The 576,716-nt window shown below is 46.0% G+C and overlaps 3 protein-coding genes and 2 pseudogenes across 10 annotated transcripts; 2 read left to right on the forward strand and 3 right to left on the reverse strand.

Annotated features, from left to right (window-relative positions):
- The first annotated feature begins 112,109 nt into the window (after window positions 1-112,109).
- LOC308514322 (uncharacterized protein) lies at window positions 112,110-113,982 on the forward strand. The gene is made up of 5 exons (XM_081084441.1): window positions 112,110-112,197; window positions 112,613-112,874; window positions 113,099-113,510; window positions 113,627-113,701; window positions 113,815-113,982. Exons 1-5 carry the CDS (start codon window positions 112,124-112,126, stop codon window positions 113,967-113,969), a joined length of 978 nt encoding a protein of 325 aa, XP_080940567.1. The 5' UTR covers window positions 112,110-112,123; the 3' UTR covers window positions 113,970-113,982.
- A 39,650-nt stretch (window positions 113,983-153,632) lies between these two features.
- On the reverse strand, window positions 153,633-154,296 carry LOC308513413 (phosphatidylinositol-glycan biosynthesis class F protein-like; annotated as a pseudogene). Its single transcript has one exon. The product of its transcript is annotated as a phosphatidylinositol-glycan biosynthesis class F protein-like (transcript).
- A 34,657-nt stretch (window positions 154,297-188,953) lies between these two features.
- On the reverse strand, window positions 188,954-189,606 carry LOC308521102 (chromobox protein homolog 1-like). The gene has a single exon (XM_081093940.1). The coding sequence runs from the start codon at window positions 189,539-189,541 to the stop codon at window positions 188,984-188,986; it is 558 nt and encodes a 185-aa protein (XP_080950066.1). The 5' UTR covers window positions 189,542-189,606; the 3' UTR covers window positions 188,954-188,983.
- A 26,114-nt stretch (window positions 189,607-215,720) lies between these two features.
- LINGO1 (leucine rich repeat and Ig domain containing 1) lies at window positions 215,721-479,772 on the reverse strand. 6 transcript variants are annotated; one of them, XM_081084403.1, is made up of 3 exons: window positions 479,629-479,772; window positions 437,929-438,042; window positions 215,721-218,464 (listed from the first exon to the last, which is right to left on the reverse strand). In XM_081084403.1, the coding sequence occupies exons 2-3, from the start codon at window positions 437,944-437,946 to the stop codon at window positions 216,608-216,610; spliced, it is 1,875 nt and encodes a 624-aa protein (XP_080940529.1). In that variant the 5' UTR covers window positions 437,947-438,042; window positions 479,629-479,772; the 3' UTR covers window positions 215,721-216,607. The 6 variants fall into 6 exon arrangements, with proteins under 6 accessions (XP_080940529.1, XP_080940528.1, XP_080940530.1 ...); XM_081084402.1 differs by lacking the exon at window positions 479,629-479,772 and adding an exon at window positions 479,309-479,603; XM_081084404.1 differs by lacking the exon at window positions 479,629-479,772 and adding an exon at window positions 448,783-449,163.
- Window positions 349,377-350,530, forward strand: LOC308529577 (ubiquitin recognition factor in ER-associated degradation protein 1-like; annotated as a pseudogene). The gene is made up of 2 exons: window positions 349,377-350,176; window positions 350,420-350,530. The product of its transcript is annotated as a ubiquitin recognition factor in ER-associated degradation protein 1-like (transcript).
- Window positions 479,773-576,716: the final 96,944 nt, after the last annotated feature.

A 576,716-nucleotide genomic window follows, 5' to 3' on the forward strand; every position in this document is an offset into this window, starting at 1 on the left:
AGTTGTGAACCCAGAGGTGAGAGTACCTAGTGAGCCTGAGAAAGAAGATTTCTTTTTCAGATGAGGGGACAGTCACAGAGGAGATAAGATAAGGCATTTACAGTCCCAGGAATGGCGCAGCCTTGTGGGGTGAGACAGTGAAACTGAGGTAGGTGTCTGTGGTTTGGGACGACTGGGCTTTATGAGGGAATACATGGTAGCCCTGGCTGGGCACTGAGGTAGAATAAGAAAAGAGCGAATGGGGGTATTTAGTAAGATGCAGTGTAGAAGTCAGGTGGCTAATGGCTATGAGAATAATCCGTCAACCCCCATAATAGAGACTAAGGAGTGGACAAGGGTCCCAGCGAATTTGGAGAGGGCAGAATAAGTAGCCCCAGTGTCAATTAAAAAGGAGATCGGCTTACCTGTCGCCACAGTCATTACCTGAGGCTCTGTCCTGGTGATGTAAGTCTGTGGGGCCCTGTCAGGGCCTGGGCAGCTTCTTCAGTGGCCAGTCCCAGGAGGTCTGGGAGCCCCAAACCGGATTCCAGAGGGCGGCCATGCTGGACTGGCTGAGGCCTGGACCAGAGGGCCAGACTACAGTCTGATTTCCAGTGGCCTTTCCCTTCCGCACCTTGGGCAGGGCCCAAGCGGGGGTCTCGGGTTTGAGTAGGACTTGGCTCACTGTCTTTCCCTGCTGCTTTTAAGGCATGGACCTGGAGGAGGCCTAGCCCCTGACTTACCCGTGGTTTGAGGACTGGTACATCATTTGGGGCTTGAAAGCGGTGGCTAGGAGCTGGAAGGCCTCCTAAGGGGCCTCAGCCTTGGCCTGATCTCATCTTTGATTTTGGATATGGGTTTCCTCGTCTCTATTATTAAAGACTTTAGAACGAGGTCTTCTTGAGGGGTTTGTGGAGGTTGCTGCGTATGTCAGGGGAGTAAAGGTGGTCAGGTCAGTGGAAAAAGAAACCTGAGATGCCTCTCAATCTGTGAGAGGCTTGACATAGAGAATGGGGCATGGACTCAGAGTATGCCCTCAGTTCCAGCTGCCTTCCTCGGGTAGAATGGACGTGGGAATAGAAGAGGCTATTGAGGAAGGCAGTCTGTGGGTAACCTGAGAATGAATGTTAGACGGGAAAGGCTGTTTTGGAGCTCACGTTCTCAGGATTTGGGCTTTCAGAGACTGGGGAGAAGGCGGCTGATGGTTAAGAGGGTCTGAAGAGAAAGAGCCGAGGTGTTTTTCGATTTGAGAAAGATCAGAGAGTGAGAAGGGAATGTCTACCCGGGTAATACCCTCCCCTGCAACTTTCGAGCAAAGGGAACTGGCCAGCCACCTGAATTCGGTTGTTGCGGTCAAGAGGTGGAGAGCGCCCAGGGAAAGGTGGGCGGTTAGAGGTCTCAGAGAGCGTGGGATGTAGGTTTCTACAGCAGGGCTGTAAGGGTCAGAAGACAGGAAGGAGCTGAGAATCAGTTTGAGAGGCAAAGAGGACTTTGCGAGGAGGATCTGATGAATAGAACATGAGGAGTAAAGAGAGGGGTGAGAGCAGAGGGAAAAGGAAGCCTGTTTGTAGGGATTTCAAAAGATTTCCCTGTCCGGTGGAAAAATTATCTAGATCTCGGAGGATATTGGAATCGGAAGTGCTGTTTTCGGGCCACTGAGAGAGTTTATTTTGTGGCCAGGTAGAGCTTCTTTGGTTTGATGCAGCCGGAAAGACCAAGGGTCGAGAGATTGGTGAGGAGACACTCTAAGGGTGTGTTTCGAGGGGGTTTGGGCCAAGAGGTCCCTATGACCTGAGGGAAGGGCGAGTGGAAGTTGGGGAGGGAGCAAGGAGCGTCCTCCTTTTCCCTCAGCCAACCTGTAGCGAGAGAGACGAGAAAAGGTTCCAGGGTCGTCACCCTGAGACCTTTCCCGTGGAGTAGAAGAGAATTCCCGGCCAAGTACCTGGGCTTTTGTAGAACGCACAAAACGAGTAGACGGGAAACTCTGTAGACCCTAATGCCCCTCCAGGTCACAGGGAGCTAGCAAAAAAAAAAAAAAAAGTAGGGGGCGGGGGTTGGGAAAGTCCCTGAAGCCTACCGGTGGAAGGGAAGCAACGAGATCCCCACGTGTCCTGGTGCGGCAGGGTTCGAGAGGTGTCTGGATCGGGCCAATCAACTCAGAACCATACCACTGAGCAGAGCCAGAGCAGGAATCAGAAGTTCAGGCCTAGGTTCGAGGATCGTCCACACTCCCATTCACCTCTCCCGGGTCTTCGGCACCAAAATGAAAAATCACACAAAGGGTGAAAACCAGGACTACAGGCTTTATTAGAGGAGAAGCACCTGCCGGGCTGTCTCACAACGGGAGAGCAGCAACACGTGCAGGGGTGGGCATGCCTTTTGAGGGGCGGAATGGGAAGGGGTGGGGGGCTTAATGTACTCGGCACACACTGATTGGTGGCTTACTGCATTGTCCATATAGGACAAGGGCCTAGGGTATTTGGCAGGTGTGGATTGGTGGTCCAATGTATAGTCTATATAAGGTACCTGGTTAGTCACTCAGGTATTTCTGGGCTGCTAGTTACATCATACCCTGCCCACCAGTTGGGGGAAGGGAGGATCTATCACTGGAATGATTCAAGGATTTATTCCCTCTTAAAAGAAATATTTTTTAGGCTGATCTAATACACTTGAAATCACGTGGAAAGCTTTATCAAATAAAAATTAATAACTACATTTTATTTATATACATATATTTTATTTTTTTAATTTTTAAATATGTACCCCAAACTATTGAGGTGTTATTATTTCTTTTGTTTTAATATATTTTATTGATTTTTTACAGAGAGTAAGGGAAAGGGATAGAGAGTTAGAAACATCGATGAGAGAGAAACATTGATCAGCTGCCTTCTGCACACCCCCTAATGGGGATGCACCAGCAACCAAGGTACATGCCCTTGACTGGAATCAAACCTGGGACCCTTCAATCCACAGGCCCACGCTCTATCCACTGAGCCAAAAAACGGTTAGGGCTATATACATATATTTTAAATGTTATAAAGATTTTAACCTCTAAGGGAGGGCAAGACAAAGTTGCTAAATATTTCTTAAGCAAAACCAGGTTATTCAGCAGCAGAATTTTAAAACCCTCAGGCAGTCTGCTTTTTTTTTTTTTTTAAATATATTTTATTGATTTTTTACAGAGAGGAAGGGAGAGAGATAGAGAGTTAGAAACATCGATGAGAGAGAAACGTCGATCAGCCGCCTCCTGCACACCTCCTACTGGGGATGTGCCCGCAACCAAGGTACATGCCCTTGACCGGAATCGAACCCGGGACCTTTGAGTCCACAGGCCGAGGCTCTATCCACTGAGCCAAACCAGTTTCGGCAAGCAGTCTGCTTTTTAAATAGGCTGGGGGAGGGGACAGCATCTGTACTTCTTAGGTCAAATATATGTTTACTTGCTTTGCTTTTTCAATAAAGATGCCTACTTTAATTACTTAATAAGTTAGCTTTTTATAATATAACCAAGGTCTCATATAAACTCAGTTATATGAGAAGCCAAAATGTTAAACAATTGGTTTTAACAAAGGCCAAAGTAAAAATTTGCATACATATGCAAATGAGCACTAGCCAAAAAGAATGCTGTTTAAAGATAAATTTTAAGTTTAATATAAAGAAGAAATTTTAAAATCTCTTCCACTACTATTTACGAGGTAAACTAAAAGTTATTATTCAAGCATTAAATCTCATCATTAATAAGTCACCATAAGTAAAAAAGAGAGTCACTTGAAATGTATGCATGGCAGTATTGGCCAGTATCTGAAAAGCAATAAAGTTTATTGCTCTGTTTAAAAGAAACTCCCTAAATGTGGCCTAGAAATTACTCTGGGAGGAAATAAAGGGAGATTCCCTTCAAATATCTAGAAAACTGTAATTAAAAATCAATGTATTAGGCTTCAAAAAGAAAAGTAAATAATTTGCATTTTGCCTTCCTAACAAAGCTTATGTCCCTATATTTAAAGACTGATAGCAGAAATTCAATTAGTGTTATTTACTGTCCACAACTAAAGGACAAATGAAGTTAGAAAATAAGCCTTATTTCAGACTGATTTAAATTGGCAAATTGAAATAAGTAAACATTCCGGGGAACTTAGTTGTAAATGTTCTCTTTGCATGTTAAAACAAAAAGGGGGGTAGTGGAGTAATCTGTAAGTAAACTACATCAAGCCTTAATTACTTTAAATTTTTTCACTTTAAAATTTTTTCACTTGTAATACTGATGGCAAGACACCCATGGAATTACACTGGTGTCAGAATAAGCCAAAGGAAAATGGTTTGGCTAAATGAAAAGATCCTGAGGGTAGTTTATAGAAAGGTCCCTTTATTAACCTTTGGTTGAGGATATGCTTATGTGTTTCCAAAATACTCCTCCAAGCCTGTGTGGATTCCTGTGGCAGTGGATCTGAGAAAGGAGCTGACCAGACTACTCCAGCCCCAGATAGCAGTGGCCCCAAGCAACATGCTAACGAGATAGTGGAGAAACAGTCCAGAGATGGGGGATGGTAAAGACGCCTTGCCATGCTATCAGTCATTAGCTGTGCGTTGGTGCAGGTTGTCCTGGACAAAGCCAAAGAAGTTCAGACCCGCATTGCCATTGCTCACCATTTGTCCATTATCTAGAACTGGAATATCATTGCTGTCATGTCACAGGGACAGTGATTGAGAAGGAAACCCATAAAAAACTGTTGGACATTGACTGGGAAGGGGACTCAAAGAACTGATGGCCCAGAAATGAGCTTACTGCAAACTAGTTCCTCTGATGCCTGGCAGCAACTTAAAAGGACATGAAAGAATTCAATCCTTTCCATTGAATTTAAAAATCTTAAAAGTACCCGAGCTCTGAAATTTATTAAAACAAAAAGGGGGATATGCAGGTGGCAAGGGCCAAGAAAATGGTTAGCATGTAGATGTGAGAAGTTCATCAGAAGGCTGATGGACTTTGATATTCAGCAAAGGCTGAGACTAAGCATATTATTACCTGCTCTTGGCTGAATAGCTGAAAGCAATCCCCTAAGCTGATAATCCTTTATTGTTTACCAAACCTTACCATTGATGTCTGTTTGCTTTGCTAAAGGGCAAATGTATATTCTAGGAAATAAAAAGCCATGGGCCTGGAGATTCAGAGAGCCACTCCACTAGAGAGTAGGTTTCCACCTGGTTCCCCCAGTGCCTTCTAAATTTATATTTCTTGTCTAGTGTATCCGTTTATATCACAGACCCTTCTTCAGTTTCTGATCCTTGCTGCAAAAGCTTGTGGCACATGGGATCCCTTAGAGTTTAGGAGTTGTAAGCCTGTGGGGAACAAGATGGTGAAGGGAAAGACAAAGGTGTGCTCTCCTGAAAGAGAGAATGCCTTGGGTCCTTTGTCTTGGAGGTGTTTTTTTTTTTTTTTTTTTTTATCTCTCTCTTGCAGGCTGGAATGTTAGGAGAGGTCTCAGGGGAGGGTTTCAGCAGAATATTCATTAGTTTTCTAGGTGTGCCTTTTCACCAGAGGCCTAGATGTTATCTGCATCTGGCTGCAAATCTCTTGGACAGTTGTTTCAGCTATCTGTCTCAGTTTCTCTATTTCACTTTCCTGGCTTACTGGCCTGTCTCACAGGGAAAGAACCTTGGAGATCAGACAATTGCTCTTTGATTTCTGGGTGAAACTGAATCCCAATGGGAGAAAGGCCTTTACATGTCTTCTCAGAACACAGCCCAGCGTTAGCACAATGGAGATGACAAGAAACCTTCTCTGTAACTTTGGAGTTGGGGAACTTGGGCAGATGGTGAGAAACAGGCCCCTGGGGCCGAGGACATCGTAAGGGGGCTAGAGAAGGAAAAGAATGTGGTAGCAGTGGCTAACAGACTGATTTGCTAGCTTGTGTGAAACAAAGGAAATAGTGAAGACAGTAGGCACTGGAGGTCTATGTCAGCCCTAGTGCCATCAATGTCACTCTCACAGCCAGGTTGTTCCTTCTCTGCACCTTCTGGGCCTGGGCCAAGTAATGAAGCAGACACAGCCACCCTAAGGAATCTGAAGATGACAGTGCTTAACCCTCCTAAAGGAGCTGCTTATGGCAGGGATGTAATGGGAAGCCTTTTGCATAGGCCTTTTGAACTTGAAGTCAGAAAGGCAGAGTCTGAACCATAAGCTTCACTTACGAGCTCTATGAAATGGGTGAGTCTGGTTTTCCCTGTGGTCAAGTGGGCATGAATGTCCTCCTCCACAGGATGACTGAGGAATGAGAATTGTGAGGTGCTATCCACTTGAGGGACTCTTGCTGGGACTATGGCACTCTGAAGGCTGTTTCTGGTATGTCTCTTGGAGGCCTGGGGTGGACCAAGGCAGTGTCAGGGAATAAGACTGGCATCTCTGCCTTTTCATGGAAGGAGAGCTGCCCCCACACCCTCTGATCACCCCCATCCTCAGGGGACAAGTCCTGCAGATTAGCTGGTTCCCTCCTTCAATTCCTCCTCTATCTGACAGAAACCCTGAGCCAGACCCTGGGAGTAAAGTTGGTGACAGGGGGAGGAGAAGGAGAAGATTGCACACTGCATCCCCCTCCATCCCCCCGCCTAAGTCTGGTCTACACTCATCAGGTCCAGCCAGAGTCTCCCCAAGACCTTGGACTCAGAACCTTGGAGCAGGACTTAGAGCCGGCTCTGTCTGTGTGGCTAGCCTCAGAAAGGGCTCAGTCTCCTTATCTATAAAGCAGAGGCTAAGACCAGAACTCCATCTCTTGGTGCCCAGCCTGCTCTTCCCTGATCCTTGGCACTTCTTAGCAGGAGGCAAATGTGGACAAAAGGGGCCACATGCTAACCTGACAAGCTCAGGGAAGGCCTTCATGGCAGTCTTACAAACTCAAAGGCCAAAAGTGACCACAAAGGATGGTCTGAAATTAAACTTGAACTAAAAGCAATTATGGTAGATGGTCAACTCCTAGGCTGCTATCTTCCCTGACAAGGTCAATCTTTACCTTAACTGAGCCAGTTGTCTTTTTGCATCTATGATAACATATCATTGAAATGTCAGGGTAAGTCATAACTTCCCTTTTTTTGGACCCCTCAGGGCATAACCAAATGCGTTGGTGCCAGGAGCGTTCCACAAATTCCTTCATTGTCATTGTTATCATGTTACTTGTTGACTGTTAACTATCCTGTACCCACCTAAGTAAAAGAAGTATGTGTCTATCATTTTACTCTTTATATCCAATTACAGAGGTTTCCTTGCTTTCTCCCACATTTCTATTCTAACTCCAATAGATTTCATGTAACCCACCTACATCCACTCCTTTGATTGTAATATATAAAAACAGGTAAAAAACAAACAAACAAACAAACAAAAACAACCACCATTCTCTGGATTGTTATCCCAATCTGTTGAGATCCTGCTTCCCGGGAATTGTCGATAGTTTGGCTCAAATAAACTCACAAAAATTCTTTACAGGTTTGAATGTTTTTACATTAACACAGAGCTTTTTGATGTATGAGCAGGGCAGGTGGGGAGACAGCTGGCTCCTCCCTCAGGGCCTCAGACCATGGCAGAAATGTGCTCTGGTCATTGCTGCCCTACATCAGGCTGCCTTTTTGTTTATTTTTTGCCGGGCTTCTGTAGACATTGCCGTTTCCACTTGGAAGGGCTATCTTGGGAACTGAAGGGCTTGTTCTGGGGGCTGGTCTGTTTCTGTGGGAAAATTTGGGTTCAGCCACCACCAAGAACCTAGTCCTGAATTCCAATACTGTAGGCTGTGGGCTCAGCTCTACCTCCTCCAGTCACTACCTCTTCCTGGGTTAATTTACAGTGAGTAGATGGCCAGATCTTCCATATACTTTAGCCAGAGGAATCTTCTAGTCCAGATTCCTCACCTTCTATTTCACAGATGGGGAAACTGAGGGCAGAGATGGACAGGAACTTGTCCAAGGCTCCTCTTGGCCCATAGCAGAGGTGGGACTGAACCTAGGCCACCTGGTTTCCAGCTCAGGGAGCTCTTTATGGAAATTGAAGTCCCCCTATTCCTTTGGGCTTCGCTGGGGTGGGATGGATACCCAAGGTTATCTGCAGCCCTGTTTCCCATGACTTCTCTCTGGATGAGGCCTGTCCCTCCTTTTTCACTGTGACATAGTCACAGTCCAGGCTCTGGGCAGAAGGGAAGTTGGGAGGAGGCCACCCCTTCTCTTGATCTCTCTGGGGTCTTCTTGGTGGCTTGGCTGCTGGGAGAGCCCATCCCATCCCTGGGAATCTGACCTGCCTTGAGAAGGCTACAGTACTCCTCCCTAGGGCTGGCTCCAAGTGCTATGTCTAGGAACCAGTCCATGGATTTGAATTCCAGCTTCCTCTTTCTTGCCTGCTGGCTGAGCAACCTTAGGCAAATCATCCCAGTTCTCTGCCTGTTTCCTTGTCTATAAAATGGACTTTATAACACCCACACCTTACAGAGGATAATGGGAATAGAAGGGCTGTGTGACCCATAAAGTGCTCAGTGCCCACATGGGAGTTGATTCCTTTGGTCACTGACTTGCTTAAAGCAGTAGCTAGGAAGAGGTTGAGATCCCTCTGACCTAAACAGACATGCTGTGGGGCTGTGGTGCAGCCCCAGGGAGCGTGGTAAAAGTACTAAACCTTCTCTGGAGAATTCTTGCCCTCTCTAGGGAGTCTTAATACAATGTGTTGGGGAGAGGTATGGCCTGGTGAGCAGCCCACTTTGCAAGGTCCACCCTATTCCTGCCACCTGGGTAGCCCAACTCTCTAGGAGAGACTCTAATTTTTAATAATTTTCAGGACAAAGAAAGCAGAGCTGTCCTGTTGAGGTGGCTTCAAGAAGAGAAAAAGGAAAATTGTTATCCCCAATCTTTCCTGCTGGGGAGATTGGTGGGTGAGGAGAGAAAGAAGCCCACAGGCACTTGGAAGGGAGGTCATGACAGCGCCTGTCCCTCTGTTTAATGCCTTTTCATTGCTGTTTTTAAAAACACTTTTCCTTACCTCAGGCTCCCAGGGCCTCCTTGACAAAAGAGAAGCTCTGAGGATTCCAGTTGTAACACCCCCTGAATTTAGTGCTCCTGGCACTGGCTGGGCTGTTCCCTATAGAGGGAATAAGGTTTCAAGGTCAGGCTGGTGCTGGCTGACCTTGAAAGCTTCTCCTGCCTTCCCTGACATGCTTCCATTTTCCAAGCTCAATGAGCTCCATCACATTAAAAAGCTGTTAAAAGCATCTGTCTGGTTCTTTGCCTCTATGGTTCTGTGATCGATGGCTGGAAGGGCAGCCTCAGTTCAAGGATGGGCCTCTGTGAGAGCCTTTGCAGGGTCTACCCTCGTGACAAAGGCCTGAGGGGCAACCTGGCAGCTTTCCACCCATCCACTCTCACTAAAGGGAGAATAGTCTGAGGAAGACAAAATAGAGTGGGGAGGTTGTGTGCTGTACATTATATGTATGTGAAAGGAACCCCCTGAAGTTGTGCTGTGATCAGGGTCAACACTTACCCTGTGCCAGATATTAGCCTAAGTGCTTTAGTTAGATGAACTCATTTAATCTTCCCAGCAACACTGAAGTAGAGCTATTATTAACACCATTTTTCAGCTGGGAAAATGAGGCTCAGAGAGGTTAAGTAATTTACCCAAGGCCACACAGCTGTAAGTGGCAAGGCCAGGATGTAAACCTAGGAATTTTGGCTTCAGAACTCCTTCAGCATTGGGTGCTGGCTAGACTGCTCTCTGGGAAGCAACACAGCTATACTTGTCCCTGACATCCATATAGCAATCTTGAAAGTATAATCATACTTATATTATAAATAAAAGAAGGGGGCTCAGGAACATTAAGGCATGTCTCCAGGGTCACACAAGGTAAGCAGATGAGGAAATGTTCAACCCCAGAATGCCCTGGTTTCAACCTCACTTGCAAGGGTTTTTAACATCCACCTTCCCACTCTGCACAAGGCATATTACCTGTGCTACAGAATTCACCAGCTGAGCAGAAAACACACAATGGGCACTCAGAAGATCAGGAACAACACTTTATTTCAGGAAGCACCAGTGCTGAATGGCCCAGGGGAATTGAATCCCAAATCTGAGCACCGAATTCTGGGGGGGCTCTCCCTTTTATCCTCTAAGTTTCTTTCTCTGCCAAATATGGACCAGGCTTCCGGACTTTTCTTGGGCTTTGCAGCCCCCATGGGTTGGAATGGGGGATGTGAGACTACACCCAAAGGCCTGGCCTGGCTGGCGCCAACACTGCCAACCCCTTCCAGGGGTTGTGTATGGTTCTTCGTTTATGGCCTCTGTAAAATGGAAGTATTCAGGAAAACAGGTTTTGCATGGCTAGCTAGGACACAAATGGAAAGTGGGTTGAGGCTAGCAAGTATATGTATCAGAATGCTGGTTGTGGGTGGTGGCTCAGGCTGCCTTCACATCCCCCCCATCCTTGATCAACAAGCTGATTTTTAGCCTTGGGGATTCAATAGGAGACTCAAAGCTAGGGAGTAGGGTATTCAGCAGCTTGAGTTTTTTTCATCTTCATCACCCTTCATCAAGGGATTGTAATGGCAGTCCAGAGATCTGGTCTGGAGTATCATCTGGAGCTTCAGGGCTTACTGATTCTATCTTCATTAACTGTTCTAAAACCTGTTGGCTTTCTTAGGGGAAGGGAGAGGGAGTCTACACAGGTTTCTTCATTTCCGGCTTCAGAGCAGTTGGAGTGGTGAGAAGCATGTCTCAGGGTCCCATCTATTTCTCCTCCAGTTGGCCCATTGTCCTTGCTCTGCTCACGTCTGTCTAACTGCCTAACACATCCCCTCAAGGATCTTGGCTCTGAATTCTTTCGGAGAAAGTGTGCTTAGGTGAGCTCCTCTTAAATGCTTTCATGCTGAGGAGGGGAAAAGGTTTATTTCAGAGCCAAGAGATCCTTGCTCTCTGTCAGAGGGACAATGAAGCCTGGCCATGGAAGGAGGTGGGCTTGTGACCTGGTGAAGACAAACTGTATTATAAAATTTAGTATTATTGAGCAATTAGAACAACAAGAATTACAACAAATGGTCCAGTGGAAGGGAAAAAAAACATTTCAGTTCTAATAATTTCCTATTGAAATAGAATTTTTCTCCTTAAAATCACCAACCGCCAGTGATGGCAGGGTATGGGCCTGATGCTCCAGTGCCATCCATTTTCAGAGCTACCAAGCAAGATACCAGGCTTTCTTCATGGCACTTTTATTGGCTTCAAGTCTTTAGAGTCCAGACATGATTCTTTTAAACATGACACTCCAGTCAAAGTTTTTGGTCAATAAAACTACCATTGGAAACTGGTCTTATTAAATTTATGCAAAGAAATGCATTGCCATGATTCATTCATTAAGAATTGCCAAATTTCAGAGGGATAAAATAGGGAGAAAAATACACTAACTTGCTTTAAGATCTTCTGATTTTCCTTGCCAGTCCTTTCCAGGGACTCCTCAGAAGATGTACCTCTTTGGGGCAATTGATCATGGGGCTCCCGCACTGTAACAGGGCACAGGCCAGGCTGGGGGACCCCCATCCAGTGCATAAATTTCATGCACCAGGCCTCTAGTTAGTTATAACTGTATTTGACAAAGGTTCCTATGTACCTTCAGTATAAAATTTTCCTTCCTGAAGGAGAAAACAAATATTCCAGGCATTTCAGAGCCTATTGGGATGATCTAAAGCCAATTCTAAGTCAAGAGAAAGTTTCTTAAAATTCAAACCTTTAAAGGATTGTCAAACTTGATTTTACCAAAAGATTACATATCAAAGTGTATTAGACACAAACATAGGCTAGCAAACTTCAGTTCACATGATTAAAAGATGGACTTTTTAAAATTTTAAAATACCTGATTAATATAACATAATCATTTTACTAGAAAAGAACTAACCAAAATAAGGCTTATTTTCAAACCTCATCTGTCCTTGGATGTGGACAGCAAATGACACTAATTGGATTTCTGCTATCAGTCTCCCTGAATACATTGACATAAGCTATTTTCCCTCTGTTTAGGGAGGCAAAATGCAAATCATTTACTCTTAAGTGTCTTGGTTTAGGGAAGACAGGGTTTACTAGATGGCTCCAAACTGCTTAGCATCTGGATTTTCTTTTTTAAATTAAATCTTTATTGTTCAGATTATTACATTTGTTCCTCTTTTTTTCCCCCCATAACTCCCCTCCTCCCAGTTCCCGCCCCACTCTCCACCCTCACTCCCCACCCACTGTCCTCATCCATAGGTGCACGATTTTTGTCCAGTCTCTTCCCGCATCTCCCACACCCCTTTCCCCCCCAAGAATAGTCAGTCCATTCCCTTTCTATGTCCCTGATTCTATTATGATCACCAGATTATTTGTTCACTTGATTCTTAGATTCACTTGTTGATAGATGCATGTTTGTTGTTCATAATTTGTATCTTTACCTTTTTCTTCTTCTTCCTCTTCTTAAAGGATACCTTTCAGCATTTCATATAATACTGGTTTGGTGGTTATGAACTCCTTTAGCTTTTCCTTATCTGTGAAGCTCTTTATCTGACCTTCACTTCTGAATGATAGGTTTGCTGGATAAAGTAATCTTGGTTGTAGGTTCTTGGTATTCATCACTTTGAATATTTCTTGCCATTCCCTTCTGGCCTGAAAAGTTTCTGTTGAGAAATCAGCTGACAGTCATATGGGTATTCCCTTGTAGGTAACTGAGTTACTTTCTCTTGCTGCTTTTAAGATTCTCTCTTTGTCTTTTGCTCTGGCATTTTAATTATGATGTGTCTTGGTGTGGTCCTCTTTGGATTCCTTTTGTTTGGGGTTCTCTGTGCTTCCTGGACCTGTAAGTCTATTTCTTTCACCAGGTAGGGGAAGTTTTCTGTCATTATTTCTTCAAATAGGTTTTCAATATCTTGCTCTCTCTCATCTTCTGGCACCCCTATAATTCTGATGTTGGTACTCTTGAAGCTGTCCCAGAGGCTCCTTACACTATCTTCATATTTTTGGATTCTTTTTTCATTTTGCTTTTCCAGTTGGGTGTTTTTTGCTTCTTCGTATTTCAAATCTTTGTCTTGATTCTTGCACTCCTCTGGTCTGCTGTTGGGAGTCTGTATATTATTCTTTATTTCAGTCAGTGTATGTTTAATTTCTAGTTGGTTCTTTATCATAACATCGAGGGTCTCATTAGATTTCTTGTAGATCTCATTAAGTTTATTGGCAGCTTCTAGACAGTTCTTGAGAGACCTTAAAAGTGTGGTTCTGAACTCTATATCTTCCATTGACAATTTTGTCCTGTTTCTTTGTCTCCGCATTTTTTTTTTATGCTTTCTTGGTGCACCCCTTAGTGGTCTTTGTGCGCGGTCTTGTTGTAGTTAAGCTTTGATTGTTGTAGTTTATACTGGGGGGATTTTGACCTCTGGATTTCCTAGATGGTTGTAAACTGCGGTTTTACTATCTCAGTTTCCCTGTTCTGCCTGTCCTGATTTACTGGCCTATGTCATTTATATAACTTCCTTTTAACATTTCTTCCTACAAACTTGCTATAACTTTCACAGACATTCTTACAACTTTCACAAACATTCTTAACATACTTTCTTTTTCCTTCAAAATGCATGTCCATGCCTTATGCTTTCTCTATTACACCAAAGTTATACTTTCCTTCCAATTAGTTAGAATTCTTAACCTTAATTTTTAGGTGACATGTAAGTAATTTTACATTCCTCAGATTAACAATACATTCGTATTTTAAGAGGTATTTCAAATAAAATACAAGACTTATTCATTAACAGATTCTACTTCATCCTCTAGATCAGGGGTGGGCAAACTTTTTGACTTAAGGACCACAATGGGTTCTTAAACTGGACCGGAGGGCCGGAACAAAAGCATGGATGGAGTGTTTGTGTGAACTAATATAAATTCAAAGTAAACATCATTACATAAAAGGGTACGGTCTTTTTTTTTTTTTTTTTTAGTTTTATTCATTTCAAATGGGCCGGATCTGGCCTGCGGGCCATAGTTTGCCCATGGCTGCCATAGATTCTCTAGAGGAGGCAAAGTCAGATTAATGAACATTTCAGTATCCTGTTATTTCAAAATACCTAGGTGTTTATCATTTAACAGAGCAATGTTCCAAAGGCTTTAAGTTATCAAAGACTTTGGAAAATTATGTATAGGCCTATGAGGCTGGAGAAAAGGTTGAGGGTGGGGAGGGGGGAGAAGGGAACAGGCCCTGCAGTCTGCTCCTAGACCTCTAGCTGCTTGGATTCAAAACTGCCACATTTTTCCTTAGTGATAATATGCTAAGGTTTGGGTGACAATTAGTTCAGCTTCTGATAGTATCAGGATTGTTAAGCAAAGAAACTGTTCCATGGGAAGGGGGTGAGAATGTGGCCTAGGGATCTAAAGGCTCAGTGAGGGCTTCCTTCCTTTTTTTGTGTGACCTATATCCTCTCCTTCTTTTGGGTTGTCCATACTGTTGTGGCTTCTGTTTCTGGCCCTCAGGGCAGCCCTTCCCTGGGTCACTTGTTCTACAGTTGTGAGCATTATGTTAGCTTTCTGTTTCTGCCTTTCTTATCTTTATGGACATAGACCAGCCGTGGGCAAACTACTGCCTGCGGGCCGGATCTGGCCCGTTCGGCTGTTCTATCCGGCCCGCGGAGCCGAAAGAGCGGAGGGTTCTCTTGCTCTCCCCTCCGCTCCTTCACCAACAGCAGTGTTAACATGTATTAGTTCACACAAACACTCCATCCATGCTTTTGTTCTGGCCCTCCGGTCCAGTTTAAGAACCCATTGTGGCCCTCGAGTCAAAAAGTTTGCCCAACCCTGACATAGACCCTCTGAGCCTCTTTTAACAGCTCTTTTGCACTTCTATCCTTCCAGTTCTCTAACTTTGCAGTTTTCTTAAGATGTCGGGCCAATTATTGGTGACAAAATGTAATTTTTAATATTTCTAGGCCCAACAAGTCCTCAGGGTCAGCCCAGAGTACTTTCTCATTTGATCTTTTAGTCTTAGGTAAAATTCGGAAGGCCCTTCTTCTTTGCCTTGCTGAATATTGAAGACTTTATTTAGGTTCTGAGACCAGGGAACTACTTCCATAATCCCTTTAGTTATTAGTTCCCTGAGAGATCTCTCATGTGTCCCCTATGGGCCTTGTTGTAAGGTCCCACTGGGGCTCCTGGCTTTGGAAATTTTACATCTCCTGAGAACACACCAGGGCCAGTCAGGTTTTCTCTTTCCCAGATAGCCATAGCTGACCTAAAAATCATTCTCCCTTCTTTTCCTGAGGATAGTATTCCCAAGATAGACATTAACTTGGGTCTACGTATACACTTGTGGGCCCCAAAATGGGTCTATCAGTGGTCGGCAAACTGTGGCTCGTGAGCCACATGTGGCTTTTTGGCCCCTTGAGTGTGGCTCTTCCACAAAATACCACGTGCAGGAGCGCATGTACAGTGCGATTGAAACTTTGTGGCCCATGCACAGAAGTCAGTATTTTGTGGAAGAGCCAGACTCAAGGGGCCAAAGAGCCACATGAGGCTCTCAAGCCGCAGTTTGCCAACCGCTGGTCTAGCTGGTCAGCTAAGCCATGTGGGTCTTCCAGCAGAGGTTTTAACTTTTTTTTTATACTGCTCCAACTCCTTTTGCAACATAGAAAAGCTGGTTTCTGGTGGCGCAGAGGCCTCAGGGCCAGTTGGAGCCTTATCAGGACAGCCCTCCTCCTGAGGATAATAAATAGCCATCTTGGCTGTTCCCTCAGATTGTCCCCTGGTCACATAAGGAGGGAAAGGCAGAATAAAGGATCTCATTTCTCTCTGCCCTTGTTCTCTTTTTTGGCTTCTCTACTTTTACAGGGAGAGGATGACTGGCCCCTTCCTCCAACAGAGAGCATAGTCAATCTCCTCTTAAGTGACTGGACTTTTATTATTAACACTAGTGGCCCAGTGCATGAAATTCGTGCACGGGGGAGGGTATGTTCCTCAGCCTGGCCTGCATCCTTTCCAATTTGGGACCCCTCAAAGGATGTCCTACTGCCAGTTTACAGGGATCGAGCCTAAACTGGCAGTCGGACATCCTTCTCGCAATCCAGGACTGCTGGCTTCTAACCACTCACCAGCCTGCCTGATTGCCTCTAACCACTCTGCCTGCCAGTCTGCTTGCTCCCAACTGCCCCACCCTCCCCCCTGCTGCTGGCCTCCTTGCCCCCAAATGTCCCCCTGCCAGCCTGATCACCCCAAACTGCCCCCCCTGCTGGCCTGCTTGCCCCTACTTTCCCTCCTCACTGGCCTGCTCATCCCCAACTGTCCCCATGCTGGCCTGCTCACTCTAAACTGCCCCCCCCCTCAGTCCTGATCATCTCCAACTGACCCCCACTGATGGCCTGCTTGTCCCCAACTGGCCTCCCTGCTGGTCTGCTTACCCCCAATGGCCCTGCCCCCCACCAGCCTGATCACCCACAACTGCCCTCCCCTCTTGGCCTCTAACTGCCTCTACCTCAGCCCCACCACCATGGCTTTGTCCAGAAGAACATCTGGAAGGTCTCCCAGGCTAAGTAGCATATTACTCTTTTATTAGTATAGATGAATTATTTTATAGAATGGGCATTTTACTACAGATGGTTTCCCATGGCATTTTTTCTAAAGAAGTAAAAATTACTTTAAAAAATGTCTCAGGAAGACTTTGAGAAATTTACAGTATCTGCTTTTCTTCCAATAAAGTTGTCATTTTTATGCCAGAGTGAGAATTATTTGTATGCTTTGTATGTCAGCATTGGGCCACTGTGACTGGGGGGCACTAAGCTTGACTTGAGATCTTGCTCACTGGCTGGGAGGGAGGGTGTGTGGCTGAGGAGATAAATACTCGGTTCTGGATTATTCATAGATTGCTGACTTTCTGGATTGCTTGTGCAAGCCCCTCCTTTTATTGATGTCCACCTTCTATTGACAGACATCTATCCTGGTAGAGAAATAAGATGAAACTCTCTTTCTTTTCATTGTAAAAAGCATTTGAATTCCTAAGGTGTGATAAGGCCTCCCAGCCATCCACAGTCAAGGTACACATTTTCATGGAGGATGTTCTCACTCTTGATTAAATAAAAACAATTTTTTCTTTTAATTTAAACTTTCTTCTATAACTGTTTTCTTGTTACTTAAAAGCTAGTTTTTTTGAAACTACTTCCAAAGCTTTTCAAGCTGTATATGTCCTTGGAATGAATTTATAAATTAGAATTGAGCCCGGCCAGTGTGACTCAGTGGTTTAGCATCGACCTATGAACCGGGAAGTCACAGTTTGATTCCAGGTCAGGCCACATGCCAGGATTGTAGGCTTGATCCCCAGTACGGGGCATGTAGGAGGCAGCCGATCAATGATTCTGTCTCATCACAGATGTTTCTTTCTTTTTTCTTTTTTTAAATATATTTTATTTTTTTTTACAGAGAGGAAGGGAGAGGAATAGAGAGTTAGAAACATCAATCAGCTGCCTCCTGCATGCCTCCTACTGGGGATGTGCCCGCAACCGAGGTACATGCCCTTGACCGGAATCGAACCTGGGACCCTTCAGTCCACAGGGCGACGCTCCATCCACTGAGCCAAACCGGCTGGGGCTCATCATTGATGTTTCTATCTCTCTCTTCTCCCTTCCTCTCTGAATCAGTAAGAATATATTAGAGAGAGAGAGAGAGAGAGATAGATAGAGAGAGAGAGAGAGAGAGAGGAGTGTATATGTTTGTAAATAACAAAACATGTATTTGATGCTCTTAGAAAGTCTTATTTTCTTTCATTAAAACTTGTGCAGTATAGGGAACTCTGTAGATTCTCTTAATTTGAAGAAAGTTAGAAGGAAAGGTACTAATTCAGAGTTCCTTGGGAAAATGTGTCGCTTATATATTTTTTTATGTTTATTTTTTTTAAAATCAAAAACTGAAATATTTTCTATTCAGAAAATATATTTGGATCTAAATATCTGCTATAATTTAAAATCTAAAATATCAATTTAAATATTTTAAAAATGGTTGGGATGTTTTTTGTTTTTTTTTAAATAAGTTAGGTTACCAAAGTTCTACATGTTACTGGATCACCTGGGGTAATTTTCTGATTGGAAAATCAAGAATTATAGTCAGAGGAGAGGACATGAGAATTTTTAAAGACCATATTCAATTTACTTTATAAGCTGAACCTCTCTTATCATGTGACTTGTTTTGTATGTTTGTTAAACTATATTATCACATAAGCATTGCTGCTATTGGAACAAACAGTGACAGTTGATTCGGGTCATTTGAATGTCCACTGTCTGTTTTAGTTTATATGTTCATTTTGACTCTATCATATGCTCAAACTTCAGTGGAAGTCATGAGAACCTATTATTTTTGCCTGCTCCCTCCTTTAGTTTGGAAATATTCTTTTTTACTCAGAGGGACCTTAACTTTAATGTAAGGGATTGTTTCCGTTGCCAACTGTTTTCTTCCTTGCCAAGTAAGACAGTTGTTGTGAACTCTTCATGATGCCTTCACCAGGATATTTGCAGATGTGGTTAGGAAAAGTCATTTCATCCCCAACCTTTGCATCTCAGGTGCTGAGGTGCTGAGGGTGCCATGGCAATCACGGGGAAGCTGGCCAGCCAGCACCCGGGGACCCCCTGGGGGTTGGGGGTGCCGGCTGGCCTGCGCCGCGGCTCTCTCTGCCCCCGATTGCCATGGCGATCATGGGGAAGCAGTCCAGCCAGGGCTCTCTCTGCCCCCCATCACCATGGTGATCACAGGGAAGCAGGCCAGCTGGCACCCCAGGGGGCCCGGGGATGCCGGCTGGCCTGGCCGGAGCTCTCTCTGCCTCCAATCCACAATGCAATCACCGCTCACTGGCCGCCTTTGCCTGACCCCCAACTCTTGCCTGCCGCCTGGGTTTCCGATCCCTTTCGCTTCCCAGCATTGAGGCTACATATGCAAATTAACAGCCATCTTTGTTGGCGGTTAACCACCATCTTGGCTGGCAGTTAATTTGCATATCACCCTGATTAGCCAATGGGAAGGGTAGCGAAGTTACGGTTAATTACCATGTTTCTCTATTATTAGATAGGATACTTATAATTTTTACTGAAAAGCTTTACCATAAATCCTTCATTTTAGTTACATCTATTTATTATATCTTAACAACTTTGAGATTTTAAAGCCAGTTATTACCTAAAGCATTTTCTCGACCAATTTTTTAAGAGGGACAACTCAATGTGAAAGTACTATTTTCTTCTTCTTTATAAAAACAGGAGTGCCCCCACTTCACTGCTAGAGGGTACTTCTACAGATCTGTTCCTCCCAGTGTTGTGGGGAAAAGCAGAACATTTGGGACTAGTTATAGTTATGGGAAATATCAATTATGCTGTTAACCATGACTGCCCTTTCTGTTCAAAGCAAGGACATACCAACCTGGCTGGGAGTTGTATGTCCCCAGGACCTGGGAATCACTCTTGGAATGTGGTCCATCCTCATTCAAGAACTGCCCATTATCATGGAAGCATTAACCTTTTGGCCCAAACCAGCCTGTGTAGCTCACTTCCTTATGTAATTTTTGTCCCTATATTCATAAGCCAGGGAAGAGCAAGCTGAAGTCCCTAAAAGATAACAAGTAACATTACATTACAGACACACAGACGGAAATCTCACTAGCTAAGAGTTTCTGGTGGCTAACATTCTGAGAGGGAGAGCAGGAAGAATCTCCAAGCTTAAAAATTCTTGGCAGTTGCTGGGACTTTCTTGCAGTCTCTGTTACATGTTCAGCCTCACTACACGTAACTGGGCTTCCCCAAAAGGGATCTTGCCCCATCTTTAAACAAATTTAACAAACAACAAAGAGACACAAAACATCAACAAACACTCTTATACAGGTGCGTGTAACAAACTAAAAGTTTATACCACAGAGCAATATCTTCTGTTCCTGGTTCGGGAACTGCCCCTCCCCAGAATCTCAGCATTCTCCCCAATGGACTATTTTGAAAGAATGTATTTCCTAGGCCTAGAATTTCTGTTTCCCATCCTCGGCCATAAGCTGGAGGTCCTGGTTTTGCAGAGGGGCATCTGCATTGCAGGCAGCAATCTGGGCCCTTCTTAAAATTCTTTAGCATACATTTTAAGACTGGGTTTAGAGGAATTACTTCCTATGTTTATGTGTGTAGTCCTTCCCAGCTGAATGGAGAAGCAGGACAAACACAAGGTAATTTTCACTTCACACAGACTCTTACACTCACGTTCACACACCAGTCAGTTCGAATTTTGACTTCCACCCACGGAAAGTCCCTAAACTGAGGCAAATGTTTTGCATAGGTGGTGATCAGTTGGCTCTTCTGCCCCTAAAGGCAGGCCTGAACACAGACTGGGTCCCCAGGGAAACTTACCCATTAGACATCTAGTCCCGGAAAGGCTTTCCTATCTTCCTTGGAATCCACTGGAGCTCAGGGGGAGGCCTGATCAGTCTGGGCCTGGCAAGGACTGGGACCCAGACAATCGCTGATGGTGCCTTTCCTTCCTTGTGGGGCCTGGTCAAGTGGGCTCAACAGCCTGCTTTCGCACAGCAGTGCCTCCAAGGGGCAACTCAGCTGTGTGTTTCTAGGTCAGGGAACCAAATTATGTTACAGAATTTACCATGTGAGCAGAAAACACACAATGGGCACTCAGGAGATTAGGAACAACACTTTATTTCAGGAAGCACCAATGCTGAATGGCCCAGGAGAATTGAATCCCAAATCTGAGCACCGAATGCTGGGGATGGAAGGGGGAAGGGGACTCTTGCTTTTATCCCCTTAGTTTCTTTGTCTCCCAATTATGGATCAGGCTTCCGGACTTTTCTTGGGCTTTGCAGCCCCCATGGGTTGGAATGGGGGATGTGAGACTACACCCAAAGGCCTGGCCTGGCTGGCGCCAGCACTGCCAACCCCTTCCAGGGGTTGTGTATGGTTCATCGTTTATGGCCTCTGTAAAATGGAAGTATTCAGGAAAACAGGTTTTGCATGGCTAGCTAGGACACAAATGGAAAGGGGGTTGAGGCTAGCAAGCATATGCATCAGAATGCAGGTTGGGGGGCGGGGGGGAGGGCTCAGGCTGCCTTCACACCTGGACTGAGGGTGATAATCTCATCTGGGCTGTGGCTCGCCCTCCGCTCATAGGCACAAAAAAACTTCTCTTGCCTTGGGACTACCAGGGTACCTCTACTCTGGGCCTCAGAACTCTGGGGCTTTGGCCTTGAGTTACTGTGTGGCCACAGACAAGCCCTTTTCCTCCCTTGGATCTGTATTTCCTTAGGTAAGGAGTCTGGGAGTCAGTGGGTTAAACAGGTTAGATATCAGAAATTTGGGGATATGGCTAGGTTTTGAGCCCTTTATTTAATTCTAAACAAACCTCATTTCAAGCTTCCATGGTTGGCCTCATGGGCCTCCAGAGCCTTTTGTCTGCCTGCTAATGGTTGTTAGTGCTCCTGCAGGGCCTCGCAGTTTCAAAGCTCTTGAGAAACTTGCAGCCATCTCTCTTAGGCTAAGGAAGGCTCTACAGGAGGCACTGACTTTCCTTCATCACCCCAGTCTGGCCTGGCCTCCCTGGGATACATCACAAGAAGAGCTGGGGAAGGGTCCAATGGGAGGTGATTACCCAAAGGAACTTAGAGGTCATTTTCCACACTCTTCTCTGCTAGATGTCCCAATAGCTCCTACATGGGACTGTGAGGAGCCCATAACTCCATCATTTGTAAGGTCGTATAAACCCAATAACAATTTTGATGCCAAGGCCAACATGATCTGTTCCTTTCTCTTTATCACCATTCCTACCTTATCACCTTCCACTCTTCTCCAGCCACAGTAGCCTCCCTGCTGTTCTCCAGCACACCAGACCCACTGCTGCCCAGGGCCCTGGCACTTGTGACCCTCTGCTGCCATGCCCTTCCCCTGTATGATGGGTTCTCTTCTTCAGCTCTTTCAACTTTCTGCTCTTGACTTTCACTTTCTCACCAAGGCCTGCCCTGACCACTAAACTCCAAACTATTCCTCCTGGCCTCCCCATCCTCCTCACCCATCCTCCTCACCCATCCTCCTCATTACCTTCTGGCACTTTATAATTGACTTATTTATGTTGTTTTTCTCTTTGTCCTTAGAATTTAAGCTCTAGGAGGGCAGGGATTTTTGTTTGTTGTGTTCAACATCTAATCCCTCCCCAGCATGTAGGAAAATGCCTAAACACAGTGTCGGTGCTCAATAATATCTGTGGAATAAATGAATGGACATATAAAAGCAGAGTAGGCATAGGGTTTGTTTGTTTAAGGACTATAAAACGGAGCTTCAGAAGACATACGTTGGACTCTCACCTCTGCCTTGTTCTTGTTGTGTGATCTTGCACAAGTCACTTGACACTGGGAGCCTCAGACTACTATTTCTTACTGTATGCTTCCCCTGTGCCCTTACAGGACTACAGCTTTGGAAGAGATGGCTTCTAGAAAGGTTTGGCAGCTGGCATGCCCATGCAGTCTCCCACATCCTGGCTTTGTGACATTGACATTTCAGTCACCCAACCTCTTTAAAGCTCACTTTCTCTAAAATGGAGGACAATGCATATTCAGCCCTGTGAGCAGGTGGCATTGTACATGGGACATGGAGAGCACTCTGCAAATGTTCACTCAATTCAGATGTTGCCTGATAAATAGGAAGGAATGGCCTTCACTACCCAGCTTTGGGCCATCAGACTGTGCTTGGCCCTCCATAATGAAGGAGGAAGGAGCCACCAGAGCAGAGGGCAGCAGAACTGGCAGGAATCTTGGGGGTCAGCAGGGTGGCTGGTTACCCCAGAGAGACAGGAGCTGTCTTCATGCTGAGTTATCCCTTCACTGAGCACCTGTTGGGGCTGGCCCTGAATCGGTGGGTCTGTGCTATCTAGCTGCATTATCAGCTTTCTGGCACCAGCATCCTGTGTAAAAACAGGGTGGTCATTGCCATGGCCTTGTCCATGGGTCCATTTTTAGCATCTGAGCCCTGGAGAATGGCACATATCTCCTTTGACATCCACAATCAGATTAGAGATGGAGGACCCTCCTGGGGCTCAGGAACACAGTTGGGAGCAGTAAGACAGGGGAAGCAGAAAGAGTGTCATTTGAGAAACTATGCTCTAGCTCAGAGGGGCCACAGAGCAAGCAGATCAAGGAAATGAAAACCAGGATTTGAATCTGCTCTTATTGCCTCCAGAGTCCATGTCTTGTCCCAATGGATGGAACATTGTCACCTATTTATTCATTTTACTAGAGGCCCATTTCAGGAAGATTCCTGCAAGAATAGGGCTTCCTGTGACTGGAGTGAAGCAGAGAAGAGAGCAAAACCTGCCAAGGCGGGCTTTGCTCCCGCCTCTGCCGTCCCCGCTTATCCGCAGCTTTGCTCCCTGCTGCAGTGCTTGGCTTCCTTCTACGTTGTCTTCAGTCTTTGCTCTGTGCCTGTGTATGCAAATTAACCGTCATCTTTGTTGGGTTAATTTGCATACTCATCTGATTGGCTGGTGGGCGTAGCAGAGTGACACCAATTTGCATGTTTCTCTTTTATTAGTGTAGATTATTTTTTAAAATAAGTCTTTATTGTTCAGATTATTACAGTTGTTTCTCTTTTTTCTCCCCATAGCTCCCCTCCACCCTGTTCCCACCCCACCTCATGCCCTTACCACCCCCATTGTCCTCATCCATAAGTGTTTGATTTTTGGGAGAAAAAAAAATCGCCGAAACTGGTTTGGCTCAGTGGATAGAGCGTCAGCCTGCAGACTGAAGGGTCCGGGTTCTATTCTGGTCAAGGGCATGTACCTTGGTTGTGGTCACATCCCCAGTGGGAGATGTGCAGGAGGCAGCTGATCGATGTTTCTCTCTCATCGATGTTTCTAACTCTCTATCTCTCTCACTTCCTCTCTGTAAAAAAAATCTATAAAATATATTTTTAAAAAATCAAAAAAATCATAAGTGTTCAATTTTTGTCCAGTCTCTTCCTGCACCCCCCTCATCTCCTTCCCCCCAAGAATTTTCAGTCCACTCCCTTTCTATGCCCCTGATTGTATTATATTCACCAGTTTATTCTGACTTAATTTTTAGGTTCACTTGTTGATAGATATTTATTTGTTGTCACTTTGTTGTTCATAATTTTTGTCTTTACATTTTTCTTCTTCCTTATCTTAAAGAATATCCTTCAGCATTTCATATAATACTGGTTTGGTGATGATGAACTCCTTCAGATTTTTCTTGTCTGTGAAGCTCTTTATCTGACCTTCAAGTCTACATGAGAGCTTTGCTGGGTAGAGTAATCTTGGTTGTACGTTCTTGGTATTCATCACTTTGAATATTTCTTGCCACTCCCTTCTGGCCTGCATGGTTTCTGTTGAGAAATCAGCTGACAGTCGTATGGGTACACCCTTGTAGGTAACTAACTGTTTTTCTCTTGCTGCTTTTAATATTCTCTCTTTGTCTTTTGTCCTTGGCATTTTAATTATGATGTGTCTTGGTGTGGTCCTCTTTGGATTCCTTCTGTTTGGGGTTCTCTGCACTTCCTGGACTTGTAAGTCTATTTCTTTCACCAGGTAGGTGAAGTTTCTGTCATTATTTCTTTAAATAGGTTTTCAATATCTTGCTTTCTCTCTTCTTCTGGCACCCCCATAATTTGGATGTTGGTACGCTTGAAGTTGTCCCAGAGGCTCCTTACACTATCTTCATATTTTTGGATTCTTTATTCTTTTTGCTTTTCTGGTTGGGTGTTTTTTGCTTCTTTGTATTTCAAATCTTTGACTTGATTCTTGCAATCCTCTAGTCTGCTGTTGGATCTCTGTATATTATTATTTATTTCAGTCAGTGTATGCTTAATTTCTAGTTAGTCCTTTTTCATATCCTCAAGGGTCTCACTAGATTAGCAGTTCTCAACCTGTAGGTTGTGACCCCTTTGGAGGTCGAATGACCCTTTTACAGGGGTCGCCTAAGACCATCAGAAAACATATATAATTACATATTGTTTTTGTGATTAATCACTATGCTTTCATTATGTTCAATTTGTAACAATGAAATTGCGGGTCACCACAACATGAGGAACTGTATTAAAGGGTCTCAGCATTAGGAAGGTTGAGAACCACTGCACTAGATTTATCAAGGGTCTCACTAAATTCATAGGCAGTTTCTAGAAAATTCTTGAAAAACCTTATAACCGTGGTTTTGAACTCTATATTCAATAGTTTGCTTTCCTCCATTTCTGTCATTTGTTACCTCTTTCTTTGTCTCCGCATTTTGGCTGCTTCCCTGTGTTGATAGAGTGGCTTTGTGTGCTAGGTGTCCTATAGGGCCCAGTGGCTCAGCCTCCCCAATTTCCTGAGGTGGACACTCTTGGTGCACCCCTTTGTGGGCTGTGTACACAGTCTTGTTGTAGTTAAGCCTTGATTGTTGTAGTTACCACTGGGAGGAATTGACTTCCAGGCCAGTTGGCTGTGAGAATCAGCTGTGTCTGCAGTGGGAGAACTTCTGAGCTGGAGACACACTTCTGGGGCAAGACTTGCTTCAGTGGGGCTTTGGTGCTCACTGAGTCTGCCCCCTGAGTGTGTCCCTTATGGATCTGGGGACTTGTAATATGGATGGTCCCACTCTGACCACTGGGTGCAATGGCTCTTGGATCTCTAAGGAGGTGCGAATTTAGCCTCTGCCTGAGGCTACCCAGCAGGAGCTATGGAGAGATCTGCAGATTCCTCTTCTTTGTTTGGGGTGTGGAGGTGCCCAGATGAGGCCCTGCTCTGAAGCAATGCAAGCTGCTGTGGGGCTTTGGGCCTACTTCTGGATGTTCTGGGTCTCTCTGACCAAGCTGAAGTTTGTTAGGTAATTTTAGATTGCAAAGGGCCAGACCATTCATATGAAAAAGTCTCTGTGCACCCTTTGGGTGGGGCATGGTCTCAGGGAATCAACAGGGTGGAGCAAACAGCTATGGCTGATCCTCAGCACTGCCCTAAGAGGCCCCAGGTCTCAGTGTCCTGTGGTAATCTCTGCAAGCACCTCTGAAAGAAAGCCGCCCTCGAGTTCTGCCCGATGCCAGACAGTCCAGTTTCTCCCCGTATGAATCTGGGTCCCCAAAGATTCGCCCGGAAATGGAGTTCAGAGCAGTCGGGAGCTTGTGTCTCCCTCCCAATTGAAAAAGACAATCGCGTCCTCCGTTGCCAGCCCTTTCCGCGCATGCCTCTGTACCTCTGCTCTTTACTTCCGCACCTCCTCTGAGTCTCAGTGTGCTTTTCTCTTTTTTTTCTAGTTGTAGAATTTCCACTCAGCCAGCCTTCCTGTGGTTCTGGGTCATGTCCATTTTGTCTTTTAGTTGTAATTTTAAAGTGGTTGTGCGAGGCAGCAATTGCAGGTGTTTACTATGCCGCCATCTTGGTTTCATGATTTAAATTTTAATAGCTTTTCCATTTCAGTACCTGACCCAGTCCTGTCTGGGCTTGGAAATTACTAGGCAGAAGCAGGCTGTGTGTTTCTCCTATTTCTCTGGCCACCCTGCTTGGCTCTCCCCAGTGGTGCTCACAGGCTTGGCTTGTTTGTTCCCTTGGTTTGCAAGGTCTGGACGAACCAGGACATGGGAGAGTCAGTAGAAAGTCTGGTCCAATGGGATAACAGTAATCTAGGCCTGGGACTCAGCAATATCCATACTTTTCATCTGGAGCCTCACTGGTCATCCTTGAAGACTGCCAAGTAGTTCAAGAGGGCTCCTCTGTTTATTAATGTTCAGAGATCAAGATCAGAGTTTAGCCACAGGTGGGGATTAAGGTTCAGTCTATAACCAGAATTAAAGTTCAGTCTAAAACTAAGATCAGGCCCTAGGTGGTTTGGCTCAGTCGATAGAGTGTCAGCCCATGGCTAAATGGTCCCAGGTTCGATTCCTGGTCAGAGCACATGCTCTGATTGCAGGCTCGATCCCTAGGGGAGGGTATGCAGGAGGCAGCCAATCAATCATTGATGTTTCTATCTCTCTCTCCCTCTCCCATCCTCTCTGAAATCAATAAAAATATATTTAAAAATATAAAATAAAACAGTTCAGACTTAAACTTAGTCAGGATCAAGGCTCAGTCTATAACTGTTAAGTCTGATCAAATAATTGAATCAACGCCCCTCCCCTGGGAACTGACCTTTAGGCCACTTCAAATGGACATTCCACTTGCTTAGACCACATTGCACTTCCTAAGACCATTATCTCTCCCCTTGGGACTTTCCCAGAATCCAGACCTGCACAGAGAATTCTCCTTCAATGACCCTAACAATAACCAAGGTCAGGGCTGAGACTCAGGCTGGGATCTAACAAAAAGGGATCAGACCACATCATTATAGAAGTCAATTCATATCTCTGAGCTTCAGTTTTTTCAGTCAAATGGGGTACTAAGCATTGCCTTTTCTGTTTACAAGGCTATTTAGAGGATCAAATGATAACAGGAACATCTTCCACTTTTATAGCATTTCACAGTTTACTAGAGGCCGGGTGCACAAAATTGTGCTTGGGGTGGGAGTGGGGGGAGTCCCTCAGTCCCGCCTGCATCCTCTCGCAATCCAGGACCTCTCAGGATATGTCTGACTGCTGGTTTAGGCCCAATACCTCAGGGCAGGATCGGGCCTAATCCAGCAGTTGGACATCCCTCTGAAAATCTGGGACTGCTGGCTCCTAACTGCTCACCTGCCTGACTGCCTGCCTGCCTCATTGCCTCTAACTACTCTATCTGCCTGCCTGATTGCTTCTAACCCTCTGCCTGCCTGCCTAATCTCCGCCCAGAAAAAGCCCACCTAGAGTCCTTAAAAACCTTCTGACTCCCTGTCTTTGGGTGCTGGTGCCATTTTGGGGCTCAGCACATCTGGTATACAGATGATCTAATAAATTTATATTTCCTTACCACTTTGGCCTTGTGCATTCCTCCTTCAGCGACCTTAACAATAACCAAGGTCAGGGCTGAGACAACTGACAGTTGGACATCCCCCAAGAGGTCCAGGATTGCAAGAGGGTGCAGGCAGGGCTGAGGGACTCCACCCACCCCTGCCACAAGCACGAATTTTGTGCTCCAGGCCTCTAGTAAACTGTGAAATGTTATAAAAGTGGAAGATGTTCCTATTATCATTTGTTTCTCTAAATAGCCTTGTAAACAGGAAGGGCAGGGGTTAGGGGTGATCAGGCAGGCAGGAAGAGGGGTTAGGGGCCATCAGGCAGGCAGCCAAGTGGTTAGGGGCCATCAGGCAGGTAGGCAGTCAAGTGGTTAGGAGCCAGAGGTCCTGGATTAGGCCTAAACTAGCAGTCAGACATCCCCCAAGAGGTCCCGGATTGTGAGAGGGTGAAAGCCGGGCTGAGGGACCTCCCCCCCTGCATGAATTTTGTGCACCAGGCCTCTAGTTATAGATAAAATGCCTGCACATACTTTATTTCATTTGGTCCTCATAATAACCCATATTTTATTTTAAAATTTTTATTTATTTATTTTTAGAGAGAGAAGTGAAGGGAGGAGGGGGAGAGAGAGAGAGATCAAGACACCAAGGTTTTAGATTCAATCCCCAATCAGGGCACATATAAGAAACAACCAGTGAAGCATAAGTAAATGGAATACCCCTATTTTAAAGACAAGAATAGAATTAGAGAGGTTAAGAAGTTTATCTAAGGTCACACAGCCAAGAAGTAGGGGTTAGGTCCAGTTTTTCCTGACTCCAACCAGTCCCTAGAACACAGTAGCACAAATAAGATTTAATGAGATTTCACTTGTCTACACAGTACCCATTACCCCCTTTTTTTATGGTAACAGAATGCTTGTTCTCCTGGGGTGGAGGGCAATGTGTCCATCTTAAGGACTACATGTTCCAGCTTCCCTGCAGCCAGGAGTAGCCAAAGAGATATGAGCAATGAGAGTTATTGGATGGGACCATGGGAAAATTCTATAATAGGGAAACAGAGGGAGAAGATGGAACCCAGCAGTCATCTTGGACCATGATGCAATACTGAAGTTAGAAAGATAGCAGTGCTGAGGACCAAGCTTAAAAAGAAAAAGGAGCTGCACATGATGACATTGTGGAGACTCCATACCAACTCTGGGCTGCTGACTTGTAGACAGAAAAGAGTAAAAAACACAATTCATTTGTTTAGGCCAGGGGTGAAAAACCTTTTTTCTGCCAAGGGCCACTTGGATATTTATAACATAATTAGCAGGCCATACAAAATTATCAACTTAAAAATTAGCCTGGTAGCACAATTTACAATAGCTAAGATTTGGAAACAGTTCAAGTGCCCATCAGCAGATGAGTGGATAAAAAAGTTGTGGTGCATTTACAAAATGGAATACTATGCAGCTGTAAAAAAGAAGGAACACTTACCATTTGCAATAACATGGATAAACCTGAAGAGTATTATGCTAAGGGAAATAAGCCAGTCAGAGAAAGATAAGTATCACATGATCTCATTCATATGTAGAATCTAATGAATAAAAGAAACTGATGAATAAAATATATCCAGAGACATAGAAGCATGAAACAGACTGTTGAATCACAGAGGGAAGGTGGGGGAAGGTAAGTGGGTGGGAAGAGATCAACCAAAGAACTTGTATGCATATATACATAACTCATGGGTTGGTGAAGGCCTTGGGTAGGGGCCAGGGGCGGGCCAAGAGAAGTCAATGGAGAGAAAATGGGACATATGTAATACTTTCTACAAAAAAGATTAAATAAATAAATAAATCTACACTAATAAAAGACAAAGATGCTAATTGACCGTACCTTTGCTACACCTACCAGCCAATCAGAAGAGTATGCAAATTAACCCAACAAAGATGGCGGTTAATTTGCATATGCAGGCACCCAGCGAAGACTGAAGACAGTGTAGAAGGAAGCCAAGCACTGCAGAAGGGAGCCAAGTGGTGGAGAAGGGAACGGATTGGAGGTAGCAGAGATGGGAGTGGAGCTGAGGCAGTTGACATGGGAGGGAGCAAAATGGCGGAGAAGGGAGGGAGCAAGGCGGTGGACATGGGAGGGAGGTGAAGCAGAGGACACAGGAAGGAGCTGAGGCTGTGGAGATGGGAGGGAGCCAAGGCAGCAGGGAAGGGAGGGAGCCAAGGTGGCAGAGACGGGAGGGACTGAGGGCGAAGCAACAAAGGGAGGGAGCAAGGCAGCGGAGAAGAGAGCGAAGCCCACCTCGGTGGGCTTCGCTCCCTTCGCTGCTTCGCTCCGGTCTCAGGAAGATCTATTCTTTCAGGAATAGGCCCGAGGAAGCCCGATTCTTGCAGGAATCTTCCTGCAATGGGCCTCTAGTAAATAAATAAATAAATAAATAAATAAATAAATAAATAAGTAAAACAAAATAAAATAAAAATGAAATACACAGGGAAATGTCCTTCTATGGCTAAGCCATCCCAGCTTTCAGGGGAGGGGAGTGAAGATAATTTCATTATGGCTAACTAGTAGTGGAAAGAGTGATGCTACCTGCAGCTGCTCCAGTGAAAAAGTAAACACTAATGACATTGACCAAGCAGCAAACTACATTCATTGATTATTATAATTTTCTCTTTTCTGCACTCAGTTAAACATCAACAGTGGTGTATTTGAAGGTAACTAAAACATTGCTTAGCATGTTTTTGAAAGAGTCATGAATAAACAGAACAAAAAGATCCCTATCAAATCAAAGAAAGAATAGTTTATCTGATACATGTACTATGCATGTGAATGTACACGAGTAATTATTTCTTTCTGCATAGGTGTATATGTTAACCAGCAGTGATACATGTGTGTCCCAACAGAAGAGGAAAAAAGGAAGCTAAGAAGTAGAGAATTTCAATAAGAAAGGGGAAATTGCCTATCCTAGCTGATTCTAGCTCTCTCTGAAATTTTAAAACAATGACGTTTGTGGTAGGAGAAAATAAAAACTTTATAAGGGAATGATAAAATGAAAGGAAAAATGTTTATTTCTCTAGTTTCAGCTTCTTAAATGTCCACTGGTTGTATCTGAAAAGAGAGTTCAACCTGTTTGGAAATTTAGACTTCATAAATGAAGATATTTTTAAAATGACTAGCTGGTTGTTGAATTTTCATGGGGATTATACTAAACTAGAGGCCCAATGCATAAAAATTCATGCAAGAGACATGATATTGTACATAAAAAACCCTAAACTCTCCGTCAAAAAACTATTAAACTTAATAAATGAATTCGGCAATGTAGCAGGATACAAAATTAATGCCAAGAAATATATGGTATTTCTATACATCAATAATGGACTTACAGAAAGAGAGACTAATAAAGCAATCACATTTATGATCACAACAAAAAAATTAAGATACCTAGGAATAAACTTAACTAAGGAGGTAAAAGACCTCTACTCAGAAAACTATAGGATGTTGAAAAAAGAGATAGAGGAAGACATAAACAGATGGAAGAACATACCATGTTCATGGATTGGTAGAATCAACATCATTAAAATGTCCGTACTACCCAAAGCAATCTATAAATTCAACGCACTCCCCATTAAAATGCCAATGACATATTTCACAGACCTAAAACGAACTCTCCAAAAATTCACCTGGAACAAAAAAAGATCCCGAATAGCTGCAGCAATCCTGAGAAAGAAGAACAAAGTAGGTGGGATCTCAGTACCAGATATCAAGCTGTATTACAAAGCCACTGTTCTCAAAACTGCCTGGTACTGGCACAAGAAAGACATATAGATAAATGGAATAGAATAGAGAGCCCAGAAATCAACCCAAACAAATATGCTCAATTAATATTTGACAAAGGAGGCAAGAACATACAATGGAGTCAAGATAGTCTCTTCAATAAATGGTGCTGGGAAAATTGGACAGATACATACAAAAAAATTGAACTAGACCACCAATTTACACCATACACAAAAGTAAACTCAAAATGGATAAAGGACTTCAATGTAAGATGGGAAACCATAAAAATACTAGAGGAATCCAAAGGCAACAAAATCTCAGACATATGCCCAAGCAATTTCTTCACCAATACAGCTCCTAGGGCATTGGAAACTAAAGAGAAAATAAACAAATGGGAATACATCAAAATATAAAGCTTCTGCACAGCAAAAGAAACCATCAACAAAACAACAAGAAAGCCCACTGCATGGGAGAACATATTTGCCAATGTTATCACTGATAAGGGTTTAATCTCCAACATTTATAGGGAACTCATACAAATTAACAAAAGGAAGATAAACAATCAATCAAAAAATGGGCAAAGGACCTAAATAGACACTCTTCAAAAGAGGACATTCAGAAAGCCAAGAGACATACGAAAACATGCTCAAAGTCACTAATCATCCGAGAGGTGCAAATCAAAACAACAATGAGGTACCATCTGTCAGACTGGCTATCATCAACAAATCAACAAACTACAAGTGCTGGAGAGGATGTGGAGACAAAGGAACCCTCCTGCACTGCTGGTGGGAATGCAGACTGGTGCAGCCACTATGGAAGACAGTATGGAGTGTCCTCAAAAAGTTAAAAATGGAACTCCCATTTGACCCTGTGATCCCACTTCTAGGAATATATCCCAGTAAACCAGAAACACCAATCAGAGAGGATATATGCATCCCTATGTTCATAACAACCCAATTTACCATAGCTAATATTTTGTAAACAACCTAAGTGCCCATCAGCAGATGAATGGATTAGAAAACTGTGGTACATCTACACAATGGAATACTATGCTGCTGTAAAAAAGAAGGAATTCTTACCATTTGCAACAGCATGGATGGAACTGGAGAGCATTATGCTAAGTGAAATAAGCCAGTCAGTGAAAGAAAAATACCACATGATCTCACTCATTTATGTGTAATAAAGACCATTATAAACTGATGAACAAAAATAGATTCAGAGGTAGAGCAGCACTAAACAGATTGTCAAACTACAGCAGGAAGGCTGGAGAGGTTTGGGGGGCAGGTAATAGATCAACCGAAGGACTTGTATGCATGCATATAAGCATAACCAATGGACACAAGACATTGGGGGGGGGGGGGGAAGGGGTGGGGAGGTTGGGGAAGGTCAAAGGGAAAAAAAGGAGACAAATGTACTACTCTTTGTAATATTTTAAGCAATAAAAACAATGTTAAAAAAAATTCATGCAAGAGTAGGCCTTCTTTCCCCTGGCTGCCAGCACCAGCTTCCCTTTGGCACCGAGGATCTGGGCATCCTTCCGGCGGCTGGCAGGCATCTGGGACCCGGGCTTCGCTTTGGCCCCCCCTTCATCTAGAAGGACATCCTGAATGACATCCAGTCTAATTAGCATATTATCCTTTTATTATTATACATTGGAAATAAGCAGAGTTAAAAAAATAGTAAGGAGTGCTGGTAAGGATGTAGAGAAAAGGGAACACTAGTTCACTGCTGGTGGTAATTCAGATTGGTGCAGCCACTGTGGAAAACAGTATGGAGTTTCCTCAAAAAATTAAAAATTGGACTGCCATTTGACCCAATGATCCCACTTCTGGGAATATATCCTAAAATCCCCAAAACACCAATTCAAAAGAATGTATGGCCCTGACCAATTTAGCCCAGTGGATAGAGCGTCGGCCTGTGGACTCAAGGGTCCCAGATTCGATTCCGGTCAAGGGCATGTACCTTGGTTGTGGGCACATACCCAGTAGGGAGTGTGCAGGAGGCAGCTGATGGATGTTTCTCTCTCATTGATGTTTCTAACTCTTTATCCCTCTCCCTTCCTCTCTATAAAAAATCAATAAAATATATTAGAAAAAAAATGTATGCACCCCTATGTTCATAGCAGCACAATTTATAATAGCTAAGATCTGGAAACAGCCCAAGTGCCCATCAGTAGATGAATGGATAAAAAGGCTGTGGGACATTTACACTATGGAATACTATGCAGCAGTAAAAAAAAAAAATAGTGACCTCTTACCCTTTGGAATAGCATGGATGGACCTGGAAAATATTATGCTAAGTGCAATATGCCAATCTGAGAAAGAAAAACATAATATGATCTCATTTATTTGTGGAATCTAATGAACAAAGTGAATTGACCAAAAATATAAGACCCACCCTAGCTGGTTTGGCTCAGTGGATAGAGCTTTGGCCTGAGGACTGAAGGGTCCTGGGATCAATTCCGGTCAAGGGCACATGCCCAGGTTTCAGGTTCAATCCCTAGTGGGAGGGGCATGCAGGAGGCAGACACTCCATGATTCTCTGTCATCATTGATGTTTCTCTCTCTCTCTTCCTCTTCCTTCCTCTCTGAAATCAGTAAAAATATATTTTTTTAAAAAATAAGACCTGAAGCAGGGAGGCATGGAACAGGCTGACATACCTCAATGTGAGGTTTGGGTGAGAGAAGCAATAAACCAAAGAACTAATATACTTACTAGTGACCCAGTGCACGAATTCATGCCCCAGTAGGGTCCCTCAGCCTGGCCTGTAGGATTCAGCCGAAATCAGCTCTTCGACATCCCCCAAAAGGTTCCGGATTACATGATCGGGGCTGGGGAGGGCCACGGGAGTTTGGCCAGTCAGGGAGGGACTGCAGGAGGTCTCCAGGGCATGTCAGGCCCATCTTGCTCAGTCCCTATCGGCTGGAGCCCAGCAGCAAGCTAACCAACTGGTTGGAGCATCTGCCCACTGGTGGTCAGTGCATGTTATAGCAAGCAGTTGAGCAGCCTTAGCATATCATTAGCTTATTATGCTTTGATTGGTTGAACAGACAACCAGATGACTGGACACTTAGCATATTAGGCTTTTATTATATAGGAGGATATGCATAGCCCACCCAGGCAATACGATAGTGAAGACTTGGGGGAGGGAGTATGGGCTAGGAGGAGAGGGGTAAAGGGAAGAGAATGGGAGATACCTATAATGCTATCAACAATAAAAAATATATTAAAAATATTAAGGAAATGGTTTGGGTTGTAGTGAATGGTGTTTTCAAGAGAAAATAAATCTAATCAGGTGTCACTTAAAAAAAATTAGCCTGCTATATTTGGTCAAACATTTAATTAACTCACCCCTAATGCCTTGGCAGGGCCAGACCAAATGATTTTGTGGGCCTTATACAGCCTTAGGGCCGGATGTTCCCCACCCCTGGTTTAGGCCATTATGGTTTAGTCTTTGTTACCAGCAGGCAAATGTAACTTCAAATTGATCAAAATGTTACCCTGGAAAAGAGTATAGTCAAATAAGCTTGGCCTGGCTGGTTTGGCTCGGTGGATAGAGTGTCGGCCTGTGGACTGAAGGGTCCCAGGTTCGATTCCGGTCAAGGGCATGTACCTTGGTTGTGGGCACATCCCCAGTTGGGGGTGTGCAAGAGGCAGCTGATCGATGTTTCTCTATCATCAATGTTTATAACTCTCTATCTCTCTCCCCTCCTCTCTGTAAAAAATCAATAAAATATATTTTTAAAAAAATAAGCTTGAGAATTATCAAGTTCAACGAGTCTTTCTTGCAGGACTTTCCAGAGCCTTTGAATGCTAACCAATTTTTGGGAACTTTCAAGCAGGGGATGTAGTATGCCACATTTCCCAACCATGTTTGTCATAGAACCCCTTTGCCATGGCACACTCTATGTGTGTTAGGTGGTAGAGGTTTGTGTATGTGTATGTATGAGTGTGAATGTATGCATAATGTGCTTGAGTATTGTTTGAGGTTGTGTGTGAACTATGTATGTGAGGTGTGTGGTATGTGTGTATTTGGTTTTAAGTACTTGAGTATATATGGAGGGTTGTGAGGTGTGGGTGTGGGGATATGTGGTTTGCCATATACTAGTATATGTGGTGTCTGTATGTGTGGGGAGTGTCCTTGTGGTGTGTGTGTGAGTGTGTGTGGTTCTCCTGCCATGGCCTGTATAACTTGTGGTCCAGCCATGTCAAACTTGCCACCTCCACAGCCTATTACTCTTCTCTACTTGCCTGGAATGCTCTTTCTTCTCTGCCTCTTCACTCCAATTCTGTTCAGAAGTTACCTTCTTCAGGAAGTCTTCCCTGACTTCCTAGGTTGCAATGAGTGCTTCTGCTAGGCTCTCCCAGGCCCCGTCTACAGCTCTCTTCCTACACTGAGTGATCACCATGTGTTTCTACATCTTCTCCTGAATGAACTCTTCAGGGGGAGGGACTCTGTACTAAGTGAGATGATCACTATAGCAACTCCCCTGTCTCTTGATGGGGCTCAGTTTTTTCCATTTGTAACATGAGGAGCACAGGACAGTGGTCTTTGGGGACACTTTTCACTGGTAAGGGTGGCTAAATCTGGGCTGTTAGAAGGAGACCGAGGACAGTAGACCATCTTTGCCCACCCCAACCTCCTACCTCCCACCGCTCTGAGTTTTAGGGACCTGATTTGTGAGGGCCAAGTACTCATTGTGTGGTCCTTAGTTCCTCATGTTAAATGGGGAGAATAACTGTTGTGACCTGACTATTCAGCCTGCCTATTCAGCCTTGGATGGCAGCCAGACCAGGCTTTTTCATCAGGAACATCAGAACTCAAGTTGGCTAAGGGAACAGCTTGGCTAGGCTGCTGCCCTGTGGGCTCAGGGGTCCCTGGGGTTCTGCTGCCCTCCTGTGGCCAGAGGCCTCTGGGCACTTACAACTTGTAAATTCAACTGGCGTCTGTCCCACCCTAGGATGGATGGAGACGCTGAAGCCCAGAAAGTGAGTGGGACTTGTGGGAGATTGTGAAGCAAGTCAGGAGCAGTGCCTGGACCAAAACCTATGCCTCCTGGCTCCTGGCACTTCTAAGCTCAGGGTAATGCTTGTCCTATTTCATCACTTTTCCTTCACCTGCCAGGCCTGCCTCACCTGGAGACTACCTGGGTAGTGAGCCACACCCTGCTGGCTGCTCTCAGCATTGGCTTCCACTGATTCTCTGCGAAATGTTCCCCTTGCCCACCCAGGGGCCCTCTCTGATTGGAGGCTAGTAACAAGGGCTGGGAGGGGTGCCTAACCCCATCCTTTCTTGATTAATTAAATACTTAAAATAAAGGCCCAGGTTATGATTGCTGGACAGAGCAGAGCTAATTACCCTGGAGATTAAAAGGCTGTAAATGAGTTAATTATTTCCTTTGCTCACCTCTCTAACCTCATTACACTTCTAAATGAATAGCAATATTGATCTTGGAACTGATTTTGGTATTACTCAGCCTGAGCAGGTTTAATTAGGGTTTGAAAATGCTGCAGTGCCTCTTCCTTTTAACAGAGGAAATTAGCTTTGGGTTTTACTTACATTTCACAGCCAAGCCCTCCACACAGACAGAACTAGAACTTGGTGCAGCAATGCCTGATGCTCCCTAACTCTTGCCCTGCCCTGGCTCCCTCCCTGCCCACAGCAGTGCTAACCAACTCCTCACCTCTCATATCCCAGGAAGAGGTGGTAGGAAGGCATCAGGGTCAGCTAGTTTAGCTTCCTCTTGTCACACCTGGGGGTTTGGGGGCTCAGATACAACATAGAAGGGCCCTGCATCATCTGTCAAGGTGGGGGCAGGTCTGGGATCAGAAACTGTCCTTGATTCCCAGACCTTGATGGCTCCCTGTTTGAATAAATATGTCTTCTTCAGGTGCCCAAGGAGCCACCCCCACTTTCAGCTCCCTCCTGACTTTCCTTTTCTTAGGGCCATATGGAACAAAGGCTGCCAGCCCAAGACAGGAGCAGGGACAGGAGACCTAGAACTGGTCTGCCTATTTCTGAGCCCAAGCCTTTCTCCTCTGAACTTGACAATCTGTTTTATGTCATTCTTTGCCACCTCCCCCAGTATGAGTCATCAAGAGCAAGGAGTTATGGGGCTGGAGGTGGAGCTCATGGATGAGGTAGCCTTGGCAGTATCTGGGGGTCTCCTTTGGGCAAACTCAGGCATCTAAGCCAGCCTGACTTGGCCCAGCAACTGGGATTAGGAGGAGGATAGACAATAAGAGTCCTGTGGGGGCTTGGTTTCCTGACCTCACCCCACCAGTTCTGAGAGGGGAAACTGGCATTCCCAGCCAGTTCCTGCCACCCCTGCTGAGTGGGTTGCCTCTGGAAAACTAGTGGCAGTGCCTATCCTGCCAGTCCAGCTCCAGGATGGGAGTGGGGATGAGGCATGACTGCTTTCCTGCCCTGGTGACCCTTTGCTGAGAGGCAGCCCATCAAGCAGCTCCACCTGCTTCAGAAAAGGATTTGTGTTCACTCAGCACCTCCCATGTACCAGCCTCAGGCACTTGAGGTATCTTACCTCCAAGAATCCTCCCAGCAGTCTTATATGTCACCATTTCACAAATGAGAAAACAGGCTCAGAGAGGTTGAGCACCTGCCCAAGGTCACACAGAGGAACTAACAAATCGAAACCAGGCTTTCCTGGTTCCAAAATGGAAGCCTCACACATACCAGGACCAAGCCTTGTACTGGCTATAAGGGATCCTAGTAATTTGGAACTCAAAATCCATGTGAGGGATCCCACAGGATGTCATGTGGCTCCACCCAAGGGGGTCAGCAAGAAACCCAATAGGGAGTTTGTGTGACCTTTGGGAGAAATGGACAAGGTGTCAGTATTCTTGCTCTCCCGTGCAGTGGCCCCAAGGTCAGGAGACCCCATCATTCCTTATTTAGAAGCAAGCACAGAGCCCCAGGACATGGAGGTTGCCCAGGTAATCCAGCCTGATTATCAGGCCTAGTGAAACTTCATTAGGATGCTAAAGGAGGCACTCTAGGATGTAGGCCTGAATGTCATCAATGAATGCCTTCCATGACCTAGTGTAAGCCAGGCTGCCACCTCTGAGAAGGTTCCTATTAACATGGAGAGGCATGAAGGGTCAGGGAGAATGCACCCACTCAGGATCAGAGCAGTTGAGGGAAGACTCTCCCTGCATTCCAGAAAGGGAATCTGACAAAGCAATCCTTTGCACCTGTCTTGGAGACCCTTAGTCTTGCCCCACCAGCAGAACAGACATGTCTAAGAGTAAAGTGGAGGCTGGGGGTGCCCAGGGAGAAGATGGAGGGGCTGATTGCACCTGGAGCACCCTTGATGGCAGGGCTTATTGCTCTGACCCTGGGTTTGGCCAGTGCTGGGTGAAGTCAGGCATTTGAAGCATGAGAAGGTCTCTCTGGGGCCATAAATCCCATTGCTCAGGAGAGCTGTTGTGACAGCAGTTACTAAATTAAGTGAACATCAAGGAGCTAAGTGAGGCTGGCTTCATTAGGACTTATGGCCTCCCTGCCTCATTTACTGCTCGATCAGCCTGGGCCTTCCCCAGTATCTGCCTGTATGAAGGAGGTCCATTCCTGGAGCCCAGGAACTTCTAGCATGTGGGAGAGCCAACTGGTATAGCCATGTCTGGTTTTCAGGAATTAGGGGCCTCTTGGGGTGGGGTCCTGGAGCCATACCACTGCTTGTCTTGGTGCTCAGAAGAGGAGGGCAAGGCCCAGAGAGAGCATAAGGTCATGTGAGGCCTGGCCCAGTCTCTGGTTCCCAGATGACACACCCACACTTCTTTCCTCATGATTCTGCTCTAACTGGTTGCCTCTGACACCCTCCTGGCCTGGGCTTAGCTTGTCGCCTTACTCCCACCACCTACCATGTTCCCTGGCCCTCTTGCAAGCTGTTTCTCCTAGGACTTGATTTTCTACTGGAGCCTAGTCAGTGGTGACAGAGCAGGAGGCAGGGGGTTGGCTTTGTCTTGCCTCATTCTCATATAAATGTGCTCATACACACACACACATACACACACACACACACACACACACACAGTTGGGTAGCAACACACATGTGCCAAAATTTCAGGTCATTTTAGAGTGAGTCTATGCTTGGGGCATTTTATCTACAGAATCCACTAATCTGGACATTGTCAGTTGTTTACTTGGAATAAACAGAACATCAACGATGACAATGAAGAAGTAATATACATAACATAAAATGTGGGACTGGAGTCCTCTAACCAGCCTGTTCTGTGCAATGATCTGGTCTAGGACTCTAGGTTAACAGGAAATCTTAGCCAATAAGAGTCCAGAAAGGCTGACCCTCCCTACCTGGTTCCCCACCCTGGGTCCTCAACAGGTTCATGGCCAAGCCAGAAAGCAGGACCTGCCCCCTTCCCTGATGCTCCTTCCTGGAACCCTACTGGATCACATTAGCCCATGGAAAAGTGAATTGTAGGTGGCTAGTGACTAATCCTCAAATAATAAAGTTATACCCAGCTCAAAGATGTCCTTCAGCAGAAGCATGTGGTGGCTCTGGAGCCTGCCAACTAACTCAGGTGAGTTGTCTGCATGGCTTCACCTGAAGGTCAGCTTCTGGGCCCTAGATAGCACCTAGATCAACCCACCCCCATGCTACACCCTGCTACCTCTGCCTACCTTGGTTCTTTGAGGCCTTGAGGGCACAGTTTCTCAGTAGATTCTCTTCTACATCAAGGCTGTCAGGAAGGTCTCACCCTGACCCTGGTCCCTGCAGGCTGAAGTTCCAGCCAACTTTTCCAAACCCTTCTCTTTCTGCTCCTCCATATGCACAAGATCAACTGTTGCTTTTGTAATGTATACCTTGTACTTATTCTCCTCCTACCCTCTGCTCAAGTTGGCTCCTCCTCCTGGAGGCACTGCCCCTCCAACTCCACCTCTGATCATCTCCATCCCCAAGGCCCTGTCAGACGTGACTGCACCGTGTAGTTTTCCCCTGGAGGGGGTCTGCCTATGTGATGCTAGATGTGGATGTCCTAGGCTTTCCTTTTAGTTGAAAGAAGGTTGATGTGGGATGAATATGAACAAAAGGCCCATTTTCCCTGTTAGGTCCTTAATAACTTCATCAGTAAAATAGGGAGAGTTGCCCTGCCCCTGTCCTTGGTGATCCTCAGGCCTAGAAAAGAAGAGTCAGCATGGGAGAAGAGGGAAGCCCAGTGCAGACCATGTCTGGTGTACTAGTATAAGGATGGGGTTGGGGGTAGGTGGGAATTCCTGAGCCAGGACCTGCTGGTGAGAAAACTGGAGGAGTTAGAGCAGAGAAGATAGGCTGTCTCTGTTCTAGGGCCTGTGAACAGTGAGGTTTATAAACAAAGGCAAACAGGGGAGGCTCTTCAGGGGAGGTCCTGGGTCTAGGAGAGGACATAGGGGCTGTGTATGTGTGTGTGTGTGTGTGTGCTGTGTCTACGTGTGTGCATAGTGTACTTTGCTGCTGTTAAATGTGCCACAAGCAAATGTGAGCATATGTGTGTGCCCATGTGTATTTGTATGTAAATGTGAATATACTAGTATATGTGTGTCTATGCCTGTGCATGTGATGTGTTTGTGTACCGAATGAGTATGCATATATGTGTGATGTGTGTATGTGTGCAACAAATATATGTGATTTGTATATATAGTGTGCAGGGTGTGTGTAGGGAGTGTGCATGTGTGTATGTGTGAGATGCATACCCCTGTGCCTGTGAGCATTGAGATTCCTTGCCTGGCACCCTTGGCCCTGGACCTGCCCGCTGGGCCCCCATAGTCCACAGTTGCCCATACATATGTAGACAGAGACCCTCACTGCCCCCTACATAGGCCACTTTTCAATATTCTCCTGGGAGAGCACCCCAGCCCCTCTCAATGTCCCTCTCATCCAAGATCCTGGATGGGCCTAGAACAGTGGTGGTGAACCTTTTGAGCTCGGCGTGTCAGCATTTTGAAAAACCCTAACTTAACTCTGGTGATGTGTCACATATAGAAATTTTTTGATATTTGCAACCATAGTAAAACAAAGGTTTATATTTTTGATATTTATTTTATATATTTAAATGCCATTTAACAAAGAAAAATCAACCAAAAAAATGAATTCGCGTGTCACCTCTGACACACGTGTCATAGGTTCGCCATCACTGGCCTAGAACCTGGGGTCCATTGCATTTCCTCCTCTGGATGCCCCATTACTTTTAACAAAGACTGAAATCTCCAGAACACAGGTCCTTTCCCCAATTCTGTAACCAATTCCAGATTTTGCACAACCCTTTCACTCCAAACCCCTTGCTGGAGAGGGCCCTGATCCCATTGCCCAAAATGAAAAACAGAGATGGGGAGAGAAGTGTAGCAGAGGATTTGCAACCAGCAGCTGAGAAGTCTCCAGGGAGGCCCCCAACCCACTGACTCAGAGTGGAACATGTCCCAGAACCAGCTTGGGGAGCTTAGTTCTGTTCCCCTTGGGCCCATGGCCCTTCAAGTGACTGCCTGTTTCCTATAGTCCCTTCATTATCTATGCTTCCCACCTCATGGGAAACATGATGGATGGGTGACAGAGAGAAAGTCAGCTTGCTCCCCCACCTCCTACCCCTGGGAGGCCAACTGCCTCCACTCCCAGGGGTGCCTTTGAGCCTGGACTGAGAAGCAGGGTGGCCATGGCCCTCTTATTCTTTTCCCCATTCCTAGGTCCCACTATGAGTGTCCAGGAATTCCTCTAGGTCGTAATATCCCCTTTCCTCCATCTGTTTCTCTAGGCTCTGAGACTGGTGAGGTTCTTCACCCATTATTTACTGATGCCTGGCTCTCCCCACCCTGCAGAACTATGAGCACCTTTCTGAGGGGTAGAAGATGGAGGACTTAGGCCCTGGGACTTTGGCGGTCTCTCTGTCCTGGAGGTGGGAGCCCAGCAGATATTACACACACACACACACACACATACACACACACACACACCAGTGAAATGATGGGGAAATGGGCCTGGTGGGGGTCTGAGGCAGTGGCAGATTCAACCTTGACAAGGGAGAGCACCAGGACAGAGCATGTGGTTAACCCCCATTCAGATTAAGGGACTGGGCAGAGGTGGAGGTCTGGCCCATTCTGAGCCAGTGCTAGTACCAAGGGCTAGAGCTGAAGAGGGAGCAGACCTGGGCAGATGCTGAGAGAAGGGAGATGTAGAAGAGAGCCAGAGGAACAGTGTGTGGGGGAAAAAGCCTGCCAAGGGCAGCAGCAGCTCTGAGGAAGTGGTGAGGGGAAGAAGGGGATGTTGGCCTGGCCAAGTGGGCTGAGCTGGACCTCAAAGCTCAGAATGTGTTCTGAGAATGCTGGTATCTTCCTCCCAGGGATGTTAAAAAGAAAAGATGTTGTACATCGAGGGCAGGGTAGTGGGACAAAGTGAGCTGGTGTCTCTTCCCTGTGGCTACCTAGTGAGTGGGAGAGACCATCACAAGTGTCACGTTCTTCATTTTCAATGGACTCTGAATCCATACATACCACTGGAGTCCTCCTCTACCAAGGGAACAGAGAGCTGTCCTGGTTTCAGGGTCCAATCAGGGATTGACCATTGGCCAGTTCGTAACACCTGAAATCCAGTGGCCCCACCATTTGGCTGCTGAGTCTTGCAGTGGTGGGACAACCATGTGCTGAGTAGGCTCTATGCCCACTGACAACTTCACATCTCCCAGCAGCCACCTCAGTTAGGTGTGTCACCTGTGCCATATTATGCACATGCACGTTTGTTAGTTCTAGGTGCATATGTGCTGTGTGTAGGACCTGCACCTCCAGCCCCAGTGACCCTATCACTCCAGCAAAAGCTAGGCATGCTCTCCTTACAGTCCTTCAGCCTCTCTGACCCCACTCCCACCATCACCCTTGGCTCACAATTTTCCTGCCTAGCATGCCTTCTGAACCACCACAAAGCCACAAGATGCCTGTGTAAGAATTAGCAAAAGGCACCCCTTCCTCCACATGGTCTTCTGCTGTCTGTTGGAAAGTTGTCACACTAAATACACATATCTGTGAGGAACTGCAGCTGTGAAGTAAGGACCTTAACACTCTCTCTACCCCTTCTCTAGGTTTCCCCAATCCACCGTGTTCTTCCACAAAGTCCTATCTAATCACCCATTTCTGTGACCTCCACAGCCCCTTCTATGAAGTGACCAGATCTTGGTGAGAGCAGTGATAGCCTTGGTGTCTTGTCTAAAAGCCAGGTTGGAGGGTTGTGGAGTCCATTTTAACAGTGGGTTTGGCTTTCTCTGAGGCCAGCCGCTTGCAATCCCATCACACCCAGAGAAGGCACATTCTGGGGAACTCAGCCCCATCTCCTCCAGTACCTAAGAGGCACTGGGGGTCAAGCAGCAGCTGTGTCATTGGTAGGTTCATGAAGCCAGACTGTGCCAAAGACCCCTTGGCTGCCCTCCCACTTCCTCCTAGAAACCAGTGCTTACAGACTACAGTATCTACACCTGATTATCAAAAATACCCAGCCTCTCTGGGGTTAGACATCCTGCATCAGAAATTCAGCAGAGCCCCCTACATATCTAAGGAAACTCCACTTGGGCCCAGCTGCCATCAGCAATCTGGTGGAAAAACTCGGTCAGCCCCAGTGGACTTGGCTCTGATCCCTTTGGAAGGAAAGTGGGAAATAAAATAGAGGTGAGGGACAGATGGGAAAATTAATTTCCCAATTCAGATTGTGGAGGTACCACCCCAGTAGCCACTGCCATCATGGAAAATAAAAGTTGCTGGCTTTGTTTTTCGCCCTCTCTTTCTAAACAATTTGATGTTTTATTCTCCCATCATAAAACTCTCTATTCTCTGCTAATGGCAGAATAATAAAAATTATCATTTATAATGTGTGAGTGAGAGGCCAAGATAGTTGCACAGGCGAGGAAGAAAAGATCATTATAAAGATGTCAGTCTTGTTTATGGTCCTTTATCACTGAGGGAAAGAGGGGGAGAGAGATACACCACCAGCACACAGTTTAAAAACAGCCTACCAGTTTGGCTGGGGAGTGTAAATAATTTTAATTTTCAGCTGCTTTTAGATATTTCAAAATATACACCCTCCAGACCTGGAGAGTATCATGCTTAGAGAAAAAAGCCAGCCAGAGAAAGACAAGTATCACATGATCTCACTCATATGTGGAATCTAATGAACAAAATAAATGGATGAATGGAGTGGAACCAGAGACATGGAAGCATAGAACAGAGTGTGGAATCTTGGAGGGAAGGCAGGAGAGAGTGGGTGGGAGGTGATCAACCAAATAACTTGTATAGCCCATGGACACAGACAATAGAATGGTGAAGGCCTGGGGTGGGGAGTGGGGGCTGGCTGGAGGGTGTCAATTGGGGAAAAAGAGGACATATATAATATTTTTAACAATAAAGATTCAAATATATATTAGAGGCCTGGTGCACAGGATTTGTGCACTGGTGGGATATATATATATATATATATATATATATATATATATATATATATGTACTAGAGGCCTGGTGCACAAAATTTGTGCACTCGGGGGTTGGGGTGGGTCCCCTCAGCCCAGCCTGTGCCCTCTCGCAGTCTGGGACCCCTCAGGGGATGACCACCTGCTGGCTTAGGCCCACTCCCCGGGGGATTGGGCCTAAAATGGCAATCAGACATCCCTCTGGCAGCCCGGCAGCCCTTGGGGGATGTCCACTTGTCAGCGGGGAGCAGGCCTAAACTGCAGTCGGACATCCTTAGCTCTGCTGAGGAGGCAGGAGAGGCTCCCACTACCACTGCTGTCCTGGAAGCCATCAGCCTGGTTTCTGGCTGAGCAGAGCTCCTCCCATGTGAGAGCGCCCTGACCACCAGAGGGCAGCTCCTGCATTGAGCGTCTGCCCCCTGGTGGTCAGTGTGTGTCATAGTGACCAGTCATTCCCAGTCCTTCTGCTGTTAGGGTCAGTTTTCATATTACCCTGTTACTATATAGGATAGAGGCCTGGTGCATGGGTGGGGGCTGGCTGGTTTGCCCTGAAGGGTGTCCCGGATCAGGGTGGGGGTCCCGCTTTGGTGCCTGGCCAGCCTGGATGAGGGGATGATAGCTGTTTGCAGCTGGTCACACCCCCTTCAGGGTGGGGGTCCCCACTGGGGTGCCTGGCCAGTCTGAGTGAAGGCCTGAGGGCCATTTTCAGGCTGGCGGGTGACTGAAGCTCCCAACCTCTCCTTTTTTTCTTTTCTTTTTTTTATTCTGGGATTTATTTACTTTTTATGGCTGTCACTGGAGCTGAGAGCTGGCTTTAGCTCTGAGGCTTGGCTCCAGCTCTGAGACCTTGGCTGTTGAAAGCAGGTTTCTGGGCTTTGTTTAGCTTCTATAATTGAAACACTGTTGCAACTACAGCTCTGAGTCCGGCTGGCTGAAAGCAGGTTTCTGGGGATTGTTTAGCTTCTATAATTGCAACATAGTTGCTTAGAGTGCAGCTCAGAGCTGGGCGGCAGCAGGTGGGGTACCTTGGCTTCCTCCATCACTGGAGCAAGCAAGCCTCCTGTTCACTTCAGCTGCCTGGCTGCTGGCCACCATCTTGGTTGGCAGTTAATTTGCATATCTCCCTGATACGGTTAATGACCATGTTTGTCTATAATTAGATAGAATATATATATATATATATATATATATATATATATATATATATAGCCTGTCGCAGGAAGATTCCTGCAAAAATAGGGCTTCCTCGGGCCTATTCCTGTAAGAATAGGGCTTCCTTCTCCTTTCTCTGCTGCCTTGCTCCCTCCTGTCTCCGCCGCTTCACTCCCTTCTGCAGTGCTCGGCCTGGTGCACAAAATTCATGCACTCGGGGGGGGGGTCTCTCAGCCTGGCCTGCACCCTCTCACAGTCCGGAAGCCCTTGGGGGATGTAGGGAGGGGCCTAAACCGGCAGTCAGATATTCTTAGTGCTGCCGCGGAGGCAGGAGAGGCTCCTGCCACTGCTGTGCTCACCAGCCATGAGCCCAGCTTCTGGCTGACCAGCACTCCCCCTGTGGGAGTGCACTGACCACCAAGGGGCAGCTCCTGCATTGAGCATCTGCCCCCTCGTGGTCAGTGTCTGTCCTAGTGAACAGTTGTTCCGTCATTCGGTTGATTTGCATATTAGCCTTTTATTATATAGACTATGTCAACTGTAAATTAAAAATAAAAAATGATTTAAAATTGAAAAAAGTGGTACTAATGTCGATTGTTATGGAGATTAAAATGAAATGATGAACATAAGGGCTTTGCTGCCAGACACACAGGAAGAGCACACTCCACAATGTCACTCATTTGCTATGTAGAGAAAAGGTCATATTAAATCCTGTCAGTACCCCTAAATGTATCAAGTACAGAGGTTAAGATCAAGGGAGGCTGTAAGAGACCATGCTCTGTTTTCTGGGACCCACTGATCAGGCTGGACAGAAGGGCTGTGTGTGGGGCAGGTTCATTAGGGCAACTCTGGGAGAAGGGTCTTTAAAGGAGTGGTATGATGGGTAGGGTGTGGGAGGAGTCTGGCCTGGCCAGAGAAGAAAGAGTGGATAGTGACCAGATGGCAGAAGAGATTTGACACTAATTTCCCATGAAGGTTGTGTGCCAGGTATGTGGCCAGCACATTACCTGTCCCCTGTCTCTTGGGGCTTCTAGCTCTGGTGCCCACTGGATACCACATCTGACTGTTAGAACAGGGATTTCATCCTGGGCCTTATATGCCTCTCTAGATACTAGTGGTTAGGCAAGACTGACACCGGCAGACATTGGGCACAGACAGGCTCTGAGAAGCAAGTAAGTATAGAACCAAATTTCCAGGTCTGCAACTGCTGGTCATAGGATAGCAAGTCCATGGAGCCTTCCCAGTAAGTTCCTTCTTCTTCTTGGAAGGACAAGTGACATCAGGTGTCAAAGGGAAGCTGGATGCTTGGCCCTGAGTAGAGATTTAAACAAGTTGGGCAGGATCAGACTCAGGACTTTACTTGGCCCCTCATGGGGTCTGTGGGCAGAGAGCAAGCCAAGAGGCAGAGGGACAGGAGGGAGAGAGAGCAAATATAAATTCTGCCTGCCTCCTGCTCTGAGATTGGCCTTCAAGGTACTCACAGTTTAAGAAGGAGACATTTGTAAACAGACAAGGATAAGCCAGTATATGAATTGGTGGTCTACAGTGGTCTGAAGATGGGGAGGGGGGTGGACACGAGGGAAAGAGGAACAGAGCAGGAGACTTGAGTGGGCTTCAGGATTAGACACAGTTTTCCAAGAAGATCAGGTGGAGATGACTGCTTGCAGTAGGTGCAGCATGAACAAAGGTCTGACAACACATGGCTACAGAGATCACTGGGAAAAGTACAAAGTCACTATGCAGAGTTGGATTCATAATCAATGCTACTTGAAACAGAGTTCATCTGGACAGATATAGTTGGGAAACATTAGACTAAACAATTAAGAACACAGGATACAAGATTAATATACAAAAGTTAATTATATTTCTATACAAAATAATGAAGAATAAAATTGAAATACAATTCCATTTACAATATAATAAATAATAATAATATACTTAGGAATAAATTTCACCACGGAGGCACAAGATTTGTACACTAGAAACTGTAACATATTTCTGAAAGACATTAAAGAAGACAAATAAATGGAGAGACATTCCATATTCATGGATTCGAAGACAATATTGTTAAAGTTGCAATACTCTTTAAATTGATGTACAGATTCAATACAATCCCTATCAAAATCTCAGATGGCTTTTTTTTGCAGAAATTGACAACCTGATTCTAAAATTTATATGAAAATGCAAGGGACCGCTGGTGGGAATGTAGAATGGTACAGACACTTTGAAAGATGATTTCGCAGTTTCTTTTTTTAAAAAAAAAATATAATTTTTTACAGAGAGGAAGGGAGAGGGACAGAGAGTCAGAAACATCCATCAGGTGCCTCCTGCACACCCCCCACTGGGGATGTGCCCACCACCATGGTACATGCCCTTGACCGGAATCGAACCTGGGACCTTTGAGTTCGCAGGCCGACGCTCTATCCACTGAGCCAAACCAGTTAGGGCTGGCAGTTTCTTACAAAACCAAACAGACTCTCATCATATGCTCCAACAATCATGCTCTTTGATATTTAGCCAAAGGAGTTGAAACCTTATGTTTACATACAAAAACTTGCACACAGATGTTTATAGCAGCTTTATTAATAGTTACCAAAAGTTGGAAGCAACCAAGATCTTTTTAGTAGGTGAATGGATAAACTGTGATACATCCAGACAATGGAATGTTATTCAGTACTAAAATTAGCTGAGCTAATAAAAAGAGTGAACCCTAATGTAAATTATGGACTGAATGATAATGATGAGGCAATGTAAGTTCATCAATTGTAAGAGAGGTATCATTCTGCTATTGATCATGGGAGAGGCTATGCATATGTGAGGGCAGGGGTATATGGGAACTTTCTGTACCTTATGCTCAATTTTGTTGTGAACTTAAAATGCTTTAAAAAATAAAGTCTAACCCTAGCCTGTTTGGTTCAGTGGATAGAGCATCAACCTGTGGACAAAAGGGTTCCAGGTTCAATTCCAGTCAAGGGCACATGCCCGGGTTGCGGGCTCGATCCCCAGTAGGGGGCATGCAGGAGGCAGCTGATCCATGATTCTCTCATCATTGGTGTTTCTATCTCTCTCTCTCCCTCTCCCTTCCTCTCTGAAATCAATAAAAAAATATTTTTAAAAAATCTATTTGTAAATAAATCTATTAAGAAATGCAAGGGACTCAGAATAACCAAATAATCTTGAAAAAAGACAAAGTTGGTAGATTTATACTTCCCAATTTCAGAATTTACTACAGTAATCAAGACAGTGGGCATAAAGACAAATCAGTAGAATAGAAATGAGAGTTTAGAAACAAACACTCACATTTATGGTCATTTGATTTTAAACAAGGGAATCTAAGACAATTTGGGAAAAAGAATAGTCTTTCAACAAATGATGCTGGAACAACTGAATATTCACATGCAAAAGAATAAAGTTGAACTCCTTCCTCACACTATATATAAAAATTAACAATATAGATTAAAGACCTAAATATAAGACCTGGAGACTGGGAAAGGCCAGGCTTTGGGGGTTAGAAGCAAGGAAGTCAGATTACCCCATAGTCAACCCCTCTGGGTCTTCTACAATAATCATTATTATTATCCTTGTCCTGGAATTTACAGGTTGACAAGTGTCAGTAACAGATCTTGTGGTGAATTAGTAACGACAGGAAGGGTCTGTAAAGGTTTTTCATCTGTCCTCCAATTTATCTGCTTTGAAAGTTGGTGGGAGTGGACATTGGTACAACCTTTGGAGGACAACTTTGCAGCTAATAAAACCCTCTTACAAGAATGTGAGAGCTTTACTACCCCATTTTACCCTTTTTGGCATCTACAGAAGTCCCAGACTGGTTTAGCAGAGAGAGTAGGTGTCCATCGCAGATTTGTTTGTAACACCCTCCTTGGCAGATCAATTACAAAAATGGTCCCAATCCAGTACTTTCCTGTATCCCTTTTCAGTGTCACTTTGTAGCTCTTTCCATCAAGATGTGAAGTTGGTTTCTCCAAAGTTTGAATCTGGACTGGCCTCTGACTGGCTTTGGCCACTGGAATGTGGTGGAAGTGATGATATGCCAGTTCCAAATGTTGGCCTCAAGAGCCCTTTCATGCTCCCACTTGTTCTCTTAGAAACCTGCTACCAACATGAGGGCAAACCCAGGCTAGTTTGCTGCAGAATGGAAGATCACATGGAAGAGAACAGAATCACCTCAAGTAAAGCCATCTTAGACCAGCCAGCCCCTGGCCAATCCTCAAACTGAGTGGACCCACCTGGGAAGCAGGCTTGCCTGGCCCAGACCAGCTGATTTCCAGACTCTTGAACATAAATGCTTTTTAACATCATTAATCTTTGGGGTTGCCAGTTAGCCATTATCTACACTAATAAAAGACAAAGATGCAAATTGACTGCACCTTTGCTATGCCTTAAGCCACGCCCACCAGCCAAACACAGCGACTATATGCAAATTAACCCAACCAAGATGGCGGCCAGCAGCCACAGAGCTGGAGCAAGCAGGAGGCTTGGTTGCCCCAATGATGGAGGAAGCCATGCTTCCCAGCCTGCCGCGGCGGCTCTGAGCTCCACTCAAAGCAACAAAGGTTCAGTTATAGAAGGTAAATAAACCCCAGACACCTGCTTTCAGCCGGTTGTGACCACGGAGCTGGAGCAAGCAGGAGGTTTCCCTCCTGCCCGCCCTGGCTGGCTCTGAACTCCTCTCAAGGCTACAAAGTTACAATTATAGAAGGTAAATAAATCCCAGAATGAAAAGAAAAAGAAAAAATGGAGAGGCTGGGAGCTTCTGTCGCTGGGGGGGCTTGGCCAGCCTGAAAACGTCTCTCAGCCACTCACCCAGACTGGCCAGGCACCCCAGTGGGGACCCCCACCCTTAAGGTGGTGTGACCAGCCTGCAAACACCCATCAGCCCCTCATCTAGGCTGGCCGGGAACCCCAGCGGGACTCCCACCCTGATCCGGGACACCCTTCAGGGAAAACCAGCCGGCCCCCACTCATGCACCAGGTCTCTATCCCATATAATAAAAGGGTAATATGCAAATTGACCCTAACAGCAGACTGATTGGAAATGACTGGTCACTATGACACACACTGACCACCAGGGGGCAGATGCTCAATGCAGGAGCTGTCCTCTGGTGGTCAGTGCCCTCCCACAGGGGGAGCTCTGCTCAGCCACAAGCCAGGCTGATGGCTGCCAGCACAGTGGTGGTGGCTGGGGCCTCTCCTGCCTCCTCAGCAGTACTAAGGATGTCCAACTGCAGCTTAGGTCTGCTCTCTGCTGGTAAGTGGACATCCCCCGAGGGCTTCTGGGCTGCCAGAGGGATGTCTAACTGCCAGCTTTGGCCCAATCCCCCAGGGAGCGAGCCTAAGCCAGCAGGTGGACATCCTCCAAGGGGTCCCAGACTGCAAGAGCACATAGGCTGGGCTGAGGGACCCCCTGAGTGCACAAATTTTTGTGCACCAGGCCTCTAGTCTATATATATAAAAGCCAACCTACTGTAATGACAAAATGACCAAAACAGGTCGCTATGATGATGCACTACAGTGGACTGCAAGCCCGATCAGGCCCCAATCAGCCACCCAACCTCCCACGGCCCCTCCCTCCCACCAGCCCCAACCCTGATAGGCCCCCCCAAAATCAGGGGCGGAGGTAGCTGGCCAACTGCCTGTGGCCCCTTCCTCCAGCTGGCCCCACCCCTGATTGCCCCCCCATCAGGGACGCGGCCGGCTGGCCTCCTCTGGGCCTCTCCAGACCCAATTGGGGGCAGGTCTGGCGGCCAACCTCCCATGGCCCCTCCATAACCCCCCCACACCAATTGGGAGTGGGGCCAGCTGGCCAACCTCCCGTGGCCCATCGGGGAGGGCCGGCCGGACTCCACCTGTGAATGAATTCATGCACTGGGCCTAGCTTATAGTACTAAAAACTGATACAGCTCCAAACTGGAAGCAACTCAAGATGTTCATTGATGTATGTTGGAGGTATAAATGGTGACACAATAGAACACTCTATAGTCAGTCTCCCCACACCTACTGACCTGGCAGATGTCCATGATATATCAGTGAGGGAAAAAGCAAGTGAATGATCAATATGTGTGCCATGACCACATTTTTGTTTTCTCAATAAGTCCATATATAAAAATATATAGAATAGAGATTCCAAGATGGCTTCAGAGAAGTTAGAAGCTCTATCTTCTTGCTTCCAATACTGGACCAGACTTTCAGCTAAACTGCTGAGCAATTGGCTTGAAAAAACAGTTGAAGTGTAGCTGATCTGAATTATTGAGAGCAGTGAGCACAGAGGAAGGACAGGAAGAGATGCAGTGAAGGTGAGCCAACTGGTACAGCAGTGACTTCAGAGGGATTTTGTGGCAGTGAAGTTCTGCCCTCTGGATCTTAGCTCTACACAGGGATCCCTAATCCAGAGCAACACACAAAGGAAGAGGAGCCCACACAGCATCACATGGTGAAAATCAGTGGGGATTCAGTCCACCTGGGAGACTTGGCCTACACCATCCCAGGCAAAGAGCAATTTCTTTGTTACAACACCAGCCTGGGAAGTTCATTCCAATCTGTGTCTGAAGGAGAGGCCACATGACAGAGCTTGGGGATGGCAGAAGGGTCTAATCAGGACAGCCAGCAGTGACTTTGAGGTACCCCTTATTATCTGGAAAAAAATGGGACAGAGAGTAGATGGGGACTTGACAGTGTGACTTGGGAAATAGGATCAGTCTTACCCACCAAGAGTGCATGGGTGGCAACCCTCCCCCAACTGTGGAACTGCTAGGTCTGCCATGTCCTGCTGTGGCCCAAGGCAAAGGAGAATGATATTGGGCTGGTAATCTGTACACCGTACTGCTTGGTAGACAGTACAGAGGACATTTGGTCCATTTGGAGCCTGGGTGAAGGCCCGGCCCAGTGAGGGGCAGCAAATGGAAAGATTGGAGTTCCAAGCATATCTGTTATTTCTCTTTTTCCTTTTCTTATTATTTTTTTCTCTCTTTCTCTTTTCTTTTTAAATATGTTTCTGTGTTTTTTTCCTATCCTATATTTTATTTTATTCGCTACTAGGCCTGGCGCATGAATTCGTGCACCAGTGTGGTCCCTCAGCTTGGCCTTCAGGATAGGGCCAAAACCACTCTCCAACATCCCCTGAGGGGTCCCAGATTGTGAGAAAATACAGGTCAGGCTGAGGGACCCCACTGGCACACAATTGAGGTCAGGGAGGAACACAGGAGGTTGGCTAGCTGGGGAGGGACTGCGGGAGGGCTTCAGGATATGTCTGGCCCATCCCACTCAGCCCCAATTGGCTAGACCCCAGCAGCAAGCTAACCTACCAGTTGGAGCGTCTGCCCTCTGGTGGTCAGTGCACATCATAGTGACTAGTCAACTGTCTGCCCCCTGGTGGTCAGTGCATGTCATAGCAAGCAGTTGATCAGCCTTAGCATATCATTAGCATATTACACTTTGATTGGTTGAGCGGATGACTGGACGACCAGACACTTAGTATATTAGGCTTTTATTATATAGGATTGTTACTTTTTATAAAATTAGTTCATTTCTTATTTTTTCCTTTCTTTTTTATTCTTATTCTTTTCTCTTCCTCCTTTTCTTTCATATTCTCTTTTTTAAATATTTTTTTTCTTTCCTAATCCTTTTGGTCTCTTGTCTTTTTTTACTTTTTTTTTCTTATTCTTTTTTTGTTGGTGGTGGTGGTTTGTTTTCAGTTTGATCTTGTTTTTTTCTGTCTTATTTTGTTTTATAAGCACCTGCATAGAAGTTGGCATGATGTAGTTGGGGTTGAGCCTCACAGTCAGCTAGCCCGAGGGATGAGCCCACCCACGAATGACACCACAGCAACCAATTACAACAGGAGGGCCCACATAACCCACAAAGGGGACATTTCTAGAGCACCTAGCTCAGAATATCAAGGAGACTACACAACTGGGTTCCACAAGAAACCCACTACAGAAGGCCACCCCAACAAGTCTTGGAGTCATAGCAGTCTTATCAATACATATAAACAAACAAAAAGAAATAGCAAAAATGAGGAAATAAAGAAACAGGACCCATATGAAGGAATAGGGTGAATCTCCAGAAAAAGAGTGAAATTAAATGGAGGTAAGCAATTTATCAGAAACAGAACATAAAGTAAACATTTTAAGATTGTTCAACAGAATAAAAAAGGACATAGAAACCATGAAAAACAGCCAGTCAGAAATGAAGAATGACATATTTGAAATAAAGAATACACTGGAAAGAATAAGTAGTAGGTCAGAGGAAGCAGAGGATTGAATCAGCAAATTAGAAGACATGGTAGAAAAAAAATCACTTAATCAGAGTAGCAAAAAAAAAAAAAATTAAAAAGCATGAGGATAGTGCAAAGAAACTTACACAACAATATAGGTATTCTAGGAGTGCCAGAGGGAGAAGAAAGTGAACTAGGGATAGAGAACCGTTTGAAGAAATAATGACAGAAAATTTCCCTAAACGGATGAAGGAAAAAGTCACACAAGTTTAGGAAGCACAGAGAGTCCCAATCAAGATGAACCCAAGATACATCATAATTAATATGGCAAACTTTAAAGACAAAAAGAGAAAATTCAGAGCAGCAAGAGAGAGACAGTCAGTTATATACAAGGGAGTTACCATAAAGCTATCAGCTGACTGCTCAAAAGAAACACTGTAGGCCAGAAGGGGATGGCATGAAGTATTCAAAGTAATGACAAGTAAGGATCTGAAACCATGACTACTCTATCCAGCAAGTCTATCCTTCAAAATAAGGAGCTTCCCAAATAAAAAAAGGCTGAAGGAGATTATCTCCATCACACCAGCATTGCAAGAAATGTTAAAGGCACTGCTATAAGAAAAAGAAATATCTATATATAGAGAAATATAGGCATAACAAATAAGTACCTACCAATAGTAACCTTAAATGTAAATGGATTAAATGTTCCAATCAAAAGACATAGGATAGATGAATAGATAAGAAAACATGAACACCATATATATGTTATCTACAAGAGAGTCAACTCAGAACAAAACACTCACACTGGATGAAAGTGAAGAGTTTGAAAAAATATTCCATGCTAATGGAAACAAACACAACAAAAAGCTTGGTAGGAATACTTATATCAGACAAAATAGACTTCAAAACAAAGGTAGTAAAAGAGACAAAGAAGGTCACTACATAATACTAAAGGTATCAATCCAACAAGAGGATACAACCCTGGTAAACATATATTCATTGAATATAGGAGCACCTAATTATATTAAGAAAACACTCTTGGAATACATTAAGGGAGAGATTGACAACAATATAGTCATAGTAGGAAACTTAAATACCCCTCTAACATCACTGGATAGAGCTTTCAGACAAAACTCTACAAGGAAACAGCAACACACTAGATCAGATGGATATAATTGATATTTACAGAACATTTCATCCCAAAGCTTCAGAATATATATTCTTCTTAAGTGCATATGGAACATTCTCAAAGATAAACCATATGTTAGGACACAAAAAAGTCTTTACAAGTTCAAGAAGATTGAAATCATCTCAAGCATCTTCTCAGATCACAATGGCATGAAACTAGAATCACATATAATAGAGAAAACTAAAAAAACATTCAAATATATGGGGGCTAAATAGCATTAAACAATAAATGTGTTACCAATGGGACTGAGGAAGAAATTAAAAAAAAAACTTCCTGGAAATAAATGAAAGTGAACACACAACAACCCCAAATCTATGAGACACAGTGAAAGCAATTCTGAGAGGGAAGTTCATAGCATTACAGACCTATCTGAAGAAACAAACAAAAAAACCCTTAAATAAACAATCTAACCTTACAACTAAATGAACTAGAAAAAAAACAGCAAGAATAGCCCAGAGTAAGTAGAGGGAAGAAAATAATAAAGATCAGAGCAGAAATAAATGACATAGAAACTAAAAAAAGCAATAAAAAAATCAATCAAACCAAGAACTGGTTCTTTGAAAAGATAAATAAGATTGATGAATCTTTAGCCAAACTCATCAAGAAACAAAGGAAGAGGACCCAAATAAATAAAATCAGAAGTGAAAGAAGTGAAATAACAACTGCCATCACAGAAATACAAATGATTCTAAAAAAAATACTATGAACAACTATATGCCAACAAATCGGAAAAATTCCTAGAAACTACAATCTTCCAAAACAGAATCAGGAAGAATAGAAAAAAAACCTGAATAGACTGATGACAACTGATTTTAAGCAGTAACAAAATAAAAACTCCAAGCAGGCCCTGGCCAGTGTGGCTAAGTTGGTTGGAGCATTGTCCCATACATGGAAAGGTTGAGGGTTCAACCTAGGGAACATACCTAGGTTGTGGGTTTGATCCTCAGTCTGGGCACATATGGAAGGCAACCAAATAATGTTCTCTCTTATGTCTCTCTCTCTCTCTCTCTCTCTCTCTCTCTCTCTCTCTCTCTCTCTTTCTCTTTCTCTCCCCCCCCCCCCCCTAGAATCAACGCACACATCCTTGGGTGAGTATTAAAAACAAAACAAAAATAAATAAACAAACAAATAAAGAAGAACCTCCCAGCAAACAAAAGTACAGGACTGGATGACTTCACAGGTGAAAACATTCTAAGAACTAACATCGACCCTCCTCAAATAATTCTAAAGAATTCAAGAGGAAGGAAGACTTCCAAAGTCTTTATATGAGGCCAGAATTATCCTAATTCCAAAACCAGCTAAATACTCTACACAGAAGGAAAATTACAGGTCAATATCCCTAATGAACACAGATGCTAAAATCCTAAACAAAATATTAGCAAACTGGATCCAGCAATACGTTAAAAAGATCATACACCATGACAAAGTTGTATTTATTCCAGAGATGCAAGGCTGGTACAATATTCCCAATTCAATAAATGTGATACATCACATAAACAAAATTAAGGATAAAAATCACATGATTATATCAATAAACACAGAAAAAGCTTTCAACAAAATCCAGCACCCATTTATGATTAAAAACTCTCAACAAAGTGGGAATAGAGGGATTATACCTCAACATAATACAGGCCATATATGGAAAACCTACAGCCAATATCATATTCAATTGTCAAAAACTGAAAGCATTTCCCTTAAGATCAGGAACAAAACAGGCATGTCTGCTATCATCACTCTTATTCAACATAGTATTGGAACTGACAGGAAGAAAAAAATAAAAGGCATCCAAATTGTAAAGAATGAAGTAAAACTGTCATTATTCGCAGTTGACATGATATTGTACATGGAAAAGCTTAAAGATTCCACCAAAAATTGCTAGATTGAATAAATGAATTTGGCAAAGTAGCAGGATACAAAATTAACATTCAGAAATTGATGGCATTTTTATACACTAATAAACTCTCAGAAAGAGAAACTTAAAAAACAATCCCATTTACCACTGCAACAACAACAATAAATAAGATACTTAGGAAAAACTTAAATAAGACAGTAAAAGACCAGTACTGGAAAAACTACAGGATGTTGAAAAAAGATATAGAGGAAGATATAAATAAGTGGAAGAATACACCGTGTTCATGGATTTACCAATTTATGGACAATTTATGGACATCATTAAAATGTCCATACTACCCAAAGCAATCTACAGATTCAATATAATTCCTATTAAATTACCAACAGCATATTTCATAGATCTAGAACAAACACTCCAAATACTTATAGGAAACCAAAAAGACCCTGAATATCTGTAGAAATCTTGAGAAAGAAGAATAAAGTGGGAGGGATCACAGTACCAAATATCAAGTAATACTACAGAGCCATTGTAATCAAAACAGCCTGGTACAGGCATATAGACCAATGGAACAGAACAGAGATCCCAGAAATTGACCCAAGTCATTATGCTTGATTAATATTTGACAAAGCAGGCAAAAGCATACAATGGAGACAAGACAGTCTCTTCAATAAATAGTGTTGGGAAAATTGGACAGGTCCATGCAAAAAATGAAACTAGACCACCAACTTACACCATACACAAGAATAAACTCAAAATGGATAAAAAACCTAAATGTAAGTCGTAGAAGAAATGCAATATTAGCAGAAACCATAAGCAGTACAATCTCAGACATGTCTCATAGCAATATGTTTACTGATACATCTCCTAAGGCAGCGGTTCTTAACCTGTGGGTTGTGACCCCTTTGGGGGTCGAACGACCCTTTCACAGGGGTCGCCTAAGACCACCGGAAAACACATATATAACTACATATTGTTTTTGTGATTAATCACTATGCTTTAATTATGTTCAATTTGTAACAATGAAAATACATCCTGCATATTAGATATTTACATTATGATTCATAACAGTAGCAAAGTTACAGTTATGAAGTAGCAATGAAAATAATTTTATGGTTGGGGGTCACCACAACATGAGGAACTGTATTAAAGGGTCGCAGCATTAGGAAGGTTGAGAACCACTGTCCTAGGGCAAAGGAAACTAAGGAGAAAATAAACAAATGTTACTATCTCTATATATAAAAAGCCAGAGACCATAATGCCATTACGACCATAACAACCTAACAACTGGTCACTATGATACCCACTGCAGCCAGCGAACTGGCCTGATCCGGGCAGGATTGCCCCCAACACCCTGATCAGGGCAGGCTAGCTGGCCAACCGCCTTGGCTGGCAGAAATTTGAGGTCCGGGGACCTTGGAGTTTTTCGGTCTCAGTCTCAGGCAGCTGTGCGGGCAAAGATCTCTTTTGGGGGAAGTGGACCCAAGATCAGGGCGATGGAGTCAGGGATGGGGTGCGGAGGCTTTCCTGGTGGCCCCAGCAGTCCCCGCAGGCTGCACACAGCACCTGGGCATCTTGCTCCGGTCGGAACAGTGGCAGGAATAGGGGCTGCGGGGCAAAGGGGGCAGTAGCACACAGGAGCCAGGAGGTGCGAAGCCCGGCATTGGCTATTATCCTGCCCGCTGAGCCCAGCAGCACCAGCAGGTGGTCCATGATGTGCAATGAGGCACTGGGCCGCAGACGTGAGGGGAAGTGAGCCAGAAGGGCAAGACCTCATGCCAGACAGAGCCCTGAGCAGTGTGGGCAGGGCTGGAGTTGGAAACCCTGGAGAGGTGGGCGGGGCTGCAGCCCCATGCCTCTTTGGCCTTGGCCTTGGAATTCAGAGGTCAGCCCCACTTCCACAGAGAGGATGTGGCAGAAAGTGGCAAGGCCACAGGAGGGATGGGAAATGTTGTGGCCATCTTTGGGAAACACAGCTGCCACAGTCTTTAGTAACTATGAACAGATAATCTTTGGTCTCCCTTCTACAGAAGAGGAAGTGGAGACTCAAAAAGGGAGCCTTCTGCAACACCTCACCCGCTTCTCAGACCTGCGTCTGTGCAGCATTGTTTTCTTTGAAAGTAGAGGATCCAAAATGTTTTTAGATCGTTGCTATTTTAGGCAGGAAAGAATTTAGCACAGGGAATTGGTGCTTGGGAAATCATCGGAAAGCTGGAGGAGTGGGTATTAGGCTGGGCCCCCAGGAAAGACTCCCTGCCCAGCAGGAGGAACTGCCCCCTCAGCCACAACTGAATTCTAGGGCACTCTGGCACAGCTGTGACCTGGGGATCAGGAAACTGCTGCCCCTGCAAGTGTCCTCCAGCTCCCACAAAACTGGTCACTGGGCACTGCCTCTGCCACAACTGCCTGTGCACAGCCTGGATTCTGCTGCAGAAAACCTCCACATCTCTGCAAACATGGTCACCTGCAACAAACAGCCCAAATGGCGGGAAGATGCCTCTGCTCCACTTCTGCCTTCAAAATATTGTGCAAGCACATCCAATTGGAAGAAATGAATTCATATCCAGAAACCTAGCTGCAAAGGAGTTTGGGCAATTTTAGACTTTTGTCTAGGAGTGAGTTCTTGCCAATGTACCTCATGTGCCTGGTATTGATAAAAATGGGGCTTGGCTGGTGGGGCTCAGTGGTTGAGCATCGATCTATGAACCAGGAGGTCACGATATGATTCCTGGTCAAATTTCAGGCTTGACCCTCAGTAGGGGCATTCAGGAGGCAGCTGATCAATGATTCTCATCATTGATGTTTCTATCTATCTCTCCTTCTCCCTTCCTCTGAAATCAATAAATATTTTTTTAAATAGGGTCATGCTGTATATATGTGTTATAACGAGTTTTTCACTTCATAATCATTAATGTCTTTCCTGTTAAAACCATACTTAGAGAACATTATTTATCATTCATTTTAATTGATCTCAGAGAGAAGAAGGGAGAGAGAGAGAAACATTGTTCAGTTGTTTCCTGCACTCACCGAACTGGGTATTGAATCTTGCAATCTGGGCATGTGGGCTGACTGGCAGTTGATTCACCACTTTCTGGTGTATGGGACGATGCTATGCTGGTATCCTGATCCCAAATTCCAGCCTCCAGAACTACGAGAAAAATACATTTCTGTTGTTTAAGCCACACAAACATGATATTTTGTTATGGCTGTCTGAGCTGACTAATGTAATCTAATAAAAGAGAAACATGCAAATTAACTGCACCTCTGCTATGCCCCAAGCTACACCCACCAGCCAATCAAAGGACTATATGCAAATTAACCCAAACAATATGATGGTGGGCAGCCATGGAGCTGGAGCAAGCAGGAGGCTTTTTTATCCCGGCAATGGAGAAAGCCAAGCTTCCCACCTGCCCTGGCCAGCTGTGGCCTCTGCTCAAGGCAACAAAGTTTCAATTATAGAAGATAAATAAATCCCAGATACCTGCTTCCAGCCAGCCTCCACTGGGAGCTTGGGTGGCTGGGGGCAGTGGCCAGCCTGCAAACAGCCATCAGCCCCTCACCCAGGATGGCCACACCCTCATGGGGTGAGGGTCCCCACTGGGGGACTTGGCCAGCCTGCAAACAGCCATCAGCCCCTCACCCAGGCTGGCCAGGCACTCCAGCAGGACCTCTATCCTGATGCGGGACCCCCATCCTGATCCGGGACACCCTTCAGGGCAAACCAGCCGGCCCCCACCCATGCACCAGGCCTCTATCCCATATAATAAAAGGGTAATATGCATTTGACCCTAACAGCCGAAGGACTTGGAATGACTGATCACTATGACTCACACTGACCACCAGGGGGCAGATGCTCAATGCAGGAGCTGACCCCTGGTGGTCAGTGCACTCCCATAGGGGGAGTTCTGCTCAGCCACAAGCCAGGCTGACGGCTGCCAGCACAGCGGTGGTGGCGGGAGCCTCTCCCCGCTCCTCAGCAGTGCTAAAGATGTCCGACTGCAGTTTAGGCCTGCTACCCGCTAGCAAGTGGACATCCCCCAATGGCTCCCAGGCTGTCAGATTGATGTCTGATTGCCAGCTTAGGCCCGATCCCCCAGGGAGCAGGCCTAAGCCAGCAGGTGGTCATCCCCTGAGGGGTCCCAGACTGTGAGAGGGCACAGGCCAGGCTGAGGGACATCCCCCTCCCATGAGTGCACAAATTTTGTGCACTGGGCCTCTAGTCTACTTATATAAAAACCCTGGGTGTAACACCACATCCAGAAGCTCCACCAACTGGAAGGAAGTCAGTCCTGCAGGGGTCATCTTGGAAATGGCTGCACCCTCCCCCAACTGTTTCCCAGAGGGCGAGGTTTCAAGCAGGAACCTGCCCTCAGGGCAAGGTTTCAGGCAGGAACCCACCCTTGGAGTAGAGCATGGAAGTACTGAGTCTGGCCTTCAAACCAGACCATGACAGTAGGGACGAGGCAGCCCCATTCCTCACAGAATCTGCTATTGCATAGCTTGCTGTCAGTGGCCTTCCAGCCAGGAACCCTATTCACCTGCACCCCAGACCCTGACAGGAGGGAGGAGGGAGCCCCATTCCTCATGGAATCAACAGGTGGCCAGCTTGCAGTCAGGGGCCTGCCAGCTAGGAATCCTATTCACCTGCATATCCGTATAAAGTTTTAATACATTATATTAGAGGTAGTGGTGGTACTGTTTTACCCACAGCGTCTACAGGAATTGCTGCAAACTTACTTCTTGGTGGAAGCACTTGTCATTCCCAATATAAATTACCGATTCCATTAAATGAAACTTCCATTTTTAGACTCAATATAAAGGGTGAAGTTGCTAAAACCTCAAATAGCTGCAGCAATCTTGAGAAAGAAGAACAAAGTGGGAGGGATCATAATATTAGATATCAAGTTATACTACAAAGCCACTGTAATCAAAACAGCCTGGTACTGGCACAAGAATAGGCATATAGATCAATGGAACAGAACAGAGAACCCAAGCTATTATGCTCAATTAATATTGAACAAGGAGGCAAGAGCATACAGTGGAGTAAACACAGTCTCTTCAATAAATGGTGCTGGGAAAATTGGACAGGTACTTGCAAAAATAAACATATGCAACTCCACATCAGGAAGACAAACAACCCAATTAAAAAATGGGCAAAGTACCTAAAAAGACACATCTCCAAAGTGGACATATAGATGTCCAATAGACATGAAAAAATGCTCAACATCATTAATTATCAGAGAGATGCAAATTAAAAGGACAATGAAGCATCACCTCACCTCAGCCATAATGGCTACCATCAATAAATCAACAAACAATAAGTGCTTCGGATGTGGAGAAAGGGCAACTCTTGTGCATTATTGGTGGGAATACAGACTGGTGCAGCCACTATGGAAAACAGTATAGAGTTTCCTCAAAAAATTAAAAATGGAACTGCCATTTAATTCAGTGATCCCACTTCTGGAAATATATCCTACGAATCCCGAAACACCAATCAGAAAGCATATATTCACCCCTATGCTCATAGCAACATTACATACAATAGCTAAGATCTGGAAACTGTCCAAGTACCCATCAGTAGATGACTGGATAAAAAAACTGTGGTACATTTACACCATGGAATACTATGGGGATATAAAAAATAAGGATCTCTTACCCTTTGAGACAGCATGCAGGGACCTGGAGAGTATTATGCTAAGCGAAATAAGTCAGTTAGAGAAAGAAAAATATCACATGATCTCACTTATATGTGGAATCTAATGAACAAAGTAAACTTAGTGTTGAGTGTTTCCTTCCCACGTCCCGCGTGGGTCAGGGTTCAGGAACTGGAAGCAGAGCGGCACACAAATGAAAATGAAAAGACAAGAGATAACTTGGAAATATTGGGGGACCAGGCAAGTAAGTCCAACTCAAGGGGAAGGACTTCCTCCGTGCTCACACCTCACCAAGCTTTTGTTGATCTGGGATGCACCCATAGCATAGCCCTTGGGCAGGTGACCCTCTAGTAACAAGAAGACTAGCCCATCAGCAAGGATTTACATAATAATAAATGGGGGAGTAGTTTCAGCTACCACTGTCTGGACAAACAGAGGTGGGGCCTAGCTCCGACCTTTGCTAGGGCTTCAAAGGCACCCAGCCTTTGGGGGGGTTCTCTGTCTACGCTTATCAGATAGTGAGGGCAATAAACAGTTTCCCACATCTCCCCCTTATTTTTTCCTTAAGAATCTTGTATCTGCAGACCAGAAATAAACATATAAGAACAAGTCCCAATTTCAATGTCCAACAGTTCTGAGTCCAAGTTTCAATGTCCGACAGCTCATGTGTACATGCCAGCAATGAAATGCTGGTGGACAATGTCCAATGATGGTGGACAAATGCAGGTCCGGTCCTCTCTGGTTTGGTCCTGGGCACCCTGCAGCGATGCACAGCTGCTGACTGCTAGCATGGCAAGGTGTCTTCACCATCTCCATCTCTGAACTGTCTCTCCTGTCTTTGTGGCTGGAGCAATCTGGTCAGTTTCCCTCTGGTATCCCTTGTTGCAGAAATCCACATGGTCTTGGAGTTGTTTTCTGAAAATATACAAACATATTCTCGACCAAAGGTTAATAAAGGAAATTTTACTTGGGGAATCCTTTTTATATTTTCCCAAATGATTTTCCTTTGGCTTATTTTGACACCAGATATGTTTTTCATGGGTGTCTTGCTGTTAGCATTACAAATGAAGAAAAACAAATTTTCTAGATGTAATTTAGTTACAGGATATTTTTCCTTACATGGTATTCTTCCACTATCCCCCTTTTTTGATTTAATTAGGAGGTTTATGGAAAATTTTTTAATGCAGTCTAGATAACTTTAATTTTTTTTTTTTTTGCACAAAAATGACTGCTTTAGGTTCATTGCATGTTAAGCAATTTTACGATGAAATGAAAATTTTGGTTAATACTTTTTGAATAATAACTTATTTCAAATTAGCCAAATTTAATTAATTTGAAAACTTGACAACTATTTTACTGTCAAATTTAATACTCTTACAATAATCTTAATTTACACTGTAAATATTAACGGAAAGGATCATTTTACATCCTCGAGGAGGCCTGAGCATTCCTGTTGTTAGGCTAGATTTAAATTTAGAGTCTGTTAAACTAAGCCTTTGTTTTTCTGGGTACCATTTTCAGCTGGACCAAGTCTTTTGTTATTTAGTTCCTGATCTGGGCTATGCATGGGAAGCAAGAAGCAGCCATGGGGACAGGAGACCTTCCTCAGAAGGGGCAAGTGTTCAAGCCCGTGCACCATTGGGGGGGGTGAGGATCTGTGCCCCACCTCTGTTGAACCCCAAGTTTTCTCCTACTGGCCCCCGGCTGTGCCTGTCTTAGGTCGCCCCACCCTGTGGGGTCTTACCCATCATTGACTACCAACCATCTTTGGGCCAAGTAGGGTGGTGATGTGAGGTTCAGTTCTGTCTCCTTGTTAACCTATGTCCCTCTGGCCTCCATGCCCAGCAACTGCCTTTGGATCCCCTTGCCTGCTGGTGGGGCCCCGGCATTGATCATGGGGAACCCAGGTTTCTTCTCCAGAGAAGGCCCAGCTTACGCCATTGGGCAAGAGACTGATCCATGGTACCAGCTTTTCATGATCCCAGCTTGAACGGAGAGCTCAGGTAACAGCTGTAGGCAATTGGATTCCTCTTGGCAAAAAAAAGTCGAGAGGTCAATACAGAATGCTTAAGTGCCTTCCCAGGAGGGAATAAATCCCTTCATGTCAAAGAATTAATTTGTAAGTTTGTTTGGGATAAATGCACAATATACTGTTGTAAAATATCAAAAATTATTAATGAAACTTGTAGAATAATACCATGTAAGAATATTCTTTGCTCTAGGTCATGACAACTTAATTTTAAACTGGCTGTCTCAAGGTTTGGAATGAGGAACCTAGTTTGCAGGGGGGGGGGAGGGGGGGCGGAGGGAAACAATTTACAGAAGCAGAGACAGCATGCTATCCGAATTATAGTTTTGGGTAAACACATTATCTAGAGTCCTTAGGTAACCTAGGTTAAACTTAGGCATGTTATCTAAATTACAGTTTTGGGTCTCCAGAACACTGAGTTGACATGCTAACTGGAGCCCCCTGACCTTGGGATAGCTGTGCTGTCCTTCCCAGGTAAAGGAAAAATGTGCCTTCTAAGACATATGAAACTTATACTTTTTACCTGAATTAATTATTACCATACTTCACTTTACCATGCCCCAGTTGGTCTCTGGGTTGTTGGTTGTCTGGTTTGTTTTCTTCCTGCTGGATTATACTTGGAGAATTTTAACTTAAAAAAGAAAAATCTTTCTTTTTTACACCAAGTAACCTACAGGGTTACTTCTTGGATGTTGACTGATAGTGGCGCAAGGCCACGTATTTCAAGTCAAAGTCATAAAACATTTATGGTGACTGTACTTATTTTCAGATTTGGTATTTTAACAGCAAATAATTAGATTATCCTATAAATATTAGTGGAATATATTTCAAAATATTAAAATTTCTCCTTTTTATTAAATTTAAAATAATATTTTTAAACAGCATTCCCTTTTGGCTTATTTGCATATACAGAGGGATCATGGGAAGTCTTCAGTAACTTTTTAGAAGATTTTTACTTTACTAGGATTCAATTGCTTACAAGGATTAGTAAATTTAGTAAAGTTTTATGTCTGATACTCAAGGTGCAAATGCTGCCCCACCTCCAGCCTAATTTAAAATGCAGTGGCGTGGTGCTTTTGTTAGTTTAAATAAAGACATTGCTACTAATAAATCAATTTTTTCTTTTATTTGGCAGAAATTCCTTATGCAACCAAGCATATTATATTTTAAAATATTGCACTCGGGAAAAACTTCCAAATACGTATCTAATTAAAACATTTTCAACACTTAAAAAAAAACCAGTTCTCAACATTAATAGGATCTAGTCTTGACCATGGAATCAATTACTCTTAATTTGTTTATGATATATATAACTGTGGTTGTACTGAGAATTTAAGATATCTTTTAAAAATGTCTCTATCTACAAGCCTTTTAAGAAATACGAGCTCTATTGTTGGCCCTTATAAAGCCAACTGCTCAAAACATTGGTCTATCATACCACTGAAATTATATTAAGACCGTGATTGCTAATTATTAAGTATTAAAAATATCTTCTTAAATATAATATTAAATAAATCCGAGAGGCAAGCACACTTTTTGCCCCATCTGCATTTCCGCAGTAAAACTCCGCCTTAAAACTCCACCCCTGAAATCCCATCCTGCCTCAGTGAGCAGACACTCCTTTTGTGATTGGCTAAGTCAGAGGGAGGGGCCTTTGCTGTTCCAAGATGGCGGCACCCAGGGGCACGGTAAGCCATGCGGCCAACATGGCGGCTGCCAAGTCCAGCAGCTCAAAGTGGCGGCTGTCTACACTGTTCTTTGACAGAGCAAACCAAAACCCCTAAAAGATAAATGGCCAACATTATATTGCAGACAAGCAGAAATCCCATTAGCTGTTTATATCTTTTATAATTATCTTAATATTGTTAACGTAAAAAAACCATTGAAACCTGTAAAGAATTTTTGTGAGTTTATTTGAGCCAAACTGTCGACATATGCCGGGAAGCAGAACCTCAACGAATTGAGATAGTGCTCCGGAGCATGGCAGGGTTACATCTGTATTTATACATGAAATTCATTGGTGACACATTTAAGGAGGTGGGATTAAGCGAAGTGGGGGAAACCTCTGTGATAGGATAAAAAGTAAAATGATGGACACATACTTAGGTGGGTGCAGGAACAATTAACATGATAAATGAAAGAATCTGCTGCATCTGTCCTGGGCTTAGCACACCTGGTTGTGCCCCAGGGGCTCCAGATACAGGGAAATCACAAGTTACCCAGACATCCCAAGGACATGTTATCATAGATGCAAAAAGACAGATAGGCTCAGTTGCAGTAAAGGTTGACCTTATCACTGAAGATATCGGCTTAGGACGTAGCTGCCCACCATAACTGCTTTTAGTTAAGGTTTAATTTCAGACCACCCTTTGTGGTTACTTTAGGTCTCCAAGTCTGCAAAACTACCATGCAGGCCTCTCCTGAGCTTGTCAGGTCAGCATGTGGCCCCTTTCGTCCACAATATCAATTACATTTAAACTGGTTTTTGTATTAAAAATTTTCAGTTGAGATCATAAAATTAATCCTCTTTTTTAAATCAGACCAAGAAGTAACATATTTTGAATTCCTAATCATTTAAGGGAAAACACATTTTATTTTTTCAAAAACAGGTTATACATTAGATATTTAATTAATTTCTTCCGATTCAATTTGCACTTTAAAATTTCAGAGCTTTAAATCTTAGGTAGCAAATTAAATACTTAGCATTTTTCAAATCAATACTTTTACATTTAAGGATACATTTCAAATAAAATATAAGGCATTTTCAATTAATAGATTAACTTTTATCTTCTAGACTTCATACTAGGCATACTCAGATCAACATTTCAGTATTGTAAATCTCAATACTTTTAGATGATTTGAACTTAAAAGTTTTTTTTTTTGTTTGTTTGTGTTTTTTTTTAAATATATTTTATTGATTTTTTACAGAGAGGAAGGGAGAGAGATAGAGAGCTAGAAACATCGATGAGAGAGAAACATCGATCAGCTGCCTCCTGCACATCTCCTACTGGGGATATGCCCGCAACCCAGGTACATGCCCTTGACCGGAATCGAACCAGGGACCTCTCAGTCCACAGGCCGACGCTCTATCCACTGAGCCAAACCGGTTTCGGCTGAACTTAAAAGTTTTAAGCTTCCAGCCAATTAGCCTGGCATAGCTGCTAAATTTCAAAATGGTCACAATTTTCCTGCTGGGGAAGTCAAGAAGCAAATCCATAGCTATTCACATGTAAAGTTGACTATCAACTTCCTGGTGGTACTTGCCTCAGGGCAGGAAATTTCAAAAGAGCTACTTTAAATCGCCTTGGGAAACCTGTCTGCATTTCTTTCTCAGGTTCATCTTCGCCATTTTTAAGGCCTAAACAGTCTCGGGTTTTTATTCTGTACACAGCAAAAGGTCAAGTTCAGCTCAAAATTATGCACACTCGTTTTTAAACTGGTCTTTTCTCTTTACATGTGCACAGAAATCCCGGATGCATTTATGAATTAGTAAAAGCTATTCAATTACAAGAAGGACTTTAATTTTAGAATACTTGGGGGAGGGGGCGTCCATATTGGATCACCACGTGCTCCTTCTTCCCTTCCCCCACATCCTGCTTTGGGGGAAGTTTCAGCAAATGACTCAGATGGCGTATTTTTCCCAAAGTCATGCTTAATAGAAAAAGACATTTTAAATTTTTTCCTATTTTGCTTTCTAAAGCAATGGCTAGCACCCAAGGTTATCTTAGCCAAAGTTTGGTTGTCATAAGATGTTCTCTGGTAATTTTTAAATAAAACATTAAGTAATCTCATTGCAGGAGAGCTTATAGCTCTGCCTTTTCCTGCCACCTTTGAATCTCTCCACACCAGAGGTGGATTCAGTAGCAGGATTTCATTTCTTATTACAGATTTTAGATTCCAAATACAAATTAAGATAAGAAAACACATTAAGATGACCATGGCACTCTTTTTATTTTCCAGCCTGATTCAAAAGAGTACCTTTTAATATTCCAATTTCTTTATAATTGGGCCTTTTTGCACAGGTGATTCTATTAACGGCAAATTAAACATTTCAGGATTAGGACATGGAGGTGGAGGGAGCCATGAAGGCCATTCCTCCCATTTTTTCTTTTTCTTTCTGCTCCTCTTTAGGAGCTGAGGGTGCAAGGGGGAGGAGATCTATCCTCCTTGGCCTCTCCTAAAGCCTCTAGCAAATGAAATACCGTTTTCCACAAGGGGAAACAATTTTTGGCAAGTTCTGATTAAATTTTTGGCAAACTTTTAAGATCTAATGTACCCTTTTCAAGAAACCAAGGGTTCTGTTCTATAATAACATGCAAAAGCTATACGAGATTACCTTCTAAAATTTTAATTCCTTAAGCATGCAAATCAAAAGTCTATAATAAAGTTTCTTACTTTTTAAAAGCCGAATCTACTTTTTTAAAGCCAAATCCTGCCCCATTAGCCTGGTGAAAGAAAACGTTCCCAGCCTACTTACAGCTAGCGACTTCTGAAGTTGATCCTGGGCATTGCATGCGGTGAATTTCCCCCACCTTTTTTTGGTGAATTTTCCACACCTTTTTCTCGGTGAATTTTCCTTTTTTCGCTCTAGCGAAACCTTTACTTCCAGTTTTCCCGTGGGGTGCCAGATGTTGTGTGTTTCCTTCCCACGTCCCGCGTGGGTCAGGGTTCAGGAACTGGAAGCAGAGCGGCACACAAATGAAAATGAAAAGACAAGAGATAATTTGGAAATATTGGGGGACTAGGTGAGTAAGTCCAACTCAAGGGGAAGGACTTCCTCCTTGCTCAGGCCTCACCAAGCTTTTATTGATCTGGGATGCACCCATAGCATAGCCCTTAGGCAGGTGACCCCCTAGTAACAAGAAGACTAGCCCATCAGCAAGGATTTACATAATAATAAATGGGGGAGTAGTTTCAGCTACCACTGTCTGGACAAACAGAGGTGGCGCCTAGCTCCGACCTTTGCTAGGACTTCAAAGGCACCCAGCCTTAGGGGGGGTTCTCTGTCTACTCTTATCAGATAGTGAAGGCAATAAACAGTTTCCCACACTTAGGAACAAAATAAGTCCAGAGGCATGGATGCATGGAAAAGACTGACAGATGGAGGGATGGGAAAAAGATTAACAAAGAACATATATGCATATATGCATAATCTATACCCACAGACAATAATGTGGTGAAGGTCTGGGGTGGGGTGGGGTGGGGCCTGGATAGAGAGGGCAAAAATGGGGAAATGGGGAAAAACTGTAATACTATCAACAATTTAAAAAGAAGGAAAACAGAAAAAAAGAAAATGCTAACCTGGTCTTTGAAAAAAAAAAATGATACACCTGGGAAAAAATCAGAAATTATACATAGCAAACTATACATAAGAGTTGCCTGTAGAGGAGACAGAGAGGAGTTTTATATTTTTTGGTTTTTTTCCTGTGTGTGGTGTTGTTGTTTTTTTAAGTAAAGATTATTTGGAAGGAAAAAAAGGTGTTTTTAGTGACTGTATTTGTTGAAACAAAGGCCTAGCTATCCCTATATAAATTATCTAGCAATTTCTCTGCTGCATGGCTCTCCTGCTCTGCCTCTGTTCCTGGCCAAAGCCCAACCTCTCCTGCAGCAAGAACCCACATTATGAACTCCCCCCACACCTCCATATACTCCTTGATCACTCAGGCATTTTTTACACATCCCTTATCCCTTTAGGTATCTACTTTCAAATATTAGAGTATGAAAATCCTTTGGGGATCATGTCCCACCTCGAAACTGAGGCAAAGAGGGGTCAGGGACATGATGGAGGCCTCTTTGAGAGGCTGCAGCTGAGGTGAGGCAAGGCACAGGTGTCCTGAGAACCAATCCACTTCAAGGATCCCAGAGCAACCCTCATCCCCAGTCATTCACTCCCTGGGTACTACTTTCCTCAGAGTGGGTCTCCCAAGCTTCTTTTTGGAGAAGGAGAAAGGACAGAGCCAAAGATGGGGAGCAAGAGGGTGGGAGCAGACATCAGTGCCAGCCTCTGTCCAGAGCTTCTGGCAACAGCCAAATAATAAGCAAGAATAATAGAGAAGGGAGAACCAAGATGGCGGCATAAGGTATAAACGTGTACATGCTGCCCCCTACAACAACATTAAAACTACAACTATAAGACAAAGCTGCTATCATCCAGAACCATGGGAAAGCTGGCCGAGTGGAAGTTCTACAGCCAGCAGGAAAGAAAAAAACACATTGAGACTGGGTAGGAGGTGCAGAGGCACCTAGAACAGAGGTACAAAGGCATGCACAGGAGACGGCTGCACCTGGGTGAGCAGTTTTTTACAACCGGAAGGGGATACAAGCTCTTGAATGCACTGAACTCATTTATGGCAAGACTCTGGGGTCCCAGACTCCTACAGGGAGAAACTGGACTGTCTTTCAGCCGGTCAAAAAGTGAGGGTGGCTTTCTCACAGAGCTGCTCACAGGGATCATTGTTGCTGTGGAGGCACGGGACTCGGACACGCAGAGAGACTCGGGATGCAGAGACACGGAGTCGTGGTAACGCGAGGAATCATGGAGAGGCTGACGACAGCCATTGCTGTTTGCTCCACCCTGGTGATTCTCTGAGACCACGCCCCACTCAATTTACATCCCCAACCAAGCTGTGTGCAGCAGCGCAAAGGAATCATCTGCACTTTTGCAGCCTAACCTAACAAACTGCAGCTGGGTCAGAGAGCTCCAAAACTTCCAAACCCCAAACAAAGAGGAGAAATGTGCTGATATTGCTGTAGCTCCTGCTGTGTGGACTCACACAGTAGTTGAGTTGGAGATCCAGGAGCCAGGGTACTCCTGGTCAGATACCAGATTTCAACTCCTCACATCCATAAGGGACACACTCAAGAAGCAGACTCAGTGAGCACCAAAGCCCCACTGAAGCAAGTTCTACCCCATAAGAGTGTCTCCAGCACAGCAGTTCTTCCATTGTAGACACAGCAGGTCCTCACAGTCAGCCAAAAATGTGGAGAAAAAGAAACATGTCACAAATGAAAGAAATGGAGAAAGCAAACTAATGGAGGACATAGAGTTCAAAACCAGTTATAAGGCTACTCAAGAATCTTCTACGAACCTCCGAGGAACTTAGTGAGACTTTCAAGGATCTTAATGAGAATGCCAAAAAAATGGAAAAGGGCCAATCAGAAATTAAACATAAACTGACTGAAAATAAAAATAATATACAGAGATCCAACTGCAGACTAGAGGAGTGCAAGAATCAAGTCAAAGATTTGAAATAAGAAGAAGCTAAAAACACCCAACAGAAAAGCAAAAAGAAAAAAGAATCCAAAAATATGAAGATAGTGTAAGGAGCCTCTGGGAAAACTTCAAATGTACCAACATCCGAATTATCAGGGTGCCAGAAGAAGAGAGAGAGCAAGATACTGAAAGCCTATTAGAAGAAATCATGACAGAAAACTTCCCCTACCTGATGAAAGAAATAGGCTTACAAGTCCAGGAAGCGCAGAGAACCCCAAATAAGAGGACTCCAAAGAGGACCTCACCAAGACACATCATAATTAAAATGCCAAGGGCTAAAGACAAAGAGAGAATCTTAAAAGCAGCAAGAGAAAAACAGTTAGTTACCTACAAGGGTGTACCCATATGACTGTCAGCTGATTTCTCAACAGAAACCATGCAGGCCTGAAGGGAGTGGTAAGAAATATTCAAAGTGACAGCCAGTTGGCCTGGAGGTCAAGTCCTCCCGCCCCCCCACCCCCAGTATTACCTAAAACAATCAAGGCTTAACTACAAAAAGACTGTGCACAAAGACCACAAGGGGGTGCACCAAGAAAGCATAAAAAATGCGAAGACAAAGAAACAGGACAAAAATGACAGAAATGGAGGATATATAGAGTTCAAAACCACACTTTTAAGGTCTCTCAAGAACTGTCTAGAAGCCACCAATAAACTTAGTAAGGCCTTCAAAAAGACTGGTGAGACCGCTGATAAATATAGTGAGATCCTCAAGAAATCTAATGAGACCCTCGATGTTGTGATAAAGAACCAATTAGAAATTAAGCATACACTGACTGAAATAAAGAATATTATACAGACTCCCAACAGCAGACCAGAGGATCGCAAGAATCAAGGCAAAGATTTGAAATGCGAGGAAGCAAAAAACATCCATCCAGAAAACCAAAATGAAAAAAGAATCCGAAAATACGAAGATAGTGTAAGGAGCCTCTGGGACAGCTTCAAGCGTACCAACATCAGAATTATAGGGGTGCCAGAAGATGAGAGAGAGCAAGATATTGAAAAATCTCTTGAAGAAATAATGACAGAAAACTTCCCCTACCTAGTGAAAGAAATAGACTTACAGGTCCAGGAAGCACAGAGAACCCCAAACAAAAGGAATCCAAAGAGGACCACACCAAGACACATCATAATTAAAATGCCAAGAGCAAAAGACAAAGAGAGAATCTTAAAAGCAGCAAGAGAAAGAAACTCAGTTATCTACAAGGGAATACCCATACGACTGTCAGCTGATTTCTCAACAGAAACTTTTCAGGCCAGAAGGGAATGGCAAGAAATATTCAAAGTGATGAATACCAAGAACCTACAACCAAGATTACTTTATCCAGCAAACCTATCATTCAGAAGTGAAAGTCAGATAAAGAGCTTCACAGATAAGGAAAAGCTAAAGGAGTTCATCACCACCAAACCAGGATTATATGAAATGCTGAAAGGTATCCTTTAAGAAGAGGAAGAAGAAGAAAAAGGTAAAGATACAAATTATGAACAACAAATACGCACCTATCAACAAGTGAATCTAAGAATCAAGTGAATAAATAATCTGATGAACAGAATGAACTGGTGATTATAATAGAATCAGGGACATAGAAAGGGAATGACTGGCTATTCTTGGGGGGGAAAGGGGTGTGGGAGATGCGGGAAGAGACTGGACAAAAATCGTGCAGCTATGGATGAGGACAGTGGGTAGTGAGTGAGGGCGGAGGGTGGGGTGGGAACTGGGAGAAGGGGAGTTTTGGGGGGGAAAAAGAGGAACAAATTTAATAATCTGAACAATAAATATTTAATTTTTTTAAAAAAACGAAATATTCAAAGTGATGAATAGCAAGAACCTACAACCAACACTACTCTACCAAGCAAAGCTATCATTTAGAATTGAAGGTCAGATAAAGAGCTTCACAGATAAGACAAAGCTAAAGGAGTTCATCATCACCAAACCAGGATTATATGAAATGCTGAAGGACATTCTTTAAGAAGAGGAAGAAGAAGAAAAAGGTAAAGATAAAAATTATGAACAAAGTGACAACAAATAAATATCTATCAACAAGTGAACCTAAAAATTAAGTCAGAATAAACTGAATATAATAGAAGCAGGGGCATAGAAAGGGAGTGGACTGACAATTCTTGGGGGGAAGGAGGTGTGGGGGGTGCAGGAATAGACTGGACAAAAATCTTACATCTATGGATGAGGACAGTGGCAGGGGGTAAGGGCATGGGGTGGGGTGGGAACCAGGTGGAGGGGAGCTATGGGGGGAAAAAGAGGAACATCTGCAATAATCTGAACAATAAAGATTTATTACCCTTTGTAATACTTTAAGCAATAAAATAAATAAAATAAAATAAAATTAAAATTAAAAAATAAAAATAAAAATAAAGATTTATTAATTTAAAAAAAGAATAATAGAGAAAAGAAAGCAAAATGCTCTGGTGCCATTAGCCTGAGAAGGAAAATATCACATAATTTGGCTGGTTTTTGTTTGCCTTTGTGGAGAGAAGGATGAGGGGGTTCTGGTTGGGGGCTGGGGGGGAATGTGCCTAGAGGATGGGCCCGTTTACCAGGGCAGGGGTAGGGGCCACTGAGATGAGGACTCAAAGCTGGGGCTCTGGGATCCTTGAGCCTCCCATGCCCCAGTCCCTGGGCCTCACGTGACTTGGAAAGGGGGAATGGAGATTGGAATGGGAACAGGAAAGAAATGGGACTGAAACACAGAGCTCAGAGGTCTCCTTGCTGAACCTAATTTGCTACTGTTTGTTTATTGTTCAGTTTCTACTCAAGTCACAGAAACGCTCTGGTAATAACTATAAAATTACACACTTGCAGCTAATTTGGGTATGACTCTTGGCAGAGCAACAATGTTTTAAGGAAAAATAAACAAGGCCTGAAGTAATAGTCAGCAGGAATACAAATCAGCAGCAATTTGACTTATACCCCACTTCCCATGCAGCAACTCATGCACTCATCACTCTCCCCACCCATGTGCTAACTCACACCAAGGCCCAGGACACAGGTCAGCCTTTTCCAGTCCTTACAGGGCCACTGGAGGGGTCTCTTACCACAGCTCTAATCTGGAAATGGGCCAGGTCCTTGTTTGTGCAGGCCCAGGCTACTACCTTATTCTGCCTCCACTGTGGTACACCCATCTTCCTTTCTCCCTTAGCTAAGGAGGTTCAGACCACCAGCTCATTCATTCATTCATTCAACATATGTTCCTTTAGCACCTACTTTGTGCCAGGGACTGTGCTCTAGTGGTGAGAAAATCCAGACATGGGTTCTCTCTTGTCTGGTGTAAGAGACAGACATTAGACAACAAAAATGTGTAAATACATGTATAATAATAACAAGCTAGGATCAGTGCTCTAAAGGAGAATAACAGTGTGAAGTGGGAGAGGAGAAAGGAGGACCTGATTGGGGTGCAGGAAAGATCTCTGTTAGGGAAAGGAAAATCCTATTTGAGCTGAGACCTGGAAGTGGGAGTTTTCTGGGTGCAGAGTGGGGAGTAAAATAGTCTAGGTAGAGGGATCAGCATGGGCAAAGGCCCTGAGGCAGAAAGGCCAGTGTGCTAGTGAACAGGGAGCATGAAGTATAAGAGAGTGTGAGCATGTGAGCTAAGCTGAAAGCAAGAATTCCAGGCCCCTCTCCTCTTGAGAAATGGGGTAGAGAGTGAGGCAGGAGGCCCTTGTTTGGCAGAGTCCCAGACTCTGCCTGGTACCCAGGCTCCCTCTCTGAGGACTCAAAACCCCATGAGGTGTTGCCTGGCCTGCCTGGCCATTTGGCTTACCTCCAGTATCTTTTAGCCCCAAGCTCCACTGTGCTCCATGGTTGTCCACCTATGTGTGGGGGAGACATGTTTGCTCATGTGCATCTATATTCTATGTTCCTGAGTGCAAATAAGTGCATAAAAAGTATGCACAAATGTGCACACTTGTGCGCATTATGTTGCATGGGCTTGAATATGTGTGTGTACAGGTATAAGAGCATGAGGGGAGGGCCTAGACCTTAAGCTGCAATATAAGTAGCAGCCTCCTAAGGCCCAACTCAGTCTCTTCCCCAGCGAATTCCCATCCATATCCCCCTTTTCCCATGGCAAGACTCTTCTGTCCTTGTGCTCCTGTAACTGGAATTGCATCCACTGTCCTGGGGTTGGGCCACAGGCCTTCTCTGGGTGGCTCAGACTGACCACTAGCTATCTTGGAAGAGGTGGTGGCTGCCCCTTGTCTTTGTCAAGTTGGTGTGCTGTGCTGGGAGTAGAGACCCAAGAGTCCCAAGACTGCTTGTACACTGAGACAAGTGTCCACTCTGGCCTGGGGTTGCTGAGGGAGAAGTGTGCTTCAGCAACACCTAGTTGGGCCCTAGGCACCCTGGACAAGGTCTGGCTTATGCCTCCTTACCTTTTGGAAAATCTCAGGGAAGGAGAGGCTGCAAGTTAAGTGACCTCATAACCAAGGACATCTGGCTAAGGGAGGCCTTGTCATTGATTGTTGAAGGAAGTTTGGCTTGTACACTACAAATTGTCTAGATTCCAGGTCCAGCCTGTCACTGACAAGTCCTTTGATGCTGATCAGCACCTCCATTCAGGGCCTCAGCTTGCTCATCCATAAAACTGGGTAAGGGGGACTGGATGAACCCTGAGGGCCTGTCCTGCTCTAATGCTTTGTTGCATAATTGAGGCTGAGGCAAGTAGCCCTTGGTCACTGAAGACCAGAGCAGTGGCATGTGTAGGGGGCAGGAAATCCAGAAGCAGTCCCAAGACCCTACCCTCTACAATGCACTTGCACATCCCTGCATTGCTCCACGGTTGCAGTGTGGAGAGCCTCTCCCTAAAGCATCCAGGATCATAACAACAACTGTACTCTGTGCCTTCCCAAGTGTGCAAGCCTGGAGAGACGGGTGCTAAGCATCTCAAACTGAGAGCTGTTACAGAAGCTGGTGCGGACAGCTGGCTCTCCCGACCCTGGCTGGCCATCCTCAAGCAGGGTCCACCTTTCCACCTTCCCAGCTTCTCTACTGCAACTAATAGGACTTAGGAGACTGTGGACTGAGGAGTAGCCTCAGATTTTTATATATTACTAGTAGCCCATTGCACAATATTGCGCGCAGTAGGCTGCCCACTGCTTCCACAGGAGCTGGCAGGAACCGCAGTGCACTGCCCACAGCTGCGCTGCTTCCACCAGAGGCAGGAGGGAGCTGCACTGATTCCATGGGAGGTGGGAGGGAGTCATGCCGCTTCTGCTGGAGCATGGAGGGACTCGTGCAGATTCCGTGGGAGGTGGAAGGGACCCGCGCTGCTTCTGCGGGAGGCAGGCCTGCCGTCTCCTCTCTGGGCCTGAGCTCAGCTATGGAGGCTGCAGGCCACCCCCCTGTCCCTGTCCATGTCTGTTCTGGCCGGACTGCCTCCAAGCCTTCGTGGGCCAGGGGCAGAAGCCGCCTTTAAGCCTTCAGGATCAGGATCACGGGCCACAGGCAAGGTGGCTCCTGAGTTCCAGGGGGCGCCGCCTTGCCTGCAGCCCGGCTTTCCGATCGCCATCACCGGCTGGGGGCGGGCAAAGGCACCCCGGTTCTCTGATCCAGGGCCAGGGGTGCCTTTGCCCGCCCCCCCGCCCCTCTTGCCTGCCGCCTGGGTTTCCGATCCCTTTTGCCTCCCATCATTGCGCCTACATATGCAAATTAACCACCATCTCTGTTGGTGGTTAACCGCCATCTTTCTTGGCAGTTAATTTGCATATCACCCTGATTAGCCAATGGGAAGCATAGCAAAGGTATGGTCAATTATCCTGTTTGTCTTTTATTCGATAGGATTGTGAAAAGGTCATATCTTCCCATGTTTCAATTATTTAAAAAATATAGCACAGTATAGAGCAAAAATCTGCCCTGCTGCTCTCTGCTATGTGAGGCCTGCTTTTAGTTTCCTGTGTGCTCTTTCAGGCTTTTATCTGCACATACAAATGAGCAGATTTTGAATGGATGACAAAATGATTCAGGGGCTTTCGAATCAATGTGGGCTGGGCTGTCTGTCCCTGCCCCACCTCAAGCCCAGAGCTGCAACCATCACACAATGATAATCTATAGGGCACTTTCAAATACTTATGAAACACTGATGGATTTTTCTCAGTTCAGAGTTGTAGCTTTCTTGGAATTTGGCTTGATTAGTCAGAAAGTTTTTCCCGGGCCATTATCATTCCTGTTGTGTCCAGGACCTGTGGGCCTGGCTGCTTCTGCCATGTTAGCAGGAGAGAGAGAGAGAGAGAAAGAGAGAGAGAGAGAAAGAGAGAGAGAGAGAGGAAGAGAGAGAGAGAGAGGAAGAGAGAGAGAGAGAGAGAAACATCTATGAGAGAGAAACATCAACATTGATTGGCTGCCTCCTGCACGCCCCCTACTGGGGATGAGTCTACAACCTGGGCATGTGCCCTGACTGGGAATCAAACCAGTGACCTCTTGGTTCATGGGTCACCACTCAGCTACTGAGCCACACCAGCTGGGCCATGTCACCTTGCTGGCAGCTCTCAACTGCTCTGCCTTGAGGGCTGATGGAGGAGGGCACAGAGGCCATGCCTCAGATTGGGCAGGGACAGAGGACTCAGCAGATTTGCTGGGGGCTTGGGCAAGTCCACTCCTCCCCTAGCCTCACTTACCTGATTTGGAAAATGAGAACTTGGGCTAATCAATGAGTTCCATTTCTGCTCAATGCTCAAGGGGACACTCCAAGGCTTCCCAGACTGGAGCTCCTAAGTGCAGGCCAGGTCTTCTTCCTTTATCACTTTCCCCCCATTCCCACCCCCCTCCCCCTCCCCCAGCCCTCTAGTATCCTCAGACACAGGAAAAAACTTGGGTTAGGTTTGGGCTCTTCTTCATATTATGACAGAATTAAGGCACTGTTATGCTGGAAATGGCTGTTTCCATGGGACCAAGGGAGTCAGGACCCCTGGACCTCATCTGAACATACCACTGCTTGATGATGTCTTCATGCGAGGCCGGGGGGGGGGGGGTAGCAGCTGTTACAAAGCTGCTGGGGTCCAAGTTGAGAACATGGCTGATGGGAAGTTGTGAAAACAGAGCTGATGTTTCTACAACCCTGAGGTCAAAAACAAGGCAGCACAGAAAGCTAATGAGCTTGGCTGTGATGGGTGGGGTAAGGGGAGCTGGAGGTAGAGGGTGCGTGTGTTTGTGCAGCCAGGATGGAGCCAGGCAGGGGTTCACCTGGCTCGAGGGGGGCTTAGAGTGGAGTTTCCTGACTCCTGTCTAGCCTTTTGAAATGTGTGTGTGTGTGTCTGTGTGTGTGTGTGTGTGTATTTACTTTTATGGCCTTATAAACTTAAAAATATTTTAAAATATATTCAAGCAACATGAATACAGACTACATTTTTACCACAAAAACTTGAACAGTATACCAGCATATCAAATGGGAGGTTTCCTTTCTCTACCCAGCACCTTCCACTGTTCAGCATCATTAAGTTTGATATGTAGCTTACAGACTCTCCCCAACATATTACATTTACACACAAAATATCTACATGTACACAGATGATACATAAATGGGATCCTACTTGACATATCTTATTCTGGAAATTACTTTTCCCCATAAGCTTAGGGGGTCTTTTTGTCACCATACAAGTTTTGTGCCAGGAACTGGCCCTGCCTGGGCACAGTCCAAAACCATCAGTATCTTGACTTGCTTTGGAAAGAATTCAAGAACCAGATGGAGTAAGAGTGAAAGCACCTTTTATTCAGGTAGAGAAAGAAAGAGGCCAGGACGTGGGTTCCTGGAAACAGAATCAGGGGTTGAGCCTCCTGCTGCTCCCATGGCTGCAAGTGTCACAGGGCACCACTGTGAAAAAAGCAAAAGTACCCATCTGAGTGGACACAGTGGACACAAGTGAAGTGTGCACAGGGTCAGCCAGTTCTTGGGATTTTATGTGTTTTCAAGGGTCATTTTTTTCTGAACTTTGTGGCACCAAATTCAGTCTCTGGCTTCTGACTGGGAGGGGATTTGTTCCTATTATAGTCTACTAGAGTCCCGGTGCATGAAATTCATGCACTGGGGGAGGGGGGAGTTGTCCCTCAGCCCAGCCTGCACCCTCTCCAATCTGGGACCCCTTGGGGGAATGTCCTTCAGTCAGACATCCCTTTCACAATCCGGGACTGCTGGCTCCCAACCGCTCACCTGCCTACCTGCCTGATTGCCCCTAACTGCTTCTGCCTGCCAGCCTGATCACCCCCTAACTTCTCCCCTGCCAGCCTGATCAATGCCTAACTGCTCCCCTGCCAGCCTGATTGCCCCTAACTGCCCTCCCCTGCCAGCCTGGTCACCCCTAACTGCCCTCCCCTGCCAGCCTGGTCACCCCCAACTGCCCTCTCCTGCTGGCCTGGTTGGCCCCAACTGCCCTCCCCTGCAGGCCTGGTCGCCCCCAACTGCTCACCTCTGCTGGCCATCTTGTGGCAGCCATCTTTTTACCACATGGGGCAGCCAACTTGTGTGAGAGCATGATGGTCAATTTGCATATTACCTCTTTATTATATAGGATTCTATAAGTGTCATGGCATTCGCCCCACCCCATTCAGCCCCCCTCCATCTACTTGTGGCGTTGGTTTTCATTATAATGGTGGTATAATGAGATTTGAGGTGAGCCTCTGGTCAATTTTCTCTCCATCTTGGAATGATCTGGTTTTAGCCAGTCCTTGCTGTTGACTTCTGTGACCCTGTAGGAGTTTTCTGTCATAAACTGTTTCTTTTTTATCATGCGTGGAGGTGGGGGTTCTGATGAGAAGACCTGTGATATACACTTCTACTTCCACATTCCACATTCCACATTCTACTTCCCAACTTCTTTCTATCCTGCCTCATTTTCATGTTGTTATATGTAGATCTACCTTACTCCTTTTAACTGCATCCAAGTATTTCTTACAAAGGTTGGGCCTTAGTGCTCTTAACAATCCCCTTCTTGATGGGCATTCAGGTTGTCTCCAGTTTTGCTGTTACAGTAATTCTGGAAACATGATCCTGCTCTCCTGGCCTAGCTCAGACCTCCCCTCAGTCCCCAGGTGCACAGGGCTCACCTGGCCAAAGGAAAATGTTTGATCTACAATGGCCCTTCGTAGGTGTGCTTTCTCCTGTGGGAGAAACAGAATGCTGAGCCCAAGGGCTGACCCACGTGTGGTGGCATTTCAGGCAGTGAGATGAGGTGGTGGAGTTAATAAAGCTGCCCCTCATCTCACATCATGTCTCCCACTACCTCCTCTCTCCAGAGAGGGAAACAGAGTCTCTGTGGGTGGAGCTGGGAGTGGATATGTCACTGATAGTTTCGAACCAGACTAGTCAGAGGGGAGCTTGGGATTTGACTTGGACTTGATGAGTGCACTATTTGAGATCACAAGCCAGGGTAAAGAGTTGGGTGCCTACTTTCTCTGAGCGCTTATGATGTGCCAGGTGCTATGCTGGGGGATTTGGATATTCTTTTGCTTCAATCCTGCATAGTAACAATTCTATTACAGATACTGCAGCTCAGGTGAGATGTCTTGCCCCAGGTCACATAGCCACTCAGCCTGACTGCACAGCCCAAGTCCTTCCATCGTCCCTGGTTGTCTCCATTTGGTCTTTTGGCCCCCTGCTTGATGATGCAATGTTTGGAGCCCCATAGCCACTTGCCAGCATGGAATTGTCAGGTAAGGTGTCAATGGTGACTGCTAGAATATAAGCCTCACCCAGGAGAGCAGGGGTCACCATGGAGGTAGCCGGAGCTCATACCATCCTAGAATTACCTGGTTAAGTAAGAAGCAGGCCCTGGAATTGGGACAGACATTGGGAGAGTCAGGCAGAGGCCAGGTATGCACAGATTAGTGGCACTGAAGTTAAAAGCATATGCTACCCCAGAAGAGGTTCCACATCTGTGAACTAAAGCACAATATCCAGAGGGTTCCTGGTATAGGGGAAGAATGGTGGGGCCCTAGTTAGAATCTCTACCTGACTCAGCATCCAATCTGCTTGGGTGCTGACCCTGAACCTCCCTAAGGCCTCTCAACACCTCCAGTTGGATTTTCCTTCCAGTCCCAGGAGAGAGAAAGGAATTCTGGGAGGCCCAGCTAGTGGTGCCCTCAGGGGGTCCCTAGGATACAGAGGACAAAGAATAGGAGAGCTGGCTCCTACCTCAGGGAGCAGGAAGTGCTGAAAGAAGTGAAGTGCGATATAAAGATAAATCTATCTCTCTTTTTCCTCTAGTGGAACTTGGCAGTGAGGAAACATCTACCATGGAAAGCTGGGGCTTCATGTGTTGGGTGCTGAATGCTTCTGCTGCCCTGGTGATACAGGGGCCCAGCTCTGTGCTGGTCCACAATGGGGAAGATAAAGGAGCCCTTCCCTGTCCTTAGAGAGTTCTTGCCAGGCCAAGCCACAGGATTTGGACTCTGGGGCTGCAAAAGTTCAGGGATGGAAGCAGCCCTGAAGCCTGGATCTATCAATGAATGAGGCCCTGACATTGGCAGATGGTCTTAGCATCACATAGACAGGGCAGCCATTCTGAAGGAGGGGGAGGGAGACTGCACTGAGTAGGTCTCCTTGCCCTGGTGCCAGTCACTCCTGGATACTCCCCCTCCCCCATCACTTATTGGATGTGGAACTATGAACAGCTGACTTTGCCTCTCCGTACCATAGTCCCCTTGCCTATGAAATAGGAATAATAATAGATTCTGACCCAGAGGGCTATTGTGAGAATTCCAATTGTTTATAATGGTGCTTGGCCCAAAGCAACTGCTCATCAAAGATGAGTAATTTTTGTGATGTGGTTAGAGGATGGGGAGAATATGAGAAGATGGAGGAGCTGTTGCAGTCACAGAGGAGGTTCCACTTCTCTGGGAACAGGAGTTCAGCATGGATTTACAAACTGCTGGATTATCTAATTCCTGGGCTCCAGCATCCCCACCAAACTTTGATCAGACTTTGCAGGCTTTTAGCCCCAAATTCTGTGATAACTAACCCCATCACAGAGACCAGGTGGAATCTAGGTACAGTGATGATTAGGAACAATATTTGGGGCCTGAGAGAAGGCGGGAAGTAAGTGAATGGCCACCTACTTTGAAGATGCAGAAGTTCAACCCTTTTGGGAGGTGGTGGGTGGGTGGGTCAGATGGAGTCAATCAATAGCTTCTCAAGGGACAGAGCAGGTCTATTTCCTGGTCTGGACCTTTATCTCCTCATATGTACAATGGGAAGGGGATGGCTGGGCCAGGTGACCAAAAAGGCCCAGCTGTCAGGGGTTGTCTCTGAGCTGGCAGTCCAGGGCAGAAGCCAGTTGTAGAGGGTTGATTGGAGGGTTGACCTGTGAGAGGGCACCCCAGAAGAAAGAGTGGCAAGAAGCTGGGATAAGGCAGACTTTGTCCTTCCCTTCTTGCTGCCCAGTGGGTGATAGCGCCTCCATTCCCTGAAGGAGACTGAGGTTGACTGACAAGAAGGCTTCAGAGCCAGGCTGTCAGCAAGTGCCCCCTGACACCTGTGTGGATAATTTGCAGAAAATTTGCACAAATCTACATAATTTAGGAAGCAGCCAGTGCTCATCTTGGGCAGTTCAATTTGCTGTGATTTTATGAGCTTTGAAGTAACACTTTTTTCTACTGCCCATTTCCCCTCCTGCTTTCCTTTTCTGAGTCTGACCTATCAAATCCTGCTGCCTCTGCCTATCTTTTCAAGGCTGGAGTATGGGCCTTTCAGGCTTGCTTGGATCCCCAGAAAGGGCCCCTCAGCACCTGCTGAGTGCAGTTGTTTGTGAGCTTGACATTGGTCCTGGTTCATCCATCCAACAGGCCTTCATAAAAGAACTTTGAGAAGCCTGTGAAAGCTCTAGTTCAGTGGTTCTCAACCTGTGAGTCTCGACCCTTTTGGGGGGTCGAACAACCCTTTTACAGGGGTCGCCTAAGACCATCAGAAAACACATATATAGTTACATATTGTTTTTGTGATTAATCACTTGCTTTAATTATGTTCAATTTGTAACAATGAAATTGGGGGTCACCACAACATGAGGAACTGTATTAAAGGGTCGCAGCATTAGGAAGGTTGAGAACCACTGCCTTAAGCCAACCTGGAAGGGACCTTATCCAGTTGTACTAACTACCCCTTCAGCTCTAAAAGTTGCAGGACTGAGCACCTGGATCCACCACTCCCGGGTGAAAGCAACCCACCAGCTGGACAATCAGCATCCAGAGTGGAAGGTGACCTTCTGACCTGAACTACCCCCTGCGGATCATCTTAAAGAAGATGGCAGATCCGGCTGACCGACCTGACTTTGGTATTTCTGGATATCAGTATCACTGAATCCCCAGACTGGTACTGGGAGGAGAACTTCTCTGCCCTTGTTACTCTGAACTATTATTACGACCCCCTTGGGGAAGATGATGAAGATCAGCATGCTACACCCCCATTTTCATCGCCACCCCCCCCCTTTCAGCAGGAAATAGCTAGAGCAGTTGGTGACCTTATCTCCAATTCCTGAGTCTTCTGTAATCCCAAGGCTAAGGGTAGCTTGTGGAACAAGAGTGGGGAATGAGAAGGAAAACAGGGGGGCAATTTGGAGGGCTTATTTCTTATTTCAGTATCTAGTTAAACAGTAATCTTACTTCCCCATTCTAACTGACTTGGGCAGAGCTGCAAAGCCCAATCCGAGGGGCTCTCCACAAGAAGATTAAATATATATATATATATACATATCCCCACATATCCCCACATTGGCAGTTCAGGCTTTGGATCAGAGTCCCCTGGACTAGCAGTGCTGTGTAATAAAGGTAACTTTCCTGATTCCTCTGGGTGCTGGCTGTCTTTAGCCTGAGCCATTTGACACAACAATAGGGAGCAGAGGCCAGCTCTGTCCAGTGTGAGCTCCAAACCCAGAACTTTCCACTGAAAGCCGATCAGGGCTGTGTTTCTCTTAGTCTCTGTTTCCTCATCTGTAAAGTGGGTATGACATCAGTACTACAGGGACCCTGGTGAGGAGGCAATGGTTAATGAAGCCCCTGGCAGGAACTCTGCAACCAAAAGGTCAGGTGGCCATACCCTTTCTTCCACCAGCTGAACCCTGCTCTGACCCAAGCATGCTGTTTCCTGTGCAGCAGGAGGCTTATAAGCCTCCTTCCTTCCACCCCTTCTAGCTAAAATACTCCACTGGTAGTTATGATCTGGCTCCCTCTGGCCTGGGCAGCTGCCCTCCACCCACCTTCACTATTCAGCTAAGGCCCATTCTCCTTGTGGATGAAAAAAAAAAAAAAGGCCATATGCTAACCTGATAAGCTCAGGGAAGACCTGCATGGCAGTCTTGCAAACTCAAAGACCTAAAGTAACCACAAAGGATGGTCTAAAATTAAAACTTTAACTAAAAGCAGTTTATAGTGGATTGTCATGTCCTAGGCCAGTATCTTCCCTGACAAAGGTCAATCTTTACCTTAACTGGCCTATTGTCTTTTTGTATCTAAGATAACATCCTTATGAAATGTCAGGGTAACTTGTAACTTCCCTTTGTCCAGACCCCTCAGGGCACAAGCAAATGTGTCTGGATGCTAGGACTGAGACCATAAATTCCTTCATTGTTGTTATCATGTTAATTGTTGACTGTTAACTATCCTGTACACACCTAAGTAAAGGACATATGTGTCTATCATTTTACTTTTTATCCATTCCCAGAAGTTCTCTTTCCCCAACCTCCTTTGTTTTCTCCAAGCTGTCTAATCCATCACCAATGTATTTTATGTAACCCATTTATGTCTTCTCCTTTGAATGTAATGTATAAAACAAGGTGAAAACTGCCATTCTCCAGAGCATTATCCCAATCCGTTGAGATTCTGCTTCCTGGCAATTGTCAACAGTTTGGCTCAAATAAACTCACAAAAATTCTTTATAGGTTTGAATGTTTTTATGTTAACATCCTGAAGACCCACCTTCCTCCACCATCTTCCTTCACACATTTAGTCCACCCAAGTCTGCTAGGGCTGCAGCCTCACCTTCCCATTCTCCCAGGCAGTGAGAATAGGACTCTGGCTTAGAGGACATTTTTCTCAAGCCCTAGCTTCTATAGTTTTATTTGATCCTCCCCATACTTATGGCAGCATGGGTGATATTCTGCCCATTGTACAGATGGTGGTACTGAGGTACAGAGAGAGGAAAGGACACAATACAATACAAAAACCCAGGTCTTCAAGGCTCAAATCCCACTGCTATGTGCTGTACCACCTTAAACTGCCAAGGGAGCCATGTAAGCCAACATCAAGTAAAGCAGAGCAGAGAGACAGTGTCCTCATGAGAACATTTGAGCCTCTAGATCAGTGGTTCTCAACCTTCTGGCCCTTTAAATATAGTTCCTCATGTTGTGACCCAACCATAACATTATTTTTGTTGCTACTTCATAACTGTAATGTTGCTACTGTTATGAATCGTAATGTAAATATCTGATATGCAGGATGGTCTTAGGCGACCTCTGTGAAAGGGTTGTTCGACCGCCAAAGGGGTCGCGACCCACAGGTTGAGAACCGCTGATCTAGATCCAACTGTGCCTAAAGGCACAGTGGTTTAACTGCTCTGGGTCTCTGGACCCTCATTTGTAACACAGAGAAGAAGTTGATAATGATTGTATCTTTTCATGGGTTGTTGAGGATTCAATGAGTAAAAGCACTTAGCCCATAACTAGACTCATCATGAGTGTTTGGCAAGTGTTGGCCTTTCCTTAAGGCAGAGTCCCCATGAGGAGGGGGAGCCCGGGCTCTGCCAGGCCCTGGCAAAATTGGCAGGATCTTCCCCTCTGTGCAGCACAGAGTAGGGCAGGGCTGGGAGCTATAGGCCTGAACTACAGCCTTCATTCTGTCCTGGCCAGCACAGGGACCTGAATGAGTAGGAAGAGTACTGAGCATGGGAGGGAAGACTCAGCAGTCCTGGCCCAGGAGTGCAGTGGTGGGCTGCAGTTGATGAGGAAACATGTTAAACTGGAGATTTCTCTATCTATAATTACTCCCTTCTTCTCAGCCTTCCTAGCTCTAAAGGGCCAGTGCTCATTCAGCATTTGTTAGAAGGAAATCCAGGGTCTTCCCTGCCTACCTCCTATCAGACCTAAATTACAGTAACTGCCATTCCTTACCCAGATGGCCACTGCAAGTCCTTTCTGTTCCACATCCACAGAGAGTGTTATATTGTAAATCAGTGAGCTGAACATAAGACACCTTAGTAAGCCAAATTAATTTGGAGTCTTTATTACGCTAGCAGTCTCAGAGGAGCTGTCTCTCAAAGTCTGAGCAAAATAGCATGGAGGAAATGTGCCCTTGACCAGAATCGAACCTGAGATCCTTCCATCTGCAGGCTGATGCTAGTCTATCCACTGAGCCAAACCGTCTAGGACTTTTATTTATTTTTAGAGAGAGTGGAAGGAAGAAGGATAGAGAGATAGAAACTGATGAGAGAGAAACATCATTGGTTGGCTGCCTCCTGCATGCTCCCTATTGGGGATCAAGCCTGCAACCCAGTCATGTGCCTTGACAGGGAATCAAACCAGTTACCTCTTGGTTCCTGGGTTGAAGCTCAACCACTGAGCCACACCAGCCAGGCAAGAAGCTCTAATTTTTCTGCACTTGGAACTGGTAGCATATAACACTGGAGCTTTCAGGGGCCATGACAGTTAGGGAGCCAGTTTAAGCCAACACCAAGAAAAGCAGAGCAGAGAGACAGTGTCCTCATGATAGCATTTGAGCCTCTAGATCCAATTGTGCCTGAAGTCCATATATCCTTGGATTTCTCAGTTACATTAGCTAATTAATCCTCTCACACTTTTTGCTTTTGCTTAAGCCAATTAGAATTGAGTTGGTGTCATTTGTACCCAAAAGAAATTTGTCTAATCCAAGAATGAAAATGTTGAAAGGACAGGGAGGAGACCCTATGGCACAGTTGTAGGGACATCCATCTAGACCAGTGGTTCTCCACCTTGGCTGCACATTAGAATCACCTGGGAATCTTTTTAAAATCCTGATTTCTGGGCCTCATCCTCTGGAAATTCTGTTTCTTTGTTATGGGGTGGGGCCACAACATTAGTAACAAAGAAACAGAATTTCCGGAGGATGAGGCCCAGAAATCAGGATTTTAAAAAGATTCCCAGGTGATTCTAATGTGCAGCCAAGGTGGAGAACCACTGATCTAGACCAAGCATGTCAAACTCAAAGGCTAACATGGGCCAAATAAACAAGTTTTAAGTTTATGTGGGCCACAAAAAAACCCAAAAGCTTCAATTTTCATAGAAATGTAAGTTTATTTCGATAGAGACATGCTGAATACAAAGAGCTAAAATAAATGAGTAATCGTTAACATAAAATAATAGAACATTGTAATAAAAATTAATATTTTTTCTTGAACATTAACTTATCAAACACAGAATAACTTCACAAATTAATAAGTGTTATGTAAATAAATCTATTTTTCTTGTTCTCCGAAAGCAAAATATTTCCTCTTGCGCACACCAAACAAGTCAGTACAAAACTATTGAGGTGATAATCTGATGCTAAAATATTTGCTGCTAGTATTAGTGGAGGGAAATGGTGGCATGTAAGGGAAATGAATGCAACATGATTATAGTAATCAGTCATTAGCGAACGTTGTAGTTCGTTATTAATAATTATATATAACAGGATATTGTAAAAATTTAGTTACGAAAATTTTATTAAAACATTTCTTACATACCATTATATTGGCTGGGCTGCAAAAAAACTCACTGTGGGCCGCATGCAGCCTGCTGGCCGTGAGTTTGACATGCTTGATCTAGACCAGTGGTTCTCAACCTTCCTAATGCCGCGACCCTTTAATACAGTTCCTCATGTTGTGGTGACCCCCAACCATAAAATTATTTTTTGTTGCTACTTCATAACTGTAATTTTGCTACTGTTATGAATCATAATGTAAATATCTGATATGCAGGATGTATTTTCATTGTTACAAATTGAACATAATTAAAGCACAGTGATTAATCACAAAAACAATATGAAATTATATATGTGTTTTTCCAATGGTCTTAGGCAACCCCTGTGAAAGCGTTGTTCAACCCCCAAAGGGGTCGCGACCCACAGGTTGAGAACAGCTGCTCTAGATCTTCAAAGGGAGCCTGTCCACAGTGCTGAATTCCTATGGGTCCTACAGGACCCTGCCTTGCCTTGTTCTGTGCACAGAGGAGGCAGCGCTGAGAGGCTGAGGTGCATAAGGAGGGGAGATGGGCAATTAGATAGTTTGTGCTTAACAAGGCTTCTAGAGCCTTCTTCCCTAAATGGGTAAGTTCATGCTGCTGGAGAACTACTCTATGAGCTAACTCTTCTGGAACATAGACCCTATGATCTGGAAGTATCCACCAACCTTCCTTTGTCTTCTTACCTTCTTCTTACTGGGCCCATTTTCTTTTTGAGGGGTGTATTTCAGAGGTTCAGGTAATTCAGGAGCCAGCATGATCAGCAATGGCACAGCCCACTCCTTAGCAGCTAGCCTTGTCGCTGCGTCTGCGGGACGGTTCCCTTCTGACACTGAGTCTTTTTTCTGCTGATGTCCTTTACAATGGATGACTGCTACTTCCTTGGGCTCCCAGACTGCTTCTAGTAACTTCAACATCTCATTCTGATTTTTGATTCCTTTTCCTCCGGCCATCAGGAGCCCCTTTTCCTTCTATATGGCCCCACGGATATGCAGGGTAGTGAAGGCATAGTGCGAGTCAGTGTAGTTCTAAGGCTCTAAGGCCCAAAGTTCTGCCCTGTGTGCTGACCATCCTTCAGGCAGGTCCTGTGCCTCTATTATTTCAAAGTTTGATACCAATGCACACCCAGCTCTTCTTTTTCCTTCATCTAGGACTAAGTCTGAATTCTGTAGAGGCCTGTCTGTTAGACCTAGCCGGCTGGAGTAAACCTCCTCTAGGACTTCTCGGCAATCATGCTCAGGGATTTCCTCTGATTGAGTCATTCAATAAGAGGAATCAGCCAATGTTGCCCCTTAGCTTTCATGACGGTGACAATAGCATGAGGCACTTTAACATATAAGTTTTGTCTTACCATAGAGTGAGCTTATCTTCCTCCTTGACTAATAAGGCTGTGGCTGCAAGAGCCCTGAGGAAACCAGGTCAATCTGTTTGGAGAAGTAGGCTACTGGCCTCTGCCAGGGTCCCAACTCCTGAGTCAGAACTCCTAGGGCAGTGATGGCGAACCATTTGAGGTCGGCGTGTCAAAATTTTGAGAAACCCTAACTTAACTCTAGTGCCGTGTCACATATAGAAATATTCATAATTTTTTTGACATTTGCAACCATAGTAAAAAAAAAAGATTTATATTTTTGATATTTATTTTATATATTTAAATGCCATTTAACAAAGAAAAATCAACCAAAAATATGTACAAAATGAACACAAACAAAAAAACAATTTACATTTAGGAAAAAATAATAATAAAAACAATGATAATCAAATGGTACGAAAACTAGAAATCAGTGACTTTTTTGGTGCTGAAGTTTGTCTGCTAATTCTTCGATTGCAGGTTCATACTTGGTGCACTTCAAGGCCATACAAGCACCACTAACTTCATCTGTTAGCCGGTTTCTTTTGTTTGTTTTAACATTATTTAATGCTGAGAACAAAGTCTCACAAAAATATATCGATGAAAAAATTGTTAGCAAAGCCATCCCTAGATTTTTTATGTCGCTAAAAGTGTCAGGTACTCTGTTCCAAGCACTCAAAATTTCTTGTTTGTAGTTGCACTCTTCATTATTCAAACGATTTCGTTCCAGATTTTCAAGTTTCGACCTTAAGTCGACAAACACATGAGTCCAAATGCTACCTTGAAAATCTGCAAGTTGCATCTCTAAATCGTCAATTTGCATCCATTGGAAATCCTTTAATTCCAAAGTACTGTAAACAACTACATCCGGATATTTAATTATTTTAATGGTCTGTTCTAGGCTTCTAAATTGGTTGACTCTTTCACTGAACTGTTCAAATAACGAGTTTACTATATTCTGGTACATAAGTATTGACTCCATTACACTCCTTGTAGTGGCCTTCTCAAAATACTTTTTTATCTGAGGAAAATACTTTTAAGTTTTAGTTTCAATATCTCGCTTGAAAATTTTAAGTTTACTTTCAAAAGGTTTGATGTATCCAAACATAACGGCAATACTTTTGCCAAAACCTTGTAATTTTAAGTTCAGTTCATTCATATGAACAGAGAGATCTGTAAAAAACATCAAATTGCTGACCACTTATGATCATTGATCTGAGGAAAGTTTGCCAGATCCTTATTCTCGATAAATACCATAATTTCTTCAAAGCACTACACAGATCGCTCAAGTACTTTACCTCGACTCAGCCATCTCACATTATTGAACATCAGTAGTCCACTATAGGTTGAATCAATTTCCTGTAAAAGTGCAGAAAATTCTCACTTGTGAAGGGGTTGAGAAACTATAAAATTCACAATTTTTGTTACAACTGACATTAAATCATTCAATTCTGAGAATCCCGATTTGGCACACAACACCTCCTGATGGATAATGCAATGAAAAGGTACAAGTGGATGTCTAATAGCTTCCATAAACAATTTCAGGAATCCCACATTTTTTCCCACCATATTTGGTGCCCCATCTGTCGTGACTGACACAATTTTAGAGATATCAATGTTTAGGTCACTGAATGTTTTATAACAACCTTACATATTTCGTTTCCTGATGTACTTATTGGCACTGATTCTAACTTTATCAACACTTCTCTTATTGTGAGACCATAAGAATATCTAGCAATAATGGCCAACCAAGCATTTGATGTGACATCAGTAGTTTCATCAACAGAAATCGAAAAATATTTACAACTATTTACATCTTTTTTTAATTGATGTTGTACGTTTTTGTTAAGATCTATTATTCTGTCTTTGATAGTATTTCTACTGAGTGGTAACTCAGAAATTCTTTTAATAACATCATCTTTTTTTTATTAAATCTTTATTGTTCAGATTATTACATTTGTTCCTCTTTTTTCCCCCCATAACTCCCCTCCTCCCAGTTCCCGCCCCACCCTCCGCCCTCACTCAACACCCATCCATAGGTGCACGAATTTTGTCCAGTCTCTTCCCGAATCTCCCACACCCCTTTCCCCCCCCCAAGAATAGTCAGAAAATTCCCTTTCTATGTCCCTGATTCTATTATGATCACCAGATTATTTACTCACTTGATTCTTAGATTCACTTGTTGATAGATGCATGTTTGTTGTTCATAATTTGTATCTTTACCTTTTTCTTCTTCTTCCTCTTCTTAAAGGATACCTTTCAGCATTTCATATAATCCTGGTTTGGTGGTGATGAACTCCTTTAGCTTTTCCTTATCTGTGAAGCTCTTTATCTGACCTTCACTTCTGAATGATAGGTTTGCTGGATAAAGTAATCTTGGTTGTAGGTTCTTGGTATTCATCACTTTGAATATTTCTTGCCATTCCCTTCTGGCCTGCATGGTTTCTGTTGAGAAATCAGCTGACAGTCGTATGGGTATTCCCTTGTAGGTAACTGAGTTTCTTTCTCTTGCTGCTTTTAAGATTCTCTCTTTGTCTTTTGCTCTTGGCATTTTAATTATGATGTGTCTTGGTGTGGTCCTCTTTGGATTCCTTTTGTTTGGGGTTCTCTGTGCTTCCTGGACCTGTAAGTCTATTTCTTTCACTAGGTAGGGGAAGTTTTCTGTCATTATTTCTTCAAATAGGTTTTCAATATCTTGCTCTCTCTCATCTTCTGGAACCGCTATAATTCTGATGTTGGTACGCTTGAAGCTGTCCCAGAGGCTCCTTACACTATCTTCGTATTTTCGGATTCTTTTTTCATTTTGCTTTTCTGGTTGGGTGTTTTTTGCTTCTTCGCATTTCAAATCTTTGCCTTGATTCTTGCGCTCCTCTGGTCTGCTGTTGGGAGTCTATATAGTATTCGTTATTTCCGTCCATGTATGCTTAATTTCTAGTTGGTTCTTTATCATAACATCGAGGGTCTCATTAGATTTCTTGAGGATCTCACTACATTTATTGGCAGCTTCTAGACAGTTCTTAAGAGACCTTAAAAGTGTGGTTCTGAACTCAATATCCTCCATTGACAGTTTTGTCCTGTTTCTTTGTCTCCGCATTTTTTATGCTTTCTTGGTGCACCCCCTAGTGGTCTTTGTGCGCAGTCTTGTTGTAGTTAAGCCTTGATTGTTGTCGGCAATACCGGGGGTGATTTGACCTCCAGGCTAACTGGCTATGAGAGTCCGCTGTGTCTTCAGTGGGAGAGCTTCTGTGCTGGATCTCTAGAGTGGTGCTAATCTAGCGTTTGCCTGAGGCTATCCGGCAAATGGCTCTGCGCAGGGCTTGGGCGGGGCAGGTCCCTGGGGATCTACAGGGCAGGCCGGATCGAGCAGTTATGGCTTCTCTCAGTTCCGTCCCTAGGGGCTCTGCCTCACAGAGTCCCAGCAACCACTGCAAACCTCGGAGAGAAAGCTGCCTTCGAGTTCCGACCGAAGCCAGACAGTCCCACTTCTCCCGTTTGAGTCTGGGTCCCTAGAGACTCGCCCGGATCTGGAGCTCAGAGTCGGAAACTCCCTCCCGATTGAAAACAACAACCGCGCCCTCCGCCTCCAGCCCGCTCCGCGTGCACTCCGCACCTTAGTATTTCACTTCAGCACTGCGCCTCCTCTGAGTCTGGGTATGATATTCTCTTTCCTCCTAGTTGTAGAATTTCCACTCAGCCAGCCTTCCTGTGGTTCTGGATGATGTCCGTTCCGTCTTTTAGTTGTCTTTTGAAGTGGTTGTTCAAGGCAGCAATCTTCAGCGTTAACCTATGCCGCCATCTTGGTTTCTCTCTGTCCAATAATATCATCTTTATTTTTCATATTGTGAAATAGAGCTGGTGCACATCTTAGAAATGTTTCCTTAATAAAGTCTCCGTCACTGAGGGCTTTTCCATGCTGAGTTATGGAGTGAGCAATATAGTAACTTGCTGATGTTAAATTTGTAGAGCATCTTACAAATTTAATGATGGAATTTGATTGACTTTTATAGAGGTGTAGCTGCCTAGAAATTTATTCCTTCCTTCCATCAATACTTTTTTTCAAGAGCTGACAATGATTAGTTTCAAAATGTCTCTTTACATTCCTCGTTCTGCTTATTACCATTTCATTACACAGTATGCACAATGATCTGTTGTTTCTGTCAACAATCACGCACATCTCAGTCCATATGTCTTGAAAGGGTTGACTACTGCTACTTCCACTTCCTTTATCACTCAATCTTGCTTTTTTATTTTTTTGATTCTCCATCACAAGGCTGCAAAAATAAGTAAATATAAACCATGGCATTTTTTTATAAAAGGTTGATAGGTTTCTTACTTATTAACTTTTTGCAGTGTTGTTGCACTGACTCCTGGTGCAAAACAATTCAAAGATAGTATGTATAACCAACAAATATATGGTGCTATAATCAAGTATCCGACATGCAGAATGTCTTGTCGAGCACTGTTGCACTGTATATCTTTTTCTTCTAACCCTCCCACTCCTGTCTCCTAATGAACATGGCGATCAAATGCCTCTGTTTGCCAAATGCACCCGAACGCAAGGGAAGCTTACCTGAGGCACATGTTGACCATAACGAGGCCGTTTCCAGAATTGGGCATTTTGTCACTCGAGTAAAAATAAAATGTCATGAGTAAAGATTAATCTCTTTATAGTGCAATTCTTAACCTTTTTATATTAATGTCAATATTGGAACAATGTATCTTGGATGTTTTCACTATGTATCTTTGCTATGCAACACCGATGTACATGTTTACATTCGGTTTTAGAATTGCATTATTGATCATGAGTAACGTGAGTAATAATATTACTCGAGTGATGCCCAACCCTGGCCGTTTTGAGAGACAAATATTTGAATTATGCCATTTTTTGTCTGTGTCGATGCGTGTCACCCAAAATGAGTTCATAGGTTCGCCATCACTGTCCTAGGGCTACCCTGTTGTAAAGTCCCCGAGTCACATCTAGGAGCCCTAGGGCCAGTGCCTCAGTGAGCTTTTGCCTTTATGGTTGTGAAGGCCTTTTCCTGCTCAGGACCTCAGTTAATGGGCGCCTGTGGGAAGCTGCCTATTGTCTTCTCTAGCAGAGAGGTGTGGGCAAGGAGCTTGGAATGCTGGTGACCCTTGAAGCCCTGGCAAAGGTCAGGGCTATGTACCCACTGTTCAGTCCAGACAATGGTAGCTGAAGAAACTTCCCCACCAGATAGTCATGTAATTCCTTACTGATAAGATCAGGGGTCCTCAAACTTTTTAAACAGGGGGCCAGTTCACTGTCCCTCAGACCGTTGGAGGGCCGGACTATAGTTTAAAAAAAAACTATGAACAAATTCCTATGCACACAGCAGTGGCAAAAACACCCGGCGGGCCGGATAAATGTTTTCGGCTGGCCGCATGTGGCATGCAGGCCGTAGTTTGAGGACCCTTGGATAAGATTGTCTGTTACTGGAACTTGCCTGCCTAAGGCCTATAGGTGTATCCCAAACTGAATAAAAGGATGGCAAGGCCTGAGCAAAAACGGAGCCCATCCTCTTGGGATGGGCTCTTGCCTGGCCCCCCAATTTCCAAATTATTATTTATTGTCTCATCTCTTTCATTTTTGTGTGTCCCCTCTTCCAGAGCCCAAACCCTGAACCACATGGGACATGGGGGGACATTCACATCTGGTACCTCAATAGGAAATCTGGAAGAGAAGACTTTGCCTAGAGTGAAAAACGATGATTTATTCAACCAATAGGTGGGGACACTGGACAGGTGTGGATATTCACTGCACACAAAGCACATGGATGTTCGGTCAAAGGGGAGCCCAGGAGCCCATACATACCACAGCAAAGCAGATGGTGGTAGAGATAATGGACCCCTCCCTGGAATCCATAACGACCCCCACACAGATACTGGCCCCTTCCTGGAATCCATGATGACTCCCTTGGCGGGAACTTCCTCAGCTGAATACCGTGAGGACCCTCGTGGTGGGAACTTCCTCAACTCATGCCCCCGCCCCTCACCTAACACCTGTATAAAAAAGAAATGCCTCCCTCCTTGTTGGTGCAAATCCACTGGCCCTGCCTTTGGGGCCCTTGGGTCTCACCGAAGAACTAGAATTAAAACCTTCTCTTTTCCCTTTTCTGACTGGCTTGATTCTCTTTTGTTTCCTGCGTCAAGAACCTAACACGGCCTGCTGTAGAAATCGCAATCTGTAAGTAGAATGGGAATGTGTTTCTTCTTAGCCAGGCTAATGGGGCAGAGCTCATCAAAAGGGGAGAAACTTTATTGTCGGCTTTTGGTCTGTATGCTTAAGGATAAAGGTATTAAAGTTTCAGAAGGTATTCTCTTACAGTTTTTGCATGATGTTATAGAACTGAAAGGGTGAGGGCTAGGCCCTCCATCTTACCCTGGATCCTCCATTTTTGGGCAGCAGCCTTAGCCATGTGCTCGGCAAGGAGCTTCTTTCCAGAAGCCCAAGCCTCTGCTAGCCATACCTAGGATTTCTTTAAACTAACCAATGATAATCAAGGGAAGTGCGCGCCTTAGATAAGACCACATCCTGTGTAACAAGACACCGACTTGCGCCTGGGCAATTGGCAGGGCCCATAGTCCTCTCTCCTCCCCTTACTCCACCCCACTATAAAACCCCTCTTCCCACAGGGCTAGCTCTCTCTCTGCCTCTGCGTCAGTGAGTGTGGTCAGGGAGCCGAGCTATCTCGAATAAAGACTCTTGCTTTTGCATCGGACTCGGCTGGCTCCCTGGCGGTCTTTTGGGGATCTTGAAACCTGGGCATAACAAGAACATAAGCCTTGGTTTCCTGAAAAATGTACATTAGATCCTGAGTGTTGGGAAAGAGTGGGTCAAAATTTGAAAAAAGCTCAGCAGCAGGGAAAGAACTTGCCTCCAAACTGTTTCACCTTGTTAAACATGGTATTTCATTTGCTAGAGCCTTTAAGAGAGGCCAAGGAGGATAAATCTCCTCCCCTTACACCCTCCTAAAGAAGAGTAAAAAGAAAAGAAAAATTGGAGGAATGGCCTTCATGGCCCCCTCCACCTCCATGTCCTAATCCTGAAATGTTTAATTCGCCGTTAATAGAATCACCTGTGCAAAGAGCTATCTGAGAGGGATTACAGGAGAAATTATGAATAATATTTCTAAAGCATTCTTAGCTCATTATGATTGGTATTCTCTGGCTCGTGCAACTCTGGATGGAGGAGATTATTTACTATGGAAGGGAGAATTTTTGGAGAAATGTCAGGAGCAAGCACACGCAAACCACGGACGGAACGCTCAAATAACTTATGAAAAGCAAGCAGGAGGTGGGGGAAGGGAGACACATGGCGGTCCTGTCCCCCTCCCAAGTGTGCTAGAAAAAGTTCCCTTCTTGCCATGAAAAGTTTTACAAAAATTTGCCAAAGAAAATGCTTTAAGATAATTATAATTGAATTTAAATCTCAAAAAAATTGTTGAAACATAAATAAATAATATCTACACTAATAAAAGAGAAACATGCAAATTGGTGTCACTCCACTACCCTTCCCATTGGCTAATCAGGGCGCTATGCAAATTAACTGCCAGCCAAGATGGCGGCCGGCAGCCAGACAGATTGAAGCGAACATGAGGCTTGCTTGCTTCAGTGACGGAGGAAGCCAACGTTCCTGCCTGCCGCTGCTGGCCTCTGAACTTGCAGTTTGAAACATTGTTACAAATATAGAAGCTAAACAAAACCCCAGAAACCTGCTTTCAGCCAGCCGGGCTTCAGCCAGCAGGACTGCAACATTGTTTCAATTATAGAACAAACGCAGATCCCTGCTTTCAGCCAGCCGGGATCTCAGAGCTGGAGTTGAAACAGTGTTTTGATTATAGAACCCAAACAAACCAGATACCTGCTTTCAGCCTCAGAAGCCTCAGAGCTGGGGCCAAGCCTCAGAGCTAAAGCTGGCCCAGAATAAAAAAAAAGAAAAGAAAAAAAGGAGCAGTTGGGAGCTTCAGTCACCCGCCAGCCTGAAAACAGCCATCAGCCCCTCACCCAGGCTGGCCAGGCACCCAAGCAGGACCCTCACCCTGATCCAGGACACCCTTCAGTGCAAACAAGCTGACCCCCACCCGTGCACCAGGCCTCTATCCTATATAGTAAAAGGGTAATATGCCTCCCAGCACCGGGATCAGCGTGACAGAGGGCAGCGCCCAAACCCCCTGATTGCCCTGTGGCTCTGTGTGTGACAGGGGGCGGGGCCACAACCTCCCTATCCGCCCAACTCTGTTCCTGACCGGGGAAGGCGCCCTAACCCCTGATCAGCCCTGCTCTGTGCCTGATAGGGGGATGATCCCCAACCCCCTGATTGCCCTGCGGCTCTGTGTGTGACAGGGGGCGGTGCCCCAACTCCCCTATCGGTCCTACTCTGTGACAGGGGGGAGCTCCTCAATCCCCTGATCGGCCCTGCTCTGTGCGTGACAGGGTACAGAGCCCCAAACCCCCTGATGGGCCCTGCTCTGTGGGTGACAGTCAGCAGCGCCCCAACCCCCTCATTGGCCCTGCTCTGTGCATGACAGGGGGTGGTGCCGCAACCTCCCCATTGACCCTGCCTTGAGTGTGACAGGGGGCGGTGCCCCAACCCCCCAATCAGCCCTACCCTGAGCGTGACTGAGGGTGGCATCACAACCTCCCAATCTGCCCTGCTCTGTGCATTACAGGGGGTGGCACCCCAACTCCCCAATCGGCCCTGCTCTGAGCCCAACCAGGGGCTGCACCTAGGGATTCGGCCTGCCCTCTGCCACCTGGGAGCAGGCCTAAGCCAGCAGGTCGTTATCTCCCGAGGGGTCCCAGACTGCGACTGCGAGAGAGCACAGGCCCGGCTGAGGGACCCCCCCCTCCTTCCCCCTGAGTGCACAAATTTTTGTACACCGGGCCTCTAGTATTAATTATAAAAGTCCAGTAGCCTGGGGGGAAGGCTAGCTGCACCTCTCTAATGGAGGAAGAGGCTAGTCCCCCTTCCCCCAGCAGAAAAAATATGGTCATTTTAAAATCAAGCGGCTAGGCCCTCGCTAGCCAAAAACAAGTTTCCTGCCAGTAGCAACTTCTAAAGACAAGCTTGCTTCCTGGCTTCCCTTCCTTGGGGCTGGTCACATTTCCAGCAAAAAGAATGTAATTAATTTGCATTTGTATGACTACCAAACTCTAGCAGCTTAATCTAAGAAATGCTAAATATTTGACTTGCCAGCTCTAAAAGTTCAAGGTTCAAATTAAATTGGGGGAAATTATGTAGTTGTGGTAACTCAATGCCTATAGTATGGAAATTTATTTTATATTTATTTGATGGTCTTTCTAAGTTAAATTTCAAGGCTTTAACCCAGGGATAATTTTGGAGCATTATCTCAATTCCTTAAGGTTCTGCTTCCCAGCATATTTGGCTCACATAAACTCACAAAAATTCTTTACAGGTTTCAATGGTTTTTTGAGTGGTTTGTTTTTTGGGTTGTTTTTTTTTACATTAACATTACTTGGCATAGTCACAGCAGGATTCCAAAGAAACTCACCCAGAACCATCCCTTGGACTTGGACTTGATGCTAGGATCCAGCAAAGGGCCCATTGAGCCCACCGGTTCTCTACCCATTGGGTGAATGTGGGTGAGTTGTCTCTTGGATCCAGGACCTTCCCTTGCTTTGGTAGAGGGTCTGACTTTATTTAAGCTGTGTTTTAAAATCCTCGAGGTGGAACCAGGATTGACAGAACTCCAGTTTAAGGGTTGACAGAACCCAGGCTAAGGTAGGACTGGTAAAAAAAAAAAAAAAAAAATGTGGCTGGTTTTGATTTTGGCTTTTCAATTGGAATTGCTGAGAGTCTGAGCAAAAATAACCTTTGCCATATAAATGAGCTGAATTCATTCAGCTCCAAAGATAAAGGGGCAACTTTTTTTTAGAATAGTCTGATTCTGGGATATTCTTAGGTGACTAAGAATCTTTGTGGAGGTGTCAAATGCAGGAGCCCCATAGGAAGTCCCAATGCAACTATAATTAACTAAATCATCTAAGGGGCCACCATAAGGCTTGGTCTTCCAGGGCCCCAAACCTTCCCTGTGGTTTTAGACACCCGGGAGAGAAACCGAGGTCATATTTGACCCACTACATACCATGTCTAGAAAGTTTGCTCAGACTACAGATATAAAAAAAAAAAAAAAAAATTAACATGGGAAATTGTGCCTCCAAGGCCAGAAGCTCCCAAGACCCCAGCCCTCATCTAATACTCCTGATAGGAAGCCTTTACTTGCAAGTGCTTTACAGAAATGGGAAAATGTAACTGAAGCATGGTAGCAACCATGTTTGGGTAAATGTTTAATATTTTAACCCTGCTGACTTGGCTTCTGTCATTATTTGCTTGTTAAAATAATAGAAAAGTTAATTTGATTTTCTGAATTATATAAATCATCCCATTCGATTGAATACCTTATTGATTGTAATGTGAATACCCCATTGGTTGTGGTCATACTGGTTTTAGAAAGCACATTCTTCTGTACCTGGGAACCAGGACAGCACAATTATCCTAAATTGCCTCAGTGGCCACAGATAATGCGTTCCGGTTGACTCAATCGTCCCAAGACCCAAGGGCTCTAGATAATGTGTTTCTGTCAACTCAGTTGTCCCAAGACCCAGGGCTCCAGATAATGTGTTTCCATTGATTCAGTGATCTGGAAACCGAAAATTATAATTTAACTAACATGCTTAAGTCTGCTTCTGTAAACTGCTTTTTTGCAAACCAGGTTCCTCATTCCAAACCTTGGGATGTAATCAATACCTTTGTGATCTTTGCCTATATAAGTCTGGTGGTGGCGCTGGGGAGGGGACTGAGAGATTTGGAGTGCATGGCCCTCTCGTAGTCCCGGATTTGCAATAAATGTGACTCCTTAATTTGACTTCTTCAGGCGTCCTTGTGTGATTTGCAGGGTACATTACAACATAACTAGAAAATATTAACTGAGAAATGGCCAAAATGCAGTGTGTTTGGGGTACCTATGTTAATATTTTGCATGCAGAAATTAGAAAAATGCCGACCATGAAATTAAACTGAATGCCTATATGGGAAGCATAGCTTGATTTGGAAATTAGAAGCTTCTAAGGAAAAGCATAGAAAATAAATTTCTTCCAATAAGATGGAAATTAAAAAAAAATTTTTAGAGACTCTCTCAGAATTATTCTGAAGTTAATAAATGTCTACACCCCATTTTTCCCCATAGGAAGCATGCCTCTGATTTATCTTCATAGAAGATTCCCCCAGACAAAGGGAGGTAGAGGCAACTAGAAAAGACCCCAGCCCATTTTTATTTTTATTTTTGAATAGTCCATTGGGGTTATACTGAAATTCTAGAGAGGGGCAGTTCCTGAACCAGGGACAAACGACATTGCTTTGGTAATTTTTAATGCTGGACATTCTCTGGTGTAAACTTTTAGTGTGTTCTGTGCACCTGTATAAAAGTGTTGATGTTTTTGTTTCTCTTTGTTGTTGTTCAATTTGTTTAAAGAAGAGGCAAGTGGGGTTGAAAGTGTGAGAGAGATTGCAAGAACGTCCCAGCAACTGCTGAGAATTTTTCATCTTGGGGGTTCTTCTTGCTCTCCCTCTCAGGGTTCAGCCACCAGAAACAGCTAGTGAGATTTCTGTTTGTCTGCAATATAATTTTGACTGTTTATCTTTTAGGGATTTTGGTTTGCTCTTCCCTTGTTTACTGTGAGAATAAACAAATCATCTTTTCTGTCATAGAACAGTTTAGACACCCACCATTTTAGACTGCCTGACTTGGCAGCCGCCATGTTGGCCACATCGCTTGCCACTCCCTTGGCTGCCACCATCTTGAAACAGCAAAGGCCAGCCCCTCCCTTTGAATTAGCCAATCGGGAAAGACCATGCACCTGAGCTCCAATCAAGAGCAACGGACAGTTCACATGCATTGTTAAGGCATCTGCTTCAGAAAGGAACTCCCAAAGATTCAGAGCCAAGTTCAAACAGGAAACTTTCAGGGGGGTAGCATTTGTCCAGTCAGGGACATCTGGCAAGCCAAGAGTCATAATCCCTTAATATATGTAAATAAACCAAAGGGGATACTCTTTAACAATATAATTCTAAGCTTAATAAAAAGGAAAATTTTGAAAACTTTGAAATCTCTTCTGCTAATATTTACAGGGTAAACTAAAGATTGTTGTTAAAATACTAAATCTGACAATAATTACAGTCACCATAAATGAAAAATCACTTGAAATATATGGCTTTGCAGCAGTATTTGTTAAAATCTCAAAAAGCAACCGTGTTTGTTACATTTATTGCTTGATGTAAAAAAGAAAGAAAAGTGTCTGGAAGGAAATAAAAAGAGGTTTCCTTCAAATGTCTAACTGTAATTAAACGTCAATATATTGGGCCTCATTAGCTAAAGTAAGTAATTTGCGTTTTTGCCTCCCTAAACAAAGTTTATGTAAAGTTACCCAACGACTAATAGCAGAAATTTAATTAATGTCATTTACTGTCCATTACTTAGGACAAGTAAAGTTAAAACATAAATCTTATTTCAGATTGATTTAAATTGGCTAATTAAAATGAATATTCAAAAAAACTTTGTTGTACTGGGCAGGAAACTGTTCCTGAAGCATTAACTAATTTTTCACTAATAGTTCATCTCATAGTAAACTTGCTTAACATGCAAAGAATACAAAGCAATCATATTTCTGTGCATAAAATTAAAAAGTGATCAAGACTGTATAGCAAGATTTCCAAAAGCCTCTTAATATTATTTAAATCAAAAAAAGAAGGGGGAGAGTAGGATAATACCCTGTGAGCAAATTACATCAAAAAAATTTTTACTTTAAAAATTATTTTTCACTTGTAATGCTGAAAACAAGACACCCATGAAAACAGACATGGTGTCAAAATAAGCCAAAGAAAAATGGTTTAGGCACAATGAAAAAATAGGATCACAAGTCTAGTTTATAGAAAAGACTAGAGGCCCTGTGCACAAAAATTTGTGCACTCGGGGGGGAAAGGGGGTCCCTTAGCCTGGCCTATGCCCTCTCCCAGTCTGGGACCCCTCGGGAGATAATGACCTGCTGGCTTAGGCCTGCTCCCAGGTGGCAGAGGGCAGGTCTAATCCCTAGGTGCAGCCCCTGGTTGGGCTCAGAGCAGGGCCGAATGGGGAGTTGGGGCGCCGCCCCCTGTCATGCACAGAGCAGGGCAGATTGGGAGGTTGTGATGCCACCCTCAGTCACGCTCAGGGTAGGGCTGATTGGGGGGTTGGGGCACCGCCCCCTGTCACAAACAAGGCAGGGTCAATGGGGAGGTTGCGGCACCACCCCCTGTCATGCACAGAGCAGGGCCAATGAGGGGGTTGTGGCTCTGTACCCTGTCATGCACAGAGCAGGGTCAATCAGGGTGTTGGGGAGCTCCCTCCTGTCACTCACAGAGTAGGGCCGATAGGGGAGTTGGGGCACTGCCCCCTGTCACACACAGAGCAGGGCGGTTCAAGGGGTTGGGGCGCTGCACCCTGTCACACTTAGGGCAGGGCCGATGGGGAGGTTATGGCTCTACCCTGTCACACACAGAGCAGGGCCCATTGATGGGTTGGGGCGCCTTCCCCTATCACGAACAGAGCAGGGCAGATAGGGAGGTTGTGGCCCTGCGCCCTGTCACACACAGAGCCACAGGGCGATCAGGGGGTTTGGGCGCTGCCCCCTGTCACGCTAATCCCGGTGCCGGGAGACCTCGCGGCTCCGCTGATCCTGGTGCTGGGAGGTATATTACCCTTTTACTATATAGGATAGAGGCCTGGTGCATGGGTGGGGGCCGGCTGGTTTGCCCTGAAGGGTGTCCTGGATCAGGGTGGGGGTCCCACTTGGGTGCCTGGCCAGCCTGGATGAGGGGCTGATGGCTTTTTTCAGCTGGTCACACCACCTTAAGGGTGGGGGTCCCCACCGGGGTGCCTGGCCAGCCTGGATGAGGGGATGATGGCTGTTTGCAGCTGGTCACACACCCTTCAGGATGGGGGTCCCACTGGGGTGCCTGGCCAGTCTGGGTGAGGGGCTGAGGGCTGTTTTCAGGCTGGTAGGTGACTGAAGCTCTCAACTGCTCCTTTTTTTTTTTTTTCTTTTTTATTCTGGGCCAACTTTAGCTCTGAGGCTTGGCTCCAGCTCTGAGGCCTCTGCTGCTGAAAGCAGGTATCTGGTTTGTTTGGGTTCTATAATCAAAACACTGTTTCAACTTCAGCTCTGAGATCCTGGCTGGCTGAAAGCAGGTTTCTGGGGTTTTGTTTAGCTTCTATATTTGTAACAATGTTTCAAACTGCAAGTTCAGAGGCCGGCAGCGGCAGGCAGGAACGTTGGCTTCTTCCGTCACTGAAGCAAAGCAAGCCTCATGTTCGCTTCAAGCTGCCTGGCTGCCGGCCGCCATCTTGACTGACAGTTAATTTGCATATCGCCCTGATTAGGCAATGGGAAGGGTAGCGGAGGTATGGCTAATTACCATGTTTCTCTTTTATTCGATAGGATTTCTTTATTAACCTTTGGTCGAGAATATGTTTGTATATTTCCAGAAAACTCCTCCAAGCCCATTGGGATTCCTGCAACAATGAATCCGAGAGAGGAACTGACAACATGCTGAAGACAAGAGGAGAAACAGTCGAGAGATGGAGATGGTGAAGACACCTTGCCATACTAGCAGTCAGCAGCAGTGCATCTCTGCAGGTTGCCCAGGATCAAGCCAGAGAAGCTCGGACCTGCATTGCCACCAATTGCCCACCATCCAGAATAGCATATCATTACTGGCATGTACACATGAACTGTTGGACATTGAAATTGGGACTCAAAAAACTGTTGGCCTAGAAAGAAACTTACTATAAACTGATTCTTGGATGCCTGGCTGCAATTTAAAAAGGATGCGAAAGATTTTAACCCCTTCCACTGATATGCTTGCATTTGCCTCTCAGTGTAACCACTATTTCTTGTCTCATTTTTGTTCTCATATGTTTATTTCTAGTCTGCAGATGCAGAATGAAGAGTCTTAAAAGGACTCAAGCCCTTCAGGCAGCATTCACCTTTCAAGATTTTTTAAGGAAAAGAAAAGGGGGAGATGTGGGGAGCCGCCTATTGTCTTCTCTACCAGAGAGGTGTGGACAAGGAGCTCAGAATGCCGGTAACCCTTGAAGCCCTGGAAAAGGTCAGGGCTATGCACCCACTGTTTAGTCCAGACAATGGTAGCGGAAGAAACTTCCCCACCAGATAGTCATGTAATTCCTTACTGATAAGGAATTGTCTGTTACTGGAACTTGTCTGCCTAAGGGCTATAGGTATATCCCAAACTGAATAAAAGGATGACAAGGCCTGAGAACAAATGGAGCCCATCCGCTTGGGATGGGCTCTCACGTGGCCCCCCAATTTCCAAATTATTATTTCTTGTCTAGTCTCTTTCACTTGTGTGTGGCCCCTCTTCCAGAGCCCGAACGCTGAACCATGTGGGACATGGGACATTCACAGGTGCCATTTCCTTTTCTTTTAAGACTTCATAGAGTGGCTAAGGTCGCTCTGAAAATCCTGGGATCCAAGTTTGACAGAACCCTGCTGCCCCTAGGAATTCCCCAATCTGTCGTCAGGTGCTGGGGACTGATATGGCACATAAAGCGGCTTCCTTTCAGTGCCCAGTCTTCGTTTCCCTCGGGTGATTTGAAAACCTAGGTATTTGACTTCCTCTGACAGATTTGAGCCTTCCTTTTGGACACCCAGTAAACTGTTTCACTTAAGAGTCTTAGAAGATTTCATGTTCCTTCCCAACACTGAGTTTGCGTGGAACTAGCCAGTAGGAGATCGTCTATATATTGGAGTAGAATGCACCCGTAGTCCTTTCCTGGAAATTTGGACAAATTTGATGCTAGTGCTCCATAAAAGAATCGGGGAGGTCTTGAATCCTTATAGCAGTCTGGTCCAGGTGCACTGTTCCTAAGCCCCTGTGGTTTGGTTTTCCCAGTCAAAGGCAAACAGGGGCTGACTGGAGGTTGCCAGCTGAAGGCAGAAAAAGGCCATCTGCCCAGACAAGTGGGAATTCCTTCTCTAATTCAGGCTTTAATGGCTCTGCCCATTAGACTAGAGGGACTGGGCATTCTGGCAAATACAGGAATTTATGAACCACCTGGTGGCCACCTAGCCCACATCGGCGGAGACAGCAGAATGGTCTGCAGCTGTGGTTCCTGGTAGCTCTGATAATGGTGACCTTCCGTCCTGAGAGGGGAGATACTTTCTGAGTAACTACTGAGTGCTCTGCCCCTGTATCAACCATTAAGTTCACAGTCTGGCCCCCAATTTTCATTTTGACCATGGGCTCATGGGGCCCCAGCTAGAAAGAGCCCTGTCTCTCCTAGTCGGAGTCAGCTGCAGCTAATCTGATGAGGTCTGCCTTAGGTGGCTCTGGCTGATAGCAGCTAGGTGGTTTGGATGGCCTTGTCTGCCTATTCTTGCACCTCAGACATTCATTCTTCCAGTGTTCTAATCCTTTACAACAGGCACACTGGTCCTGTTTAAGATCCGTCCTTCCTTTTTCTGACTTGGTTCCTTGCTGTCTCCCTTTCTTTCCTGCCTGAGGATTCTGGGAGTTAGTTTCTCTGACAGCCACAGTGATCAGGGTTGCTTGCAATCGACTCAGGTGGGCTTATGATCTGAAAAATTGGGCTTGTAGGAAGGCGGAAGGAGGTGGTGTATCTAAACTTCCCTGACCAGGCAAAGGAGAACTGGTTGCCACTTGAGGCCCATATAGAGATAGTAAAACTGGCGGCACTTCCTCAGGGGGTTCCTGTAGAACAGAGGGCTGAGCTTCCTTCTGAGGGACCTGCTTCTGTTCTCCTGCCACTAAAATCTTACTCTGTCCCTTCTTACACACACAGAGTCGGATCCAAGGAGGCCTGTCCCAAGCTATTTCTAGCCATTGAGCTATGTAAGAAAACTGATCAGGATGGCCAGGGTCACCCGTGATGACCCATGATCAGGGTCCTGACAGTTGGTACAACTAGGGTTCTCTCTGAGGGCCAACCCACACCAAAGGCTGGCCATTCTAATTCACAGAATTTTCTTAACTTCCAGGGAACTAGATTCACACTATAATCCCCAGTAAATTCTTTCTGTAATACCCAATATTCTACATATTATAACTAATAAATATTGGTTATAATTATACTTGACAAAGGTGCCTATGTACCTTCAGTATAAAATTTTCCTTCATGAAAGAAAATAAACATCTGAGGCATTTCAGAGCCTATTGGGATGATTTAGAGGCAATTCTAGGTCAAGAGAAGAGTTTCTTAAAATTTAAACTCTTGAAGGATTGTCAAACTTGATTTTACAAAAAGATTATATATCAAAGTGTATTAGAAACAAACATTCTTATAACTTTCAGAAATAACCAGCTTTAAAAACTACCTTATTTCTTCAAAATGTATTTTTATGCCTATGCTTTCTCTATTTCACCAAAGCCATACTTTCCTTCTAGTTAGAATTCATAAACTTAATTTTTAGGTGACATGTAAATAGTCAACATTCCTCAGATTAGCAATACATTTATATTTTAGGAGAGATTTCAAATAAATACAAGACTTATTTATTAACAGGTTTAACTTCATCCTCTAGATTCTCCAGAGCAGGTACACTCAGATTAATTAATGCTTCAGTATCATTTAACCCAGCAATGCTAAAAAGCCTTTAAGTTATCAAAGACATTGGAAAATTATGTATAGGCCTATATTTATAAACCAGTGAAGAGTAAACTGAAGTCTGTAAAATATATACAGACAGAAATCTCACTAGCATAAACTAGACTTTCTCATGGCTGAAATGCTGACAGGGAGAACAGGGAGAGTCCCCAAGAACAAATGTTCTTGGCAGCTGCTGGGACTCTTCTGCAGTCCCTATCATGTGTTCAGCCTTACTACACATAAATGGGTTTCCCAAAGCAGGACTTGCACCATCTTCAAACAAATTAAACGAACAACAAAAAGACATACAATTTCAACAGAAACACTCTGTCTGGCCATTCTCCTGGAGGAGACAAAGGTGCCTCTTGACAATGGCCGTGGAGCATGGACTTTTACATTCACATTCACACACCAGTCAGTCCTCCCTGGGAAGTCTCAAAACAGAGGCAGATAAACTACCTAGGAGCTCCATAGTCAGTCAGTTAGAGCAAACAGAGGCAGATAAACTGTCTCAGAGGTGATCAGCCAGTCTCTTCTGTTACGAAAGACAGGCCTAAACTCAGACTATTCCCGGGAAAACTTACCAGTCAGATGTAACCGTTGTCCAGAAACGTGTTTCCTGCCTCAGTAAGTTTGCCAGAGTGCAGAGTCAAAGCAAGTCTGGGCCCCACGAATCCAGGAACTGGTGCATGTGCCGGTGGCACCCTCCCAGAGTTTCAGTGCTCCGAAAGAATGCCCCAGAGTCTGCTCTTGTCAGCAGTGTTCCCAAAAGCCAGCGCAGCTGATGCTTCATGGTCAGGGAACCACAATGTTGTGGCTAATGACCCAGGAGAATGACAACCAGCACCCAGAGGAATCAGGAAGGTAAACCTTTATTATGCAGCACTGCTAATCCAGGGGACTTTGATCCAAAGCCAGAACTGACAATGTGCCCATTCCACCCTGCCCTGGTTCTATCTATTTTTCTGAGACTCAAATGGGAGGATAAGTGATTTTTATTTGTGTGGAATTACATCCTTGAGTTTCCGAAGTCCCATTCCAGTCATAGAAGAAGTAGCTCTCTAGTGAGTCTAAAGCTTTACTTCCTGGTGAAGATTACCATATGACATGCCTATAATATTCAGCCTTACCTTTTCTCCTTTCCAGTTAATTATAATGGTATCCCCCCGCCGCCCCCCGAGAGAAAAGGAACCTCTTGTAATTTTACAAAGGAGGAACGAATGGTCTCCATCTTCTTATAACTGTTTCCTACTGTCAAGGGGCATGCTCCTGCCTATCCTAAGCCTGAGAAGTTTACTCTAACAGAGGAAGGAGGGAGCAAAAGGGAAGAAAAATTCTACAAAATCTAGTTCAGTCCAGTGAGCCTTGGAGGTGACATAGGTGATGTCCAGGGGATGGTGCTGCTGGACAAGCTGGCATCCTTGTTTTATTCTAGAAATGACAAACTTGACAAGAAAGTTAAAAGACAATTCAGAAGTCAGGAGATTTATAGCAACTAAAGGTCTAGTGAGAGGTAAAAACCCATATGATAAGGAGAACGATTAACTTACAGTATCCCCGATTAGGTTGGAGGAGTGGCTTCCCTGGAGGCAGGTATGCTGTACCTGTCTGAAGCCCTTCTCTTCACCATACTTAACCCGAACTAAGCTAAGAGAAATATTTTAAGGTTCCCCCATGAGAAACTGTGGGCCTTTTTTGTTTGAACCATTTGGGCAGAAAAGGGAAAGCAGTTTCAAGCGGAACCAATAGACCATCCATGTTTCATTGACTCAACCATAGTCCAAACTGTTGAGTTTCATTTTCAGGACAGATTAATGCAGATGGCTTCTACAATGAGGCTTATATTGTGTGTATAATAAGTCAGGTAAATAAGGACATAGGCATACATTCTATGAGAACAGAAGGAAACAAAACAGAGGTTAATGCAAACCAGTTGAGAAGATTTCCAGATGCAAGGCTTTAGCTGGAATGAAAGAAACCAGTGACAGTCTGATAGACTGTCCATATTATAAGATCTCTGGTGATGTCATCAGGTGCTGAGTTCTGTATTGCATACACCAACTCAGCCTTAAAAACAACACTTTGAAGATAGTTAACTGTATTAGAGTCCAATATTCACAATTAGGCATTGTAGTTTTCACTGAAACACAACTTTACTCTCTAAGATTACCCTCATTTTCAAAGAGACTGCATTAAGTCCAGTTTTAGTTTGGCATGATTATTTGCATAAACACAAGGTTAATAATTAATAAAACTGATCACACAGACTCTTTTATTTTTTTAAATATATATTTTAACTTTATTGAGGTACAATTTACATGCAGTTAGGTATACAAATTTTAAGTGCATTAAGAGTTTGTTTCATTGCAGAGTAATATCAGCTGTGTAAACATGCTATGATGTGTTTATTCATATTTGATAGGTAATTGGGTTATTTCCAGTTTAGGACTATCATAAATAAAAACATTATGAACATTCTTTCATAGTCTTTTTATGGAATTTGAATTTATCTTTAATAAATAATTATTAATGGGTCATTTTCTTACGTCTCTTTCCTACGCTTGTATATGGCTGCATTCTCATGTCCTCACATAGTCACCTCTGGGTTGGTGTGCTGTCTGTGTCCAGATTTCTCCTTTTTATAAAGACACCTATTGTATTATATTATGGCCCACCCATATGACTTTATTTTACCTAATTACCTCTTTATTTTTTGTTTTTTAAAAAATATATTTTATTGATTTTTTACAGAGAGAAAGGGAGAGGGACAGAGAGTTAGAAACATTGATGAGAGAGAAACATCAATTCAGCTGCCTCCTGCACACTCCCCACTGGGGATGTGCCCACAATCAAGGTATATGCCCTTGACCGGAATCAAACCCGGGACCCTTCAGTCTGCAGGCCAACATTCCATCCACTGAGCCAAACCAGCTAGGGCACCCAATTACCTATTTATTTATTTATTTATTTATTTATTTATTTATTATTAACTCTGGAAATACACACCTTACTTCTCCCCACCACCTGTATCCAAAATGCCATATACACTGTTTTAAGATTTGTTATCCTTTAGATTTTTTTTCTAAGCTTACGAAGATCCTAAGCTTTCATTTCAAATTTCATTGCATATTCCTTTTTTTTTTTTAATTTTATTGATTTTTTTACAGAGAGGAAGGGAGAGGGATAGAGAGTTAGAAACATCGATGAGAGAGAAACATCAACCAGCTGCCTTCTGCACACCCCCTACTGGGGATGTGCCCGCAACCAAGGTACATGCCCTTGGCCGGAATCGAACCTGGGACCCTTGAGTCCGCAGGCCGACGCTCTATCCACTGGGCCAAACCGGTTAGGGCTCTTTTTTAATTTTTTAAAAATTATTTTATTTTATTTTTATTTTCTAAATATATTTCTTTATTGATTTCAGAGAGGAAGGAAGGGAGAAGGAGAGAGAGGTAGAAACAAATGATGAGAGAGAATCATTGGTTGGCTGCCTCCTGCACGCCCCCCACTGGGGATCAAGCCTGCAACCCAGGCATGTGCTCTTGGCAGGAATCGAACCCAGGACCCTTCAGTCCGCAGGCAAATGCTCTATCCATTGAGCCAAACCAGCTAGGGCGGGAGGGGGCTTTGAGTGCATATTGAACTCAGGGTCAGGGGCTAGGACAGAACAGGGGAGGGGGGCCTGGAGGCAGCCACAGCCGGGATGGGGGGTAAGTGTGGTCTCAGAGTGGGGAGCCACCAGGATGGGGCCTCCGTGGGAGGGGGCGTGGCCTCGGTCTGGGTCAGATTAAGGGCGAAGGAGGTGTGAGTCTAGGGTGTGGACCTGCGTGGGGCCACCTGCGTGAACGATGACTGGACGCGGTCTAGGACCGAGCCAAGGAGTCCATCCCGCGCGCGCATGCGCGCGGCCCGGGGCGGGCGGTGGGTGGGGGTGGGCGTGGCCTGACCGCGTGATTGGCAGGCGGAGCTGATGCAGGAGGACATCCAGGGGGCCCTGCACAACTACCGCTCCGGCCACGGGGATCGAAGGGCGGCGGCGCTCCGGTAAGTGGGAGGGGGGTGCTGGGAGCCGGGGAGAAGAGGGGACGGGTGGGTATCTCTGGGCCTTAGTCTCCCCATCCGAGAAATGGGCTGTTACCCTTGGCGTACAGCAGAGCGAATTTTGAATGGAGTCACAGTCTCTTCAAGTCTTGCGTGTACCCGCCCCCAGACAAGTGCGCCCCCTCTCCTGGGCCCTACTTTTCCTGGTTCTGGTCCTCTTGTTCTCCCCCCTTAGCCCGTTCCCGCCCCCCCACCCCCCCCCCCACCCCCGCCCTCGCCAATATCTTGGAATTCTCCCTACCACTCCGAGCCTAGGTTTGACCCCTGTGGATCACTGTGTCTGTTTTCAGCCCCCAATTTTTCCCTTCCTGGGCTCCTCGGGGGGGACCCAGCCTCAGTGTCCCCTTCTTCCACGCAGGGCCACGCAGGAGGAGCTGCAGCGCCGCCCGGCGCCCGCAGACGAGACCCCGCCCCTGCAGCGCCGCCCGTCCATCCGCGCAGTGATCAGCCCAGCAGAGTTGGCCTCGGCCCGCGAGCGCCCCCAGACGGAGCCCATCCCCGAGGAGGAAGCGGCGCGGAGGCCCGGACAGGCGGAGACCCCCAGGAGCGCGGACCCGGCCTCCCCGGACCTGGGTCCCCGCGGCCCGGACCTGGCCAGTCTGCAGGCGGAACGCCACGTGGTGAGCGGGGCGGGGCCAGACGTCCGGGGGCGGGCGGGGCGGGGCTGGGGGCGGGGTCACACCTCTGGGAGTGGGACCCGCGGGGACCGAATGGGGGGCGCAGAGCCAGGCATCGGAAGGCTGGGTTGGGGGGCGTCTCTGAGCGCCCCTGGCTGGAGGGCTTTGCCAGGAGCGATGAGAGTCCGGGATCAGGAGTCTCACCGGCCCCCTGCTCTGTCCGCCAGGACATACTGAACCACGTGTTCGACGACGTGGAGAGCTTCGTGTTGAAGCTGCAGAAATCCGCGGAGGCAGCCCGAGTGCTGGAGCACAGGGAGCGCGGCCGCAGGACCCGGCGCCAGGAGTCCGGGGGTGATGGGCGCCCCGGTGTGGGATCCCGATCACACCCTCCCTGCTCCCCTGGGCACCCCCAGATAGCCCCCCTGTCCCTAGGGTATCCCCTCGCACCCCCTGCCAGTTTGGCTCTCCATCCTAATCTCTCTGGGGCGCTCCCTCTCTCTGACGCTGTCCCCTGTCCCCTTGCCTGCCCCCCCCCCCCACCCCCCAGAGGGCCTCCTGGCGCTGCGGGCCAAGCCGCCCAGCGAGGCCGAGTACACGGACGTGCTTCAGAAGATCAAGTACGCCTTCAGCCTCCTGGTGGGCACGGGCTTCAGGAGCGGGGGGGGGGGGGGGGGGGCGAAGTGGGGGGAGCACGGCGGCTGGGGACCCCGACCTGTCCACGATCTAATGCCAGCCCCTCCCCCGCCCCTCAGGCGCGGCTGTGCGGCAACATCGCGAACCCCTCCTCTCCGGAGCTGCTGCGCTTCCTGTTCAGACCCCTGCACGTGGTGAGACCACCCCCCTCGGCCCTCGAGACCCCCCTGCTGCAGGAGGAATCGGGGTTCCTCTTCTAGAGGGTCTGATGTTGTGCCCATTCCTGCCCCCTCTCCCCCTCCGGCAGATTGTGGAGATGTCCGGCGGACCCCAGCTGGCGAGCGGGTGCGGCGGCCGCACCTGACGTCCGAGGCCGTGGCGCTGCTGTGGGAGAATCGCATATTCCTTTTTTTTTTTAAAGCCTCTGTCATTGGTAGTTTCTTTCCTTTTTTTTTTAATTAAATCTTTATTGTTCAGATTATTACATTTGTTCCTCTTTTTTCCCCCCATAACTCCCCTCCTCCCAGTTCCCGCCCCACCCTCTGCCCTCACTCCCCACCCACTGTCCTCATCCATAGGTGCACGATTTTTGTCCAGTCTCTTCCCGCATCTCCCACACCCCTTTCCCCCCCAAGAATAGCCAGTCATTCCCTTTCTATGCCCCTGATTCTATTATAATCACCAGTTCATTCTGTTCATCAGATTATTTATTCACTTGATTCTTAGATTCACTTGTTGATAAATGTATATTTGTTGTTCGTAATTTGTATCTTTACCTTTTTCTTCCTCTTCCTCTTCTTAAAGGATACCTTTCAGCATTTCATATAATCCTGGTTTGGTGGTGATGAACTCCTTTAGCTTTTCCTTATCTGTGAAGCTCTTTATCTGACCTTCAATTCTGAATGATAGCCTTGCTGGATAAAGTAATCTTGGTTGTAGGTTCTTGGTATTCATCACTTTGAATATTTCTTGCCACTCCCTTCTGGCCTGCAAAGTTTCTGTTGAGAAATCAGCTGACAGTCGTATGGGTATTCCCTTGTAGGTAACTGAGTTTCTTTCTCTTGCTGCTTTTAAGATTCTCTCTTTGTCTTTTGCTCTTGGCATTTTAATTATGATGTGTCTTGGTGTGGTCCTCTTTGGATTCCTTTTGTTTGGGGTTCTCCGCGCTTCTTGGACCTGTAAGTCCATTTCTTTCACCAGGTGGGGGAAGTTTTCTGTCATTATTTCTTCAAATAGGTTTTCAATATCTTGCTCTCTCTCATCTTCTGGCCCCCCTATAATTCTGATGTTGGTATGCTTGAAGCTGTCCCAGAGGCTCCTTACACTATCCTCGCATTTTTGGATTCTTTTTTCATTCCGCCCCTCCGGTTGGGTGTTTTTTGCTTCCTCGCATTTCAAATCATTGACTTGATTCTTGCGCTCCTCTGGTCTGCTGTCGGGAGTCTGTATAATATTCGTTATTTCAGTCCGTGTATGCTTAATTTCTAGTTGGTTCCCCAACATAACATCGAGGGTCTCATTAGTTTTCTTGTAGATCTCATTAAGTTTATCGGCGGCTTCTAAACAGTTCTTGAGAGACCTTAAAAGTGTGGTTCTGAACTCTATATCTTCCATTGACAATTTTGTCCTGTTTCTTTGTCTCCGCATTTTGTTATGCTTTCTTGGTGCACCCCCTCCCAATTACCTCTTTAAATGCTCTACACACAGACTCTTTTAAATTTGCTTTGCTGGAATCTCGTGAGAAATTTTTAGATTGACCTTTAGTGAGTAGTCAGCCCCTCAGGGTGAAGAAGTCAAGCCACAGTTGCCATCAGACTTTGCCTGCAATACCTGTAAGTTGGGTCAAGTCCTCAAATCCTTGAGGTCCCCAAAGGTGTCTTGAGGTTCCTTCCTTGCTATCTTTCAGGAGAGCAACCTTCATTCCTTCCCTGGAAAGACTGACATGAACCACGTGACAAAGCAAGATATTAGGCCATTTCTGCAAATAGCTTTTGATTGGCCTCAAAAGACAATCTCAATTCCTTAAGGCTTTCTGGTAACTTCCAGAGTCAACCCATGTCTTCCTTATACATGATATTCTAGTCAAAGTTTTGGTTAATAAGACCACACTGTTTGGAACTTATTAGATTTATACAAAGAAATATATTGCCATGACTCACTCATAAAAAATTGCCACATTCCAGTGTTATCAGGTAGGGAGAAAAAGCTAAAAGCAAATAATTAGCATTCCGTAGATTGGCAAACACATTCCATAATTTTTAGAAACATAGGTTTCTTTACTGGCAAACACATTGACATTTTAAGAGACCTACTTCTATGGAGACAGGTATACAGCAAAATTTGCTGATTTAGCAATTTGTTGATTGGCTCAGATAGCTGAGGCTCAGATAGCATCTATTCCTTAGAATCTGCATTCCAACAGATAGTTCAGATAAGAGTCATTGGAGACCAGGTATTAGCATTTCAGAGGCAAATGGTCCTTTCTTTGAAAAACCCAGAATAAAATTCCTTGCCAGAGTAGGTAATGTACTCTTAAGGAATGGAGACTGTATAACTATTGATTTCTGGGAGAAGAACCTAAAAACCTTTTATCCTCTTTTATTCCCTTAAAAGAGAGAGATTTGATAGCTGAGAGAGGCATGAATGTCTTCTATGCTCCTTAGCTCTCTGTCATAGAGCAGAATCCAAGGGGCCGATGACACTTTAGCTGCGTTGGCATACCCAGCTGTCCTACATAAGGCAACTGGGGGATTGCATTCATTCACAGTCTGAAGCCTCTTCCCACACCTGGGACAGAGACCCTTCTTGAAATGATATAACTGTTCAGGTGTGAGGCCTTTAACTCCACATGGAACATTCTGAAACCTCTGATCTTAATGGAGGTCTTCATCGCTATGTCTGTCTTTGATAGAAAAAGTCTGGCTCTTTTAACTTGCCTTTATTAGCTGGCTAGCAACCTGTTGCTGTCTCTTACATTTCTAACAGTCTTAGTCCCTTAAGAGGCTTGGCTGTGGGAGACAGCTTCCCTTAAGAGGGGAATGAGCATTCCCTGTTAATTTGGCTGGACAAAATTTAACATCTCTGGCCCTGGGTTTAAATTCTGTTTCCAGTTTTCAAGATTAGGTATTAAAAACCTTTCATTTCTCTGACCATCTGTATATTTGAGGTTTTTTTCCTATTAGCTAAACCTGTGGAAAAACAATTACTAACAAGCATTAACATTTGTATGAATAAAAACATAATAGTTGTGCTTGCAGAAGAAACATAGTATTAGCAACAAGCAGTAAGTTAAAAAGATTTGCAGCAGTTCAGTCCTGTTGCCTGGTTACAACTTTTATCCCAAGCAAGATGGCTGCCAGGGGTGGAACTTCCGCTCTCCAGCAAAATGGCTGCCATGGTGGTTTCAATGATAATTTCCGCCTTTAAGCAACAGGTTGCAGCTGAGGTGGTTCCCGCCCCTTTGGGATGAGCAGAGAGGGTGGGGCCATGGCAGCGGGCAATGCGTCTGGCCGGGCGGGAACCCTGCGGCAGCTTTCTCTGGGTTCAGGCTTCCTGTGCTGCCCCAAGGTCCAAGCCTGTACTCCCCCCCTGCCATCCCCCGCCACCCTCCGCTCCTCCCACCGCACAGCCGGCAGACTGCAAGGCTGCGGGAAGAGGGGAAATCCCCTGGCAGAGTTGTGGGGAGGGGGCAGCAAGGTGTGAGCCGCCGCACACGCTGTGTCTGCGTGAAGGGGAAAGGCGGGGAGAGGCAGCGGGAAACCAGGCTGCGACCTCGGCTTGAGAGAGTCCTGCAAACCGCCAGGAAGAGGGCGGGGCGGCGGGGCGGCGGGGCCTCCCGGCTGGGGAACTTGCGGGGCGGGAGGTAGAATTCTGCCGGTGTCGTTCCGCTCCCTCCCCAGCACCGCAGGCTGGAAATCCAGAGGGAAGACAGGAGTCAGGGCCTTAAGCCCCAGGCTGGGGGCACGGGTTTCAGGCGCCAGGGTAAATGTCAGAGCAGCCGCAAGTGGGTGCCGGCGTCCGGCATTTGGGCTGTGAGCGACTTCTCAGCCCTCTCCCCCACTCCCTCGCCCGGGGGCTCAGCACTTCCGATGCGTGGGCCGGGCTCCGGAGACCTTGCAAACCAGCTTTCCGGAGTGGAGGCGAGCAGTCCACAAAGGGGAACGAATCTGTGTGCCGCCCCACCAGGCACAGAACCCCTGGAATTGGTGTTCAATGTGTGCGCACCTTTCTTTCGCCCGCAGGCCCTCCCAAGCGCCCTGGCCTCCAGCCCTCTCTGTAGCGATGGCGGCGCTGAGGGAGCATGGGCACTGTCGCCACCGTTTCCTGGGGCAGGGGCAGCCACTGCGGCTGTCGCTGGGCACCGCACACGTACAAAACCAGTTTGGGATCTGGGTCTGAAACAGCAGCATCCCAGGCAGCGACAGGCAGAGAAAAGGAAGCAAATTGCCCATACAGGGATTAGAATAGGGGAGAGAGATGGAGATGAATTATAGAATTCCCAGAATAGGGAGGTTAAATTCTATTTCTCACCAGGGTCCCAGTCAGCCTCTATTTCTTCTGCTGTTTAGCCCTCCAAGTGCTGGTTTGGAGGCTGCAAGTGGGAGGGGACAGAGAAGAGATGCTTTCCACACTTTACATGCTTTAATCCCCTTATGAGGTCCCTTCATGGTCACCATTCTGTTATCAGAGAAATTGGGATGTTCTCTTCCCCACTCAGTGCTGGAATAGGGTCCTTATGCTATGTCAGGAAAATGAATTTTCTGAGACACGGGAGGATGAGTAATTTTTATTTGCATGGAATTATACCCCTGGGTTTCCAAAGTCCCAATCCAAACATAGAAATGCAGCTGGGGTTTCAGAAAAGCTAAAAGCAAAGCCAGTGTACAGAGGTGGTGTTCCATGTTGCAGCTGGGTCCAGTTCAGCATCAGGCTAATAACAGTCCATTAGTCCATTGTGTGTGGCCCCAAGCACACCCTGAGCAATAAGAGTCCCAAGAGCATAAGAGAAACCAAGAGCACAAGAGAGTGAGTTTCTTTGTTCAGGGGATCAAATATCTCAAATTTCATGCCCTTGCAGTGACACTGCTCATTCTGGCCAATGACCTGTTCTCAGGTGTGACTGACAAGTACATTCCCAATATCACCCCAACTTTACTAGGTATGTGTTTACTTTCCCTGTCCAGTTCCTTCCCCCAGTGCTCTGCAGGGAATAGACCCATGGCTCCCTGAGGACTATAATGTTTTAGCTTTCTGGTGTTGCCCGAATGGCATGCTTATAATATTTGATCTTCCCTTTGCTCCTTTCTTGTTATTAATGACTAGGTTAATTATAACGGTATCAGGTGCAGGGACTAAGGTAAGGCCACTGCTAGCCCATACAGTGCCTTTGTGCAGATTAGAAAGAGTCATATCTTCCTCAGTGTAGATGCAGTCCCACACCAGGATGCAGGGTTTGGCCAGTGGAGCAGGGGCTGCACATGCGCCCCTCTTTCTCCCCCAGCTGGCACTGCTATTTTGGACTCAGTTGGTCATGACTGTGTCCCCAGGGATGGTGTTGCTCCTGGCTCAGCATGGGTGTTTAGAGGAAGGAGGTTGACTTGAACTGGAAGGACCATGGCCCTCACAAGGGCTGTGTCTCCAGGCTCTGCCCTGGGCTGGTCCTGGACCTTAGGGAGTTGTTTCCTTCCTGGAGTTGGGTGTTTCCTGCTGCACTGGGGCTCTCAACTGGGTCTGTCTAGTTCTCTATTCATCGTAGTACGTGCTTATTCTCACAGATTGAGTTCATTTCATTCCTGTTGTTGAGATTGTCCAAACAGAAACCATGGTTGGAGTTAGCAGGCAGGGTGTCTGGGACATGGAGAGCATGGGGAATGTGAGACAGGAGGGAGCTAGAACCCAGGGAAGGAAGATGCAGTTTCTGGGACCAGCCACTGTGGCCCGAGGTGCTGGCTTGAGACAGAGGGGCCAGGGTCTGGGGCCAGGGTCTGGGGTCCCACTCAGCTTTCCCCAACCCCATCCTTCTCTGTCACAGGCTATAGCTGCCTCCAGGGGACTTTATGAGATGTCTAGATGACTCTGACCCATCTATCCTGTCTTGTGAGGGGAGCATGTGCTCAGCTCACTGGAGCAGGGAAAGAGATGGTAAACTGCCTACTCCTCGAGCATCTGTTGGGGAGAATGATGACCCTGCAATGGCTCCCATCACAGAGAAAAAAACCAAAGCCTTCACAATGGCCTACATGGTCTTCTTAGTTTGTCCCCATCCCCTCTGAGACCTCATGTTTTCCACTCTCCCCTCACTCCTTCTCCCCACTCAATTTGCTTCCACCAGACTGGACTCTGATGTCCCTCCTACATGCCAGGCATGACCCATCTCAGGACCTTTGCACTTGCTGTTCCCTCCATCCCAGATCCTTCTAGCTCAGGATGCACAGGACTCACTCTCTTACCCCTTTTATATCTATACTCAAGGGTCACCTTCTAAGTGAGGCCTTCCCTGACCATTTGTTTAAATTGCACCCCCTTCTCCTTAATTTTTTTCCATAACAGCTATCACCATGTAAAATATAATTTATTTTGCTTTCCTATTTTGTTTTGGTGTTGGTCTCCTAGAATGTAAGTTCCATGAGGTCAGGCACTTGTCACTGCTCTATCTCCAGTGCCTTGCAGAGGGTAGCTCAAATGAATGGAAGTTTATAGAAGGAAAAAAGAGTGAATAAATTACAAGAGTGATAAAGATGGCAGCTGCCATGTATGGGCTCCCACCTGGGCCAGCCCTTGGCATCAGTCATATCCTCAAATCCTCCCAATACTCCTCCTCCTCACATACTAATGAGGCTCGAGAGGTGAAATGACTGCCCCAATGTCATTCAGTCAGCTGGTAACAAAGCCAAGCTAGTTGGACCCCAAGTCTCACATGTACCTTTAGTGTAGCCACTTCAGCAGGGAGGGGCTGCCCCAGGCCTGCCCTGGAATATTTCATCTGGAGGCTCACTTGGCTTTGGCCTTGGGGTCCTGGCAGCAATGAGTCAGAGCCTCGGGCTCAGGAGCAAGGAGGGGATATGTGAGCACTGTATTCTGTTCCAGCAGTCTGTGGACCCATCTTTTCTGTCCCCTGTAAGGTCCCTGCATGGTCAGGCCATCTGACAATCCCCCCACCATGGTTGGCCCACATCAATGTCCCACTTGCAGTTTCCCAAGAGGTAACTTTAGAGACCCAACTTTACCTCTCCCTTTGTCCCACCTGCCTGCCATTTCTGCAGCACATCAAATACTTTCTGACTCAACCACTTTCTAAATCCACTTGGCACTCTTTCTTCCTATATTAGCCCCAGTCCCCCATTCCCCACTATCCTCTGCTATCACCTCCTCCAGCAGGGGCCCCAGAGAATGTTGTATATTAAATAATTTTGTGAAATTGAATAAAAATTTGACTCAGGGCAATGTCATTACAGGAAAAGGAAATGATGGATCTTCCCCCGGTGCAGAAAAAATGTGAAGAAGAAAAACCTACTAGCAACCTACCAGTGCCTACACTGTGTGCATCCACATCCCTGTGTGCATGCACCATCCTGATGCGTGAAATGTCCTACACTTGCACACACGCATGTATGTACACAGACTTTGTGTATATTATTGGCAAGTCCCTGCATCCTCTAGGCCTCAATTCTGCCTTCTGTGTAGTGGGGCCTTGAGTGCTGAACTCAAAACCCTACCAGACAGGAGACTCCATAGCCTGGTGCCTGTTCACGTCTGTGTCAGTAGTCATGTCACCTAGTGGAAGTGACTGCTTTGCTTCACAGAGCATAGAGAATTGAGTCTAATGCCCCAGCCCCCTCTGAGGCCCATCCCTAATATTTGTGGGTATAAGAGGAAGCCCATGTACATACATCTAGGTATTTTAATTATAAATCAAACTAACAAACAGTTAAATAAAACATGTCTTAGGCTCCTACCTTGACAAATATACCTTCACAGCAACCTGAAAGGTTGGGTTTAAAAATCTAGACTTGTTGGAAAGAGCTTGACCTTAGATTCTAGTCCCAGATCCTGGCCTGCTCCTCCCCTGTCCCTCTGCCCCTGGCTCTGTCCCAACCTGAAAAGGCCCTTGCTCACAAACATGGGTACAGATACCCTGACTATAAGGCCACACTCTGTCCACACCCCATCCCCTGCATACAGCCTCCTGTACACTTCTCAGGCCTCTTAAAAGGGTTGGCCCAGGGAAGAAGCCTCTCATAACAGAGAGTCCAAGGACAAGCAGAGCCTTCAAAGTGCAGAGCTCAGGGCAGAAGCCTACCTTACCTGAGTTTAGGATGATGTCAACCATCTCCCCACTCTGGGTAAGAAGAGTAGAAGCAGGGGTCATTCCCTGGACCCTGACAAAGCCTCTGATTTTAGCTCAGCATCTGCCTTAGGCCCCTTTTTCCCCACACTGTCCTCCAGAGGCTCCCTCTGTGGCTGAGCACAGTATGTATGTTTTTATTTATTTACTTGAATTTATTGGGGTGACATTGATTAATAAAATTATGCAGGTTTCTGGTATAAGTTCTATAATACATCATCTGTATACTCTATTGTGTGTTCATCACCCCAGGTCAAGTCTCCTTCCATCACCATTCATCTACTTTTTACCTTCTTTCCTCTGCTCCTCCCCTCAGCAATCACCATACTGTTATCTGTGGCACAGCATTTAAAGCAGTGATGGAGAACCTTTTGAGCTTGGCATGTCAGCATTTTGAAAAACCCTAATTTAACTCTGGTGCCATGTCACATGTAGAAATTTTTTGATATTTGCAACCATAGTAAAACAAAGACTTATATTTTTGATATTTATTTTATATATTTAAATGCCATTTAACAAAGAAAAATCAACCAAAAAAATGAGTTCATGTGTCACCTCCGACACGCGTGTCATAGGTTCGCCATCACTGATTTAAAGGGTACATGCGAGGGAGACTCTGGGCACACAGACATGCCTCAAAGAGTGGGAAAGTTCTGCACACCTGCCTCATTCAGGGATGTGGGTGGAAGCTGGCCATGGGGACACAGATGGAGAGGGATATCCAGCTGGGCATTCACACTGGGGAGAGGCCAGGGCTTTCTGAACCAAAGGGTCAGAGCAGCTGTGTCTGTGGGAGGAGCTGTCAACACTCCAGTCCTCCAGTCGGTGTTTAGATTCTTCTCCAAGGATGTCCCAGGCTGCCAGAAAGCGTCAGTGTCAGTGGTCTGGAAGACCAATCCATTAACCCATTGGTGCCCACTGCACCACTGCAAGGAGGAGAATCCTGGATGCAACTGAGGGAAGATACAGCCTTGCTCTGATTCATTTCCACATCCACAAAATAGAGTAGTGACACTGGCCACTCTGAGGTTCTTGGAACAGTTACAGGGACTGCATCTCTGATATGAATGGGGGGTCAGAATAGACTCCCCCCTTTCCCTCTCTTCTCCAGCCCTGTCCCCACTTCTGCCAGAATCGAAGAAGCTGTTTACCCCTCTGACATTTACATAAGCCTGTTCTTTCCCTCCTTCCAAACGACATCTGGACTGACAAGGTAGTCTTGAGGATAGGGCTGGGAAGCTGCCTAGCCTGACCCTCTCCTCAGGGTCCCAGGGCCAGCAGTCTAGAGTTCCTGCTCTCCCACAGGCTAATGGGGAAAGAAAGACTAGTGAGGGAAGTAAAATATAATCTCAAGGACTGTAGGCAGGCTCCCACTCCATAGAGCCTCTCCTCTCACTCACAGCCAGCTTCCCAGGGTGAGGAGGCACTGACCCTGCATAGATCCACCATAATCCCATCAGCTTCTTATGGGGTTAAGGCCCAGGATTGTTCAGTGTCCTGCACACCCATCTCCCTCCTACTTGGTCTTCTGGGCCCTGACCCTGTGGTGTCCCTGTCCTAGGGTCTGTGATGAGAAGGGGGCAGGGCCTGCTCTCTGTAATCCCCAAGCTCCTGGGAAGTGCCCTGAGGCCTGTCTGCCCATGTAGGTGCAAGGCTAATGGCAGAGAGGTGCAGGAGGGGCCACACCTCCTGTGGCTGTCAGCCCTGGTAATGTCCTTGATTGAGGCCAGATGGCCATCAGAGTGGCTTTGGCTTCCAGAAGAATAATCACTCTTGCCTCTGTTCATAGGCCTGGGCCTCGCATAGGGACTGTGTCTGAGGCAGTCATGCAGGACCCTACAGCTCAGAAATGGCCTTTGGACAATGAACAATGTTGCCAAAAAAAAAAAAAAGAGAAGAAAATCTTTATTGAGTACCTTCTATGTGCTAATCCCTGAGCTACTATTATCTCATTTAAAGTTCAAGGTAAACGTGTAGGGAGTTGGTATTGTGTTCATTTCGTAGGTGAGGAGATTAAGACTCAGAAGTTATATGATGTTCCAAAGTGCACTGTGTTCAGATGCCATGAGGCCTTGCCCATACCCCTTTCATCCCATGCATGCCTACCCCACAGCTTCCCACACAAATATTTGAAAGTCTTTGCTGAGAGCTCTCTTTGGCTCAGGAGCTAGTTTGGCCCACTGATGAGTTATCCCAGCAATGCCAGGAACTATCATCCCTGGGAGCACCTCAAACAAGGTACTGGAGTGGATGAATACTCCAGCTCCTCGCCACACCCTAGGACAAATCTAAGGTGTGCTCTATTTGGTCCCTCAGAGGTTTCTAAGAAGACTAGATCTCAGTTGCCCACAGCAGTCACCTGTTCTGGAGTCCTTCCTTTCTCCATCTTGCTTCCCCTGTCCCCTCCCAGTACTTCCTGGGATCATTTTCCAAATAAACTATTCACATGAAGATCTTTGCCTCAGTGTCTGCTTCTGGGGGCACCCAGCCTGAGATAATCTTGCATGCAGTGAGTGCCAATTAGAACTGGATCCCTGGGGGGAGAGAAGACATTTTATGACCCACAAAAGCAAAGCTTATGTTCCTATCTCATCCCTTCCTGCAGAGCTCTATATTTCCCTCAGGACCCCATTTTCATTCAGGGTGGGGTTCCTCTGGCTCCCATGGCAGAGCACTCACCAGGCTATAAGTTCTCTCCTCTGTTCCCCAGTAGGCTGTGAGTCCTGGGAGGGTGGGGACTGGGACCTGGTACAAGTGTGGCACCCAGAAGATGCTCAGAACTGGCTTTTTGAGTGAATGAGGCTGGCAACCATGCACTGGGGGCTCAGGATCAGGGCATGGTCACTTCCAGGAAGGATCTGGCTGGGATGGGAGGGAATACCTTCCCATTACCAGCCCAGGGATGCTGCTTCCTGCTGCTGCTGCATTGAGATGTGAATCACAGAAACAATGGTTTTTGGAGCATTGATGCCACTCACCTTCACAGTTTCAGTGAAGAGGCCTTTCTGCCAGAAGGAAGCCTTCTAGCCCTGTGACACGGTGGTCTTGGGGTCTGCCAGTGCCACCTCCCTCCAAGGACCAGGGGCCTTGAGGAGGTAGACCCAGGTGTTCAGGATATGAGGAGCAGGTTGGGAAAGAGAGCTGGGACCTGTGAGAAGGAGCTGCTGAAATGAGAAGAGAGCTTGAGGAGGGCTAAGGAGACTCGGGCTTTCTGCCCAGGAAGGCAGCTCCACATACAGTCTGTGATGTCTTTCATATATAGAACCAGAGGCTCAAGTCCTCCCTCCAGGCCTATGCTACCTTTAAGTCTGGTGACTCTGGGTAGGAGCTTTATTCACTCTAAGTATAACATGAGGGGCCTGAACTAAATGACATTTTGAAAAGAGCACAAGGTTTGAAGTCTATCTTCAAATCATGACTCTGCTACTTACTGGTTTGCAACTTTGGCCTTAGTTTTCTCATTTGCAAATGGGCATAATGATAATAACATGCTTTTCATGGCTAATCCTATCTAATAAAAGAGTAATATGCAAATTAGTTGCCACTCCATCACAAAGATGGCCGCTCCCATAGCCAAAAGATGGTGGCGCCCAGTCCCCTCAGCCCCGCCGCTGAAGTGTCCAGGCCTGTTGGCCAGGCAGGTGGTGGGGGAGGCAGGGGGGCAGAGGGGAGGAGCAGGCAATTGGAGGGCACTGGGGGTCCCCTGCCCAGGCCTGCAGCCTCAGAGGCTGAAGGCCTGGGATGGGGTGGAGACTGGGATCAGAGGGGTCTGGAGGTCCCCTGCTCAGGCCTGCAGGCTCGGCCAGAGGCTGCAGGCCTAGACAGGGGCAGAGACTGCGATCGGAGGGGTTTGGGCAGGGGTGGAGCCGGTGATTGGAGGGGCCTGGACAGGGGCGGAGCTAGAGATCGGAGTGAACTACAGAGGAAACACCTTTTGTGACCACTCATTGGCTAAGCTCCCTGTATGCCACTGGTAATATTCTTAGTAACTTGGGTAATAAGAATCCAAAAAGGTGGTCTAGGGTTTTTCTACCACACTCAAAAAAAAAAAAAAAAAAACACATCAAAAAACGAAGGTCTGCTGCTGGAGGGCTAAGAAATGTCATATCCTGCCTTAGCTGGTTTAGCCAGTGGATAATGCCTCGGCCTGCCGACCGCAGGGTCTGGGTTCAATTCTGACCAAGGGCATGTACCTAGGTTGCAGGCTTCTCCCTGGCTGGGGCCCAGGGGCTCATGCAGGAGGCAACCAAAGTGTTCCTCTCACTTTGATGCTTCTCTCTGTCTTTCCCTTTCTCTTCCACATTCTCTAAAAATCAATGGAAACATATCCTCAGGTGAGGATTAAAAAAAAAAAAAGAAAGAAATGTCATATCCTATGAAAGACATCTTGAAAATGCCTAAAGAAATTCGTCATTTTTTCATGGTGAAGGGACTGGAGTCTATTTGATGAAAACACCTTGGTGGCTACGATGACTGGCAGTGGCTGCAGCAGTGGGGTGATGGGGCTGGTGCCTTCCCCTGATCAACCTGGTTACCTCCCACAAAGGGAGGCCAGACTGCAGCGTAGGCCCACTCCCCAAGGGGAGCAGGGAGCAGGCCTAAGCCGTCAGTAGGACATCCCCTGAGGGCTCCCAGTATGTGAGAGGGGGCAGGCTGGGCTGAGTGCCCCCCCCAGTGCACAAATTTCGTGCACTGGGCCCCTAGTGAGGAAATAAGATTTCTGTTTCATTCAACAAAAACTTAGCACTTTCTAGGAATTGAGGACACAATAGTAAACAAAAGGAACAAAAGTCCATGCTTTCATGAAGTCTGGGATTTAGTGGAGACACAGTCAATAAACCAGATAAACAAATAAACTATATGTATGTTAAATATTAATAATTGTTAAGGAGCAAAATAGGTCAGGGAAGGAGAATAGAAAGTGTCAGGAGTGGTGGTTATAGACCTACAATTTTTGGGTGGCCAGGAAGGGCTTCACTGAGGAGGTGATGTTTAAGTAAAATCTAGAGGAGGTAAGGAAAGAGGTGATGTAGGGAAAAGTAAATCAGGCAAGGGAAAACAGCAACTGCTCTAGGGTGGTGGTATGACTGAGGTGGAGGAGCAATGGAGCTCACACGGTCATAATAAGGACTGGATTGTACTCTGAGTGAGGTGGAAGCCATGCAGGCTCTGGACAGAGAAGAGACGGGACCTGACTTGGGTTTTAACAAATCAGTCTGGCCCGTAGGGGGGAAAAGAGGCCAGGGTAGAAGCAGGCAGTTTTCTTGGTAAGGGCCACATATACTATGAGGAAGCACAGTAAAGATTGCTGGTAGGGAGATGATTTTATGTCACACATGGCCACACCATCATGTCACTTGGTAAGAACGTTACCTGATTTCAATTACTTTCAAAGGCTTCAGAAAACACAGAGAATGTCTCTGGTTGGTAGTGGTATGCCTTCAATGCCTCTAATTCTTAAAAACCTCCTTCCCTTGCACACCAAATGACAGACCTCAGACACAAGGACTCCTAGCTTCTGTGCCTAGTTAATATTTTAGAATGTTGTTTTGTTTTTTCATTGTATTTGGTTTTACACTTACCTTCTATTTATGAATATGAGACTGAATTTCCTCTTAAGTTACTCATAGAAATGTTTCTTTTAAAATAAAATTATCTAACTAAAAAAGGTATGTTGGCTTAAAAATATTTGGAGAATAATATAGATAGTATAAAGGTTCAGCAAAAGTTGTGGGGTAGAATCTGAGTGAATGTAGTTTGGGAATCTCTGAGCTAAGGGGAGAGCTTGTTTTTAACTGGGCACTACCTGGCACCTCGCCAGATGTGCTAAGGCTCCATGGCTCTCACTGACCAACCCTGCTCTCTTGACCTTCCTCCCATCCTGTTCTGGTGAGGGAAGGTGGACCAAGGGGTAAGAGCTGGAAGATGGGGTGCCATACAGGGCAGGGCTAAGTCAGAAAGTGGGGCTGAATCCTCCCCTTGCCCCTTTGAAACAGAGGGATAATAGCCTTTGCCACCTCTTCCAAGGTAAGAGTCGGGGAGAAGGCTTTGATATGAGGTTTGCAAAACCTGAGGGAGGAGGCTGAAGAGTACTTTAATAGCCATGATGATGGCCACCTCTCTTCCCCTCCCACAGCCAGCCTCCTGTCACATTTTCTTAGCCTTCTCTTTAATCTCAATTTGCCCTTTCTCCACAGGTGGATGATAGATCATCCTTAAAAGTTGGCACAAACTAGAAAGTAGGTAGGCACAGAGGGGATGTCTCTAGGAAAAATGTTTGTTTTAGCCCCAGTCTTGTGGTCCAATCAAGAAAGGTGGGCCTGGAGCCTTCTTGCCCTGCCCAGAACAAGTATGGTTCAGGCCAAGCCAGTTTAGCTGGGGCTGGTCATTTTGAGCAGGGTCATTGTCACAGCTGGGTTTCCATTCTCCTGCTCATGCACTTGCACTTGGTCCCTGTGACCTAAAGTTTAGGATTCAGAATGAGCATGCTCAGCACCTCCTATTCCCCAACCAAGATTCTGATGCTTTCACAGATATCACCCTTTTTGAAAGACTCCTTCCAAGATTCCAAAGCTGTTTTGGCATCTCTAATGGAGTTTTGGCTAGAGAAGACCAATGTGGCCTTGCCAGACCACTGCTGCCTGCCTATCCTTGCTGTCTTGGTTTTTGTCCTTGGGCTTAGTCCTCCCCCTCATGGTCAGAGTCCCAGTGTGGTGTTCAGGCTCCTGGATCCCTTACTGGTCCCACCCAGGATGTCCCACCCAGGATGTCCACATCCAGGAAGGACCAGGAGGATGGAAAACATCGAGATTGTCCATCTCCCTTTACTTGGCACTTAGGCACCCAGTCTCCTGCTCAGGTGCATCCCTTTGGCTCCTATTCAGCTGTCTGAGTTTCCCCTACACATATGCCTCCAGCTAGAATATTCTAGCTCTGGCTCTTCCATCAGCTTACTACATCAAACAGGAGTGTAAGGAGTAGGCATGGACATTAGAAAGATGCTCCAGATTGGCTGGCCTGTCCTCACCCACCTTGTTCCTTCACCTGGACTCTTCCAAAGCCTCAGCAGCCCAGCCTCTCCAAACCCTCCCCTGATGCCTCATGGTGTCTTCAACACCTGTTACTTGAGGCCTGGTGCCATCTCAGCTGGTTATTGAGGTCCCATATGGCTTCCCAGAGGGGCTTCCTATTCAATTTTTTTCAGATAGGTTGGAAAGAGGGTATTATTCCTTCATGGGCCCGGAATTTGACATATAAGTCTGGGTTGGGGTGATCAGAGCGGTTTAGGAAAACCAGCTGTGCCCTCTTTTCTCTTGAAGAGATGGGTTCCTGGGCTAGCAGTTTCTTCTTGGAACTGACTGAAGGGGTTCACTGCTCTCAAGACCTCTACCTCTAGAATAGCTGGGAGGCAGGATATCAAATTTCTAGAATGTTGTGGAGCAGCCCTGTCTGAGTATCTGGAATGACAAAGTGAAATCCCAGGATGTAGGGAGCTGATATAGGGTTAAGCCTCGGACTGACCTGTGGGCAAAGTCACAAACACTCCCAGCTTAGAGGGCACAGTCCTCTTAGCATAATTAGGCTTGACCTTGTAACACTCCCTAGATCTTATCTGGGAAGCTAATGGGCTGAGGAAGTGCAGGAAGTATAACCATGGTGTAAATAAGTGAAACTCACAAGAACAAAAACAAGTGAAACTCACAAGAACAAAAACAAGTGAAACTCACAAGAACAAAAACAAGTGAAACTCACAAGAACAGTGTAAACAAGTGAAACTCACAAGAACAGTGTAACTTTGGCAACCACTACCTTGTTTACCTCTCACTATAAAATAAAGGCTCGGCTTGCCTTGGGATCTTTCTCTGTGGCCTCAGCCAGGCACAGGAAGATCCATGGAGACTAAGGACAGCTAGAGAGTTGTGAATGCTGTCTCCATGTAAAACATTCTTTGCCAACTCCGTCCACACCTTTGGGAACCCCTGGACCGCTGGGGCTGGCCCCCAGCATATGGCGCCTGGACAGGCCGAACAGGATTCCCCTAGGTAAGCCCCCCCCCCCCGCCCCACATTGAGAGCCCCCGCACTCGGGATGGATAGGACTCCACCATAGGGTGCTGCAGACCCCCCTATAGAGGATAAGTAGGCTAATTGGGTGGATAGTACAGAACTTAGATTGAGAAGATGTGCCATACTTAGTCTAAAGGAAAAAAACTCTTGTATTGATCTTTTAACACATATGCTTGCTAGCAGAGGAGTTAAGGTTACTCCTAGTCAGACGGAACATTTTATACAAGTGTGTCCATGCTTTTCTGAGGAAGGAAAGGTGTCGGAAAGGTAAATGTAGAGGCATGGGAGAAGGTCGGCCAAAGGAGCCTTATCCTTAACCCCACTGCAGTCTTTCCACCCCAGGAAAGTGCAGGATTGGCAAGCTCTCCCTGGGGTGATAAATCAGGACTCAGGTAATAGCGGAAAGCGCCAATCCTACTCTTAAAATGGATATAAGAGAGCATTTGGGGTTTTTCTTTTTAATGCCTGCTTTGGATTGAGTAAATGCATTTTACTTAGTTTTAACACATCAAAGTTAGCTCTCCGGGTCTATAAGTAGGCTGGGAATGTTTTCTTAACCAGGCTAACGGGGCAGGATTTGGCTTTAAAGTACATTCGGCTTTTTAAAAAAGTAAGAAACTTTATAATAAACTATTGAGTTGCATGCTTAAGGAGTTAGTTTCAGAAGGTAATCTCTTACAGTTTTTGCATGTTATTATACAACATAACCCTTGTTTTCTTGAAAAAGGTACATTAGATATTAAAAGTTTGCCAAAAAGTTAATCAGAACTTGAAAAAAAAAAAGAGTGCCATTGTCACCTCAATGTGGTTTCTTGTTCAAATTAATATCTTAATTTGTATTTGGAATCTAAAATCTGTAATAATAAATAAAACCCCGCTGCCGAATCCACCTCTGGTATGGAGAGATTCAAAGGTGGCAAGAGAGGGCAGAGCTGTAAGCTCTCCCACAATGAGATTACTCAATGTTTTATTTAAAAATTACCGGAGAACATCTTATGACAACCAAACTTTAGCTAAGATAACCTTGGGTGCTAGCCATGACTTTAGGAAGCGAAATAGGGAAAAATTTAAAATGTCTTTTTCTATTAAGCATAACTTTTGGAAAAATATGCCATCTGAGTCATTTGCTGAAACTTCCCCCAAAGCAGGATGTGGGGGAAGGGAAGAAGCTCATGTGGCCATCCAGTGTGGATGCCCCCTCCCCAAATATTCTAATTTAAGGTCCTTCTTGTAATTGAAAAGTTTTACAAAATTTAGAAATGCATCCGGGATTACTGTGCACATGTAAAGGGAAAAGTCCAGTTTAAAAACGAGTGCGCATAATTTTGAGCTGAACTTGACCTTTTGCTGTGTACAGAATAAAAACCCGAGATTGTTTTGGCCTTAAAAATGGCGGAGATGGCTGAAACCGGTTTGGCTCAGTGGATAGAGTGCTGGCCTACAGACTGAAAGGTTCCAGGTTCAATTCCGGTCAAGGGCATGTACCTTGGTTGCGGGCATATCCCCAGTAGGAGATGTGCAGGAGGCAGCTGATCAATGTTTCTCTCTCATCGATGTTTCTAACTCTCTATCTCTCTCCCTTCCTCTCTGTAAAAAATCAACAAAATATATTTTTAAAAAAATGGTGGAGATGAACCTGAGAAAGAAATACAGGCTGGTTTCCCAAGGCGATTTAAAATAGCTCTTTTGAAATTTCCCGCCCCTGAGGCAAGTACCACCAGGAAGTTGATAGTCAAGTTTACATGTGAATAGCTATGGGTTTGCTTCTTGACTTCCCCAGCAGGAAAGTTGTGACCATTTTGAAATTTAGCAGCTATGCCAGGCTTATTGGCTGGAAACTTAAAACTTTTAGGTTCAAATCATCTAAAAGTATTGAGATTTATAATACTGAAATGTTGATCTGAGTATGCCTAGTATGAAGTCTAGATGATAGAAATTAATCTATTAATTGAAATGCCTTATATTTTATTTGAAATGTATCCTTAAATGTAAAAGTATTGATTTGAAAAATGCTAAGTATTTAATTTGCTACATAAGATTTAAAGCTCTGAAAGTTTAAGGTCTCTTTTCTTGCCATTAAAAAGTTTAAAGCTACACCCTTTTTTAATGGAGGGAGGGGTAGACACCCCTTCCCCTAGCATGCAGGTAATCCAATTCCCACCAGTAGCCATCTTTAGGAATGTTAATTTGCATTTCAGTGGCTACACCTTTTGCTAGCCCAGAAAAGGTCAAGCGGCCAAGAGGTGGCTCCTTTGAAATCAGCTTTCCGCCAGTAGTCATTTTTTAATACCTACAAGTTTGCTTCTCAGTTTCCCTGGGCAGAAAAAACATGGTTTAAAGTTAATTATTAGATTTTAAAATTTATTCTTAAAAATATAAATGTGTAGTTAATCAAAGAACTGCTAATATTTGACTTGTAAGCTCTGAAAGTTCAAAGTGCAAAATAAATCGGGAGAAATTAATTAAATATCTAACGTATAACTTGTTTTTGAAAAAATAAAATGTGTTTTCTCTGAAATAATCAGGAATTCAAAATATGTTACTCACTGGTCTGATTTAAAAAAAGGGGGGGGGAGAATAATGTTATATGTTAGACTTTTTGGAAATACATTGCAGAGGGTTGTACAGCAGCCAAAAGGCATCGGGCCTCCTGTACAATAGCCTCTGCCGACTTAGCCCAGTGGAAGGATGCAAACCAGACAAGAGTTTTACAAGATCTAGTAATGATGTGGGGAAGAGGTTGTGTTTTGTATCTTATCAGAAGGAGCAGCCTCTGCCTCCCTCCTGGGGACCGTCACCCCTGGGAGGCCAAGTTAGCACACCTGACCAGTGCCCGTTTGCAGCAGATGTGCAGCCCTGAGCTGGAACCACCTGTCCATTGGAAGGATCACATGTGCCTCCTATTTGTCTGTCCTTATGTCCCAGCTTTGCCCCACATCTCCTTTCCTTTTTCTTTTTTTTCTTAATCTGACTACTTGTTTGCTGGTTCTTTGGCCTTTCTCCTTCTCTCCTGAACACAGCCTTTTCTAGAATCTCCCTACCCTACTGTTTCAGGAAGGGCACCTCCCTTTTCTGCCGTGACTGGGAGTGTCTGGTATATGCCCCATACGTGGAGTTGTCTTGTGCCAAGAGCCTGACATCCTGGGCTGAGAAAGCCCTGTCCCGGGACTCTCCTTTGTCCTATATTGGCCCCTCTTGCCCTTGTGTCAAGAGAGACCCTCTTCTCACAATCCATTTGCCCACAGCTGTTGCCTGAATTCTCTGTTCTTACTGAGGTCACGGTGGCTGGTACCATGGATCTGTCTCTCATCCAATGGTGTGAGCTGGGCCCTCCCTGGAGAAGAAACCTAGGTTCCCCAAGATATGTGATCAATGCCGGGGCCCTGCCAGTAGGCGAGGGGATCCAAAGGCAGTTGCTGGCCATGGAGGCCACAGAGGCATAGGCTACCAAGGACACAGAACTGAACCTCACATCACCCTACTTGGCCCAGAGATGGCTGGTAGTCAATGACGGGTAAGACCCCCACAGGGCGGGGCGACCTAAGACAGGCACAGTCGGGGGCCAGTAGGAGAGAACTAGGGGTTCAACAGAGGTGGGGCACAGATCCTCACCCCCCCCAATTGTGCAGGGGCTTCAACACTCACCCCTTCTGAGGAAGGTCTCCTGCCCCCATGGCTGCTTCTCGCTTCCCATATCCAGCCCAGATCGGGACCCAGATAATGGATAGAGACTTGGCCCAGCTCAGATCGGGACCCAGGTAAAGACAGAGACTGGCTGACAGCAGCAGCCTTCTCACTGCAACAGGACTTGTTTCCCATTTCTACCTTGGACCACAGGGAAAGGGGCAGCTGAAGGAAAGGGCTGTGTCAGGATGCTGCCTTCTTCCTTTCTTCTTCCTCTTTTTTCTAAACACTTCCATGCCTTGTAGTTCTTTTGCTTTCTCTTCTTTTTCTCTCTACTACCCTCCATCTCTGCCTCATCCTCCTCCTCCCCAGTATCATCTATATCAGTTGACCCAGAGGGCACAGCTGACTCCTCCCTGGACACCAACACCACCATCAAACGCGGCCCTGATGGACCCTTTGATCCAGCCGTACAACGCGCTGACACTTTAGGAAGCCTGTTGCCAGTGACACCGCCTGCTAGCCAGATCAACAAGGACAACCAAACCACCAACTTGGGGTCAGCTGAAGAAGTTAACAACTGAGGCCCAGCAGATGGTAGAAAAGCAAGAAGTGGAAGCTACTCTCTCAGCCAAGTCGGAGGACTCTGAGTAAATCGGCAAAAGAAACTTTCATTTGGTAGAAAAATGTTACTGTGGTTTGATTTCTCACTTATTGCTGTTTTGCATTGCCATTGTTTTATTATTATTACTAGTTTTAAAAATGCTATGTTCAAGTTTTAAAATGTTTTGGGTTTTGCATTGGCATTGTTTTGTTATTGTTTTAATAGCCAGAGTTTTGTTCTTGATGCTTAAGTTTGATGCTTAAGTTTTACTGTCATTATGGTAGCTTAAAAACTCTCATTATAGTAGATTAAAAAATAAGAGAAGGGTGATATGTAGGGAGCTGATATAGGGTTAAGCCTTGGACTGACCTGTGGGCAAAGTCACAAACACTCCCAGCTTAGAGGGCACAGTCCTCTTAGCATAATTAGGCTTGACCTTGTAACACTCCCTAGACCTTATCTGGGAAGCTAATGGGCTGAGGAAGTGCAGGAAGTATAACCATGGTGTAAACAAGTGAAACTCACAAGAACAAAAACAAGTGATACTCACAAGAACAGTGTAACTTTGGCAACCACTACTTTGTTTACCTCTCACTATAAAATAAAGGCTCAGCTTGCCTTGGGATCTTTCTCTGTGGCCTCAGCCAGGCACAGGAAGATCCACGGAGACTAAGGAAAGCTAGAGAGTTCTGAACGCTGTCTCCATGTAAAACATTCTTCGCCAACTCCGTCCACACCTTTGGGAACCCCTGGACCCACTGGGGCTGGCCCCCAGCACCAGGAGCCTTCTTGACCCAAGGAATTGTAGCGAATCAAGATTCAAGGCCAAAGGCCAAAAGGATGGCCAGCGGGTTATGGGGTGTGGGAGAGGAGAAAAAATAGCAAACCCAGGAAGGTAGTGTGGCAGCTGGGGTGTGAGCAGCTGCAGAGTTTTACCAGAACATTCCATATCACCAGGGTCAAGAATTTAGATATTCTACAAAAGTGAATGTCAAGGACATGCAAAGGAAATAGGTCCCAACTATGGCTCATCCAGGTGGAAAATCCTGGATAGCCCTGAGGGTCGGGGAAAATCAATTCAGACAAAGTTCTGCCCATAGGATGGACAGTGGAGGGGAAGAGATGCCAGGCAGCATATTAGTCCAACTCAGTTAAGAGCTCTTCAAATGAGACACTTCTAAGGCACTGATGTTCTACACTTCAGTTTTGAGCATCTTTGTAATGAGAAGAACCTAAGATGTGACTATAATTCTAAAGAGTGAAAGATTCCAAGAACAAATTCCAAGATGGGAGGCTTTCCAACACTTGAGGTCCCAGACTCCCCACCTAGCTGGTATGTATCTGGGCAACCACCCTTCCTGGGATTGGGTCAGGGTATGGGGAGTCACCATAAGGTGTTTATGGTATGGCTCTGAACTTCCAATATTCTGAAGGCCAAGCACTGATTTGTTTGGACAACATGGCCTCAAGTTTTTTTAAGAGACAGGGCCATTCTCCTGCTGGAGAACCAGCCATGAGATTGTTCTCTCAAAGGCAGATGATGGCAGCAGCATGCTTGACACCAGGAATGAAGACTGGTCCAGCCTTCCAAGGGGGAAGGGGCAGGAAGTGAGATGGGCCTGGCTCTGGAGGCCACTTTCTCTCTGCTTATCTGGGTCTGAGGCTTTAAGAAGACAGAGTTTCCTCTTGTTTTCTTCTCTTTTTTCCAATCCCAGAAGACCTCCAGTCTCAGAATAGCAGCTTCTGGGGGTGGGGGGAGAGCAAAGGATGGCATTAGGTTTGAGTCTGGCTTCTCTTGTCTGGTAATTCTCCCCCATTCACCTTACCTGTCTAGCCCACCCAGGTCCAGCTTCCCAGGATCTGGCTCCTCTCCTCCCTCTCCTCAGATAACCCCTGAGGTGGGGAATGCACCTGTTACCATACATTCCTTTCTGAGATTTTCCTTCCACAGGTCCCATTGCTTGAGTGAGTTCAAGAGTGTCCTCAAAGCAGGAATCCCATATTTTCCTGTCTCATAAAATCTTAACTAAATACAGAGTGTGACTGTCCAAGGCTTTACTGTCCAAAATGGGAGTCACTGACTACGTGTGGCCTGAGTTCTTGAGATGTGGCTTGTTTGAATTGAGATGAGCTATAAGTGAGAACTACACATTGGATTTCAGAGACTTAGAACAATAAAAGAATGTACAAATAGCTAAATAATATTTAATACTGAATACATGTTCAAATTGTAATATTTCAGATGCATTGAGGTAAATATATTTTAAAATTTATTTCACCTGTTTCTTTTTTTTAATGTGGTTACTAGAAATTTTAAATTTCATATGTATCTTGCATTTGTGGCTCAGTATATTTCTGTTGGCCAGTGTTGGTCTAAGGGCAGAGTTTCAGACATCTCTGAACAATGCTGTTTGTATAGGAAGACTGGAAACTCCAGGTGTTGATTATGTGAGCCCCAGAAGGAGTTTTAGCCTCCTGCCTAAGAGCTAGTTTTGTGTTTGTGAAGGGGCATGTGATGAGCTATTGTGACAGGTGTGGGGTCTGCTCAGGAGGTGGCTGAGTGTTCTACCACCTCCTGGTAATGAGGGTCCTGGAATCCATGCCTTCCAAAGCGGCTCATAATAGGAAGGTCTCAACACCAGAGCCTTTAGTGCTTAAGGGGTTTGGAGCAAGCACTGTTGTGTTCAAATCCTAGTTCTACCATTAACTAGTTGGTGACACTGGGTGCTCCATGCCTTGGTTTTCTCATCTGGAATTAATATTAGTACTTCCCTCTAGCAGTTGTTTTGAATATTAAATGGGTTAATGTGTGTAAAAGAGTCAGAATAGCATATGCACATAGTGAGCGTTCAGCACCCAGTGGTGTTGGTGCCCTGGTCTGGGCCAATCAAAGGAAGGAGGAGACAGGAGGTAAGCAGATGGGGCAGGCCAGGCTTCAGTCCAGTTCTGCAATGGCCTCACTCTCCCCACTTTCCCTGATCTTTTGAGGGTAATCAGAACCCTGATGGCCCAGGGTGGTGTTCAAGGTCTAGTAAGCAGATTCTTTTCTCCTGATCCTCTTGCCCCACTGATGCCCTGTTAAGTGGAAAATGGGAGTCTCACTCTGGCCTGGATGGCTGGGGAAGGTAACCTTGAGGCCAGAGAGGGTGGGACAGTCCAGGATGGTGAGGGGCTAAGAGCTGGCAGATCCAGGAGCCTCCACTCTGCCGACCGCTCAGAAAACCTGGTCTCGCCAAAACCGGTTTGGCTCACTGGATAGAGCGTCAGCCTGCAGACTCAAGGGTCCCGGGTTCGATTCCGGTCAAGGGCATGTACCTGGGTTGCGGGCACATCCCCAGTGGGAGATGTGCAGGAGGCACCTGATCGATGTTTCTCTCTCATCGATGTTTCTAACTCTCTATCTCTCTCCCTTCTTCTCTGTAAAAAAATCAATAAAATATATTAAAAAAAAAAAGAAAACCTGGTCTCAACACCACTGGAAATTTTTAATCTGAGATTTTAATTTAATTGCCTATTGATTAAATGAAACAAAGGCATGGGGGGGGGGGGATCCAGGGAGCAGGCTCTGTGAGCACCTGATGGAATTTCAATCCTGCTTTTTTCCCCTGTCTCCCACTCTCTTAGAGGCTAGGAGCTCTCCCCAATAGCAGGCCAAGCTCTGCATATGCTTTGCAGTCATCACAGACCCTGTCTGCAAGAGAAGAGCAGCAGATCAGTCTTTAAATGCACTTCCCTGCCAGATCTGCCAGCACTCCTCCCATCTACACGCCACTCCAAAACCCTGGTCTGTCCCAGAAAATCCCATGACCTGCTCAAGGTCATACCCAAAGTCAGAGGCAGATCTGGACTTGAACCTGGGTTTCCTGACCTAGCATCTCTCTACTTTATGGAAGGCCTTTGGTGGCATAGGGACCCACTCTGTTCTGTCTGCCAGGCTCACCACAATTCCACATTGATAAGTGCCCAAAGATAATACTATTCAACAAGTGCCCAACTTCAGATCACACCACACCAAAACACCACCCAATTAGCTCCACAAATAATACAGCCAAAGGATGGACTCAATAGGCAACAGAACCCCACTACAGTGAATCCACTCTGTGGAGTTAGCACCTGCACAACAGCTCATCTGCTGTAGTAACAGCCAATCCTCACATCCAGTGAGCCTGAGTGTCAATTCCATCCACTGGCATACCAATAACAATCAAGGCTCAACTACAACAGGAGGGCACACACAACCCACAAAGAGACAGTCCTCCAGCACCTGGCTCAGGTAACCGGGGAATCTGCACCACTGGACTTCACAGGATAGCTACAACATAAGGCCACTCTGCCTAAACTGAAACATCTACCTAATACACAAAAACAAACACAAGAAGGCAGCCAAAATGAAGAAACCAAGAAACATATCTTAAATAAAGGGACAGGACAAAACTCCAGAAAAAAAACTCAACAAAATGGAAGCAAGCAATTTACCAGATATAGACTTCAAAACACTGGTTATAAGGCTATTCAATGAACATTAAAAATCTCAGAAAGAAAGAAAGAAGAAAGAAAGAAAGAAAGAAAGAAAGAAAGAAGAAAGAAAGAAAGAAAGAAAGAAAGAAAGAAAGAAAGAAAGAAAGAAAGAAAGAAAATAAATGAGGGAAAAATCTACCAGAAATATAGTTCAAAACAATGATTATAAGGATGCTCAGTGAACTTAGTGAGAACTTCAACAGCATAAAAAGTTACATAGAAACCATAAAAAAGGACTAGTCAGAAATGAAGAACATGCTACTGGGTGACATCAGAGAAATGGTGGTGTGAGAGAGACCATTGTCCTCTACCCTTGAAATTTCAACATGTTAGCCAATTATAATTCAACAAAGAAATTCCTGCTCAACACAGATGCACATCTGAGAGACTGTGCATTGATACATCTAAAGGTGGGCAACAGGGAATAAGTTGGGAGGTGAGAAGGGAGGACAACACAGACACGCCACAGATGCAACTCTGCAGCTGGGAGCTCATAGCTTAGCTGGTGGGGAAAGGGGAGAAATCCAGTAGTAGCAGACACATCCTTTAGCTGGGAGGAACAGAGAGAGACCTGTGGGGGAAGGGGCAGGCAGCCCAGTAGGTTGAGCAGTGAGGGAGTGAACAGTGTCTGAGTCAGCAGATGCCTGACAGAGCACAGGATTCCGCCATGTGAATCTTCACTGTGGGGCCAGCTGTGGTGCTTCAGACAAAGAAATGGAACCACAGAGCACTGCTGCCACTTGGACTCCCAAAACTCACCTTTCATTGCCCTTAGAGTTGCTCCTTCCAGGAGAACATTAGCTGTAAACCAAGAGCTATTGCAGTAGAATCACTGTTTCCCTCTGTGACTGATCCCTAGGAGAGGTGCTTGGGGCAGAACCCCATGGAAGTCAGGGGTTGCCATTATGGTGAGGGCAAAACAAACCCCACACTCAAGCATGGCGGCTGTACTGGCTTACTGAAGCTGCAGAGGTTCAAGATTGGGAGATCACAGAAGTAAAAATTATTGCAATTTAGCACCATCTACTGGAAAATAGTAGAAAGACCTCTTCAGAGATAAATGCATCTACAAAGGAGAACAGTGAATACCATGAATAACCACAGTAACAAGGATGACTAGGGAAAAAATTTAAAAAAATCTCCAGAAAGCAAGCTGGAACACATGGAGATATGGGATATAAATAACAGATTTCAAGATTTCAGTTTTCAAAATACTCAGTGAGATGCAAGAAAATACAGACAATTCAATGCATTCAGAAAACAAATCAATGAACAAAACGAGTACTTTATCAAAGAGATTGAAACTAAAAAACGACCAATCAGAAATTCTGGACATGAAACATAAAATTAAGTAGATTAAGAGGAAACTACTGAGCACAGAAAACAGAGCCAAACAGTTGGAGGAAAGAATTAGTGATATCGAAGATAGGAATCAAGAAATGATGCAGAGGGAAGAAGAGAGAGTACTGAGCATAAAGAAAAATGAAAGAGCTCTACAACAACTACTTGACTCCATCAGAAAAAAACAATATTGGAATTATAGTCATTGTGGAGGAGGAGGAGAGGGAGCATGGAACAGAGTCTATTCAAACAAATAGTGGATGAGAATTTTCCAAACCTATGGAAAGAACTAGATCCTCAAAACCAGGAAATAAACAGAACACATAGTTACCTCAATCCAAAGAGGCCTTCTTCAAGGCACCTGGTATGAAAGCTGTCAAAAGTTAATGATAAAAAAAATTCTCAAAATAGCCAGGGAAAAGAAGGAAGTGACCTACAAAGGAAAAATCATTATAATTTCATCTGACTTCTCAGCAGAAAGTCTACAAGCCAGAAGAGTGTGGAACCAAATATTTAAAAGTCTGATAGATAGAAATTACCAGCCACAAATAATAAATCCAGCAAAATTATCCTTTAAACATGAAGGAAAAATAAAGACGTTCCCAGACATACAGAAGTTGAAGGATTTTATCACCAGAAAATCTCCATTACAAGAAATACTCAAGGGAGTTATTCTACCTGAAACAAAGAACATAGGGTCACAACAATCTGACTAAGATCACCAAAAAACTTACAGCATAAAAAGGGATAATTTGTGCCCTAACTGGTTTGGCTCAGTGGATAGAGCGTCGGCCTGCAGACTGAAAGGTCTCAGGTTCGATTCCGGTCAAGGGCATGTACCTTGGTTGCAGGGCACATCCCCAGTAGGAGGTGTGCAGGGGGCAGCTGATCGATGTTTCTCTCTCATCGATGTTTCTAACTCTCTATCCCTCTCCCTTCCTCTCTATAAAAAATTAATAAATTTTTTTTTTAAAAAAAGGGATAATTTGTGACAACAAAAACTTTAAAGGGAAGAGGATAAAGGTCTGAACTGGCAAAGGAAGATGACGATCAGACACACTCAAAAGAGAAAAAAAGCTATGGTATATATGCAAGTACATTTTTTATAAACCTAATGGTAACCACACACAAAAACCCCCAAACCAGGACATACAGCTTAAAAAAATAAAAAGAGGAAAGAAGTATACCACCAGGTAAAGACAACACACAGAAACACAAAGGAAAAGAATCAAGGGAGGCACACAGCTGCCAGAAAACAAAAGACAAAATGGATATAGAAAATCCTCATACATCAATAATTACCCTAAGTGTAAATGGTATGAATTCACCAATAAAGAGGCACAGAGTAGCAGAGTGGATAAACAAACAAACAAAAAACACCAATCCTATGCTGCCTACAAGAGACACATCTAAACTGCAAAGACAAAGGTAAATTCAAAGTAAAAGGGTGGAAAATGATTCTCCACGCAAATAACATCCATAGAAAAGCAGGTGTAGCCATCTTATATCTGACAAAAATAGATTTCATAATAATAAAGATGAGAGAGAAATATCTATGTGAGAGAAACACATAGATTGGTTGCCTCCTGCACATGCCCTTGACCAGGGCCCAGGAGGGGAGAAGGCTGCAACCAAGGTAACCCAGGACCCTTCAGTCTGCAGGCCAATGCTATATCCCCTAAGCCAAACCGGCTAGGGCTAGCTCTTAGTGTTTTAATTATTTTGTCTTGAGTTTACTTAAACATTAACTTCTAAGACAGGGGAGGGTGGGTGGGAAGAGATCAACCAATGAACTTGTATGCATACATGCATAACCTATAGACACAGAAAATGAGGTGGTGAGGGCCTCGGGGAGCAGGCACTGGAGAGGCTGGAAGAGGTCAATGAGAGTAAAAGAGGACTTTGTACTCAGCTGGTGAGACGCTATGCAGTTGGGAAGGGCAGAGCTCCCCTGGAAAGGTAAAAAACCAGGGATCCGGACAGGAAAGTTTGCCAGACCTCTGAGCTCAGAGGGTTAGAGGGAGACTGCCTGGCAGACAGCCGCGTCCCTTGGGACAGGCACAGCCCCTGACTGGGGAAAAGAGATCAGCGTGATTCCTGGTGCTGCCGGGGGATTTGAGAGCTGGGTTCTGTGATCACAGAGGACTGAGCCTAAAGGGGGCAGCCTGAAGAGCTGACCAGAGCATGCAGTGCCGGTAATAGAAGAGTTTGTAGAAAGTCAGCGGCCGGCGTTTGCTTGTTTATTTTCACTGAATCCTGTTCATAAGACATTTTGGATATAGACACTCACCTGTGCTGAAGAGAGGGAGAAGGTGCAGATGAGTGGAATCTGGGGAGAGACTGAGGAGAGAGGGGGGGCCAGGAGAGGTGGCAGCGAAATGAGTGCTGAGACACCCCAGGGCCCAGGATCGGGGCAGCCATTCTCTCCGGAGGGTTGGACTCCCCTACCTAGTCTCCAGGCAATGAGAACAGCCACACCCAGATTCCACCCTTAACAAGATCAAGGATTAAAATAATCTGATCAGTCCCTGGATGTTAACAGGATCTGGCCTATAGAGGGATTTTCAATCCCAGCAACAACACAGAGCAGGGTAACGATTAAAGAAACAGCTCTGGATAGTTGACCTCCCCAAACCAGTTTTAAGTGAGATAGAGAAGCTGTATAGCCTCAGAGGCCAACCCCAGAACACTGCCACCCAGAGGCTGACCCACAAACCGTCTCTTTGCTAAACACAAAATAAGGCAGTCTGGGAAACAAATATGGCCTGCTTTAAAATAAGGACTTTGGTTCACAACACTGAGGAACAGTGTACCACAGGGAAATTCAACACTGTCCTGAATACCTGGCAGGACTAAGTGCCTGGTACGTGGTGCCTTGTTATGTTGTATTTTGTGCCTTTAAATCAACACAGCCGATCCAAGCACAGCAGCCTCCGGAGCACCACACCCTCTGTCTGAGGAACAGCAGCTGTATGTGAAACCTCCCCCCACCAGCCAGAAGAGCCACCACAGCTGTGAACAGCACCCGCCAGAGGAGCTGCTGCTAACTGAGAAGCACCTGCTACCGCAACCGCCCGAAGAGCAACCACAGCCCAAGGAGTCACTACCACCCAGGGAGCAGCCACTGAACGACTCAACGTCTAGATATGTCAGTGAGATCAAACATGGGTAGACAAAGAAACCCCCAAAGGAAAGAAAAAGAGTACTCGCCAGAAAAGCAGCTAAGTGACACAGAGGCATGCAACATGACAGAAAAAGAATTCAGAATAAGGGTCCTAGAGTGCATAAACTGGATGGAGGAAAAAATCAATAACATATGCAAGAAGCTAGAAGAAACAGATGAAAAAATCAACAAATTATATAACAACAAAGAAGAAATTAAGAGCGATATAGCTGCAATAAAAAACACCATTGAAAGTATCAACAGTAGACTAGGAGAAGCGGAGGACCGAATTAGTGAATTAGAAGACAAGGAAGCAAAACACACCCAAACTGTACTGCAATTGGAGAAAAAAATTAAAAGACAGGAGGAGAGCCTAAGGGAGCTTTGGGACAACATGAAACGAAACAACATACGAATAATAGGGGTGCCAGAACAACAGAAAGATGAACAAGGAGTAGAAAACCTACTCGAAGAAATAATATCAGAAAACTTCCCTGAAGTGGAGAAGAAAAAAGTCACACAAGCCCAGAGAGTCCCAAACAAGGTGAACCCGAAAAGACCCACACCAAGACACATAATAATTACCATGGCAAACGTTCAGGACAAAGAGAGAATCTTACAGGCTGCAAGAGAGAGACGGAAAGTTACATACAAGGGATCTCCCATTAGATTATCAAATGATTTCTCAACAGAAACACATCAGGCCAGAAAAGAATGGACGGAAATTTATAAAGTGATGCAAAGCAAAGGACTGAATCCAAGAATACTCTGTCCAGCAAGGCTATCATTCAAAATTGAAGGGGAAATAAGAAGCTTCACAGACAAAAAAAAAAGCTAAGGGAGTTTATCACCACCAAGCCAGCAATGCAAGAAATGCTAAAGGGACTGCTGTAAAAAGAAGAAATAAAAAGCTCAGAAAGAAAACAGCCACACAAAAAAAGAAATGGCTACAAAAAAGTACCTTACAATAATAACTTTAAACGTAAACGGACTAAATGCTCCAAACAAAAGACATTGAGTGGCTGAATGGATAAAAAAACATGACCCATACATCTGCTATCTACAAGAGACCCACCTCATTAGAAGGGACTCACACAGACTGAAAGTGAAAGGATGAAAAAATATCTTTCAGGCAAATGAAAGGAAAAGAAAGCTGGGGTAGCAATACTTATATCGGACAAAATAGACCTCAAAGTGAAGGCCATAACAAGAGATAAGAAAGGCCACTTCATAATACTAAAGGGATCAATACAAGAAGATATAACTCTGGTAAACATATATGCACCCAATGCAGGAGCACCCAAATTCATAAAAAAAAACTCCTGGAAGATATCAAAGGAGAGATCGACAACAATACAATCATAGTAGGGGACTTTAATACACCACTGACAGCACTGGGTAAATCCTCTAGACAAACAATCAGCAAAAAAACAGCAATCCTAAATGACTCACTAGATCAGATGGACTTAATAGACATCTTAAGAACACTTCACCCCAAAGCCACAGAATATACATTCCATTCTGATGCTCATGGGACATATTCAAAAATAGACCACATATTGGGTCACAATCAAAGTCTCCCCAAATTCAAGAAGATTGAAATCATAAAAAGCATCTTCTCAGACCACGATGGCATAATATTAGAAATAAACTACAATAAAAACTCTTACCATTTGCAACAGCATGGATGGAACTGGAGAGCATTATGCTAAGTGAAATAACCCAGCCAATGAAGGAAAAATACCACATGATCTCACTCATTCATGGATAATAGAGACCATTATAAACTTTTGAACAATAATAGATACAGAGGCAGAGCTGCCTCGAACAGATTGTCAAACTGCAGCAGGAAGGCTGGGGAGGGTTGGGGGGCAGGAGGTAGGGGGGTAAGAGATCAACTAAAGGACTTGTATGCATGCATATAAGCATAACCAGTGGACATAAGACATTGGGGGATAGGGGAGGCTAGGGGACTGTCTAGGGCGGGGGGATAAAATGGACACATATGTAATACCCTTTGTCATACTTTAAGCAATAAATTAAAAAAAAAAGAAACACTGAGTAAAGTATGGAGCCCTTTAATCTTATAAACAGGCACACACACATATACAAACACTCACACACTCACACACACACACACACACACACACACACACAGTATCACACAGTATTGGTTCATGTTCAATGATGGAAGCTAACTCAGGACTAGACCCAGAAGCTCAAATGGCACCCCTATAGCCCTATCTCCTCTTTCTATTTATTTCTCACCTGTGTGTTTTGATTTCATCATTGTACAGCACAAATTGACTTGTTCAATGAAGCTAGAAAGGAATATTCACCCTGCTCACCAATCCTCATGGAGATGAAAGTTCTTTGAGCCTCCCTCTGCCAACCCTAGCAATAGCCTCAGATGGGCTCTGCTGGGTTCTTGGAAATATCCTTGGCTCAAGAATTATTGCCAGAGTAATGGGGCATTGTTATGTCTAAACTGGGTCATGTTGCCCATCCTTCACAAGAGATGAGGAGGAAGAGCCTCATGAATGACAGATTCATTCAGCAACAGGGGACAGGGAAGGGCAGCTTCCCCAAGAAAGGCATGTGGGGTCATTAACCAAACACCAACATCAACTCTGTGGAGGAGGTGGCACAGATGGCATCTCTTTATGTCTGAACCCATTGCTCTTTCTACCAGCACATCTCACCTCTTGGAGATAAGAGACTAAAAACACAAAATGAATCAGAACTCTGGAGCAAATAAAAACTTGAGATCATAATATCCACACAGAACTAGACAGTTTAATGTATTCTATGCCATATTCTCATGTCAAATGTCACATTCTTAATAAAATGACATCTTATCATGTGAACACTGAGCAATGGCTGAACTTTTCATCTTGTCCCCATGCCTGAACCTGCCCTGCTTCTGAGACCTGGCTTCAATGACCTCCTACACTGACTCCCTCCCTGCACATGACCATCTCTTACCCCAAGCAGAGGTAGGAAAAGTGCCAGCTGGGCTTTCCCCGCAAAATTACAGGGTTCAAGAACCCAGATACCTATAAAATGGGAGCAGAAAACGCATTTCAGCTTTTTTCCTGGCACAAGGACAACGAGCACTGGTCCCAGGCTATTCAGATTTGTAAGTGGTGGTCTATGAGTTAAAGTCTGGACCAAATGAAATACATGAAAAAACCTGTTAAAAAAAAAAAAGGTAAATGGACTAAATGCTCCAATCAAAAGATATCAAGTGGCTGAATGCATAAAAAACATGACTCACATATATGCTGTCTACAACAGACCCACCTCAGAAGAAGGGACTCACACAGACTGAAAGTGAAAAGATGGAAAAATATCTTTCAGGCAAATGGAAATGAAAAAAAATCTGGGGTACCAATATTATATCTGACAAAAAAGCCCTCAAAGTGAATGCCATAACAAGAGATAAGGAAGGCCACTTCATAATACTAAAGGGATCCATACAACAAGAGGATATAACCCTGACAAACATATATGCACCCAATGCAGGAGCACCCAAATACATAAAAAATTCCTGGAAGATATCAAGGGATAGATTGACAGCAATACAATCATAGTAGGGGACTTTAATACACCACTTAAATCACTGGATAAGTACTCTAGACAAAAACAAACAAACAAACAAACAAAAAAGCAAAGAAACAGCAATCCTAAATGACTCACTAGATCAGATGGACTTAATTGACATCTTCAGAACACTTCACCCCAAAGCCACAGAATACACGTTCTTCTCAGGTGCACATGGGACATTTTCAAAAATAGACCACATATTGGGTCACAAGCAAAGTCTTCTGAAATTCAAGAAGATTGAAATTATATGAAGCATTTTCTCAGACCACATGGCATAATATTGGAAATCAATTACAATAAAAACAATCCAAAATTCAAACACTTGGAAGATGAAAAGCATGCTATTAAACAATGATTGGGTTACCAAAGAGATCAAAGAAGAAATTAAAAACATCCTGGAAACAAATGACAATAAAAACACAACAATCTAAAATCTATGGGACACAATGAAAGCAATCCTGAGAGGGAAGTTTATAGCTCTACAGGCCTACCTCAAAAAAAAAAAACAAGAAAAAAAATGGTAATAAATTATCTAACTCTACAACTCAAAGAATTAGAAAGAGAGCAACAATAAAGCCCACAGAATCCAGAAGGAAGAAGATAATAAAGATCAGAGCAGAAATAAATAACATGGAGACCAAAAAAAAAAATACAGAAGATCAATGAAACCAAGAGCTGGTTCTTTGAAAGGATAAACAAGATTGATGAACCTCTAGCCAGGCTCACCAAGAAGCAAAGAGAGAGGACCCAAATAAACAAAATCAGAAATGAAAGAGGCGAAGTAACAACAGACCCCACAGAAATACAAAGGATTGTTATAAAATACTATGGACAACTCTACTCCAACAAACTAGACAACCTGGAGGAAATGGACATATTCCTAGAAAAATAGAATCTTCCAAAACTGAATCAGGAAGATACTGAAAATCGCAATAGGCTAATACCTATGGAGAAATTGAAGCAGTCATCAAAAAGCTTCCAGCAAACAAAAGCCTAGGACCAGACGGCTTCACAGGAAAGTTTTACCAAACATTCAAGGAAGAACTAAAACCTATCCTTCTCGGACTATTCCATAAAATTCAAGAGAAAGGAACACTTCCAAGCTCATTCTATGAAGCCAGCATCACCCTAATACCAAAACCAGATAAAGACAACACAAAGAAAGAGAATTACAGGCCAATATCCCTCATGAAAATAGATGCCAAAATCCTCAACAAAATTCTAGCAAATCAGATCCAGCAGTACATCAGAACGATCATACACTATGATCAAGTAGGATTTATCCCAGGGATGCAAGGATGATACAATATCCACAAATCAATAAACGTGATACATCACATAAACAAATAGAGAGATAAAAATCACATAGTCATATCAATTGATGCAGAAAAAGCATTTGACAAAATCCAACCTCCTTTCTTGATAAAAACGCTCAGCCAGGTGGAAATAGAAGAATCATACCTCAACATAAACTAAAACCATTTCCCTTAAAAACAGGAACAAAACAGGGATGCCCACTCTCACCACTCCTGTTTGACATAGTACTAGAAGTACTAGCCATTGCGATCAGACAAGAAGAAGAAATAAAAGGCATCCAAATTGGAAAAGAAGAAGTAAAACTGTCCTTATTTGCAGATGACATGACACTGTACGTAGAAAACCCTAACAACTCCATCAAAAACTTATTAGAGTTAATAAATGAATTTGGCAATGTAGCAGGATACAAAATTAACACCAAGAAATCTATGGCATTTCTATACACCAATCATGAACTTACAGAGAGAGAGACTAAAAAAGCAATAGGTAAAAGACCTATACACAGAAAACTACAGGACACTGAAAAAGGCGATAGAGGAAGACATAAACAGATGGAAGAACATGTCACGTTCATGGATTTCTAAAATCTACATCATCAAAATGTCCATACTACCCAAAGCAATCTATAAATTCAACACACTTCCCATTAAAATACCAATGGCATATTTCACAGATATAGAACGAACTCTCCAAAAATTCATCTGGGATAAAAAATGACCCCGAATAGCTGCAGCGATCCTGAGAAAGAAGAACAAAGTAGGTGGGATCTCAATACCAGATATCAAGCTGTATTTCAAAGCCACTGTTCTCAAAACTGCCTGGTACTGGCACAAGAAGAGACATATAGAGCAATGGAATAGAATAGAGAACCCAGAAATTGACCCAAACCACTATGCTCAATTAATATTTGACAAAGGAGGCATGAACATACAATGGAGTCAAGACAGTCTCTTCAATAAATGGTGTTGGGAAAATTGGACAGATATTTGCAAAAAAAATGAAACTAGATCACCAACTTACACCATACACAAGAGTAAACTCAAAATGGATAAAAGACCTAAACATAAGATGGAAAACGATAAAAATACTAGAGGAATCCACAGGCAGCAAAATCTTGAACATATGCTGAAGCAATTTCTTCATCACTGATACTGTTTCTAGGGCAATGGAAACTAAAGAGAAAATAAACAAATGGGACTACATCAAAATAAAAAGCTTTTTCACAGCAAAGGAAACCATCAACAAAACAACAAGAAAGCCCACTGCATGGGAGAACATATTTGCAAATGTTATCACTGATAAGAGTTTAATCTCAAACATTTACAGGTAGCTCATACAACTTAACTAAAGGAAGATGAATAACCCAATCAAAAAATTGGCAATGACCTAAATAGATACTTTTCGAAAGAAAAGAGAAGAAAGGCCAAAAGACATATGAAAACATGTTCAAAGTCACTAATCATCTGAGAGATACAAATCAAAACAACAATGGTGCACCATCTCACACCTGTTAGAATGGCTATCATCAACAAATCAACAAACGACAAGTGCTGGTGAGGATGTGGAGAAAAAGGAACCCTCGTGCACTCCTGGTGAGATTGCAGACTGGTGCAGCCTCTGTGGAGAACAGGATGGAGTTTCCTTAAAAAACAAAAAATGGAACTCCCATTTGACCCAGTGATCCCACTTCTAGGAATATATCCCAAGAAACTAGAAACACCAATCAGAAAGGATATATGCACCCCTATGTTCACAGCAGCACAATTCACCATAGCTAAGATTTGGAAATTCCCATTAGTAGATGAGTGGATTAAAACTGTGGTACATCTATACAATGGAATACTACGCTGCGCTAAAAAAGGAGTTCTTACCATTTGCAACAGCATGGATGGAACTGGAAAACATTATGCTAAGTGAAATAAGCCAGTCAGAGAAAGATAAATATCATGTGATCTCACTCATTTATGGAATATAATAAACGACATAAACTGATGAACAAAAACACATCCAGAGACAGAGAAGCATCGATCAGACTGTCAAATCTCAGAGGGAAGGTAGTGGAGGGTGGGGGTAAGGGAGAGAGATCAAAGGACTTATATGCAAGCATATAGGCCTAACCAATGGACACAGACAACAGCTGGGTGAGGGCATGAGTGGAGAGAATGGGGGGTAATGTGGGGATAAGGACACATATGTAATAACTTAATCAATAAAAAATGAATACAATATCTGAAATGAATCACTTGAAAGAATCAATAGCAGGTTAGATGAAGCAGAGTATTGAATCAGCAATTTAGAGGACAAACTAACAGTAAGCAGCCAAGCAGAGTATCAAAGAGAAAAGAGAGTTAAAAAAAATAAGGAAAGTCTACGGGAACCCTGGGACAACATCAATCACAAACATCCACTTCATAGGGGTACCAGAAGAAGAAAAGAATGAGCAAGAGATAGGGAACCTGTTTGAAGACATAATGGCTAAAAAGTTTCCTAACCTGGTGAAGGAAAAAGTTCAGGAAGCACAGAGAGTTCCAAACAAGATAAATCCAAAGAGGCTCACATCAAGACACATCATAATTAAAATTCTAAAGATTAAAGACAAATCCTAAAAATAGCAAGAGAAAAGCATTTAGTTACCTACAAAAAAACTCCCACAAGACTGTCAGCTGATTTCTCAAAAGACACACTTCAGACTAGAAAGGATTGACATGAAATAATCAAAGTGATGAAAAGCAAAGACCTACAATCAAAACTACTACTCTTTCAGCAAGGCTATCATTTAAAATGGAAAGTGAAATAAAAATCTTCCCAGACCAAAAAAAAAAGCAAGAGGAGTTTATAACTACCAAATCAGTATAGCAAGAAATGTTAAAGGGCTTGCTTTAAGAATAAGAAAGAAAAAAGAAATCAAGAGAGGGAGGAATATAGGTATAAATAATAAAATGTCAATAAATAAATACCTATCAATAATAACCTTAGATGTAATCAGATTAAATAGTGCAATCAAAAGAAAGAGGGTAGCTGACTGGATAAGAAAACAAGACCCATGTATATATACTGTCTACAAGAGACCCACATCAGAACAGAAGATACACACAGACTGAAAGCAAAGGGATAAAAAAATGTATTTCATGAAATGGAAATTATAAAAAAGTTGCAATAGCAATACTTACATCAGACAACATAGACTTCAAAACAAGTAGAAGGGAAATAAATAATAAAGACCAGAATGGAAATAAACAAAATAGGGTCTAAAAGAATCAATGAAATCAAGAGAAGTTTCTTTAAAAAGATAAACAAGACTGATAAGCCTTTAATCAGACTCATCAAGAAAAAAAGGAGAGAACCCAAATAAATAAAAGCAGAAATGAAAGAGAAGTAACAACTCACACCACAGAAATACAAAGGATTATAAGAAAAAACTACAATTATATGGCAACAAATTGGACATTCTGGAAGAAATTGATAAATTCCTAAAAAATACAATCTTCTAAGACTGAATCAAGAACAGACTGATTACAACTAACAATATCAAGAACAGCTAACAAAATCAAAGCAGTAATAATAATAACAATAATAAACTCTTAACCTACAGAAGTGCTGAATCAGATGGCTTCAGAGGTGAATTGGTGAATTTTACCAAATATCCGAAGAAAAATTAACACCTGCCTTTCTCAAACCATTCCAAAAATTTTAAGAGAAGGGAAGATTCCCAAGCTAATTTTATGAGGTCAGCATTATCCTGATTCCAAGACCAGATAAAAACACTACGAAGAAAGAAAATTATAGGCTAATATCTCTGATGAACATCAATGCAAAAATCCTCAACAAAAATTAGCAAACTGAATTCAGCATTACATTAAAAAGATCAGGTGGGACTTATTTCTGGGATGCAATAAATCAATATCTGAAAATCAATTGACTTGACACATCACATAAATAAAATGAAGGACAAAAATAATATGATTATTAATAGATGCAGGAAAAAAAACATTTGACAATATCCAACATTCATGTATGATAAAAATTCTCAGCAAAGTAGGAATAGAAAGAACATGCTTCAACATAATAAAGCCATATATGACAAATCTATCAGCCAACATCACACTCAACAGGGAAAAGCTAAAAGCATTTTCATTAATATCATGAATAAGACAGAGATGTCTATTTTCACCACTCTTATTCAACATAATACTCAAAGTCCTAGCCTCAGCAGTTAGATAAGAAGAGATAAAAGGCATCCAAATTGGAAAGGAAGCAGTAAAATTACTTGCAGATGATATGATAGAATATAGAGAGAATCCTAAAGATTCCACCAAAAAACTACTAGAACTGATAAATGAATTAAGTAGAGTAGCAGGATACAAAAATATTCAGAAGTTGGTGGTTGTGTTTTTATATACCAATAATGAACTATCAGAAAGAGAAACTAAGACAATAATCCCATTTACCATTGCAACAAAAAACAGTAACCCAGAAATGAATCTTGTCAAGAAGGTAAAAGACCGCCGAAACCGGTTTGGCTCAGTGGATAGAGCGTCGGCCTGCGGACTGAAAGGTCCCAGGTTCGATTCTGGTCAAGGGCATGTACCTGGGTTGCGGGCACATCCCCAGTAGGAGATGTGCAGGAGGCAGCTGATAGGTGTTTCTCTCTCATCGATGTTTCTGACTCTCTGTCTCTCTCCCTTCCTCTCTGTAAAAAATCAATAAAATATATTTTAAAAAAAAAAGAAGGTAAAAGACCTGTACTCAAAAAATTGTAAGACATTGAAGAAAGAAATTGAAGGAGATACAAATGAATGGAAGCATATATTGTGCTCATAGATATGAAGGGCTAACATTATTAAAATGTCCATACTACCCAAAGTAATCTATTCAGTGCAATTCCTATAAAAATACAAATGATATTTTTCACAAAACTAGAACAAATAACCCTAAAAATGTATTTGGAACCACAAAAGACCCCAAATAGCCATAGCAAATTTTAGAAAAAAGAATGAAGTTAGAGCTACCATGCTACCTCATATTAATCTATACTAGAAGGCAATTGTAATCAATACAGCATGATACCAGCATAAAAACAGACACATCAATCAATGGAACAGAATAGAAAGCCCAGAAATAAACCCACGCCTATATGACAAAGCAAGGAGGAACATACAATGAGGTAAAGACAGTCTATTCAATAAATGGTGCTGGGAAAATGGGACAGATACATGCAAAAAAATAAAACTTGATCACCTTCTTACATCATATACAAGAATAAACTCAAAATAAATTAAAGACTCAAAGTAAGACTCAAAACCATAAAAGTTGTACAAGAAAACATAGGCAGTAAAATCTGACATTTTTCTTTGTTTTCTATTATAAATACTTTATTTCAACTAGAAGATACAATCTCTCAGGGGTTTCATAGTTTAAAAAGGTACAATCACATCATGTAACTACATAAAAAAACAGTGCTGTAAATGGGACTTCCTGGCTTAGACATTTCTGCACAGGCTTTAGGGAATCTGCACACACAAGAAATTTTCCTTTGTTCCAATTAATTGTTCTTGTATGTAAGTTGCTTTCTATTCCAGTATATCCAGAGTGGTGAAATAATGAGGCCAGCTACATAGCCAAAGGTCGCCCCAAGCGTGCAGGAGATGGGCCACACCTGCCATGGCCTTTCCCAATTGAGTGGAATAGGAAAGGCTCCAAGCCATGTTCCTAGAAAACTAGAAATTGTGATGATCTAGAGACTATTCTCTCAAACAGATATAACTCCGTTTCTACTGAAAACTCTTAGCCATGCTTTGACATTTAGTCCTAACAAACACAAACAAGGTACAGTAGTAAAAGTAGACAAGATCACTGCAAGTAAAAGTTTCCAACACCAGCTCTATTAATGGTGCTTCATATAGAACAAAAACTACATGAAAGACGAAACAAGACATAAGAAAGTAGAAACAGCATTTCAAAAATCTGGTTACCTTGTATGATAATGAACTTATTTTAGTGGATGCATTTGGTTTCACCGCTAAATACAATACTAGATTGACGACAGTTACAAAAACAGAACAGATGCACAACCACATCAAGTGAGTTTCCAATATTGAGAAGTTCTCCAAGAAGATTGATGGAATGAAGATGCTTAGGATAATTGAGAATATGCATAAAAGATTGGTATACAGTAGTCTCTTGATATCACTATTTTTCATGGTGTTTCCTTGAGTGGCTAACTCTCCCGCCCGCCGAAGGGCAGGAGTTAAGATTTTTTTTTTTTAGCAGTTTCCTTTATTTATTTTTTATTGCTTAAAGTATTGCAAAGAGCATTACATATGTTTCCTTTCTCCCCCTTGACATTCCCCCAGTCTCCCCTACCCCCCCCCCAGTGTCTTGTGTCCACTGGTTATGCTTATATGCATGCATACAAGTCCTTCGGTTGATCTCTTACCCCCGCCCCCCCGCTTCTGTCCCCCAAAACTCCCCGGCCTTCCCACTGTAGTTTGACAGTCTGTTCCATGCTGCTCTGCCTCTGTATCTATTTTTGTTCATCAGTTTATAATGGTGTTTATTATCCATAAATGAGTGAGATCATGTGGTATTTTTCTTTCACTGACTGGCTTATTTCACTTAGCATAATGCTCTCTAGTTCCCTCCATGCTGTTGCAAATGGTAAGAATTCCTTCTTTCTTACAGGAGCATAGTATTCCATTCTGTAGATGTACCACAGTTTTCTAATCCATTCATCTGCTGATGGGCACTTAGACTGTTTCCAGATCTTCGCTATGGTAAATTGTGCTGCTATGAACATAGGGATGCATATATCCTTTCTGATTGGTGTTTCTGGTTTCTTGGGATATATTTCTAGAAGTGGGATCACTGGGTCAAGTGGGAGTTCCATTTTTAGTTTTTGGAGGAATCTCCATACAGTCTTCCATAGTGGCTGCACCATTCTGCATTCCCACCAGCAGTGCACGAGTGTTCCCTTTTCTCTGCATCCTCTCCAGCGCTTGTCATTTGTTGATGATAGCCATTCTGACAGGTGTGAGATGGTACAGCATTGTCGTTTTGATTTGCATCTCTCAGATGATTAGTGACTTTGAGCATGTTTTCATATGTCTCTTGGCTTTCTGAATGTCCTCTTTTGAAAAGTGTCTATTTAGGTTCTTTGCCCATTTTTTGATTGGATTGTTTATCTTCCTTTTGTTAAGTTGTATGAATTCCCTATAAATTTTGGAGATTAAACCCTTATCAGTGATAACATTGGCAAATATGTTCTCCCATGCAGTGGGCTTTCTTGTTTCGTTGATGGTTTCCTTTGCTGTGCAGAAGCTTTTTAATTTGATGTAGTCCCATTTGTTTATTTTCTCTTTAGTTTCCAATACCCTAGGAGCAGTATCAGTGAAGAAATTGCTTCAGCATATGTCTGAGATTTTGTTGTCTTTGGATTCCCCTAGTATTTTTATGGTTTCCAGTCTTACATTTAAGTCCTTTATCCATTTTGAGTTTATTTTTGTGTAACGTGTAAGCTGGTGGTCTAGTTTCATTTTTTTGCATGTATCTGTCCAATTTTCCCAACACCATTTATTGAAGAGACTGTCTTGACTCCATTGTATGTTCTTGCCTCCTTTGTCAAATATTAATTGAGCATATTGGTTCAGGTTGATTTCTGGGTTCTCTATTCTTTTCCATTGCTCTATATGTCTGTTTTTGTGCCAGTACCAGGCAGTTTTGAGAACAGTGGCTTTGTAATACAGCTTGATATCTGGTATTGAGATCCCACCTACTTTGTTCTTCTTTCTCAGGATCACTGCAGCTATTCAGGGTCTTTTTTTTATCCCAGATGAATATTTGGAGAGTTCGTTCTAGATCTGTGAAATATGCCATTGGTATTTTAATGGGAAGTGTGTTGAATTTATAGATTGCTTTGGGTAGTATGGTCATCTCGATGATGTAGATTTTAGAAATCCACAAACATGACATGTTCCTCCATCTGTCTATGTCTTCCTCTATCGCCCTTTTCAGTGTCCTGTAATTTTCTGCATATAGGTCTTTTACCTCCTTAGTTAAGTTTATTACTAGGTTTCTTAATTTTTGGTGTGATGGTAAATGGGATTGCTTTTTTAGTCTCTCTCTCTGTAAGTTCATGATTGGTGTATAGAAATACCATAGATTTCGTGGTGTTAATTTTGTATCCTGCTACATTGTCAAATTCATTTATCAAGTCTAATAGTTTTTTGATAAGTCATTAGGGTTTTTTATGTACAATATCATGTCATCTGCAAATAAGGACAGTTTTACTTCTTTTTTTCTAATTTGGATGCCTTTTATTTTTTCTTCTTGTCTAATTGCAATGGCTAGTGCTTCCAGTACTATGTCGAACAGGAGTGGAGAAGTGGGCATCCCTGTCTTGTTCCTGTTTTTAAGAGAAATGGTTTTAGTTTTTGCCCATTGAGTATAATGTTGGCAGTGGGTTTGTCATGTATGGCTTTTATGATGTTGAGGTATGACCCTTTTGTTCCTACCTTGCTGAGAGTTTTTATCAGAAATAGGTGTTGGATTTTGTCAAATGTTTTTCGGCATCAATTGATATGACTATGTGTTGTTTTTTTTCTCTCAGTTTGTTACACATCACGTTTATTTATTTGTGGATATTGTACAATCCTTGCATCCCTGGGATAAATCCTACTTGATCATGGTGTATGATCTTTCTGATGTACTGCTGAATCCTATTTGGTAAGATTCTGTTGAGGATTTTGGCATCTATGTTCATGAAGGATTTTGGCCTGTAATTCTCTTTCTTTGTGTTGTCTTTATCTGGTTTTGGTATTAGGGTGATGCTGGCTTCATAGAATGAGCTTGGAAGTGTTCATTCATCTTGGATTTTTTGGAATAGTCTGAGGAGGATAGGTTTTAGTTCTTCCTTGAATGTTTGGTAATACTTTCCTATGAAGCTGTCTGGTCCTGGGATTTTGTTTGCTGGAAGCTTTTTGATGACTGCTTCAATTTCTTCCATAGTTATTGGCCTATTGAGATTTCTAGATTCTTCCTGATTGAGTTTTGGAATGTTGTATTTTTCTAGGAATTTGTCCATTTCCTCCAGGTTGTCTAGTTTGTTGGAGTAGAATTGTTCATAGTATTATTTAACAATCATTTGTATTTCTGTGGAGTCTTTTGTTATTTCACCTCTATCATTTCTGATTTTGTTTATTTGGGTCCTCTCTCTTTGCTTCTTGGTGAGCCTGGCTAGAGGTTCATCAATCTTGTTTATCCTTTCAAAGAACCAGCTCTTGGTTTCATTGATCTTCTGTATTGTTTTTTTTTTGTTTGTTTTGTTTTGTTTGGTCTCTATGTTATTTATTTCTGCTCTGATCTTTATTATCTTCTTCCTTCTCCTGACTCTTGGCTTTTCTTGTTGCTCTCTTTCTATTTCTTTGAGATGTAGAGTTAGATGATTTACTACCATTTTTTCTTGATTTTTTTTGAGGTAGGCATGTAGAGCTATAAACTTCCCTCTCAGGACTGCTGTCATTGTGTCCCATAGGTTTTGGATTGTTGTGTTTTCATTGTCATTAGTTTCCAAGATGTTTTTAATTTATTCTTTTATCTCATTGGTAACCCAATCAATATTTAATAACATGCTATTCAGCTTCCAAGTGTTTGAGTGCTTTGGATTGTTTTTATTGTAGTTTATTTCTAATATTATGCCATTGTGATCAGAGAAGAATGCTTGGTATGATTTTAATCTTCTTGAATTTGGGGTGACTTTGCTTGTGACCCAATATGTGGTCGATTTTTTTTTTTTTTTTTGGCACATGCCTGGGGTGTGGGCGCAGTCCCCAGTAGAGGGCATGCAGTAGACAGCCAGCCAATGATTCTCTCTCATCATTTTTTTTAATTTATTGCTTAAAGTATTACAAAGGGTATTACATATGTGTCCATTTTATCCCCCTTCCCTAGACAGTCCCCTAGCCTCCCCTATCCCCCAGTGTCTTATGTCCATTGGTTATGCTTATATGCATGCATACAAGTCCTTTAGTTGATCTCTTACCCACCTAACTCCTGCCCCCAAACCCTCCCTGGCCTTCCCACTGCAGTTTGACAATCTGTTTGAGGCAGCTCTGCCTCTGTATCTATTATTGTTCAAAAGTTTATAATGGTCTCTATTATCCATGAATGAGTGAGATCATGTGGTATTTTTCCTTCACTGACTGGCTTATTTCACTTAGCATAATGCTCTCCAGTACCATCCATGCCGTTGCAAATGGTAAGAGTTCCTTCTTTTTTACAGCAGCATAGTATTCCATCGTGTAGATGTACCACAGTTTTCTAAACCATTCATCTACTGATGGGCACTTAGGCTGTTTCCAGATCTTAGCTATGGTGAATTGTGCTGCTATGAACATAGGGGTGCATATATCCTTTCTGATTGGTGTTTCTGGTTTCTTGGGATATATTCCTAGAAGTGGGATCACACGGTCAAGTGGGAGTTCCATTTTTAGTTTTTGGAGGAATCTCCATACAGTCTTCCATAGTGGCTGCACCATTCTGCATTCCCACCAGCAGTGCACGAGTGTTCCCTTTTCTCTGCATCCTCTCCAGCGCTTGTCATTTGTTGATGATAGCCATTCTGACAGGTGTGAGATGGTACAGCATTGTCGTTTTGATTTGCATCTCTCAGATGATTAGTGACTTTGAGCATGTTTTCATATGTCTCTTGGCTTCCTGAATGTCCTCTTTTGAAAGGTGTCTATTTAGGTCCTTTGCCCATTTTTTGATTGGATTGTTTATCTTCCTTTTGTTAAGTTGTATGAGTTCCCTATAAATTTTGGAGATTAGGCCCTTATCAGATATGACATTGGCAAATATGTTTTCCCACACTGTGGGTTTTCTCGTTGTTTTGTTGATGGTTTCTTTTGCTGTGCAGAACCTTTTTATTTTGATATAGTCCAATTTGTTCATTTTTTCTTTAGTTTCAGGTGCTTTAGGAGCTGTATCAGTGAAGAAATTGCTTCGGCATATGTCTGAGATTTTGTTGCCTTTGGATTCTTCTAGAATTTTTATGGTTTCCTGTCGTACATTTAAGTCCTTTATCCATTTTGAGTTTATTTTTGTGTATGGTGTAAGTTGGTGGTCTGGTTTCATTTTCTTGCATATATCTGTCCAATTTTCCCAACATCATTTATTGAAGAGACTATCTTGGCTCCATTGTATGTTCTTGCCTCCTTTGTCAAATATTAATTGAGCATATTGGTTCGGGCCGATTTCTGGGCTATCTATTCTATTCCATTGATCTATATGCCTGTTCTTGTGCCAGTACCAGGCAGTTTTGAGAACAGTGGCTTTGTAATACAGCTTGATATCTGGTCTTGAGATCCCACCTACTTTGGTCTTTCTCAGGATTGATGCAGCTATTCAGGTTCTTTTTTTATTCCAGGTGAATTTTTGGAGAGTTCGTTCTAGACCTCTGAAGTATGCCGTTGGTATTTTAATGGGAAGTGCATTGAATTTATAGATTGCTTTGGGTAGTATGGACATTTTAATGATGTTGATTCTACCAATCCATGAACACGGTATGTTCTTCCATCTGTTTATGTCTTCCTCTATATCTTTTTTCAACGTCCTGTAGTTTTCTGAGTAGAGGTCTTTTACCTCTTTAGTTAAGTTCATTCCTAGGTAGCTTATTTTTTTTGGTGCGATGGTAAACGGGGTTGTTTTTATAATCTCTCTTTCTGAAAGTTCACTATTGGTGTATAGAAATGCCTCAGATTTCTTGGGGTTAATTTTGTATCCTGCTACATTGCCAAATTCATGTAGTAAGTCTAGTAACTTTTTGATGGAGTCTCTAGGGTTTTGTATGTATAATATCATGTCATCTGCAAATAAGGACAGTTTTACTTCCTCTTTTCCAATTTGGATGCCTTTTATTTCTTCTTCTTGCCGAATTGCAATGGCTAACACTTCCAGTACTATGTTGAACTGGAGTGGTGAGAGTGGGCATCCCTGTCTTGTTCCTGTTCTTAGGGGAAATGGTGTTAGTTTTTGTCCATTGAGTATAATGTTGGCTGTGGGCCTGTCATATATGGCTTTTATTATGTTGAGGTATGATCCTTCTACTCCCACCTTGCTGAGAGCTTTTATCAAAAATGGGTGTTGAATTTTGTCAAATGCTTTTTCTGCATCAATTGATATGACCATGTGGTTTTTTTCTTTCAATTTGTTTATATGATGTATCACGTTTATTGATTTGCGGATATTGTACCATCCTTGCATCCCTGGGATAAATCCTACTTGGTCATGGTGTATGATCTTTCTGATGTACTGCTGGATCCGATTTGCTAAGATTTTGTTGAGGATTTTGGCATCTATGTTCATGAGGGATATTGGCCTGTAATTCTCTTTCATTGTGTTGTCTTTACCTGGTTTTGGTATTAGGGTGATGCTGGCTTCATAGAATGAGCTTGGAAGTGTTCCTTCCTCTTGAATTTTTTGGAATAGTCCGAGAAGGATAGGTTTTAGTTCTTCCTTGAATGTTTGGTAAAACTCCCCTGTGAAGCCGTCTGATCCTGGGCTTTTGTTTGATGGAAGCTTTTTGATGACTGCTTCAATTTCTTCCATAGTTATTGGCCTGCTGAGATTTTTAGATTCTTCCTGATTGAGTTTTGGAATGTTGTATTTTTCTAGGAATTTGTCCATTTCCTCCATGTTGTCTAGTTTGTAGGAGTAGAGCTGTCCGTAGTAATTTTTAACAATCATTTGTATTTCTGTGGGGTCTGTTGTTACTTTGCCTCTATCATTTCTGATTTTGTTTATTTGGGTCCTCTCTCTTTGCTTCTTGGTGAGTCTGGCTAGAGGTTTGCCAATCTTGTTTATCCTTTCAAAGACCAGTTCTTGTTTTCATTGATTTTCTGTATTGTTTTTTTGGTCTCTATGTCATTTATTTCTGCTCTAATCTTTATTATCTCCTTCCTTCTGCTCACTCTGGGGTTTTCTTGTTGCTCTCTTTCTAATTATTTGAGTTGTAGAGTTAGATGATTTACTACCATTTTTTCTTGTTTTTTGAGATAGGCCTGTAGAGCTATAAACTTCCCTCTCAGGACTGCTTTCATTGTGTCCCATAGGTTTTGGATTGTTGTGTTATCATTGTCATTAGTTTCCAGGATGTTTCGAATTTCTTCTTTGATTTCATGGGTAACCCAATCAATATTTAATAGCATGCTATTCAGCTTCCAGGTGTTTGAGTATTTTGGGTTGTTTTTATTGTAGTTTATTTCTAATATTATGCCATCGTGATCTGCGAAGACGCTTTTTATGATTTCAATCTTCTTGAATTTGGGGATAATTTGCTTGTGACCCAATATATGGTCTATTTTTGAATATATCCCATGAGCATTTGAGTAGAATGTATATTCCGTGGCATTGGGGTGAAGTGTTCTGAAGATGTCTATTAAGTCTATCTGATCTAGTGAGTCATTTAGGATTGCTGTATCTTTGCTGATTGTTTGTCTAGAGGACTTATCCAGTGCTGTCAGTGGTGTATTAAAGTCTCCTACTATGATTGTATTGTTGTCGATCTCTCCTTTGATATCTTCCAGGAGTTTTTTTATGAATTTGGATGCTCCTGCATTGGGTGCATATATGTTTACCAGGGTTATATCTTCTTGTTGTATTGATCCCTTTAGTATTATGAAGTGGCCTTCCTTATCTCTTGTTATGGCCTTCACTTTGAGGTCTATTTTATCCGATATAAGTATTGCTACCCCAGCTTTCTTTTCCTTTCCATTTGCCTGAAAGATATTTTTCCATCCTTTCACTTTCAGTCTGTGTGAGTCCCTTCTAATGAGGTGGGTTTCTTGTAGACAGAAGATGTATGGGTAATGTTTTTTTATCCATTCAGCGACTCGATGTCTTTTGGTTGGAGCATTTAGTCCGTTTACGTTTAAAGTTATTATTGTAAGGTACTTGTTTGTAGCCATTTCTTTTTGTGTGTGGCTGTTTTCTTTCTGAGCTTTATATTTCTTCTTTTTATACCAGTCCCTTTAGCATTCCTTGCATTGCTGGCTTGGTGGTGATAAACTCCCTTAGCCTTTTTTTTTGTCTGTGAAGCTTCTTACATCCCCTTCAAGTTTGAATGATAGCCTTGCTGGATAGAGTATTCTTGGATTCAGTCCTTTGCTTTGCATCACTTTTGAAATTTCCGTCCATTCTTTTCTGGCCTGATGTGTTTCTGTTGAGAAATCATTTGACATCTAATGGGAGATCCCTTGTATGTAACTTTCCGTCTCTCTCTTGCAGCCTGTAAGATTCTCTCTTTGTCCTGAACATTTGCCATGGTAATTATGATGTGTCTTGGTGTGGGTCTTTTCAGGTTCACCTTGTTTGGGACTCTCTGGGCTTGTGTGACTTTTTTCTTCCCCACCTCAGGGAAGTTTTCTGATATTATTTCTTTGAATAGGTTTTCTAATCCTTGTTCATCCTTCTGTTGTTCTGGTACCCCAATTATTCGTATGTTGTTTCGTTTCATGTTGTCCCAAAGCTCCCTTAGGCTCTCCTCCTGTCTTTTAATTTTTTTCTCCAATTGCAGTACATTTTGGGTGTGTTTTGCTTCCTTGTCTTCTAATTCACTAATTCGGTCCTCCGCTTCTCCTAGTCTACTGTTGATACTTTCAATGGAGTTTTTCATTGCAGCTATATCAGTCTTCATTTATTCTTGGGTCTTACTTAAGTTGTTGATTTTATCATCTGTTTCTTATAGCTTCTTCCATATGTTATCGATTTTTTCATCTGTTTCTTCTTGCTTCTTGCAGAGGTTGTCTCCATCCGGTTTATGCACTCTAGGACCCTTATTCTGAATTCTTTTTCTGTCATGTTGCATGCCTCTGTATTACTTAACTGCTTTTCTGGAGAGTCCTCCTTCTCTTTCCTTTGGGGGTTTCTTTGTCTACCCATGTTTGGTCTCACTGACATATCTAGACATTGAGTTATTCAGTGGTTGCTCCCTTGGTGGCAGTGACTCCTTGGTCTGTGGTTGCTCTTTGGGCGGTTGCGGTAGCAGCTTCTCTTCAGTTGGTAGCATCTCCTCTGGTGGGTTCTGTTCACAGCTGTGGTGGCTCTTCTGGCTGCTGGGGCGAGGTTTCACGTACAGCTGCTGTTCCTCAGACAGAGGGTGTGGTGCTCCGGAGGCTGCTGTGCTTGGATCTGCTGCGTTGATTTAAAGGCACAAAATACAACACAACAAGGCACCACGTACCAGGCACTATACACAAATATATTCACGATATTAATAACCCCAAATAAAGGTGACCACCCGAATTAAGAGAATTAGGGGATAAGGAAGAAGGAAGAGAAAAATAAAAGAGAAAAAAGAAAAGAAAAGTAGGGACCAAAAAAAAGGAGTGCAAAAATGAAATTGGGTAAAAGGAGGGGGAAAAATAAAAGCCAGAAAAGGAAAGAAAAGAAAAAAAAGGAGCGAAAAGAGAGAATGAAGTGGAAGAGGGTAAGAGTCTTTTTATATGAGGAGAATACTCCTATAGAACAGTCATTAATCCCAACAAATTCCAGCAACAGCTCCTTGGAGATGAATGCAAACTAGAAACAACCAATAATATAATGATGAAAATAGAATGGAGAACACTAAACCCAAAATAAAATAAAGAGAAAAAAAATGGCACTTTAAAAAATGGTAAAATGGTAGCAGTAATAATACTGGTTAAAAATAAGAAGGTAGTAATTAAAAGGGTAAGATCAGGTGATGGAAAAATAAGAAAAAAAAGAAAAGAAAAAAAGAAGAAGAAAAAAAAAGAAAAAAAATTGGTTTCTTAGTTAAAAGGTGAAAAAAGAAAAAAAAAATTGCAGTAGTGAAGGTCCTTCGGTTCTTCTATTCTTCAATGTGGCTCGCCTTAGAACTGCCAGGTATTCAGGAGAGTGTTGCGTTTCCCTGTGATACACTGTTCCTCTGTGTTGTAAACCACAGTCCTTATTTTAAAGCAGGCTGCATTTGTTTCCCAGACTGCCTTATTTTGTGTTTAGCAAAGAGTCAGTTTGTGGGTCAGCCTCTGGGTGACAGTGTTCTGGGGTTGGCCTCTGATGCTATAGGGCCTCTCTGTCCCGTGGAAGTTCACTGCCCAGAGCTGGCTGCATAATAGTTAGTTACCGGTGCTGTGTTGTTGCTGGGATTCGTGGTCTATTTTTGAAAATGTCCCATGTGCACTTGAGAAGAATGTATATTCGTCGGCTTTGGGGTGAAATTTTCTGAAGATGTCAATTAAGTCCATCTGGTCTAGTGAGTCATTTAGGATTGCTGTTTTCTTTGCTGATTTTTTGTCTAGAGGATTTATCCAGTGATGACAGTGGTGTATTAAAGTCCCCTACTATGATTGTATTGTCGACCTCTCCCTTGATATCTTCCAAGAGCTTTTTTTATGTATTTGGGTGCTCCTGCATTGGGTGCATATATGTTTATCAGGGTTATATCCTCTTGTTGTATCTATCCTTTTAGTATTATGAAGTGGCCTTCCATATCTCTTGTTATGGCCTTCACTTTGAGGTCTATTTTGTCCGATATATGTATTGCTACCCAGCTTTTTTTTCATTTCCATTTGCCTGAAAGATATTTTTCCATCCCTTCACTTTCATTCTGTGTGGGTCCCTTCTTCTGAATTGGGTCTCTTGTTAGCAGCAAATGTATGAGTCATGTTTATTTTTATCCATTCAGCCACTTGATGTATTTTGATTGGAGCATTTAGTCCATTTACATTTAAAGTTATTATTGAAAGGCACTTGTTTGTAACTATTTTTATTTTTCATCCTTTTTTTCTTTCTTAGCTTTTTATTTTTATTTTTACACCAGTCCCTTTAGCATTTCTTGCATTTCTGTGTTGGTAGTGATAATCTCCCTTAGCCTTATCTGTCTGTGAAGCTTCTTATTTCCCCTTCAATTGTGAATAATAGCCTTGCTGGATAGAGTATTCTTGGATTCAGTCCCTTGCTTTGAATCACTTTGGAAATTTCTGTCCATTCTTTTCTGCCCTGATGTGTTTCTGTTGAGAAATCATTTGATAATCTAATGGGAGATCCCCTGTATGTAACATTCCGTCTCTCTCTTGCAGCCTGTAAGATTCTCTCTTTGTCCTGAACATTTGCCATGGTAATTATGATGTGTCTTGGTGTGGGTCTTTTCGGGTTCACCTTGTTTGGGACTCTCTGTGCTTGTGTGACTTTTTTCTTCCCCACCTCAGGGAAGTTTTCTGACATTATTTCTTCAAATAGGTTTTCTAACCCTTGTTCCTCTTCCTGTTGTTCTGGCACCCCTATTATTCATATGTTGCTTCATTTCATATTTTCCCATAGCTCCCTTAGGCTCTCTTCTTGTCTTTTAATTTTTTTCTCCAATTGCAGTTCAGTTTGTGTGTGTTTTGCCCCCCTGTCTTCTAATTCGCTAATTCGGTCCTCTGCTTCTTGTAGTCTACTGTTGTAACTTTCCAAGGTGTTTTTTATTGCAGCTATATCACTCTTTATTTCTTCTTCTTCTTTTTATTTTGAAGGAAGAGGAAAACTTTATTGAGACCCAGAAGAGAGATGTTGGCACCAACAAATTCAACGGTGCTCATGGAAGGCTCCGCCCAGGGAGCTCTTTAGTTATTGATTTTTTTCATCCATTTCTTCTTGATTCTTACATAAGTTGTCGATATTTTCCTCCAAGTGTTTTATGCATTCTAGGACCCTTAGTCTGTATTCTTTTCCTGACATATTGCATGCCTCTGTTTCACCTAACTGCTTTTCTGGCGATTCTTCCTTTTCTTTCCTTTGGGAGTTTCTTTGTCTACCCATTTTTGGTCTCACCGACTGATCTAGTTGTCGAGTCATGCAGGGGCTGCTCCTTGGGTGGCAGTGGTTCCTCGGGCTGCAGTTTCTCAAGTGGTTGCAGTAGTGGCTGCTCCTCAGTTGGTATTGGCTCCTTTGGTGGGTGCTGTTCGCAGCAATGGTGTCTCCTCTGGCTGGTAGGTGAGGCTGCTCGCACAGCTGCTGTTGGGGGCCAGATGTAAGCTGGCAAGATCCTTGCACCTAAAGGGGCTAGCAAGGCTGGGACCCTTACCCACACAGTTTTTCCAGACTTGTTTGGATGGCGATTATCAATAGAATGAGAGCAACATTTGTAGAATAATAACAGCCTTTCATGGCTTACCAAGAAGTCTGTAACTATTTACTGAGATATGGTGTACTGAGAACTTCTCCTTCTGTTCTTTCCCTCCCTTAGAGATTAAGAGGAACAAAGAATACATTCCTCTTGACAGACCTTCTATTCAGTGTCTTGTGTATAAAAGGCGTTAGGTGCCTAATAAATTTGCTGTCGTTCCTCGAATGAGCTGCCGTCCACCCGATCCCGCTCTCCTGTCTTTCTTTCTTTTCTCAATTCCCACCTCCCTGCCTCAGCCTGGCTCAACTTGTCAGGCTGGCCCTGACAAGCTGCTGTTCCTTGTACAGGGTTGGGCTGATCACAAGGCTGCTGCTCTTCAGGTGGGGGTGGCTGAGCACGGCTGCTGCTCCTTGGACAGGAGCAGGCTGTTCATGTGGCTTCTGCTCCTCGGATGGGCACGGACTGCTCACATGGCTGCTGCTCCTTGGATCAGGGCTGGCCGCATGCTGCTGCTGTTCCTCAGATGGGGCGGGCTGCTTGTGAGGCTGCCGCTCTTTGGACAGGGGCAGGTTGTTTACAGGGCTACTGCTCCTTGTATGAGTGCGTACTGCTCGCGCAGCTGCTGCTCCTCAGATGGGGAATGGGCTGCTTGCGTGACTGCTACTCCTTGGGAGGGGGTGAGCTGCATGTGTGGCTGTTGCTCCTCAGATGCGGGTGGGATGCTCACCCAGCTGCTGCTCATCAGACAGGTGCAGACTGCGTGTGGCTGCTGCTCCTTGGACCAGTGTGGGCTGCGCAGGGCTGCTGCTACTTAGATGTGGTCAGTCTGTCTGTTCATGTGGCTGCTACTCCTCAGACAGGGGCAAGCTGCTCAGGCAGCTGCTGCTCCTTGAGCCAGAGTGAGCTGCATGTGTGGCTGCTGCACCTCATACAGGGGCTGTCTGCTCGTGTGGCTGCTGCTCCTCAGACGGGAGATGGGCTGCTTGCGTGGCTGCTTCTCTTCGGGAGGGCGCGAGCTGCACATGTGTCTGCTGCTCCTCAGATGGGGGCAGGCCACTCACCCAACTGCTGCTCGTCGGACAGGTGCAGGCTGTGTGTGTCTGCTGCTTCTCAGACCAGTGTGGACTGCGCTGGGCTGCCGCTCATTAGATGTGGGTGGTCTGATCATGTGGCTGTTGCTCCTCGGCCTGGGGGAGGCTGCTCAGGTGGCTACTGCTCCTTGAATGGGAGCGGGCTGGTTGTGGCAATGCTGTTCCTCATATGGGTATGGGCTGCTCACACCACTGCTGCTCCTCGTATGGGGACAGGCTGCTTGTGCAGCTGCTGCTCCTTGGATGGGGGCAGGTTTCTCGCACACCTACTGCTCCTCAGACAGGAGGAGGGTGTGGCTGCACAGCTGCTGCTCCTCAGATGGTAGCTGGCTGCATGGGGCTGCCACTCCTCAATTGTGTGCAGGCTGCTTGTGTGGCTGCTGGTCCTCAGACGGGGCAGGATGCTCACATGGTTGCTGCTCCTCAGATGAGGGAGAGGGATGCTCACACAGCTGACAGCTGCTGTTCCTTGGGCAGGGGCAGGCCATGTGAGGCTTCTGCTCTTAGTCCTAGGGCAGGCAGCTCGTGGGGCTGCTGCTCCTTGGACAGGAGTGGGCTGCTCACGTGTCTGCTCTTTTTGTGGTTGCAGTGCCCTGGGCTAAGGTGTTGGGCCGGTCGGGGGGAACACGCTTCAGAACTCACAGGAGCCTGAGCCCAAGGTGGCTAGAGACTTGTTGACCGTGGGACCCCAGCTGAGGTAGCAGTTCCCTGGCAGGGGTATCTGTAGAGTCCCAGGTGGTTATCTGAGGGCACCCTGGGTGAGGGTGAGGCCTGGCTCCCAGTTACAGCAGCTCTCCCCTTAAAAACACTAGGCTTCTGAGGACGAGCCGGCCTCCTGGAACTGCTTACACAGTAGCAGAGGCTGCCTAGTTAGGCGAACCTGTTTAGCCTGACCCCGAAGGCGCTGCGGGATCTATCTGTGTCTCACTCACATACACACACACACGTCCCTCATGACCACACACTCCTCTTTTGGTCCCTCACTGACTCACACTCTCTCCCTCACTGCCACCTTCTTCCTGCCTCTGTAGTTGGGTCTGGGGTGTTATTGACCTGTTTGTGGATGGAGTTACCTCTCCAGGTGTCTGGTTATGAGGCTCACTCTCTAGCAAGACAGGATAAAATTCACTTCGACTAGACACCACACAAAGGGACCAAAACACGAATGTACTCACAATAATAATAACCCTACTATAAGTGACCACCTGAGAAAAGAAAATTAGGGGCAAGAAAAGAGCATAAATGATATCAAAGAGAGTGAAAAAGATAGGAGAGAAAAGAAGAAGGAAGAAAATGAGATTTTATATATATGGGGAAAACACCACAGAACTAATACATAAACAAACAAACAAAAAATAATAAAAAAAATTTTTTTAATAAAATAAAAAAATACAACCACACCCCCAGAAAAGAGGGTGCAGGCAGAATCTGTAGATGCTGAGCTTATATATAGAATATAAGGTTAAAAGTTGGATGAATATGGGGAGGATCTCAGTTCAGTATAGAGGAAGTATAAAGGGGATGGGTGGATAAGAGGAAAGAGAATGAGAAAAAATAATAATAATAAATTTTTAAAAAATTTGATTTCCAAAATGGTATAAAAATAGCAAATAAAAAAATAAAATAAAATAGTGTGATAGAAAAATAATGTGAAAAGAAATAGAAAATACAGCAACACACAAAAACAGAAAAACAAAGCAAAAAAAAGAGATAACAAAGTAATAAAAAAATTAAATAAAATAAAAATGAAAAAGTGAAGTGTTTCTTTGGCTGGCTTGAGATCCCAGTCTTCTGTACTGTAGTGTTTCTCAGGATCCAATTGCTGGGACTGCTGACATTTTTCTTAGAAATATTTTTTTGACATATCTCCTCGGGCAAGGGAAACAAAAGAAAAAAATAAACAAATCAAACTGAAAAGTTTTTTCACAGCAAATGAAATCATCAACAAAACAAAAAGACAACCTACTGAATGGGAGAAAATATTCACCAATGACACATCCGATAAAGGGTTAATATTCAATAGATATAAAAAACCCATATAACTCAACACATAAACATACAAAAAAAACCCCAAAACAATCCAATTAAAAGTGGGCAGAGGACGTGAATAGACACCTCTCCAAAAAGGACGCACAGATGGGCAATAGACATATGAAAGATGCTCAATGTTACTAATCATCAAAGAAATGCAAATTAAAACCACAATGAGATAGCATCTCACTCCTGTCAGAGTGGCTATCATCAATAAATCAACAAGTGCTGGTGAGGATGTGTAGAAAAGGGAACCCTTGTACACTGTCAGTGGTAATGAATGGTGCAGCCACTGTGGAAAACAGTATGAAATTTCATTAAAAAATTAAAAATGAAACTGCCTTATGACCCAATAATTCCATTTCGGAGCATATATATCTGAAGAAACCCAAAATACTACTTTGAAAGAATACAGGGTGGGCAAAAGTAGGTTTTCAGTTATTCATTTGGAAATAGACATGCAGGTTATGATTATTATGATAGCACTAGAGGCCCAGTGCACAAAATTCATGCATGGGGGCAGGGGGGCAGGGAGGGTATGTCCCTCAGCCCAGCCTGCACCCTCTCCAATCTGGGACCCCTCGAGGGATGTCCGACTGCCCATTTAGGGATGTTCGACTGTTCGGTGTGGGATCAGGCCTAAATGGGGAGTCAGATATCCCTCTCACAATTCATGACTGCTGGCTCCCAACCACTCACCTGCCTGCCTGCCTTATTGTCCCTAACCACTCCCCTGCCAGCCTGATCGACACCTAACTGCTCCCCTGCTGACCCTATCTCACCCAACTGCCCTCTCCTGCTGGCTTGGTTTCCCCCAACTGCCCTCCCCCTGCTGGCCTGGTTGCTCCCTACTGCCCTCCCCTGCTGGCCTGGTCCCCCCCAACTGCCCTCTGCTGCTGGCCTGGTCCCCCCCAACTTCCCTCCCCCTCCTGGCCTTGTCGCCCCCCCCAACTGCCTTCCCCCTGCTGGCCTGGTCCCCTCCAACTGCCCTCCCCTGCCGGTCATCTTGCGGTGGCCATCTTGTGTCCACATGGGGTCAGCCATCTTTGACCACATGGGGGCGGCCATCTTGTGTGTTGGAGTGACAGTCAATTTGCACATTACTCTTTTATTAGATAGGATAGTGCCATTGTAACATTCTTTTGAGTTAATAAATTATTTTAATAATCCTAACCTGCATATCTTTTTCCATATGAACAACTTTCTTTTACCCATATACACATACTCCTGTGTTCATTGCAGCATTATTTACAATAGCCAAGATATGGAAGCAATCCAAGAGCCCATCAATAGATGACTGGATAAAGAACAGGTGATACAATGAAATATTACTGGGTCATAAAAAAGAAAGAAATTTTACTATTTGTGATAGCATGGATGGACCTAGAGAGTGTTATGCTAAGTGAAATAAGTCAAACAGGGAAAAACAAATACCATATGATTTCACTTATATGTGGAATATAAAATACAAAATAAATGAACAAGCAAAAGAGAAACAAACTCATAGATACAGAGAACAGACTGATGGTTGTGGGGAGGAATGTTTGGGGGGGTTAGCTGAAATAGATGAAGGGATTAAGAAGTACAAATTGGTTGTTATAGAATAGTCATGGGGATGTAAAGTACAACATAGGGAATATGTAGTCAATAATCTACACTAATAAAAGAGAAAGATGCAAATTGACCGTACCTGTGTGACACCCACCAGACAATCAGGAGTGAGTACGCAAATTAACCCAAAAAGATGGTGAAGATGGTGGGTTAATTTGCATATGCAGGCGCTGAGCAGCCAGGGGCAGGGCTGAACACTTGTGTCATTGTCATGGCAACGAGGCAGGCATTCTGCACCGCCCCAGCCACTTTGGGACTCTGGGCAGTGTGGGAAGGTGGAGGAATGAAGGAAGAAAGGTGACTCCAGGCCTCTGGGCAGCATGGGAAGGCGGAAAGGCGGCTCCAGCCAGATCAAAGGCGGTGCCGGAAGCCAGGGGAAGGAAGACCCATTCTTGCATGAATCTTCGTGCATCAGGCCTCTAGTATTGTAATAACTATGTACATTGTCAGGTGAATAGTAAACTTATCAGGGGATCACTTTGTAAGCTATATGAATGTCTAATCACCATGCTGAAACAAAACAAATATTGAATGTCAACTGTAATAAAAATATTTTTTAAGGCAAAAATTCCATTGAGGGTGGAAAGTCAAGAAAGAAAGTGGAGTGAATTCAGAGACCCTGCTAAGAGGAACAGGATGTTTGGACTGTCAGTGAACCCCCATCAGGATAGTGAGTAAGTAGCAGCTGAACTGTCATCTGCCAAGGGCTTCCCCTGCCCTGGGTAAGAGTTGCACATGATGACACTCCTCAGTTCTTGTCCACTGATAAGCAGACTGCTTACCAAATTCCTGCCTCCCTGGGACTCCTAACCAACACTTCCTATTCCCCTACCTGCTTTATTTTCCTCCATGGCACTATCACCTTCATATATTTAGCATATTTTACTTACTTACCTTGTTTATTATCTTTTTCTCCCATTAGACATGTGCTGTTCAATATGGTGGTCACAAGCCACATGTGGCTGCTTGGTCACTTTAAATGTACCTAGTCTGAATTGAGATATGCTGTAAGTATAAAATATGCACCAGATTTTGAAAACTTACTATAAAAAAGGAATGCAAAATATCTTATTAATTTGAAAAAATTCATTATAACCCTGGCTAGGTAGCTCAGTTGGTTGAGTATTTTCCTGTACACCAAAAGGTTGCAGGTTTGATTCCTGATTGGGGTAGGTAAAGGAAGCAACCAATCAATGTTTCTCTCTCACATTGATGTTTCTCCACCTCCCTTCCTCTCTCTCTACAAATCAATAAAACATATCCTCAGATGAGGAATATATACATACTAGAGCCCCGGTGCATGAAATTCGTGCACAGGTAGGGTCCCTAGGCCTGGCCAGTGATCAGGGCCCATCGGGGCCTTCCGGCTGCCAGCCAGGACCTCCCCATCCCCTGGTGATTAGCGCATGTCATAGCAAGCGATAGAACTCTCAGTCTTTCAGTCAAACTCCTGTGGGGACACTGCATATTAGCCTTTTACATGTATAATATGTTGAAGTGATAATTTTATGGATATATTGGCTTAAATAAACTATATTATTAAAAGTAATTTCATCCATTTCAATTTACTTTCTAAATGTAGCTACTAAAAATTTTAAAATACTCCTGTGACTTGTATTAAATTTCTATTGGATAGTGATGCTCTACCCATACTATTGGCAAACTGTGGCCAGCAGCCTGTTTTTGTGCAGTTCATGAACTAAGAAATGTTAAGTTCTTAGAGGGTTATAATAAACCAAAGACAAATATGCAACAGAGGCTGTGTGTGGCCCACAAAGCATAAAATATTTACTTCTAGCCCTAGCCAGTTTGGCTCAGTGAATAGAGTGTTGACCTGCGAATTGAAGGGTCCCGGGTTGGATTCTGGTTAAGGGCATGTACCTTGGTTGCAGGTTCTCTGCCCCTGGTCAGGGTGCATGCAGGAGGCAACCAATCAATGTGTCTCTCTCTGTCTCTCCCTCTCCTTTCCACTCTCTCTAAAAAAATCAATGGAAAAATATCCTTGGGTGAGGATTAACAACAACAACAAATTTACTTATAGCCCTTTACAGAAAATATTTACATGGTACTATAAGATTGACAAAGGAAGGAACTTTTGTCAGTTTTATTCTTCACTGTGTCTTCAATGATTACAACAGTAGGAGCACTGCTAGGCATACAGTAATTATTCAATAAATATTCAAAGAATGAATGCATGAGTCAACAAATAAATGAATAAATGGATGGATGGTGTTGCCAAATCATACATGAATGCCTTTTGTTCCTACCCTGGATTTTCCCCCCCAGCTGGCCTGGCTGCTACCAAGAGCAGAGATGTACCTTTTCCCATGTACCTCACTATACAACTTAACCCATGGATTGGGGATGGGGACAGGAATGACACACTCAGGCAGTGTGCTGCCTCCTCCTATCCTTTTAAAGTTCAAAGCCACCACTGTCCATTTCTGCTGCCAAGAGCGTTGGGAGCAAGGGGGGTAGACAGAATTCATCCACCCTTTAATTCAGAGAAATCTAGAGGGGATGGGCTTGTTCATGTTGGAGGCAGTATGTTTTCAGGAAAGTGCAGACTTTGAAATGCAACCCGATTTCTAGTGAGAACACTTCATCTCCTGGGCCTCAGTTTTCCCCTCTGTAGGGTGGCTTAGGGTGAGGGCTACTGTAGGATAGGAGTAATGGTTGAGCAGAGTGCCTGGCACACAGAGGGCCCTCAATAAAGAACAAATTTAATTGATTATCTTAATTTAGGAGACAATCCATTCACTAGGTGCCAGAGAAGGGAGAGGTACAGATAGCTTCTACTTGTTTCATGTAGCCAAAGTCTCTGGCCTAAAGAGGCCCCATTGCAGCACATCTTAGAGCTAGGGAAATGGGAGGTCACTGAGTACCAGTGTAAGAGCCATTTTACAGTCTGAAACCTTGCCGGGGTCCAACCCCAGCAGGTCCAGGGGTCCCCAAAGGTGTGGACGGAGTCGGCGAAGAAGGAATGACAAGGAGGCAGCGTTCAGTTGATCATCAGCCTAGCCAGGATCTCCAGCCAAGTTCTGGTCTCGATCTCCAGAGAGGTTCTGCTTAGGATCTCCAGCGAAGTTCTGGCTAGGATCTCCAGCCAGGTTCTGTGTCCATGTTCTCTTGCTAGGTTCTCCAGCCAGGTTCTCCAGGTTCTCCTGCCAAGTTCAGTCACCAGGTTCTAGTCAGGTTCTCTTGCCAATTTCTGTAGTCAGGTTCAGTCCAGGATCTTTTGCCATGTTCTCTTGCTAGGTTCTGTCTCGAGGTTCTGAGGCCAGTTTCTGTCCAGGATCTTTTGCCATGTTCTCTCCAGCAAAGTTCTTCTGTCTCTAGAGAACGTTCTGTGTAGGTTCTGTGCCTAGGTTCTGTCTCTCTCTCTGTCTCTTGCTGTCTTGTTACATCAGTATTTATACCAGTTGATTCAATCCTATCAATCTCTATTACAAAGGTTAGGGCGTTTCTTATCTCCATTCCAGGGAGTAAAGATTATGTAGCTTAAGCACGATTGTTCATAGTTAAAGTGATTAATTACCCACCTGGCACTTAGTTAAGAGGTTTTATTCCCTCCCTAACTTCAGGGGAAAATCCCTACCTGGGGAAACAACCTTTCTCAGAGACCTTAGTTAAAACACATAGTGCCAAGAAGGTGAGAAAACATATTAAGAACAGTATGCCATATATGCCAGGTCCCTTGAAACAGCAAGCATGGACCGGCTCCCGGCAAAACCTCCCTTCCTTACTCTGTCTACCCCTGCCCTCCCCTGCCCCCCACCTCACCACCTTGTCCTGGCTCAAAGTTCTTAGGATGTGGCAGCAAGAGACTGACAGCTTTCAGGCCTCCGTCCCTCTTTCCTTCTTCTCATTTATTTGTTATTTGTTACATGGGCTGTACTTAGGGAGGAAAAAATCTGTAAAAATTAAGTGATTCTGAAGGTGCTGATCAGGGACTGGGGAGAGGTTGGGGAAGGGATTGGGGGGGAGCATGTGTCCTTGCTGCTTGCTGAAGTCCACTGGAGAAGCACCTGGAACTACTCTCTGACTGCCTGATCTGGAAATCCAACCAGGGAAAGCACCTGCTATGTGCCAAACCCTGGGGGAGACAGACACACCTTAAATAGACAGCTACACTGGGATGAAAGTGGGACACGGGCCCAGCTGGCATGGCTCAGTGGTTGAGCGTCGACCTATGAACTAGGAGGTCATGGTTCAATTCCCAAGTGGGGCACATATCCAGGTTGTGGCCTTGATGCCCTGTGTGGGGTGTGCAGGAGGCAGCCTATCAGTGATTCTCTCTCATCACTGATGTTTCTATCTCTCTCTCCCTCTTCCTTCCTCTCTGAAATCAACAAAAAAAAATTTTTTTAAGTGGGACACTGGACTCCTAAGCCAGACCTCTGTTTCTTCTTGACTTTCTGAGGAACAGCACTCCTGGGAAAACTTCTCTTGGGGAAAGTGGGGTTTCTTTTAAATTTATCCAAAGCACAACCTCCCTTATGGTTGGTTGCCTTAAGAATCATTCCATTAGGTGGCCCTGGAAAGAGAGACCACCTCTTCCAGCCTGGAGTGGGGGATGGACATGGAAGCCTTCCTGGAGGAGGTAGCTGACACAGGGTTTTGAAGGCTGCTCAGGAGTTTAGCATTTTGGACCAGGAGTAGGAATAAAGCAGAGTTTGATTTCTAGTCAGAGGGAATTTCCGGAAGCCGGCCATCCTTGCTGCTTAACACAGTCGCTGCAGGAAAGAAACATCTATCTGCACAGCATATATTTCAAGGGACCTGGCGTATATAGCAAACTGTTCTTAATATGTTTGCTATATATTTTAACCAAGGTCGCCTCTCTGAGAAAGGTTGTTTCCCCAGATAGGGATTTTTCCCTGAAGTTAGGGAGGGGATAAAACCCCTTAACTAAGTGCCAGGCGGGTAGTTAATCACTTTAACTACAAACAATCACGCTTAAGCTACATAATCTTTACTCCCTGGAATGGAGATAAGAAACGCCCTAACCGTTGCAATAGAAATTGACAGGATTAAAATCAACTGGTATAAATACAGATGTAACAAGACAATAAAAAACAGAACCTGGCGACACAGAACCTGGCTGGAGAACCTAGACAGAACTTGGCTGGAGATCCTAACCAGAACTTGGCTGGACATCCTGGATAGAGATCCTGGCTAGGCTGCTGATCAACTGAACGCTGTCTCCATGTCATTCCTTCTTCGCCAACTCTGTCCACACCTTTGGGGACCCCTGGACCTGCTGGGGTTGGACCCCAGCAGGGAATAGCATGTGGGAAGGCTGAAGACAGGTTGCTGCATGGTGTGTAAGGGAACAGTGTGTCCTGCTGTGTGTGAGTACAGTAATGTGTGTGTGTGTGTGTGTGTGTTGGGAGCGGGTTGGGGAATTAAAGTGGTGTAACAAGTCAAGCAGGTGGCTTTAAGTGCTGGCCTTTGGAGCTTGGGCATTTGTTTTGAGAGGGCCCATTTTACAGGTGAGGCTTTGAGGCTCAGAGGAGCCAAAGCCTTCCCAAGTTCACATATAGAGGACTAGGCCTAGAAGGACAGGTGGCGACCTCTGCCTGCCTCTAATAATAGTGTTAATGACTTTAATTCATCTTACTCCATTAACAAGTCTTTATTAAGCAGAAGTGGGCACCACGAGTGGTGTGAGCTGCCATGTAGGCACTCCAGAGCCCTGCTTCCAGAGAAGATGGCCATTTGAGCCTCCCTGGAAAACCACCTGCCCCTGTCATACCCCTGGCGACAGTGTTTGCCAGACGTCCTTCCTATCTAGTGAAGCCTTCACTTACAGAGTAGATAGCAGACAAGGAGATGGGCCATCACTACAGTTGCTTGGGGCCCAACCTAGGCTTTGGGGATGCAGTGGAGTTGTGTGGCAGGGAGGGTGCAGAAGTAGGAACAGCAATAGTCAGAGGAAGAATAAAATCACCCAGGCACCCAGAAGGGGCTCCCTTTTTACCTCCCAATGTGGGCTGGTGAGGGATAGGGTGGGGCTGTTGGTGGGCTGACCATAAGAGGGCTAGGAACACAGGCTGATAAGGAAGGTCCTAGAGCACAGGAAGACCCTAGGAAGTGCTGCCTTGGTTCAGCCTGTGATAGGAATTATCATGCATATACATGACACCTCATGACTATGCATATCAGAAAGAAGCTCCAAGCAGCTGGACTTGGGACAAGGCAAGGGTGTCTGGCCTTACCATCTGGCCCTAGGGTCCTAGGGCCCTAGCTTATGTGGACGACAGCTATCAAAGCAGCCTGAACTAGAACCCGAGTTCCTGCCTTGGTTCTGCTTCTGTTTCCCACTGACACTGAGCACATCACTGCCCTGCATTAGGCCTTGGCTTTCCCATGTACACAATGGGCATAAGTCTGTGCTCAAATGCCACTCGGGTTATGATGAAGGCCAAAGCCAGGCAACAGCCATCACTTGGATTGAATTTCCTTGGGTTGACCCAAACTCTCAATGTAGCTCCCCAAGAAACAATGCTGAATATTAACTCCACTACACAAATGTGAAAACTGGCCCAGAAGGGTAGAGAGACCTGAATAAGGTTCCACTAGTGGATACTAAACCCTCTGGCTGGTTCTTGCCCTGGTTGACTTTAGGACCCTGGTCAGAGCTGTTTCTCCCCAAGGGAGGCATCATGCTGTTTCCTGTCACATCACCAGAACTTTTTGAGCCATTTTTTTTCTTTATTGATTAAGGTATAACATATGTGTCCTTAACCCCCCATTGCCGCCCCCCCCCCCCCGCCCCACCCCTCGCTCATGCCCTCACCTCCCTAGTGTCTTTGTCCATTGGTTATGTTTATATGCATGTATACAGGTCCTTTGGTTGATCTCTCCCTCTTCCCCCCACCCTCCCCTGCCTTCCCTCTGAGGTTTGATGGTCCGATCGATGCTTCTCTGTCTCTGGATCTGTTTTTGTTCATCAGTTTATGTTTTTCACTATATTCCACAAATGAGAGAGATCATGTGATATTTATCTTTCTCTAACTGACTTATTTCACTTAGCATAATGCTTTCCAGTTCCATCCATGCTGTTGCAATGGTAAGAACTCCTTTTTTACCACAGCGTAGTATTCCATTGTATAGATGTACCACAGTTTTAATTCACTCATCTACTGATGGGCACTTTGGCTGTTTCCAAATCTTAGCTATGGTGAATTATGCTGCTATGAACATAAGGGTGCATATATCCTTTTTGATTGGTGTTTCTAGTTTTTTGGAATATATTCCTAGAAGTGGGATCACTGGGTCACATGGTAGTTCCAGTTTTAGTATTTTGAGGAAACTCCATACTGTTCTCCACAGTGGCTGCACCAGTCTGCATTCCCACCAGGAGTGCACGAGGGTTCCATTTTCTCCACATCTCTCAGATGATTAGTGACTTTGAGCATGTTTTCATATGTCTCTTGGCCTTCTGTATGTTCTCTGTCTAAAAGTATCTATTTAGCCTCGAACAGACTGTCAAACTACAGCAGGAAGGCCGGGGAGGGTGGGAGGGCACGAGGGGGGTGGGTAAGAGATCAACCAAAGGACTTGTATGCATGCATATAAGCATAACCAATGGACATAAGACACTGGGGGGTAGCGGAGGCCAGGGGATTGTCAAGGGCGGAGGGAAAAAAAGGAGACATATGTAATACTCTTTGTAATACTTTAAGCAATAAAAAAATATATACTTAAAAATAAATAAATAAAAGTATCTATTTAGGTCTGTTGCCCATTTTTTTATTGGATTGTTTATCTTCCTTTTGTTAAGTTGTATGAGTTCCCAGTAAATGTTGGAGATTAAACCCTTATCGGACATAACATTGGCAAATATGTTCTCCCATGCAGTAGGCTTTCTTGTTGTTTTGTTGATGGTTTCTTTTGCTGTGAAAAAACTTTTTATTTTGATGTAGTCACACTTGTTTATTTTCTCTTTAGTTTCCATTGCCCTAGGAGCTGCATCAGTGAAGATATTCCTTCAGCATATGTCTGAGATTTTGCTGCCTGTGGATTCCTCTAAGATTTTTATGGTATCCCATCTTATGTTTAAGTACTTTATCATTTTGAGTTTATTTTTGTGTATGGTGTAAGTTGGTGGCCTAGTTTGATTTTTTTGCATGTATCTGTCCAATTTTCCCAATACCATTTTAGAAGAGACTGTCTTGACTCTATTGTATGCTCTTGCCTCCTTTGTCAAATATTAATTTAGTTCGATTTCTGGGTTCTCTATCCTATTCCATTGGTCTATATGTCTGTTCTTGTGCCAGTACCAGGCAGTTTTGAGAACAGTAGCTTTGTATTATAGCTTGATATCTGGTATTGAGATCCCTCCTACTTTGTTCTTCTTTCTCAGGAAGAAGAACACCTGCAGCTATTCCAGGTGTTTTTTTTAATCCAGATGAATTTTTGGAGAGTTAATTCTAGGTCTGTGAAATATGCCATTGGTATTTTAATGGGGAGTGCATTGAATCTATAGATTGCTTTGAGTAGTATGGATATTTTAATGATGTTGATTCTACCTATCCATGAATATGGTATATTCTTCCACCTGTTTATGTCTTCCTCTATCTCTTTTTCTGTGTCCTGTACTTTTCTGAGTACAGGTCTTTTACCTCCTTAGTTAAGTTTATTCTTAGGTATCTTAAAATTGTTTTTGGTACAATGGTAAATGGGATTGTTTTTTTTTAAATCTCTCTTTCTGTAAGTTCACTATTGGTGTATAAAAATGATTTCTGGGTGTTAAATTTGTATCCTGCTGCATTGCCAAATTCATTTATTAAGTCTAATAATTTTTTGATGGAGTCCTTCGGGTTTTCTATGTACGGTATCATGTCACCTGTAAATAATGACATTTTTACTTCTTCTTTTACCATTTGGATGCCTTTTATTTCTTCTTGTCTAATCTCTACGGCTAGCACTCCCAGGACTATGTCGAACAGGAGTGGTGAAAGTGGGCATCCCTGTCTTGTTCCTGTTCTTAAGGGAAATGGTTTTACTTTTTACCCATTGAATATGATGTTGCCTGTCATATAAGGTTTGTAACCCCCAAAGGAAAGAAAAGGTTTTTTATATAAGGTGTTTATTATGTTGAGGTATGATCCCTATATTCCCACTTTGCTGAGGGTTTTTATCAAGAAAAGGTGTTGGATTCTATCAAATGCTTTTTCTGCATCAATTGATATGACTATGTGATTTTTATCTTTCAATTTGTTTATGTGATGTATCACATTTATTGATTTGTGGATCCCTGGAATAAATCCTACTTGCATCCCTGGGATAAATCTTACTTGGTCATGATGTATGGTCTTTCTGATGTAATGCTGGATCCAATTTGCTAGAATTTTGTTGAGGATTTTGGCATCTATATTCATGAGGGATATTGGCCTGTAATTCTCTTTCTTTGTGTTGTCTTTATCTGGTTTTGGTATTAGGGTGATGCTGGCTTCATAGAATGAGCTTGGAAGTGTTCCTTCCTCTTGAATTTTTTGTAGTAGTCTGAGGAGGATAGGTTTTAGTTCTTCCTTGAATGTTTGGGAAAACTCCCCTGTGAAGAGATCTGGCCCCGGACTTTTGTTTGCTGGAAGCTTTTTGATGACTGCTTCAATTTCTTCCATAGTTATTGGCCTATTGAGATTTTTAGATTCTTCCTGATTAAGTTTTGGAAAGTTGTATTTTTCCAGGAATATGTCCATTTCTTCTAGGTTGTCTAGTTTGTTGGAATAGAGTTGTTCATAGTAATTTTTTAATAATCCTTTGTATTTCTGTGGTGTCTGTTTTTATTTCACCTCTTTCATTTCTGATTTTGTTTATTTGGGTCCTCTCTCTTTGCTTCTTGGTGAGCCTGGCCAGAGTTTCATCTATCTTGTTTATCCTTTCAAATAACCAGCTCATGGTTTCATTGATCTTTTGTATTTTTTGTTGTTGTTGTTGTTGTTGTTGGTTTGTGGGGGTTTTGTTTGTTTGTTTGTTTGTTTTGTCTCTATGTCATTTATTTCTTCTCTGATCTTCATTATCTCCTCCCTTTTGCTCATCTGGGCTTTTTTTGCTCTCTTTCTAATTCTTTAAGTTGTAGAGTTAGATAATTTATGAACATTTTTTCTTGTTGTTTTTTTTTTGTTGTTGTTGTTGTTGTTGTTTTGAGGTAGGCCTATAGAGCTATAAACTTCCCTCTCAGGACTGCTTTCACTCTGTCCCATAGATTTTGGATTGTTGTGTTTTTAATGTCATTTGTTTCCAGGATGTTTTTAATTTCTTCTTTGATCTCTTTGGTAACCCAACTATTGTTTAATAGCATGCTATTCAGCATCCAAGTGTTTGGAGTTTTTTGGTTGTTTTTATTGAGTTTATTTCTAATATTATGCCATTGTGGTCTGAGAAGATGCTTGATATGATTTCAATCTTCTTGAATTTGGAGAGACTTTGCCTGTGACCCAATATGTGATATCTATCTTTGAAAATATCCCATGTGTACTTGAGAAGAATGTATATTCCTTGGCTTTGGGTGAAATGTTCTGAAGATATCAATTAATGCCATCTGACCTAGTGAGTCTTATAGAATTGCTGTTTCTTTGCTGAATTTTTGTCTAGAGGAATTATCCAATGATATCAGTGGGATATTAAAGTCCCCTACTATGATTGTATTGTTGTTGATCTCTCCCTTGATATCACCCAGAAATTGTTGTTCTTGTTTTTTTGTTTGTTTATTTGTTTGTTTTAATGTATTTGGGTGCTCTTGCATTGGGTGTATATATGTTTACTAGGGTTATATCCTCTTGTTGCATCTATCCCTTTAGTATTATGAAGTGGAATTCCTTATCTCTTGTTATGGCCTTCACTTTGAGGTCTATTTTGTCAGATATAAGTAATGCTACCCCAGAATTTTTTCTCATTTCCATTCACCTAAAGATATTTTTCCATCCCTTCACTTTCAGTCTGTGTGAGTCCCTTGTTCTGAGGTGGGTCTCTTGTAGACAGCATATATATGGGTCATGTTTTCTTATCCATTTAGATACTCAATGTCTTTTGATTGAAGCATTTAGTCTGTTTACATTTAAAGTTATTATTGATAGGTACTTATTTGTAGTCCTTTTTATTTTTTTGTGCCTGTGTTCCTTCTTTCCTTTGTATTTCTTCTTTTTACACCAGTCCCTTTAGCATTTCTTGCATTGCTAGCTTGGTGGTGATAGCCTTTTTTTGTCTGTGAAGCTTCTTATTTCCCCTTCAATTTTGAATGATAGCCTGGCTGGATAGAGTATTCTTGGATTCAGTCCTTTGCTTTGCATCACTTTGTAAATTTCCATCCATTCTTTTCTGGCCTGATGTGATTCTGTAGAGAAATCATTTGATAATCTAATGGGAGATCCCCTGTATGTAACTTTCCGTCTCTCTCTTGTAGCCTTTAAGATTCTCTCTTTGTCCTGAACATTTGCCATGGTAATTTTGATGTGTCTTGGTGTGGATCTTTTCGGGTTCACCTTGTTTGGGACTCTCTGTGGTTGTGTGACTTTTTTCTTCCCCACCTCAGGGAAGTTTTCTGATATTATTTCTTCAAATAGGTTTTCTAACCCTTGTTCCTCTTTCTGTTGTTCTGGCACCCCTAGTATTCATATGTTGTTTCGTTTTATGTTGTCCCATAACTCCCTTAGGCTCTCCTCCTGTCTTTTAATTTTTTTCTCCAATTGCAGTTCAGTTTGGGTGTGTTTTGCTTCCCTGTCTTCTAATTCACTAATTTGGTCCTCGGCTTCTCCTAGTCTACTGTTGAAACTTTTCATAGTATTTTGTACTATAGCTTTATCACTCTTTATTTCCTCTTGATTCTTACATAAGTTGTTGATTTTTGTTCATCCATCCAGTTTATGAACTGTATGACACTTATTCTGAATTCTTTTTCTGGCATTTTGCATGCCTCCATTTCACTTAGCTCCTTTTCTGGCGATTCCTCCTTTTCTTTCCTTTGGGGCTTACTTTGTCTCCCCATTTTTGCTTTCATCGAAGGGTCTAGGTATCCAGTGTTGCGGGGGTTGCTCATTGGGCAGCGGCGGCTACTTGGGTGCTGGCTGCTCCTCAGGCTATTGTGGTAGCAGCTTCTCCTCAATTGGCAGTGGCTCCTTGGGTGGGTGCTGCTCACATGGCAGCTTGCATCAGTGGTGGCTCCTCCAGCTGGCAGGGGCAGGCAGCTCGCACAGCTGCTGCTCCTCAAATGGGGGTGGGCAGCTTGTATGACTGCTGCTCCTTGGATGGGGGTGGGCTGTGCATTGCTGCTGCTCCTAGGACAGGGGCAGGCCACATGCGGCTACTGCTCCTCAGATGGGGGAGGGGTATGCATGGCTCCTGCTTGTCAGACAGTGGTGGGATGCTCGCGTGGATGCTTCTCATGCAGTCGCAGTGCCCTAGGCTAAAGCTTTGGATGGCTTCTGGAGGGGAGCATGCTTTGGAACTCACTGGAGCCCAGGGTTGGGGTGGCTGGAGTCTCAGTGTCCGTGGGACTGCAGCCAAAGCAATAGGTCCCTGGCAGGGGTGGCTGTAGAGTCCCAGGTGATGTCTGAGGGTAACCTGGGTGGAGGTTAGGCTGAGCTACCAGTCACAGCAGCTCTCCCCTTCAAGGTGGCACAACTTCTGTGGTAGAACCAGCCACCCTGGGCCTGTGCAACAGTACAGAGGCTGCCCCACTAGGCAAGTCCAGTCCGCCAGCCCCTGAAGGTCCTGCGGGCTCTAACTATACTTCATTCACATACACACACACACACACACACACACACACACACACACACCACATGTAAATACATTCCCCTTTCACTCCCTCCCTCATTCCTGCTCTCTCCCTCACTGCCATCCTCCCAGCTGCCATCTTCCTGCCTCTGTAGTTGAATCTGGAGTGTTATTGACCCATTCGTGCGTGGAGTCTCTTCTCTAGATGTCTGGTTATGTGGCTCACTCTCTATCACATTTATATACAGAAAGTAAGGTCAAGGAATTGGATGAATATGGGAGGACCTCAGTTCAGTATAGAGGAGGTAGAAAAAGAATGAGTGGATAAGAAGAAAAAAAAGAAAGAGAAAGAAAAATATTTTTAAAATTTTTTAAAAATAGGATAAATAATAAAAAATAAAGATAGAATGATAAAAAATAATGATAAAAGAAATAAAAAAATAAACAAATGAAAAGCAAAAGAAAATAAAGAAAAAAGAGATAAAAAATAATAATAAAATAAAAGTGAAGTGTCATTTGTTTCCACCAAGTTTCAATGCCCCGTAGGGACTGGTTTAAGATCCCACTCTTCTGTACTGTCTGCCACTTCTCAGTTTCCTATTAGGTAGTCAGCACTGTGTTGAAGTTCCAAGCTGTCCACCAGTCCTTTGTTTGTGTCTATCTCCACCACCTTGACTGCCAGCAGGTGGGACCAATCTGCCCACTTAGCCTGCCTGCCCACTTTCAATCTTAATCTCTCAAACAGCTGTTTCTGACAAGGCTATAGTTGGGGAGGTTGCCATATCACTTTCTAGGACTGAACAGCCTCTCTTCAGCCCAGTCCCTGAGGGCTCTCAGGGATTATTCAAAAAAAATTTTTGTATCCTTTGTAATCCTCAGGGTGTAGTCTGGGTGTGGCTGTATTGGTTGTCTGGAGACTGCAAGGAAAGGCTATCTCTTCAGGAGAAAATGGCTGCTTAGGTCCGGAGTGTCAGGAATGTCCAATGCCAGACTCCTGGCCACATCTCCCTGACCTGCTCTTCTCCACAGCCTCTTCCCAGACTCCACAAATCTGCACCTCCACCTGCACCTCAGCCACAGGTGAGTGTTTATATTTGAAAAGTCCTATGAATGGGGTTTAGCAAATAAAATTAAAGACCAAAAAGAGGGAAAAGAGCTGAGCCACTGCAAGTTTCTCTCCCCGCTGGCACCACATGGCTTGGGCAGTTGTTCAGGCTGCCCCCTTCAGGCTCAGCCTCTTGTGGCTGTGGGCTTAGAACTAGAATCCCCTGATGCCAGCAACTCTATGGACTTCCTTTCCACAGTCAGATGTTATTCCTGTCCCCAAGGGATGCGGCAGCTGTGCAGCTTCCTTCTGACCTTCTGGGCAAGGTGTTGCAACTCTCCAGCCCAGATACCCAATTTTACTGTTCTCCAGGTGTCCTCTGCCCTTCCCAACTGCAAATTGTGTCACCAGCTGTGTCTACTTCGCCAATTCCAGGTGGATGTTATTTGATTTAGTTGCTGCTTCTATCTGCTCCGGAGTAAGGCTCGGGACACATCTGCCTATTCAGCCACCATTTTGTCTCCTCTTGAGCCATTAGTTTTTATGTCTGTAGTCAGGAAGCCTGAGAGTATAAAACTTACAAGAGGCACTGGCAGAGTGTGGAAACTGTCAGCAGAGCAGCCACCTATGAAATTAACATGATATCAAAAGCTTCAATGTTTATTTACTGGAAATATATGGACAGGATGCAAAGCAGTTCTACAGCTGCTGCCTTGTTGGGGAGAGGGGGTGACAGTGATGGTGAGGGCCACCCTGCCTGTCCCTTCTCATCAGCAATGAGGTACTGGTAGTAGAATCAGCCAACCCCCTGGTTAAGAATCCCATTTTCTCTTCTTGACTGGCTGAAGAATAGCCCTCATGGACAACTTGCATCTTCAGTTGAGTTTATCCAAAAGTAATCTCCCTCTTGTTCCTGAGTTCCAATGATGGGGTGAACAGGGGTGGGTCCCTGATTGGGCCAGGTTGAGATCACATGATTAAAACATGGCAAATCAGTAATGCCGCCAGCTGGAGGAGCCACCACTGTTGTGTTTCAGGGCACAGAGATTAGGTTAAGTGCAGAGAACTGAGATTCAAGGTTGTGATGGCCCCAGGTAGGGGCTGCCATCTTGGGGAGGTCAAACTCAGCTAAGGGCATGTTTATAGGTGAGAGAGAACCTTGGTTGGCAGACATGAGGAGAATGATACAGATATGCAGAGGAGCAAAGATGAGAGACATCCTAGCTCCTGGTAGAGACAGACATTGACAGATGGTTTTCACTTTGGGACAGGAAAGCCTGGAAGTTCATTTTGCAATTGTGTTTCTTCAAATTTTTCTGTAACTTGACATTAAAAAGATTTTTTTAAATGGCTGATATCCACTGACAGTGGCCCTAACACAGAAACTTACCCCAGGACTGAGGTGACAAGAAATCGACCTTCAGATAAAGTATGGAATTAGTGCCCCTTGGGATATGGAGGCAAAGCTGCTCACTATGTTGTGCTCATAGTTGTTGGGACCCAGACCTGGGGCTTATCAAGATCCAGGCTCAGGGACCAGGAAGAAAAGCAGAATCAGGAACATTTACCAAAGCTCACCTATGTCACTCCCTGCATCCTCTGCAAACTAGAAATTTGGCTCCTGGAAACTCCCAGGCTGACTTTTCCTGGCCCCAACGCAAAGAAAAACAGATACTGATATTCTCTGGCTTCATGTTCAAACATACTAGGGAAGGATTCTGATTAGCTGCACTTGGGCAAGTGCCAATTTCTTGTCCACTCACAGCAGCAAGGAGATGTGGGTATGGATTGGGTCAGGTGCCCTCCCCTAGAGCAGGCTACGTCTGGGGTGGTGGGTTCCATAAGAAAACAGCATCTCTAGTCATACCACATGGTTGGGGTTGGGCATCACCTCACACAAGGCAAAAAGAGCACTGATGTCTACTCTGTTCTTCTAGCACAAAGATTGGGGTGTTAGAACTGTTCCTATTACCTACTTCTCTCCAAGGGGACTACTTGGCCTTTACTAATGACAGCTGTGCAGTGCTGGGCTGAAAGCTTATTTCTACTTCACCTTTTGTTATGCAGAAGTGATATCAGCACATGGGCTGATTTCCCCCATGATTATATGCTAGGTGCATGGATAATGGGTAAAATTGTCATTTAGCCCAAAGGCCCCAGCTTTCTCAGTGATAAGGATCAGCAGAGCTCTTCCCCAAACATTCAGATTCAGTAGGGCTCGACCAGGCCTAGTAGTCAAGATTCTGACCTTATCTTATCTTGGAGCTGGCTTGGGAACCACCCCTTGGAGGGTGAACCTTTCACCTGGCCTGAAAAAAGACCAACCTGGAGGGATGGATGACACCTGAGCATTTTTAGAGTGGTAGTGTGTACCTTGGCTTCACACTAAAATCACTTGGGGGACTCTTGAAACTCCCATTACCCAGTCAGCACCCCAGACTGTTGAAATCAAAATATCTGGGAGTGGGAGGTGGGTAGTTTCAAAGCTCCCTGGTGATTCCAATGTGCAGTCAGGTTTGAGAGCCACTGACTGGTCTAGAGAAAGCCACCATTTCCACTCAACACACACTCCTACTTAGAGACTCCACCCCTCCCACATCTTGGAAGAGGCGGTCAGTGTGGACCCTTGACCTAATCCTGGCCCATCACAATTTCTCTTGGGAATTCAGAATTAGATTCTGAGACAAAGTTGCAGCAGGGAGTTGAAGCTGCCCTGGTAGCTGTACCCCTGATTGGGTAGCAGAGGAAGCCACTGGCTCTGCACAAACGTACAGGTGACCGGAGCAGCTGTGCGGCCAGAAGCTGAGCTAAGAGGAGAGGAAGCTTCTTGTGATAGGCTTCCCTGAGACTAAATCCTTTCAGAAACCCCTTGTTAGAGATTATCTTTTTTTTTTTTTTATAAATCTATATAGTTTTATTAAAACAAAAACTGACAGTGTTGTATGAAGTTTACATTTAAACAAAGTTTTCACAGAAATCTAACACATGCCTAAAAGGATTTTACAATGAAGGTCTAGATGTAGGTCTGGATGATGTCAAGAACTGACGGATTTCATGAGTCAAGACAGCATTTTGGGTAATTAATTCTTGGGATAAAAAAAGAATTTTTGTTTTGTGTCTTAAAGTGAACCACTGCCCCAGTATGAAAGTGAAAGTTTAATCTTCTCCTGAGGCCAGGGCTTTTGAAATAATCCAACTCTTGAAGTGATTCAATGAACTTGTGCTGTCAGTGGCTGAACCCTGCCACCAATGGTTTCAGAGTTCAAAGTTCAAAAAACAGAGAGGCTCCAAGAGTTTCTCCATCCTAAAAGCATGGGCCCCCTCTTTACTCTCACACCTCCTATACCATCCCCTTCTCCTCCCCCCAAATACCTCAGCCAGGAGCTTGGATGGACAAGCTAATGTCTATAGCTTCATAATTAGGAGAGAAAGGGTCTTGTCAATTTTAAGAATTAGCACCTCTAAGACAGAATGATCTGCCTATATATATGCTCCAATAAAAGACTTTCCCTTCTCAACTAATTTCCATCTCTCTTCCCCCTGCCCCAAATGGCAACTTTGGTAACTTATCCACTGGCTTAGTCCTTTGTTGGGAAAAGAATTAATCTCCGGCAGGGAACACCTTGGACTGTGAGTCTCAGGCATTCACAGCTTTTAAACAGTCTCTCAGAGTCCTCAATTAGATTGTCAATTACATTTTTTTTAAAGAAAATATTCTGGACACAAAACCAAATCATTAGTTGTTTCTTCTTTTCATTGTTTCACCATTTCTCCAACCAGGTCCCAAATTTTAATAAAAACAATCCTACTCATCTTCCTTCCTACCCCATCCCTCCCACCCCAAATAATACAGCAGTAATAGCCAAAAACTACACACATGCTACGCTGTAAAAATGCAGTTAACACTATTGGGAAGAAGGCTGTGGGTTGTGGAGATGCGCTTTGAAGATCTACAGTATCTTTTTGCTCTCACACATACCCATTCTGCGAGTTTTGTCCTTCATAGAAGGCCCTTCGCTTTTCTCAGCAAAGTGCAGAATGAATTGCCTTGAAACACTTCCCCTCCTTCCCCTCCACATGGATGGGTGTGCAAACTATACAGCATGGAACGGCTTTAAAGCACTTTCTGCTGTAGGGCACAGAACTATACTGGCTCTTCAAAGGACATCTTCTCAAGCCACTTCTATGGTATCAAGACAAGTAGAACTCCTTCCCCTCCCCACTTGAAACCCACAGTCAGATGTGACAGGGGCTGGTACTCAGGAGAGTTAATTCTTGTCATCTTTTTTGTCATCATCCTCTGAGGGATAGGAATGCCACGTCAGCCTTTCCTCATAGAAGGATATGACAACCTGGGGGCACTTGACATTGGCTTCCTTGGCTGGGACCAGGTCAGCCTCATCAGAGTTTTTCCATTTCATCAGGAACATGAGCTCTCCACTAGAGTCTGTAGCTCCAATAATCCGTTCAGGCTCCAAACCCCGGGCAAAGCCTCGAGGCTTTTCTGGCTCTTCTTTCTTCTTCTTTGGTTTGCTCTCCTCTCCCTTATCTTCAGAATCAGAGTCAGCTTTGTGTTTGCCTCCTTCTGATTTATCTGTCTCATGTGCTGTTTTCTGCGACTGTAAAAACTCAGCAATGAGGTCGGGGCAATCCAAGTTCTCTTCTGGCTCCCACGTGTTGTCTTCATCTGAGAACCTCTTCCACTTGAGGAGGTACTCCACTTTGCCCTTTACCACTCGACGGTCGAGAACTTTTTCCACCACATATTCCTCTTCCTCCTCTTCTAGCACCTCCTCCACTTTCTTCTTGTTTTGTTTTTTCCCCATAGTGCCCGCCAGTTTTCTGGTATAAAGGGTGACGCTGCTCAGAGCAGCGCCCAAGAGCAGGAGAGGAATCGGTGCTGCGCTACTGGCGCGTCCCGTCGGCGTGGGGCCCGGAGGAGTGGCGCCCAGAAAAGCAACAGGCCGGGTGGCCGCGGTCGAGCCCCTCACTGAAGGGGCGTACCGCAGACCCGAGCCAACGGCCCTCTCCTTAGCCGAACAAAAGAGCTTCTCACTCTGCGCTGCCGCTGCCCGCACTCTAGAGATTATCTTTAAATGGGCTTTTGTTCTGTTGTGGCAAATGGCACAAGAGAACGACAGCAAGCACCCAGAGGAATCAGGAAAGTTACCTTTATTACACAGGGGACTTTGGTCCAAAGCCTGAACTGCCAACGTGGGGAGGTTTTGTTATATATATATATCTTTTTGTCGAGGGCCCCTCAGGGTGGGCTTTACAACTCTGCCCAAGGCAGTTAGAATGGGGAAGTAAGATTACTGTTTAACTAAATACTGAACTATGCTGTAAGCCCCCAAAGTTGCCCCCCTATTTTCCTTCTCATTCCCTCCTCTTGTTCCACAAGCTAGCCTTAGCCTTGGGGATTAAAGAAGACTCAGGAATTGGAGATAAGGTCGCCGACCACTCTAGCTATTTCCTGCTGAAGGGGGGGAGGGAGTGATGAAAAAAGAGGGGTGTAGCATGCCAAGTCTTTATTATCTTCCCCAACGGGGTTGTAATAGTAATTTGGAGTAGCAAGGGCAGAGTTCTCCTCCCGATATCAGTCTGGGGGTTCCCACAACGCTTGTATAAATACAGAATAAAATTGTTAGAAAAATGAAAACTATAATTATTCAGAAATACCAAAGTCAGGTCGGTCAGCCGGATCTGCCATCTTCTTGAAGATGATCCACAGGGGGTGGTTCAGGTCAGAGGTCACCTTCCACTTTGGATGCTGATTGTCCAGCTGGTGGGCCGCTTTCACCCGGGAGTGGTGGATCCAGGTGTTCAGTCCTGCAACTTTTAGAGCTGAAGGGGTAGTTAGTACAACTGGATAAGGTCTCTTACAGGTTGGCTTAAGGCAGTGGTTCTCAACCTTGGCTACACATTAGAATCACCTGGGAATCTTTTTAAAATCCTGATTTCTGGGCCTCATCCTCCAGAAATTCTGTTTCTTTGTTACAGGGTAGGGCCACAACATTAGTAACAAAGAAGCAGAATTTCCGGAGGATGAGGCCCAGAAATCAGGATTTTAAAAGATTCCCAGGTGATTCTAAAGTGCAGCCAAGGTTGAGAACCACTGGCTTAAGGGGTTCCTTTTTCCAATCTTTTACCTAAACCTGGTCCCCAGCCTTGTGAGGGTGCACAGCTGATCCTAGAGAGATGGGCAATGAATCAGTAACCCATCAGTGGACTTCAAGGATAGTTTTCCCAGGTCCTTGTAGCTGTTTCTGAATATCTAACTTCTCTACTTCCCCCAAATCTCCCTTTGGCCGAATTAAGGGAGGGGGTCTGCCATATAGAATTTCAAATGGAGAGAACCCTACCCTGGCCCTTAGGGCATAGTGTACTCTCAGGAGCACAAGTGGTAAGATATCTGTCCAGGGTAAGTTCATCTCCTGGCATAGCTTAGCCATAGTCTGTTTGAGAGTCCGGTTCATGCGTTCTACTTTCCCTGAACTCTGGGGCCTGTAGGCTGCATGTAAGTTCCACTTAATTCCCAAGGCCTTAGCTACCTGCTGTACTACTTCAGCTACAAGGCTGAGCCATTATCTGACCCTATGGTTAATGGCGTTCCAAACCACTGAATTATGTTGTCTTCTCCGTATGGGTAGGATATGCCTAAACCCAGCCTGAAAAGGTGCCCTAATTCTGTAAATTCTACCTCTAGATTTTCAAAGGGAGCCTGTCCACAGTGCTGAATTCCTATGGGTCCTACAGGACCCTGCCTTGCATTGTTCTGTGCACAGAAGAGGCAGCTCAGAGAGGCTGAGGCGCATAAGGAGAGGAGATGGGAAATTAGATAGTATGTGCTTAACAAGGCTTCTAGAGCCTTCTTTCCTAAATGGGTAAGTTCATGCTGCTGGAGAACTGCTCTATGAGCTAACTCTTCTGGAACATAGACCCTATGATCTGGAAGTATCCACCATCCTTCCTTTGTCCTCTTATCTTCTTCTTACTGGGCTCATTCTTCTTTTTGAGGGGTGTATTTCTGAGGTTCAGGTAATTCAGGAGCCAGCATAATCTGAAATGGCACCACTCACTCCTTAGCAGCTGGCCTTGTCACTGCGTCTGCAGGACAGTTCTGAAAGGACAGAACAGGACTGATAGCTGTGTCCTTAACCCCTCTTCCAAGAAAAAGCCGCAGAATGTATCAGTTACTCAGCCTGCCCTTATCTTGGCCAATGGGAAAGCGGGGGAAACTAGCCCAAGGCCAAAAGTATGCTAGCCACCCCCCGTCTTTGTGTAACCAGACCCTAGCTGCACCCTGCCCTTGCATCACTAGCCCCCGGCCCTCACTCAACCAACCGGAATTGGCCAAATCAGTGGTCAGAGTGTGCCCCCACCCCCGACCCCAAGCCCTATAAATTCTTTGTTCTTTTGGGACTCGGGGCTCTCTCTTGCATCCAATAATGGAGGCGGGGGGGGGGGGGGGGGACCAAGTGAGCTTGAATAAAAGACTCTCTGCTTTTGCATTAGATTTGGTGCTCCCTGGTGGATCTTTGGGGGGTCTTGAAATCTGGGCATAACATTTGGGGGCTCGTGCGGGACCCCCAAGACTCACGAGGGACCCCGATTCGAAGAGTCTGACTGACCGCGGTAAGTGTCTGTGTGTTGTCTATTCTGTTCTGTGTGTTCTGTCCTGTGTGAGCTCACTTCTGAAATCTGTAATGCCCGTAACGGTCTAGGTGGACGCACTGGGGGGGCCACGGGCGGGAGGAGTCAGGGGATGTCCCGATCCTCTATCTGAAGGGGCGTAGAAACCCCTAAATCTGAGATGGGGCAGGTCACTCCCACCGGTTTGGCGTAAGGCCATCGTCTAGTTGCTTCCATGGAGTTGGAAGGCTGTATTTTTGGGCCCTTTTAGTTTTCTGTGTTTGTATGCTTTTTTCTGTGGACTTACTGGACGGACTTTATGGGACAGACTCAAACTACTCCTTTAAGCATTATGGTCATTTTAAAGTCAAGGGCTGGGCCAAACCTGCTTGCCAGCCTCAGGTGTGGTTTTCCAGAACTGCTGGGAACTTGGGACCTTGAAGCTTACTGAATTCAAATGATAAAAAACTTATGTCTTGCATTTTTGAAGTTTATTCTTAAAAATGTTACTGATTAAGAAATGCTGAATATTTGACTTGCCAGCTAAAAGTTTAAGATTTGGATTGAATTGGGAAAAACTGTGTGTTGTGGTAGCTAAATGCCTTTGCTGAATGAATGTCTGGTGAAAGTATGTGAGTGTGAAGGGAGGAGGCCTGCCCTCTCCTCTCCTTTGTGTGGCTCCACAACTTTGGTCTGAATGAAAATCTGTGAAAACAGGTCACCCCTCCCTTGTCTGTCTCTCGTCACTGATCATCATGGGGTTGGGACAAAGTTTGTTTGTGTGGGACTAGCCAATTTACTACAGAGAAGGGGGACTGGAACTGGTCTGTGTAAAGCGAAAGCTACTTTATGCTGTCTGGCGGTACACATAAGAAAAAAACCCTGCTTTAAGGGGAAGACAGTAGAGAACTTTTAATTGCTTTACTCTGAGGTATAATTTTGCTGTATCAGGTTAAAATTTTAAAAATCTAGGATTAATTTAAAGGTATAAGGTTGCAACCCAAAGAAGTTTAACAAAGGCTGGTTAGATTCCAAGACTGCTTAGTTCTGAGATTTCTTATAAAAGAGCAAGAGAGAAGTCTTTTCAAGTTAACTGTTTGCTTAGAAAATTAACAAGGTAGTAAATTTCAAAGAACTTGTTATTTATGGTATTACAGCTCCGCAGGGCAGAGAAATTTACTGCCTGTGATTGTGTTTTATTTAACTTGCTGTTTTCAATTATTTATTAGAATCCTTATAGAAAACATAACCTGGTCTTTCCCTTCCTCCCTCATCCTGATTCTGAAAGCATCTATAACTGGATTTCAGATGGTCTCCAGGCTTTCTGTCTGCAAGAAACCTCCCTATACACCCGTTACCTTTCAAGGCTGACTCTGTGAGGAAAAGCAATCAGCCTGGGCTGAGACAAGGGGGCAGGGGAGGAACAAAGCCGAAGTCTGCAGCCACCCTGGTGATTTAGAACTGTTTGCCAGGCAGACTCAGCCTCTGGGAGCCAGGTCAAAGAAGCGGGGCTGGATGCCTGAGCTGAGCTCCTACAGCCCTGAGAGAAGAAGCAGCAGCAAGCAAAGTAGGGAAAGCTGCGGATAGAGCTAGCAAAAGCTCCCTGTTTGCAAATGTACTGAAAGGGTTTAGTACCTGTTGCTGCTGGAAGAGGAGGGGCTAATATCCCCTTCCAGTGCACTCCATTGGAAGAGGCCTGATTGCTGCTCTGCCACAAGGGAACTGGTAGAAAGGCAAGAAAGCAGGGCCCTAAGGGTTAACAAAAGGGCACTCTCTCCATCAGTAGATGAATGGATTAGAAAACTGTGGTACATCTACATGATGGAATACTATGCTGCTGTAAAAAAGAAGGAACTCTTACCATTTGCAACGGCATGGATGGAACTGGAGAGCATTATGCTAAGTGAAATAAGCCAGTCAATGAAGGAAAAATACCACATAATCTCACTCATTCATGGATAATAGAGACCATTATAAACTTTTGAACAATAATAGATACAGAGGCAGAGCTGCCTCAAACAGATTGTTAAACTGCAGCGGGAAGGCCGGGGAGGGGTGGGGGGCAGGAGGTAGGGGGGTAAGAGATCAACGAAAGGACTTGTATGCATGCATATAAGCATAACCAATGGACATAAGACACTGGGGTGTAGGGGAGGCCAGGGGATTGTCAAGGGCGGGGGAAAAAAAGGGACACATATGTAATACCCTTTCTAATACTGTAAGCAATAAAAAAAAATAATAATAATAAAAAGGGCACTCTCCCTGGACCTGAGAGCCATCAAGACTTTGAAATTCTCCAAGAGAGGAGGAGTCTGACTCAGAGACTGGCCGAAACCTCGTTGGGTTAAAAAAACCAGAGGCTGCATATTGAACTTATAGACTGCAGTTTGCTGGGCAGAGGTCTAAGCCCAGTTATATAGGGGTTAAGCTACCTGTATACAGCAGAACAACTTTCTCCTGTGCCAGAATACATTTTAAGAAAATTGAATGCATGATAGACCAGTAAGCTGGGACAAGTAGAATAGGGGAAACTAAGCAGAAATCCTATCTTCCCTAAACCAATGACACTTGGGAGTAAATGCTTTGCATTTGCCTCCCTAAACAAAGGTTAAATCGTTTATGTCAATCTGGTTAGTGTCATTTGTTGTCCACACTCAGGGACAAATGAAGTTAGAAAATAAACCTTATTTTGATTAGTTCCTTTATTCAGGAGGAGCCAACCCGGTCCTTCCCTGCAACATGAATAATAAAATGTATATTAAGGAATTTTAAAATTGCTCAAACCTCACTGCCTTGGGTCCAGTTCTGCATGTGTAAGAAGGGACAGAGTAAAGTTTAGTAGCAGGCCAGAAGAAGAAGCTGGCAAGGCCATCCAAACCACCCAGCCGCTATTGGCCAGAGCCGCCTGAGGCAGACCTCCTCGGACTGGCAACAGCTGACTCTGACTAGGACAGACTGTTTTTTTTGTTTTTTTTTCCAACTGGGCCCCCATGAGCCGATGGTCAAAATAAAGATCGGGGGCCAGACTGTGAACTTTATAATTGATACAGCAGCAGAGCACTTGGTAGTTACTCAGAAGGTAGCTCCCCTCTCAGGACAGGAAATCACCATTATTGGAGCTACCAGTACCACAGCTGCAGACTGTTCTGCCGCCCCCGCCGATGTCAGTTAGGCGGCCATCAGGCGGTTCATGAATTCCTATATTTACCAGTTGACCTGGTCCCTCTAATGGGCAGAGACCTTTTAGCCAAAATGGAAGCAGAAACCACTTTTGCCCCAGATGGCTCAGCACAGCCTTCCCTAGGTGAAGAGACCTCTCCAATGATCCTGTCCTTAGCAGTGCCAAGAGAAGAAGAATGGAGACTTTATACCCCCCAGCCAAAGGCCCCCACATCTGTTCCTGTCAGGCCCCCATCAGGGGACTTGTTCCTGTTATCTGCCAAAATTCCCAAGACTGTAAATGTACTTGTTCACTGAAAAAATGTAAATATAGATGTTTATTTGATGTTTATATGTCTACTTAGATATAAACATTTATAGATAAATAGAACCCCCGGTTAGTTTCCTGGTGTATTCTGGAGCAGCCTATTCAGTCTTGACAGAGCCAATGGGACCAGTAACATCTAAGAAGACACCAGTTCTAAGAGCCACCGGACAAACTGCCTTTTTCCTTGGACATCAAAGAGGACTGTGGACCTCAGAAAGAACACGGTAACTCATTCGTTTCTAGTCATGCCAGAATGTCTGTACCCCTTACTTGGACGTGATCTCTTACAGAAATTACCAGCCACCCATAAGCTTGTTCGAGATGCCCTGCCAGTGCCACCTCGGACTCTGTACATCCTTTCCAGCCTGGGGACTCAATGTGGGTAAAGAAGTTCACGACCCCAGGACTCACCCCAATTTGAAAAGAACTATACCTGCAGAAATTGTATAATAGACTCAGATGATGCCTGCATCTTCATAGGCATGGCTTCAGAAAGACAAGGATAATTTTACCTTATATAGAAAGGTCAAAGAGTGGACTTTAATCACCTCCCTAAATAGTAGCAGAGGATTTGGCTGCCTGAAGCAGCCATGATGCCAATATTATATTTCATTATATTGATATGTTATATTAACCTTTGATTCTCTTGCAGGTTTGAATGTATGTTGGCTGTCCTGGACGGGGACTGTGTGGGGTGAACCCCAAGAGTAGAGGATGTCTGGCTGCCAAGAGGGCAGGTGCCCAACTGGGCAAAGAAGAATACCCGTCAGGTTTTGGTCTCTATTAAGAGACAGTTAACAGTTGGCAGCCTATATACTATCTTGCAGGCCTGCATTGCCATGCCCATGTCAGGGGTGGTACATACCTCAACTGTAAAAGAAAACTAGAAAAGGCCTGTTTGAAATAAAAGATCTGAGGCATGGTTGTGCATGTTTGAAAGACATGAAGAGAAGATTTAAAGGCTGGTTTGAAAATATAAAATTTATAAAGGTTGTGTACATAATAAAAAGAAAAAGAGAAGTGTTAAAAGAAAATTAATCAAATAATACAGGCCAGTAAGCCAGAGAAAGTAAATAATTTACATTCTGCCTCCCTAAACAGAGGGTAAATAGTTATGCCAAAGTACTTAGGGAGGACTGATAAAAGAAATCCGACAATACTGTTTGTTATGACTCTAAAAAGTCCATAAAAAATAACTGACAAGAAAAATCAGATCTTAGAGCAGATCAGTATGTTTTTCTCCTTATATAATTCCTCTGAAATTTGGCAATGCTAAATAAGTCATGGCAATACATTTCTTTGCATGAAATCAATAAGATCGGTTTTCAGTAGTGATTTTATTAACCAGAAACTTTGACTGGAGTATCATGTTTAAAAAAACAAAAACAAAAAAACTATCTGAGCTCTGAAGGTTTGAAGCCAATAAAAGTGCCACAGGAAAAGCCTGGTATCCTGCTTGGGAGCCCTGAAGATGGCTGGCGCTGGAGCGTCAGGCCCATGCCCTCCCATCACTGGCGGTTGGACAGAGTAGAAGGGGAACAATAAGGATGCCTCTGCATCCCTGCGGAACCCCCACACATTCTGGGCTGCAATGAGTAGGAGGGCTACTGAGATGGGCCTTAAAGCCTAGAGCGTGGGCTCAGGAGGAGTTGCTACAGGTGAGGGATTCACCTAACTCAGCAGATACTGCAGGCAGGCCTGATGGCAGCTGGATGGCTTGGCTTCCTGGCCCTACAGGGCACATTAAGATTCAATCATGAGATTCCAGCAAAGGTAGTCAGTTACCATTCTTGTTGTGTTTATGCAAACATCAGGCCAAATTGAATACAGTAGATAAATTAATCTTGATTTGGCTTTTTAATAGCCATAGAGGAATTTTTAAGAAAAAAAACTCTATTTCAATGGAGGTTATTAAAATTGAAATGTTTTCTTTCCCTTCCACCAGACCATTCGTTACAGTTTGTCTCCACCAGGTCACAAGCCCACCTCCTTCTATGCCCAGGTCTCATCGTCCCTCTGACAGAGAGCAAGGATTTCTTGGCTCTGAGAGAAACTTCTGACCCTCCTCAGCTCGAAGTAATTACAGAAGAGAATTCAACACCCATTTTCCCTGAAAGAATTCAGAGTCAGGATCCTTGAGGTAATATAGTAGGCAGTTAGACAGACATGAGCAGAGCAAGGACGATGGGCCAACTGGCACTGACTCCCCAGAAGCAAGAGGGAACTAGGCTGCCGACGAAGTAGCCCGGGAGGCTGCCTTAAAACCAGAGAGGCCTTTACAAGTTCTAGTGACTCTTCCAGACCCTGAATTACTCATCTCACCAGTTTACTCAAGTTCTTTCAGGCTTTACAGTCTACCCAGAAAGCAGACCAGAAGCACATCCGAGATGCTCTGCCTATATCCAGTTCCTCCCTTCCAACCTGGTGACTCTGTTTGGATAAAGAAATTTTCCACCCAAGGACTGACTCCTACCTGAAAAGAACCACTCCCACAGCAGTCAAGATCGACGGGATCCCGACATGGCTTCATCACACCCGGCTTAAGATAGCCCAGGCAAAATAGAGTCCAGGACTCTTCGGACCCTCTACAAATTACATAAAACCAGTGGGGAATATGCTGGGCTGCATATCTGGCACTTTGGCCAGACAGGGCACTCTGTGCTGTCTGTTCCTGGAACACATAGATAGAAAGATGATGATGCTATACTATGTTGGGAACTAATTGTGTAAACAAGGCTTTGTAACTTTATGGGTTTTGCAGATAAAACGCTGTAACTTTTGCAGTCTGTACTGCAGTTCAGCCTTTGCTTCAGCAGGGTGCTGTGATTGTGGTCAGCCGGTCCTTGCATTATTAACAGACTAGTCCAATTTGTCAAGAAGTGTATAAAAGTAGTTCAGTTGATAGTTCAGTCTGTCTCATGATTGAGCCGGAAGTTCCAAGACAAGGGGGGAATGAAAGGACAGAACAGGACTGATAGCTGTGTCCTTAACCCCTCTTCCAAGAAAAAGCTGCAGAATGTATCAGTTACTCAGCCTGCCCATATCTCGGCCAATGGGAAAGCAGGGGAAACTAGCCCAAGGCCAAAAGTATGCTAGCCACTCCCCCTGTCTTTGTGTAACCAGAGCCTAGAGCTGCACCCTGCCCTTGCATCACTAGCCCCCAGCCCTCACTCAACCAACCAGAATCGGCCAAATCAGTGGTCAGAGTGTACCCCCCCCCCCCCCCCCCCCCCCGATCCCAAGCCCTATAAATTCTTTGTTCTCTTGGGACTTGGGGCTCTCTCTTGCATCCAGTAATGGAGGCGGGGGTGGGGGGGGGACCAAGCGACCTTGAATAAAAGACTCTCTGCTTTTGCATTGGATTTGGTGCTCCCTGGTAGATCTTTGGGGGGTCTTTAAATCTGGGCATAACAGTTCCCTTCTGACACTGAGTCTTTTTCCTGCTGATGTCCTTTACAATGGATGACTGCTACTTCCTTGGGCTCCCAGACTGCTTCTAGTAGCTTCAACATCTCATTCTGATTTTTGATTCCTTTTCCTCCGGCCATCAGGAGCCCCTTTTCCTTCTATATGGCGCCACGGATATGCAGGGTAGTGAAGGCATAGTGCGAGTCAGTGTAGTTCTAAGGCCCAAAGTTCTGCCCTGTGTGCTGACCATCCTTCAGGCAGGTCCTGTGCCTCTATTATTTCAAAGTTTGATACCAATGCACACCCAGCTCTTCTTTTTCCTTCATCTAGGACTAAGTCCGAATTCTGTAGAGGCCTGTCTGTTAGACCTGGACGGCTGGAGTAAACCTCCTCTAGGACTTCTCAGCAATCATGCTCAGGGGTTCAATCAGAGGAATCAACCAATGTTGCCCCTTAGCGTCCATGATGGTGACAATAGCATGAGGCACTTTAACATATAAGTTCTGTCTTATCATAGAGTGAGCTTATAAGGCTGTGGCTGCAAGAGCCCTGAGGAAACCAGGTCAATCTTTTTGGAGGGGTAGGCTACTGGCCTCTGTCAGGATCCCAAGTTCTAAATCAGAACTCCTAGGGCTATCCTGTTGTAAAGTCCCCAAGTCACATCTAGGAGTCCTAGGGCTGGCTCCTCAGTGAGCTTTGCCTTTATGGTTGTGAAGGCTTTTTCCTGCTCAGGACCTCAGTTAATGGGTACCATTTCCTTTCCTTTTTAAGGCTTCATAGAGTGGCTTAGCTAGATCTGAAAATCCTGGGATCCAAGTTTGGCAGAACCCGGCTGCCCCTAGGAATTCCCCAATCTGTCGCCAGGTGCTGGGGACTGGTATGGCACATAAAGCGGCTTCCTTTCAGTGCCCAGTCTTCGTTTCCCTCGGGTGATTCGAAAACCTAGGTATTTGACTTCCTCTGACAGATTTGAGCCTTCCTTTTGGTCACCCGGTAACCTGTTTCAATTAAGAGTCTTAGAAGATCTCATGTTCCTTCCCAACACTGAGTTTGCGTGGAACTAGCCAGTAGGAGATCATCTACATATTGGAGTAGAACGCACCCCTGGTCCTTTCCTGGAAATTTGGACAAATCTGATGCTAGTGCTCCACTAAAAGAGTCGGAGGGTTCTTGAATCCTTGTAGCAGTCTGGTCCAGGTGCACTGTTCCTTAGCCCCTGTGGTTGGGTTTTCCCAGAAAAAGGCTGTCTGCCCAGACAAGTGGGAATTCCTTCTCTAATTCAGGCTTTAATGGCTCTGCCCATTAGACTAGAGGGACTGGGCATTCTGGCAAATACAGGAATTTATGAACCACCTGGTGGCCACCTAGCCCACATCGGCGGGGGCAGCAGAATGGTCTGCAGCTGTGGTTCCTGATAGCTCTGATAATGGTGACCTTCCGTCCTGAGAGGGGAGATACTTTCTGAGTAACTACTGAGTGCTCTGCCCCTGTATCAACCATTAAGTTCACAGTCTGGCCCCCAATTTTCATTTTGACCATGGGCTCATGGGGCCCCAGCTAGAAAGAGCCCGGTCTGTCCTAGTCGGAGTCAGCTGCAGCTAATCTGATGAGGTCTGCCTCAGGTGGCTCTGGCTGATAGTGGCTGGGTGGTTTGGATGGCCTTGTCTGCCTATTCTTGAACCTCAGACATTCATTCTTCCAGTGTTCTAATCCTTTACAACAGGCACACTGGTCCCATTTAAGATCCGTCCTTCCTTTTTCTGACTTGGTTTCTTGCTGTCTCCCTTTCTTTCCTGCCTGAGGGTTCTGGGAGTTAGTTTCTCTGACAGCCACAGTGATCAGGGTTGCTTGCAATCAACCCAGGTGGGCTTATGGGTCTGAAAAATTGACTCCAGGAGGTCAAGCATGGCCTGAGATTTTTCAGAATAAGCGGTAGTGTGATGCTTCTAATTTAAGAGATCAGTCGTAGTGAAAGACTGGAAGTAAACGACTGATCCCCCCTCTTGTAGGGTCCTGCCTTCTCCCAATACTGGGGGACCCTGAGTTTCTCAGAGGCATCTGGAAAGCCGGGGGTGGCCTGGGTCCCTGATCAACTGAGTGCAAACGTCATCCAACTGGCTCTGGAGAGTCCAGTTGGGGGGAGACGGAAGAAGGTGGTGTATCTAAGTTTCCCTGACCAGACAAAGGAGCACTGGGTGCCACTTGAGGCCCATATGGAGGTGGTAAAACTGGTGGCACTTCCTTGGGGGGAGGGAGATTCTTATAGAACAGGGGGCTGAGCTTCCTTCTGAGGGACCTGCTTCTGTTCTCCTGCCACTAAAACCTTACTCTGTCCCTTCTTACACACACAGAGTCAGATCCAAGGAGGCCTGTCCCAAGCTATTTCTAGCCATTGAGCTATGTAATAAAACTGATCAGGATGACCAGGGTCACCCGTGATGACCTCAAAGAGGGTCCTGACAGTTGGGACATCTAGGTTTCCCTCTGAGGGCCAACCCACACCATAGGCTGGCCATTCTAATTCACAGAATTTTCTTAACTTCCAAGGAAGTAGTTTCACACTATAATCCCCTGCAAATTCTTTCTGCAAAACCCAATATTCTATATATTATAACTAGTAACTATTGATTATAACTGTATTTGACAAAGGCTCCTATGTACCTTCAGTATAAAATTTTCCTTCATGAAAGAGAAAATAAACATTCGAGGCATTTTAGAGCCTATTGGGATGATCTAAAGCCAATTCTAGGTCAAGAGAAGAGTTTCTTAAAATTTAAACTCTTGAAGGATTGTCAAACTTGATTTTACAAAAAGATTATATATCAAAGTGTATTAAACACATTCTTATAACTTTCAGAAATAATCAGCTTTAAAAACTACCTTATTTCTTTTTCAAAATGCACTTTTATGCCTATGCTTTCTCTATTGCACCAAAGCCATACTTTCCTTCTAGTTAGAATTTATAACCTTAATTTTTAGGTGACATGTAAGTAATTAACATTCCTCAGATTAGCAATACATTTATATTTTGGGAGAGATTTCAAATAAATACAAGACTTATTTATTAACAGGTTTAACTTCATCCTCTAGATTCTCCAGAGAAGGTAAACTCAGATTAATTAATGTTTCAGTATCATTTAACCCAGCATTGCTCCAAAGCCTTTAAGTTATCAAAGACATTGGAAAATTATATACAGGCCTATATTTATAAACCAGTGAAGAGTAAATTGAAGTCTGTAAAATATATACAGACAGAAATCTCACTAGCATAAACTAGACTTTCTCGTGGCTGAAACGCTGACAGGGAGAGTCCCCAAGAACAAGCATTCTGGCAGCTGCTGGGGCTTTCCTGCAGTCTCTGTCATGTGTTCGGCCTTACTACACATAACTGGGTTTCCCAAAGCTGGACTTGCCCCGTCTTCAAACGAATTAAACGAACAACAAAAAGACATACAATTTCAACAGAAACACTCTGTCTGGCCACTCTCCTGGAGAAGATGAAGTTGTCTTTTAGCTTTGGAGAATCCATATAAATCCCGGACCTGGATCGTCACCGCAAGGAGGAACTGTGTTGCCTCAGTTCCCCAGGTGATAATGCCACCCTTAGCCATATGAGAGTCACCATTCACACTCTCATTCATACACCAGTCAGTCCAAGCTTTTACTTCCCTGAACAGAGGCAGTAAATACTGCCTAGGAGTTGGTCCTCTTCTGCCCCAAAAGGTAGGCCTGAAGTTGGACTCTTATCCCAGTCTGAGTTTTGACTTCCACCCACAGAAAGTCCCTGAGGCAAATATTTGCCTAGGTCAGTGATGGCAAACCAATGACACGCGTGTCAGAGGTGACAGGCGAACTCATTTTTTTGGTTGATTTTTCTTTGTTAAATGGCATTTAAATATATAATGTAATTAAAAATGTAAGTCTTTGTTTTACTATGGTTGCAAATATCAAAAAAATTCTCTATGTGACATGGCACCAGAGTTAAGTTAGGGTTTTTCAAAATGCTGGCACGTCGAGCTCAAAAGGTTTGCCATCACTGGCCTAGGTGGTAATTAGCCAGCCTCTTCTTTCCTGAAAGACAGGCCTGAAACTCAGACTGTTCCCTGGGGAACACTTACCAGTCAGATGTAACTATGGGCCCAGAAAGGTGTTTCCTGCCTCAGTAGGTCTGCAGGAGTGCAGAGTCACAGCAGTCTCTCTGGCCCCAAGGAGTCCAGGAACCGGTGAATGTGTGGGTGGTGCCCTCCCAGGGTCTCAGAGCCAGGAATGGATGCTGGGAAGTCCGCTTTCCTCATTTTGGGTGGCCCCAAAAGCTAGTGCAGCTGACAATTAATTGTCAGGGAACCAAACATGTTGTGGCAAGTGACCCAAGAGAATGACAGCCAGCACCCAGAGGAGTCAGGAAAGTTACCTTTATTACACAGCGCTGCTAGTCCAGGGGACTCTGATCCAAAGCCTGAACGGCCAATGTGGGGAGGTTTTGAGAATATATATATATATATATATATATATATATATATATTTATATTTCCTATCTAATAAAAGAGAAACATGGTAATTAGCCATACCTCCGCTACCCTTCCCATTGGCTAATCAGGGCAATGTGCAAATTAACTGCCAGCCAATATGGCGGCCAGCAGCCAGGCAGCTTGAAGCGAACATGAGACTTGCTTGCCGCTGCCGGGCTCTGAGCTTGCAGTTTGAAACATTGTTACAAATATAGAAGCTAAACAAAACCCCAGAAACCTGCTTTCAGCCAGCCAGGATCTCAGAGCTGGAGTTGAAACAGTGTTTTGATTATAGAACCCAAACAAACCAGATATCTGCTTTCAGCAGCAGAGGCCTCAGAGCTGGAGCCAAGCCACAGAGCTAAAGCCGGCCCAGAAAAAAAGAAAAAAAGAAAAAAGGAGCAGTTGGGAGCTTCAGTCACCTGCCAGCCTGAAAACAGCCCTCAGCCCCTCACCCAGACTGGCCAGGCACCCCAGTGGGGACCCCAACCCTGAAGGGTGTGTGACCAGCTGCAAACAGCCATCATTCCCTCATCCAGGCTGGCCAGGTACCCAAGTGGGGACCTTCACCCTGATCCAAGACACCCTTCAGGGCAAACCAGCCGGCCCTCACCCGTGCACCAGGCCTCTATCCTATATAGTAAAAGGGTAATATGCCTCCCAGCACCGGGATCAGCAGAGCCGCGAGGCCTCCAGGCACTGGGATCAGCGTGACAGGGGGCAGCGCCCAAAACCCCTGATCGCCCTGCAGCTCTGTGTGTGACAGGGGGCGGGGCCACAACCTCCCTATCTGCCCTGCTCTGTTCGTGACAGGGGAAGGCACCCTAACCCCCTGATCAGCCCTGCTCTGTGCCTGATAGCGGGGATCTCGCCTACCCCCTGATCACCCTGCGGCTCTGTGTGTGACAGGGGGCAGTGCCCCAACTCCCCTATCGGCCCTACTCTATGAGTGACAGGGGGAGCTCCCCAAGCCCCTGATGGACCCTGCTCTGTGCGTGACAGGGTACGGAGCCCCAACCCCCTTGATGGGCCCTGCTCTGTGAGTGACAGGGGGCAGCGCCCCAACCCCCTCATTGGCTCTGCTCTGTGCGTGACAGGGGGTGGTGCCGCAACCTCCCCATCGACCCTGCCTTGAGTGTGACAGGGGGCGGTGCCCCAACCCCCCAATTGGCCCTACCCTGAGCGTGACTGAGGGTGGCATCACAACCTCCCAATCCGCCCTGCTCTGTGCATGACAGGGGGCGGCGCCCCAACTCCCCATTCGGCCCTGCTCTGAGCCCAACCAGGGGCTGCACCTAGGGATTGGGCCTGCCCTCTGCCACCCAGGAGCAGGCCTAAGCCAGCAGGTCGTTATCTCCCGAGGGGTCCCAGACTGCGAGAGGGCACAGACCGGGCTGAGGGACCCCCTCTTCCCCCTGAGTGCACAAATTTTTGTGCAGCGGGCCTCTAGTGTATATATATATATATATATATATATATATATATATATATATATGTGTGTGTGTGTGTGTGTATATATATACACACATATATAATATATATATATATATATATATATATATATATATATATAAAATCTTCTTGTGGCAGGCCCCTTGGGTGAGCTTGTAGCTCCGCCCAAGTCAGTTAGAATGGGGAAGTAAGATTACTGTTTAACTAAATACTGAACTATGCTGTAAGCCCCCAAAATTGCCCCCCACCCGCTATTTTCCTTCTCAGTTCCTGGCCTTCAAATCATTTTGGATACAGACAACACTAAAAGCTACACCTTGCCCCAGCCTAAGCGCCCCACACTTCTGTAGCCTCCATTGATCTGCCCTGGAGGGCCCAGTGAGGAATAGCACCTGGTAGTTACAGGGCACATCTCACAAGCCAGGTGCTTTCTGTGGCACTGTGTCCAAGCTTCCTCATAAACCTAGAAAGTTAGACTGCATGTCAGGGTTTTACAGAGATGTGCAGCTGTGCCCTAGGGCACTTGGCCAATTAGTGTGGAGCAGAGACAAAAACCAGGGTGTGTCAAATCCCCTCAGTGAATCTCCTGGGAAGTCAATAATGAAGATCAGGGCAGCGTGGAGGTCCTATTTCGATGAAGGGGTGGGGACTGCTGCTTGCTTTGCCCCCAAAATGGGGAGAGGGCATGAGAGGAGGGCGGCTGTCCCTCTGAAGACAGCTCCACTCTGCCCTTTGTGGAGAACTGTGGTTACTCTCCTCACCATCACTGCTTTTTATAAGGTACAGAATGCTCTGTGAACCACAGAGCCCACTCTACCCATTCCTTCAAGTTCTCAAAACACCTGCTGTTTACCTCTCTGATCACAATTTTAAGTGTGTATTATTTGATTGGAAGCTTGGAGTCTGTCTCCCTCACCAGATTCTAAACTCTGAGAGAGTAGGTACATTTACTAGTCTTGTTCCTTGTAATCCCTGATGCCTGGCCCAGTGCCTGCTGAAAGTAGGTGCTCAGTGAATATGTGAGCAGGAGGGAGCCAAGAAGGGAGGGAGTGCTCCAGAGCAAGAACCATTACTCCATTTTATAGATGGGGACCGTGAAACCCAAGGAGGGGAAGCTAATTAGCCAGCATCAGAGAGTAACAGCTGAACTTGGCTAGGCTCTGACCCAAAAGACAAAGCAGAAGTGAGATTTCAGAATGGCTGTAGGCATAAGTGATCCTGGAGAAACGTATAACCACAATTTGAGTATGGATGAGAGTAGCAAGAAGACCCTGAACAAAGTCCCTTCCTGTTTCTGAGACCCCTCTGTCTGGCAGAGAACAACTTCCCCTTCTATCAGAAGCAGTTGAAATGAATGATGGTGGCTGTCTCCAAGGCTAAGAATCATAGGCCCCACCCAGAGTGGGCAATAGGTAGGCCATAAGCCAGAGAATTAGAAAGGCCTACAGAGCCTCACTATATGACCTGTTAGAAATCATGCTTGCTTTTAAGTTATTAAAAAGAGAGATAGCTGTCCATTCAATAGAATAAGACCATTATAATTGGTTATCACCATAGACTCTTAATTTCTACACTGCTGGAACAAGTCTACCTCTTGTACAGGGTACCTGGTATTGGAATGGGTCTGGCTGTGTCTTAGGGACAAATCCTCCATTGCTCACTACCTGTGAGTTGCCTGGTCCAGGACCCAATCATTGTTCTGAGTGAAGGTTGGGGGCATTATATGAGGAAGGAGGCATTATATGCATATAATGGAAAGTCCATAAGAATAATAATAGTAGAAGCAAACATTTATTGGTTACTTGCTCCATACCAGACACTGTTCAAAGTGCTTTGCAGGCATGATCTAATTTAACCCTCACACATGACATTGGAAACTTACCCAAAGTCACACAGCAGAGTCAGAATTTAGACCCCAGACATCTGGTTCCAGATCCCATGCTCTTAAACTTCTTGCCTTGGCCCCTTTGACCAGCCTCACCTGTTGGCGTGCTTTGTGTTTCATTGTGATTTAAACTCTTAAGGTATGGTAGTAGTCCCATTGTTGGCAGGCCCTAAACCGGGGGATTGATTCAGAATGGGGGTGGGGGAAGGGGCAGTGGTAATGAGGAAAGGACGATTTGGAGAAGTGACCTACACCATGAGCTGAAGGTTGCCAGAAGAAAATTAAGCACGTGTGTATGAGTGTGAATGGTAGGGGGCATTCACAGCAAAGGGAAGAACATGTGGGGAAGAATCCTCCATTTGAGGAAAAGAAAAGAGACCAATGCAAGCTCTTCAGAATCCTCTGGAGAAAGGATTGAGTCAGGTTCTTTCACAGACCTGTGGGGTAGGCCATACAAGGCATCTTTGGTTGGGGTGCTTACCTAGCACCTCTGGGGCACCCTTACCACTCCTGTTCTCAGTCTAGCTCTGCTTTCTAACCCTATAAAGACTAAGGAAGGGCAAGGTGGGGGAAGGGGGAAGGCACAAGTGTGTGTGTGTGTGTGGGGGGGGGAAGGTCCTCATGGCCACTGCCCTCCTCAGCCTCTCCCAGCCCATAGCCTGGTAGATCCCCTAGTCTCCTAGGAGATATCACTGGGAGGCATACTCTCATTGGCTAGCCTGGGTGGGAGCAAGGCTGCAGGCTGTTGTCAGCGTGTGCATGTGTGCACGCGAGCTCACGAGTGTGTGCAGGGTGAGTGAGCACTGTGCATAGGGCCAGCCTACTCATGCTGTAAACCCAGGAAGGAGGCTTCAGGATGGGAGGGGGGCATGGACCTCTGGGAGGACATATGGCGGGAATTTGTTTGCAAGGTGAGAGTGTCCTTATCTCTGTGTGCTGTGGAGGGTGGAAAGGGGTGGGGGGCTGTTCTTCAGGTCTGTGCTTTAGTTTACTTGCATGGGTGAGAGCATAGTGTACCAATATGAACAGCTGGGTATACACTGATGGTGTTTGCATACATAGGTACATGAAAAGTTTTGTGTGTGACATGAATTGTTGCATGTAGGGGGGAGCATGTGTGAGACTGCACAAATGTGAGCTCTTTCATGTGCACATGAAGTGTGTCCACTGGAGTAGGTGTGTGTGTGTGTAAGCAGAGAGATGTGCATACTCAGCCTTTGCCTCCTCTGCTCCTACACCTCAAGTATTTCCTTCTTAGAGTCTGAGATGTGTCTCTCTTATGCTCAGGTGCTCACCATAGCTCCGCATTGCCTGGGTGGTGCTCTACAGAACACCTGACTCATCTTCCCCAGTTCCCCACATGTACATTGGTCTTCCCCTGCCACAGGAGTACTGAGAGCCAAAAAGAGGGGGAATTCTGTCCCTGGCACAGGGGAGATTTCAAGGGCAGGGATTCAAAGTAGATTTTCCTTATCCTAAGCCAGGGGAACTGGAGCTAAGGGCCTGAGGACCCTTGAAAAGCTGGTACCTGCCTTTGATCTCCTCTCTCTTCATGAATGGTAACCTTCCCTTAGCCTCCAACTGCCTGTAGTATACTGGGCTTCACAGCTATGGGGTGTTTATCTGGTGTTATTCCATTGTGTACATCCACACACCATGCTTCCCTTCCTACCATGTGTTTGGAAAACTCTTTTTCATGGAGGTAGGCTGGAGGCCAGCTGGAGAGCCTAGCTGGGACCCGGGAACCTGGCCTCTCCAGCTCTTTGCCAAACCACAGAACAATTCTCCCATTCACCCCACACTTTCAGCAGCCCCTGCTGCCTCTGTGTCCCTGTCCCTTCCAGTTGCCCTGCAGGGGAAAGGGAACAGCTGTTCTCTTGGCTCCTGGCCATCCAGGTGCTAGCCCATGTCAAGCAGTCCTGCTCTGAGCCTCCGGCTGCAGGGCTTTCCACTGGTCCTCTTGTGTCACACCATATTCCAGACTCACCACAGGGAAGTGGTTCTTGTTCCATTCTTCATGGACCATCTTGCCTAGCTGGGCTCTTGGAGCCAATGTGGTCCTACCCCAGCTGTACAGAGAGGAAAAGTAAAGCAGAGGGGCAGGGGCTCATCCCAAATGGTAAAATATTGCCAGGTTCCCTGAGGAAGACATGGGGAGACTCCAGAAAGGGGAACTCCAATAAGTGCGTATGTGTGTTGAGGGCGGGGTGCTGCTCTGCTGGATGGGTCTCTAGGAGCTTTGGCTGTTCTGCTTTAGACAGAGCAGCACTTGAAGAAAGTTGAGGGGAATAGGCAAAAGGTGGCCTGAGGGGGTAAGGGCTGAGGGAAGGTAGTTGGACCTCTGTTCCAGGTGACTGCACAGTCAGTGCCAAACATGGTGAAGGGCATTTATGGGCCCAGGCACAGGGCAGGCAGTAAATCTCATCTGCTGGAGAGGTCGTAACTCTGCTTCACTTTAGCAGCAGTGTGCAGGCAGGGAAGTGAGACAGAAGATACCAGTGAGGTCTGAGTGAACCCTGAAGCTGAGAGATCCAGTTGGTATAGCCTTCTCTCAAGCCCTTGGGAAGGGTCAGCCCAGAAATATTCAGGGACTGGTCACACAATAAAGTGTCCTCAGCTTCTGGGACTGGGGTGCTGAACAGAGCCCAGCAAATACAGATACTTGGAAAGCTTCACCCCATCCCAGCTCTGGATATTGCCAAGGAGCTCCCATAACCCCTTCCACCCAGGTCTGTTCTGTGCTCTTGGAATGTCCTGAAAGAGGCTCTGAGGCTGGCAGGCTTTACTGTGCCTGTGTCTTTCCTCTTTATGATACCATATTTTTAAATGATCTCTGTAAGTGTCTGCTAGTGAGAGAGCAAAGTCAGGGCCTCCAGTAGGCCCCTCTTTTGGGCTGGAAAGGTTTTCTGAACCTCACAGTGGTCGCATCCCTGTTGCCACCCCCCAGTTTAGCTGAGGCAAAGCTGGGGCTACCACTGACTCACTCATTTTGTGACCTTGGACCTGCCACTTCCCCTCTTTGAATCCCAGTTTCCCCATCTATAAAATGGGAGCATATATTAAACATTCTGTGCTTTCCAAGGTGCTGCAACTCAGCTGTGCAACCTTGCACAGCCTCTCTGAGGCGTGTGTTCTTCACCACTGAAACAGAGACCGTTACGCTATGAATACTGGGAACTGAGAGGGGTAGATCAAGGGGAGGGCACACTGGTCTTTTGCTTGCTTTCTCTTTCCTCAACATGTTCTCCTGTTCCTCTGAACAATCTGCCATTCCATCCCCAGGATTTATGGCAGTGTTGTCTCAGCCCAGACAGGAAGTGGGAATATGGGGGTGGATCTGGTGGGAAGTACCAGGAGTGCCAGGTCCTGGTCGCCACTAGGGTGATGTCCAGGGCATAGGTTAGCATGAAGGCTGGGGTGTGAAGGAATTAGAAAAGGAGTGGGGCTGGGGTTGAGACCTAGAGGCATCCCTCAGTCACCACATTCTCCAAAGACCCCAGCCTAGCCTTTGCAGACACCAGCAGTCACGGGGCCTGGGCTGAGGGTATAGGTTGAGCCATAATAGGTTTATGGGGAAGCTGTAAATCCCTTTACAAGCTGAGCAATCATTTTCCTCAGGCAGTCACAACTAGGGCCACACTATGTAGCCACTGTTCTCAGATCCCTGCCCAGTAGTCCCCAGTTGCTCAGCAGGCACCAGGGCCAGATTGCCAGGTCCTCACAACAAGCAGCTGGGCCTTGTGTATCACTCCAATCCTAGGGCCCCACAGAGATGCCAGGTGGATTGGGAACTAGGGGCAGGGAATTGACTCATAAAAGCCTTGATCATGACTCTGACCTACCCTGACTCAAGAGCTTAGCCACTCCTGCCACAGCACACCCTCCACAGCCAGCTCATTCCATCTCTCAAAGTAAGGAGGTTACAGGAGGTGATGGACTGTGCCCACTTTACAGATGGGAAACCTGAGTCTGGAGTAGCTTAGAGTAAGGGAACCAATCTGGGGCTTTTCTACCATGAAATATTGCTGTCCTGAGTATGAATCCTGACTTCATCACAACCTGGTGGTGAATCCCAGGCAGTTACTTCTTCCCGAAACGGAGCATAGGAGAACCTCTTTGAAGTAGGATTGAGTAAGAAAACATAGGTAAAGTGTCTGGCTTCATGCCTGGCACAGCTCTTGAAAGGCAATAGTTATTACTATTTTTGCTATGTTACCCTTACCCCCCACCACGATTACCACCTCCTGCTTCTGCTCGAAAGGACACTGCACCAGGGGCAGCAAACTTGGGATCAAGTCCTGGCTCTTTACTTGCCAGCTGTAGATCCATCCTTAGGCCAAGCACTGTCACTTTTTATGTCCCCTACTCTTGGGTAAACTATGGAGGCCCATGCACCAATGAGTGGCTCCTAAAAGTACCTGGCACCATAGGAGTCCCTGTGGAGGGTGGCTGTAATGGCCCTCACATCCTGCATGCCCTTTTACCCATGTGACTTTGTAGCTCCTCTCCCTAGGACCTGGTCTGTCTTCTTCCTCTTGAATCTAGGGGGGCGACTATGACTTGCTTTGACCAATAGAATGTAGTGAATGCAAAGCTGTGCAACTTCCTGGCCTAGGCTTCTTGAGATATGGCAGCTTCTATTGTGCTATCTTGGAGTGCTGAGTCACCACAGAGAAGTCCAGGGAGCCTGCTAGAGAGACCATGTGGACAGAGAAGCCAGCTGGCCTCCAGCCCTTCCAGCCTCCCCAGCTGAGGTGACAGACATGGCCAGAAACTACTTTGGGTCTTTCAGCCCCAGTCAAGTCTCTCTGATCAACACCATGCAGAGCAGAAATGAGCTGTCCTTACCAAGCCCTGCTCAGACTGTAAAACTGAGAACAAATAAAATGATTTTTGTTGTTTTAAACCACTAAATTTTGGGGTGGTTGTCATGCAGCACTAGATAACTGTTATAGTTTCTTTGTTCTTTCTGCCCCATCTTCATCCGAAGTTGGCTTGGATAAGGTCTATCTCCTTGGCCTAACCTGATTGAACAAGGGAATGAGCAACTGTCTTTGAGACAACCAATATCCATTGACTGACAGCTGGCCAATCAGATTTGTTTTCCTTCTGAAGAATAGGAATGAAGAAATCTGAGATTTGCAAGCCCAACTGTGAAGGAGGCTGGAGCTAGGCTTTTGAAATGGGAGCTGGGAGTGACTTTCAACTAGCTGTCATGTCATCAGAGGACACCAAATTGGGGAATCAGGAAGTCAGATCATAGAACCAGCTTCCATGGGGGCCCCAATAAATCACTTAACTGTAGCTGGTCTATGCTGCCCTGCTCCTTGTAACCCACGAGCACTGATTTCTGACCATAAAAGGCTCAAGTTCCCCTGGACTCCTAATACCATTGAGGGGTCTGCACTGCTCCTCACCCTTTTTCCCTTGCTACCCAGACCTCCAACCCTCCAAACGCACACAGGTTATGGCTTTGTTCTCCAGGGCACCAGGGTATGACCATCTTTCTGTCCTGGGCAGACAGGAGTGATGGCCTAGTCAGCTCCCATCTTCCCCTCAGCCTCAAGGCCTTTAGTGGCAAAACAGAGGGCATGACCTGGTTTGGTTTCTACCCCAACCCCATTCCAGCTCTTTAGGATCATCTACTGTGTCCCCCATACAGTCCTTGCCAGTTCCTTGCTTGTCCATAGTAATGGCATGCTGATAGCAATGGTCATTATTGCACACCAAACAGGTGCCACACTGAGTTGGGATTTGAACCAAGTTCTGCCTGACTCCAAAGACCATGCCCTATTCACTACTCTGCTGTGTGGCACTAGGCAGGCTATTTCCCTTCTCTGTGTCTCAGAGTCTTGCTTTTGAGGAGATAAACCTGGGGGCATGCTGGTGCTTGCTGCTCCCTTTAATACTCACTTTGCTGGGTGCCATCCTTAGCTGGGTCTACTTGCCTGTCCAATGTAGGATCCCAGCCTTATTACCTTTTCTTTGAAGGCAAGCTGTTCATGGAAAAACTAGAGGCCTGGTGCATGAAATTCATGCATGGGAGGAGGGGTGTCCCTCAGCCCGGCCTGCACCCTCTCTAATACAGGACCCCTCGGGGGATGTCCGACTGTTCAGGCCTAAACTGGCAGTTGGACATCCCTCTCACAATCTGGAACTGCTGGCTCCTAACTGCTCATCTGCCTGTCAGCCTGGTCCCCCTAACTGCTCTCCCCTGCCAGCCTGATCCCCCTAACTGCTCTCCCCTGCCCCTGCCTCTGCCTTGGCCCCACCACCATGGCTTTGTCTGGGAGGACATCCGGTCTAATTAGCATATTACACTTTTGTTAGTATAGATACAGGCCTGGTGCACAGGTGGAGGCTGGCTGGTCTGCCCCAGATCAGGGTGAGGGTCCTCTTGGGGGGAGGGGCTGGCCTGGGGTGGTTTTCAGGCTGCCATGCCCCCATCGGGGTGGGGGTCCCCACTGGGGGTGGTTCCAGTCTGGGTGAGGGGCTGAGGGCAGTTTGCAAGCTGGTCACACTCCCATCAGGGTGGGGGTCCCCACTGGGGGGGCGTGGCCGGCCTGGGCGAGGGCTGAGGGCAGTTTGCAGGCTGGCCATACCTTCATCGGGGTGAGGGTCCCTGCTGGGGGGCATGGCTGGCCCGGGTGAGGGACTGAGGGCCATTTGGGGGTGGTTTGCAGGCTGGCCAAGTCTCCAGCTTTGTCCAGAAGGATGTCCGGAAGGTCTTCAGAAGGTCTTCCATTCTAATTAGCATATTACTCTTTTATTAGTATAGATGGGCCTACAGGCTGCCTCTGGTGTTGGTCTCCTGGAAACCAGGCTGAACTCTCAGGATTCAATATCTTGCCTTTCCCCCAATAACTTAGACCCATGCTGAAAGGTGAGCTGAGCATTAGCTCCCTAAAGAGCTTGAGGTGGCAGGACATGCTGACTGCACAAACCCACTGGGTCTGAGGCTGACAGGGACCACTGGACTATGTGGAATATGGGTCTCCCAGGAAGGCTTTGCCTTTCCTTTCCCATCACCTCTGGGTTCAGACTCCTTAGCTGTGTGTGTGCCAGGGCAGGGGGCAGGGGTTGGATGGTATCTGCTCCTCCTCTTTCCCCTTCAAAGGCCGCCAGGCAAAATAGTGTCAGGCAAAAAAGTAGCCTCTCCAGCCTGACTTTCCAGGCTCTTGCCCCCTAAATATATCGATATATCTGGAAGGCTTTTAACAGTTGAGTGCATTACCTTCTGCTAGGAAAGGACAGTACTGAAATCCAGACCACCTAGTCCAGGCTCTGCCCAGTCCCCAGGCTCCTTTGCTTGGGCCAACCCAGCCAGCCTGACCCTGGGCACTTATGTCCCCCTAACTGACTCTCCCCATCTGAAAACAACCTCACAATTCTTGGTTCCAGAGTATCCCCAGGGGTCCAGTTTTCTCAGCAGGCAGAAATGATTTGGCCCCATAAATCACCTGTTCTTACCAGAACACTGTGAAGCCCCAGGGACCCAGGCATCCCAGAGGGCTAAGGAACAAACCAGGCTGCCTCTTGTGGGAAGATGGTGCTGACCAGGGTATCTAGTGCTAGGCAATGGAAAGGCTGTGTTCTAGTCTCTAGAGGTGGACAGGCGTGTCAGGTTCTTGAAACTTGCATACCACTAGCTTCTTTACATACAAACCACCCCCATGCTCAAGGAATCCTCTCCTTGTCCCTGTGCTTCCCAAAGTGGTCTCCTGCCAGGTGGGGTTCCCCAGGCCTGGTTCTGAGAAGTCCCGAGCCAGCCTTAGAAGTCTACATCTCTTGGGATCTGGTACTCCCAGCCTCTGGTCCTGTCACTTAGTAGCTGTTTAACTGGATAAGCTCCTAGCTTCTCTGGTTCTGTCTTTGCATCTGTACCAGCAATCATCGTCACCACCATTGGTCAAAGGCTTCCTGAATGCAAGGCACTCCAACAATCAACAAATGTACCTATATTCCCTCAATTGTTAGAACAGGAAGTCACTCAGACCTGACCTCAAACCTCAGAAATATATAATCACATGACAAGGTGACCTGTGTGTCTCTTCGCACTTCTGTCATCAAGGGCATCCCTTTTCAGGGTTGAGTTTGAAGGTTCTAGGTTTGGTATGAGTGGATGAGGCCACATCTGACCTTCCTGGTCAGCTCATGTACAAATTGATCCCAATCCGGAACACTTCACAGCCCAGGGTAGTCTCAGAGTATGGCCTGGTGGAAGATGGGACAAAGCTGGGGTGGTGACCTGGGTCTGGGCCATCCAAAAGTGAGCCCCAGAACTGCCTCCTACAGCCCCAAAGACTGGGCACTACATACAGCAGGCATTCTATAAATGCTTATAGTGAGAGCGGATGTTCCCAATCCCTCAATAGGCCTAAGCCAAAGCAAAAGAGGTATTCTTCCTGGGAGACCCCAAAACCATGATGCTCATGAACCTCAGGATATCCCTGTGGGTCTAAAGCCTAGTCCATCCAGTTGATATTTTTGGCAACTGTCCTGGCAGGAGTTTCTGGAAGTCCCTGGCCACGAGCAAGCCCTCCCACAGCCTGCCCCCAACCTGATCCCATGGAGACGCCTTCAGAAGGCCCATCCCCCACCTTGAGATAATAATGACCATAATGAGAACAATCACCCATGTGTGTGCACAGCACTTTACAGGTTACAAAATGTTTCACATACAGTTCATCGATTCCTCACAACAGCCCTGTGAGGTAGGCAGGACAGGGAGTACCTCTTTCATCTGTCTAGATATAGAGACTGAGGCCCAGAGAGGGACAGTCACCTGTTTTTGGCCACAGGGCAAGTAAGTGGCACAGCTGGGACCAGAAGTTAGGCCTCGTCCCTGCCTCCAGCCCCCGGCTCTCTCGGCTGACTGTGCTGTCCTCCAGGAGGACCCCAGCCCTTGTCCACAGTATCAGCCACACCTGACGCTGGGGAACAGAGGTCAGACAGCCCTGCTCCTGTCTGGCAGCCCTGTCCCCACCACCTGCTCCCAGCAAACAGCCAGCTGGGAGTAGGCTCATGCCCTCCACTCTGCCTGTTCCTTCAGGTTGACCTGTCAGGGTGGGCAGATGGGGCTGGAACCTCCTTTCCTGTTTTCCTGAGTGATCCCTCCCCATAGGGGAAGAGAAGAAAAAGGAGGAAGAGGAGAAGAAAAACAAGAAACTGAGTTGAAAGAGGGCCCTGAAGCAATCAGGATGTCAAAAGTTTGCATTCCAACTAACTATAGGAAATAGTTTTTTTCTCTTTTTATTATTTCAAGTTTTCATAAAAATCCATAATTATTGAAACCCAAGTTACAGAGGAAGTTTGTAACTTTTTAAATTGAATTATTGACTGCTGCATGTTCATCAGCTTCTGACTTCAGTCTGTCCATATGTGCTGCGGGTTCCCCAGGTCCAACTTCTGAGGTCCTGGTAGAAAGAAGGGAGGTGGTGAGGGCCAGTGGGGCAGTTGAACACAGGAGAGGGGGCAGGGATGGGTGGCATAGGACCAGGGAGGGAATCCCGACCCATGCTCATATCATCTTCATGTTGAATTTTCGGGGTGCATCGGTGGAGCTGATGCCTGCGTCTGACTTGCGTGGCACGTACTCAATCTCGATGTTGTGTTTTGTGTTGCCCTTGCCCCGGCTCCAGAGGAACAGAAGAACCAGGCAGAAAAGTACAACGCCCAGGAAGGAGATGAAGCCCATGGTGGTGGCAATAATGAGGGTCTTGATGTCGAAGGGGAAAGGCACGGTGGCTCGGGTGCTATTGGCCTCTCCCTCACCCGGCTGGTTGGAGATGAAGGCGAAGGTCTTGTTGGGCTGATGGGGCCAATCAGGTGAGTAGCTGCGTACATGCAAGTGGGCAGGCATGGAGTCGTTGCCGCCTGCGTTGGCTGCAATGCACAGGTACGTGCCATTGTCCTGTACCTGGGCATAGCGTACCTCCAGTGTGCCATCAGGGAAGACTGTGAGCCGCCCATTGCTCTTGGCAGAGACCAAGTGCTTGCGGGGTGATAGCCAGAGGATGGCGGGAGGCGGGTCTCCATCAGCCCGGCACACAAACTGCACCGTGTGGCCCTCATCCACAAATACCTGTTGGGCCTTGCGGTCCCGGATGCGGGCACGGCGGCAAGTGAAGTAGTTGGGAAGGAGCACATCGGGGAAGTCCTTGAACTCCTTGCCCTGGACAAACTCAGGCGTGGCACACATGGGCTGCTGCCGGTTGAAGTTGAGCCGCCAGCGGCGCCGGAATACCCACAGAAGCCGGCAGTCGCAGGCCAGTGGGTTGGAGTCCAGGATGAGCGTCTCCAGGTTGCCCACTGAGTGGAAGGCGGACTCCTCCAGTGTGGTCAGCTGGTTGCCAGAGACATTGAGCACACGCAGGTAGTTGAGGCCGCGAAAGGCATAGGGCTCCACCATAGCCAGCTGCCCACCTACCAGCTGGATCTCCTGCAGCCGTAGCAGCTCATGTAACATGGAGCCCTCAATGGTGCTGATGGGGTTGTAGGAGAGGTTGAGGAAGCGGAGATAGACCAGGTGGCGCACAGCCAGGTAGGGCACAGCAGTCAGATTGCAGTGCGTGATGGATAGGGATGTCAGATTGAGACCATAGAGGCAGTTGGGTGTCATGGTGTCCAGATACGGCCAGTGGGAGATCTCCAAGACCTTGAGCCGGTACAACCTCTTGAAGGAATAGTCCCGGATGGCATTGATGTTGAGGTGCCGGAGCCTCAAGATGATGAGACCATGTAGGTGGGACAGTGCCTCAGTGGGGATGGAGGTCAGGTTGCATTTCTCCAGTGTCAGCTGCTCCAGGCTGTTGAGGCCACTGAAGGCTCGATGGGATATGTAGACAAGGTCGTTGTCACCAACCTCCAGCGACTTTAGGTTGTACAGGTCCTGGAACATGTAGTCCAGCAGGATGACGATCTTGTTCTCGCTGATGTCCAGCTTGGTCAGGTTACTGAGGCCAGTGAAGACACCCAGGGGGATGAGCTTCAGACGGTTGCTGCGGAGCCCCAGCGTTCGGAGGCTGAAGAGGTTGTTGAAGGCGCCAGGCTCCACAGTGCTCACAATGTTCTCATTGAGCTCCAGTGCCTCCAGGTGTGGGAAGCTGGCAAACTCATCCTGGTTGAGCGTTTTGATGCGGTTCTTGCCCAGGTCCAGAAGGCGAGTCTCGGTAGGGATGCCCTCGGGCACGGCCACAAAGCGCTTGCGGTGGCAGAGCACCGCTCGATCCTGGGCAGAGCACTCGCAGCGGGGTGGGCAACCTGTGGCTGAGCCTGACAGGACCGAGCCCAGCACCAGCAGGAGGATGGGCTGCCAGCAGGCCAGGAGTGGGCTGGGCATGCTCTTCTCACCCCCTGACAGCATCCTCTTGCTTACCTACAGCCAGGAACAAACACAGAACAGAAGGAGCAGTTAGCAGTGGTTCTCAGCCTGTGGGTTGCGACCCCTTTGGCGGTCGAATGACCCTTTCACAGGAGTCGCCTAAGACCATCCTGCATATCAGATATTTACATTACAATTCATAACAGTAGCAACATTACAGTTATGAAGTAGCAACGAAAATAATTTTATGGTTGGGTCACAACATGAGGAACTGTATTTAAAGGGCCAGAAGGTTAAGAACCACTGAGTTAAAGGATAACATTTGGTTATAACCCACCCTCAGCCCTCCATGTGCCCTCTACCCTGTCGAAATGTCCCTGACACAGCCCTGGCCAGTGTCACTCAGTGGTTAGAGTGTCAGCCTGTGTGAGTTCAATTCCTGGTCAAGGGCATATACCTGGGTTACAGGTTCGATCCTCAACCCTGGTGGGAGAGCATGTGGGAGGCAACCAATCGATGTGTCTCTCACCTGTTTCTCTCTCTCTTTCCCCCTCCCTTCCACTCTCTAAAAATCAATGGAAAGAATATCCTCAGGTGAAGATTAACAACAACAAAAAACAATAAAAAAAAAAAAGAAATAGAAAAAGAAAATCCCTGACACAGACAGAGGCAAGGGGCTGAGTGGCATATGACACCTGCCTGGGATCCCACAGTGAGGTCCAGATGCCGGGTGGTGATGGAGGGCTCCTGCCATCCTATGCTGCTTCCTTCTTGTCTCTTACCTTGCCCAGAGTCCTCCTGAAGGACCTTTCCAGCATCTCTGGGATCAAGGGGGTTCATGGAAAGGAGAAAGCCACCTTAGAGGACCCTGGTATTGGTCCCCCAGCCTACACCCACCTCCTTTACATTTTAGAGGTAGTGTGACTCTAGGTGTGCACTGTGCAGCCCCCACCCCCTGCATCCTGAGCCACTGCTTTCACTGATGCTCATCAGGATAAAGCCAGATCTGCTGAGTTGTCCTTGGGACCAAAGGGGCTCAAGGCTGAGGCCTCTGAGGTCAGTCTGCAGAGAAGCATATCTGGTCCCCAGCCTGTGGGCAAGGACTTCTGAGGCTGCTAGGGACCCACCTCACAACCTGTAGACTGAGCTGCCCCAGATGTAGATACCATGGCCCCCTTCTCATAGGACTGCAGCTGAGTCCACAGCCTGAATCCTGTGCAATCAGCAAGCCCAGTCAGTGTTCACGAAGCTGCTCCCCAGTGGGGTTTCTAGATCAATGGAGGGCACTCCCACACAGAAAGCCAGGACCCAGGCCCATGCCTCCCGTAGTGTCTCTCCAACTTCCCCTTCCTCTGGGTCCCCACAGTGACCCATCTGAGCTCAGGAGTGCAGGACACAGGGAATGAGTTTTCATGGCTTTGGCTCCTGCAGTTCTGTCCTCCTGGAATGCCATCCCCCTGCCTGTTTAAAACCTCATCTTCTGGGCCTAATTTCATGTCCACTTCTCTGAGAAGCTGTTTCTGATCCCAAGTAGGAAGTATGCTCCCTTCCAAAGACCCCTACAGCCTCCACCACTCTGTCTCTTAGGATTCCAATCACCTTCATCCTAGTGCCAAGTTTTGTGCTGATGCTAGTCTGAGGGAGGCAGTCAGACCCTGGAGGGGCCAGTCCACACTGCAGCTCTGAGGACATGAGGCTTATCATAGCTGGGCCCTGGGGACATGCAGGACTTAGGTGGTGGTGACAAGGGTGATAGTGCCAGGGCCCAGCTTGAGCACCAGCTGCAGGTGGAGTGAGCAAGGGGGTATGTAAAGCTAGCCCTCCATTACTGCCTTCCAGCCTGTGTACAGAGGCTCTTGCTCACACTTGTACCCAGATGCTCTCCCCATCTCCTCCTTCCCTCCTCTGTTCTACCACATGAAAAACTGGCCCAGCAAGGCAAGAAGGGGACTGGGAGGGCCAATCTGGGCTTCTCCAAACTCTAGGAGGTGGACAAGAAGGCCTCTGGGAACCAAGCTGAAGCCCTCACACCCCAGCCTGGCACTTTGGAGCTCTGCTGCCTGTCCATATCCCCTCTCCTCCACATCATGGCCTGAAGGGGGAACTCACTACAGAAAAGGGAAGCCCAGGCTGGGAGGGCCCACCTCTCTGCCCCAGCTCAGGTCCTCTCCACCTCTTCCAGCTTCTCCCCACATCTGTGCACAACTTCCACTTTCAAGGCCACAGTTCTTTTCATCCACACTTCAACCCTTAAGGCAACTGGGGCTTGGGATGGGGAGAGGGGAGCTTGTAGCTGCCCAAGGATACCCAGCCTGTACAGGGGGGAGGATTTCAGATCGGAACCCTGGTCTGTCAAACTCCAATAGAGCCACACACTTTCCAATGCTATAGTCATCTCCAGGACTGACAGGTGCTTCCTGGTTGTAGATGGACTAAATGACTGATTAACCAGAAAGGGCTCTGGTTGTCACTGACATGTTATGGAATTGCAAGATTTTGTTATCCTCAAGGGCTTTGTCCACCTTCTTCCCCTTAGCTCCTCTCATTCTCTCTCTAGACCAGTGGTTCTCAACCTTCCTAATGTCGTGACCCTTTAATACAGTTCCTCATGTTGTGCTGACCCCCAACCATAGAATTATTTTCGTTGCTTCTTCATAACTATAATGTTGCTACTGTTATGAATTGTAATGTAAATATCTGATATGCAGGATGTATTTTCATTGTTACAAATTGAACATAATTAAACCATAGTGATTAATCACAAAAACAATATGTAGTTATATATGTATTTTCCGATGGTCTTAGGCGACCCCTGTGAAAGGGTCGTTTGACCCCCAAAGGGGTCGCGACCCACAGGTTGAGAACCATTGCTCTAGACTCTTCTGTGGTTTGTCCTTCCCCACCCCACCTCCACCTGGCCATTTTCCATAGTCAAACATGCTCCAATGACCCACTGGAAAAGGAAATATCCTGACAGGTGATCAATAATTGGGCTGACAGCTGAGGCCAGCGATGGTGTGAGGCTGGGGACCTGGAGAGGTAAAAAGAACTTTTAGCACTAGGGGCTGGGTTGGTGGGTGGGATGGAGGGGCTAGAGAGGTGGCTGAGGAATAAGAGGGGGTTAGCAAGGGCACAGGTCACCTGAGATATTGGTAAGCCTCTCACACAGGCAAGAATCTGGTGGTAGAAGACTCTACCACCTTGCCTCAACTTATCCACCTACCTCCTTTCCCACCACTCTGCCCAATGAAGCCACCCTAGTATTTCAGCCTTGTTCTCACATCCCTGCCTTGAAGCCATCTTTGTTTGGAGAACTCTCCCAGCCTCCTGCCCCAGCAGCCTTTGTGACCTTCCACCTCATCTCCTCCTTGACCTAATCAGTCAGAAATCATCTCTTGCCTACAACAATGAAGCACCTTACATTTATTAGTAGTGGTATTATGTAACTGATGTATAGTACACATCATTCTAAAAATGATTTGAGCCAATTGACAGAACATTTATGCAATGATATGATAAAAAGATAAAACTAAAGAAGGCAAGCCAGTTAGGAAAGAATGCCACAAAATCCTGAATAATAACTAAAGGTGAGAGCTTCCTGGTGATGTGAGCAAAGAGGGAACTATGCTCTGAAGCCTCAGCACATGGCCTTTCATCAATTCCTTATCATTAATTCTGGGTCAAACAGTCATGGGTGTATCTCACCTGCGAGAGGTTGCGGTGTCTAAGGATCAGCGGTGTGGTGCAGCCACCTCAGACCCCAGCGAATGTTCTTGAAATGGAGGTGTGTGTACCTGAGTTTTATAAGGGTTGAAGTTCCTCTGATGGGGCTGACTCTGGAGCAGGCAGCTGAGCAATGAGAAATCTGGGGAATTCAAATATGCTGATAGAAAGCTGGTCAACACTGCCCTGTGTGGCTGCCACCCTCAGGCCTGGCAGTTAGACCCACAGAGCAATGGTCCATGCTCCACAGGACCAGGAAAGCTCCAGAAGGACACATTCTCTGGATTGCCTCATCCCTTATCTTTTGCATGTGACTATCCTGAAAGGTGGAGAAACTGAGGCCTGAAGAGGCTAAGGTGCTTGCCTAAGCTGATACAGCAGGAGCACAGCATGCCCATAAGGTCCCTGTCACCTAGGGATGCTGGCAGGGTCATGTCTGAGGGGCCACCAAAACTGGCACCATTAATCCTGCAGGTTATTCCTGCAATTCACAAGGCAAAGTGTTTTACCACTTTAATCAGTGTTTTATTTTGGATCCTTGCCCCCTGAAGGGCTTCCCACAAGGGCAAAAGTTTAAAAATTGGACCAATAAATACAAAGGAAATAAACATTGAAAGCATACAGATAGGCAGGCAGAGGAGTCATGCTGGGGCACAATGCTCAGACCCCACAGCAGCCTGAGTCCTTCCAGTCCCAGAGCATGAGGGCTGCCTATCACCCCCAAGAGACCTATGCTGCCACCATCACACCCTCATTCATATCCTAGGGCAGATATGCCCCAGCTCAGCTGCTCCCCATGCCAACCACTCCCCTGTGTGACTAGGGGCATTGCCTGTCCTCTCTGGCCTATTTCCCCCACTGTGCAGTGAGAAACTGGATTCCAGGGTCCCTGAGAAAGGCCACAATAGAAAATGTACTTTCTCCAACTGGAAAGTCAATATCCTAAGTATTGTTGGGGGATTAAAACAAGTGGGGGCTCAGGCCTTCAATTGCAGTTCCACTGAGGCTAGAAGGATCTGTTTGAGGGCATTCACATTGTGGCTATTTCCTCTGGGGTTCAGAGTGGGAAAGGGCAACTGGTGGAGACAAAAGGGGCATGGAATCATTTGTGGGTGGACTTGGAGAATCACTGAGGAAGGTCAAGGGTGATTTTACCTCATTTGGCAGCCCACACAAGCCAATCATACACCTCCTCTTATAAAACAGCTTGGACTAACATTTGCAGAGCACATGCTACAGGCCAGGTTTGGGGCTTTATACACACTGTCTCAGAAACCCTCACACCACCATTCAAAAGAATTATTTCTTACCCACTTTACAGATGAGAATAACTGAGGCTTCCAAAAGGGAATTCATTTGCCTTAGGTCTAGGCCACAAAGTTAGGAAGGCAGCATAGCTCTGCTCTTCCTGACCTGGTTGCCTGCCCCAAGAGCTGTCTGGTGTGAAGTGGAGATTATTTCAGATACACAGGCCAGACTGGATGGGGCAAGCATGTTAGGACAGCATGAGGGTAAGGCCCCCAGGGCTAAAGGAAGGCACTAGTCCTTAGGTAGCTGCAAGTAAGCACCCTGACTCCCCAACTATCCAAAAATGGTATGTTGAACACACTGAATTTTTTTAGTGTTTTCCCACCATATCATTCTCCTATGCCTGTAATATTGTCTATGCTAGAACCTCATCTAATTTGGGGTCAGCTGCAGCACAGGTTGAAGATTTAGTTATTTTAAGTTTCCAGTATAAATATTTCATGGTGTTCCCACTCAGCATTACTCAGGGACCACAGAGATCCCCAGTGTACACAGGCATGAGATCACTGGCAGGGAGGTGTTGCTCCATCATTGGAACTTTGGGGATGCCAGGGCCTCTCAGTTATCAGCCTGGAAGATGAGGCAGGTATGCAAGATCTCATCTTGACCCAACACCCTAAGTTCCTATGACTGGGTCCGCAGCAGGAAGGAGTAAAGATTGATGAAGAGGGATGGCAGACCTTGGAAGGGGAGCTCAAAGCTTCTAAAAGGGCCCTGCCCAGCTCTGCCACCAAGAAATTACCAGGAAAGCAGGAGAGGGGGAAGGTGATGGAAACAGAAAGACACGCAGTGGGCAAACAGGTGAGAAAGGGAGAGTAAGAGAGAGGCAGAGAAAGCAGAGGAGAAAGATGGGTAGCTGGTGTGGGGCAGGAGTAGGGGAAAGACAAAGTGAGAGCTTGCCCTGCAGACTCTACTACCATTTTCTGAGCTCCTGCTCATGTTGCCTATCCAAGGCCTAGCCTGTTAACACATCCTGACCTGTCTTCACTACCACCCCACAAAGCAGGGTTTATTACTCAGAAAGGTGAAAGGACTCATGATGGGTCACCAAAGAATGGAGTCAGAATCCTGGTGACTTGACTGTCCCCAAGTCCCTGCCTGTCTGAAGTCCCTTTGCCTTCAGCACCACAGCACAAACCAGCTGAATCCATTTCATGAAATGATAAAGCATGTTAGTAGAGAGTACCCACTCATAGGCAGCCATGGCCATGATGCCGGGAGTGGGGTGGAGGTAGGGTGGGGTGAGGTCAGTCTGAAAAGACCTCAATGGGCCTTTCTCCCACTGTAGTGGTCATGCCCATGCCTGGGAGACCGACTGTCCACCTGGCCTTCAGGATCCAGCTCAGGGTCTCTTCCCCCATGCAGCTCTTCTCAAGCCCCTAGGAAGATGTTGCCTGCACCTCCCCTCTCCAAAGAATGGCTGGTGTATTTACCTCTCCCCGTTCCTCCTTTAGTTGGAGCTTCAGCAGCTCCCCCATTTTATGTTCCCCTGGGCAGGGCTGGGGCTTACACAGCTCAGCACTCCTAGGCCATCTTTATAGTCCATCAAACAACGGCTGAGACAGTTCCCAGAGCAGCTCTGACCCCAGCTGTGGCTCCTTACAGAGGCTTCATGAAGGAGGTGTCACGTGAGCTCACACTGAACTACAAACACATTTCCACAGGCCAAGTAAGGGGTCGCAAGAGAGCATTTTGACAGAGGGAACAGTGAGAACAAAGGTGTGTAGCATGGACTGACTGAACTGGGCCATGTGAGAATAGTCAGAGATTCCTACTAGATCCCTTCCACCCCAAATCCTGAGAAGGCCAGGATACTCCATTCTGGCTTTCTACAGCTAACCCCTGCTGAGGTGTGAATGGCTTATAATAGTCAAGGTGTGAGATGCTAGTTGGGGGAGCTCAGTCCTGGGGAGGGGAACTGTGCACAGGGGACCATGAAAGGAGGCGTCAGCACCCAGGCTGGGCTCCAGGAGAAAGGCAGCTGGTTGGCAGCCTCAGTTGTCTCTTGGTCTGCCTGCCTTTGCCATCCCTCTCTCTCCCTTCTCTTACTCCTCCAGCTGCTCCACAAGGAGAGAACCATCAATCTGAAAGAGAATTGAGATCATGTCCTTTGTCATATATAATTCTTTATTTTCCTCTTGCTCTAGGTTCTGGCAGAGTTGCTGCCCTCCTCCCCCCAGGTGTGTGTGAGTGTGGCCAATATGTGTGTGCCTGCTGTCCCTCCTCCTGATATTCTCCACCCTCCCAGGCCCAGAGTCACCAGCCCCATCTCTTAGGTGTACTTGGAAAGTCCCAAAGGTGCTCATGTGGCCTCCTAGCTGGGGCTGGGCTGGAGGGTGCTGGCTAGGCCATCAGACCCCCCTGGCTGCTGCAGCTGCTTCTGTTTGGCCCTGGGCATCACCTGGTCCCCTGCAGTTGAGGAAGGAATGCCCCTGCCTGCCCCATCCCACCAGAGCACAGTCCATCTCAGGAGGTACCAACCTTCTGTCCAAGCCATGGCCCCAGGCCATTTGCAAGATAAATTATGAATTTTAATTGTCAAAGTATCTTAATGTTTAAAGGCTTTTATATATAGGCTCTGCCCTCCAGGAATGGTTGGCTTCATGGGGAGAAGCAGGAATGGGGCAAAGTCTAGAGGAGGTCACTAGGATTACAAGTCCCAAGCCTTGGCTCCAGCCAGTGCATCCCTGCCCTGCTGTGTAATCTTGAATAAGTTCTGGATCTCTCTGGACCCTGCCTACCCCTTCCCAGGGTGGTTCTCAGGTGAGAGAACAGTCAGGAAGCTGGGAGCTGGTAGGGGGAAGATAGGAGGGGCCATTGGTTCTGGGAAGCTTCCTTGCTGTCTGTGGAATCCACCTGAGTGAATGGCACTCCTACTTGGATTGGAGCTGTCCCAGAATTGAGGAGGGGTAGGCAAGGAAAACCCAAGTCCTGCACCCATTTATTTCCTTTCTTATCTCCCTCCAGGTCTGAAATACCAACCCAGGCTCTAAAGGGGCAGGAAAGTACCCCTGAAGGCCTCTAGTACCATCCCCTGCCCAGGTCAGTGACCCTTTGGGAGGTGCCTGGCAGAAATGCCTGCCCCATCTTAAATCATTCACTCATCCCCTTACACCAGGGGTCCTCAAACTTTTTTTTTTATTGCTTAAAGTAACCTCAAATTTTTTAAACAGGGGGCCAGTTCACTGTCCCTCAGACCATTGGAGGGCCAGACTATAGTTTAAAAAACAAAACAAAACTATGAACAAATTCCTATGCACACTGCACATATCTTATTTTGAAGTAAAAAAACAAAACGGGAACAAATACAATATTTGTATTTGCATGTGGCCCGCGGGCCGTAGTTTGAGGACCCCTGCCTTATACCTTCCTGGGATCTCTGGGGCCCTCTCCAAGCTAGACCGGCCTTCAGGGTTCCTTCACCTGGAAACAGCTCAGGTTTTGGAGTCCTGGAAATGTCAAGTCCACCTGGAAGGGCCACAGACCTTGAACTTGGGAGAGAGGGGAGGTCATTGCCTCAGAGACCCAGCACAAAGTAGGGGGAGCTCAGGAGAGGGGGTGGCTGAGGGGAGTGGTGGAATTAGTGTGAGATTTGAAGGCCAGACACCTAATAAATATAGTAAAGATGATGATTGGAAAGCCCTGGTGTGCCGGACATCATTCTAAGTACTTTACATATAAAAATTCACTTAATCCAGCACAACCCATAGAGGTAGGTCTGGTTATTATCCCCACTTTGCAGATGGAAAAAATCAGAAGCACAAAATAGTTCTGTAACTTGCTTAAGGTCACACAGATAGCATGATATGAACTCAAACATGAATATGTTTAATCCTATTAGGTTGGTATACTATCTCCATTTTACAGATTAGAAAACTGAGACACAGGTAATACAACTTGCCCCAAATCGCAGTGATAATTGGCAGAGCTGGGATTAGGCTCGAGGCAGTTAGACCCAAGGATGTCCTGACCCACTCTTGCATACTGCCTCTTCCAGATTCAGGTTCAAGGGCCTGCTGAGCTGCATGATCATTAGCAAGTAGCCTTATATTTTGGGGCCTAAAATCCTCATCCTCATTCAGAAGAGGGAGTGGCAGGCTTCACACTGCCCTCACAGGCTGGGGGCAGAGAGTTCACGGAGAGGGGAGGGAAGAGGCATTTATATCGAACATATATACTTAGTGCTTTGTACAGTGACTCCACCAACCCTCACCACATACCCTGTGAGGTAGGTACCATTAAACCCATTTTACTGATAAGAAAACAGGTTCTGAGACGTTAGCTCACCTGCCCAAGGTCACGGGGCTTTTCTGACTCAGAGGCATGATAACTCATACACAGGTGAGGAAATGAAGACCATCATCACACAGATGAGGAAATGGAGGACCACAAGTACCAGGGATCTGTCCAATGTCCCACAGCATCTCAGGGCTGGGGCCTTGGAAAAACCTCCACCCTCTGACTATAGCCACCTTTTCTCCCCAATATCATGCCAGGGTAACATGGTGGGTCTTGCTCAGGAACAGGTGGAGAGTTGAATTATTTCTGCCTCAAAAAGGGAAAAAGATTTAAAAAACAACCCCCCAATAGATCACAAACCAAGATCCAGTGAGTTATTTATAACACAGACAGGCTAACTATAAAGAAAAACTCATGCCCTTTTTCTGGCCCTGCCTGTTCAAAGCCCTCTCTGTTCAACTGAATCTTGGCCAACCCCTTGCCTAAGCCCATTTTTCCAACATGGTATACTGAGCTCAGTACACATATGGGTGCTGTGTTCTGCTCAGGTACAATTAATGCCATCACCCAGCCACACGTTCCTGAGAAACCCAGATTGCGGGGAGGGCATTGGCACATCTGCAGATCGCTAAGGAGTGCCCCAAGAGGATGCAGAGTCCAAAGCAGGCCTAAAGGACAGAGCCAAGACCCATGAGCAGAGGCACAGAGGAGGCCCATTAAGCTTGGTGTGAGGAATCAAATGGCAGATCAGATGGCTCAAGATGTCTTGGTAAATAGTGAGTGAGCAGACTGTCGTGAGAGGTCCAAGGATCAGAGACACTGAAGAAGGACTGTTCTGCTGGGATCCATACCGCAGCAGCCCTTCTTAGCTCTGAGATACCCTTATCTTGCATCAAAGTAAAGGGATTTGAGATGGCCAGCCCCTCAAGTGTACCTGTAGCCCTGTGCTGGGCCAGGCAGGGGAAGGCTGCTTGCCAGGCCCCACTCTTTCCTGTAGTTTCCAGCAGGTTCTCTGCAGAGGGAAGCAGAGGAGATGGCAGAGAGATTAACTCCCTGAAATGGGAAAAAACAAAAACACACACACTAATAACATGTAATAAGTGGTTGGAGATGAAGTACAATGCCCTGGTAATATTACCTTGGTGGCAATCAATTTGGGTTTCACATGAAATAGGCATAATTATTCTACCAGCCCCGTTGCTCCTCTCTAATCAAATCCAGGGGCCCCTGTCCAGGCAGAGAAAGGCACCAGGCTGGCAGAGGGAGGCACTCCAAATTACCTTGCCAGCACTGGGCTTCTCAGCCCCTGTGAGTAGGCAGAGGGCCTCATGGAGGGCCTTGAACATGCCCAGGAGCCAGCTTGCTCAACCACCCCTCAGTCACTCAATGGTAAGAACAATCAGGGAGGACTCCCCAAGGAGGTGGGAATGAAGGAAGAAGAAATATACATTCGTTCTATTCTGTTTGTTTCCCAAGTCACCAAACTCTTATTGAGTACTCATTAATGTGAAGCCCCACATTGTGCCAAGGTGTAGAGACCAGATTTTCAGGGTCCTGGGCATTATTGCAATAATGAAGCGCAGGCTCCCTCTGTCTCTTAAGCTAGGACCACCCCTGCCCATCCTGGGGTGAACACAGAATCACTGGGGTTCCTTTGACTCTAAATTCACAGGGACTCAGGCTCTCCTTGCCCCTTTTCCATTTCCTCTTCATCAGGGAGTCCTCCCTGGCTGTTCTTGCCCATCTTTCAAAGCAGGGGTTGTACAGACAGCATCCCTTCAACTGGGGAAACTGAGGTGCAAAGGGGATGATCACTTAGTGAGCATGTGTTACACACTGGCCGCTGCTCATCTCAACCCATACACCAGAAACCTTGAATTCCAGAAATGCAAATCAAGACCATAATGTTTACCAATTTATAATAACGATGGAGACACCTGAGCATAGGAGTGCTCGTGAGGGTGCAGAGCAACAGGACATCACCTCCTGCTGGGGACACATAAAGGATTCAATCACTTGGGCATGTTTTCTAGTAAAGGTACCTGCAAACATGCCTCTAGCCCATAATTCCACTTCAAGCTCTGTGCTTCAGGAGACAGGACAAGTGGGTTCACAGCAGCACTGTTTGTAAGAGCAAAAAGGAAAACAACCTACTAACAGAAGAACAGAAAATACACTGTTTTGTGTCCAAATGACAGACCACTGTGCATCAGTGGAAATGAATGAACAGCATCTACTATTATTTGCAACAATAGAGATGAAGCTTACAAATATGATGTTGAATAAAAAAGCAAATTCCAAGGGACTGTGTATGGTTTCATGTTCTTTTTACAAAGTTCAAAAATAACTAAAACTGAACAATCTATCAAAATATGTGATTTTAAAAGGCAAGGAAATGCTAAATAGATAATTTAGGGTAGTAGTTGCCTAGAGAAAGAGGCCAATAGATAAGGTGAGAAGAAGCACATAGGAAGACATATTAAACGCTAGCATTCAGGGTGGAGAGTAGGGTCACAGTGTTCATTGTATTGTTATTATTAATACTAAATACATTGGTTAGTTAATTAGCAGGCCACACCCAAAACAGTGAACAGAGCCCCAGAGCAGGGGCCAGGAGGAAGGCATTCTAGCCTGGGCCCCATGCTTGTTAGCAGAGACTTGAAGCAAGGCATTCCACCTCTGTGGCTTTATTTTCTAGCTATAAAATCAAATCTCTGTAGCACTTGCAACAGTAAGACTGAGAGCACCTCACTGATAGAAACTATGAGTAGCCAGCATTTCTTGAGAGCTTACTGTGTACCAGGTATTGCTCTAAATGCCTCACATATATTAACATACTTAATCCTCATGATGACCCTAGAGGTAAGCACTGCTGTTATCCTCGTTTTATCGATAAGGAAACTGAAGCCCAGAGAGATGAAGTAACTTGCCCAACAAAGTCACAGAGCCAGGCAGTATGGAGCTGAGATTTAAACTTGGGCATCTGGCTCCAGGGTCCACCCTCAACAACTTCACTATAAAGTGACCTGGAAGGAACTGAACACACATGAGGAGGAGACTGTTGTCAGCACAACTCTACCAGGTCCATAGCACCTGAGGATATTCATTCACTCATTTATTCAACACAGAAACAAAGGTCGGCATCAAGAATGGTTTGAATGCATTTGGAAATGAACTTGCCCTCCCTCACACATGTTCTCCAAAGAACTGTCCCCATTCTGGAATACCCTGCTTTCTGTGTGTCTCTTCAACATCTGCTACTACCTCAGGACCCACTCAGTCTCTCTTCCTGGAGACCCCTGACTGTCTCAGCCCCCAGGAACAAATCCCATCCTTCTATGAGTATCTGTTTGAGAGCACCCTGCCTTGGTTCTCCTCAACCTCAACCCCTGCCTGGGGCATCCTTGATGTTACCCAGCTCTGTCCATCAGTACAGGCCAAGGACACTGTGTCCTCTCCAGGTAGTCTTTGCCCCCAGCCAACAGCTGCTCCCTTGTGCCTCCCAGTGTCCTGGGGACCAGGCAGGGAAGCTCAGGGGTTGGGCACAGGATTGTCCAAGGATGCTCAAGGCTGTCCATGGGAGCCATGGGAGGGCCTAGCCTGGAGCCAAGCAGGCAGCTCATCCAGGATGTATAGAATAAATGCATGAATGAATAGGCTGGTGTGATACTATGTGCAATCCAATGTGATTCTACTAGTATGCTGTGGGTTCCTGGAGGAGGTTCAGTGACTTGGAGCAGTCAGGAAGGCTTCCTAGAGGAGAGGCCACAAGAAAGAAAGGAGAGGAGAGGGTCTCTGGGTAGGGATGCTGGATCAAGCCAGGTGATGGGGGAATATGTAGAGGGACTTACTGGTGGTAACAGAGCAGAGCCCGAGGGGGGAACCCTGGGCTGGAAGGCCATTATCTTTCCATAGATGTGCCACATGCAGGGCAGATAGACCAAGAGACCCTGGCCAGCAAACTAGCTCTGACTCTGAAACCACCACCTCCTCCTGCCTCCCCTTCCAGGCCCTTCCCTAGCCCCACATAATCCACTTCTTCACCCTCCATCTGACACTGCCTCATGCCTCCATGGGGCCCCTGCACAAATCACCTATGGCTTCACTTCCCAACAGCTCCAACTGTCATCTTCCAGCCATTTGCTTGGGTAGGTGCCTGGAGTACAGCACCATCACTGGCACCAGGGATTCTGTCTGACTTTATGGTGAACACTCATATGTGCGTGTGTCCCTCTAGAATACTGGGTTTTAGAAAACAGTATCTAATATAGGAAAAATGAATATTCAGAGGCAGGGGATGGAGGAGCTGAGCATGGATCAAAAAGGACTATTACAGAGGGTAGAGTGGTCTCCTGCAGTCACATAGGGGCCCTCAGCCCACAAGCATTCATGATACCTGGGCCCCTTGGATTCAGGACCCACTCTAACTCCAGACTCTGGGAGCACTGCAGCCTTGACCAAGCCCACCTCACACTTAAATAGGCAGCGGGTGGGAAAATGGGCCAAAACAACAAGAATACAACAGAGGGCTGCCCTGGCCTTTGCTAAGCCCCAATCCAGGAGGGGCAGCTGGGTACTGCCTGAAATCCCCATCTGGATTCCAAGGAGTTTTTGGCTTATCCCTTCTGTCACCTCATTTTCTTTCTCCTGTCTCAGGCCATGAGGAGAAAGGAGGAAGTCCAAGCAAGCTGTCCCAGCAGACCAGGTGCTGGCATCTTCCCAGAGGTATGAGGTCTCTTGAGAGCCACCTAACCCACACAAGAACAAAGAGTCTGGGACAGCTAACCCTTTCTTCCCTCACCAGCACTCCTCACTAGATGAGAGGAAGCCCCAGGTTCATTGCTCCCTGGGCAAGGAAGGCACTGATGCTGAGCTGTTAGCATAATGACCAGTAGGGCTGAGCCCAGAGCCCAGGGGCAGCCTAGGTTGCATGCCCTCTGGCAATCTAAGCCAAGCAGAGGAGAACTGAGGGAGGGCTGGTCTGGCAGGGAAGGGGCTTGTCCCCCACTTCAGGGCCTCCTACCCTCCCACCCCACCAGGGCAGAGCTGTTCCCATCCTCTAACACAGGGGTGGGCAAACTTTTTGACTCGAGGGCCACAATGGGTTCTTAAACTGGACCAGAGGGCCGGAACAAAAGCATGGATGGAGTGTTTGTGTGAACTAATATGAATTCAAAGTAAACATCATTACATAAAAGGGTACGGTCTTTTTTTTTTTTTTTTTTTTTTTTTTTTTTTTTTAGTTTTATTCATTTCAAACGGGCTGGATCCGGGTCATAGTTTGCCCAGGGCTGCTCTAACATATCCCTTCTTCCCCACCCCCACCCCAGGAGCTCTGAGAACAAAGAGGAAATGCTGCTGGCTGGATGGGGCTGGGCTGAGGGGCCCAAGGCAAGAACTGGGAGGGACTGCCCATTGGGCCTGGCCCCTCCACTCCTCACAGTGGGAGCCACCTGGAGGGACACAGCTCCTAGGATCCCTTAGCCACCTGAGGGGTGGGGAGCAACGAAGTCGGAGGCTCCCTTCTTATCTCCTTCTCAGCTGGTTTCCACTTCCCACCCACCCTGCCTCAGAATAAAAAGTGGGGCAGGAGGAGGTGAGAATCTAGGGCTGAATACAGACAAAGGGGAGGCCCCTAATGGGTTCCTGGATTCTCCACAGACCCAACTCCCTCTCCTCCACTCCCCCTACCCGCCATTTCCCCTTTTCTCCACACCACTGGGGTTGTACCCGTGCTGGCTCATGTGCATGGGGGCATCTGTGGTCTAAGGAGAAAGGCAGCAGCCACCCAGCACTCTGAGCCAGGATGTACCCTTCAGGGTGAACAGTCCTCAAAATGGGAGGGGTGGAGGACCAGCAGGACTGGGACTCTGGTGGGGGTTCCTCCACAGCTCCAGGTCCCAGCTAGTCAACTGGAATTTGTTGGAGTGGAGGAAAGGGGAAGGAAGAATCTTCATTTCTTAGGCTTGAAGAGGGTCAGATCTGTGACCCCCAAAGGGGGGTCTGGGTCGCACTGTGGTGCCGCGCAGCTCCAGGGGGAGCCCACAGCGGCCCCCAAGGGCGCTTGGCACGGGCTGCCCGAGCTCACCTGCATCTCTGGTCCGCCTTCTGTGTGCTCGGCTCTGTCACCAATTGCATGTCTCCCAGGCCAAGCCACAGCCCCTGCCCAGCTCTCTCCTCAGTCTTCTCCTTCTCCTTCTTCTTCTCCTCCTCCTCTTCCTCCTCCTCCTCCTCCTCCTCCTCCTCCTCCTCCTCCTCCTCCTCCTCCTCCTCCTCCTCCGTCACCTCAGCAGGTCTGTCCTGTGCCTTCGCAGAGCTGGCCCTCCGACTGTCCGCCCGACCCCGGCAGGAGCCCAGCCGAAACCGGAGACGGGGCTGGGCCCTGGAGTGGGGAGGCAGGAGGCCGTGGATCCGGTGGACAGAGGGGCAGGCGCGCTCAGGACGTGCTATACGGGCTCCACGAACCTGGTTCTGCGTCCAGAGCCGGCCCGGCGACGCCGCTGCCTCTGCCGCTGGGGCCGGGATGGAGGCCGCGAGCGCTCCGCAGAGGGGCTGGGGCCAGGGCTGAGGCCCTCGGGCAGTGGCCGCGCATGCTGCTCGGAGCCCCCCTCAGGAGAGGCACCGAAGCGGCGCGGGTGGGGACTCCGCACGCTCCCGGGCCGGGACCGCCGCTGCCCGCCCGCTCCCGCACCCGCTCCCGCGCAGGCTCCGCCCGGGCCCGGGGCCGCTCTCTGCCGCGGCGCGGGGAGGGAACGCGAGGAGCGAGCTTGGGAGGGAGGGGGTCCAAGGGAGGGAGGCAGCGTGTGAGCGGCAGGAGCCAGGCGGGGGAGGAGAAGGCGCGGCCGCACCACTAAGGAAGGGGGAGGTAAGGTGGGGGGAGGGACTCATCTCTTCGCGAAGGGGGCGGGAGCAAGCAGCGCCCCAGCGCTGCTCTGCACCCATAGAACAGCGAAACTGGCCAGGGGCGCGCCCGCCTCTCGTGGGAGCCAGCGCCCGGTGTCCAGCCTTGCACATGGCGCGCCCCTCCGAGTCCGGGCTCAGGGCCAATCACTGGCCAACGTGACCCTCCCTCTTGTGTTCGCTCACCCTCTTGTGTGGCCGTGTACGTGTGCATGTGAACCTGAGTGGCATGTAGAGTCACTGCACACTGCCGTGTGAACGGACACACGTACATCAAGGGGCAAAGCTCTCCACCCAGTCAGGGTGGTTTGGTCCAGAATCTCTGTCCTGCGCCTTACCCCCTCTTCTCGAAAATGTCTTCGAGTCGCTGGAAGGCCCTCAGGCTGGTGTCCTAGGGGGTCAGGGGGAAGCCCCAGGGGACTGCGAGGAAGGCGCGCTTGCTTAGTGGCTTTAACCCAAACCAGATCTTGCTCCCTCCTTCCCTTTGCAGCCCATTCCCGCCCAGCCTGGTTTCCTGTCCAGCAGAGGGAGCAGGCCACTCTGTAAGACTCTGGCCACAGATACTGCACCCAGCGACTAGGAGAGGGCAGCATAGAGCTTCCGTCTGGGCTCGGTGGGCCCTCTTCCCGTACCCTTGCAAAGATCCAGGAAGTCCTGGGGTGGGGCCACATACTCCGATGGGACCAAGGAATGGAACCTCTCCTCAGACATCCAGATCCTCCTTGACCAGCAGATACAGATAATTGGCTGGCAGGGGTGTCCTGGTAAATAGAGCATGCTTAGTGGGCTAAGACCCTTGGGACCTCACCTCCTTCCACTGTACATTCCCTTCCATCTCCTTGAAGCCAGCACTTTAACACTAAGCTAGTTTGATTAGGATAACTACTAATGCTGATACTCGCCCCTTCTCCACAGTTGGGAGTGCATTCCTTTATCACACTAGTGCTCCTGACACCTTGGGCCCACAGGAGTAGGGGTTATGACAGGCAGAGAAGCTGAGGCTGGGTGGAGGAGACTGGCCCAAGGCCTCTGAGGCTTCAGACAGACCCCGAGATCCTGTTCCCAGTGCCTCTACCCACCCCCTCCCATGGAGCATGCCTGACATTCATTGCAGATAACCTGGCTGGCACAGTGAGGCCACCAGTCTCGCCCCCATCCCCAGCACAATCTTGCTTCTCCACTGTTTAGCCTCACACACACAGCCCAAAGTGTTGCACAGACCTTTTGTTCCAGCTAAACAGATTCTGCATACTTCTCAGTCTCACTGCCACACCACAGCTAGGGATAGTCTTGCCTGGAGAACCATCTCCTGTCTTCCATGTCTGTGTCCATCCTCATCCTAGGTTTGGCTGGAGCCCCCCTCCTAGCAGAAGCCGATGCTGTGCTGCTGTGCCCTCTGCATTCACCCTCCAACAATCCTGGGAGGAGATGCTGTTCCCCTGTGACAGAGTCAAGGAATCCCAAGCTCAGAGAGATTACTGACTTGCCTGTGGTCACACAGCTGGTAATACGCCTGGAAAGAGAATTTGAATCGCCTTCTGGGCTGAGAAAACCAGTAGGCGGCAGGCTTGGCTGAGGGAACTTATATGTGGGAGGGGAAGAGAACCGGTACAGGAGTCCTCCTCCCTTCAAGAGCCCAGCGAAGGCGGCTCCCTGGCCCCTCAACTCTGCTGCCTGAACCCCAACACAGGCTCCTGGCTCCCCCTTCCAGGCTATTTGTGAGTTACCCATGTGCTCCCAACTCCCGCACCGCCTCCTCCCACCAGCCCAGCAAGAATAGACACGCTCATGCTCCAGCATGAAGGTCCCACTAGATGTGAGCGAGAGCAGACCTGCAGGGGCTGGCAGCAGGGAGGGAAGGCGACAGCGGGGGCTATTCCTGGTGTGGCGTCTGACTCTGGAACAGCACAGCCTTGTCCTGTCTCCACCCCCGACTCACCTGCTCCCTGCCTCATTATCTTGTCAGAGAAGTGGGAGCATGCCTAGTGTCCCCCAGCTGGCCCCCAGATGTTGCCTGAGGAAGTTGGCATCCCGGGGTAGGGTTCTCTGGGGCCCAAAATGACCCTTTCAGGGGTGACAGCAGAGCTGTGTCTGGGAGGAATTGCCCTGCAGTCTTAGTTCTACATTGCTAACAGTATCCAAGCCATTTCCCTTCCCTGTTTCTTCAAAAGAAATGACCTGTACCAGCATCCCCGGTCTTATTTCACCAGTGGAAATAATGGGAAGGGGAAGGCTTTAGGGGGAAGAACTTGAAGAAAAGGCCTTTTTGAGGATCCAGCCTGGGCTTGGTGAGAGTGCAGGTTCCTGACCTTGTCATCAGAGACCCCATAAAAGGGAGGCCTGTTATTGGGCCCTCACCCAGTCAGAGCCTCTACATGAGCTGCAGAACAGTCTGGAGAGCAGCCCCCAACCTGCCAGGGGTCCTAGGGCCATGGGGACATATGGGAGTTGTGGGAAACTGTTTATTGCCTTCACTATCTGATAAGCATAGACAGAGAACCCCCTGGAGGCTGGGTGCCTTTGAAGCCCTCCCAAAGGTCGGAGCTAGGCGCCACCTCTGTTTGTCGTAATTATTCAAAAAGTATTAACAAAAACTTTCATTTCATGGTAAACATGCTATGAACCTGAAGCATGCTCAGGTTCAATTTTTTTGTGCAAAAAATTAATATTTAAAGTTATCTAGACTGCATTAAAAAATTTTCCAAAAGTCTGCTAATAATTAAATCAAAAAAGGGGGGATAGTGGAAAAATACCATGTAAGGAAAAATATCCTGTAACTAATTTACATCTGGAAATTTTTTTTTTTCAGTTGTAATGCTAACAGCAAGACACCCATGAAAAACATATGTGGTGTCAAAATAAGCCAAAGGAAAATCATTTGGGCAAATATAAAAAGGATTCCCCAAGTAAAATTTCAATTATTAAACTTCGGTCGAGAATATGTTTGTATACTTTCAGAAAACAACTTCAAGAGCACGTGGATTCCTGCAACAGAGGAATTCTCAGGAATTCTCCAGCCATGAAGACAAGAGGAAAAACAATCCAGGGACGGAAGACGCTGAAGACGCTTTGCCATGCTAGCAGTCAGCAACTGTGCGTCACTGCAGGTTGCCCAGGATCAAACCAGAGAAGTTCGGACCTGCATTGTCATCATTTTCCACCATCCAGAACCAACATTTCATTGCTGGCGTGTACACATGAACTTTTGGACATTGAAACATGGACTCAGAACTTTTGGATATTGAAATTGGGACTTGATTATTTTTTAAAGAAAAAATAAGGGGGAGATGTGGGAAACGGTTTATTGCCTTCACTATCTGATAAGCATAGACAGAGAACCTCCCCCCCCCCCCCAAGGCTGGGTGCCTTTGAAGCCCTCCCAAAGGTCGGAGCTAGGCGCCACCTCTGTTTGTCCAGACAGTGGTAGCTGAAACTACTCCCCCATTTATTATTATGTAAATCCTTGCTGATGGGCTAGTCTGCCTGTTGCAGGGGGTCACCTGCCTAGGGCTATGCTATGGGTGCATCCCAGATCAATAAAAGCTTGGTGAGGCCTGAGCACAGAGGGAAGTCCTTCCTCTTGAGTTGGACTTACCCGCCTGGTCCCCCAATATTTCCAAATTATCTCTTGTCTTTCCTATTTCATTTGTGTGCGGCTCCTCTTCCAGATATTGAACCCTGAACCACGCAGGACATGGAAGGAAACATTTACGACAGGAGTGGCCCAGTCTGGGTCTTCACTGACACAACCAGGGAAAAATACTCAGGCGCTACCATTGAAGGTTCACCCACACCTCCCAGCCTTTGTTCTCACTGGCCCACCTGTTTAGCATGCCCTCTCCTTGTCTCCACCTGTGCTTTGAGACCAAAACTAAGACTGTTCTATTCCTGTCTTCTCTCCCTGGACTGAAATGGCTTCAGAGACAAGGCTCCAGTCTCATCCCTCTCTGTCCTCAGACTAGAAGCTCCCAATGGTACTAGGCCCAAGACAACATGTTATATGGATGGGCACAGAGCAGATCCTGGCTTGGGAATGAAAACTCAACAACTCCCAGTCAATCAAGAGCTGATAGCTGTGAGAAAGAGCCAGCCTGCTGTAGTCTGAGCCCTCACAGCAGAGCAGAGAAGCTGGAATGGGTTTGCCAGGAAACTCTGGAGAGGGGACAGGGCCCTCTAACATTTATTCCTCCCCTATAGTAAGCCAGGCTCTGAACTACATTTTATGTACTTCTCACTTCAAGACTGGTACTTCTATCCCCATTGTACAGATGAAAAAAACTGAGGCTCCCAGGGGACTGTTGAGTTGCTCAAGTTCACTCTGTGTGCAAGACGGCCAGCTGGGTTTTGCCTCTGATGTCAGAGCCCAAGCCCTCTTCTCCCCGACTCTGGGGGAGCTGAGGATGCAAGATGAGGATGGGTCCCCCAAGAGCACAGTTAGGAATGGGTGGCACACAGGCCTGTCTGTATGCCTGCTCTGTGCTGGTCCTGCCTCTTGCATCCCAGCAGCTTGTGGGGTTTTATACTAATGATTATTTCTGAAGGCACTTGAAATTAATGACAGCTCTAAAATGGCTGGGGCAGTGAAGTCACTGATGAGACCTCTAATTAGCAAGAAAAACAAAGACCAGGAGTCCAGAAGGTGGGTGGGGGCTGGGCAAACAGCATGGGACGGGGATGGAACAAGAATGGGGGATGGGTTGGAGCCAGCATCTAGCTGGAAGTGCCCATTGTTAGGTCGGAGAGAGCCCAGGATCGGATGCATGCAGGCATGTGATGAGATAATGGACTTCCCCTGGAATTTCTCACAGATCAAGGTGCCAGACACAGATACCAGCTTCTCCCTGAATTCACATACCCCCACACAGATAAGAACTTCGTCCTGAATATTCCGCCCATTCCCTGCAGCAGAGAATTCCTCAGCTCATGTCCCCGCACCTCACCCAACCGCAGTATAAAAAAAGCGGCCCCCTCCCTGTTGGCGTGAATCCATGTGCCCTGTCCTTGGGGTACGTGGGTCTCCCGGGGACGCAGAATAAACCTTTTCCTTTCCTTTCTTTTCTGATTCACTGGACTCTATTTCTTGCGCCGCCTCCTGAGCCACCTAACCTCACACCCATGTCCCACTTTATGCTGTAAATTTGATTCTGACCTCTTATTGACTTGCTGTGTGACCAGGAGAGGGTCATTGCCCATCCTGGGGAAAGTTCTCCCAGCTATACAGTGAGGTGTTGGCTTGGGGGTCTCTAAGCACAGGTCTCTGTGGCCCTGTCTAGACACTGGGGAGAGTGGGATGAGGCCTCCCACAGGGGCTCCTTGAATGACATCTGTGGCTTCAGCCTCCTAGGGACTTAGGGTCATTCCTGGACTCCTGGTCTTTGTTTTTCTTGCTAATAAGAGGTCTCAGCAGACTCTAATGCCCCAGCCATTTTAGAGAGGTGCCCAAGGACACAAAGGACAGCCCCCTTTTTCCAAAAGCCTGTTCTAAGCACCAAAGTCTCCTGCTCTGAGCTGGCCTTTGTGTCCTTGGGCACCTCTCCAAGTCTTGGTTTCCTCCTCAGTAAGATGGGAATATCGGTAAAACCCATTTCACAGGGTTAGTGTTAGGATCCCATTACTTAATATATATCCAGTACTTGATGCTGGGCCTGGCACATAGTAGGCTCTTGATAAATGCAGGTATTTTCATGGTTATTATACTTACTGTTATGCCTCTGAGCCTGTAGGCCCTCCTTATCCCACTTCTAGGAATATATCCCAAGAAACTAGAAACACCAACTAGAAAGGATATATGCACCCCTATGTTCATAGCAGCACAATTCACCATAGCTAAGATTTGGAAACAGCCTAAGTAGATGAGTGGATTAAAAAACTGTCGTACATCTATACAATGGAATACTACACTGTGGTAAAAAAGAAGGAGTTCTTACCATTTGCAACAGCATGGATGGAACTGGAAAGCATTATGCTAAGTGAAATAAGCCAGTCAGAGAAAGATAAAGATCACATGATCTCACTCTTCTGTGGAATATAATGAACAGCATAAACTGATGAACAAAAACAGATCCAGAGTCAGAGAAGCATTGATCAGACCGTCAAACCTCAGAGGGAAGGTAGGGGAGGGTGGGGGTAAGGGGGAGAGATCAACTAAAGGACTTATATGCAAGCATATAGGCCTAACCAATGCACACAGACAACAGGGGGGGTGAGGGTATGAGTGGGGGGGGGGTTGGGGGTAATGTGGGGATAAGGACACATATGTAATAACTTAATCAATAAAAAATTAAAAATAAATAAATAAATAAAGGTCCTGGCAGCATTCCCACTAGGAAAGGCCTTGACCGAGTTCTTCGTCCTTTGAGGATCAGGAACACGAGGAAGGCAGGGACTAATCTTGTGTTGCCTCCAGTTTCCACAGACAGCCCAGAGTCCTGATTCCAGAGGGTGTGATGTGTACAAATTAAAGTCAACTGAAATCCATTATTCAGAACAGACCAATGGGTTTCTCTGTGGAAGGGGCCAGGACGTGGGGGCCAGGAGTACTCTTAAATCCTCAACTCTCATGTCCCCTCATCTCAGGGTCTTGGTCACCCACACCTCCACTGGAAATTTCCCAGTATCAGCAATATCTACTTATCTAGAAGCAACGTAGGCAGCAGCCTCCATTTCTTGGAATCACACTAAGAACCATGGGAGTCAAAAGGCTCTGGGAGGCCCCAAGGCAGAAGCACCATATAGAGACAAGGTCCCAGGGCTGGCCCCTGCTCAGCCTACTCACACACCCCTACTGAGCTGTGCACCTGGTTGCTGCATCCATAGTAGCTGAGAAGCAGGAAATTTGCCTGGGTCCAGGCAGGAAGGGGGCTTGTTAGCCCTTCCATCCAGAAGCCCATCTGGGAAATACCTGACGTTCCTGACTTTGCAGTTAGCTCTTCTTAGAACACAGGGAAGTGTGTGTCTCCATTACACACACACACACACACACACACACACACACACACACCACTGAAATAATTAAATTGAGGGCAAAACAAAAAAGCAAACACAAAAGGCAGTTTGTGTGAAGGGACCACTCCCTGGTCTTTGGGAATCTGGGCTCCAGGCTTGGCAGAAAATCTTCTCCCAAAGGTGTGCGCTCAACTATCCACATGGCTCATGCCAGGGGGTACTTGCACTAATGTGCGCAAACAGGCAGCATGATTAGCAAATCCACTTATTAAGTGCTTGTTGTGAGTTCTGTTGTGCAGGAAACTTGTTTATTAACTGAAGTTAGAACCTATTATTAACAAGTCAAAAGCGGTGTGGCAGCTCAGAAGGTCTCCAACCTCAGGGCCAAGCAGTCTTGAGTTCCAGTCCTGGCTCTATATCTAACCTTGTGAGCCTAGGCAAGTCACTTCACCTCTCTGAGCCCTGTAATAGGCAGCCCCTAAGATGACCCCAGATAGTCCCTGCCTTATGGTATTCTGCCCTCCCCACTACATGTGCAATCCCCTACCCTCAAGTGTGGCCTGGACTAATTGGCTCATTTATGGCAGAAGTAATACCACTTCTGATATGAGGTTACAAAAAGAGCACGGCTTCCATCTTTGGTGCCCTCATTCCGTTACATGCTTGTTCTCTATGACGGAGGCCAATTGCCATGTGAATAGCTGCTCTGTTGAGAAGCCTGCATGGAAAGAAACTGATGTCTCTAACTAACACCTCACAAGGAACCGAGACCTGCCAATAGCCACACGCGCAGGCTTGGATGCAGACATTCCCCAAGTCCAGCCTTGAGATGACTGATACTCTGGCTGACACCTTGACTGCACCTTTGTGAGAGGCCTTGAGCCAGACACACCCAGCTAAGCCTCACCTGACCCACAGAAACTCTAAGATAATAAATATTTGTTGTTTTAAGCCACTGAGTTTTGGGGTGATTTGTTAAAAAGAAATTGATAACTAATACCTGCTCCATCTGTAAAATGAGCATAAAAACTCCTTTCTCCCAATAGGACTGGGCATTGAGACAACGCAGGCAAAGTACCTGCTGCCAGCCTGGGTGAGAAATGACAGAGCAACTAGGTGCTTATCCAGTAGAGTTGGGTCACAACTGTGACCCAACAACTCCCTCCTGGGTATATAAACTGGAGAGATATGCCTATGGAAGCAAGTACAGGAACACTCACTGGGGTGCCATTGTTGGGAGAAGGAATGAACAGAATGTGGCACAATCACACAGTGGAATATTACGCAACACTGAAAACAAATACGCTGGAGTTACCTGCATCAGTGTGGGTTACCCCACAAACACAATGTTGATGAAAACACCCATGACATGTATAAGATAGTACCATTTACATAGGGTTTAAAAACAAACCCTAGACTGTGTATGGCCAACTACATATATAGGAAAAATATAAAAACATGCATGGGAATGATCAACAGCAGTGTTGCCTCTGGGGAGAGAAGAAACGGAGGTAGTAGAGTTGGGCCTATCCCAAACCCTACACTCTGAAATGTTCACCATGAGCAGGCACAGTAGTTCTCACTCATTTAATTCTTTCAGAAACCACATGGGTCCATTCAATTATTATATCTTCTTACAGAGGAAGAAATGGAGCCTCAGGGTCTCCAGGGAGATATTCCTGGGCTTTCAAGTCCAGTGGGAGGCCAGGGCTTGATTCCTCAATTTGCCACTAACTAGGAGAGGCCATATTATCTCCCTAGCCTTGGTCTATTCTTCTGTAGAACAGGAGAGACTTGCCCCCTTCTCCCTTCGTAGGTGTAGATTGAGATGCTTGGAAAGTCTGTGTAAATCAATCTGAAATATTTTCAGAGGCCCCCAATGAGCCAAGCTTGGAGCAAGCTACATAGTAGGGGAGACTAAAAACAAAAAGGTATAGACAAGAGAAGGTGTGAATTAGAAGATGATTCAATTCAACACAATTCAGTTCAATTTTACCTCGATTCAGTTCACAGACAGACAATGGTTAAGGTTAAGGAATATTGCTTGAGCACCCACAACATAATAGACCCTGTATTTGGTGCTTTTATCATTTATCTCACATAAGCCTCAACCACAACCCAGTAAAGTAGGAACTGTTATTATCCCCAAATCCCCAAATGAGGAAAATAGGATCAGGGAAGGTAAGCTACTTCCCCAGGTCACACAGCAGAGCTGAGATAGTCTCTCCCTCCATCCTACCCTGCCCTCTGTTTTATGCTGGGGGCATAGATGGAGGGCCCAGGCCTTGCTGCACTCTGGGGGCCCCAGCCCAGAGCAAGAAGGTCTGGTGGAGTTGGGAGGAAAGGGAGATGTGTGTGGCTGCGGTAGTCAGGAAAGGTTTCCTGGAAGAGGAGGTGGGACCAGGGCTTCAGTGGGCTCACTAGTGGTGAAGCAGGTGGAGGTATCTCTCCATCTACATCTATCCATTAATTCACTCAACAAACACTACAGCTTTCTCTGTGCCCCAGATAGGCCTGGTCTAGTAGGAAGGTTCAATGCAACATGATCCAGGCTGAGGCGAGGAAAGCGTTGGGAGTCATGCACACACAGGGCAGGCACTGGGGAGTCATGATAGATCAACAGGAGGTAGGAAAGGTGACAATGGCTGAGCTGAAATCCAAAGGGTGAGCAGGAGTCAACCAGCTGTACAGTGGGGCATGGTGCTCTGAGCAGAGAAAACAGCAGGTGCAAAGGCCTGGCCCAGAATGGTGGGGAAAGGCAACTGGCCTGAGTGGTTTCACCCTCTCCCTCTCAGGTAGAGTGTCTGCTTGCTGTGTTCTCTAGCCAGCTAGGTCCCCAGACCAGCACAGCCCTGTTAGGCAGGCTGCGCTCTCTCCAAAGGGATTACGAGCAGGGGAATTTGAACCATAATAGTGCATGTAATTATGTACAAAAATGAAGGAGAGCTCCTTAATAATTGATGGTGGGAGAAAGTAAATATCAGCAGAGGCTTCCAGCTGCATCACCCCATTCCATCTGGCTGGGACTGAGGACAGCTGCCTGGTCACTAATATGCCTATAAATTATTGGAATTATAAGATGAACCATACACAACTTGTTAGACAAGTCTAACAAAGGGCAGTCAGTGCCTGGCATTGTATGGACTTGCCCACACCCTCCCAGATTGCAGAGGGAGATGAATGAAGGTTGGGTGTGGAGAGAGGCTGAAATCTGGCTGCCCCACTCCCTGCCCGCTCTTCTGACCCACTGTGGAGTCAGGGGGTGGTGGGAGAGAGAGGAGGTCCACAGACATAAAGAGCCAAACCGGGCTGTGAGATCCCCATCACTGTGGTGTGCAAGCAGATGCTGGACAGACCTGCCGCAGAGGATGCTAAGGGGGCCTGAAGAACTCTGAGGTTCTGCGCAGCCTGATTTGCCGAGGCAGGTTGGAGTCCTGGAAAGAACTGGATACTAGAGCCAGACACATAGGTGCACATCCCAGGAAGCCTCTTGCTGGCTGTGTGACCTTGGGCATGTCACCTACCTCTGAGTCGCTTTCCATTCACACTATCTGGGGAGTGTGGAGATGGTCCAGGAGCGAGCATACAGGTATGATATTCCTGGTACACAATAGGGCACTCCTTCTCCTTCTCTCATCCACCCCAATCTTACAGGGCTCCGAATTAGATCAGGCCTAATGAGGCTTCCCTCCACCAGGCCCTGTTTATACTTCAATAAAGCCTGAGTCCAGGCCATGATTAAGAAGTGAGGAGCAGCTGAGGAAAGGAAGGTGTCTGCTGCCAGTGCTTGGCCCACTCTAGGCTCCACCACACACAGGGCACCCCTATCCACAGGGAGCAGAAAAGAAAGATGAAGGCAGGGATCTAGAGCCAGAGCTACCACCACAGAGAGGCTTTGGGATGGGGGGGAGGGAGGTAGGAGTGGTGGCTGGAAATATTATTTTGTCTCCTTGATGGTGGAGAGCTTAAACTCCACTATTTCTCAAATTTGGGGTCTGCAGTCTCTCAGATGCAGCCTGATTTGGGCACTTGGATGTCCCTGGTGTGCTCAGCTCTGGCAAGGGCATAGGGAAGGTGCCCTCACGCAGCCTGGCCCTAGAAAAGCAGTCAGATCACCCTCCATAACCCTCCCAAGGGCACACAGGGAGCAGGGCTGGGCTCATCACTTGGGCTTTGGGCAGCAGATAGGCTCTTGTCCCCAGTCCCCAAATACCCTCAGGAGAGCATTAGTTCTCTCAGTAGTTTCCTTCTCCCAAAAGAAGGGAATCCTGAAAGTTCTTATCAGCTACACTTAGGGCTTAGGCTCTCCCCCAGGGGTTTTCTCTGTACCCCTTTATCTTATCTTGTGCAGCCTTGGTCTGTCCCACTATGGCCTGTTTTGCAGATACACAGAGAAGCATTGCAGCTTCCCAAGTCAGAGTTGAGGCCTGGAGCCTGGGCCTCCTACCTTTCCGCACACCAGCTGAACTCAGCCCCAGGAGGAGGTGGGGGGGATTATGGCATCAAAATTGGTGCTCAGCATCATGTTGTGACAGCCACTGTGGTGTGGTGTTCCCAGGAGCTCTTTTGCTGCATGAGAACTCCCAGCCATTGGCATGTCCTTTCTGGCACCTGCCCAGTGGGCTGGGGGCAGCTGGCAGCAGGTGCCTACAGTGATAGCCAGGTAGCCTGGTCTGAGTGGGATGGAGGCATCTTCAAGGGACAACTCCTAGGACTGGGTGCTCATTCTGAGCCCTAAGGACATCTTTGCCCAGGATCACATAGGTCATATGTGGGGAAGTTGAAAGGTGTCTGTCTGGTTTCAAAGTCTGCACCAAACTGAATGGGGGAGCATGCAGAATGTGACCCTAGCTGCTACAAAGAACTTAGCAGGGTGCTTACTTTTGGGGGTGGGCTGGTCAGGTCAGACCACAGCCCCTCATGGCTCTCACAGATCAGCATCAGCCCCACCCTGATTGTCAGTCTCTCTCTCTCTCTCTCTCTCTCTCTCTCTCTCTCTCTCTCTCTCTCACACACACACACACACACACACACACACTCCCCATCTCTCTGGCTGACTCTCCTCTCAGAGGATCAGGGGAGAGAAAGGCAGACCTGACTCTCAGCTAGTGAAGGTGAACCTGACCAGGTCCCCTGAGTGATACTGAGGGCTGAGAAGGAATGGGGCACAGAAAGGCTACCTGACTGAACCAGGTAGGAGAGCAGGCCCCTAGGGATAGGACCGGAGGTTATGGCAATCCCCAAAGGCAAGGAAGGCACCCTTTCCCCCTTATCTAGGTCAGGCCTTTATAAGGACTGCTGGAACCATCAACCGAGGGAAGAGAGGCTCGTGGGATGTGTGGAAGGTGGTACATAGGGAGGGAAGCCCTTGAGTATCTCCAGGGTCTCTTCTGGCTATGTGGCTCTAGATGCCCCATTCCTGCCATTCTTTGGTGTGCCACCCCACCAGTAATAGCCTGAGGGTCAGGGAAGAGGAGGTATAGAAGGTGGCCTTCCCCAAGCTCTATGGGATAGTGTTTACACCCAGAGAGGAGCCACAACTCGGGCCCAGAGATAGTAAGCCAAGGGGAAATCTCAGGTAGGGATGCAAGAAACCAGGGCATCCTTCCTGAGAGTCTGTACCAGCCCCCAGCAGAATGCTTGGGCTTTTTTCCCTCCTACCCCATCCCCCTCTACTATGGGATTGGATAGGGGGATGATATGTCTGCAAACAGGAAAATGGGTGGGTGCGATGAGTGGGAAAACCTACTGGAATATAGACGCCTCTGAGCAGAGCACTTGGGCAAGTCCTTTCCCTAATCCAAAAAGTCATGAGGATTATGTGACATAATCCATTTAGGGCCTTGGGCACTGAATGGTCAGCCCTCAAGAGAGTGACCACTGTGGTAGAGTCTAGTTGGTGCAGTAGTGCCTGCTTTGTGTATGTATTAGTTTGTTGTGTTAGTGGTTATTAAAAATACTAGTGGCTCGTGCACAAATTCATGCACATTGAAGGGAAATTAATTAGAAGAAATATTTTAATATCACTATTCATCCTTGCTCTATAATAAAAGTGTCAACCAAATTCACGATCGACAATGACAGATTGAAACATAGGCATGCAATTGGCACCAGCGAGAGCTTAATATATATCGTGCACGTGCAAGTCAATGTTTAATTTTAAATTGCCAGTGTGCATCATATGTACCAGCTGGTCGGTCAGTCAGATGGTTGGATGGATGGACAGTTGGTCACTTTTATATATATAGAAAATATAATTGTGTTGTGTGGCAGATCTATGGTGAGTGTATCACTTTTAAACAGGAGGTGTCATCTCTGTTGTGTGTGTCAGAGTTAAGCTTCCTAAGCAGGACTTTTCTGCGTCTCCCACATTCTCCAAGGCTTCTCGCCACAGTCAGAAAACCCAAGTCCCCTTTTAGGACTTCCTGGCTGTGCTGGGGAAGAGCAGCACCTGTGGTCTGTATCTGGGCAGTGCCAGCTCTCTCTGTCCCTTCTCTGCCCACGTTATCCTGGAAGCCTGCAACTGGCTACCAGAAGCTGGAGGCCAGGTGGATGAGGGGATGCTCTGGTTCTGGGGGTCCCAAGGGCAGACCTGAGCATCTACCTGCTCCTTCTGGGCCCTCCACCTGCTTGAGGCATTTCTGTTACCTGGGAAATGAGGGTGCTGTTGGTGGAAGTGTGAGTGACACCAGGAGGGCAAGAGAGAACCAGCACATGTACCTGAGATGACAGGAAATGAACCCAGAGCCAGTCTGAGCTCAGGGAAGGCTAAGCTCTAACTGACTTCTCACTGGCCACTCCTAAAGCTGATGAACACAGCGCTGGGCTGGCTCCCTCAATCCCTCCAGCAACATGTGCAGAAGGGGCTGCTGTGCCCATTTCACAGATGAAAAACTAAAGCTCAGGAAAGGGAGATGACTTGTCCTAGTAAAGCCAGGACCAGTGGCCAGGTCTGGCCCTGGTGACATTCACTGAGTGTTAGGGTTGGATAGAGGACCCCTCTTCACTGGATAAAGGATGTGGCTCAGGCTGGCTGCCCACTGTGGAATGATCTGGAAAGTCTCAGACAATGGGAGGGCCCCCACACTCTCAAACCAAAACATGGGCACAATATACTCAGATGCAGTGTTCATATCACCTGCTGGGGCATGAAAACAAGCCACAAACTTCTGCACTGCCATAATGGCTCATAGGGCAAGTAGGGAGAGGGCCCTGGTGTGTCCTCCAGAAATTTCCTAGTGCACACCCAGACACTCCTCCTCCCAGGACTGGCCTGTCTTTGAGCCTTCATCCTTCCCCAAAGAGAACAGGGTCAAGAAGACCACCCAGTCCCTCTCCAAATCAGGGGCAGAGTTTTCTGGGAGGAGGCGGCCCTGGCCAGCCAGCTTGCAAAGACTTCATACATCACAGCTCATGATGCAGGGGTCAGGGAGGACCCCCAGGGTACACAATGGGTTGGGGAGAAAGGGGAGCTGACCTTGAGGCCTGCTCCTTCTCACCATCTCTCCCTAGAGCAGCCCAAGCAGCAGGCAGAGGGGTGGACCTCATCACCACTCATCCTTCCAGTGTCCAGCTCTCTCCACTCTAAAACTTGGCAGGGCCATTTTCACATTAGTTAACAAGCTAGGGGAGGGGGTGCTTGCACATCTCATGGCTAAGATAAATGCCAGCAATGTCTGAAGTGTGAGAAGCACCATGAACAAATGAAGGCAGGTTGGTCCCTGCAGGCCCTTAGTTACAGGCCTGCGCTCACTTTGTACCCACACATGTTTTACTGGTCCCACTGGAGAGCTGACTCCAACCCCACTTTAGAATGGCTGGCAGCCTTTCCTTAAGCCAGCATTTAGCTCTGAACTGAAGAACAGAGAAGCAGTTAAACACCTTATTGATAATTCTCCCCTTGTGGTGGACATTGGCCAGCCTCACTCAGGTGTGGAAGAGGAGACAACCCAGGAGCATAAGATCCCAAGTGGTTCTCGGACACATACACTGCCTGGGGGTGCCAGGAAACCCCAGAAGAGCCTCAGCCTAGTTGGCAGTCAGGGTGAGTCCAGTGAACGAGTGAGTGTATGAGCAGGCCTCAGTTTCCCTATCTACAGATTGGGACAGCACTGCCTATATTGCCTGCTTCATGCATGGGCCAGCAACATGAGAAGGGTGGTGAAGGGTCTTCTGCATGAGCCTGGTGGGGGTGTGATTGGGACAGGCATACCTATGGCCTCCATAGTTAACAAGCTGGGGGAAAGGGGTGACTGTATATCTCATGGCTAAGATAAATGCCAGCGACGTCTGAAGTGTGAGAAGCATCATGAACAAATGCTTGTTCCTACTTGTCAGGGGAGTGTGGCCCCACCCAAACACAGCTCCCCCCGCACACCACCACACACCAGCCTGCAGGAAGACCTGGGCAGGCACATGGATACACTGCCCACCATGGGCACGTATGCTAGCACACTCTGGTTCTGTCCCCAGAAGGAATCCTGCTTCCCAGCTCCCTGCTGTCATGGCAACCAAGAGAGCTGATTGGAGTGGGGGCGGAAAGTGGTGAGGGGACCAGGCTGTAGCTCATAATTCATCCAGAGGCCAAGTTTTCCTTTCCTCTTCTTTGTGCCCCAAATGTAGTCACAAATCTATGAGCAGGAGGGGCATGGCAGGAACCTGGGGTTTCTCCACTTCCAAGAGGGCCAGAGTAGAGGCTAACTAGCCCTCCCTCTTGGGAGCAGCTGTGGCAGAGCATAAACACACATTCAGGGCCAGCCCCTGGCCCAGACTCTCCCCTGGCTGAGTCTGCGTGATATTATCCCAAATCCATTCTCACGGCCTGAAATTACAGCATGAGAGATTTCCTCCATGTGCTTCTGAGGCACCTCTGTCTCCATAAGTGACTGAGCTGGAATTAGCTGACAGCCAGGGAGGGCATGCTCATCTAAACTGGGCCCAGAAGGAGGCAGGCCCTGCCACAGACCCGGGGGGGAAAAGTAAATGTCTAACTCCAGGACCTCCTATAATCTAGGCGATAACTTGTTTCACACTCGCAACAACTCTATGAGGAAGGTTCTGTTAGCTTCCCCATTTTACAGATGATAAAACAGAGGCACGGAGAAGCACAGTACCTTACCCAAGATCGTAGAGAAGTAAGTGACAAAGCTGGAACCAGCACCCAGGGTACACTCTAGCTGAAGAGTGTAGAGGCCTGAAGAGGACTTCAGGCTGGGTGGCTACGTGGTCTGGGACTTAGAACTCATTGCTCTAACTGCTTACTTGATAGGCACTGATTCTGAAGCAGGGAGGGCAGTTTCCTTAGTGGCCTCCCTAGTGGGAGTTTAGAGGTAGGTGAGTGGCCTGCTGAGAACCCAAGGCCCCCAGAGGCTCTCAAACCTGGCCCTGCTATGGCACCAAGAGGTGTCCTGTCCCTGACCAAAGGCACGAGGAAGCCAGATCTTAAATGGCCCCAGCCCATCTGCCAGAGCACGGGCCAGGGAAAGGCAGGCCCACTATGATCAGAGCAGAAAGGGAGGAGAGACAAGCCCTGGAGGTTGGGAGGAAATCTCAGGGGTCTCTGTGGAGGAGGCAGTTTTGCAAGAAAGGTAGGATCCTTCCATGGAGAGAGGGGGACAGACATTTTAGGAGGAAGGAACAGCAGGTGCGAAGGTGCAGAGGATGGACAAAATGGGGACTGTACAGGCCCATGGAGTGGCCACAAGTGCCTATCTTGGGGACCAGAGTCAGAATATAGTCAGAGGCCAAACAGGAGCCTGGAAATTCCTTTCCAAGGTCTCCCTCCCCAGCTGAGATGCCACCATTTCTAAAAGGCCAAGCAAGGGCCCAAAGGCCTCCCTGATATTAAGCAGGAAGATTTACAGATACAATAGCAACTTTAAAGATCACAGATGACACTGCCTTTGAGCCCAGGTTCAAGTGGGCATGGAGTGGCTGGCAGCTCAGAGTAGGTCAAAGGTAGCCTTGCTGAATGCTGTTCCAGGTAGCTAGAAAGGCCCTGACAAAACCTTGGCCCACTCTCTGCTGCCCTGCTCCATGCCTGCCTCTCTCTTCCCCGTCTATTTTGCTCTTCTCTTCCTTCCCTCTCTCCCTTCTTTCCTTGTGTCTTTCTATTATTGTTCCTTTATTTTATTTTCAGGCCTCAGCACTTTTCCTGAAAGAGAACAGCTGGGCTGCTGGAATCACAGAGGGATATTTTTCTGACTACTTTGCAGATTCCCCACCTCGATGAAAACTGATGCCACCTTTGCTAACAGATGGACGGACAGACGGTGAGATATTTATTTCCCTGCCTCCTTTTTTCCTCCCTGTTTCTAGGCTCTGTTCTGAGGTATCTAGGAAGACAGGAAAGTGGGATGGCAGAGGGGATGGTAAGTGGGAAGAACTTTGGGGTCCTCAGTAGCATTATAACCCCATTTTACAGAAGAGGAAACTGAGCCCCAAGATCACCCAGATATAATTATAGTTACGATATTAACATTAACCATACTGCTAGCATTTAAGGAGTATTTGGCTGCATGGTAGGCACTGGGCCAGACACTTTAATGCAATGAACCTATAGGCAGATGCATTATTGGTCCCATATTACTGAGGCTCAAAGAAGGGCAGTCACTAGCCTAAGGTCACACAGCTGATCAGGCAGAGTTGGAATGTCCATGCAACCATGCACATGGCCACTCTAGCAGCAGCCTCCTCCCCACCCCAGTTCTCTGTACAGTGGGAGAACCAAGATTTGAATCCATATTTGTCTACATTCTCATTCTAAAACTGTTGATTGAAGTTCTAACACAGGATGACTTATCCTGAACCTAACCCCAATCTGATTCTGAGGCCAGTGGTTACAGAACTCCAGGCCAAGCCTAGCTCAGTCTCTGACCTGCCCTGTCTGGGCCTCAGAGACTCTGCTAAGAAAGGGAAAGATTAGACAGGCTGAGCCCTAAGTAGCAACAAATGAAGTGCCCCCTTCCCAAGGGTCACCCTTTGCTCACCCCATTCAACAGAGCTGGAGACTTCAGGCAGGCCCTTGCTATTCTGGGACCCCAGTCTGCTCCCTAATGTCAGAGGTCCCGAGGTGGGAACAACAGAAACTCAAGCCTAGGCCTCAAACCTCCTGTTTCACATGCTAGTGGTCCCAGAAATCCTACAGACACACACCCCAGAGCACCCACCCATGTAAGGCCAGGAGGCTCTGCATGTGTTATTGTGGGTCTTGATCTCTGTGCCCCCAAATTCAAACTTCAGTTAGTGCCTTTAAGACACATTCAAGGAATTAGCCTCAATAGTTGAGGGAGATCAGCTGGATGGGATGTAGGTGTAGTACAGGACAGCCCTTGTAGTATCTGCAAACCCAGAACCTTCCTTGGCTGACAATGGAAAAATGTTTTAGTAGCAGCACAGGTTCAGGTCAGTGGGATGTTCCAGGCTAATTTGTAGCCTGTGTAAATGTTCATGAATTCAAAGTAAACATGGTGGGTGGTGATGCCTGTGTTGTGTTTGGTGAGACAGAGGACTTTATAAAAAATACTAGAGGCCCGGTGCACGAAATTCGTGCACTGGAGGAGGGGTCCTTGAACCTGGCCTGCCCCTTCTCACAATCTGGGAGCCCTCAGGGGATGTCCTACTGATAAGCCACAGTCTGGCCGCCCTCTGTGGGAGGTGACTGGCTGATCAGGGAAAGGCACCGCCCCCATCACACCTCTGCTGCTGCCACTGCCAGCCATGAGGCTGCCTGAGCCTCAGCCATCGCAGCCACTGAGGCTTGCCTGAGCCTCGCCCAGCCCTCATTGCCTGAGCCTTGGGCCCTTGCAGTGGCAGCAGCCATCAGGAGCACTCACAGCCGCTGCTGCCATGTGGGGAGTTGCCGGAAGCTGGTCCATCCTTGCTGCTTGACACAGTCGCTGCAGGGAAGAAACATCTGCACAGCATATGTTTCAAGGGACCTGGCGTATATGGCATACTGTTCTTAATATGTTTGCTCCCCTTCTTAGCACTATGTGTTTTAACCAAGGTCACCTCTCTGAGAAAGGTTGTTTCCCCAGGTGGGGATTTTTCCCTGGAGTTAGGGATTAACAGGACTAAGGAAAGGAATAAAACCCCTTAACTAAGTGCCAGGCGGGTAATTAATCACTTTAACTATGAACAATCATGCTTAAACTATATAATCTTTACTTAGGATAATCTCCTTCAGTTACTTCCTTGTAGCTTGACAGAACAATAGAGTAGTGACCTTGGAATGGAGATAACAAACGCCCTAACCTTTGGAATAGAATGGATAGGATTAAAATCAAATGGTATAAATACAGATGTAACAGAAGAATAAAGAGAGAACCTGGCTAGAAGCTGGCTAGAGAACCTGGCTATGCTGATCATCTGAACGCTGCTGTCTCCGTGTCCTTCATTCTTTGCCGACTCGGTCCACACCTTTGGGAACCCCTGGACCCACCAGGGCTGGACCCCAACAGGGAGTACAGGCCGCCCTCTGCCAGGGCCCGCCTCCCCCGCCCCATCCCTGATGCTGCAAGTCCCCGCCCACGCCTGCTGCTCACACAGCCTGCTGATCGGTTGTTACATGACGGTGTCCCAACCAATTTGCATATTACCCTATTATTATATAGATGAGATATCTGGTTGATGAAATGCATGTGTGTGGTCAGTGGCAATGCACATGTTTACTATAAATGTGAGGTCTGAGGCAAATACCCATGGGAATCTATAATATGGAGCTGACCATCAGAAATGGAAGAAACCACAATGGAAAAAGAATAGGGCCAGTTCTACTCAGGCATAGGGAGAGCAAAGGACAAGGGGCACATGTGGGAAGGAGAGAAGGATTGTGAATGGGGAGGAGAATACAGAAGACAGCTGGGGGAGGGAATTGTGGCTGCTGACCCATGGTAGAGAATCTGGTCAGCTGGGGAAGACCTCTGGCTGAAGGACAGAAAGGGACCCCTGAGGGCAATTAGAAGATTTGGGCATCTAGTGTGGCTAGCTGGACCCCCTTCCCTGGCTGGGCTCCCACAGGTTGCCTCCTGAGTCAGCAGTTACCAACACTGCTATGACTGGGCAAGTGATGCCCTACCAGGGGGAGAATGGGGAGGAGGAAAGAGTGAGGATCCTTCCACCCCACAACTCTATCATCTCAAGGGGTCAACTCTGGAAAAATAGAACTAGAGTCATGAAGCCTTAGTTCCAGCCCCAGCCACCAGGCAACACCAGTCAATAAAATCCCAAGCCTCAGTCTTCTCATGTGAAAAATGGAAGGGGTGGTAATACCACATGTGGTTCCCATGAGACTGGATGTCAAGGGGCTTTGCAAACTGTAAAGTGGGTGCAATGTGAGGAGAAGGAGGAGGACTGGTCCCTATCGCTTTGTTGTCTATTGACAAGCACCATGGAGGTCAATCTGATGTCTCTATGGTGTGTAAGCATGTGCATAGCATGTGCATGGATATGTTTTTAGACCTGAGTTTCTCGAGACTCTACTATGGAGGTTTGTATTAAGAGAAAAGAGGAGGAAGTGAAATTTCAGGATAATCTTAAAAGTGAAAAAAATTATTATATGTCAAAAGGAGAGGGGAGGCTTAAATGGCTCCCAGATGGGACACAACATAAAACAGTTTTGCTGTTATCTTTCAATTATCTCCATGCAGAGAAAACAGGCAGAGGGTCACCATACTAACCCTGGGCATCCAGCATAGGGCAGCCTAGATCCCAAAGTCTTGTCTGGGCTGAGCAGGGTGTCACCCAGCAGACCCCAAAGGCCAGGGCTAGGTCCAGTCCAGTCTTCTTGTCCTGGGCATCCAGCTCCTCCTGTTCTGAAAACCACCACAATGGGACGAGGACAGATTGGAGCTGCTTAGTGGTGGGCCAGGCCACGATGGATGAAGATGAAGTCTCAAGACAGGTTGGTAGTGGCTAAAGGGTAGTTTGAGGCTGCAAGGGAGTCCCACAGGGTGGTCACAGTGGGGAGGCCATGCATGGCTAACACAGGATTGGGAGATGGGGAAATGGTGGGAGGGTGTTGGAGTGAACAGGGCACATAGTATGGAAGCTGGTGGCTCTCTCAAGCCAACCCTGAGCCTGTGTTAATGGGGGGCAAGTAGGTGTTTTAGAGGCTGAGTCAAAAGCAGGGGTCAGGCAGGAGAGGAATGTGGAAAAGGAAAAACCTAATTGGGAAAAAGTAGCCATGGCAGATTCATGCATCTGGGTATGTATACACTTTTCATGGAAAACTGAATTGGGGGGAAGAGAGAGTCCTCCACTTGTGGGAGGGAAGCTGAGAGCTCACTGCCTCCTTCATTGCATGTCCCTAGTGCCTGATATTCAAGAAATATATATATATATATTTAGTAAATGAGAGACACCTGAGCCTGGCCAGCATGGCTCAGTGGTTGAGCATTGACCTATGAACCAGGAAGTCATGGTTTGATTCCCGGTCAGGGCACATGCCCAGGTTTCAGGCTTGATGCCCAGCAGAGGGTGTGCAGGAGGTAGCAGATCAATGAGTCTCTTTCATCATTGATGTTTCTACCTCTCTCCCTTCATCTTGGAAATCAATAAAAATGTATTTTAAAAAATAAAATAAATAAGCAACAGAGGCCTGAAAAAATGAAGCTCTAAGAAGGCAGCTGACACCTTTTCTCTGATAATTTGTAGGCTGTATTGAAAGAGTTAAGTACCTGAAGAAGCCAACACAACCTAACATTGCTAATGATAAAGTTGCTGGCCTGGAGACAGGATTCTCAACAACATGTGCCCAGGGCACACTAAGTGCTTCTGGAAACCCAAATCTGGAAAAAGTAGTAATAGTTCCTTTTTTATATACAAATGGGTTTTTCAAAATTTAATTTATTGGGGTGACATCCTATCTAATAAAAGAGAAACATTCAAATTGACCATACCCCCGAATGCTTCCCATTGGCTAATCAGCAGGATATGCAAATTAACTGCCAACCAAGATGGTGGCCGGAAGCCAGGCAGCTGAAGCGAACAGGAGGCTTGCTTGCTCCATTGACAGAGGAAGCCAAGGTTTCCGGCCTGTGACAGCCCAGCTCTGAGCTCCAGATGCAACAATGTTGCAATTATAGAAGCTAAACAAAGCCCAGATATCTGCTGTCAGCAGCCAAGGCCTCAAGCTGGAGCCGACCTCAGAGCTAAAGCCAGCTCTCAGCTCCAGTGACAGCCATAGAAAGTAAATAAATCCCAGAATTAAAAAAAGAAAAAAAGGAGAGGCTGGGAGCTTCAGTCACCCGCCAGCCTGAAAACGGCCCTCAGCCCCTCATCCAGACTGGCCAGGCACCCCAGTGGGGACCCCCACCCTAAAGGGGGTGTGGGCAGCCTAAAAACAGCCATCAGCCCATCATCCAGGCTGGCCATCAGTAACGGGTCAGACCCAGGACCAGAGGGGCAGGCATGGGCTTGAAAGCAACCTGGACTGTCAGACTCAACAGCGGCTTCCAAGGATAAGTATCGGAGTCCTCCCCCTCCACACACACACACACACACACACATACACACACACACACGTACCTGCTCTGTGCCCAGGAGCCGCAAATTACTGACCCCGACACTGATCCGGGGTCACCCAAGCGGGACCCCCACCCTGATCCGGGACACCCTTCAGGGCAAACCAGCCGGCCCCCACCCAGGCACCAGGCCTCTATCCTATACTACAGGCAGGGCGAGACAGCGCGAGCTGTCATCTGGGGCCCATGTGCAGCCCTGGGCAGTGGGGCATAAGCCCCGCCCCCAGCCGGGACCCTATGACTATTGGAGAGCAGGAAAGTGCCGCTGGGCCCTGGGTGACTGTGGTGATCCGGCCATCGGTAAGTAGAAAAGTGCGGCCTGTAGGCAGCCCCCAGCTGCGCCTGATCAGGGAGCAGGAAAACCCAGCCTGTGGGCAACCCCAAGCTACGCCTGATTCAGGAGCAGAAAAGCCCGGCCTGAGGGCAGCCCCAAGCTGGGCCTGATCCAGGAGCAGGAAAGCCCGGCCTGCGGGAAGCCCCTAGCTGGGCCTGCTCCCCCGTTTCCATGGTGATCCTGGAGCAGGAAAGCCCGGCTTGTAAGAAGCACCCCCATCCTGGCCATAGCTCAAGGGAGAGTACAACATGCAGTGGAGGCCAGGAGCCTGAGAGATTAACAGAGAGGGGCTCCTGCTCCAAGCCTCCATGGTGTGGCTGGGGGCAGGCCCCCAGCAGACACACACACACACACACACACACACACACACACACACACGACGCCTGCTCCGAGCCTCTGCTGCCAGACTGTGGCCATCAGTAGGACATCCACTGAGGGCTCCTGGACTGTGAGAGGGGCAAGCTGGGCTGAGGGAACCCCCACCTCCCAGTGCACGAATTTCGTGCACTGGGCCTCTAGTCCTATAGATAAAAGGCTAATATGCAAATTGTCCCCTCGGGAATTCGACCACTTGCTATTACATGCGCTGACCATCAGGGGGAGGCATGAAACAAAGGAAGGCCCCAGCCAGCAGCCAGCAGCCAGGGGAAGAAAGGCCCTGATCAGCCCTGACTGCTGGCCAGGCTTAGGGACCCTACCTATGCACAAATTTTATGCACCGGGCCTCTAGTTTGTTAATAAAATTATATAGGTGTCAGGTGTACAATTCTATAATACATCATCTGTACATTGTATTGTGTGATCATTACCCCAAGTGAAGTCTCCTTCCACAACCATTTATCCCCCCATTACCCTCTTCTACCCCCACTCACCTGCCTTCCTTCCCCTCTGGTAATCACCATGCTGTTGTCTGTGTCTGAGTTTGTCTTTTTTTTTTTTGGCTTAATCCCTTCACCTTTTTCACTCAGCACTGCAAACTCCCTCTCCTCTGACAGCTGTCAGTCTGTTCTCTATGAGTCTGTTTCTATTTTGTCTGTTAGTTTATTTTGTTCATTAGATTCCACAGATGACTGAACTCATATGATGTTTGTCTTTCTCGTACTGGCTTATTTTACTTGGCATAATGTTCTCCAGGTCCACCCGTGCAGTAACAAACGGTAAGAGTTCTTTCTTTCTTACTGCTGCATAATATTCCATTGTGTAAATGTACCACAGCTTTTGTATCTACTCCTTTACTGGTGGAAGCCTTGGACTGCTTCCACATATTGGCTATCTACACTAATAAAAGAGAAAAATGGTAATTGGCATACGGCGATACCTTTTTCATTGGCTAATCAGGGCTATATGCAAATTAACTGCCAACTAAGATTGGCAGTTAACTGCCAACAAGATGGCGGCTAATTTGCATATGTAGGCACAATGCAGGGAGGCGAAAGGGAAAGCAGGAAGAAGCCCCCTGCCACTGACAGTGATCTGAAACCCAGGGGGGAGCTAAGAGCTGGGGGGCAGGGCAAAGGCGGCCCTGGGGCCGCCTTTGCCCTGCCCCCCAGCCATGATCGGAGAATCAGGCGCCTTTGCTGCCCTGGCCAGTGATAGCAGGAAGTAGGGGTGGAGCCAGCGATGGGAGCTGGGCACGGTCGAAGCTGGCAGTCCCAGGAGCTAGGGGTCCCTTGCCTGGGCCCAAAGCGAAGCCCACAATCGCGGGGCCCCCCGCTGCCACTGCAGGTCCCCGCTGCCTGGGCCGGACGCCTAGGCCAGAGGTGTTAGGCCTGGGCAGGGGCGGAGCCTGCAACCGTGGGGAGCTGGGGGTCCCCTGCCCAGGCCTGACACCTCTGCCGGAGGCCTCAGGCCTGGTCAAGGGGCTGATCTGGTGATTGGTGATCGGAGGGTGATGAGGGTCAACTCCTCTGGCTGAGGCATCAGGCCTGGGTGGGGGGCGGAGCCGGGGGTTGGGGGGATATGATGGTATCCTTGCCCAGGCCTGAAGCCTGGGTCAGAGGCGTCAGGCTTGGGCGGGGGGTGGAGCAAGCGATCAGAGGGAGATGGGAGTCCCCTGCCCAGGCATGATTCCTGGGCCAGAGCCTCAGGCCTGGGCGGGGGCCAGAGCCAGTGATCGGGGGGAGATGGGGGTCCCCTGTCCAAGCCTGACACCTCTGGCGGAGGCGGCAGGCCTGGGCAAGGGGCCGGTCAGGCGATCGGAGGGTGATGGGGGTCAACGCCTGAGGGATCCCAGTATGTGAGAGGGGGCAGGCTGGGCTGAGGGACACAATCCCCCCCCACACACACACACACACACAGTGCACGAATTTCGTGCACCGGGCCCCTAGTTATAAATAATGCTCCAAATAACATAGGGGTGAATATATTCTTTTGAATTAGTGTTCCAGAAGTGGAATTGCTGGGTCATAAGGCAGTTCCATTTTTAATTTTTTGAGGTAACTCCATACTACTTTCTTTCCACAGTGGCTGTACCAATCTGCATTCTCACCAACAGTGCACAAGGGTGGAGGAAAGGGAACCCTCATGCACTGTTTTGGTGGGAATAGTTCCTTTTTAAGGCCAATGACAAAAGCTCAAATTTGTATGTAGTAGTGACTGGTAACCATCCATTTTTACCAAGCAAGTACCACACTGTTCCTAGGTGTTTAGACTTCTTTACATCATGCTCTGATTTTATAAGCAAGTAAGTGAGCCTCACAGTTTCAAGTCATGGAAGTCACACTTTCCAGCTTTACCCATCAAACTGGTACTTCTGCCAGTCTTGTCTCAAGGGAAAGGTGTTCTGCAGTATTTTGGGGCTCGGGAGCTTGGCCAGGCCCTCCAATACTCTGGGCTCAGCAAGATCTCTCAAACTCAAAAAGTCAAGGAAAGCCACAGAGTGGAAATCTAAAATCCATTTCCCATCTATGCCAGAACCCTGCTCCACTTATGCACCAGGGAGATGTCCCCTGATGAAGGCCCTTGTGACTCCTGAAAAGTAGGTACAACTACATCATAGAGTCAAACAGTGTGAGCACATGTCACAGACCCACTGGCTTTGGGCAAATCTTTTGCCTTCTCTATGACTCAGGGAATTAATAGGACAGAGCACCACTCACAGGGCCATTGTGAGGACCAATAAAATGACGAATCCAAAGTGATCCATTAATGGTAAAGTGTCAAAAAGAGATGATACTATTTTTGTTACTATTATCAATTTACTGGGTATAAGGGGATCCATTTCCACAGTCCTAGGGGACTTGGAGCCTCCATGGCCTTCCAGCAGAATCCCTTCTCTACACTGTAAAAGATTGGTTGACAGCTCTTCCGTCTTCCTGAGAAACCCCAACATCTCTTGCCTGTGGCTGCAGCTGGGGAGAGTGGGGGGGGGGGGGCGCGGTGAAGGAGGGAAGGAGGAGGGAGAGAGAGAGATTTGCTAGAACACTGAAATCATGCTTCCTCTTGTCAATATGTATGTCCTTCAGGTGACAGCTGTCATTCAGTACCATTCCAGAGGCATGCCACCTCCAAGTCATTGCTCCTGCTGTTCTCAACCTGGAAACCACTCCCCTTCCTTGCCCAGCTAAGTGATTCAGGGTCCAGCTCCAATTCTTCCTTCACCAGGGAGTCCTGGATTTTTCCAGTCCAATGGTGGTCAAAGGCAGGACTGTGGGGAGAGGGCAGGAAATTGGACTCAACCTATAGCCTGTCTGGTTTGTGCCATGCTTGGTAATCAAAGAGCCTCCTTGAAAGGAGTGTGTCTCTGTCACACCATTGGGTCTTTACTGGGTACCTGTCTGTCTCCTCTGACTGTGAGCTATTTTGGAGGAGGGCAGAGTCTGACGAGCTCAATGAGTTCACTGAGGGACAGGGTGGATAGATATGGTTCTCTCTCCCAGTCTAGCCACCTCACATTAGGTAAAGAAATGCTGGTTGGTAAAGAAGCTCTCAGAACCCTGATGTCAGAGACAGAGATGGGAAACCAGGCCCATCCCTTATCTGGGGGAGGCTGAGGGACAAAGAGGGAAAGGGACTTGCCCAAGGTGACACAGCCTTTTGTTGCTGTGAACTCAAGCCTAAGTTGCTTTCCCTGCCCGTTGCCCCCTCTCCCCACAGGCTTTGGTTACTCATCTTGGACTCATCTTAGACTTTAGGCAGACCTGTGACCTCTAGCCAAGGAGCAAGGCATCTTCCTGAGAGATGAGGGAAGGTGCTGAGTGGGAGGAGGGTCCCCAGCCTTGTGAGCCACCCAGACCACCCTGGGCCCTCTTGGTGCCCAATGGAACATTTGTGGAACAGAATTGTATTTCTTGGTTGATGGCAGGAGATGAAATTTTATCTGGGTATTATGAAGCCCTTAATAAAGTGAAGGCACTATTGGTCTCTAATGCTTTTTACCCCCATTTGTTAACAGAGGCACTGGGTGGGGTGGGGGATGCTCAGCTGGGAGTGAGGACGTCTGTCTGCTTGTTCTGACTCTGCTGCCACCATGCTGTGTGCCTCTGAGGAAGATACCACCTTCAAAGTGAGGACTGTCCATCAATCCTGATGGCCCATTGGGGGAGACAACCAGAAAGGAAAGGGAGGTTGGATCTCCTAGGAGTTGGGAGTAAAGGGGAAGAGAGCTAACTGGGTGCCTTCTGTGTACCAGGGCCCCCATTTCCTTTAGCACAAGATATGCTTGTGGGCAGGTGCCTGGGGTCATCAGTAAGAAATATTTGCTAAGATCCCAGTTTTCTTTCTTTCAGGCACATGGTGAGGAAATGCACTTCCCTTTCCCCTTTAAAGTTGGGCATGGCCATGTGACTTACTTTGGCCAATGAACTATTAGTGAAAGTTACCTGTGTCATTTACATGAGGGAGCTTTACAAGCCATAACCTTGGCCCTACTTCTTCCTGTTGTCATAGTATTATGGGTACACATTTGAGATGGGTGGCAGCTCCTTCAGCCTGGGGTCCTGAGTGACAATAAGAAACAGACCTTCATTTCTTACCTCTTTGCAATCGAGACAAGAAATGCACTTAAGCTGTTTTAAATCTCTGAGATGTTTAAGATTGTTTGTTATTGCAGCAAAACCTATCTAGTCTGACTGATACAGGGCAACTCCATTGCCTGTTTTCTGAAAGAGGAAATAGAGGCTCAGAGAGGTTCAGGCTGAGACCAGAGTGAGTAATCAGCAAAGTTCAAAGTCTCATTCCACCTCATTCCTAAGCTGGGATCCTGTGCCTCTGGGCTGGCTGGTATGGGCCCACTGCAGCCAGTGGGGATTGGAGCCTGGTGCTCAGCATCTATTTTTCCCTATTTTCTACTCTTTGCTGAGCATGGAGTCCCTGCAACCCCCCTGCCCCCCCCCCCCCCAACAGCGAATTGGAGAGGCTTGACTGAGGCCTTCCGTCTGTGGGAGCTAGAGGAAGTCAGAGGAGAGGGGCCTAGAGGGGTCATGAAACAAAGTTTCAGAGCTAGGCAGACCTGTGTTCTAGTCCTACCTCTGTTCCTCTAGCTGGATGACCTTGGGCAAGTTACTCTCTTTCTCTAAGCCTCAGTCTTCTTGGGTATCAAGTGGAAATGATACTACTTCCCTAGTTATTGTTAGAGTGGAATGAGATATGAAGATCTGGCACATAGGACTTGACACATGGGCTCCATTATCATTGGAGGCAACAACCAGAGTGTAAGAGCCCCACTCCCCACCCTCACCCTCCCCACCTGCTCACTGGAAATAGAGCCAGCCTTCCCTCCTGTTTTCTCTAGACACGTGCTAAAGAAAGCTTACTCTACTGTCTCCTGGGGCCCTCCTCAGCCCTGGAGAAGGGAAGGACAGCAGTCTGAAACCCCATTTACAGGGAGAGGGCAGTCCAGAGAGAGGGCTCTCCCAGGATCACACGTCAGGATGTGCTGGTGGAGCTGGTGTCACAGCACCAATCTCCTTGCTTAGTAGCCCTGCTTTCCAAGGGTCTGGAGGGGATTTCCCAAGAAGTCTGCCCCAAACATAACAAGTGAGGCTCTTAGGAAGCGAAGCTGGGGACAGCCAGAGATTCAATGGAGGAGGCAGTTCTGCTTTAGAGCTGTTCACGTGGCCTGGGCCTGCCCAGAGCCTGGATGGGCCAGGACTGGTTCTGTCCCTAGATCCAAATGCCCCAGTTGTCACACTGCCTTCCTTCTGCCAACCCACTCTCCTTCCTGCCAGTATAGCTCCTCCCTACAATGTCGCTTACCCAGACATGGCTGTGTGGGGTCCCTCCACAACTTTTCTCAGGTGGGCACTCCAGGCTCAGGACACATAAACTCATCCCTATGTCTCCAGCTAAGGCCAAGGACCATGTCCTGAAGAACACATCAGTGGCAGCTCTAGTTCCTCCACTGTGTGCACACCACAGGAAACGTGCAAGGGAGATTCTATCAACCCCATTTACAGAGGAAACCAGGATTCAAGGAGGCTCATTTGCCGGAAGTGCCAGAGATGAAGCTGGATGCACACCAGGCCTGTTCACCCCCAAAGCCTGTATTCTTGGCATATCCAGCCCTCACTTCCCTCCAAATGGATGGGTGAAAACAGTCCTTCCCTTTCAGCTCCCAACATCCTCCCAAGCTCACCTCCCACCTCCCACTGCTTCACTGTTCCCTGTTCTCACTCAGGGCAGTTTTCCACATCTGCTCCAGCCATTTGGAGGTCCACTGCCATGCTACTAAAGGACTCTGTGATGAACTCAGGTAGCGTGGATACCTGCCACTGACTAAGACCCTAGGAGCAGGGCCTGAGTCTTCTGCTCTCTCTGCCCCAGTGTCACTGTCCACAGAGTGGACAGGGATAAGGATGAGTAACCCAGAAAGGGGCTCAGGCGGGGCACAGGATTGTGTGTTTTAAGGAAAAGATTTACCCAAGGTCTGGACAAGAGTAATAGGGGATTCCAGGCCCCTCTTTGGCCCTGGGCTAAACTCTGGGGAACACAGGCCCCTGATCAACACTCAACAGTCCCAGAGAGCTCCCACTGCTCCTGCGGCTTGGTCTTTCTCTCCCTCCTTGCCTTTTCCCACCCCCTTCTTCTGTCCTTTTTCCTTTCCTAAAAAAACACAGAGAAATGGGATTCAGAAGCGTACACCACCTGTGAAGTATGGTTCAGCCTCCCCAAAAGAGGAAATGCCAGGATTCCAGTTCTCATGGCAACCCAGCTCCACCCACTCCCCTACCACAGCCACCCGGTACCCATATGGTAAGATTCGCATGGCACTGACTCAGCTGTGCTGGGGCCCTAGGCCTAGGCTGCAACAGGAGACATTGATTTATTTGGCTGCCCTGGCCAGAGCTCACCCTCCTGAGCTAATGAGACCACCTCTTGCATGGATTCTTTGGTGGGGGCTTGGGGGCGGGGGGGCCCAGCTGTCCTAAGTCCTACCCTGTGTATAGGAGGTGGGGGTAATATTCAGGAGTTGCCTCAGCCTAGAGTAAGAAACTTTTTGTGGTCAGCAGTGATCTAGTACTACTTTTGACTTGATTTCAGCTCCTGAAGGCAGAACAGAGTGAGCTGGTCAAATGGGAGAGGGGAGCACCTTCTGCCTACTCCTTTCCTCTGCCTTTGCCCCCCAATGCATGACCTGGACTTTGGGAGTTCTGTTAGGTACACAAGGAAGCAGGAAACAGAATGGGCCTGGGGCTGGTTACTTTGCCCCTGGCAGTAGAGCACTAACTACCTGCCCCCACTCCATCCCAAACCATAGCACTGGTGCCCAGCAGCCCTCTTCTCTGAGCTGTGGAATGAGAAAGCAAGGCTGGAGCCATTGCCACAGCTGAGCTGCCCCAGGGCACTGCCCCTTCATGCCTCTAATGCAGTGGTTCTCAACCTTCCTAATGCCGCGACCCTTTAATACAGTTCCTCATGTTGTGGTGACCCCCCCCAACCATAAAATTATTTTCGTTGTTACTTCGTAATTGTAATGTTGCTACTGTTATGAATCGTAATGTAAATATCTGATATGCAGCATGTATTTTCATTGTTACAAATTGAACATAATTAAAGCATAGTGATTAATCACAAAAACAATATGTAATTATTTATGTGTTTTCCGATGGTCTTAGGCGACCCCTGTGAAAGGGTAATTCGACCCCCAAAGGGGTAGCGACCCACAGGTTGAGAACCGCTGCTCTAATGGCTCCCCATGCCCAGGGCAGCTCATACCAGCCTGCTATGTGGACTCGTGGTTTTCTTAGGCCAGTTGACATTTCTAAGACTAATGAAATGGAAGTTAGTGCCAAGCAGGCCTGGGGACAGCAGAGCTGGTGGCTGATAAGCAAACCTTCTGGGGCCTGGCACCCACTCTGCTTCCTCTTCCCAGGGCCCTGAAGGACTGACAAGCACAGCAGGGCAATGGAGACACATCCAGGTGCCTGGTCCTGGCCTGGCTCCTCCTCATCCCACCTAAACTCAGAGCAGCTGCCCCAGACCTTAGCCAGCCCTGGATCACCTTCAAAGAACTACCCAGGGTAGGCTAGGTAGAGTAGGAGCTAAGGGGAATGAAGTTTAGGACCACTTAGTCTGGCTTCATGAATGTGGTTCTCTCTACCACCTTGGGGCCATTCTCCCTGAATGCTCTGAACCACAAACTTCCCTGCTTGATCCCTCCTGTATCCTCCCCATTTCTAATCATTCTTCCCAGACATTTCTATGAGAGTCAGGAAATTCCTAAGGCGTGGGCCTGACCCTCTAGGACAGCGTTTCTCAACCTGTGGGTCGCGTCCCCTTTGGCGGTCAAACGACCCTTTCACAGGGGTCGCCTAAGGCCATTATACATATCAGATATTTACATTACGATTCATAACAGTAGCAACATTACAGTTATGAAGTTGCAACGAAAATAATTTTATGGTTGGGTCACAACATGTGGAACTGTATTTAAAGGGCCAGAAGGTTGAGAACCACTGCTCTAGGATAACATGGATGGGGCCCAGAGAGGGTCAGGAACTGCACAAGGTCACACGGAAAGTCTAGTGTCAAGCTAGACTCAGAAACAGGCCCCTTGCCTCCCTGACCAGGGTCGTCTTAGTCTTGAGCTGCTTCCTCTGATTCTTTCTCTCCCTCAGCTGACTAAAAGGAAGGATGGGTGGGAAGAACGATGGGTGGATGGATGGATGGGTGAATGGATGGATGGATGTGGGGGGGGGGGGGGGGCAGGGAGCAAGGATTCAGGAACAGATGGACTTTGAGGTTCCTCCCAAGAGTCTTGGGAGATGGGGAGGAGGCCCAGAGAAACTGGAATGGTTACAAAGTTGCAAGTTAAAACATTCTTCACACTCCCGCCTCCTCTACTGTTCTGATGCACCAAGACGTGACAAAAATGTGTCAGATTTTTAAAAAACCACACACATACACAAATGCCAGTCCCCATCTCTACTGCCCGCCCAAGCTTGGGCCATCTGTTTCCGGGCGTGGGAGGGGAGTAGGGTTTGGCAGTTGGTGCCATCACTCTGAATACCCCCAACCCTGGGTCTGGCCCAGTAATGGTTGTCAGTTAATGGTCCAGTATCTAGGAAGGTGAGAGTTGTGACATTCCTACTGCCGGGCCACTTCACTGAGATGGGCACTGTTCCTCCTCCCCAACTTGCTGCATTTGGGGATATTGGGCCTGGGAAAGCCCTCCCTGGACACCTAGAGCCCACCTCATGGTATAGATGGGAAATTGAGGCTAAAGAGGAGAGGCTTGCACAGGACTGAATCCCTGCCCCTCATTCACTCATTCAACACTGACTAAGTTCTGGTACCAGCACTGCCTCTGGGCACGAGGGATTCAGAGCTGTTCTCTGGCAGCTGAAGGCTGGTGGTGGAGACAGCCAAGGAACAAGGGAAAACACAGACAAACTGGTTTTCCAATAGAGTGGTGAGGACAAGAAAACAGGCGGGCCTTGCTGCAGGGGCTGGGGGGAAATTAGGCTGACCAATTGCCCTGGATGTGTCTGGGATTGTCCTGGCTTGAGCACACTAATTTCTGCACCCTGGAAATGCCTTGGTCTTCAAGTTCGGTACATTTTTGCTGATTCCCAAACATGTAGACTCAATGCACAGGTCTTGGACCCTGAGAGAGAGAGAGACAGGCTCTGGGGGCAGGGGGGTGGCACATCACATAGGGCCTAGCGGGCCCTGAAAGGGAGTGGGAGTTTTATTTGGTCACAGAGTCAAATTTTGTTGTAGTCAAAGTCAAATTAGGGAGTATAGGGAATTTAGAAAATGCATCAAAGCTGGAGGCCTAGGGCAGGGCAGTGGTTTGGGTGCCTGGAGGTTGCAAGGACTAGATCTTGCCAGGCCTCCAAAGCTTCCCCCAGGGAGTGGGTACTCTTGCCCAAGGGCATCAAAGGGCCACTGAAGGGTATAAGCAGGGGCTTGGTGTAGTCAGGTGTGTAAGTACGAAACCCTAAGGCCCCCCAGCTTGTCATGTCCCAATGTGGGGCCCCTTCTTGCCATTCTCAGAATGCCATCCACCACTGTCCTCACCCCCAAATGTAAGTAAGTCTGGTCATCCTGCATGGCCCAGCACAAATGCCTCTTCCTCTGAGAAGTCTTCCCTGACTTGCTAAGAAAGGCAGGTACAATCATGCCCTACGCTAGACTCTTCCACCCTGAGGACCTCCAAGCATGGGTCTCATAGGAGCCCTCATCACAGTGGCCATCCTGCCAGCTCCCACACTTTGTCACACTGGATCCTCAAGGCCCTCTGATTAGATCCATATTCTAGGTGTGAACATGGATGCTCAGAGAGGGGAAAGGATTTGCTTGAGACCACACAGTAGCTGGTGGTGAGGTCAGTTCAGAACCATGTTACTTCTGAATTAGAGTCCCTGGGGTCCTGGTGGGGAGTGGGGGAAGAAATAGGGAGTGGCTCTCTTCCCAGGAGGGATGGATGAGTGGTCATTACTAGGATAGACTGGACGGAATGGGCTGTGGGGCGTGATGGCTGGTTGTATGGGAAAAGCTGGCCACAGTAATGTCTCCTAGATCAATTACTGAGCTACCAGGCAGCCAACCTTGAAAGATGGCAGATTAAGAGAGGCTAGGGTGGGTGGATGAGACCACCTAGGAGTAGCTTCTCAGCTTCCTCCAACAGGGAATCTAGGGCAGTGATGGCGAACCTATGACACGCGTGTCAGAGGTGACACGCGAACTCATTTTTTTGGTTGATTTTTCTTTGTTAAATGGCATTTAAATATATAAAATAAATATCAAAAATATAAGTCTTTCTTTTACTATGGTTGCAAATATCAAAAAATTTCTATATGTGACACAGCACCAGAGTTAAGTTAGGGTTTTTCAAAATGCTGACATGCCGAGCTCAAAAGGTTCACCATCACTGGTCTAGGGAAACCAGAAGACTGCTGGGGGAGAGAGAAAGGGTGGGATCTGAAATGCCACCATTACTCACATTTGTCTGCTTAAAGTGGTGAGAGTTCCACTCAAGAAGCAATAAGCCCTTCCTTCACTTCAGGAGTTCACTAGGCTATCCTTCTCGATAGAAGGATTCGGCACGGTTATTTTTCTCTTCTCTGAGCCTCTGTCTCCCACCTGCAGAATGGGGATCCTCATCCCAGCTCAACTCATCCTACAGGTTCATCTGAGATTCACATTAAATCAAACTCACAGACAGGTTCTGGGGCCTGGCCAGCCTACAGTAGAGTCAAGGGTGTACAGGAGATTTAGACAGGTTCAGAGACCATGGAGGACACTGGTGTTGACTCCATAGAGGGCCTGTGTGATAACCCACCATACCCGACAGACTTCCTAAAGGGTGCTCTGAGATCCTGTGGGGAGGCTGCCTAGCAGGGAGCAGAACCCTCCCAGGCATCTCATGGGAGACCTGGGAGCCCCAGGGAGAAGCAGAGCTTCCCTTGCCCTCCCCAGGTGACCTCAAGCAAATACTTGAGATGATTTGCAGTGCAAACAACTTGACTTTCTGTACCAAATGGGAGCTGGGATGAACGTTTAGAGGAAGGAGGGAGAGGTTTGCCTCCTGCTCCCTCAATCTTCTTCAGCTCCTCAACATTCTGCCCTTATCTTCCTACCAATTACAAATTCATTTGGTGTAGCATATTAATTAAATGACTTAATATATGTACAGTGTAACAACAGTACCCAACACAGTAAAAAGTGAGGTAGTAATTATTATTGTTATTATTATTATTAATACTATTACTATAATGCCCCTCTGTTCAAATCCAAATATCATAGTCAGGATAAACTGTTACCAATCATTCACACCTTAGTATGAATTAGTTAAAAACCACCTTGCTTTCCTGGTCATCCTGATCTAAGGTCAGCTTCTCTTGAGATGAAGGTGAATTTGGAGCTTGCTGTGTGTGGGGCATGATAAGCAAGACCTGGGCCTCTGAGCATTGAATTTCAGGGTGATACACAGGTCTTCCTAGCCTGGGTGGAAAAGGTAGAAACTAAGGGGTGAAAAGCCTTCAAAGGCTTGAGAATCTACCCTAATTTTCAACCAAACCAGGTTTCTGGTTTGGGAGCACGGAAACTCATAGAGGCAGGGATGAGACACCTGCTTGGAGCACAGACCTCTTCCTAAGACAGACAGCAGGGAGGAAGGAAGGGATCTGAGCTGTCCCTGAGCCTGACTGCCCGCTCACCATCATGCTGAGTACTGCAGGGAGAGACTATAGAGATAGGGACAGGCTTGGAGCAGGGGGGGTGGGGTGGGTGGGTATGGGCAAAGAGTGGAAAATAAAGCCCTTCAGATGACAATATTGGGCAAGGTGAGCTAATTTTTAGACAGGCCTGGATGGGTCAGGACAGACAGGACAGGCTGGACTCTCAGGGCTGGCCATGCAGCAGGGGTCAGTATCCAAGCCACCAGACCCACCAAGAACCAAAAAGCAGAAGGACAGAGGACAGATAGTGGGTGGGAGAGGAGAGTGGATTGACAGGATCCCACAAGAATGGTGGGTAAAGTTAAAGCATAAGGGACTATGGTCAGGCTTACATAAGAAATTCTTGGCCAGCACAGGGAACAAACAAGGAAGTCTGGAGTCCTAAAGCTAAGTGTCTGCCTCTCTCAGAGGGCCTAGTCCCGGCCCTGCCTCAAGGCAGCAAGCAGATTCCTTGCTGAGACTGTTCACTTGTAGTAGACCCCCCTCACCAGGAACAGGTCTCTGTCCCCTATAGGCAGACACCATCCCGCCCTATCCATATGCTTTGGAAAAGCCACCCTTTGGGGCTCGGTTTGCGCATCTATGAAATGGGCATATGAGTGCCTACCTTGCCAGGCCACACGGGATTCCAAATGAGACACAGTCAATTCCCCCCTGAGCCACTATCTCTGAGGGCAGGGCTGAAACAAGCCCTTCTCTGGCCCAGGGACTGAGACATCATTTGCTGGGTGAACAGTTGATCACATTTTCACACCGCACCACCCTAGATCCCTCACCATTTGAACCACTGACTTCCCCACCTCTGCTCCTTTTGTCCTGCCCTTCCCAGAGGAGGCTGTGCAAGCTGGGACAGGGTGGCCTTCACCACACACAGCACAGGCCTCTATTTCACAGGGCCTTAGGTTCCCTGTCTGCACAATGGCTATGCTGACCCAGAGGATCTTGCAGACCATCCAAGGGCCAGTGGCTCTTGGTGGGGAGAGGCTGTCTCATATTCTGCCCTAATCTTTTATTTAATCCTCACCCAAGGACATTTTCATTGATTTTTAGAGAAAGGGGAGAGGGACAGAGGAAGGGAAGAAGAGAGAGAGAGAGAGAGAGAGAGAGAGAGAGAGAGAGAGAGAGAGAGAGAGAGAGATGTGAGAGAGACACATCGATTGTTTGCTTCCTACATGCACCCTGACTGAGGCCAGGGATTGAACCCACAGTCAGATATGTGCCCTGACTGGAATGGAACCTGTGACCTTTCAGTGTATGGGATGACACTCCTACCAGCTGAGCCACACTGGTCAGGGCCTGCCCCAATCTTCATGGTCCATTCCTACCTTTGACACTGCCCACAGTGCACCCTGCCCAGCTCTCCTTCCAGCCCAGGATCCTGCATGGCCCTCTGAATGGAGGCCAGAGAAGATGGGTGGGGATGGAGGTGGGGATGGGAGTAGGGGTGGGGTAAGCAAGCACATCTCTAGCACAATAACTAATAACCAGCTGACAGAATGAATTGTATCTTTTCCAGTTCCTTGCCTACTGATCAGGGAGGATGCGTGAGTGTGCATGTGTCCCTAGCCCTTGGGGTCCCAGGGCTCCCGTGTGTGCTGAGTCAGTCGGGTTAGCAGAGGGATGGCATGCTGACAGCTCTGCTCCTCCCAGTGGGAGCCCCAGCTGCCCCAGCTTCTGCTCAAGGGGCCCAAGTATGGGGTTGCAGCTTCCTGGCTGGGGCTGCAGGGAGGGGGAGAAGGATGTACCAGGTGTGGTCAGAATGGAGGACTGGGACTGGCTGGAAACCTTGAGAACAAGGAGGTAGGAAACTCCTTTCCACAGGTTGTCCAGGAAGAGACAGGTTGTCCAGGAGCTGATAATGCCACAAGAACCCCAATCTGAGAAGGGAGACCCAGCCCAGCTCTGGAGCCCATCTGAGACCATCACTCTGCCTCATATCCACCTCTCAAGCTCTAACACTCTCCACCCCGTCTCCAAGGCCTTCCCTGACTCTCCTTCATCCCTCTCTCACAGCCAGGCCTCAAGATCAAGGACCAGCTCCCCTCACCAGTTGCCCTGAACACTGGCCAGTCTCCACTCCATAAGGGGCCAGTCTAGCCACCCTCTCCATGGACTAAAAAAATCCCTCTATCCCCTTCTAAGTACTACAGGTATGTGCAAACACATACAAGTGACAGAAATATTTCAATAGCCAACCCCACACAGGACACACACACCCTTATGCTTGAAAAAAGACAGGCATCCCAGGAGGCTCTGGTCCTAGAGATTCTAGATCAGACCGAAACCCCTATAGACAGCAATAGTTCCTCCCCACACTTGGCAGGAAGGGTTGGCCTCTAGGGGAAGCTGAGATGCCTGGGGTAACCTCCTCTATGTGATAGCCCTTTTGAGGATCTCACCTCAAAGCATCAAGTCCTGAGGATAAGGCTTCCCCTGTGGTATCAGGAAGTCCTTCCTTATGTCTACCTTAAATCAAATCCATTTTCTATCCCTTCACTCAACAAACATTGAGGACCTGGGCCATGAAGGAAAGATTTGCTGGGTCACCAGAGAATTGTGTGCCAAGGGCAGTAAAAGAAAATGACTTTGGTGTCACCCTGGGCGGAGGTAGGGGGAAGCTTCTAGTATGACTTAAACCATGGTAATTCCCCCGTCTTTCCAGGAAACCCTACCGCCTCTCTCTGCCACACAGTCCAGTGAATGTCTCCCTGAGGAGTGGCTCCTGCCCTGGACTTTGGTCCTGTCTCAAAATTGAGTTAACCTAGCCGAGTCCCTATGCAAGCTCCATCCTGAAATGGCAGTAATATCTTGAAATTTTTCTCTGTCTACCTTCTCTCAGAAACCCCTTCCCACTCCTAAGGCATCCTACCCAGACCCCAGACACTGCCATCTTGCCTAAAATTCCACACTAGGAATCCGTCCTATGTATCTGCATTCTCTGCATGGGGTTGCTATTACATGGCCCCAGCTCCCCCAAAACCCTGTCCCTCATCCCCAAACCCCAGGGGCGTAAGCTGGAGGGTTCGATTGGAGATGGGAAACTTTTGCCATCTTTCATGCAATCAGCAGAGTATGGCAAAAATGACCTGTGATTCCAGGGGCCTTGCCTGAAGTCATCTAGACAGGGAGGCCCAGAGAGGGACCAGATCCCACTACAGGGCAGACTGGGGCAGGACTGAGGCTGGCCTTGGCCTTCAGACCACAGCCCAAGTTTGCAACACTGAGCATCTGCAGGGAAGGTGAGACTGACCCAGATTTCTCTCCCTCTTTCTCAGCCATATAGGAGCAACTGAGTGTGTGTGTGTGTGTGTGTGTGTGTGTGTGTGTGTGTCCTCGGCACTGGCATGGAGGAGGCTTGCTAAAAGTTCTGAAAATAAGAGAAATCCTCCCAAATTCCTTGCTGCTGTCACTAATAACTGAAATACACTCTTGACAATAAGGTGAGCCCTCCGGCCTGACCATGCTGCCAGGAGCTAAAGTCCTAGGCCTGGCTGTCTGGGGACAATCCCAGGCCCTGAGTGTTCAGGGCTGAGCCCGGACCCCACTCTCTGCCTTCCTGACCTGTCCTTTTTGGGCAGTTTCCCACAGGTCCCCCTGCTGCTTCCCTGGGAGGCAGTGAGCTCCCCATCATGGGGGCTAGACAAACAGCAGAGAGAAGGTACCTACCTGTCAGGATCCCATTGCAGGCACGTAGGGATAGGTGGGGAGGAGATGAGCACAAGAAAGAGCTGGATGGTACCTCTTGCCCTGAGCTGTCTGCTTGATGCCCACCTCCACCCACAGTGCCTGTCCTTAGGAGGCCAGACCTTAGGACTCAGGGGAGGGCTGTGTGAGGGGCAGGGCATAGCTGGGCCTAGGCTGGGTAGAGGTGAGTTTGGGAGTTTTCTGGCTCAGGTGGGAGGGTTCTGTGGGGCTGCTGGAATGGCCAGCACACATATGAATGCAGAATTGTACTCCCAGGGACACACTCCTTCAGACACATGGACAAGCAGCTGGACACACAAAAAAGTATGAACAGAAGCAGACCTTAGCACATATGAGCATAAGCTTATGTACACAGGCAGACGTGCATGTGCATGCCTGTGTAGGCAGGAACATGGCTGGATAGTGCTTGGCTCCCTCATGGACTGCTCTGGGCCTCATGATGCACATGGAATTTTATCCAGAGACCAGTCACGAGGTGCTCCAGTCAAATCCTAGAAAACCTTTCACACTAAGACTCCAGAAGGAAGCCTCCTCCTCTGCCAACATTCCAGGCCCATTGTCTGCCCTCTGCCTCCTGCACCACCTCCTCTCCAGCTAGGCCTTCTCTGCACCATGCAGGATATCCACCCTGGCTCTATCTTAGACCCTGAGAGCTGGGGGTATTTTCCTTATGGAAGACCCCAACATTGGCTGAAGGGCAAGAGGAAACCTATTTCGTGTGTGACCCGGGTAGGGCTCGGCCACTGTCGGGCCTCAGTCTCTCTTCTGCCCACTAGAGGGATTGCTATGAAGACTGGGAGCTCTGATGGGTGGGGGGTATGGCCCAGGTAAATGCAGCCACAGTCCAGGCCAGTGCAGCCCAGGGCATCTAGTTCCTAATCCCAAGGAGCCTCCCAATATAGTCAGGATATCTTTGTCCTCACACACTCCTTCACAGCTGGGGACCACCCTGCCTCCTCATAGACACTGACCTGCCCACACTTCACCCTACACTGGGCAGAAAAGGAGAAGTATGAGCCTTTCTGCCACTGTCTTGGACTGTGGCCATTTGTAGAAGCCCTAACCTTTAGGGATTGCCTCTCCAATGGTCCCCAGAATCTGTAGGAGGTGGGGCACCTACCCTTCTGAAAGCTCCCACAGCTGTCCCTACCCAATCTCTACAACTGAGCTTACCCACTTGGATATTTTTTTAATTGAACTCTGTCTCTTCCTGATTCCAACCAGCTCTCTCAGACTCGGAGCCATTAAACAGGCTGTTCCCCTTGCTTGTGGTTCCCTTCCCTCTCTGTCAGCCTAAAAATGCCTCCTACTTAATGAAAATTCACATTTCCTCCTCTATGCCACCTTCCTCCCCCACCCACCCACATGCATGCAATGCTCTGGTACTGCCTCCACTGGACTCGTTTTATTCTGCATTGCTCAGGTCCAGTAACGCTGACATGACTATGGCCTCTGCCAGGGAATGGCTGAGACCTAGAGCCTGGCACTGAGCACACAGCATCCAGCAAGTGTTTGTTAAATGAATGAACAAATGAATGAATGAAAAATGAATAAATGAGTGAATGAACAAATGATGTGAATATGTGAACATCCTTACACAAGTTTCAAAGGTCTCCTTGGAGGGGCAGCTCCGCAGGCAAGGCTGTGTCTCTCTGTCTCAGGAAGCCCTGCAGGCAGATGCTGTCCCCTTCTTCAGCAAATACCACCAGTGAGGCATACAGTGGGTGTCCCTCTCAGTTGAGGGTGTACAGTGCTCTGGAGGCAACAGGCACTTATCTGAGAGCATAGGAGGGACCACCTGTGGGATGCAGAGCTCAGACAGTGTGAGGCTGTCCCCACTCCCTCATTTCCTGCTTATGAGCACCCGCTGCGGTGCCAGCCTTGGGCTGGAGCTAGGGGACCCAGGAAAACATGGCCCCTGCCTGCCCTGGGAGTGCATGGAGGAGAGAAGCAGGTGCAGGAAATGACCTGATGGACAGATTAGGGTGACAGCTCAGAGGAGCCACATGGCCTGGTTCACTAGGCTACCACTTAGCAGCCCTGTGACCTTGGGCAGCTAAGTTAATTTCCTTGCATCTCAGTTTTCCTCATCTATAAAATGAGGATGAGTATATTTACCTTTTGGTATTGTTATGAGGATCAAATGCTTGTAAGACCTTTTTAACAGAAGCTGGCACAGGAAAATGACTAAAGAAACAAGAGCTGCCACTATTGTTTGTTTCATCAGTAGTTCAGAGAAGCACTAGACCAGGCATGCAGCAAGGGCTAGGTAACTCAGCCTCTCCAGATGACGGTTAACTTGGGTTCCTCTGCTCAAGGAACCAAAGGATCTAAAGAGATCTGGGCAGAGGAACACCAGAGGCAAGCAATACAGTTGGAATAGATGTGGGGAGATACAGACCCAAGAATTTCCTGAAGGGGAGGGAAGAGGGGAAGCCTAAAGCAGATGGATAAGGAGGTTCCTAGGGGTCTTAGCCCTTCTGTTTAAACCAGTACATGGCTGAGGGGACATGTGCAGTGACCTGTGAGGCCAGCATCAGCAGGGCTGTTCAGATCTGAATGTGCAGTGCTGGGGATGGGGGCATTCTTCCAGCTGGAGAAGGGCAAAGGGCTGGGGAGCTTCTCTCCTACCTCTGGCTACCTGAGGGCCTTGGGCTAATGGCCAAGGCTTTCCAAGGGGTATGGAAGCCGCTCTTTAATCCAAGCCATCCTGGCAGAACAGGGAGGAGCAAGGGGCCATGGGGTAAAGGAGGCATGGGAAGTGAACTCCCTTGGGATATATAGGATAAGAGATAGTCAGTGGGCTGTGCTCAAGGGAAGCAAGTGCCTGGTAGAGGAGTGGAGAATGTGGACCTTCTGCCCAGGCCCCATCCCTGCCTCTCCTTCTCCCTACCTAAAGCCACCCCCCATCAGCCTTGTCAGTGTGACATTAATGGGCTGATATTAATAAGCTGGAGCTCCTCCATTTGACTGCCAGATCAGGCCGCAGCTGTGGAAAAATTGCTAATTAGAGCCACAATAAGGAAATATCAATGATCAACATCAATATTATTGCCTCCTGTGGTTCCCTGACTGTTGATTTGGGGCCATCTCTCCAAGATAATGCTGAATGACTACAGGGGAGAAAAGCTTCATTTGGAGAAGGCAGGTGGATGCATTCTTGAAACCAAGGCCTGTTCCCTCTGGGCAGGGGCTGAGCGCAAGGGGTCCATGCTCCAGGAGGGGGAGCTGGTGATCTTGTGGAAAGTCCAAGGGACTTTAAGCTTGTCTCTAGACCTCAGCTGCCAAATGGATATAATAATTCCAGTCCTGCCTACATTACACAATATGGAAGAGTGAATAAAGTGCAAAAGCAAGCTTTAGGAGTGTGAGCTCAGTGCAAAAGCAGGGGCTTTGTGGGCTGGAGGAGACAGGTGGGGCAGCTGAGGGGCTGGGCAGCACTGACAAAGGGACGGACATGTCCCAGCTCAATCAACTCTAATACCCTCCCCACCCTCCTGGCCCCCATCAAGCACTCAAAACTTGGTGGGAATCAAACAAACACTAAAGTCAGAGAGAAGGAAGGCAAAGCTTGGCACAAAGGTGCAGCTGCCATCTAGTGTCCCTGAGCCTCTGAGCTGTGAGGATTCAAGGCCTTCAACCCACACCCCAAATCCTGCATGCTGTGACAGTCACAGGTGAAACTCACACACAGGGTGGCCCTTTAGCCACTGTGGGATCTCATAGGCAACTCTCCAGAATCAGAGAAACAGAGCACAGTGGAGAAGCACCATCAAAGACAGCCCAGACAGACATGTGAGCTGCACTGTGCCTTCCCAGTATATCTCAGCCACAGGCACATATAACAAATATACTCAGATCACACACTCAGCCAAGTTCATAAATGAATGTGTACAGGCTGGAAACAGGCCATGCACACATGCACACACTTGCAGCATCTTAGGCCAAAAGCCGAGCATGGACCATGGAAATATCTCCCTGTTGAGAAGAAACTAAAGAGCCCCATGTGGCCTCCTAGGCACAGGTGGCCTCTGAAGCCATAACTAAGCCAAGCAGCAGTGGTGAGGCTGAGAAGCAAAGCCCAGCAGGGCCTGAATATTTCACAGGAGATTTTGCTTCACAGAAAATCCCTTCTTTGCCTGTGTGCACGTCAGGATGTAATTACCCATTAGATCAGGAGGCTATGTGTGCAGCTCCAGTTCTGGGTCCTCACTCTGCCGCAGGCCTGGTCCAACCTGGTGGGACCCATCTACCTCTTACCTGCCTGTGAAAGAGGGAAAATAGGCTGCCATTTTGGGACACAGAATGTCCTGGCTCAGGGTCACCTCTGTCCTAGATCCTCAGACTCTGCCCCCAGCTGAGGAAGGGTTAAAGTCTCCCACCCTTTTGTCCACTCACCTTGGGTTCTCTCTGCAGGGGCTTAAAGATCACTGGCAATCTCACTTTCTCATATTCCCCCTCTCCTCTCCAAATCATCAAGTTCTTTACAGTTCCCTAAGGAAACAACAGAGATCAAAGAGAGAGAAGGCAGAGAGAAGGCAAGCACCCAAGGAAGCAACAGAGGCCATCTCAGCTGGTCCTGGAGCCCCTCCCCTCACAGGGCTAGCCCACTAGAGTGGGGAAAGGGGAGCGGATTCACACCTCCCTATTTCACCTACCAGGAGCACTCTCCCTCACTCCTTTTGCCCTAGAAAATATCCACTGGGCATAAGCGAAGATCAGGTGGTATCTCCTTCAGAAAGCCCTCCAGGACAACTTCTCTAGGTCAGGAGCCTTCTCTGGCTCTACAGCCCCTTATGCTTCCCTCCATCACTGTTCCACAATCAAGGGATTGTGGAAAACTTAGATGCCTATAGGGGCCAGAGAGGAAATGACAGTGAGGGAATGGGTGCAGGTAATGCAATCAAGAGTGAACAGGACTTGAAAAGTGGGGAGCATATGCCCTAAGGTGTTAACACCAAGTCACTTTATGGCCCAGCAATCACGCTCCAGGGATAAACCCAACCCACAAAGACCATTACACAAATGTTCACAGCGGTATTATACGGTGCACAAAATTTGTGCCCTGGTGTGTGTGTGTGTGGGGGGGGGGGGGTGTGTCCCTCAGCCCAGCCTGCATCCTCTCCAATCTGGAACCCCTTGGGGGATGTCCGACTGCCAGTTTAGGCCCAATCCCACCTAAACCGGCAGTTGGACATCCCTCTCACAATCTGGGACTGCTGGTTCCCAATCGCTCGCCTGCCTGCCTGCCTGATTGCCCCTAACTGCTTCTGCCTACCAGCCTGATCACCCCCTAACCACTCCCCTGCCAGCCTGATTGACGCCTAACTGCTCCCCTCCCGGCTCGATCACCCCCAACTGCCCTCCCCTGCTGGCCTGGTCCCCCCCAACTGCCCTCCCCTGCTGGCCTTGTTGCCCCCAACTGCCCTCCCCTGCAGGCCTGGTCATCCCTAACTGCCCTCCCCTGCTGGCCTGATTGCCCACAACTGCCCTCCCCTGCTGACCATCTTGTGGTGGCCATCTTGTGACAACATGGGCGCAGCCATCTTGTGTGAGGGTGTGATGGTTAATTTGCATATTACCTCTTTATTAAATAGGATGCCAAAAAGTATAAACAGTCCACAGGTTCCTGAATGAACAGATAAACAAATGTGGCATAGCAATAAAATGGAATATTATTGGGCCATAACAAAAAATGATATACTGATCCATGGCACCACATAGGTAAATGTTGAACATATTATGCTAAAGTAAAGAAATAAGACACAAAGGCTGCATATTGTATGATTCCATTTATATAAACTATCCAGAAAGGCAAATCCATAGAGACAGGAAGATTAGTGATTGTCAGGGCTTGCGGGTTAGAGAGAGAGGACTACTAATAAGTATAGGGTTTCCTTTTGAGGTGATATAGTGCTCTGGATTTAGTGATGATGTTGTACAAGCTTGTGAATATACTAAAAAAGACTGAATTGTGCACTTTAAAATGGTGAGTTACATAGTATGTGAATTATATCTCAATTTACAAAAAAACCCCACACAAATTGTTTAAAATGAAACAAAACACATTCACAAGCCACATCCCTTGTTGGAGCCCCCAGTTTTCAACCTCTAGCTCATACATCTGTTACACCCAAGAATGGAGAGTCAGCCCCACCTGGGGGCTCTCCATTGCCCTCAGAGCTGGCACCACAAGGTCAGGTACTTGACCCATAGCAGTGACAACTGCAGCATATTACCCCAGAATACATTTTGTGCTTTGCAAAACCTCCCTCAGATGGCTCTGATCCAGAGTCACAGCCATGTCTCAAACAAGGCAACTGAGGCCCAGGTTCAAGGTTGCCTGTCCTAAAGTGACATGGCAAGCTGGAGGCAGAACTGAGAAGAGACGCCAGGCCTCCTGACTCAGTGGCCAGCCTCTGGTGGGCAGAGGCAGGTGGACATAAAAGTACAGGCAACTCTGCTGCTGCTTCCTGCCTCAAGGCCCTTCAGGTCCCCTGGCAGGCTTCAGCATCAAATGTACCTGATGGATTCCTTTTGAGGCTCTGAAGGCAGCTCAGACATGGCAACAAGGCCTCTGCCCCTCACTCTTTCTTCAGCACCACCCCCTGGGAGCTGCAGTGGCTTCCTACAATCCCCAGACCTGGCCAGCACCACAAGTTAAACATCCAGTTTCTCAGAGACCCAGAACAGCTTGACTGGATGCTCTGGGTTGCCAGGGACACAGGCTTGTCAGAGAGCCTCAAGTGCAGAAAGACTTAGGTAGAGTGACCAACCATCCTGGAACGTAGAGCTGCTGAAACTGGGACAGTCCTGGGCAAGATGGGGCAGTTGGCCACCATGCCTCAGAGGACCTCATCCCCTTCCTCTGCCTTAGTGGGTGAGCCACCGGTTAGGGGAGGGAGCTCCTCTCCTGAGAGGCCTTCTGTTCCTTCCTCTCGTGCTTACCTTCTCTTTTTCTCAGCCATCCTCCCTCCCAGAACCTTCCATTAGCAGAAAGGAATCATTTCTTTCAGCTTCTCCTTCAGATCCCTCAAGGAAAGCAGGTTTCTGGAACCAGCCCCTTTAGCACCCCGTGTCTGTGGAGATGCCCCCAGGGCCATTAGGCAAAGGGAACAGATGGTAGGGTAAGGCCCTTTACTCCTTCAGCCATGGCCTCCCTATAGGCTGTCAGCCCCTGGAAGGCAGAGAACTAGTTTCTGTTTGATTCACAGCTGTGACTCTGGTCTAGAAGGCTAGGTGTCCATTAAATATTTGCTGAATGAATGATTGAGTCCATTTTCCACTTTAGGCTTTCCTATGATAGGATTGAACTGAAGAAAAAAAAAGAGTTTGGAAACTACTAGCCTCAGGAATAAATTCTAAGGTCTTCAGCTGGCCATGGAGGTCTCCTCCATATGACCCCTCATACCCCCCAGCCTTCCCCCAACTCACTGACAGGCCCCACCCCAACACCACCAGAGATCCAGGCTTTTGCTCATGTAAGTCCCCTTCCTAGAGCACTCTCAGCTCCTCACCTCCCAGAAGTCTCACTTGGTCATTACCTGGCCCCTCCCTCACATTCCCTCCCCAGCTGAGCCCTGGAAGTTCATTTGGGAGGATGTGCTGATTAGAATGAAGGAAGAGCTGAAGGTTGTGCTTGACTGCAGGTTGCCTAGGACCTGGGCAGCCTTGAGCTGAAGGGGTGTCTGGGTGTCTCAGGGTCTGACTGCCAGCATTTGGGAGCAAGGCCAGGGTTGGCTGACAGGGGAAGGGACGGGAAAAGAGAGATGGGGAGGGATAAGGAAAGGAGGATAGGGAAGAGGAGGGAAAAAGATAGGGAGGAAAAGGGGAGATGAGGGAAGAGCTGCTCTTAGCCCCAAGGTCCCAGAAAGGCTAAGACAGCGATGAGGTGATTGGGCAGCTCGTCACATGATATTCCCCAAAGACACCTATTAATCCCCCTGTGCAGACTAAAGGGGAAAGGAAGCCCCTCTGGGGGAAAATGTCTGTTTTAGACAAGCAGTCACATTTTTTTACTTCCCTGTCCTCATGTACCAGTGGGGTAGGAAGCAGCCTGATACTATCTTGGCCTCTTTCTATGTCTTCCTTTAGGCTAAGAAGTTCAGCCACCCTCTGGGTGACCTCTAGGGTTAGACCCTCATGACCCTGGTTACAGATTGAGCCCTGACCCTTGTCCTATAGTGAGCCCTGATCCTATTCATACATTGAACCTTGAGCCTAGTCACACATTGAGCCCCGACCCTGCTTACATGCTGAGTCCTAATCCTGCTCACACACTGAGCCCTGGCCCTAACAGGGTATACCATCTCTCTAAGAACTAAAGGGCGATCCAGGGACCTTAGCCTCTCCTCCTCCTACTCCTCAGAGCAGATGACAGATCCAGTCTGTGAGTGTCAAGAGACCGATCCCAGCACTGAGTGCCTGCTGGCAGCTGTCCCAAGGTGGCTCAGGAGTGGCTGATCTGACCTTCTCAAGATCAAGACTGAGAATGTGATTAGCCTTCTCTGATACCAGGCCACAGCAGTGTCTAAGAGCCCAGCCATTAGTTTCTACAGAGAAGATGCTTTCCCCACAAGCACTCCCACTTCACTCCCATCCCGCCCCAACACCTCCCACAGGGATCCAGCTCCACCTCCTTCACTTCCTCATGTGTCCCAAAAAAGCTGTGAATTGCTGGAAACCTGCCCCTCCCCTTCACATCACACTGATTCCCATTCAGTGTTCTCAGTTGGTGTCAACTAATCCCTACAGAGGTGTTAACAGATAGTTAAGATGTCAGCTATAAACTTAAAGTGTGATTCCCCACTAGGAGCATTTTGGTTTTAACAGGTTGCTCTTAGAAATGGGAAACCCTTTAAGACCTAGTAATATGGCAGAGTGGTGTCTGAGGGTGTTTGGTGCCTGGAGCCCTTCAGGCCTTCCTGGAACCTTCTTTCCCTCTCCTTCACCCAGGGTCAACAGAATTCAGGCTCTGGAGCCCAGAGAGCTGCCTTTCAGTCTCAGCTCCACCTACCTCTCTGAACCTCAGATTCTTTGTCTGCAAATGGGTATATATAATACCAAACTTGCAGAATTGTGACAAAGTCCTTCATACTTGAGAGCTCCCAAGGTCCCTAATCTCCCCTTGCCTGTCCCTCATTGAAGGTTACTGTGTCAGCTCTCCTGCCTCCCACCTCCTCACACTCTACTATCAATCAATCACCAAGTCTGCCCATTCTCTCCATTTCTTAAATCTCTATCCAGGCAAAGATCAATGGAATCAATCACCAAGGCCTGGACAGATACAAGACAATGGGGACACTGAGCAGTGATGGGAATGGAGCTTCAGAAAAGCAAGAAAAGAATGGCTTACTCAATAAATAGTGTCAAAAAAGCTGGTCATTTGGGGGAAAAACACTTAGATCCCTACCTCAAACCACACACATTAAAACATTCTGGATGAACAGAGATTTAAAGATTATTAAGTATCATAAACAACTAAAAAATAATACAAGACAACATTTTCAAAACTTTGCAGTGGAAAAGAGTGACAGACTTGACCACAGAACAATTTAAAACTTTATAGGGGTTTTAAAAACCTCACAGACACCATAAACTTAAATCTAAACAAAATGAAATAAAAGCCATAAAACTATGAAAAAACATTTGCAACATGTGACAAATAAAGGGTTAAATCCCTTACCCTCATAAATCAATTTACTCTTGCAAGTCAATAAGATGCATTTCACATGCACACACTATTCCCCATCACTGAAACCAAGGTCGCCTGTGACCTCCTCAGGGCTAATGCATGATCAATGCTCAGTCTACATCTTACTTGATCTCACACTTGAAACACAGCTTGCCCTTGGCTTTCAAGACACCACACTTGCTTGGTTCTCCTCCACCTTGCTTGTTGCTCCTATTCAGTAAACTTTTTGATTATTCCTCAGCTCCCCAACTTCTAGCTGAAGGAGGCCCTAGGGCTGGGTCTTTGGTCCTTCTTTTCTATCTATTTTCAATACCTTGATTCTCATTCAATTTCACGATTTTAAATACCATCTTTATAATAATGACCCCAAATTTGTATCTCTAGCCCAGGCCTATTCACTAAATTCCAGCCTCATTTATTCAACTGTCAACTCCACATTTATATGTCGATGTCTACTGGCACCTCAACTGTAAGTCCACAGCCAGGGCCTGCTCATCAGTGTGCCTTCTTGGCAGTCACACAGGGCCTCACAGGAGGGCCGCAGGTTTGGTTTAATGCTCTACAGTCACCACTTGGAAATTCTTTTTGTTTGTTTGTTTGTTTAAGCCTCACCCAGGAACATGATTTTATTGATTTTTAGAGACAAAGGAAAGGGGAGAGAAAGACAGAGAAACATAAATGTGAGAGAGAAACACCAATTAGTTGCCCCCCGTGCTCACCCTGACAGGGGATGGAACCAGCAACCTTTTGGTGTACAGGATGACACTCCAACCAACCAAGTCACCTGGTCAGGGCACCACTTGGAAACTTCTACTTGGGAATTTTCAATAATTTTTTTTTAAACAGAGGGCCACCCATTTTCATTTTGCTCTGGGCCCCACACATTATGTAGCTAATCCTGTCTACAGTGGAACTTCCCTACTCCAAACCCACTCCTCCCTATTCTCCACTCTATCTCTGTTGTTGGCAGCCCCACCCTTCTATGTATTTGGGCCACACCCATTGGAATCATTGTTATGGACTGAATATTTGTGCCTCCAAAATTCATGTGTTGAAGTCCTCACTTTAATATAATGGTATTTGGAGGTGAGGCCTTTGAGAGGTAATGGGTTAGAAGAGATCCCGAGGGTGGGTTCCTCGTGATGGGATGAATGTCCTTATAAGGAGAAGGAGAGATACCAGAGCTCTCTTTCCACCTGTACACAAAGAAGAGATCTTGTGAGCACAAGCAAGCCAAGCAGAGGGTCCTTGCCTAGAACTGAGTCTACTAGCATCTTGATCGTGGACTTTCTAGTCTCCAGAAGTGTAAGAAATAAGTGTATTGTTTAAGCCAATCTGCCTATGGTATTTGGTTATGGCAACCCAAGATGACTAAGATAGTAATCTGGCTTCCTCTCTCTCACACACACTCTCTCATCCAATCTGTAAGCTAATCCCATTGGCTCTACTATGAACATTCACCTAGAATCCATCCACATCTCCCCACCTCCACTAACATCCCCTAGTGCAACCCCCTACCATCCCTCCCCTGGATCATTGCAACAGACTAACTGTTCTCCCTCCTTTATAGCAGCAAGAATGATCTGGTTAAAATGAAAATCAGATCATCATGTCATTAATCAGAAAATTCTATGGCTCCCTGCTTCATCCTAAGGAAAAGTCAGGTGCTTAGGGTGACCTGACCCACAAGGCCCTGAATACCTGACTTTTGATCCCTCCCTGGCTGTACCTACCACTCTCTCCTCACTCACCCTGTTTTAGCCACACTCGCCTTCTTACTGAGCACTGAACATACCAGGCCTTCTCCTGACTCAGGTTCTCTGACATCCGCATGGCTCATTCTCTTGCTTCCTACAGGTCTTTCTTTATTTTTATTTTATTTTTTATCTTTATTGTTGTGAGTATTACAGATGTTCCTCTCTCCCCCATTGCCCCCTCTACCCAGTTCCTGCCCCACCCCAGGCCTTTGCCACCCTATTGCCTGCATCCATTATAATGCATATCAACACTAATAAAAGACAAACATGCAAATTGACCGTACCTTTGCTACACCTTAAGTCATGCCCACCAGCCAATCAGAGCGACTATATGCAAATTAACCCAACCAAGATGGCGGCCGGCAGCCATGGAGCTGGAGCAAGCAGGAGGCTTGGTTGCCCCAATGATGGAGGAAGCCAACTTCCCGCCTGCCATGGCTGGCTCTAAGCTCCACTCAAAGCAACAAAGTTTCAATTATAGAAGGTAAATAAATCCTAGAATAAAAAAAAGAAAAGAAAAAAAGGAGAGGCTGGGCGTTTCTGTCGCTGGGGGGGCTTGGCAAGCCTGAAAATGGCCCTCAACCCCTCACCCAGACTAGCCAGGCACCCCTGTGGGGACCCCCACCCTTAAGGGGGTATGGCCAACCTGAAAACAGCCATCAGCCCCTCACCCAGGCTGGCCAAACCTCCATGGGGTGAGGGTCCCACTGGGGCAGGGGGCTTGACCAGCCTGCAAACAGCCATCAGCCCCTTACCCAGGCTGGCCACATACCCCAGTAGGGACCCCCACCCTGAAGGGGGTGTGACCAGCCTGCAAACACCCATCAGGCCCTCATCCAGGCTGGCCAGGCACCCCAGCAGGACCCCCACCCAGATCCGGGACACCCTTCAGGGCAAACCAGCTGGTCCCCACCCAAGTACCAGGCCTCTATCCTCTATAATAAAAAGGTAATATGCAAGTTGACCCTAACAGCAGAATGACTGGGAATCACTGGTCACTATGACACACACTGACTACCAGGGGGCAGAGGCTCAATGCAGGAGATGCCCCCTGGTGGTCAGTGCGCTCCCACAGGGGGAGCTCTGCTCAGCCACAAGCCAGGCTGACGGCTGCCAGTATAGTAGTGGTGGTGGGAGCCTCTCCCGCCTCCTCAGAAGCGCTAAGGATGTCTGACTGTAGCTTAGGTCTGCTCCCCGCTGGCAAGTGGACATCCCCCAGGGCTCCCGGGCTGCCAGAGGGATGTCTGATTGCCAGCTTAGGCCCAATCCCCCCGGAGAGTGGGCCTAAGCCAGCAGGTCGTCATCCCCTGAGGGGTCCCAGACTGCGAGAGGGCACAGGCCAGGCTGAGGGACCCCCCTCCCCCCCGAGTATATATAAAACCCTAATATGAAAATAGACCAAACAGAGGGACAACTGAACAACCGAACAACCAGTCACTATGACATGCACTGATCACTAGGGGGTGCAAGCAGAAGATGGCGGGCATTGGCAGCAGGTGACAGAGCAGGTGTCAGCTGTGGCAGGATGGTAGAGCAAGTGACCAAGGTGGGGCACCGGTCACTGTCATTGGGGTGAACCTCTGGTGGTTACTGAAAATTCATTGCTCCTGTGCACCACAGTCCCACCTGGCACTTGCACCTGCTGCTGGCACTGGCCCCACTCGCACCCACTGCCTGAGCCTGGCGCCAGTCCCGATTGCTTGGCACCATCAGCAGGTGCGAATGGCGGCTACTGGCCCTGATCACCCCTGAGGGCTTCTCCACCTCTCCCTGCTCTTGAGGGGCAATCAGGGCCGGCAGCTGCCACTTGCAACCACTAACGGCGCTGGCCCCACTCGCACCTGCTGCTGGCGCTGGCCCCAGTCGCTCCACACCATCAGTGGATGCAAGTGGGGCTGGTGCCATCAGCGCATGAGAGCGACAGTGGTGGGAGCAGAGCTGCCGGCAGAGTGGGGACCAGGGGCTGCAGCAGAAGGGGCCAAGCAGAGGTGTCAAGGATGGGCGGAGACCCACCCCTGTGCCCACCACAGCCTCATGGCCCACAGTTCCTTTCAAGGTGCACAAATCCATGCAATGGGCGCCTAGTATGCATATAAGGTCGTTGTTTAATCTCTTCCTACCCCCTTACCCCCTTTCCTCTGAGAATCATCAGTTTGTCCCATTTCCATCTATCCCTCTGATTCTATTTTGTTCACCAGTTTATTTTGTTCATTAGATTTCTTATTTGTTTTGATTTTTAGATGCAATTGTTGATAGATATGTACTAATTGCCATTTTATTGTTCATATTTTTTATCTTTTTTCTTCTTCCTCTTCTTAAATAATACCCTTCAACATTTTATATAATACTGATTTGGTGGTGATGGACTCCTTTAGCTTATTCATGTCCGGGAAGCTCTTTATCTGACCTTCAATTCTAAATGATAGCTTTTCTGGGTAGAGTAATCTTAGTTGTAGGTCCTTGTTATTTATCATTTTGAATATTTCTTGACACTGCCATCTGGCCTGCAAAGTTTCTGTTCAGAAATCAGCTGACAGCCATATGGATGCTCCCTTGTAGGTAACTCAGTGCTTTTCTCTTGCTGCTTTTAAGATTCTCTCTTTGTCTTTAGCTCTTGGCATTTTAATTATGACATGTCTTGGTGTGGGCCTTTCGGTTCCTCTTGTTTGGGACTCTCTGAGCTTCCTGGACTTATAAGTCTATTTCATTCACCAGATAGGGAGGTTTTCTGTCATCATTTCTTCAAATAGGTTTTCAATATCTTGCTCTCTCTCTTCTTCAGGCACCCCTATGATGTGAATGTTGGCACTCTTGAAGTTGTCCCAGAGGCTACTTACACTATCTTCATATTTTTAAATTCTTTTTTCTTTTTGCTCTTCTCATAGGGTGTTTTGTGCTTCCTCATATTTCAAATCGTTGATTTGATTCTTGGGATCCTCTACTCTACTGTGGAATCCCTGTATATTATTCTTTATTTCAGTCAGTGTATGCTTAATTTCTGACTGATACTTTTCCATTTTTTTGACATTCTCACTAAGATCCTTGAAAGTCTCACTGAGTCCCTTGGAGGTCTCATAAAAATTCTTGAATAACTTATAACCATGGTTTTGAACCTTAGATCCAGTAGTTTCCTTTCTTCCATTTCTTTCATTTGTTTTATTTTCCTTCTTAATTTTTGTTTTATTGCTTAAAGTATTACAAAGAGTATTACATATGTCTCCCTTTTTTACCGCCCTTGACAATCCCCTGGCCTCCCCTACACCCCAGTGTCTTATGTCCATTGGTTATGCTTATATGCATGCATACAAGTCTTTCAGTTGATCTCTCACCCTCCTCTCCTGCCCCCCAACCCTCCCCGGCCTTCCTGCTGTAGTTTGACAGTCTGTTCGAGGCTGCTCTGCCTCTGTATCTATTTTTGTTCATAAGTTTATAATGGTCTTTATTATCCATGAATGAGTGAGATCATGTGGTATTTTTCCTTCATTGACTGGCTTATTTCACTTAGCATAATGCTCTCCAGTTCCATCCATGCTGTTGCAAATGGTAAGAGTTCCTTCTTTTTTACGGCAGCATAGTATTCCATCGTGTAGATGAACCACAGTTTTCTAATCCATTCATCTACTGATGGGCAATTAGGCTGTTTCCAGATCTTAGCTATGGTGAATTGTGCTGCTATGAACATAGGGGTGCATATATCCTTTCTGATTGGTGTTTCTGGTTTCTTGGGATATATTCCTAGCAGGGGTATCAATAAGTCAAATGGGAGTTCCTTTTTAACTTTTTGAGGAAACTCCATACAGTCTTCCATAGTGGCTACACCAGTCTGCATTCCCACCAGTGGAGCAGAAGGGTTCCTTTTTCTCCACATCCTCTCCAGCACTTGTCGTTTGTTGATTTGTGGATGGTACCCATTCTGACAAGTGTGAGATATTACCTCATTGTTGTTTTGATTTGCATTTCTCGGATGATTAGTGACTTTGAGTATGTTTTCATATGTCTCTTGGCTTTCTGAATGTCCTCTTTTGAAAAGTGTCTATTTAGGTTCTTTGCCCATTTTTTGATTGGATTGTTTATCTTCCTTTTGTTAAGTTGCATGAGTTCCCTATAAATTTTGGAGATTAGGCCCTTATCAGATATGACATTGGCAAATATGTTTTCCCACGCAGTGGGTATTCTTGTTGTTTTGTTGATGGTTTCTTTTGCAGTGCAGAAGCTTTTTAATTTGATGTAGACCCATTTGTTCATTTTCTCTTTATTTTCGAATGCCCTAGGATCTGTATCGGTGAAGAAATTGCTTTGGCATATGTCTGAGATTTTGTTGCCTTTGGATTCTTCTAGAATTTTTATAGTTTCCCGTCGTACCTTTGAGTCCTTTATCCATTTTGAGTTTATTTTGTGTATGGTGTAAGTCGGTGGTCTAGTTTCATTTTTTTTGCATGGATCTGTCCAATTTTCAAAACACCATTTATTGAAGATACTATCTTGACTTCATTGTATGTTCTTGCCTCCTTTGTCAAATATTAATTGAGCATATTGGTTCGCGCTGATTTCTGGGCTCTCTATTCTATTCCATTGATCTACATGCCTGTTCTTGTGCCAGTACCAGGCAGTTTTGAGAACAGTGGCTTTGTAATACAGCTTGATATCTGGTCTTGAGATCCCACCTACTTTGTTTTTTCTCTGGATCGCTGCAGCTATTTGGGGTCTTTCTTTATTCCAGATGAATTTTAGGAGAGTTCGTTCTAGGTCTGTGAAATATGCCGTTGGTATTTTAATAGGAAGTGTGTTGAATTTATAGATTACTTTGGGTAGTATGGACATTTTGATGATGTTGATTCTACCAATACAAGAACATGGTATGTTCTTCCATCTGTTTATATCTTCCTCTATCTCATTTTTCAACGTCCTGTAGTTTACTGAGTAGAGGTCTTTTACCTCTTTAGTTAAGTTTATTCCTAGGTAGCTTAATTCTTTTGGTGCAATGGTAAATGGGATTTTTTTTTAGTCTCTCTTTCTGTAAGTTCACTATTGGTGTACAGAAATGCCATAGATTTCTTGGCATTAATTTTGTATCCTGCTACATTGCCAAATTCATGAATTAAGTCTAATAGTTTTTGATGGAGTCTTTAGGATTTTTATGTATAATATCATGTTATCTGCGAATAAGGGCAGTTTTACTTCTTCTTTTCCAATTTGGATGCCTTTTATTTCTTCTTCTTGTCTAACTGCAATGGCTAATACTTCTAGTACTATGTCAAACAGGAGTGGTTAGAGTGGGCATCCCTGTCTTGTTCCTGTTCTTAGGGGAAATGGTGTTAGTTTTTGTCCATTGAGTATGATGTTGGCTGTGGGCTTGTCATATATGGCTTTTATTATGTTGAGGTATGATCCTTCTATTCCCACCTTGCTGAGAGTTTTTATCAAATATGGGTTTTGGGGAAAAAAACAATGGCGGAGGTTTAGAAGGACGTGTAGGTGCATTGTCATGGAGCAGATAAGGGCGAGCAGCTGAAACAGATAACATACAGCCCGAATAGGCAGAGGATATTCAGCTGAGAGACAGTCTGCTGTTGGGAAAGACAGAGAACTCCCAGGGAAAAAAAGGACGGTTGGAGACTGCGGCTGAAACCTCTCCCGGTGCACCAGCTCAGCAGTGGAGACTGCGCCATCTTGAGTGGCTGTTACCGGCACCCAGAGATAGGCTACTAACCCAGAAGTAATGGCTCTCAAGCAGCGCAACTACGTGAACTCAGAGGAGCCCTGGTTCTCCCCACAGAAATGTTAGACTTCCCCCAAAGGTGCGGTTTGCAATTAAGATTGGAGAGTGGAACGTGTGCGCGGGGGGGGGGGGGGGGGGGGAGTGGGGGGGCATCTGTGCCCCAAAAAGTCCACGGCCGTCACGGCCAGCGTGACCCACGAGTGTGGAAGCGCTCCCCAGGGCTGTTGGTAGAAGAGAATGCTATAAATAAGCCCACAGTTGGACTGGTTGCAAACGGGCAGCCTCAGATTTTCCCAGGCTGCCGGCGACTTGGTGCCAGGGGCCAGAGAGTGCGCGCACGCAGAGACTCCACGCAGATCTGGAAGGTGGAGCCCTGTTCACACAGCTTCCCAGGCTCTTATTTTTACACCTCCTCTTAAATCTGTGCATTTGATTGTTGAACCCAGTGCATGGGATTACCCAGTTGGGGTCACTCGCAGAGCCTGTAGGGAAAGGTTGTTTTTGGGGAGCCTGGGAAACAGAGCTGGGAGTGTCAACTAGGGAACCAGCGCTGGGCGGAGGACTTTCCAAAGCCAGTTTCAGGTACAATAGAGAACACCTGGTCAGAGAGGACTTATAGCCTCAGAGGTCAATCCTGACACACTGCCACCCAGAGGCAGAGCCATGAACTGACTCTTCTGTAAACACAGATAAAGGCTGTCTAGGAAACCAATACGGCCTGCCTTAAAATCAGGACTGTGGCTTACAACACGGAGGAACAGTATCTCAGAGAAAAATTCAACATTCTCCAGAATGCCTGGCGTGCAAAAAAGAAGAGTAGAAGATCTGAAGCACCTTCATTACTGCACATTTTAATTTTATTATTATTATTATTATTTTTCACCTTTTAACGAAGAAACCATTTTTTTCTTTTTTCTTAACCTGATTTGACCCTTTTAATTACTACAGTTTTTATTTTTAACCAGTATTATTACAGCCACCATTTTACCATTTTTTTAAGTGTCATTTTATTTTCTCTTTATTTTATTTTGGGACTAGTGTTCTCCATTCTATTTTCATCGTTCATTTAACATCATTTTCCTCTACCCCAATTTTGCCTCTGTGCTAAAACCCTCTTCCCCACTTTTCCTGTTTATGGTCCTGTTTCTCTTACCCTATTCCTGCTTTAGATTTTCCCTATCCTTTTTACCCCATCTAAATTTCACCCTACTTATATATCCTATTTCCAATCACCTGCTCTAAATCCTTATACACCTCTCCCTTATCTTTCTTCACTATCCAAATTATTTTTTTTCTTCTCTTCTCTATCGTTTCGGTGTTTCCTTGATTGTTGAGTATATGGGTGTGTTTTTTTTAGGGATTGTTTGTGAGGTTGTTCTGCTTTTTCTTTTTCCTTTTCTGTTTCCAACCTCCACCCCCCCACCCCCCGGTTATTTTTGGGCTTCTGTTCTCCCTTGCCTCGCTTGATATTATTGGTTGTTTGTAGTTTGTATTCATCTCCAGGGATCCATTGCAGGAATTTGTTGGGATTAGTGGCGGTTCTATCGGAGTTTTCTCCTCATATGAATAGTCTCCTCCCCTCTTCTACTTCATTCGTTTTTCTCTCTTAACTGTTTTTTTCTGTTTTCTCTTCTATCTTTTTCTATTCTCTCTTCCTTGTCCCCCACCTCTCTTAGCTCTGGTGGCCACCTTTATTTGGGGTTATTAATACTGTAAATACATTTGTGTTCAGTGCCTGGTACGTTGTGCTTGTTGTGTTGTATTTTGTGCCTTTAAATCAATGCAGCAGATCAAAAGAACAGCAACCTCCTGATCACCACACGCTCTGTCTGAGGAACAGTTGCTCTGTGTGAAGCCTCCCTCCACCAGCCAGAAGAAACACCACAGCTGTGAACAGCACCAATCAGAAGACCTTCTACCAAAGGAGGAGCAGGGGCTACCACAACCGCCCAAGGAGCAACCACAGCCTGAGGAGCAACTGCTACCCAGGGAGCAGCCACTGAACGACTCAATATCTATATATGACGGTGAGATCAAACATGGGTAGGCAAAGAAACCCCCAAAGGAAAGAAAAGGAGGACTCGACAGAAAAGCAGCTAAGTAAAACAGAGGCATGCAACATGACAGAAAAAGAATTCAGAATAAGGGTCCTAGAGTGCATAAACCGGATGGAGGAAAAAATCAACAACATATGCAAGAAGTAAGAAGAAACGGATGAAAAAATCAACAAAATATACAAGAAGCAAGGAAAAACAGATGAAAAAATCAACAACTTAAGTAAGACGCAAGAAGAAATGAAGAGTGATATAGCTGCAATAAAAAACACCATTGAAAGTTTCAACAGTAGACTAGGAGAAGCGGAGGAACGAATTAATGAATGAGAACACAAGGAAGCAAAACACACCCAAACTGTACTGCAACTGGAGAAAAAAATTAAAAGACAGAAGGAGAGCCTAAGGAAGCTTTGGGACAACAAAAACGAAAAAACATACAAATAATAGGGGTGCCAGAACAACAGAAAGAGGAACAAGGATTAGAAAACCTATTCGAAGAAATAATATCAGAAAACTTCCCTGAGGTGGGGAAGAAAAAAGTCACACAACCACAGAGAGTCCCAAATAAGGTGAACCCGAAAAGACCCACACCAAGACACATCATAATTACCATGGCAAATGTTCAAGACAAAGAGAAAATCTTACAGGCTGCAAGCGAGAGACGGAAAGTTACATACAGGGGATCTCCCATTAGATTATCAAATGATCTCTCAACAGAAACACATCAGGCCAGAAAAGAATGGACAGAAATTTACAAAGTGATGCAAAGCAAAGGACTGAATCCAAGAATACTCTATCCAGCAAGGCTATCATACAAAATTGAAGGGGAAATAAGAAGCTTCACAGACAAAAAAAAAGCTAAGGGAGTTTAACACCACCAAGACAGAAATGCAAGAAATGCTAAAGGGACTGCTGTAGAAAAAGAAATAAAAAGCTCAGAAAGAAAAAGCCACACAAGAAAGATATGGCTACAAACAAGTGGCTTTCAATAATAACTATAAATGTAAACGGACTAAATGCTCCAACCAAAAGACATCGACTGGCTGAATGGATAAAAAATCATGACCCATACATTTGCTGTCTAAAAGAGACCCACCTCATTAGAAGGGACTCACACAGACTGAAAGTGAAGGGATGGAAATATATCTTTCAGGCAAATGGAAATGAAAAGAAAGCTGGGGTAGCAATACTTATCTCAGACAATATTGACCTCAAAGTGAAGGCCATAACAAGAGATAAGGAAGGCCACTGCATAATATTAAAGGGATCAATACAACAAGAAGATATAACCCTGGTAAACATATATGCACCCAATGCAGGAGCACCTAAATACATAAAAAAACTCCTGGAAGATACCTAAGGAGAGATCAACAACAATACAATCATAGTAGGAGACTTTAATACACCATTGACATCACTGGAAAAATCCTCTGGACAAACAATCAACAAAGAAACAGCAATCCTAAATGACACACTAGATCAGATGGACTTAATTGACATCTTCAGAATACTTCACCCCAAAGCCACGGAATATACATTCCACTCTGATGCTCATAGGACAGATTCAAAATTAGACCACATATTGGGCCACAAGCAAAATGTCCCCAAATTCAAGAAGATTGAAATCATACCAAGCATCTTCTCAGACCACAAGGGCATAATATTAGAAATAAACTATAAATAAAAACAACACAAAACACTCCAACACTTGGAAGCTGAATAGCATGTTATTAAATATTGATTGGGTTACCAATGAGATCAAAGAAGAAATTAAAAACATCCTGGAAACTAATGACAATAAAAACACAATAATCCAAAACCTATGGGACACAATGAAAGCAGACCTGAGAGGAAAGTTTATAGCTCTACAGGCCTATCTCACAAAACAAGAACAAATGGTAGTAAATCACCTAACTCTACAACTCAAAGAATTAGAAAGAGAGCAACAAGAAAACCCCAGAGTGAGCAGAAGGAAGGAGATAATAAAGATTAGAGCACAAATAAATGACATGGAGACCAAAAAAAATACAGAAAATCAATGAAACAAAGAGCTGGTTCTTTGAAAGGATAAACAAGATTGATGAACCTCTAGCCAGGCTCACCAAGAAGCAAAGAGAGAGGACCCAAATAAACAAAATCAGAAATGAAGGAGGTGAAATAAAAACAGACCCCACAGAAACACAAATGATTGTTAAAAAAAATATTACGAACAGCTCTACTCCAACAAACTAGACAACCTGGAGGAAATGGACATATTCCTAGAAAAATATAACATCCCAAAACACAATCAGGAAGAATCTAAAAATCTGAAAAGGCCAATAACTATGGAAGAAATTGAAGCAGTCATCAAAAAGCCTCCAGCAAACAAAAGCCCAGGACAGGACGGCTTCACAGGGGAGTTTTACCAAACATTCAAGGAAGAACTAAAACCTATCCTCCTCAGACTACTACAAAAAAATTCAAGAGTAAGGAACACTTCCAAGCTCATTCTATGAAGCCAGCATCACCTTAATACCAAAACCAGGTAAAGACAACACAATGACAGAGAATTACAGGCCAATATCCCTCATGAACATCGATGCCAAAATCCTCAACAAAATCTTAGCAAATCGGATCCAGCAGTACATCAGAAAGATCATACACCATGATCAAGTGGGATTTATCCCAGGGATGCAAGGATGGTATAATATCCGCAAATCAATAAACGTGATACATCACATAAACAAATTGAAAGAAAAAGACCACATGGTCATATCAATTGATGCAGAAAAAGCATTTGACAAAATCCAAAACCCATTTCTGATAAAAACCCTCAGCAAGGTGGTAGTAGAAGGATCATACCTCAACATGATAAAAGCCATATATGACAGGCCCACAGCCAACATCATACTCAATGGACAAAAACTATCACCATTTCCCCTAAGAACAGGAACAAGACAGGGATGCCCACTCTCACCACTCCTGTTCAACATAGTACTGGAAGTATTAGCCATTGCAGTTAGACAAGAAGAAGAAATAAAAGGCATGCAAATTGGAAAAGAGGAAGTAAAACTGTCCTTATTTGCAGACGACATGATATTATACATACAAAACCCTAGAGACTCCATGAAAAAACTACTAGACTTAATATATGAATTTGGCAATGTAGCAGGATACAAAATTAACCCCAAGAAATCTGAGACATTTCTATACACCAATAGTGAACTTTCAGAAAGAGAGATTATAAAAACAATCCCATTTACCATTGCACCAAAAAAATTAAGCTACCTAGGAATAAACTTAACTAAAGAGGTAAAAGACCTCTTCTCAGAAAACTACAGGATGTTGAAAAAAGAGATAGAGGAAGACATAATCAGATGGAAGAACATACCATGTTCTTGGATTGGAAGCATCAACGTCATTAAAATGTCCATACTACCCAAAGCAATCTATAAATTCAATGCACTTCCCATTAAAATACCAACAGCATACTTCACAGACCTAGAACGAACTCTCCAAAAATTCATCTGGAATAAAAAAAAGACCCCGAATAGCTGTAGCAATCCTGAGAAAGAACAAAGTAGGTGGGATCTCAAGACCAGATATCAAGATGTATTACAAAGCCACTGTTCTCAAAACTGCCTGGTACTGGCACAAGAACAGGCATATAGATCAATGGAATAGAATAGAGAGCCCAGAAATTGTCCCGAACCAATATGCTCAATTAATATTTGACAAAGGAGGCAAGAACATACAATGGAGCCAGGATAGTCTCTTCAATAAATGGTGTTGGGAAAATTGGACAGATATATGCAAGAAAATGAAACTAGACCACCAACTTACACCATACACAAAAATAAACTCAAAGTGGATAAAGGACTTATATATATGACGGAAACCATAAAAATTCTAGAAGAATCCAAAGGCAACAAAATCTCAGACATATGCCAAAGCAATTTCTTCACTGATACAGCTCCTAGGCCACTTGAAACTAAAGAAAAGATGGACAAATGGGACTACATCAAAATAAAAAGCTTCTGTACAGCCAAAAAAACCATCAACAAAACAACAAGAATACCCACTGCGTGGGAAAACATATTTGCCAATGTCATATCTGATAAGGGCCTAATCTCCAAAATTTATAGGGAACTCATGCAACTTAACAAAAGGAAGATAAACAATCCAATCAAAAAATGGGCAAAGGACCTAAATAGACACCTTTCAAAAGAGGACATTCAGAAAGCCAACAGACATATGAAAACATGCTCAAAGTCACTAATCATCCTAGAAATACAAATCAAAACAACAATAAGGTACCATCTCACACCTGTCAGACTGGCTATCATCAACAAATCAATGAACGACAAGTGCTGGAGAGGATGTGGAGAAAAAGGAACACTCGTGCACTGCTGGTGGGAATGCAGACTGGTGCAACCAGTATGGACGACTGTATGGAGTTTCCTCAAAAAACTAAAAATGGAACTCCCATTTGACCCTGTGATCCCACTTCTAGGAATATATCCCAAGAAACCAGAAACACCAATCAGAAGGGATATATGCACCCATATGTTCATAGCAGCACAATTCACCATAGCTAAGTTCTGGAAACAGACTAAGTGCCCATCAGTAGATGAATGGATTAGAAGACTGTGGTACATCTACACGATGGAATACTATGCTGCTGTAAAAAAGAAGGAACTCTTACCATTTGCAACGGCATGGATGGAACTGGAGAGCATTATGCTAAGTGAAATAAGCCAGTCAATGAAGGAAAAATACCACATGATCTCACTCATTCATGGATAATAGAGACCATTATAAACTTTTGAACAATAATAGATACAGAGGCAGAGCTGCCTCAAACAGATTGTCAAACTGCAGCGGGAAGGCTGGGCAGGGTTGGGGGGGCAGGAGAGTGGGGGGTAAGAGATCAACCAAAGGACCTGTATGCATGCATATAAGCATAACCAATGGACATAAGACACTGGGGTGTAGGGGAGGCCAGGGGATTGTCAAGGGCGGGGGAAAAAGAAAAGGATACATATGTAATACCCTTTGTAATACTTTAAGCAATAAAAAAAAATGGGTGTTGGATTTTGTCAAATGCTTTTTCTGCATCAATTGATATGACCATGTGGTCTTTTTCTTTCAATTTGTTTATGTGATGTATCATGTTTGTTGATTTGCGGATATACCATCCTTGCATCCCTGGGATAAATCCTACTCTTCATGGTGTATGATCTTTCTGATGTACTGCTGGATCCGATTTGCTAAGATTTTGTTGAGGATTTTGGCATCTATGTTCATGAGGGATTTTGGCCTGTAATTCTCTGTCATTGTGTTGTCTTTACCTGGTTTTGGTATTAAGGTGATGCTGGCTTCATAGAATGAGCTTGGAAGTGTTCCTTCCTCTTGAATTTTTTGTAGTAGTCTGAGGAGGATAGGTTTTAGTTCTTCCTTGAATGTTTGGTAAAACTCCCCTGTGAAGCCGTCCTGTCCTGGGCTTTTGTTTGCTGGAAGCTTTTTGATGACTGCTTCAATTTCTTCCATAGTTATTGGCCTTTTCAGATTTTTAGATTCTTCCTGATTGAGTTTTGGAATCTTGTATTTTTCTAGGAATATGTCCATTTCCTCCAGGTTGTCTAGTTTGTTGGAGTAGAGCTGTTCGTAATATTTTTTTAACAATCATTTGTATTTCTGTGGGGTCTGTTTTTATTTCACCTCCTTCATTTCTGATTTTGTTTATTTGGGTCCTCTCTCTTTGCTTCTTGGTGAGCCTGGCTAGAGGTTCATCAATCTTGTTTATCCTTTCAAAGAACCAGCTCTTGGTGTCATTAATGTTCTGTATTGTTTTTTTGGTCCCTATGTCATTTATTTGTGCTCTAATCTTTATTATCTCCTTCCTTCTGCTCTCTCTGGGGTTTTCTTGTTGCTCTCTTTTTGATTCTTTGAGTTGAAGAGTTAGGTGATTTACTACCATTTTTTCTTGTTTTTTTTTGAGATAGGCCTGTAGAGCTATAAACTTTCCTCTCAGTACTGCTTTCATTGTGTCCCATAGGTGCCCGGAGCTGGTCCATGCTTGCTGTTTCAAGGGACCTGGCATATATGGCATACTGTTCTTAATATGTTTGCTCACCTTCTAGGCACTATGTGTTTTAACCAAGGTCTCTGAGAAAGGTTGTTTCCCCAGGTAGGGATTTTCCCCTGAAGTTAGGGAGGGAATAAAACCTCTTAACTAAGTGCCAGGTGGGTAATTAATCACTTTAACTACGAACAATCATGCTTAAGCATGCATAATCTTTACTCCCTGGAATGGAGATAAGAAACGCCCTAACCTTTGAAATAGAGATTGATAGGATTGGAATCAACTGGTATAAATACAGTTGAAACAAGACAACAGCAGACAGAACTTAGGAGAGAGAGAGAGAGAGACAGAAATTGGCACAGAACGTTCTCTAGAGACAGAAGAACTTCGCTGGAGAGAACATGGCAAAAGATCCTGGACAGAAACTGGCCTCAGAACCTAGAGACAGAACCTAGCGAGAGAACATGGCAAAAGATCCTGGACTGAACCTGACTACAGAAATTGGCAAGAGAACCTGACTAGAACCTGGTGACTGAACCTGGCTGGAGAACCTGGACAGAACCTGGCTGGAGAACCTAGCAAGAGACCATGGACACAGAACCTGGCTGGAGATCCTAAACAGAACTTCGCTGGAGATCCAGACCAGAACTTTGCTGGAGATCCTGGCTAGGCTGCTGATCAACTGAACGCTGTCTCCGTGTCATTCCTTCTTCGCCGACTCCGTCCGCACCTTTGGGGACCCCTGGACCCGCTGGGGTTGGACCCCAGCACATAGGTTTTGGATTGTTGTGTTTTCATTGTCATTAGTTACCAGGATGTTTTTAATTTCTTCTTTGATCTTATTGTTAACCCAATCAATATTTAATAACATGCTATTCAGCTTCCAAGTGTTTGAGTATTTTGGGTTGTGTTTATTGTAGTTTATTTGTAATATTATGACCTTGTGGTCTGAGAAGATGCTTGGTATGATTTCAATCTTCTTGAAATTGGGGACACTTTGTTTGTGACCCAAAATGTGGTCTATATTTGAATCTGTCCTATGAGCACCTGAGTGGAATGTATATTCCGTGGCTTTGGGGTGAAGTGTTCAGAAGTTGTCAATTAAGTCCATCTGATCTAGTGAGTCATTTAGGATTGCTGTTTCTTTGCCGATTTTTTTTGTCTAGAGGATTTATCCAGTGATGTCTGTGATGTATTCAAGTCCCCTACTATGATTGTATTGTTGTTGATCTCTCCCTTGATATCTTCCAGGAGTTTTTTTAATGTATTTCGGTGCTCCTGCATTGGGTGCACGTATGTTTATCCTCTTGTTGTATCGATCCCTTTAGTATTATGAAGTGGCCTTCCTTATCTCTTGTTATGGCTTTCATTTTGAGGTCTATTTTCTCAGATATAAGTAATGCTACTCCAGCTTTTGTTTTCATTTCCATTTGCCTGAAAGATATTTTTCCATCCCTTCACTTTCAGTCTGTGTGAGTCCCTTATTCTGAGGTGGGTCTCTTGTAGACAGCAAATATATGGGACATGTTTTTTTATCCATTCAGCCACTCAATGTCTTTTGTTTGGAGCATTTAATGCATTTACATTTAAAGTTATTATTGAAAGGTACTTGTTTGTAGCCATTTCTATTTTTTGTGCCTGTTTTCTTTCTTAGATTTTTATTTCTTCTTTCTACACCAGTCCCTTTAGCATTTCTTGCATTTCTGGCTTGGTGGTGATAAACTCCCTTAGCCTTTTTTTGTCTGTGAAGCTTCTTATTTCCCCTTCAATTTTGAATGATAGCCTTGCTGGATAGAGTATTCTTGGATTCAGTCCTTTGCTTTGCATCACTTTGTAAATTTCTGTCCATTCTTTTCTGGTCTGATGTGTTTCTGTTGAGAAATCATTTGATAATCTAATGGGAGATCCCCTGTATGTAACTTTCCGTCTCTCTCTTGCAGCCTTTAAGATTCTCTCTTTGTCCTGAACATTTGTCATGGTAATTATGATGTGTCTTGGTGTGGGTCTTTTCGGGTTCACCTTGTTTGGGACTCTCTGTAGTTGTGTGACTTTTTTCTTCCCCACCTCAGGGAAGTTTTCTGACATTATTTCTTCGAATAGGTTTCTAACCCTTTTCCTCTTTCTGTTGTTCTGGCACCCCTATTATTCATATGTTGTCGCCTTTCATGTTGTCCCAAAGCTCCCTTAGGCTCTCCTCCTGTCTTTTAATTTTTTTCTCAAATTGCAGTTCAGTTTGGGTGTGTTTTTCTTCCCTGTCTTCTAATTTGCTAATTCGGTTCTCGGCTTCTCCTAGTCAACTGTTGAAACTTTCCATGGTGTTTTTTATTGCAGCTATATCGCTCTTCATTTCTTCTTGGTTCTTACATAATTTGTTGATTTTTTTCATCTGTTTCTTTTTGATTCTTGCATAAGTTGTTGATTTTTTCCTCCGTCCGGTTTATGCATTCTAGGACCCTTAATCTGAATTCTTTTTCTGTCATGCTGAATGTCTCTGTTTCACTTAGCTGCTTTTCTGGCGAGTACTCCTTTTCTTTCCTTTGGGGGTTTCTTTGCCTACCCATGTTTGATCTCACCAACATATCTAGATGTTGAATCATTCAGGGGCTGCTCCTTGGGTGGCAGTGGCTTTTCAGGCTGTGATTGCTCCTTGGGCAGTTGTGGTAGCAGCTGCTCCTCAGTTGGCATAACCTCCTCTGGTGGGTGCTGTTCACAGCTGTGGTGGCTCTTCTGGCTGGTGCGGGGAGGCTTCACACACAGCTGTTGTTCCTCAGACAGAGGGTGTGCTAATCACGAGGCTGCTGTTCCTTCAATAGGGGCAGGCTTCACACTTTGCTGCTACTCCTTGAACTGGGGCAGACTGCTCACGTGGCTGCTGATCCTTGGATGGGGGCTGGCTGCACACTGCTGTTGTTCCTCTTATGTAGTGGGCTGCTTGTGGGGCTATTGCTCCTAGGACTTTGACAGGTTGATTGCAAGTCTATTGCTCCTTGGATGGGGGTGGGCTGCTTGCGAGGCTGCTGCTCTTTGGACGGGAGTGAGCTGCACAGGTGGCTGCTCCTCCTCAGACGGGGACGTGCCACTCACCCGGCTGCTGCTCATCGGACAGTTGCAGGCTTTTGTGGCTCTGCTCCTTGAACCAGTGCTTGCTACACAGGGCTGCCGCTCCTCAGACGTGAGCTGTCTGCTCATGTGGCTGCTGCTCTTCGGACCGGGGTGGGCTATTGCTGTTCCTCAAATGGGGCCGGGCCGCTCTCAGAACTGCTGTTCCTCAGATTGGGCAGGCTGCTCGTGCGGCTGCTCCTGCTTGGACGAGGGCAAGATGCTTGTGCACCTCCTGCTCCTCTGATGGGGGCGGGCTGCTTAGGGCTGCTGCTCCTCAGACGTAGGAAGACTGCTCGTGCGGCTGCTGCTCCTCAGACAGGTCGGACTGCTCGCATGGTTGCTCCTCCTCAGACGGGGAAGCAGCCCACTCACAGAGGTGCTGCTCCTTAGACAGGGGCAGGCCACATGAGGCTGCTGCTCTTAGGGTCAAGGCAGGCTGCTCACGGGGCTGATGCTCCCTGGACAAGAGTGTGCCGCTCACGTGTCTGCTGCTCACGTGGTTGAAAAAATAATGTGAAAAGAAGTAGGAAATAAAGGGGGGGGGGGCAGGAGAACAAAGGAAAAAGCAAAAAACTAAACAAAAAACCTCACAAAATAATAATACAAAAATAAAAATGAAAAATTCCATTTCTTTCATTTGTGACATGTTTCTTTGTTTCTGCATTTTGGCTGCTTTCCTGTGTTTGTTTCTATGCACTGGGTACAGCTGCTATGTCTTCTTGAGTTGGTAGAGTGGCCTTGTACAGTAGGTGCTCTATAGGGTTTAGTGACTTATCCTCCCCAGTCACCTGAGCTGGTCTCTCTAAGTGTGCCCCTTCGTGGGCTGTGTGCACAGTCTTGTTGTAGTTGAGCCTTGATTGCTGTTGGTGTCACTGGGGGGAATTGACCTCCAGGCCAATTGACTGTGAGGACCAGCTGCAGCTACAGTGGGAGAACTGTTGTGTAGAAGACACCCTTACGGTGCAGGACTTTCTTCAGTGGGGCTTTGGTGCTCACTGAGTCTGTGTCTTGAGTGTGTCGCTTATGGATGTGTAGAGTTGTAATCTGTCATGGTCTGTTGCTGACCACTGGTGCACTGGCTCTTGGGTTTCCAGCTCAAAGTCTGCCACTGCCTGGGGCCACCCAGCAGGAGCTACAGAGAGATCTGCAGATTCCCCCCATTTTTATTGGGTTTGGAAGTGCCCAGAAGAGGCCCAGCTGTGAAGCAAAGCAGGCTGGTACTAATACTGAGTCTTAGGCCTTTTATTGATAGGTTTGGGGTTCCCTGATCAAGCTTCAGCTTGTTTGAGAATTTTAGCAAAGTCTGAAGCACAAGCAAGGACAGACCATTCATACGCAAAAGCCACTGAACACAGCTTGGGTGGGTCTGCAAATTGGATGGGGCAAGGTCTCAGGGAACCCCCCAGGCTGTGCAAATAGTATGTTCCAAGCTGATAGAGACTCAGATATGGCTGCCAATCAGCCTGCAACCTGGGAAGTCCCGGCACAGAGACAATGACCCCTGCCAGCACATCTGGGAGAAAGCTGCCCCTGAGTTCCTGCCCTGATGCCAGATAATCCAGCTCTTCCCCCATATGTGTCTAGGTCCCTCAGAGCCTTACCCTGGCACTGGAGCTCAGAGGAAGTGGAACCTTGTAAGTTCAGTTCATACACCACCCCTTTAAAAAGGAACAGCTGGGCATCCAGCAACCTCCTTGTCACTGAGCCCCAATCTCCACTAGTTTTTACAGCCTGTAGTTACTGGGACTTCTCTTCCCAGCTCTAGGAGCCTGGGCTGGGAGTTTGGTGTGGGGCTGGGAACTCTTGCTTCTCATGGGGGAGGGGGGGGGCCTCTGCAGAGATGATCTCCCTCCCAATTTAAAAAGCAGCCCACATGGGTGTTGGACCAGCCCATTCTGTGCCTCCACCCCTCCTACCAGTCTCAATGTGCTTTCTTCTTTACTTCTCTAGTTGTAGGACTTCCCTTCAGCCAGCTTTCAAATGGTTCTGGATGATTGTTCTGTATTTTAGTTGTAATTTTGATGTGGTTGTGGGAGGCAGCGAATACCAGCATTTACCTATGCCACCATCTTGGTTCTCCTCAACAGGTCTTTATTTTAATGCCACCTCCAAGTAAGTCCTGGATTACTACCATATCCAAGTTAACCAACACTTCCAATCTCTCCCCTGTGTTATTTTTTTTCTCCTTAACATTTAAGTAACATTCATATGCACACTATATTTCATTTATCTATTTTTTCTTGGCTGTCTCCCTTCCACTGCAGTATAAGTTCCATGGAGCAGGTATTTTTTTGTCAGTTTTGTTCACTGTTAGGCCCCTAACCAAAACAGTGCCTAACATATAGTAGATGCTCAATAAATGCTTACTAAATGAGTGGACAGATCAATAGAAAAATAAGCTGAGGACAGGACATGAATTGGGAAAATTCACAAATAATGAAAGTGAAATGACCAGCAAGCACACACAAATATCCTCAAGATCATTAGTAGTCAAAGAAATGGAAAATAAGATCAGTTTACCTATCAAATTGGCAGGGATTTAAGTGATTGATAATGCCCATGGTTGTCAAGGGTGAGGGGATGAGGCCTTTTGTGCCTGATAAATCGGCACAGTCTTCTGGATGCTGATCTGGCCATACAGATTAAATCTTGAAATGTGCATGCCCTCTGACCCAGACAGTCCACTACCAGAAACATTCCTGGAGGACCCAAAACACAAGTGCACACATATGTATGAACTGGGAGATTCCCTGAGTTTTCTATATAGCCAAACACTGGAAACTATCTAAACAGCTACCAATAGGATTAATAATGGATACATAATTTAAAGACCATCCAATCAATGGGCATAAAAGGATAGTTAAGAACTCTGGAATGAGCTACACAATATTTGAAAGTAAAAAAAAATCAAGTGACAGAGCAAGTATAAATAGCATGAGCCCATGTTTTTCCTTTTAAAATGTTTATAAGTGCATAGAATAAAGTCTAGAAGGGTATCTATTGAACTAGTTAGCAGTATTTATCCCTAGGAAGGAAGAGATTATGGGAAGAGCTTGAAAAGCATGCTTGAAATATTCCCGGACTGTTAGATATGTAGATAGATAACATAAAGAAAATATTACCTTAACAGTCAGAAATATAACTCGGCATACAGAGGAAACACTTCCCATGACTCTCCAATGTTGAGGATGCAGAAATAGGACATTCCAAGCCCTCCATTATCTGACCCTATCTTAGCCCTGTTACTTCTAGCTCTACCTCCACACCCCTAAGCACTCTGGGAGATCAGTAAGCTTGGCCACCCCTGGCTCTAGGACACCTGTCATAGGCACTGGAGATCACTCATCTGAGGATGTCAAGGTAGGCCCAGCAGGAAGGACTGACCAGAGGAGGAGGGGACTGGGACATCAGCCCTCATTAGGGTTGCCAGATTTAGCAAATAAAATTATATTTCCCATGTAGTATTTGGAATATACTTGTACTAAAAAAATGATTTGTTATCTGCCTGAATTTCCAATTTCACTGGACATTCTGTATTTTTTCTAGCAAACCTAGCCCACAACCCGTCCCAGCCTTTGGGGCACTTGGCCCTAAGCAGAAAGCACCATCTGAAGTGTTCAGGAACAGCAGAGAAATACCAAGTGGAAAGGTGAGCTGGGCTGTGCCTGGCATTGGAAAAAGTACCCCTGCCCTGGGGGAGTCCTGTAGAGAGCAGGACCTTCCAGGGTCTGAGCCATCACTCATGGAAATATCCACACAAGGCGAGTACAGTGACTCTGGCAGAAAAAGCCAGAGTGATCACAAGGGGAGCCCCACAGATGCAACACCTCCCAGGCAAAGTACTTAGAAGGTGTACGTATGAAAGTTCTGAACAAACTGCAGATAGTGAACATGTAATACCAAACAGGTGCTGGGGAAATTATGTGTCCCAGGGCTGGCCTCTCAGTGTCCTGGGTGGTGGTCTGGTGAGGATGGATAGCTACTGAGGTGGCCTACTTTCTCAAGGGTCTAGGAGCTCCTCTCCAGGAGACTTGGCTGTGCCCTACACACTACTGCCCCTGGCAAGGCCTCATTCCATCCTCACTCCTAGGGCCCTCCGACTGGGCACACAGGCATGAGGCAGGTGAGTCCACTTCACTCTCCCCCTACCTGAGTCAGATGGTGCCAGGAGGCAAATAGACCAGCCTCTGGGGGCCCAGGGAGTGGCAGCCTGTCCATCGTTGTCCCAGCATGCACTGTGGGGAAGGAGCAGGAAGATTAGTGTGGGCAAAAATGAGGCTTCCACTACTCCAGGCAGACTCACCTCAGCATGGGTTCTCCAGGACAGATGCCAGTCTCCCAGCCCAGCGGGACTTCACACTGCCTCCCACCTTTGGGATGGGCCTCGTGGCACCATCCTCCCTGCTTTCCCCCCTCTCCCTTAAGTGACCTCTCTGGCCTGGCATTCAAGGCCCTGACCAAGCTCCCACTTCTCGTCATCTGGCACTTTCCTCCATAGATCAAGCCCATTTTGCAAGTTGTGTTTACAACATGTATACACATGCATACACACCGGGATGCACACATATATACATGCGCACACATAAACAGAGACACAAACACATAGGTGCACATACAAACATACACATGAATACACACCAACACACATACACACTAACACACATACACATGCATTCCTAAACATATATACACATATACATGTACACATGCACATGCATAAACACGTACACACCTACTTACATACATATACACATAATCACACACACTAATGAGCAGCTCCACCCCACTCTCTCTGAGATTCCCACAGATTCCTACCAAGTCTGTCTCCTGTAAGCTTCACTTACATGTCCTCACCTCTAGCAGTCCTCAACCCTGATGTCTGGCTTATGCCTCACCACCACCAGCAATACTCTCAGCAAGGTTCTGAAGCACCCCATCTGCCTGTGCCAGTCCTCCTACCCCAGCCTGCTGGGGCTCCCAGACCCACCCTCTCCTTGGGGCATTGCAACCCTCCATCACTTCTATACATGGTCACAAGCTGTTGTTTTCTGTCCTCCTCTCCCTGCTCCCCTCTAGGGTATCTCACCCACATCAATGTTTCAGTGTTTCCTTTATATATGCCCAGAGAAGAGTCGAAGCCCCTGACCTGTCCTCCACCCTCTCCTCTTCCTCTACCCAGCTCTAGCCACACGGGCCATCTTGCTGCCCTCTGCCTGACATCCTCCTCTGGATCCTTATAGGCCTGGCTCCTTCTCCTCACCCAGGCTTAGCTCAGAGCACCTCCTCAGAAAGCCTTCTCTGACTACTATACTGTGTGCAGGAGCCCCTTCTCACCTGTGCCACATACCCTAACTGACTGATTCATCATTTGGTTTTCCCTATTTCAATAATCCCACAGTGAGATTTTCCACTCCATCAGGTTAATTGAGGTATAATTTACCTACAGTAAAATTTATCCTTTTTGATGCACAGTTCTATGAGTTTTGACAATTGTATACAGTCATATAACCACTATCATGATCAAGATATAGAACAATTCTATCACCCTAAAAATCTCCATGAGTTGTCCCTTTGTGGTCAACTCCCCCTACCCCCATCCCCTAACAAACACTAATCTGTTTTCTCCCCTATGGTTTTGCCTTTTCTAGAATCCTATCTAATAATAGACAAACATGGTAATTAACCATACCTCTGCTACCATTGGATAATAAGCAGGATATGCAAATTAACTGCCAACAAAGAAGGTGGCCGGCAGCCACACAGTTGAAGCAAACATGAGGCTTGCTTGCTCCAGTGATGGAGGAAGCCAAGGTTCCCCACCTGCTGCAGCCCAGCTCTGAGCTCCGGAAGCAACAATATTTCAATTATAGAAGCTAAACAAACCCCAGATACCTGCTTTCAGCCAGCCGGGGCCTCAGAGCTTAGAGCACCAGTGATGGCAACAGAGCTTCAATTACAGAAGCCAAACAAACCCAGATACCTGCTTTCAGTCAGCCACGGCCTCAGAGCTGGAGCCGGGCCTCAGAGCTGGAGCCGGCTCTCAGCTCCAGTGACAGCTATAGAAGGTAAATAAATCCCAGAAAAAAAGAAAAGGAAAAAAAAAAGAGGCCAGGAGCTTCAGTCGCCCGCCAGCCTGAAAATGGCCCTCAGCCCCTCACCCAGGCTGGCCAGGCACCACAGTGGGGACCCCCACCCTGAAGGAGACCAGCTGCAAACAGCCATCAGCCCATCATCCAGGCTGGCCAGGCACCCAAACGGGACCCCCACCCTGATCTGGATCAACCTTCATGGCAAACCAGCCGGCCCCACCCATGCACCAGGCCTCTATCCTATATAGTAAAAGGGTAATATGCAAACTAACCCTAACAGCAGAAAGACTGGGAATGACTGGTCACTATGACATACACTGACCACCAGGGGACAGATGTTCAATGCAGGAGCTTCCCTCTGGTGGTCAGTGCGCTCTCACAGGGGGAGCTCTGCTCAGCCACAAGCCAGGCTGATGGCTGCCAGTACAGCGGTGGTGGTGGGAGCCTCTCCTGCCTCCTCAGCAGCGCTAAGGATGTCTGACTGCAGGTTAGGTCTGCTCCCCGCTGGCAAGTGCACATCCCCCGAGGGCTGCTGGGCTGCCAGAGGGATGTCTGATTGCCATCTTAGGACCAATACCCCGGGGAGCAGGTCTAAGCCAGCAAGTGGTCACCTCCAAGGGGTCCCAGACTGTGAGAGGGCACAGGCCAGGCTGAGGGACCCCCTGGCCCCAAGTGCACAAATTTTTGTGTGCCGGGCCTCTAGTGTGATATAAATGGAATCATCTATATATAGCTGTTTGATCTGGCTTTGTTTACTTAGCATATTATGCATTTGAGATTTATTTGTTGTTTATTATATAAAAATTTCATTTTTTAAAAATTGCTGAGTGGTATTCAATTGTTTATCCATTCACCAGCTGAAGGACATGTGGGTTGTTTGTAGTTTGGGGTGGGTATGAATAAAGCCACCATAAATATTGAATACAGTTTTTTGTGTGAACATAACTTATTTCTCTTGGGGACCTAAGTAGGATTGATGGGTTACATACATAGTAAGCACATTTTTAACTATGAGAAACCGCCAAACTGTTTTCCAAAGTAGCTCTACCATTTTGTGTTCCCACCAGCAACATATGAGAGGTCCGTTTGCTCTGTATCCTCACCAGCACTTTGTATTGTCAATTCTGTAAAAGTCTAATAGCTATGCAGTGATATCCATTGTGGCATTAATTTGCATTTCCTTACTGACTAATGGATGAATGATTTTTTTATGTGCCTGATTCATTGTTTTAACGCCATCACTATTTGAAATTATCTTTACTGAATTATTTATCTGTTTATTTTCCATTTCTCCCATCATATGTGAGAGCAGGGACCTTGACACCTAGAACAATATCTGGAATGGTGATGATGACGATGATGACAGCAGTGCTGCTGGTGAAAGCTAATATTCATAGAGCCCTTACCATGTGCCCAGCATTATTCTGAGTGCTTTACAAATATTAACTCAATCTTCACAACTACCCTAAGAGACAAATGCTATCAATATTCTCATTTTAAAGGGCGGAAAACCAAGGCAGAAAGAAATAACTTACTCAAGGTCACATAGCTAATAAGGGGCCAAGCCAAACTTCAATCCCAGGTGTTCCTGAGTAAGACTCTGCAGTTGTAATCAGTGCATTATATGGTCCATAGTAGCCACATCTGCTGAGGAATAAAAGCATGGAAGAAAGCCAACAACTTACAGCTCTTTCTTTCCTGGAGAGGGTGCTTTCCTGGGTTGAGGCTGTCAAATTCAGCATGCCGCAGACTGAATGTTTGTGTCCCCCCTCCAAATTCATAAAACGTAATCACCAATGTAGTAGTTTTTGGAGGTGGGGCTTTGGGGAGGTGATTAGGACATGAGGCTGGAGCCCTCATGAATGGGATTAGTGACCTTATAAAAGAGACCCCAGAGAGAATGCTTAGCCCTTGCACCATGTGAGGTTATCATGAAAAGATGGTCATCTATAAACAGGGAAGTGGACCCTCACTAGACATTAAATCTTCCAGAACATTAATATTGGCCTTCCAGCCTCCAGAATTATAAGAAATAAACTTCTGTTGTTTATAATTCCAGTCTATGGGATTTTGTTATAGCGCCTGAATGGAATAAGACATAGTGATTTCATGATGTCTCCTCTGGATTTCCTCCCTCACAGCTGAACCCATTTTCACCCTCAATCCTGATTCTACTCCTGAGAAATTCAATTTATAGGGTGGTGTTGGAATTTAAAGAGATCAATGGGATAAGAGGGGAGAGGTTTAGTCAAACCTTGAGCCTGGTGGGTGGAGGACTTGGGTCTTCCATGGGCCTTGCTTGTCCACAGGGACTCTTCCTCAGAGCTTTTCCCACCAGGCCCTCCCAGGCAGTCTGCGCCTCTCTGGCCTCAGGCACCCCAGAAGGAGATAATGAACAAGAAGTCATGGCCTTTGCTCTTCTGAAACCCTTGCTCTGAGTTTCATCCCCTGTATGAAACCTTTATTGCTCATTAAAGGTCTAGGCACATTTCCTCCACAACCTTCCTACCCAGCACAATGTCCCCACATTTCTTCAGCCACCTAACAGTTAATTGAGGTTGTATGACCAATGGGCTGTGAACAAAAATGATGTGTGTTATTGCTTGGCCAAAGCATTTAAGAGCCAGTTGTGTGACTTTACCATTTTTCTCTTCTTTGCAACAGTGACTAAAGGAGGCCACATGTTCCAGATTGGGCAGATACAGGATGACGAAGTTTCTGTCAATCCCTGCATTACTGTATGCACCAGAGCCTGCCACACTCCCCACTTCCCACATCGGATATGTAGTGTGAGCTCATATGTTAAAGGAAGAAAGAAGAAGGGAAACTTTGTTGCTTTGAATCACTAAGAATACAGAGGGAACTCAGTGAAACACAAACTTTGTACCCAAGTACACACCTACTTGCCATATGACCTTGCTGTATCTGCCCTGAGAACATGCTCAAATGACTTTCTGGGTATGAGAACTAAGTTCGATTTGGGAGCTCCTAAATAACTAGGATTTCAAGAGGAGATGGGATAATCCAATCCACAAGTTGAAGAATTCACTGTTCAAAAGGAAGAGGGGAAGGTTCCAGGCCCTGCAGCAGGGCCCACTAGCAACACAATACCCACCTGGAGAAGAGAGGTGTTAGCCAACGCATGTGGGGTCATCTCTATTACAGTGGGGCCTTGGCCTACATTTAAGAACTTAAATTTGACTTTAGAACAAAGGCTGGGGGATCTTCATAGCTTTATCTCTAAATTAGGTCTGGGACCAGTTATCAAGAAGGCCCTGGGACCTCCCCAACACATCTGACCTGGATGGACACCTGGAGGGGTCAGGGAGGAAAACTGGCAGACCTTTGGAGCTTCAAATGACCACAGGCTACAAGCTTAATTATGGGTTTATATTATGAAATTATTGGCACATTACTTTGGCAATTATAACCTTGAATGTTTTGTGTTCTTATGGGACAACACAGAAAACAGGGAGAAGAGGCAGTCCCACAAGATAAGAACAGGTGCTGGCAGGCAGGCAGGCAACCCAAGGGGAAAACTTTTCACATCTATAAATGCTCCTGCCACTTCTCCCTTCATCCAAGATGTAAAGTTTGGCTACACTGTAATACACTCCTCCCCCGAAATCTAAAATGAGTAAAATGCAACTTCTTTGAGGCCATTAGAAAGGCTCTTCTACTCTGAGGGCAACCTCGAGAAGTTCCTTGAATATGAGCATGTCAAAACTACTATGTTTTGAATATTGGCCATGGTACCTGTAAACTATGGCACTGCTTGGCAAATCTCAGGGGTACTGGGTGTGCTGGGAGAGGGAAGTTGGGTTGGAGGGATGGGTGGGAGTGGTTTAAAATAAAGAAGCCCCTAAGACAAAGGGAGGGACCAGGGGATTAGGGCTTCCAAAAGAGCAGTTATAAAGAATCCTCCTGCACCTCCCTGGGTAGGACTGAAGCAAGTTCTGCTATCCTTTTGGTTAAGAATAAAGGGGTGTGGAGAGGTTAAAAATGGCAGCATAGTAAGTGAATGCTACATAGACATGTGCTCAGAACCAAACTGGAATAACAACTAAAATACAAGAAAAAAAACATATCATGGGAGGTGGAGAAGATGGCGGCGGTATAGGCAGATACGTCCCAGGTCTTGTCCCGGAGGAAATGGAGTAAGCAGCTGAAACTAACAACACGCACCCCGAATTGGGGAAACTACACAACTGGTGAGACAGTCTACAGCACAGAAGGGCAGAGCTGCCTTCGAAAGCAGCTGCACATGAAGCCTCCCCCCACCAGCCAGAAGAGCCACCACGGCTGTGAACAGCACCCACCAGAGGAGCTGATGCCAACTGAGGAACAGCTGCTACCACAACCGCTCAAGGAGCATTCACAGTCTGAGAAGCCACTGCCACCCAAGGAGCAGCCCTGAATGACTCAACATCTAGATATGTTGGTGAGATCAAACATGGGTAGACAAAGAAACCCCCAAAGGAAAGAAAAGGAGTACTCGCTAGAAAAGCACCTAAGTGAAACAGAGACATTCAGCATGACAGAAAAAGAATTCAGATTAAGGGTCCTAGAATGTATAAACCGGACGGAGGAAAAAATCAACAACTTATGCAAGAATAAAGAAGAAACGGATGAAAAAAATCAACAACTTATGTAAAAATCAAAAAGAAATGGATGAAAAAAATCAACAAATGATGTAAGAACCAAGAAGAAATGAAGAGCGATATAGCTGCAATAAAAAACACCATGGAAAGTTTCAACAGTTGACTAGGAGAAGCCGAGGACCGAATTAGCGAATTAGAAGACAGGGAAGAAAAACACACCCAAACTGAACTGCAATTGGAGAAAAAAAATAAAAGACAGGAGGAGAGCCTAAGGGAGCTTTGGGACAACATGAAAGGCGACAACATATGAATAATAGGGGTGCCAGAACAACAGAAAGAGGAACAGGGTTAGAAACCTATTTGAAGAAATAATATCAGAAAACTTCCCTGAGGTGGGGAAGAAAAAAGTCACACAACCACAGAGAGTCCCAAACAAGGTGAACCTGAAATGACCCACACCAAGACACATCATAATTACCATGACAAATGTTCAGGACAAAGAGAGAATCTTAAAGGCTGCAAGAGAGAGACGGAAAGTTACATACAGGGGATCTCCCATTAGATTATCAAATGATTTCTCAACAGAAACACATCAGGCCAGAAAAGAATGGACGGAAATTTACAAAGTGATGCAAAGCAAAGGACTGGATCCAAGAATACTCTATCCAGCAAGGCTATCATTCAAAATTGAAGGGGAAATAAGAAGCTTCACAGACAAAAAAAGGCTAAGGGAGTTTATCACCACCAAGCCAGAAATGCAAGAAATGCTAAAGGGACTGGTGTAAAAACAAGAAATAAAAAGCTCAGAAAGAAAACAGCCACACACACAAAAAAGGAAACGGCTACAAACAAGTACCTTTCAGTAATAACTTTGAACGTAAATGGACTAAATGCTCCAACCAAAAGACATCGAGTAGCTGAATGGATAAAAAAACATGACCCATACATTTGCTGTCTACAAGAGACCCACCTCAGAATAAGGGACTCACACAGACTGAAAGTGAAGGAATGGAAAAATATCTTTAAAGCAAATAGAAATGAAAAAAAAAGCTGGAGTAGCAATACTTATATCGGACAAAATAGACCTCATAGTGAAGGCCATAACAAGAGATAAGGAAGCCCACTTCATAATACTAAAGGGATCAATACAACAAGAGGATATAACCCTGATAAACATATATGCATTCAACGCATAAAAATACATAAAAAACTCCTGGAAAATATGAAGGGAGAGATCGACAATACAATCATAGTAGGTGACTTTAATACACCACTGACATCACTGGACAAATCCTCTAGACAAACAATCAGCAAAGAAACAGCAATCCTAAATGACTCACTAGATCAGATGGACTTAATTGACATCTTCAGAACACTTGACCCCAAAGCCACGGAATACACATTCCACTCTGATGCTCATGGGACACATTAAAAAATAGATCACATATTGGGTCACAAACAAAGTCTCCCCAAATTCAAGAAGATTGAAATCATACCAAGCATCTTTTCAGACCACAATGGCGTAATATTAGAAATAAACTATAATAAAAACAACCCAAAATACTCAAACACTTGGAAGCTGAATAGCATGTTATTAAATATTGCTTGGGTTAACAATGAGATCAAAGAAGAAATTAAAAACATCCTGGAAACTAATGATAATGAAAACACAACAATCCAAAACCTATGGGACACAACGAAAGCAGTCTTGAGAGGGAAGTTTATAGCTCTACAGACCTACCTCAAAAAACAAGAAAAATTGTAGTAAATCATCTAACTCTACAACTCAAAGAATTCGAAAGAGAGGAACAAGGAAACCCCAGAGTGAACAGAAGGAAGGAGATAATAAAGATTAGAGCAGAAATAATTGACTTAGAGACCAAAAAAACAAGACAGAAAATCAATGAAACCAAGAGCTGGTTCTTTGAAAGGATAAACAAGATTGATGAACCTCTAGCCAGGCTCACCAAGAAGCAAAGAGAGAGGACCCAAATAAACAAAATCAGAAACGATAGCAGCGAAATAACAACAGACCCCACAGAAATACAAATGATTGTTAAAAAAAAAAAAAAACCTATGGACAACTCTACTCCAAAAAACTAGACAACCTGGAGGAAATGGACAAATTCATAGAAAAATACAACATTCCAAAACTAAATAAGGAAGAATCTAAAAATCTCAATAGGCTAATAACTATGGAAGAAATTGAAGCAGTCATCAAAAAGCTTCCTGTAAACAAAAGCCCAGGACCAGATGGCTTCACAGGGGAGTTTTACCAAACATTCAAGGAAGAACTAAAAACATATCCTCCTTAGACTACTACAAAAAATTCAAGAGGAAGGAACACTTCCAAGCTCATTCTCTGAAGCCAGTATCACCTTAATACCAAAACCAGGTAAAGACAACACAATGAAAGAGAATTACAGGCCAATATCCCTCATGAACATAGATGCCAAAATCCTCAACAAAATCTTAGCAAATCGGATCCAGCAGTATATCAGAAAGATCATACACCATGACCAAGTAGGATTTATCCCAGGAATGCAAGGATGGTACAATATCCGCAAATCAATAAACGTGATACATCACATAAACAAATTGAAAGAAAAAAACCACATGGTCATATCAATTGATGCAGAAAAAGCATTTGACAAAATCCAACACCCATTTTTGATAAAAACTCTCAGCAAGGTGGGAACAGAAGGATCATACCTCAACATAATAAAAGCCATATATGACAAGCCCACAGCCAACATCATACTCAATGGACAAAAACTAACACCATTTCCCCTAAGAACAGGAACAAGACAGGGATGCCCACTCTCACCACTCCTGTTCAACATAGTACTGGAAGTATTAGCCATTGCAATTAGACAAGAAGAAGAAATAAAAGGCATCCAAATTGGAAAAGAAGAAGTAAAACTACCCTTATTCGCAGATGACATGATATTATACATAAAGAACCCTAAAGATTCCATCTAAAAACTACTAGACTTAGTATATGCATTTGGAAATGTAGCAGGATACAAAATTAATGCCAAGAAATCTATGGCATTTCTATACACCAATAGTGAACTTACAGAAAGAAAGACTAAAAAACAATCCCATTTAGCATTGCACAAAAAGAATTAAGATACCCAGGAATAAACTTAACTAAACAGGTAAAAGACCTCTTCTCAGAAAACTACAGGATGTTTAAAAAAGAGATAGAGGAAGACATAATCAGATGGAAGAACATACCGTGTTCATGGATTGGTAGAATCAACATCATTAAAATGTCCATTCTACCCAAAGCAATCTATAAATTCAACGCACTGCCCTTTAAAATACCAATGGCATATTTCACAGATCTAGAACGAACTCTCCAAAAATTCATCTGGAATAAAAAAAAGACCCCGAATAGTTGCAGCCATCCTGAGAAAGAAGAACAAAGTAGGTGGGATCTCAATACCAGATATCAAGCTGTATTACAAAGCCACTGTTCTCAAAACTGCCTCGTGATGGCACAAGAACAGACATATAGATCAATGGAATAGAATAGAGAGCCCAGAAATTGGCCCGAACCAATATGCTCAATTAATATTTGACAAAGGAGGCAAGAACATACAATAAAGTCAAGATAGTATCTTCAATAAATGGTGTTGGGAAAATTGGACAGATATATGCAAGAAAATGAAACTAGACCATCAACTCACACCATACACAAAAATAAACTCAAAATGGATAAAGGACTTAAATGTATGATGGAAAACCATAAAAATGCTAGAAGAATCCAAAGGCAACAAAATCTCAGACATATGCCAAAGCAATTTCTTCACTGATACAGCTCCTAGGGCTCTTGAAACTAAAGAGAAAATGAACAAATGGGTCTACATCAAAGTAAAACGCTTCTGCACTGCAAAAGAAATCATCAACAAAACAACAAGAAAGCCCACTGTGTGGAAAAACATATTTTCTAATGTCATACCTGATAAGGGCCTAATCTCCAAAATTTATAGGGAACTCATACAACTTAACAAAAGGAAGATAAACAATCCAATCAAAAAATGGGCAAAGGACCTAAATAGACACCTTTCAAAAGAGGACATTCAGAAAGCCAACAGACATATGAAAACATGCTCAAAGTCACTAATCATCCTAGAAATACAAATCAAAACAACAATAAGGTACCATCTCACACCTGTCAGACTGGCTATCATCAACAAATCAATGAACGACAAGTGCTGGAGAGGATGTGGAGAAAAAGGAACACTCGTGCACTGCTGGTGGGAATGCAGACTGGTGCAACCAGTATGGACGACTGTATGGAGTTTCCTCAAAAAACTAAAAATGGAACTCCCATTTGACCCTGTGATCCCACTTCTAGGAATATATCCCAAGAAACCAGAAACACCAATCAGAAGGGATATATGCACCCATATGTTCATAGCAGCACAATTCACCATAGCTAAGTTCTGGAAACAGACTAAGTGCCCATCAGTAGATGAATGGATTAGAAGACTGTGGTACATCTACACGATGGAATACTATGCTGCTGTAAAAAAGAAGGAACTCTTACCATTTGCAACGGCATGGATGGAACTGGAGAGCATTATGCTAAGTGAAATAAGCCAGTCAATGAAGGAAAAATACCACATGATCTCACTCATTCATGGATAATAGAGACCATTATAAACTTATGAACAAAAATAGATACAGAGGCAGAGCTGCCTCAAACAGATTGTCAATCTGCAGCGGGAAGGCTGGGGAGGGTAGGGGGGCCGGATTGGGGGGGGGGGTAACAGATCAACTGAAGGACTTATATGCATGCATATAAGCATAACCAATGGACATAAGACACTGGGGTGTATGGGAGGCCAGGGGATTGTCAAGGGATGGGGAAAAAAGGACACATATGTAATACCCTTTGTAATACTTTAAGCAATAAAAATAAAAATGATTAACCTGAGGTTCAGAGAGCGTATTTAGCTTGTCTAAGCCTGCACAACTATTAAGTGATGATAAATGTGTTGGTCCTTCATTACAGACCAAAGAATTTGATAGTATGCCCAGCATAGCATAACTATAAAAGTGTGTTACTGACTTTGGGTGGTGAGCACACAATGCAATATACAGATCATGTATCATAGAAATGTGCTCTTGAAACCTATGTGATCCTATTAGCCAATGTTATCCCAATAAATTTAATAAAAATAAAAAAATTTTAAAAAAACACACATCCTAAATAATCAACTGAAGACTAGCTGGAGAGAACCCTAATGACCAAGGATAGAAAGTGGAGACCACACAGAGACTGTTAGGAAGGACAGAGGCATGGAAGCGTTGGCAGGGCTCCCACACACAGCAGCTGAAGTTCCAGAAAGATATCTTAGCTGTGGGAGGTTGCCATTGAAAACTCGGGTGTCTAAATCCCAAGCTTGGCCCCCCAGCACAGAGCACCACAACTGAGAAGGGTACACACTTAACATCTGGCTGTGAAAAGCAGCAGCAGGATTGCTCTCTGTGAGGGAAAGATGGCTGGAAATGCAGGGACCCTCTTAAAGGGCCAATGCACAACATTTCATGTGCAGCCATTTATCTTGTGCTGCTGCAGAGGGAGGGCAGAGTAGACCGGAGCTGTGTGATCAGAAGCCAGGATTGGGGGCTCTGAGGTTATATTTTGGAAGACATACATCCCAGTTTCCTGTGCTGAGTCATTCCCTCATGCTGCAGAGGACATCCTTCTCAGGAAGACCTTTGCTATCCAGGCAGTTATTGCCTGGTGGGGTAGGGGGAGACAGTTGCCCCACCTTATTGGAAAATGACTTGCCCCACCCTGTGGGGTTTCTGAGGCCCATTAAGAGAGTGAGAATAACAATTAGCCCCTAGGGAGAAGCAATTGCCCCATCCTGTTGGAAAATTTCTTGCCCTACTTGTGGACAATTGCGTGAGGCTACTCAAGACTGAATCCAGAGAACCAAGATGGCGGCATAGGTTAACGCCGGAGTTTGCTGCTTTGAACAACTACTTCAAAAGTGAAGCCAAAAAACGGAAGGGACATCACCCAGAACCACAGGAACGCTGGCTGAGTGGAAGTCCTACAACTAGGAGGAAAGAGAAACGCATACGGACACTCAGAGGAGGCGCAGTGTTGAAGTCAAATTCTGAGGTGCGGAGTGCGCGGAGCGGGCTGGCGGTGGAGGGCGTGGTTGGCGTTTTCAATCGGGAGGGAGTCGCAGACTCTGAGCTCCAGATACAGGCGAGTCTTTAGGGACCCAGACTCAAACGGGAGAAGCGGGACTGTCTGGCTTCGGTCAGAGCGAGTGCAGCTTTCTCTCCGAGGTTTGCAGCCATTGCTGGGACTCAGAGAGGCAGAGCCCCTGGGGACAAGACTGAGAGCGGCCATAACTGCTCTCTCCAGCCCACCCTGTTGATCCTGTGCGACCTGCCCTGCCCAAGCCCTGCACAGAGGCATTTGCCGGATAGCCTCAGGCAAAGGCTAGATTAGCACCTCCCTAGAGGACAGAAGTTCTCTCACTGCAGACACAGCTGATTCTCATAGCCACTTGGCCTGGAGGTCAAACCCTCCCTGGAATTAGCTACAACAATCAAGATTTAACTATAAGACTGTGAACAAAGACCACTAGGGGGTGCACCAAGAAAGCATAACAAAATGCAGAGACAAAGAAACAGGACAAAATTGTCAATGGAAGATATAGAGTTCAGAACCACACTTTTAAGGTCTCTCAAGAACAGTTTAGAAGCCGCCGATAAACTTAATGAGATCTATAAGAAAACTAATGAGACCTTCGATCTTATATTGGGGAACCAACTAGAAATTAAGCATACACTGACTGAAATAAAGGATAATATACAGACTCCTGACAGCAGACCAGAGGAGCGCAAGAATCAAGTCAATGATTTGAAATGCGAGGAAGCAAAAAACACCCAACCGGAAAAGCAAAATGAAAAAAGAATCCAAAAATGTGAGGATAGTGTAAGGAGCCTCTGGGACAGCTTCAAGCGTACCAACATCAGAATTATAGGGGTGCCAGAAGATGAGAGAGAGCAAGATATTGAAAACCTATTTGAAGAAATAATGACAGAAAACTTCCCCCACCTGGTGAAAGAAATGGACTTACAGGTCCAAGAAGCGCGGAGAACCCCAAACAAAAGGAATCCAAAGAGGACCACACCAAGACACATCATCATTAAAATGCCAAGAGCAAAAGATAAAGAGAGAATCTTAAAAACAGCAAGAGAAAGAAACTCAGTTACCTACAAAGGAATACCCATATGACTGTCAGCTGATTTCTCAACAGAAACTTTGCAGGCCAGAAGGGAGTGGCAAGAAATATTCCAAGTGATGAATACCAAGAACCTACAACCAAGATTACTTTATCCAGCAAAGCTATCATTCAGAATTGAAGGTCAGATAAAGAGCTTCACAGATAAGGAAAAGCTAAAGGAGTTCATCACCACCAAACCAGGATTATATGAAATGCTGAAAGGTATCCTTTAAGAAGAGGAAGAGGAAGAAAAAGGTAAAGATACAAATTATGAACAACAAATATGCATCTATCAACAAGTGAATCTAAGAATCAAGTGAATAAATAATCTGATGAACAGAATGAACTGTTGATTATAATAGAATCAGGGACATAGAAAGGGAATGGACTGACTATTCTTGGGGGGGGAAAGGGGTGTGGGAGATGCGGGAAGAGACTGGACAAAAATCGTGCACCTATGGATGAGGACAGTGGGTGGGGAGTGAGGGCAGAGGGTGGGGCGGGAACTGGGAGGAGGGGAGTTATGGGGGGGAAAAAAAGAGGAACAAATGTAATAATCTGAACAATAAAGATTTAATTAAAAGAAAAAAAATAAAATAATATTACAATAACTTTGTATGGCAACAGATGGATAGTGGATTTTTTGTGGTGATCACTTTGTAAGATGTATAAATGTGAAATCTCACTATGTTATACACCTGAAATGAATAATACTGCATGTCAACTATACTTTAATAAAAAGAGAAAAAAAAAATAAACATTCACACAATGATAAAAAAAAAAAAAAAAAAAAAAAAAAAAAGACTGAATCCAATCAGTCCACAGGCAGAGGCAGGTCTATGGAGGATTTCAGTATTTGCCTGATCTAGTTAGTCAGAAACAGGGTTTGACACTGTCCTGAACTAGAGATTGGGAGGCATAGTAGATCTACTTAATACATAGTCACAAACCCAAACAGGCAGCCAATATGAGGAGACAAAAGCACAACCACCAAATGAAAACAAGAGAATTCTCCAGAAGAAGAGCTAAATTAAATGGAGATAAGAAATTTATCAGACATAGAGTTCATAATAATGATGGCAAAGATGCTCAACAGCATGAGAACAGATATAGTAACTATGAAGAATGACATAGCACTAATAAAGAACACAATTTATGGAATACACAGCAGATTAGGGGAAGCTGAGGATCAGATCAATGAATTAGAAGAGAAGGTAAAAAAAAAATCATGCAAAGAACCAAAAAGAAAAAAACAATTAAAAAATAGGAGGACAGCTTGAGAGTGGTGGGACAACATGAAACAACAATATTTGCATCATAGGTGTGCCAGACGGGTAAGAAAAGGAGAATGGGATAAAGAACATGTTTAAAGAAATAATGGCAGGAAACTTCCCTAACCTGGTGAACTAAAAAATCACACAAGTTCAGGAGGCACAGAGAGTCCCAATCAAGAAGAACACAAACAGGCCCATGCCGGACACCTCCTAATTAAAATGCCAAAAATTAAAGACAAAGAGAGGATCTTAAAGGCAGCAAGAGAAAAGCAATTTCTTACCTACCAAGGAGCTCCAATAAGGTTGTCAGTGGATTTATCATCAGAAACTCTACAGGCCAGAAAAGAATGGCATGAAATAATAAGGGTAATGGAAAGCAAGGATCTGAAACCAAGATTACTATATCCAGCAAGGCTATCAACCAAAATAGACGGTGAAATAAAGAGCTTCCCAGACCAAAAAAAAAAAAAAAAAAAAGAATAAAGGAGTTTATCACCACCAAACCAGCACTATACGAAATGATGTAATGAGAAAAAATAGAGAGAAACATAGGCATACAGAATTAAAATGAAACAAATAATTACCTATCCTATATAATAAAAGCCTAATATGCTAAGTGTCTGGACGAGCAGTCGGCCAATCAACCAAAGTGTAATATGCTAATGATATGCTAAGGCCACTCAACCGCTCACTATGACATGCACTGACCACCAGGGGCAGACACTCAAACTGGTAGGTTAGCTTGCTGCTGGGGTCCGGCCAATCGGGACTGAACGAGATGGGCCAGACATACCCTAGAGCCCTTCTGCAGTCCCTCCCCAGCTGGCCAACCTCCCACATCCCTTCCTAGCCCCCATCATGTACCAGTGGAGTCCCTCAGCCTGGCCTGCACCCTCTCACAATCCAGGACCCCTTGAGGAATGTTGGAGAGCTGGTTTCAGTCTGATTTCACAGGCCAGGCCAAGGACCCCACTGGTGCACAAATTCGTGCACCAGGCCTCTAGTCAATAATAATGTTAAATGTAAATGGATTAAATGCTCCAGTCAAAAGACAGGATATCTCAATGGATTAAGAAAAACAACAACCATGATTTAACTATATGCTCTCTACAAAAGACCCACTTCAGAACAAAAGACTCACCCAGGATGAGAGTGAAGAGATGGAAAAAAATTTTTCCATGCAAATGGAAAAGAAAAAAAAGCTGGGGTAGCAATACTCATATATGACAAAATAGACTTCAAAATGAAGGCCATCACAAGAGACAACAAAGGTCACTACATATCACTAAAGGGATCAATCCAACAAGAGAATATGACCCTGGTAAACATATATGCAAACAATATAGGAGCACCTAAATATATAATAAAAACTTCTAGAGGACTTTAAGGGAGAGATTAACAGCACTAAAGTCATAGTAGGGGGCTTTACCACCCCCACTGACTTCAGTGGATAGATCTTCCAGACAAAAAATTAACAAGGAAACAGTGGCTCAAAATGATACACTGGGTCAGATAGATTTAATTGACATTTATAGAGCATTTCACCCCAAAACTGCAGACTATACATTCTTCTTAAGTGCATATGGGTCATTCACAAAGATAGACCACATGTTAGGACAAAAATAAGTCTGTACAAGTTTAAGAAGATTGAAATCATATTAAGAATCTTCTCTGGCCAAAACCGGTTTGGCTCAGTGGATAGAGCGTCGGCCTGCGGACTGAAAGGTCCCAGGTTCGATTCCGGTCAAGGGCATGTACCTGGGTTGCGGACACATCCCCAGTAGGAGATGTGCAGGAGGCAGCTGATCAATGTTTCTCTCTCATCGATGTTTCTAACTCTCTATCTCTCTCCCTTCCTCTCTGTAAAAAATCAAAAAAGAATCTTCTCTGATCACAATGGAATGAAATTAGAAATCAACTACAGTAAAAACACTCAAAAACCTTCAAACACATGAAGCCTAAATAGCATATTATTGAATAATGAATGGGTCACCAATGAGATAAATAAAGAAATAAAAACACTTCCTGGAAACAAATGAAAATGAACACAAAACAACACAAAATCTCTGGGACACAACATAATCAGTCCTGAGAGGGAAGTTCATAGCAATACAGGCCGACCTCAAAAAACACGAAAAATTTATAATAAATTATTTAATCCTACAACTTATATAATTAGAAAGAGAACAAGAAAATCTGAGAGTAAGTAGAAGGAAGGAAATAATAAAGATCAGAACAGAAATAAATGACATAGAAACTAATACAAAAAAAATCAATGAAACCAAGAGCTAGTTCTTTGAAAGGATAAACAAGATTGAAGAATCGTTAGCCAGACTCATCAAGAAACAAAGAGAAAGGACCTAAATAAATAAAATTAAAAACAAAAGAGGAGAAATAACCACTGACACCACAGAAATAGAAAGGATTTTAAGAAAATACTATGAACAACTTTATGTCAACAAGCTGGACAATGTGGATGAAATAGAAAAATTCTTAGAAAAATACAATCTCCCAAAACTGAATTAGGATGAATCAGAAAATCTGAATAGGCCAATAACAACTAAGGAAATAGAAGCAGTAATAATAATTAAAAAACAAACAAAACTCGCAGCAAACACAAGCCCAGGTCCAGATGGCTTCACAGACGAATTTTACCAACCATTTAAAGAAGAAATAACATCTATACTTCTCAAACTATTCCAAAAACTCTAAGAGGAAGGAACACTTCATAGTTCTTTTTAAGGGACAGAATTATCCTAATTCCAAAACCAGATAAAGACTCTGCAAATAAAGAGAAATACAGGCCAATATCCCTGATGAATATAGATGCTAAAATTCTCAACAAAATATTAGCAAATCGGATCCAGCAATATATTAAAAAGATCATACACCAAGAGCAAATGGGATTTACCCCAGGGATGCAAGGCTGGTACAATATTCACAAATCAATAAACGTGATACATTACATAAAGGATATGAAAGACAAAAGTCACATGATCATATCAATAGACACAGAAAAAGCATTCGACAAAATCCAACACCCATCTACATATATAAAAGCCTGAGCAACTGAACCACCAAACGACCAGAACAACTGATCACTATGATGCACACTGACCACCAGGGTGCAGACGCTCAATGCAGGGGCTTTCCCCTGGTGGTCAGTACGCCCCCACAGTGGGAGCACCGCTCAGCTGACCAACCTGTCCCAGCGGCCCAACAGCCCAGTGGCAGCCACTCACTCCCTCAGTAGTCCTGCAGGTCCAATCTCTGGAGAACAGGCCAGGCACCTACCAACCAGTGCTGCCGCCGGCATCATCCTGACAGCGCTGCCAGCCTCCTGGAAGTTGACCTCAGGCACCGCGGCTGCTTCCCCTCCCTGGACACTCCACAAGGAAGAAACAATATAAAAGCAGTCACCAGGTAGCTCCCAACAACCAGCACGAATGTCAGTGGGGCGGAACTGGATCCCGGGTCAGCAAGGGCATCTCACCACCCACCTGGAGGCCCAATTGCATCCTGACCCCCCAACCCCCACTTGGGACCCCACCCATGCATGAATTCATGAACCAGGCCTCTAGTTTTTGATAAAAACTCTCAGCAAAGTGGTAATAGAGGCAGCATATCTCAACATGATAAAGGCCATATATGACAAATCTACAGCAAACATCATACTCAATGGAAAAAACTAAAACCATTTCCCCTAAGAACAGGAAAAAGACATGGATGTCTGCTTTCACCACTCTTATTCAACACTAGAGGCCCGGTGCACGAAATTCGTGCACTGGGGGGGTGGGGTTCCCTCAGCCCAGCCTGCCCCTCAGTCCGGGAGCCCTCAGAGGATGTCCTACTGATGGCCACAGTCTGGCAGCAGAGGCTCAGAGCAGGTGTCATGTGTGTGTGTGTATGTGTGTGTGTGTGTGTGTGTCTGCTGGGGCCTGCCCCCAGCTGCACCACATAGGCTTGGAGCTTTGCCGTGTGTGTGTGTGTGTGTGTGTGTGTGTGTGTGTGTGTGTCCCCGCAGGGGGTCTGCCCCCAGCCACATTGAAGCCTCAGAGTAGGCAGTGTGTGTGTGTGTGTGTGGGGGGGGGTGTCTGCTGGGGGCTTGCCCCCAGCTACACCGTGGAGGCTTGGAGCAGGCACCCCTCTCTGTTGATCTCTCAGGCTCCTGGCCTACACTGCATGTTGTACTCTCCCTTGAGCTGTGGCCAGGTTGGGGCCGCCCTTTCCTGTGGTGGGATCGCTGCGGAGACCCAGGGGCAGGCACACGGGGGCTGGCTGAAAGCCGCCCTTTCCTGCTCTGGGATCTCCGCGGCGACCCAGCGGCAGGCACACATGAGGGCTTCTCCAGTCACCGATCCCGGGCAGGGGACACCCCTCTGGCTTCTCCGATCAGCAGCTGGTTCTCTGATCCAGGACCAGGGGGGCAGGGCAAAGGCTCCCAGGGCCACCTTTGCCCTGCCTCCCGGCTCTTGTCTGCTGCCTGGATTTCTGATCACCGTCCTTCCCCTTTCGCCTCTCATCATTGTGCCTACGTATGCAAATTAACCGCCATCTTTGTTGGTGGTTAACCGCCATCTTTCTTGGCAGTTAATTTGCATATCACCCTGATTAGCCAATGGGAAGTGTAGTGAAGGTACAGTCAATTACCCTTTTTGTCTTTTATTAGATAGGATAGTACTGGAAGTCCTAGCTACAGCAATCAGACAAGAAGAGATAAAAGGCATCCAAATTGAAAAGGAGGAAGTAAAACTCTCATTATTCGCAGATGACATGATATTATACATAGAAAACACTAAAGACTCCACCAAAAAATTATTAAATTTAATAAATGAATGTGGGAATGTAACAAGATAAAAAAATCAACACCCAAAAATTGGTGGCTTTTTTATACACCAATAATGAATTCTCAGAAAGAGAAACTAAACAAACAATCCTACTTACCATTGCAACAAAAAATTAAGATACTTAGGAATAAACTTAATCATGAAGGTAAAAGACTTGTACTCGCAAAACTAAATGATGTTAAAAAAAAGAGATAGAGGAAGATATAAACAAGTAGAAGAATATACCATGCTCATGGAATGGTAGAATTAACATCATTAAAATATTCATACAAAGGGGGAAATGGTGGCTGAATAGGCAGATGTGTCCCACACCTTGTCTTGGAGCAGATAGAAGGAGCAATTAAATGAAATAACATCCACGTGGAATTGGCAAATTAGACATAGCTGGTGAGACAATCTGTAGCCAGAAAGGGCAGAGGACGCCTGGAGAACTGTAGGATTGGGGACCTGGGCTAGAGAGAGACATGCAACCACTGGGCCGAGAGGGTCAGAAGGAAGCTGCACTGCACCAAGATCGCATCCCTTGGGGACAGTCATAACATCTGACTATAGAAAGGAAGTCCACAGGGCTTCAGGCAGCTGGGGTATCTAGTGGGAATAGAAGGATCATTCATAATAAAAGCCTCAACATAATAAAAGCCTTATGACAAACCTACAGCTAACATCATACTCAGTGGGCAAAAACAAAAATCTTTTCACCTGAGAACAGGGACAAGACAGGGATGTGCATTTTCACCACTCCTGTTCGATATTGTACTGGAAGTGCTAACCATAGTGATCAGACAAGAAGAAATAAAAGGCATCCAAATTGGAAAATAAGTGAAACTGTCATTAGTTGCAGATGGCATGATATTGTACATAGAAAACCCTAAAGACTCCATCAAAAAAACTACTAGACTTAATAAATGCATTTGGCAATGAAGCAGGATACAAAATTAACACCCAGAAATCCATGGCTTTTTTATACACCAATAATGAAATCACAGAGAGAAACTGAAAAAACAATCCCATTGCACCAAAAAAATTAAGATTCCTAGGAATAAACTTAACTAAGGAGGTAAAAAAAACTATACCTGGAAAACTACATGACGTTGAAAAAAGAGATAGAGGATGAAATAAACAAACGGAAGGATATACCGTATGCATGGATCATTAAAATGTGCATACTACCCAAAGCAATCTATGGACTCAATGCAATCCCCATTAAAATACCAATGGCGTATTTCACAGACCTAGAACAAACTCTACAAAAATTCATATGGAAAAAAAATAGACCCCGAATAGCTGCAGCAATCCCGAGAAAAAAGAACAAAGTTGGAGGGATCACAACACCAGATATCAAGCTATATTACAAAGCCACTGTTCTCAAAAATGCCTGGTACTGGCACAAGAACAGATATATAGACCAATGGAACAGACAGAGAACCCAGAAATCAATCCAAGCCATTATGCTCAATTGATATTTGACAAAGGAGGCAAAAGCATACAATGGAGTCAAGACAGTATCTTCAATAAATGGTGTTGGGAAAATAAAACTAGACCACCAACTTACACCATACACAAAAATAAACTCAAAATGGATAAAGGACTTAAATGTAAGTCAGGATACAATAAACATCTTAGAAGAATCCATAGGCAGCAAAATATCAGACATATGTCATAACAATATCTTTACCACTACAGCTCCTAGGACAATGAAAACTAAGGCGAAAATAAACAAATGAGACTACATAAAAATAAAAAGCTTCTGCACAGTAAAAGAACCCGTCAACAAAAAAAGATGAAAGCCCACTGCATGGGAGAACATATTTGCCAATGTTATCACCAATAGGGGTTTAATCTCCAAAATTTGTAGGGAACTCATACAACTTAACAAAAGGAAGATAAATAATCCAATTAAAAAATGGGCAAAGGGCTTAAATAGACACTTTTAGAAAGAGGACATAGAGAAGGCCAACAAGCATATGAAAACATGTTCAAAGTCACTAATCACTTGAGAGATGCAAATCAAAACAACAATGAGGTACCATCTCATACCTGTCAGAATGGCTATCATCAACAAATCAATAAACGACAAGTGTTAGCAAGGATGTGGAGAAAAGGGAACCCTAGAACACTGCTGGTGGGAATGTAGATTGTTGCAACTATTAAGCAAAACAGTACGGAATTTCCTCAAAAATTAAAAATGGAACTCCCATTTGACCCAGTAATCCCATTTCTAAGAATATATCCCAAGAAACCAGAAACACTAATCAGAAAGGATATATGCACCCCTATGTTCATAGCACAATTTACAATAGCTAAGAGTTGGAAGCAGCCTAAGTGACCATCAGCAGATGAGTGGATTAAAAAACTGTGATACATCTACACAAGGGAATATGACGCTGCTGTAAAAAAGAAAGGGCTCTTCCCATTTTCAACAGCACGGATGGACCTGCAGAGCATTATGCTAAGTGAAATAAGCCAGTAGGAGAAAGATAAATATCACATAATCTCACTTATTTGTGGAATATAATGAACAACATAAACTGATGAACAAAAATACTAGTAGATCCAGGGGCATAGAAGCATCAAACAGACTGTCCAACCTCAGAGGGAAAACAGGGGAAACGGGGAGTAAGAGATCAACCAAAGGACTTATATGCATGCATATAAGCATAACCCATGGACACAGACACATAGGGGGGTGAAGGCATGTGCTGTGGGGGATGGGAATGGCCTGGGAGTGGTCAATGGGGGTGGGGGGGGGGGAAAGGAGACATATGTAATACTTTAAACAATAAAGAATTTAAATAAAAAATTAGTTAAAAAATGTCCATACTACCCAAGGCAATCTATAGATCCAGTGCCATCCCTGTTAAAATGTCCAGACCATATTTCACAGATCTAGAACAAATACTCCAAAAATTTATATGGAACCAAAAAAGACTCCAAATAGCTACAGCAATCTTGAGAAAGAAGAACAACGTTGGAGGAATTACAATACCAGCTAAGTTATAATACAAAGCCACCATAATCAAAACAGCCTTGTACTGGCACTAGAACAGGCATACAAATAAATGGAACACAAGAGACCCCAGAAATTGACCAAAGCCATTATCAATTAATATTTGACAAAGGAGGCAAGAACATACCATGGAGTCAAGACAATCTCTTTAATAAACGGCGTTGGGAAAATTGGACAGGTACATACAAAAAAATGAAACTAGACCACCAACTTACATCATATACAAGAATAAACTCAAAATGGGTAAAAGACTTAAATGTAAGTCAGGAAGCCATAAAAATCCTAGAAGAAACCATAGGCAGCAAAATCTCAGACATCTTTTGTAGCAATATATTTGTGGATACACCTCCTAGAGCAAAGGAAACTAAGGAGAAAATAAACAAATGGGACTACATTAAAATAAAAAGCTTCTGCACAGCAAAAGAAACCAACAACAAAGTGAATAGGGGACCCACTGTATGGAAGAACATAATTGCCAATGATACATCTGATAAAGGGTTGATCTCCAAAATATAGAGGGAAACTCATATAACTTAACAAAAGGAAGGCAAACCATCCAATTAAAAAAATGTGTAAAAGACCTAAATAGACACTTCTCCAAAGCGGGCATACAGAAGGCCAAGAGACGTGAAAAAATGCTCAAAGTCACTTATCATCAGAGAGATGCAAATTAAAACAATAATGAGGTATCATCTCACACCTGTCAGAATGGCTACCATTAACAAATCAACAAATGACAAGTGCTGACGAGGATGTGGAGAAAAAGGGAACACTAGTACATACACTGCTGGTAGGAATGCAGACTGGAGCAGCCATTATGGAAAACAGTATGGAGTTTCCTCAAAAAATTAAAAACGGAACTGCCATTTGACCCAGTCATCCCAATTCTACAATATACCCTAAGAAACCCTAAACACCAATCAGAAAAATGTATGCACCCCTATGTTCAAAGCAGTGCAATTTGTAATAGCTAAGATCTGGAAACAATGCCCATCAGTAGATGAGTGGATAAAAAAGCTGTGGTACATTTATACCATGGAATACTATGCAGCTGTAAAAAGAAGGATTTCTTATCCTTTGAGACAGCATGGAGTGAGAGTATTATGCTAAGAGAAATAAGCCTGTCAGAGTAAGACTAGTACCACATGATCTCACTTATATGTGGAATCTAATGAACAAAATAAACTGATGAACAAATTAGATCCAGAGACATAGAAGCATAGAACAGACTACAGAATATCAGAGGGAAGGCAGGTGAGGGTGGGAGGTGGGAAGTGATCAACCCAAGAACTGGTGTGCATATATGTATAACATATTGACACAGATAATAGGATGGTGAAGGCCGGGAGTAGAGGGTGGGGCAGGCTAGAATGTGTCAATGGAGGAAAAAGAAGACATATGTAATACTTTCAACAATAAATATTTTTTAACAACAATAAAAAGAGTGTGATTGATACAGTGCAACTGTAAACAAAATACTGCAAAGAAATGGGCAAAAACTGCTCTATTCCCCCCCCGCCCCCCCAGGAGGACTTATTTACTTGGCAATTTATTTTAATGATGAGGAATCCATATGGTGAGTTTGGTGATTTCCATGAAGGCTTTTTTTTTTTTTATAAGAGACAATTTAAATTGGGTACAAACCTGAAGCTTTAACCCACTTTGGACACCTTGCACCCATCCTCATGGCCACAGGGTTTGGTTAGATGTGCTCATGGGAAAGAACTGTACCCAGGATTTGCTGTGTTTCCTGCTTTTGTTTTCTATGGGCAATTTTCCAGCTAGTGATGCTGAGAATTTTACCCTTCCTGGGGTCTGGGGTCTAGTGCTGGGTTATGGCTAAAGTATACTTGAGCATCTCCACTCAGGGTTTTAGATTTGAACATTATAGAACACTCAGGTTCTCAGACCTGAGCAATGTTGGGATGAACATGCTGGCTAATGGAAATGTCTGACTAGGAGTGCTTGGGGTTGGGGGGTGATTACTGAAAGCAACATGGATCATTTACCCTGAATGGGTTTTGCTGACTGATTGGGCTTTAATTCACTGGGTTTGGGGGCTGAAAACAGAGGACATAGGTTCAAAGGCAAATGTTGAAAGAAGTTCCTGTGAGGAATTTAGGAACATAGGAGTGAAGTGACAAGTGGAAGGAGAATGGAGGAGGACAGGATAGGCAAAGGGGCACAGACAGGAGGTGAGGGTGAGTGCCATCACCATCATGGTCATCATCACAATCATCACAGACACTTGGCCCTCACTGGGTAAGCACTTCACATGCACTAACACAATGAATTCCAAGCAAAGTTCTATGAGGTGGGTACTGTTATTATCTCCATTTTCAGGATGAATAAACTGAGGCACTGGGTGGTGGATAACTTGCCTTGTAAGGGATGGGCTGCATTTCAAACCCAGGAAGTCTGGCTCCAGCACTCATCCAAAGAGTCCATGATGAAACTGGGTTGAAAAGGTTAGAAATGCATGAAAGGCTCCTCAATGCCATAGGTAGGAATTCTGTCCGAGTTGGTGGGAAAAAAAATTATTTCTGTTATTTACTAGTTCTGTGACCTTGAGCAAGTTATTTCACCCCTCTGAGTCTGGTTCCTTACCTGTAAAAAATACTTATGTGGTAGGAGAACTTGTAGGGCTTATGTGTGCAGGCACACATGTTGTGCCTGGTACAGTACTTGCTAGAGAGCAGAAACTCCACAAAACATAGACCCTCACCCACTGTGAAGCCACAGCACAGATGCATTAATCTCCAGAACTTCTAAGCATGTATATGTGGGCATTCCTGTGTCCATGTGTACACATATCCCCAACAAGGTGAGCATTCATGTGCAACTCCCTCCTTAGTCCTGTCCCCAACCCAGTGTGAAGTGGCATCAGTTATGCTGTCTCCATCCAAACACCCAGACATCACTCCAGAGTCCTTTCTCTTTCCCTCTCTTACCTTCACCTCCCATCACCATGGGCAGCCAGTTCCTGAATATTTCTCAAACTTCGCTTTTCTTAAATTTTCCCCAACCCACCCCAGCACAAAGTTCTCAGATGCCTTCTTGTCCTCTGTCTTGCAGTCGCCCCCTCCTCTCACCCCCCACACAGTGGGAATCAGATTACCTTTTCCAGTCACAAATCTGACTTCATCCCCACTCTGCTTAAAATCCTTCTAGGAAGCCTAGCAAATCAAGATGTGAAATTCAGAAGCCCCAAGCAGGAATCTGATGGATTTCACTTAATAAGGATCTAAAGCTTCTATATGGCAAAGATACCATAAACATAGTTAAAAAGACAAATGGCAGTCTAAGGAAAATATTTCCAACACAAAACAGACAGAAGTTTTAAAATTCCTGATATACTAAAAGCACCTTTATAACAATAAGAAAAAGGCGAGAAAAACGAAGATGGCGGCATAGGTAAACACCAGAAATTGCTGCCTCGCACAACCACTTCAAAAATACAACTAAAAGACAAAACGGACATCATCCAGAACCACAGGAAGGCTGGCTGAGTGGAAATTCTACAGCTAGAAGGAAAGAGAAAAGCACACTAAGACTCAGAGGAGGTGCGGAAGTAAAGTGCAGAGGTACGGAGGCGCAGGGGAAAGGGCTGGCAACTGAGGATGCGGTTGTCTTTTTCAATCGGGAGGAAGACTACTCTGACCTCCAGTTCCAGGCGAGTCTCTAGGGACCCAGACTCATACAGGGAGAAACTGGACTGTCTGGCATCAGGCGAAACTTGAGGGTGGCTTTCTCTTAGAGGTGCCTGCAGTGATTACCGGGGGACACTGAGACCCGGGGCCTCTTAGGGCAGGGCTGAGGATCAGCCATAGCTGTTTGCTCCACCCTGTTGATTCCCTGAGACCTCACCCTACCCAAGCTGTGTGCAGAAGCTTTTGTATATAAATGGCCTGGCCATTTATCTAAAATTACCTAACAAACTGCAGCTGGGTCAGAGAGACCCAGAACATCCAAAAGAAGGCCCAAGGCCCCACAGCAGCTTGCATTGCTTCACAGCTGGGCCTTATCTGGGCACCTCCAAACCCCAAACAAGGAAGAAGAATCTGCAGATCTCTCTGTAGCTCCTGCTGGGTAGCCTCAGGCAGAGGCTAAATTAGCACCTCCTTAGAGACCCAAGAGCCAGCGTACCCAGTGGTCAGAGTGGGACCATCCAGATTACAACTTCTCAGATCCATAAGGGACACACTCAGGGGGCAGACTCAGTGAGCACCAAAGCCCCACTGAAGCAAGTCTTGCCCCATAGGGGTTTCTCCAGCACAGAAGTTCTCCCCCCACAGACACAGATGATTCTCACAGCCAATTGGCCTGGAGGTCAATTCCTCCAAGTGATACCAACAACAATCAAGGCTTAACTACAACAAGACTGTGCACAAAGCCCACAAAGGGGTGCACCAAGAGTGTCCACCTCAGGTAATAGGGGAGGCTGAGCCACTGGGCCCTATAGGACACCTAGCACACAAAGCCACTCTATCAACACAGGGAAGCATAAAAAATGCAGAGAAAAAGAAACAGGTCACAAAAGACAGAAATAGAGGAAAGCAACCTATTGGATATAGAGTTCAAAAGTATGATTATAGGGTTTTTCAAGAATTTTCTAGAAACCGCCGATAAATTTAGTGAGACCCCTGAGGATATGAAAAAGGACCAACTAGAAATTAAGCATACACTGACTGAAATAAAGAATATTATACAGAGTTCCAACAGCAAACTAGATGATCGCAAGAATCAAGTCAAAGATTTGAAATACAAAGAAGCAAAAAACACCCAACCGGAAAAGCAAAAAGAAAAAAGAATCCAAAAATATAAAGATAGTGTAAGGAGCCTCTGGGACAGCTTCAAGCATACCAACATCCAAATTATGGGGGTGCCAGAAGAAGAGAGAGAGCAAGATATTGAAAACCTATTTGAAGAAATAATGACAGAAAACTTCCTCTACCTGGTGAAAGAAATAGACTTACAAGTCCAGGAAGCGCAGAGAACCCCAAACAAAAGGAATCCAAAGAGGACCACACCAAAACATCATAATTAAAATGCCAAGAGCAAAAGATAAAGAGAGAATCTTAAAAGCAGCAGAGAAAAACAGTCAGTTACCTACAAGCGAGTACATATGACTATCAGCTGATTTCTCAACAGAAACTATGCAGGCCAGAAGGGAGTGGGAAGAAATATTCAAAGTGATGAATAGCAAGGCCCTACAACCAAGATTACTTTACCCAGTAAAGCTATCATTCAGAAGTGAAGGTCAGATAAAGAGCTTCACAGATAAGAAAAAGCTAAAGGAGTTCATCACCACCAAACCAGTTTTATATGAAACTAGAGGCCCAGTGCACAAAAATTTGTGCACTCAGGGGCGGGGGGCCCCTCAGGCTGGCCTGTGCCCTCTCGCAGTCTGGGACACCTCTGGGGATGACCATCTGCTCGCTTAGGCCTGCTCTGCGGGGTATTGGGCCTAAGATGGCAATCAGACATCCCTCTGGCAGCCCGGGAACCCTCAGGTGATGTCCATTTGCCAGTGGGGAGCAGGCCTAAGCTGCAGTTGGACATCCTTAGTGCTGCTGAGGAGGCGGGAGAGGCTCCCACCACCACCGCTGTACTGGCAGCCATCAGCCTGGCTTGTGGCAGAGCAGAGCTCCCCCATGTGGGAGCGCACTGACCACCAGAGGGCAGCTCCTGCATTGAGCATCTGCCCCCTGGTGGTCAGTGTGTGTCATAGTGACCAGTCATTCCCAGTCTTTCTGCTGTTAGGGTCAGTTTGCATATTATCCTTTTACTATATAGGATAGAGGCCTGGTGCACAGGTGGGGGCTGGCTGGTTTGCCCTGAAGGGTGTCCCGGATCCGGGTGGGCATCCTGCTGGAGTGCCTGGCCAGCCTAGATGAGGGGCTGATGGCTGTTTTCAGGCTGGCCAGCGACTGAAGCTCCCAGCCTCTCCTTTTTTTCTTTTTTTTTTTTTAATTCTGAGATTTATTTACCTTCTATAATTGAAACATTGTTGCTGTCACTGGCACTCCCAGCTCTGAGGCCACGGCCGGCTGAAAGCAGATATCTGGGGTTTGTTTAGCTTCTATAATTGAAATATTGTTGCTTTCGAAGCTGTTGCTTTCAGAGCTTAGAGCAGGCGGTGGCAGACCGGGAACCTTGGCTTCCTCCATCACTGGAGCAAGCAAGCCTCATGTTCACTTCAGCTGCGTGGCTGCCGGCTGCCATCTTTGTTGGCAGTTAATTTGCATATCACCCTGATTAGCCAATGGGAACCATAGCAGAGATACGGTTAATTACCCTTTTTGTCTTTTATTAGCTAGGATGCTGAAAGGTATTCTTTAAGAAGAGGAAGAAGAAAAAAAGGTAAAGATAAAAATTATGAACAACAAATACATATCTATCAACAAGTGAATCTAAAAATCAGGTGAGCCCTAACCGGTTTGGCTCAGTGGATAGAGCGTCGGCCTATGGACTGAGGAGTCCCACGTTCGATTCTGGTCAAGGGCATGTACCTTGGTTGTGGGCATATCCCCAGTTAGGGGGTGTGCAGAAGGCAGCTGATCGATGTTTCTCTCTCATCGATGTTTCTAACTCTCTATCCCTCTCCCTTCCTCTCTGTAAAAAATCAATAAAATATATTTAAAAATCAAGTGAATAAAAAATCTGATGAACAGAGTAAACTGGTGAATATAATAGAATCAGGGGCATAGAAAGGGAGTGGACTGACAATTCTCAGGGGGAAAGGGGTGTGGGGGGGTGCGGGAAGAGACTGGACAAAAATTTTACACCTATGGATGAGGACAGTGGGGGGGTAAGGACAGAGGGTGGGGTGGGAACCAGGTGGAGGGGAGCTATGGGGAGAATAAAGAGGAACAACTGTAATAATCTGAAGAATAAAGATTTATTTTTTAAAAAAAGGCAAAATAAAAGAAAAAATGGACAAAAGATATGAATAGTCAATTCACAGAGGAGGAAATACAATTGGCCAGTAACTGCATAAAAAAAAAAATGCTCAGTCTCGCTGGGGAGAAGGAAAATGAGGGTTGAAACCAATTACATGCTTTCCTGGATTGGCAAAAATTAAAAAGAGTGATAATGTTCACTGTAGGGTGGGAGCCTAAAATGTTCCAACCTTTTGGAAAAGCAATGTAGCATTACCTACCAAAATTTAATAAGCAAACCCTTGCCCTGGCAATCCCAAATCTAAAAGTCTCTCCCACAGAAAGGCTTACACATGTCAGCAAGATATATATACAAGGCCATTCACTGAAGCATTATTGCAAAAGTGAAAAATAGAAGACAACCTAAATATCCACCAACCCAGGACTAGTTACATAAATTATGCTTCGTGCAAACAATGGAATATTAGGCAACAATTATTTAAAAAGCACAGTAGATCTATATGCTGTGACACTGACATCTGTCACAAATACAATGTCACGTGAAAAAAATGGAAATTGTGGGACAATGTGCATAACATGATTCTATTCCTTTGTGTGTTTTTTTAATAAAAATACAATTAAATATGCTTCTAAAGGCAAAGAAAACATTCTGGAAGGAGGTACACCAGACCAACAACAGTGGGACCTTGAAAAAATGAGATTTAAGGGCAAAGAGAACTTTCCTACTTAATAGGACACACTTCTATATATAATGCTTCAATATTTTCTCATGAGCAAATATTGCTTTTATGGTAAAAAAGAAAAAAGAAAAGAAAAAATACCCAATTCCATGGCCACTCACAGGCTGCAGGACCAAGTCCAAACTCTTCAGTATGGCACCCAAGATCCCTCAGGACACAGCCCTGTGTTCCATCAGCCTATGGTAAACCCTCATCCCATTCTTACCTAAGTCTAGACATGCCCAGTTCACTTACCTGTCCCCCTAACTGCCCCTGGGCCTCTGTCTATGTGGTTCCGTCTTCCGAGATGTCCTTTCCTATCTCCTATGTCTCGTATCTCAAGTTGTTGTTCATATGTCCTCACCTAGAAACTCTCCATGAACATCTCCCACACACTGCCTTCATACTTGCTCCTGTAGCCATGGTGACAGCCAACATTCAGGGAGCACCATGTGTGTGTCTATGTTTTGACTTGCTCAATCCTCATAGCAATCCTAGGAAGGTTTGTTATCACCTCATTAAATAGATGAGTAAACTGAGGCACAAAGAGGTTACATGATTTACTCAAAGTCACATAGCTAGGAATCTGCAGAGCCGTTAAGTGAAGTCAGGCAGAGTGCCCATGCAGCCCTCCCTCAGAGCTCAGCACACAGGGCTGGATTGCCCCAATAACCCTACTTGCCAAGCTTCAAGACCTGCCTGTAAGTCCCAAGGATGGTGTTTACCTTGTTCCTGCCTCTAGAATCTGGGGAGGTGGGGAACGTGCGCAGGGAGCTCTGCTTCCATCAGAAGCCAGATCTTACCTCTACCAGGCAAGGGTTAAAGTAAGCAGCTGGTGTCCTCAGGGGCTGGGGTGAGGGAAAGCGTAGGGTCAGCTGACTCAGGACTACTGAGAAAAGTAGTGTGTGGAGGTGTAGCCCCTCCAAAGGCAAGAATCCTAGAGACTTCCAACATACCTACTGTGTGCTAGGCCCTAGGGTTAACTGGTCTGGAAATCAGAGGCCAGGAGACAACCCTGTCCTCCAGACAACTGCAGGGTCAAAGGGAGGAGCCTTAGATGGGGATGGGCAAAGAGCTGTAGCATGGTGCTCAGGGGATGTGGGGCCTGGCTTCCAATAGGGGTGAGGGCAGACAGGATCTCCATAAAGGAGGTGGCATTTGACTGTTGGTAGGAATGCAAACTGATGCAACTACTATGGAAAACAGTATGGAGGTTCCTACAAAATTAAAAATGAAATTGCCTTATGACCCAGAATATTTCATTTCTGGGAATATATTTTTAAAAATCTAAAACACTAATTCAAAAGAATAGATGCACCCTATGTGCACTGCAGTATTATTTACAACAACCAAGATATGGAAGCAGCCCAGGTGCCACTCAATAGATGAGTGGATAAAAAGCTGTGGTACATACTAGTATATACAATGGAATACTACTAGGCCATAAAAAAAAGAATGAGTTCAACTGGTTGTGGCTCAGTGGTTAAGCATCAACCCATGAACCAGGAGGTCACGGTTCAATTCCTGGTCAGGGCACATGCTTGGGTTGAGGCCTTAATCCCCAGTTGGGGCGTGCAGGAGGCAGCCAATCAATGATTCTCTCTCATCATTGATCTCTCTCTCTCTCTCTCTCTCTCTCTCTCTCTCTCTCTCTCTTCTCTCTCTCTCTCTCTGCCTCTCTCTGAAATCAATAAAAACATTTTTTTAAAAAAGGAATGAAATCTTATCTTTTGCAACAGCATAGATGGACCTAGGGGGTATTGTGCTAAGTGAAATAAAGCAGGCAGAGGAAGATTTCACTTATATATGGAATCTGAAGAACAAAAATATCTAAAATACAAAATAAGCCAACAAAATAGGAACAGACTCATAGATACAGAAAACAGACTGACAGTTGTCAGAGGGAAAGGGGATTGGGTAAAAAAGGTGGAAAGATTAAGAAGTACAAATTGGTAGTTACAGAATAGTCACAGAAATGTAAATTGCAGCATAAGGACTATAGTCAATAGTATCACAATAACTACTAGTACGTATGGGGCCAGGTGGGTACTTAAAACCCTCTATGAAGTACATTCTTTTCTAACTACTGTGCTGTACGTCTTAAACTAATAGAATAACATTGAATGTAAACTGTAATTGAAAAAAATTTTAAAAAGGAAGTGGCATTTGGGCCAGCCTAGAAAGATGAGGAGAATCTGAGCAGATGGAGTTGGGAAAGGGAGCTCCAGGGAGCTGGAACAGTTTGAGCAAGGGCCTGGAAGTGGGAATGTGTGGGGAGTATCAACGAGGAGTCATCGGTTTGGGCTGGAACACAAGGCAAGTAGGGAAGCATCAGTGGATTGGGGGAGGTTGCTGGAAGCCCTTGGAGGGGGAGCTGCTCACAGGCGAGGAGGAGGCAATCCTGGCAATCTGAGCTTATCAGGCAGTCCCCCTAGCAGTTACTTAGCTGTGTGACTGTGGCCTAGTTCCTGACCTTGATTCCCTCACTTGCAAAAAAATAATGTGCCCTCCACAGTGGTTTGCAGCCCCTGGAACTCAGGGATGGGGGATGGACACATCTGGGGGCACGGTGCCCAAGGAGACAGGGGTGGCTCCCTGAGGTCATCTGCCAGTACAGTGTAAGTTTGTGTGCACATGTCTCTACAAGGCCTCTCCTACAATCCTTTTGTTTAAAGTGTACATTCAAGATAATGTGATTTTAGACTCTTCACCTTAAAGAGATAAGAGAGGAAGAGCCCCATGATCTTGAGTGGGTCCCTGCCTTTCTCAGGGCCTCAATTTCCTCACGTGGGTGGTTTCTCTAGGTCTGGTTATTCAGAAAGGGCTGGGCCATGGAAGGAAGGAAATGGAGTAGGGTAGTGGAAATCCAAAGGAGTGGGATCCATGGAGGGGTGGGGAAGGGTGGGAATGAATGAAACCAAAGACCCTTCTTCCTAGGGCTAGTCCCCTACCCAATCAGAGCTCCCCACATCTCCCCTACTTCAAGGACCTCAGTTGGAGTTGGAAGCCCTGGATACCAGTCTGATTTTCCCAAGCTCAAATCTCCCACCCCTCAGAGCCTAGGCTCTATTTACCAGATGGGGGGTGGAGAGTCAGAAGAAGAGGAGCTCCACCACCCAGGGCAAGTTCATTGGAGGGAACAGCAGTGTACAGGCCTGGAGGCTGCAAGACCTGGGAACACGCCCCACCAGGCTGCTACAGATGAGCAGGGTCAGGCAAGTCCCTCACATCTCCATTTCCTCTTCTGTGAAATGGAGAAAAAACACCTTTCTTATGAGGTAATGTTATCAGCCCGGTCCTAGCACACCATCAAACCCCACAGGTGAGTCCTTTGGTTCACCAGGAGCTGAGGGTGCCCTGGGGGAGTCACAACCAGTTCTGGGGAGGGGATCACTTACCCTAGCCTCCCCACCTCTCCATGGGTGCCATCTGCCTTATCTCTCACCTCATCAAGACCCAGAGACCTACTCTCAACCTCCTCACTGGACTGCCTCCAGCACTTCCCCACTCACCTGCTGCCAGAGGAATGCTCTAAGTGCAAGTCCACAGCCTCCCAGCCTCTGGGCCTCCTGCACCTCATCTCTGATCACTAGGCTGGCATTGCCTGTGTGCTTGTCACCTCCCCCACCAGTCCTGTGAGCAGGGATCATGTCTGATTCATCTCATCCATTCCAGAGTTTGAGGCCTGGCACAGGAGTCTCGCCCACAGGCAGTAGAACTGGCTGGCAGTGGGGATGGAAAAACAGGGCCATTCACCCCTTCTACCCGGACACCTGTTTCTCTGTTGATATATCCATGACAATGGTAGGCTCAATGTGAGGTTGGGATCAGGGCCAGTATGGGACCAGGTACAAGGTTCAGTCTGTCCAGAATCAGGGTTCAGTGTGGGGCTGGGGTCAGGGCTCAATGAAGGAAGTTTTCTGCTTCCCTTCTCCTCAAGGCTCAGGAATCTCCCCAGCCTTACCCATTGATTTGAAAACAATATAACCTTCTTCTTGGATGTCAGGGCCTGTCTTTGAGTCCCCACTATTCTCACCCTCTACCCTGGTAAGGCCTATCCTGTGCTCCACTCCATACAGCTATGCTGGGATCCCCACAATCATTCTGTACCAGTCATATGACCTCAGCAGAGGTGGCTCAAGGTGGGAAGTGCATTCTTGTATCCCTAGCTGGCCTTCAGAAACACAGCAAGCATGGCCAGCTTTGTGTCATGGATGCATTCCCAATCCAAGGAGAAGCAGTTTGTGGGTTACCTCAGGTTCTTCTATTATCCACCCCACTGCCCCCACTCCATTAGCCCAGGCAATGGAGGTAAACCCAAGTTTAGCTGAACACACGGGTGAAGGTATCAGCTGGCACGTGACAATGAGATATGCCAACCAAATGCCTTCTCCTGTCACAGTGCCTGGAATCCTTCCTTAGTGCTCTTTGCTCTAAGCCACCCTTGATGACCCTGCTCTGAAACCTCCATCCTGGGTCTAGCCCAGACCTGGCACTCACAGGGCTCAGAAATGGGAGCTGAATCAGAGATTGGCCTGAGTAGGCATCAGAGCTGGGCTTACTTCTGAAAGTGTCAATGCCAGGGCAAAAGGCTGTACTATGCCTCAGCCCCCACCCATCCAGCTTCCCTCTGTCTCTGTCTGCTACTCTCAAGCAGAGGGTCAAGTTGGTTTGCTGGCAAGACACATGATTATCATTTTAATTAATTAAAGAAAAATCTAATCACTGCATTAAACTTCTCATTACTCCACTTGAATACCCATTAAATAAATTTAATTATCAGAGGACTAGGTTTCCCAGACTCTTCCATTAGCTCCTGATAAAATGGGGAGAGGAGAGGGAAGCAGGTGGGAAGCAGAACAATGCCATTCCTGACTTATGGAGGGCAGGGTGGCCACTATCATGGGGCCACCATGTTCAAGCTTTGGTGTCTCCCTGGGTAAAGGCTTGACTCTGAACTTGACCCCACCCCTCCCCTGCCCCTAGGAAGGGGAAGGCCTAGCATTTGGCTATAGTTGGTGCTAAATGGTTCATTACAACCACTCTTGGTTATTTATACCCACCTCATTCTAAAAGAGTTTGATATTGCTGAGAACAGCACAAGTCAAAAAATAAGAAGAAAATAAAACAGGGGAAAAATAAGAGAGAAAAGGATAAAGACAGAGGCAAGATCATTGAGCAACTGCATATCATGGCATCCTGAGTAGTAATTAGAAACGGGCCACAAGCCAGCTATGAGTTTCTTAGCAGCCAAGGCATAGAAAGTAGCTCACTTTGGCACTGATGCAGTAACCAATAGAGTATTCATGAGAAAATACACACTGAGCTTTGGTCTTTCCATCTGTAAAAAGGTGGATCTAGAAGATGGACTAAAGGAGATAACTAAGTAGTCAGCAGAGGCTTCCTAGAGGAGAACCCTAAACCTAAACAGGGCCTTGAAAAAGAGCATGATGCAGACTGTCTATAATAATCATTGGTTATTTGCCTCTCCCAGTTGGAAGCATCTCCTTCCTGCCAGCAGGACCATAAACTTCCTTTAGGAAACACTCTCCCCTCATTCCTGGTCACACAGTGGGGAAGGATAGACCCTGCCCGCCAACCCATCTATATTTCCAAGCCCTGTGGACCCAGTTAAAGGATTGAGATTATCCAAATCTTGCCAATAGGGCACAAGAGATCAACTTCAGGTTTAAATCTGGGGTTTCAGTGGAGACAAAATCAGGAAGCAGATTTTATCTCTGCCAAACCCCAGATTTAAACCTGGAAGGAGGTTGACTTGGAAATTGCTGGCAGACATCTTGTGACCGTATCTTGTGAAAAGCCATTAGGAATAGAGCCATCACCAAGGAAGAGAAACAGAAGAATACAGACAGATCCTGGTCACATTGTTTAAGCCACTGAATCAAACCCTGACTGAAGTCCATCCTACCTCTGGACACTTTGGTTACATTTCATTTATTGAAATAGGTTTTTTGTTACTTGCAACCAAAGGGATCCTGACAGATAGTGTTCATAAAGGTATCCTTCCTATTCCAGGGACCAGGAAGGCTCAGGTATTCCTAGGAGCCAGGGAGTAGGCAGGGTGGGGATGCCACCTATTGTGGCTGCTACTGTGCCCCACTGAGTCCCAAAGCTTGAGGAGTCCCTTTGATCCAGGCTGGGGTACAGAGGAAGCTTGGAAGCTGGTCCAGGGGCTGGACAGGGCCAGCACGCTGGAATGCCAGTGGGAGGCTGTGTGGCCCCAAAGACTTAGGTCAGACAAGACATGGCCTTGGGACCCCTAGAAAACAAAAGCAAGAGTGAGCATTTCCTCAAATCTTATTTTCCCCATTTACTGCCCCTTCTCACAGGCCCCTCCCCTCCCCCCGGGAGAACCTGCAGGTTGCAGAAAAGCATCTGCCCCCTGAAGAAAAGAGAGGGTTGTGGGCAGGCGCAGCTGGAATCCATGTGCTGTTGCCAGAGTGTGTGAGTTTGGTGGTGGGGAGGGGGTGGAGGAGCTTCACCCTCAAGTGTGGAGACTCATTTCTTACAGTTCCTCCCCCAGTGAGTGCCCAGAACTAAGCCTGGGGCAGCAAGAGTGGGACAAGGTGAGTAAGGTAGCCATCTTCTTTAATCTATAGTCTAGACTTCCAAAAACAATTCTAGAGAGGATATTGTTTACCCAAGGGAACAGATGGTGGTGTCTCAGGCATTGGCAGAGATACGTGTAGCCCCTCCAAGGGCTCTCCTGTCTGAGGAAACAGGAGATCACCTACTCTGCCTTCAAGCCATCTTCTCTTGGGCACTATCCCTGGGTGGAGGCCACCCTAGCAGGGCTCACACTTTTCCCCAATCTCTCTCCGAGGCCAAGCTGCAAACTTTGGGCAGAGAAACAGGGGTAGCTTTTTCAGATTCAAAACACTCCCGGAATCCTGGTCTTTATAAAGTCACTTAGCCTCTTTAGATACTTAATGAGTCCTCTGAGCTAAGGGCTGCTCACCTTACTCTTGGCCATTTCAATGCATGATGACAGAGATCACGAATCACAACACAGTAAGGCTGACTGGCTATCTAAAAATGCCTCTAGACAGGCCCAGTCCAATAGATTTCTGCAATGATGGAATGTTCTATGCTTGTGCTGTTAAATGTGGTAGCCATTAGCTACAATTGGGTATTAAAATGTGGATAGCATGACTAAAAAATTAATTATTTTATTTTATTAATTTACTTCTAAATTGAAATAGCCACATGTGTCTAGTGCAGTGATGGCGAACCTATGACACGCGTGTCGGGTGACACGCGAACTCATTTTTTTGGTTGATTTTTCTTTGTTAAATGGCATTTAAATATATAAAATAAATATCAAAAATATAAGTCTTTGTTTTACTATGGTTACAAATATCAAAAAATTTCTATATGTGACATGGCACCAGAGTTAAGTTAGGGTTTTTCAAAATGCTGACACGCCGAGCTCAAAAGGTTCACCATCATTGGTCTAGTGCAGGGGTGGGCAAACTTTTTGACTCGAGGGCCACAATGGGTTCTTAAACTGGACCGGAGGGCCGGAACAAAAGCATGGATGGAGTGTTTGTGTGAACTAATATAAATTCAAAGTAAACATCATTACATAAAAGGGTACGGTCTTTTTTTTTTTTTTTAGTTTTATTCATTTCAAACGGGCCGGATCCGGCCCGCGGGCCGTAGTTTGCCACGGCTGGCCTAGTGGCTACCCTAATGGAGAACACAGTTCTGGACCAACCCTTGCCCAGTCCTGGCCACAGTATGTGGAGAAAACTGAGGTCCAGAGAGAGGAAGGTGTTAGGCTGGAGAGAGCCCAGAATCGATACATGCAGACCTGTGACGAGATAATGGACTCCCCCTGGCATGTCTAACAGATCAGCATGCCCGACACAGATACAGGCTTCTCCCTGAATCCACAACGACCCCCACACAGATACTGACTCATTCCTGAATTCCTTGCTGACCCCCTGCAGCTGAAACTTCCTCAGCTGAATACCTCAGCTCATGTCCCCGCCCCTCACCCAACCGCAGTATAAAAAAAGCGCCTCCCTCCCTGTTGGCATGAATCCATGTGCCCTGTCCTTGGGGGTACGTGGGTCTCCCAGGGACGCAGAATAAACTTTCCTTCCTTCCTTCCTTTTCTGATCAACTCTCTTTATTTCCTTCGCTGCCTCCTGAGCCACCTAACCTAACAGAAGGAATTTGCCTAAGGTCATGCAGCAGTAAGGGCAAACCCAGAATCTAATTCATCTACCGCCTAGTCTAAACTCTCCACAGCACCAACTCTGTGCTGCTCATGGTGGCCTCGTGTTCTCCCATCATGCTTAGCACTATCACACCAGATGCTCTGTTTTTCCCATCATGCTCAGCACTGTCCAACTAGATGCCTTGCTTTTCCTATCATGCTTAGAACTACATGTCTTGCTGCCCCCCTACCCATTCTGCTGCTTCTATAACAGTGTATCAGACCACCTCTGAAGGAACCTCTTTCTCCCAGTCATTGCTGCTGGCCTGTCCCCAAGTCCCCCAGCAAAGCAGCCTCAGTGAATATTCCTGAGGTTGCCTAGGGAAATAATCCACTAGAGGGGAACTGCTCAGGGCACAGAGCTGCTCACTGCAGGGTTATTTATAACAGGAAGGTGCTGAAAACTGCCTAAACATCCCACAATAGAGATGGCAAAGTGTATCATGACACCTCTGCTTGATGGAATATTACACAGCCATGTTTACCTAACAATTGAAGTAGATGAGGGTGGGAGCTGGGTTGCCATGGTGTACATGGCTCTATATTCACTGAGCCCATTCCATCCATTACCCACAGCATTGCCAGGTTCAGATTATATAACCATTCTACAAATGGAGGAGCTGAGGCTTAGGGAAGCCACATACATATCCCTGGTTACATGGGGAGTAAGGACAGAGTGGGGGCTTGAACTCTTGTTTTCTGACTCTAAGGAGAGATCCCACAGTGGCCTCTTTGTGCTAGAATGAGAGCATTATGGGTGCCCTGTTCTTTCTAGTTATTTACTTATCTTATTTAACTGATACATACTAAGTGTCAGGCACCTTTCAAATAAGGGCTTTATAAATGTAGACTTGTAATCTATGCAACAACTGAAAGAGGGAGCAATTATTAGATCTTTATTTTTTGGATAAGGAATCTGAGGCACAAGACATAAAGTAACTTGCCTGAGGTCCAGGGCCACTTGTACTTCCCACATGTGCTGCAGGGTTCTGGTATTACCCTCACAAACAAAAATCAAGGTATAGCACAGATATGTGTGTTTTCCCTTTTTAATTTCATGGAAATTCTTTTTGTAGCAATTGAAAGAAAAAAGTTCAAGAAATGTACTAAAGTTTGTTTGTTTTTAAATACCAAGCACACACAAAAATAACAACATCAAATTAAACCTGCAGATGCATCCAAGAGTCACCTACTGCAATGGTAATCTACCTCCCAGGAGCAAAGCTCATGTCTCCAGGCTTTTCTGCCAATTTCTTGCCCCCTACTCCTTCCTGCCTGAGTGAGATTCTCACCTCAGAAGGAAAGGGGGGCAGTCCTGTGTAGCGGTGACTTCAGTAAACATCTCCCGTCTTCTTGAGCACAGAACAACAGGCTAGTTGCCTGCATACTCCTGCTACTGGCAAGGCCTTACCTCAAGAGGTCATGGCATCCAGGCCTCTGCCTCCAATCCAGGCCACCTTGTTCCACAGGTGGAACAACTGAGGCCCTAAAGGTGAAAGACCTTACCAGAGGTCACACTGCAGTAAATGAGGAAACAAGTGTGTATACACATGCATTGTGTGCATATGACCACACAATTGTGTCTCTCATGCATGCCGTGCTTCAGGCTCAGGTACCCACAAGCCTATCATTAAAAGGGCAGATGATTTCCAGTACACACACACACACACACACACACACACACACACACTACATTATTAACTGCTACTATATCTACAATTGTATGATGCTATATTTCTCCTTTATATGTTTCTATGTTATTTTTCATTCTGTCATCAAATAATTAATGAGCACTTACTATATGCTAGGTGTATTACGGGTAATGGGGATTCAGTGGAGTACAAGACAGACACGTGGTATTCTCATAAGGACAGGGATATAGATAATAAGCAAATGAATAACAAAGATAATTCCAGACAGTGATAAGTACAATTAAGGCTGTAAAAAAGAAAACTCTTACCTTTTGACAGCATGAATGGACCTGGAGAGTATTATGCTAAGCTTAATAAGCCAGTCGGAGCAAGACAAATACCATATGATCTCACTTATATGTGGAATTTAATGATCAAAACAAACTGATGAACAAAATAGAACCAGAGTCATGGATGCATGGAACAGGAATACAGATGTCAGAAAGGAGGGGATAGGGGGACTGGATAAAGGAAGGTGAAGGAATGCATAGCCCATAGACACTGACAATAGTGTGGTGAGGGGGGGAACTGGGTGGAGATGGGCAAATGGGGAACCTCTGCAATAGTGTCAACAATAAAAATTTTAAATTAAAAAAAAATCAAGTCTTTAAAAAAAAAGATAATCAAACCTGGTAATGTGACACAGAGTGCCTAGACACTGGCTAGGGGGTAACTCTAGCTGGGGGATCAGGGAAGGGCTTTCTATACAGGTCACATCTGAATTGATACCTACATGGTAAGAAATTCACCATGTAGAGTAGGAGAAATGGGCAAAGAGCAGAAGTAGGAAGGAGCTGGTGTTTCTGAGGAAGAGCAGGCAGGCCAGGTGCCTGGAATGAAGTGGGCAGAGATGGGAGCAACTGCAGAAAATGAGGCTACAGAGGGATGTTGGGCCCTGAGGGCAAAGGTAAGAGCTTTGGATTTCATTCCAGGTGTAATGAAGAGTCACTAGAGGGTTTTAACACAGACCTGCTATAATGTTTTCATCATTGTGAAATTCCTTGGGGCTGCTGAGTAGAGCCTGGATTGAAGGGGAACTGGCTCCTGAGCAGGGGACTAGTGGGTTGGCTATTGTAGTTGCCCAAGGACAAGGAAACCAGGCTTGGCCAGGTGAGTGAGGACTAGCCAGATTTAGCATGTAAGTTGTAGCAGAAGTAATAGTTAGCTGATGTGCTGGATGTAAGGGGTGGGGTAAGAAAAAGGCACCAAGGGTGACTCCTAGATCTTCTACCACAGACATATACTGCTTTTACCACCAGACTCCCCAAATCAAACACAACTACTAAATATAACTACTATAATATCACAGCAAATAAGCCACCCATGAAAAATGTCAACCACCCCTAGAGTATCTCATCAACTGAGGGGCATATTTCTCCCCCCAACCCCTTGCTCTGTTCCTTGCCCCAGTGTGTGTGTGTGTGTGTGTGTGTGTGTGTGTTGGGGGGGGGGGAGTAGGTGGGGAGAGAAGCATTCTATAATCTTGTTATTAAATCTCAGTTTTTGCCTGTCTCTCTAGGTTGTGACTTTTACATGTATTTTTAAGCTTCCCTTCCCCCTTCTTTATTTTTTAAAATATGCTTTTTAATTGATTTTAGAGAGAGACAGAAACATCAACGGGAGAAAAACATAAATCGGCTGTCTCCTGCATGCCCCCTATAGGGGGCTGAGCCCACAACCCGGGCATGTGCCCTGACCAGGAGTCAAATCAGTGACCTCTGGTTTCATGGGTCTACACCAGGGGTGGGCAAACTTTTTGACTCGAGGGCCACAATGGGTTCTTAAACTGGACCAGAGGGCCGGAACAAAAGCATGGATGGAGTGTTTGTGTGAACTAATATAAATTCAAAGTAAACATCATTACATAAAAGGGTATGGTCTTTTTTTCCAATAGTTTTATTCATTTCAAACGGGTCAGATCCGGCCCACGGGCCATAGTTTGCCCACGGCTGGTCTACACTCAACCACTGAGCCACCAGGCCAGGGGGTGGTTTTGTGGAGGAGCAGAGATTGGGTATAACACTCAGGTTGACAGGAGACAAAGACTTTCCAAAAGACAGAAAAGGGCAGGATGGGAGGGCTGCAGAGTGGCTGGCCCAGAGCATGGCCCCAACATATACCAGGTGAACCTGTGAGCAATTACAGGAGGAAGCATGGGGGCTGGGGTGAGAGGCAGCATCTGGGAAAAGCATGAGATTGAAGATAAGACCATCCAGAGTTTGAGTTCTGGCTCTGTCCCTTGCTAGCTCTGGGACGCTGGGTAAGTTATTTCCCTTCCCAAGGCTCAGTGCCCTCATCTGTAGAATTTTAGTCACAATCCTCCCACACAAAGTTGTGATGAAGATCCAATGAAATTATATGTGTGAAGAACTGGCATTTATAAATATTAGCATCATTCCCCTTTTGTTTTAAAAAGAGGAAGTCAATTTGGGCTTAGACTAGTGAGTTTCATGTCCATTCTAATATAAATTCTAAAAGCGCCTACACAGAACACCAGTAAAGACAATAGGCAGTGTGAGGAGTTCACTATCAAAGAGTCATGCAAGATAACCACACCTCATTCCTTGGCTGCTCAAAACGGATGGCATGGGTTCCCGGGACCTAGTGGCATCTGTGAGGCAAAGGTGCCATCATGTTCTCTTTCAACATGTTTGACAACATTATTCCCTGGGTCTCCCAGAAATGCCTCTCCATGGAGTATAGATGCATCTCCATGCCCATGGTCATGGGGACTAATGACAGGTCAAATGTGGAGAAAGGCAGGAAGATAATTATGCCATCCTTGGACTTTGATCAACTCAGCTGACTCAACATTACCTACCCCATGCTGTTTAAACTTACCAACAAGAACTTGGACTGCATGAAACACAGTGGTGTGCTGGAATTAGTGACTGAAGAGGGCATCTACTACCTCCCACAATAGATAATGCAGGATTTGTTGGTGAAAGAGGGTGCCTGGTTCAAGTGGAAAGTGTCAATCTTCAAATGGCCACGAACTCCAAATTTCAGCCTCAGAGCCCTGACTTCCTGGACATCACCAACCCCAAAGCAGTATTAGAAAACACATTGAGAAACTTTGCCTGTCTGACTACTGGGGAAAGGCAAACTACAGCAAGATCTATGAGCTGTGGATGATGGAGATCAAGCCTGATAAGGCCGTGTCCATCATCAAGTATGACATGAATGTAGACTTTGATGCTCTTCTAGGCTACAAAGAACCTTAAAGAAAAGTCCAGCATGAGGAATCAACTGAAAGCAAAGCTGACCACAGTGGCTATGTTGGAGAGCTGGGCTTCTGTGCCTTCTTCAGCTCTGGGAATAGACTAGAAGGGAAGAAGAAAGGTACAGGGCCCAGCCCCTCTCCCAATCAAGCCTGAAGACATTAAAAGAAGAATTTTTAATTATGAATTTAAACTTGATAAGATCACTTTCATTATTATTTTAATCCTCACCAATTGATTTCAAGAGACAGAGAGAGAGGGAGGGAGGGAGAGAGAGAGGCATTGATGTGAGAGAAACATTGACCAGTTGCCTTCCGTATGCACCACACAACCCGACCAGGGATGGAACTTGCAACCTAGGTATGTGCCCTGACTGGGAATCGAGCCTGCAACCTTTGATGTATAGGATGATGCTCTGACTGAGCCACCCAGCCAGGGCAGTAAGATCATTTTAATCATAAATTTACATCCACTGGTCCAAAAGGTTGAAGAGGATGAAGCTAGAGGCAGATTCATTGCTTTTTCTAGAGGACAGTCATTGCATAAAAACGGAAGAAAGCCTTAAGTTAGGACAGTTGGCTGACTGGAAAATAAAATAATCAAGTGCAAAAAAAGAAAAGAATGGCATGCACTCATGACATCCTTGTGGATGAGACAGAAAACTGGCTGGGTTCCTCAGTGGTTAGCTAAATAACCATGTCCAGGAGGAATGCGCAGAGGGGTCAGACTGGCCCCCGGAGTGGATTCTCCCTGGCACTGATAGGGCTGGCCCTTGAGCCTGCTTGGAACAACTTTTTTGGCAAAGATTAGGATGGAATCTTGAAAGTAGGTCCAGCCTGAGAGGGGTCAATTAAGGAGTCAGGGTCCTTTGTACAAAGGACCCCTTCACTTGCCCTAGGAATGGGCCCAAGTGGACAAAAGAGTTAGTAAAGCATGGGTGAATCCTGAGAGTAGTGCCCAGAGCCAACTGCACAAAGTGGCTGGGGAGCCTGATGGCCAGGAGACCCTGGGGCTGGTGAGCCAGCCACTTCAGTTCTGGAGGTGGTGTAACCACCTCCAGACAGCCATGCCCAGTCCTCAGTGTATCTGTGCAGAAGATCTTTGATAAAATGAGGTCTGCTCACAGGGGCTTGTCAAGAAGAGGTGGGCCTGGAACCCATGCCCCCTGGGACTTGAGGTCTCTGACAAAGATACTTGGCATTTATGGGCCCAGAAAATAGAGCTAGGCCCAGTAAGAAAAGATTTCAGGGAAACAAATCTTTCTTTAGCATTTGGGAGTACTGAGCTAATGGGGGCATGCAAGCAGAGGTCTGGGGACCATGTATGCCATATATGTTGGGTGGAGTTTGCACTAAATGGGAAGGGAAATTGCTTTCAGTTGTGAGTTTCTTCGATTTTATCAATATATGAATTAAAGCTAGACTGTGTGGATCAAAGTGGGTGTTATAAAGAGTGAATGGAAGGCAAGGTGATGCTCAGAATAATAGTTATTATTACAACATTATAGATCACAGGACACTCCCATCTATTCTCTAAATGGGTCTTCTGCCCAACCCATGAAGCAGATAGGACAGGATGATTAACGCCATTTAGCAGATGAGGAAACGGAGGACCAGAAGGAATGGGACCAGCCCAAGGCCCCACAGCACAACAGACCCAGATAATCTCTATGGCCTCATACCTAGGGACCTTACCCTCCTGCACCTCCAATGGTCATCCTGCTATTCCCTGCCCTGGGTGGAGCAGGAATCTCCCCCACCTGTGAGGCAAAGGTGCCATCATGTTCTCTTTCAACATGTTTGACAACATTATTGGACATCACCAACCCCAAAGCAGAATTAGAAAACACACTGAGAAACTTTGCCTGTCTGACTACTTCCATCCAGCTTCCAAGACTCCCCATCCATGAAGGTTAGAGTCTCTCTTAACCCAATCTTCTGAAATCTGGGGGTAGAGCCCTAGCCTGGAAGGCTCCTCCTCTCAGGTTACACAGGCACTGAACCTCTATCCACTCTCCTTTTTCCCCTGGTAGTCTTGCCTCAACCCTTCAAAAGTTAGTTCCTTCAAGCCAGACCTGGTATCAGACACTAAGCTTTGCCCAAGAACTGAAGTCAAGGAGAAGGGTCCCTCCCACTCAACCTCATTCTTCCCCTCACACCTACACAGGCAGCTAGGCAGCTTGTGACCAGGGAGATCCAAAGCCCACCTTGCCAAACATCCCTCCTGACCACCTTTCCCTTTCCTGATGAGAGGGGCAGGGAAAGGGTATCTGGGCAAGAGAGGTCAGAGCATCAGAAGGTGGAGTCTCCTCAGGGAAGACTGGGTTCACCAAGGAAGGGCAAGCTGCCACCCACAGCACCACTCCTCACACATTACACCCTGAACCCTCAGAATATAGCATCTTACTTTACAGGTGAGGGAATGAAGGCTCAGAGAGATTAAGGAACTTGCCCAAATTCAAAATATTAAACTAAACAGAAACAGCTTATAAGTCCTGGAGTCAGGATTTGAACCCAGGACTGGCTGATTCAAAATATCCATTGCTTTCCCATGCACCCTGCTGCCTGCACAGGAGTGCAAGGTAGCTCAAATAGGCAGCCTGGTGAGCAGATTAAAGGTGGGGTGGTAAAGGGGGGCAAAGAAAGGGTTAAGAAGGCAAGACAAAGATAAGACAGAGCAGCAGAAACAGACAACTGACAAGTGGACCCTCCAGGGGCCTGAAGGAGGCAGCTCTAGATGCTGCTCTCTTGATCAATAAAAAGGCTTTCAAGTGCTTCCTCTGCTGCCATCCATTCAGCTTCTGTCTGCCCATGCCAGGCTCAAGGGTCTAGCTGCCCAGATTTCCCACCAGGTGCAGCACACCACCAGGCTGTGTGGCTGAGAGAGTGTTTGGCCAACCAGGTGTTCCATTGCCTGCTGGCAGAGAGCACATGGGCCTGTCCCCAGGATTTAAGCAACAGCCTCTCAACTGAATATTTAGGAAGAAAAATACTTTTCTTTTTTTAAAGAAAGAGAGAGAAAAGGAGGGAGGAGGAGTCCGCCAGGAAGGGGGGTGGGGAATAAGGGAAGAGTAACCTACCCCATAGCTGAAGTCAAGGTCACAGAATGGGTACAGGGAGGACATAGGCAAGGTTCTGGCAAGGAGCCTTTAATCTGGGAGTTCAGGCCATGGAAACTAAATGCCTGAAGCTGGAGTACATTACTGCTCTGAATGATCTGTCAGCTTCTATTAAGCTAAATCTCTCTGTATAATGGGGAATTATTCTTTGAAAAGGCACCCAAGGAGGGGGCAAAGGATAGGAACCCCTCATTGTGAAGGCTCTCCCACAGGGGGAGAAAATAACAGAAAAGCCTTGGGGGGTTGGGGGGGGGGGACAAGAACAACTCAGAAAGCCACCCTTCATCTTCCCACACCCCTTCCCTGAAAGTTAATTAGCAGTTGTTTGATGCTTGGTTTGTGGCAGATGCCAGCCTCCAGCCCTCCGCCCCAGAATCCCTTACTCTCTCCACTTAGGAGCCTAAAAAGATGCCAGACCTGAGGTAGAGGCCCGCAATGCCTCCATGACAGTGGGTGAGCATGAGTGATTCTCTGAGCCTCTTTGAACCTCCATTTCTATCTGTTAGATGGAGCTGATAACACCCACCCAAGTGCTATGCTGTGGAGGGAATGAAGCTGGCCCAGAGGCCAGCAGAGTGGGCACTACTCTGCCCTCTGATAAGGGGCTCCTCCTCTTCGTCCTCATTGACCCCCATAGGTCACCACCATCTCCGCCCGGAAACCCTCTCTGACCATCATCCATGGGTATCTCCTACAGCAGAACCCCACCTTCCAGGCTTTTCCAGTCTCTGGTGGTTGTGTGCAGATGGGTGCTTCAGGCTTAGGGGTTCCCTCTGAACAGGGCTGCATTTCCTTCCTCCCATCCTCCCCAAGCCTCTCCCACACTCAAGGCTGGTACACAGGACTCTGCCAAGATATGCAGGCTTGGAGGCAAGGGCTGGTAGAAACCAGGAGCAGGTATGAGCTGCGTCCACTGAAGGGTGACACTCACGGGAAGATCATCAGCACCAGGGAAACTGGACCAGAAAGCCAGAAATCTCAGGACATGAGTCTGTGAGAGCAGGGTGGTACTATCTGCAGGACAGTCAGGGCACTAGGCAGGGTTGAGGTCAAGTCATAGAGTATAAAGGTGGACTCATTGCTGGGTTCCTGGCTCAGTGCTGAGGCACTGGAGGTGCTTAGGCCAGGCCAGGACAAAAGGGGTAGGACGGACATGTTGGGGGTAGCATGGGCCAAAAGGCTGTAGCTGGATGGGGAACAGGGCTGACTGGGAATGGCCAGGTGGGGAGGTTCTGCAGACCCTAGTCTCTGCCCCTCTGGACTCCTGTACCACCCTCAGCCTGTAGTAAAACCCTAGGACAGCTCCCACTGAAACTGCAGGGCACAAGGCTGGGCAAGAAAGACTGTGCTGGGGGCAATTCTGGGACAGTGCCTACATTCTAGAGCAGTGATGGCGCACCTATGACACGTGTGTCAGAGGTGACACGCGAACTCATGTTTTTGGTTGATTTTTCTTTGTTAAATGGCATTTAAATATATAAAATAAATATCAAAATATAAATCTTTGTTTTACTATGGTTGAAAATATAAAAAAATTTCTATATGTGACACAGCACCAGAGTTAAGTTAGTGTTTTTCAAAATGCTGACACGCCGAGCTCAAAAGGTTCTCCATCAACTGTTCTAGAGCAATGGTTCTCAACCTTGGCTGCACATTAGAATCACCTGGGAATCTTTTTAAAATCCTGATTTAAAATCCCATACTCCGGAAATTGTTTCTTTGCTACTAATGTTGTGGCCCCACCCCAAAACAAAGAAACAGAATTTCCGGAGGATGAGGCCCAGAAATCAGGATTTTAAAATCACCCCCCAGATGATTCAAATGTGCAGCCAAAGTTGAGAACCACTGTTCTAGAGGAACACTCAGAAAGGAAGGCCATGCAGGGCAGGTGGAGGCATGCTGTGCTGACCACTCCCCACTGTAGGTCCACAGGTTCAGCCCAGAGTCCCCACTGCCTAGGGCAGTGATGGCAAACCTTTTGAGCTCGGCATGTCAGCATTTTGAAAAACCCTAACTTAACTCTGGTGCCGTGTCACATACAGAAATTTTTTGATATTTGCAACCATAGTAAAACAAAGACTTATATTTTTGATATTTATTTTATATATTTAAATGCCATTTAACAAAGAAAAATCAACCAAAAACATGAGTTCGTGTGTCACCTCTGACACGCGTGTCATAGGTTCGCCATCACTGGCCTAGGGGGCAGCTTGTTTCTTGATTGACTCATTCAGTCATTCAACAAACACTGTCTAATGTTTACTGTGATCTAAAGGAACAAAAATGCCCAAGATCCTGCATCAGGGAGCTCACAGTCTAGTAGGACAAGTAGGAAGGGTGGGAGGCACACAGGGAGATAAGAGACCACCACTGAGGGACTGTGTGAGAGGGGAGCCCAAGGAGCTGTGGGAACAGGGTGAGACATTCAATCCAGAATTGGGGGTCAAGGAGGGCTTCCAGGGGAAGGGGTCTTTGAAAGGCTCTCAAAGGAAAAGGAGTTGGGTTTGAAAGCACTGAGGAGGGGACAGGAGGAGGGGCCATCTGTGCCAAGGACAAGGAGCATGAATAATGGGCTGAAGAGGAGAGCCTGTATGCAGGACTGAGATATCCATTCTTATTACCCACTGGGAGCCTGATGGATTTTAAGTGGAAGTGACAGGGTCCCATTCATTCTGGCTGCCACCAGTGGAGGATGGGTAACAGGAGACCAAATACAGTGAGCCAACTGAAGACTGAGGTAGTGGCCAGGGGAGAGCTGATGGGACCTGAGGTGGGTAAAGGGATGGAGAGGAGGGGAGATGCAAAAGCAATGAGAACCATTGCTCTAGCACAGTGATGGCGAACCTTTTGAGCTCGGCGTGTCAGCATTTTGAAAAACCCTAACTTAACTCCGGTGCTGTGTCACATATAGAAATTTTTTGATATTTGCAACCATAGTAAAACAAAGACTTATATTCTTGATATTTATTTTATATATGTAAATGCCATTTAACAAAGAAAAATCAACCAAAAAAATGAGTTTGCGTGTCACCTCTGATGCAAAATCTGTAGTGAGGGCAGTGGTTATAACACCAACATCAGCAATCTCCCGCTGAGCACCAAGGATGCTCATGGCTAAACAAAACTGTCAAACTTTGCAAAGCCCTTTTAAATCCACTTTGATCTTCATAATACTAAGGTGAGGTGGGCAGGCCAGGAATCAGTTACTTAATTAGTTCATTAATTCAACAAGAACTTGTTGAGTGCCCACTATATTCCAGGCATTATTCTAGCCCACTCAACAGAAGGGGAAACTGAGACCCAGAAGTCCTGCCCAAGAAGTTCCACAGCCACTTGGGACTATAGCAGGTGGGAGTCCAGGGCTGCTGTCAGTCTCCATTAGTGAGAAGTGGTGTGGGACTTCTGCTATAGCCTGGGATAGGAATGGGTGGGTGCAGAAGCCAAATAAGAGCTGTAGAAAGGGAATGCCTGACACTGGGGCTGGGTCAGAGTAGGGACAGGGATGAACATGACTGGAGTAAAAGCACCTCTTCCCCCAAGACAGGGGTGGGAAGCCAGAGAGGGAGTGTGAGGAGGAAGGAGGCAAGTTGATGATAAAGAGCTGTCTCCTCTGTGGGCAGGAGGAGCACTGGTAGGGAATGGCAGGACCATCAGGATTACCTGAGGAAAGGGGAGGCCCAGAGGGTGACAGAAGTCAGGGTGGGCACAGCAGGAGGACTCAGAGCTTGGCTGGGTCACCTAAGGTGGCTATAGGAAGAGGAGAAGAGCAGGGCTGAGCTAGGGGAAGGGCAGAGGGCAGAGAATACCCAGCAGACCCCAAGACCTAGCAGGTGCCCCAATGCAGTGGCCTCTGGCTGCCGTTCACTCTCACTAAGAGCCACCTGGGCCAACTCTCCTCCACTGGCTCCCATATAGTTCCCTGTCTGTAAGGTAGGCCTCAAGGCCAGCGGTCCACAACTACCATTCACCAGCAGGCTCCTTACTTCCCTGGACCCTACTCTTCCCATCAGCAAACTGGGGAGGCCCCCATCTTTCAGGAGCTCAGGTCGGGAAGGCACTACCAGTGCTTGACACACAGTAGGTACACACAGATGATTGTCCCTGCGCCTCCCTAGTGGTAGAGCCTCTTGGAGTCCCCAGTGCCTCACATACACTTTTGTCCAATTAACTTTTACTGATCTAAGTTTAAATGCTAACCAGCTGGTAGCAATGTGAGGTTGTTAGAATTCTGCCCAGTGGACCCTGTGGGGAAGGGTCTGCAAAGAAGGAGGACATGGCAGACACCCAGGGAGTAGGCATGAGGATGAAGCAGAGGCCAGTGTCGTCGGGGCAGGTGGCAGAGGCCCTGCTCACACCACACACATTAGCACTCCTCAATAATTTAGCAGACCAGCAGGGGAGCCAGTGGAGGGGAGTGAGGCCTGGGGGTGGGTTGCACCCATGTGGAGTATCACTAGGCAGACAGGCCTCCCAAGGTCTCCTAATAGCACCCACAGTCATGTAAGCTGCCCCTCCAACCCACACCCACCCCACCTTAGAATTCACCATACTGTGTGTCTGGCCCTGACCAAGGTACAGCATTGGAGAGGCACTGAAATAAGTAAAAAAGAAGAAAGGGTGACTCTGGGATAAGAGGGAGATCCTGGAAGGCTTCATGAAGGTGGTGGCTTTTCAACTGCTCTGACTCTCATCTTACTGTACTGTAAAATAGAACTGCACTTCGCCTCCTCCTCCTCCTCCTCCTTTTTCTCTTCCTCTGATGACCATCACCACTAGCAATAATATCTAAAGCATTTGAGGCACTTGCTCTGTGGTAGGCTTTATTGGAGCTCTTTGTGTCAAGATAGACAGATAGAGTTCAGGCTAAGCCTGCCCTTTCCTAGACTCTCTTCTGCTAGACTGACTAGTGCAGGTTTGACTGGGATCTGGGCCTTGGGCCAACTACAGGCAGGGTGGTAGGGGAGATAGGTGTCACCAATGGCCAAGGTCTACAAGTAGCCCAGAGTTTTCAGCATCACTCCAAGTGGCCACTCCTGAGCCTGCATAAGTGGGGCTAGGGTGGGGTTGGATAAGGGAACCTTCTAGAGCCAGAACAGAGGCAGCAAAATAAGAGGTCACACGGTGGCTGTAGTGGCAGTTCAGTTAGACCCACCTAGTGTTTAAAACACTAATACGGAATGTGGCCTAAAACTGCAGCTTCCCCCTTCCTGTCTTTCAGAGGGCCACCTTCACCCACATGCAAGGCTCCAGACATCCTCGGAAATGAAGGAAAGAGGGAAGGGAGAGAGAAGAGCAATAGTGGCCAATGCTATGTATGTCTCCCAGGGTGAAACTGCATAATGCTGGGTGGCAGGTATTATTCCCAGTTGACTAGGAAACTGGCTCCAGGGGATTATGTCTCTTACCCAAGGTCACAGATGGAAATGGCTGAGCTGGGACTCACACCTAGCACTGTTTCTAATGGACAAGAAGAAGCCAAAGGCCGACAGGGCTCATGGGGCTGAAGTCAGAGGACATTTCAAGTATAATCAGCAGGCCTTGGAAGGCCCTTGAGGGTGGACTTTTCCTAGCTCCCCACACAGTTGGTGCCAGTTGTCCCATGGCCAGGTCTTGAGGACAGATGGGGTTGGGGTCATGCAGTTTGAAAAGATAAGTGGCAGGGGAAGGTGAGGGAGATCTCTCCTTTGGCTTTCAGCACCCCTCTGCCCCACCCCAACCCTAACTGAAAAAATCCTTCCTTCCTGGTGAGATAGGCACTTAGGAGGCCTGATGTTGCCAACAGGGTTTGAGAAAACCTCTACATGGGGTGGGAGTGGGGAGTAAAGTTAAAGAGAGATGAAAGCTCAGCTTAGAGCTAGGACAAGGCCATTTGTGGGTTGAGACTGATGGCAGAAGACTGATGGGGGACAGTCAAGAAAACCCAAGCAAACAGGTGTTGCAGTGCCTGGACTCTAACTATCAGAGCATCATTCCTTTAAGTCCTCAAAGGTGGCCCTAGCCAGTTTTGCTCAGTGGATAGAGCAACAGGAACTAAGGGTCCTGGGTTCGATGCCTATCAAGAGCATGTACCTCAGTTGCAGGCTCCTCTCCGGCCCAGACTCTGGTCAGGGCGTGTGCAGGAGGCAACCAATCAATGTGTTTCTCTCACATCAATATTTCTTTCTGTCTTTCCCTCTCTCTAAAGATCAATGGAAAAATCTTTGGGTGAAGATTGAAATAAATAAATTAATTAATTAATTAATTAAAAATAAGTCCCAATGGTGTTTAGTTTCCACAAACCTTCTGAGCCTGGGAGAGGGACAATCCTGGAATACTGGCATTGGGAGATAAGACCCTCATCTAACACACTGTTTCTTGGCAACACTCTTCCCCTCACTTGTTACCAGTCACCTCATCTGTAACATAAATTGTGCAGGCTGCCGAAACCGGTTTGGCTCAGTGGATAGAGCGTCGGCCTGCGGACTGAAAGGTCCCAGGTTTGATTCCGGTCAAGGGCATGTACCTGGGTTGCAGGCATATCCCCAGTGGGAGATGTGCAGGAGGCAGCTGATCGATGTTTCTCTCTCATCGATGTTTCTAACTCTCTATCTCTCTCCCTTCCTCTCTGTAAAAGATCAATAAAATATATTTAAAAAAAAAATTGTGCAGGCCTAAAGGCTGGGGAATACCTAATGGCGCTGGAGATGCCCCAACAAATCACCCCTCCCACTGCCCCTGTTGACTGTATGCAGGCTGTGTGCTCAGAACGATCATCCATAGCCTTCCTTTATCCACTCAGGTATCAGACTCCAATCTTCTAGGTGAACAAACTGAGGCTCAGGTATAAGAAGGGGTACTCTAAGGTGTCCAGGAAGAGGGGCAGTCAAGCCCTGTGGGTACTGTTTTGTGCAGTATCCTGGTCAGCTTCAGGCTGCTGCCTTCTTGACAACCACCAGTCCCCTCCCTCCCCCGCACATGCATACACCCTTTGCTATGCCTGTTTTTCCCAATCCCCTCCTCCTATCTAAACTTCACCAGCTCCTGTGACTGCTGCAGCTGTACACACCTTTCCTGAACTCAGGACACCGCTGTGATCTGTGCATACAGCACTGAGACCTAATGGAGCACTGCCTCCCTTTTATTTCTGACTTAAATCTCATTCTCTCAGCAGCTCCTTGAGAGCAGGGAATTCCACAGTCTGGGCACACAGAGGGGACTGGCAGATACACGCTGGCTTTAGATGTGGCAAGTGAGGGTGGAATTAAGCTGGAAAACTCTTGACCCATTTCTTTATCTCACTGAAGTTCAGATTTCCTAGCTGGGACATAAGATGATCCTGTGCATCTCACAGAATGCAGATAAGCCTTGAAAGGGTACTGTCCCTCATCATGTCCCCTCCCTTCTGGGACTTCACTCAAATTCTGTGCCACTCCTTCCCATGAAATTTCCCAAACAACTAACAAATGGGCAGAAGAAACATATCATTGCCAAGAAACAACTGAGGCTAGTAGAGGGGCCAGGAAGGCCCAAGAAAACAGCTGGGACAGTGCTCAGAACCCCACTGTTAAAACATGATTCCTTTGTGTGCTCATGAGTCTTCAGTTTCTACAATAGTTTTGAGCCTGGGAGCTGGAACACCTAGTGATATTGGCAGTGGGAGGCAGGGCCCTGGGGTTCTGGTTCCTCTTCTCTACTAACATACTGTTTCTTGGCCCAATGTCTTCCCCTCTCTGGCCCTCAGTTGCCCCATTTGCAACATAAGGTGTCCAGGGAGGTAGTATGCCCTCTTCACACCACTTCCTGGAAGCAAAGAAGAAAAATTACTATAGAAGTGATGTCAGGGATGGTGGGAAGGACCCTCTAAAAGGTCTCAAATCCAGGACCATGATGACCAAATGCCTCCACTGGAGCTGCCACATTCCTTCAACCCTCTAACAGAAGGCAAAGCCAATCTCTGGGATTTATGGGCCCCTGCAGATAAGCTCCACCTATTCCCAGACACTGTGAGGACAGGGCCTGCCTGCATGCCTTGGGACTTTGGAAGAGGGTCTACTAGTCCATCCTCAGGCCCAACTAGCCTACCTAGGGAGCTTCAGACTGAGGAAAGCTGAACTTATAGCCCCCAGTCTAGATGGAAAAGGGAATAAGATTCCTCAGGGGTACCTGGGCAGGAAGAGCTCTGCTGAGTGCTCTCTGCCCCAGGGAGGGATGCTGAGGGAGTGAGGTCCTTACCTCATCCTCACTCCCTCTTCTCCCAGGTAGATGGGGATCAGACAAGCCTCAATATGAGATGCCTGCAACACCCTTTCTGATGCTCCAGAAGAGAGGGAGGGAGGAAGGGAGGGAAGGTAGGAGGGAGGGAGGGAGGGAGGGAGGGAGGGAGGGAGGGAGGGAGGGAGAGGGAGAGGGAGAGAGAGAGAGAGGAAAAATCCTAGCTCGCCCCTCTGATTGTGCCCATCTCAATCCTGGGCTCTGGTAGATTAGTGCTTTGTGGAGTACACCCCTGCAATAGGCCACAGCCAGGACAACTTGACCTCAGGAGTGGGGGGGAGTGGCTGGAAAGGGCTGATTCTCACACACAGGGTTCATGGACTCAAATCTTGGAATTGAACCACTGTGACTTCTAAAAGTGCTACAGGGAGCCAGATGGCGTCCATCCCCTGGCATTTGGGGTCCTCAGCATTTCCCAGCTTGACCCTCCCAACCTTCTCCCATATGGATCCCTCCCAAAAATCCAGATTCTTGTGTTCCTGACAGCAGGCCACAGACATCCAGTCATACCTTTATATCTCTGCCAAAGCTGTTTCCTCTGTTCCTCAACATCTCTATCCAAATTTCACCCTGATCTAGTCCCACTTCTTGTGGGAAGCATTTCCAGCCAATGTAGCTCCTGCAGAAGCTACATTGTTTCCATCACAGTTTCCCCAGATGAAGGCTAGCACCCCTGGGACATAGGAAGGAGACTTGGTGAGTGGAGTGCTGGTGGCAAACCATGGCATGTGTGTGGTGAGAGCCCAACACCTCTCACTTTTTACCCAGCCCATGCCTATCCCTTGTCAGGCCAGGGGCACAGGCTTCAGGGAGAAGGAGGAAGGAGGAGAGGATTCAGCTTCTGCCCTCCAATGAGCCTCAGTCTTCGAGGCAGCAGGGTCCCTGACTCTAGGAGCCATGGTATGTTGAAGGAGACCTTGCCATGAGGTCCAATCTTCCTATCATTCAATCACTAAACAAATCTGCACCAGGCACTGCTTGGGCACTGGGAGCACCAGGGTGACAGAGCCCAACACAGTTCCCAGTGTGACTCCTGGGAGAGATGACCACACTTATAGAATTCCTTCCACCTTGCCTTCTTAGGTCCTGGACTGGGCATAGGTGAGAGGGAAGAGCACACAGTAGGGGGCACCTACACCAGATAGGGAGGGCTAAGGGATGCTTTAGACAGAGATCCCAGAGAAAGAGTGTTATATTGAGATGTAGTGTGCTGACAGAGGCCACAGGAGCGGTATGGTGGCAGGGAAGGACTGGGGGAAACTGGTATTAAACCTCAGGTGCCCTGTCCTGCCACTCTGCAGCTTTCTCACACAGACACCCTCAATGCCTAAGTTGGGAGAGAGGGAAGTGGTCTATCCACTTAGCTGTCCTATCACTGGCTCAGCAGCCCCATATTCTGGGGTAGCCACTTTTCCAGGCTCTGAGGATGTCACTGACATTTCCACATGCCATCATCCCCTAACTGTGACCCACCTAACTAGCCAGTGGGGACCAAAGCGGTACTGGGAGCCCATCGGAATGCTGAAAACTGAAAAGGTCAGGATGGCATAAAAGTCTTATATTGGGTATCTCCAGTAAGGGACACCCTGATAGGCTCTCTTCTCCTTCCACCACAGCTCCCCCATATGCTGGTGACCTCAGAGGAGGACAAGACTTGAGGAGTGGCCCCAGCTGTGCCCATGGCTGGGACAGGGACCAAAAACAGGGAAGCAGTCATCCCTGCCCCCACCCAACACATACACATACACAACCCCCGGGGCCCTGGGTATGGGGAGGGAAGCCACATCCACTCAGGGCCACTGAGGGATATTGGGGAGCCATTCTTCATATCACCCAAGTGGCCATTTGGTCCAGCATTACGCAGAGAAGAGCGGGAAAGAAGCCCCCATGGCCAGCCACTCCTAAGGAAAGGGAAGCAGCACTCTCTCCTCAGGATGCACCCAAGGCCAGGCATCCCACACCTGTGGCCACAGCCCATACTCACCATGACCCTTGAAACAAAAATAATCCTGACCATTCTGCAGGTGAGAAAACTTAGCTCAGAAAGGTCACATGACCTGCCCAAGGTTACACTGCCAGGAAAAGGGGAGCTTAAAATCAGGTCAGGCCTGGGGCAGCCAGGGTTTTTGCCACAGACAAAGGATACCTCCTGAAAGGTTAGAGATTGATTCCAGGAAGCTTGGAACCTTGATTCCAGGAAGCTGGGCTGGGGTCCCTTCTCAGGAGGCTGATGGGGAGAAAGACAGGGCAAGTGACTAAGGGCAGAGGCTGGACCTATTGACCACCGGGGTCCCACCTAACTGATTTTTCTGGGACCCTGGGCAAGCTCCATCCACCTCCAGGAGGGCAGGCTTGGGTGGGGCAGCCCCTGAGCATGTTTGGGGGAGGCTCTGGCCATCAGAGCCCAGGCACTTACTTAGCTGCTCTCCTCTCTCTGTGGAGGGTCTGATCTCCCGGGTCCAAATCCCAGAAAGAAAGGGGCCAGAGAGGATTAAATGGCCAAACCAGATAACAGTGAACCCTGTCCCAGGGTTTTGAGAGTGCTGTGTAAGATAGAGTTCTTCCTGTGTAATGAGATGGTTTTTAAAAGCCATTCAAAAGAAATTTCCTACTATGGGTTTATAGTGTTCTATATCAAGATGGCTGGTAACTGGTAGGACCCAGGTTGAGTCCTGAGAAATGGGAATTCCATGTCTAAAGGGGAGAAGAGCAGGAGGAGGGATACCAAACTCCAGGAAGTAAGATAGATATTCTGCCAGAAAAGTTTCTGCAAAACCAGCAGGCATTCCCAAAAAGAACATGAGGGAAGGAGGGGAACAGAATCCTTTGGGGCATCAGAGGCTGCCAGAGCTGGGACTGGGCAGGAGGACCAATGGGGATGAAGTCACAGGGTGGAAGTCTGGTCTCAGGAGAAGAAAAATGAATGTAGTGCATTGAACTGTGTCCCCAAAATTATGTCCATCTGGAAGCTCAGAATGTGATTTTATTTGGAAACAGGGTGATTAGTAATTACAGATGTAATTAGTTAGACTAATGTCATACTGGATTAGGATGGGTTTTAATCCAATGACTGGTGTCTTCATAAGAAAAGGGAAATTTGGACATAGACACACAAACATGGAAGAATGCCCTGTGAAGATGAAGGTAGAGATGGGAGGGATACATCCAAGGTAAGGAATGCCAAAAAATACCTAGAACCACCAGAATTGGGAAGAGGCAAAAAATTCTTCCCCCAGAACTTCAGAGAGAGCGCAGCTCTGCCAATACCTAGATTTGACCTCTAAAACTATGATAAAACAAATTTCTGTTGTTTCATTCTGTCAGGTTTGTGGTAATTTGTTATGGAAACCTAGTAAATTAATACAATGACCATTCTAACAACTGCAACTATCCAGCAATAAAAAACAGCAACCGCTAAAAGTGGTGAGCATCCCACCTACAGAGATATGCTAGCAAAGCCAGGAGTGGCCCCTTCCCTCCAGGACTCTGAACAGCTGCCGATGCAGGTTCATACTTAGTTCCCCACATGGCCTGCGTGTATGCAGACCAGAGAGCTGGACAGGAGAGAATTGTCATTCAGCAAAAGTCAGTGTCAGCAACAGCCCTGGAATCCTGGAATCCCAACCACCAGTCTGGGGCTCTTTCAGGCTCACTCCCCTGAGTCTTACTGTCTTCCCTGTCTCTAGACTCAACCACAGTTCAATGTCCTGGAAGACAGAACCCACAGTCCGTAGACCCAGCTGTTCCAGACTGAAAGTGACATCACTGCCTAAACCTTGCCCAACTCTAACCTAAAAGCTTCCCAGCAGCATCAATGGCCTGTGATGTTTGTGTTCTGAGGCAGTCACCAGCCTCTCAGACAGCATTCAGCTAAGAGATAAATGCTATTGTGTGCAAAGCCCCTACCACAATGTGAAGTGAGGATAAAAACCAGGGGAAGACAGGATCCCTCATCTTCTCAGGGATCCAGAGTCTATGCAGATCAGACCACCAGTGAGACCCCCAATCAAGTATCACCTCTGGCTGGGCATCCTAGGCCCTCTCCTGGGGCCCCCTTAGGAGAAGCTTGACCTGGAAGGAAAGGAAGGGATGAGAGAATGTGGCTGAGGGAGAGCAGTTGTTCCTTTGCCTCCACCAGTTCCTTCCAGGCCTCTGGGCCCAGAAGGCTACCCCTCATCCCCATCTGAGCCTGGCACTCAACTCCACCCATCTGCCCCAGGAACTGGAGAACTGTTTGGAGGCCCCAGGCAGGCAGCTGACCCTAAACACTGGTTAATTGGTACCATGAAGCCCACACATGAGAGAAGAACAGGCTTTGTCAGTTACCTGGTGTGATTTTTCGGGGGAAACAATGGGCCACCCAGCCTGTGGAGAGTCACTGCTCCTTCTAATTAGGTGCCACTTTGAACACAGAGGCATCAGATTAATGAGGTTTACAGCAGTCAGTTTCATGGCCTGGCGGGCTGCCTCGGCTCTCTGATTTCAGTTTTATGCCAAAACCTTGTTCTCTAAATCAAAGGTTCTCCCAAAACTCTGCTTTCTGATGCACCTTGGGTTTTTGCTGGGTATCTCTGCCAGGGAGCTCTTGTTTTGCTAAAGACTGCACAGGGCTGTGACACCTCACACAGCCCTGGGAGGGAGAATGGGGTGGCTGGGGTAGCTCCATTTTGCAGAGCTGGCTGGCTCAAGGTCACAGGTGAGCTGGTCAATTGCACCCTGCAGCCAATACCCTCCCCTAACCCCGGCTTGCAGGCCTCTTTGCCTCAGCAATTGGTGGCTTGGACACACATGGGTCCACAGATAATCCACTGGCCAATTTCCCATTGTTGACATCTGTTCACGAGCCTTAGGGGCATCTGGTTCACCTCTCCCAGAGAAGATTGAGACAACTCAGGAGCCAGCCTGCACACCTGGCCTTCCCACTTCTGTTGCTCTAGTGGATACCCACCCCAACCCCTCTCTGGGGCTTTGCTCACACAGCTCCCCTCCCCGCTTCTCCTGGAATGCTCCTTCGATAAATTCACACCAAGCTTCAAAACACATCTCACCCTTGTTCCTCCTTCACCACCACAGTCACTGGACCTTTTCTTCCTTTCTTGAGATCTTCCAGGCCCAAATCTCTGTCACCCTGAGCAATTGTTTCTTGACCTATATTCCATTGTTTAATGTTACCACCTTTGCTCATTATTTTGTCCTGTCTCCCCTATGAGACTGTGGTATAGGGACAGGAACAGCATCTGTGTCACCTATGTATCCTCCATAGTAAAGGCTGCCTGATATATGCTAACCTCCCTCGGTACTCTGGGAGACACTGGGAGAGCATCTCTTCCTGGCCACTTTCCCTGGACCACATAAGGCTCACATCTCCCTCTGCACATCAGCCCTTGACATCCTCTAGGTGACTTCACCATGCTAGGGATGACCAGCACTGGTGCTCTCCATTCTCTGACCTCCTGACTCTAGTGACTTTTGATTTCCATTCCCTCTAGCCTCTATCACAGGCACACCCTGGCCCTCATCACCACCACAGCTCCTGGTCAGGCCTCCCAGCCCAGCCCAGCCCTCCAGTGCCTCCCTCAGTCCTCTTGCCACAATTCTTTCACCTAATTGAGAACTTCACACCTCTCTCTCCACATCCACTCTTCTCACTTTTCCTAGCTTGGGCTCCACAGTCCATCAGTGTAATTAATCCCTCAAATGCCTTGACCACCTCTCCCTTGGCAATACTTTCATGAAACTCCAACCTAGATGAACACAACCACCACCCTCTTGGCAACCATCTGGAAACTCAAATGTTGTTGGAGAAAATGAGCCTGCCAGGAAAGCTGTGCCCTCCATGAGCTTAAGGCAAGAGCAGTCCCAGCTCATGTCACTGGCCTGTTCACTTTCTTGCTCTCCCAAGATGACAATGTCTCCCCTTGTCTGCTCTCCTCATACCTCCCATTTCCATCTGAGTCATCACTCTCAATTGAGACCTCCCTCCATTCTCACTGAGGAATGTCAACCACCTCATCTGCCCCTGCATATTCTAGAAGCCTATCTGCTCTGCCCATGTCCCCTCTTCCTCCCTAAGAAGGGGTCATGCTACATGTCAAAGGTTAGGTGTGCCACTTGGACTCTGAACCCATCTCCTCTGGTCCAGGAGTCAGCTCCTATCACTTGCTGTTTTTCAGTATCACCCATCTTGCCCTCTCTACTGGATCCCTCAGCCTTCCCACCAGTAAACAATCATATCCTGGCATCTTCTGTCCTTTAAAAATCCCCTCCCTTAATTATGTTGCATTTAAAAATATTCAATCTCAAAAGGTTCTACACTATATGATACCACTTATATAACACTCACTAAGTAACAAAACTACAGAGATACAGGACAAAGAAGTGGTAGCTGGAGGAAGGGCCACTGTGGGAGGAAGGGGTATGTGGTAGCACAGGGAACCTCATGGTGATGGAACAGTTCTGTGCCTTGATTGTGGTGATGGTTACACAAAGCTACATATGTGACACAATTACACAGAACTGCACAAGCACGTGCACACTCACACACACACGTACACACACACGAGTGCATATACAACTGGGAAATCTGAATAAGGTCTGTGGATTGTATCAATGTGGATTGTGACCTGGTCTGATCTTCTCCTAGAGTTACACAGATATTCCCACTGAGGACAGCTGGGTAAGAGTCTGGGACATGCCTGTACATTCCTCAGAGATTTCCTGTGATTCTCCCCCTTCAGACACCACTTCATTTCTCTACTCCTCTACACAAAATTTTTAGGGAGAGTCAATGACACCCTTTCTCTCTTTCTTCTCTTCAGCCCACTTTAAACTGGATTCTGTACACCCCTTCACAACAATTTCTCTCAGCCCAGCCCCCATGGCCTCCATGTTGTCAAATGCAATGGACATCTCCCCACTCCCTCACAGCAGTGACCATGGTAACTTGGCCCTTCCTTTTGGAACCCTCTCTCTGCTTCTGGGATGCCACACCATCCTGGCTCTCCTCGCTCTCTCTGAATGTGCCCTGTTAGCCTCTTATACTGGCTTTTCTCTTCCATCAGCTCTCCATGTTGTTGAGCCAAGGGTCCAGGCCTTGGTCCTCTCTCTCCACCATCCATATATCCTCCTGGGCAATCTGCACGATGTCTATAAACACCACCTACAGCTGCTGGCTCCTGCATCTCCATCCCCTGCTCAGCCCTCTCCCTGAGTTCCAGGCTTATAAATCCAACTTACAACGGACATCTCTGCTCCAGGAGGCAGTCAAGAACAAACTCTGTCTGATCCAATCCTTAACCTCCACGGTCTTCCCATATCAATCAGAAATGAATCGTCCTTCTTGCTTCCTTCATGTCCCACACCCAACCCCAGTTCAGCCTCCAAGGCAAGTCTGCAGTCATCTGCCTCTCTTCACCCTCATGGGTACCATTCTAGTCCAAGCTTCCATCACTTCTGCCTTACCCTGTTTCCCATCCTGGCCCCTCCTGCACCATCCAGAGAGATCTTTTAAAAACATAAATCAGATCAGACCCTTCCCCCTATTTAACCCATCAATAGCTCCTCACTGCACCCTGGGAAACATCTCAGTGCCCCCACCATAGCCCATGCAAATGTCCTCACATGAGGCTTCCTCCCCTGTTACATAGCCTTCTCTTCCCCACACAGGTCTTCCCACAGGTGCTCCCTCACCTGAGAGAAGCCTGGGCCTCATCTCACAGGTGTCCCCATTCCCCCCCATCACTGCATCATTAGCAATTTCAAATTCCTTATTAGCCTTTATTTTGTTAATGTCTGCCTTACCTACCAATCAGCACCTGGTGCATAAGTAGGCACTCAATAATGCTTGCTGAGTGAATGGACAAGCCCTCCCTCATCGACTCCCCAGGCAGTGTGTTCTCTGCCACCTGACAAGGCTGGCTCACCTGTGTACCGGGTGGGAGGGGGCGGGGGGGGGGAGGAGTACAGGTCAATAAACACACACACACCACTTTCCCCTAAACCGGCGGTTCTCAACCTGTGGGTCGCAACTCCTTTGGCGGTCGAACGACCCTTTCACAGGGGTCACCTAAGACCATCCTGCATATCAGATATTTACATTATGATTCATAACAGTAGCAACATTACAGTTATGAAGTAGCAATGAAAATAATTTTATGGTTGGGTCACAACATGAGGAACTGTATTTAAAGGGTCAGAAGGTTGAGAACCACTGCCCTAAACAGTAACTGATATCCAGATGACTGGATGACATGATGGTTTTCCTACATCTTACTGGGAGCTGCTTCCAGTGGGAAAAGTTTGCTGTTTTATGGCCCCAAGAAGACATCAGCCATAATGTGCTAAAATTATAACCTAGAAGAATCATCCATTTAAATACTCTGGAAATTGTCCTGGCCAGGTTGCTCAGTTGGTTGGAGCATTGTCACATACACCAAATTATTGTGGGTTCGATTCATGGTCAGGGCACATACACAGGTTTCGGATTCAACTCCCCACTGGGAAGCATGAGGCAACCAATCAATGTTTCTCTCTCACAATGATGTTTTTCTCTTTCTTCTTCCCTCCCTCTTTCTTCCTCTCTCTCTCTAAAAATCAATAAACATATTCTCAGGTGAGAATTAAAAAATAAATAAGTAAATAAATACTCTGGAAACCAAACTCTTGGGGCTGAACAGCACTCCAGATTGCCCTGGATGCCAGAGAATGACCTGGCTGACGGGATACTGCACTCCAGGGCTGGGCACTGGAGCTTGACCCAGCCTGTTCTACAGGGTGACCTTTTCACATGTGGGATGTGCTGTGCATCCAGCACACTCAGGTGTTCAGTGTGAGGCACTTTCCCTTCCTTTCATACGTCAGTGGAGCAGTGGGAGGAAATGGTGCAGCCTACCAGTGTGGGCCCAGCAGGAAGCCAGTGGGCCCACATGGACAGGGTGTGGCTGAGGGGTTATGGACTGGATGAAGGGTGAGTTATGATAACTAGATTTGGGCCTACCCTGAATATCACTGTTAGAATGAGTGGAATCATAAAAAAATATCATGAACTGTCCTGAAAGGTAGTCAGCTTCATCACCAGAGGTGTCTGGGTAAAGTAGGGCATTGCAGGAAAGGGTTTGAACTGGCTGCCCTTCCCCAGTGCTGGAACTTGTGCCATGAGTAGAATAGAGCTTCAATGTAAAACACACAAAGTTCAAATCCCACCTCTGCCATTGATAGCTTGAGTGACCCTGAGCAAGTCACATATGTTTTCAAATGCAGATTCCTCATCTCCACAGAAAGATAATACATACAAGAGGTCTGCATGCAGTACTAAATATTAGCCTCTCTACTTACCTCTGAATCAATGTAAGCACCTTCATCTGGACCTTGACATGCTCCAAATATTCTTTCTGTCCTTCCCCAACAGGTTCACATGTCCACCCTACCCTCTGTCTATCTGAGGCCTCGTGCTGGTGCCACCTCTTCCAGGAAGCCACCCCTGGCTGCTCTGATGGACATTGGGTTCCTCCTCACTTGCAAGCTGTGGAGCACACCAGGTTCATCTCTGGTACCTCATGGTCAGTGAGTTGGGGCAGGGGATCATGCTATGTATGAGTGTGTGTGTCTTACAATAATGACAACAAACATTCATAGTGCATTTACATGTACTAGGCACCTTATAGGCAGCTAACTCATTTAGCCTGTATAACAAAGTTAGGAGGGAGGCACTACTCATCTCTATTTTACAGAAGGGGGATCTGAGACCCTGAGAAGTTAAGTGACTTATTCAAGGTAACACGGCAGTAAATGGGAAAACCAGATTTGCACCCAAGCAGTGTGGTCCCAGAGTTTGTGCTCCCTTCAACCTGCACCATTCAGCCTCTCAATGCAGACGTGGTTCCCCACTGTGAGCCCTTTCACAGTACTGCAGAGGGTCAGGAGCCATCCTAAGTGAACAGTAGTGATGCTTCACGACCCTGGAGGCCAAGACACATGCAGAAGTACACACACATATGCGTACACACACACAGGCATTAGTTAACACATGCAGACTTATGCACACAGAGGAAAGAAGAGGCATCAAGATCACTACCAGTCCCAAGGCCTGAAAGTCTCACCTCTTCTCTCCCAAGTGATTATGGGCAGGGAGGAAGTGGGAAAACCTCAAGCACTGCCCACCTCTGCTGTCAAGTCTGTCCCAAATGTAAAAATCAAATCATGGTCTGCCCATGTGGTAAGACCCCTTTGCATAGGTGGTGACCTGGAGGCTCAGAGAGGATTGAACATTCTTCTTAAGTCACATAGCAAGTCAGGGCAAAACTGGGCCAGCTCCCAGGCCTAGGAAGTTTCCAACAAACCCTTCTCACACTATCTCATGGTCCCCTCCACAACCACCAATTCCAGACATCTTCTCTATTTCTACCAGCTTTGAGCAGGACCGAAATAAATGAAGATGAAGAGAAAACATGAAGAAAAAGAGGGAAACAAAGGCAAGTAGGAGAGGAACCCAGGAGAAGAGAGGAGAGAAGGAACAGGGAAAGTCTGTGCAGAGAGCGGCAGGGTCCCAGCTCAGCTACAAGCTCACTGGGCCCCCTCGTGGCCCCCTATGCCAGAGGAATGCAATGAGGCAGGAGTTAACTCTCTGCTGTGGAGCAGAAAATGAGTTTCCAGTTATTAGTTGATTTATTGCTCTGTCCTCAATCTGTGCTCAGGTCCTATAAGGAAATGTTCCACTCGAAAGCACTAAGTGTCTTAAAAGAGCATAGGCATTAAAAATTGAAATCATAAAACAGGCATGTAAATATAGTAGAGGTGAGAGGGGCAGCCCCCTAGGCAGGCTGAGGTGGGAGTGGCAGGCCCAACTCCCAGCCAGCCTATCTAGGAGCCAACTGTGTCTATTGAGATGCAGGGGTATTCCTGCCCAGAAGTGGTACTCAGCCATTAGCACTCCACATCTCAGCAGTTGGAACTGCCCTGTCTTTGAAAACTCTATTCTCTCCTGGCAGAGGGTCATAAGCTCAGCCCAAGAGTCTGTCAGATAATGGAGGACAGGGTTGGGAAGGAAGGCACATGGGGGCTTAGCTGACTTCTACCTTAGCAGCTGTGTCGGTGGGAAGAGGGTGGGGCTGACCTGGGATAGGGCCAGGGCAGCTCCTTCTGGGCAGGTCCAGGCTACTGCTTCACAGAGGAGGCAGGCCCAGCAGAAAGGCCCCAGTCTAAGACCCTCCTCAGCATTGCTCAGACCCCACTACACATCTGGGATTTGGTTCTGCCACCTGAGGAAGGGCTTGCCCCCAACTGGGCCTTAGAGGGGAGTGAATGCAAGGAAGTCCCTGCCCTGTCCTTGGCACATCTGGACAGTGGAGTCACAGGCAGGTGATACAGCTCAAGCTCTCTCCATACAAGGGCACCTAGAGAGATGGTGCCATCCCTCCCAAGGGGGCCGGCTCCCAGCATAGGCCAGAGCTCACATCTCTGACTTGTCACCACCCGCCTAGACAGCCACCCTGTTCCAGGCCTAAAGAGGGGCCCCGCAGGGTCCATCAGCAGCACACACAGAACTGCATGGGAAGACACACATGTGAACATGCAAGGGCAGGACTACTGGGGTACAGCACCCCAGACACACATTACACAGCCACATGCACGCACACACACACACACACACACACACACGACCATACTAGATGTACCGGGTAATAATGCAGATTTTTTTCAATACATGGAGTTACACATATGTTGATATATATGTGATTTGATATGTATGCTATTTTGTTGTATTGACAACAAGCTTCAAAACTTCATATGTCAAATTTTCTGAAGGTGTTAACACCATAGATATTTTTACACTTAAAAATGTCCAATTTTGTGACAAAAAAACCCAGCATTTGTGGGAAGTTTTAACTCATTACTTTATTTTGAAGAAAAGTGCTGCTGAAAACTTCGGGAAGCTTATGGTGAACATGCTCCATCTCAAGATACTTGTGAATGCTGGTTTAAACACTTTAAAAGTGATGATTTTGATGTGAAAGATAAAGAACGTCCAGGTCAACTGAAAACGTTTGAAGATCAACAATTACAAGCATTATTGGATGAAGATGCATGTCAAACTCATAAACAACTTGCAGAAAGATTAAACATTGCTCAGCAAACAATTTCCGATCATTTACAAGCAATGGGAAACATTTTAAAGGAAGGAAAATGGGTGCCACATCAACTGAACGAAAGACAAATGGAAAACCGAAAAGTCATAAGTAAAATGTTGCTTCAACGGCACGAAAGAAAGTCTTTTTTGCATCGAATTGTGACTGGCGATGAAAAGTGGATTTATTTTGAGAATCCCAAACGCACAAAATCATGGGTTGATCCAGGTCAACCATCAACATCCACTGCAAGGCCAAATCGCTTCGGAAACAAGACAATGTTCTGCCTTTGCTGGGATCAGGAAGGAGTAATGTAGTATGAGCTTCTAAAACCAGGTGAAACCGTTAATACTGATTGCTACTGACAACAAATAATCGATTTGAACCACGCTTTGATCATGAAATGACCAGAATGTGCCAGAAGACACGGCAAAGTAATTTTGCTTCATGATAATGCACAATCACACACTTCAAAACCAGTTAAAGACACGTTACAAGATCTTGCCTGGGAAGTATTAACCCACCCGCTGTATTCGCCAGACCTTGCTCCTTCAGATTACCACTTGTTCCGATTGATGGCACATGCACTTTCAAAACGTACGAAGAAGTGGCAAATTGGGTTTCTGAATGGTTTGTCTCAAAACAAGAAAAGTTCTATTGGGACGTATCACAAATTACCTGAAAGATGGGGGAAATGTGTAGCTAGCAATGGACATTACTTTGAATAAAGCACTTTTGATGATTCTCTTGAAATTATCGTGTTTTCTTTGATTACAAAATCTGCATTATTAACCGGTATACCTGGTACAGGAGCACTCCACACACACATGTATACATGTGCAACCACATGGCTGCATATGCCCATGTGTGTGTACAGGCATGTTTCACATGTACCAGCACATAGACATGTGTACAAATGTTTACACTTGTATATGTACACCTGATAACACATGTGTGTATACTTTCCCACACACATACATGTGTGAGTACCCAGGCCCATGTGCACAGGCAAGCCTCGGGATTCCAATATCAGGCCCCAAAGATGTGGGCCAGAAGTTAGTGTGCAGAGTTCTCAAGAGAGGTCCAAGGATCTAGAGAGCCTCTACCATCTCTTCCTCTGGCCATGGGGACCCCTCAGCCTCAGTCCCTTAGCCTTGGCCACTCTCAGTCACCCCTGGATCAGGGACTTGGGCTATGTCTCTTCCCCAGCGAATGGCTCCAGGCTGCATGACCTTGGACAAGCTCCTGCCCCTTTTGGTCTGTGGGCTATTGGGGCCTCCCTGACTACAACAGCCTCTTCTTCAGCCAGGCGGCATAGTAAAAAAAAAAAAAAAAATCCCTCAGCTTACTTCCTCTTTTTAGGCAGCAAGAGATCCCAGGACTGGGCTGGGATTGGAGGAGAGCAAGAAGATAGACAAGGCCCCAAGCTGTGTTTGGTGGGCGGGGCATGGATTGGCATGAGCAGAATTGGAGCCAAAGCCCTTGTAAATGAGTAGTATGGCAGTGACAATGACTTGGGGAGGGATGTACAGCAGATTGCTGGGGTCTCAAGGAGGGGGTGGCAGTCAGCTCTCCATGCTAGGGCCTCACTGCTGTGACATCTCCTGTAACCCTGTCCTCACTGCTTCCTTGAGAGAGTCAGCCCCCAGCTTTGAACCCCTTTGGCTGTGACCATGACTGGGCAGAGCAGCTCCTAGGACTGGGATGGCTGGGTATGAATGGAGTGAGGAAGCCCACAAAGTCTCCCTCCAGCACCTGGGACACTTGTACTTGAGGCCTCTGTGACTCCATCTACATTCAATCCTCTCAGCAGGAGGGCATGGTGGTCAGTTGAGATGTTCCCTCTTTTGGGGCCCCCTAAACACCCTTCTCCATACCATCCCCCCATCCTCACAGGCCTTAGCTGCCCACAGAGTCACCAAGCACCAGAACCCCATCAGTGCTTTCTGAGACCAGGACTTCACACCTTGAGGTCAGGCTGTAATGGAAATGGAGAAGGGAGGAAGCTCTGTAAGAGCAGCTGCTGTTCTGCCTACCCAGGGCTTCTGACTTTTCAGAATACATCAGAAAGCCTGATTTTGAGGAAACACTCAATATTTCCAGATCTATGGTCTGAAATTTTTACCACATTCTGTGGCTAGAATATACACTCTCACACACATACATGATCTACACTCTCACGCTTACACACATACACACTCATATTCACACTCACTTGCACACATAAATGTACAAATACTCTCATATCACAGTTACATAAACACACTCACAAACACACAGTCATATGTACACTCTTACACATACATGTACGCACACACACTTGCTCACATACTCCCTCTCACCCATATAGACACACACACACACACACACACACACACACACACACACATGCCCATGGAGCAGATTCTGCCTCTGAGCCACCGTTTGGGATCTCTGGCCCAGGCAGAGATGGAGGAATCAAGGCTGAGACCATGAGGTTGTGTCGGTAATAAAGGGCATCAAGGGTGGAGGAACCAGGCCCAGGCTCAGACTCCCGCCATCAAGGTCCCACTCACTCCTCCCAGCTCAGCTTCCCTGGGAGTGAGAGAAAGGAATCACCCCTTCTTTACCTTCCTACCTGCGTTCCCCCACCCCAGTCCCTCCTGCACTCCATCTCTTATCCTGGAATATCAACAACCACCTCCACTTTATTAAGAACACCCCCTTTTTAGCCCCCAGCTACTCCCGCCTTCTGATTATCACCACCCAGCCCACCAAGGCCAGATTGGGGGAGTACCCAGTTTGCCCTTCACTCCCACTCTGGCCCTGGTGCCTCTTTCTCCCACATATAATTTCCTTAATTGGGAGCTCACTAATTATCCCCATGTTTTTCAGAGGAAGTAAACAGCAACTCAAAAAACAGTGGTATTTTTATTCTCCAGAAGATTCCACAGCACTGGAGCACCCCATTTCTATTCCCACCCCTGATGGCCTATCCAGCCTCCTGCTAGGTCCACTTGCCTGCCCCTCTCCCTGTATCTATCCCCACACATGTAAGCAAACTGCCTGCCACCAGGCCATCCAACAGCAGGTTGCCTCTTGGAATCTGCATGAAGAACCATAAATTGCTGAAAAAGGGCCTCCTTACCCATGAAAAGAGGTTAGAATGTTTAAAGAGAGCAGTGAAACTGTTTTATTAATCAGAACTACTATAAAGGAAGCATTTTAATTAACATAATTATCTCAATTGAGAAAAGCAGTCCTTACTCCATAGATACTTTTCAGCTAAAGATGCAAGCTATCACCATCAGTCATAATTAAGTAAAGCAAGCCATTTTTTCCTCTTGCTCCTTCCCCTTGCAGGGCACTGGCTCCTCCCTGAGTTAGATCTCAGAGTGTGATAAGGTAAATGTCACACCTTCAGTGCTCATGCTCTCACACAACCCAGGTGCCTCTTGAGTTGCATTTCAGAGAAGGAGTACCCATGCCTGGCTTCCTAGAGAAGGAAGGGCACCCATGTGAGAAAGGCACCCACCTCATCCCCTTAGCCCTCCACTTCCCACAGAATAATGAGTCCCAGAGGACTGTCCCTCCTGGACACTTGCAGATACTTTTCTGGGTCAGCAGGGGGAATAAAGGTGGGCAGACAGCTAGCCAGCTGGCACTCAGATCAGCACCCTGGTCCAGGCCACCAGCCCTTCCCACCTGGATGCACACCATTTACCCCTAACTACCACTCCACTCCATTCCTGACTGAACTTCAAGCCACCTTCCCACATAACAGCCAGAAATCTGTCCATACCACAAATCTAAGTATATGACCCTCCCCATCCCCACTTAAAGCCCTCATGGCCCCCACAGCCCACTTCACCTCTTACTACACCTCCTAAGCATGCTCCACTCCAGCCACACTGACTTTTCCTCATCTCCTAAGCTCTTGCCACAAAGCCTTTGTACATGCCATTCCCTCTGCCTGCTGTCCCATCTCTTCAGCTACCACCTCACACACTCTCAGCTCATCTTTTTATCCTACAGCACACAGCGTGGGTGTCACCTGTTCAAGAAACCCTCCTCACCCTCCCTGACCTGGTTGATCCCCTCCAGGGAATGAATAGCACCAGGGCAGTATGTACATAGCAGCCTTACAGCATAGCTGTCTTCTTTATGAGCTTCAGGCTCCTCTAATCAACTGTAAGCTCCATGAAGCAGCCAGAGACTTCATTTTTGTTGGTTTGCTTGATCATTTGGCTTGCACTTTTTGTTTGTTCACTGCTGTATTCCCCTGTGCCAATCACAGTGTCAGGCTGGAGGTAAGCACTTAAGAAATATTTGTGTAAGGAAAGAAGGAAGGGAGGGAGGAGGGAGGTCCGGCCCTACACTCTCCAGGAGACTGCCATCGCCCGTGTGTGCTGGGGCCTTTCAAGGAGGAAGTGAAGGAACATCCAACACTGAAATGCTCCACTCCACCTGAGCATCATGACTCTCCCCACTAAGGCCCAGAAAGAGGCAGGAGGTGCCTAACGATCCAGTGAACTAGCACAAATTCTGGGCCTGCCCAGGTCCTGACTACATCTGCTTCAAGGTAGAATGAGGAGGAAGGAGAGAAATACAGGAATAGCTCCTTTGGGTACAGTGTCCCCTTGGGCTGCTGGGGACAGCTCTTGAGATGTGTGACCTTGGACCTTTCATTCCCCTTTCTGGGTCTCAGCTTCTCCATCTGCAAAATGGACAGCTTAGAGAAGATAACTACATGCCCTATTCCACTCAACCCTGACATCTAACACCCCCCAAAGCTTCAGACATCCCTCCTCTTTCCCCTGCAGGGCTTGAGATGCTAATCTGCTCACCAAGTACCTGCTGCCATCAAGACTAAGCAGGGAGGGTGAAGTTTGGCACTCTGCTCCCTCACCATCCTTTTTAGGATGACGCATGTGCATAGGTGACACTGTAGATGTATGTCACCCCAACATGCTGTAGTTTACTCCCTGAGAAGGTGCTTATTTTTTAATACATCTTAACTAGAACCCACAAAGTGTGCTGTCAGTGCTTTTTAAATGGCTTGTTAATGCCCATAAAGCTCAGCGCTGGCCAGAGGAGAGAGCTCACTCCTGGGCCCAGTGCAGTCTGTACTCCAAGCACACACTTGTGCTAAGCTTTGGACTGGGACCCCAAACATTCTTCAATAAAATGTGCCCAGAGCCCTGCTGGGGCCATAAGACTTGGCAACCCTTAGGTAGTGGCAGAGGAAAAAGGGAAGTGGTACAGGTTCAAATCCCTTCATGGCCACTTATTAGCTGTGTGACCTCAGGCCAGTGACTATAAACTCTCTGGGCCTCCAGTTTCCTCATTTTTAAAATGGCAATGCTAACTCCCACCTGAGGTCTATTTTGAAGAGCGAATCAGGTAATAAATACCAAGTGCCAGGACCCTGATGAACATAGATGCTAAAATTCTCAACAAAATTTTAGCAAATCAGATCCAGCAATACATTAAAAAGATCATACATCATGACCAAGTAGGACTTACTCTGGGGATGCAAGGCTGGCACAATATTCACAAATCAATAAATGTGATACAGCAAATAAACAGACTGCAAGACAAAAATCACACGATCATATCAATTATAGAGAAAAAGCATTTGACAAAATCCAACACCCTTTCATCAAAACTCTCAACAAAGTGGGAATAGAGGGATCAAACCAGCAATGCAAGAAATGTTAAAGGGTCTGCTGTAAAAAAAAGAAATAGGTGCCCTAACCGGTTTGGCTCAGTGGATGGAGCATCGGCCTGCAGACTGAAGGGTCCCAGGTTCGATTCCGGTCAAGGGCATGTGCCTTGGTTGCGGGCACATCCCCGGTGGGGGGTGTGCAGGGGGCGGCTGATCGATGTTTCTCTCTCATCAATGTTTCTGACTCTCTGTCCCTCTCCCTTCCTCTCTGTAAAAAATCAATAAAATATTTAAAAAAAAAAAAAGAAATAGGAAGGGAAGAAGAAACACAGGCATAAAGAATAAAAATGGCTACAAACAAGTACCTATCAATAATAACTTTAAATTTAAATGGGTTAAATGCCCCAATCAAAAGACATAGGGTAGCTGAGTGGATAAGGAAACATGACCCATATATATTCTGTCTACAAGAGACCCACCTCAGAACAAAGGACTCACACAGACTGATGGTGAAGGGATGGAAAAATTTTTTCAGGCGAATGGAAATGAAAAAAAAAAACTGGGGTAGCAATATTTATATCTGACAAATTAGACCTCAAAGTGAAGGCCATAACAAGAGATAAGGAAGGCCACTATAAAATACTAAAGGGAGCAATTCAATAAGAGGATATAACTGATAAACATATATGCACCCAATACAGGAGCACCTAAATACATTTAAAAAAAACAAAACCTTCTGGAAGATATCAAGGGAGAGATTAACAGCAATACAGTCATAGTAGGGAACTTTAATACCCCATTGACACCACTGGATAAATCCTCGAAACAAAAAAAAAAAATCAGCGAAGAAACATTGATCCTAAATGACTCACTAGATCACATGGAATTAATTGACATCTTCAGAACATTTCACCCCAAAGCCACAGAATATGCTTTCTTCTCAAGTGTACACAGGTCATTTTCAAAGATAGACCACATATTGGGGCACAGGCAAAGTCTCTTCAAATTTAAGAAGATAGAAATCATATCAAGCATCTTCTCAGATCACAATGGCATAAAATTAGAAATCAACTACAATATAAACAATGAAAAAAATCAAACACTTGAAGGCTAACTACCATTCTATTAAACAATGATTGGGTTACTAAAGAGAGAAAATTAGAAATAAAAAAGCATCCTGGCAACAAACAACAATAAAAATGCAGCAATCCAAAATCTATGGGACACAGTGAAAGCAGTCTTGAGAGGGAAGTTCATAGCTCTATAGGCCTACCTCAAAAAAACAAGAAAAAATGGTAATAAATATTCTAACCCTACAACTCAAAGAGTTAGAAAGAGAGCAATAAGAAAAGCTCAGCATAAGCAGCAGGAAGGAAATAATAAAGATCAGAGCAGAAATAAAAAAACCAAAACAATATAAAAGATCAACAAAATCAAAAGCTGGTTCTTTGAAAGGCTAAACGAGATTGATGAACCTCTAGCTGGGTCAGGGAATCCAAGAGATTCTAAAAGAAGGCCTAAGGCTCCTCAGCAGCCTGCATTACTTCACAGCTGTGCCTCATCTGGAGCTTCACAGCTCCAAACCCCAAACAAAGAGGAGGAATCTGCAGATCTCTCTGTAGCTTCTGCTAGGTGGCCTCATATAGTGGTTGACTTTGCACCTCCTTGGAGATCCAAGAGCCAATCTACCCAGTAGTCAGAGGGAGACCATCCAGATTACAACTCTTCACATCCATAAGAGACACACTCAGGGGGCAGACTCATTGAGCGCCAAAGCCCCACTGAAGCAAGTCCTGCCCCATAAGGGTGTCTCCAGCACAGACGTTCTCCCATTGTAGACATAACTGGTCCTTATAGCCAATTGACTTGGTCAATTCCTCCCAATGATACCAACAGCAATCAAAGCTTAACTACAACAAGACTGTGCACAAAGCCCACAAAGGGGTGCACCAAGAGTGTCCACCTCAGGTAATTGGTGAGGCTGAGCCACTGGGCCCTATAGGACACCTAGCACACAAAGCCACTCTATCAACACAGGGAAGCAGCCAAAATGCGGAGACAAAGAAACAGATCACAAATGACAGAAATGGAGGAAAGCAAACCACTGGATATAGAGTTCAAAACCACGGTTATAAGGTTACTCAAGAATCTTCTAGAAACCTCCAAGAAATATAGTGAGACCCTCAAGGATATGAAAAAGGACCAATTAGAAATTAAGCATACACTTACTGAAATAAAGAATAATATACAGAGATCCAACAGCAGACTAGGGGATCCCAAGAATCAAGTCAAAAATTGGAAATACAAAGAAGCAAAAAACACCCAACCAGAAAAGCAAAAGAAAAAAAGAATACAAAAATATGAAGATAGCGCAAGGAGCCTCTTGGACAACTTCAAGCGTACCAACATCCGAATTATAGGGGTGCCAGAAGAAGAGAGAAAGCAAGATATTGAAAACCTACTTGAAGAAATAATGACAGAAAACTTCCCCTACCTGGTGAAAGAAATAGAGTTACAAGTCTATTAATGTAAGCCAGGAAGTGCAGAGAACCCCAAACAAAAGGAATCCAAAGAGGACCACACCAAGACACATCATAATTACAATGCCAAAGGCAAAAGACAAAGAGAGAATATTAAAAGCAGCAAAAGAAAAACAGTTAGTTACCTACAAGGGAGTATCCATATGACTGTCAGCTGATTTCTCAACAGAAACTATGCAGGCCAGAAGGGAGTGGCAAGAAATATTCAAAGTGATGAATAGCAAGAACCTACAAGCAAGATTACTCTACCCAGCAAAGCTATCACTTAGAATTGAAGGTCAGATAAAGAGCTTCACAGACAAGAAAAAGCTTAAAGGAGTTCATCACCACCAAACCAGTATTATATGAAATGCTGAAGGGTATTCTTTAAGAAGAGGAAGAAGAAGAAAAAGGTAAAGATAAAAATTATGAACAACAAAGTGACAACAAATACATATCTATCAACAAATGAATCTAAAAATCAAGTGAATAAAAATCTGATGAACAGAATAAACTGGTGAATAGAATAGAAACAGGGGTAAGGAAAGGGAGTGGACTGACAATTCTCGGGGGGAAGGGAGTGTGGGGGGTGGGGGAAGAGACTGGACAAAAATCGTACACCTATGGAGGAGGACAGTGGGCCGGGTAAGGGCAGGAGGTGGGGTGGGAACCGGGTAGAGAGGAGCTATGGGTGGAAAAGAAGAATAACTGTAATAATTTGAACAATAAAGATTTATTTAAAAAAAAATAAAAATAAATGGGCAAAGGACCTAATTAGACACTTCTCCAACATGGACATACAGATGGCCAAGAGACTTTTGAAAAAATGCTCAAAGTTACTAAATCATCCAAGAGATGCAGATCAAACTGACAATGAGATATCCCTCACACCTGTTAGAATGGCTACCATCAACAAATCAACAAAAGACAAGTGCTGTCTAGATGGTGGAGAAAAGGGAACCCTTGTACACTGCTGGTGGGAATGCAGACTGGTGCAGCCACTGTGGAGAACAGTATGGAGTTTCCTCAAAAAATTAAAAATGGAACTCTCATTTGACCCAGTGATCCCACTTCTAGGAATATATCCCAAGAATCTAGAAACACCAATCAGAAAGGATATATGCACCCCTATGTTCATAGCAGCACAATTCACCATAGCTAAGATTTGGAAACAGCCTAAGTGTCCATCAGCAGATGAGTGGATTAAAAAACTGTAGTATATCTACACAATGGAACACTATGCTGAGGTAAAAAAGAAGGAATTCTTACCATATGCAACAGCATGGATGGAACTGGAGAGCATTATGCTAAGTGAAATAGCCAGTCAGAGAAGATAAATATCACATGATCTCACTCATTTATGGAATATAATGAACAACATAAACTGACGAACAAAAACAGATCCAGAGACAGAGACGCATCTATCAGACTATCAATCCCCAGAGGGAAAGTAGGGGAGGGTGGGGGTAAGGGGAAGTGATCAACCAAAGGACTTATATGCAAGCATATAGGCCTAACCAATAGACACAGACAACAGGGGGGTAAGGGCATGAGTGGGGAGGATGGGGGGTAATGTGGACACATATAAGGACACATATGTAATAACTTAAGATCAATAAAGAAATTTTTAAAAAAACAAGTGCCAGGTAACATTTGACTTTTAAGGTGTGGTAATGGCATTATGGTTATATTTTTTTAAAGGGTTCTTACCTTTTACAGAAACATTTATGGATAAAATTACACAATGTCAAAATAACTCATTGGTATGGTGTGTGGGTGGGTATGGAGGAAAAGGAAACAAATGTGGTAATGAGTTAATGTTCACTGATGGAAATGTAGGCTTCAATAACTAGTCTCCCCACTTCGGTGTAGGGTGACATTGTCACACTGAACCATCACACAGGCTCAGGGGTGCACACTCCCAGTCTCAGAAGGCTTCAACCCCTCAAACCCCTTGCATGGTCAGGTTCAGACACAGGTGGCAGCAAGACATCAAAAAGCACATGAATGAGCATGGCGGAATGGGAGGCTCAGCCTTCACGGAGGGCCCTCAGTCCACAGGAGAGACAGGCAGATGAAGGGCCCCACAACCAGAGACTTGGGAATCCAGAGAATTCAGATAGCCTCTGTCGTAGGCCTGCCATTCCAACTGTGTGACTCAGGGACCACGGCTTTCCCTCTCTGCTCTCCAGGATTCCAACGTTAAAGTGGGGTTGGCAAAAGCCCATCCCACTCTACCTGCCTGTAGAGTGGAAGCCTAGCCTGAGGTAGAAGCTCACTCACCCTTAGATTGGACCTGCCTTCCTCAGCAAAACTGTCACCACCTGAAGGCTGTGGTAGGCAGGCTGCCCTCATACTGTGCACCAGGATGCAGACCTGCCCTCAGGAAGCTTCCAAGGGAAAAGTCATCTTTTAAACAACACTGTACTGAGCAAAGCCTCAGAAAATGGGGCTTAGAGATCCCTGGCCTCAGGAAAAGAGGGACTCACTGCCAGGACAAAGATGAAGAAAATAATAACAACAAAGGTGATAAGGGCTGACTTACTGAGTGCTTTTAATTTTTTTTATTATTATTGATTTCAGAGAGGGAGAGAGAGATAGAAACATCAATAATGAGAGAGAATCATTGATCAGCTGCCTCCTGCACGCCCCCTACTGGGGATCGAGCCTGCAACCCAGGCCAGGCATGTGCCCCAACAGGGAATGGAACCCTGACCTCCTGGTTCATGGGTCACGCTCTACCACTGAGCCACTCGGGCTGGGCCCGAGTACTTTTTAAGTGCCTGGCCCCATGCCCAGCTTTACCTGCATCTCTCCTTCCATTCTCATCACCACCTAATGGTTTCATTTAGCCCCTGTGTAGTTGAGAAACTGATGTTCAGAGGGAAGATATTGCAGCAAGTGAATACAGAGCCAAGTCCTAAACCTACCAGAGTCCAAGGCCCTATGGAGGGGGAGGCTCTGGGCATCCAGAGGGGCCATGGCAGAACCCTGGGAGCCTGCGGGCCCACTGAAGTGAGCCCTTTCCAGGCCTCAGTTTCCACCATGTGAAATAGGGGCAGGAAGACCCCAAACCCACAGAAAGGGCACCAGAGGAAGGTTGCATGAGTGTGGGCAGAGGTAACATCCCTAAGGTTCCAAAAGGAGTGAAGGTGGCTGTGAGGTAACTTCAGGGTGCAGGCGCAAAGGCAAGAAAATGAGGTAGATCACTCTGGCTGAGGCTCAGGCTCTGGGAGATTTTCCCCCCAGCTATATTTTTAGATGTTCTACTTTCTTTCCCCTCCCACGCCCCAGTAGGAGGAAGAACACAGAAATAGATGGGTGTGCATGCCTAAGCGGCTATATATAGTGGGCACAAACTAGTCACCTGGGCTCCTCCCCCTCCTTGCCCCAAGCTGAAAGAGGCAGGGGCCCTTCCTCTTGCCCAGTTGCCACAGTGTCTGCTCAGCTCTAGCAGCGTCCTTCAGGCACCCCCACACTCCAGCACACTTACACAGCCAGACACACGCTGCTGATGACTACCTACCCTGACCTGAGTCTCAGGGGTGTTTGAGGGATCCCAGAACAACCAACAAACCCTACCCAAAGAGGTAATAATAACAGCATGACTGATTCACAAGAAAGGGACTCACATGCATCATCTTGTTTAATTCTCAAAATTCCCTCACAAGATGGAAATAATGGTTATTTTACAGATGGAGAAACTTAGGCCCAGGGAGGGGACAAAGCCCTCCTGGGTCACACAGAAAGCAAGTGGCAAAGCCTTTTAATCCCCTGGCTTCACAGGCAGCCCCATCAGAGGTGGAGCCTGCATCCACCAGGCCTGGAAAAGACAGGGCACCTGAGATGCCTGTATTGAACAAGTGGCTCAAAAAATTCCTGAATATGTGCCAATGGGCTCAAGAGAGAGAAGCTCAGCACTGCCAGAGGGTGTGTGGCAGCAACTTCCCAGTCTTCATCCATGTGCCCATCCCCTGGCTATTGAACTTTAGTGCCCAAGTACAGACCTTCATTTTTCCAGCTCTAAAATTCCAGGTGGTTTGGTGGGTTTTAGCCAAGAAATTCCATTGGCTGTCCACCCAAGGTGAGAACTGCCTCTTGCTGGCAAATGTGGACTCTGCACCATCACCTAAGTCAACAGAAGAAAATTGGGACAGGGTGAAGAGAGGCTTAGGGTGCCTCACTGATGACCTTTCTCCCACAGATCAATGACCAGTCTTAACATTGTCACACCAATTGTCTTTGGTCCTGCCTAAGTCCTACTCCATAGACTGACACTGGACAACCATGTCTACTCCATCACAGAGCTCCTGACCCAATCCAGAGGCTCTGGAGATGGGTGGGGCAGAAGCCTGCATCCCTGAAGTTCACAAGACCCCAGTGGGGATTCAGGCTCTGCCTTGGGGGCAGCAGCATCCAAAGGGAGGAAAGAAGATTCGGCACCAGGGCAACAGGCATCCTCTGGGAGGAAAGAATGTGGGTCCTGCTCTCAGTGGACCTGGATATATAGACATTACATAGGAAAGAATGAACTTACAGTTGCTACAGCCTATGTTCAGTTTCCGAATATCCATATGCAAACGAATGAAGCTGGACCCTTAACTTATACCACAAAAAACATTAAAGACCCAAAACTGTAAAACTCCTAGAAGAAAACAGGAGGAGAATTTCATGACATTAGATTTGGCAATGAGTTCTTGGATATGACACCAAAAGCACAGGCAACAAAAGCAAAAAAAAAAAAAAGGGACTATATCAAACTGAAAACTTCTGCACAGTAAAGGAAACAATTAACAGAGTGAAAAGGCAACTTATGGGATGGTAGAAAATATTTGCAAACCATATATCTGATAAAGGGTTAATATCCAGAATATATAAAGAATTCCTACAACTCAATGCCAAAAAACAAATAATTCAGTCAAAAAATGGGCAAAGGACTTGAATAAACATTTCTGCAAAGACATACAAATGGGGCAAAAAAAATGAGACCCTTCAAACCAAGCTTCTTCAGGTAGGACCCAGGTTGGGCTGTATCTCCTTCCTCAGACTGGGCTCCTACTCCAACCAACTGCCCTCAGAGACAGCCGCTGGCTGCCTCCTCACCTCCCTGCCCAGCCAGACCAAGTGGTGAGAGATCCTGCCCCAGTGCAGGCATTTCAGGCAGCTACCTCTCTCAAAACCTGGCGGTGTGATTAATACTCAGCCTGCTAGGAGCCCATTTATCCCAGCCATACCATGTGACCACCAGCGTAGGGCAGGTGCACTGACCCAGGGCCTGCCTGAGTCCAGCCCCCAGAACTTGCCCAGTTCCTACTGAGGACTGGGTCCTACGTGATGGACACACCTGGAAGGGAGCTCTCACCAACTCACTCCTGCCCCTCCTCCAACCTCTAGGGCAGCTCCAGCTTGGAGTCAGATGGAACTAACGGGAAGCCCACCTTGTCCACTTCCTCCCAGATGTGTGACTTGGGCAGGCCTCATCCTCTTTGAGCCCGTTTCTTCATCTGTAATATAAGTGACACACTACTCCCTCGCCAACCCTTATGAGCAGCCAAGGGGACAGCACATGCCAAATGCTTGCACTATGATGGAAGCATAACAGATGGTGGGCCCCTTCCCTTTCTATTGAATCCAGACTGCCTGGCTTCCAATCTCCACTTGGCTACTTATGGACTGTGTTACTTTGAGCAAGTTAATTAACCTCTCTGCTTCAGTGTTTTCTTTTGTAGAACACCTCATAGGCAGTGGCGAGGATTAAATAAACAAAGATTTGAAAATGCCTGAAACAACACCTGGCATGCAGCAGGTACTATGGAAGCATCAGCTGGGCTTGCTGTTGGTGTTATTGATGCTATTTTATGGGGCTGTTCTGAGGTCTGGACTTCGCAAGGTTCTGCAAACTGGAGACATCCCCTGTGATTGCTGAATGTCCATTCTTTTACTCTCCTTCCCTGCAAGGCTTTATGGAGCCCCCACATCCCCAAGAGTTCAGCCAGCACTGGGACAGAGGGTCACTTTGTCCTACCCTAAGCAGTTCAGGAACCAGTGGGTTGGGGTGGGGAGGGCTAAGGTTGGTACCTGCAGAGTAAGATCATGAGAAGGGGTACGGGGGAGCCCCAAGGGCTGAGCTAGGCTCTGGGTTGAGAGCTGGAAGGACGGGCACAGGGAACTGGAGCCATGGTCAGGTAGTGGGAAGACACTGAGAGTTCTTGAGGAGAGAAGCAGACTGGGCAGAGCTGACCTCAGACCCTGCTCTGCAGCTGTATGGGCCCAGCTGGACAAAAGAAACCAGAGCTGGGGGTGGGGGTGGGGCTGGGGAACATGGGGCAGGAGCAAAAACATCAGTGTTTGTGGCCCAGGGCCCATCCCACACATGCTGGCCAAATAGTCCTCGTGTGGTGCCCCAGCATCACCCTGTGTAGGGAAAGAGGGTCTTCCTGCTTTAAGTTGGACAGCTTCCCTGACCCAGACCTGACCTCCATTCCCCAAATCCTGAGTTTCTGTGGCATGAAGGAATGGCTGGACAGATGCAGCTCCCACTTTAGCCAGTCAAGATCTTGACAGGAGGGAGCACCACATATCTCCCGTCTTCTGTAGCCAGACAGGCCTGGGTTCAAGCCTGGCTCCTCAGCTTCCCAGCCATGTGGCCCCGAGAACGTTACTCAACCCCAATGAGCTCAGCTTCCTCTTGCACACCCACAGGGCACAGTAAGGAAGAAGTGCATGATGGCTTTAAAACACCTGGCACACAGTAGGTACTCAAATTCCCCTCTAGGCCTCAGTTTCCCCACCTGTAAAATGAAAGGGTTGAGAGATGGTATATGAGGGGCCTTTTGAACCAGACTCTATCTCTGGGGGTGGTCCCAGCAGGATCAGCCCAGCTCTGGTGGTCCACCTCACTTGATCACTAAGCTCTGCCTCCCTGAGCCCAGGTGCCAAGTGAAAAGAATGGGATGACATTGGACCATCTGCAGGCTCCTCACCCAGTCTAACCAAGGACTCCAGGTTCTCTGTCCCCACTCCCAGGCTGCAATGTGAATCCAGTGAACCCACTGGCCTGACTGCCAGGGGGTGGCCAGGCAGAAGGGCAGGGGCTGCTTGGATCCAACCTGGCAAGTGTAAAAGCCTTCATATCCCATTCCCCTAAAACCCCTCTTCCCGGGAAACCACTCCTGGGGCCCTATGCTGCTTTGTTCCTGAGGACAGTGTGAATCTCTAGCTGATGTTTCCCTCTTCACTCTGACTACCAGGAAGCACAGGCCCAAATATTCAGCTCAACATCAGGCCCTGTGTGTCCATGGTCTAAGTTCCCTGAGCCTTTTCTTCCTATTGCATCCTATTTCCCAGCTCTGGATTAAGTCTTTCTTAGTATCACATGTATGCTTGAAACCCTCAAGAACACTTGAAGGAATAAGGTGGGTATAAATAGTTAACATGTAAAATGAAACAAAAATAAAGCCCAAAATAAAACCCACACACATATCTCCTCCCCAAGTAATGAAAAACTCAGGGCCTGAGGTTTGGAGAAGGGGAGTAGGGGCAGGGGTAGGTTGAGGAAGGTTACAACTCTATCCCCTCGTCTCTGGCTTCTAGTTGCACTCAGGAGCTGGGAGGATCTGCTCTCATCCTAGAACATTCCATAGTCCTGCTAATAGCAACCCTGGCAACTGTGACTAGAATATATCGAGTGCCTACTATGTGCCAGGCAACACTCCTGGTACGGTACATGAGCATTCCAGTTAATCCTCTAACAGCACTGTGAGTAGGTTCTACTATCTTCTTCCTTTTCCAGGTGAGAAAACAGAGGCACAGAGAGCTTAAGTAATATGTCAAAGGTCACGCAGTTGATAAGTACATACTAGAGCTGGGATTCACACCAGGCTGTCTAATACCACTGCCCAGGTTCTTAACAACTACTCATACTGCCTCGGGTGGTAAAAAGGATCCAGATGGGAAGGCTCAACCTGAGATGAGAGCCCAATCCCTACCCACCACCCACCTGGGGCTGATCCTGTCTCTGTTATTTGATGTCTGGACTGGCCCAGGACCTCCTCTCCCTCCAGCTGCATGATCAGGCATCAGGCCTGGCGGGGGCAGAGCTGGGTGCATTTACTCCCCAAGTAGCAATGGGGAGATGAGTGGGCAAAGGGAGTCACCAAACATTCTGAGGTAACATGGTGGGGGATAAAGGCCAGACTTTGGCACCAGGGTGGCCCGAGCCCCTTCTGAGCCTTGGCTTCCACCTCTATAACATGGGACAGTAAGAAATTGCCTGGCCCACAGAAGGGCTTAGGCAGGGCCCTGGCTCCTCAGCTCCTGAGGGACTCTTCTGGGATTGCTCACTAAGCAAACCAGAGCTGGGCCCATCAGACCTCCACACCACCAAAGCCGAATCCTGCCATTCAGCTGCCTAACTGTGTGACCTTGGGGCAGATCACTACACTACTCTAGCTTCAATTTCCTCAGCAGCAGAATGGGAATAACAGAAGAATTGTCACTTACCCATGCTTGGCATACAATGTCTTATCCACTAATTATTTTTATTATCGTGGGGCACCTTTCAGCCCTGGGTACCACTCCTTCCTGGCAGGCATCTTGATGAGGGTCTGGGCAGAGCCATGAAAGGCATGTACAGGAGAGTAGGCTCCAGTGGGGGAGCTGCCCAGGTACCAGCACTGTAGGAGGTGGTAAAGAGCTGCTCCCCATCCTAGCTGCCCAAAGGGCTTTCTGCTGAAGTAGGGAGGGAGCATCCCACATGGACATGCACACATATCCTGAACCATGCATGACTAATGCCCCTAACAGCTAAAGCCCAGCACTAGAGCCCTATCTGTTCCTGGTGCCCTCCTTTGGCCCCAACCCCAGCAGGTTAGAGGACTCATGCATTCAATCCCAGCTCTGCCTCTTCTGTGACTTGGGTCAACTCACCTTTCCTATATTGGCCTCCATTTTTCATGTGGAAACAGAGCTAATAACATCCCTCTCCTGTACAAGAAACAAATTATGTTATCTGTGTGAAGAGCATGGAGCCCTGGTGTGACCTGAGGCACCTCATTCTGGCCTCAGTGATGCTGTTGTTATAACTGGGGCTCCCATATTTGCATAATGCCTCCCCTGCCAAGTTCCCCAACCCCCAGCACACAAGGCTCTGATCCAGCACAGGTTTCTTCTATTTCTTCTTTGTCCCATGAGTCATAAGTATCAACAGCATCAGACGCTGCAGGCAGGTGTGTTGGGTGACATCCCTTCAGTCTGCTACAGCCAGCCTCATGGATTTGAACCTGCCCCGGAACAGCTTCCCTGCTGCTAAGTCCTGCCTCTGTGGGCTCCCTGAGTTGTCTGTCCGTCCTCTGGCCTGTTTCCAGGACCTCCCGAGTGCAGCAGACACCCCATACTTAGCCAACAGGGTCTGGGACAGCAGCATCTGGAGCTACTCCTCACTGAAGCAGATGAGGCTGGGCCCATTTGGTCAACGAAGGGATGGTAGTAGGCTGGGGAGGACAGCTGAGGAGTAGCTTCTACAAGGGCACAAACTGTAAGCAGAGGTGCTGTCAGTGTGCAGACAGGAAGAGAGGGAAATGGGTCACGTCCAGAAGGATAGATGTGTCCCAGAGAGGGAACCCAACAGATTGGCCCAGTGGCTCTATCTCACAGCCCTGTGGCCTGGTCCAAACAGGCATCCCCAGTGACTTGATGCAGCCTCCAGCTCCCACTCCACATACTATGGCTTCTTGGAGGGCAAACTCCAGTTCCTGGGTGCCTCGCCAGGGGACATGGTGACCAAGGGCATGGCCTCCAACTGTGTCCCTCCCAATGGGTGGCCCCAAACTGGGAAGCAATGTGCAGGGTAGTGGGAGTGATGGGAGACTGTGGGGCCTGGATAGGAGACCTGGACAGAATCCTACCTCAGCCACCAGGGTCTGTCCCCATCTAAAGAAGAAAATAAACTGCTCCCTTTCATGGGTTGTTATTTAAATTAATGATCTAATTAAACTGTGAAAAAAGGTTTCTTGTTGACATAAAAGAAATGACCGACCCCATCAAATTAATAATTATTAACACTCTTCCTCCGGCAGGCTACCTGGATTGAATCTCTGGGGCAGCTCTCCTAGCTGGAACAGCAAGCAGGCTGTGCTGGGCTGTGCAAGGGCATCTGAGCTGCTGAGGGCAGCCCCTGCCTGTTCTAGAGTCTTGCAGACACTTCCCAGTAACCAGTCCCACCCCACATCTTTCCTGGGCTCTGCACATGCTGAACCCAGTCCATGCAGCAAAATGCGCATTTTAACATTCACTGAGCAAATGTGTGCCGTGTCCATAGTAGGCCTTCTCCACACAACACCCAGAAGGATGCCCTCTGAGGAGCCCCTTTTACAAAGGAGATGCAGGCAAGTGGGTCACACAGACAGGAGTGAAGCAAGAACTCCAACTCCATCTCAATTACTTCCTGCCCTGCAATGTGAGGGTGGAGAGGACAGCCCCATCCTCACCCCTCTTGCCAGCTCCTACTGAGAAAGGCTTGCGGGGGAACTTGCCACCTCCCCCATGTCATATCCCCATGCTCACTCAGCAGGCTGACTCAGCAGACACAGTTGAGCCCCCTGACACCAAATTAAAGCCAGAAGCCATCCCAGAAATCACTACTCAGCAAAGCTGCCTTGGAACTGATGTCCAAGGAGACAAAGGAAGCTCAGGGAATGGAAAAGTGTCTGTTCCCAACACTTGCTGTAGCCTATCCCTGCAGGCCCTTATGGAACCATGTTCTCATGCGTAAGAATTATGTCCCCCAAATGTGTACTCATCACAGGGCATAACCAGGCCCCTGAGGCCAGAGCCTGATGGAGCCCAAAGCACCCACAGCCTCAACCATGTGCTGGCCTGCCGCCACAGGTAGGCCCACCTTACCTAAGTGACCCACAGCTATGCCCTTGCTTAATGAGGGACCTCCAGGATTCCCAAGACTCATTCCTGGCTAGTGAGTACCCCTAGTACTCACTCCTGACAGGTACCCCTGGGACTCAAACAGCCAAGGGCCCTTAGCACCCTGAGCCTGTCACAGTAAAAAACTACTCTCCTCCTTTCTTCCAGGAAACTGTCCCCAAATGTTCTCACCCCCTTCTTCACCCTATGACTCAATAGCACCTCTCTTCCCCTACACATACATGCAGGCGCCTGGCTGAAGGAAGGGAAAGGTGGGCTCCCTTCCTCTCTGTAAAAAATCAATAAAATATATTTTAAAAAAAGAAAGAGAAACTAAAAAAGCAATCCCATTTACCATTGCAACAACAACAACAAAATAAGATAGCTAGGAATAAACTTAACCAAGGAGGTAAAAGACCTATACTTGGAAAACTATAGGACATTGAAAAAAGAAATAGAGGAAGATACAAGCAAATGGAGACATATACCATGTTCATGGATTGGAAAAATTAACATCATTAAAATGTCCATACTACCCAAAGCAATCTATAGTTTCAACACAATATCTATTAAAATACCAATGGCATACTTCACAGAGCTAGAACAAATGCTCCAAAAATTTAGATGGAGCCCAGCCAGGTGTAGCTCAGTGGTTGAGCATCAACCCAGGAACCGAGAAGTCACCGGTTCGATTCCCGGTCAGGGCATATGCCCAGGTTGCAGGCTCGATCCCCAGTGGGGGGTGTGCAGGAGGCGGCCGATCAGTGATTCTCTCTCATCATTGATGTTTCTATCTCTCTCTCCCTCTCCCTTCCTCTCTGAAATCAATAAAAATATATTTTAAAAAATTTATATGAAACCATAAAAGACCTCAAATAGCTGCATCAATCTTGAGAAAGAAGAACGAAGTAGGAGGGATCACAATACCAGATATCAAACTATATACTACAAAGCCATTGTATTCAAAACAGCCTGTTACTGGCACAAGAACAGGTATATAGACCAATGGATCAGAACAGAGACCCCAAAAATTGACTCACACCATTATGGTCAATTAGTATTTGACAAAGGAGGCAAGAGCATACAATGGTGTCAAGACAGTCTCTTCAACAAATGGTGCTGGGAAAACTGGATAAACACATGCAAAAAGATAAAACTAGACCTCCAATTTACACCACATACACAAATAAACTCAAAATAGATAAAAGACTTAAATGTAAGATGTGAAACTATAAAAGTCCTAAAAACCATAAGCACCAAAATCTCAGGCATCTCTCATAGCAATATGTTTACCAATACATCTCCTAGGACAATGGAAAATAATGAGAAAATGAACAAATGGGACTATATGAAAATAAAAAGCTTCTGTACTGCAAAAGAAACCATCATCAAAATAACAAGAGAGCCCACTACAGGGGAGAACATATTTGCCAATGATCTATATATATAAAAGCCTAAACAACTGGATGACCACCCAGTAGCTATGACATGCACTGACCACCAGGGGGGCAGATACTCAACACAAGAGCTGCCTCAGACAGAAGCACTACTGGAGCGGCAGCAGTGGCAGGCTCAATGGAACCTGGATGAGCAAAAGCAGGCTCCTTCCCAGGCCGCCTGCCACTTCCCACACTGCTACATCCCTCCGGGGATGTCAGACTGCCGGTTTCGGCTGATTCCTGCCGGATTGCAAAAGTGCTCAAGCCAGACTGAGGGACCCCACTGGTGCACAAACGCATGTACTGGGCCTCTACTATATCCAATAAGGGGTTAATCTCCAAAATATATAGGGAACTCATACAACTTAACAAATCGAAGGCAAACAATCCAATTAAAAATGGGCAAAGGACCTAAATAGATACTTCTCCAAAGTGGACATGCAGAAAGCCAAGACACATATGAAAAGATGCTCAAAGTCTCTAATCATCCAAGAGATGCAAATCAAAACAATGAGATATCACCTCACACCTGTCAGAATGTCATCAACAAATCAACCAATAACAAGTGCAGGTGAGGATGTGGAGAAAAGGGAACCCTCATGCACTGCTGGTAGGAATGCAGACTGGTGCAGCCACTGTGGAAAACAGTATGGAGTTTCCTCAAAAAATTAAAAATGGAACTCCCATTTGACCCAGTCATCCCACTTCTAAGAATATATCCTAAGAAACCTGAAACAGTTATCAGAAAGAATATATGCATCCCTATGTTCATAGCAGTACAATTTACAATAGCTAAGACTTGGAAACAGCCTAAGTGTCCATCAGCAGATGAGTCGATAAAAAAACTGTGGTACATTTACATAATGGAATACTACAGCAATAAAAAAGAAAGAACTCTTACCATTTGCAACAGCATGGATGGACCTGGAGAGAATTATGCAAAATAAGCCAGTCAGAGAAAGATATGTATCACATGATCTCACTCATATGTGGAATCGAACGAGCAAAATAAACTGATGATCAAAAATAGACCCAGAGTCATAGAAGCATGAACAGACTGTTGTTGTTGAACCTCAGAGGGAAGGCAGGGGAGGGTGGGTGGGAAAAGATCAACCAATGAACATGCATATATGCATAATCTGTGGACATAGATAATGGGGTGGTGAGGGCCTGGGAGGTGGTGACGGGAGCAGACTGGAAGAGGTTAATGGGGGGGAAGGAGGACCAATGTAATACTTTCAATAATAAAGATTTTCTTTTAAAATGCATATCAATTCGCCTCAATATTGTAGAGGGAGAGAAGAAGGGAGAGAGGGAAAGAGGGAAGGAGATTCCTCCATCCCACATGCCCTCCCATTTTTCTGCTCCTTTTTATAATAAAACTCAAGAGAGTAAGCATCTCAGTGTCCCCACCCTCACCTCCAGTTCTCTTGTACTCTCTCTCTCCAGTTGGGCTTTCATTCCCACCTATCCACTGTACTTCTTTTATCAAGGTTCCCAGAAACCCCTGCTTTGCCAAACCCAGTTGGTCATTCTCTGACTTGCATTTTATCTCTGGGCTACCAGCATACACTTTCTCCTGGTTGTCCTCCCATGCCTTCCTCCCCTTTTACCCCACCTCCTCCAAACATCCAAGGCCCCCGGGCTCCCCGGCTCTCTTTTCTTTCCTGTCTGCACAGTCCTTGGCTTGGTCTCCCAGCCAAGCCCCGGCCCCAGCTCTCTCCTGAGCACCAACTGCTGTGCTCCGAGAGGCCTGTCATCTCCACTAGCTCATCTAACCTTTCCAAAACAGAACTCTTCATTTCTACTCCAAAAATTATATTTTCCTTGGCCTTGACTCCTCTCTTTCACACCCCACACCTAAGCCACCAGCAAAATCTGACAGTTCTCCCGGCAACTCCCCCACAAGGCTTCTTTTCAATGCTGGCCTGATTTACTATAGTAGCAGCCTACTGCCTCACAGGCTCCCACCTGGCCCCAAACTACCACCACAGCCAGCTAGTGGTACAGATTGGATACTGTCACTACCCTGCCAGAAGCAAGGGGTTTCCATGCAGAGAGAATTAAGTCCAGACTACTCGAGTCTGCTCACTGCCCAGAAATCACCTTTTTTTAATTTTATTGCTTAAAGTATTACAAAGAGTAGTACATATGTCTCCTTTTTTTCCCCATTGACCTTCCCCAGTCTCCCCTACCCCCCCCCCCCAGTATCTTGCGTCCATTGGTTATGCTTATATGCATGCATACAAGTCCTTCGGTTGATCTCTTACCTCACCCCCCTCAACCTTCCCCACTGTAGTGCAGCACAAGCTGCACCTTGAAGTACAGTGGGACACAAGGCCTCTTAGGATGCCAGGCCTGGCAGCCCTGCCTCAGGGGGGTGTGGAACTTTCACACCTGCCAACTTCCTAATCAGGAGAAAGCCTTGGGGGCACTGGCAACTGAGCATAACTGGCAGGGGACCAGGATGCCTGCCAACAGCTGGCACTGCTGCCAGGCAGCCAAGTAATCATGTTAGCCACAGAAATTGGTCCAAGGAGTTCTTTTTTTTTTCCTTCGCCTCCCATTTTCTTTCTCTTTCTCTCCCTCCTTGGAGCCGCAAGACCCAGAAGATTGATTTTTGCCTGAAAAGGAGGAGATAACTTGATATAATAAACTCCACTGTCCCTCTTGCTGTTTGGAGCTTTTAAACAATTTAATAGGGTTGGGGACAAAAAAGCTTGTCCTCAGGGCTCTCTGAGGCTGCTCCCCTCCCCTTGAAGCCTCTGGCCCTGCGAATGTCCCTCTCTCAACTCTCCATTTGCCTCCTCTCCCTTCTTTTCCCCTTGGGATGCCTTGAGGGAACAAAGGTTAAAAATGCCCCCTTTCTCTTACAGGTTTTAAAAATAATTCCATTGAGGTCAGGGCTGGGTCCACCAATAGCCCTGCCTCCCATGGTCCCTGTGGCTGCTCCCACTCCCTAGAGCAGTGGTTCTCAACCTGTGGGTCGCGACCCCTTTGGGGGTCAAACGACCCTTTCTCAAGGGTCACCTAAATATATCCTGCATACCAGATATTTACATTATGATTCATAACAGTAGCAAAATTACAGTTATGAAGTAGCAACAAAAATAATTTTATGGTTGGAGGTCACCACAACATGAGGAATTGTATTAAAGGGTCACGGCATTAGGAAGGTTGAGAACCACTGCTAGAGTCACCAGCCAGCCTGAGAGTGACAAGTTGGCTCAGTCCACCTGTTCTCAAAGCATTTCTGAAGGGAGCAAATGAGGCAGCCCGCCCACTGAGGTGCTGCCAGAGATGGCTTTTGTTCCAGCAAACAAGCAGTTCTTTAAACAGCAGCCTAATGACACACAAAGAGAGCACAGCTCCGACTGGGACCCAAGCCTTGCTCTCACCTCACTGGAGGTCCATGCTCCCCAATTACTCCCCCTCCCCCAGCTTGACAGCCCCTCCACTGGTGTTCATGGACTTATGCCCTGACATGCACACAGTCAGCATTATTAAGCACCTACTCTGTGCCAGGAACTGAAGGGTACAACCAAACCCTTCTGATTCCTACCTCAGTGGCCTTAAAGCCTGATTGACATCAATGAGCACACTGGAGAAGGCAAACTGGGGTGATGGCCAGGGTGCCTGAGAACATGGACAGTGGTCAGGGAGAGCTCCTCTGAGGAAGTGTCCTTGGAACAGAGATCAGAAGACAAACAGGAGACCACCAGGAATAAGGTATAGGTAGAAGTTTCCAGGCATTATGGGAAGGTCTGCACTCAGGATCATGCCACTCAATTAGGGGTCTTTGCCCAGTGCTTTCTGCCTGACAAGGGAGGCCAGACCTCATGGTTCCTTACTTGGCATTCAGAGCCCTTCCTAGCCTGGTCTCTGTCCCCAAGATCCCTTTATCCCCATCCTCTCCTACAGGGTGCAGCACAAATCTCTCATTGGCCCTGGGGCAGGAGGTGCTGCTCCCTCTGGGCTCCCACATTACTGTGTTCTTCCCCACCCCACCATGGACCACACTGGCCTACTGCTGAGTATAACAGGTCTCCTGCCCACCAGGCCATGCCGAGTGGTCTCTGTAGCTGGAGCCCCACACAGAGCCAGGAGTGTGTGCAAAGGAGAAGGAAGCAACTGGAGATACCATCAGAAGGTCTAGACTCAGCTCTGTGAGGATTAAGGCATCAAAGAAAGGCTTCCTGAAGAAGTAGGTCAAGACTCTGAATAAATAAAGATTTGAAGAAGTGGGGGCAGGGTAGCAGAGACAGAGGCTCAGAAAAGGCCTGAGGAGATGGGCACCCAAAGACTGAGGCCTGCCTAGATAGATCTCTAACCTGCAGCCCCCAAGAAGTTGAGTGGGAGACGGGGAAACTGAGGCTCACAGAGAACAAGTGCTTCCACTAGGCTATGTAGCCAGGCCACAGTGGCAGGAGGGATGTGGTCCAAGGTGACAGCAGCCTCCCTCAGGCCCTTAAGCAGATATTGTCCACCAGAACCCTCCATGCCCCCAAGAAAAGCTCAAGGACCAGAAATCAGACAGCTACCAGACCATATGACCATGGAGGGGATGGAGTTTGGAGCAGGAACAAAAACCTGGGCAATGAGGCCTGAAGTGGTTCTCCAAGGAGAGGTTTGCTGGGCTAGGAAACACAATCACCCAGGGCAAATCCTGGGCAAGGCCCAGAAGTATCTCCCCACATTTACTTCTGTGGCCCCAGGGCTTCTGGCCTGAGCCTTGAAGGAGCCAACCCCTTCCCCACCCACTGCATTGTCCTGAGAGGTTGCGCTGGGAAATTTCTGGAACCTGCCCTGGTCAGTCTCAAGTTTTCAGTCCTCCACTTTGGGGCCCTGGGAACCCAACCCAGCCCAGCCCCTTGGGTTAAGGACACAGCAGAGGCTAAGGGCTCTTGCCTAGGAAGGACCTTCGGGGGTCCTCAGCCTAGGTCACAACAGCTCCCACCACAGACATGGGGCATGGCCACCAGGTTGGGCAGGCCACAGGCCCCACAGACTATGGCTAGCTGCTCTTCCCAGGTCCTACCATTGCCAACAAGAAACAGAAAAACCCAGCCTGACCTTGTGGTTCTGCAGGCAAGTGGCTTCCCACCTCAGCTTCCCCACTGAAGCCCCAGAGCTGCGGGTTCTGTAATGTCAGGGCAGTTGCAGGCACAGAAAGCTCAGTGTAACCAGCCCTGTCCCACTACTGTGGGCCTAAGCCACGGTCCCCATACAGACCAGAGAAGCCTCACCCAGAATGTCCCAACATGAGGCTCCCCAAAGCCTTCTGCTGAACCAGAAAGGAGAGTTATAGGAAGAAACTGAGGTTCAGAGAAGGAGAGAGAGTCTGCTAGAGTAAAGGGGCAGAAAGGAGCATACTACCCAGTGGGCAGTGCCTTGGATGTGAGGGAGAAGGAAATGTTGGACAGCACTCTCTGTGCCCAGGAGCTCATGGGCCAATCCAAGCACAGGAGTGGGGTCCTCAGCCAATTACTGGAAAAATAAGGGGCTGGGCAGAGGAGCTGCTCCAAGGGAGCTGACCCTTGTGCTAAGTCTCCAGCCCAACTTAGACTGAGCTAGAGAAGCTGCCATGTGTGGAGCCTATGAGGATGAGAAGACACCTCTACCCCCATGCCAAACCATGCTAGCCCAGTCAGAGCTGCCCCAGCCTGTCAATGCACATTATCCCCAGGCCTCTGGGAGAGGGGTAGTCATGGCAGACAGGGTTTAGCTGAGCCACCACCTGGGTCTCTGAGAGGGGATCAGTGTCCCCCTTTACAGAAAGGATACTAAGACTTGGAAGAAGCCACAGAGATCATTGTTCCTGACCTAACAGTGACAAAGCCAGAAAATCTGCAAAATCATAACTTTTATTTAGCCCATCAGAGAGCTGAAGTCATTAGGCACCAATTAGGAGAACCAAATTCCAAAGGTGACAAGCTGCTTGGAGGTGACTGGACACACAGTTGATTTGCCTCTGGCAAATTGGAGGAAAGTTTTAATTCACTACTTTATTTTGAAGAAAAGTGCTGCTGAAAGTTATCATATACTTCGGGAAGCTTATGGCGAACATACTCCATCTCAAGATACTTGTGAACGCTGGTTTAAACGCTTTAAAAGTGATGATTTCAATGTGAAAGACAAAGAATGTCCAGGTCAACCGAAAAAGTTTGAAGACCAACAATTATAAGCATGATTGGATGAAGATGCAAAAGCAACTTGCAGAACGATTAAACATTGTTCAGCAATTTCCGATCATTTACAAGCAATGGGAAACATTTTAAAGGAAGGAAAATGGGTGCCACATCAACTGAACGAAAGACAAATGGAAAACCGAAAAGTCATAAGTAAAATGTTGCTTCAACGGCACGAAAGAAAGTCTTTTTTGCATCGAATTGTGACTGGCGATGAAAAGTGGATTTATTTTGAGAATCCCAAACGCACAAAATCATGGGTTGATCCAGGTCAACCATCAACATCCACTGCAAGGCCAAATCGCTTCGGAAACAAGACAATGTTCTGCCTTTGCTGGGATCAGGAAGGAGTAATGTAGTATGAGCTTCTAAAACCAGGTGAAACCGTTAATACTGATTGCTACTGACAACAAATAATCGATTTGAACCACGCTTTGATCATGAAATGACCAGAATGTGCCAGAAGACACATTTTGCTTCATGATAATGCACAATCACACACTTCAAAACCAGTTAAAGACACGTTACAAGATCTTGCCTGGAAAGTATTAACCCACCCGCTGTATTCGCCAGACCTTGCTCCTTCAGATTACCACTTGTTCCGATTGATGGCACATGCACTTTCAAAATGTATGAAGAAGTGGCAAGTTGGGTCTCTGAATGGTTTGCCTCAAAACAAGAAAAGTTCTATTGGGATGTATCCATAAATTACCTGAAAGATGGGGGAAATGCGTAGCTAGCGATGGACATTACTTTGAATAAAGCACTTTTGATGCTTCTCTTGAAATTATCGTGTTTTCTTTGATTACAAAATCCACATTATTAACCAGTACACTTAGTAATGGAGGGAGAGAGTGAGCCTCTCTGAAATTAAAGCACTGGCTTACCTTGGATTTGAACCTGGGTCTGCCTGAACTCAGGCTGAACTGTCTTTAGGTACTGGGTATCCACCAGCAGATGAACTGCCCTGTAGACAGAGCTGAGGCCATTCCCAGATCCCCTTGGGACAGCTCTGCCAAGAGCATGCTCCTCACTGCCCGTAGGGTCAACAGTTGGCTTAGAATGACCCCAGGTGGGAGGTACTTTTTGCTTCCTATGGGACTGTCTCTGTCTCCCCTCTCTCCACTCTCACTAGCAAGTGAGTGAGAAGAATAGAATTACAGTTTGGCTACACAATACACAGAATTAGCAGGATTAAATATAAAAATCTATTAAAAGTGCTTTATAATTGAATTCATTTTCCAGTTATTTGTTTTACACACACACCCACACCCACATGTGTGCACACACACATGCTCTCATCCTCAGCTCCACACAGAGTAGGTGTCAAGGCCCTAGCTGCTAACCCACCTCCTCCCAGCTGTCGCCTCTTCGGAGTTCCAGTACCTGCCCCTCTCCCACCTCTTTCATGACTCACTGGCCCACATTCCATTTCATCCATCCAGTCCTTCCCAGAAGAAAAGAATCTGCTGCTGCTGCTGCTATTCCCATGTGAGTCATGGATATGAGAGAACTTAGAAGAAGCCTCATAGAAATGGGAAGGATTAAAAAACCTGAAGTGATGGAGTGGGGGATGCCTGGGAAGATCACAGTGAAAGTCTATGAGGAAGGGGCCACATAGGGAAGGAATACCTCCAGCACTGCTCCTGGAGGAGGGGGCAGTGTGTTGGGCCTCTCCACCGCAACTCCCTCTCTTTTGCTCACTTGATCTTCAGCCCCTTCCCATGGGGCCTTAGGAAGACCCTAGCCCCAGATCCAGGGATGGGGCCCAAAAGCTTTAGCCTTTGACTCCAACCATTCAACTGGCCCTACTGCCTCCTGAACCCTGCCATAGGTGGAACAAAAAGACCCCATCTTTCTATGGATAAGATGGCCAGGAAGTAGTGAACATGTACCCACGATGAACAAGGTCTGAGACAACACCAAGGTAAGAGAATGACCCCAAGTGGTGAATCTCTTGAGGCCACCAACATTTCCTAAATCTCTGTTGGGCATCAAGACTCTACTCCATTATGTTGCTCAAGCTGCATTGCTACTCTCTCACATGCCAGATGAGACCATGCCTCATTCTTCAGAGGGGTGAAACCCAGAAAGGTCAGCAGCAACTTGCCCAAGGTCACAAGACCTGAATGTGGCAGAGCTGGGGACAGAACCCAAATCTATCTTATCCAAGGTGCTTCCTTGCCCCATGCTTCCCCTGCACCATAAAGGCCCTTCTGCAGGGCACAGGGCCAAGGACACTCTTCCTGGAAAGGTTCCTCTGGAGGCCCTAACTGCCCAGTCCCTCTCATCCTCCCACTGCTGCCTTCAAGGTGGGCTGCCTATGTCAGTCAGCCCAAGGAGTCCATCAGGAAAGATTTTTGTCATCAAGGTAGGCAGCTAATTAGCAGGTACTTTACCCTTTCCTTAACAAGGACATTACTTTCATTATCTGAAGCCAAAAACAGCCCCGTGGTGTTTGGCAAACCAACTCAGGCAGCTACCAAAAGCAGCACAAATCAGTGGGCAACAAGAAACCTGCTCTAACCCAGTCTTACCACTGGGCTTTACATCTCTGTACCATCTTTCTGACAAATGCAAGGGAAGAGAAAGGAGCCATGTTGGATGGCACAAAAGACCCAGATACAACCCAAGCCTATTATCACTTTCAGATGAAATTGGCCAACCCCAGGCAAAGGAGGGAAAGCAAAAGATGTAGGGAGTGAGATCCTGGTAGCAGGCCGAGCTGCAGCACTGGAGAGCTAAGTGGAAATCCTGCCCTGTCCATGGTGATGGACAGGCTTCCCTTGTGATCTTCCCAAAGATCAATCCCTCAGCAGAAGTACTGCCTACTTCCCAGACTCATTAGCTAACCTAAGCCTATTGGATAGGCTCATGCCAACATCCTCTTCAGTGATCATGCTGTTTCCCCACCTTGCTGCCTCTCCAGGTTCCGTGCCACCTCTTTCAAGGGGCCTTCCTTACTGTTCCATCCTGTAGGGACCTGCTCTGCCTCATGTCTCTGGAGCACTTCTTATAGGCCCCACAATATCAAGCACAGGGTTCTGTTGTGCTGAGCTCTGTTGTGGAAAGAACAGATATCTGGCTGCTTCCATCTCTTCTCTATCATTGAGTTTAATATAGAGACAGGCACACAGTAAGTGCTTAATAAATGTTGACTGAACATTAGGGAGTCCTTCTAAAGCCTTGTGTTATAGTGGGCCTGGGGAGACCAGGTTTATAGTCAGCTCTAAAGCTAAGCTTGTGTATGCTCTTGGATAAGTCACTGACATTCTCTTGGCCTTAGTGCCCCCATTTGTCAACACAGGGCTTGAGTCAATGACCTCTGAGGCTGTGTTCAGCTGGAAGGAAACAGTGTCAAACAGTGTCAAAAGGCTGGGCTGGGCGCTGTTCATGGTGCTGAACCTAGGAGTGACCCTTTCTGGGGCTGGTGGGCACACAAAAAATGAACAAAGCCATGGAGACAGAGGCCTGGAGGCTGGGGCAGGGAAGGAAGGTACATCTGAGAGAGGAAATTTATTTGAATTGCTGGTTCTGGGTACTGCCAGGGTCTGTCGGTGCGGAGGCTATGTGCTCAGGCTGGTGGAGAAGATTCAGCCTCAGTCACTGGGGAACCAAGAGTCTGGCCAAAGACCCAGAGCTACGCTGAGAACATGGTCTGATGGAGTTGGGGATTGAAAGCACTGATACACCAAGTGTGCACACACAAGCACATATATTACAATGTTTATGTAAGCTAAGGGTGGGGAACCTTTTTTCTGCCAAGGGCCATTTGGATATTTATAACATCATTCCCAGGCCATACAAAATTATCAACTTAAAAATTAACCTGCTATTTTTGGTCAAACATTTAATTAATCTACCTCTAATTCCTTGACAGAGCCAGACCAAATGATTTCATGGTTCTTATATGGACCTCCGGACAGGCTTTCCCCACCCCTGATATAAACAATGTATCCCCGAGCCTCACAGGCATCGAGTTTCCCAGCCCAGAGTGCCTCTCGGGCTTTGCTACACTTGATTCCCCCCACATCTGAGGAGGCACAGGAACCCTTTATAGACTCATTTAAAAGAGGAGGAAAATAAGAATCAGTTCCTGGATCTCTCTCATTTTCAGAGTGTGAGAAACTATTGCCCAATCACCCCCTTCTTCAAACTGTGCCAGGTGCCTGTATTCATGAGATGAAACAAAGAAGGCATTTGCTGTGGAAGTGTAGGCAACAAGCCCAGAGCTGGGAGAAAGAGTAGGAGCAGGGAGGAACGGGGAAAGGGAGAAAGAGAAAGAGGGATGAAAGGGAGGAAAGAGAAAAAGAGGAAGGGAGGGAAGGAAGTTAGATTCCACTGCTATTGAGAAGCAGATCTTGGCAGGGCCCTGTGCTGGCCCAGCCACCATTCACTTCTGAATAATTTCTCCAGCAGAAACTCCATAATTATGAGTAATAATAATCACTCTGATTTGCATGTATTGAGCATCTCTCAGCCTGAGATCTCCAAGTGCTTTGCCAACATTAGTTAGTTCATTAGGCACGCCCACCTCCCTAGAACAATGTTGCACAATTCTCTGCCCAGCACAGCATAGTCGGCTCCAGGGCACTTGAAGGGAGGCAGTCCCAGCACGGGCACCTGCTATGTGTCCTGAGGGAGAGGCTCTGAAGCGAAAGAGCCTGCAGAAGGGCCCCTTTGGCCCCAGACCCTGCCTCAGGCTGCCCCTGCTAACGTCAGGACTGCCCTTTCAGGGCCTCTATTAGAGGACCAGTTCAAGGGCAGTCGCATGCACAGAGACTCTGCCCTCAGTCACTGAGGACCTTGGAAAACTCTCAAGCTTCCATGGAACAGTCTCCAGCTCCCAAGGTGGTTGTGAAGCTTGAGGCAGGAGTATGGGTGAGAAGCATTCAGATCTGATCAGGGCTGTGGGAAAGGGGACCAGATAGCCACAAACATATACAAACCCTCCCTCCTAGGACCATGTGTGGGCACTCAATCCCCTTCAGGAGCATGGAAACACATGTCCTCCAAAGGGCTTTTGATCCGCCCCTATTTCCCACCCCAGGTCAGATCCCATGCTGGCCCTGGTGCCAGGGGCCCAAGGAACCTAAACAGGAAGGAGGTTTCCTGAAGTCCTGACTCAGAATCAGGGCCAAGAGAGAACGCTGGGGTCAGCAGGCTCTAACTCCAAAGCAAAGCACTCTTCAAACTCACAGAGACTGGCCAAATCTACTCCAGGCTCTGACAGTGCAGATGGGGAAACTGAGGCACAGAAGTTGGTAGAGGAATACAGCTTAGAAGTCTAACCTGGAATCAAATTCTAGTATCATATTTATTTGTGCTGTCACCTTGAGCAAGTCACTACCGCCCTGAGCGTATATTTTCCTTATCTGGAAAGTAAAATAATAATACCCTTGGATAATGTAAACAGTACCAGGCAGTTTTGAGAACAGTGGCTTTGTAATACAGCTTGATATCTGGTATTGAGATCCCACCTACTTTGTTCTTCTTTCTCAGGATCGCTGCAGCTATTCTGGGTCTTTTTTTATTCCAGATGAATTTTTGGAGAGTTCGTTCTAGGTCTGTGAAATATGTCATTGGGATTTTAACGGGAAGTGCTTTGAATTTATAGATTGCTTTGGGCAGTATGGACATTTTAATGATGTTCATTCTACCAATCCAAGAACATGGTATGTTCTTCCATCTGTTTATGTCTTCCTCTATCTCTTTTTGCAACGTCCTGTAGTTTTCTGAGTAGAGGTCTTTTACCTCCTTAGTTAAGTTTATTCCTAGGTATCTTAATTTTTTTGGTGTGATGGTAAATGGGATTGTTTTTTTTTTAGTCTCTCGTTCTGTAAGTTCACTATTGGTGTATAGAAATGCCATAGATTTCTTGGGGTTAATTTTGTATTGCTACATTGCCAAATTCATGTATTAAGTCTAATAGTTTTTTTATGGAGTCTTTAGGGTTTTTTATGTATAATATCATGTCATCTGCGAATAAGGACAGTGTTCCTTCTTCTTTTCCAATTTTGATGCCTTTTATGTCTTCTTCTTGTCTAATCGCAATGGCTAATTGCAAAGTACTTCCAGTACTATGTTGAACAGGAGTGGTGAGAGTGGGAATCCCTGTCTTGTTCCTGTTCTTAGGGGAAATGGTGTAAGTTTTTGTCCATTGAGTATGATGTTGGCAGTGGGTTTTTCATATATGGCTTTTATTTTGTTGAGGTATGATCCTTCTATTCCCACCTTGCTGAGAGTTTTTATCAAAAATGGGTGTTGAATTTTGTCAAACACTTTTTCTGCATCAATTGATATGACTATGTGGTTTTTTTTCTTTCAATTTGTTTATGGGATGTATCACGTTTATTGATTTGCGGATATTGTACCATCCTTGCATCCCTGGGATAAATCCTACTGGGTCATGGTGTATGATCTTTCTGATGTACTGCTGGATCCAATTTGCTAAGGTTTTGTTGAGGATTTTGGCATCTATGTTCATGAGGGACATTGGCCTGTAATTCTCTTTCATTGTGTTGTCTTTACCTGGTTTTGGTATTAGGGTGATGCTGGCTTCATAGAATGAGCTTGGAAGTGTTCCTTCCTCTTGAATTTTTTTGTAGTAGTCTGAGGAGGATAGGTTTTAGTTCTTTCTTGAATGTTTGGTAAAACTCCCCTGTGAAGCCGTCCTGTCCTGGGCTTTTGTTTGTTGGAAGCTTTTTGATGACTGCTACAATATCTTCCATTGGCCTATTGAGATTTTTAGATTCTTCCTGATTGAGTTTTGGAAGATTGTATTTTTCTAGGAATATGTCCATTTCCTCCAGGTTGTCTAGTTTGTTGGAGTAGAGTTGTCCATAATATTTTCTAACAATTCTTTGTATTTCTGTGGGGTCTGTTGTTATTTCACCTCTATAATTTATGATTTTGTTTATTTGGGTCCTCTCTCTTTGCTTCTTGGTGAGCCTGGCTAGAGGTTCATCAATCTTGTTTATCCTTTCAAAGAACCAGCTCTTGGTTTCATTGATTTTATGTATTGTTTTTTTGGTCTCTATGTCATTTATTTCTGCTCTAATTTTTATTATCTCCTTCCTTCTGCTCACTCTCGGCTTTTCTTGTTGCTCTCTTTCTAGTTCTTTGAGATGTAGAGTTAGATGATTTACTACCATTTTTTCTTGTTTTTTGAGATAGGCCTGTAGAGCTATAAACTTCCCTCTCAGGACTGCTTTCATTGTGTCCAATAGGTTTCGGATTGTTGTGTTTTCATTGTCAGTTTCCAGGACTTTTTAAATTTCTTTTTTGATCTCATTGGTAACCCAATCAATACTTAATAACATGCAATTCAGCTTCCAAGTGTTTGAGTATTTTGAGTTGTTTTTATTGTAGTTTATTTCTAATATTATACCATTGTGGTCTGAGAAGATGCTTGGTATGATTTCAATCTTCTTGAATTTGGGGTGACTTTGTTTGTGACCCAATATGTGGTCTATTTTTGAGAATGTCCCATGAGCACTTGAGAAGAACGTATATTCCGTGGCTTTGGGGTGAAGTGTTCTGAAGATGTCAATTAAGTCCATCTGATCTAGTGAGTCATTTCAGATTGCTGTTTCTTTGCCAATTTTTTGTCTAGAGGATTTATCCAGTGATGTCAGTGGTGTATTAAAGTCCCCTACTATGATTGTATTGTTGTCGATCTCTTCCTTGATATCTTCCAATAGTTTTTTATATATTTGGGTGCTCCTGCATTGGGTGCATATATGTTAACAGGGTTATATCCTCTTGTTGTATCGATCCCTTTAGTATTATGAAGTGGCTTACCTTATCTCTTGTTATGGCCGTTGCTTTGAGGTCTATTTTGTCCGATATAAGTATTGCTACCCAAGCTTTTTTTTCATTTCCATTTGCCTGAAAGATATTTTTCCATTCCTTCACTTTCAGTCTGTGTGAGTCCCTTATTCTGAGGCGGGTCTCTGGTAAACAGAAAATGTATGGGTCATGTGTTTTTTGTCCATTCAGCCACTCAATGTCTTTTGAGTGGAGCATTTAGTCCATTTACGTTTAAAGTTATTATTGAAAGCTACTTGTTTGCAGCCATTTCCAATTTTTGTGCCTGTTTTCTTTCTTAGATTTTTATTTCTTCTTCTTACACCAGTCCCTTTAGCATTTCTTGCATTGCTGGCTTGGTGGTGATAAAACTCCCTTAGCCTATTTTTATCTGAGAAGCTTCTTATTTCCCCTTCAATTTTGAATGGTAGCCTTGCTGGATAGAGTATTTTTGGATTCGGTCCTTTGCTTTGCATCACTTTGTAAATTTCCGTCCATTCTTTTCTGGCCTGATGTGTTTCTGATGAGAAATAATTTGATAATCTAATGGGAGATCTCTTATATGTAACTTTCCATCTCTCTCTTGCAGCCTTTAAAACTCTGTTTGTCCTGAACATTTGCCATGGTGATTATGATATGTCTCGGTGTGGGTTTTCGGGGTCACCTTGTTTGGGACTCTCTGTGCTTGTGTGACTTTTTTCTTCCCCACCTCAGGGAAGTTTTCTGATATTATTTCTTCAAATAGGTTTTCTAACCCTTGTTCCTCTTTCTGTTGTTCTGGCACCCCTATTATTCGTATGTTGTTTTGTTTCATGTTGTCCCAGAGTTCCCTTAGGCTCTCCTCCTGTCTTTTAATTTTTTTCTCCAATTGCAGTTCAGTTTGGGTGCGTTTTGCTTCCCTGTCTTCTAATTCGCTAATTCATTCCTCGGCTTCTCCTAGTCTACTGTTGAAACTTTCAATGGTGTTTTTTATTGCAGCTATATCGCTCTTCATTTCTTCTTGGTTCTTGCATAAGCTGTTGATTTTTTCTTCCATCCGGTTTATGCATTCTAGGACCCTTAATCTGAATTCTTTTTCTGTCATGCTGCATGTCTCTGTTTCACTTAGCTGCTTTTCTGGCGAGTCCTCCTTTTCTTTCATTTTGGGATATCTTTGTCTACCCATGTTTGATCTCACCGACATATCTAGATATTGAGTCATTCAGGGGCTGCTCCTTGGGTGGCAGTGGCTCCTCGCGCTGTGGTTGCTCCTCGGGCGGTTGTGGTAACAGCTGCTCCTCAGTTGGCATCAGCTCCTCTGGTGGGTGCTCTTCACAGCTGTGGTGGCACCTCTGGCTGGTGGGGGGAGGCTTCACATACAGCTGCTATTCCTCAGATAGAGGGTGTGCTGATCACGAAGCTGCTGTTACTTGGATGGGGGTGCGCTACACACACAGCCGCTACTCCTTGAACTGGTGCGGAATGCTCACGTGGCTGCTGACCCTTGGATGGGGGCTGGCTGCACGCTGCTGTTGTTCCTCTGATGTGGTGGACTGCTTGTGGGGCTACTGTTCCTAGGACTTGGACAGGTTGATTGCAAGTCTGCTGCTCCTCTGATGGGGGTTGGCTGCTTGCCAGGCTGCTGCTCTTTGGATGGGAGTGAGTTTCACGCATGGCTGCTCCTCCTCGGATGGGGACGTGCCACCCCCCACGGCTGCTGCTCGTCGGACAGTTGCAGGCTGTTGTGGCTCTGCTCCTTGGACCAGCGTGTGCTGCGCAGGGCTGCCGCTCCTCGACGTGGGCGGTCTGCTTGTGTGGCTGCTGCTCCTCGGACCGGGGTGGGCTGCTGCTGCTCCTTGAATGGGGCCGGGCCACTCGCAGAACTGCTGCTCCTCAGATGGGGTTGGGCTGCTCACACAGCTGCTGTTCCTCAGATTGGGCAGGCTGCTCGTGTGGCTGCTGCTGCTTGGACAAGGGCAAGATGCTTGTGCAGCTGCTGCTCCTCGGACTAGTGCAGTGTGTGTACAGCTGCTGCTCCTCAGATGAGGGCGGGCTGCTTAGGGCTGCCACTCCTCAGACGTAGGAAGACTGCTCATGCAGCTGCTGCTCCTCGGACAGGTCAGACTGCTCGTGTAGTTTCTGCTCCTCGGGCGGGGAAGCAGGCCGCTCACACAGCTATTGCTCCTTGGACAGGGGCAGGCCACATGAGGCTGCTGCTCTTAGGCTCGAGGCAGGCTGCTCACGGGGCTGATGCTCCCTGGACAAAAGCGCACTGCTCATGTGTCTGCTGCTCACGTGGTTGAAAAAATAATGTGAAAAGAAGTAGGAAATAAAGGAACAAACAAAAAAAAAAGGAGAACAAAGAAAAAAGCAAAAAAAAAAAAAAGCTAACAAAATAATAATAAAAAAATAAAAAATTGAAATGTCATTCCTTTGGCTGGCTTAAGATCCCAGTTTTCTGGAATGTCTGTGCTTTGTTGTTGCTTTTGTTGTCATTGCTGGGACTGTGTTCAGAGGTTTTTAAAAGATAAGAATCAGTTGCCAACTTTTACAAATCACAGAAATCTGGATTTCTGCTTTCTTTTTGAAAAACAGGACCTGGCCACACAGGGCCTGCATTTCCACATGATGATAATCAGCTGGGGCTGACAGTGGCCCTCCAGATTCTCATAGTCCCCACCCAGTATGCTTCACTCATTTCCATTCCCAGCCTGGCTCCTGAGCATTTGAGTTTGAGACCCAAGGACCTCCAGTGCTGAGGTTCCAAATCTCTCAATCTGTATCCAGCCCCTTGTGCCCTGCCTGGAGCTGGGGAGAATGAAGCATAGGAAGACATGGGGGTAATAGGACTCACAGTTAGACCCATTTGGGGAATGCAATCCAAGGACATACAAACCACAGAATTTATTGTGGAAAAGGTTTCATTTTGTTGCTGTTATTAAAAAGTACCCATTTTTACTTCATACCATCCTATTAAACCAAACATTTGCTCCAGTGCATGGGGTAGGACAGTGCTGGGACCTACCAACCAACTGTAAGGGACCAGGCCAGAAAAGCCCAGTCCAAACACAATACCACACACAATCAAACACTGTCCTAGCATTCTTGCCAATAGTGCAGGAGCTGAGACAGACATTCTCTGTTATCATATTTGGGAATACAATAACCAGTTTAAAAGACTGAGTTGTAATTGTGCAAGTAGACATAATGAGCAAAAAGCTTTTCCACTACAATTGTGCTCTTTGCAGTTAAGATATCTAGACTCTAGAAATAACATTTATGTGGCCCAAGTCAGGTATAGGACAGTCCAGGTAAATAGTCTCCCACCACAACTAAGTGCTGGAAGGAGAGATTTTGACTGAAGGAGTTCTCGGAAGGAAGGGCACCAAGGGTTGGGGAAGCCTGGGAAATTTCCTGGCCCCAGAGGAATGGAATCAAGTCCCCTCACTAGCTACCTGTAGCCCCTATGCTGAAGAATTCCCCCCAGGGGAGTGGTGTCAAAGGAGATAAAGGAGCTCACTGAGTCCCTGCTGCATGTCCAGTCCCTAGAGCTTCCATCCCTGGCACATGGCCTCTTTGAGCTTCAGGTTTCCCATCTACAAAGTGGTTGTGAGTGATGGAGTGAGACCTGGCTATGCACAGTTCAGGCAGCAGGCCTTTGCTTTCATTTCCCTTGTTCCTCTAAGAAAAGGCCTGCTGGTCACTTGAGACCCTGTCCTAGGCTGTGCTGTGCTACTAAATCCTGGCTGTGTGAACCCCAACCGTGACCATCCTTGGCCTCATGTCCCCCATTTATAAAATTGGGCTTTACACTCTCCTGGGTCTTTTGAACCCTAGAACTTGATGATCCAGCCTAAAAGTCGCCTGGGCAGGTTTGGCTATGGCCAGAACACACAGAGGATTCTTAGTAGTGGGGGTGGAAAAACTCAAGGAGAGGGCTGAGGTGGTGCTGGGTGGTTCTTTCTGGGTGAAGGCAGAATAGGCAGAGGGGTAGGTAGAGGGCAGTGGCATGAAGACAGTCTATGAGGGCCAGTCTTTAAGGGGCCATGGCGCAAACCAACCAAGCACATCTTATGCCCAAGGCTCAAGTGCAAGGGCAAGATATATTCTCATAACTCCAGAGGAGCAGGCCTTGGGCAAGCCTTTTCCAGGAATCCTACCCTGAACATGTTCTTCTCTGGGTTAGGATCCTGCTCTCCACAGGCCCACATCAATTCCTGATCAGGCCCTCAGAATACAGATGGAGTGAGTGAGACCCTGAAAGAAGCAGATACCTGCTCAAGGTTCTCTGCACAGAGCCTCCCAGCCTCCCGTAGGTCTGGATTGGAGACTGGGAAAACAGTACTAGAATGGGAGAGCACATGAGGGAAGCTACACAATGGACAAGGCTCCAACCACCAGGTCTTTGACAAGCAGGTCCCTCCACCCAAAGTTGGGTCTCTTCTCTATCTCATGAACACCTTTTTACTTCTATCTCTCAGTCCATGGGCCCTCTCCTCCAAGAAGCCTTCCCTGACCTACCACTCAAGAGATGCACCTATTCCACTACTGGAACACTGGTTCTGCAAAGCAGCCTTGGACCCCTCTACCTCTGCCCCAGGAGCCTTCACTGTAACTAATATCTAATCACAAAACTACCTCCTCACAGGGCTGGGAGCTCCCTGAGGGATGGACTGGATCTCACTGTTTTCTATCATCCTAATATCAGCTTCAGCACTCTGCCTGGCACATATTAGGTACTCAACAGATGTCTAAGGAACAAATAGAGGGCCAAAGGTGAGGAGGCATGGAAGAACACCCAGAAAGGGAGGTGCCACCCACCCCCAACTGCCAGGCAAGCCTCATTCCACCCCACCCTGGCCTAGTTGGCAAAAGCTACAGAATTAAGCACAAGTTATAATTAAGATAGGATGTTGGAAGAGAAACATAATCTCTGTTTCTGTGGGATACACAAGCACAACAGTAATTAACATTTCATTAACATTCACCTAATTAAGCAGTTTGTGAAAGTGCATGCATTTGCATACATCCATGCCAGCCTTGCTCAGATGGCAAATTAACCCCTCAGGCCCAGCCTGGCCAGGAGGTGGGAGGGAAGGGCAGGTGACACAGATCAGCAGAGGCTGAAGGAGGGATGGTCCTCACTTTGCCCAATCCTTGTACCTCCCCCAGCCCCACCTTCACACCCACTCTCCAACCTGAGAATGGACAATTCACTCTTCCCCTTTCCCCTCTGCCCACTCACTGGGTGAAGGTCAGGGTTGCTCAACTAAGACCTTTAACAAGAAAATAAAGATCAAGGGTCCCAGCCCCACCTAACCCCGCTGGCTTTTCCTGCCCCTCACTGATCAATCCTGAGTGCCTATCTGTGTAGCCCATGCATGGGCCATACTCCTGAGTGCTCACTTCCCTCTCCTGCTATGGCAGGAAACAGACTTTCCACCTAAGAAAACCTTTTCATCTTCAGGTACATTTTACCCACATCATCTCACTCATCTTCCCAGTTCCCTAAGGCAAGATTAGCATCATTCCCATTCTATCCTGGAGGAGAGAGGCTCAGGAAGGTCTAAACCCTGCTCAAGATCACAGAGCTGGTAAGCAACAAACCCCTGTTCAGTGATCTCAAGCACTTCCCACTACCCCAAGCAGCAAGTTTTTGGAGACACAAACACTCCACTGCCACTAACAACAACACAAGTGGCCCCCACCATGGGAAAAGGCAGCTTGCTCCTTCTCACTTCCCCTGGACACTAATTAGCCACCTCCTCAGGGCATTCTCAACCAACAACTCAGTAGCCATGGAGGGAGCTGAGCTGGAATTAGTCACCTGTGATGGCAGGAGACCTCCGTTCCCCAAAGGAGAGTAAAGAAAGGGGCCTTTTAGAATGGTGTCCTGATGAAGTATAGCATTTTCACCTAAAGCACTTTGAAGCCTTGAGCACTGTCCATATTTCAATTGCTCATTAATTGCCTTACTCCCTTACTTATCCCTGCTTCCACTGCAGGCATGCCCACCATTTGTGCACCTAGATGCCTGTCAACTCTCTGCCCATTCCAAGAGCAAATAAGGACAACTTTTCTCATTGAAGATAAAGATCCTTTAAAAATGCTCATTCCCGCCCTAGCCAGTTTGGCTCAGTGGATAGAGCGTCGGCCTGCAGACTCAAGGGTCCCAGGTTCAATTCCGGTCAAGGGCATGTACCTTGGTTGCGGGCACATCCCCAGTAGGGAGTGTGCAGGAGGCAGCTGATCGATGTTTCTCTCTCATCGATGTTTCTAACTCTCTACCCCTCTCCCTTCCTCTCTGTAAAAAATCAATAAAATATAAAAAATAAAAAATAAAAATGCTCATTCCCAACAAATTATGAAAAGCATCCATCATAAAGGTGAAAAATTTGACTTTGTCTACAAAAAGTAAAAGGCAAAGAATAGGAACAGGCAACTGGCAGATGAAGAGTCCTGAAGAGCCACAAACACATAAGACTTGCCTCAGTGCAGCAGAGTTCTTGGATATGCCAAGTAAAACAATGAGATACAATTCTGTGCCCATTAAGATAGTGGACACCTAAAAAGTCATCATGATAAGCATTGTTGGTGGAAGTAGAACTTGCCACAGCTTTTGGAGAAATAACTTGGCCTATAAAGCTGAAGATACATGTACCCTACCACCACCATTCCACTCCAAGAGACCCTCTCCCCAGCAATACATGCACACAAGGATGATGGACAATGCTGGCAGCAGCCTTGTTTGTAAGAGTGAAAGGGGAAACACTACAAGTGTCTACCAGCAGGAGAATGGATCAACACAGATGGACAGAGTAACCACAGCAGACTGAACATGTGCACTCACCTTCACTCCTTTCCATAAATCCACAAAGGCAAAGGATGAAAAAAATGAGACAGCAACATAATTTTGGAAGTTGGAAAGCAGATGGGTGAGTGGTCATTGATTTGGCAGAGCTGAGAAAACAGAGTCCCAAGTCCAGGTGCTGTTACCTGGCAAAACCCATGAAAGGCTCAGTACCTGGTGGCACCAGGTAGCCCTGGACATAGGAATAAAGGTCTGGTTGGAAGGCTGTGTAAGAAACAGATAGACCCCAAGGAACATCCATCCCCAGCTATGCCCAGAGAAGACTAAAGTTTTATGGGGTTTCCTCTGGGGAGGATCAAGCAGGCTGGTAGACACCAGGCCTGATGGAGGATGAGGACTATACTGAAGGCTGAAGGAGTAAGGGGAAGTTTATATGCTGAATGTGAGGTCTTGACGCAGCCCTCCTTTCCCACTCAGCTCCAGAAGGCTCTGCCAGTGAACTCCCCAGTGAACCAGCCCAAACAGACCAGCCACAGGAAAGTTGAGGAGTTGAAGAGAGAGGTGACAGGGAGCCTGAGTAATGGAGGAAGCCTTCCCTGTGAGCCTCTGGACACAGGCCTCTAAAGAAACTGAGCTGAGCAGGCCAGAGGCTCAGCGAGAGAGTTCTTCCAGAAGACCACAGAAGAGAAGTTCTTCCCTTGACAGAGGACTTTATGTGTTTACCTCTGTCTAGAGGAGATTCACCCAACAAGGCCCCTGCCTAGATTGAATTAGGGATAAGTATTTTTAAAAGTTAAATAAATAAAGCTAAGCCCCACCCCTTATCCCTGTCACACTCACTCACCAAGAAAAAGAAAATTACTAAATCCAGGGAAAACAAAAGCTGTCAAGAAAGGAAAAGTAATCAGAGTACTCTACCAGGCTCAGCTGGGAGGCTCAGCCAAGGGAAAATGTGGTGAGTGGGGTGGACGAGGGAGATGGTGGTCAAATGGAGCTAAACCCTCAGCATCTATAGTAAAAGTTACTAGGTAATGCCTAAAACTAGAAAATCAAGTAGCAGCTATATAAACCAGTTATCTGGAAGTAGAAAAGTAAACACAGAAGCAACCCACAAAAAAAAGAGTTAAATGAGTTTGTTCCAGAGGAGTGGCAAATGGCCCAGGGAAGGACAGGGGACTATAGGGTTTATGACAAAGCAACACTAGTGCCTGCCCACCCCATCCCATCCCCACCCCAATGTGGCCATCTCTAGCCCTAAATACCGCCCTCCTCTGCCTTAATCCATAAATGTTCATTGGCCCATGCACCCCTACCTCACCAGCACCCCAGCCTGGCCAGCTCCTGCCTCCACCTCTGCTGGGTTTCCACAACTGTGCCCTCTCCCCTCTCTCAAGGGACAGAAGCAGATCCCCTGGGCACAGAGAAGCACTCGGCTTCCTCTTCCTCTTCTTCTCCCTGGCTAGAGGTTTCCTGAGGGTGGGGGTCTGCAGCCTACTGAGTTTTCTTTCTATCTTTAATTTCACAAATAGTTATTGAGTGCCTCCTCTGTCCTGGGCACTGGGGACAGGGCTGTGAACAAGGTAGCTGTACATTAAATACAAATTGCAGGAAGATGCCTGAGGGAAGGGAACCGGGTCTGTGGAAGCAGAGGTCTGATTTCTTCACAGGGACACTGAGGGGTGGGTGGGCTGGGACACTGACAGTGACACAAGTGTCAGAATGTCTGGGTTTGGAGGAGGAAAGGACTAGCTGGTGGGGAAGGGGAGATTAAGGGTCTTTCCCCCTAGCTCTGTCCTGCCTCCCCTTCTTTGCTCCCCACCTATCACACCTGGGGCCAGGCTTGTCAGAGGACAGCAGGAGAGAGAAATTCACAGTCCAACCTTTAATGGACACTGGTGCCCATCTTACCAGGGTGATCTAAACCCTCAACTCATTCCTCACTCAGATCAGCTGAGGTTGTGTAGCCATGAGAGGAAGGATGGGGCAACAAGGTATAAGTGCAGGGTCTCTCTGATAGGAATTTCTCTCTGCTTGCTGAAGCCTGCCACTGTCCTTCCTCCATAAACTCTGCTTCCATTCAGGTCTCCCCTTTTCAAGAGCCTTCCATTGCTCCCCTACTCTCAGGGACAATTTATGGGCCTTAGAATGCAGTCCTGGCTGAACCAGGAGCTGATAACCACTTAGCACCATCCTTGCTGGAACAGAAGAGGCTGCCCATGGCAGGGAGGAACCCAGAGAGAAAAGCCCCCATCAGCTGCCACAAAGTCAGAAAAAACCTCCAGAAGGACCATGCTGAAGCTGAGATTTGGGGTGAGTGGAAATCTGCCAAGAGTTCATGGACAGGAGAAAATTCCACTTGGCCCATTCCCACTTCCAGGCCTTTACTCTTGTCAGGCCGCCTGCCTAGAGGATCCCTGCTTCTCCTACCCAATAACCCCCTTGAAGTCCTCCTGTGGCTGCTCTTTCAAGGATCCTTCCGTGACCTCTCTCAATCTCACCCATGACTTGGGCCTCTCTCTTTCCTCCCCTAGCACACAGTGGATGCTCTAGTAGATCTGTTTGTAGGCCACTAGTATGGCCATGGTCAGCAAGGGGGAAAAGGGGGCAAATTCCTATGAGAAAAATCTCTCCCACACCCTGCTAAAACCCAGACTGGAGCAAGCCTATTAACTTCTCTTGACCTCCATAAATGGAGGCCAAATGCACTCCTTAAAAGAAAGGGATGTTGCCCTGACCGGTTTGGCTCAGTGGATAGAGCGTCAGCCTGTGGACTGAAAGGTCCCAGGTTTGATTCCGGTCAAGGGCATGTACCTTGGTTGCAGGCACATCCCCAGTGGGGGGTATGCAGGAGGCAGCTGATCGATGTTTCTCTCTCATCGATGTTTCTAACTCTCTATCCCTCTCCCTTCCTCTCTGTAAAAAATCAATAAAATATATTTTAAAAAAAGAAAAGAAAAGAAAAAGAAAGGGATGCAGGCAAAACAGTGGGGCTGGTGGAGGATCTCTAACCAAATTTCCCTGAGCAGCCCATCTGCCCCTAGGTCCTCCCTACCTGACACCTCAGCTTCCACTTTCAATGCCCAAGATCTACAGATCAGGAGGGAAAATCTATAGTTTAAAGTAAAGTGAGATTTGCTTCTCATTAAAATGAAGTTTATCACCTCTATCATAAATTGTCCTCCTCCGCTTCAGAGGAGACTGGGAAGAGCACCTTCGCCTGGCTCCTTCTGGTGCTAATTAGCAGAATCTAGACCTGGCTCTGGAGGTTGGAGACCAGGCAGTGGGCTTCAGTCTCTCCCTCCTACCATCCCCCAGTCTTTCACCTCCAAACATTTGCTCTCAGAGCCTAGGTCGCTGCAGTTGTGCTCTCCCTCAAGGACTCAGCCTCCACTCTGAGCCACGGAGCTGCCAGTGTGACTGCTAAGGACCCTGGAGCCCTGGATACCCTGTCCCTGGGAGTGGCAGGCTGGTGGAGGAAGGGGGTTGCCTGGAGCTCTGAGCACTTTCAATTCTCATATTGTAACAATGGTGACCAACATTCAATGAGCACCTACTAAGCACAGGGCTTGATTGAACTGACTCAATCCTGGCACAGAGCCCCACAAGGTCATCCCTCCTCATGTCCTTTACAGATGAGGAGGCTAATCACAGTAATGTTAAGTGGCAGCTAGTAGGTGAGATCTGAACAGAGACAGGCCAAACTAAGCCCCATCCCTGCTCACTTAAGAAGCCCATGCAGCCCAGCCAGACTCCAGCTCCAGATCAGCGCAGGAAGAAACATGTGACTGTTCAGCCTTCAGGACCTTTTAGCACAGTGGCCCTATGACATGAGAGCTATTACTGTACAATGATACACAGAGATAAAGGCTCTTCCCTGGGGTCACACAGACCGGGAGAGGTAGGATTTTAAGAATATTGGCTCTTGGCCTCCCCTTCACAGCCCTGGAAACTCACTTGGGCGCAGCCAGCCTCAAAGAGGCCCCATCTGGAGCAAAACTCTCCTCCAATGCCCTCACCCTAGGAACCTGCCCAGGAGCAGCGATCCTTCCCTGAATTCAGAGGCCCCCATCTGTCCTGCCAACTCAGGGATCTCTGCCCAACTCACCCCCTTCTAAATCTTGAGAGCATCCCTCAGGCTTCTGCCAGCCCTCACAAGCCCTCTTCAATCCCGCACTTTCATGCTACAAAGGGGTCATGAGTTCTGGGAGGACTCCCACCCCCCCCTGATCCCTGACCACCAGAACAACAGTGGGAGCCTCGCCTTACCTGCCACCCTCCTAAGCTGCTCCCAAGGTGGGAGGGGAGGCTCACGCTCTGATCCCTGCCTGACCAGACCCTCTGGGGGTTGCAGGCCAGCCTGTTCTCTCTGGGGGGAATGGGTGAGTGGAGTTGGAGGCCACAGAGGGTCCATCTAGGACAGTGGTTCTCAACCTTCCTAATGCCACGACCCTTTAATACAGTTCCTCATGTTGTGGTGACCCCCAATTTCATTGTTACTAATTGAACATAATTAAAGCATAGTGATTAATCACAAAAACAATATGTAAGTATATGTGTGTTTTCCGATGGTCTTAGACGACCCTTGTGAAAGGGTCGGTCAACCCCCAAAGGGGCCGCGACCCACAGGTTGAGAACCGCTGGTCTAGGGGTTGGTGAGAGTGTACAGGGAGGGGGTTTCACTTTCCCACAAAGTTTTCTTGATTCCTCAAGTGAGCAGGGGAAGTGTGGGCCTTCACACACATGCAATGCTGATCTGATACTGACCGTGCCTGACAAGCCTTTATCTCATGCCCATGTCTACTCTGTTCCCAGCCAAGCCCTCTAGCCCCTTGCCCAGATCATTCAGGGCCCATTGCCCCTCAAGTTCCTTCTATTTAGATTCTACCTCAGAATCAAGAAACAACCCTATCCAATTCCACCTACACACCACTGGATGCCAGAAGTTGTGGGGCATCCCTCAGGAGTCCTGCTCCAATTCCCAACATTCAATACACATACATCCACACAGCTGCTCACACATGCAATCCAGGCATTTGGCATGTGTGAGCAAGGCTTGAGTGCCCACCACACACACAGTTCTCCTGCCACCTGATTCAGACCAGTGACATCAGCAATGACAGCAGCAGGCCAATATGTCACTGCCTGCCACTCACAGCAGAACAAAAGAAGCCTCCTGACCCCAGATTGAGCCCTGACCCTGGCCACAGAGATCATCAATGGATGTTCCTAAATTTCTAGTCTCCCCCTTTACCTGGGTCCAACTGTCTGCAGAGGAAAGTGGTCAAAAGGAGCTGGGTTGCCACCCAGCATCAGGCCCTAAGGTTCTTCCACAGCAGCTCCTTGTCCACAACCACTGTTCCCTATTTCCACCTCAGAGAGGTCAAGGGCTCCAGCTGGAGTCACACAGCAAGTCAGGGCCAAGCTGGCACTAGAACCTAGGTCTCTCATCTCCTGGACCAGGGGCAGTGCATGTTGTAAGAGAAGCAGAGCCACAGTGCTCATGTCATGGTCCATCTTAGCTCCTAGAACTCAGGATGGCAGTACCTCATGAAGGACAGGTCCCAAACCCACCCCTCTCCATCAGGTATTCCCTCTCCAGTCTCCTTGGTCTTTGCCATCAAGCCCCTACTGCATACTTCTGATGACAGCAAACTCACCATAAAGCAGCCTCTCCATCTGTAGCTCTAACTGGGATCCCCCTTCCTAGACTTGGTTCTATCCCAGGGCAGTTAGTTCCCATTGTAGACCAGAGTTTGGGGGAAGGGAGGATCTGACCCCTCCGAGGTTTCTGGACAACAAGGATAGCCCCTGAGCCTGCCATTTTCCAGGTTGCAGGTCCCAGCTCCTCCTTGCCTTCCACTTCCCATTAGTGTCCCTGTGGATCTAGGTGGGGGCCAAGCTGGAGAACCAATTGGCTGGGTGGCTCAAGGCTAGTTCCTTATGCCTCTGAAATGAGACAACTTAGGTGAAGCCATGGCCCCAGAGGCTCTGACACTGTGGGCCCACCATACCCAGCACTGGATGAGGCCCTGCACAGCAGGCATAACTAAGCCTCCCCAGTCATCTCCTCCTTCAAACCAGATTTACTGTTCCTTGAGATATAGCCTCCGACAGCCTGAGCCAAGACTCTGCAGCACTCTGCCTATGTCTGTGCCTCTCTAGGCCTACTGTGCAGGTAGGCCTACCTACTGTGCAGGTAGGCCTTCAACTCTGAAAGTATCTCTCTGCCGGCTTGTTCTGACTCTGAAGTTGTCCCTGAGCCAGAGGCCAGAGGGTCTCCTCCAAAACCTGGCCAGCAACATGCCCAGTTCTAAGCCCTCATCACCCCATCAGCATCCCAGACATACCCTCACTCGCATAGCCGGCTGTCCCAAGTCTCAGGCTATCTATCCCTCCCAATGTCCTCACTACAACCACCATGGGCCCATATTACAGTGTGCACATCAGTCAGCCTGTGGCTGCCATCACCACTGCCGTTCCAGGGAGACAGACTCATTTATGACATTATTAAAAAAGTCCAGTTCCTCCCTCCCACTCCCTACACCTCCCTTTATAAAAACAGAGATTTGGGTTATAAATATCACCACGTCTTCCCTGTAGATTTCAAGAGTCCTGAATAAATTGCTGCTGTCAAGGCCACCAAAACCACAGACCCATAGCCACAGCATGTTAATGGTGCCTTAAGGCTTCACTCTGATTGCCCTGGCTATCCTCCTTGGCATGCCTAGAGCCACTGGAGAGTCCCCAGCCAACCCCTCACCCACATACCCACTAATGCCCTATGACCCCTAAAACAGAATCTACCCATAGTAGAGGCAGCTGGGGGATCATTCACCTACCTAGGGCTTTGATGGGAAGGAGAAAAGAGAGCTAACCCTGGCTGAACCCCCAACTTAGGCTCTACATATCAGCTACCAAATCCTACAAAAATCTAGCCTTTAAGATGGTACAGCTGGTCTGTGGGGAGCTAGGATTCAAATCAAGAACCGTGGACTGCAAAGCTCTTTCCACCACATTCTGGCCCCCCAAGGCCTGAGGGTTAAGAGCTGATGTATTCTAAGCATTTTACATGTAATAATTTCAACTTTGTGATGACTCCATGAAGACAGCACTACTAATACACCCACTTTATAGGCAAGACCCTGAGGCATAGCCAGGGCCACACAGCTTGAAAGTGCAGGAGCCAGGATCAAAGCCAAGCAGGCTGGCCCCAGAGCCCAGCTCTTAAGGACTCTGCTCAGAGCAGCCTTCTAGCCTATCCAGATGAGACATTCCCACTGCCTTGAAAGACTCAGCCCCATGCAAAGATGGCCCTCATCGCTGCGCTAACTAGAGGACAAAAGCCCAGGCGCTGGGCCTGATTCATTGTAGGTGTTCACCCCAGCCTTCCCCGACTGGCAGTCTTAATCTCAGGGGGATCACAAGGAGCAAACGTTCTAGACTGAGTCAACTATCTAGTACCAGACAAGTGGACATGGGGCATTGCTACTTCTGGTATTGCTATCATCATAGTGGAGGTTGATCCCATCATTGTGGGCAATCTGACCTCACACCTCACAGGAAGGCACACACTCCCTTTCTCCATGGCCCAAGGACATTAAGGGTGTTTCACTCACTCTCTTACTAGGACTGTTCCAATTGTATTAGTTTCCTGTGGCCACTGTAACAAATTATCACAAACTTGGTGACTTAAAAGAACAGAAATTTATTCTCTCACTATTCTGGGGCCAGAGCTCTGAAACTGGTTTCACTGGGCCAAAACCAAGGCATGAGCAGCGCTAATTCCCTCTGGAGGCTCCAGGGGACACCTTCCTTGCCTCTTCCAGCCTCTGCCTCTCTGGTCACATCACCTTCTCCTTTCTGTAACTAAATCTCCCTCTGCCTCCTCCTTATAAGGACATTAGCAATGGCATTTGGGACCCACCCAGACCTCCAGAATAATCACCCCATCTCAAGATCCTTGACTTCATCGTATCTGCAAAGACATTTTCCAGGGAAGGTAACTTTCACAGGTTTCAGGGATTAGGACATGGACATCTTTGGGAGCCATTACTTAGCCTATCACAGTCACCAACTACCTCCTCCTGGACAACACAGCCACATCAAACTACTTGTTCACAGCTGAGTGCCTCATTTTACCTCAAGTCGGACCCTGCTGGCTTCTCCATTTTAGGTGCTAGAACCCCCATCAGCCCAGCTGCCAAAAACTGTGGGATCAACTCTAACCTCTCTCACTCTCACAGTGGATCCACCATCAGCATGCCTTATTAGTTTAACCTTCAAAATCTCTCTGAAATCTGATCGTTTCTTGCCACCAGGTATGAAGTTGTCTCCTCATCCAGCCAGTGAACTCCTATTTACCCTGAAAAGCCCTCCTCAGCATGGCCTTCCCCAGCTCCTTGGGCTGAGTTGGTCCCTCCCTTCTTTGAACTCCAGTGGCACTCTGGGCTTCCCTGCCATAGTGCTTAACACCTGGATGGTCCTTGTCAGTGGCTGTTACCCTGACGAAGCTACTACCTTCTCTCCTAGATTACTGCAACAGCCTCCTCCCTGGATTTCCAGCTTCTGCCCCTATCCCCCAGTCTCCTCAACACCACAGCCAGAGGGACCCTTAAAATCCAAGTCACAGAGGTCACTCTGTCAAAACCCTGTGGTGACTCCTGCCTCACTCAGAGCAAAAGCTGAAGTCCTTACAATTGTCTGCAAGTTCTGGCCCCATTTACCCTCTGACATCAATTTCTACCCCCTCCTTCCCTCCATCTCCTCCTGTCCTCTGGCCTCCCTGTTCCTCACACAGGCAAGGCATGCTCCCACCTGAGTTGTCACCAGAACCCAACCATGCTGGCACCCCAACCTCTACATGTTCCCTCTGCCAGGATATCCATGTGGCTTCCTCGCCTCCTCCAGGACTTTACCTAAAAGTTACCTTCTCAGTAAGACACCCCTACCCCTCACAGTTCCTTTCCCAATTCCCTAATTTATTTTTCCTCCTTGACATTATCAGTAACACAATACATATTTTGCTTATGCATCTTGTTTAAGTCTGTCTCCTCTACTACAATGTAAGCTCCATAATAACAGCCTCCCAGGTCCAATGTGTGCCTGTATGTGGGTGCTCAATAAATATTCATCCATTCATTTATTCTACAGATAATTATGGAACCAGGCACTGAGGAGGTCCCCTGACAAAGACCATCCGGGGTGTTAAGCACTGTGGCAGGGAAGCCCAGAGTGCCATTGGAATTCAAAGAAGGGAGGGACCAATTCAGCCCAAGGAGCTGGAGAAGGCCATTCTGAGGAGGGCTTTGCAGGATAGATAGGAGTTCACTGGCTGGATGAGGAGACAATTTCATACCTGGCAGAAGAAACAATAGGTTCAAAAACAGGAAACAAAATAGTTAGACCTGTTCTTGGAACAATGGAGGGGGCAGGAAGTGAGACTAAATGGGGTGAGCAAGGGCTAATTTGAAGGGCCTTAGAAAGCAGGCCAAGGGGGGTGAACTTTTCCCCATGGGTAATGGTGGGCCACTGAAGGAGAACATGTGGCAGGTGTATGTGTCTGGAGACTCCTCCACTTCAGACACCAACAGGCAGACTAGACCTGGGAAGAGGTTAGGGTATTCGGCCCACCTACCACATGAGAGGGGAAGGACTTAGAAATTCCCCCAAATTGTGGCCTCAGCCAGGAAGCAGTTTAAGCCAGAGTGTCATTTTAGAGCCTCCAGTATACCCAGGACTTTGATGAGAGGAGACCTGGGGGAAATTAAAGCCAACAGTTTGCAACAAATGCTAGAATGTGTGGCTATGTGCAGGTATGGCACTATGGACCAAACTATGTCCCCCAAAGTCCATATGTTGAAGCCCATTCCTCCAACATGATTGTATTTAAAGGAAATAATTAAGGTTAGATGAAGTCATAATGGCGAAGTACTAATCTGATATGATTAGTGCCCTTATAAAAAGAGACACCATAAATACCTCTGTCATATGAGCACATAGCAAGAAGGTAGCCATCTGCAAGCCAGGAAGAGAGTTGTCACCAGAACCCAACCATGCTGGCACCCCAACCTCAGACTTCCAGCTTCCAGAACTGCTGTTGATTAAGCCACCCAGTCTATGAGTTTTTGCTATGGCAGCCAAGTGAACTAAGAAAATGACAAAGTCAAGGAGAGCTTCCTGGAGGAGACAAGGTGTTGGGCAGTCCTAGGGCTGAAGACAGGCCAGATCTTGGCTTGCTGGACCTGTCACCACACAGTGGGCCCCAGCCAAGATCCATCCTTAATGCAGTCTACAAAGCCTCAGTAGTTTCTTCCTGGTTAGACTCTCCTGAGAGGAGCAAGAGGCAGTTGCAGGGTTGATGGGACTTGAGATCTTTCACAAAGTACAGCAGACCCCTCGGACAGGGGAAAAGGCTTCTCTCTTCTGTCTCCACTAAAGGTAATGATAGCCTGGCCTGAGCCAGCCAGAGTCAATGTGCAAAGGCCTCCCCTCAAACCAGGCTACCACCCCTAAGGGGCTGCCTGCAAGTGGAAACCTGGTCTCTGAATGACAGAAATGATCAGAATATGCAGAGAGAGAAAAGGTCTATAAATAAATATACATTTTAATGACATGTTTAATTAAAATGAAGTTAAAATTAATTTGCTGTAAGAAATTTAGATGTGCCCTAAAGGATTTAGAAGCAAGGCTATTGTCCCTGAGTCCAAAGGCTCCACAGAAAAGCCTGTGGTGAGATGAGGGAAGCATCCCATTCCCTGCATACAGTGTCCTTAGAAGGAGGTGGTCCACACTTACACAGCACTCTGTGTCGCACAAGGTGCATGGGATGGTATGCGTGTTTGTCAGGGGTAAACTAAAGGCTAGAAGGGGCAGTGACTAGCCCAAAGTCACACAGCATGTGTGTGGCAGCCTCCACAGGAGACCACAGGTCCTCTCTGTAAGCCCTGGGCATTTAATTCATGCTCAGCACACCAAAAGCTCCTTACCCTCTGTACCCCTGAGCTGCTGCCCCCCAGGAACCTCCCCCTTCTCTGGCTCCTCTGAGACCAAGCACAGGGAAGGCAACGGGAAGCAGTCTGGGGGTTGAGGACAGGAGGCAGAAAGGGAAAGGACCTGAAATCAACAAGCTTTCCAGAATTTCAAGCAGTTTTTGGAGGAGCATGTTCGGCTGTAGCAATTTGCTCCAGGGGAAAATCATGTTCCCGTGCTCTAATATACAGAGCAGAAGGAATATTTGGTGGGTTGAATACTTGTTAATTTATTTCTCTGTTTGTTAATGGGCCTGGGGGGTGGGGGTGGGGGGTGACACACACACACACCAGATATCATCAGGAGATGGCACCCAAGCTCTCCAAGTTTTCCTATCGTCACTCAAATTCTTGCTCCCTCCTCTAGATGCCACAGGTCAGAGGAAGGCTGTGTGGGGTTCAGGGAACTTAGCAATGAGGTAACCCAACATGTTAAGGCAAAGCCTTTGACCTTGGAGCCAGCATGACCAGACATGAGAAGACATCTTGAGAGCATCTAGGTCCTGACTAGATGGCTCCTAGGCACCTCACACTGAGCAAGTCTACACAAGGACTGTCACACTTCTGCTTGGCCCAGAATCCCATTTCAGACAACAGTGCCATCATGTATCTTGTTGCTCAGGCCAAAATACCTTACCGACTTGACTCTCAGCCTTCCCACCCCAAAGCCAATCTCCAACATCTCTCACCATCCCACAGCCTCCCCAGTCATGACCTCTCTTCTCTCCTCCAGACCCTGCACCCCCTCTCACCAGGCTCCCTGCTTTCCCCACTCTATCCAACTCTCTCCCCTTGGTTGCCTCTCCAAGAAAGACAAAGCCTAGGAATGTTGCATATTTGGGTGTCTCTCTACTGAGCCGCCCAGGGAGGTCTGTGAGGCCATCACCTCTAAAAACCACAATCCTGGGGAATAGTGTGGGGCTCCTGAAAAGGCAAGAAGTTTAGAGTCAGGTGTGGAATATGACCCACCTTGGAGCCAGGTGTGGAATATGACCCACCTTGAGAGTGAATCATTAGCCTCTCTGAGCTTAATTTTCAACTCCTTAGGATGGGACTAAGTGCCACGCCCACTGGAGTACTGTGCAAGCCTAGTTCACAGTGAGTCTAAGTCAGGGCCTGGCACAGTGGTTATTGGATAAGCATGAGTCTCCTGGCCTTTGCAATCCACCACAGACCCACCCCCAACTTGGCCCTTAAGAAGCTAGACCACCTGGTTCCTTAATCCAGGCTTAGAGACTATTCTCAGGCTGACTCCCAACTCTAGCCAGAGCATCCCCACAGGCCCTTCCTGCCAGTTTGCACAGCTGCCACCAGCCTCCTCCCAGGCCTTCATACCTCCCACCTAAGGCCCCAGGGCCTGGGGAGTCCTGTCTGTGCATGGACCCTACACTAAACCTCCATCCCTCCTCACAGGCCCCATATCAGGCTCTGTGCTGGGATCCAGGCTGCATGTTTGCTGTCTCCCTGTCCTACGTCAGGACACAGCTGTTCACTCCCAACTCTTAGTTCCCCAACCCCACCAGGGCTCCAGGGCTGGGACCTCTTTGGGCTCTGACTGCACCTACTCTCCCACACCCAACACCCCCACTGCCTGTTCTCAGGAGCTCATACCCTACCCTGTGCTTGATCCTTCTGCCTGGTCTTTGGTCACACAATTCCCAGCCAGCCTAGCCCTCTCCACACTCCAAACTGTCCCATCCCCTCCCCTGACCCTCCTAAACACTAAGGTCCAACCTTCTCCAGAAAGCACTCCCTAATTTCTCCAGCCCTTATACCCTTCCATTTTCTGGGGCTCACAGCATTTCTCCTTGGCCCCTCTAATTTCAGGCTGCTACTCAGAGGCAGGGACCACATCACCTACTCATTTTATGGCCACCATGTGAGGTATTCAGGAAGAACAGGCTCATTAAATGATTCAGGGGAACGAACCCAGAGGCTTCCCACTGACCAAGTGCACACCTCGGTGAGACAGGTATTATGCCCATTGTGCAGATGGAGACAAAGAGACTAAGAGAAGTGAAGCACTTGCCCAGTGGCAGTGCTGGGATGTGAACCAGCCCCACCAAATCCACAGTCTTCATACATGACCCACCAGTCCTACAGTCCACACACACTATTCCATGTGAGCACCTCAGCTCCGCAGGAGTAAACTGAGGTCCACTTGCTCAAGGCCACACAGACAGTAAGTGGCAAGACTTGAACTTAAATACCAAGCCTCTCAGCTCCCAGCCTTGTCAGACACATGTTCAGGACACCTGCCTCAGAGGATCTGCAGGACCCACCTTGCCTTCCCTGGTGGCCCATCCTCCACCTGGACAGCAGAGCCACCACCTGGACTGTGGCAAAGTCTCCTCAAATGACCTTGGCAATGCCTCAAGGTGGACCCTGTGGGACCTAGGGTAAAGATATAGACAGCACACTGAGATGAGGCCCTTGTCAATGTCCCCTTCAGCTCCTCTCTGCTAGGCTAACTGGAAGGCCTCAGGGGACAGGCGAAGAGACACACCTTTTAGCAAGAACCCTCTCTGTGTTGAGGGGTCACCTCACTTCATTGCCCCCTCATCTGTAAGTGGTATTTAGGTAATAATTACTTGAATACACATTCTAGGCACTCAGCTACACTAGGCTGGATCTGAGGATACACCTCTCTCGGAACACCCAATCCAAGCAGAAAAGATCTGGTCTACCAGAAAAACAGCTAGGCAGCATTGAGTGGAGATACCAGGCTAACATGCAGGTGGACACCCTACCAAACAGCAACAATACCATACCCAGGATGTCACCTGGCCAGCTGAGTCAGAGCAGCAGCCATGGCATGGGTTTCAGAGAGCCTGGGGTTTCAGAAGGCAAGAGGATGCTACCCGCTTCCAGACTGGCTGCTCCTGAGCCCAAGGTCCAGTCTGACAAGCCAGCAGAGGACATTTGGCTCAGGTGGACTAGAAAGTCCCGAATGAGAAAGTGGCCCCAGCCTCATTTCGTGGAATAGCCATCGGTCACTCTATCCAGCACAACAGGAGGCAGCCGCACTGAGGGCGAGACAGCAGGCCAACGATAACAACGGCTTACAGCCCACAGCCTCAATGGCCAGCACTAATCGGTCTGAAGGACAACGAGCTCCATCTAATCAGACTAGAACACATACACCCCCCAGCCTCCCCCCTTTGTGGTTTTTGTGCATAAAATTCAACCCCAAGGACAGTGGACTGAGTCCTAACCTACCTTGGTTGTGGCTCCATCCCCCATTCCCTCTAATAAACTCCCGTCTTGCTCGCCACATCCGCCTATTTCCTTGAACAACTCCAATCTTACACAGTCCACATCCACCATTACAAACTGTTTTCAGCATATTCAGCCTCCTCCCAACTCTGTCCTGGCCTAAATGGAAGAGCAGAGGGTAGGCCATGGAAGACAATGGGTCCCTGATGAAGGGCACCATATATGCAATTCAGTCTGGGGCCAAAAGAAACTAAGGGCTGTGCAGAAAGGGGAGTAGGGGTGAGAACCTTCATCTCTCTTTGCCCTCTGCATGCCAAACCCCACCCCCACCATCCCCACCACCTCTGCCACCCTCACCACCCCCACCACCCCCACAACCCCCACCATCTCTACCACCCCCACCACCCAAATGCTGTACAGAAAGGAGCTGCAGTTTTTCCCCATCCCCACCACACAGACATAGTTCTCATGATCCTGGAGCATCTTCAGCAACACCTCCCCACTCCCTTTTATCTGCAACTCAGGCTCCAATTGGTCTCTCCAACCCAGCTACAGCCCTTTTATGATTCAGAAGAGCCTCTTGAGGGAAAAGGCCTCTAAGGCATCTCACAAATAAGAATCCTTTAATTGGGAAGTTTTCAACTTCTCAAAGAGAAATTTTAATTTTGCTTCCCATCTCCTCTCCCCCAAAACCTGCCAACTAAACACAAAAGTTAACAAAGCCAAACACCTGACACCTGGGCACCCCTTTCCCAGAGGACAGAGGCAGGAGTGGCCCCACTCAATCCCACCTGCACTGACCTCCAGATTTCTACCCATGACTGTGAGAAGGCCTCCAACCTCTCCCTTTGGGCCTGCCTGCTCCATATCTCCCTCACTATCCCACACCCAAAGTGCCCTTGGAGCAAAGGTAGCAAATCATTAAAGGGTTAACAGGATGACAGGGCAGGGACCACACAGCCTACCTAACACTCAATGTGCAGCTCCCCATTCTGCCCTCTATCATATTGTGCTATAGCTGATGACTTAGAATTATATTTATTGAACATTTACTATGTGCCAGATACTGCTCTAAGCCTTTTACATAAACTAGCCTACTTAATCCACACAAGGTAGATTTTCATTCCCAATCCTATATAATAAAAGGCTAATATGCAAATAGACCGAACAGCGGAATAACCGAACAACCAAACAACCCGTTGCTAATATGTGTGCTGACCACAGAACATGGTGGGCGTCAGCTGCAGCAGGATGGTTGAGCAGGTGAGTGGGGGCACCAGACCAAGGCAGGGCACAGGTCGCTGTCATTGGGGCGAGCCTCTGGTGGTTACTGAAAATTCTTTGCTCCTGCGTGTGGCAGTCTCGCCCAACACTCGCACCTGTTGCTGTCACCTGGCTCCTGGCACTGTCCCTGATTGCTTGGTGCTGTCAGCAGGGACAAGCGCCATCAGCAGGGGCGAGCGGCAGCTGCCCACCCCAATTGCCCCTGAGAGCTTCTCCACCTCCCCCTGCTCCTGAGGGACTATCGGGCAGCAGCTCGCTCCTGCTGCCGCTGCTGGTGCAGGCCCTAATCGCTTGGCACTGTCAGTGGGTGTGAGTGGGGCTGGCGCCATCAATGTGTGGGAGCAACAGGGGCAGGGGGAGCAGGGCTGCCGGCAGACAGGGGACTGGGAGCCATGGCGGGAGGGGCTGGGTGGGGGTGTGGAGGATGGGCTGAGACCCACCCCTGTGCCCACGAGGCCCACAGTTCAAGGTGCACAAATTCATACACTGGACCCCCTAGTTTATTCATAAAGAGACTGAGGCCTCAGGAGCTTAAATAAGTAGCCTAAATTCACATCACTAGCTAGAGGAAGAGCTAGAACTGGATCCAGGTAGTCTGGCTCCAGAGTGGGCATAACCTTAAGTGCCACCTACATCAGGGCCCTGGCCAGTACATGCCTTGAGGGCCAGGGCCCTGAGTATCTATCTCCTTGGGGACAGCACAGGGCCTAGCAAACAGTCATACTGAATAAATGTCCATAGGGCAAATACATAAAAATGAACAAAAGCAAAGATCCTCCTATTCATTCTCTTACAGGTAGGCAGGATGGTCCCAAATTCACAGTTAGTTAGAATGAGGCCCAGAAGTGAAAGCAGTTGCCCCAGGTCACCCAGCTGGGGGTACAGAGCCCCAGAAATTCTTCCTTCCAGCCTGATCATATGTACCTGTCTACCACGAGAGTGTACAGAGATGAGGTTGTCCCTAGGCCAGGGTGGGCAAACTTTTTGACTCGAGGGCCACAATGGGTTCTTAAACTGGACCGGAGGGCCAGAACAAAAGCATGGATGGAGTGTTTGTGTGAACTAATATAAATTCAAAGTAAACATCATTACATAAAAGGGTACGGTCTTTTTTTTTTTTTTTTTTTTAGTTTTATTCATTTCAAACAGGCCGGATCCGGCCCGCGGGCCATAGTTTGCCCATGGCTGCCCTAGGCCCTGATTAAAATCCTGGCTGAAACAGACCTCTGAGAGCCCTAGTCATGACCCTGATGGTTGAGAGGATGATGGTCATCTACAAGCCAAGGAGAGAGTAATCTCCTCTCGGTCCCTGACAGATTAGGAAGCCTGCCTTCCCCTTGCACACCTTGAGACATGAGATACTCCCTATCACCTGTGCACAGCTGCAGAAATCCAAGGTCTAGCCATGAGGAGTTGAACTGTGTGCCCCTCCACTCAAATTTTGTATGTTGAAACTCCAACCTCCATTGTCTCAGAGTGTGAGCTTACGTGGAAACTGGGCCATTGAAGACATAATTAGCTAATTAGGATGAGGTCAGACTGGTGTCTGAAGATGGGCCTTTAATCCAATATGGTCTGTGTCCTTACAGAAGGACACAGACATGCACACAGGGAGAACAGCTTGGGGGACACAGAGGATGATGGTCATCTACAAGCCAAGGAAAGAGGCCTGGCACAGATCTTCCCTCACTGCCTTCAGAAGGAAACAGCCCTGGGACACCTTCACCTCAGATTTCAAGCCTCTAGAACAGTGGTTCTCAACCTTCCTAATGCCACGACCCTTTAATACAGTTCCTCATGTCGTGGTGACCCCCAACCATAAAATTATTTTTGTTGCTACTTCATAACTAATTTTGCTACTGTTATGAATCATAATGTAAATATCTGATATGCAGGATGTATTTTCATTGTTACAAATTGAACATAATTAAAGCATAATGATTAATCACAAAAACAATATGTAATTATATGTGTTTTCCGATGATCTTAGGCGACCCCTGTGAAAGGGTCATTCGACCCCCAAAGGGGTCGCGACCCACAGGTTGAGAACTGCTGCTCTAGAACTTTGAGACAATAGGTTTCTGTTTAAGCCACCCAGTTTGTGATACTTTGTTACAGCAGGCCTAACAAACTAATATACCTGCAGACCTGGGTTTCAGTGCTGACTCAGGCCTTCAACAGTCCCATGACACTGGACAAGGCCCCGCTCCTCTCTAAACTTTAGGCTTGTCCCCATCATCTCTAGCACACTGCTTGGCACTCAATAAATGCTTTTGAGAAGAATGAACAGGACAACAGCATCCACCTTCCACATAGCTATGATAAGGATTACGTGAGATGAAGGATGGGATATGCTCTAACAAGGCCAAAGCCCTTGACACACATGGTGATGCTGGATCGACAGACACACAGAGGGTTGGCTGATGTGGCCGCCACATCCTCAGCATAGAGAGTTGCTCCAGGCAGGCAGAGGTGGAAGGAGCAAGTTCTCCACCCATCAAGCCACAGACATTGCCTCAGTTCTCATCACATGCCAGCCCACCCCCACCCCCCCACACACACACTGGGCCCTGGGAGTAGGAGAGGAGAGATCTTAAGTGCCAAGTAAAACCCTGCCCCATGTGGAGCCAAGACCTCCATGGAGGTGGCAGGCAGGTTCAGTTCAGTCAGCACAGGAAGAGCTTTCTCCACATCAGAGCCACCTTCGGGCCTGAGCTGCCCTGGAGATAGTGAGGTCCTCATCCCTGCAGGAGTACAAGGATAGCTGCAGTCTCCAAGTGTGAGTCTGGGTTGGACCAGCAGACCATCAGAAGTGACTGTGGAGCTTGTTAACCACCCAGATTCCTGGAACCCCACAGTGACTCTGAATCAGAATGTCCTGGTGGGCCCCTGAAGATCCTCTCTTTAATAACATCCCTGGGTGGTCCTGATCCAGAGCCAAGCTTGGGCACCCTGGACACAGAGCTCCATGGGTTGAGCAGAATTCCATTTGGAAGAGCTTTGACAGCAGTGCATGGGGTTGAGGAGCAGGGGTGGACAGGAGACATGAGGGACAGAGGATGAGGAAGGCAAAGATGAAGACAAGTTGAAGATGATGACAGTAAAATGATAGGTAGCTCACCAGGTGAAAGGTACCAACAGCCATTGAAAGGGGCCATAAGGTTTTTGAGGAGGAACATGACATGAAGGCAGGCCTGTAGTAGTGACCATCAGCGGGGCTTAGAGGGGCTTGAGCTATTCCAGACTTACCAGATGAGGCTCCCTGTGGAGAGGGAAGGGTGAGATGACTAGGTCCAGTATCAGCACCCCATTTCCTGCTCACAGCAGCCCTGAAGAATGTTATAGAATGACAGTACCAATCATTAGGCCACTTGGAAGGAGGAGCTGAGAGGGTGAGCTGGCAGCAGTTTCTCTAGGCTGGCAAATCCAGAGGGCGTGTCTGCAAGGCTGGAGTAACAGGCCTGCCCATGGGTAGGGAGCCGTAGGGGTGAGAGCCACCCCAAGCAGCGAGGCCCAGATCCCTCCTGTCCATGACCCTTTCCCAGCATGGAGGCTTTTAAACCCTCCCAATGCTGATGACTCCCTCCCTGGCATGCCCATGCCCCATTGGCCCTCAGCTGCAACCTTACACCCAGGTCTGTACAGCCTCTCTACCTGCCTATGGACCTCTCAAATGTAACACCTCCAAATAGGACTCTTCCTTCCCCTCCACACCCATCTTCGGCCCCCTGTTGCTCAGTTCAATCAAAGGCTTCACCACCCAGAAGTTCTTACATTCTGATCTCTCACAGCCCGTCCTTCACTACCTTCAGTTTCCTACACTCAAGTCCTCCTCCCTGCCATGACCAACCAACCACCATCACTGTCTACAAGGCAGTGAGGGAGAGCCTGTGAGCATGAATCACCTCTATTCACACCCTGCGGCCCTGTTTCCCAGCCCCTCTTCCCCCAGGTGGCTCCCAGTTCAGAGCCTGTCCACAGGGTACCTCATTTGAGAGGCCTTTTCCTGCCCATCCTATAGAGAATGGTTCCCCCTGCACCTTCGCTCCCTTTTCCTGCCTTATTTTTCTCCACAGCGCTTATTACTCGTAAACATTATATTATTAATTACTTATCTAGTATTTTTCTGTCTATGCTGTTTGAATTTAAGCTTTATGAGAGCAATGACCTGGTCTAACTTATTGACCCAGGGATGCTGGGCATGTAGAACAGGGCCTGGGATATAGTAGGTGTTCAGTAAGTCTGTGTTGAATGAATGATGAATGAACCATTGAACTAATTAATACTTTAGTAAGAATTTGTGCAGCAGCTGGTGTATGCCACAAGGGAACAAAGAAGCGAATCAGGCTAGATCTGTCCTGAGAGCCCACACCATCTATGGGGAGAAAGAGACCAACATCTATGGATAATTCTATCCAGCCTGTGAGCAGTGCTCGGGTGAACGAATGTGAACAGGGAGGAGAGCACTGGGGAGGGGCCACCAGCTGGGTCCAAAGGTCAGGAGACACCCCACCCCAGTTTCTCCCCCTGCCTCTCAGGGCCCTGGGCCACGTCCCACTCCCAACCAAGGGGATGAAGGAGGCCTGACTCACAGCCACACTGATTGAGGGGTCAGTGAATGTTCAGAGCTGACATGTATGTCCCTCCTGCAAGGAGTAGACTTGGGCAGGGCTGTCGGGGGGAGGGGGATATAATTCCTCCAGTGAGAGGTCAAGGGTTTTAGCATCTGGGACCCCACCCTTGCATGCCCTTCCCCAACCCCACCATCCTGCCCACCCCTTCCAATCACAGGAGCAATGCCCAGCTGGCATGGCTCAGTGGTTGAGGGTCAACCTTTGAACCAGAAGGTCACGGTTCAATTCACAGTCAGGGCACATTCCCAGGTTGTGGGCTCCATCCACAGTTGGGAGCGTGCAAAAAGCAGCCAATCAATGATTCTCTCTCATCATTGATGTTTCTCTCTCTTCCTCTTCCTATCTCTTTGAAATCAATAAAAAAATATTTTTAAAAAAAAAAATCACAGAAGCACTAGCGGAGCAGACAGGGCAAGGGAAAAACCTGGCCTTCCTCAGGCTTCAGAGCTTTGCCGAATTAAGTATCAGCTCCTCAGCATGCCTCCAAGGCTGCCCATGACCAGCCCTGCCCCCTCGTGAGCACACCACTCCCAAACACTCCAAAGTCCCCTGCCTCTACAGTTCTGCTTAGGTAGGGCCCTCCCCTAACCCCCTCTGCCCATCATAGTCATATATATATATATATATATATATATATATATATATATATATATATGTATATATATAACTTTGTGCATCCAGGCAGTATTTATAATGATACCCCATTGGCAATAATAAAAATATACAACAGAGAATTGGTTAAACATGCTATGGCTCAGACAGGCTGAAACATTACACTGCCATTTAAAAAATCACATCACAGCCCTATCTGGTTTGGTTCAGTGGATAGAGCATCGGCCTGTGGACTAAAGGGTCACAGGTTCAATTCTGATCAAGGGCACATGCCCAGGTTGCAGACTTGATCCCCAGGAAGGGGCGTGCAGGAGGCAGCCAATCACTGGTTCTCTCTCTTCATTGATGTTTCTATCTCTCCCTCTCCCTTCCTCTCTGAAATCAATAAAAACATATATTAATATATATATATATATATATATATATATATATATATATATATTTAAATATATATAGTTTTAAAAAATCATGTTACAGGAGAGTATTTAATGATGGAAAAACTATCTTGCTATAGTATTAAGTGCAAAAGGCAGGTTACAAAACAGTACAGTTTGATCCCAATTATGTCATAAAAACATATTTTGTAAAAGATTGATGGGATAAGCACCCAAGTGCTCACATTTTCTACACAGCACATGCATTTCTTTAATGATCCAATAAACAGAACATTTTTAAAGAATCCTACAGCCTTTGAGTCTCAACACAGGCATCCTCTCATCCAACACCCCAATTCCCAGCTGAGAACAGTCTCCTCTCTGAGTTAGCTTCTCTTCTTGCTCCCTGCCCGCTGAGCCTCCACAGTGCCAGCCACCTGGACAGTGGGGGAGGCTGCTGTGGCCCCTCCTGAGGGTGGGGGTAGGGCCCGGCCACCCTGCCTCCTTGCCTTCCCTATCCCAGGTCCTACCATCACCCTGGCTACCTCAAAGACAACCCTGACAGCATCCTCTCTCCCCATCTCTCAGTGGCAATTACAGGTTAAACTGGAGGGGCTAATCAGCTGCTCATTACACCCAGCACTGATTAGCAGGAATATGTTGTTGGAGATAACTGGACTTCAAAGCAAGGCCTAGTGCAGTGATGGCGAACCTTTTGAGCTCGGCGTGTCAGCATTTTGAAAAACCCTAACTTAACTCTGATGCCATGTCACATATAGAAATTTTTTGATATTTGCAACCATAGTAAAACAAAGACTTATATTTTTGATATTTATTTTATATATTTAAATGCCATTTAACAAAGAAAAATCAACCAAAAAAATGAGTTCACGTGTCACCTCTGACACGAGTGTCATAGGTTCACCATCACTGGTCTAGTGCCTAGGAAGGAGACCCAGCTGTCAGCTCCCTGCCACACCCCCACCAGCTTCCTGGTTGAGAGGACAGTGTCAGTTGAGCCTCAGTCACACCTACCAAAACTGCCACCCCTTCTTGAGGAGGAGGGTTGGAGGCCTGCTGCCCTGCTGAACCACTCGGTCTTCTTTATACGTGGTTGTCCCAGATAAAGGTTAGAAGTCACTTGTCCAAGTTCACAAGCAAGCTGGTAGTCAAGCCAGGCATCAACCGAGTTCCCACTCCTTCCCCACTTCCCATCTCTTCGGGACTTACTGCAGTTTCTCCACATTCTCTCACATGGGACTGAAAGGCCACAGACATCAGGCTGAACGTTTGCTGGCTGTGCAGCCCTGGGCAAAACTTCCCCATCTGAGCTTCAGTTTCCCCAATCTCTCAACCAAAGACCCAAATCCCCTTCTGAGTTGTTGCCAAGAGGTTCCAATCTGATCAGCATTTCTCAAAGTGTGAGATGCTGCCTGTCACCTCCCACATTCTGGGTGTCCTTCTCCTCGTGATACAGTCCAAGAGGCCATTTGCTCTGCTCACACAGAGCCAAGGTCACCTGGCTGCCAGTGCTTGCCACATATACATACATGGGGCTGTGCTTCATCCTGCCTGGACAGTGCCTGGACCTGCAAATCTCATTAAACCCCACACAGCAAAGCCAGCCTCTTAACAGCCTCTTGGACCCTGATTGTCTCAGTCCACCTGTTCCCACTCCCTCCTAACCTGCAGTCATGCAAACATTTTGTCAACAATGTGACAGAACCAAGGGCAGACTCCTTCAGCTCACCATTAGAGACCTCCCACCCCACACAGGAACCTATTAGCTGGCAAGTCCATGAAACCTTGTTGCTCAAAAGAATGCCCCAGGCTTCTGAGCTGGCTTCCAGAGGCCTGGTATAGGAAGAGTTAGTGGGAAAGGGCACTACACCGTCAAGCCTCCTAGACTGGACTTTATGGGGGAAAGGAGGGAAGGACGTACTCCCAGAAAGACTACCCCAGAATGGCTCTCCCTTGGGGATCCCACTCTACCCAGTGGCCCAGAATGGTTTCTTACCTCAGGTCTGGCAGGCATTTGGGGAGTGCAACTGGGCTGGTGTCAGCCTGGGCTTGACTCAGTTGCCCTCTTTGCCCATGGACACCAGAGCCTCAGAGCTGTGGGCACAGGAAGCTGTGAGAGAAAGAGGAGATGAGCTGTCAGCTGAAACAGGACAGCAGGGGGAAATTCTGGGGAGCAGTGGGGGGCTATGCATGCAGTTGGTCTGATTCCACCTGGCTGGGCAATAAACACTCAGACATCTTTCACACACACACACACAAAACACTCATACATCTTTCACACACACACAATAAACACTCATACATCTCTCTCACATACACACACAATAAACACTCACATCTTTCACATACACACAATAAACACTCATATATCTTTCACACACACAATAAACACGTATGTCTTTCACACACAATAGACACTCATACATATCTCTCTCACACACACACACACAATAAATACATTTTTCACATACACACACAATAAACACTCATACATCTTGCACACACACACACAATAAACACATATATCTTTCACACACACAATAAATACTCATACATCTCTCTCTCTCACACACACACACAATAAACACTCACATCTTTCACATACACACATTCCCTCTTGCCGACACACTCACTGACACACACACATATACACACACACACACTTATGCCACCAGCTGGGACAAGTTGAACCCTGGGAGTACTGGGTTTCTGGCCCCAGGCAGAGGGGGATCTGAATATGCTTCCCCACCCACTGGCTCTGTGACCTTGGGAAGATAAGTCTCAGAGCCCCACTTCTCTCATCCATAAAATGGGGATACCATTCTGCCTGCCATGGCTGCTAGGAAGATAAAAAGAGAGAAGGGACTTGTAACCTGGCACACAGTAAGTATCCGGCCACCACCAAGGCCTGCCTTCCTTCCCAGCTCTGCCTCAGGAAGCAGGCCCCTGGGGGCTGGCCCTTGAGGGGGAGCAGACAAAGCACCTGGGATGCCTACCAGGTGCCTGAGCCTCCACCTTATGATTCCCCAGGATATCTACAGCTCTCACCCTCCCAGCCCTCCCTTCCCCAGCATCTTCCAGTTTATGGTTTATTCCTTCACTACACATTCTCCAAGAGTAACTTGGGACCCACCCACCACCCCACCACCCACCTCCGTTGGGGGAGAGGACACTAGGGAGTCCTGTCTCATTGGCAACAGCCCAAGCTGAAAGGCCACAGACATCAGGCTGAACGTTTGCTGGCTGTGCAGCCCTGGGCAAAACTTCCCCATCTGAGCTTCAGTTTCCCCAATCTCTCAACCAAAGAACCCAAATCCCCTTCTGAGTTGTTGCCAAGAGGTTCCAATCTGATCAGCATTTCTCAAAGTGTGAGATGCATGCCAGTGGGGGTGCACAGGCAAATTTTTAGTTCCATAAGTATGTGTTTATTTTTCTGTGTATTAAAACAAATTGTCAGGCACATCACAGCTGTGATTTCATGGATGTATGGCTTGGGGAGTGCCCGGTAATGCACCTTCAAACGGGAGTCACTGCACAGACAAGGATTAGCAGATATGAGTGCAGGTGGTGCCCAGAGGTGGTGGTGAAAGGCAACCATGGAAAATTGGCATCTAGCCCAGGCCTGGCTCCTGGCAGTCCTCACAAGAATGAGCAGCTCACTCTCTCCATGGAAGACCAGACCCTCTTTTCCCTCTTCATTCCCCACATGGCACATCAGCACAGGCCCAGGTCCCCAGGGGGATTCACAGGGCCTTCCAGATGGGATAGATGGAGCTCAGAGACAGCTGCCATAATGAGGGCAGATGATGGCAAAGGCCTCTGACTCCCTTCCAAAACCAATATCCTATCAAGACTAAGGTGCAAATGGGTAGAATTTCTAGGCACATGGCAGGTGAAGATGGAGGGATTCTTTAGAGGCAAGGGTATCCTTGTTTCATGAGCACAATCTTCTCCTCTAAAAAGGATGTAGAGACATGGGCATTGAGCAGGTTCTAGGGCCTACCTTGGCCTTTCCGTCCTGACAACAGAGCCACAAAGGAGTGTGGACCCAGTAAGAGAGGGCCTACCTAGTCCACAGTGCACCAGTCCCAAACTATTCCCCAGGGTTGCCTCCTAATAGCTGCTAATCCTGGAGGACAGGACAGGACCCAATGGTACCAACCTAAACAGAGGGATAGCCAGAACCTGGGCAGTTCCTCAGGCCTGGGTCCTCCAGGCCAGGACTAGCTAGGCAGTGTCCTTGGTGATAGCCCAAACTGGCTCCTGGTAGACAGGCACAAGCTAACCAGGCCCAGGCCAATCAGGCAGCCCTCTTCTGGCAGGATTCCTGACCACCTGAGCCTAGTTCCACTGGAGCTAGCAGGGCAAGCCATCCCCACAGCACCACTCCAAGCCCCCAGCTGCCATACTACCAGATAATGAATGGGCTTCCCACTTCCTTTTCCCAGACTTTCCTGAAGCTCCTATACTCTCCTCAACAGCATCCCAAGGAGTTGCTATGGGAATGGGACCTTAGTGAGAACATAATGATTTGGGGCAAGGGAGGAGACACAAATAGAGCCAGTAGCTCTCCCAGACAAGGCCTTCATGTGTGCCAAGTTCCAGGAAGGACATGAAATCCCACCTACAGGCCTCAGAGCCAAGGGGGTGAAGAAAATAATAGCCTGCCCTCCTGCCCTCCTGGCTCCTTCCCCCTGAGTGGAGTCCACAGAGGTCTGGAAAGCAAATGTCTGGGTGTTCAATGGCATTACCATGTGCCTTGGGGAGCATGGACTTCCAGGGACACTGCTATCACATGATACTGCCAGCGTGGGTTCATATTGTGTGGGGCTGGCACCCAGTAGGTGCTCAGTGACACTGTGATCAGAGGATAGTGCTGGCATGTGTGTTTGTATATGTGTGTGTATGTGTGGTGTGTGTGTGTGTGTGATAGAGAGAGAGAGAGAGAAAGAGAAAGAGAGAGAGAGAGAGAGAGAGAGGCATGTGCCTACTCTGGTCAACACAGTCACAGAATCACAGTGCTTGAGAGACCCACTCCCACTATACATTGGACCTGCTCAGTGCCCAATGAGGGCTGGGGACACCCCGCAAGTCAACCAAAAAGTCAAGCCCAGAACCCAGGTCTCCTCTTCCCCACACCTGAACTCTTGACCCAACCACCCCCCCCCCAACTCTTCCTCCCTTCCTTCCTTCCTCCATTCCTTCCTTCCTTCCTTCCTTCCTTCCTTCCTTCCTTCCTTCCTTCCTTCCATTTTGTACTTGATGATTAGGATAAAAAGATGTAAAGGACGTCACTCCTGCCTGCCTAAAGCTCAGAAAGAAGTAAGGCCATTGTGGTCAGAGGGAGGATGCTGGGACAGAAGTCCAGGGGGCTGCAGGAGCCCAGGGAAATTTCCTCCAAAAACTGTAGTTATGCATTTCTGAGCCACGCTTCAGAGTCCTCAGGATTTCCCTGACTTGTCTACCAACTACTCTATCAGCCCACACAAGGAGGCCTCCCCTCCAGGAGGTAAAGGGGGGCGGGGGGAGTCCCCATTAGCAGTCCAGCCCCTAGAAATGAGGAACCATGAGGAAAGTGCCCTCGACTGCCCTCCCCTCCCCCAGGTTCAGTACCTTCCTACATTGTTCATTCTTTCCTCCTGTGAGTCAGACATTGTCCTTGACCTGGGGCAGGACAGAGAATGACTGAGCCCTAGTCATCAGTCTTCACTTATGGAACTCAAGTCCCCATCTCTTTGTCAGCTGCTTGCAAATTCTGTCCTGTAGTGTTTTTTTATCTGTTTCTTTTGGGATGGGGTTTAGTACTGAGAGGGAAAGAGGACACCTTCCAGAGCTTGACTTGGAAGACCCACCAGGCTCTCCTCTATCCCACATAGGCCATGACTCCTAGCAGCTGATATAGACTCTCAGGACCTATTTTGTACAGGTGGAAAACAAGACCCTGAGAGGTAGCCAGGTAGACCCCAGGTTGCTCAATAATGAGAAAGCAGGGGGGGGGGGGGAGAGAGGAAGTGAGGACCAAAGGGCGGGGTCAGGTCCAGGGCTGTGGAAGTGGTAGAAGAAGCTATCTGGAAAGACTTCCTGGTGGAGGAGGAACTTGGATTGGCTCAGATCCTGCTCTCCGACTCCTGGCAGGAAATGTGTTTCTCTGAGAGAACTGGGCCAGGGCCTGCCCTGGCAGTCCATGTGATTTGGGGCTAGAGAGGCAGGTGGAAAGTGAGGGGCGGATGCTCCGTGACAACCACCATCCCATCCCATCCCAACCCACTGAGGGTTGCCACAGCTGCCACTTCACATCCTTAACTACCACTGCCCAGTGGAAAACCAGCTGGGGATGGAAAACAGGAGAAACACAGAAAGGAGGGGCAACACACAAAGGACAGACAGAGGCCCAAAGAAAGACAGAGCAACTGCAACCCCAAGCTAGCCAGAGAGGGAGATGCATAGATGAAAATGGATTATTAGCAGATGGGCCAGTCCACCTCCCCCAGTCAGTACTGCAGCTTCTAGGAGGAGCCTACAAACCTGGGCTTTGCAAAGATTTTTCAGCAATAAAATTCTTATTTGAAATGAAACTGTATGCAGTGGGAGAAGCCTTTCTATGCCAGACATTAAATCCAGAAGGCATACAGTGAGAACTTGATATATCAGACTACACAAACACATATAACATCTGTACAGCAAAAAGACACTATAAACAAAGTTAAGGGCAAGTGAGATACTGCCAGAACATACCACTAATATACAAAGAGCCCCTACAAATCAATAAGGAAAAAGACAAAAGAAAAGAAAAATTGACAGCGAATTAGAAACCCACAGAAAAAGAACTAAATTGGCCAATAAGTATATGAAAAGCTGGTCTACCTGTCTAGCAATCAGAGAAATACAATGAAAATTACACAATACCATTTTTTTCCCATCAGATTCGGAAAAAATAAATTGATAAATAAACAACCAGTGCTGACAAGGATATGGGGGGATGAGGGCTCAGGAATTGGCTCTACCTTTGGAAAGGTAATTTGGCAATACTGAATAACATTTTAAACCCACACACCCTAAAACCTAGTAACCTCACTTCTAGGAGCTCTCCTACAGAAATGACAGCACAGGCACTCACATATAAGCATTCAAGAATGCTCATACCAGTGCTACTGGTAATAGTAGAAAAGAAATCAGAAATGGCTTAAATGTTTTCCAGTAACAGACTATTCAAATAAAATACAGCATATCCATGCTATGGAACAGTCTGCAGCCACCTGACAGAAGAAGGCGCCTCTATGTATAACAATATGATAAATAACAAGCTGGACAATATACTTCAGAATGAGCCCATCTTTATAAATAAGTTTGGTGGTATATGCCCCAAAAGGCAATATCCAGATGTTACAGTGAACACCTCCTAGAGGGGGACAAGAAGACTTTCATGGTCTCCATTATCCACAAATATGTTTTTGGATTTTCTTTTGCAACCAGAAATGCAAAATGAATAAAGAGTTGATGGGGCTTTTCCTTTAAATCCTGCCCGGACCCTAACATAAAATGCAGACCTAAGCAGCCCTGTTATGGTTGAAAGGGAAGAGGTCTGTCCAGGCTACCCTGAGGACCCCTCAGGGACACCAGAGCTCTAACACCAGTTGAAGAACCTCCCTATGCTGGAGAATGCGGAGTCACACTGCTGCTCCTCCAAACCAAGGCATGACAGGAAGTTGCCATGGTCACACAGGTGGTCCAGACTGGCTAAGGCTAAAGCTAGGGGCCTCTGACTCCCCTGGACTGGGATGGAAGGTTTCCTTAGGCATCCAGAAAACACTGAGATATCACAGTCTTGGGAAACCCTAGGCTGAGGCTCAGGGGAGAGCCCTGGGGTGAGGGCAACAAGGGAGGGGGCTTTGGGGCTCAGCTCTGAACTCTTACAGGGCTCTGGTGCTAGGGAAGAAGAGGGAGAGAGAGGAGGAAAAAATAACAGAGAAGTTGGGGTGTGTTTCTCTCTGTGAAGACAAAGGGTGGATACCAGAAGAGGGGACTGGTGTATGCAGCTATTGATGTTCACAGAGAGAGGGTTCATGTGGGTCTGCAGAGGTGAACTGTGGAGGTGGTGTGTGGAAGTGTCTGTATCCAGGGGAGAATGTGTGAGTGCATGTGCATGTGTGTTATCACTTCCAGGGATGACAGTAAAGAGGTAATGTGTCGAGGGACAGGAGACCCAGGAGGTGTGTGTGTTAGGAAATATGGGCAGCCAGCAGACCCGAAGATAGGCCAGGAACAGGTGGTAAATTCCAGTGACCAATCCCCAACAGGCACTTAACCTCATGCCTGACCCAGTGCTTCACAATACCACCCTCCAGTTAGACCAGGCGCCTGTCCTCCTTGACAGAGAAAGGTCTCCAGCCTTTGCACTTGCCGTTCTCTCTATGAGGGTACCCTCTCTCCTTGACCAGGCTCCAGTGTCCTCCAAGTGGCTTCTTCTGACCCAACCCCACACTTCTCCTTCCAGGCTGGATCAGGAGCCCCTCTGCGATCCCCACCCTGTGTCACCTCTGTCCTGTCCTGACCCCGAAGCTCTGAGTGCTGATAGGTGAGGGGTAGGTCTTATTCTTTTCTGCACTCAGAGCTTGGCACAGAGGAGGCATCGAAAACTAAAGGTTGTGGAAAGAATGAGTGGATTATCACAGCACTTAACCGCTAGCCAGGGACACAGTGGGACCTTCATAAGGCAACAGAGCCGGACAGAAAGAGCATGGCCTGGGGCCTGAGATGCCTAGCTTCCTGTCCTAGGTCAGCACGAAATGTAACATTAACCATATCACTGGAAAATGATTAAAGCAGGAGTTCCTACCCGAGTCTCCAGTGAGGGGTACTTAGGAGGTCTGTGAGCACTGATGTAAACTTATGCACGTGGTGTGGAGGGGATGTAACTGTTTCAGATTCAGAACCCTGGAGCAGGAAAGAACAAGGCTATCCTTCAGGAGAGAAGATTCAGCGGCCCACCTGTGCCTGCACATCAGGGGACTATTGGGAGGCACGGACCAGTACAGGTTCTGAGCCCCAAGCTCCAGCCAGGACCCCTGAGCAGGGAAGAGCTGTCCAAGATGGTGCTGCCTTGTGGGGACGAGTAAGAGCACAGCTCGACGGGCCAGAGTCTGAGTGGATGAGTGGCAGCCTTGAGTCTCACTCTCGGACTCTCTGGGTCTCAGTTTCCCCAACTTACAGCCCAGGGCTACACAAAGTGATCCCTGTGAATCCATCCTGAGTGTGTGAAAGGAAGTGCTGGGCCATGCAGGGGTGAGGCTCTAGGCACAGCCCTTATGTTTGGGCAGTCCTGCTTCAGTGCTGCAGTCACCACCTCCCACATGATGGTGACTCCAGAGAACAAGGGAGCAAGAGGTTTCATTATGAGTCTGGACTGGGTCAAGGGAGTCCAGGAGCTGAACAAAAGCACTGAGCAGGGCTGGCAGGCAGACCAAAGCCACGTGAGCTCCATGATTCCCCCAAAGTCTCAACCCCTCCATAGCCTCTCCCAGTCTGACCCAGGGAAACCGAGGTACAGAGAGAGCCCTCTGTTCTGGGTCGCACAGGGATTTAGTAGCAGATCAGGGCCAGGATCCCAGGCTTCCTGGCTGGGCTTATACTCTGGACACCAATGCACCTCACCCCCTTAGGTGATGCTGCATGCCTCAGCACCCCCTAATCCTTCCAGAAAGAGGTGGCTAGCACTGGGGTTCCAACAGACTAATTCAAGCACAGGCTGAATCTAGCCACCCTGAGCTTCAGGTTCCTCCTCTCTAAAAGGGAGGTACAAAAACTGCCCTCCTATGCCTGTGCAGGGATTATCAGAGCACAGAAGTATCGTCTGCTTAGAGCAGAACAGAGGCCTCAGTTTTCCCATCTCTACATGAAAAGGTTGCCCTGAGTACTCCCCAGACCCCCAGAGCCTCTGATGCTTTACAGGAAGCCTGTTCGGTGCCCAGCCCATGCCCATCTCTTTGGGAGACAGGCTGCAGGACAGAGAACAGGGCCTGCTCTCGGGGAGCGCCCTCTGGTCTGCAGACAGGAATGGTGGCCCTGGAGCAAAGGCTATTTAGCAGAACTGGGAGTGAAAGTGCCTATGGCAGGGCTTCCAAAATGGTGCCCTGTGCCTCCACATTGCCAGTCCCCACCACACAAAGTCTGCTCCACTCATTACCTGCCTGTCCCCTGTAGGTGATGGGTTTGTGACCCTGCTCCAGGGGGCACAAGAGGCTTAAAAATGGAAAACGCAATGTGAGCTGAGCAGTGATAAAGGAAGGCTTCCTGGAAGAGACAGGACAAAGAGGGTCAAGTTCATACAGGTACCTGAATACCCAGTTGAGGAATTCAGGCCCTGAGAAGCCACTGGCAGTTTCATATGTGCCCCTTCCTCCTTGGGCAGGGATGCGTGCCCCCACCCGGGAATGGCTCAGAGCTGTGTCTCCAGCAGAGGGCTTGAGGTGGAGAGGGACCTGGGCTTGAGGCCCTATCCACCCCTCCTCCCCAGCCAAGGACTGTGCCGCCATCCCAGAGAACTCAGTCCTGGTCAATAGTGCCCGGGTCTCATTGAAAACAGCTTTGCCACTGATGAGTGCCATCTGCCCAGGGAGGGCTCCCCAACAGATTAAGAGCAGTGCCAGCCCAGAATCATTGGTATTCTGGTGTGGCTGCCGACTTCAATATGGCTGGGAGACGCAAGGGCAGAGGCACCCCTTGGAGAACACACAGCAATAATTCCTCTCCAAGTCCAATGTATTTTCTCTCATTAATGCTTCTGAAAAGCCCCACACTCTACAAATAGGGAAGGAGCACAGGGCTCCGAAAGAGAGGGGAAGGGAGAAGATGGCTGGGGGTGATAAGGACATAGTAAAGGTGATGTGGGCAGCTGGCTAGAGGCCCTGTATCCTGGATTCAAATCCCACCCCATCTCCACCTGCCTGCAGGACCATGGGCAAGCTTGGCCTACACCTGTCAGTGGGGAATGGCTCCCTGCTGTGTCTGCTCTGTCCACCTCAGGGGACTGTTTCCAAGATCTACTAAGGGTCAGGGGTGAGCAGACTTTATACACTGTAAAGGAAAATACACCTTAAATTGATCCCCATCCCAGGGTCCTGGGAAGGCCTGGAGCCACAGAGCAAGGAGATGAGATAAGCACCAGGATTTGGATCATCCTCCCACTCCCATCTTGTCTGTCTCAAACTCACATCCTCCCTTCCCCCACAAGCTCACCTGAGACCAGCCTCCCAGCCAGCATGTCCCCTCCAGCACTCCCTGCTATGGAGCCAGAGGGATCATCCCCACATGTCCTCTACTCAGAAAACTTCCATGGCTCCCCATTATCCTTGGAACCAACTCAGGCCCATCTGGGCAGCCTCACCTCCTCCCTGGCCTGACCCCATCCACAGCTCCTCTCACCTTTGCACATGCTATCTCCTATCTGGAATTCCCTCCTCCTTGACCCAGCTCACCTGTCAATCTCCTACCCCATCTTCATGATACAATCCAAGTTCTCCTCTACTGCAGCCTTTCTGACTCCCCTGGCTCTCCCTGCTCCCTCCTCCTAAGTACCAAGTACCCACCTATATTATGACTTAGTAACATAAAAAGCTATTTTAGGTTTTCCTGATGCTGCAGTTCCTGATTAATCCCCACAGCAAACAAAAGGAGAGATGATTAAATTAAAAGACAGACAATAGTGTGGTGAAGGCCTGTGGGAGGACAGGTGCAGGGTGGAGGGGTCAATGGGGGAAAAGGGGGACATTTGTAATACTTTGAACAATAAAGATACATTTTTAAAGACAGATGCTTCCTGTTTCCAGCTGGAACCTCCAGCCTGAGCCAGAGGATCGGAGTCCTGCTCAACCACCTGCCCAGCTCCAGATCACTTATCCTTCCTATCCCATCTCTGCCAGGCCTGGGCTGACACCTGCAGCCCACCTCCTAGATCACAGGTCTCCTCCTAGAGCCCTCTGCTACGTGACCTTGGATAGGACAGGCCACCTCCCAAGCTTCAGTCTCCACATCTGTCATCATCCTCATCTCTCAAAGATAAAATGAAAGAAATATGTGACCACTTAAGGTTAGATAGACATTATCTCATTTTTTAGAGATGGATGCTGAAATATTTAGGAGTGAAATTCCGTGATGTCCATAATGTACTTTCAAATAGCTCAGGAAAAAAAGATATAGCAAAATGTCAACAATTGCTAAATCTAGGTGAGGTCACCCTAGCCAGTTTGGCTCAGTGGATACAGCATCAGCCCACAGACTGAAAGGTTGCAGGTTAGATTCTAGTCAAGGGCACATAACTCCGTGGCAGGCATAATCCCCAGCTCTGATGCAAGAGGCAGGCAATTGATGTGTCTCTCTCACATCAATATTTCTCTCTCTGTCTCTCCCCCTCCCTTCCACTCTCTCTAAAAATCAATGGAGGAGAGAACCAAGATGGCGGTGTAGGTAAACACCTGCACTTGCCGCCTCCCACAACCACATCAAAATTACAACTAAAATACAGAACAACCATCATTCAGAACCACCTGAAAGCTGGCTGAATGGAAGTCCTACAACTAGAGAAGTAAAGAAGAAAGTACATTGAGAAAGGTAGGAGAGGTAGAGGCACCAAATGGGCTGTTCCAACACCCACATGTGCCGTTCTTTAAATTGGGAGGGAGATCGTCCCTGCAGAGGCCACCCATGCAGAGCAAGGGTCCCAGCCCCACACCAGAACTGCAGCCTATGGTTCCAGAGCTTGGAAGAAAAGTCCCCCTAACTATAGGCTGGTTTTCACAGTGGGGATTGTGGCTAAATGAGATGGAGGCTGCTGGAGACCAGCACACAAACTTACTTGGACTCTGAGCTCCAGCACAGGGTGGCTTTTGGAGACCCAAACACATCCAGGGAGGAATTGGATTGTCTGGCATCTGGGCAGGAACTCAGAAGCAGTTTTCTCACAGACAGGGATGCTTGCAGGGGTCACTGTTCCTGTGCTGGGACCTCCCCTGTCCTACAGCTGACTGGCAGGGCCATATCTGAGTCTCTATACGCCTGGCACATACTGTTTGCTCCACCCTAGTGATTCCCTGAGACCATGCCCCATCCAATTTGCAGCCCCACCCTGTTTGCAGCAGCTTTTACATATGAATGGCCTGTCCTGGCTCAGGCTTCAGACTTTCCTAAAATCTCTCAAACAAGCTGCAGCTGGTGTCAGCAGCCCCCAAACCTTTAATAAAAGGCTGAAGACCTGGCACTAGCACCAGCCTGCCTTGCTTCACAGCTGAGCCTCACTTGGGCACCTCCAAGACCAATACAAATAGCAACCATCTGCAGATCTCTCTGTAGCTCCTGCCAGTTGGCTCCGGGCAGTGGCTGACTTTGCACCTCCCTGGTGGCCCTAGAGCCAGTACACCCAGTAGACAGCTTCAGACTATACTAGATTACAACTCTACAAACCCATAAGTGACACACTCAAGACACAGACTCAGTGAGCACCAAAGCCCTACTGAAGCAAGTCCTACTCCATAGGGGTGTTTCCTGCACAGCAGCCCCACTGTAGCCACAGCTGCTCCTCACAGCCAATTGGCCAGAAGGTCAATTCCTCCCAGTGATGCCAATAGCACTCAAGGCTCAACTATAAGACTGTGCACACAGCCCACACAGGGGCACACCTAGAGTGCCCAGCTACACAAGGCCACTCTACCAATTCCAGGAGACACATCAGGTCTACCTAATACATAGAAACAAACACAGGGACACAGCTAAAATACAAAGAAAAAGAAACATGTCACAAATGAAAGAATTGGAAGCAAGCAAATTACTGGATACAGAGTTCAAAACCATGGTTATAAACTTACTCAAGGACCTTCATGAGAACTTCACGGATTTTAGTGAGATTTCCTCCACCCCACCCCCCCACCCCCCACCACCACCATTTTTTCTGGGTGTTTTTTGTTTATGCTCTTTGGTTTATTTGTTTGTTTTATTGTGTTTTCTCTGTGTATTCTTTCTTTCTTTCTTTCTTTCTTTTTTATTTTCCTCCATCATTTTTTATTTCTTTTCTCTTTCCTAATTCTCTTTTTTCTGGTGGTCCCTTTTGTTGGAGTTATAGGTGTCTTGTATACATTTGTGTTCTGTTCCTTTTGTGTGATGTCTTGTCATGTTGTATTTTGTGCTTTTCAGTCAGCACCTCTACAATGGCTAGCACAACGTGGTAGAGAGCAAGCTACATAATCAGACACCCTGAGAGGATACTCCATCCAGGAACAGGACAATCCTATATAATAAAAGAGAAACATGTAAATTGACCGTCCCTTTGCTACGCTCACCAGCCAATCAGGGTAAATATGCAAATTAACCCAACAAAGATGGTGAGTTAATTTGCATACACAGGTGCCAAGTGGAGAGCAGAAGCGGGAGAGCCAGCAGCTTGGGAGGACATGGCTCCCTCGGTCGCTCCCTCGGTTGCTCCCTTGGGGGGAAGTGGCTCCCTCAGTTGCAGGGTGGAGAGCAGAGCAGGAGAGCCAGAGGCTTGGGAGGCCATGGCTCCCTCAGTCACTCCCAGTGCGAGGAGCACCAGGAATTCTGGGAATAGTAGTTCTGATGGCAGCCCAGGACCAGAAGCAGAAGCCCAGAGCACGGAGAGCACCAGGAATGCTGGGAATCATAGTTCTGGTGGCAGACGGATCTCCTAGACACTAGAGCAAAGTGAGCCTGGAGCAAGTTACTGTTGCAGTGGGGGATGGAGGAAAAGCAAAGATGAGAGACATAAGTAAAATCAGAGTGTCTAGGAAAAATTAAAATTAAAAATTTCCTAAAACTTCCAGGAAATCTCCACCAATGAAGCAAAGAAAAAAAAATGCCTCTATTATTCTGTGAGCAACAAACCAAACTGGGTTGGGGGTCTCAGACAATTCGTTCATATTATTGCAAAGACAGACAGAAACTCCCAGATTGGAGAGGGCTCCCCTGAGGGCTCCCGGATTGAAGAGGGTGAAGGTCAGGCTAAGAGATTCCCCCCCACCCACCTCCCGTGCACGAATCTTTGTGCATTGGGCCCATAGTAACATTCAATAAATCAGCAGAACCCAAATATCTCAAGTAGGGGGCCTCCCTAGAACACTCAGTACAGAAGACCTGAGAGGCTGCACCACTTGGTCCCACAAAACATCTACTACATAAGACAAATCCAAAAAATCTGGGTAGCATAGCAGTTTAATCTATACATAGAAACAATGACAAAGGAACAGAAAAAAATGGGGAGACAAAGAAACAACCCCCAAATGAAAGAAAAGGAGTAATCACCAGAAAAGGAACTAAATGAAATGGAGGCAAGCTATTTTTCAGAGAAAGAATGCAAAGTAATGGTTAAAAGGATGCTCAAACATCTGGATGGAAGTTTGCCAACACATGTAAGAATCAAGAGTAAATTAAAAATGTCATAGCTCCAATAAAGAACACAATGGAAAGTTTCAACAATAGACTAGAAGAATCTGAGGACCAAATCAGCAATTTAGAAGACAAGGTAGAAAAAAACATCCAAGCAGAGCAGCAACTGGAAAAAAACTTAAAAAGCAAGAGGAGAGTCTAAGGGAGCTTTGGGATAACACAAAATAACATCCACATAACAGGGATGCCAGAAGGGGAAGCTGAGCAAGGAATAGAAAACCTGTTTGAAGAAATAATGACAGAATACATCCTTGATTTTGGGAAGAAAAATGTCATACAAGTCCAAGAAGCACACAGAGTCACAAACAAGATGAACCCAAAAGACTGACACCAAGACACATTGTAATTAAATTGACAAATGTAAAAGACAAAGAGAATCTTAAAGGCTTCCAGAGAGAAACAGAAAGTTACCTACAAGGGGTCTACCATTAGACTAACAACTGATTTCTCAACAGAAACACATCGGGCCAGAAGGGAAGGGAATGAAGTACACAAAGTGATTCAAAGCAAGAGACTGAATCCAAGAATACTCAAAATTGAAGGTGAAATAAGGAGCTTTGCAGACAAACACAGACTCAGGGCATTTATTACCACCAAATCAGGAATGCAAGAAATGCTAAAGGGGCTATTTTACAAAGGAGAAATAGAAATGGAAGAAGGAACACAAGCATAAAGAATAAAAATGGCAACAAACAAGTACTTATCAATAATAACCTTAAACATAAATGGATTAAATGCTCCAATCAAAAGATATAGGGTTGCTGAATGGATTAAAAAAATGACCCATATATCTTCTGTCTACAAAAGACCCACCTCAGAGAAAAGGACTCACACAGAAAAGGGACAGAAAAAAATTTTTCAGGCAAATGGAAATGAAGAAATAAAAAAGCTGGGGTAGCAATACTTATTGCCATAACAAGAGATAAGGAAGGCCACTTCATAATACTAAAGGGATCAATTTAACAAGAGGATATAACTCTGGTAAACATATATGCACCCAATACAGGAACACCCAGCTACATTAAAAAAAAACTTCAGGAAGCTATCAAGGAAGAGATCAGCAGCAATGCAACGATAGTAGGGGACTTTAATACCCCAGTGACAACATTAGATAAATCCTCTAGACCAGTGGTCGGCAAACTGCGGCTCGGCAAACCGCAGCTCGCGAGCCACATGCGGCTCTTTGGCCCCTTGAGTGTGGCTTTTCCACAAAATACCAGCTCTTCCACAAAATACCGACTTCTGCGCATGGAGCGCCCGCACGTGGTATTTTGTGGAAGAGCCACACTCAAGGGGCCAAAGAGCCGCATGAGGCTCACGAGCCGTGGTTTGCCAACCACGGCTCTAGACCAGTGGTTCTCAACCTTGGCTGCACATTAGAATCACCTGGGAATTTTTTTAAAATCCTGATTTCTGGGCCTCATCCTCCGGAAATTCTGTTTCTTTGTTATGGGGTGGGGTTACAACATTAGTAACAAAGAAACAGAATTTCTGAAGGATGAGGCCCAGAAATCAGGATTTTAAAAAGATTCCCAGGTGATTCTAATGTGCAGCCAAGGCTGAGAACCACTGCTCTAGACCAAAAATCAACAAGGAAACAGCAATCCTAAATGACACTCTAGAACAGATGGAACTAATTGACATCTTCAGAACATTCCACCCAAAGCCAAAGAATATACATTCTTCTCATGTGCACATAGGACATTTTCAAAAGTAGACCACATATTAGGACACAAGCTAAGTCTCTACAAATTCAAGAAGACTGAATCTTCTCAAGCGTCTTCTCAGACCACAATGGCATGAAATTAGAAATCAGCTACAATAAAAATACTCAAATACAAGGATGCTAAATAGCATGCTATTGAACAATGAATGGGTTAACAAAGAGATCAAAGAAGAAATTTAAAAATCATCCTGTAAACAAATGAAAATGAACACACAACAATCCAAAATCTAAAGGACACTGTGAAAGCAGTTTTGAGACTTGAGAGGGACATTCACAGCACTACAAGCCTACCAAAAAACAAAAACAAAAAAAAACAACAACTACTAATAAGTTATCTAACACTATCACTTAAAAATTTAGAAAGAGAACAACAAGAAAAGCCCAGAAGAAGTAGAAGGAAGGAAATAATAAAGTTCAGAGTAGGAATAAATGACTTAGAGACTGAAAAAAAAAAAATACAAAAGATCAATAAATCTAAGAGGTGGTTCTTCAAAAGGATAAACAAGATTGATGAACCTCTAGCCAGCTCACCAGAAAACAAAAAGAGAGGATCCAAATGAACAAAATCAGAAGTGAAAGAGGTGAAGTAACAACTGACCCCACAGAAATGCAAAGGATAATAAAAACTACTATGAACAACTTTACTCCAACAAACAGGAAAACCTGGCTGAATGGACATATTCCTAGAAAAATACAACCTTCCAAAACTCAATCAAGAAGATTCAGAAAGTGCCCATCTGTAGATGAGTGGATTAAAAAACTGTGGTACATCTATACAATGGAATACTATGCTGCGGTAAAAAAGAAGGAGCTCTTACCATTTGCAACAGCATGGATGGAACTGGAGAGCATTATGCTAAGTGAAATAAGCCAGTCAGAGAAAGATAAATACCACATGATCTCACTCATTTGCGGAATATAATGAACAACATAAACTGATGAACAAAAACAGATCCAGAGACAGAGAAGCATGGATCAGATCGTCAAACCTCAGAGGGAAGGTAGGGGAGGGTGGGGGTAAGGGGGAGAGATCAACCAAAGGACTTATATGCAAGCATATAGGCCTAACCAATGGACACAGTCAACAGGGGGGTGAGGACATGAGTGGGGGGGGGGGGATAGGGGGTAATGTGAGAATAAGGACACATATGTAATAACTTAATCAATAAAAAAATTTAAAAAAAATAAAATAAAATACTAATATTTTAGCCTCCCCCCGCCCCAGCCAAAAAAAAAAGAATATTCAGAAAACCTGAATAGGTCAATAACTACTAATGAAATTGAAGCAATAATAAAAGAACTCCCAGAAAACAAAATCCCTGTTCCAGATGGATTCAAAGGGAAGTTTTACTAAATATTCAAATAAGAAATAACTCCTCTACTCTGACTATTCCAAAAATTTAAGGGGGAAGGAACACTTCAAAACTCTTTCTATGAGGCCAGAATTACCCAATTCCAAAATCAGATAAAGACACGACAAAGAAAGAGAATTACAAACCAATAACCCTGATGAACATAGATGCTAAAATCCTCAACCAAATTTTGCAAATCGGATCCAGCAATATATTAAAAAGATCATACATAATGACCAAGTGGGATGTATTCTGTGGATGCAAGGCTGATACAATATTCACATATCAGTAAATGTGATGCAGCACATAAACAATTAGCAAGACAAAAATCACATGATCATATCAACCGATGCAGAAAAAGCATTCAACAAAATCCAATACCAGTTTTTTAAAACTCTCAGCAAAGTGGGAATAGAGGGAACATACCTCAACATAATAAAGGCCATATATGACAAACCTATAGCCAACATCATACTCAAAGGGCAAAAACTAAAACCATTTTCCCTAAGAACAGAAACAAGACAGGGATGCCCTCCTTCACCACTCTTGTTCAACATAGGTCTGGAAGTTGTAGCCATAGCAATCAGACAAGAAGAAGAAATAAAAGGCATCCAAATTGGAAAAGAGGAAGTAAAACTCTCATTATTTGCAAAAGTCATGATACTGTACAAAGAAAGCCCTAAAGACTCCATCAAAAAACTATTAGATTTATTAAATGAATTCAGAAACATAGCAGGATACAAAATTAACGCCCCAAAACCCATAGCATTTTTATACACTAACAGTGAACTCTCAGAAAGAGAAACAACAAACAAAAAGAAATCCCATTTACTGTTGCCACAAAAAAATTAAGATACTTAGGAATAAACTGAACTCAGGAGGTAAAAAACCTGTACTCTGAAGACTACAAGACGTTGAAAAATGACAGAGAGCAAGATATGAAAAAGTGGAAGAATATACCACGTTCATGGATTGGTAGAATCAACATTGTTAAAATGTCGATATTACCCAAAGCAATCTATAGATTCAATGCAATCCCTATCAAAATACCAACAGCATATTCCACAAGCCTAGAATTTCCAAACACTCCAAAAATTTAAATAGAACCAAAAAAGACCCCAAATAGGTGCAGTAATCTTGAGAAAGAAGAACAAAGTTGGAGGAATCACAATACCAGATTTCAAGTTATACTACAAACCAACTATACTCAAAACAGCCTGGTACTGGCACAAGAACAGGCATATAGATCAATGGAACAGAACAGAGAACCCAGAAATTGACCAAAGCCACTATGATCAATTAATATTTGATAAAGTAGGTAAGAGCATACATTGGAGCAGAGACGGACTCTTCAATAAATGGTGTTGGGAAAATTGGACAGGTACATGCAAAAGAATGAAACTAGACCACCAATTTCACCAGACACAAGAATAAACTCAGGGAGAGAAGATGGCGACCGGAAGTAAGCTGGGGAGGGAGAGAGTGTAAGAGCGCGAGGGAGTGATAGAGGAGTGTGTGGATGCATGTGGTGTGTGTGTGTGTGTGTATGAGCTAGGGACGGTTAGATTCTTCAGGTCTTCTAAGGGGCTGCTAAACCAGGCAGTCTTAGATGGCAGAGCCCCGCTCCCAGTGCGGACACTCCTGGGCAGCCAGCACAGGCACAGAGACCACACCATCTTGAGAAACAGAGCTGCTTGAGACTAGGATCCTGGCCTCAGCACCACTCAGTCTGGTCTCAGATGCAAACCAGGACCCTGCAGTCACTGGGGACAGAGAACTGCGACCACAGTTACAGAGCCACGGACACCAAGAATCCAGACATCCCCGTGACAGATCTCTGTGAGTAACAGAGCCCATCCCCCTCCCCGCAGGCTCCCGGGCAGCACCATCGTAACTGATAGACCCACCCCTTGCCAGGACCTCAGTGCTGCTACAGGAAACTTGGCCTGGAAGCGTGCGAACACCAGGAACTTGTCCCCAGCATCACAGGCTACAGGAACCTTAGCCTGGGAGCTAACGCGCAAACACTGGGAACTTGTTTCCTGCAGCACGGGCTACAGGAATCTTAGCCTGGGAGCTAGCGTGAACATTGGGAACTTGTTCCCTGCAGCACGGGTCCTGGGACCCCGATTCTCCGGGCAAGACTTGACTGTGTTTCTTATCACCTGTGCCTGGGATCCCTGATTCCCTGTGCATTCACACTAAAAGCCAGTGACTCCAATTCTTGGTGCATGTGCACATGGGGACCCTGATTCTCAATGTGAGGCCGCACAAAGCAACAGAGACTCTGATACTGGATTCTTGGGGAACTCTGACTCCTGGCACACGCTACGGGGCTCTAATTTTCAACACACTCTGGGGGGGGGGGTCTCTGTTTCAGCATGGGGCAGAAGGGGTCCCTGATTCTAAGTACGCACACAAGGCCACATTGAGCGTTCGTAACCCTGACTCTGAGCGAGCCTAGTTCCCACCGACCCACCACAACCACACATCTTAGTGTCAGAGCTCTTCAGTGACACTAGGGTGGTGTGAAGCTCCCACTGCACACAGCCCACGCCCATGCAACTCGACATTTGAACCATCTGGAGATAGTCAGAATGGGGAGACAACACAACCCCCAGAGGAAAGAAAATGAGGAGTCACCAACAAAGGAAATTAATGATATTGAAGCATGCAACATGACAGAAAAATAATTCAGAGTACTGGTTGTACAATTCATTCACCGGATGAATGAGGAAATCAACAACCTATGCAAGAATCAGTAAGAAATGAAAAGTGATATAGCTACAATCAAAAACAGCATGGAAGGTTTCAACAGTAGACTAGAAGAAGGAAAGGACCAAATTAGTGAGTTAGAAGATAAGGTAGAGAAACAAGCTAAATCTGAACAGCAACTGGAGAAATAAATTAAAAAGCAGAAGGAGAGCCTAAGGGAGCTTTGGGGAAACATGAAACGAAGTGACATACACATAATAGGGCTGCCAGAAGAACAAGAAGAGCAGCAAGGATTAGAAAATCTATTTGAAAAAAATAATGATAGAAGGTGGAAAACCAAGATGGCGGCATAGGTAAACACCGGAGTTAGCTGCCTCAAACAACCACTTCAAAAATACAACTAAAAGACGGAACGGACATCACCCAGAACCAAAGAAGACTGGCTGAGAGGAAATTCTTCAACTAGAAGGAAAGAGAACAGCATACGAGACTCAGAGGAGGCGCACTGCGGAAAATACAAAGGTGCGGAGGTACGCGTGGAGCAGGCTGGCAGCTGAGGGGGCGGTTGTCATTTTAAATTGGGAGGGAGTCTCAGATTCTGAGCTCCAGTTCTGGGCAAGTCTCTAGGGACCCAGACTCAAACGGGAGAAGCGGGACTGTCTGGCATCGGTCGGAACGCGAGGGCAGCTTTCCCTCCGAGGTTTGCAGTGGTTGCTGGGACTCTGAGAGGCAGAGCCTCTGGGGACAGGACTGAGAGCAGCCATAACTGCTCCACCACCCGCTCTGTTGATCCCGTGCGACCCCCTCCACCCCCCGCCCAAGCCCTGCGCAGAGCCATTTGCCAGATAGCGTCAGGCAAAGGCTAGATTAGCACCTCCCAAAAGGACAGAAGTTTTCCCACTGCAGACACAGCTGATTCTCACAGCCAGTTGGCCTGGAGGTCAAATCCCCCTAGTATTAACTACAACAATCAAGGCTTAACTACAACAAGACTGCGCACAAAGACCTCTAGGGGGTGCACCAAGAAAGCATAAAAAATGCGGAGACAAAGAAACAGGACAAAACTGTCAATGGAAGATATTGAGTTCAGAACCACACTTTTAAGGTCTCTCAAGAACTGTCTAGAAGCCGCCGATAAAGTTACTGAGATCCTCAAGAAATCTAATGAGACCCTCGATGTTATGATAACGAACCAACTAGAAATTAAGCATACACGGACTGAAATAACGAATATTATACAGACTCCCAACAGCAGACCAGAGGAGCGCAAGAATCAAGGCAAAGATTGGAAATGCGAAGAAGCAAAAAACACCCAACCGGAAAAGCAAAATGAAAAAAGATTCCAAAAATACGAAGATAGTGTATGGAGCCTCTGGGACAGCTTCAAGCGTACCAACATCAGAATTATAGGGGTGCCAGAAGATGAGAGAGACCAAGATATTGAAAACCTATTTGAAGAAATAATGACAGAAAACTCCCCCTACCTGGTGAAAGAAATAGACCTACAAGTCCAGGAAGCGCAGAGAACCCCAAACAAAAGGAATCCAAAGAGGACCACACCAAGACACATCATAATTAAAATGCCAAGAGCAAAAGACAAAGAGAGAATCTTAAAAGCAGCAAGAGAAAAAAAGTCATTTACCTACAAGGGAATACCCATACGACTGTCAGCTGATTTCTCAACAGAAACTTTGCAGGACAGAAGGGAGTGGCAAGAAATATTCAAAGTGATGAATGCCAAGAACCTACAACCAAGATTACTTTATCCAGAAAAGCTATCATTCAGAATTGAAGGTCAGATAAAGAGCTTCACAGATAAGGAAAAGCTAAAGGAGTTCATCACCACCAAACCAGGATTATATGAAATGCTGAAAGGTATCCTTTAAGAAGAGGAAGAAGAAGAAAAAGGTAAAGATACAAATTATGAACAACAAATACACATCTATCAACAAGTGAATCTAAAAATCAAGTGAATAAATAATCTGATGAACAGAATGAACTGGTGATTATAATAGAATCAGGGACAGAGAAAGGGAATGAACTCACTATTCTTGGGGGGGAAACGGGTGTGGGAGATGCGGGAAGAGACTGGACAAAAATCGTGCACCTATGGATGAGGACAGTGGGGGTGGGGGGGTAAGGGCAGAGGGTGGGGTGGGAACTGGGTGGAGGGGAGTTATGGGGGGGAAAAAGAGGAACAAATGTAATAATCTGAACAATAAAGATTTAATTAAATAAATAAATAAATAAATAATGACAGAAAACTTCCCAGATATGGGGAAGAAAAAAGTTACACAAGTACAGAGAGTCCCAAGCAAGATGAACCCCAAAAGACCAACACCAAGACATGTCATAATAACGATGGCAAATGTACATGACAAAGAGAGAATCTTAAAGGCTGCAAGAGAGACACAGAGAGTTATCTACAAAGGATCCCCCATCAGATTATCAAATGATTTCTCAACAGAAACACATCAGGCTAGAATGGAATGGAAGGAGGTATACAAAGTGTTGCAAAGCAAAGGACTGTATCCAAGAATACTCTATCCAGCAAGACTATCAATCAAAATTGAAGGGGAAATCAAGAGCTTTGCAGACAAAAAAAGGCTAAGGGAGGTTATCACTACCAAGCCAGCAATGCACGAAATGCTAAAGGGACTGGTGTAAAAAGAAGAAATAAAAAGGTAAGAAAGAACACAGGCACAAAAATAGAAATGACTACAAGCAAGTAGATTTCAATAATAACTTTAAACGTAAATGGACTAAATGCTCCAATCAAAAGACATCAAGTGGCTGAATGGATAAAAAAACATGACCCATATATATGCTGTCTACAAGAGACCCACATCAGAAGAAGGGACACACACAGACTGAAAGTGAAGGGATGGAAAAACATCTTTCAGGCAAATGGAAATGAAAAAAAAGCTGGGGTAGCAATACTTATATCAGACAAAATAGATGTCAAAGTGAAGGCCACAACAAGAGATGAGGAAGGCCACTTCATAATACCAAAGGGATCAATGCAACAAGAGGATATAACTCTGATACACATATATGCACCCAATGCAGGAGCACCCAGATACATAAAAAACCTCCTGGAAGATAACAAGGGAGAGATCAACAACACCACAATCAAAGTAGAAGACTTAAACAAACCACTGCCATCACTGGATAAAACCTCCAGAAAAAAAAATTAGCAAAGAAACAGCAATCCGAAATGACTCACTAGATCAGATGGACTTAACTGACATCTTCAGAACATTTCACCCCAAAGCCACGGAATATACATTCTTCTCAAGTGCACATGGGACATTTTCAAAAATAGACCACATATTGGGTCACAAGCAAAGTCTCCCCAAATTCAAGAAGATTGAAATCATACCAAGCATCTTCTCAGACCACAATGGCATAATATTAGAAATAAACTACAAGAAAAACAATCCAAAAAACTAAAACACTTGGAAGATGAATAGCATGCTACTGAATAATGATTGGGTTACCAATGAGATCAAAGAAGAAATTAAAAACACCCTGGAAACTAATGACAATTAAAGCACAACAATCCAAAATCTATGGGACACAATAAAAGCAGTCCTGAGAGGAAAGTTTATAGCTCTACAGACCTACATAAAAAATAAAATAAAAAAAATAAAAAAAAAAGATAGTAAATCATCTAACTCTACAACTCAAAGAATTAGAAAGAGAGCAACAAGAAAAGCCCAGAGTGAGCAGAAGGAAGGAGATAATAAACATCAGAGCAGAAATAAATGACATAGAGAGAAAAAAAATACAAAAGATCAATGAAACCAAGAGCTGGTTCTTTGAAAGGATAAACAAGATTGATGAGCCTCTAGCCAGGCTCACCAAGAAGCAAAGAGAGGATTCAAATAAATAAAATCAGAAATGAAAGAGGCGAAATAACAACAGACCCCACAGAAATTCAAAGAATTGTTAAAAAATACTATGAACGCCGAAACCGGTTTGGCTCAGTGGATAGAGCGTCGGCCTGCGGACTGAAAGGTCCTAGGTTCGATTCCGGTCAAGGGCATGTACCTGGGTTGTGGGCACATCCCCAGTGGGAGATGTGCAGGAGGCAGCTGATCAATGTTTCTCTCTCATCGATGTTTCTAACTCTCTATCTCTCTCCCTTCCACTCTGTAAAAAAATCAATAAAATATATTTAAAAAAATACTATGAACAACTCTACTTTAACAAACTAGACAACCTGGAGGAAATGGACGTATTCCTAGAAAAATAAAATCTTCAAAAACTCGCCAAAACCGTTTTTGGCTCAGTGGAGAGAGCGTCAGCCTGTGGACTGAAGGTCCCAGGTTCGATTCCGGTTAAGGGCATGTACCTGGGTTGCGTGCACATCCCCAGTAGGAGATGTGCAGGAGGCAGCTGATCGATGTTTCTCTCTCATCGATGTTTCTAACTCTCTATCTCTATCCCTTCCTCTCTGTAAAAAATCAATAAAATATATTTTTAAAAAAACTCTTCAAAAACTCAATCCGGAAGATTCTAAAAATCTCAATAGGCCAATAACTATAGAAAAAATTGAAGCAGTCATCAAAGAGCTCCCAGCAAACAAAAGACCAGGGCCAGATGGCTTCACAGGGGAGTTTTACCAAACATTCAAGGAAGAACTAAAACCTATCCTCCTCAGACTATTCCAAAAAATTCAAGAGGAAGGAACACTTCCAAGCTCATTCTATGAAGCCAGCATCACCCTAATCCCAAAACCAGATAAAGACAACACAATGAAAGAGAATTACAGGCCAATATCCCTCATGAACATAGATTCCAAATCCTCAACAAAATCTTAGCAAATCGGTTCCTGCAGTACATTAGAAAGATCATACACCATGACCCAGTAGGATTTATCCCGGGGTGCAAGGATGGTACAATATCCGCAAATCAATAAACGTGATACAACACATAAACAAACTGAGAGATAAAAATCACATAATCATATCAATTGACACAGAAGAAGCATTTGACAAAATCCAACACCCTTTCTCGATAAAAACTCTCAGCAAGGTAGGAATAGAAGGATCATACCTCAACATAATAAAAGCCATATATGACAAACCCACAGCCAACATCATAATCAATGGGCAAAAACTAAAATCATTTCCCCTAAGAACAGGAACAAGACAGGGATACCCCCTCTCACCACTCCTGTTCAACATAGTACTGAAAGTACTAGCCACTGTGAACAGACAAGAAGAAGAAATAAAAGGCATCCAAATTGGAAAAGAAGTAAAATTGTTCTCATTTGCAGATGACATAATACTGTACATATAAAACCCTAAAGACTCCATAAAAAAATTATTAGACTTAATAAATGAATTCAGCAATGTAGAAGGATACAAAATTAATGCCAAGAAATCTATGGCATTTCTTTACATCAATAGTGAACTTAGAGAAAGTGAGACTAAAAAAAAAATCCCATTTACCATCACACCAAAAAATTTAAGAAACCTAGGAATAAACTTAACTAAGGAGGTAAAAGACTTATATTTAAAAACTACAGGATACTGAAAAAAGAGACAGAGGAGGACATAAACAGATGGAAGAACATACCGTGTTCATGGATTGGTAGAATCAACATCATCAAAATGTCCATACTACCCAAAGCAATCTATAGCTTCAATGCAATCCCCTTTAAATTACCAACGGCATATTTCACAAATCTAGAAGGAACATTCCAAAAGTTCATCTGGAATAAAAAAACACCTCAAATAGCTGCAGCAATCCTGAGAAAGAAGAACAAAGTAGGTGGGATCTCAATACCAGATAACAAGCCATATTACAAAGCCACTGTTCTTAAAAGAGCTTGGTACTGGCACAAGAACAGACATATAGATCAATGGATTAGAATAGAGAACCCAGAAATCAACCCAAACCACTATGCCCAATTAATATTCAACAAAGGAGGCAAGAGAATACAATGGAATCAAGACAGTCTCTTCAATAAATGGTGCTGGGAAAATTGGACAGATACATGCAAAAAGGTGAAGCTAGACCACCAACTCACAACATACAAAAAAATAAACTCAAAATGGATAAAGGACTTAAACGTAAGACAGGAAGCCATAAAAATACTAGAGGAATCCACAGGCAGCGAAATCGCAAACATATGCCAAAGGAATTTCTTCTCTGATACTGCTCCTAGGGCAATGGAAACTAAAGAGAAAATAAACAAATGGGACTACATCAAAATAAAAAGCTTTTGCACAGCAAAGGAAACCATCAACAAAACAACAAGAAAGCCCACTGCATGGGAGAACATATTTGCCAATGATATCACTGATAAGGGTTTAATCTCCAACATTTACAGGGAACTCATGCAACTTAACAAAAGGAAGACAGACAATCCAATCAAAAATGGGCAATGGACCTAAATAGACACTTTTCGAATGAGGACATACAGAATGACGAAAGACATATGAAAACATGCTCAAAGTCACTAATTATATGAGAGATGCAAATCAAAATGACAATGCGGTATCATCTCACACCTGTCAGAATGGCTATCATCAACAAATCAACAAACAACAAGTGTTGGAGAGGATGTGGAGAAATAGGAACCCTTCTGCACTGCTGGTGGGAATGCAGACTGGTGCAGCCACTTGGAGAACAGTATGGAGTTTCCTCAGAAAACTAAAAATGGAAGTCCCATTTGACGCAGTGATCCCACTACTAGGAATATACCCCAAGAAGCCAGAAACACCAATCAGAAAGGATATATGCACCCCTATGTTCATAGCAGCACAATTCACCATAGCTAAGATTTGGAAACAGCCTAAGTGCCCATCAGCAGACGAGTGGATTAAAAAACAGTGGTACATCTACACAATGGAATACTATGCTCGGTAAAAAAGAAGGAATTCTTGCCATTTGCAACAGCATGGATGGAACTGGAGAGCATTATGCTAAGTGAAATAAGTCAGTCAGAGAAAGATAAATACCACATGATCTCACTCATTTGTGGAATATAGAGAACAGCATAGACTGATGAACAAGGACAGATTCAAAGACAGAGAAACAGCGATCAGACTATCAATCCCCAGAGGGAATGTAGGGGAGGGTGGGGGTAAGGGAAAGAGATCAACCAAAGGACTTGTATGAATGCATACAAGCCAAACCATTGGACACGGACAACAGGAGGATGAGAGCATGAGAGGGAGGGGGGAGGTTGGGGGTAAATGGGGGAATGAGGACACATTTGTAATACCTTAACCAATAAAGAAATTAAAGATTTAAAAAAGACATACAAAAAAGAATAAACTCAAACTGAATAAAAGACTTAAATGTAAGGCGTGAAACTATGAAAGTCCTAGAAGAAACTATAGGCACCAAAATCTCAGACATCTCTCATAGCATATCTTTACCAATACATCTCCTAGGACAGTGGTCGGCAAACTGCGGCTCGCGAACCACATGTGGCTCTTTGGCCCCTTGAGTGTTGCTCTTCCTAAGCCTTAGGAGTACCCTAATTAACTTGATAACAATGTACCTACCTATATAGTTTAAGTTTAAAAAATTTGGCTCTCAAAAGAAATTTCAATCGTTGTACTATTGATATTTGGCTCTGTTGACTAATGAGTTTGCCGACCACTGTCCTAGGACAATGGAAACTAAGGAGAAAATAAACAAATGGGACTACATGAAAATAAAAAGCTTTTGCACAGCAAAAGAAACAATCAACAAAATAACAAGAGAGCCCACTACATGGGAGAACATATTTGCCAATGATACATCTGATAAGGGGTTAATCTTTAAAATATATAGGAAATTCATAAAACTCAACAAAAGGAAGACAAACAATCCAATTAAAAAATTGGCAACGGAGAGAAACCAAGATGGCGGCATAGGTAAACACCAAAATTGCTGCTTCCTACAACAACTTCAAAAATACAACAAAAAGACAAAACGGACATCATCCAGAACTACAGGAAGGCTGGCTGAGTGGAAATTCTACAACTAGAAGGAAAGAGAAAAGCACACTGAGAGTCAGGAGCTGCGGAAGTAAAGTGCAAAGGTACGGAGGCTCGAGAGTGTGCGGAAAGGGGCTGTTACCTGAGGATTCGGCTGTCTTTTTGAATCGGGAGGGAGTCACGAGCTCCTGACTGCTCTGAACTCCAGTTCCGGGAAGTCTCTGGGGACCCAGGACTCATACGGGGAGAAACTGGACTGTCTGGCAGCGGGCAGAACTCGGAACTCGAGGGCGGCTTTCCATTAGAGGCACTTTCAGCAATTAAATTACCCGGACACTGAGACACACAGCCCCTTAGGGCAGGGCTAAGGATCTGCCATAGCTGCTTGCTCTGCCCTGTTGATTCCTTGAGACCCAGCCCCATTCAGGCTGCCAGAGAGGCTTTTGCATATGAATGCCCTGGCCCTTTGCAAACTGAAAATTACCTAACAAATTACAGCTGGGCCAGACAGACCCAGAACTTCCAAGAGAAGGCCCAAGCCCCACAGTAGCTTTCATTGCTTCACAGCTGGCCTCATCTGGGCACCTCCAAACTCCAAAAAAGGAAGGGGAATCTGCAGATCTTTTCGTAGCTCCTGCTGGGTAACCTCAGGCAGAGACTAAATTAGCACCTCCTTAGATCCAAGAGCCAGTGTACCCATTGTTCAGAGTGGGGCCATCCAGATTACAACTCCTCAGATCCATAAGGGACACACTCAGGGGGCAGACTCAGTGAGCACCAAAGCCTCACTGAAACAAGTCTTGCCCCAGAAGGGTGTCCTCAGCACAGAAGTTCTCCCACTACAGACACAGCTGATTCTCACTGCCAATTGGCCTGGAGGTCAATTCCTACCAGTGATAACTACAACAATCAAGGCATAACTACAACAAGACTGTGCACAAAGCCCACAAGGGGGTACACCAAGAGTGTCCACCTCAGGTAACGAGGGAGGCTGAGCCACTGGGCCCTATAGGACACCTAGCACACAAAACCACTCTACCAACACAGGGAAGCATAAAAAATGCAGAGACAAAGAAACAGGTCACAAATGACAGAAATGGAGGGAAGCAAACGACTGGATATAGAGTTCAAAACCACGTTCATAGGTTTTTCAAGAATTTTCTGGAAACCGCCAATAAATTTAGTGAGACCCTGGAGGATATGAAAAAAGACCAACTAGAAATTAAGCATACACTGACTGAAATAAAGAATAATATACAGAGATCCAACAGCAGACTAGAGGATCCCAAGAATCAAGTCAAAGATTTGAAATAAGAAGAAACAAAAAATACCCAACCGAAGAAGCAAAAAGAAAAAAGAATCCGAAAATACGAAGATAGTGTAAGGAGCCTCTGGGACAACTTCAAGCGTCCCAACATCCGAATTATGGGGGTGCCAGAAGAAGAGAGAGGGCAAGATATTGAAAACCTATTTGAAGAAATAATGACAGAAAACTTCCCCCACCTGGTGAAAGAAATAGACCTACAGGTCCAGGAAGCGCAGAGAACCCCAAACAAAAGGAATCCAAAGAGGACCACACCAAGACACATCATAATTAAAATGCCAAGAGCAAAAGACAAAGAGAGAATCTTAAAAGCAGCAAGAGAAAAAAAGTCAGTTACCTACAAGGGAGTACCCATACGACTGTCAGCTGATTTCTCAACAGAAACCATGCAGGCCAGAAGAGAGTGGCAAGAAATATTCAAAGTGATGAATAACAAGAACCTACAACCAAGATTACTTTACCCAGCAAAGCTATCATTCAGAATTGAAGGTCAGATAAAGAGCTTCACAGATAAGGAAAAGCTAAAGGAGTTCATCACCACCAAACCAGCATTATATGAAATGCTGAAAGGTATTCTTTAAGAAGAGGAAGAAGAAAAAGGAACTCTTATATTTTCCATAGCATGGATGGAACTAGAGAGCATTATGCTAAGTGAAATAAGCCAGTCAGAGAAGGATAAATACCACATGATCTCACTCATTTGTGGAATATAATGAACAACATAAACTGATAAACAAGGACTGATCCATAGATGGAGAGGCATTGATTGGACTGTTGGGCCCTGGAGGGAAGGTAGGGGAGGGTGGAGGTAAGGGGGAAAGATCAACCAAAGGACTTATATGCAAGCATATAGGCCTAACCAATGGACACGGACAACGGGGGGGGGAGGGGGGCATGAGTGGGGGCCTGGGAGGGTAGGGGGTAACATGGGAATAAGGACACATATGTAATATCTTAATCAATAAAAAATATATTTAAAAAAATTGGCAACAGATCTAATTAGACACTTCTCCAGTGTGGACATTCAGAAGGCCAAGAGACATGAAAAAATGCTCAAAGTTACTAATCATCCAACAGCTGCAAATCAAAATGACAATTAGATGTCTCCTCAAACCTGTCAGAATGGTTATCATCAACAAATCAACAAACGACAAGTGTTGGCGAGGATGTGGAAAAAAGAGAACACTAGTATACTGCTGGTAGGAATGCAGACTGGTGCGGCCACTATGGAAAACAGCATGGAGTTTCCTCAAAATATTAAAAATGGAACTCCCATTTGACACAGTCATCCCATTTCTAGGAATATATCCTAAGAAACTGAAACACTCATCAGAAAGAATATATGCACCCCTATGTTCATAGCAGAGCAATTTATAGTAGCTAAGATTTGGAAACATCCTAACTGCCCATCAGCAGATAAGTGGATAAAAAAAACCATGGTACATCTACACAATGAAATACTACACCACAATAAAAAAAAGAAAGAACTCTTATCGTTTGCAACAGCATGAATGAACCTGGAAAGTATTATGCTGAGTAAAATAAGCCAGTCAGAGAAAAATACCAGTAAGTATCACATGATCTCACTCACATGTGGAATCTAAAGAACAAAATAAACTGATGATCAAAAATAGACCCAGAGTCATAGAAGCATGAACAGACTGTTGTTGTTGAACCTCAGAGGGAAGGCAGGGAAGGGTGGGTGGGAAGAGAGCAACAATGAACCTGTATGCATTTATGCATAACCTATAGACACAGACAATGGTGTGGTGAGGGCCTTGGTGGGGGTGTGACGGGAGCAGGCTGGAAGAGGTTAATGAGGGGAAAAGGAAGACCTATGTAAAAAACTATGGTACATTTACACATGTAATAGTTTCAACAATAAAGAATTTTTTGAAAATAAGCAACAAAATAAGGAAAAAAGATTAAAATATGAACAATATAATGGCAATAAATACATATCTATCAACAATTGAATCTAAAAATCAAAATAAATAAACAAGAAATCTAAATGAACAAAATAAACTGGTAAATAAAATAGAAAGAGAGGCATGAAAACATGGAACAGACTGATGAATCTCAGAGGGAATGGAGGCACAGGGGAGTGGGAGGGGAAACAGGAGGCTATTAACCTAAGGCCCTCCCTATGGACACAGACAGTAGGATGATGAGGGCCTGGGGTGGGGCAGGGAAGGAACCAGGTAGAAGCAGGCAATGGGAGGGGGAAAAGGGGGCACATCTGTAATAGTCTCAACACTGAAGATTTTTTATTTTTTATTTATTTTATTTTTTTATTTCTTTTTATTGCTTAAAGTATTACAAAGAGTATTACATATGTCTCCTTTTTTTTCCCCCGCCCTTGACAATCCCCTGGCCTCCCCTACCGCCCAGTGTCTTATGTCCATTGGTTATGCTTATATACATGCATACAAGTCCTTTGGTTGATCTCTTACCCGCCCCCCTCCTGCCCTGCCACCCTTCCCGGCCTTCCTGCTGTAGTTTGACAGTCTGTTCGAGGCAGCTCTGCTTCTGTATCTATTTTTGTTCATGAGTTTATAATGGTCTTTATTATCCAGAAATGAGTGACATCATGCGGTATTTTTCCTTCATTGACTGGCTTATTTCACTTAGCATAATGCTCTCCAGTTCCATCCATGCTGTTGCAAATGGTAAGAGTTCCTTCTTTTTTATAGCAGCATAGTATTCCATCGTGTAGATGTACCACAGTTTTCTAATCCATTCATCTACAGATGGGCACTTAGGCTGTTTCCAGATCTTAGCTATGGTGAATTGTGCTGCTATGAACATAGGGGTGCATATATCCCTTCTGATTGGTGTTTCTGGTTTCCTGGGATATATTCCTAGAGGTGGGATCACAGGGTCAAATGGGAGTTCCATTTGTAGTTTTTTGAGGAAACTCCATACTGTTCTCCAAGTGGCTGCACCAGTCTGCATTCCCACCAGCAGGGCACAAGTGTTCCTTTTTCTCCACATCCTCTCCAGCACTTGTCGTTTGTTGATTTGTTGATGATAGCCAGTCTGACAGGTGTGAGATGGTACCTCATTGTTGTTTTGATTTGCATCTCTCGGATGATTAGTGACTTTGAGCACGTTTTCATATGTCTCTTGGCTTTCTGAATGTCCTCTTTTGAAAGGTGTCTATTTAGGTCCTTTGCCCATTTTTTGATTGGATTGTTTATCTTCCTTTTGTTAAGTTGTATGAGTTCCCTATAAATTTTGGAGATTAGGCCCTTATCAGATATGACATTGGCAAATATGTTTTCCCACAGAGTGGGTTTTCTCGTTATTTTGTTGATGGTTTCTTTTGCTGTGCAGAAGCTCTTTATTTTGATGTAGTCCCATTTGTTTATTTTCTCTTTAGTTTCCAATGCCCTAGGAGCTGTATCAGTGAAGAAATTGCCTCGGCATATGTCTGAGATTTTGTTGCCTTTGGATTCTTCTAGTATTTGTATGGTTTCCCGTCGTATATTTAAGTCCTTTATCCATTTTGAGTTTATTTTTGTGTATGGTGTAAGTTGGTGGTCTAGTTTCATTTTCTTGCATGTATCTGTCCAATTTTCCCAACACCATTTATTGAAGAGACTATCTTGACTCCATTGTATGTTCTTGCCTCCTTTGTCAAATATTAATTGAGCGTATTGGTTGGGGCTGATTTCTGGGCTCTCTATTCTATTCCATTGATCTATATGTCTGTTCTTGTGCCAGTACCAGGCAGTTTTGAGAACAGTGGCTTTGTAATACAGCTTGATATCTGGTATTGAGATCCCACCTACTTTGTTCTTTCTCAGGATCGCTGCAGCTATTCAGGGTTGTTTTTTATTCCAGATGAATTTTTGGAGAGTATGTTCTAGGTCTGTGAAATATGCCATTGGTATTTTAATGGGAAGTGCGTTGAATTTATAGATGGCTTTGGGCAGTATGGACATTTTAATGATGTTGATTCTACCAATCCAAGAACATGGTATGTTCTTCCATCAACACTAAAGATTTAAATAATGATTTTTTTAAATAAATAAAATCTAATCTAATAAAAGAGAAACATGCAAATTGACCGCAACTCTGCTACGCCCCAAGCCACGCCCACCAGCCAATCAGAGCGACTATATGCAAATTAACCCAACCAAGATGGCGTCTGGCAGCCACAGAGCTGGAGCAAGCAGGAGGCTTGGTTGCACCGGCGATGGAGGAAGCCAAGTTTCCCGCCTACACTGGCTGGCTGTGGCCTCCGCTCAAGGCAACAAAGTTTCAATTATAGAAGATAAACAAATCCCAGATACCTGCTTCCAGCCAGCCTCCACTGGGAGCTTGGGTGGCTGGGAGCCGTGGCCAGCCTGCAAACAGCCATCAGCCCCTCACCTAGACTGGCCAAGCACCCCAGCAGGATCCCCCACCCTGAAGGTGGTGTGGCCCCAGCCTGAAAATGGCTCTCAGCTCCTCACCCAAGCTGGCCAGGCACCCCAGTGGGAACTGCCACGCTGAAAGGGCTGTGGCCAGCCTGCAAACAGCCATCAGCCACTCACCCAGGCTGGCCAGGCACCCCAACAGGACCCCCCTCCCTGAAGGGAGTGTGGCCAGCCTGCAAACAGCCATCAGCCACTCACCCAGGCTGGCCAGGCACTCCAGTGGGGACCCCCACCCTGAAGGAGGTGTGGCCAGCCTGAAAACGGCCCTCAGCCCTCACCCAGGCTGGCCAGGCACCCCAGCAGGACCCCCACCCTGATCTGGGATACTCTTCAGGGCAAACCAGCTGGCCCCCACCCATGTACCAGGCCTCTATCCTCTATAATAAAAAGGTAATATGCAAGTTGACCCTAACAGCAGAATGACTGGGAATCACTGGTCACTATGACACACACTGACCACCAGAGGGCAGACGCTCAATGCAGGAGCTGCCCCCTGGTGGTCAGTGCGCTCCCACAGGGGGAGCTCTGCTCAACCACAAGCCAGGCTGACCGCTGCCAGTACAGCAGTAGTGGTGGGAGCCTCTCCCACTTCCTCAGCAGTGCTAAGGATGTCCAACTGCAGCTTAGGCCTGCTCCCCGCTGGCAAGTGGACATCCCCTGAGGGCTCCCGGGCTGCCAGAGGGATGTCTGACTGCCAGCTTAGGCCCAGTCCCCCAGGGAGTGGGCCTAAGCCAGCAGGTGGACATCCCCTGAGGGGTCCCAGACTGCGAGAGGGCACAGGCCGGGCTGAAGGACGCCGACCCCCCAGTGCACAAGTTTTTGTGCACCAGGCCTCTAGTAAATAAATAAAATAAAATATTATGGACCAGAAAAAATATTCAGTGGGAAAATATCCACAGGTAAGGATTAACAACAAAAATCTAGGGATATATGGGACTTTCTTATACTATTCTCTTTACCTTTCTGTATGTTCAAATATTTTCCTAACAAAAAGAAATATTTTTAATAAACCAGCATTGATGTGAGCCAGGAGTCCCACAAACAGTGCCCCATGCTCCTGGTGGGCCTGAAAGGCAGCTGTGTCTCTTAAATAGGTTAAACATCCCCCCTGCCATCTCTTTTATGTGTTTCCCTAGAAATCACTTTATCACAGGCTCCACTGAGTCCTACCTCCACATTTAGAAGCCTTAGCACATTTAGAAGCCAGACACAGTACTTTAGTGAGGCAACTATTGTCTTCTGATTGACCACCCACCCACTTGCCCACCATCTCTCTGCTCTGCAGAGCAGCCCTCACTTGCAATGCTGGCTCCCTCCTCATGTGGCCACCACCAACTCTGAGCCTCAGAATGCCCCCACCTGTTAAGCAGAAATTATGACAAATCAGTGACTGCCTGGATATCTCATTCAAAAGCAGTTACCCCACAAAGAGACTGAAATCCCCATTTAACAAATGGGAAGGCTGAGACCCAGGACCAAGAGATACTGGAAGCAGAACAGAGAAGGTAGGAACAGAGGAAAGTGACAGTGAGCAAAAGCTCCCTGCCTGCCCCTTTTCCCCCTCCTCCCCATCCTTCAATCCCAACCCTGGCAGTATGTCTGAAGAGAGGGTAAACTGCACCTCCTTTTCTCTGGCTTCCGTTTATTGAGCTTTCTGGTCAGGAATAAACAGCCAAGATTACAATGACCCAACCAGGTCTAGCTGACCCACGCAAACACTGGCTGGCCCACCTCTGCTGGTTGATAATGGAAGAATTATCAGTACCACCAAGTAATTGGCCGCTAACTGCTAAATGTCATGCAGTTCATAAGGAAGAGTTGTGTGTGGTCAGAGACTGGGCCCTCCCCTGGACTGATGGAGCCTCCAGAGGTGGGCACCTCAGTGCAAAAGCCTGAGATGTCCTGGGCATAGCCCACAGTCCTGGCCCAAGGGGGAAGAGGAAGTGGCGTAGCCACAAAGGCCCTTAGGGACACATCACAGGCTCCTGCTCAGTCCGTTTGGCCCAGGTCCATCGACAGACCAAGTACCCAAGATGAATAAGCCTGGTCCCTGCCACAAAATATTCCCGGCCTTATGTCACAAGCCTAGCAAACAGTAGGACTGACACCAGTAGATGCACAGCAAATGCTGGCTAAATGTAAAGCAGATACACTGCTCTCAGAGTTCTAAGGAAGGAACAGCTACTTCCAGCTAGGGGTACAGGAAACGGGTGTTTAAACATGGCATTTGGACTGAGTGTTACAAAGTGTTGAAGGGATCAGGTGAAGGGAACAGCACAGCCTAGCCCTGGAGGGTGAGAGCCACAGAATGTGTGAAGGGGTGGGTAAGTGGTATTTGGCTGAAGCCTGGGGGCACATAGGAGCATGGTGGGAGCTTGCTGGGGCAGAGGGGCAGATGGTGAGACTGTGCAAGGCACTGAGGGGTCCAGACGCCAGCCTGCATGCAACAGAGAGCCCTTGAAGTGTTTTGAGCAGGAGTATGATGACCAGTTAAAAGCTATAGAGTCCACAGTTACTGCCAGGTTGCACTTCCCAAAAGGGTAGGGGCTGGTCTTACTCATCTCTGTCCAGCACAGCCAGCACAGCTGGCCCAGAGGAAGTGCCCAAAAAGTGAATCACTGAATGATTATAGGATCATCAGATGGACGACTGGGGACTCCTGGACTCAGAGCTGTAGAATATCATGTTTGTATAAAAATATATATTTAGCCCTGGCCAGTTTGCTCAATAGTTAGAGTGTCAGCCCACAGACCAAAGAGTTGTGGGTTCTATTCCCAGTCAAGGGCACATGACTCAGTTGCAGGTTCCCTATTCCTAGAAGGGGCACATGTGAGAGGCAACCAATCAATGTTTCTCTCATGTCGTTCTTTCTCTCTCTCTCTCTCTCTTTCTCTCTCTCTCTCTCTCTCTCTCTCTCTCTCTCTCTCTCTCTCTCCCCCTCCCTCTCTCCCTCCCTCCCTCCTACCTCCTTTCCACTCTCTCTAGAAAATCAATGAAAGAAATATCCTTAAGTGAGGATTAAAAATAATCTTCCCCTTGGGGCAGCCTTAGGAGGTAGGCAGGGAGATAATTATCTCAAATTTACAAAGAGGGAACCTAAGGCTCAAAGAGGGACAGTGACCTGGCCAAGGTCACCCAGCTACTTAGCAGTGAAGACCAGTGCTCTCCCCAGAAGGCTAAGCCCTGCTTGCCTTGGCACGGCCCAGGGCTGCCCAGGAGGTAAAGGCCCACCCCTCCATACTCCCTGGCACCATCCCCTCCACCTCTACCCAGTGCTGAATATGCAGAAAAATGCAGCAAATGCTGCTTCATTGAGTGTTCTCCATACCACCCCAACTGGGATTGGCTGCTTGTCACTATGACAGCCTGTCCCTGCACCTATGACAGAGACAGAGCTGTTCACGGAATCTCTAGAATCCCCATGCTTGGTCTAGACCGGCCTCCAACCCCGAAGTTTGGGAAGCATACCCATAGAGCAAGAGTCCTGCACTAGGAGTCCAGACACAGGGTCAAACCCAACTCACTCTGCAACTCTGAAGAGTCACAACCCAGTTTTAGCATCTGTTAAATGGAATGGTGGCTCTCTGCCTATTTTATAGAACTACCGTGAGGACTACATGAGGGAAGGAGTGGAAAGGAGTGTAAAAACATATGAAAAATTATAAAACAAATTTTGTCCTGGAAAATAATAATAATAAGGCTTCTCTCTACTTCAACCTGAACACTATACTCCAGCAGGACTCACCTCCCCCTCCTAGCAAAGATCAAACCAAGCTAACATTTACTGAGACTCTTCAAGGCATCAGGCTAGGGCATGCTTCCCATGTATTATTTCAAAGCCTTCTAATAACACCTATATAAGATAGGTACCATTCTTCCAGAAACAGAGGAGGAGACTGGGGCTCCAAAAACTGAAATTACTTGCCCAAGCTCATCTAGCTTAGAAGTAGCTGAGTCAGGATTCAAACCCAGTTCCAGATGCATCTAAGTTCAGACCCCCCCTTTTTTTTACAACTTCACTCAATTAGCTCACTTCCCTCAGGCTGAAAAGTGGGGTTTCGGGCATGCCAGACACCAGGTCACCCACACCTTCCCAGCCAAGAGCCTTCCCTGCCCCGCTGCCTTCAACAATGCCCTCCTCCTCCTCCCCCTCCTCCTCCTCCTCCTCCTCCTCCTCCTTTTCTTCCTCCTGCTCCTCCTCCTCCTCCTCCTCCTCCTCCTTTTCCTCCTCCTGCTCCTCCTTTTCCTCCTCCTCCTCCTTCTAAGTTCAGGCCCTTTTGCTCACAGTAGGCTGATTCAAGGGGCCCATTTCCATAGCCCCAAATCTCAGACATACATAATCAGTGCTCAGGGTGAGGCTGCATGTCATATACACATACTCCCAGGACCCTGACATCAGATATGCTGTGCCACCCCAAGGCTTGTGGACCAGCAGGGCCATAAGAGCTGGGTGAGGGATGGAAGGGTGGCTGGCACAGCTGGTCTTGAGCTAACTGGATCAGTCCTGGGCATGGAGCCACTTGCCTGGCTGCCCTGGCAGATGGGTGCTGGAACTAGGCCACCTGCCAAGGTTCAACCTCCATGTCTAAACCAACCTGGATACTGAGGTTCCATTTTGGCTTTCTCACACCCTGACCCTGGTGGCTAATAGCACCTACATAGAACCAGAAGGCCAGGGATTCTCTTTCAGTGGCTTGCGCCTCCCCTGATGTGACCATATGGCCCCATATGCTCCCTGACAGCTGGACTGCCAACGCAACTGCCTGAGGATGTTCTCTGCAGAGGCCCCAGCCACTGCCCATCCCTACCCAGCAGGCTAGTCACAGTCAGAAAAATCCCAGGCTGGAATGCCCTGCCCCCAATTTAAGACTATATAAGACCCCTCACTGGTCTCAAACTCTTCCCCTGTCAAACAGCAGTAGTGACCCTCTACCCTTTTCCTTTGTATCCCATTTCTGAGGTCCCAAACTTCCACCCAAAGTCAGTCCAGGTCTCCAGAGAAACAAATAAACTTATCCTTTTTACAGGCATAGAAACTGAGGCCACAGGGACTTGCTCAAGTGTACCACTGGGAGGCCCATACTAAAAGCCCATATTTTTTATTTTTAAAAATATATTTTTATTAATTTCAGAAAGGAAGGGAAAGGAAGAGAGAGATAGAAACATCAATGATGAGAGGGAATCATTGACCGGCTGCCTCCTGCACACCCCACAATGGGGATCGAGCCCGCAACCCAGCATTTGCCATGACCAGAAATCAAACTGTGACCTCCTGGTTCATGGGTTGATACTCAACCACTAAGCCATGCTGGCTGGGCTAAAGGCCCATATTTATGACTCCAGGACACTTGCAACATATAACCAGGTGGTAGGAATAGTGATGCCCCAGGCCCTATTCAACTCTGATGGCTTACATTGCCCCACCTGGTTTCCCACCCAGGCCAAATCTCTGCATCCTCTATTGCGTGGGTAACCATGAATGGCCCCTTAGCCATCCTGATGAAGGTGGGCAAGGAGCCTGTCCAGCTGTTGCCCTCACTACCAACCAACCTGAATTCCCATAGCTGCCTCAGGACCACCTCCCTGCCTCTGGCTCTCCTAGCCAACCAACCCCTTCCATGACCACCAGAGGGAGCAGTTTAAATTGCAAATCTAATGGAATCCCTCACTCTACAACCCCTGAAGAGGGAATCAACCCACACTCCTCAGGCAGGCACTCAGGGTCCTCCTCCATCTTGTGCCAACTTGCTCTGTGCCTGCTGTGCCCCTGCATGAACTACTCACTTGCAAACACGTTTCACTCATGCCTGCTGTTTCCCTCCTCTGTGCCTTTGCTAATGTTGTAAAGCCCTCGTTCATTCATATTCTCCATTCATTCATTTACTCAATATATTTACTGAGCATCTCCCAAGTGCCAGAAACATATGAGGAAGTCAAAATGCACCAGCCCTTCCAATTCATCTGAAATAGCTCCTTGCTCACTCCCCTCCCCCAAGGCGTGGTGCTTGGGAGCAGATGTCTGGGCCCTAGAAGCCCACAGAAGAGACTGTGAGTGGTCAGGGTAGCCTGTCCCCATTTCCCTCAAAAGGAGGCTTGAGTGATCAGAGGTACCTTTCCTCCCTCAAGTCACCCTAAAGCCCAGCGTACCCAATAACTTCTTATCATTGAATTTGTTAGACTGCACTATTTTTATCATTTAAAACATAAAGATGGCAGGGTCAGGGCCTGGTTGGAGACAGAAATTAAAGGGCTACCCCTTACCAGTCAGAAGGTTTGAGGGGCAAGTGGCTATCTTTCTAAAGGGGCAGCCAGTGGGGGTTCGGAGCACCTGGCTAGGATTTTTAACCTTTACAGCAGAGACCATGGACCAAAGAGTTACCCTGCTCTCTCCCTCCCCAAGTCTTAAGGCCCCAGAGTGCTTATCCTGCTAGACTTAATTGGGGTGGGGGGAGGACAGAAGAACTAGGGCAGGGGGTTCAAACAGGCCTTGATGGCAGGAGTACGGCCAAACAGGCATCTGGCCATGCTCTAGCCACCTGGGTGTCAACCAGAGCATTGGTCAACACTCAGGAGGCTCAGGGACCACAGGGGATTGGGCGAGGGGGGGCAGGTAAGAGGAGAGAGAGAGAGAACAGCTAAGAAAGACTGAGTCAGCAAGAGGGTGCCTGAGAATTAAGCTAGCAGAGGTTGAGGGAGCCACCACAAGGTTCAGTAGGCCTACCACTCTCCTCCTCAAGGCTTCCAATGGCCTAAGTGGCCCTGGGGATGAGTCTGGGCTGCCATCAGGACTGGAGAGTCACAAAGGCCTGCCTGAGGCTGAAAGCTACTCTTGCCTTCTGTGCCTCAGGTGGGCCACCAGGGAAGGAAGCATCTTAATAGACACCAGGCCCCCTCCCCCCATGTACATTTAGACCTCCCTGTGGAAGCTATTCCCTTGAGGGTGAGCTCTATAGCTCCAGGATGGAGAGTTCAGGAGAGTGGGAAGGGTTCCGGGTCCTAAACAGGATGATAATGCCAGGGCCCAGCCTAGAGGGGCAGGCTGGGGATGATACAACATCCCAGTGCTGAGGATAAGCAAACCATCATGCAAAGCCCTGGCAGACTCTGGTCCCAAATCTAGGAAAGTTAATGAGGGTGGGATCAAAAAGTACAAGAAGTCAAGCCAGGGAGAATCAGGCTGGGAGTGGCTGTGCCCATCTCCTTGTCCATCAGGGGAGGATGTTAGTCACAAGCACAGAGTAGCTGCCCTGGGGAGACACTTCAGAGCCCTGATGCTAAGTCAGTAAAGAGGGCCAGGTGCCTTCCCTGCACCCACCCTGCCTCACCAAAGACCAGGGTTAAAGAAAAACTTCACCAGAAGGCTGTCCTGAAACTGGAGTTCTCCTAATTCCATCTCTGCCTCAAAATCCTCCTCAGTGAAATGGAGAGGAAGTGTGCCCATGGACCCCCACATTCTCACAAGGTGGCTGAAAGATTCCAGAGGGAAAATGGAAGTGGAAGTAAGGCTTAAGCCTGAAATCTGGTCACACAACATATTACCAGACTCCAGAGACCTAAGTAGATACTGACTGGTCAAGCATCACACCCCTCCAGCCAGCATCTAGGCTGAGAACAAGACTTCTAACCCCACAGGCTCATACACTAAGTGCCAGGAAAGAGGGCATATGGACAAGGGCTGCTGGGGAGACCAACTGCTCCAATCCAGAAGCCAAGCTATACTGAAGGATCCAGGAGCAATCAAAGAAGGCTTCCTAGAGGAGGAGGAACCTTCCCTGAAAGCAGGGAGGCCTTGGTAAAGGGGGAGGGAGGGGTTTGAGGGGGTCTGATCTCTTGCCCTTCCTTGGGCTTCTCACTCCTGGGAGCACACAGGTTCTCTCCCTTTCAGGGGCCCCATCCTGGACCACATCTTCCCATCTCATCTTCTACTGCAGGGGCAGGGCTGGCATTTGTAGGGGAAGGGGCTAGGAAGTTCCCTGAGGCAGCCAGCACAGGACAGGAGTGTGGGATGAGACTGGAGGATGGGGGTCTGGGGACACAGCACAACTACAACCTCATCACACAGAGTGAGACACACAGGAGCATGGCTCCAAGCAAATCAGGGATGGCGGGAACCAGGCTAGAGGGCCTAGAGGTGTACACACACACACACACACACACTGGGCAATCTCCCCCTACCTCCACCACAAGCCCCGTGACCTTAGCCTGGCAGGAAAGACCTGGAAGCTGTAGTCTCGCAGTCCTGCCGACCCAGGCAGGGTCACAGGAGTCCAGCGACCAGAGCAGCTCCAGCTCGGCACCTCAGGGCTGGATGGATGTCCCCAAAAGCCAGCCACTGTGCCAACTGGGTGGTAGAGACGCACCTCTGCCCATCAGGCAGCATAGCCCGCGCCCCGCCCCATTCATCCCTCGCGTTCTCTCCTCCGGAAAGAAAGGTTTGAGTACTACCATTAAAGCGTCTCCATCCTCTCCGCACACACAAAGTTGTTCCAAGTCGCCAGGGTTCGGGTTACAGGCGAGGGTTAGGCAGGGCCGTGCAGTGGGAGGGCGCGCAGTCTGGAACTGAAGTGCAGTGGGTACCCATTCCCGCTCCGCGCGTGCACGCACCCATGGCGCGCACCCAACACCCAGTCCCCACCCAGTGCCCCAAGGCTCCGGCCCAATCAGAGGCCGCGCACGCAGCACCGCCCGAGGGCAGACACCCCAACTCCTAGCCTGTGCCCCGCTATCCCAACCTCCCCTCAGTGTCCCTGCTTGGCCATACTCACTGTCCTGGGGCCGCATCCCCGCCTGGCCTCCGCTCCGCTTCCCACTCTGGCTCAGTTCCCGCTCCGCAGGACTCGGCTCCGGGATTGTGGCAAAAGCAACCAGCGAGCAGAGAGGGCGTGTGTGCGCGCGCGCGCCCTGTGTGTGCGCGGGAGGGCCCTGCGCTCCCCTGCGCGCCCGCTCCTGCCTCCCGCTCTCCACGCTACGATACCGGTAGAATCCCTAACGCGCGCTCCCTCCCGCCCAGGCGCTCATACTCGCGTGCGCGCACCCTGCCGCCGCACCCAAAGGCCTGGAACCCAGGCCCTCCGGATCTCCGAAGGGCGGCCCTTGGCCCCCTCAGAGCGAACCTCCGTCCCCTTCCCGGCTGACCCCGCCTCAGGTCCCCTGCCGCTCCCAGAGGAACCCTCTGGCGTCCCAGCTTCTGCACCACGCCCCAGCCAGGGCGCCCAATCGGGCCGCCGGTGCTCGCACCCAGAGGCTCCAGCTCCTTCCTACTAGCCCGCGCCTCCGCCTGCAGCCGGGTGCTCTCCCGCTCCTTCTCTCCCCCTTTTCGGTCACTGCCCCTTCTTTACCTCCTCTCCTTTCTCCTACCCGTCGTCCCCCCCCCCTCGCCCCCCACTCCCTCCCGCTGCCCCACACACACAACCTCCCGATCCAGGTCCGCTATCTACCTTGCCACCGCCCTCTCCAGCGTCCCCTGCTCCCCGCCGCCCTACTCCTCTCACAGTCTCCGCATTACATTGGGTACCGCTCGCCGCTCGCTGGGCCCAGGGTTCGAGCACACAGTGGGCGGCGAGGGGACCCCAAGGCGCCGGATCCAGGTGCCCCGGGCCGCCGCCCTTCTGCTCTCCGCTTCCTCTGACCCTTCTACCTCTGGCCTGTCCGGCGGCGTCGGCCTCTGCTAGCCTCAGCTATCTCTAACAACCCCCATCTCGCTCGGGTTTAAAGGGATAGCGCACCGGGTTAGACTTGCCCCATCCCGGGCATCCAGAAGAGCGGCCTGGCCACCGTAGGGACGGTCCTGGACGGTGATGCAGCCTGGGCCATGGTGCGCCAAGGTTGAGCCCGGTCTTCCCCACCTGGAGGTGAGTCAAGGACAGGGGTGGTCTGAAGTTTCTCAGACTAGTACACCATCCAGGGTGCATTCAGTGCTTGTTGGCGGCTAAGCCTAGGAGCAGGCTGGTGGTGTGGAAGAAGTGCAGGATGGGCGCTGGGACTGCGTGGCCAGGAGAGGAAGGATCAGGGAAACAGATGTCGGAATCTGAGACCAGGATGGAGACACCAGTCATGCTGAGAGGACAGAGCTCATAAGGTGACTTCCCACTCCTGCTGCCTGCCTCTCTCTGGGCCTCAGTTCTGGGGCCATGCCACCCCCCCCCCCCCCATATGGTATTAGATCCCATAGGAGAGGGAGACCCAAGGCAGGTCTTTAGTCCCCAGAATTCTGCTTCTGAGAGCTGGGGCCACCACCACCCCACCCTCACCAGGCCTGGTCTTCCCCCTCCCTCATTCTATAACCTTCTTTCTCTATTCTCCTCTTCAATGGAGCAAGGCAAAGAGATACAGGGACCTACTAGGGATAGCACACTACAGTTTGTAGAACTCTTTCACATCCTAGATCTCCCTGGACCCTCATGACACCACCTAAGAACTAAAGTATACCCCTAGACTCCCGGTAAGCCTGATCCTGGGCAGGGCTGGTGCATGAGCACTTCATCTTCTTCCTCTCACCACCCCAGACAGACCCTTGCTCCCCAACCACCACGGAGGGATACATTTTGCTCATTTGTTTACCACGCATCTATTATGTGCCCCACCCTGTGCTAGGTACTAGGGACATATTCCTACCCTCAAAAAAAATGATACAGCAGGAGGTATGATGGAACTTTTGGGAATGGAGGAGGTCCAGGAGAGTTCCTGTAGGAGGTGACATTGAAGCTAGGAATTGAAGGATGTGTAGGAGTTGACCAGCCAGAAAGGAACATAAAGGGTATCCCATGCCAAGAGAAGAGCATGTGCAAAGACCTGGAAGTGGGAAATAAGAAAGGATGGGTGTATGGGGGGGTGGGGAGGGAGCTATAAGAGACTTGAATTGAGGAGTTTCAACTTTGTTCTGGGGCAGCAGCAGGACTACCCTTAGCAAATCTAGGCAGAAGCCCTCCCCATCTTTCAGCCATTACAGAGGTATAGCTAAGGGCTTCCCAAATCCTGGAGCTTTTGAAAGAGGCCTCCTCTTCTCTCTTTATGCCCAGTCCCAACCTCTGCTCCCCATCTCTGCAGCCCGATGCAGTATAGCCTCCCCCTGCTGGTCAGAGTTAGAAGTGGGCGAAACCTAGGCTCCACTGTGATCAGGATACTAGTATGAGTCCAAAGTAGGCCAGACTTGGGTACCCACATATCAAGGTGCTCTGTAAAGACCCCAGACTTTGGTATCAGGGATACCCTGTCCCAGTTCTAGCTTTAGTGTCCTCCTCTGTACAGTGGAAATAAAAATACTCAGCCACCAAGGGGGTTGGCACAGGAATGACCCTGCACACAGTAGATATTCAGCAAATGACCTTTTTCTTCCCCACATCTGAGTTTGGCTTTGTGGCCCATCCCAAAGTCCCTTATTGTGTTCCTTGCTTGCCTGGCCATTTTCCTTCTGCCTTCTTACCAAACTTCCTGGGGCCTCTAGGGACATGAGCTCATGGCTGTTGCCTACTCTGGCTCAACACACCCCCTTCGGAGTCTTCCCAGGGCTCCCATGGGCCCTAGGGAAGCCAAACAGAGACAAACAGCCTTTCCCTAGAGTCCTTGACATCCAAGCTGTCACATTCCCAGTCTACATCCCCATCCATTTCTCCCACTCTCCTGTTCTGGGAGCCGCACAGACTCTGTGTCTGTGCTTGAGAATTTATGCCCCCAGCTTTGCTCTGCAGCCACAGGAATGTAGCAAGCCCTCTCTGAATTTCAAGTTCCTCCCCAAGTATGGGAGCAAGCTTGTGTGCCACATAGGGGCAATGAACATAAGTCTAACATTTATTTCCCCTCAGTAGGCCCAGGCCTTGGCCTTCTAGCCAGCAGTTCTGCACAGAGCCAGGCAGGTACAGAGGTACCATCTGTAGCCCCTATGTCCTTCCCTATGCTACTGGCCAGTAGCTATTGCCACCTGTGCCACCCAGTAGGCTTTACAGCGAGGCAAGGCATGAATAATGAACAGGCCCACTTGGAGGAACCACTCACTGCTGTCAGAGCAGCATCAGCTGGTGGCCTGGGGCAGAAGTAAGACCAGTGTGGCAGCTCCGGGAAGGAGCCCCTTCACTGTAGCTGGGAGCTTGCTATTTCCTGCCACAAGGACTAGGTCAATGCCTCTGCAGATGCACACCCAGGGCCCTTGTGCTATTTTCAGCTATCTCCACAGGCCAATAGGGGAGATCTGGCAGTATCCCAGACCTAGTCACCAAGCCGATCCACCCCGGGATGATTGCCCACAAGGAGTCTCAGGAGACAGTGGACATGTCCTGCCTGCCTTCACAGCAAACCCCTGGCTTCCTGGGTCAGGCTGATAAGTAAATAGGGTGGCCAAGGTTCAAAGAAATTTCCCACCCAGCCAGGCTATCTGCTTGCTGTCTCTCATCCTATCTCCCCACCTCCAACTCTTTCTCTATCTCCACCACCACTTGGCTTCCACACAATCCATTCACTTCTAAAATCCTTTCATCCTTAAAAAGCCTTCCTTGACTACCAATGAAACTAGACCACCAACTTACACCATACACAAAAATAAACTCAAAATGGATAAAGGACTTAAACATAAGATGGGAAAACAGAAAAATCTTACAAACTCCATAGGCAGCAAATTATCAGACATGTGTCATAGCAATATCTTTACCAATACAGCTCCTAGGCCGGTGATGGTGAACCTATGACACGCGTGTCAGAGGTGACACGCGAACTCATTTTTTTGGTTGATTTTTCTTTGTTAAATGGCATTTAAATATATAAAATAAATATCAAAAATATAAGTCTTTCTTTTACTATGGTTGCAAATATCAAAAAATTTCTATATGTGACACGGCACCAGAGTTAAGTTAGGGTTTTTCAAAATGCTGACATGCCGAGCTCAAAAGGTTCGCCATCACTATCCTAGGGCATTGGAAACTAAGGAGAAAATAAACAAATGGGACTACATCAAAATAAAAAGCTTCTGCACAGCAAAAGAAACCATCAAAAAAAAAAACAAGAAAGCTCACTGCATGGGAGAACATATTTGCCAATGTTACATCCAATAAGGGCCTAATCTCCAAAATTTATAGGGAACTCATACAACGTAACAAAAGGAAGATAAACAATCCAATTTAAAAAATGGGCAAAGAACCTAAATAGAGGTCCTTTCAAAAGAGGACATACAGAAGGCCAAGAGACATATGAAAACATGCTCAAAGTCACTAATCATTCAAGAGATGCAAATCAAAACAACAGTGAGGTACCATTTCACACCTGTCAGAATGCCTATCACCAATAAATCAACAAACAATAAGTGCTGGAGAGGATATGGAGAAAAAGGAACCCTGGTGCACTGCTGGTGGGAATGCAGACTGTTGCAGCCACTGTGGAAAATAGTATGGAGATTCCTCAAAAAATTAAAAGTGGAACTCACATTTGAACCAGTAATTCCACTTCTGGGAATGTATCCCAAGAAACGAGAAACACGGATCAGAAAGGGCTGCTATGTTCATAGCAGCACAATTTACAATAGCTAAGATTTGGAAACAGCCTAAGTGCCCATCAGCAGATGAGTGGATTAAAAAACTGGTACATCTACACAATGGAATACTACGCTGCTATAAAAAAAAAATAGGAACTTTTACCATTTGAGACAGCATGGATGGATCTGAAGGGCATTATGCTAAGTGAAATAAGCCAGTTGGAGAAAGATAAAAATCACATGATCTCACTCATATCTATAATAATAAAAGCATAATATGCTAATTAGACTGGATGTCCTTCCAGACAACTTTCCAGACGAAGCTGGAGCTGCAAGGTAAGCCCGGGTCCCGGGTGCCTGCCGGCAGCTGGAGGGAAGCCCAAGTCCCAGGTGCCAGAGGGAAGCTGGTGCCAGGAGACTGGGAAAGGAATGCCTATTCTTGCATGAATTTTATGCATCGGCCTCTATTGTAGGATATAATGAACAACATAAACTGATGAAAAAAAATAGATCCAGAGACAGTTTCCTCAAAAAAATAAAAATGGAACTCCCATTTGACCCAATGATCCCACTTCTAGGAATATATCCCAAGAATCTAGAAACACCAATCAGAAAGGACATATGCACCCCTATGTTCATAGCAGCACAATTTACAATAGCTAAGATTTGGAAATAGCCTAAGTGCCCTTCAGCAGATGAGTGGATTAAAAACCTGTGGTACAACTACCCAATGGAATACTACACTGCAGTAAAAAAAGGAGTTCTTACCATTTGCAACAGCATGGATGAACCTAGAGAGCATTATGCTAAGTGAAATAAGCCAGTCAGAGAAAGGTAAACATCACATGATCTCATTCATTTATGGAATATAATGAACATAAACTGATGAACAAAAACAGATTCAGAGACAGAGAAACATCGATCAGACCATCAAACCTTAGAGGGAAGGTAGGGGAGGGTGGGGGTAAGGGGGAGAGATCAACCAAAAGACGTGTATGCATGCATATAAGCCTAACCAATGGACACAGACAACAGGGGGGTGAGGGCATGAGTAGGGAGGGATGGGGGGTGGTAATGGGGGGATAAGGACACATATGTAATACATTAATCAATAAATAAATTTTTTAAAAAATAGATCCAAAGACTAAGAAACACTGAACAGACAGTCCAACCTCAGAGAGAAGGCAGGGGAGGGGCGGGGGTAAGAGATCAACCAAAGGACCTGTATGCATGCATATTAGCATAACCAATGGACACAGACACTGGGGCGGTGGGGGCTTGTCCTGGGGGGAGATAATGGTGGTGGGGGGGGGGGGGTCAATCGGGGAAAAGGAGACATATGTAATACTTTAAACAAAATTATTGAGGGGCTACTTCATGCCAGGCAGTGTGCCAGGTGAGGGGAATACACATCAGAGGTCTTAGAGTCTAGAGAAAGAAACAGATAGAAATCAAACCATCATGCAAAGAAATATAAAATTACAACTGTGACAAGTGCTGTGAAGAGCTGTGAAGCTGTTAGGTCAAGGTCTGGTCTGTTCTTGGGAAAGGCTTCCTACGGAATGTGACATTTGACCTAGGATCAAAAAATTGGGTAGATATTAACTTGGAGAAGTAGGGGGCTCCAGAGAGAAGGACTAACACATGCAAAGGACTTGTGGTGAGAAGAGGGAGAGAAAGGGATTTGGAGATGCGGCTGCAGATGGCATGGGGCCAGAATAACAGGTCCTTGTGGGTACCACAAGGAGTTAGGGATTTAGTTGGGTAACTCTGAGCTGACCCTGGAGGTTTGAAGCAGAAGACAGTGGCCCACTGTTCCTCTAACTGCTTCCCAGGCCACCATACGGCATCCTACACCCAGAGAGCATTTCTACCCCCTTCTTCTGATGCCCATGTCCTCACACAAGGTAGAGCATGCTGGAGATTCAGACTTCGCAGCTGGGCAGGCAGCACGGGGTCAGGAGACATTGGTTCAGCCTCCATGCAAACTCTTGCTGAGAGACTTTGGGCTGTGTCTGCCCCCTCATCCCCCTACACCCCACCCAGTTCCCCGTAACTGTAAGCTAAGGTGGACTAATCCTCCCTGCCATCTCCTGGCTGATCCAGGACCAGAGTCTGTAACAAGGGGATGGAGAAGATTCAACAGTCAAAAAGGTGCCCTCCACCCACTCCCCAGCTGGATTCCAGGGCCTAAAGCCCTGCAGGTGGGGAGAGGGGCTGCTTGGGGCCTACTACATGCCTTGTGCCTTCCCATCCCTCCTCCACTCCTGAGTTTACTTCCCCAGACCTCCCCACCCCCACCCCAACCTAGCCTCTGCCCTCACTCACTGCTCCCCTCATCAGATGTCTGGGGATTCCTGCTGGTCTATAAGAGCTATATTGGATCCTTGGGCCTTTGGTTTCCAATCTGCAAAGAAAAATAATTATTTGCTCCTCCCATCTCCCTGGTCAGAAGAAAGGATGAAGGAAACTGGTATAACCTCAAGCTACTCTATCAGGGGCACTGCTCTCTCCCCAAATCAACATAACTGGGGAAAAAAGACACACCAGCTGACCTTATAAAACATCCCCTTGAAAAATCATAGCCAGCTTCCCCTCCCCAAGGACACAGCACACCTCCCCATTAGGACTGCATCACCTTCACAGGTGCCACCAGGCAGAGACAGCCATATGGGTCCTGTTTACAGGTTGGAAACTGGCTCCAGAGAGAAGAGGCTGGATGGAGTCACAACAAGCCCCCATCTTAGTTCATCCCAGGCTGCCTGGGGGAGTCCAGGGAAGAGGAACTATGTAGGGTGTCACTTCCCCTCCACTCCAGGGCTCCCTAGTGGGTCCAATGGACAGGAGGTGGGGCTGCTACAGACCTCACTCACTCCCTGGCAGCACTGGACTCTTGTTCTTGGAGGCTTTCTTATGTTTTTATTGATGAGGGAGAGAGGGAAAGAGAGAGAGAGAGAGAGAGAGAGAGAGAGAGAGAGAGAGAGAGAGAGAAGAGAGAGAAGAGAGAGAAATATCAATCAGTTGCCTCCAGTTGAACCCACAACCTGGGTATGTGCCCTGACCGGGAATTGAACTGGCGACCTTTCAGTGCATGGGACAATGCTCAACCAACTAAGCCACACTGGCCAGGGCTTGCCTTATCTTTTTAAGGGCCTGTCCTAAGAATGCTGGATGACCCTGAAGGAGCTATCCCCAGATTAGCTGGGAGCCTTCAGCTAATGGAGAGGGGCCAGGTCAACTTTTTGAGAGGGCCTGGGTCAGTCCACATCAGCTTTTTCTACAGTAATACTTGCCTGTAACATGGGGTAGTGCTTTCCTGTCCACACACTTATCACATGTACCTTCTCAGTGAAGCCTCGCTATAGCCCAGGGAAGTAGGAACAAGGATGATCTTCATTTACAGGTAAGGAAATTGAGACACAGGCTTATGGCCAGTATGGACATTAGGGATCTGCAGAGTCATACAACAGAAGCTCAGGAAGGGATAGTGCCAGAGCAGCAGAAGTGGTGGATGTTGGGGTCTAGGCAGAGAGGTCACCCTGCCTATTACTGAGAAGAGGGATTGGACTAGCAGTTTTGGAGGCCAGTGGGACAAGGGGAGTTTGGGGACCTGGAAGTGTATACATCTCAGGGGAAAGACCTGCCATTCAGCTCCCATTCACAGAGCGTGGGCCCTGTGCCAGGCTGCATGGGGAACTCACAGGGTGTGAGCATACAGGCACATGGTCAGATCCATAGAGAAATGCCAAGATTCCAAGTTCTAGAGTGGGTACTGTGTCAGGGTTGAGGGATGGAGGCTGGCAGGGTCACAGAACTGATTGTCAGTAGTTCAAGGAGCCTGGCCCTGGTCTCAGAGGAGAGGAGGGGGCCTATTGCAGTCACTTGGGCTGACATCAGCCAGATATGGGTCTCCCAAAAAGGTGATGGAATGGCTGCTACCCTTAAAGGATGTATAGGAATTCACTGGGCAGGTGAGTAGGGCCTAGGGAGTTGGGAGTGTACTGGTAGGGGCACAGTTGGGTCTGGGTCACCTCTGGTTCCTCAGCACCTACCAGCCCAGGCCTGGCCATGGCAGGGATTCAGGGAATATATGCTTATCACATGGATGATGTTTGAATGCAAGAGGGAAGGAAGAGAAGGGAAGGGAGGGAAAAGAAGAGAAGAGGAGGGGAGGGGAGGGGAAGGGAGGGAGGGGAGGGGAGGGGAGGGGAAGGGAGGAAGGAAGGAAGGAAGGAAGGAAGGAAGGAAGGAAGGAAGGAAGGAAGGAAGGAGAAGGGGAAGGGGGAGGGGAAGGGGAAGGGAAACTTTTTGTTCTGAACACAGACAAAAAAAATAACAAAGCACCCACACTCTTGAGGGTGTAGCTGGATGGTAAGCAGGGTGCACTGGGAACAGGTGGCAGGGCAGGGTGTCAGGGCTAAGTCAGCAGGATCCTTGAATGCCATGGAGGATGATTGGACTTTGAAGGTGTTTAAGAGGAGGTAGATGGTCAGATCCGAATTTGTGGACACTCCCTCTGACTTTTGTGAAGAGGATGGATTGAAGGTGGTGATACTGGGGTTGGAGCCTGAAGGGAAGGCTGTTGGGGTCATCCAGGTAAGGGAATGCAGTGGGTGGAGGGGCCCAAAGTTAGATACTTAAGAATTACGAGGCAGAACTTCAGGAGTCTGGGCATGAAAGTAGGAAAGAAGATGTCCCCAAAGCCTTCCAACAGAGTAACTGCTGTTTGCTGGGAACTGACCTTGTTCCAAGGAACACTTACACCAGCATCCCTCAGTTGCAGTATGTAGAAGGCACCATGGCACACTGCACAGGCCCTTTCAGGGTGGGACATGCCTCCCTTTGCTGGACATGTTGAGACTGGCAGACCACGGGTGAGTACCTTCCCTCCCGAAGAGAGGTGTACCTTGCCCAAGGCCTTGCCCTTCCAGCGACTTGTCAAAGCAAGGGATAGAGACCCAAACTTCTTGCCCCATCTCAGGACAACCCTGCAAAGAACACTTAAGTCCCAACCCATCGGAGTCCACCTTCTCCCTTGCCCTATGTTGCTTTTCCCTCTGTCCCTCTCCCCATGGCTATTGATCCCAGTAAACCTCTTGCATACTAATCCCCCTCCATGCACTGGTATTATCATCCCCATCTTACCCATAAGGAAATTGAGGCTCAGAGATGTTAAGTGTCTTGCCCACCTCTGTTGCACAGCTGATGAGTGGCAGGTCAGGGTCCCTGGCTGGCTGGGGGAAGGGTGAAGGGTAGAGTTTGTGGTTAGACCACAGAGAAGGCCAGTGTAGCCCATAGGCCAGTGCTAGAACCAGCAGGGACTTGTTCCATCTGCCTCTCTCTCTCCCCATTCCACAGATGGGGAAATTGAGCTCAGAATGTCACTTAATGATGGCCCCAGGTGTATTCCCTAGGGTTCTGCCTCCCAGCTCAGCACTTTGAACCAGAGTGATGTCTCTTCCTGCCTGCCCCCTTTACAGCACTGAGTCTCCGGCTCAGAGACCTTACTGGATCAACCCTTCCCAACTTCCCAAGGATGAAATGAGACACCTGTCGCTCCCCTGGCTGGTCACAGAGACCGGTGCAGCAGGCTGAGTTGCCCAGCCCTGGCATGAATCTGATGTATTGGGCTAGGTGATGAGGCAGGCATTTGACGGGCACAGTAGAGCAAACAGACCGGAAGGAAATCTATTTGAGTATTTGATTGATTTTATGTTTTTTAGATCCTCACCCAAGGACATGTTCATTGATTTTTAGAGAGAGGGGGAGGGAGGGAGAGAGAGGGAAAGAGAGAGAGAAAGAGAGAGAGAGAGAGAGAAACATTGATGTGAGAGAGAAACATCAATTGGTGGCCTCCTGTATGCGCTCCAACCAAGGATTGAACCCACAACCTAAGTATGTGCCCTGACCAGGAATAGAACCCATAACCTTTTGCTGTATGGGATGATACTCCAACCAACTGAGCCACTCTGGCCAGGACAATTAATTTTAATTAATTTTTAATTTGCAGGAAGAGTAATGCACCCCATTTGACATTGCACAATCACTGCACTGCTGGCATTCGTCACTGTTGCCACTGCTGCTGCTGCTGCTGCTTGGTGTGCCCAGTGGCTCCCTGCCATTCTATCAGATGAGCCAGACACTCACATAGCAGACTGACCCTTTGAAAAACCTGGGAAAGAGTCTCCTCCAAGGGTTTTGCCCCTTCTGTCCAGGAGTAGAGCATCTGGGAATCTCAGAGAGGTCATGTTTAAGGCCAGGCCCTGTGGTAGTTACAGAATTAAACCTGAAGTACCAGCCCACCTCCACCTACACCCCAGGCCCAGACGGGCTACAGGGAAGGATTGAGGAGTTGGGGCTATGTTCAAGTTCCCAGGCAGGAAGAATAATCCACTGATGGGAGCTCATGAAAACCAGACATCACTTCATAACAATGCCACAGCCTGGCCCCAGGAGTCCCTCTTGGATGTGGCCATAAGAGCAAAGAGGAAGGGGCTTTAGCCATGATTAGAGCTAGTGGTCATTCTCTATGGGCCCCCTCACAGTGTCTGCTCAAATGAAAATTAATGCATTCCCAAAGATAAATACCACATGATCTCACTCATTTGTGAAATATAAAGAACATTATAAACTATTGAACAAAAATAGATAGAGGCAAAGAAGCATTGAACAGACTGTCAAACTACAGCAGGAAGGTAGGGGAGGGTTGGGGGGTGGTAAGAGATCAACCGAAAGACGTGTATGCATGCATATAAGCACAACCAACAGACGCAAGACACGAGGGGGGTGGGGCGCGGAGCAGTGAGGGCAAGTACCAGGGGGAAGGGGAAGCCTGGGGGAGGTCAATGGGGGGGAAAAAGGGAGACATATGTACTACTATTTGTAATACCTTAAACAATAATAAATAAATAAATAAATAAATAAATAAATAAATAATAAAAAAGAAAATTAATGCATTCCCAACCATCAGAAGAATTGGTAGGAGAGAGGCCATGAAGGGGAGTCCTTCCAGTTAGAGGTCCTAGAGAGGGAGCCAGGGTGGACAGGGCTACTACCTTTTACTGAGCACCTTTTATTGAGCACCTTTCGCATGCTGGGCACAGTGCTAAGGGTTTGACAAGCTTCTACCCTGTGGCTATAAGGTCATCTCCATATGACCCAAGCATCACCCTAACCTTCCAGGCCTCAGTTTCCCCTCATGTAAAATAAAATTAGTAATAATAACTACCTCTAGAGGCTGTTAGGTAATTAAATAAGAAAAGGTTGTGTAAAGTATCTCCTACAGAGAGAGAGAGACAAAATGGCAGCGGTATAGACGGATGTGTCCTGAGCCTTGTCCCAGAGCAGATAGGGTGAGCAGCTGAAACAAGTAGCATCCAGCCCAAATTGGCAAAGGAGACTCAGCTGGGAGACGGTTTACAGCCAGGAAGGGCAGAGGACCCCTGGAGAAAGGTAAAGTCAAGGCTCTGGGAAGAATAATCTGCCAGACCTCTGAGCCCTGAGGATCAAAGGGAATCCACACAGCACCGGCTTGAGCCACGTCCCTTGGGACAGTCACTGTGTCTGACTGTGGAAAGAAGGTCCGCAGAACTGCTAGACTGCAGGGAACTCTAGATCTGGATCCACAGTCAGGAAAAGCTGAAGAGTGCCAGCAAGAGAGGAGTGCTCAGAGGTTCAGCCTCTCCCCTCCTCTGTGGCCTGTGCCTTTCCTCATTGAGCCTAGTGCATAGGACCTTTCGGATACAGACACTTACCCATGGTTGGAGTGTGGGAGAAGATGCGAACTTGTGGAATCTGGAGAGAGGGGGGTCCAGGAGAAGTGGCAGTGAATTTGGTGCTGAGTCATGCCTGAGCCCAGGACCCAGGCAACCATTTTGTCCTGAAGAGATAGCCCCTCCCCTCCAGTATCCAGGCAACCAATACAGCCACACCAGATTCCACCCTGAAAGGTACAAAGAATTTAAAAAAAAAAATCTAAATAGTCCCTGAGAGTCCAAAGGGACTGTCCTAAAGAGAGACCTTTAGTCCAAGCAATGGGAACCTGAGAAACAATACAGTACAGAAGACTGGGATCTTAAGCCAGCCAAAGGAAGACTTAACTTTTTCATTTTTATTTTTATTTTATTATTATTATTATTTTGTTATCTCTTTTTTCTGCTTGTTTCTTTGTTTTCCTGTTTCTTGTTTCTTTGTTTGTTGCTTTATTTTCAATTTCTTTTAGCATTATTCTTCCATCACTCTATTTTATTTTATTTTTATTTGCTATTTTTATACGATTTTGAAATCATTTTTTTTGTAAATTTATTATGATTATTATTATTATTTTCTTCTCATTCTCTTTCCTCTTACCCACCCATCCCCTTTCTACTTCCTCTATACTGAACTGAGATCCTCCCCATATTCATCCAATTCTTAACTTTATTTTCTGTATATAAGCTCAGCCTCAACAGATTCTGCCCCCACCCTCTTTGCTGGGGGTTTGGTGTTTGTATTCTTTTTGTTCATTTGTTTGTTTATCTATTGATTCTGTGGTGTTTTCCATATATCCTATCTAATAATAGACAAACATGGTAATTGACCATACCTTCGCTACGCCTCCCATTGGCTAATCAGCGTGATATGCAAATTAACCGCCAACAAAGATGGCGGCTAATTTGCATACTGCAGGCAGGGCGGGACAGTGCCATCCCGCCTGCCCTGCCACCATCCGGGCCTGCTATCTGCGATCCTGGGCTGGGGGTGGGGGGTCCCCATGTGTGACCAAACCTGGGGCGGCCGGGCGGGGCAGCAGCCATCTGCTGGCCCACCTGGGCATCCCGTGTGCGACCCGGGATGGGGCCCCAACCCCCGGATCAGCCCTGCCCTGTGCGCGACTGGGGGCAGCGACCCAACACCCTGATCGGCCCTGCTGAGTACATGACCGGGGATGGTGCCGCAACCCCCTGATCGGCCCTGCCCAGTGCGGGACCGGGGGCCGCACCCCAACCCCCGGATAGGCCCTGCCCTGTGCATGACCAGGGGTGGCACCCCAACCCCCTGATCGGCCCTGCCCTGTGCGCGACCCGGGGAGGCGGGGCAGGCACCTAGGGATCGGGCCTGCCATCTGCCACCCGGGGAGTGGGCCTAAGCCAGCATGTGGTTATCTCCCGAAGGGTCCCAGACTGTGAGAAGGCACAAGTGGGGCTGAGACACCCCCCAAACACCCCCCTCACCAGTGCACAAATTTTTGTGCACCAGGCCTCTAATATATATATATATATCCTATCTAATGATAGACAAACATGGTAATTAACCATACCTCCAACACGCTTCCCATTGGCTAGGCAGGGCGATATGCAAATTAACTGTCAACCCAGATGGCGGCCGGCAGCCAGGCAGCTGAAGCAAACAGGAGGCTTGCTTGCTCCAGTGAAGGAGGAGGCCAAGGTTGCCCGCCTGCTGCTGCTGGGCTCTGAGCTTGCACTCTAAGAAACAATGTTGCAATTATAGAAGCTAAACAAACCCCAGAAACCTGCTTTCAGCCAGCAGAGCCTCAGCTAGCAGGACCGCAACAGTGTTTCAATTATAGAAGCCAAACAAACGCAGATACCTGCTTTCAGCAGCCGAGGTCTCAGAGCTGGAGCTGAGTCTCAGAGCTAAAGCCAGCTCTCAGTTCCAGTGATAGCCATAGAAGGTAAATAAATCCCAGAATAAAAAAAAAGAAAGAATAAAAGGAGAGGTTGGGAGCTTCAGTCACCCACCAGCCTGAAAACGGCCCTCGGCCCCTCACCCAAACTGGCCAGGCATCCCAGTGGGGACCCCCACCCTGAAGGGGGTGTGACCAGCTGCAAACAGCCATCATCCCCTCATCCAGGCTGGCCAGGCACCCCAGTGGGAACTCCCACCCTGAAGCAACAAGATGGCAGCTAATTTGCATACTGAAGGCAGGCAGCAGCCGGCAAGGCTGTCCGCGGTTCGGGACCTGAATCCGTGACCTGGCAGGTGGGGGGCAGTACTTGAGGCTGTCCATGGTCCGGACCCAGATCCGTGACCTGGCAGGCGGGGGACACTGCGGGAGGCTGTCCGCTCTCCCGGGACCCGGATCCGTGACCCTGCTGGCGGGGGGCACCGCGGGAAGCTGTCCATGGTCCTGGGACCCAGATCCGTGACCCTGCCAGGCGGGGGGCACCACGGGAAGCTATCCACAGTCCCGGGACCCAGATCTGTGACCCTGCCAGGTGGGGGACAGTGCTTGAGGCTGTCCGCGGTCCCAGGACCTGGATCTGTGCAACCTTGCCGGGCGGGGGGCAGCACTTGAGGCTGTCCGTGGTCCTGGGACCCAAATCCATGACCCTGCTGGGCAGGGGGCAGTGCTTGAGGCTGTCGGCAGTCTGGGACCCAGATCCATGTCCTGGCGGGCGGGGCGACAGTGTTTGAGGCTGTCCACTGTCCCGGGACCCGGATCTGTGACCTTGCCGGGCGGGGGGCAGAGCTTGAGGCTGTCCGCGGTCCTAGGACCCAGATCCGTGACCCTTCCCAGTGGGGCGGCAGCTCGCACAGGGGCAGATCGGCCAGGGTTGGGCAGGGCAGGACGCCTGGCTTCCCCCCAGCCCCAGTCACTCTGGGCAGGTGAGCATCGCAGAGAGCCTCTGGACAGGGGAGGCGGCCAGTAGAGGGCAGCCTGTACTCCCCACATGGCAGTGGTGACAACTGTGAGCGCACCAAGCGGAGCCTGCAGTCTGAGCTGAAGTAGTGCCTGCAGGCCACCAGCGCCCAGGAGTGGCTGTGCAAGATCTGCCTCCTGGCCCAGAAGGTGCAGGATCGCAGGGACAGCCACCGTGGTGGGCCAGACTGATGTCCTCCTGGCCGCACCACGGGGGTTTGCAGATCTGCAAAGCCAGAAGCCTCCGGTGTGCACATCCCTCCCTGGCATGCGAACATCCCCAAGCACACTGTCACCCTCCCGCGCCTGCAACAGTTGCAAACCAATGCGTGCACAAGTCCCCCCCCCCCCTCCACCGCACTTCCATTAACCCAGAATGCCTAACACCCCTACAGGATATGCACACATCCCCTCTGATGCGCTCACGTCCTTTGGAGAGTGTCTGGGTGTTCTGGGTGCTGAGTGGGTGCCTGTGAGATGACAGTGAGAGGGTGGAGTGGTGATGCCCTGTTCCCACAGAGGTGAGTGCAGCTACGAGATCACCTCTAGGGGGTTAATGCAGGTGCTGAGGCAGGAGCAGATGCAGACAGACACACCTGGTGGGCACGGGTGGCCCTCACTGAGGTGCCTTCGGTCAGCGTTCAAGATCAAGAACCCAGAGGCGGAGAGGAATTCCGTCCTCTCAGTGAAACAGTGGGATAGTTGGGGCGACTGTAGAGGAGGAATGTGCACTTTGGGTGCCAGCACCATGAGCAAAGGCTGCCCTGACTGAGCCTCGCTTGCTTGGGGCCTAGCGCACTCCTGCCGGGCAGCGGGTGACAGGACGTGCTTTTCCAAATTAATGAGAGAAAACATTGATTCTCCTGCAGCCCACAAAGGTGGAAAGTGAAGTGGGGAGACATGCGGGGAGTGAGCGAGGTTCCCTGTCTGGGGGTTCCAAATCTGCTGTTGGTTTCTTTCACCGCTGACTAGAGATATACAGGGTGCCCCCCAAAATGTATACACACTTTGAATACCTACTAATTCCAATGGTTTTAAGCATAAGAAAGAAACAACAATGGAGCTGTTATCTGTTAAAAGTGTGGGGGCAAACAGGTAGTTGGACATTCCCTGAGGGGTCTCAGATTGGAGAGGGTGAAGGCCAGACTGAGGGGCCCCTTTTCCCCCTTGCCCCCCAGTGCACGAATTTCGTGCACTGGGCTACTAGTATATATATATATATACTAGTCTTTGTCTTCCTTTTTCTTTTCTCTCTTATCTTTTTCTCTCTCTTCAATATCATTTATGCTTTCTTTTCTCTCCCCTAATTCTCTTTTCTCAGGTGGTCACTTATAGTGGGGTTATTGTCATGAGTACCTTCGTGCTTTGTTCCCTTTGTGCTGTGTCTTGTCGAGGTGAATTTTATCCTGTCTGGCCAGGTGCTAGACAACGAGCCTCATAACCAGACACCTGGAGAGGAAACTACATCCACGAATGGTTCAATAACACCCCAGAGCCAACTACAGAGGCAGGAAGAAGGCAGCAGTGAGGGAGAGAGCATGAGTGAGTGAGGGAACAAAAGAGCAGTGTGTGGTCATGTGGGATGTGTGTGTGTGTGTATGTGAGTGAGGCACAGCTAGATCCTGCAGGACCTTCAGGGGCAGGCTAACTGGGCTGGCCTAACTAGGCAGCCTCTGGACCATAGTAAACAGCACCGGGAAGCCAGCTCGTCCTCAGAGGCGTAGCCTTTTGAAGGGGAGAGCTGCTGTGACTCAGAGCCCAGCTTCACCTCCACCCAGGGTGCCCTCAGATAACACCTGGGACTCTACAGCCACCCCTGCTAGGGACCTGCTACCTTGGCTATGGTCTCATGGTCAACGAGTCTCCAGCCACCATGGGTGCAGGCTCCTGTGAGTTCTGAAGCATGTTCCCCCTTCACTGGCCAACACCTTAGCCCAGGGCACTGCAACCACATGAGCAGCAGGCACGTGAGCAGCCCACTCCTGTCCAAGGAGCAGCAACCACATGAGCAGCCTGCCCTGTCCGAGGACCAGCAGCCGCATGAGCAGCCTGCCCACAATCGAGGAGCAGCATCCCCATGCAGACCACCCCTGTCCGAGGAGAAGCAGCTTCACAACCCGCACCCTGTACCTGTCTGAGGAGCAGCAGCTGTGCAAGCAACCTGCCCCCATCTGAGGAGAAGCAGCTGTGTGAGCAGCCCACACCCGTACCAGGAACAGCAGCACTGCAAGCAGCCCACCCCGATTCAAGGAGCAGTAGCTGCCTGAACAGCCTGCCCCAGTCCAAGGAGCAGCAGCCACATGAGCAGAGTGCCCACATCCGAAGAGCGGCAGCCCTGCACAGTCCACACTGATCCGAGGAGCAGCAGCCACACACAGCCTGCACCTGTCCAACAAGCAACAGCTGGGTGAGCAGCCTGCCCCCATCCAAGGAGCAGCAGCTGCATGTGCAGCTTGCTCCCACCCGAGGAGCAGCAGTCACGCAAGCAGCCCATTACCCTGTCCAAGGAGCAGCAGCCATGCAAGCAGATTGCCCCCATATGAGGAGCAGCAGCTGCATGAGTAGACCGCACCCATACTAGGAGCAGTAGCCGTGTAAGCAACCTGGCCCTGTCCAAGAAGTGGCAGCCTCACGAGCAGCCAGCCCCATCTGAGGAATAGCAGCAGCGTGCACCCAGCCCTGATCCAAGGAGCAGCAGCCACGTGAGTAGGCCGTACCCATCCAAGGAGCAGAAGCCACGTGAACAGCCTGCCCCTGTCCAAGGAACAGCAGCTTAGCAAGCAGCCGCCGCCACCAGCCAGAGGTGACACCACTGCTGCAAACAGCACCCACCAGAGGAGCCACTGTCAACTGAGGAGCAGCTGCTTCTGAGACCACCCTAGGAGCAACCACAGCCTAAGGAGCCACTGCCACCCAAGGAGCAGTACCTGCAAAACTCAACATCTAGATCAGTAGGTGAGACCCAAAATGAGTAGACAAAGAAACCCCCAAAGGAAAGAAAACGACTCGCCAGAAAAAGGAGCTAAGTGAAACAGAGGCATGCAATATGTCAGAAAAAGAATTCAGAATAAGGGTCCTACAGTTCATAAACCAGATGGAGGAAAATATCAACATCTCATGAAAGAATCAAGAAGAAATGAAGAGTGATATCACCGCAGTAAAAAACACCATGGAAAGTTTCAACAGTAGACTAGGAGAAGCAGAGGACCGAATTAGCGAATTAGAAGACAGGGAAGCAAAACACACCCAAACAGAACTGCAATTGGACAAAAAAAATTAAAAGACAGGAGGAGAGCCTAGGGAACTCTGGAAGAACATGAAATTAACACATTGTTTGTGGGTAGTTTTTATCACGCGCTAACAGGTGGCGCGGGCCATTTTTGCTAATTTTTTGCGCAAATGGCAACGTTCAGTAAAATTATGATAACTTTAGTTTACGTATTTATACCGACATTCTACCGCTAGTCTATAAAAAATGTATTAATACATGTCCCACGCTCTACTACTTACAGTCAACGTAAAATGTATATATACGTTTCCTGCATACAATGTGTTAAGAAAAATGTGAATAATATGGGTGCCAGAACAACACGAAGAGGAACAAGGGTTAGAAAACCAATTTGAAGACATAATGTCAGAAAACTTCCCTAAGGTGGGAAAGAAAAAAGTCAAATAAGCACAGAGAGTTCCAAACAAGATGAACCCGAAAAGACCCACACCAAGACACATCATAATTACCATGGCAAATGTTCAGGACAAAGAGAGAATCTTAAAGGCTGTAAGAGAGAGACAGAAAGTTACATACAAGGGAACACCCATTAGATTATCAAACGATTTCTCAACAGAAACACATCAGGCCAGAAAAGAATGGAGAGAAATTTACAAAGTGATGCAAAGCAAAGGACTGAATCCAAGAATACTCTATCCAGCAAGGCTCTCATTCAAACTTGAAGGAGAAATAAGAAGCTTCACAGACAAAAAAAGGCTAAGGGAGTTTATCACCACCAAGCCAGCAATGGCAGGAATGCTAAAGGGACTGGTATAAAAATAAGAAACAAAAAGCTCAGAAAGAAAACAGCCACACAAAAACAGAAATGGCTACAAACAAATACCTTTCAATAATAACTTTAAACGTAAATGGACTAAATGCTCCAACCAAAAGACATCGAGTGGCTGAATGGATAAAAAAACATGACCCATACATCTGCTGTCTACAAGAAACCCACCTCATTAGAAGGGACTCACACAGACTGAAAGTGAAAGGATGGAAAAACATCTTTCAGGCAAATGGAAAGGAAAAGAAAGCTGGGGTAGCAATACTTATATCGGACAAAATAGACCTCAAAGTGAAGGCCATAACAAGAGATAAGGAAGGCCACTTCATAATACTAAAGGGATCAATACAACAAGAAGATATAACCCTGGTAAACATATATGCACCCAAAGCAAGAGCACCCAAATTCATAAAAAAACCTCCTGGAAGATATCAAAGGAGAGATCGACAACAATACAATCATAGTAGGGGACTTTAATAAAACACTGACAGCACTGGATAAGTCCTCTAGAAAAACAATCAGCAAAGATACAGCAATCCTAAATGACTCACTAGATCAGATGGACTTAATAGACATCTTCAGAACACTTCACCCCAATGCCATGGAATATACATTCTACTCAAGTGCTCATAATACGTATTCAAAAATAGACCATATATTGGGTCACAAACAAAGCATCCCAAAATTCAAGAAGATTTAAATCATAAAAAGTGTCTTCGCAGACCACGATGGCATAATATTAGAAATAAACTACAATAAAAACAACCCAAAATACTCAAACACCTGGAAGCTGAATAGCATGCTATTAAATATTGATTGGGTTACCAATGAAATCAAAGAAGAAATTCAAAACATCCTGGAAACTAATGACAATGAAAACACAACAATCCAAAACCTATGGGACACAATGAAAGCAGTCCTGACAGGGAAATTTATAGTTCTACAGGCCTATCTCAAAAAACAAGAAAAAATGGTAGTAAATCAACTAACTCTACAACTCAAAGAATTAGAAAGAGAGCAACAAGAAAACCCCAGAGTGAGCAGAAGGAAGGAGATAATAAAGATCAGAGCAAAAATAAATGACATAGCGACCAAAAAAACAATACAGAAAATCAATGAAACCAAGAGCTGGTTCTTTGAAAGGATAAACAAGATTGATGAACCTCTAGCCAGGCTCACCAAGAAGCAAAGAGAGAGGACCCAAATAAACAAAATCAGAAACGATAGAGGCGAAATAACAAAAGACCCCACAGAAATACAAATGATTGTTAAAAAATACTATGGACAGCTCTACTCCAACAAACTAGACAACATGGAGGAAATGGACAAATTCCTAGAAAAATACAACATTCCAAAACTCAATCAGGAAGAATCTAAAAATCTCAACAGGCCAATAACTATGGAAGAAATTGAAGCAGTCATCAATAAGCTTCCAGCAAACAAAAGCCCAGGACCAGACGGCTTCACAGGGGAGTTTTACCAAACATTCAAGGAAGAACTAAAACCTATCCTCCTCAGACTACTACAAAAAATTCAAGAGGAAGGAACACTTCCCAGCTCATTCTATGAAGCCAGCATCACCCTAATACCAAAACCAGGTAAAGACAACACAATGAAAGAGAATTACAGGCCAATATCCCTCATGAACATAGATGCCAAAATGCTCAACAAAATCTTAGCAAATCGGATCCAGCAGTACATCAGAAAGATCATACACCATGACCAAGTAGGATTTATCCCAGGGATGCAAGGATGGTACAATAACCGCAAATCAATAAACATGATACATCACATAAACAAATTGAAAGAAAAAAACCACATGGTCATATCAATTGATGCGGAAAAAGCATTTGACAAAATCCAACACCCATTTTTGATAAAAACTCTCAGCAAGGCAGGAGTAGAAGGATCAGACCTCAACATAATAAAAGCCATATATGACAGGCCCACAGCCAACATCATACTCAATGGACAAAAACTAACACCATTTCCCCTAAGAACAGGAACAAGACAGGGATGCCCCCTTTCACCACTCCTGTTCAACATAGTACTGGAAGTGTTAGCCATTGCAATTCGGCAAGAAGAAGAAATAAAAGGCATCTAAATTGGAAAAGAGGAAGTAAAACTGTCCTAATTTGCAGACGACAGGATATTATACATACAAAACCCTAGATACTCCATCAAAAAGCTACTAGACTTAATATATGAATTTGGCAATGTAGCAGGATACAAAATTAACCCCAAGAAATCTGAGGCATTTGTATACACAAATTGTGAACTTTCAGAAAGAGAGATTATAAAAACAACCCCGTTTACCATCGCACCAAAAAAAATTAAGCTACCTAGGAATAAACTTAACTAAAGAGGTAAAAGACCTCTACTCAGAAAACTACAGGACGTTGAAAAAAGATATAGAGGAAGACATAAACAGATGGAAGAACATACCACGTTCTTGGATTGGTAGAATCAACATCATTAAAATGTCCATGCTACCCAAAGCAATCTATAAATTCAACGCACTTCCCATTAAAATACCAACGGCATACTTAACAGATCTAGAACGAACTCTCCAAAAATGCATCTGGAATAAAAAAAGACCTTGAATAGCTGCAGCAATCCTGAAAAAGAACAAAGTAGGTGGGATCTCAATACCAGATATCAAGATGTATTACAAAGCCACTGTTCTCAAAACTGCCAGGTACTGGCACAAGAACAGGCATATAGATCAATGGAATAGAATAGAGAGCCCAGAAATCGGCCCGAACCAATATGCTCAATTAATATTTGACAAAGGAGGCAAGAACATACAATGAAGCCAAGATAGTATCTTCAATAAATGGTGTTGTGAAAATTGGACAGATATATGCAAGAAAATGAAACTAGACCACCAACTTACACCATACACAAAAATAAACTCAAAATGGATAAAGGACTTAAATGTATGACAGGAAACCATAAAAATTCTAGAAGAATCCAAAGGCAACAAAATCTCAGACATATGCCGAAGCAATTTCTTCACTGATACAGCTCCTAGGGCACTTGAAACTAAAGAGAAAATGAACAAATGGGACTACATCAAAATAAAAAGCTTCTGCACAGCAAAAGAAACCATCAACAAAACAACGAGAAAACCCACTGTGTGGGAAAACATATTTGCCAATGTCATATCTGATAAGGGCCTAATCTCCAACATTTATAGGGAACTCATACAACTCAACAAAAGGAAGATAAACAATCCAATCAAAAAATGGGCAAAGGACCTAAATAGACACCTTTCAAAAGAGGACATTCAGAAAGCCAAGAGACATATGAAAACGTGCTCAAAGTCACTAATCATCTGAGAGATGGAAATTAAAACAACAATGAGGTACCATCTCACACCTGTCAGACTGGCTATCATCAACAAATCAACAAACGACAAGTGCTGGAGAGGATGTGGAGGAAAAGGAACACTCGTGCACTGCTGTTGGGAATGCAAACTGGTGCAGCCACTATGGAAGAAGACAGTATGGAGTTTCCTTAAAAAACTAAAAATGGAACTCCCATTTGACCCTGTGATCCCACTTCTAGGAATATATCCCAAGAAACCAGAAACACCAATCAGAAAGGATATATGCACCCCCATGTTCATAGCAGCACAATTCACCATAGCTAAGATCTGGAAACAGCCTAAGTGCCCATCAGTAGATGAATGGATTAGAAAACTGTGGTACATCTACACGATGGAATACTATGCTGCTCTAAAAAGGAAGGAGCTCTTACCATTTGCAACGTCATGGATGGAACTGGAGAGCATTATGCTAAGTGAAATAAGCCAGTCAACGAAGGAAAAATACCACATGATCTCACTCATTCATGGATAATAGAGACCATTATAAACTTTTGAACAATAATAGATACAGAGGCAGAGCTGCCTCAAGCAGATTGTCAAACTGCAGCGGGAAGGCCGGGGAGGGTTGGGGGACAGTAGGTAGGGGGGTAAGAGATCAACTAAAGGACTTGTATGCAAGTATATAAGCATAACCAATGGACATAAGACACTGGGGGATAGGGGAGGCTAGGGGCCTGTCTAGGGCGGGGGGGGGGGGTAAAATGGACACATATGTAATACCCTTTGTAATACTTTAAGCAATAAATAATATATATATATATATATATATATATATATATATATATATTTAAAAAAAACATAGGGTAACTGAATGAATGAGAAAACATGACCCATATATTTGCAGCCTGCAAGAGACCCACCTCAAAATAAAGGACTCACACAGACTGATAGTGAAGGGATGGAAAATTCTTTTCAGGCAAATGGAAATGAAAAAAAAAAACTGGGGTAGCAATATTTATATCTGACAAAACAGACCTCAAAGTGAAGGTCATAACAAGATATGGAGGGCTACTTGAGAATACTGAAGGGAGCAATTCAACAAGAGGATATAACTCTGGTAAACATATATGCATCCAATTCAGGAGCACCCAAATATATTTTTAAAAAACTTCTGTAACATATCAAGGAAGAGATAAACAGCAATACACTCATAGTTGGGGACTTTAATACCCCATTGACACTACTGGATAAGTCCTCAAAGTGAAAAAATAAGCAAAGAAACAGCAATCCTAAATGACTTACTAGATCACATGGAATTAATTGACATCTTCAGAACATTTTACCCCAAAGCTACAGAATATACATTCTTCTCAAGTGCACATGGGACCTTTTCAATGATAGACTACATATTGGGACACAGGCAAAGTCTCTTCTAATTCAAGAAGATAGAAATCCTATCAAGCATCTTCTCAGATCACAATGGCATAAAAATAGAAATCAAATACAATAAAGACAATAAAAAAATCAAGCACGTGTAGGCTAAACAGCATGCTATTAAACAATGATTGGGTTACCAAATAAAAAATAAAAAGCATGCTGGAAAAAAACAACAATTCAAAATCTATGGGACACAGTGAAAGCAGTCCTAAGAGGGAAGTTCATAGTTCTACAGCCCTACTTCAAGGAAGAAAGAAAGAAAGAAAGAAAGAAAGAAAGAAAGAAAGAAAGAGAGAAAGAAAGAAGGTAATAAATTTTCTAATCCTACAACTTAAAGAATTAGAAAGAGAGCAACAAGAAAATCCCAGAGTAAGCACAACGAAGAAAATAATAAGGAAAATAAACGCCGTAGCGACAAAAAAATAATAATACAAAAGATCAATAAAACCAAGAGCTGATTATTTGAAAGAATAAACAAGACTGATGAACCTCTAGCCAGGCTCACCAGGACACAAAGAGAGGAGACCCGAACAAACAAAATCAGAAATGAAAGACATGAAGTAACAACCAACCCCACAGAACTACAAAAGATTCTTATAAAAGAAAATACTACAAACAAGTATTCCAACAAACTGGACAACCTAGACAAAAAGGACATATTCGGCCCTGACCGGTTTGGCTCAGTGGATACAGCGTTGGCCTGTGGACTCAGGGGTCCCGGGTTCGATTCCAATCAAGGGCGTGTACCTTGGTTGTGGGCGCATTCCCAGTGGGGAGTGTGCAGGAGGCAGCTGATCGATGCTCCTCTCTCATCGATGTTTCTAACTCTCTATCCCTCTCCCTTCCTCTCTGTAAAAAATAAATAAAATATATTTTTTTAAAAAAGGACATATTCCTAGAAAAATACAATCTTCCAAAATTCAATCAGGAAGAATCATAACACCTGAATAGGCTGATAACTACCAATAAAATTGAAGCAGTAATAAAAAATAAAAAAAACTTCCAGCAAACAAAAGCCCTGATCCAGATGGCTTCACAGGGGTGTTTTACCAAATTTTCAAAGAAGAACTAAAACTTATCCTCCTCAGACTATTCCAAAAAATTCAAAAGGATGGCAAACTTCCAAGCTCTTTCTATGAAGCCAGCAGTATACTAATTCCAAAACCAGATAAACACGATACAAAGAAAAAGAATTGCAAGCCAATATCCCTATGAACATAGATGCTAAAATCTCCAACAAAATTTTAGCAAATTGGATCCAGCATTACATTAGAAAGATCACACACCATGACCAAATAGGATTTATTCCAGGGATGCAAGGATGGTACAATATCCCAAATGAATAAACGTTATATATCACATAAGCAAATTGAGAGACAAAAATCACATAATCATTATCAGTTGGTGCAGAAAAAGTATTCAACAAAATTATATACCCTTTGTGGGGGTCTGTTTCTCTCTTTTCCATGTCCCGCATGGAAAAGGAAACAGTCCATTTGCTGAGTGGAGGAGCTGGGGATTAAGAAATTAAAGAAAGACCAAGACGCAGAAATAGATTTTAAGCTGGGGCCAGGTGGGCGCCATCCTCTCTGATGGAGAGGTGGCAAAACGCAGGCTGAGCCACACAGCAGGTTTATTTTAAAGGCATAGATTTACATATCTAGTTCCGCCCCTGCCTGATTAACATGTCCAGCCTTACTGGGGAAGCATGTTCCCAGGGCGTGGCTCTGCCTATGCTCTGAGTTCAGCTGACTATAATTATAAGAAAATGCCTAGGTGCCTCCCAGGCGGCCCTCTACACCCTTTCTTGATAAAAACTCTCAGCAAAGTAGAAATAGAGGGATCAACATAATAAAAGTCTTATATGACAAACCCACAGCCAACATCATACTCAATGGGCAAAAACTAAAATCTTTTGTCCTAAGAATAGGAACAAGACAAGGATGCCCACTTTCACCACACCTGTTTGACATAGTACTGGATGTACTAACCATAGTGATCACACAAGAAGAAATAAAAGGCATCCAAATTGGAAAAAAAGAAGTAAAACTGTCATTATTCACAGATGACATGATATTGCACATAGAAAACCCTAAAGACTCCATCAAAAAACTACTAGACTTAATAAATAAATTTGGCAATGTGACAGGCTGCAAAACCAACACCCAGTCAGAAATCTATGGCTTTTGTATACATCAATAATGAACTCAAAACAATTCAGGTGGAAGAAGATAGTGACCAGCAGGAAGGCAGGGAGGGAGAGAGTGTAAGAGCACGAGGGAGTGATAGATGACTGTGTGGACATGTGTGGTATGTGTCTGTATGAGCTAGGGACAGTTAGATTCTGCAGGTCTTCTAAGGAGCTACTAAACCGGGCAGTCTTAGACGGCGGAGCCCCGCTCCCAGCGTGGACACTCCTCCTGGGCGGCCAGCACGGGCACAGAGACCATGCCATCTTGAGAAACAGAGCTGCTTAAGACTAGGATCCTGGCCTCAGCACCACTCAGTCTGGCCTCAGATGCAAACCAGGACCCTGCAGCCACTGGGGACAGAGACCTGCGACCACAGCTACAGAGCCACGGACACCAAGAATCCAGACATCCCTGCGACAAATCTCTGTGAGTAACAGAGCCCATCCCCCTCCCCGCAGGCTCATGGGCAGCGCCATAGTACCTGATAGACCCATCCCTTGCCCGGGCCTCAGTGCTGCTAAAGGGACCTTAGCCTGGAAGTGCGCAAACACCGGGAACTTGTCCCATGCTGCAGAGGCTAAGGGAGCCTTGGCCTGAAGTGCTCGAACACCGGGAACTTGTTCAGTGCAGTACAGGCTAGGGGAGCATTGGCCTGGGAGCTAACGTGCAAACACTGGGAACTTGTTCCTCACAGCATGGGCCCCAGGACTCCGAATCTCTGGGCAGGAGGCAACACCAAGCACCAGTGACTTGACTGTGTTTCTTATCATCTGCGCCTGGGATCCCTGATTCCCTGTGCATTTATACTAAGAGCCAGTAACTCCAATTCTTGGTGCATGTGCACACAGGGACTCTGATTCTCAATGCAAGTCTGCGCGAAGCAACAGAGACTCTGATACTGGATTCTTGGGGAACTCTGACTCCTGGCGCATACTAGGGAGCTCTGATTTTCTACATACTCCAGGGGGGTTCTCTGTTTCAGCACGGTGCAGGCAGGGTCCCTGATTCTAAGGGTGCACATGAGGCCACATTGAGTGCTGGAAACACTGACTCTGAGTGAGCCTGGTTCCCACCAACCTACCACAACCACACATCTTAGTGTCAGAGCTCTTCAGTGACACTAGGGTGGAGTGAGGCTTCCACTGCACACAGCCCAGGCCCACACAACTTGACATTTGAACCATCTGGAGATCATCAGAATGGGGAGACGACACAACCCCAGAGGAAAGAAAATGAGGAGTCGCCAAGAAAGGAAATTAATGAAATTGAAGCATGCAACATGACAGAAAAATAATTCAGAGTAATGGTTGAACAATTCATTCACCGGATGGATGAGAAGGAAGAAATTAAAAGTGATATAACTACAATCAAAAACACCATGGAAGGTTTCAACAGTAGACTAGAAGAAGCAGAAGACTGAATTAGTGAGTTAGAAGATAAGGTAGAGAAACAAGATCAATCTGAACAGCAACTGGAGAAAAAAATTAAAAAATAGGAGGAGAGCCTAAGGGAGCTTTAAGACAACATGAAACAATGTAACTTATGCATAATAGGGCTGCCAGAAGGAAAAGAAGAGCAGCAAGGATTAGAAAATCTATTTGAAGAAATAATGTCAGAAAACTTCCCAGATATGGGGAAGAAAAAAGTTACACAAGTACAGAGAGTCCCAAGCAAGATGAACCCCAAAACACCCACACAAAGACACATCATAATAACGATGGCAAAAGTTCAGGACAAACAGAGAATCTTAAAGGCTGCAAGAGAGAGACAGAGAGTTACCTACAAAGGATCCCCCATCAGATTATCAAATGATTTCTCAACAGAAACACATCAAGCTAGAATGGAATGGAAGGAGGTACACAAAGTGTTGCAAAGCAAAGGACTGAATCCAAGAATACTCTATCCAGCAAGACTATCAATAAAAATTGAAGGGGAAATCAGGAGCTTTGCAGACAAAAAAAGGCTAAGGGAGTTTATCACTACCAAGCCAGCAATGCAAGAAATGCTGAAGGAAATGCTGTAAAAAGAAGAAATAAAAAGGTAAGAAAGAACACAGGCACAAAAATATAAATGACTACAAGCAAGTAGCTTTCAATAATAACTTTAAATGTAAATGGACTAAATGCTCCAATCAAAAGACATCGAGTGGCTGAATGGATAAAAAGACATGACCCATACATCTGCTGTCTACAAGAGACCCACCTCAGAACAAGGGACTCACACAGACTGAAAGTGAAAGGAGGGAAAAATATCTTTCAGGCAAATGGAAATGAAAAAAAGCTGGGGTAGCAATACGTATATCTGACAAAATAGACCTCAAACTGAAGGCCATAACAAGAGATAAGGAAGGCCACTTCATAATACTAAAAGGATAGATACAACAAGAGGATATAACCCTGATAAACATATATGCACCCAATGCAGGAGCACCCAAATACATAAAAAAAACCTCCTGAAAAATAAAAAGGGAGGGATCAACAACAACACAATCATAGTAGGGGACTTAAACACACAACTGACATCACTAGATAAATCCTCTAGAAAAAAAATCAGCAAATAAACAGCAATCCTAAATGACTCACTAGATCAAATGGACTTAATTGACATCTTCAGAACATTTCACCCCAAAACCACGGAATATACATTCTTCTCAAGTGCACATGAGGCATTTTCAAAAATAGACCACATATAGGGTCACAAGCAAAATCTCCACAAATTCAAGAAGATTGAAACCATACCAAGCATCTTCTCAGACCAAAATAGCATAATATTAGAAATAAACTCTAATAAAAACAATCCAAAAAATTCAAACAGTTGGAAGCTGAATAGCATGCTACTAAATAATGATTGGGTTACCAATGACATCAAAGAAGAAATTAACAACATCCTGGAAACTAATGACAATAACAGCACAACAATCCAAAATCTATGGGACACAATGAAAGCAGTCCTGAGAGGGAAGTTTATAGCACTACAGGCCTACATCAAAAAAACAAGAAAAAATGATAGTAAATCATCTAACTCTACAACTCAAAGAATTAGAAAGAGAACAACAAGAAAAGCCCACAGTGGGCAGAAGGAAGAAGATAATAAAGATCAGAGAAGAAATAAATGTCATAGAGACAAAAAAAATTATAAAAGATCAATGAAACCAAGAGCTGGTTTTTTGAAAGGGTAAACGAGATTGATGAACCTCTAGCCAGGCTCACCAAGAAGCAAGGAGAGATGACTCAAATAAACAAAATCAGAAATGATAGAGGCGGAATAACAACAGACGCCAGAGAAATTCAAAGAATTGTAAAAAAAAAAAATACTATGAACAACTCTAACAAACTAGACAACATGGAGGAAATGGACATATTCCTAGAAAAATACAATCTTCCAAAACTCAATCCGGAGAAAAACCAAGATGGCGGCATAGGTAAACACCGGAGTTAGCTGCCTCGAACAACCACTTCACAAGTGCAACTAAAAGACAGAACGGACATCACCCAGAACCAGAGAAGACTGGCTGAGGGGAAAATTTTCAACTAGAAGGAAAGAGAACAGCATACGAGACTCAGAGGAGGCACAGTGCGGAAATACAAAGGTGTGGAGGTATGCACAGAGCGAGCTGGTAGCTGAGGGTGAGGTGGTCGTTTTCAATCGGAAGGAAGCCTCAGTTTCTGAGCTCCAGTTCTGGGCGAGTCTCTAGGGACCCAGACTCAAACGGGAGAAGCGGGACTGTCTAGCATCGGTCAGAACGCGAGGACAGCTTTCTCTCCAAGGTTTGCAGTGGTTGCTGGGACTCTGAGAGGCAGAGCCTCTGGGGATGGGACTGAGAACAGCCATAACTGCTCCCTCCGCCCGCCCTGTTTGATCCCATGCAACCAGCCCCGCCCAAGCCCTGTGTGCAGAGCCATTTGCCAGATAGCCTCAGGCAAAGGCTAGATTAGCACCTCCCTAGAGGACAGAAGTTTTCCCACTGCAGACACAGCTGATTTTCACAGCCAGTTGGCCTGGAGGCCAAATCCCCCAGTATTAACTACAACAATAAAGGCTTAACTACAACAAGACTGCGCACAAAGACCACTAGGGGGTGCACCAAGAAAGCATAAAAATGCGGAGACAAAGAAACAGGACAAAACTGTCAATGGAGGATATTGAGTTCAGAACCACACTTTTAAGGTCTCTCAAGAACTGTCTAGAAGCCGCCGATAAAGTTACTGAGATCCTCAAGAAATCTAATGAGACCCTCGATGTTATGATAAAGAACCAACTAGAAATTAAGCATACACGGACTGAAATAATGAATATTATACAGACTCCCAACAGCAGACCAGAGGAGCGCAAGAATCAAGGCAAAGATTTGAAATGCGGAGAAGCAAAAAACACCCAACCAGAAAAGAAAAATGAAAAAAGAATCCAAAAATATGAAGATAGTGTAAGGAGCCTCAGGGACAGCTTCAAGCGTACCAACATCAGAATTATAGGGGTGCCAGTAGATGAGAGAGACCAAGATATTGAAAACCTATTTGAAGAAATAATGACAGAAAACTTCCCCTACCTGGTGAAAGATATAGACTTACAGGTCCAGGAAGCGCAGAGAACCCCAAATAAGAGGAATCCAAAGAGGACCACACCAAGACACATCATAATTAAAATGCCAAGAGCAAAAGACAAAGAGAGAATCTTAAAAGCAGCAAGAGAAAGGAACTCGGTTACCTACAAGGGAATACCCATACGGCTTTCAGCGGATTTCTCAACAGAAACGTTGCAGGCCAGAAGGGAGTGGCAAGAAATATTCAAAGTGATGAATGCCAAGAACCTACAACCAAGATTACTTTATCCAGCAAAGCTATCATTCAGAATTGAAGGTCAGATAAAGAGCTTCACAGATAAGGAAAAGCTAAAGGAGTTCATCACCACCAAACCAGGATTATATGAAATGCTGAAAGGTATCCTTTAAGAAGAGGAAGAAGAAGAAAAAGGTAAAGATACTAATTATGAACAACAAATATGCATCTATCAACAAGTGAATCTAAGAATCAAGTGAATAAATGATCTGATGAACAGAATGAACTGGTGATTATAATAGAATCAGGGCCATAGAAAGGGAATGGACTCACTATTCTTGGTGGGGAAAGGGGTGTGGGTGATGCGGGAAGAGACTGGACAAAAATTGTGCACCTAGGGATGAGGACAGTGGGGGGGTAAGGGCAGAGGGTGGGGTGGGAACTGGGTGGAGGGGAGCTATTGGGGGAAAAAAAGAGGAACAAATGTAATAATCTGAACGATGAAGATTTACTAAAATAAATAAATAAATAAATAAATAAATAAATAAATAAATAAATAGCAAAACTCAATCCGGAAGATTCTAAAAATCTCAATAGGCTAATAACTATAGAAGAAATTGAAGCAGTCATCAAAAAGCTCCCAGCAAACAAAAGCCTGGGGCCGGATGGCTTCACAGGGGAGTTTTACCAAACATTCAAGGAAGAACTAAAACCTATCCTCCTCAGACTACTACAAAAAATTCAAGAGGAAGGAACACTTCCCATCTCATTCTATGAAGCCAGGTTCACCCTAATACCAAAACCAGATAAAGACAACACAATGAAAGAGAATTACAGGCCAATATCCATCATGAACATAGATGCCAAAATTCTGAACGAAATTCTAGCAAATAGGATCCAGCAATACATCAGAAAGGTCATACACCATGACCAAGTAGGATTTATCCTGGGATGCAAGGATGGTACAATATCTGCAAATCAATAAACGTGATACATCACATAAACAAATTGAGAGATAAAAATCACATAGTCATACCAATTGATGCAGAAAAAGCATTTGAAAAAAATCAACACCCTTTCTTGATAAAACCTCTCAGCAAGGTGGGAATGGAGGGATCATACCTCAACATAATAAAAGCCATATATGACAAACCCACAGCCAACATCATACTCAATGGTCAAAAACTAACACAATTTCCCCTAAGAACAGGAACAAGACAGGGATTCCCACTCTCACCACTCCTATTCAACATAGTACTGGAAGTACTAGCCATTGTGATTAGACAAGAAGAAGAAATAAAAGGCATCCAAATTCGGAAAGAAGAAGTAAAACTGTCCTAATTTACAGATGACATGATACTGTACATAAAAAACCCTAAAGACCCATCAAAAAATTATTAGACTTAATAAATGAATTCAGCAATGTAGCAGGATACAAAACTAATGCCAAGAAATCTAAGGCATTTCTTTACACCAATAGTGAACTTAGAGAAACTGAGACTTAAAAAGCAATCCCATTTACCATTGCACCAAAAAAATTAAGATACCTAGGAATAAACTTAACTAAAGAGGTAAAAGACTTATATGCGAAAAACTACAGGACACTGAAAAAAGAGATAGAGAAGACATAAACAGGTGGAAGAACATATCATGTTCATGAATTGGTAGAATCAACATCATGAAAATGTCCATACTACCCAAAGCAATCTATAGATTCAATGCAATCCCCATTAAATTACCAACGGCATATTTCACAGATCTAGAATAAACGTTTCAAAAATTCATCTGGAATAAAAAAAAGACCTTGAATAGCTGCAGCAATCCTGAGAAAGAAGAACAAAGTAGGTGGGATCCCAATACCAGATATCACGTTGTATTACAAAGCCACTGTTCTTAAAACAGCTTGGTACTGGAACAAGAACAGACATATAGATCAATGGAATAGAATAGAGACCCCAGAAATCGACCCAAACCACTATGCCCAATTAATATACGACAAAGGAGGCAAGAGCATACAATGGAGTCAAGACAGTCTCTTCAATTAATGGTGTTGGGAAAATTGGACAGATACATGCAAAAAAATGAAGCTAGACCACCAACTCACACCATACACAAAAATAAACTCAAAATGGATAAAGGACTTAAACGTAAGACAGGAAACCATAAAAATACTAGAGGAATCCACAGGCAACGAAATCACAAACATATACCGAAGAAATTCTTCTCTGCTCCTAGGGCAATGTAAACTAAAGAGAAAATAAACAAATGGGACTACATCAAAATAAAAAGCTTTTGTACAGCAAAGGAAACCATCAACAAAACAAGAAAGCCCACTCCATGGGAGAACATATTTGCCAATGATATCACCAATAAGGGTTTAATCTCCAACATTTACAGGAAACTCATGCAACTTAACAAAAGGAAGATAAACAATCCAACCAAGAAATGGGCAACGGACTTAAATAGACATTTTTCAAAAGAGGACATACAGAAGGTGGAAAGACATATGAAAACATGCTCAAAGTCACTAATTATATGAGAGATGCAAATCAAAACGACAATGTGGTATCATCTCACACCTGTCAGAATGGCTATCATCAACAAATCAACAAACAACAAGTGTTGGAGAGGATGTGGAGAAAAAGGAACCCTTCTGCACTGCTGTTGGGAATGCAGACTGGTGCAGCCACTATGGAGAACAGTATGGAGTTTCCTCAAATAACTAAAAATGGAACTCCCATTTGACCCAGTGATTCCACTTCTAGGAATATATCCTAAGAAGCCAGAAACACCAATCAGAAAGGATATATGCACCCCTTTATTCATAGCAGCACAATTCACCATAGCTAATATTTGGAAATAGCCTATGTATCCATCAGCAGATGAGTGGATTAAAAAACTGTGGTACATCTACACAATGGAATACTAGCCTGTGGTAAAAAAAGAAGGAATTCTTGCCATTTGCAACAGCATAGATGGAACTGAAGAGCATTATGCTAAGTGAAATAAGCCAGTCAGAGAAAGATAAATACCACATGATCTCACTCATTTGTCGAATATAGAGAATAACATATCCTGATGAACAGGGACAGATTCAAAGACAGAGAAACAGCGATCAGACTATCAATCCCCAGAGGGAAAGTAGAGGAAGGAGGGTGTAAGGGGAAGAGATCAACCAAAGGACTTGTATGTATGCATATAAGCCAAACCATTGGACACGGACAACAGGGGGATGAGGGCATGAGTGGCGGGGGATTGAGGGGATGGGGAGGTTGGGGGTTAATGGGAAATGAGGACACATTTATAATACCTTAACCAATAAAGAAATTAAAAAGAAAAACAATTCAAAAAAATAATGAACTCACAGAAAGAGAAACTAAAGAAAAAAAATCCCATTTACCATTGCACCAAAAAAATTAAGATACCTAGAAGTAAACTTAACTAAGGAAGTAAAAGACCTGAACTCGGAAAACAACAGGACATTTAAAAAAAGAGATAGAGGAAGACATAATCAAATGGAAGAATACACCATGTTCATGGGTTGGTAGAATCAACATCATTACAATGTCCTTACTACCCAAAGAAATTTATAGATTCAATGCAATCCGCCTTAAAATACCAACAGCATATTTCACAGACCTAGAACAAACTCTTCAAAAATTCATCTGAAATTTTAAAAAAAGACCCCAAATAGCCACAGCAATCCTGAGAAAGAAGAACAAAGTTGGAGGAGTCACAATACCAGATATCAAGCTATATTACAAAACCACTGTTCTCAAAACTGCCTGGTACTGGCACAAGAACAGACATATAGACCAATGGTACAGAACAGAGAACCCAGAAATCGATTCAAGCCATTATGCTCAATTAATATTTGACAAAGAAGACAAAAGCAAACAATGGAGTCAAGACTATCTTTTCAACAATAAATGGTGTTCGGGTGCCATAACTTGTTTGGCTCAGTGGATAGAGCATTGGCCTACGGACTGAAAGGTCCCAGGTTCGATTCTGGTCAAGGGCATGTACCTTCGTTGCAGGCATATCCCCAATAGGGGGTGTGCAGGAGGCAGCGGATCGATGTTTCTCTCTCATGGATGTTTCTAACTCTATCCCTCTCCCTTACTCTCTGTAAATAATAATAATAATAATAATAATAATAATAATAATAATAATAATAAAATATATTTTAAAAAATAAAAATAAATAAATGGTGTTGGGAAAATTGAACAGATACATATAAAAAGAATGAAACTAGACCACCAACTTACACCATACACAAAAATAAACTCAAAATGGTTAAAGGACTTAAATGTAAGATGGGAAACCATAAAAATCTTAGAAGAATCCAGTGGGAACAAAATATCAGATATAGTAGTAAAAATATCTTTACCGATACAGCTCTTAGGACAATGAAAACTAAGGAGAAAATAAACAAATGGGACTACATGAAAATAAAAAACTTCTGCAGAGCAAAAGAAACCATCAACAACATAACAAGAAAGCCCACTGCATGGGAGATCATATTTCCCAATGTTATATCCAATAAGGGTTAAACAATCCAAACAATCAAAGAAAATAAATAAGCCAATCAAAAATGGGCAAAGGACATAAATAGACACTTTTCAAAAGAGGACATACAGAAGGCCAAGAGACATATGAAAACATGCTCAAAGTCACTAACTATCTGAGAGATGCAAATCAAAACAACAATGAGATACCATCTCACACCTGTCAGAATGGCTATCATCAACAAATCAACAAACGACAAGTGCTGGCGAGGATGTGGAGAAAAAGGAACCCTCGTGCACTGCTGATGGGAATGCAGACTGATGCAGCCTCTGTGGAAAACAGTATGGAGTTTCCTCAAAAAATTAAAAATGGAACTCCCATTTGACCCAGTAATCCCACTTCTAGGAATATATCCCAAGAAATTAGAAACACCAATCAGAAAGGATATATGCACCCCTATGTTCATAGCAGCACAATTTACAATAGCTAAGATTTCAAAACAGCCTTAGTTCCCATCAGCAGATGAGTGAATTAAAAAACTGTGGTATATCTTCATAATGAAATACTACACTGCAGTAAAAAAGAAGGAACTCTTACCATTTGCTACAGCATGGATGGACCTGGAGAGCATTATACTAAGCAAAATAAACCAATTGGAGAAAGATAAGTATCACATGATCTCACTTTTGTTCAACATAAAGTGATGAACAAAAATAGATACAGAAACACAGAAGCATCGAATAGACCATCCAACCCCAGAGGGAAGGCAGGGCAGGGGTGGGGGTTAAGAGATCAACCAAAGGACTTATATGCATGCATATGAGCATAACCTATGGACACAGACAGTAGGGGTGTGAGGGAATATGCTGGGAAGTGGGAACAGCCAGAGAGAGTTCAATGGGGGTAAAAGGAGATAAATGTAATACTTTAAACAATAAAGAATTTAATTTTTTTAAAAAGAATACCAATTCCTTCTTAATCCATAACTGTATATGGACCAATCTGCTAAAATCTGGCCCAGTGGACCCCCTCAAGAGTCAAAACAGAACAACCCCCAATGGCATGAAAGTACAAACCCAAAACCATAACCATAGCAAGATTCCCAGACAAAGTGGGAACATATGAACAAAACTTGGATCCATAATTCCATTAGTTCAAATTAGCACTCATAAGCAACTCCTAGTGTTTTATTTCCAAGCAGTCCTAACGATACCCAAATGACACAAGCCCAAGTAGCATGAAGCCCAAGCGGTAGGGCGAGAGGACCCACAGTATGCACACCAGTTGAACTTACCCATTTTCTTTCACCAGCCAAGCATTTCAAGTGCTGATGCCTTAAGAAGGAGTGCAAGGAAACTCCCACAGAAAAGCTCTCAGCAGCTGCTGGGAAATCCCCACAGTCCCACTCAGGTGTTGGCCAGCCCAGGCCCTCTGGAACTTACCAAGGTCCACACTATCCCATCTGGGTCTCCAAACACAGGTTCGGCTGTCTGATACAAAAGCCAAACTCACAAGGCAGGTGCTGGTGCAAAAAGGAAGAGGTTTTATTCAGGTGCCACTTGACCTAGGAGAATGAGGGATTCCTGTTTCAAAGACCATCTCCCCTTCCTGCTCAAGCCTGCAGTTCTTATAGGGATAGGGAGGGAAGGCGTTTCTTTTCTATCCAATTATCTTGCTACCTTGCACTCTGGCCCTGTCCATTCATTTTTCTAGCTTTTGGCATGTTTGGTGTAAGAACCTCCCTCTGCACCATCTTGGCCAATGGGGAGACTCCCAGGTGCTCCCTTACTGTCTATGGTAGTGGAGAAGAGGTGCTACAGGACTCACCATCAGGAAGTCTGGAGAAACCACAGCCCTTAGTCTGCCTCCCAACGCTGGACACAGCACACACACATCCAGGGAGCCGGTTGGAGTCTGTGGAGCACTCCTAGATCCCAGCATGACCACATCCCCTGAGCAGCCGACCCCTCCAAAGTGGCCAGCCAGGCCTGCACTTGGCTGATAGCTACCTTCAGTAACATTAGGAAATAAAACACAATAGTGAGGTGTAGCGGTCCAGTTATTTTATCTATTACATCTACTCTGCAGAACCACATCTTTACATGCTATAAAAACTTTTTCGCCCTAACCAGTTTGGCTCAGTGGATAGAGCATCGGCCTGCGGACTCAAGGGTCCTGAAAGGGCAAGGGCTACGCCCTCCATCTTACCCTAGCAGCCATGTGCTCGGCAGGGCTTCTTCCCGGAAGCCCAGGCCTCTGCTAGCCACGCCCAGGATTTCTTTGAACTAGCCAGTGACGGTCAAAGGAGGTGCACGCCATGGATATGACCACATCCTGTGTGGCGGGACCCGACTTACGCCTGGCCAATCGGCAGGGCCCACGGTCACCTCTCCTCCCCTTACTCCACCCCCCTATAAAACTCCTTCCCACCGGGCTAGCCCTCTCTCTGCCACTTGGCTTATCATTGGGTCGGTGAGTGTGGTCGGGGAGCTGAACTAGTTTGAATAAAGACTCTCTGCTTTTGCATTGGACTCGGCTGGCTCCCTGGTGTGGTCTTTTGGGGATCCTGAAATCTGGGCATAACAGGTCCCAGGTTCAATTCCGGTCAAGGGCGTGTACCTTAGTTGCGGGCACATCCCCAGTGGGGAGTGTGCGAGAGGCAGCTGATCGATGTTTCTCTCTCATCGATGTTCCTAACTCTCTATTCCTCTCCCTTCCTCTCTGTAAAAAATCAATAAAATATATTTAAAAAAAAAAAAAAACTTCCTTCTAACTTTGTCTATTTTTGAAAGTTGTAACTTGTCTATATGATTTTTTCCCCCAGGAAGTTTGATGATGGACTTTGGATATAAGTTTAAATGTTTTTACCAGGGGGTGGGTGTAGAAATCTAAGCCAAATACTTTAGAATTCCTACTTCATTTGTATCCTTTCAACACCAGTGTAGTGAGAAGGTGGGGCTATCACTTGAGGGACAGAGAGGCAGAGACTTGTCTACAGTTGTACAATGGTTAGTGACACAACTAGAAATAGATCCCATGTTTCTTTCCCTCATCAATCCAGTTTTCCTCATTCCTCCCCAGCCCATCCTCCCAAATTGTAAGGGGTTGTGAAGTATCTTTCTTTGAAGTCTCCTTCCTGGAGCCAATTCAGATCACTCTTGTGTATGTGACCTCATTGAGATGCCAGAGGTGAGAGAACCCCAGTATTCCTGGGGCCACTGAGGAGCAGTCCAGGCTCCCCCACCCTTCCCTGGATAGTGTAATAGATCTTCAAACTAGGAGAGCTGTGCATTGACCAGAGCAATGTCTCCACCACCTGATATTTGAGGCTCATAGTCACAGACAGACAGCAAGGAGGAGCTGAAGACAGCATTTTCCAGGTGGACAGAAAAAAGTTGTGAAGAAAATCATTGTTCTTTGGATCTGCTTAAAATGAGCCCATCTGTTCTCTAGTTAATATCTTCACTGACTTGGAAGAAAGGTAAATCACTGACAACTTCTCAATAGAATGACTTGGCCCAATCTATAATAATAAAAGAGTAATATGCTAATTAGACCAGATGTCTTTGCAGACGTCCTTCCTTCCAGACAAAGCCACAGCAGGTGGGGGGCCTTGGCAGAGGCGGCAGAGGCCTCTGGCTGTGGCAGCAGGTGGGGGCCGGAGCCAAGGCCTTTGCACAAATTTTGTGCATCAGGCCTCTAGTCCTATATAGTAAAAGCCTAAGATTTGTAGTTTCTCCAGCGGCCAGTCAGTCGGTGTTTGGTTGAGGCAGCAGCGCATCCTGGGACTTGTAGTTTCTCACGCTGGCTCTTAAGATTTGGGCAATTTTAGAGCTTGTCCCTGTCTCTCGTTTGGGGGTACGCCTGGAGGCCGGAGACTGCAGAGGAAAGATTGAAAGGTGGGAGTGTGGTTTCGATGTTAACAAGATCATGTTCTTTATGAAGCAACATCTGTCTTTTGTGTCCTTTGTGAGAAGTTGCAGTGCGTGTTGAAGAGCATCTCAACTGCTCGCACAATCAACGGGCCTCATTTCCTCTCTTCCCAGTACTGTTCAATGTTCTCCGAAAAGTAAGCACATTCCCCCGCCCTCCACCCCGTCCCCACCCAAACCCGGGGTTGCTCAGCATTTCTAGATTCTGAGACCATTCACCGAAATTCCAGGCAGATGGCCTGCTGCCAGTACTCAATTCTGAGATCTTCTTTGTCACTCCAAGCCCCCTCTGCCCCCGCACCCTCTCTTGCTCTCTGGTTCACTAGGTCTCTCTCGATGCAACTATCCTTTTTATTTGCTTCCTGTGGTCAACATCAGGCAACCTTCCAGGAAGGCTGAAACAGCTAAATATTCACCCTCTGTATACAGGACCATGGCCCTAGGGCCAAGCAGCTCACCATTGCAAGTTGCTCAACTAGGCGCTATTGTGTAACAATGTCCATAAATGGAAAGAGAGATCCAAAGTTTGTTGACCTAATTAATGACTTCTGTGGGAAGACATTTTTAGTTAATTTGGCAGATAACCTGTATTGCTTTTTACAGAAAGACTGCCCTGGGTTAACTTATCAAACAAATCTTTTGCAAACATTGTTAATGTTCTTTGGCTGTAATGGTATTCAGAGTTTGGTGGAAAGGAGACGCAATGGGATGAGAAGAGGAGGCTGTGGGCCCATTTTCAATCAGATCTTCCATCCTTTTCCTTCTGAAGTGTCCTTTTCTCTCCTATCTTGCCTTTTCCCCTCACTGCATTATGGAATGATAGAATTTTCCAGGTGAGGATACTGAGGCTAGCTAAAGCCAGATTTAAAGCTAGAATCTAGTCCAGGACTTTTTTCTTCTTTTATGCAAAATTAAATTTAAAATTTTTATTTATGTAATCAATATAATGCATGCTTATTATACAAAATGCAGAAATTGCAGATATTTTGTTTTTTCTATGAGCTTTTACATAGATCATGCACTTGATTTTTTCTGAGGTGTAGCTTGTATTGTTGATAGGAACCACTGTCAGGATACAATAAAGAGAGACAGAATGGTTTCCTGTAGGCAAAGGTGTCAGACATGGGTGCATTTGGTCTCCCTATGAGTTTAATTTGTATGCAGAACATATACAAAAAAGTTAGATAGACTCAGAGGAAGGAAGAGTGAGAATTGGTAAAAGGAATATCAATAACAAAATATGCATGTGACACCATCTTACTGGCAGAAAGTAGCAAAGATTTGAAATGATTTTTGATAAAAGTGAAAGAAGAAAGTGCCAAAGCTGGACTGCATTTGAACATCAAGAAGGCAAAAATCATAACTACAGAATAAATACAAAACTTTCACATAGACATTGAAATTGTTTAACATTTTGTTTACCCTGGTTCTCTCATCAATTCAAATAGAGACGGCAACCAAGAAATCAAGACAAGGCTGAAACTTGGAAGGGCAGCAATGGAAGAATTTGGAAAGACCACCAATAGCAAAGATGTGTCATTAGAGTCCAAGCCTAATATCATCCACACCCTCATATTCCCAATTCCTATGTATGGATGTGAAGATGGCTGATAGGAAAAAGATTGATTGAAATATGGTGTTGGAGGAGAGCTTGATGGATACCATGAATTGCCAGAAAGATGAACAAGTGGATCCTAGAGCAAATTAAGCCTGAAACATTGCTGGAGGCAAATGACAAAACTGAACCTGTCCTATTTGGGGCACATCATGAGAAGGCAGGGTTCTTTGAAAAAGATAATAATGCTGGGAAAATAGAAGGCTGCAGGAAAAGAGGAAGACCAAATATGAGATGGATTGATTCCATAAAAGAAGCCATAGGCTGACTCTACAGGAGGTGAGCAGGGCTGTTGAGGACAGGACATTGTGGATGTCACTTTCATGGGATAGACAGGAGCCAGAGCTGCCTCAACGGCATATGAGTTCTGTATACTATTTCCTTTCCTACAAATCTCAAAAACTCAAACATCTGTAACCAAAACCTCCACAGCATCATTTAAAATGTCTGTATAGAATCACATTGCATAAATGCACCATGATTCACTTAATTATTTCCTTAATATTGGCTATTTACCGTACTTACATTTTAATTGAACACAGAATCTCTGCAGAAAAAAAAAAGCCGGCGGACAGAAGATGGCAGCCATATAGGCAGACACGTCCCAGGTCGTGTCCCAGAGCAAATGGAGTGAGCAGCTGAAACTAATAACACCCACCTCGAATTGGCGAAATTACTCAGCTGGTGAGACGGTTTGCACCCGGGAAGGGCAGAACTCCCCTGGAAAGGTAAAAAAAAAAAAAAAACCAGGGATTTGGGCAGGAAAGTTTGCCAGACCTCTGAGGCCAGAGGGTCAGGGGGAGACCGCGTGGCAGACAGCCGCATCCCTTGGGACAGGCACAGCCCCTGACTGGGGAAAGGAGATCTGCGGGATTCCTGGCGCCAGGGGATTTGAGATCTGGGTTTTGTAATCACGGAGGACTGAGCCTAAAGGGGGCAGCCTGAAGAGCTGACCAGACCATGCAGTGCCGGGAAGACAAGAGCTTATAGAAACTAAGCCTTCCCCATTTCCGTGGCCGGCGTTTGTTTGTCTGTTTTCACTGAATCCTGTTCATAAGACATTTCAGATACAGACAATCACCTGTGCTGAAGAGATCGAGAAGATGCGGACGAGTGGAATCTGGGGAGAGACTGAGGAGAGAGGGGGAGCCGGGAGAGGTGGCAGCCAATTGAGTGCTGAGACATCACTGGGCCCAGGATCCAGGCAGCCACTCTCTCTGGAGGGTGGGTCTCCTCCACCTAGCCCCCAGGCAAAGAGCACAGCCACACCCAGATTCCACCCTGAATGAGATCAAGGATTAAAATAATCTTATCAGTCCCTGGGAGTTAACAGGGTCTGGCCTATAGAGGGATTTTCAATCCCAGCAACAACACAGAGCAGGTAACTATTAAGGAACCAGCTCTGGGCAGTGGACTTCCCCACACCAGTTTTAAGTGCAATAGAGACGATAAACCCAAGCTACTGGACAGAGAGGCCCTATAGCCTCAGAGGCCAACCCAAAAACACTGCCACCCAGAGGCTGAGTCACAAACTGACTCTTAGCTAAACACAAATTAAGGCAGTCTGGGAAACAAATACGGCCTGCTTTAAAATCAGGACTGTGGTTTACAACACGGAGGAACAGTGTATCGCAGGGAAATTCAACACTCTCCTGAATACCTGACAGGACTAAGGCGAGCCAGACTGACGAGTAGAAGAACCGAAGGACCTTCACTACTGCAATTTTTTTTTCTTCTTTATTCTTTTTTCTTTTTTCACCTTTTAACTAAGAAACCAATTTTGTTTTTCTTTTTTTTTCATCACCTGATTTTACCCTTTTAATTACTACATTTTTATTTTTAACCAGTATTATTACTGCTACCATTTTTCCATTTTTTAAAGTGCCAATTTATTTTTCTTTATTTTATTTTGGTATTAGTGTTCTCTATTCTATTTTCAGCATTCCTTTAGCATCAATTTTCCCTACCTCAATTTTACCTCTATGCTAAAACCCTTTCCCTCAATTTTTCCCTTTTGTTCTCCTGTTTCTCTTACCCTATTCCTGCTTTAGATTTTCCCTATTCCCTCTGTTTACCTCCTGTCAAAATTTCACCCTACTTATATATCCTATTTCCAAACCACTGCTCTAAATCCTTATACACATATCCCTTATCTTTCTTCACTATCCAAATTTTTTTCTTTTATCTTTCTATTGTTTTGTTGCTGTTTGCTTGATTGTTGAGTATATTGGGTTTTTTTGTTGTTGTTTGTTTTTTTGTGTCTGTGTGTGTGTGTGTTTTTAGGACTAGTTATGAGGTTGTTTTGCTTCTTCTTTTTCTTTTTTTCTGCTGGTTTTTCCCCTCTGTCCACCCCCCCACCCCCACGGTTATTTTTGTGCTTCTGTTTTCCCTTGCCTCTATGGATATTATTGCTTGTTTCTAGTTTGCATTCATCTCCAGGGAGCTGTTGCTGGAATTTGTTGGGATTAGTGGCGGCTCTATAGGAGTTTCCTCCTCATATACATAGCCTTTTCCCCTCTTCTACTTCATTCTCTCTTTTAGCTCTTTTTTTTCTCTCTTTTCTTTCCCCCTCTTTTTTCCCAATTTCATTTTTGCACTACTTTTTTTTTCTTCACTACTTTTCTTTTCTTTTCTTTTTTCTCTTTTATCTTTTTCTCTTCTTTCTTCCTTGTCCCCTAATTTTCTTAATTCGGGGGGTCACCTTTATTTGGGGTTATTAATATCGTGAATATATTTGTGTTTAGTGCCTGGTACGTGGTGCCTTGTTGTGTCATATTTTGTGCCTTTAAATCAATGCATCAGATCAAAGCAACAGCAGCCTCCTGAGCACCACACCCTCTGTCTGAGGAACAGCAGCTGTACGTGAATCCTACCCCCAACAGCCAGAAGAGCCACCACAGCTGTGAACAGCACCCACCAGAGGAGCTGCTGCCAACTGAGGAGCAGCTGCTACCACAACCGCCCGAGAGCAACCACAGCCCAAGGAGCCACTGCCACTCAGGGAGCAGCCACTAAATGACTCAACATCTAGATATGTCAGTGAGATCAAACATGGGTAGACAAAGAAACCCCCAAAGGAAAGAGAAGGAGGACTCTCCAGAAAAGCAGCTAAGTAATACAGAGGCATGCAACATGACAGAAAAAGAATTCAGAATAAGGGTCCTAGAGTGCATAAACTAAATGGAGGAAAAAATCAACAACTTCTACAAGAAGCTAGAAGAAACAGATGAAAAAGTCAACTACCTATGCAAGAAGCAAGAAGAAACAGATGAAAAAATAAATAATATATGGAAGAAGCTAGAAGAAACAGATGAAAAAATCAACAACTTAAGTAAGACCAAAGAAGAAATGAAGAGTGATATAGCTGCAATAAAAACTCCATTGAAAGTATGAACAGTAGACTAGGAGAAGCGGAGGACTGAATTAGTGAATTAGAAGACAAGGAAGCAAAACACACCCAAAATGTACTGCAATTGGAGAAAAAAATTAAAAGACAAGAGGAGAGCCTAAGGGAGCTTTGGGACAACATGAAACGAAACAACATACGAATTATAGGGGTGCCAGAACAACAGAAAGAGGAACAAGACATAGAAAACCTATTTGAAGAAATAATATCAGAAAACTTCCCTGAGGTGGGGAAGAAAAGAGTCACACAAGCCCAGAGAGTCCCAAACAAGGTGAACCCAAAAAAGACCCACACCAAGACACATCATAATTACCATGGCAAATGTTCAGGATAAAGAGAGAATCTTACAGGCTGCAAGAGAGAGACAGAATGTCACATACAATGTATCTCCCATTAGATTATCAAATGATTTCTCAACAGAAACACATCAGGCCAGAAAAAAATGGACAGAAATTTACAAAGTGATGCAAAGCAAAGGACTGAATCCAAGAATACTCTATCCAGCAAGGCTCTTATTCAAACTTGAAGGGGAAATAAGAAGCTTCACAGACAAAAAAAGGCTAAGGGAGTTTATCACCATCAAGACAGCAATGCAAGGAATGCTAAAGGGACTGGTGTAAAAAGAAGAAATAAAAGCTTAGAAAGAAGACAGCCACACAAAAAAAGAAATGGCTACAAACAAGTACCTTTCAATAATAACTTTAAACGTAAATGGACTAAATGCTCCAACCAAAAGACATCGAGTGGCTGAATGGATAAAAAAACATGACCCATACATCTGCTGTCTACAAGAGACTCACCTCATTAGAAGGGACTCACACAGACTGAAAGTGAAAGGATGGAAAAATATCTTTCAGGCAAAAGGAAAGGGAAAAAAGCTGGGTTAGCAATATTTATATTGGACAAAATAGACCTCAAAGTGAAGGCCATAACAAGAGATAAGGAAGGCCACTTCATAATACTAAAGGGATCAATACAACAAGAAGATATAACCCTGGTAAACATATATGCACCCAATGCAGGAGCACCCAAATTCATAAAAAAAAAACTCCTGGAAGATATTAAAGGAGAGATCTACAACAATACAATCATAGTAGGGGACTTCAATACACCACTGACAGCACTGGATAAGTCCTCTAGACAAACAATCAGCAAAGATACAGCAATCCTAAATGACTCACTAGATCAGATGGACTTAATAGACATCTTCAGAATACTTCACCCCAAAGCCATGGAATATACATTCTACTCAAGTGCTCATATGACATATTCAAAAATAGACCATATATTGGGTCACAAGCAAAGTATCCCCAAATTCAAGAAGATTGAAATCATAAAAAGCATCTTCTCAGACCACGATGGCATAATATTAGAAATAAACTATAATAAAAACAACCCAAAATCCTCAGACACCTGGAAGGTGAATAGCATGTTATTAAATAATGATTGGGTTACCAATGAGATCAAAGAAGAAATTCAAAACATCCTGGAAACTAATGACAATGAAAACACAACAATCCAAAACCTATGGGACACAATGAAAGCAGTCCTGAGAGGGAAGTTTATAGCTCTACAGGCCTATATCAAAAAACAAGAAAAAATGGTAGTAAATCAGCTAACTCTACAACTCAAAGAATTAGAAAGAGAGCAACAAGAAAACCCCAGAGTGAGCAGAAGGAAGGAGATAATAAAGATTAGAGCAGAAATAAATGACATAGAGACCAAAAAAACAATACATAAAATCAATGAAACCAAGAGCTGGCTCTTTGAAAGGATAAAAAAGATTGGCAAACCTCTAGCTAGACTCACCAAGAAGCAAAGAGAGAGGACCCAAATAAACAAAATCAGAAACGATAGAGGCGAAATAACAACAGACCCCACAGAAATACAAATGATAGTTAAAAAAATACTTTGGACAGCTCTACTCCAACAAACTAGACAACCTGGAGGAAATGGACAAATTCATAGAAAAATACAACATTCCAAAACTCAATCAGGAAGAATCTAAAAATCTAAACAGGCCAATAAGTATGGAAGAAATTGAAGCAGTCATCAATAAGCTTCCAGCAAACAAAAGCCCAGGACCAGACAGCTTCACAGGGGAGTTTTACCAAACATTCAAGGAAGAACTAAAACCTATCATCCACAGACTACCTCAAAAAATTCAAGAGGGAGGAACACTTCCCAGCTCATTCTATGAAGCCAGCATCACCTTAATACCAAAACCAGGTAAAGACAACACAATGAAAGAGAATTACAGGCCAATATCCCTCATGAACATAGATGCCAAAATCCTCAACAAAATCTTAGCAAATCGGATCCAGCAGTACATCAGAAAGATCATACACCATGACCAAGTAGGATTTATCCCAGGGATGCAAGAATGGTACAATATCCGCAAATCAATAAACATGATACATCACATAAACAAATTGAAAGAAAAAAAAACCACATGGTCATATCAATTGATGCAGAAAAAGCATTTGACAAAATTCAACACCCATTTTTGATAAAAACTCTCAGTAACGTGGGAGTAGAAGGATCATACCTCAACATAATAAAAGCCATATATGACAGGCCCACAGCCAACATCATACTCAATGGACAAAACTATCACCATTTCCCCTAAGAACAGGAACAAGACAGGGATGCTCTCTCTCACCACTCCTGTTCAACATAGTACTGGAAGTGTTAGCCATTGCAATTCGGCAAGAAGAAGAAATAAAAGGCATCTAAATTGGAAAAGAGGAAGTAAAACTGTCCTTATTTGCAGACGACATGATATTATACATACAAAACCCTAGAGACTCCATCAAAAAGCTACTAGACTTAATACATGAATTTGGCAATTTAGCAGGATACAAAATTAACCCCAAGAAATCTGAGGCATTTCTAAACACCAATAGTGAACTTTTAGAAAGAGAGATTATAAAAACAATCCCATTTACCATCGCACCAAAAAAATTAAGCTACCTAGGAATAAACTTAACTAAAGAGGTAAAAGACCTCTACTCAGAAAACTACAGGACGTTGAAAAAAGATATAGAGGAAGACATAAACAGATGGAAGAACATACCACGTTCTTGGATTGGTAGAATCAACATCATTAAAATGTCCATACTACCCAAAGCAATCTATAAATTCAACGCACTTCCCATTAAAATACCAACGGCATACTTAACAGATCTAGAACGAACTCTCCAAAAATTCATCTGGAATAAAAAAAGACCTTGAATAGCTGCAGCAATCCTGAAAAAGAACAAAGTAGGTGGGATCTCAATACCAGATATCAAGATGTATTACAAAGCCACTGTTCTCAAAACTGCCAGGTACTGGCACAAGAACAGGCTTATAGATCAATGGAATAGAATAGAGAGCCCAGAAATTGGCCCGAACCAATATGCTCAATTAATATTTGACTAAGGAGGCAAGAATATACAATGAAGCCAAGATAGTATCTTCAATAAATGGTGTTGGGAAAATTGGACAGATACATGCAAAAAAATGAAACTAGACCACCAACTTACACCATACACAAAAATAAACTCAAAATGGATAAAGGACTTAAATGTATGACAGGAAACCATAAAAATTCTAGAAGAATCCAAAGGCAACAAAATCTCAGACATATGCCGAAGCAATTTCTTCACCAATACAGCTCCTAGGGCACTTGAAACTAAAGAAAAAATGAACAAATGGGACTACATCAAAATAAAAAGCTTCTGCAGAGCAAAAGAAACCATCAACAAAATAACGAGAAAACCCACTGTGTGGGAAAACATATTTGCCAATGTCATATCTGATAAGGGCCTAATCTCCAAAATTTATAGGGAACTCATACAACTTAACAAAAGGAAGAAAAACAATCCAATCAAAAAATGGGCAAAGGACCTAGATAGACACCTTTCAAAAGAGGACATTCAGAAAGCCAAGAGACATATGAAAACATGCTCAAAGTCACTAATCATCCGAGAGATGCAAATCAAAACAACAATGAGGTACCATCTCACACCTGTCAGACTGGCTATCATCAACAAATCAACAAACGACAAGTGCTGGAGAGGATGTGGAGAAAAAGGAACACTTGTGCACTGCTGGTGGGAATGCAGACTGGTGCAGCCACTGTGGAAGACAGTATGGAGTTTCCTCAAAAAACTGAAAATGGAACTCCCATTTGACCCTGTGATCCCACTTCTAGGAATATATCCCATGAAAACAGAAACACCAGTCAGAAAGAATATATGCATCCCTATGTTCATAGCAGCACAATTCACCATAGCTAAGATCTGGAAACAGCCTATGTGCCCATCAGTAGATGAATGGATTAGAAAACTGTGGTACATCTACACGATGGAATACTATGCTGCTGTAAAAAGGAAGGAACTCTTACCATTTGCAACGTCATGGATGGAACTGGAGAGCATTATGCTAAGTGAAATAAGTCATTCAATGAAGGAAAAATACCACATGATCTCATTCATTCATGGATAATAGAGACCATTATAAACTTTTGAACAATAATAGATACAGAGGCAGAGCTGCCTCAAACAGATTGTCAAACTGTAGCGGGAAGGCTGGGGAAGTGTTGGGGGGCAGGAGGAGGGGGGTAAGAGATCAACCTAAGGACTTGTATGCATGCATATAAGCATAACCAATGGACATAAGACACTGGGTGATAGGGGAGGCTAGGAGACTGTCAAGGGCGTGGGGGGGGGGCGGGGGGGAAGGACACATATGTAATACCCTTTGTAATACTTTAAGCAATAAAAAAAAAAAGCCTAATATGCTGAGTGTCCTGTTGTCCGGTCATCCGTTCAATCAATCAAAGCGTAATATGGTAATGATATGCTAAGGCAGCTCAACCGCTCGCTATGATGTGCACTGACTACCAGGGAACAGAGGCTCCTACTGGTAGGTGAGCTTCCTGCTGTAGTCCGGCTGATCAGGACTGAGCAAGATGGGCCGGACATGCCCTGGAGCCCTCCCACAGACCCTCCCCGGCCCAGATCATGCACCAGTGGGGTCCTTCGGCCTGGCCTACTTCCTCTAGCAATCCGGGACCCCTTGGGGGATGTCAGAGAGCCAGTTTGGGCCTGATCCCACAGGCCAGGCCGAGGGACCCCCCCATTGGTGCACGAATTCATGCACCAGGCCTCTAGTATTGATTATAAAACCCTAGATATAAATTCCCTCATTTGTAAAATGCTCTTCTCCAAAGAGCTTCTAGTGCACAGCAATCTGAGATGGGCTAGAGATAATGACTAGGTTCTCTGCTATAGTATCTTTCTCCCATGTGAGGGAGCTTATTGAATCAAGATGTCATCTGATTGCCCCACAGCTATGACCTAATGGGTTGGACTCTTATGCAGTCTCAAGGAGAGTCACCAGTCCACTGACCTGGATAGCCACATGCTTCGCTGGAAGAGAAGGAAAGATGCCCTCTTTGCGTGGGGTTTCAGCAAGCTGGGGTTGCCACCCCATTCTCGCTCCAGTTCCTTCACACTGTCATGATCTTGGAAGAAAATGCTATGCAATTTGCTTTGTGATCTTAAAAAAATAAGTCACAGAGCAATCAGGGCAGAAAGAAAACTCAAAGCATAAGTGCTACAGCCCTTATTTTTGGAGAACACTGAGGATGAAGCAGTCCTGGTCTGAAGCACAAGTCTATAGCCCCTGCAATCAGAATCAGCTGTCTGCAACTCATACCCCAAGGCCCTCTGGGTGATGGGGACCCAATCTCTGCTGCCAGGAGGGGAAGCCTCAGGAACTGGAGAGAAAGAGGCTTGGGAGAACAGAGGCAGGAGGCAGGAGGCAGGAAGTAGTAGAAATTTGCTCAGCCCAATTTTAGCTTGATCAATTGCAAGCAGGTGTGTGACGGTGGGGGTGGCTGCTGCAACCACAGCTACACCAAGCCCCATCACTCAGCAATACAGTAATAAAGTAGCCAGGGCTGGAAAAATGCTATGAGACTCCAGGGAGCTCAGTCTCATCCCACTGGATTATAACCCTATTATTGACACCCCTGGGGCTTGTTCTGTCTCCTTCAACCCCCAACTCTGTAGATAAAACCTGAAAGGGGCATTAGAAGGTGGGGGTATAGACTGGAGGGATGCAGCCTGACCCAGCCCAAGGACTGACAGAGAGGGGAGGCAGAATAGAAGAAACTGACTCTCCAGGACACCTGCCATTGATGCCTGAGGGTGACTCTTCTCCCTAAGCCCCAACTCCTGTGTCCACTGCGGCTTTGGCCATGCACTGGCTATGCCACGGGGATCAGAAGGAGGAGAAACTGGGAGCCAGGCCTAAAGGTCCTGGGAGTGCTTGCGTCACAGTCCTCACCTGTCAAAACGTTAACTGGACAGCGGAGATTGTGCAGTTCAGCTGTGGATACTCAGAAGGCAGAAAGAGTCCTGAGGGGTTCAAAGGGAAAGAAAGGCTTCTGGGAGAGGGGAGGCTGCACCGGCTGAAAGAGTTGGAATCCCATTGCTGAAGCAGTGCTGCAGGTCTCCTGCAGCCCCCATTCTCCTCCCTCACATGGATCAGAGAGCATGCAAAGTAACAGGTGCCCACTGTCATTGTATGTGACACTCTCCCCAGCATGCCAGTGCTTCCAGAGAAAAGTCAAAGTCCCATCACATGATAATACTATCTACACTAATAAAAGAGAAACATGGTAATTGGCATACGACTGCTACCCTTCCCATTGGCTAATCAGCGAGATATGCAAATTAACTGACAGCCAAGATGGCGGCCGGCAGCCAGGAAGCTTGAAACTAACATGAGGCTTGCGTGCCTCAGTGACAGAGGACTCCAACGTTCCCCTCCTGCGGCTGCAGGCCTCTGAGCCTGCAGTTTAAGAAACTATGTAACAAATACCGCCGGACTTCAGCCAGCAGGATTGCAACATTGTCAGCAAAGGCCAGAAACCTACTTTCAGCAGCGGAGGCCTAAGAGCTGGGGCCAAGCCTCAAGCTAAAGCTGGCCCAGAATAAAAAAAAAAAAAAAAAAAAAGGAAAAAAGGAGCGGTTGGGAGCTTCAGTCACCCCCAGCCTGAAAACAGCCCTCAGCCCCTCACCCAGACTGGCCAGGCACCCCAGTGGGGACCCCCACCCTGAAGGGTGTGTGACCAGCTGCAAACAGCCATCATCCCCTCACCCAGGCTGGCCAGGCACCCCAGTGGGGACCCCTACCCTGATCCAGGACACCCTTCAGGGCAAACCAGCGGCCCCCACCTGTGCACCAAGCCTCTATGCTATATAGTAAAAGGGTAATATGCCTCCCAGCACTGGGATCAGCGGAGCCACGAGGCCTCCTGGCACCGGGATCAGCGTGACAGGGGGCAGCACCCAAACCCCCTGATCAGCCCTGCTCTGTGTGTGACAGGGTGCAGCACCCTAACGTCTCCCCCCCCCCCCACGGGCCCTGCTCTGTGTGTGACGGGGTAGAGCCATAACCTCCCCATTGGCCCTGCCCTGAGTGTGACAGTGGCGGCGCCCCAACCCCCTGATTGGCCCTGCTCTGTGGGTGATAGAGGGCAGTGCTCCAACTCCCCTATCGGCCCTACTCTGTGAGTGACAGGGTACGGAGCCCCAACCCCCCTGATGGGCCCTGCTCTGTGCGTGACAGGGGGCAGCACCCCAACCCCTTGTTTGGCCCTGCTCTGTGCATGACAGGGGCTGGCACCGCAATCTCCCCATCGACCCTGCCTTGAGTGTGACAGGGGGCGGTGCCCCAACCCCCCAATCGGCCCTACCCTGAGCGTGACTGAGGGTGGCATCACAACCTCCCAATCCGCTCTGCTCTGTGCATGATAGGGGGCGGCGCCCCAACTCCCCAATCGGCCCTGCTCTGAGCCCAACCAGGGGCTGCACCTAGGGATTGGGCCTGCCCTCTGCCACACAGGAGCAGGCCTAAGCCAGCAGGTCATTATCTCCCAAGGGGTCCCAGACTGCGAGAGGGCACAGGCCGGGCTGAGGGACCCCCACTCCCCCCCGAGTGCACAAATTTTTGTGCACCGGGCCTCTAGTTCAGTAATAAACAGAAATGAAATTATCATATGTGCTATAACATGGGTGAAACTTGTAATCATTATGCTATGTGAAATAAGCCTGACACAATATTGTATGATTCCACCTATACGCAGTACCTAGAATAGGCAAATTCATAAAGACAGAAAACAGAATGGTGGTTGCCAGCAGCTGGGGCATGGGGATCATGGGAGAAGGGGAGTTATTAATGGGAAAGAGTTCCTGCTTGAGAAGATGAAAAAATTATTGAAATAGATAGTGGTGATGGTTACAAAGCATTGTGAATGTATTTAGTGCCATTGGATATATACTTAAAAATGATTAAAATTGTAAAATTCATGTTATGTATATTTTACTACAGTGAAAAAAATCCATCATGTGCTGCCATGCAAGACCCCACCACCTTCCCGACCTTCAGAATAGCGTGGACCTAGCATGAAGGGAAAACCAGAAGTCTTGCTAAGTGCAGGCGATACCACCACAAGCATATATCTCGTTCCCTGAATGGACCTCTGTCCTAGCCACTGCAAACTGCTTTCTGTCTCTTGTAGGCACCATGTCCTGTCATGTCCCTATTCCTTTGTACATGCTGTTCCTTTGGCCTGAAATTCCAGCTTCCCCTTCTCTTCCTGGCTAAACACCAGCTGGTTCTTCAATACTCTGCTGTTGTGCCACTCTCCCAATAAATTCTCCCCCACCATGCTCCCTACAGAGCAAGAGTTAGATGCACCCTCCTCTGGACATCATGCCTGCATGGAGGCACCCATGTTGACATGTGCTGGAATTGGGGTGCATAAAGTAATGCTACTCTCTTGAAGAGGGTCTAAATGGGGAAACCCAAGACATCACAGAAAATACTCCAGTGTCACTTCCTGTAGGCATTCTTAGTTAAAGCAACAACAACAACAAGCACTTTATTGGTCAGAAATAGAATGTGGGCAACTTCCTCAGCATTTTCTATGTGAATGTAAACCATGGCTCTAAAACAGTACAGGTATTGCTATAACATTAGGGTCAAGCTCAATATTAACTTCTCAGGAGAATGCAGTGATATTTTGGTTCACCAGCAACAGAGAAAAAAAGGAGAAGATAAGGGACTTGGAGAAAATCAGAAGAGCAACTAAAAGCTGTATCTACCCCATCTCTCTCGGAAAACTCTTAAGTGGCCACAAGTAGAGGAATTGAACACAGAATATTAGCTTAGGAATTTTATGATCTATGAAAATTATAACCCACCAATTAAGATCTGGTTTTCAATTCTATCCCAGGAGAGAGGATGCTGAATTTACATAAATAAAATCACATTTTATAGATACATACATACATACATACATACATATATAAAGAGATAGACATAGACAATATGACTAAAGATACTTAGATTTTTAAAATCCTTGTAAAATTACAAAGAGATTTGCACACCTGCACACCTATACTTCAGCAAATACAGTACTGCATCTAAGTCCCTGTTTCCCCATCTAGACCATGAGTGCCTTGACGGCAGGTCCCTTTGTTTGTGGTCCCAGCCCAACAGAGTGTGCACAGATAAAGTAAATAACTGTCTGCTTTGTAATTTATCGAGTTATTCCGTGGTTTAACAGACAGCCGAATTTTAATACACATTGGAAAGAAAGAAAAGACCTAACCACTAACAGGCTATCCTCAACCGTAAAATGGCCCCGTCTCCTGTTGTAAACACTTAGAGAAGCAGAAGCTACACACAGGAGAGCTATATCCTTGCTCATTAGTCCACCAGTGCCAGGGAGTGGAGGGAAGAGTGGGGAAGGGGGTGTCAGTTGGAGGAAGGTCTTCATTGCTGAGAAGCCTGGGCTTTGGGGTGGTGAATGCTAAGGCAAGAGCTGCACAGAACTCTCTGAGCCCGGAGTAGCTCAAAGTCTTCAGTTTGGGGTGATGAAATCCAAGTGACATCTCAAGGAGAGATTGTTCACAGTGGCAGTGTTCATAATGCCAAAAAAAACAGACAATTGAAATGCCCTATGAAAGGAAAATGGGTACATGGGGTAGAGGCATTCTGTGGATGACTGGATGGCAAAGAGACAGGAGAAACTACAGTTCCATACAACAGTGTGGAAGAATCTTAGCAACATAATGGGAAGTGAAAAAATTAATTCCAAAGGATCACTTATAACACGATGCCCTGTCTATAAAGTTCACCAACAACTAAAGTCAAAAACACTGTTTAGGCCTCTCCAGATACATGGTTGTGGTAACATCACCTGAGCTCAGTAAGACCTCTAGCTCCTCATTCTTTCTAGGTACACTCCTGAAATTAGGGAAAGCCTGGGCTAATTAAATGTCACCAAAATGTTCAATGTCAGTTTGGGGCAGGAACACCTACCTAACTGGTGCTTGAGTTTTTCTTCTCCTCCCCTGTGAAAGCAAATCCCAGATCTCAGTGTTGAATAGCTGCGCCGTAGGATGGCCGCTGCACCCTGTGCATGTCTGCAGAGGCTGCCGACCTGCACTGGTCATATAGCAAGAGAGATAAATAAACCTGTGTTGGGCTGAGCCACTGAGGTTAGTAATAAAAGTTTATTTTAAAAGGCAAAGGAATAAGGAACACAAAATTCAGTAATTACCTCTGAGGAGGAGTTAGAGGATATCATAAGGGAGAAGCATAAGATGGGTGAAAATATTGTTAAGGCTCTAGATCTTGGATGAGCTCAGAGTTCTGATGTATTTACCATGTCATTGTAAGCAAACAAACAAAAATCATTCTACACAAATTTATTTATTTATTTTTTATTTTTTTAAAATTGTTTTATCGCTTAAAGTATTACAAAGAGTATTATATATGTCTGCTTTTTTTTTCTCCCCTTGACCTTCCCCTGGTCTCCTCTACCCCCCTGCCACCCCCCGCCCAGTGTCTTGTGTCCATTGGTTATGCTTATATGCATGCATACAAGTCCTTCAGTTGATCTCTTACCCACACCCCCAACCCTCCCCGGCCTTCCCGCTGTAGCTTGACAGTCTGTTCGATGTTGCTCTGCCTCTGTATCTATTTTTGTTCATCAGTTTATAATGGTCTTAATTATCCATAAATGAGTGAGATCATGTGGTATTTTTCTTTCGTTGACTGGCTTATTTCACTTAGCATAATGCTCTCCAGTTCCATCCATGGTAAGAATTCCTTCTTTTTTACAGCAGCATAGTATTCCATCGTGTAGATGTACCACAGTTTTCTAATCCATTCATCTACTGATGGGCACTTAGGCTGTTTCCAGATCTTAGCTATGATGAATTGTGCTGCTATGAACATAGGGATGCATATATTCTTTCTGATTGGTGTTTCTGGTTTCTTGGGATATATTCCTAGAAGTGGGATCACAGGGTCAAATGGGAGTTCCATTTTCAGTTTTTTGAGGAAACTCCATACTGTCTTCCATAGTGGCTGCACCAGTCTGCATTCCCACCAGCAGTGCACAAGTGTTCCTTTTTCTCCACATCCTCTCCAGCACTTGTCGTTTGTTGATTTGTTGATGATAGCCAGTCTGACAGGTGTGAGATGGTACCTCATTATTGTTTTGATTTGCATCTCTCGGATGATTAGTGACTTTGAGCATGTTTTCATATGTCTCTTGGCTTTCTGAATGTCCTCTTTTGAAAGGTGTCTATCTAGGTCCTTTGCCCATTTTTTGATTGGATTGTTTTTCTTCCTTTTGTTAAGTTGTATGAGTTCCCTATAAATTTTGGAGATTAAACACTTATTGGTGATAACATTGGCAAATATGTTCTCCCATGCAGTGGGCTTTCTTGTTGTTTTGTTGATGGTTTCTTTTGCTCTGCAGAAGCTTTATATTTTGATGTAGTCCCATTTGTTTATTTTCTCTTTAGTTTCCAATGCCCTAGGAGCTGTATTGGTGAAGAAATTGCTTCGGCATATGTCTGAGATTTTGTTGCCTTTGGATTCCCCTAATATTTTTATGGTTTCCCATCATACATTTAAGTCCTTTATCCATTTTGAGTTTATTTTTGTGTATGGTGTAAGTTGGTGGTCTAGTTTCATTTTCTTGCATGTATCTGTCCAATTTTCCCAACACCATTTATTGAAGAGACTGTCTTGACTCCATTGTATGTTCTTGCCTCCTTTGTCAAATATTAATTGAGCATATTGGTTCGGGCCGATTTCTGGGCTCTCTATTCTATTCTATTGATCTATATGTCTGTTCTTGTGCCAGTACCAGGCAGTTTTAAGAACAGTGGCTTTGTAATACAGCTTGATATCTGGTATTGAGATCCCACCTACTTTGTTCTTCTTTCTCAGGATCGCTGCAGCTATTCTGGGTCTTTTTTTATTCCAGATGAATTTTTGGATAGTTCGTTCTAGGTCTGTGAAATAAGCTGTTGGTATTTTAATGGGAAGTGCATTGAATTTATAGATTGCTTTGGGTAGTATGGACATTTTAATGATGTTGATTCTACCAATCCAAGAACATGGTATGTTCTTCCATCTGTTTATGTCTTCTTCTATCTCTGTTTTCAACGTCCTGTAGTTTTCTGAGTAGAGGTCTTTTACCTCCTTAGTTAAGTTTATTCCTAGGTATCTTAATTTTCTTGGTGGGATGGTAAATTGGGTTGTTTTTTTAGTCTCTCTTTCTGTAAGTTCTCTATTGGTGTATAGAAATGCCATAGATTTCTTGGCATTAATTTTTCATCCTGCTACATTGCCGAATTCATTTATTAAGTCTAATAGTTTTTTGATGGAGTCTTTAGGGTTTTTTATGTACAATATCATGTGATCTGCGAATAAGGACAGTTTTACTTTTTCTTTTCCAATTTGGATGCCTTTTACTTCTTCTTCTTGTCTAATTGCAATGGCTAATACTTCCAGTACTATGCTGAACAGGAGTGGTGAGAGTGGGAATCCCTGTCTTGTTCCTGTTCTTGGAAGTTAATTTTATTTGTTTAACAAGCACATGTGAGTTTAAGGGAAAATGCTAAATAATCCTCTGAAGAAAGTGATAGAAACAAACGAGGAATTGTGTAACTGGACCCTTGTCCTTCCTTAATTTTTTTTTAATTAAATCTTTATTGTTCATGCCGAAACCGGTTTGGCTCAGTGGATAGAGCGTCAGCCTGCGGACTGAAAGGTCCCGGGTTCGATTCCGGTCAAGGGCATGTACCTGGGTTGTGGGCACTTCCCCAGTGGGGGATGTGCAGGAGGCAGCTGATCGATGTTTCTCTCTCATCGATGTTTCTAACTCTCTATCTCTCTCCCTTCTTCTCTGTAAAAAATCAATAAAATATATTTTTTTAAAAAAAATCTTTATTGTTCAGATTATTACATTGGTTCCTCTTTTTCCCCCCATAACTCCCCTCCACCCAGACCCACCCCACCCTCCGCCCTCACTCCCCACCCACAGTTTTCATCCATAGGTGCACGATTTTTGTCCAGTCTCTTCCCGCATCCCCCAAACGCCTTCCCCCCCCCCACAAGAAGTCAGTCCATTCCCTTTCTATGTTCCTGATTCTATTATAATCACCAGTTCATTCTGTTCATCAGATTATTTATTCACTTGATTTTTAGATTCACTGTTGATAGATGTGTATTTGTTGTTCGTAATTTGTATCTTTACCTTTTTCTTCTTCTTTCTCTTCTTAAAAGATACCTTTCAGCATTTCATATAATACTGGTTTGGTGGTGATGAACTCCTTTAGCTTTTCCTTATCTGTGAAGCTCTTTATCTGACCTTCAATTCTGAATGATAGCTTTTCTGGATAAAGTAATCTTGGTTGTAGGTTCTTGGTATTCATCACTTTGAATATTTCTTGCCACTCCCTTCTGTCCTGCAAAGTTTCTGTTGAGAAATCAGCTGACAGTTGTATGGGTACTCCCTTATAGGTAACTGACTTTCTCTTGCTGCTTTTAAGATTCTCTCTTTGTCTTTTGCTCTTGGCATATTAATTATGATGTGTCTTGGTGTGGTCCTCTTTGGATTCCTCTTGTTTGGGGTTCTCTGCGCTTCCTGGACTTGTAGGTCTATTTCTTTCACCAGGTAGAGGACGTTTTCTGTCATTTTTTCAAATAGGTTTTCAATATCCTGCTCTCTCTCTTCTTCTGGCACCCCTATAATTCGGATGTTGGTACATTTGAACTGTCCCAGAGGCTCCTTACACTATCTTCATATTTTTGGATTCATTTTTCATTTTGCTTTTCCAGTTGGGTGTTTTTTTGCTTCTTTGTATTTCAAATCTTTGACTTGATTCTTGCGGTCCTCTGGTCTACTGTGGGGAGTCTGTATAATATCCTCTATTTCAATCAGTGTATGCTTAATTTCTAGTTGGTCCTTTATCACAACATCGAGTGTGGGTTCTTGAGGGTCTCACTACATCTATCGGCAGTTTCTAGAAAGTTCTTGAAGAACCTTAAAAATGTGGTTTTGATCTCTATATCCAGTAGTTTGCTTTCCTCCATTTTGGTCATTTGTGTCCTGTTTCTTTGTCTCAGCATTTTTTTATGCTTCGCTGTGTCGATAGAGTGGCTTTCTGTGCTAAGTGACCTATAGGGCCCAGTGGCTCAGCCTCCCCAATTACCTGAGGTAGACACTCTTGGTGCACCCCCTTGTGGGCTTTGTGCACAGTCTTGTTAGTTAAGCCTTGATTGTTGTAGGCAACACTGGGAGGATTTGATCTCCAGGCCAATTGGCTGTGAGAACCAGCTGTGTCTACGGTGGGAGAACTTCTGTCCTGAAGACACCCTTATGGGGCAAGACTTGCTTCAGTGGGGCTTTGGTGCTCACTGTGTCTGCCCCCTGAGTGTGTCCCTTTTGGATCTGTGGAGTTATAATTGGATGGTCCCACTCTGACCACTGTGCACACTGGCTCTTGGATCTAATGAGGTGCTAATCTAGCCTCTGCCTGAGGCTACCCTGCAGAAGCCAGCTGTAAAGCAATGTAAGTTGCCCTGGGGCCTTGGGCAGCTGCAGTTTGTTAATTAATTTTCAGATTACAAAGGTCTGGGCCTTTCATATGCAAAGGCCTCGGTGCACGGCTTGGGCGGGGTGGAGCCCCAGCGGATCAACTGGGCGGGTGGAGCAAGCAGTATGGCTGCGCTCAGTCTTGTCCTCAGAGGCCCTGGCTATTGCTCTGTGTGCCTCCGAGAGAAAGCTGCCCTCAAGTTCTGACCGATACCAGACAGTCCCGTTTCTCCCGTATGAGTCTGGGTCTCCAGAGACTCGCCCAGAACTGGAGCTCAGAGCCTGAGACTCCCTCCCGATTGAAAAAGACAATCGTGACCTCAGCCGCCAGCCCTCTCCGCATGCACCTCCGCACCTTTGTATTTTACTTCCGCACCGCACCTCCTCTGAGTCTCAGTATGCTTTTCTCGTTCCTTCTCGTTGTAGATTTTCCACTCAGCCAGCCTTCCTGTGGTTCTGGATGATGTCTGTTCCATCTTTTAGTTGTATTTTTGAAGTGGTTGTGCAAGGCAGCAATCTCCGGTGTTTACTTATGCCGCCATCTTGGTTTCTGACAAATTTATTAATAACGTGGCCATACAGGGGCCAAAAATGAGAGTGTGTCCTTAAATAGAGCTTATGATTTACCCAGTGCTGTGTATCTGAAGTCCATTTAAAACTATTTGCATATATCAATTTAATCCCAAAATTTCAACAACAACAAACAAGCATGTCAGAATCAGAATACCTCACTCATGTCTTCTTAAACAGATGAGCTTCAGGGAGTTGATAACCACAAAAACTGAGCACTGAGATGGATATGTGAGTGCAGAATTCTTATGAAAAGAGATCTAAAAGTTTTATTGAACCCTAGCTTGTTTGGCTCAGTGGGTAGAGTGTTGACCTGTGGAATGAAGGGTCTTGGATTCGATTCCAGTCAAGTGCACATGCCCAGGTTGTGGGCTCAATCCCCAGTAATGCACTTGCAGGAGGCAGCCAATCAATTGTTCTCTCTCATCATTAATGTTTCTCTCTCTCTCTCTCTCCCTTTCCCTTCTTCTCTGAAATCAATAGAAATATATTTTATAAATAAATAAACAAACAAACAAATAAATAAAGTTTTATTGAATTCTCAAAAGAGCCTGGAACCTAGTAATAATTAATATTTATGTAACACTACAGTTCAGGCTCCACACTAATTTAATTCTCATTTAATTATATCACATACACTCATTTAATCCTCACAACAACCCTATGAGAGACATTCTATTGTCACCCCTATTTTATAGATGTAGCAACTAAAGCACAGGGAGGTTAAGTAAGTGGCTGAAACTTGCTCAACTAGTGAGATTTGAGACCCCAGAATGTCAACTACTAACCTGGACCTGGTCAGGTGCAAGACTAAATTTTCCCAGAGAGGTAAGTGGGTCCCCCTCAGGCACCAAAGTGTTCATTCACCCCAGGTTTTACATACAGACAATGCTGTTCAGTGGACTTCCATGCTCCCAGCTCTTCTCATGCCCCTCACCTCAACAGTAATAGGAAATCTGCTCCCTCCCACCACCCAGGGAAGAGAAGGCAGTTTTGTGCCAGGGACATCTCAGAAGCAATCATGGGGCAGGGAAGCCTTCCCATCCACCAACATCTACCTTCCTCAACCACCAGGCCTTATTGTCTCCCTGGCCAGGCTGGAGACCATCCCAAGGGAACAGTGCCAAAGCAGGACTCTAAAGAGGAGGCAGGGAAAGAGGTTACCAGCAGGGCAGGGCTGCCTAAGGAGGCAGTGAGGGCATGTGAGCAGAGGCTTGATCCCCAGTCATCTGAGAGGGACCTGTACGAGAATCATGCCCAGGTCTCAGATTCTCCCCAGCTAGGATTCTGTGTGGGGCCTGGTGATGCTTACAAGACATCACAGTAGGGTGTGCTAAGAATTCTAGCCAGCTCTAGACCTTGATTTTATGGAAGCCCAGAGAGGGACAAAGCTGCAATAGGGGAAGGGAAATCCCAGGGCCTGGGTATCTTGGGAGAGTGATGGGCTTGGATGAGAGTCTGGTACTTTGAGCAGAAGGATCAGAGGGTCTTCCTGGAGGACAGAAGACATACATGAGGGATCCTCAAGGTAGGGAGGGTTTGTGGGGTTTTTTAAATCTTTATTGTTGAGAGTATTACAGATGTTCCCTTTTTCTCCTCCATTGTCCCCCTCCAACCAGTTCCCCCCAACCCACCCACCCACCCCAGGCCTTCATTCCTGCTGTCTGTGTCCATAGGTAAGATCTTTGGTTAATCTCTTCTTGCCCCTCCTCCTCTGAGATTCATCAGTCTTTCCCATGCTTCCATGCCTCTGATTCTATTTTATTCACCAGTTTACTTTGTTCATTAGATTTCTCATTTGTTTATTTTGGTTTTTAGATTCAATGTTGATAGATGTGAGAATAAACAAGTAATCTTTTCTGTCAAAGAATGGAGTTTAGGCACCTGCCATTTGAGCTTGCATGACTTGGCAACCACCATTTTGAAATGGCAAAGGTCAACCCCTCCCTTTTTCCTTTGAATTAGCCAATCACACAAGAATGTGAGCCTACAGCTCTGACCAATCAAGAGTGAGGGACAGGTGGCATGTGTCAGGGATAAAGCCCAAAGTGGACTGCCCACTTGGTGTGTATGTGATCCCAGACTCTGTGTTGGAGTAAAGATATTTGCCTTGCTGTCTAGCTCCCAAGTATCTTTTGTGTTCTGCCAGGACCCCTAGTTTTGGTGCTCAACTTATTTCTAACAATTTTGGGGGGCTCATCTGGGATTCCGTTGGTCACTATGGGGGGGGGTCATTGGACCCCTCTCCTTAAGAGGCATGCCCCTCTGCCAAGTTGTGGCAGCCTCAGTGAGGAGAGATGGTCATTACCCCCTGGGCGGACTACAAGCTCGGGATCAAGAGTCAGCCAGCAATGCAGGAAAAGCTCAAGCAACATCCACAGCAATCAGATAACCTCATGAATGAGCCAAGGTGGGAAATTGACTTTAGTACTACCTTGGTGGTTGGGTATCCTCGGAGGTCAAGGGTGTGTGACTGAGACGTGCTTTGGACATGAAGTGAGTGTGGAGTTCTGATCTGTGGTTCCATTCTCCCATGAGGGAAGCGGCCAGAGAGGGAAAAGCAGATCTCATAAAGTGCAAGAAATCTCCAGTATGGGGGATTGAGCACAATGCAAGAAATTTTCAGTATGGGAGGTTGAGCACATATTCACAAGGAGCTCTTGGGATGTGCGAGAAATCTCCAATATGGGGGATTGAGCACACAGTCACAAGGGATTTTCTGAGGATGAGAAACAAAAATTCTAAGCCTGGGAAGACATTCTCCTGGATAGTCCATTGGGGAAAATGCTGAGGTTCTGGGGGCACCAGTCCCCGAACCAGGGACAGGAGACATTGCTCTGCTTTGGTGGTTTTTTTAATGCAGGGCATTCTGTGGTGTTTGTAGCTGGACAGACAAGGACCATCATGTAAAGCTTTATCTGTGGGTTGTGTGCACATGTATAAGAGTGTTTTTGTTGATGTTTTGTGTCTCTTTGTTGTTTGGTTTAATTTTTTTAAAGGTGGGGCATGTCCTGTTTTGGGAGAGCCCAGCTATTTGTTGTGGTAGGGATTGCAGGAATGTCCCAGCAGCTGCCAAGAATTTTTAATCTTGGGGACTCTTTCTGCTTTCCCTCTCAGGATGTCAGCCACCAGAAACTCTTAGCTAGTGAGATTTTTTTGTCTGTGCCTGTAATGTAATTTTGGTTACTCATTAACTTTGCTTGCTTTCTATCTTTTGGGGACTTAGTTTGTTCTTTGCTGGTTTATGAACATAGGGACAAAAATTACATGGGCAAGTAGGGATTACAGGCATGGGGAAATAAGTAATGTGGGCTGAGGTGGGACTCCATGGTTTGGACAACAAGGTTAATGTTTCCATGATGGTGGGCAGTTCTTGAATGAGAATGGACCACATTCCAAGGTTGACTCCCAGGTCCCAGGTGCATACAATTCCCAGCCAATTTGGTATGTCCTTTCTTTAACCAACACAGGTCAGTCATAGTTAACAGAGAATCATTGATATTTCTCATAGCTGTAGGTAGTCCCCAATGTTCTATTTTTGCTCCTAACACTTGGAGGAGCAGATCTGTAGAAGTACACTCCAATTAATTGCAGAAATATCAGTGTGTGGGGGGGGGGGAGGGGGAGATGCCACTCCTGTTTTTATAAAGAAAAAGAAAAGAAAAGAGTACATTCACATTAAAGCCACTGAAGTCCAGTGAGTTATCCCTGTTACAAAATTGCCAATAAAATACCTTGGGTAATAATGATTAGCTTTAAAATCTCCAAGTTGTTGTAACTTAAAACTTTGAGTTTGCTGGGTTAAAATGGTAAAAATTATTAAATATCTCGGTATTTTGAAATAACAGGATACTGAAATATTAATCTGAGTTTTCCTTGTATAGAGCATCGAGGATGGATTTGAATCTGTTCTTGTATTTTATTTTAAATATATCTTAAAAATGTGAATGTATTGCTATGTGTCATCTAAAACTTAAGGGTTAAGAATTCTAACTAATTGGAAAGAAATTATAGTTTTGGTGTCAATTTGAAAGAAATTCAAAAATAAATTGGATTAAGGAGAAATGTTGAAAGGAAGTTATATAAATGACATAAGCCAGTAAGCCTGGACAAGTAGAATAGGGAAACTGAGATGGTTAAACAGCAATTTGGAGCCATCTAGCAAATCCTATCTTCCCTAAACCAAGAACACTTAAGAGTAAATGATTTGCATTTTTCCTCCCTAACCAGAGGGCAAATAGCTTATATCAATATACTCAGGGAGACAGATAGCAGAAATTTAATTAGTGTCATTTGCTGACCACACCCAAGGACAAATGAAGTTAAATTTTTTCTTCATCTAGAATTGGCTTTAGGTCATTCCAATAGGCCCTGGAATGCCTCAAGATCTTCCTACAACAGAGACTAATGGCTAGCTTCTTAACACCTTTCGAACCGCATAGAAATCTCTAAGACATACGCCAGGGACCACTGTTTTTGGGCAAACTACTTGTTATTTAAATCATCATAACTACAGATCAAAATGCACTTTAGGTGTTGTTTTTCAATAATTATAACATTTTTATTTACAAAAACAATTAAACAATTAAAGTTCCTAGTACTTTTTTAACGTATGGTACTGCGTAAAACATTTTCTAAAAGCGCCAGGAACTAGAAGACGAAGACTATTCGAATGACCAAAATACAATGTAACAGCAATGCTTTATGGGTTCGTGCAATTATATAGTTTTTCGTAGATTGACCTGCACGGTTTCCACCAATGAGATCGCTTCATTCGATGTGGACAAGACAGTGTGTTGACATATAAGGTCCATAACAGATGGCGCGTGAAAAACGAGAAAACTCGTGAGCGGTCCTTAACAGATGGTGCGTGAAACACGAGAAAGCTCGTGAGCAGTACAAAAGATGTTAAGAACTGTGTACTTGGTATCTCTTCTACTTTAATCATTCTCAGGTTAGAAGGCATCCTGACCCAAGGCCCTCCTCTTGAGTTCCAGCACATCACCATCAACTGGGAAACTACATTCTGGTCAAGACCTAGAGGGAAAACAAGTTGAAACTTTCTTGGGAAGGACCCTACCTTGTCTTGCTTACCACTGAGACCACTGTTCAGACTTCAGAAGGAGGTTGGACCCATCACACATGGGTTAAGTGTGGACCACCAGCTTCTCCAGGTGGAGACACTTCAACTTGGGTGGCCATACCAGGACATGGCCCCTTGAAATTAATGCTAAAGAAACTGTAAGCTTTCTACTTGCTTTAGAGATCTGGCAAATTGCAGGGACTTACAATGTGGGCTGGGGAATTGTGTACAATCCAGATCATGCTTATCCAGTTACGTTATTGATTATAGATAACTTGAATGACTTGGAAATTTTAGACTTTAGGCCAAAAGACTGGCTAGGACTTGATTTAGGAGTAGATGTCACAGGACAAGACCCCCTAAGCCAGTGGTCAGCAAACTCATTAGTCAACAGAGCCAAATATCAACAGTACAACGATTGAAATTTCTCTTGAGAGTCAAATTTTTTAAACTTAAACTATATAGGTAGGTACATTGTTATTAACTTAATAGGGTACTCCTAAGGCTCCGGAAGAGCCACACTCAAGGGGCCAAAGAGCTGCATGTGGCTTGCGAGCCAAAGTTTGCCGACCACGGCCCTAAGCCATTGCCACCACCATGCACATAGAAATAGGATATAAGGAAACAAATGCCTGATTGAAATGGATTAAATATTCTGTACAGGCCCTAAATAAAAGTGACTGTTATGCTTGGGTGGAAAGACAACTAGAGGCCCAAGTGGTCCCATTTCCATTTGGATGGACCTCAGACACTAACAGATGGAATGTATGCTTGCCCTGTATCAGGAGGAAACCACCTGAGGAAATGCTTCCAGTAAGACTCTCTGTTGTTCCCATCCAACAGAGGTAAAGAGCAAGGATCCCAAAAAATGAACCAGCCCCCATCTTCTGACATAAACTATACCTACTGCCTCTCAAGGTGGAGGGGGGGACAGAACTCAGAGTTTATGGGAAATTTATCGGGAGGCGTAAATGGCTGAGTACCCTCAGAAGCCAATCATTCTGCACTGTCGATACTCCATGCTGATGTCTGATGGTATTTTGGGGAACCATTACTTGCAGCCTTGCCCAACAGTTGGAGCAGAACTTGCTCTCTGATACAATTGACCATCTTTGGCATATTGTAAACCTTTTACAATGGACAGACAGACTAGGAAGAAGAGAGAGAGTCCATGGGGCTCCTTTGGTTCCCATATGTACACAGATTCCATTGGGTTCCAGAAGGAATGTCAAAGGAGTTTAAGGCTAGAAATCAGATTGCTGCAGGATTTGAATCTGTCCTGTTCTGGTGGCCCACTATAAACAAGAATGTGGATTGGATTAATTATCCTATCTAATAATAGACAAACATGGTAATTAACCATACCTCCGACACGCTTCCCATTGGCTAATCAGGGAGATATGCAAATTAACTGCCAACCAAGATGGCGGCCAGCAGCCAGGCAACTGAAGGGAACAGGAGGCTTGCTTGCTCCAGTGATGGAGGAAGCCAAGGTTCCCCACTTGCCACTGCTGGCCTCTGAGCTGCACTCTAAGAAAAAATGTTGCAATTATAGAAGCTAAACAAACCCCAGAAACCTGCTTTCAGCCAGCCGGGCCTGAGAGCTGGAACTGCAACAGTGTTTCAATTATAGAAGCCAAACAAACCCAGATACCTGCTTTCAGCAGCCGAGGTCTCATAGCTGGAGCTGAGCCTCAGAGCTAAAGCTGGCTCTCAGCTCCAGTGACAGACATGGAAGGTAAATAAATCCCAGAATGAAAAAAAGAAGAAGAAAAAAAGGAGAGGTTGGGAGCTTCAGTCACCCACCAGCCTGAAAATGGCCCTCAGCCCCTCACCCAGACTGGCCAAGCACCCCAGTGGGGAGCCCAACCCTGAAGGGGGTGTGACCAGCTGCAAACAGCCATCAGCCCCTCACTCAGGCTGGCCAGGCACCCAAGCGGGACCCCCACCCTGATCTGGGACACCCTTCAGGGCAAACCAGCTGGCCCTCACCCGTGCACCAGGCCTCTATCCTATATAGTAAAAGGGTAATATGCAAACTGACCCTAACAGCAGAACGATTGGGAATGACTGGTCACTATGACACACACTGACCACCAGAGGGCAGACGCTCAATGCAGGAGCTGCCCCCTGGTGGTCAGTGCACTCCCACAGGGGGAGCTCTGCTCAGCCACAAGACAGGCTGTTGGTTGCCAGTACAGTGGTGGTGGTGGGAGCCTCTCCTGCCTCCTCAGCAGCGCTAAGGATGTCCGACTGCAGCTTAGGCCTGCTCCCCGCTGGCAAGTGGACATCCCCCGAGGGCTCCCGGGCTGCCAGGGGGATGTCTGATTGCCATCTTAGGCCCAATACCCCGGGGAGCGGGCCTAAGCCAGCAGGTGGTAATCCCCTGAGGGGTCCCAGACTGCAAGAGGGCACAGGCTGGGCTGAGGGATCCCCCCTCCCCACTGAGTGCACAAATTTTTGTGCACCGGGCCTCTAGTCTATATATATAAAAAGCCAGCAACCAGAACACCATAACAACCAGAACAACTGGTTGCTATGATGCTCACTGCAGCTATCGAACCAGTAGATCAGGAGATGGGGCCAGCGGCCAACCTCCAATGGCCTCTCCTTCTAGTTGGCTCCACCCTCAATCGGCCTCTTCCGACCCTGATCGAGGGTGGGGCAGCCAGCCAACCCCCCCGCGGCCCTCTCCCCCAGCCAGCCCCACCCCCAATCAGCCAGCCCTGCCCCTGATTTCCCTCCACCCCAATAGCGGTGGGGCCAGCCAGCCAACCTCCTGCAGCCCCTCCCCCCAGCTGGCCCTGCCCCAAATGGGCCCCAACAACCCCGAATGGGCCCATGGCCCCTCCCCCTAGCCAACTACACCCCAATTGGCCCCCCCACACCAATCTAGGGTGGGGCTGGCCAGCCAACCTCCCACGGACCCTCCCCTGGCTGCTGACCCCTGATCAGTCCCTTCACCCCATTTGGGGGTGGGTTGGCTGGCCCACCACCCACAGCCCCTCCCCACAGCTGGCCCTGCCCCCAATAGGCCCCCCACCTCAATCGGAGGTGTGGTCCACCAGCCAATCACCTGTGGCCCCTCCCCCCAGCTGGCCCAGCCCTGATCGGGCCCCAATCAGGGCGGACTGGCCAGCCAACCTCCCGCCATCTCCTCCTCCCAACAGGCCCAACTCTGATCTGCTGATTGGGGCTGGGCCAGCTGGACCCCACCTGTGCATGAATTCGTTCACTGGACCTCTAGTATTTACTATAATTAACCCACAAAGGATGTTAACTATAGTCGAGATGCAGTTAAAGGTATAGCTGAACAACTAGATGCCACCAGCAGGCTGATGTGGAAGAACAGGTTGGCCGTGGATATGATTCTGGCAGAAAAAAGAGGAGTTTGTATAATCTTGAGGGCCACTGTTGTACTTTCATCCCTGACAACACAGCTCCAGATGGAACCATCGCTAAGGCCCTACAGGGATGAACAACTAATGAGTTAGCTGAGAATCCTGGAATTGAGAATCCTTTCTCCAATTTACTAGAACAATCGTTCAGAAAGTGGAAGGTAATGATGGTATCCATATTCACCTCTATGATAATCGGGTTAGGAGTTACAGTCATGGGATGTTATATCATCCCATATATAAGAAAGGAGTAATCTCCTAGATAATGCAGAGCATAAAAGTCAACGAATGTTAGCTGAGTTTGAAGGAAAGAGTTAAATAAGAAAAAGGGAGGATTGTGAGAATAAACAAGTAATCTTTTCTGTCAAAGAAGAAAGTTTAGGCAACAGCCATTTTGGCTCCATAATTGCAGCTCCTCTGGGGGTCACCATTTTTAAATGGCAAAGATCAACTCCTCCCTTTTTCCTTTGAATTAGCCAATCACACAAGAATGTGAGCCTAAGCTCTGACCAATCAAGAGTAAAGGACAGATGATCTGTGTCAGAAATAAAGCCCTGAGTGGACCACCCTCATGTGCCTGCTGCCAGACCCTGCCTTGGTACATACCCTTCTACAGAAGTAAAGATATTTTCCTTGCTGTCTGGCTCCCGAGTATCTTTTATGTTCTGCCAGGACTCCTGGTTTGGGGGCTTGCCTTATTTCTAACAATAAATATATATTTGTTGCCATTTTATTGTTCATATTTTTTTCCCTTCTTATTCTTCCTCTTCTTAAAGAATACCCTTCAACATTACATGTAATACTGGTTTGGTAGTGATGAAGCCCTTTAGCTTTTTCTTTGTGAAGCTCTTGATCTGACCTTCAATTCTAAATGAGAGCTTTGCTGGGTTGTAGGTCCTTGCTGTTCATTGCTCATTTAGTGAGATTTGAGTCCCCAGAGTGTCAACTATTAACCTGGACCTGATTAGTAGTTGAATATTTCTTGCCTCTCCCTTCTGGCCTGCAAAGTTTTTGTTGAGAAATCAGCTGACAGTTGTATGGGCCATCCCTTGTCAGTAAGTAACTGCTTTTCTCTTGCTGCTTTTAAGGTTCTCTCTTTGTCATTAACCCTTGGCATTTTAATTATGATGTGCCTTCATGTGGGCCTCTTTGGATTCCTCTTGTTTGGGACTCTGCTTCCTGCACTTATAAATCTATTTATTTCACCAGGTAGGGGAAGTTTCTGTCATTATTTCTTCAAATAGGTTTCCAGTATCTTGCTCTCTCTCATCTCTTTCTGACACCCCTATAATGTGAATGTTGGTATGCTTTAAGGTGTCCCAGAGGCTCCTTACACTATCTTCATATTTTTGGATTCTTTTTTCTTTTTGATCTTCTGAGTGGGTGTTTTTTTGCTTTTTCATATTCCACATCGTTTATTTGATTCTCAGAATCCTCTACTCTACTGTTGATTCCCTGTAAATTATTCTTTATTTCAGTTAGTGTATGCTTAGTTTCTGACTGGTTCTTTTTCCTGTCTTTGACATCCTCACTAAGATCCTTAAAGTCTCATGAAGATCCTTGATAACTTTATAACCATGGTTTTGAACTCTGTATCCAAAAGTTTGCTTGCTTTCATTCTGTTATTTGTGACATGTCTCCCCATTTTGGCTGCTTCCTTATGTTTTTTCTATGTATTAGGTAGAGCTGTTATGTCTCCTGGAATTGGTAGAGTGGCCTTGTGTAGTAGGTGTCCTGTAGGGCCCAATGGCTCAGCCTCTCCAGTCACCTGAGCTAGGCACTATAGGTGCAGCCCTATGTGGGCTGTGTGCACAGTCTTGTAGTTGAGCCTTGATTGCTATTGGCATCACTGGGAGGAACTGAACTTCAGGCCAATTGGCTGTGAGGACCAGCTGCAACTACAGTGGAAGAGCTGCTTTGTAAGAAACACCCCTATGGGCAGAACTTGCTTCAGTGGGGCTTTGGTGCTCACTGAGTCTGCCCCTTGAGTGTGTCACTTATGGATGTGTAGAGTTGTAATCTGCTATGGTCTGAAGCTGTCCACCAGGTGCACTGGCTCTATGGCCTCCAGGGAGATACAAAGTCAGCCACTGCCTGGGGCCACCCTGCAGGAACTATTTGTATTGGGTGTGGAGGTGCCCGGGCAAGGCCCAGCTGTGAAGCAAGACAGGTTCATGCTAGTATTTTGTCTCAGGCCTCTTATTGATAGGTTTGGGGCACACTGAGCAGCTGCAGTTTGTTGAGAGATTTTAGCAAAGTCTGAAGCCTGAGTCAGGATAGGCCATTCATATGAAAAATCATTGCAAACAGGTTGGGTGGGGCTGAAAATTAGATGGGATTGGGTCAAGGAATCACCAGGGCAGAGCAAACAGATATGGCTGCCAGTCAGCCCTATGACCTGGGAGGTCCCAGCACAGGAACAATGACCCTTGCAAGCACCTCCATCTGGGAGAAAGCCACCCTGAGTTCCTGCCCCACTTCCAGACAATCCAGTTCCTCCCATATATGTCTGGGTCCCCCAACACCTCCTTGCACTGGAGCTCAGAGGAAGTGAATCTGAGTAAGTTAGTGCCCAGCTTTTTAAGAGGGACACCTGGGTCTCCAGCATCCTCAGTGTCACTGAACTCCAACCCCTGCTAGTTTTTACAGCCTGTAGTTACAGGGACTTCTCTTCCTAGCTCTGGAGCCCTGGGCTGTGGGGCTGGGACCCCTTGCTTTTCATGGGCAACCTCTGCAGAGATTATCTCCATCCCAATTTAAAAAGCAGCACAATTGGTTGTCAGACCAGTCCATTCTGGGCCTCCGCCCCTCTGCTAGTCTCAATGTGCTTTCTTCTTTACTTCTCTAGTTTTAGGACTTACATTCAGCCAGACTTCAGGCAGTTCTGAATGATGGTTATTCTGTATTTTAGTTGTAATTTTGATGGGGTTGTAGGAGACAGTGAGTACAGGCGTTTACTTATGCCACCATTTTGGTTCTTCTATACCATGGAAAGGAGGGTTTTAATAGGTTGAGAAGAGGATGAGCCAAGAACAAGGACATGTTCAGGCAAAGCAGGAGATGGCTGGAGTCAGGAATCCTGATGGAGGGTCTTGTGGGGACTTTGGACCAGAGTCCAGATTCCAGAGAACTGAAATGTCATGTTGAGCAGGAGAGGCCCCTGTGGACCTTCCTCAGACCACCTAGGACAGAAACATGTCCTGGTGCCCTGTCTCAGCCTAACAGGGGCAGTTCCTCAGTTATTGTAACAGCGTGGGAGTAGGGGGAGGCAGGTCTGAGACTCCCCCGCGGACCCGCCCTCAGACTGGGGCCCTCAAGTTAGAGCTCTATCTCCCCCATAGTCTTTTCAGGGCAGGGCCATGCCCCTCACCAGCCCCCATTCCACCTTTGTGCCCCAGCCAGCAGCACCCAGACAGGAGAGGTTTTCCTGGCTGCCCCCAAGCCAGAATTTCCTAGTACAGAACAAGAGCAAAGTGGAATTTTTGGACACTTTTTGACAGTACAATATGGAGTCACTGTCAGCCATGCCAATGTGTCAAGTACTGTGTCAAGACAGCTAATGGGGTGTAACGAGAACACCCTTAAGAGGGGTCCAGAATGCCCAAAATCACAAGTATGGACACTTGAATAAGGATTCTATCTAGAGTGGGACCTCCACCGCTTATGGGCTATAAGAACCCAGAGCTCCAACTACCCAATACTCAAGCTTGGCTATACCACACGTCACTCTCAGAGCCCTGCCAGATTTCCACTCCACTGGATGGGTGCCCTTACTGGAGCCACCTGGCTTGAGACCAAAACCCACCGCTCTAGCCTGCTAAGGCTGCCAGTGATGGGGACTTCCCACCCAATGCTCACTCTGCTCGCTTATGTCACCTAAGATCCCGCTCTCTGTGTAACCTGCCTGTGACTCTGTTGACCTTGGGGAGGTCTCCTCTAATAAACCTGGCATTGTGGACAGACACAAACTTCTGTGAGTGACTTCTTTAGGGGATGTTCCCTTGCTCACCACAATTGGAGTGACTCCATATTGTATTCTCAAAAGTATCCAAAAAGTCCACTCTGCTCTTGCTTTATACACCCAGGTTCCAGTGTCAGCCCAGAATCAGACTATTTTTAGCAGGCTTCCCACAGCAACATACTGGCTGAGAAACGCCAGTGTGGTTGGCCCCACACTGTCCTCAGCTTTTTGCTCTTGCAGGGAGTGATTCTCACACCCAGCATGTTCCAATTACCAGGGTGACCTGAGCAGCTGCCTCAAGTCTTCTGATCTGCTGAGACCACTGGTGGGTGAGATGAGAGGAGGCATAGGCAGGCCTTCCCCAGCCTCTCTGCAGCCCTACCACCTCATTCTTCAAGAGAACCTGTGGGCAGAGGGTGGGGTGTACTAGTGAGCTTTCTTGACTTGATTTGCACAATGTATCTGGTGCTTCATCGGTTGTGAGGAACATTCTGGAAGCACCACCTATCTTAGCCCTTAGCAAAAATTAACAGCCTGGAGAGCGGTGGGTCAGGTATAAGTCACCCAGTGAAGAGGAACTCCATTGAGAAGAGCCGCACACTCCCCTTTACAGGGGTCAGAAATGCAAATGTTTTCAGGGGGTTCAGTAGGCACCAGGAGTATAGTGATCTGCCTTACATGTAAATGGTTCATGCTGTTCTTCAATTCTACAGAGGGATATATGTATGCTATGTGTTGATAGGGCTTTTAGTTTTATAGAGGACTTCAAAATTCAAAAATCTGTGTGAAATCTCCCAGATTTTAAATGTTCGCAGCCAGGTAAAAATTTAAAAGAATGTGTGTAGTGTCAACTAACACATGCAGGAACCATGTTTGATCCAGGACATGGGAGTGAACCTTAACAGTGGGGCCCAGCTTTCCAATGCCTTATCTTCCACATACAAAGATGTGTCCCCATGGGAGAGCCTTCTGGGGTGGGGGAGTGGGCCTTAGGATCCCAGATCCCCGAATTCAGGGCACTATACCTTAGGACCCATCCAGCATTTTCCACAGAGTGGGCCAGGGAAACTAGTTGCTAGAGCTGTTCATAGGTGTCCTTATTTATGGGCAAACACTCTGGGAATCTCTGGGCTAAATAAAGCAAAATAGACTTCTTTACTACAGGACTCCTCCCAGCCTTTGCCATATAACAAAGTGTCTTGTGAATTTCCAGGAGGTGGAGCATATGCAGTGCTCCTCTAAAGAGTTCCACATGAAACCTATTTTCAGGGCATACCCATTACTGCTGGAGAGACATTACTACTGCTCCACTGGAATGTGGTTCTGGAAGTGTGGCTCATCACATTAACCTACCCATTTCGCAGGCTCAACATCCCAGGGTGGCTGGAGCACAAGTGAGGGGAGGAGAGTCTGGGACCTGCAGGCACTGGTCAGGAGCATGGCTTTGTTCAGAGGGCAGTGGGAGCACTAAAGAGTTTTAGGCCAGAAGGGATATGGGGCAAATAGCTCACTGCCTGAAGAACAGACTGAAGGCGGGGGACCAGGCCAGAGTTAGGGAGGCTGGTGCCGAGTGGAAGGAATGATCAAGACTAGGTGGCTAGAAGGCTGTGGGCGTACTAGGGAGAAAGTGAAAATGAGACAAGGCAATGGGCTATATGGGAAAGGGAAAAGTCATGAACCCAGGCTGGAGATCATGTTCCCTGCCCCACTACCCATCTTCTCAGGGAGCTGGGTTCAGGAAAACTTTAGCCACCTGGGGTTCTCATGGCAACTGTGGAGCAATGTAGTGGAACACCTGGGCAAACAGGAAAAGATGAAGATGACTGGGGAGAGGGCTCCTGGCCTGATTAATGCACTATGGGCTCTAGGGGTTCAGAACCTAGCCAACCCTTTCCCAAGGCATCTGGCAGTGACAAAGGGGTGTCCAGGAGAAAGAGAGCCAAGGTTTCTGCCCCACCCCCAGGCTTCTGCTCTCAGAGCCAAGTTGTGAAGGTGGTCAAAAGAACCCCAACTCTACTCTAGATCCAGGTCTGTGTCATCGTCTTTCAGCAGCCCTTGTCACTACCGCTGAGAGGAAAGGCTGGGGCAATTTTCATGGATATCTCTCCTGTTGCCCCCACAGCCAAAGGCTAATATTTTGCCCTGACATCAAACTGCAGTCAGAGGTTTTGGGTTGAATAGGGCTGTATATCTGGCCAGCTCTAAATGCAGGTGGGGAGCCCAACAGGAGTGTCAGGGGGCTAGATGCCTCTACCCCCAGACAAACAGAGCAGCTCAGCCAAGCAGGTCCTTCTGACACTGCACCCCCACTTCCCACCTCCTTCTGGGCCTTTCTGCTCTCAACTCCCCTCCCTGCTCAGTATCCATCCTCTTAGGAATCCCACTTTCTACCAAACAAGAAGCAGACCCTTGCTCAGTCAGAGTGTCTCAGTTGGTTGAGCATCATCTTGTGCAACACAAGGTTGCCATTTAATTCCTGGTCAGGGTACATACCTGGGTTGCGGGTTTGATCCGTGATCAGGGTATATGGAAAGCAACCTATTGATATTTCTCACATCAATGCCCCCCTTCTCTTTTCCTTTGTCTAAGTATGTACTCAGATGAAGATTAAGAAGAAAAAGAAGTAAACCCTTAGCCAGACACTTACCCTCCAGGAGCTGGCCCTGCCCCCCCCCCTTTCTGTTAACTCCCACTACTCTGGGCTCTTTCACCAACCAAGTTAGATGGGTTAGTAGTCAGCTCTTTCTCCCCCATGGAGAGTCACTGTTCCTTTTGTACCATTTATATCCACACAGAGGTGATGTTTCCAGCAACCCAGAGCCACATGCTCAAATCCTACCTCATGGCTCAGACCAAATATCACTCCTTCTATGAAGCACTGTTAACTCCTCAGTCAGAGATAAATTCTCCCTCTCCTGTGCATCCCTACCTTCTGATACCCTTGTATTTCCCATGTATGGACACACTGTCACCCACATGGAACTCTAATCCCCTGAGAGCAAGGACTCAGTTTTATTCATCTTGCTTCCCACCCCATGCCCAACATGGTGCTTGGTATACAGTAGGCACTGCTGGGGCCAAGGTGGAGGGAATGGGATGAGTGCAGCCTCTTGGCCACTAATGGCTCCCTGCCCCAATTCACGCCCTACGTTAAAGAAAACAATCCTCATGGAAGAGAGTTCTGGTCAAAATGGTAAAGTAAGTAAACGCCATGCTCACCTCCTCCCATGACTACATCAAAATTACAACTAAATTATAGAACAAGCAACCTGGATAATCATCTGAAGACTCACTAAACTGAAGTCCTATAAGTAAAGCTATAAAAAAGAAGCCACCTCAAATCTGGTAGGAGGGGCAGAGATGCAAAGCAAGCTGGTCCTACACCCACATATAGCAGTTGAGAATCAAAGGGATATCTCAGCTATGGAGGATCATCAAGATCCCCAGCCCAGAGCAGCAGTGCCAGGAAGAGGATCCCTCACAACATGTAGTTGTTGAAAATCAGACGGATTCTGTTCAACCTGGTAAGACACAGGGCGACTGGAGTTCCAAGCATCCTCTTAAAGGGCCTGCACACAGATTCACTCACTCAGAGGCATTCACCCTGGACTCTGGCAGAGGGATAGCAGCTTGGAGGTGCCAGAGACATACAGGGAGAAACTGAGTTGTGTGGCTTCTGAGCAAGGCTCAAGGAAAGCTGCCTGTGTTGAGCCCTTCTGCACAGCCAGGAAGTGAGTGCCATATTTCCTGTGTTGTGCCTCCCCCCGACACGGAATCTGCATTACCCTGGTAAATACCACTTGCACCACCCTGGTGACTCCCTGAGACTGCTTCACACACTCAGTATACCACCCGAAGCTCTTTCAGCAGCTGAGGCTTACAGGCAGTTGGCAGGCCAAGGCAGGTCTCAGGGGCCCTAAGCCTTTTGCTAAGCGTCCCCAGGCCCTGTACTGGTAGCAGCTGAACTTGGTTCGCAGCAGTGTGGCTGCTCCCACATGCCTCCAGGCCCAGTATAGGCAGGTATCAACAGCAGATCACTTTGTAGCTTCTATCAGGAAGCACCAGCCAATCACAGGCAGTGGCTGACCATGGCCTGCACCGGAGCCCCTCACAACAGGCCCCAGAACCAATACACACAGTGGCCAGCTTCGGAGCACAACAGAGCACCATCTAATTAGTTCCCCAAAGGGTGGTCTCAGCAGGCACCAGAGCCTTGTTAGGGCAAATTTCACTCCAGCGGGTCAGCCCACACACACTGTGGTCATAGTCAATACTCATAGCCTGAGGACCAACCCCACCCACGGATGTGCCAATAGCAATTAAGGCTCAACTACAACAAAAGTGCACACACAAAGAGCACTCTGGAGCACCTGGCTCAGATGATCAAGGAAACTGCAGCACTGGGTCCCTCAAGACACCTGCAAGACTGGGAGACATAACAGCTCTATCTAATATATATAAGCAAAGACAGAGAGGTAACCATAATGAGGAGATAAATATGTCCCAAATGAAAGAACAGGAAAATTCTCCAAAAACAGAGCTAATTGAAATGGAGGCAAGCAATCTATCAGATACAGAGTTCAAAACACAGGGTATAAGGATGCTCAAGGAACTTAGTAAAAACTTCAACAAAGAGATAATAACATAAAAAAGGACTTAGAAATTATTTTTTTTTAAAGAACCTAAATTAGGGGGTTCCAGTCAAGATGGCAGCATAGGTAAATGCCATACTTGGAACCTACCACAACTACATCAAAATTACAACTAACCTACAGAACCACCATCATTCAGAACTGCCTGAATTCTAGTTGAACAGAAGTCCTACAACTAAGGATATAAAGATGAAGCCACATCAACACTGGTCAGGGGGGGCAGGGGGTGTTGGCCAGTCCAACACACACATGTGGCAGATAAAAATCAAGAGGGATATTTTGGCTGTGGAGGTCACCGCTGAGGAGCCAGGGGTTCCAGACTCATAACAAGACCTAAGCCCAGGGTTCCAGTGCTGGAAGATAAGGCCCCATAACTTTTGGCTGTAAATCCCAGTGGAGATTGTGACTGAGTGAGATGGAGGGCAGCTGGAGTACCAGCGTTCCCCTTAAAGGGCCTGTGCATGAACCTAACTTGGATTCACTTGCTCTAAGCTCCAACACTGGGACAGCAATTCAACAGGCATCAGGAATATACGATTATGAGGAATTGAGTTGTCTGGCATCGAGGTGAGAGCTGGAGAGGCAGCTTTCCCCAAAACAGAAGTGCTGGCAGAGGTCACTGTTTCTTTTTCTTCCTCCCTTTCTTCCTCCCTTTCTTCCTCCCTTTCTTCCTCCCTTTCTTCCTTCCTTTCTTTCTTTCTTTCTTTCTTTCTTTCTTTCTTCCTTCCTTCTTTCTTCTTTCTTTCTTTCTTTTTTTCTTCCTTTGTTTCTTTTAATCCCAACCTGAGGATATTTTTCCCATTGATCTTTAGAGCGAGTAGAAGGAGGGTTTGGAAAGAGAAACATTGATGCAAGAGACATCAATTGGTTGCCTCCTGCACAGACCCTGACCAGGGCTGGGGATGGAACCTGCAACCCAGGTAAATGCGTTTGACTGCAAAACAAACCTGTGACCCTTTGGTATGTGGGCTGATGCTCTAACCACTGAGCACAACGGCCAGGACTCTGTTCCTTTTCTGAACCCTCCCAACACAGAACTGGCAAGCAGGCACCGTATCTGAATCTCCATCAACCTAACTAATCTTTTTTGCTCCATGCTGGTGATTCCCTGAGACCCCACCCCACCCAACTTGTAGGCCTACCCAAGCCATCTTCAGTGGCCTTTCCATACAAATACCCTCTCATGCCTCATGCTTTGGAATTTCCAAAACCTCTCAAATAATCTGGCCATGTGTACCCCATATGTCTTGCATAGTGCTACAGGCCCAGCACTAGGGGCAGCCTGCCTTGGTTCATAGGTTGGCCCTTCCTGGCCACCTCCAAGCCTAGCACAAGTGGCAGCCATCTGCATATCACTCTGTAGTGTGTGCCAGGTGGCCCAAAGGAAGGCATAGGTGGTGGCTGACCTTATATCTCCTCAGAGGCCCAGACCCAGTGCACCTGATGGACAGCTACAGACCACATCAGATTAAAATTCTACCACCTCCATGAGTGAAGAGATGAACTCAATGAGCACCAAAGTCCACTAAAGCAAGTCTTGTTTCATAGGTTCAGCTGCACAGCAGCTTCTCTACTATAGTCACAACTGGTCCTCACACCTGATCAGCCTGAGGATCAATCCTTCCCTCTGACACAAACAGCAATCAAGGCTCCACTACAACTAGACAGTGCATACAGCCCACACAGGGGTGTACCTGGAGCACCCAGCTTGGGTGACTAGAGAGGTTTTGCCACTGGGCCCTGCAGGACACCTGTCGAGGTGTTAGCCAGCATCTAGAAGGGTTCAGGAATCTGGAGAAGGGCTGTGTGTAAATTAATAAAGAGACTAGATATGAAATATAAATTTGGAAGGCATTTTGGGGAGCCAGAGGAGACCTAGCTTCAGTAATCAAGTTCCCTGAATCTCTTGACCCCTCGCTCTTTATTAACACAAATTTCCCTAAGGCAAAACAGATATACATATCAAAGGTTAAGGTTTTGTATACAATAGGCATTGTCAGATTGGGGGAACTGCCTTTGGCTGTCAGGTAGCAGGCAATAATATATGCAAATCTTTAAGTTTGGGGAAATGCTTTCAGCTATTTCAGCAGGCAATAACATGTATTCAACACTGCTGAATATAGAAGCCCATCAACCTTTTGATGAAATTTCTTGCATTTATGACATGCTGAAATTAGCTCCCGGCAGACACCTACTGTACAAGGCCACTCTACCAATTCCAGGGGACATAGCAGCTCTACCTAATACATAGAAACAAACATAGGGAAGCAGCCAAAATGCAGAGACAGGTCCCAAATGAAAGAAGAGAAGAAATCTCCAGAAGACAAACTAAATGAAATAGAAGTAAGCAAATTACCAGATATAGAGCCCAAACAATGATTATGAGGATGCTTAAGGAACTTAGTAAGAATTTCAAGGAACTTAGTGAGAACTTTGGCAGCATGAAAAAAGACAGAGAAACTATATAAAAGAATCATTCAGAAATGAAGGTTACACTAAATGAAATGAAGAATAAATTACAGGGAAACAACAGTAGAGTAGATGAAGCAGAGAATCAAATCAATGATTTGGTATATAAGAAGATTACACCCAATAAGAAGAGCAAAAAAATAAAAAGAGAGCAGCTGTGTGTGAAGCCTCCCCAGACCAGCCAGAGGAGCCACCACAGCGGTGAACAGCACCCAACACAAGAGCTCGTGCCAACTGAGGGGCAGCTGCTACCACAACTGCCCGAAGAGCAACCGCAGCCCGAGCAGCCACTGCCACCCAAGGAGCAGCCACTGAATGACTCAACATCTAGATATGGCAGTAAGATCAAACATGGGTAGACAAAGAAACCCCCAAAGAAAAGAAAAGGAGGACTCGCCAGAAAAACAGCTAAGTGACACAGAGGCATGCAACATGACAGAAAAAGAATTCAGATTAAGGATCCTAGAATGCATAAACTGGATCGAGGAAAAAAATCAACAACTTATGCAAGAAGCAAGAAGAAACAGATGAAAAAAATCAATAAATTATGTAAGAAGCAAGAAGAAATGAAGAGTGATATAGCTGCAATAAAAAACACCATTAAAAGTTTCAACAGTATGCCGAAACCGGTTTGGCTCAGTGGATAGAGCATCAGCCTGCGGACTGAGGGGTCCAGGTTCGATTCCGGTCAAGGGCATGTACCTGGGTTGCAGGCACATTCCCGGTGGGGGATGAGCAGGAGGCAGCTGATCGATGTTTCTCTCTCATCGATGTTTCTAACTCTCTCTCTCTCTCTCTCTGCCTTCCTCTCTGTGAAAAGTCAATAAAATATATATAGCCGAAACCGGTTTGGCTCGGTGGATAGAGCATCGGCTTGCGGACTGAAAGGTCCCAGGTTCGATTCCGGTCAAGGGCATGTACCTGGGTTGCGGGCACATCCCCAGTAGGAGATGTGCAGGAAGCAGCTGATCGATGTTCCTCTCTCATCGATGTTTCTAACTCTCTATCTCTCTCCCTTCCTCTCTGTAAAAAATCAATAAAATATATTTAAAAAAAAAAAAAAAAGAACATTAAAAAAATATATATATATATATATATTTTTTTTTAAATATATTTTATTGATTTTTTACAGAGAGAAAGGGAGAGAGATAGAGAGTTAGAAACATCGATGAGAGAGAAACATCGATCAGCTGCCTCCTGCACATCCCCCACCGGGGAAGTGCCTGCAACCCAGGTACATGCCCTCGACCGGAATTGAACCTGGGACCTCTCAGTCCGCAGGCCGACGCTCTATCCACTGAGCCAAACCGGTTTCGGCAATAAAATATATTTTTTAAAAAAAGAAAGTTTCAACAGTAGACTAGGAGAAGCGGAGGACCGAATTAGCGAATTAGAAGACAGGGAAACAAAACACACCCAAACTGAACTGCAATTGGAGAAAAAAATTAAAAGACAGGAGGAGAGCCTAAGGGAGCTATGGGACAACATGAAACGAAACAACATACGAATAATAGGGATGCCAGAACAACAGAAAGAGGAACAAGACTTAGAAAACCTATTTGAAGAAATAATATCAGAAAACTTCCCTGAGGTGGGGAAGAAAAAAATCGCAAATCACAGAGAGTCCCAAACAAGGTGAACCCGAAAAGACCCACCCCAAGACACATCATAATTACCATGGCAAATGTTCATGACAATGAGAGATTCTTAAAGGCTGCAAGAGAGAGACAGAATGTTACATACAATGTATCTCCCATTAGATTATCAAATGATTTCTCAACAGAAACACATCAAGCCAGAAAAGAATGGACAGAAATTTACAAAGTGATGTAAAGCAAAGGACTGAATCCAAGAAAACTCTATCCAGCAAGGCTATCATTCAAACTTGAAGGGGAAATAAGAAGCTTCACAGACAAACAAAGGCTAAGGGAGTTTATCACCACCAAGCCAGCAATGCAAGAAATGCTAAAGGGACTGGTGTAAAAAGAAGAAATAAAAAGCTAAGAAAGAAAACAGCCACACAAAAAAAGAAATGGCTGCAAACAAGTACCTTTCAATAATAACTTTAAATGTAAATGGACTAAATGCTCCAACCAAAAGACATCGAGTGGCTGAATGGATAAAAAACATGACCCATACATTTGCTGTCTACAAGAGACCCACCTCAGAAAAGGGAATCACACAGACTGAAAGTGAAGGGATGGAAAAATATCTTTCAGGCAAATGGAAATGAAAAAAAAAGCTGTGATAGCAAGACTTATGTTGGACAAAATAGACCTCAAAGTGAAGGCCATAACAAGAGATATGGTTTCCCATCATCTATTTAAGTCCTTTATCCATTTTGAGTTTATTTTTGTGTATGGTGTAAGTTGGTGGTCTAGTTTCATTTTCTTGTATGTATCTCTCCAATTTTCCCAACACCATTTATTGAAGAGACTATCTTGACTCCATTGTATGTTCTTGCCTCCTTTGTCAAATTATAATTGAGCATATTTGTTCGGGCTGATTTCTGGGTTCTCTTCCAGTGATCTATATGCCTATTCTTGTGCCAGTACCAGGCAGTTTTGAGAACAGTGGCTTTGTAATACAGCTTGATATCTGGTATTGAGATCCCACCTACTTTGTTCTTTCTCAGGATCGCTGCAGCTATTCGGGATCTTTTTTTATTCCAGATGAATTTTTGGAGAGTTCGTTCTAGGTCTGTGAAATATGCCATTGGTATTTTAATGGGAAGTGCATTGAATTTATAGATTGCATTGGGTAGTATGGACATTTTAATGATGCTGATTCTACCAATCCAAGAATATGGTATGTTCTTCCATCTGTTTCTGTCTTCTTCTATCTCTTTTTTCAATGTCCTGTACTTTTCTGAGTAGAGGTCTTTTACCTCTTTATTTTAGTTTATTCCTAGGTAGCTTAATTGTTTTGGTGTGATGGTAAATGAGATTGTTTTTTTAGTCTCTCATTCTGTAAGTTCACTATTGGTGTATAGAAATCCCATAGAGGTCGTGGCATTAATTTTGTATCCTGCTACATTGCCGAATTCATTTATTAAGTCTAATAGTTTTTTGATAGAGTCTTTAGGGTTTTTTATGTATAATATCATGTCATCTGCAAATAAGGATAGTTTTACTTCTTCTTTTCCAATTTGGATGCCTTTTATTTCTTCTTCTTGTCTAATTGCAATGGCTAATACTTCCAGTACTATGTCGAACAGGAGTGGTGACAGTGGGCATCCCTGTCTTGTTCCTGTTCTTAGGGGAAATGGTGTTAGTTTTTGTCCATTGAGTATGATGTTGGCTGTGGGTTTGTTATATATGGCTTTTATTATGTTGAGGTATGATCCTTCTATTCCAACCTTGCTGAGAGTTTTTATCAAAAATGGGTGTTGAATTTTGTCAAACGCTTTTTCTGCATCAATTGTTATGACTATGTGGGTTTTTTTGTTTCAATTTGTTTATGTGATGTATCACGTTTATTGATTTGCGGATATTGTACCATCCTTGCATCCCTGGGATAAATCCTACTTGGTCATGGTATATGATCTTTCTGATGTACTGCTGGATCCCATTTGCTAAGATTTTGTTGAGATTTTGGCACCTATGTTCATGAGGGATATTGGCCTGTAATTCTCTTTCATTGTGTTGTCTTTACCTCGTTTTGGTATTAGGGTGATGCTGGCTTCATAGAATGAGCTGGGAAGTGTTCCTTCCTCTTGAATTTTTTGTAGTAGTCTGTGGATGATAGGTTTTAGTTCTTCCTTGAATGTTTGGTAAAACTCCCCTGTGAAGCTGTCTGGTCCTGGGATTTTGTTTGCTGGAAGCTTTTTGATGACTGCTTCAATTTCTTCCATAGTTATTGGCCTGTTGAGATTTTTAGATTCTTCCTAATTGAGTTTTGGAATGTTGTATTTTTCTAGGAATATATCCATTTCCTCCAGGTTATCTAGTTTGTTGGAGTAGAGTTGTCCATAGTATTTTTTAACAATCATTTGTATTTCTGTGGGGTCTGTTGTTATTGCGCCTCTATCATTTCTGATTTTGTTTATTTGGGTCCTCTCTCTTTGCTTCTTGGTGAGCCTGGCTACAGGTTCATCAATCTTGTTTATCCTTTCAAAGAACCAGCTCTTGGTTTCATTGATTTTATGTATTGTTTTTTTGGTCTCTATGTCATTTATTTCTGCTCTGATCTTTATTATATCCTTCCTTCTGCTCACTCTGGGTTTTTCTTATTGCTCTCTTTATAGTTCTTTGAGAGGTAGATTTAGATGATTTACTACCATTTTTTCTTGTTTGTTGAGATAGGCCTGTAGAGCTATAAACTTCCCTCTCAAGACTACTTTCATTGTGTCCCATAGGTTTTGGATTGTTGTGTTTTCATTGTCATTAGTTTCCAGGATGTTTTTAATTTCTTCTTTGATCTCATTGGTAACCCAATCAATATTTAATAACATGCTATTCAGCTTCCAAGTGTTTGAGTATTTTGAGGTGTTTTTATTGTAATTTATTTCTAATATTATGCCCTTGTGGTCTGAGAAGATGTTTGGTATGATTTCAATCTTTTTGAATTTGGGGAGACTTTGTTTTTGACCCAATATGTGGTCTATTTTTGAATATGTCCCATGAGCACCTGAAAAGCACGTATATTTCATGGCTTTGGTGTGAAATGTTCAAAAGATGTCATTTAAGTCCATATGATCTAGTGAGTCATTTAGGATTGCTGTTTCTTTGCCAATTTTTTGTCTAGAGGATTTATCCAGTGATGTCAGTGGTGTATTAAAGTCCCCGACTATGATTGTATTATTGTCGATCTCTCCCTTGATATCTTCCAGTAGTTTTTTTATGAATTTGGGTGCTCCTGCATTGAGTGCATATATGTATATCAGGGTTATATCCTCTTGTTGTATTGATCCATTTAGTATTATAAGTGGCCTTCCTTATCTCTTGTTATGGCCTCTACTTTGAGGTCTATTTTGTCCAACATAAGTCTTGCTATCACAGCTTTTTTTTTCATTTCCATTTGCCTGAAAGATATTTTTCCATCCCTTCACTTTCAGTCTGTGTGAATCCCTTCTTCTGAGATGGGTCTCTTGTAGACAGCAAATGTATGGGTCATGTTTTTTATCCATTCAGCCACTCGATGTCTTTTGGTTGGAGCATTTAGTCCATTTACATTTAAAGTTATTATTGAAAGGTACTTGTTTGCAGCCATTTCTTTTTTTGTGTGGCTGTTTTCTTTCTTAGCTTTTTATTTCTTCTTTTTACACCAGTCCCTTTAGCATTTCTTGCATTGCTGGCTTGGTGGTGATAAACTCCCTTAGCCTTTGTTTGTCTGTGAAGCTTCTTATTTCCCCTTCAAGTTTGAATAAGAGCCTTGCTGGATAGAGTATTCTTGGATTCAGTCCTTTGCTTTGCATCACTTTGTAAATTTCTGTCCATTCTTTTCTGGCTTGATGTGTTTCTGTTGAGAAATCATTTGATAATCTAATGGGAGATACATTGTATGTAACATTCTGTCTCTCTCTTGCAGCCTGTAAGATTCTCTCATTGTCATGAACATTTGCCATGGTAATTATGATGTGTCTTGGGGTGGGTCTTTTCGGGTTCACCTTGTTTGGGACTCTCTGTGCTTTGCGATTTTTTTCTTCCCCACCTCAGGGAAGTTTTCTGATATTATTTCTTCAAATAGGTTTTCTAAGTCTTGTTCCTCTTTCTGTTGTTCTGGCATCCCTATTATTCGTATGTTGTTTCGTTTCATGTTGTCCCATAGCTCCCTTAGGCTCTCCTCCTGTCTTTTAATTTTTTTCTCCAATTGCAGTTCAGTTTGGGTGTGTTTTGTTTCCCTGTCTTCTAATTCGCTAATTCGGTCCTCCGCTTCTCCTAGTCTACTGTTGAAACTTTCAGTGGTGTTTTTTATTGCAGCTATATCACTCTTCATGTCTTCTTGGGTCTTACTTAAGTTGTTGATTTTTTCATCTGTTTCTTCTAGCTTCTTCCATATGTTATTGATTTTTTTCATCTCTTTCTTTTTGGGTCTTACTTAAGTTGTTGATTTTTTCCTCCATCCAGTTTATGCATTCTAGGACCCTTAATCTGAATTCTTTTTCTGTCATGTTGCATGCCTCTGTTTCACTTAGCTTCTTTTCTGGTGCGTCCTTTTCTTTCTTTTGGGGTTTTCTTTGTCTACCCATGTTTGATCGGACTGCCATATCTAGATGTTGAGTCGTTCAGTGGCTGCTTTTTGTGTGGCAGTGGATCCTCGGGCTGTGGTTGCTCCTCCGGCGGTTGTTGTAGCAGCTGCTCCTCAGTTGGCAGGAGTTCTTGTGTTGGGTGCTGTTCACCGCTGTGGTGGCTCCTCTGGCTGGTGTGGGGAGGCTTCACACACAGCTGCTGTTCCCTGGATAGAGGATGTGCTGATCACGAGGCTGCTGTTCCTTGGATGGTGCGGGCTACACGCGCAGCTGCTACTCCTTGAACTGGGACGGACTGCTCACGTGGCTACTGATCCTTGAATGGGGGCTAGCTGCATGCTGCTGTTGTTCCTCTGATGTGGTGGGCTTCTTGTGGGGCTACTGCTCCTAGGACTGGCTGCTGCTCGTCGGACTGGTGCCAGCTGTTGTCTCTGCTCCTAGGACCGGTGTGTGCTGCGTAGAGCTGCCACTCCTCGGATGTGGGTGGTCTGCTCATGTGGTTGCTGTTCCTCGGTCTGAGGTGGGCTGCCGCTGCTCCTCGAATGGGGCCGGGCCGCTCGCAGAACTGCTGTTCCTCGGATTGGGCAGGCTGCTTGTGCGGCGGCTGCTGCTTGGGCGAGGGCAAGATTCTTGTGCAGCTGCTGCTCCTCGGACTAGTGCAGGGTGCAGGCTGTGCGCAGCTGCTGCTCCTCAGATGGGGGCACCTGCACAGGGCTGCCTCTCCTCAGACGTAGGAAGACGGCTCGTGCTGCTGCTGCTCCTCAGACAGGTTGGACTGTTCATGTGGTTTCTGCTCTTCAGATGGGGAAGCGGGCTGCTCACACAGCTGCTGTTGCTTGGACAGAGGCAGGCCACATGAGGCTGCTGCTTTTAGGCTCGAGGCAGGCTGCTCACGGGTCTGATGCCCCCTGGACTAGAGCGCGCTGCTCACATGTCTGTTGCTCACGTGGTTGAAAAAATAATGTGAACAGAAGTAGGAAATAAAGGAACAAACAAAAAAAAGGAGAACAAAGAAAGAAGAAAGAAAAAAAGCCACAAACAAAAAAAGGGAAAACAAAGCAAAAAGCAAAAAAAAAAAAAAAAAAAGCTAACAAAATAATTTTTAAAAAATTGAAAAATTGAAATGTCATTCATTTGGCTGGCTTAAGATCCCAGTTTTCTGGAATGTTTGTGATTCTGTTGTTGTTGTTGCTGCTGGGACTGAAAGGCCCTCTATAGGCCACACCCTGTTAACTCCCAGGGATTAATCAGATTATTTTAATCCTTCATCTCATTCAGGGTGGAATCTGGGTGTAACTGTATTCCTTGCCTGGGGGCTGGAGGGAGGAATTATAGCCTCAGGAGAAAAAATGGCTGCCCAAGTCCTGGGCTCAGGGGTGACTCAGCACTCAATTTGCTGCCACCTCTCCTGGCCCCCCTTCTCTCCCCAGCCTCTCCCCAGATTCCACTTGTCCACACCTTCTCCCACTCTTCATCATGGGTCAGTGTCTATCCAAAATGTCCTATGAACAAGGTTCAGTGAAAACAAACAAACAAATGCCGGCGGCAGAAAAGGGGAAGGCTGAGTCTCTGTAAGCTCCTCTCTTACTGACACTGCATGGTCTGGTCAGCACTTCAGGCTGCCCCTTTAGGCTCAGTCCTCCCTAATTATGGAACCCAGATCTCAAATACCTCGGCGCCAACAGTCCCTCGGATTTCCTTTCCACAGTCAGGGGCTGTGCCTGTCACAAGAGACGCGGCTGTGTGCCACGCGGTCTCCCTCTGACCCTCTGGGTTCAGAGGTCTGGCAAACTTTCCTGCCCAGATCCCTGGTTTTTACCTTTCCAGAGGAACTCTGCTCTTCCCTGCTGCAAACTGTCTCACCAGCTGAGTATACTTCGCCAATTCGGGGTGGGTGTTATTAGTTTCAGCTGCTCACTCCTTTGCTTCGGGACAAGACCTGGGAAGCGTCTGCCTATTCTGCCGCCATCTTTTCTCTCTCACTTTTGCAGAGGAGGACTCGGCTGTCCGTGAGAAACTCTGTGCCCGCCCGCCCGCCCGCCCGCCTGCGCTCAGGCCTCGGACAAGGTGCCAGCGAGGCTTCACGTGCCTCGCAGGATCCCGCCCCTTGAGCATATTCTTTACTATAACTATACCCAATGTATTTAAGTTTAATTTTTTAAAAAAAAAATGTTTACCTTTTGTTACATAAAAAAACTCATGATGCAAATGTTGGCACTCTTGAAGTTGTCCCAGAGGCTGCTTACACTGTCTTCATAATTTTGGATTTTTTTTTCATTTTGCTCTTCTGATTGGGTGTTTTGTGCTTCCTCATATTCCAAATTGATTATTTGATTCTTGGAATCCTCTACTCTACTGTTGAAACCTTGTAAATTATTCTTTATTTCAGTTAGTGTATGCTTAATTTCTGACTGGTCATTTTTCATGTCTTTGACATCCTCACTAAGATCCTTGGAAGTCTCATGAAGATTCTTAAGTAACCTTATAACTGTGGTTTTGAACTCTGTATCCAGTAGTTTTCCTGTTTCCATTTCTTTAATTTGTGACATGTTTCTTTGTCTTCAAATTTTGGCTGCTTCCCTGTGTTTGTTTCTATGTATAAGGTTGAGCTGATATATCTCCTGGAATTGGTAGAGTGGCCTTGAATATTAGGTATCCTGTAGGGCCTTGTGGATCAGCCTCCCCAGCCACCTGAGCTGGACACTCTAGGTGCACCCCTGTGTGGGCCGTGTGCACATTCTTGTAGTTGAGCTTTGATTGCTGTTGGTGTCACTGGGAGAAGTTGGCCTGGAGGTCAACTGTGAGGACCAGCTGTGGCTACAGTGGGAGAGCTGCTGTGCAGGAAACACCCCTATTGAGCAGGACTTGCTTCAGTGGGGCTTTGGTGCTCACTGAGTCTGCCCCTTGAGTGTGTTGCTTGTGGATGGGTAGAATTGTAATCTGCTATGGTCTAAAGCTGTCCACTGGGTGCACTGGCTCTAGGATCTCCAGAGAGGTGCAGTTAGCCACTGCCTGGTGCCATCTGGCAGGAGCCACAGAGAGATATGCAGATGGCTGCTATTCGTATTGGGCGTGAAGGTGCCCAGGCAAGACCCAGCTGTGAAGTAAGGCAGACTGGTGCTGGTGCCAGGTCTTGGGCCTTTTAATGATAGGTTGGGGAATGCGGACATCAGCTGCAGCTTGTTTAGGAGATTTTAGGAAAGTCTGAAGCCTGATCCAGGACAGGCCATTCATATAGAAAAGCTGCTGCAAACAGTTTGGGTGGGGCTGCAAATTGGATGGGGTATGGTCTCAGGGAATCACCAACACAGAGTCAACTGTGTGCTCCAGGCTGATGGATACTCAGATATGGCTGCCAGTCAACCCTGCAACGGGGGGGGGGGGGGTCCCTGCACAAGAACAATAACCGCTGTGAGCACCCCTGTCTTGGAGAAAGCTGCCCCTGAGTTCCTGCCCTGGAGCCAGACAATCCAGTTTCTCCCCATATGTGTCTGGGTCCTTCAAAGCCACTCAGTGCTGAGACTCCGACTAAGTTTGTGTGCTGGCCCTTTAAGAGGAACACCTGGGACTCCAGCAGCCTTCATGTCACTCAGCCACACTTCCCACTGGGTTTTTTTTTTTCAACTTTCTTTTTTTATTTTAAGTTTGTATTCATTCATTATAATTTGTACCATACCTTTATTTATTGATTTATTTACTTACTTACTTATTTATTTTATTGCTTAAAGTATTACAAAGAGTATTACATATGTTTCCTTACCCCCCCCCCCCATTGACATTCCCCCGGCCTCCCCTACCCCCCAGTGTCTTGTGTCCATTGGGTTATGCTTATATGCATGCATACAAGTCCTTCAGTTGTTCTCTTACCCACCACCCCTCCCGCCCTCCAACCCTCCCCGGCCTTCCGCTGTAATTTGACAGTCTGTTCGATGCTGCTCTGCCTCTGTATACAGGTTGTAGTTTCAGGGACTTCTCTTCCAAGCTCTGGAACCCTGGGCTGGGGTCTGGTGTGGAGGTGGGACTCATTGCTCCTCATGGGCTGCCTCCACAGAGATGATCTCACTCCTGATTAATAAAACTGCACACCTGGGTGTCAGACCAGTCTGTTCTGCACTTCTGCCCCTCCTACCAGTCTCAATGTGGTTTCTTCTTTACTTCTCTAGTTGTAGGATTTACATTCAGCCAGCTTTCAGGCAGTTATGAATGATGTCTGTTCTGTATTTTAGTCGTAACTTTGAGGTGGTTGTGGGAGGCAGCGAGTACCCATGTTTACCTATGCTAGCCGTGGGCAAACTACGGCCCGCGGGCCGGATCCGGCCTGTTCGGCTGTTCTATCCAGCCTGCAGAGCCAAAAGAGCGGAGGGTTCTCTTGCTCTCCCCTCCGCTCCTTCACCAGCAGCAGTGTTAACATGGCAATTTCGGGAAACACGGACACAGCTCCTTCTTCTGAGTCCAGCTAAAGAACCCATTGTGGCCCTCGAGTCAAAAAGTTTGCCCACCCCTGACCTATGCAGCCATCTTGGTACTATCTATCTGTCCATGCCTGTTTTCAATCGCAAACATTAAGAATCATTTCATTTGGTATTTGTGTACCCTCAATTTATCAACTGTTGCTGGTTTTGTACTATAAATTTTACCTTTTATGTATCCCCATAAAAAATGTCTAGTGGATAAATTTTCTTTGTTCAAAGCTTAGTCTGGCTTCATGCATTATTTCAAATCAGTTAAACCTGAAAATTAAGTAATTTATCAGCTGTTAAAGTGTGTGTACATTTTGAGGGGACACCATCCCCCAAAAATGTACACACACACTTAGATAATTACAAAGGCAGTGTTTGTATTTCAACTGCATTTTCAAACTTCCAGTAGCATTTTATGATGAATTTCCTTTGATCAAAGCTTAGTCTGGCTGAAAAAAGAAACATCAATTGAGCTATCAGCTGTTAAAGTGTATATACAGCCCAGCTGGCGTGGCTCACTGGTTGAGCATTGACCTATGAACCAGGAGGTCACAGTTCTATTCCTGGTCAGGGCACATGCCCAGATTGCAGGCTCAATCCCTAGTGTGCAGGAGGCAACTGATCAATGGTTCTCTCATCATTGATGTTTCTATATCTCTCTCTTCCTCTCCCTTCCTCTCTGAAATCAATAAAAAATATATGTAAAATTGTATATACATGTTTTGGGACACCTTGTATGTAAGTTTTACATAAAACACTTATGATAAAAACTCACAGCAAAGTGGGCATAGAGGAAACATAACTCAACATAATAAAGACCATATATGACAAACCCACAGCTAACACCATTCTCAATGGGAAAAAGCTAAAAGCATTTTCCCCAAGATCAGGAACAAGACAAGGATACCTACTTTTATTCAACATAGTACTGGAAGTCCTAGTCACAGCAACTAAACAAGAAGAAATAAAAGGCATCCAAATTAAAAAGAAGATGTAAAACTATCTTTATTTGTAGATGCATGATATAGAGAGAACCCTAAAGATTCCACCAAAAAATTACTAGAACTGATCAATGAATTCATTAAAGTAACAAGATACAAAATTAATATTCAGAAATTAGTTGCAATTTTACAAACTATCAGAAAGAGAATTAAAAAAACAATCCCAGGGAGAAACCAAGATGGCGGCATAGGTTAACGCTGGAGTTTGCTGCCTCGAACAACCACTTCAAAAATACAACTAAAAGACGGAACGGACATCATCCAGAACCACAGGAAGGCTGGCTGAATGGAAGTTCTACAACTAGGAGGAAAGAGAATAGCATACCCAGACTCAGAGGAGGCGCAGTGCTGAAGTAAACTACTAAGGTTCGGAGTGCATGCGGAGTGGGCTGGCGGCGGAGGGCATGGTTGTCTGTTTTAATCGGGAGGGGGTCTCAACCTCTGAGCTCCAGATCCGGGCGAGTCTCTAGGGACCCAGACTCAAACGGGACAGTCTGGCTTCGGTCGGAACTCGAAGGCAGCTTTCTTTCCGAGGTTTGCAGCGGTTGCTGGGACTCTGAGAGGCAGAACCCCTGGGGACGGGACTGAGAGCAGCCATAACTGCTCATTCCGCCCACCCTGTAGATCCCCCAGGACCCACCCTGCCCAAGCCCTGCACAGAGGAATTTGCGGGATAGCCTTAGAGAAAGGCTAGATTAGCACTGCCCTAGAGATTATCACAGAAGTTCTCCCACTGCAGACACAGCTGATTCTCATAGCCAGCTGGCCTGGAGGTCAAATCACCCCCAGTATTACCGACAACACTCAAGGCTTAACTACAACAAGATTGCACACAAAGACCACAAGGGGGTGCACCAAGAAAGCATAAAAAATGCGGAGACAAAGAAACATGAGAGAAATGGAGGATATAGAGCTCAAAACTACACTTTTAAGGTCTTTCAATAATTTTCTAGAAACTGCCGATACACTTAATGAGATCTACAAGAAATCTAATGAGACCCTCAATGTTGTGATAAAGAACCAACTAGAAACTAAGCATACACTGACTGAAATAAAGAATATTATACAGACACCCAACAGCAGACCAGAGAAGCGCAAGAATCAAGTCAAAGATTTGAAAAGTGAAGAAGCAAAAAACACCCAACCAGAAAAGAAAAATGAAAAAAGAATCCAAAAATACGAAGATAGTGTAAGGAGCCTCTGGGACAGCTTCAAGCGTACCAACATCCGAATTATAGGGGTGCCAGAAGATGAGAGAGACCAAGATATTGAAAACCCATTTGAAGAAATAATGACAGAAAACTTCCCCTACCTGGTGAAAGAAATAGACTTACAGGTCCAGGAAGCACAGAGAACCCCAAACAAAAGAAATCCAAAGAGGACCACACCAAGACACATCATAATTAAAATGCCAAGAGCAAAAGACAAAGAGAGAATCTTAAAAGCAGCAAGAGAAAGAAACTCGGTTACCTACAAGGGAATACCCATACGGCTGTCAGCGGATTTCTCAACAGAAACTTTGCAGGCCAGAAGGGAGTGGCAAGAAATATTCAAAGTGATGAATGCCAAGAACCTACAACCAAGATTACTTTATCCAGCAAAGCTATCATTCAGAATTGAAGGTCAGATAAAGAGCTTCACAGATAAGGAAAAGCTAAAGGAGTTCATCACCACCAAACCAGGATTATATGAAATGCTGAAAGGTATCCTTTAAGAAGGGGAAGAAGAAGAAAAAGGTAAAGATACAAATTATGAACAACAAATATGCATCTATCAACAAGTGAATCTAAGAATCAAGTGAATTAATAATCTGATGTACAGAATGAACTGGTGATTATAATAGAATCAAGGACATGGAAAAGGAATGGACTGACTTCTTGGGGGTTGGGAGGAAGGGGTGTGGGAGATACGGGAAGAGACTGGACAAAAATCTTGCACCTATGGATGACGACAGTGGGTGGGGAGTGAGGGCAGAGGGTGGGGTGGGAACTGGGAGGAGGGGAGTTATGGGGGGAAAAAAGGGAACAAATGTAATTATCTGAACAATAAAGATTTAATTTAAAAAAGAAAGAAAGAAAACAATGCCATTTACAATTGCATCCAAAAAACAAAAACCTAGGAATAAATTAAACCAAGAAGGTAAATGACCTGCACTCAGAAAATTTTGAGACATTGAAGAAATAAATTGAAGAAGATACAAGTAAATGGAAGCATGCTTATGGATAGAAAGAATTAAATAGTTGAAATGTCCATATTACCTAAGCAACCTACAGATTTAATGCAGTTCTTATCAAAATACCAATGGCACCACAAAAGACCCCAAATAGCCACAGAAATCCTGAGAAAGAACAAAGGTGGAAATATCACCTTTGATATGCTACCTTATATCAAACTATACTACAAGGTTATAGTAATCAAAACAGCATGGTACTATTATAAAAAAAAAAAAGACACATAGATCAATGGAACAGAACAGAAAGCACAAAAATACACCCACGTCTAAGTGGTCAATTGATGTATGACAAAGGAGGCAAGAAAAAAAATGAAACTAGATGACCTTCTTACATCATATATAATAATAAACTCAAAATGGATTAATTAAAGACCTAAATGTAAGACCTGAAACCCTAAAACTCCTGAAAGGAAGCATAGGCAATAACTCTCTGACATAGTTCTTAGTAATATCTTTTCTGATGTCTTTCTTTGGGCAAGGCAAACAAAATAAAAAAATAAACAAATTGAACTATAATCAAATTAAAAAGTTTTTGCAAAGCAGAAGAAACCATCAACAAAATGAAAAGACAATCTACTGAATGGGAAAACATATTTGCCAATGATACATCCAGTAAGGGGTAAATACCCAAACTTTATAAAGCACTCATATAACTTAACACCAAAAATCAAACAATCCAATTTAAAAATGGGCAGAGGACCTAAATAGTCACCTCCAAAGAGGACACACAGATGGCCAATAGATATGAATAGATGCTCAACATCACTAATCATCAGAGAAATGCAAATTAAAACCACAATGAGGAGAGGAGAAGATGGCGGAGGTATAAACAGATGTGTCCTGTGCCTTGTCCTGGAGCAGATAAGGGTGAGCAGCTGAAACGGGTAACATACAGCCCGAATAGGCAGAGGATTTTCAGCTGAGAGACTGTCTGAAGCTGGGAAAGACCGAGAACTCCCAGAAAAAAAAAAGACGGTTGGAGACTGCGGCTGAAACCTCCTCTCGGTGCGCCAGCTCAGCAGCGGAGACTGCGCCATCTTGGGTAGCTGTTGCCGGCGTCCAGAGATCAGCTTCTAACCTGGAAACCCGGGGATCTCAAGCAGCGTGACTGCGTGAACTCAGACGAGCACTGCTTCTTCTCACGGAAAGGTTAGACTTCCCCTAAAGGTGCAGTTTGCAGTTCAGGTTGGAGAGAGGACCGAGCTCGCACGCGCGCGGGGCGAAATCTGCGCCCCACAGAGTCCGCGGCCGTTGGGACCAGCGTGACCAGCGAGTGGGGAAGGGGCCCCACAGGGCTGCTGGCAGAAGGGAACGCTAAAAATAAGCCCATAGCTGGACTGGATGTAAAAAAGCAGCCTTGGACTTTGCCAGTGTCCCGGCTGCTTGGTGCCAGGGGCGAGTGGGCGCGCGGAGACTGGGCGCAGACCTGGAAGGTGAAGGCTTGTGAATTCACACAGAGTATCAGGCTCTTGTTACAGTTCCCCTTAGATCCGTGTGTTTGATTATTAAAACCAGCGCATGGGATTCCCCAGTTGGGGTCATTCGCAGAGCCTGTAGGGGAAAGTTCTTTTTGGGGAGCCTGGGAAACAGAGCGGGCAGTAACCATTAAAGAAACAGCTCTGGGCAGTGGACTTTCCCAAATCAGTTTCAAGTACCATAGAGAAAAAGAAAACCCTACTGATAGAGAGGACTTATAACCTCGGAGGTCAATCCAGACACACTGCCACCCAGAGGCAGAGCCACGAACTGTCTCTTCTGTGATCACAAATAAAGGTAGTCTGGTAAACAAATACAACCTGCCTTAAAATCAGGACTGTGGTTTACAGCACGGAGGGACAGTGTATCGCAGGGAAATTCAACACTCTCCTGAATGCCTGGCAGGACTAAGGCATGCCAAAAAGAAGAGTAGAAGATCTGAAGCACCTTCACTACTGCATATTTTTTTATTTTTTTAATTCTTTTTTCACCATTTCATTAAGAACCTATTTTATTATTTTTTTATTTTTTATTTTTTTTTCATCACTTGATTTTACCTTTTTAATTACCACATTTTTTTAACCAATATTATGGCTATCATTTCACCATTTTTTCAAGTGTCATTTTATTTTTTATTTTTTTATTTTTCTTTATTTTATTTTGGGATTAGTGTTCTACACTCTATTTTCATCGTTCCCTTAGCATCATTTCTCTCTATCTCATATTTACCCTTAAGCCAAAACTCTCTTCCTCACTCTTCCCCTTTTGCTGTCCTGTTTATCTTACCCTATTCCTGCTTTAGATTTTCCCTATTCCTCCTTTGTAAAAATTTGTTTAAATTTCACCCTACTGATATATCTAATTTCCAATCCCTTGCTCTAAATCCATATACAGCTCTCTCTTATCTTTCTTCACTATCCAATTTTTTTTTTCTCTCTCTCTCTGTCGTTTTGCTAGTGTTTGCTTGATTTTGAGTATATTAGGTTTTTATATGCTTGTTTGGGAGATTGTTTTGTTTTTCATTTTCATTTTTCTGTCTTGCTTATTTTTTCTTTCTCTGGTTATTTTTGTGTTTCTGTTTTCCCTTGCCTTGCTTGATATTAGTGGTTGTTTGTAGTTTGCATTAATCTCCAGGGATCTGCTGCTGGAATTCATTGAGATTAGTTGCGGTTCTCTTAGAGTTTTCTCCCCATACAAATAGCCTCTTCCCCACCTCTATTTCATTCTCCCTCTTACTTTTTTTTTTTGTCTGTTTGTTTTTTCCTTCTCTCCCTTTTCCCAATTTCATTTTGGCACTCCTTTTTGCTTTCTCCTTTTCTCTTTAATCTTTTTCTCTTTTTTCTTCTTTATCCCCTAATTCTCTTTGCTCGGGTGGTCACCTTTATTTGGGGTTATTAATATCGTGAATACATTTTGTTCAGTACCTTGTACGTTGTGCCTTGTTGTGTTGTATTTTGTGCCTTTAAATCAACGCAGCAGAGAGAGAACTACATAACCAAACACCTGGAGAAGAGAGATCATGGTGAAACAAAGAACCAACCCACATATGAAAGAAAAACAGGCATCATCAGAAAAGGAAGGAAACGAAATGGAGGCAATGGAGGCAAGCAACCTGTCAGAGAAAGAATTCAGAGAAATGGCCATAAGGTGGATAAAAAAATGGAAGACAATTTCAACAATATATGTAGGAACCAAGAGGAAATGAAGAAGAACCAAGAGGAAATGAAGAGAAACCAAGAGAAAAGAAAAATGACATCACTGCTATAAAGAACTCAATAGAAAGCATCAACAGTAGACTAGAAGAAGCAGAGGACCGCATCAGTGAGCTAGAAAACAAGGTAGGAAAAAATACTCAAACAGAACAGCTTCTAGAAAAAAAAATTAAAAAGCAGGAGGAGAGCCTAAGAGAACTCTGGGACAACGCTAAACGAAACAACATCCAAATAATAGGGGTGCCAGAAGGAGAGGAAACTGAGCAAGGAATAGAAAACCTGTTTGAAAAAATAGTAACAGAAAATTTCCCTGATATAGGGAAGCAAAAACTC

This window comes from Myotis nattereri, assembly GCF_964212035.1.
Source record: "Myotis nattereri genome assembly, chromosome: 1".
NCBI lineage: Eukaryota > Metazoa > Chordata > Mammalia > Chiroptera > Vespertilionidae > Myotis > Myotis nattereri.

What these genes read in the sequence shown, in the direction of transcription:
- LOC308514322 (XM_081084441.1), top strand. Translation starts at nt 112,124, where the DNA reads ATGCAGGAGGACATCCAGGGGGCCCTGCACAACTACCGCTCCGGCCAC. An exon ending in CGAAGGGCGGCGGCGCTCCG is followed by an intron (nt 112,198 to 112,612) that starts GTAAGTGGGAGG and finishes TCTTCCACGCAG; the next exon opens with GGCCACGCAGGAGGAGCTGC. An exon ending in TGTTCAGACCCCTGCACGTG is followed by an intron (nt 113,702 to 113,814) that starts GTGAGACCACCC and finishes CCCCTCCGGCAG; the next exon opens with ATTGTGGAGATGTCCGGCGG.
- LOC308521102 (XM_081093940.1), bottom strand. Translation starts at nt 189,541, where the DNA reads ATGGGGAAAAAACAAAACAAGAAGAAAGTGGAGGAGGTGCTAGAAGAG.